Source organism: Drosophila gunungcola, unplaced genomic scaffold, assembly GCF_025200985.1.
Source record: "Drosophila gunungcola strain Sukarami unplaced genomic scaffold, Dgunungcola_SK_2 000071F, whole genome shotgun sequence".
In the NCBI taxonomy this organism is placed as follows: Eukaryota; Metazoa; Arthropoda; class Insecta; order Diptera; family Drosophilidae; genus Drosophila; species Drosophila gunungcola.
The window spans coordinates 1-489,876 of NW_026453234.1; the positions used below are offsets into that span (position 1 = coordinate 1).

Here is a 489,876-nt window from a genome sequence, read left to right on the forward strand (position 1 = left end):
CAAAAATGCAAAAATACGGTCAAAATATAAATTGTTTTCAAAAAATTGATTTTTAAAAAATCGGTTTTTGCCTCAAAACAAAATTAATTATCTAAACCGAATGTGGATGGGTAGTATAGGTCGCCAGCTTTACAAAACTGTCACTCTTATGGCTTTAACGTCTAATTTTGACCAAGTTACAACAAAAGGACTCTTTGGATTATGTTTGTTTGACAAGTCTCCAAAACCCCAAAAAAAAAACATTAAAAATCAGTTTTTCTTAATCAGAACGCTGAGAAGTAATGGCCAAAATATGGAATGTTTATACCTCTGTGAATTCGTCATTAATTCCCAATCAAATGGCGTTCCCAGTTAAATTTTTTATACTTTCAAATTTTCGAAAAAATTGATGACCCCCACCCTTATCAAAAATGCAAAAATTGGTCAAAATATTAATTTTTTCAAAAAATTGATTTTTAAAAATCGTTTTTGGCATCAAAACAAAATTTATTTATCTAAACCGAATGTGGATGGGTAGTATAGGTCGCCAGCTTTACAAAACAGTCACTCTTATGGCTTTACGTCTAATTTTGGCCAAGTTACAACGAAAAGACTCTTTAGGATTTTGTTTTTTTGACAAGTCTCAAAAACCCCAAAAAAAAACATTAAATATCAGTTTTTCTATCAGAACGCTGAGAAGTAATGGCCAAAATATGGAATGTTATACCTCTGTGAATTCGTCATTAAATTCCCAATCAAATGGCGTTCCCAGTTAAAATTTTTTATACTTTCAAATTTTCGTAAAAATTGATGACCCCCACCCTTATCAAAAATGCAAAAATCGGTCAAAATATTAATTTTTTCAAAAAATTGATTTTTAAAAATCGGTTTTTGCATCAAAACAAAATTTATTTATCTAAACCGAATGTGGATGGGTAGTATAGGTCGCCAGCTTTACAAAACAGTCACTCTTATGGCTTTACGTCTAATTTTGGCCAAGTTACAACGAAAAGACTCTCTAGGATTTTGTTTTTTTGACAAGTCTCAAAAACCCCAAAAAAAACTTACAAAATCAGATTTTCACCCAAAACGCTGAGAAGTAATGGCCAAAAGATGGAATGTCATACCTCTGTGAATTCGTCATTAAATTCCCAATCAAATGGCGTTCCCAGTTAAAATTTTTTTATACTTTCAAATTTTCGTAAAAATTGATGACCCCCACCCTTATCAAAAATGCAAAAATCGGTCAAATATAAATTTTTTCAAAAAATTGATTTTTAAAAATCGGTTTTTGCATCAAAACAAAATTAATTTATCTAAACCGAATGTGGATGGGTAGTATAGGTCGCCAGCTTTACAAAACTGTCACTCTTATGGCTTTACGTCTAATTTTGACCAAGTTACAACAAAAGGACTCTTTTGGATTATGTTTTTTTGACAAGTCTCCAAAACCCCAAAAAAAAACATTAAAAATCAGTTTTTCTATCAGAACGCTGAGAAGTAATGGCCAAAATATGGAATGTTATACCTCTGTGAATTCGTCATTAAATTCCCAATCAAATGGCGTTCCCAGTTAAAAATTTTTTATACTTTCAAATTTTCGAAAAAATTGATGACCCCCACCCTTATCAAAAATGCAAAAATTGGTCAAAATATTAATTTTTTCAAAAAATTGATTTTTAAAAATCGGTTTTTGCATCAAAACAAAATTTATTTATCTAAACCGAATGTGGATGGGTAGTATAGGTCGCCAGCTTTACAAAACAGTCACTCTTATGGCTTTACGTCTAATTTTGGCCAAGTTACAACGAAAAGACTCTTTAGGATTTTGTTTTTTTGACAAGTCTCAAAAACCCCAAAAAAAACATTAAATATCAGTTTTTCTATCAGAACGCTGAGAAGTAATGGCCAAAATATGGAATGTTATACCTCTGTGAATTCGTCATTAAATTCCCAATCAAATGGCGTTCCCAGTTAAAATTTTTTATACTTTCAAATTTTCGTAAAAATTGATGACCCCCACCCTTATCAAAAATCCAAAAATCGGTCAAAATATTAATTTTTTCAAAAATTGATTTTTAAAAATCGGTTTTTGCATCAAAACAAAATTTATTTATCTAAACCGAATGTGGATGGGTAGTATAGGTCGCCAGCTTTACAAAACAGTCACTCTTATGGCTTTACGTCTAATTTTGGCCAAGTTACAACGAAAAGACTCTTTAGGATTTTGTTTTTTTGACAAGTCTCAAAACCCCAAAAAAAACCTACAAAATCAGATTTTCACCCAAAACGCTGAGAAGTAATGGCCAAAAGATGGAATGTCATACCTCTGTGAATTCGTCATTAAATTCCCAATCAAATGGCGTTCCCAGTTAAAATTTTTTTATACTTTCAAATTTTCGTAAAAATTGATGACCCCCACCCTTATCAAAAATGCAAAAATCGGTCAAAATATAAATTTTTTCAAAAAATTGATTTTTAAAAATCGGTTTTTGCATCAAAACAAAATTAATTTATCTAAACCGAATGTGGATGGGTAGTATAGGTCGCCAGCTTTACAAAACTGTCACTCTTATGGCTTACGTCTAATTTTGACCAAGTTACAACAAAAGGACTCTTTTGGATTATGTTTTTTTGACAAGTCTCCAAAACCCCAAAAAAAAACATTAAAAATCAGTTTTTCTATCAGAACGCTGAGAAGTAATGGCCAAAATATGGAATGTTATACCTCTGTGAATTCGTCATTAAATTCCCAATCAAATGGCGTTCCCAGTTAAAATTTTTTTATACTTTCAAATTTTCGAAAAAATTGATGACCCCCACCCTTATCAAAAATGCAAAAATTGGTCAAAATATTAATTTTTTCAAAAAATTGATTTTTAAAAATCGGTTTTTGCATCAAAACAAAATTTATTTATCTAAACCGAATGTGGATGGGTAGTATAGGTCGCCAGCTTTACAAAACAGTCACTCTTATGGCTTTACGTCTAATTTTGGCCAAGTTACAACGAAAAGACTCTTTAGGATTTTGTTTTTTTGACAAGTCTCAAAAACCCCAAAAAAAAACTTACAAAATCAGATTTTCACCCAAAACGCTGAGAAGTAATGGCCAAAAGATGGAATGTCATACCTCTGTGAATTCGTCATTAAATTCCCAATCAAATGGCGTTTCCAGTTAAAATTTTTTTATACTTTCAAATTTTCGTAAAAATTGATGACCCCCACCCTTATCAAAAATGCAAAAATCGGTCAAAATATTAATTTTTTCAAAAAATTGATTTTTAAAAATCGGTTTTTGCATCAAAACAAAATTTATTTATCTAAACCGAATGTGGGTGGGAAGTATAGGTCGCCAGCTTTACAAAACAGTTACTCTTATGGCTTTACGTCTAATTTTGGCCAAGTTACAACGAAAAGACTCTTTAGGATTTTGTTTTTTTGACAAGTCTCCAAAACCACAAAAAAAAACTTACAAAATCAGTTTTTCTATCAAAACGCTGAGAAGTAATGGCCAAAAGATGGAATGTTATACCTCTGTGAATTCGTCATTAAATTCCCAATCAAATGGCGTTCCCAGTTAAAATATTTTATACCTTATCAAAAATGCAAAAATCGGTCAAAATATTAATTTTAAAAAAAAAATGATTTTTAAAAATCGGTTTTTGCATCAAAACAAAATTATTTATCTAAACCGAATGTGGATGGGTAGTATAGGTCGCCAGCTTTACAAAACAGTCACTCTTATGGCTTTACGTCTAATTTTGACCAAGTTACAACAAAAGGACTCTTTCGGATTTTGTTTTTTGACAAGTCTCCAAAACCCCAAAAAAAAACATTAAAAATCAGTTTTTCTATCAAAACGCTGAGAAGTAATGGCCAAAAGATGGAATGTCATACCTCTGTGAATTCGTCATTAAATTCCCAATCGAATGGCGTTCCCAGTTAAAATTTTTGCATACTTTCAAATTTTCGTAAAAATTGACGACCCCCACCCTTATCAAAAATGCAAAAATCGGTCAAAATATTAATTTTTTCAAAAAATTGATTTTTAAAAATCGGTTTTTGCATCAAAACAAAATTAATTTATCTAAACCGAATGTGGATGGGTAGTATAGGTCGCCAGCTTTACAAAACTGTCACTCTTATGGCTTTACGTCTAATTTTGACCAAGTTAAAACAAAAGGACTCTTTTGGATTATGTTTTTTTGACAAGTCTCCAAAACCCCAAAAAAAAACATTAAAAATCAGTTTTTCTATCAGAACGCTGAGAAGTAATGGCCAAAATATGGAATGTTATACCTCTGTGAATTCGTCATTAAATTCCCAATCAAATGGCGTTCCCAGTTAAAATTTTTTATACTTTCAAATTTTCGAAAAAATTGATGACCCCCACCCTTATCAAAAATGCAAAAATTGGTCAAAATATTAATTTTTTCAAAAAATTGATTTTTAAAAATCGGTTTTTGCATCAAAACAAAATTTATTTATCTAAACCGAATGTGGATGGGTAGTATAGGTCGCCATCTTTACCAAACAGTCAGTATAATGGCTATATGTCTAATTTTGTCCTAGTTACAACGAAAGGACTCTTTAGGATTTTGTTTTTTGACAAGTCTCCAAAACCCAAAAAAAAACTTTAAAAATCAGATTTTCTATCAAAACGCTGAGAAGTAATGGCCAAACGATGGAATGTCATACCTCTGTGAATTCGTCATTAAATTCCCAATCGAATGGCGTTCCCAGTTAAAAGTTTTCATACTCTCAAATTTTCGAAAAAATTGATGACCCCCACCCTTATCAAAAATGCAAAAATTGGCCAAAATATTATTTTTTCGGCAAGCCGAAGTTCATATACCCTTAAAGCTTTTGCAAAAACTAAATATTCTTGAAAAAATTAAAATTATGATTTATTTGCGTATATGTTTAAAAACTTTGAAGCTATGATGAATTGCAGCTTAATTAATCGATAATTCCTATGACAGCTATATAATATCGTTTTCCCGATTTTAATAAAATTAAAAGCGTTATTCTAAACTATCAAATTATTACAAATTCTAAAAGAATTAAAAAAAAATATTACAAAATAGAAAAGTTTCATTTTTAAATACAATGTTTTTATATATTATTGTTTTTATGGGAGCTGTATGATATAGTCGTCTGATGTTGATGAAATTTTAACCGTAGTTCTGAAATATTTAATCATTACTATATGTCGAAGAACTAAAAAAAATTATAAAACAGCAAAGTCATAAGTTTTTGGATTTATTTTTCCAATTGTTCCTGTGGGAGCTATATTATATAGTCGTCCGATTTTAATGAAATTTAAACCGTAATTCTAAATTATTTAACCATTACTATATGTCGAAGAACTAAAAAATAAATTAAGAAACAGCAAATTTATATATTTTTTTCCTTTATTTTTTCCGATTGTTCCTATGGGAGCTATATGCTATAATTGTCCGATCCGGCTCCTTCCGACTTATATACTACCTGCAATAAAAAGACAACTTTTGGGAAAGTTTCATGCATATAGCTTTAAAACTGAGAGACTAGTTTGCGTAGAAACGGACGGACAGACTGACAGACGGACGGACAGACTGACAAGGCTAGATCGACTCTCCTAGTGATACTGATCATGAATATATATACTTTATAGGGTCGGAAATGTCTCCTTCACTGCGTTGCAAACTTCTGACTGAAATTATTATACCCTCTGCAAGGGTATAAAAATGCCACGCATGAATAGGGACAAAACTTGCAAGCCATAAATAAGCCGGCCAATTTGTGGCATTAATTTAGTTGAAAATTTAATTCAAATTTCAAATGCTGAACACGGAAAACTGAATTGCCTAGTGAAATTGTTATCAGAATTTACGAGCTCATTAATTTCAGCTAAAACCGAACAAGAATACATCAGGTTAAGTTAAATAATAAAAAGATATGTGAAATGTATGTATTTAATCAATTTTTAATAACATATTTATATTTATTTATACATTTAAAAAAAAAAAGGTTAGAAATAGCAATGTAAAATAAATAATTAAAGAATATAGAAGAGAAAGAATATGGAATAGAAAAAAAAAGTTATAAATATTGAAGATTGAATTTCTATTTAAATAAATTGTCTTTTTTATTTTCTGTGACTCCCCACAACTTTCTTTATCCTTTTTCATATATAGATATAAAAACATCTCAGCCAAGGACAAAACATTAGTAAATAAATGTATAGGTATGTTTTTTAAAAATACCAGATCTATGTAGAGGCTCCGCCTCCTCGCCGCCCCCGCAAATCTACAAATTTAACTATAGCGGATCCTGGGCAGTCTGAGCTAGCCTAAACCCAAGAAAGATACTTACATGTCTGCCTCAGTTTCTGTGAAGTGTGCTCTGAGATTTCAGTGTTTTTTGGATACTTCTGATTATTTATTATCCATTTCATCTCTGTCTGTAAAGAGTTTCCAAAATTTATTCGAAAAATGTCCCGCGAAAAAAAATCGCATCAATGTGTATGTGCCACCAATAAGTAGTTTTCCCGAATCCAGTTTGCCGGGCGGCTATGAACTCCAGGATCGCGTCGAGTTGCCCAAGGCTACGGACGTCCTTGAGAATGTCCTTGAAGAGCGAGAGCCGCACTTTCTCAACGTAATCGATGGCCGGGGACGTCTTTTGGAGCAAATGCGTTATTTTGGCGACGATTACCGTTTGGCTTTGAGAGAGGCCTTCACCCAAGAGGGCCACATCCATCCGGATAATGGTGCAGAATTTGCATCTCCAAATCTCGAGCCCCTGACTGAAAACCCTTACCCGTGACCACAATAAAACATTCGGAATGAGTGGCATACCGGCAAATAAATAAACTGTCTCAATTGATGCACAATGTTGGTTTACTGATAAAAAAAGGTAGTAAAAAATATCTGATTTTGGAATTTAGAATTGTATATTAAACATGAAAATTAATATAAATTGAATACAAAATATTTGGGTTCACTACGTTTTTTTTATCAGTGTTGTTATTATTTTCAAACATGTATTTTTATTTGTAATAGATACATTTAAAAGTAGTCATCTTGTCTTCAAGTTTTGTTTATAATAATAAATTGCAATGCACTATAGTATTCTTGATTTTAAAGCTGAGCTAATATAAAGCCAAAATAATTTAATTTTCAACTAAAACATCAATTAAAATAAAAGTTAACTAGATCTTAGTTTAAGAAATTGTAATAACTTTTCCAACATTTACAAACCAAATAACTCTTTAAAAATCTATCGATCTATCTGCGTGTGAAAAGCTTATACAATTTATTTCTTTAATAAAATTTGGCAATAAATTTCAAACTAAATTTTATAGGCTGCTCTTAAGTCGACTACCTGTGGCAATTCGTTGTGGTTGGAATTTTTGTAAAAGCTCAATTGGGTTTTTTTTCGGATCTGGCAAATTGTTCGTCGAATTTGCGGTGCTATGCATTTCGCAACATATTTGTTTAACAGAAGAGCCACTTCAGCGCATTTTCCCCGCTATTTCACTCGCACGAAGAGCAGTAAAAAAAATTGTATTTACTTTCTGTTCACAATTTGTGAAAAAAGAGTTCTTTATTGTTTTTCTGTTGGCACGAGTTAAAAGTTTAAAAATGAAAAAAAGGAAAAATTGGAAAACGAATTACATTTGCATCGGCATGTGTTGCGCATTCAGATGGGGTCTGTATCTGTATTCGCAACTGCTCCTGCGAATGTATCTGTAAATATCTGCAGGCATTTGCGTGTGTTACTTTGATGCATAATGGGATTTTTATGGCTTTACGTTTTAATGCAATCCTTTTTCCCTCTATTTTTTCCTTGGAATGTAAAAAATGTTGTTAAATTTTTAATAATAAATGAACCATTTTAAATAATTTTATGTAAATACCCCTTATGTTAGCCAATATTTCTTGGAATGAAAAAAATTGTTGAGTTTTTAATAAGACTTTAACGAATTGAACCATTTTCAATCATTTTATGCAAATTAACCCTTCATTTATATTTTAATTCAAACTTTAAAATGCACCCTGCTAATCTTTCAAAAGCTTAACATTAAGAGCAATGTTGTGTTAATTTGTTTGTTAAAATAGGTCTTAGCATGATTTTGAACTAATAAACAGATTTTAAAATTTAGATTGGCAAAAAGCAGAATCAAGTTTGAAAACTTGCTTAGTCAACTATTATCTATTTGCTTAAGTTACATATTTTTAATGCATTTATACGAGTTTGTATTTTCAATTTTACAGCCTACATATTTTGTATGTGTCATTTTTGTAACTCCTTTTCGAGTCCCAATAATTTTGCCTGCACAAGTATTACGTATTCGACCCATTGGCCCTTACCTTCGGGTAATTTATGACTTTCTGCAGTGTTCCCAGCTCCCTCGTTTCGAGATCTGGATGAACAGGTATTATGTTAAATTTAATGTGCCCTCGCCATGGCAACAGGTCAAAAGGCCAGAAGATGGTCACCGCGTTGGGGCAACTGGATTGAAATGGCGTCGCCTGCAACGCACTTAAAGCCTTGCGAATTTTTTAAAAAGGAAGGGCACAGTCCTACATTGCCATGGCAGCCAATTTGTCCACACGTAAACATCTGAGACCCCCATGGAGCTAACTCAGTTGAAAACCATTCAACTCCCTAATTGGATAGGTTATACAGCATTTTGGGTGTGAATGTTCGATGTTGTCTCATTTTGAATGACTGCCTGATCTGAATGGCGAATTCAAACCCGTTTAATAACTGAGCCGGTTCAGGAAAGGACATCATTACCCAGGCAAATCTAGGCACTGTAGACTACAGAAGTTTGGTTTTCCCTTTCAGTGATAAATGCCTAGTTTTCCGGTTGCTAGGAGTTGCCAAAATTTTAAAGAAACTTGAGAAAACCTGTCGATTGCTTAATAAAAATGTAAGCTAGATTTATCTGTTTAAAATGACTTACACTAGAGAATCTGCTTTGTACAAATTACAATCTAATATAAATTTAGCAAAATGACTTGACTAGTAATGTTGTCTAAAATAAAAACGTGTTAGGGTGATAGTGGCTGCTTTTGGTTGGATAAGTAGCAGGTCGAAACCGATTCCTACGGAGGAATGCGATTAAAAAAAAAAACTTTTTTTGGGGTAATATATTTATGTTCTTTTGAAAATGATTTATCCAAATAAAAATTCCTAAAAAAATAATTAAAGTACATTTTACCCTTTTTAATTATGGGATTATATATAAAATGCATTGATATTGACAATTAATTTATTCTCTCGTTAGTTTTTGCAACTTCTTTTAAAATGTAAAGTCTTGTAAGTATAGTAACTGAATTGAATTAAAAAAGAGTTAATTTTATCATTATGCATTAAACAATTAATGTAATTAAAATGGCTTATTAATTCTTCTTAGCTTATGTATCTGATATAAGCTGATTTATTTTAAAAATTTTACTTAGAAATTGATTGTGAACCGCAAAAGCTTTATAAACTATTGCGGTATTATTAATTTAAAGTAAAATATTCATAATTTGAGAGCATTGCAGTAGCAGTTTTCCATTGAATTGAAATTTTATTACCTAATAAGGACTGATTTTTGGAAAGAATCGGACGCCAGAAAAAGACTGGCTCTCGGGCAGATTCGCACATTATCGGGGCTTGCTTCCCCTGCGAAAACCAACCACTGGTTTGCTGAATTTGGTGCGCCAATCCGGTCGTATATATAGGGGTTCTCCGCCGAATTTTCGACGCCTTTGCGTCTGGGGGCATGCGCTGAATGGGCGCCGGGTGCGAGTGGGATGGAGCACGTGTGCGAGCGGGACGGGGCGATGCCGACAAAAATGCGCGAGGAGTAATCGGTGTCCTTGGCTGGGGCACAAGGCTCAAGGCTAACCTGTTGACAAAGTGCATATTGCGCATACGCCCCGTACGGCGCACAAGTCCAACAGGTAAGCCGCTGGCGTAGGCGTTGCACATCCACCCACTCACGCAAAATATACCGCCCACCCAACCACCCGCAACCTTGCCGTTGGCAATCGTATCAAGGCTGAAAAGGCGCCAATGGCAATGATCTGCGTAAATCAAGTTAGCAAAATTACTGCAAGCTGCGTTCGCACTGGATGCAATATGAAACTTATTCCGGCCCCTCATTCAGCAGTTGCTTTCGATGGCAACTGTCGCAATATATTGGCGATTCAAGTACAATTTGCAAAAAATATGGACTGCAGTGCAATAAATCCGTATTCAAAACCGTATTCAAAGGGTATTTTATAGGTCTTCAATGCGATTATTACCTCTTTTTATCTTTATTATAATAAGTGTAAACTTAATCGCAACCACGTCTGAAATGCAGAGTATGAAATTAGATGTCCCAAATATCAAAATTTATGTTTTATATATAAAGCTTTTATAAGCATTTTTTTCAGAAATGCTTAAGATGATAAATGCGGCTAAAAATACTACTGATGTTTCCCCTTTTAAAAATTATTTTTTAAGCATCAGCCAGAAAACACAAGGATCAGTGCTGCCAACTTTTGTTCAGAAAAAAAAGGATGAAAAATATAAAATATAAAATATAAAAATATAAAAAGAAACAAAAACAAACAATTAAAAAAGACTAAACAAAAAAAACACTTTATAATTTTTTAAATTATTATTACATCATGTGTTTAATTTGTTCATTATTTGGTGATTTTTTTCTGGATTTTCTTGTTTCTAGTAAACTGAGTTCGATCCGATCATGCGCAGATAATTCTTAAACAGCATTTTCCCAGTTTTCGCAAGCCGTCTGACTGACATTAAAACTTTACCCTGTGTGCACTTTTGAAATTGAGATGATAGATAACATTAACCTAGCAATGATAAACACAATAAAGTGGTCGCCACTTTTTCATGGTTTGTATGTATGACTTTCGTGAAGCTGTTAAACTTTTAAGTTGAAAACTGCCAAAAAATGTAAAAAAAAAATCCTGAACTCCCGCTTCTCTCAATTTACAAAATTTGGAACTGGCAGCCCTGATGAGGATGGAAAACTTAAGTTTTCATCTGGACAAATAAGTCAGATTTAAGATTTAATTTTTTCTAAAAGTTCTTATCTGGAATATTCAAAAAATATCAGTATTTTGACCACAATAATACAAATAATAATGATCCAAAAATGGAATGTCATATTTCGTTAACCTTGCTATGTAAATAAAAGTCATTTTACATTTAAACCTAAAAATGTCATTTTTATGATATCAAATAATTGTTACATTTCTTATTGCTTTTGTGATGTCTAAATAACCACTTTTCAACAAGTGCGACCAACATCGGTCGCAACATCACATGAAGAAGAAGAAATGGTTGCCGCAGTAGTGGGCTTTCATTATTTCCCCATATCAGCGATTCAGCGAGCTGAGCTGCCATTTCCCCTCCAGCAGCAGCAACCCCCAAAAAAAATCGTACTATTGTATTGGCAGTGCCATTCCATCGTATCACCTGGGCGCCACGTAAGCCTGTTGCTGTCGCAGATGCTGATGTTGCTGCTGTTGTTGCTGTCGTTGGTGTCGTTGGTGTTGTTGCCGTTGCTGCTGTTGTTGCTGCCGAGAATGTTGTTGGTGTTGCTGCTGCTGATTTGACTGTTGTCGCTGTGTCTGCTTGGACTGTGGTTGCTGTTGCTACTGTGCTGTTGCTGCTTCGACTGTTGCTGCTGCCGCCGCAGTCGTCGTCATGGTCGTCGTTACAGTTACACACTTTCCACTTGTTGTTCCCGGGGGGTGGAATGGGTGAACTGGGCTTTCTTCGGGGGGTGGGCTTACAGCCGAAGTGCCGAGCACCCGCCACACGAGGTGGCCTCGTCAGTTGGCCAACTGCGGAGCAACAGATGCTGTTCAACATCCAAGCCAAAAGGTTGTGCGCCTCGCAGCAACAGCAGCAGTAACAGCGATAGGAGCAACAGGAGCAACAGCAACAGGAGCAACAGCAGCACGGCAGCAACATCAACAGTTGAGCAGTTCAATTGAATGCTGCAACTAGCCAACGTGCAACAAGTCAACAAGGACAATACTTTTTTTTCAAAGTGCAAAAAAAAAATGTGTGTTTGTGACGAATTACAGTAACATGTACAAGAGTATTTATTTATTTTTCGTGAGCCGTTAAGAAATGCAATAGTTATCCGAGCACCCCCATCGAATCACTCAAACTACCTGAAAGCAGTCACGGAAGTACAACAAATGAGAACATACTTTTACCTGATCTACTCATCATACATAATATATAGTCCATAATAAACCATTAAGCCGTACTCTGAGGACCTGACAAACAACAGATGCTTTAACATTGATCACAAAGAAACCGCAGATGTCAGGGTGATTTTAAATGACAAAACCCAAGGAGAAGAAATCATAAGCCATAAAGGTAACCAAAACCGAGGAAACCGAGCTCAAACGAGGCAGAAAGCAGTTGAGAAGACAAAATCATCATGTAAGTAGAGAAAACACTGTGTTCAAAATGGTAATAAATGTTATAAATATCTAGGATTTAGGTATCAATTTATCCATATTTGATTTACTTGATTGTTTTTATTTTATTCTGTTTTATTTATTTTTTGTGTGACCCAATGCAATTAATGCTAATGCTGATTTTCAAATTGTTTTGCCGCATATCAATCTAAATGCCGCAATTGTTACTGGTGATTAACAATTATAGTTTTAGCTGCTGGCGAATCTTCATTTATTAAGCAATTGTTATGCAAATGCATTTAACGAATTTCGTTTCCCGTGTAAGGCCGTATTTGTTTATTTTCCCAATATTTAGTTTATGCTAAACATTTACCCATCTCCCCTCAGAAAACACATTTAAAGCGTTTAATTAAGTATGTTTATGCCAAACCACATAAATTCAACAAACAGCAGAAAGTCAACATAAATATAACACACCACAGTGAGGCAAGCTTATAAAAATAATATACATTTAAGTTTAACTCCAATTTCAAACAGAATAATTTAACTTAAAGTAAATTCAGACCGCAAATAACTGATTCATTCTGAAGCTTACATAAATGGTCCAGAATCGACCTTAAATTCGAGTTCTACTCCCCAAGTGATTTTTACTTCAAAGCCAAAACTGATGTAAACTTTCTAGTCTCAAGGGCATTTTTGCCAAACATTTCCCAGAAATTTCGGGCAGAAAACTGCTGTTTCTGCTTGGCACATCGTTATTGTTCCGAAATAAATCAAAGTACAGTGAAGGTCTTTAAAGCAATTTTTCCGGTTGCTGTTTATTTGCCAGTTCAGGAAACTTAATTTCGAATTGGAAACAACTTAATAACTCATCGAAAACGGAAACACGCCTCCAACGTTTCTTTTAGATAGTTTTGACTTGTATGTGAAGTTCAATTTCCAATTCCCTCACTTCTGCTTGCCCTCTGTTGGTTTCTCCTTTCGAACTGCTGTCAACTATGTCCAGGTAAGTACATTTTGAAATTAATTTTTAAAAAAGGGGTTTGATAAGCTGCCAAAATATTGGATGAGGTACAAGTAAGGACTGATATTAATGTACACTTAATAAAATATGAAAGCTGTAAAATAGATTTTGTATTGGTCGAAATTATATAAACATAAATTATTCTTAAAAAACACAAAAACTGAAGCGTATTGATTGTATGAAAGGATAATTTTAGAATAAAACAATCGATTCAAACTATGCCTTCAGTATATTCTCGGGGAGAAATAGAGCACAATTTTTGAATTCCTCAAATCAAAGTATATAAAATTTAGGTATTTGTTTAGCTCAATGACAGTTTCCACTCAGCAACCAATGCAATTAACTGATTGGTCCCCAAAAATAAATACACTGATTAGATGGTCTACGCCTAGTTATTTTAACAAGCACGGTTACTCATTTCTGATTTGGTGTGGACTTACCACCTATTGTGTTAACTTTCTGCTGCCTGCTTTTAGGCTGGACCAATTGTTAAAAACTTTGGGGGGTCGTTTTTCCACAACACCACCATTAACCCAGTAAAAACCACCTCAACGGGAGCATTGTTCCAGCCCCCAAAGAAATGAGCATTTATTTATAGAACCTGTTTACACAGACACACGCCCCGCAATGATTGAATCGACTTTTTGTCTGGGTGGCTGTGTGAGTGTGTGGGAGGCCAGTGCCAAGGTGGGCACACATGGGTTAATGGTTGGGGGGCATTTGTTCGACAATCATTTGTAAAATCAGGGACATTAGGCCCCATGATGCCTGACTGCTAACGCCTGAGTTATTGCAAAAAATAGTCCCTCTTGAATGTATTACAAAAAAAAATAGTACTCAATTATATAAGTAAACAACTTCAGGTTCTGAAATGAATAAAAAAGTAAATTTAAGCTTTAAACTAAAACAATTCTCTCGGGTCTTAAAATCATTACTATCAATGGTATTTAATCGCCTATATTTGATCACATAAAAATATGACTGCGCTTTTTTTCAATTTCTAAAAGCGGTTTTATATTCGAAATGAATGAAACTTATGAGATATTAAGATATAGATGATCTGGCAACGCAATGTAGATTTCAGAAACTCATCATTTAGCTGCGAAGTATTACTCTCGGTGTAGTTCCTTTATGCTGTGTCTTCACTCCTGCGCTCATTAGTAGCACATTTACCGCGTACGTGATTTAGCTGCAAATGTGCAAAGGACCGAAGGACCAACTGACAGACTAACTGACTGACTGACTGACTGACTCGCAGGACCTAGCATAACTGTTGATAACTGTTGCTTGTGCTTGTTATTGTAAGTCGCCCGATCCCCTCTATATCCTATTAAATTCCCCATCTGGACTCCTAGTTTCCGACTTGTCTACCTATGGTAATTTGGTCACATGTGCATTTCGGTGGCGATGCAGTTGAAGAGAATGTGAAAATGGAAAACGGTTAAAACGGAACAGGAAAATGGAAAAACGAAAGTGGCTGCGATCCAGCTTACCCGAGTATATGGCAATTTTCCTCCCCCTCAAAAGTTGTATTTAAAACTAAAACTATAGTTTTATTACCATAAATTCTTCATAAGTTTAAAACTATTTTATAATTTTTGCAAATTATAATTTATTTATCACCCTTTGGGTCCTGATTTTAAATATCACAACTTTCTTATCTATAAAATATTTTAACCTGTTTATGTTTGCTTTAATTGTTTCCTTAGTTCCTATCACAAAAAAAAATGTTGTGTTAATTCAGAGTAATTAAATGTTTCTGCTGCCTGAGTTCCTCGCAATTTAGTTTTTTTAAACTTTTTCACAGACAAATGTGAGAAAAGATAAGCTGGATATTGGTCTGGTCAATTTAAACTTGTTAATGTTACAAATTTTAATATGACCGCCATATCAAATTAAATTTAAAATTTAAATTTTAAGACAATTCGAATTCTTTTCGTCTTAAATCGCAAAAACCAACCCCATAGCTTTCGCTGGCTTATGTACCCTCAACCGTTGCATGAAAAAAAATGGCAGTTTCTTGCCCATCATCGCCAGCCGAAAAGGACGATTGGCTTGCATTGTGTCCTGAGTGACAGTATCTTTGGGTCGCCATTCAGGCGATGGCATTTCTTTTGCCGCCAGTTAACTGCCATCGATAAGTGGCTGAGCACTGCTGCGACAATAGCTTGAACACACTCAGTCGCAGTCTGGCAAACTGATCAATGGCTGACACATTTCCGGGACATGGCGGTGTTTCCGGTTGAAAAGTAGGTTCACACACAGTCCCTTCCTTCCGCTGGCCACACACCCTTCAAAATTAAAGCAAATATAAATAAAGGGGAAAAACTCACCTACCAAATTACACTTATGGTTCAATGAAAATTTTCACTCAATTACGCTTTAAGACTTAGTTCTCCAAATAGAAGCAAATGTCGTTAACGGAAGTGGGCCAGTCACACATACACACAGTCAGGCAAATACCCACACTTTCACACAGACACACAGTCACATGAACACACAAACTAAACAAACATATTCTTTATCATGGCTTTCTGATGCGCTCTCTCTTTCACGCCCCCACTTTCTCCACAACTTTCACCTCTGCCTGTGTATAAGTGCTCCGTCGTATGTGTGCGTCGGAGTATTTGTGCCATGCAATGTTGTGGTTTTTGTGTCCACAGAAGCGTCAACAAACGCTTTCAGGATAACAAGTCCATAGGCAAAGCACACTACAATAAGTGGCTAAACTAATTATTGCTAATTGCAGAGCATTGGCCATTTTGCGGTTTCCAAAATGTACTTAAAATATTGCTTTCAAAACCGCCACGACCATCATTTCTAATCGAATTTCAATCGAAAACCCAATAACAGTTTTTAATAAATAACCATTTAATTGGATTTCCTGGCTTGTCAATAGATTGTATTTCATACATCTACCAGAAAGGTTTTGGTCTCCATAGAACCTAGAAACGTTATGGGTCCTAAGCATATATTTGTCATGCTTTTAATTTTAGATAAAGCTGAAATATACTTAAGGCAAATATACGCTTAATAAGGATGGCTAATACATCTTTGAAGAGACGAATTATAAATTAAAAGTTATGCCTTTTCCAAAAGCATAATTTTAGGAATTTTCCAAGGCATATTAAAAAAAAAAAGTAATTGGCTAATACTTAACATTCTTTCTTAATATTAAAAGTGACTTTTAAGAAATATAAAATTATAATTATTGTAAAAGTTAAAATATACAATTTAAAACAAAACTGTTCAACTCAATTTGAATGGAGTTTTTTCACATACTAAGATGTTTAAAAGCCTTGAAAGGTATGATTAACGTAATGCATTTCCTTAAAATGGTGAAAGTGTCTTATTAAAAAAATGTTTTTATATTCCACTTAGTTGATTTTACCCACATAAGTTTTTCAACTTTAGCTATGCAGATTCTTACGTTTACTGAAATAGAACAATTTGACTTAAGAATGTTTCAAGCCAAGCGATTATACAGATTTTAAAAAAGTGTCTACCCCAGTGAGGCTCGGGTCAAAAACTAGTAGGCTTAGCTGCAAGCTTTTAGGAATTTTGTCTTTTCTACGTTTTGTTTTTGCCCCGTTTTAATCTCTTAGAGTTCGGAACACTTTTGGCTTATTCAAGAGCTGGGCAAGAACTTCGCAGCTGACAGACCTGTGCCCAACAGTTCCCACTAATGCAGCATACCTTCTAGAGATGTATACATATATATTCTATGTTTAGCACACAGCAGACACAGTTGTGCATAATAGATTTGCCCACATATACATGCATCAGGCAGCACTTACAAGTTATTATTGCCCTAGGGGAGCAGCACTCGCACTTACACAGTCGCAGTCGCAGGACAAAGCCAAAGCCAAAGCCAAAGCCAAAGTCCAGTGGCCACATAATGGTTTCCATTTTCGATTTGCTGATGGATAAGAAGGGTGGGGCAGCGGAGGAAAACGGAAAGCCCATTGAGAGGTTTGTACGTAAGTTATGATCGGGATTTAGATTAGTGCTAGTGGAAGCCCAAGAACAAGTCCATGGCAACGTAATCCCCGGCAACAGCAGGATGAGCCTCAATGTAAGCCACAAAACACATTAGTCGAATCACAACTTTCTGACGGCAATGCAAAATGTTCGTGCTTATGTATAGAATTCATACTTTTTCATTTATACAAAAGTTTTAAAATTCTTAAATTTCGGATTAATAACTCATTTGTGAATTTACATTTTTAAAGTCACTAAAATCAAACAATGCCTCTAAAATTACTAGAAATTATTTTTTTATGAACTAAGCTATGTAATGCTTTATGGGCGAATTTTTATATTAATCAATTCTAGATGAAAAAAATAAATTCAAATTTTTTTTGTAAATTGTTAGGTTTAGTTTTAAACAGAAATATACTTTTATTTGTACGGCTAAGGTTGTTTTTTTTTTTTTTGGTTTTTAGAAACCAAAAATAATTGCTTTAAGTTTCATGGGACTAAATGTTTGAAAACAATACTATTGGGTTTCTGAATGCATGCAATAAATATTTTATTTCGATGTCCAAAAGTAATTGATTATTCAAAATACCTCATAGTAAGTCAAAGTCTCTGGAGATTTCATGCCATTTGGATTCATTGGACTACCTGACATTGATTTGAAAACTGATTGACATCTACCGTTTGCTGTCTTGATAATTTCATTCCATGTTTCCTGTGGAGAACTCGAATCCTTTTTTCGCGCTCCCCGACAAAAAAAAACCCAAAGTCCCGAGTAATGTTCGCGGTCCTTGCTGGTATATATAATAAATAAATGAGGCAGCCCATCAATCCACCCTATTGTGCCAGCGGCATCCTCGAAACATGCTACAAAATGCACTCAAGCGTTACAATCCTATCGATTGAATGCTGAAAATAAACGACCAGGGAGACATGTATGAGCACGTAGTCCACGAGAGGGTTAAGCTCGCTAATGGGAGCAGCCAATGTGAATGCATAAATTCCACGGAGGATCGGTTAATGACTCCTAATGGCTAAGAATTAGATTCGATAGTTTTAAGAGCAACAACCAAGGCATTAGGTTGTCTTTGTATATATCTACTGGATATCGTTGATTAAGGCCACAAAAAGCCAATAATAAATCGAATATTAATAATTATATAAAAAATACCTCTTTCGATATAATTCTCATTTGGCAATGTCGAATTAATCAATAAAAATTATTTAGTGATGATTAATTCAACTTAGGGCAACAATAATATTTTTGATCATAAAAAAAGTTGTAATATAATGATTATTAAATTTTAAAAAACTTAAATGTAAGTTAATATTTAATATATTTGAGTAATACTTTTTTTTACCAAAAATAAATATAAAATTAAAGTTAAATTTTCGTGTTCAACGACGTTATGATATTCCATTATCAGACCATTATTTTTATAATTATGGCCAAAATAGTGATATATTTTTTAACTTGCTGTTGGTTTTAGTTTTAAGCACAAGCTCATTTTCTTTAGTTAATAACAAGTTGAAATTCAGAGGGTTATGCTTCTTGTGCAGAAACAAAATCTTCTATGCTCCTTTAATTGACACTCAATTTCATGTGTGCCTGCCTCTTGGAAAGGACACACATTACACATTGCTGAATCATTCGACCATAAATTGATGCCCACTTGGCGGAGCTGTAGAATGCAAACCGCAGCGGAATTAACGGGGCTCGATGCCACAAAGGCCTCGACCGAAGGCATTTCGCAGGTGATGTCGCACCACCCAAAGAACCACAGAGTGAACCACCCAAAAAGACACCGAAAGCCAACCCACCGGCAGTCACAAAAGGTGTATTCAAGTGTGTGGCATAGAATTGCCAGGCTGAATGCATGTCAAGAATTGTAAAGGCTTTTGCTCACGTCACACCTGCCACGCCTCCACGCCACCGCACACCGCACACCGCCCACCGCCCACCGTCCCTGGGCATCGGCCCAAGGTCATCGTCATCAATGGCAGCTTAATAATAGCATTGCCAGAGATGACAAGACCACCGCCAAGGCTAATTACATATGAAATCCCGACTTGACAGCTGCAAAGTAAAATCGCGCCATATGTTTTGTTAAGTTGTATTCCCCTCAAGGACATCTCCCTGTCCACTGAAAATAGGAAATCCTAGGTGTCACATTGAATCGGTCAGTTGGTAAAAACCAATCCTAAACATAAGTTGTTGTTTTCCCCTAAAAATATAAGAATTTCCTAAAGTAAATAAATTTGAAATGCAAATTGCACAAACCAAAAAGAACATTGTAGCAATGTCTTATCAAATGCTATTTTTAAATAAAAAAATTTAGGTAAAGGTACTGCACAAATTCTATATTATCACTAGCATAATAAAATTGTTGAAAAAATTATAAAGAAAATATGAGTACTGCAAGAAAGTGGGTAAAAAAATTGTTTTTTACTTATTATAGTTTCATGTTTGCCTTGGCTTAAGCTTAACAACAAGTTATTATTGTTATTATTATTATTATTAAATAAGCTTTAAAATATTCTAGTGCAGGCGATAATCGAAAGTTTTCAATCAATACAATATGCATTGAATTTATGAAAAAGAAATGCAATATACCAAGAATTTTCGTGCCAGAGCATATAGCATGTGGTGGTCAGAATGCATTTCTGTTGCCAGGAGCTTATTATAATATTTTCCTGGTGCGAGTTCTTCTTCAATCCCACGTTGTGTGGGGATTTGTGCACCCACTTGTTCGGTGGCAAGTAAACCAAAGTATTGATGCACACAAGCTGTGTGCTCGTGCTCGTGGGCATGTGTTTTTTGCGATTCGATGTTAATTTAGATGCTGTTGCTGGCACTTGGGATAATTACAAAATGCAGGTGAAACAGCTGCAACATCTGCAGCAGGGTCACGGGTCAAACAGTGAAAGATATCATTTTATGTGCTTAAAAATGGGGCATACCCATTTTGCGATTTAAGTTATGAAAAAAGAAGGAACTGCATTAAAATATTATTAAAGAACAAGCAAGAAAGAACGCGTCGGCAACAAATTAAATATTTAATATTCGTTTAAACAACAACTATTATTTTTTCACTAAATTAAATGTTTCGCTAAATTATTCGATCGTTCCCATGTTAGCTATAACTATGTACGATAGCTTATATTTCCCTTTTAAATGTTGTTTACTGCAATGGCCGATAAATTTGCAATGCGTGTTAACCATCTAAAAAAATTGAAATATTTCATTTGACCAAACATTACAGAATATTTACAGATTTCTTATGTATTTATAAAATTCCATGTTTGTCTGGGTTTTAGTTCAACAACAATTTTAATTTCACTTCTAATTGAGACTTTTATTTACCTTCATTTTGGGGCCAAATGTTTTTCTCTTGAGTTCAAAACAAAAGAAATGGATTTCACCTGCTGACTCAAGCAAAGGAGAAAATTTCCATAACAACGTGGGCAAAAGTGCAGTGAAAATATATTAAAACCTATGTGGGGGATCACTGAAGGACGGAATCAGGACTCCATATGCGATCTGGCCCCCTTTGTGGACTTTTACCTCCGGCAGCTTTCTTTTGCCAGCCATAAATTTCCCCTCTTTAATTGTTCGCTATTTAAATTTAAAAATATTTATGTAATTCCGATTTTTGTCTGCCAAACGAAGTATTAAAAAAATCCAACTAACGAGGATGCGATGGGCCGAGTAATCGCAGGCGCGCATTTTTCATTATTATAAATCCCAGGCATGTTTGGCCCAGAATTCGATGGTGGTCTTTTCTTTTGGCCAAATTGCCGCAAAATGCAAAATGCCTATCCATCGTGGAAATATTTCCATCGCAACAACGGCCCCGACTTTCTGACAAAATATTTTGATTTAAATATTTTTGCGAGCTTGTTTTTTCTGTCGCCGCCGTTGTGAGGTATTCGCTTGCCATCGCTGTTGCTTTTTTCATTTGTTTTCTCCTGACTTTTTAATGAAAAACTATAAAGTGAAGCAACATATTTTTTTTTCTGCATATTTGAACATGACATTTTTTTTACGCGTATGTTTGTATGCACTGCAACTCATTCAAGCTGACATTTGTTTTCGCTTGATCGCATTATTGCAATTTCATTTGAAATCATGGACTGTTTTCGCTTGATCGCTTTTTTGTCGTATTTATTTGGCACTCGAAATGTCCGAATATGAGTTAACATTAAGCCGGCAGATATTAAATAAAAACGTTGAAAAGATTTCAAAAGCAGCTTGTATTATAATTTCAGTCAGAAGTTTGCCACGAAGTGAGACATTTATGTTGCAAACTTCTGACTGAAATTATAATATCCTCTGCAAGGGTATAAAAATGTATTCGGAATTTAGGTGCTTTAAAGAGTATTTAATTTTTGCAATAGCTGCAAGGGTATATAAACTTCGCCTTGCCAAAGATAGCTTTTTTTCTTGTTTTCTTATGAAATATTATAATATAGGTCGGTTGGTTTTGGCTATGAAACATTTCCGAAATTGAATTTGAAAATGTTTTATTTACCTAAATTTTACAGCCTAAGGGATCGTTTAGTACATTTTGGGGAACTACCAAAGGTATGAATAAGTAACGTACTATGCAACCACTTTGTGCCACATTGTTTGCCTTTCGTGGGCCATGGGATATACCAATATGATTCCTGTCATATCCTGGTCCCTGTGGCAAACATTCAGCCTCATGCATGTGCAATTGATGGATCTGTTTCAGTTTCAGTCCCTGCTTTTGCTGGCGCTATCAGGCTGCTCTTTTCTGGCCTCCAACAACATGACTGCTCCGAGTGGCTTCGGCTCTGATATTTGCATACGCTGTATGCACGTTGCCATCATTCCACGATGCCGTCGCAGAAATTGTGACAGCAATGTGAACCGATGCAGATGTCAAGGGACAGGGACAACGGGGATCGAATGCCAGCGATAACGAGAAATAAAGTGCCTCCTCGAATCTGTTTACTGCCCCGGCATTTGGCAACTGGACACCGAAAACAGTGGTTACAGTCACCGCCCACGAACCTCGGGAAGTTGCAATTGGATATCCCATAAAACCGAATTGTTAACATAAATATGAGAGATAATACCCTGGGGAAGTAAAAGAAAAATTAATGTTTATTTAAAAAATGCAAGCAAATACTTGCAAACAGCACCGGAGCGCTTGTTAATATTATACTTTAAATTTGAATAGATAAATATTTCAGACATAATTTGTTGGGGCGCGAAAAACTTTTGTGAGATGCATAGCATGTCTAATTCGAATAGAATAACGCTACAATAAAATTCAATAAAAACCAATTAATTTAATATTCTGAAAGGTAGAGAACTTAAATAATATTCATCACTTTCATTTTCAAATAAAACCCAAGCCTTCTTAGTTTAATCGTTATATTTATTTATCATATTTTTATAGTAAAGTTCACTTGTTACTTGTGCAATCCACTTAAAAAAATTTGTTTATAAAAGTTAAAGCCTTTTTTTTTTATTGAAGCTACTTATTTGTCCTAGAGTTTTTTAGAAACCAATATAGAAATCAATCAAATCAACACACGTTAACTTTTTTGGATACATTTAAAGTATTAATAATGCTAATAGTTTCAAAAAGCCAAGAGAAAATTACGTAGCAAGAGCTTAAGCGCTTTTTCTTAATCCAACTACTAATCTTTCTAGCACGTTTTTTTTTAACCTATTAAGTAGTCAATGGCAAATAAAATCTATCGAATCGAATTGAGTTCTGTTAGCATGTACATTTAAAATGTTTTTCGACAACAAGTTGCCCTTTGCAACTGTTTATTTGCTTAGGTTAGCGAGGTGTCAAGTGATTCTCAGATTACTTTATGTTCACACTGTGTGTGTGTGTGTGTGTGTGTGAGTGACAGGCATGGCGAATCGTATGCGAGGAATTACTTGCATGTGTGTGCGTGACGCCAAAAGCGATTATTTGCTTTGACGAAAGTGTTGCATACTTTGCTGGGGAATGCGAAAAGGGATATCGCAGTGCGATTGCCTTTTGTGCCGTTTGTGCCATTTTCGCCCATTTTTCGCTTAACTTAATTATGAAACTTTCAGCTTGTTTTAGACTGTTGGCACCGCTTTGTTCGGCTTTGAACAATGTTGTTTTTGCGGCTTCTGCTGCTGCTGTTGCAAAAAAAAACAAGAGTTTTGTTCGCTAATTAAAAAGGTCAACACACAAATGAGAGGTTTACAAAAGGAAAAAGTGAGAGGTGAGCGAGGCAAATTAAGCTCACACAAATTGCGTCACTTTAACGGATCCACAGTGGCTACCAGGTGGAGCTGTTGGGTGGTGGTTCAGTGATTGATCGGGGGACTGAACCACCCCCACAACCCCCTCTGTCCCACCCGCTGATTCAATTCGCCTCCACTCATGTTGAAAATCGCGTCAACATAAAAACAGTACCATCGCCACTCCCCAGGACTCTTCCACGAAAAAAAAAAAAAAACAAGTGGAAAACCGGATGGGGCAGAAAAGAGAGTGGTCCCGAAACGCGAGGCTGTCGGTGTAGTGTCCTGAAAGCCCGCCACACCCCACCGAAACCAACCCACCTGACCCTGGTTGTTAACATGTTTCACTTTGGGCCATAAGGGCGCCTCACACGGATACCTACACGGCAAGAAAAAATAAAATATCTTCTTTTATACACACAATCTGGTAGGTTTTTTAAGAAAATCACCACATAAGCTTGCTTTTTTCACTTATATTTTTATACCATCACTTTGAAGGTTTTTTAAGAAAAGCTTACCTTTCAGTAACATTAATACATTTCAATTTTTATAATACAAATAGACAAGTAGACATTTGATTTTTAAAGTGCAAGTCGTGGAAGTTTCTTATATCTTTATCAAATATTTCACTGGATATTTGATTTTTTGAATAACTTTGAAAATATAAAATACATGGAAAAAGTGTGATAGCACTTGGACTTCTTACAGTCAAAGGCTTACAGTGAATTTTTCTTTCTCTGGAGGCACCCCTTGCCCTCGGATGTTCCACCTGTGGGTTTTTCAAACGAAAGGCAAATTTTAATGCCAACATTGACAAGTAGGAGCATATGTGTGTGTGCGGTGTGTGTGTCTGTGTGTGTGTGTGTGTTGGTGTGGCAGGCAACCGAGCGTGTAAGCCAGGCGAAAAGGAGGGGGAGGAGTTGGTAAAAGGGGACAAAGGGCGGGCGGAAAAGCGGTAAAGGACCTGCCACACATGACACTGTATCCAGGCACTCAGACGTCGCACAGCTTTAGAGCCAATTGTGCCAAGCTGTCTGTGTGTGAGTGTGTGTGTCCTTTTCGTCCTGCGTGCTTGTGTCTGTATGTGTATTTGTCATTATTGGCAGCTTAGACGGCACACACGCACACAAAATAACACACAGCAAAAGCGAAAAAACAAATCGAAAAAATATTAACATCTTATTCCTTTTGATTTTTTATTGGGCCATGGGCTGTTGCCACGCTTATTCAGCCAGAATTCGTGTGTCTGTCAGCTTGTCCATGTGGCATTTAAAGGCTCTCAGTTTCACCATTTTTATTTTTTTGCACTGGCTTGAAATGGCCAGTGGACCAAAACACGTTATCCGGTCAGCTCCATTAGAAACCGACTGAAATCGGTTTTTTTTTTCGACGGATTAGGTAGCAACGTATGTATATACGTCAAATACTTAATACAATTGCATAAAGCTGAAGTGATCCGGAATGTCATAGAAACATAGAAATACCTCCAGGAAGTTGAACATGAAATTCTAATCCACTTGCTTTAATCAAACAAATGTTTTTTTTTAAACACCACGTATTTTATGCTTTTGCTTACAATTTTAAACAACTTTAAGGTTCAAATTGCATTTTTAAAATAGTTTTCTTTATATTGTTTTAAAAATTAAGGTTTTATTTTACTTCTTTTTAAAGCATTTCTGTAAAAACTTTAGAAATATAGATTGGTTACAATTAATTATTTATAAGTTTTTTCATAACTTGAGTTTTAAATCAAATTTAGTAAAACGCTTTTAAAACAGTGGGTACATAAAATGGTAAGCTTATTTTTATGTTTTTTAGATGATTAATTATGATGATGATTTGATTAACAAATAAATAGTCTAGTGTATGGCTATAACAACAAATTGAGCATTGGAAACGAGGAAATATTTGTTAATTGAATTCAAATTCTGCTTGTTTTAGGTGCCATTTCAATGGAATCTTCTCAGAATTATCCTCGTTGTCGTCCTACATTCCGAAAAATCCTTCGAAAGGAGTTCGTTTGAGGGGAGTGGCCTAACTGGATCGCCTCCTTTTGGTTCTGCCCCATCATGCATACATATGCGCTCATTTCACGCCTCGTGTTAATGGCTCTATACATACACTTATGACGCGGGGTGCCAAATAAAGTAGCTGGGAGCAAAAGTGGAGCCACAGCAAACAGGCAGGCAGGCATGAAAATAAATGATATTTTAATGTAAAAACAATACCAGGCACTTAAGTCGCATTCGTATCAATGGCCTTGTGCGAGTGTGTGTGTTTGGTGTGTATTTTGAGAGTGGTTTGAGTGGGTATTTCAATTTCCAGGGAAAACTCGTGAGGCTGCAAGTTTGAGCCTTGGCTGAAGGCCTAAGCCCAAAGCTGATGAACAAACCCGAAAAATTTGGTGGAACCACCCATCAAAACACACACACATTTTCCCCCTTTCGTAACGGTGGATTTGCGTTTTTATTTTTTCCCTTGATACGATGGCGTATACGCAATTCAACTTTCATACGCCCGAGTATATTAAATTCAACGTAGTTTCATCCGCACGCAAAGCACAATGGCCTTACTGTACAGTGAACTACTAACGAAACGTTCAAAAATCAAATTATTACTCTCTGTTGCAACAGAAAAATGTACAAAGTAAATTTGGAAAATGTTCGGGCAGAGGGAAAAACTGGCTGGAATATATATTTCAAGGCTGCAATTGTTTGCTCTGGGACTCAACCACCCCACCTGTGCCCCTCGCTCTCTTTGACGCTGCTTTGTTTGCTTTGCCCGAGTCTTTTGTTGGACGAAATTGAAGTTGAAGCTTTGTGCAGCATTATCTGAGCATTGCCTACGGGAAAACCTTTCTACACAGAGGCAAAAATACAAAAATAAAAAATACATAAATACAAAAATACAACAAAAAAATCGGGAGAGGCAGAGAGAGAAAAATAGAGCTGCAGAAGGTCTTTCAATTACAAATGGAAAAGCAAGTAACGAGGCAAAGTTTGCAATAAATGCAGCTGGCTGATCGGAAAATACATATGTATACATAAAGTATATAATATTTTTGTGTTTTGCTTTGGCGCAAATCGGTGGCATTTGAAGACAGCTCCACCCCCTGCCACTTGCCGACCCAATCATGGGAATTACTTTTAATAAAGTCCCAACTCCTGGCAGCTCCTGTCGCCCGCGGGTCGCTTTGAGGTGGAAACTTTGCCAAATCGGGACATGAGTTGACTGCCAAGCAAACTGAGCCCATGAGCATAAGTGTAATTAAATTTACGCATGCCCCTGCTCTTCAGCTCAGAAGCTCTGAAGGTCTTCAGCACCACATCCCATATCCATCATGAGCACCTGCCCTCGAGCCGCGAGTCCTGCACTAAGAAAAAATCACAATTCTCGAAAACTAAGGGCAAACAGAGGAAATGATAAATAAATTAACGGATTTTTTATGAGCTGCTAGCTGGGGAATTGTAAAATGGGTTCTTTAAGTAAAACATTCGAAGAAATCGTATTTAAAATTATGTAATACATGTTATTTATAATATTATTAGGTCCTAGAAATTTGTCATAGATGATACATTTCAATTCCCTTTTTAAGTAATGAGTAATTAAGTAATATTTTCCTTAATATTTTCCTTTTTTGAGTTACTTCCCGGAAATTTCAGTTATGTCTGAATGAGCCCAGCCTGTTTTTCCCTTGAAAACCCCACACTTTTGCTTTTTTTGAAGAGGCCTCAAACAGCGCTTTGATTTTCTCACGCCGATAAAATCAAAGCCAAAGACAGACAGCAAGATTTACGGATTAAGGAGGGTAAATAGGAGGACGGCCGTCCTACTCCCCAGAGATTTTGCGCTAATTCACTTTAGGGCGACTAACCAAATTAATTGCTGACAGTTTTGCTGCCTTTTGCCGATACGTGATTTGCTCATGCCTCATATTCATTTTGCCACAAGCGGCTGGACGTGAATGTATGCGCATAAATTAGGGACTGCGGATTCGAGTTTCCGTTTCCGGTTGCTTGACTGCCCAACGATTCAATCAAATGGCCCTGAAAGCTTATTGGCCGTTTGCGATTGACTCCGAGTCTCTGAGTCCAAGTTGTGCCGACCTTCAGATTTGCTGTGTGCTCGGGGCAGGTGAAAGTGCCCCGATATTGAGCCATCACAGTGGCGATTTCACTTCCTCCGAAATCGGGAAATCACAAATGAAATGCCCTTTGACGACGGCGCCACAAGCTCGTCTGTTTCAATTTGCCTCGAATTTATGAACAACTCAAGTAGTTTTCTCCACCACTCTGCCATTGACAGGCCCATCCACACACACACACACCCACCCACACACCCACACAAAGTTTTAGGGAAAAAGCCGAGCCGGAAAATAAAGTCCCAAAAGCCAAAAAAACATTCGCATTGAAAGTACTTTGCGGTCATGTCAAAAACATTCGACAAGTGCAATCGAACAGAGCCAAAGGTAATTGTAATTAATTTGCTGGAGCAACTGAAACTGAAATGGCAAAAAAAGAGAGAATCCAAGCGCCACATAAAATTCTGAGTGCCAGATTTTGTTGGTTTTTAGTTCGGCAAAGTCATTTCGCTCGGTCAAAACCAAATGAAAACTTTCTCAGTCTTTTGTTCGTTGGGTAAGCGGGAATAAAGAGATGGTTGAGCTTCTGGACTTTTGTAAAATAATCGATTTGAAAATCTAGCATGAGTAAAAACACAAAAACAGATAATGAAAGATTTATTTGTTAGAGACATTTATTATCCCATTCTGTTCCATTTGTAGTCATAGCAAACTTGATTAAAACTATAATATAACCCTATTATACGTTCAGATGGTAATTTCTTCTGTTAAAATGTTAAGAGCTTTTCATATATTTATATCTTTAAGCATTCCTGTTTTAAATATGAAAATGTTTGGAATTTAAAAACAAATTTATAAATATTCTTGTGCATATGGTACACAAAGCTTTATTTTTATACATTTTATGAGAGTAGAGGGGGAGGTGTTTATACCCTTTAAGTCCAGATTCTTTCATATCCTAGTAGGCATCCCTTTGGCGAAGTCTTCTGCTGCGGTCCTTTTGTCCAGGTAGGTGGTCAGTGAGGACTTGTTGGGCACGGTGATCAGAATGGGGAGCATTTGATGGCATCGCTGTAAAACAGTTCGAAGTCGAAGGTTCGTGTCGTAATCCAAAATGATGATGCCTATGTGGGGCTTCCTGTAGACAGTAAGAAAAAACTGCTCTACGTCCTCCTGCAATGTTTCTGCGATTTCGAAAATTAGTTGAAAGCTACGTATATTACTTGCCTTAACCACCCACCGCTTTCCACCATCATATAGTTGCGGAATCTATCCTTTTGATAACCAACGCCTGCCAGTAGAAAACCGAGCGTTACCTCCTAATAGTAAAAGTTTAAAATCAGTTGAATATCTTGATCGGTAGAACTGGTCAACCCACGGGATCTGCCATGATCGCAATGCGCAGGATATTCGGGTCATCCGGCATTGTGTTCCTTTGCAATTCGAAATAACTCGCATTACTATCGCTATCCGATCCAGCGCCAATGTCAGCCCTTTGAATTTCCATGGCACTGCTCCCCGGAATCTCTGATCCCCCAATCTCTAATCTCTAATTTAAGAAAAATGGGACAGAAAATGAGACGGTACTGGGATCAACAAATGTTTCATATGTACTTTCGTGTGGCAATAAATCAAACATCTTTGCCCTAATATCAAATCACTTTTAAGCCATAACAATGAAAATAATAATACAATAAAAAAGTGGGATACCTCGCTAAACTTGTAATAACATTCCCAATCGATTGGCATTCAAACCTGGAGCTTTATTAATTTGTTTCATTAAAAAAAATATTTATAAGTTTTGTTAAAAATTTCTCTCTGTTCACAATGTGTGTTTTTTAAAAAGTGTAAGTTTGTATGAAAAAATAAATTGGCTGATATTGTTGTTTCAGTTATCGAAGCGTTCTTACCCAAATTTGTATAGACTTGGAAGGAGGAGCTCTTTTCTCTTATTATTTCTTGATTTCTGAAGCGAAGCCAAGGATTTGGAAGCCAATCTGATGAGTTTTTGAGTGCCTGCCTTCGCTGGGGGAATTGTTTTATTTTTACAACTTTTTAATGAGTTTCCAATAAAGTAAATTCGGGCAGCTTAAGTCGTCAGCCACCAGACTCAATCTCAATCTCAGCGACACAGCAACACATTGATCAGCCTCATTTTGGGTGAGAAAATTAGTTTTTTATTTTGCATTTCATTTTAATTGTTCGGTTTTGGGCGCTTGGCCTCGGGCTCACCCGAAATGAAAATTCAATTCAATTATTAAACGAGCTTACATATTTGTGGGCTGCGTGTGTGCTGGCTTTCGTACACGATTTCTGGAAATATTATACGACTTCACATAGTCTTACAATTACTCAATAAACTGCCAAGCCGTAAGCCTAAGTAACCCATTTATTTTACTTAATAACTCGATGTTAATATAATTGTCAGGAGCTAAGCCCTAGCAAAACTCTTAACAATAGAAATGCAAGGTAAATGTACTGATTGACTTAAACCTCCCTTCATCTGAAATATCATAAGTCCTTCTCAACTGGCCAAACACACACTTTTCACACTGCAGTCTTAAGCTTAAAAGCCTGGAGAACACACACTTATATGCAAATTCCTGGCATGTTCGACCATCGGGGATTTATGTCGTTGGGAGTGAATAATGCGTTAAGAATGAGACAAGGCCAAATCCGAGTGAATGTGTGCATTTGTGTTCGATTCGACCGGAAAAACCGAGGAATGCCAAAGATATGTAACGTTTGTTTTTGCCTGGCAAACGCAAAAATTCCGTATTTCCTGTATATTTTCAGGCTGCTGTCCGAATACCATAAGTTGCGTTCAGTAATCCAATCAGAGTTGGAAATACAATTAGAAATTAAAACAAATGATCATTTGAATTGCAAACGCAAAAAGGCGGAAATTTAGTTTTGAAACAGCGAGTTGTTTAACCCTAGGTTTTTTTTCAAAATTACAAATACAAATTTATTTTTGGAGTACTTGTTTTTGTATCAAGTCCTTTAAATAAGATATTTGATAACAACAATTTAAAACTACCTGGATCTTCAAAGAAATTCTTAAATGTGCATTTCTTTATTGTTAAATAGAATTATTAAATGTTCCATAATCTCTACTCAAACATAAGATGTGTGTATAAATACAGCATAAGACTATTATATATATTTTGTTCAGAAAAATATTAAATAAGGACATTTTGAAAAGCCGTATTGTACAAACATATTTGATTTGTAAGAAATCCTATTTAAAGATAGAAAAATTATGGTAAAACTTGAAATTATTTCTTTTAATCAACAGCTACTGTAGTAAGAATTTAAGAAATGACAAAATAAAAAATTTGTGCAAATGGTAGTCATTGGCTTAGGGTTCAGTTGAGGAAATGGTTCACACGCGATTAAGACTTTGAATAATCAAATATCTGAAAAAATAGATTAATTGTTGAGATATACTTGCAGATATTTAAAATGAAATAGAAAAAAAAACATATGTTATAAATAATAAACTGACTGTGGAAATTAAGTTTGAAAACAAATTTGTTAATTAATATTGCTAAAAATAAAGTCAAAGAAATAATTAGGTTATAAATTTAAAAAACAAAACAGGACTGCAAAATTTTTTTTCGCTGTTATAAAGATATATTTTCAAATTTCAAAACGTTTCCGCTATTTTGTGTTGCTTAATATGGCTTTTAAATTGTAGCAGAGATTTCTCTGGCTTGCCGTGTACTTATTCATTTACTCAACATTGCCATTGCAATGTTTCTTGGACGGGAATTGCTTTGTTTTTCGAATCCTGATTGCCTGATTGGAACGAGGAATTCTCATTAAGGACATGTCTGCGTTGACCACTTTCTCCGCTTTCTCCCACGCTGCTTATGCCAGTTGTTTTGTTCGCCAGCATTTGTGTTTGTGTGTGAGTCCATGGCCGTGCGGCTCGCTTGCCAATGGAAAAGTTAAGCCTGCCTGGCAGACACACAGACCAACACACGGACAAACAGATGCTGCACATTCACATTCACATTCGCATTCGCAATTCGCAATTCGCATTCGCATTATGTTGCTGCCGTGTCCTTGCCGCACGGCTCATCCGCCCACAAAGGCAGTAGTGCAACTTTAATAACGCCACAAATTGCGTAAGCCGCCGAAAACCATTAATAACTTTCCTGCACCTGCACCTGATGGCGCAAAAAGGTGAATGTGAATGTGTAAATGGGAGGGTGCCCATGGTGCGTATACGTGATATGGCAGCATATGTTGCCTTCTGCCTTTTGCTTTTCCCCACTGTGTGCACTGCCTTTTAATTATTGATTCCCGCTCTGCCATTGAATTGTTTAATATTTTCTGAGCTGCCAAAACGTGGCCGCAGGACATTCGGACCGGGATCTGTGAGCTCTCGAGTCCTGAACTCCTAAACTGCTGAACTGCGACCATCCAGAAGCCTGGACTCGACCACAGTGGCCAGGGGCTGCCCAAAGCGATTGCCACTGATTGTTTTATTTCGCCACATAATTGCATTTTCTTGTCAGGACAAACAGGACTTTATGTGTGTGTGGGTGTACTGCCTGTTTGCGACTGAAACTGAGGCAAAACAAGCGCACACTTTTGCGCATATTTGCCCAGAGAATTGGACCCACATTTGCAGTTCTACCATTTGAGTTGTTAAGCGACTGTCAGTGGGGGCAAACAAAAACAGGTTAAATAATTAAAAAACATGTTTAGTGCGCTGAGGAACCTTTTACTGCTTGTTTTTCAAACATGCCAAGGCAATTGTGGATTTATTTAATAATTAAAACACATATTTACACTTTTATTAATATATAATATTTATTTTGTAAAAATTCAGCGAAAAAAAAAGGATTCGTAAACAGTTAAATGTGTGGTTGATTTGCGGTTAGACTACAATAAAACCTTTCGGAAGCACACAAACACTAATTAGAGGATTTGTTTAGCAGCACATTTATTAGTTTTCCAGCTGCAAGTTAAAAAATTAATACAACTTTCCTTTATTTTATTTTTAGTTTATTAAACTCTTCCCAACAGATTCAAGGTATAAAAATAAAACAAAGAATAATTAAAAAATCTTTAAATTGATTGACAAATTTATCTAAATAGCTTATTCTCTGCCTACTTGTTTATTTTTAATTTATTATTTATTTATTTGTCCTTACCAATTTTAATGTCTTCTTATCCTATGAAATTAAGTTTTTTATATACTTTTTTATTTATTAAGAAATACAAACCGGGAAAATTTGCCAGCTGATGTGTTGACGAATTGGTTTTTTTTATTATATTTTCATTAACAATATTCATTTATGTCAAGAAACATGGTTAATTATATCCTACTCCGATGGCCAATCCATCATGTGGTCTTGCTACAAAAAATTAAAATTGGTACGCAATCGAGCAGCGGTCTATGCAACAATTTGCTAAACTTAAATGACACTGCGAAATTGGCAAAACTTTGGCAAATTTAATGCACACACGGGGCGAATATTTACAAACAAAAATCTGTTTATATTCCCAAACAAATGAAACAAAGTATAGGCCAACAAGAGTTAAAAATACTAAGCCAAGATCTATCGTTTCAGAACTCGCAAAAACACAACTAGATAGATTGAAGATTTTCCAAATATTTTTGTATGCAATATTGATTAAATTGTGATGGGTTTTCCATAAGTCCACTGGATTTGGCAGCCGTTATTTTTTTCAACTGTATTATTCGGAGTTCACCCTGAGACACATGTGTGTCTAGTGGATATTTGGGGCGAGGAAAAGGCATCAATCTTCCTCCATCATTGTCAGTGGCCGATGACGATGACGAAACAAGAGCGCCAACAAACAGCATCCCCATCCGATTTTCCATGAAAAACCCCCTCCATTTCCCATCCACCTCCACCCCCCCGCTGTTTCACTTTCACATTTCTCATTTCCGCAGCAGGCAGCACAAAGTAAATGAAATATCATCGCCCGCCTGTCATTTCATAATTTTGAAAGCCCAACAAAATAATGCGAATATATCCGGACACATCCAGGGAACAACCGACTTTATGCCATTATATTTGCAATTCGCCCTTCCTGTTTTGTTTGTCAATAAAGCCGCCGCGCGTAATAAATTAATTATTTATTTGCCATCAACATCAATATTGTTTAATACACTTTTTTCTTGACATCGGGAAAAAGGTGAAAAAACATTCATCAAAATTGACGGGTAACTGCAAATGAGAGAGCAAGTCCCCAAAAAAGGTGAATAGGGGTAATTTAATAAACAAAATAAGGATGTGGCAACGAAAATGGCATTCAGGTTATAAGGTCTTATTAAATTTTATTTATTTTTTCACGTAATTAAACTTGGAACTTAAAATTATGATTATTTTGTGATTTTTTGTTTTATGGACACGTTGAATTCAAATTGCGAATTCTTTGCTAAGCCCTATCTAAATTCATGAAGAGAGGAGAACCGACTGCATAAATATTTCAAATGCTGTTTGACCAACTAAAACGCTTCTGTTTTTATAGATTAAACCTGGGCTCCACAGGACGAATCCGACTCATCATTCTAATGCAATAATTCACTCATCTGTGTGCTGGATGCATAAACAAATTGAAAAACTTTCTCTCAACTTTCACTTTGCACTTCCCGTTTTCCTCTCGATTTTCCTTTTTCGCTTTTCGCCTTTCGACCGCAGGCAAAGCTATCTTTTTTTTCTCATTTTCCAAAAAAAAAAAACACACACACACACGTGGGGCAAATTCAAAGGAGGAAAGGGCCCTTCAAAAACAACTTATATTTGAACAGTTTTACGGCAAAAGTTTTTCGCAGCCAGCTCAAAAGTGTATGTTTGGTCAGGAAAAAACCGCAAAAAGGGAGGAGATGACGGAAAAAATTCAAAGTGCAAAAAATATGAGACGAGGGTCTAATCCTAGTAGTTGAACGTTTCATTGGGCTTCACTTTGTTTTCAAATTTGTGTTTCCTTTTGGTTTTTATGACGAATTGGATAGGAGTCTGCTAAATCTGCTCAGCTTAAAGCATACAACATTTGCAGAAGAAAACTGCAGAAGCGACTCGGCAAGCAAATTCCAAACGAAAGTTTTTTAGGGGAATCTTTGTTTACCTGAACAATGAAGCCAAAGTAAATTCCGCAGCAAACATACAGGCAACTCAAATTTTAGACAGTTTATTAAGTTTGCAGGAAGTTTTGCCATCTCTCTCTCTTTCTCGTTCTCGTTATTTCCTGTCCCTCTCTCTGTCTTTCTTGGTTTAGGTTAGCATTTGTGGCCCAAACTTTTGGGTTTCTTAAACTTCGTTCAGAACTTTGAGAATCACTTTCGCTTCGTTTACTCAAGTACGAGAGAAGATTATTCAGAGAAAACGTATGCTAAACATGTTAAAGACAATATATTCTGGAAATATTTGTCTCGCCTATTCACTTTATTTTGAAAAAACATTTTTGGGCATATATAAAAGTTCTAAAAAAATATTTTTGAAAAAGTGTCTTTTCTAAGGGTAATTATAAATTTTCGTTTCACTTTTAATATATTTTTATACTACATAATTTCTTGTTAATTTTTAATTAAAAGTAACCCTTAATTTTTCAGTTAAAAGTGTTGTAAATTGCTTGAAGGTACTTGAAACTAAAATGCTTAATAGTTTAAGCAGCGTCAAAAATGTTTAAATCTTATACTGTATACATTATATTAATTTGTAGCTGATTTATAAATGAAAGCTTAAAAAAATGAATAGAATAAAAACACACCAAATGCTTTTCTTTGCCCAACAATGTTTTATTGAAAAATTTCAGCAAACTAAGAAAATCCCAAAACCAGTCTGTATTGCGAGAAATGTCGATCCGTTTTGTGGTGCCTAAAAATAAAAACAAATTAGCCCGGGCATTAAAATGCAACTCACACAGAGCCGGTTGGCTAATTGAATTGTTTGCGCCGCCCCACTCCACTTTTTACGCCCCGTGGCCAGACTTTCGGCACTCACTATGCTACGTTCGCCACTCACCTGACACGGCAGCATTTTAACGTTTTTGTGTGTAATTTGAAATTTTGTTTACGCTCGAGCTTAGGCCACACGCTGTACAAATAGCCAGGGGAAAGTGGAGAAAGGCGGAGTGAAAGTGGGTGCTTTTTGGCCATGCTCTCCCGCAAAAGCCCACCAATATCGCCTGAATCCAAATCTGGTTTGCGCACGCACAAAACTCTCAACTCCCAACTCCCCATTCACATACATATACTCGTACATAAATATTTCTATCAAATTTCAATTTGTTGAAATTTTCCAACCTCCCGAAACTGGCAGCCCCCCCTGTATTTATTTTGCATTTTTCCGGCTGCCATGGGGAGACATAATTAAGCCTCGTCTCAAAAGAACTTCGGCCGAAAGCCCACAAAAGAACCGGCCAGGAGAGGCAGTCGTAATTAGAAATCTACAAAACAAAGCCCTGCCCTGCCGCCTCTTCCCGAATCACAAAACGAAAAAAAAAAAAAACACACACACACAAAATAAATCCAAAAATGGCTTAAGTTAACACAAATACGAGAAAACAAAGTTGGAAGCCCAGGACTCACGGCGAGATTTGCGTCGTTTTTAATTGCTGTGTGGCGCGGAAAACAAAAAAAAAAAACAAAAAAAAAAAAAAAACAAAGCGAAAAGGAATATTTTTATACATAATTAATTATGGGTGGTTGCCAAAGTAATGGCCTAGTTCACAGGCTCGACTCGCGGCTTAAATGGTTGCGAACTTCTTCGACTTTCGGTCTATACATACATATATACTATTTAGGCGGCGGATAGCTGGTTGGGTGGAAAATTATGCGGCACACTTAAGCCGCATTAAGTGCGGATTTTGTTTACATTCTCACTCGAATAAGGGGAATATCCAACCACCTAATTTGTTTGCCCAAACCTCGTCCACTCCAGACGACAGTTTTGCCAGCCCAGCAGTTTCACATTCACACTCCATGCCAAGAATTGAAAATGGGAAAACGGAAGGAGAACGAAAGCACACGATTTAATCCATGGCAACGCACTCAATCCTGCGCCTGCGAAAACGCTCTAATGATGCCCACGGACGGGGAAACCTATTGTCATGGCCGACACTGTAATGGACAGCACATGTCCATTGGCCACACTGTGGCAAACGGCAAAGTACCCTGTATTTAATTTAAGGCTATCAAATATGGCTAACCAAGGAATATTAAACACGTTTTCTTAGAATTTCATTTTTAAAAGGAAGTTAAAATATAATCTTTAAAATTCAAATATAATTAACATAAATTGTTAAACTGGGCAAACTTATATATAAGACAGTATAGGGGTAATTCTTTATTTATTTATTTTATTTATTTATTTAATTTTTGGAAAAGGCCACACTTAAATCTCTTGATAAGCATTTAAAATTTGTGACAAGATTGAGTTAAGGCAATTGTTGGTTGACTGCTGCACGCGACATTTCAAAAGAAATGCTCAAACAGAAATTCCGCACTTGTCTGACTTTGGGTTGAAATTGTTCAAAATGGCTTATGAAATAGTGTTAAATTTGCTTATAATAGTTATACATACATTCAAATACTTTGATTAATTGATATTTCATTTATTATATTATTTTATTTTATATATTATTTTAAAAATTTGTTTATTAGTAAAAGTATTATAAAATTTATTGGACTAATTCTAAATTTCAAATCTTAAAATGATTGTCAGGGTGGTAATTTCCAAATAGTTTTCAGTGTACTTTTAGGGGGCACACCTGGCCCAGATTCTGATTGATTCGTTAGCGGATTTTGGGAGTGGGCTTTCATCTGCTGACCGACCAGGCTTACATAATGAGACACCTGTCGGCGTCCTTGGCGTCCATTGCGTTTGCGGAATCTCTGGCAGCGCTTTACTCAGGCATTCACTTATTTATGAGACAGGCTACTTCTATATTGATTGCCCCCCCGCCAGGATGTGTGTGTGTGTGTGTGTGTGTGTGTGTGTGTGTGTGTGTGTGTGTGTGTGTGTGCACACCACTTGTATTTTTGAGTTGTGTTTTTAAGTCAGCGAGTCCTTGACAATAACATGTTCATGGCACTCCTAGCGGCGGAAAAGGGGAAATGTGGGAAAAGTGGGAAAAGCGGGTAAAGGGGAAAAAGCGGGAAAGGGCGGGGCAATGTAAGTGGGTTCGGCGCTGCTTCTTTGCCTTTCGTCTAACCGCAATTCTTTTGTGGCACATAGCCTGACAGGCTCTAACTTTATTACATCGTCCTTGTCTGTGTCGAGTGCTTTGCCATCTGTTCGTAGCCCAGCCCCATTTTCCCACCCATTTTCCACCACCCACAATTGGGGCCATGTTTCTGTTTCTGTTTCTGCCGAGCAACAGGCAAAATGTGTGCGGCATTGCGGCAAAATGTTCAATTTATGTATAGTAACGAAATGAAAGACCGCAAAAATTGGTGGGAAAATGGGGATGGAAAACGGCGAAGGGCGGGTAAGGCTGACTTGCAAACATCGTTGGCCACTTGACGCCTGTTGGACATAGTTTCATGGCAGCATTTTCCCGACAAAAATTAACATTAAAGAGCACGCGAATGTGGAAATAAAATTTGATGGCAAGCGCAAAGTTTGAGCGGGAAAATCTCAAAAAAATTTTAGTTGGATTTAGAAGGAGGCTTGGGTAAGCAAGCAAAAGGAGGAAGGAGAGGGGCGGAAGGAGCAGAAGGTCCCGGAAAAAGCGGAGCAAAAAAAGCTGAGCGAATGGCCGAGTTAATAAGCTGGAAAATGTGCCCCAAAGACCAACATTACCATTAATGGCGTCAAGTTGAAAGAAAGGTCAAACGCGGGGAAACGAAATTGGATTGGCTTGGATTGGATGGCCTGCCCGGAAAAGCACCGGAAAATCAAATGTGGCCCGGGAATAGGCTTTGAGACTAATTGATGGCGCGGGGGCATAAATTGTAAACATCTTTTTAATTAATTAAACTGACATTTGCAGGCACTCAAATTAATATGAAAGGCCCCATCCATTTTCGTTTGCCCTTGCCCGATGCAATTGAGGGCAATGAAATACAAATCCATAATACACTTTGTCTAGCTGTAGGCACTGGACAAAATAAATTACACAATAATAAAAGCTACAAGTAGAACTAAATTTTTTTCAAAAACATGCAAAAAACAAATTTACAGGTTTGAGTGTCAATCTATTTGGAGTTTTTTACGAGTTCAGCGGGGTATGACTGATATTTTCATTGGCATGGCAAAATTCTGATATTTTTTTTGTTACAAATCGTGACTTTTGGTGGAAAATCACGACCAGGACTTTTGGCAAAAAAAAAAAACTAATTTCTTAATGGCTTTTTGTTGTAACTTGGTAAAAAAAAAGGCTCACAGCCACAAGAGTGAATTTTTCGTACAGCTAGCTGCCTATAATACCGATCCCCGTTCGATTTTTAAAACTTAATTAAAGTTGAGAAATCCTAAAATTTTAACTGAGGCTACCAATGGAGTGGGAATTTTACGACGAATACAACGATGTGTGACATTTTTCATTTTGATGATTACTTCCCAAAGTTTTGAAAAAAACTAATTTTTATAGTTTTCTTAATTGGGTTTTTAAATGTTTTTGCAAAACAGAGATAAATACTTTAAGGGTTTTTTAGTTGAACTTAGTGCGACCAAGTCACAGACAAAAGTCTGACTGTTTTGTGTTGCTAATGCAGCCAAGCATGTTTACAATTGAAAAGAGATTTTTTTGTTTTTTGGCACCATCGTACCGTTTTGCCACGTTACATTTGCTTCTCCCAGTGTGCAAGATTCCAGTGCCACCCGTTTTATGGGGCAACTATAAAAAGGTGGAATTGTTTCGTCGGAATACGGGCACATAAACGCGGCCCGGCACTCATTAATTGCCGGCCGGGCACGTGAGTGTTTGAGTGCGATCATAAAATTTGATGATGTGCCGCCGGAGGGAAGGCAAAAGCTGCTGGATGCCGCACACTATATGTTCTGCAGATCCAGCTGCCATTCCACGCGCGTTATTAAAAACTGTCCAGCGAAACCCGAGCCCGAACCCAAACTCAAACTCAAACCCAGCAACACAAACAAAAATACATAAGCTACGGCACAAAGACAAACGCAAGCGGAAACGGAAACGGAAACAATGCGGCGAAAAAAGAATGGGAAATGGGAAATGGGAAAAACAAGTGCAAGGCGCGTCGGACACAGCCGGTGGCGAAATTGGCAATGGCATTAACCCATCGTTGCCGACGCCACCACTGCGATAATAAAAACGTCTCCGGCTCATTTTTACGAGCAGCGAACTGGAAACGCTCTAGAAACTCCTAGGAATCATTCAATTATGTCGGGAAAATCAACTTTTAAAACTGCATTTAATTTTATATTTATTGGTAACGAAAAGCTGGCAATATTAAAATAACACTTAATTTGCAAACAAGACGACCAAGAAGTTGAGCACATAAGTACCAATTATAATATTTTATGGGAAATGCTAGTTAACTTATGAAGTTATCCCTCAATATAACATTATTTTTTATTTATGATAATAAATGTTCAGAGGCAAATAAATGTTAGCCCTTTACGCACCGCAAGGCGCCATTTTTTGAAGGGCCTGAATATTTATATTCATTCAGAAATGAGAAAAAATATCGCAAAAATCTGTTTTCTTCATCCCCGGAAACCATCCTGCCCCCTTAGGAAGTTATAGTAATATAAAGTGAACTTAATATTAAATGAACACATATAATAGCTTTTTACTAAAAGAGAGCCCTTTTACTAAACCAAATAAGCTTTTGCTTTTATTTGATATTCACACACATCAAAATACTAGTTTCGATTGAAAAGGTAATTAATTTGATTAGTTTCAAGTGACTTACCTAAATGGTTTCCATATTTTGGCAATAATCGCCAGCTTAATTAACTTAATAAAGTTCTAATGGTTTCACATAATTTTAATGTAGCTATTGTGAGTCAATCGGGAAATCTCATTGGCGTCGTTGGGAAAATCCCTTCAATGGGAAAAGGAATTTGGAAAATGCAAACAAAAGCCGCTGTGACAGCAGAAATACTATTTAATATTTGCCAACATCGGGATCATCATATTGTTTAAGCATTTCCTTCCTGTTTCGACTGATTCCTTCATTTTGCCGCTTCCCGTTGTCTTTCCACATCGTTTGGCCAGCTTTTCCAAGACGCCGTTGTTGTTGTTTTTGCCTGCCATGGCAACAACTTCGAGTCATCCTTGCCATGAGGCCGAAGAAGCCAAAGGACGGGCGGGAAAACCCAGTTTTATTGACCGGCGAAATGCACATCGAAGCTAATTGCCAATGTCTCGGAAGCATCCACCTGCAGTCCGGATTTAAGGGACTTATTACCCGGATTGGCCACTTAACACCTGTCCATTACGGTTATGCAACATTAAGGCAATCGATTAAGTAATTAAAGCTGCCGCCCGATCTGCCACAAAAACCATAATTCGTTGATGGTCCGGTGCCAGCAAAAATAAATAATGTCAAATAAGCACAATCAATGCGATAGCAGCAAACAAATATTGTGGCTTGAAAGCTGAGAGAACTTTCAGTACTGTTGATTGGAGGATGTGTGAAATTTTCATGAAGGCATAATTGCAAATCATTTTTCTAACTGTAATTTATCCAACCCTTTGGCTATTGTGTTTATTTAATGCGAAATAAACGTAGTCAGAATAATAATAATAAGCTTTTATGTCTAGTAATGGTAGTATAAGTGATTGACATATTTTAATTGATAATTATTTTTTGACATGTTAATCCTTTAATAGTGAAACAATATCTGTACGTATTACATTTTTATATTAGTTCAAATCTTCTTCATCCATAAATTGAATAAAATGAGTCGAGAAAACCATTTTATTTAAAATGATTTTTACCAGTCATTTTTTTACAAGTGAAAACCTGGATTTGATTCGTTTTATTTCTTTTACCATATAAAATTCCTTTTTGCATAGTTTTTTATGGACGCACAAAGCAACGACTGATATCGGAAAAGCCCTTCAGTTTTTCTATTTTTATTTTGGATTTTCCAAGGGTACTACACCCTTTGCAGCCATGAAAACGCGCTTGCGAAAGTCGCCTGAAACTGCGCTCTTAATGGCGTTGGCCATGCCGATTTTCCCCTGAAGTGGCATCCAAGAGTCCCACTTGCCCATCGACGGAACGCCGTTATCCATTTTCCGGCCGAAGGAAAAGCGTGAAAGAAAGGCGGGAAGGAAAGGCAGGAGAAAAGCCGTGGATAGAAAAATCGGCTGCTGGGGGATTTGTCAGTTGACAGCTGTCAAACAATACTCTTCTCGCATTGCGAATCGCATGTGAATGCAATTTAATGGCCCAATGGCACAATGGGAGAATTTTAGTTTTCCCCCCCAGATGCAGATAAGCCCGGGAAAAGCGGAAAAAGCGGGAAAAAAGCGGGAAAGCGCTAAGAAAAAAATCGAGAATGAGAGAGAACGGTCGTAAGGGCAGTAAAAATGCTGCCCTCAGCGTGGCGGCATTAAAAACCGTTGTCGTAGATGTTTATTTGTCGTAAGGCAAAAGCAAACTCAAATTGCATGCATTCTACAGAGACACAGTGGAGGAAAGACCCCTCAGGAGGAAAAACGCTTGACACACTCACAGACACACACACACACACTCACACACGCAGAAATAGAGTTGGCAAGGAAGCTAGATCAGCAAAAGTGCTAACAAAGTTGTAGGGGAAAGGAAACCGTTCTGCAAATTCGATTGTCCACAGTCTTGCGGCAGAATAAAACACAAATTTCTACAGAAAATGCTGAAATTTCAATTTTCCGTGGCATAAAATTACTTTGTAGCTTTTAAGGTAAAAAACACTCAAGGACACGTAATTTAATCAAAATGAAACTTTTACTCTTTCGCCGTAAGCTTAGCAGTTTTGGTTTTAACTAAATTAAAGAGGGTTTTATTTTTTTTTTAATTCAACTTTATCCAAAATATACTTAAACCTTTTTCAAATACGGTATATGATATTTTGTGAGACTTATTTTTAATTATTCTAGTAACAAGAAATTTTGTATTTGATATGAATACGAAAGTTTCACCTATTCTCATTAGCAGTTTAAGCTGTTTACTAGGCAAATTCATAATTATTTTAATTATTTTTTTTCGCAAAAACTAATTTATAAAATATATTTCCAAGAAATTCAAGACCCTACATTTCATATTTTCAAAAAAAAAAAGTAAGCATTCAGATTAGCCAGTGCTCTTCGATGCTTAAGCTTTGTGCTGGTTTTTCGTCAAATGTTCTAATCCCAATTAAAATTAAAAGCCAAACTACAAATTCTTGCTAAAACAGTATCTACTTCAAGTATGTTCTATTCTTTACTACTCAATAGAATTTAATCACAATCAAGTTTTTGGCTTGTGCATTTAACCAGACTCTTGAAAGTAACTTAGCGCCGAGACAAATTATTCGGGTTAGGGAATTTATTTCGAAAGTATCTTAACTCTGAAGTGAATTTTCGTTGAGGGCTGTGACCACTTCCCATGAATATTTATCACGAAATTATAAGGGAAATATTTTGTGCCTGTGGTTTCGGAATAATTCTGGCATAGTTGGCAGAATATTCCCGGCATCTCCATGTCAATCCCCCAAATGCCATTAGTAGCTGGCCAAAAGGAGAGTGGATTCCGCCATCCTTCCCTCATCATCGGAATAATGATGAAGGTAATGAAGGAGCAGATTTATTTGCATTTAGCCTGATGGACTAGCCTACTCGGGCCTTCTCGGGCCATCAGAATTAGCCATAGATTTTAATTATCATAATGATAATTGCCTTATGGCGAGTGTTGTCGCAGTTGGTTTAGTTTTTGCGCCTATTTAATATTTGATCGTCCCGCCAGACGAGTCGACGTCGCTTTGATGTTGCCCGCTGCTAATTGGATTGCATCCTTATTAATTAGGCGGTGTCGAGATGGCAGGATGGCAAGATGGCAGGATGGCTGTCCTGAGTCTCGCTATCTATGCAAATCGAGTCGAAATAACAAAATAACAAAATAACGAAATAACGAAACAACTTGGGGCCACAACGTCTAGGATGTAATTAAAATATGTTGCCAAAGACAAACAGCAACAGCGATCAAAACCGACTACAAAATCGCGACCAAACCAAAAATAAACAACGCGCGCAAAAAGCGGCGAAACCGTAACTGAAACACGCACAACGAATTGATAAATATGCAAATTTAATAGACTCACAATCAATTTGCATAAATCTTAGCGGGTTAAAAAAAAAATCTAAATAAAATGGCAAATGCAAACGAAATTAGTAGGTAGAAAGGCAGCAAAAATGGCGGAAGTCGACCTTGGGAGTCGCTTTCCTTTGGCATTTAATTAATCCGAACTTAATTGGGGTAAAAATCAAATTAGGAATATGAGTAAGTCGCAAAGAGCTTTTGTACATATATTTTTGGAGAACGGAAAGCATGTTCATGCAATCAAATCAAAATATAAATAAATAATTTACATTTGAAAAATGTCATGGCATTTAAGTTGGCATGATAAACATGAAAAAGTCCTAAGAAAGTCGTTTTTAATATTTAACATTGAGATTCTTTTGGATTGGCTTAAAAGCAATAAGCCTAATACTTACAACGAAATAAATCGGTTTAAAAATGCTTTTGTTCTTAAATAATAAATAACTTTGCGAATTTAAGAAAAAATAATCTTTTCATGTATAAAAGCTGAAAAAATTAATTATAAGATATTTAATATTGAGATTCTTTTGGATTGGATAAAAACAGTGCGCTTTAGTTTATATAACTGTTTTATTCTAAGATAATAATAACTTTGCGAACTTTAGAAAGCCATGTTATATATATACATATAATTACTAATAAGATGACTGTTTAAAATTTTCAAATTTAAAAGGTCAAACCTGAAATCATAGTATTGAGTTCCATTGTGTACACTTATGCTTGCCACCAAAAATATTTATCCCATTTTCACGACGACTGCCTAAATTTACCATCGAAATTATGCTAAATGGAGTTTCAACCCGAAAGCAAGTTAAACAAAGCAGGGCAACAGCATAACGAGAGCAACACAATAATGGAAACAAAAACAAAAACAACAACAACAAAGAAAAGAAAAGAAAAACAAAAATAAAAATAAAATAAATAAATAATATGAGGGGAAAAGGCGAAAACAGCTTGAACATCACGCCGTAACTGGCAATTGACTGCGAACAGTTCTGCATATAAATTGAGCAGATTGAGATGCAAAGATAAGCGCTGCACGGATACAGAAACATGGATTCAGATACGATACAGATACAGATACAGATACATTAACAGATACAAATGGGGGGGTGGGGCGAAAGTGTCAGCCCCGAAAACGAGATCAAGATTTGTTTCGTTTCCATTTCCGTGACCATTTGCAACCATTCTCCCCTGCTGTATATCCACCTGCCACTTTCCCCGCTTTCCCTACTCCACTTTCTCCGCTTTCCTCCGCATCTTTTCCCCGACCTTCCTTCCGTTGCTGTGCGTGTTTATTTGCCTGTACATTATTTGTACACACGATTGCCTTTCGCATATTCAAGACGAATTCATAATAAATACAAAAGCCTTAACATTATCATATCTCGAACAATAATCTGGTTACCAGCTGAGACTTCCTCCCTATAGATAGGGAATTCCCTTTGTTAAGGCCAAGTATGGAAATCAACTCTTTGTGTTGGAAAAATTCTTGCTTAGAAGACTGTGCTCGATTCATATCGATGGTCATATGTTGGAATTTCATAATAACCGAAATGTGGTAAACCAGCACTTTGGAGAAGCACAAAATTTAGATTTTCCAATTAAAGAGGCTGTCCAAAATGTCAATAAAAAAAAATATCCATTAGTAAATACAGTTTAGTAGTCTTTAACGGATTTATTACCAGCAATAATTGTATCAACTTTTTTTAATGTACAAAATTAGTACTTTTTTTTTAAACATGCAGTTAATAACCAAAGAACGAAAAGCCAAACCTACAAATACAATTGAGTAGGCCTTAACGGACTCAATACATTTTAATAACCAGGCAATGATTGTACTGATTTTTCTTAATGTAAAAAATAGTTTATTCATATTTCAAACAAGCCAAAGTAACCAAACAAATTATGATATTTTCTTCGGTTTCCTTGTCTTTTGCAAATGTTCATTTTTTCTGGGAAATGGGAACATCTATAAATAAACATGTAGCCCACAGAGAGATATATATATAAATCTTTATGGTCGATTCTCGGCGGACTTGTTGCCAACTAATTTTGAGACGCCGGGCCGTTCAATTACAAAAGTTTTGCCAGCCAAGTTAATAGCATTTATCGCTCCCCATAAAACATATCCTATCGGGGGTGTGTGTGTGTGTGAGGGAGTGAGGAAAAGTTGCTGCAACAAGTTTAACCTTTTTTCCGGTTCGACAAGGCGACTTCCTTCTTGGCCCTGCTTGGCGCTTCCGGTTTCCCGACCAGCTAGCCAACATTGACTTATTCGCCATACAAATTGAACGCACACGACCGCACTGATAGAAAATAATCCACTTTCCAAAATTAGCTAAGTCTGGAGACGAAAAACGATTAAACGGTATTGTTATGTTTTACTTAATACGAAAGACACTATTAATAAAAATGTTTAACTTATTATATAGATATTTTCATACCTACGATTATCACAACTCATAAATTAATAATTTCAATACATCATCATCAGCCAAAACTTAAAAGAACCTGCGACTATTACAATACTTGATTCATTTTAACGCAGATGCTAATTTAGATTGAGGATTAAAATTTTGTCTCAGGAATTGTGATAGTGGAAACACTAAGTAAATATTTATTTTAAAAATTGTCTGATATATTAGAATCATTTAAAACGTTTGTTGTCTAAGAAATAAGTTAAGAGTTATTTATTAAATTGTTTAACCGAAAGCCTTAAATGCCATTACTCAAAACTAAAAACTCCGCCTATCCTAGTTCGTTATAATCTGATTGGTATTTATATTATCCCAGTACTTTTTCACTCTGCATATCGACACCAAAAGCTTGCCTTTCTCTGCCTAATAGTTAAGTAATTCCTATAAGTACTTATGCGTTCGGTGCCAGAAGTACTTGAGTGAATCGAGGAGTGGGACCAGGGGACAGGACCTTTCCAGGAGCTAGTGACACACTCGTAACCGCGGCAATCTCTCGCCAAATGCATTTATCAAATTGCCCTACAATTTAACGATGGCTTCTGCTCGGCTTCCTTTTTCTCGCCCCCCCCATAAATGGCATTTGATTAATCTGTTCCGATCGAAATTTCCGCTTCTGATTTCCTAACCGGGGAAACTTCAGTCAATATGTTTGAGTAAATAAATAGAACAAGTTAAAGATTTGGACATTGGTCTGGTTGAATTCAAGATTGTAGATATAATAAAATGGTTTTTTTATTTTGCCTTTTCTTAGCATGAATATAAGTGCAGATTCAAATCGTAGACCAAGAAGCTGCATTAAAAAATATGTTTAAGGAAAACCACACATTTCATTTAAATACCTTTTTACATATATTGAAGCTAGAAATTGAAGGATTCTCCCATTGAAATTTTAAATTTATTGGTTCTGCAGGATATAGCCCTAATCAATGCGGTGCTAAAGCATCCAGTTAGAGTCCATAAATAATGTCAGACATTCGCTAGTCAGTCCTCCAAAAAGAACGCGACCCATAAATAAAGAGCAAAGTCCGCCGCGCTGAGCACCCAAGTATTTCACATTCTGAAAATCTTTCGCCCTCCGTTTGGAGTTTACAACTCAACTTGAGTTGAGAAATGGTTGAAATATTTGGCATCTAACGGCATTTTAAAGAGCCCCCAGCGATATGCAAATGGCTGGTGAGAAAAAGAGAAAAAAAAAAGCACCTTCAAGCAGGTGAACAAAATACGAAAAATCGCATGCCTATGCATCGTTCCATTCTGTTTTATGGTTCATAAACTTTCTCTCCTTGGTGAGTGCTTTTTGCCCTTTTTTTTATGGAGGCATGTTGAATAAAAAACTGATTTGTTTTGCGCCCCCCGTTCACCGTTTGATGTTTGCCGGCTGTTTTGGCTGATTTCAGCCATTTGTTGCCCCGAAATGTGGCTCAGTTTTCCAGGCGAACATATGGCACGCACTTCGACATAATCAACATCATCATCATCATCATCAGAATCATCAGCAGAATCATCAGCATCATCATTATGCTGACGAGTTGTTAATGATCAACATAATGACGACACAAAGCGCTTTGGGCCAACAAAGTTGTTAACATAAAATGGCTCGCTGCACACATGTACACCCACAATTTGCTCAGATTTCCCAAGCATTTGCTGTTCGCTGTGTGTGTGTTTAACCACTTTCACCTTTAATAGCCACCATCTGTCATTGCAGTCGTTTTACCTGCCAAAAGAATGTGAAGAGCAGATAAATTAAGACTTAGACCAAAGGCATATGAAAAAACTCTTTCTAAATTTTCAAATTTACGGGCACTTTTTAATCTGTAGTTAAAATACTGAAATATGGGTCCATTTTTCACCGCTCACATTACTAGAGTTATCTGAGCATGTTGTTCAATAATAATTATAGTTGTTAACATAACATATTTGAAATAACTCTGATAGCCCTAATAATATAGATACATATTAAAATATAATCAATATATTTATTTTATTAATTTTTTTTAAATAAGAATTTCAATTGGTTCCGAATTTGAATTTAATTTTTTTCTGTGCACCAATTTCCCGGTCGAAAACTTGCAGTCAAAAAGAAAAAAATATATGTGAAAATTTCATTAGATTTTGCATTTGAAGAAGGTAACCAGAGTAAAAAAATAAAAATAACCGCCAGGAGATTGAGGGGTTGTTTGTTGCTCCGGGTTTGAGACTCAGCCAGAATCTTTGGGAATGGGGGTTGGGTAAACTTTTCATGTTTTTCCCTGGGTTTTCCTCAGTTTTCCCCAGTCTTCCTCAGTTTTCCCTCGTTTTCCACAGTTTTCGGGGCTTTCATGCCGGCCGCGGGCGATGGATGATTCTGATTTTGATTTAGCCCATGTTGCTGTGGGTTACTTTTTGGCATACGCCATCCGGGCGTATGAGCAATGTAAACAACTTTTCCTCTCCTCAACTTTTCCGGGTGGATTTTCAATGATGAAATGTTGGCCACCCACATCGCATATAGACCTTTCCATTCTCCAAATCTTGAATCAGATGTTTGTATCACAAAAACTTTTATTTCGAAAAACTTGATATAAAACTTGAAAATTTCCAAACGAAATTTTTTATTTCCCAGAAAATGGCCACGGTTTCCTTTTTGTAGCTGCCAGGACCATTAATTTTATGTCTGTTTAGTCATTCCTTCTGTAAATTACAAGCTTAAAGCCTGTCTGTCTATTCTTTTTGACCTGCAACGTAGGAATTCTTTGGCCCTCGGCCGTCCAAGTGTCAGCCTTCATTTACCATGGACAACTATCCTGTCAGGACTCTGAGTATCAATTACCTGTTACATCATCATTTTCATTTTCTTCTACCGGATATTGGGTAACATTTACTGGAATCTTTAATTGCATGAAAGCTGCTAGGTTGCGAAAATATCACTTTATTTTAATACTATAAGGAATATGAGCTTTAATTAAGTTTATCTTACCATGTTATTTGAGAAGCTTACATATAAAAGCAAGACATCTTTTTAATTTACAAAGTTAAATATAGCTATTAACTTTAAATTCACCAATAAAATATTTCAGAAAACAAACAAAATAAATCACTATACTGATTTCGCAATCAGTAAAACGTTTTTATTCAAAATATATATCTCCAAAACTCTTGAGGAAACTACAAATGTATTCAATAAATAAAGAAATATAGCTTTTACTTAAATACTTAACTTGTTACCCAATCATTGCTCTTAAAAATTATTTTAAATAGTTAACAATAATTTATACAGCAAAAGAAATAAGGTTTTACTTTAAACTATTTTTAGTAAATTGGTTTTCCTTTAAAAAAAATTAGAATTTGAATTTGATTTGGAAAATACATGCTCTCATACACATGTGTGATTTTAATATAAAAGTATACAACATTTTAAATTATTTTTTAGAACCCGTTGAATTTAAATTTTAAATATAGGACTTAATTATTCAGCAAAGTTTAAGTTTTTAATATTGCCTGTATTTAATTAAAATTTGGGTCTTTTTCCGCCTCGTCCCCTTAAAAACTGAGAGCAAAAAATTCATAATGTAAAGTCATACGATTAACCACTTTAATATTGCCTCGTAAGCGATAATTACAATTGGATGGGATCTGCGGTTTATGGCATGGGAAAAAAAGGGGGACCGGCGGATGCCAATAATTCCGACCATATATCCACTTGCCACACACACACACACACACACAAATGCAAATGTGTGTGTATATCCCGCACACAAGACGTCAGGACCCCAAAGAACATGCTATCAATTTTATTTTTATTTATTTTGCCTCCCTCCACGAAACCATTTTCCCTCGCATTTGTTTGCTCTTGGCTCAGGCTGAGCATATTTTGTAGCTCGTAAAAGTTTTTGATATAAAATGTAAACAAAAGCGAAATGGGACACGAAAAACACACAGCCACAAAATACTGCGCCAAATTACTGCAACAATTTTAAAGTTGTAATAATATAAGAAGAGTATATACAGTCCTTGTAATATTATTTTATTTACAAAAAATTATTTCAAATAAACTTTGCAAAACATTTGTGTTAAAAAAAAACAATTCAAAAATTAAAGCCAAAATACAACACTGAATTGGAAAAAAAAAAGTTGTTTGTACAATTGTGAAACAATATGGCACTTGGAAATTGAATTATTTTTTTCTTAAATCTGTTTTTGGTTTATTATCTATAAACCATGTACTATTCAGAACTACTTTTAGTAAATTATTGTATTACACGGTTATTTTTCTCTCAGTGCTCGAAACTCAAAATTATGGCGCGTTTTGTAACCAGCAAAAGGCCAAAACGAGTTTCATCTTTCGCTTGCTTGTTTTTGTTGCGGCTTCTGCTTTTTTCGCCGCCCTCTTTTCCGTTTCCCCTTTCCGCCCCTTTGGACAGCCATTTGGGGTGAGTGTGTCGGTTTGTATGTGTGTGTGAGCTATGGGTGTGTGTGGAAGTGAATGTGTGCCCAACGAGCCCCTTCAATGCTCGATGCTCACGCACTTGCTCGTATTAATTAAAAAGTTCAGGGTCAGGCCAAGAGACAGACATCAGCTGGCCGGACAAGGACCAAAAAAAAGGGGAAAAAAATATATATACCTATATTATTAAAAAAGAGGAGGTGCGGGGGGGAGGGCGGTAGGGTAGGACCAAAAGGGTCGAAAGGGGCGTAACCCCTGACGAGATTATTTTTAGACAGCCCCAGCAATGTTAGTCCAAAATTTCTGTGCTGATTTTGCATAATTTGTTTACGCTTCTCGTTCGGTTCGTGGCCATTGACTTTGGTACCCTGTAGTTTTGCGACAAAGCAGTATTTGTCTCCAAAAAAATGCAACATATTCCTCTTTATTTTTGTACTTTGTTGAAATTCAGAAAATCCTGTGTCATTTAGATTAAAGTTTTGTTCAAAAACCAAAAAAAAAAAAATCATTGTTCCACCATAAATATTATGTAAGAATATAAACTTAAGTTAAATCAAATAAATAAATATTTTTAAAACATAAAACAAAAAACATAACTGGTCAATATTTGCACAGCCTTTAAAACTGTAAAAAAAAAACCTGACCATATGGGTAAAATAATTAACTTTAGTAAAATTAATCTAATAAATAAGCCTGGATGTTCCTAAAATATGCTATGAAATTTAATGAAAGGTATATTCGTTGTCGAAACATTAAAGCCACTTTCGCAACTTCCGTTGTACACTAGTTGACTTGCCATTTATCAGAAACAGGTCCCCTGCAGGACTTTCCGCAATCCACCGAAAAATGAAAACAGCCAACGAAACCTGAAAACAAATGTGGCAAGCACACACACACACACTCGAAGAGGAGGGGTGGAAAAATAGGGGGAGGTCCTTGCGGGTCACGGAAACTGTGCGTAACTATAATTAATTTCATTTTAGACTGGTTAGCAAATAAACGAGCAAACGATGCGGTTCGTTCACTGACTGCTTGTTTAGCTCTCACCACTCCTTTCGAAGCCGCCCAACCACCCAATGAACCACGCTAGAAACACACCCACTCCCGGTTCAGACACTATTTCCAACATCGTCCTCGTTGTCATGTTGTTGGCTCCGCACTTTGCCAGCACTTGACTGCCCAACTTTAAGCCTAGAGCCCCCCATCCCCCCAAAAAACGCCACCCAATAAACGGTGCCTCAAAAACCACCCACTTATGGCAGAACTGTTGCTCATATTATGAGATTTCATTTCGAGTCTATGGACGAGCGTTGAAGTCCTTTGAAGGACCTGAAGCTCAACCCTTATCAAATATTCAAAGGCATGATTTTATGAACCCGATATTATTGATTCAACTTGAATGCTGAATCATTTTCCCGGTTTTCATAAGCCTCCACCAAACAAAAAGTTCTCCCACAGCCTAATCGCCTGGAACTCATTAACTTTTCGTTCGCTGCAAATATTTTTTTTAATTTTTGTTTGTCAGTGCTTGCCGTTGCTTTATAAATTACTTTTTGCATAATTAGGGAACCTGGTCTTTTTCGACAAAGGACTCTCGAAAAAGTCTCAAGAAGATTAAATAGGAGCAGAATATGAAACACCAATAACATAACTTATTTCTAGGACTTATAATATAACAATATATATTCCTTATATGCAAGTTTTTGCATCTGCCTTAAAATTCTTTAATAAGAAAATATATAAAGATATAAACTAAAGCTTTGAATATCAAACTTTTTAACTTAAATCGTATATTTCTGGTTGTATGGTATATTTTAAAATGTCTTTAAGTTATATCGCTAGAAAGAAAACTAGTTAAAAATTCACGCGAAATATAGATAAATACTTTGCTTAAAACTTTTGTTATAAAATTCTTCAAAAACATTTTGCAACTTCAACATTTGAGATAAAAAACAAATAAAAAACTACACTTTGAAAAAGTGTCATGGACTTAAATATAACTGCTAGTTTCTAACAAATTTCATGGCACAATCTCAACAAACCCTATGGCAAATATTTACACCAACTTGTATAGTTAGATCAATTTAATTGCTTAGGAAAATAACAGCTTGACCTAGCTAAACAAATAAAAATGCCAGAGCTGGAGATCCGAGGCTACGCCACAGTTGGTTGGGCCGTAAGTCATCCCGAGATGATTCCATCAAATATGCATGGCTCAGCATCACCATCATCACCATCATCATCATCATCATCATCATCACCGCCATCATCATCAGCGTCATCGTCATCATTGGATCGCAACGACCAGGGTCGAGCTGTCCATTTGAATTATGCATGCATAGACGGTTGTGGTGGCGAGAAAAATCGGGAGGGGCGGAAAAAAAGGGGTTGTCAGCGCCAGGAAAGCGCAGCATGGCGCCTGCAAAGGAAATTAGATTTCCCAGCAACAATGCGCCCCGTTGGTGTGCCACTCTGTAAGTGTGTGTGTTGGTGTGTGTTAGCCAGTTGGACAAAACGGCTTAAGTGTTTTCCCAGCGCCTTTTCACCCGATTTACATAATGGTCGCCGTGGTCGCTGCCTGAAAAGTATGCTACAACTTTTTATCAACTTTGTCAGGGGAAATTATGCTCAGCACGCGTTGGTGGTGTTAATGTGTACGTGTATGTGTGTGTTCTAGTGTGGGAGTGTGCTAGTGTTTGTATTAGTCAGGTCAGTGACGGTTCAATATCGCCAATGATATATGTGCGAGTGGCCCCTATAAAACTCGCTTTAATTATTTATTTATTCAAATGGCTGGCCGGGCTTCTAAGCCGAAAAGCCGTTTACAAAGGCAACCAGAGGAAAAAAGGGGAAAAAAGAGGAGGAGGCACAGACAGGGAAGAGGCAGAAAGGGGAAAAGTGGAAAACGGGGAAAACTGGGAAAACAGGAAAAGGGCGGGCGGAGCGAAAGCATTTTTCCAACTTTCTTCAAATGTTTCCTGCTCGAAATTGAAAGTGGCACGCGCAAATTACTTAATCCGACTTTCCAAGTACTTGCTTCTTATATATAAATATTTATACAGTGAACTCTCCATAAAGGGAAACAATTAACGTCACGAACCAAACGGGGAAAAAAGACAAGACAATACAACATAGAAATAACACATTTCAAAAATAAAAGCATCCCAATTTCTATGTTCGTCCATAATTTTTTTTTGTAAAAAAGCTTACAGCTCATTTGAATTTTAGCTAGTTAATCATAAAAACCTTGGGCTTAAAATATAAATAAATAAATAACTCTCAATTGTATAATTGGTTTTTAAAATGCCTTTTCTAATTAATAACAAAACTAGCCTTTCGTATACCATTCAGAAGTGTATTTTAATACCTATTCCAGCACTCACATCGTTTGGATTACATTTTTTTTTATTTACATATTTGAGAAACTACAAATTATTAAATATCTTACAAAAGTTATACGATTTGAAAATTAAGTAAGTTCACACAACAGAGTGTTGTACTTTTTAAAGCATTCACTGTTTAAATATATATATATACTGGCTAGGGTGGAAAATGCCTACACGTACTTTCTTGTCCTTTGATCTAATTTACCAAGCATTTTCAGGTATTCCAACTTTGAATGCCAAAAACGAAACCCAAGATGACAACAGCAACGACCGAAAAAATGTCGAAAAAAAAGGAAAATATAAAATAAAACCTTAAGCGACAGCGAAACTGAAAATGAAAATGTTAAATGAAAATGGCCCCGAGTGCCGTCAAGCTAGAGCGTCCCCACTTTTCACCTGTCTCCAGTGAGTCCTGGCAGTTAATCAATGAATAGCCGCACCCAACTGTCCTTGGCTGCTGGACCACTGAACCATTGAACCACCCAACAGGACTTACAGGGCTTATAGGACCCCCTCGCAATTACATCAAAAGGAAACTGTTGGCAAAGAGCCCAAGTAATATTTCAAGGGGGCTGGCCGACAAACGCTCTAAAATTAACTAAATAGCAGAAGGCAGCACAACATCCCCTCCCCCCAAAAAAAAACAGCCAAAATCCAACCACCACATTCCACATTGCCCACCACCGGGACACGAAAAGTCACTTAGAAGGCAGGGAATCAAATGAAAAAAGTCCAGTGTCCGCCAGGTGCCAACGTCCAAAATGCTGGCCCTTTTTCTTTTATTCCTACGAATTGCATTTGATTGCCAGGACAACAGTTCACAAAAAAAAAAGGGCAATGAAAAATAGAAATAAAATGGAAGAACTGAATAGAACCGCAAGCCATGGCAAACGTAAAATGTTCACCATTTAACTAAATTGTTTCATTTAGCGGTGGAACAAAGTGGAACTAGGGGAAGAGAACAGGGAAATTGCCGCAGGTGGGGAGATAAATAAGTTCTCAAATATAATGCAGATTAATGGAGTCAGGAGGATTAGGTTCATCAAATCCCGCAGAAGTTTCCCAGCGTTTTAGGGGTATATAAAATTCCTGGGCAGAAACTGACATATGATTGAGTAATGAAACATATTTCTTTTCAGTTATTCATTAGTAATTTTCATAGTAATTGTATTTATAATAATAACTAAATTCCACCAAAATGTTGCTAAAATACAACGTTTTTAATGAATAGCTGATAGTATCTAAAAAAAAAGTTATTATTCAATACCCATGGAAATGAAGTATGAATTTTGAATATAAAGCTGAATAATTAAATTAACAAGTGCATTTTAAAATGGTTCGCTCTTATAGCAATATCTTACTGTTTTATATAAAACAGCTTTTCGGAAATTTGTCATTTTAAGAGTCAATTACCATTGCTTAAATATTTTTTTTATACTTAAAGGACTTTACCAAATTACAAAGACTTCCGAATCAAATATAACTGTATCAATTTAACTGAATACAAATCAAAGGAAAATCCCACTTTTAAATGATTAACAACTCTTAGCAGATGCTTGTTACAACCAAAATGAAAAGCACAGGGTCTCAACATTTACTTTTGTGGATTAAATATAGAACCTTGGAAAACTTTTTATTAGCCCTGCAGTGTGAAGTAACTTCTTAAGCAGTTTTTCTCCTGCATAAGTTTTCTAACTTTGCAGAAAATTGCATTCGGTGAGGACTGTCTGTGAAAAGTGTAAAAGTGGCAGTCAGTTAGGTTTTGGGTTTGGATGTGTTTTTGTTTTGATTTTTGTTTTGGCTCCGGTGTTGGGCAACTAGCTGATTGGAAACGAAAACGGAGTGGAAACAAATGCAGCCGCCCAATTTCCAGTTTTCCACATTTCCGCCTCTTTCTTCCGACTGCCGCCGACCCCGTGACCCCGACCTCGACTTCTCGGTCCATGTGCACGGACATCTGGTCCGACTTAGCCGCAAACCGGACCAAAGGACACGGAGAAAAGTGGGAAAATTGAGTTGAAAATTGTTCGTGGCACACACTTCACAGGCAAACGCAAATTGACAGCTGTCAATCAACCGGTCGCCCACTTGAACCTCCTGCTGCCAGGTGCCCATCCTCCAAAGTTCATCCTTCATCCTTCAAAGTTCATCGTCAATCCCCAATCCTGCTCTGCAGATCCTCCAGTTGACTCCTGGAGGATAGAGTGCAGGCTGCCAGCTGCTGCTGTTGTGCACTTGAAATTGATTAAGCTCTGATGTTTCCAACTTTTCTCAAGTTGGAAAATCAGACATGGCTGAAAAACTAAATAACCCACCAGCAAAAAGTTCACAAAGCTATAAGCCATGTTTAAATGAAATAAAGTAAACATTACCTTCAAAAAACTCCTTCCAAATTTATTTCAGAAAATATATATTTTCTATTAAAACATACAAAAATGGACAGCAAAACCAAAATAAAATTAAGTTCTAGTTTTAATTTAAAACTAAGTCACACCCAAAAGCCCTAAATATGAAAACAAAATGTATTGCCCTAACGGATCACTTTGAATTTTAAATAGCTTAAAACACCTGATATTCTTTCATATAAAGGTATAATTATAAAGTATGTAAAACAAAAAATTGGTAGACAATGAGCTTAATTAGAAGTCCACACCATCGCCTTGTCATTGAAACGCACAAATAGCAGTTCTTCAATTTTAATGTGTGTACTTATTGGGTCCGGAATTGCTTTTCCCCCTGAGCATTTTGTATATTTTCCACACAGCGCCGTGGGAAAGAGTGGGAAACTTTGGTGGTTGTGAACTACTTTGGCCAAGTGTTTCATTGACTGGCGGGGATTCCCCACTCGGGAAACTTGAGTCCGGACTTTTATGAACCTGCCACACACTCAGCAACTTCCGTTGGGGTGTCCATGTCCTTGCACACACGTAAACACACACACACACCCAGATAGAAGCACCCATGTGGACGGAAAGTCCAGCCGTCTGGCAGTTATTAAGTTAATGGCCATAAACTTGCGGCCAAACAAGTTGATACTCCATTTTGATTGCCTCTGTGGAACCGCCTTCGAGCATTAATTCATCTGGAATTCTGCGTCGACTGTTTCCATTTGCCATCTGGCTCAGGTGCAGCCATCTGTAGCCCACAACCAGAACAACCACATCTTTTCCCAAGTCAACAAAAACCAAAGTCAAGTACAGGAAACAAAAAATCAGGAACACACGGCAGGGGAACTAGCACTCACATTCAGAGATTTCTCTTTAAATTAAAAATACACCCAGAGAAATTAAGCATTAAAATGTTTGAATGTAACATTGTTTTTCAAAACATATTTTCAAAAGCTTAGTTTTAGGTTGCTCAATAAATTTGAAAGGAAATGTTTCAAATTGTGATTGCAAATTACAAAATATTTATTTTACATAAAGTCTCACACGGCCAAGCATATTAAATTTTTATTCACACGATTGTTTAATACCATGCCATAATTGCCAATATATCAATTATTTCTTATTTTACTTTGTTAAATTATTTCTATTATTTACATTATTGGTTCGAATAGGTTTAGCAAATAAATATCAAATTATAATACATATATTATATATATATAAAATATTACATCTGCCCCTACTTAACCTGTAGTTTGACCCATTTAGTAAATCACAATCCCTTTTGTAAATTGAGATTTGCCCATCATGTGATATATGAGCCCCATCCAATACGTTTTAAAACCACCAAATACTATTTTCTTCAATTTTTTCCAGTGTATCTCTGTGTCTCTGTGTGTAGCAAAACCAATCAGTCAGTATCCCTCTCCAAACAAACAAAATAAAACCCCCGACCCATTAAATGTTAAAGAAACCTAATCACCGCACTATCGCTTAGCCGAAAACCCCGAAATTCAAATATAAACAGTGGTGAAAAAAAAAAACTAAAAAATACGGCGGCGAGGGAGAGGATATAAGCCGACTCTAAACAAAAAAAAGGACGAGGCCGCAGGAGCGGCTGCCGAACAAAAGGATACCGCTCACTTTCGAGGATCGGCGGGCGAAACTGCCACAGAAACCAGAACATGCGCCATGTCAAAACTGCGGCATTACCGGTCCATGGATCAGCCCTGCAGCAGCAGCTCCGTGGTCATACGCAAAAAGTTAGCAAGCCAAAAACCACATTTAAAAATAAAAAAAGGACGCCACCTGACCTCAAAAATCAGCGAATGCGCTTTCACTTTCCAAAAAAAAAAAAAAAAGCTTTCCTCTCGAACACCTATACTTCTACGCTTTCCTCTATGCCATAACATATATTGCACGAAAAAAGAAAACAGAACAAATGACTTAAAAACTCAACAGCCAAGACCTTCACCTCGGAGCTTTCCTGTCCTTAAAACTTTTCACCGCATGCCACATAGCTATCGAAACTTGTACAGCTTTTAAAGCTTTTTCATCCCTTTCAGCTTTTTGTTTGGCAAACTTTGAGCCTTTGGCTTTCGCATGAAGCTCTTTCCTCGAGTTGAGCTTTTCCAGCCAGCTCCCAGCCGATCCAAAAATAACATCTGTCATTCATCCATTCTCCTCCGCATGACCCTGTCCACTCTTCCAAATTTTCTTATTTCCTATTTTTCTCACTTCCTGTTTGTCGCATGCGAAACTAATACATATCGAAATATGCATGTGGATTTTTTTTATAATTTTACTAACTCGAACTTCGTATCGTTGCAGGACTATGACAGCCATTTGCTTTGTGTGCAACCTGCCCATCATGTCGCACCAGGTGGGTTTGGTGTGGCAGGGCGGCAACGGCTGGGACGATCTTGTGCGCGAACAGGTGCGTCTCCAAAACTTTTTAAAAACTTCATATATAAATATATATTTAAATATATATTTAAATACACTTGCGAAGATGAAACACATTTGTGACATCTGCAAATTAATTGAAAATGCTAAACATATTAAAAATATAAAAAAAATTCAAAAGTGATTAGCTTACGTTTGCTGGGGAAAAGTGTGGCTTAGAGTGCGAAACTAAGTTCAAAAGTGTTAAGATATCAATATTGAGACACAATTATTTTTTCCAATATTTATCAGATAAACAAGTCCTAAAAAATACATCCTTTAAAGCTTATAACAATAATATTGACTGTAGAATAACGATGGCTTTTAAACAATTAAAATGTTTCTTGCACAAGAGTCAAATTTATTTCAGTCCTTCTTTTGTAGTTTGTTGTTTATTTTCAAGTCACACTTAATAAAACTAATCGTTCAGTTTTTATTCTGGGTGTACTACATAAAATGTGTGAATCTTTCAGCTAGAGGAGTCCACCATCCGGCAGCGGCTGGGCGGGCGGCGGGACTCGGCGGCGCAGATCACGACGCCGCCGAGCACCTCGCCGCCGCCGGGCCTGCAGCGTCGGCGGCGCAGCTCGCTGGCCCAGCTGACGGACATCCTGCGCGAGTGGAGCGGCGGCACCAAGCAGCAGCACCACCAGCAGCAGCAACAGCAGCAGCAGCAGCTGCAGCAGGCGTCCCGCTCCAAGGCGCAACTGAATCGCCGGGAAACGCTGGCGGACCTGGCCAGGAGTCTGCCATGGCGCACCTCCACCACCGCGGATGCGAGCACGGGGGCAAGTGGTGGCGCCTGCACCACCTACATGGCGCCACGCAAGCGACGGGAATCCTCCGCGGATTCCGGCATTCGGAGCATGCGGTCGCGGCGCGACTCCAATACCGCCGAGTTCGTTCGACACTGGAACAGACGCGAAAGCGGGGCAGTTGAGGAGCAGTCCAGCAGCTGTGTCGTCGTGCCCGTCGTCGTCGAGTGCTCTAAAAGCGTGAGTATCGGGGATTTCATAACAATATGCATATGTCCCCTAAACACAAAAGGTCCAAAGATGCACAAATCTGAGAGCTAAATCTAAAATCACCATATATGTACAATGTGGTTCGGAGGCAAGTGCACTGCTGGGAAAGTCTGAGCATTTCACTTCAAAATCCATAAATAAATAAGGAACAGCAACGTCAGAAATTTTGGCAAAAAACCATTTTTTATTTTTTTTTTTGTTGCCTTGCCAAATTTATTGTTGGGAAATATTTGAACGCAATGTGACAGCTAAAATTATTAAAAAATTTTTTCTAACTTGGTGAAAGATTTTTCTCAAAATATTCTATTATATTGGTTTTAAAAATAGATTAAAATGGTTAGAATGCATAATTTTAAAATTTTTGAAAGTAAGTTTAGAACTATTTTTAAGCTTTGTGTAAAGTAAAATATTCTATAAAGTTGACTTTAAAAGAAGTTTAATATTCCTATTTAAATAAAGGATTTACTATAAATATTCTATAGAATAGACTTCAAAAGTAGTTTAAAATTATTAAAAAAAAATATTTACAAACTTTGTGGAGGACTTTGCTGTGAATATGCTTCAAGCAAGTGCACTTGTCAGATGACCTTGTGGGTGGTGCCTGCAGCTGTTACTCCGCCCTCACCACCACCTTGACCCCTGACCCCTAACCCTTCTTCCTCTCTCTCTTTCTCGCTCTCTTTCTCACTCCTTTTCTGGCCCAAAACCAACCTATCAACCCATTAACCAATCAACCAATCAACCAAACACCCCAAACCGAACCAACACCATCCAGGCATCCCGTCGCGGATCCGGCGAGAGCTACCTGTCCGGCAGTCGCCGTGATAGCAACGTGGCCGGGCGGGTGACCACGCCCCCGCCGCCGGGCAAGTACCAGATGGCCAAGAAGCGCGACTCCCTGGCCGCCCCGGAGTTCCCCAACTTCCGGCAGGAGCAGCGCCCCTCCACCAGCTCCGCCGGCTCCTGCTCCGATCACTCCCAGCCCCTGATCTCGCAACACTCGAGCACTCACCACCTCCACCTGGCCCACCAGCAGGTGGACACCGCCTGCCAGGCCCTGCCGCCGCCGACGATCATCACCAGTTCGGTGACGCCGCCGGCGACGAGTCCGACGGCGCCAAAGGGCCGCCGCGATTCGCAGACGCAGTGCGGCAGGGTGAATCGCCGCGACTCCAAGGCGGGCGTTAGTCCGGAGCGGGCGCCACGCCTCCAGCGGCTGCAGCGCCAGGCCACCGCCTTCGACGAGGGCTGCCTGCCCGGCGGAGGCGGCGGCGGCACCGGCAGCAGGCGTGGCTCTCAGCCCGCTCTCAGCCCCGATCCGCCGGACGATTGTGGGGAGCGGCGCACATCGCGCCGCGATTCCCTCTCACCGGACAGCGCCTCGCGCGGCGGTCGCCGGGACTCGAGGACCCATCTGTCGCCGGACCGGAGTCACGAGCGGGACGGCAGTCCGCGGCGGCACACGCTGCGCCGGCAGAGCAGCTCGGCGGCCCGCTCGCCCAGGTCGCCGGACTCCAACAGCTGCTGCTCCTCGCGCGATCCCAGTCCCTGTTCGAGGCCACAGACGCAGACCACCGTGGAGCAGAATCAGCGGCCAGCCATCCGCAGGCAGTCGACCACCGAGGAGATCCTCATCGCCAGAGGATTCCGGCGACAGTCCACCACCGAGGAGATGATCCGCTGCCGGAACTTTCGGCGACAGAGCTCCCAAAGCGACGACGTCTGTCGGTGAGTTATAAGTTGCTTTAAAAAAAAACAATTTTAATCTACAATTTTCCTATTGGATAAATCAATTAAAAATGTTAAAATTGCGTTAAGTAAGTTTACATTTAAAAAAAAACAATGTTGCATTCAAATATTGTTTAACTTTACAATGGGGTTTTTCTCTGGGTGTAGTATCCGGGTGTATCTGGACATCCGCAAGAATGAAGCCCCGATAATTCCAATATGTTTTGTTTGAAATATATGTCTCTGACAAATGGTCTTAACATATAGTACACCTTTATCCGCAGTTATCGTGGCAGGCGCGACTCCTCCGCGCAGATAATCGATGGAACCATCGGCACCATGACCGTGGAGACGACCAGTACGTTTTTCGACTCCAGCACCCAGACAGGTGAGCCCATGCTTTATTTGAATTTGGCCGCATATCCTTGGTCCTGCCAATCGGATGCATAGCAAGTTTTCCCGTGCGAGCTTTCGAAGCTTTAACCCCGTTGCCCAGTGGTTGTTGGGGTGAAAGCTTCGCTCAGCTGTTTGGCGCCAGAACAGCTGCTCGCTGGCAAGGTCCTGTCCACTCGGCCTGGTTTACTTGGCGTCCTCCACTCGCAGGATGCCATTCAGTTGGTGTTTAGGACGCAGACGTGCCACATGCACCGCAGCAGCAGCAATAGCAGCAGTAGAAAGAGAAAGTCGAAAGTCGAAAGAAAGACAGCCGGCGAATCCAGTAAATCCAGAAACCTACCAAGAAACTCAGAATTCGAGTCATATAAGCTAGGCAGCAAAAAAAAAAACAAGAAATCAGCAAAACGCGGCAAAAAAACTATGCGAATTTTAGCGAACAACTATCGCGAATCTCGCCATTGCGCATAAGTGGCTGAGTGTGCGTGTGGCTGCCTGCGTGTGTGCTTGTGTGTATATTTTTCATATCCTTCACACATATTTTTTTTGTTGTTCTGTGCTCTTTGTGCGTGAGTGAGTGTGAGTGTGCGAACACTTTTCATTGTTGTTCCTGCAACATCCCCGCATCCGCAACCGCATCCGCATCCGCATCCTAGTTCGCCCAAACTCCAGCGACGTGGCCGAATACGTCGATGTCGGCAGCGGCGTCGGCAGCGGCGGTACCGCCAACGTCGCCGCTCCGCTGCGCAGTGGCCGTCGCCAGCCGTCGAGCAGCAGCGCCAGCAGTAGCAGCAATCGCAGCCGCAGCGGTCTGTATATAATTTATATATATTTTACATAAATCGTTTTCGTGGGAATCAAATACAAAACGCGAATCTCTGGGAACGGGATATAAAATACGTATCAGTGGAAACGGAACATACATATATATTGTTATCTGTGTGAACGGCCTATACAATACCCATCTGAGAGAACACGGTATATAAAACGTATCAATGGACATGAAACATGAAGTATACATTCCATATATAAATGAAACACTGGGCATCGCGACTCGCGGCCAACTCTTACTTGTTGCATGTGAAAGTGGGCAAGAGAGCCAACGGCTTTTAATGCCAAGTTCAGACACCCAAGCAAGCGTGCCCCCCTTTTCGCAACACTTTATTGTATTCTGCAACATTCTGTATGACCTTACTCCCTTTTTTTTTTTTGAGATTTTTCTTTATGACTTATTAATAAATTTAATGTTTTCAAGAATATTTAAGTTTATGGTATATGAACTTCGGCTTGCCGCCGGACGCCCTGATTAACAAATAAACTATATTTTCCTGTAAACATTTTTTGTGATCTTTAATAATTTTTTAGGCATGCTTTAAAATGCTTTTAGGCCATATAAACGAGTCCTCTTCTTTTATTCTAAAAATGCATTGATTTCTCGTAAGTGTTAAGTGCCTCAATAAATCATTTTTGCTTATACCTACATTGAACATTTGTCTGCAGCTTGATTACTATAGTTGCTCAATTTTCTGGGAATTTTCGGAGAAATTACCAATTGAATGCTGGAGAATGTTGCCTTTTTTGGCAGGTGCACCCTTGGGCCACGCCCCCTCCTTGGTACTGCCGCCCACCGAATGGCTTTTAATGAATGAAAGTGCACTGTATGCGTGAGATAGTTTGTGTGTGCGTGTGTGTGTGTGTGTGCTGGTATTTGTTAGTATCTGTGTGACAGTCGGGGAATGAATGAGTGCTGACTTTGCACTCACTCTGTTGCTCTGCCGCCTGTGTTATGAATGAAATGTGAATCGAGTTTGATTCTGAACCTACATACATTTTCCGAATCCCCCTTCCCCCCGCCAACTGGCCACGCCCCTTTGGAGCATTTTCCAGCTGCCGGTGCAACAAGTTTTCCTTCGCGCTGGCCAGTGAATAAATTTGGCCGCATTGAAATGCAAAATTTATTGATTTAACTTGTTGCCAGACTGGCGACATTCAAAACCACAAAGGGACTCGAGGTCAGAGTTGAAAAGCGTGACTGGCAGTGCAATTTATTTAACGCTATGAATTATTTTAAAAATCCGACAAAAATAGACAACGACATGGAAAATTATCTGGAAATTGTCTTAGTTGACCTAAATATCAGGAACTATTCTTAAAAGGTTCTGACCCCTTTAGACAGCGATGTGTTAAAATATCAGTTGTTTATTAATTTAAACTTAACTACAAAAATATAAGAAGAAAACCTCCTATATCGAATACTTAAATAGGTTTGATCAATTTTTGACATTAAAATCATTAATGGAGCAAGTTGTTAATTGTCAAAATTAAAATAATTGTTAAAAGTAAAGTAAATGATACTAAAATTTTTTGTAACTAAAGTGCAAACTGCTGGGAATTGCAATCATGTTCTAGAATCTTAAGTGTATTATTATTTTCGTTTATTAATGTCGCAGAACCAGAACTTGCAATGTAAAGTTCTTCAGTGTGAGCGCTTTGAGAACTGGAATCCCGTATGTTCGCCAATTAGGCGCAATTGGTGTCCTGGTGGTGTCCTGGTGGTGTCCTGGCAAGGATTTACGGCAAGTGGCTGCGCCATGTCCTGCTGGCCTTTACTCGCTCACTAATTAATATTGAGTGTGAGCTCTGCAGGCGAAAAAAGCTGAAGCACTTGATTCAATTTAAGCAATTAGTCTTTTGTTTGCCATTGCCAATCAGGCAGCAATTTTGTTACACCCGTCTTTAAAATGTCAGGACTCTTTCGAAATTCAAAATGTTATTATCTTGTCTACGATATAACGTTCAATCAATTCAAAGTTGATCATGTGACATACTATGACCAGGCAATCCATTAAGACGATGCTCATCAAAGGACGCTCCCAAAGGATTATCAACAACAATTGCCGGACTTGTAGTCCAATTAGTATCTCAACTGCCCATCGATGGCATTAATTTTTATAATTGCGTTTTTACGATACACACGAAAGCGCAAAGCAATAAAGCGAAGGTCGGGGTTCGGGCTCGTTGTTGTTGTCGCACGAAATTAATGTTAATTTATGGACGAAAAAAGGGGACAATTTTATTACCAAATTTGGATCGATGAAAGTGCCTAACACAACTTAAGGCCACGTCATAATCCGCCCAAAAGCCAAGGAGTAAATCGCTATTAAATTCTATTTTACATAGTCAACAAATGGTGTAGAAAGGACTTATTGTCTCTATTAAATACACTTGAATTGTTGAATTTTGTTGTACACAAACGGTCCTTATATTAAAGAATATTTCTATTATTAGAAAAACAATCATGCGATTTTAGGATAGGAATAAGGCACTTTTACTTTTGAATATTTTAAAAATTTAAGTAATAAAGTGCAAGGAAAACGGTTAAAAAAAAATTGTAAGAGCCTCTCATATATATCGCATATATTTACAAAAATTTTAATGCTAAAAGAACTTATCAACATGTCTTTTTAAGTTTAGGAAATATTGTAGAGATATTTTGTAGATAACACTTATTTCCTAGACTAAGAGTTCGGCTTAGTAAAACTAGACTTTTGCTGCTTTGATCAATTTTAACACCACGAAACGCACTGTACCAGAGCTCACCTCTTGCCAAGGTCAGGCTGCGGCTATTTCCCTCGAATATATTTTTATGAACGCATCAATAATGGCACAAAGAAATTGTTTGCGCCTAATTGATTGTCCGGACAAGATTGATTTATCGTCGAATTAAAGTTTTTCGCGATGTAGGCCGAAAACAAGATGTATGTTTGTGTTCGCGAGAAAGTGTTGCATACTTCAAGGCGATTTCCCGGGGGGATCCCCGAAAATGGAGGGGAAGGGCGGTTATTTGCGATCCTCTGATTGATGGCCCGCTGATTGATGGGCTGACCTAATGGCCGTGTGCTCCACCCCGTCATAAAACAGTTCGTAATCGAAAGGAATTAGCAGCTGACGCCCCCCCCCCCAATCGATTCGAAACTGGAAACTCAAAAAGTTTTCAAATCAGCACCATAATATGCAAATTGTTATGGGGGACAGGGCCTAAGCAAAATAAAACACTTGGGGACCTGCCGAAGATGATGGACCTCGCAATCGCCACCTGAAAGTGGGCGTGGCCATCGCCACTGCCACCGCCACCGCCACCGCCACCGCACAAATGTATAATGCCATTAGCAGCTGTCACTTTTTGGGGGCTGTTGAAATATTTGACAGTCAAACACGAGTGTCGCATAAAAAGTGGCGAAAAAAAATAACAAGGGGCCCATAAGGCGACGAAGACAACGAGGCGGAGAACATAGAAATGATAATAATAATAATAATAATAACAATATTATTGAGACAGCATTTTAGTTTCGTGGTAATGGCTCGCGTTTATTTGCCAAACAAGATGGTTGTCAATTGTTGTTTTTGTTCCCTGGCAGTCTGTTCCTTGTTATTCCATAGCTTTCTCCGCCACTTTCTCTTTTGCGCTTTACTAGTGTCTGTGTGTGTTGTCGAGGAGTATCCAAATTGCGATGCCGCCTGCTGGAGCCTTTCGTCAATCATACGCACCGTTGTACGCATTACAACCCCCTGGACGCCGCAGGGCTATAAGTCAGCCTAATGCCGCAGGAAATCAATATCGTTCGTCTTCGCCTAAGAAAAGCTCCATGGCCAGCGTTAAATTTCTGGCCACTGGGAAAGCTCTTTCGGCCATTAAGGGTTAGGGTTTTCCGTGTTTTGGGAGCGGGGAAAAAGTGACTGGCAGTCCACCAGCTCGCTCAATCAGCAGCCAGGATAAGTTATTAATCCATCGAAGTGGGTCACAAAACTGGTAATAAATATTGTATTTTCATCTATCACCGAGCTGTATTGACAGACACTCACAATTATTGCCTTATTATTAATAATATCAAGACAATCCCTATAATTTGTGGTAAAACAAGCCCATGCAACAGAAACCACAAAAATTCAAGCTCCAAAACTACTTAAATATTAACAAAAATATAAAAATGTTCAATAGACTATAAAAATTTAATTTAAAACTTTTTTGAACCACTGGTACTGAGTTAAAAAAAACTGTTGATTTAAGGATAAATAAAAACATGGTTTTTGTAATATGAGTCATGTAGTCAAGTTTTAAAATCAAAGAAAAACAGTGGCTTAAATTATATTTAGAATAATAATATACAAATGTTAAACAAAAAAATGTTTCTTTAATTAATATTAAATTTGATTAAATTGTCTTGCGTAAATTTAAATTTAAATATTTTTAAATTTAAAAAAAAAAAAAACAAAACAAATTCGTTGAAAAACTTCCCAAGGCTTATGTATTTAAAATTGATGTTACGATTACTATTCATAGTTTTTACTAAAAACCAAATATAAAACCGCTCATAATCCGAACACCTACAAAATCGGCAATTTCCTTGGCCCTTTCTTGTGGCTATTTTCATAAAATCAAATTTACACACAACTCGTCGAGGCACGCAAAGGCCAAAGAAACTAAGTACGGGGAAAGCCTCAATGCTGCTTCGCACTAATTGCAGTGAGCTGAGGTGGGTGAAAGTTTGGTGAGAGTTGGCTAAAAGGTGGGCGAAAGGTGGACCGATGTGGGTGATGGCTTGGCTGTTGGCCAGACAGAATGTTTGACTTTGGCTCAATTAACACCGCACACAGAATGGTCGTCTCATAGATTCATTAAAATACAGCAAACAAGGCTGGACAAGATGGAGGTGTACCAATACTACCCCTGCCTGCCACGCCCACACGCCCACACACCCACACATGGACAGGACAAACAAAGGACCCCAGTGAGTGTGTATTTTAGTAATTTGGATTAAACATGCAGTCCGGCGGGAAAGAGAACAACGGCGAGGACAATAGAAAATCACCTGACCCATTAACCAGCAATGCTTACAATGTCTGTCCCTTTCTTTCTTGTCCAGTCTACCAGTCTCTCTCTCTCTCTCTCTCTCTCTCTCTCTCTCTCTCTCTCTCTGTCGCACTCTACCCATCCTTTTCTGGCCGCTGTGTGTGTGGTGTGCCGGTGCTGAAGTTTGAAGTTATTGCTTTCATTTCCCTGTAGTCGCTTTTCCCAGACGCCAAGAATTTAATTAATTCGCAACTTGGCACGATAAGCCAGTACATATCGTTTAAATACGGCGAGTATTTAAGGCCGATTACTAATTCCATTTCATTACATTTTCTCTGATTCAATCATTCAATCATCATTAAAGCTGAGCTGGTTTTTTGAGAAAGCCAACATTTGAATTTGATTTTTCAAAATTTCCTGGCTTCACTTAGATATAATGATTGTTTTAGAACGATTACTTAACCCATTGTCTCATATAATTTTTTTTTTTGAATGGGATTTGCTATTAATAATATTAAAAAGTGGTTGCCAAATAGCTTATTGAAATACTATTTAGATGGTTTTTATTAACAAATTTCCAGGGCCAGTATTTTTCTTTTAAGAATTTTCGCAAAAATTCTATTTTAGCCGACAGACGAACCTCATTAAAATCTGTTGTATGGTCTCTTACACTTCACTTTAAATTGAAAAAATTATTTGACCATCTACTTAAGCAAATTATATTCTTTCCAATTAAAGCACTTTATTTATTTTTGCTTTTGATTTTTTAACTGCTCAACATTTATAATAGTATTAAATAGTATTAAAACTCAATATAGAAAAAACATTATTTAGAAAACAAAAACAAATGTCGGCAATGTTAGAGAACTTTTCAGTTTGTTTTGACAATGGGAAGCCCAATGATTACCGTTTCACCCCAAACCAAATGAACAAATTTTCTTTATTTACTGCCATTTGGGCGCAGCCCAAGTTGCCCAACTAAGCCGAGGCCCCAAAATCCGAATCAAGCCAACCGCAAAAAGTCAAATCGATGAGATTTCTCGGCCAGAGACGACTGTCAGCGTATATATCTGTGGGATTTCGGGGAGGGGGTTTTGGACCGCACCGCAACATGTAGTCGCTTTTTGCTAATTGGGGGCAAGGATGAGATCGAGCATCAGATGAAAATAATTACAAAACAGTTTACTCAATAAAATTCCAAGTGATTTAACCAGAGCAAGGATGTCGGAGCTACAGAGTTGACATTGATTGAGCGAGGACTTTGATGGGGGGAGGGCGGATTTAGCTAATGGACAGGACTCTGAAAAGGACTCACCTCACCTCCACTGCTGACAGCCACACGCAGGTCTCATGAATATTACTCGTAGAAAGGCACAACAAAAATAGAAAAATACACGAAAAGATGATACAAAACCAAGAAACCAAGGAGCGGACTAATTTCTTGGACCTCCAAACACAAAAAAAAAAATAAAAGAAAAACTTTTGATCAAGTTTTTCGCCACCACGGAAAATTAAGATTTTCCCACGAACACTCACACACGCTCATCCCTTTGCGTGTGGACTTATATCGGGAAACTTGCACCCTCACGACCATTTCAAAACTGAATTAACTTTTGTTGCACTTTGGGTTACTTAATCCCCCCTTTCCCATCTCCGAAAGTCTACATACATGCCCCGCACTTTCCGACTTTTTAATATGTATTCTTTTGGCATGGAAAGTTTTTATGTAAATTGGCCAGAAGCCAGCGAAGTTTCAGTGGGTTTCCTTTCGGGCATTCGGATAAAGGTTTACCCACGGATTGATTCACACATCTCTTGTTCGACACTTGTGCCAAGGGCATCTGGGGATTCTAGAAGCTCCGTCTAATTTGTGTTCGGGGATCAAAGTAAACTAGCATACATTTTTTCAGCAAACCAACATTTCCATTCCAGCAGCAAAAAAAAGAGAAAGACCCAAAAATACGACACTTTGCTGCAATTTAAATTTCATGGATTTATATTTATTATACCCTTGCAGAGGGTATTATAATTTCAGTCAGAAGTTTGCAACGCAGTGAAGGAGACGTTTCCGACCCTATAAAGTATATATATTCTTGATCAGCATCACTAGGAGAGTCGATCTAGCCATGTCCGTCTGTCCGTCTGTCCGTCCGTCTGTCCGACCGTCCGTTTCTATGCAAACAAGTATCCCAGTTTTAAAGCAATCTGAATGAAACTTTTTCAAAAGTTGTCTTCCTATTGCAGGTAGTATATAAGTCGGAACGAACCGGATCGGGCGACTATAGCATATAGCTCCCATAGGCACAACGGAAAATTAAATGAAAAAAATTATAACTTTGCTGTTTTAAAATTTTTTTTTATTTCTTCGACATATAGTAATGGCTAAATATTTCAGCATTACGGTTTAAATTGTTCCCATGGGAACAATACAAATATTAAAAAAAAAATAAAAAAATTTAACTTGCCGAAGCTGGCTTCCTTTCTTGTTTAAAATGATTTTTTTCTGAATTTAATTAAAAATATCAACCCAAACTTTCAAAACAAAATTTAAATGCAATTTTTTAGAAGATTAAGACACAAGACTTTGAAGATATACAACTTTAAAATCGGGTGCGTGAAAGAAAAGTTATGGATTTTGAACTGCAGGTTTTTGGTCACTTTTCTGCAAAGACGATATTTCGGAAATTTAAAAAGGGGATAGATACATCGTAATAATGACAAAAAATCGACCCGAAATTACAAACCAATTTTTAAACGCAGAGTTTTAGAGACTGAAGCCCCAAAACATTAAAGATATGCCATTTTGAAATCGGATCATTGAAAGAAAAGTTATGAAAATAAAACTGAGGGTTTTTGGTCCTTTTTTAAACGATCTTTTTCGGAATTTGATTAAGGAGTTATGTCGTAAAAATATCAACCCAAACTTTCAAAACAAAATTTAAATGCAATTTTTAGAAGATTAAGCAACAAGACTTTTAGATATACAACTTTGAAATCGGATGCGTGAAAGAAAAGTTATGGATTTTGAACTGCAGGTTTTTGGTCACTTTTCTGCAAAGACGATTTTTTCGGATATTTAGAAAGGGGTTACATCATAAAAATGACAAAAAATCGACCCGAAATTACAAACCAATTTTTAAACGCAGAGTTTTAGAGACTGAAGCCCCAATACCATAAAGATATGCCATTTTGAAATAGAATGTTTTCAAGATAAGTTATGGAATTAAAAGTGAGGGTTTTTGGTACCTTTTTTAAAATGATTTTTTTCGGAATTTAATTAAGGAGTTATGTCGTTAAAATTTCAACCCAAACTTTCAAAACAAAATTTAAATGCAAATTTTTAGAAGATTAAGCCACAAGACTTTGAAGATATACAACTTTGAAATCGGGTGCGTGAAAGAAAAGTTATGGATTTTTAACTGCAGGTTTTTGTCACTTTTCTGCAAAGACGATTTTTTCGGAAATTTAAAAAGGGGTTACATCATAAAAATAACAAAAAATCGACCCGAAATTACAAACCAATTTTTAAACGCAGAGTTTTAGAGACTTAAGCCCCAATACCATAAAGATATGCCATTTTGAAATCGGATGTTTTCAAGAAAAGTTATGGAATTAAAACTGAGGGTTTTTGGTACCCTTTTTAAAATGATTTTTTTCGGAATTTGATTAAAGAGTTATGTCGTTAAAATATGAACCCAAACTTTCAAAACAAAATTTAAATGCAAATTTTTAGAAGATTAAGCCACAAGACTTTGAAGATATACAACTTTGAAATCGGATGCGTGAAATAAAAGTTATGGATTTAGAACTGCAGGTTTTTGGTCACTTTTCTGCAAAGACGATTTTTTCGGATATTTAGAAAGGGGTTACATTCATAAAAATGACAAAAAATCGACCCGAAATTACAAACCAATTTTTAAACGCACAGCTTTAGAGACTGAAGCCCCAATACCATAAAGATATGCCATTTTGAAATCGGATCATTGTAAGAAAAGTTATGGAATTAAAACTGAGGGTTTTTGGTCACTTTTCTGCAAAGACGACATTTCGGATATTTACAAAGGGGTTACATCATAAAAATTACATAAAAATCGACCCGAAATTACAAACCAATTTTTAAACGCAGAGTTTTAGAGACTGAAGCCCCAATACCATAAAGATATGCCATTTTGAAATCGGATGTTTTCAAGAAAAGTTATGGAATTAAAACTGAGGGTTTTTGGTACCCTTTTTAAAATGATTTTTTTCGGAATTTCATTAAAGAGTTATGTCGTTAAAATATGAACCCAAACTTTCAAAACAAAATTTAAATGCAAATTTTTAGAAGATTAAGCCACAAGACTTTGAAGATATACAACTTTGAAATCGGATGCGTGAAATAAAAGTTATGGATTTAGAACTGCAGGTTTTTGGTCACTTTTCTGCAAGGACAATATTTTCGAAAATTAAGAAAGGGGTTACATCATGAAAATAGCAAAAAATCGACCCGAAATTAGAAACCAAGTTTTAAATGCAGATTTTTAGAGCACTAATCCACAATACTTTAAAGACATACCACTTCAAAATCGGATGCTTAAAAGAAAAGTTATAGAATTAACACTGAAGGTTTTTGGTCACTTTTCTGGGACTATATTTTTCGGAAATTGATTAGGAGTTATATCGTAAAAATAGAAACTCAAAATTTCAAAACAAAATTTAAAAGCAGAGTTTTAGAGACTTAAGCCACAATTCTTTAAAGATATACCACTTTGAAATCGGAGGCCAGGAAGAAAAGTTATGGATTTAGAACTGCAGGTTTTTGGTTACTTTTCTGCAAGGACGATATTTTCGAAAATTAAGAAAGGGGTTACATCATGAAAATAGCAAAAAATCGACCCGAAATTAGAAACCAAGTTTTAAATGCAGATTTTTAGAGCACTAATCCACAATACTTTAAAGACATACCACTTCAAAATCGGATGCTTAAAAGAAAAGTTATAGAATTAACACTGAAGGTTTTTGGTCACTTTTCTGGGACTATATTTTTCGGAAATTGATTAGGAGTTATATCGTAAAAATAGAAACTCAAAATTTCAAAACAAAATTTAAAAGCAGAGTTTTAGAGACTTAAGCCACAATTCTTTAAAGATATACCACTTTGAAATCGGAGGCCAGGAAGAAAAGTTATGGATTTACAACTGCAGGTTTTTGGTTACTTTTCTGCAAGGACGATATTTTCGAAAATTAAGAAAGGGGTTACATCATGAAAATAGCAAAAAATCGACCCGAAATTAGAAACCAAGCTTTAAATGCAGATTTTTAGAGCACTAATCCACAATACTTTAAAGACATACCACTTCAAAATCGGATGCTTAAAAGAAAAGTTATAGAATTAACACTGAAGGTTTTTGGTCACTTTTCTGGGACTATATTTTTCGGAAATTGATTAAGGAGTTATATCGTAAAGTAGCAACTCAAATTTTCAAAACAAAATTGAAATGCAGAGTTTTAGAGACTTAAGCCACAAGTCTTTGAAGATATACAACTTTGAATTCGGATGCGTGAAATAAAAGTTATGGATTTAGAAGTGCAGGTTTTGGTCACTTTTCTGCAAAGACGATTTTTTCGGATATTTAGAAAGGGGTTACATCATAAAAATGACAAAAAATCGACCCGAAATTACAAACCAATTTTTAAACGCACAGTTTTAGAGACTGAAGCCCCAATACCATAAAGATATGCCATTTTGATATCGGATGTTTGCAAGAAAAGTTATGGAATTAAAACTGAAGGTTTTTGGTACCTTTTTATACCCTTGAAGAGGGTACTATAATTCTAGTCAGAAGCTTGCAGCGCAGTGAAGGAGACATTTCCGACCCTATAAAGAATATATATAGTTTTTATCAGCATCACTAGGAGAGTCGATCTAGCCATGTCCGTATGTCCGTCCGTCTCTCCGTCCGTTTCTAGTCTTTCATCTTTAAAGATATCTGCATAAAACTTTCCCAAAAGTTGTCTTTCTATTGCAGGTAGGAACGAGCCAGATCGGACGACTATAGCATAGGAACAATCGGAAAAATAAATAAAAACATTTTTATAAGTCTATAATTTCATCAAAAACGGACGACTATAACATTAAAGCTCCCATGGCAATATCTGCAAGGGTATATGAACTTCGGGTTTCCGAAATTTGATAACCAAACGAAAAAAAATGTGTTAGTTTTCTTGCATTCTGCAAAATACTATTTATCGTAAGTCCTATTTTTATGCTTCGAAAAAATTATTGTAGAATAAATATTAAAAAAAAAAATAAAAAAATTTAACTTGCCGAAGCTGGCTTCCTTTCTTGTTTAAAATGATTTTTTTCTGAATTTAATTAAAAATATCAACCCAAACTTTCAAAACATAATTTAAATGCAATTTTTTAGAAGATTAAGACACAAGACTTTGAAGATATACAACTTTAAAATCGGGTGCGTGAAAGAAAAGTTATGGATTTTGAACTGCAGGTTTTTGGTCACTTTTCTGCAAAGACGATATTTCGGAAATTTAAAAAGGGGATAGATACATCGTAATAATGACAAAAAATCGACCCGAAATTACAAACCAATTTTTAAACGCAGAGTTTTAGAGACTGAAGCCCCAAAACATTAAAGATATGCCATTTTGAAATCGGATCATTGAAAGAAAAGTTATGAAAATAAAACTGAGGGTTTTTGGTCCTTTTTTAAACGATCTTTTTCGGAATTTGATTAAGGAGTTATGTCGTAAAAATATCAACCCAAACTTTCAAAACAAAATTTAAATGCAATTTTTAGAAGATTAAGCCACAAGACTTTGAAGATATACAACTTTGAAATCGGATGCGTGAAAGAAAAGTTATGGATTTTGAACTGCAGGTTTTTGGTCACTTTTCTGCAAAGACGATTTTTTCGGATATTTAGAAAGGGGTTACATCATAAAAATGACAAAAAATCGACCCGAAATTACAAACCAATTTTTAAACGCAGAGTTTTAGAGACTGAAGCCCCAATACCATAAAGATATGCCATTTTGAAATAGAATGTTTTCAAGATAAGTTATGGAATTAAAAGTGAGGGTTTTTGGTACCTTTTTTAAAATGATTTTTTTCGGAATTTAATTAAGGAGTTATGTCGTTAAAATTTCAACCCAAACTTTCAAAACAAAATTTAAATGCAAATTTTTAGAAGATTAAGCCACAAGACTTTGAAGATATACAACTTTGAAATCGGGTGCGTGAAAGAAAAGTTATGGATTTTTAACTGCAGGTTTTTGTCACTTTTCTGCAAAGACGATTTTTTCGGAAATTTAAAAAGGGGTTACATCATAAAAATAACAAAAAATCGACCCGAAATTACAAACCAATTTTTAAACGCAGAGTTTTAGAGACTAAAGCCCCAATACCATAAAGATATGCCATTTTGAAATCGGATGTTTTCAAGAAAAGTTATGGAATTAAAACTGAGGGTTTTTGGTACCCTTTTTAAAATGATTTTTTTCGGAATTTGATTAAAGAGTTATGTCGTTAAAATATGAACCCAAACTTTCAAAACAAAATTTAAATGCAAATTTTTAGAAGATTAAGCCACAAGACTTTGAAGATATACAACTTTGAAATCGGATGCGTGAAATAAAAGTTATGGATTTAGAACTGCAGGTTTTTGGTCACTTTTCTGCAAAGACGATTTTTTCGGATATTTAGAAAGGGGTTACATCATAAAAATGACAAAAAATCGACCCGAAATTACAAACCAATTTTTAAACGCACAGTTTTAGAGACTGAAGCCCCAATACCATAAAGATATGCCATTTTGATATCGGATGTTTGCAAGAAAAGTTATGGAATTAAAACTGAAGGTTTTTGGTACCTTTTTATACCCTTGAAGAGGGTACTATAATTCTAGTCAGAAGCTTGCAGCGCAGTGAAGGAGACATTTCCGACCCTATAAAGAATATATATAGTTTTTATCAGCATCACTAGGAGAGTCGATCTAGCCATGTCCGTATGTCCGTCCGTCTCTCCGTCCGTTTCTAGTCTTTCATCTTTAAAGATATCTGCATAAAACTTTCCCAAAAGTTGTCTTTCTATTGCAGGTAGGAACGAGCCAGATCGGACGACTATAGCATAGGAACAATCGGAAAAATAAATAAAAACATTTTTATAAGTCTATAATTTCATCAAAAACGGACGACTATAACATTAAAGCTCCCATGGCAATATCTGCAAGGGTATATGAACTTCGGGTTTCCGAAATTTGATAACCAAACGAAAAAAAATGTGTTAGTTTTCTTGCATTCTGCAAAATACTATTTATCGTAAGTCCTATTTTTATGCTTCGAAAAAATTATTGTAGAATAAATATTTGTGGTTATTTGACTATTGATTTCCCAGATATATATGACATGAGTCTCTTTTATATTATTATATAATTAAATTTTTAAAAAAAACTGAATACCTCTTAAAGCCTTTGTTCAGTAAAACAAAAGCTGTTTAAACTATTGTTTTCGTATTTCGTATTGCATTTTATTATTATTTCGAACCAGTTTAAAATGAACTTTTTTCAACACCATAAATCCATCGAAAACTTCGATTAACCAATGCCACTTCCGAGCCAGTTGACATGTGTGACTCGTTCCATTAACGATTATCATCGCCTGGCACGCAACTTGACAGTTTTGCCTGTTTTCCCCAGTTTTTGCCACTTTTCCCTGTTTTTGCCAGCTTTCCCATTTTTTCCACCATCTCACCGTTTATCCGGCGACGGGACGCCATTCAACAAGTGCGAAAAGTGCTGCTCATGTTTATAAATCAAATCTGCGGTGCTCGAAATCGGCCGGCCCAATCCTGTCAGGCCCGTAAATTAATCACAACTCATTCGTACATGGTGCGCACTGAGCCCCAAATCCATTTGGTGTCGTCTATTTTCTCCGCCCGGCACATGTGGCCCAGGATGTTTGGGGAGGGAAAGTGTGGGAAAAGTGTGGGAACAGTAGGGGGAAGTAGGCGAAAGGGGCGGCTAAAAGTGGGCGTGCTGCGGAGCATTTAGTCGACGGCAGCGAAACATTTTTGCGCACGTTAATTCCATTAAAAGCCGCATTATGCGCGCCTGGCGATGCCGCAAAAAAACATTTTACGTGCCGACTTTGGAATTTATGGTGCATACTTCGTTCTTCTGTTTTCATTCCTATTTTTGTGGTTTTTTGGCATTGGGAAAAATAATGGCACAGAGATTTTAAAGGACACGCTTATCCATGGTCGAAAAAATATTTATATTCTTTGGGTAGCTTGTGCAAAACAGAAGTGGCTAAATTTGTGATTTAATTTTAAAAACAAATATAAGAATTTTTAAACAAAAAAAAAATTTTAAAAACATTTTCGAAACTTTTTGTTGTACTGAAAAACGGCAAATAGATAATTTATTTACTTTTTTGCTTAAAACAAAAAATATACCTAAAATCTAAGTGACTTAAAGGCAACTTGTCTATGAATCAATAAAATTGTTTTTAAATGTTGTTTATTTTTTGTTTAAAAGAATATGAAATAATAATAGAAGCAAGGTGTATATACCCTATATACTATTGATTTTCAGTCGATTTAAAATATAAAAATAAATGCTTACAACACGATGTTTTAAATATGCATGCATTTCCGCTCATCGCGCATGGGGCGTATGCTTATTATTATTGATTCCAAAAGCTGGTGGGTCATTTGCAGATGATTTATTGTGTGAACTGTTTGACGGATTCGCCCAGCATGTGTCGTAAAAGAGTCACGCTAATGCTGCACTTTTTGTGTATATTCATATATATATATATATATATGTTGTATATATTCATATATATATATATATATATATACATATATATACAACATATATATATATATATATATATATATATATATATATGTTGTATCCAAGGGTGAGTCCTTGCACATCGCGTGTGCGGATATGGATATGGATATGGTTATAGAGGGTGGCCCTTTTGGTCCCAGTTGGCCCATAAATACGCACGTACGACCCCCGTGACCCGGCTTGTGACCCCGCTGACCCCCGTGAACTGCCATGTGACAATGCAGCTGCACACAGGTAACACTGACCGCAAGTGATATGCTCCAGTTTAATTACACTGCACTAATCAGCAAATTGCGGCAAACTGATGGCAACAGTCATGCAAAGCGTGCTGCGGTTTTCGTGCGGCAAACGACAGTTTGCTGTGCTATCCCTAGCCCGTAATTGGTCAAAGAGCATTTGTATCGTTGGCCAAATTGCTAGCATGCCAGTTCTCGCCATTGAAGTCCCCATCTCCGCAAAGTTTCCACTCGTTTTGCACCAGAATACAGGCCTCTTATTATAGATATTCGATGAAGCCTTGAGTAAGCATTTCTTATAAGAATCTATAAATTTCTTCTTTTCGAAAAACGATTTATTGAAAATTTTTTTCACAATGAATTGCAGAAAATCTTACATGCACCTGGAAAGTTGAACCACCGCAATTGACCTCAATTTGGCAACCTTTGTTCTTCTTGTAATTATCGAAATTGCTGATAGTTAATAATAATAAGCATCTGAAAATAAATAGTATATTTCGATTTTTCGACATTTTCCAAGATCTTTAGGAAAATGTAGATAACAGTTACTTAATAAAGGTTTTTTTTATTATCTTGAGTTTATAGCCCCGTCCTTTTTTATATTAATGTTTAAGTCAAGCACAAGCCCCACAACTATTCCTATTTTTCAAATGTATTTATATAAAACTAAGTTGGAGAAACCCAAAAAATATACCAAGTAACTTTTCTGCATTATTTGGACTTCAAACTGGCTTAGAAGTTCGTAGCGAAATTAATTTACGGCAAACGAAAAGTTGGAAAATTGATTAGTACAGTTGCATCGAAGGGTTTTCCCCGTTATTAAACTAGCCAGGGGCATTGCACTAGCAGCGAGGAAAGCGTGCAGCCAGCTAAAGGCAAATTTCACCCATTTCCCTCCCATTTTCCTGCCATTTTCCCCTCCGCTGTGTAATTTTAATGAAAGTGCACTGAAGTTGACTGGTTTCTGTGCAGCATCCGTGGCCGCTCATGTGCTACTATCCCTAGTCCAATGTTATTTACGCTCAATTAAGTTGCTGCACATCCCCCCATAGGCACTTTCCATCTGGATTTTCCCCATTTTCCGCTGTAAGAGCTACTTATATGCAACTATAGCTGTGAACAAATTGCATTTGCAGTCAATTTCTGCTTCTCAGTCTGTTGGCTTTGTCTGACAACGGACACGCCCACCGCCCTTTTCGTAATGAAATACAACTGCGGTTGAATTACTTGTTGATCAAGAATTCTTTTAAATTAAATATATTTTCCTCCATACATTATTTATGTATGTATTTATTTAAACAGATTATTGCTTTAAATTTCTTCATGTCATAAAATCTGTACCACACAATTTGAGTTGATTTTCAAGAGAAAATACATAAAAAAAAAATAATATTAATATAATATTTTTGTATACTAAAACTTTATATTCTTATTCATTTCATTTAAGCTTAATATTTATCTTATGCTTTATATTTAAAAACTATTTTTAGATTAGCAGATGTACAAAAAAAAAAAAAAAATATTAAATATACTTTATACCATTTTTGAAGGGGCAGTGCTATTTTTTTAGCCGCAGCTGTGGGATTTGACTAAAAGCGCCCGTCACAAGCCATTAAGCTGCCATTGTTTTGGACCGACCCCTAAAAATCTGGCCATACAAATACAATAAAAGGCAAATTTCACCATCTAGCCCTTACCCCTATATATTTTGCAGCCATCTCAAAAAGTTAACGCTTGATTTCTGCACTAAAAACCAGAAGTTTGCCATTCTTTTGGATCATTAGTTAGTAATTTATCAAAGTCATGAATTTATATTATATACCCACTGCCAGCCACGCCCACACTCCCTCGAAGAGCCACCGCCCTCCGGCAGCTGCAAAGTGCAGATGCAAAGTTTTCAATGCGGCAGCTGTCATAAAGGCAAATGGGAAAAGCAGGAAGCCAAGTAAAGTCAAGTCAAGTCAAGTCGACTAAAGTCAACTCAAGGCGGGGCAATAAAATATGAAGAGCCCGACCAGAATCGGAAAAGTGCTAGCTGGCTGGCTAGCTGGCTGGCTGGGGCCCCCAAAGTAATGGGTCTCCATTTTGTCGTCATTCAGTTAGTCAAATTTGTAGCGCGCTTCTGATTAAGATTCGCCAGCAGCGTGAATAGTTTTTCCCATTTAATGGACCATTAAATGCGAACAGTCGAGGGCCGAATCAAGTTGAGGGGACTCTTTTGGATGAGGAGTGAAGTGCTGAGCCGTCCACAGAGAAATTTCAATTAATAACTCTGCAGGTTTTTATTGTTAAACAATATCAATTATTTTAAAAGTACGCCATTTGCCATTTTGATTATGTATATTTTTGTACATTAATTTTAAAATCAAATGCTCAAAATCATTTCTTTAAATCCATGTCATTTCTCAATATTTATTTTAAGTCATATTAATAAATTTTAATTATATATTGAACGAAAACTTATATGAATATATATTCTAATTATTACAGAATAATTACAGAATTCAGATTGAACTTTATTCTAATGTTTATTAATTTGTGGCTCCGTTGCAAAATATCTAAAAAAGAAGATCAGCCACATTTAAAGGATTTTAGGAATATATAACCATATTTTTTAACACATATGAATTTTGTATAAAAAAGACAAATATGTAGACAAGAATAAACAGGATTATTGAACATTTAAATTAAAACAGTAATTATAAAATTATCATCTGAATGTCTATAAAGCTCTATTTTTTGCTGTACTATTATAAAGCTAAAAGATATTAAAAAACTTAGTAGTAATATATCTAGAAAAAACGTCTCTCAGCCAATTATTTTTTTTTGGAGCCAAATAAATAGTAATTAAAACTTTAGTCAGATCCAGTGCTCTTTTCGCGCTGTGGAGCTTGGGTGAGTTATGTCCATGAGCTGAACCCAGCCGAATGACAGTCCTTTTGGAGTGCCCCATCCTGGCCATTTGTGTTGCTCATTTCGGTCGCATGCCCTGCACTTGACAATGCAATTTGCGGCAGATTTCAGATTCCAGACTGCGGACTGCAGGCTGCAGATTGCCGCCATGAATCGCCAGCTTTTTGCCACAGGTTCCATCTCGACATTCATTGCATTAGTTGGCGAGCTTAGTTCTTGGCCAGCAGAGCAATTAGGTAGACCCCAGTTTCAGTTTCAGATTCAGTCCTGTGCAAATGCAAATGCCATAGAGGAACTCGCTCGGTTCATTAATGCAAAAATATGCGTAAAGTTTTTCGGCCCACATTCGCACTGGCCAGGAATTCCTGGCATCCTCTGCATGGCAAAACTTTCTGGATATGAATGCGGATGGACTTCGCTTCCTGGCTCCCCAATTGTATTGAAAGCGGGAAAATTCAAAGAGCCAATGGTAATTCAAGTTCGGCCAAACAATCCTGGGGATTTGTGAACACGATTGTCCCACGGGCAGTGTCCTTTATTTTGCCAGCAAATTTAAGTTCTCACGAACGTTGGACTTTATTCTATGTGGTTTTTAAGCATTCTATGTTTTTTTTTTGCATTTATCGTGTTAAATATTTATGAATTATTTATGAGGTGTTGTAAATCTTAAAAAAAAATATGCTTATTCAAAATTGTTTAAATATAAGACTTACTATTAATTAAATTTATTTATAGACATACTTTACTGGCATCGTTGATAAGGAATAGTTAAATTATAAAAAACCTGAAAATACATTAAATATTAATAAGTTCTCAACCTTAAATTTCAACCAAATTTCGATGCGAAACAAAATAAACTTTGATTGAAAATGCAAATTGCAAATTAAATTAAGCTTAAATATAAGAAAAATTAAATTTAAAAGCTGATTTTGTACAAAGAAATTTGACTAAAATTATTGCACATACGCATCGGACTATAAACTTTACATTAAAATTCAGTCAACTGTCAACTTATAATGCTTTTAGAGATTTGTTTGAATATACATCTTCCTAGTGATAGGCTACATTCCACACAAATATTTTGACGCTTATTAGAAATTATTTAATAATATGACGTATACGCCCTTGCAACAATGGTATGAAACATAGGCATTTGTAGGGTTCTTTCAAATAATTCCATTGAAACGAACCTTTTTTGGACAGCTAATGAAATACGAATCACATTTGGTGATTGCCCTAGAACCAAAATGTGAGTGACAACGCTGGTGATGGCGGTGATCAGGTCGTTTCCCCACTAGCTTTCGGCTCATAATGTGTTTCCGCTTGTCTGATTCATTTAATTATGATTTCCGGTGTCGAGGCGAACTGAGTGCCGACAGCCGAGCACCGGATCCTGCGAAAGGAAGGGTGGCCCGCGCACACGTGGCCATTATTACAGCTACTTGATTGCTAAGTCCTGCCTAGTAAGACCTTTTACAAAAAAATAACCTGTCAAAAATAGCCTAGGATATGGGGAACACTGTTTATGAAATACTCTTGGAAAACAAAGGAATTATTAACACTTCCTATAAGACAAAAACAAAAAGAAATTAAGACGTCAAAACTTAGGTTTCGGAAAGCACTTATAAAGGTGTCTAAAAGTATGCAATACATAACATAAAATATATTTTAAATGATTCGAAGTATAAATAACTTATAACGAAAAGCGCAGTTCCTACTTTCATTGCACACTTTCAGGCGCATTCATAAATTATTTTTTAACACAGTAATTAATTAAGCTGTCGCTTAAGACAAGATGTTTTTAAATAAATATATCAAGAAAGGAAATAAGATTTAAGTGGCATAAACAGTTTAAAATTCATCTTAGTCAAAAACCATATTTCAGCATTCTAACCGCTGAAGATGTGGCTTAAGACAAGTTTTATTTTTCAGCTGGGCCCAGATGGATTATGATTGCTGGCTTGGCCTCCAAAGTTGGCTGAAGCTCGGGCATAATGTATATAGGGTATGGGTATATCAACAACCATTCATCAACTCCCGACAAGCAACAATTTTCCCCTACCGCACGGATATCTATCCTTTTGCAATTTGCTTGTATTAGAAACTCATTTCCGTTTGTAATTGAGTCGCTGCCGCCAGCTGGTGCATGTGGTGTGTTGTAGTGAAGTAGTAGGTGGTGCCATTACCATTTTCCATGCGCCCAACATTATGCCGATGGTTATGCAAATTAATGGTCATGCCAGCTGCCCTGGCCCTGTTCGGTTCGGTTCGGTTTTTGGCCTTCTGGTTAGGAGTGCTGCCCTTCTGGCATTTTACTATCCTGTCATCCTGGCATCCTGCACTCCGATGAATTGATTTGCCCAACTGAACTGTGTGTGTTTTCCGCTCCTTGTTGCAGAACCATCGCCGCTGTATGACAACAATCACTATCATGAGGAGTGCCTGCGCTGCAATTCCTGCGGGCTGAACTTAACTGGGCCCAACCAGAAACGGGCCAGGAGATTCAAGGTAAGTGCAGTTCAAACTGCGATTATAATTAACACTCTTCATAAAACCTTTTTTTTTCAATTTTCGCGTTTATAAATTTATGAACAAAGAAGTTAAATAAATATAAAATAAACTAATGATGTTTGAGTAAAGACTTGTCAAAATTACTTATCATGTAAGGAAGTGTCAAAAACATTTTGATATTTATAATCGATTTTAAAATACCAACTTTATATAATGTCACGTAAAAATATATCACATAATAATGAAATAATAAGGAATGAGGGAAGGGAAGGCAAAAATTGCAGAAATAATTGCCAATTCGGTTGGCACAATATTTATTTGGCCACTCATCTGAAATGCATTCGCCCATTTTGGGCCCATAAAGGCGAACTCATTGCGAATGACGGATGCTTGGCAAGTGACTTAATCAAAATTACAAATGAGCCGTCGGCGGGGCACGAGCAAAATAAAGTGGAGCCCGAATAAATAATTTGCGGGGGAATTCAGTCAGTCATCCAGCGAAAATCTCTCTCTAATTCTAATTTTTTTGGTTTTTTTTTTTTTTTTGCTTAGAACCAGATCCTGTGCGACCTGCATTTCGCGGACGTGGCCCTAATGGAGTGCTCCGATTTCATGCAGCAGCTGCGGAGCTTCAAGCCGCAATCCTTGGGCTGCGCGGTGGCCAGGCGCAAAAGTTCCACGACGCTGATATTCCCGTTGCCACCGCAAGCTTGCTCAGGTATGTACCAAACATTGTACACACATGTATGTGGAATATACGGCAGTCGATGGGCACATTTCACGGGTGTAATGGCCAAATCGAGACTGGGACCAGTCCAGCACATACCCTCTCAATTCAGTTGTGAAAGCATACTCGGCTTGCTATATTCAGTTTACCTTTACTTGAGGACCGATTTCTCAATGTCAAGTTAGATTTTGACATTAAAGCTTAATTACAGTTTAGGAAACATTACCTCTGCCAACACTATAAAAGCGCTTATCTAACTTAAAATTGAAGCTAGTTAAAGTTTTTTAATCGGTTAAAATCAACAGGAAAAATTGTATCTTACAGTTTCTGTAATTTTATTGAACCACATTCACATTGTCTTGATTCATATTGTTATATTGTTACATTGTTACCATTATGTCTTAAATTTTATTATTGTCTAAGTAAGGATTTATTTAAAAAATTTGTGCAAAATTTAGAATAAAGGTCAAAAACTTGTTATTTTGTAATGAGTACCTGTACGTTGGTACAAAGGGATATATCCCATTCGAATACGCAAAAAACCCTTCCATGGCACAAAGTTCTGTTTTTTTTTTTGTTTTTGGCTGTGTGTGTGTGTGCGTGGCGTCATCATTATAATTCAAATGAGATTTGCTCGCACAGCAATCTACTCACCCACACACACAAACGCACAACCACTCCCGCAAACAGACACGGTGAAAGCAGAGAAAGGGGAGAATGCTGAGAAAGGGAAAAAAGAGAGGCGAGAGCGCCACGTCTACAAGTTGGAGAATGTTTGACATTTTGCATAATAAAGTTGTTCAAACATATTTGACGTCGGCCTGCGCACTTACACACTCGCACACCCACACACAGACAGATAGATCCGCCATTTTTCGCTGACATAAACTTTCAATTCGGTTTTCATTTCATTTTACTTTATTTCCTTTCGTTTTTTTTATTTTTTTTTCGGCGCTCGCAAACAATTTAATTAAAATCCCCAAAAAAAAAAACAAGTAGGCAGAAAGCGAGCGAATGAAATACGGAACATTTCTTAACATTATTTATCAGTTCTCTTATATGAACCTCGTCTATGGCTGAATGCGCGGGCAGGAATACAAAGTTTATTAACTGGATTTTTATTGCGAAACTTTTGGCCCAAAACTCAGACTCCGTTTGGCGTCCAATTTAATTACAATATGCCGAAATAAACGAAACGCGAAAGCCGAAATCGGATAAATATTATTGTCGATTATGATGTAGATGGAATTAACTTGGCATCCGGCAGTCGCCGTATTTCTGGATTTTATTCAATGATTTCACGACCAATTTGGGCAAATCAGACATTGGACTTCTGAACCAAATGACACATTCAAAAATGATCAATTAAACGGCAAAAACATTTCCAGATCATTTAAAAAAAATGGTATTTCACAAATATCTGTTATTTTGCATTTGTAAGAATTTAAATATTCTCCTTAAAATACTTAGTCAGGAAAGCAACAAGTTACATAATTTTTATAAAAAGGAACCACAAATAAGAATTCGCAAGGCACTTAATACCCTTTGGCTTATGCCGAAATAAGTGCCTATTAAAAATGCTCAAAACAAAAATATTTATTGGTTTTATGCAATTATTTTAACACAACAGCATCAAGAAATTAAATTCTTTAAAAATGCACAAAAGGTTTTCAAAGGGTCTTAAAATGTTTGCTAAAACATGCCACATTTAAGCAACAAACAATATGTATTTTAATTTCTTTTATAAATATTTAATGGCAAAGACTCGTAGCAACCGCAGCCCTTGAACAATTTATTTAGATTTCTTTGATGCAAGCTGCAAATATAAATGTACATAATATTAAAACAATTTAAATTCGACAGAAATTAGAGAATTTTTATAGCTGAATATTTTTAAAGTCAGTGCTCCAAATGAATTTTCGCACTGAACCCGATAAATGTAGATAGTTCAAATATTTATTTGCTTGGCATTTTTCCCACAATCTACCCACATCCGCACACACATCCGCATCCGCCTTTCCTTTGCATATGTATTAGTGTTGAGCTGCGCTCATTTGAAGCGACGTTAAGTGTGCACTCGAGTAAAGTGATTTGATGCGTGTCACATTCGAGTGCAGCACTTGCTGCTTAGAATCCCATATTTGCCCATGAAAAGGAAAAACCCGATGCATCTTAAAAAAGAAAAACGAAATAATGATGTGGAAAAGTGCTGCAGCAAACAACAATGCCTGCCCTTTTCACCTTTGGTATTTGGTATTTTTTTGTGTCTTAGGGTTTTCAAATAAAAAATCTAGAATTCAATAAATCTTAAAAAAGAGAAACAAAATAATGATATGAAAAAGTGCTGCAGCGAACAACAACGCTTGCCCTTGTCACCTTTGATAATTGGTATTTTTTTGTGTCTTAGGTTTTTCAAATAAAAAATAAATAATTTCTAAAGGAATTTTAAAGAATCTTAAGCAATAACAATAAATTAGCTGCATTAAATTATTCATGAAAAACTTTTAAAATCAAAACTTTAGTTGTCATTAATGGCAATAATTTTTTGTCAGTAAAATTTAATGTACATAACAAAAAAAATGAAAATACAAATGATATAAAAGTATTTGCAAAGATTATTTGTACTCAAAAGGGATGGAAACAGTTTTTTTTCGCTTTTATTTTCCCTAGGCGTTTTAATGTATGGCAGGCAATAAATTTAATAAAAATAATAGCAAGCAACTTATTAAGTGATTGAGACTTCAGTTAACATATAAAATGTCCCTCCTAAGAAGGCTTCTTAAAGTATGACTTCCATTTTGGCCAAGATCAGGGGACTAGGGTCATCAAATAGATTAAATAAATACAGTAAATAAATCATTTAGCCCCGGCACAAGTAACGTATACGCCACATGAGTCACGGAGCACACGTTTATGGCCTAAATCGCGCAACAGAGTTATAAACACGTATTATGTGCCATTCCAAATAGCAGCAAAAGCCCACGCTTAGATCCATGTGAGTACGTGACAATTAAATTTATGAAATACTATAGCCCGGCCGGAAAAGGCCGGAAAGGCGGATGGGCGGGGCAAATCCAAATCCAAGTTGAAAAGTCAGTTCAAGAGGGCGCGTGACTGCTGCGAAAATGCTGGCAAGTTGGCCCATTAGCGGAAGTCGGTCAATACAATAATATCCTCGAAGCCAGCCTGGCCAAAAACCATGGATTTGGGCTTTCTTAAAATGTATTTCTGAATGCGCACTAACTCAGTTAATCGAAAAAGGAGTTATATTTTCAATGATTGCTCTAATCGATCTAAATATATTTTAATGATAATTGAAAATCAAAATTTTATCAATCTCATATACTGTGTGTGCCATTTTATGCAAACATTTCATGAATTGGGGAAATTCGTGTGTGTATCAACACCATTTCACGTATTCGCATACACACGAAAGATGACTATGAATTTACACCAAATGCGTAAAAGTTAATGACCCAAAAATTCGATTCATTTAAGTATGAATAAAAATATTGCCAAACTTTTAAAAACCCAAATTTGCAATAAAAAAACTTCTGTTAAAAAAAACTCATGTGTTGTCAAGATTTTCAATGAAAGGTATTTTAAATTAAGGGCCCAAAAATGTGATTAATTCCAGAGTGAATATAACAGGTGATGCATTGTTTACAAGCCTGCCTTTATGGCTGCCATATTCGCTATAGGGGTCCATCTAGGCATTCATTTCGGCCAAGTTATGACTGGCAATAATCAGAGCCTTCGGCTGGGCGGCCCGTATATCTTCTATTATTCACTGCCTTGTCATCTGCTTTTGGCCATAAATTTAACCGTGAATTCGGGCACGCCCGCCTCCCACCTGGCCGGCCATTTACATTTTAATATGCATTATTAGCGGGATAATTGTTTGGGAATATTGCCCAAGAGTAGACGGCCGTAAAAACACGTCGCCTTCAGGTGAAGGCCCCCCTTCTACCCCCTTCTACACCCTCCTTCCCTATCAATTTGTCACTTTGCCATGCCATTTTGGGGGGTATTGGTGGGCTGGCCACGCCCCCAACGCCAACGCCTTCGCCTACATTGTCATTTGCGCCATAATAAATTCAAAAGGCCGCCATGAAAAAGGAAAAAAAAATGGCGCGCACTTTTAACGTTCATTTGTCAGCGCGGTTTCGGCTATGCCATTTGCATAGGTTTCCCTCTCCATTTTAATATTTTAATATATCCTGGCACGCATTTTCGTCTCACTTGTTTGATGAAAAATGATTTTAATTTCCGCCTGCGATGTCGTTGTGTGGATTTTAAAAATAAAGTTGTAATAGCCGCTCCCTTCGAGTCGAAAAGGTAATTAATTAAACCCGCCAATTGTTTTCCATCAAGTTTGAGCTTTAAGCTGTGAATGGCCATTCAATTGAAAATTTAATTACCATTACCTCCCGCGGTTTTGATGCAAAGCCCGATTTAGTAATCTTTTTTTCTGTTTTTAAAGATTTGTAAAAAAGAAAAAAAATCTTAATGTTGTCGCCATTTTAAAAGACATTGAATCGTTCCTTGAAATTAGTCTCCTTAAGCTCAGCCCTCAAGATAAACCGAAGAAATAAATTCTAGCAATGCGAAAATCTGTTCTCTAATTGAAAAGCCATGTTGCAAAGGCATTGCGCAATGCAATGCACAATGCAGGCTCAAATTCAGTTTTTTCAGTCTCCCTGAGGCTCACTCTGCACTAATTGAACATGTATACTACTGGCATGGTTCAAAAACACCACAGGGCGTATACGCATTTTTAAAAATATGAGAAATTCCTGCCAGCTTGTTTTTTTCCGTCAAAGGATTCCTGGTAGCGTTAATTCTTGTATTTTTTAGTTGTTAAGTCGTTAAGAGCATAATAAACCAAAAAAAAATATGAACAGCTTTGGCCCAACATGGTTGTTATCGAAAATCAAAAAAAATTCATCAGTTTTCAAAAGAAATTCGTTTGTGAGTGAAATCAATAAAAAAATGTCCCCTAACTAGGCATCAACTCAGTCAAAGAGATTTTTTAAACCTTTTATTTGGAGAAATGCTCTCAAAAATATTCGTTTGACTGGACATGTGAAATTTCCATAAATAAAACTTTAAAACAAAGCTCACTCTCTTAAGCCAAGATAGCATTTAATGAGTGATAACTGGAAAAGTCACAATACAGGCTCTGTCTCTGAGTTTTCCGAGCTTCATTCGTCAGTAATTGAAAAGAAGCATTGTCAATAGGACACTGGGCGTATACGCAATGTGAAACGAGCCTGTTGTGAGCAGTTTTTTTGTTGAAAGGAATGCACCGGATGACCGAATCAAAAGTCCCAAATTCCAAAGTCGCTTCTCTGCTCAAAGTAGATTGGCATAAATTTCTTTGGTCCTCTTCGAAATTGCAATGTTACGCAAATTTGGTTTTGCCCATTGAAAGAAGGAAATATGAGTTGGGGAAAATGCGAGTGGAAAATTGAAATGCTTGCTTACTGTGCTTTACTGTGGCTTCATTTGTCATTGAGTTCGTGCAAAACTTGAATTTCTGTTTAATTAAGTTGAAATCAGAATGCCGCAAGGAATCTGTCAATTAACTAGCATCATAAATTGTAAATTGTCTATATGGAAAATGTATTTTGGCAATAAAATAATAAATATTCTTTAATTATAAAAGTCTGATTAATTAATACCAAATAATGACGTTACATTTTCACTGCATATGATTTCTGCGATTATTTTGTTTTCAAAATGAGTTCAAATCACAATAAGCACTTATGCTTCTCATGCTGTAGTCTAAGGCCCTAATTGTAAACTACATACTCAAACTACAAACTCATCTTATTAAGAAATTTTTCATATCCAATTGTTAAAAAATTTTGTGTTACAATTTTTTTTTAGCGAAGTCAAAGTTAAAATTTATAAACCGAGCTTCAAGAACAGGATATCTATAGCTTATCAATTGTGTATTGGATTGCAGTATGTATATTTGGCCGATATGGGCGTCGACCCTGAGCAGTAAGTCACTGCTGTCCTTGATGCGGCTAAGCTAAATGGGAAAAGCAAACTTTTGCGGCGCACACACATGCCGCACTTCAGTCAATAAGCAATTATTATCCAGCTGACGTGGTGGTGTCCCGGGGTCAAAAGGTAGCACGTAGCCCGTGGCTGGCGGACACGTGGATTCCAATTTAAGCCTCTTAAATGTACCGAAAAAGCAATTAAAATATAATCAATATGCTGCTGCAGCCCAGCCCAGCTGTCGATGGACAGCCATTGAGTTGTGGATAAGTTGCTGCTGGAATCGTTGGATATTGTCATCCCGTTTGGGCGGTGGTTCTTTCAGCGTTTTGGTATCGTCCACGTGGCGATAGTGCTGCATCTGGCCAAGATCGGTGCTGACACCAAATGGACCACAGGAATCCCTCCATTCGAGGGCAAAATGATTGTGCAGAACGCGTACATAAGCTGTGTTATGAAGGCATTTGACGGCCAAAGCGGGATCCAAGTGATCGGCAACTCGCACCAAATGCCTTAGCATATGGAAATGCTCCGGTATGGTCTCATCCACGGGCAGCTCCTTGGGGAAATACACGTTTTGAAAGCAATAGCTACTGCGGGCAGTGCAATTCACGTCCCTGGTTTGCAAGTCCACCAACAAATCTGGCCAATTTCGTGTCTCACCCAGCGGCATGATCACCTCGTCCACATCCACCACGGCCACAAAGTCAAAATCGTATAGACTGCGGTACAAACAGTCATTGTAGAGCAGCACTTCGATCAGATTCCTTCTTAATCTCGGATGCTCCTTGATCTCATTGGGTAGTTGAAATTTCCTTAGGTCCAAAAAGCCATCCGCGGATCTGGTGTAGTGGGCCAATGTTCTCGAGATATTTGGATGCAGTTCCCCTATATCATAGGCGGTAACCTTGCCAGCACCCAGTATTCTCATCAGTTCCAGCCATTCCACCAATCGATCAGACATATCGATGTCGGCAAAGCGCAAATACTTGACACAAACACCAGTTCGCAGAGGGCGATTTAATTCTGGTGGCTCTTCTGCCGGCGGTTGAACCACTTTCAGGGCATTTTGCGACACGGCACAGCTGTTGCCAAATACCAGGCTAACCAGCTGGGGAATCCTCGAGGATCCCACACGAAATCTGAGCATCGTGGGATATCCGGCACCCTCGACTTTGCCCCAATCCTCATACCAGGCCAACTTCGTCTCATGCAGGGGAGCAAATTCCGGCTTGGTGTCCCCATCGAACCACATCTGCAAGTGGGTGGGCGGATAGGGACCGGTGCAAGTGGTCACCATGCCGAGGATCATCACCTCGGGGATCTGGGGCCTGCGGTCGTAGTAGGCCCCATATAGGTAGTAACTCAGGTTGCCGTGGCGAGTGTGCTGGAAGTACGGGTTCTGGAACCGCAGGTCCTCGAAGCGGGGATATGGCGCGCATTTGGCACCCTTGGCCCAGCCCTCGTCCTCGTTACCCCGCAACAGGGCCTCCACATCCTGCTCATCGTCCTCCGGCCTTGTAGGTAGATTTTCCAGCTCCTTTTCCGCATCCATCTTTAAGGGGGTTCCATGCAAGGCTGCGGCTGTGGAATAAAGACACGGTAATTATCAAAGTACTCTACAAACTCCTTAGATAATATAAAAATGTAGTGTTCCCATATACCAAATCTATGCATTGGAATAGCACAATATAGAAAAAGGTTTAAGCGTGTTGTTTATAAATTTTAAAATCATGTAAAATAAAAGGTTGTTGTTTTGCGACATTTAAATGTACACATTGAAGTTCAAGCTCGTGGTCATTTTGAGCGTTTGTTATCTTAATTATAACACAACGTTTTAAACTTTTTATCACACTTTGCACTCCCAAGTAACAGAAAATAAACTAATGTATTGAGCATACAAATTTTAATTTATATATGCAAACTGTATACCACTATTAAAATGCAAACTAATTAGAGTTTCAGGGAAATATAAGCCAAAATACATATAAGAAATACAGTCGAACTTCCATAACTCAAAAATACAGCAAAATCAATTCTATAAATCGAATCACCCATAATTTTAACTTATTTTGGTAAAAAAAAATGGTGGCTGGAGTTATGACTGTAAACAAAAAAAAATTGTCAAAACAAATTTATTCAATTTCTTTGTTTTGACAGGATAATCATTTGCTGACCAAATTTTGGTTTGCAAAACATTTCACGACCATGAACAATTACTTTAAGTTAGCAACATTTGGGAGAAATTTTTGAACAACACGCCAGTAACTACGAAAATAGAAAACCTACCTTTGTGATGCAGGGGCGAGAAAAGGGGGGACGTATCCTCGAAATAACGGGGGTTCTGGAGCGGTGCCGTTAACCGGAGAAGGAAAAAGAGGAACAGGACGCCCGCCAAAAATAACAGGGGTGTCCTTAAAGTTCGCAGCTGATTGTAGACCATCGCGAATTGGCTCGAATCGGCCACTGGATCCAATTTTATTTTTGCTGTAGCTTCTTAAACAATTCCAGTAAGTGCAACTACCAGTATTCTAGGGCCTATCACCCATGTAGTTGCACAAATAACGAGCAGTCTTATACCTACAGCTATTGACAAATAATTAGCATCAACAGGCCAGCAATTCTTTTTTAAACATAACTTTATTGCCACATTGTTAAAATGTACCAACTTTAATTCAATTAAATTATATTTTAGTGTATTAAATTAATTATATTAATTAATTATTAATATTATTATAATTTTCTCCTTACAACTTAAATAAGTTCAAGAAAAATTGAAAAGGTAAAACAGTTTCAAATATTAAAGTGTTTTATTTTTCTATAATATTTTCTCATTATTTTATTCATATAAATTTGTCAAAAACTTACCAAATACGCAGTGTTGTGAAAACTTACACAGCTGTTTTAACGCAAAACAATAGATGCACACAAATTCGCGTGGAAACGCAATTTGTAAGACAAACAGCAAGGTATTTACAATGCAATGCGTAAACTAAGTCAGTTTTTGACCTATTTAAATAACTACATCCTTTTTTTTAGACACTTTTACAGTCGGTGAATAAATTCATTACATTTTGAATTTAGTCGATAAAAAAAATGTTTCATTTAATCTTAGGTAAAGAAATAGAAAAGAAACAAATTCCTGGCAAAATGTTACTTTAATTGTTTCAAAAAGAACCGCAATTCCGGTGGCGCTATTTAGCTGTCAATGGCTGTTTATGTCTAACAAGGTTAGATAGCAACTATCTTATCATACATTGTTATTTTGTAACATATTAGCGCTTGTATTTTCTCTTTTTGGCAACAGCAGTGATCTTTGGCAAAACGTGATAAACGAATAATGATATGATTTTTAATTAATTTCAATTCAGGACGTATAACTACTTTGATAAGGATGGTTTTTGCCCTTATTTACTAAGTGAAACAAAAACTGTGATATGAATGCTAACGGCGGGAAAAAAACAATGACAAAACATTTTAGTGCCTTAAAAAATGCTATTTACATTCGCTCTAATATGCAAATCAGTAATAATAAAATGTACTTCTTTAAAAATATGTCCACATATTTTTCTTTCGCGTTTTTTTGTTGCTTAGTTTGAACAAAAAAAAAATTGACTTTTTTGAAATACAATTTTTTTTATTAATTGTCTCAAATTTTATAATAGTTTGCTATATATTTTTTTGGTAAAAATTGGACAAAACAAACATTTTTCACCTGTGAGTACCAGTTAATAGGAAATTTGATTAACAAAGCTATAAAGAAAGTTAACAAATTTAAGCATTTTGTTATATATATTTAATGCACTTGAGTGTATATTTAATCCCTTAAAAAAAAGAACGAAACATCCATCAGCTCCTGGGCAATCGTTTCATTTAGATTAAGCTGCTCATGGATCGGGAAAGTGGCCAATCGACAAGCGTATTTTGTTGAGGGGAGTGGGAGGAGAATATGCCCTTAACAAGCGGCAAACAAGCCAAGTTCGATGGCTGGAGACATTGTTATTATGTATGTACGTCAACGTTAACTTGGCAATGGCCAAAATGACAAAAGCAGTGGCCGTCGGAAATCGAGGGGATATACATATATATGTATATATATATATATATATATATATATATATATATATATATATACCTGCGGGAAATGGCAATAAACCTGGCGTAGGCAGCACCTGCATTAAATTATTGATTCGATTTCGCGCGCGGTTCGTTTTCATTGTGGCGAACTTTTTGTCTGAATGAATTGTAGCCGACTGGCATTGTCAAAGTTTGGGTCCACCCTAGACACTCACTCACACTCACACACATACTTACCTGTCTGTCAGTCTGTCACGTTGCTTTTTCAATTTGTGTGTGTGTGTGAAGGTGTGTGTGTGTTTGCGGGGGAGGCTGCCACGCCCAGAAACGGCATAACAATAACAGAAATAACAGCAGAAGACAGGCAGAAATTTTTGTGTGCGACGCTGAGCGTTTCCTTTAATACACACACTGAGCGAAATGACTAATAAATATACAAAAAAAAACAGTAATTACATTATCTTTTATTCCTATATTTAGTTCATCAATTAATAAAAAACAAGCTTTTACACAAATTTATAAAACCATTCAAGCTTCTTCTAAATACAAACTTACAAATCCATAGTATCGACTTTAATGACCCAATTTGTTAATCGAAGATTTTTGCCTGCGATAACTCAACATAAATTTAGGTGTTTATGTAAAAGAACTTTATGTACAACAGTATTTTATTAAGCAATCAATTAAGACTCATGTAGAAGCAAATCCTCGATTCAATCTGTCATCATCAGTCTGGTGTTCTAATTAACTTTAAGTTACGAATTTCGCTAGGTGTACTTATGTGCACGTATACATGTGTATGGCAAACAAGACATAATCAATCACTTAACCCAAAAACGTTCTTTTCAATTAAAGTTTCGTTTTCATTCACTTAGCCTGGAAAAACGAGATGGGGAAAATTCCAGGAAAATGGGAAAGGCAATGAAAAAATAGCAACACTAATTTACTTATAAATAAGATCTATATTAAGCATTCCCAGAAACCTTTTAATTTTAAAGTCTTTATTTACATATATGAAGTGTTAAAAAAAGATTTTATATTGCATTTTTTATTATTGCACTTGTCTAGTTATTTGCTTTGCATTAAATCACATTATTTGCAGATATGCTCTTCATCAAAAATAAAATAAACATGAATTTCATTTTTTTGCTTGTGGCAATCAAAGATCTCGTTGGCAAAAATGAAGCTCAATATATGTTTGTCTTGTATTCATTATCGATCAAAGCATATAAATTAAAGATTGTTTTTGGATTTCAATTTAAATATAAGTAAGGGAAATAAATGATTGCTGTAAATGCAATTATTTTTCATTGCTTTTATGTACGACAAAGAGTTTTTCCTTTTTTTTTAATTTAAAACAATAATTTGCATATTTAATTAGGTTGTAGTTGTATATTAACTCTTTGTTAAAATTTCTCCTTGTTTTATTTAACATTAAATTGGATATGATAAAGAAAATACGTTTAATAAATAAACATTATCAAAGAATTTATTTAATTTATCTGTTTGGTTGGAATTCATGTCGCAAATTATAGTTTCCTAATTTAATTTCCTAGTAGGTATTTCTTTTGTTTACCATTGCTAATTGTAATTCATATTCAACTTATTTCAAAAGTATTTTTTTTCTCAAGCAAGCCAGGAAATAAAATGGAATAATTTTTGCCGCAACTTTGATTTCACTTTCTTCAAAAACACACACTCATATACAGTTGTGTGGTTAGTTGGGGTGAAAGTGGGTGTATTTGGGTGGCTTTTTTTTTGGTGGGGCAGTGTTTGCTTTATCGCCGCCCGTTCACGATGGAAGCTTTCAATTTCCGCTGGGAGCAGCCGCTTTTCTATATATGGATTGGTCTTGTCGTTTCTGGCCTCGACCAGTTCTTTTCCTTGCATACTTTACGGCGCACATAATTCGCATATCATCGGGGCGAAGAAAATCGGGGAAAATCGGGTAAAAGTCGTGGAAAATTGTGGGGGGTGGGGGGGGGAGGGAGTGGGAGGGGTCAAATCACTGAATCTGTTGCGTACTTTCGCCACTGTTACTGTAATTGAAGCCATGACGCAAGCGAAACTCGCTTCCAGCACCATTTCAATGCCTTGCCTCGATATTTTCCTACATTTTCCCCCAAAAACCCCGCAAGATTACTCGCTCGAAAGTAATTTGTTTTCATTCGACACGAAAGTCTGCTCGCGACATGGATAAGGAAAATTGTAATGCAAAACGCCAGCGAGGATGTCCTTTAAATGATGACGGCCCTAGATGGCAACCAACCCAGATTATCGTGTCGATAATATCGACTGTCAAGCCTTTGAGAGCAAAATATAGCATATACTCGAACACATAAAACGTATTATAAGTAAATAAAATAGCAAGAGGCCAAAGGCCACCTGATCTGCACTCAAATCACATTTTGTCACACATTTAGCATAATTTAGCACTTCATTTGCAAGCGCAAAAACCGCGACAGCTGCCTGCAAAAACTTTTCAACACAAACACGCCTCTTTTCTTTTTTTTCTTTTTTTTTTCGGCCAAAAGATATATGTGGTATGTGGGCTGGCATTAGGTTGCAAAGTGATTATGATGCCCCGGGCGACATGTCAACAGACAGCAAATCCCAAACGTAGCTATATAAGCACTGAGAAAAAATAATGGATAACAATGAAAATATGTATTAAGCTGAAGATAAATTTCGGGTTATAATTGCCAAATCTATTTTAACATGATACTTAATAACTAAACTTCTGAAAAGTTATTTTGTTAATTTAATATGAGGTTTAAGATTAAATATATACATTCTAGCCTAAAAAAGTTAACCCTCATTATATAAGATAAGCTTTAATAGCACTTACCTATTGGAAAATGTGTTTATATAAGCTAGGTTCAAAATATTTTATTTTATCCTTAGAACATGCATTTTTTTTGGCTTAGTAATTTTTATTATTGATTATTTTTCTCAGTGTACTCTCCTCTTTCACCGAAAAATTGTCAGGGGCAACAAATTCCACCTGCGATGACACGAATCTCAACATCAAAAGTACACATTTCGTGCGGTTGGTTTACCTTACTTTCACCCACTCCTTCAAAATTCCACACACAAAAAAGCCTGACGAAAGTTTTTGTTCTGCTGAAAGAGCCCAAAATTACAGCCCATATATGATACAATAAATGATTGGATGTGTGATTTATGATTTACTCATGGTTTCTGTTTTGCTCTCGTTACAGGTAAATTGAATGGAAAGTTGAGTGGAAAGTGAAAAGCGATTCAACGATAAGTATTATTGATATAAGTTTAGGAATTTTTTAAAGGGAATATAAGAAGAATAATTAATTTTTTGTAGGCCTTTAATGTTGGTGATTTGTAATTATTTATTACTATAAAACCAATGATACCCAGGCAGGCAGCTTAAAAATATAAAAACGAAAGCTTTAATGGTTTTTCCGATATAAAATAGGATATTGCTGGGTTAACAAAATTTTAAGATGTTTAAGGCAATGATTTATGTTCCCTCTGGGTGCTCTCAGAAATTGCATAAGAGTACAAGAGTAATTACGATAATACTGCCTCAATTGGGGATCGTTATGCCACTCAACTACCACAACTAATGCCCTTTTGAAGAGGGTGTGTATATGGGCTTATGAGTGTTGTTGGTGCTCTGGGTGTGGTTGTGGGTGTAAGTCTCTGTGAGCTGGGCCGGCATTTGCATTTTGGACTCTGGCCAACCGCAAAATTGCTAGACGATGGCTCTTCAGGACGTGTCCTGTCGGCTTTCTGCGGCTTATTGGCCAATTTGCAACTTGATTAACAAGAGTGCATGAGGTCAGCGATCATTATGCAACTCCAGTGGCACTTTGTGCGGCTTGAAATGGCGATGTCAACAGTGGTACATTGTGAGAACGCGCAAAATACCAGCACTTTAAAGGCAATAAACCTTAATTGCTGTTTACGCAGATACTCACACGCACGCAAACATAAAAAGAGGCGAAAATATTTCAATAATCTTGCAAGCTTTGTTGAATGCAATTCTCAGTAATCGAGGGGTATTTTCAATTCAGAGCATTCAGCAACTTAAATCATGACGTTTTTTCAGTGTAGTATTTTACATGTCATTTTTTTTTATTGTTAAACTTTTGATACATTTGATAGGAACTATTATATTTTTTTTCTGTATTACAGAACTAAAAAAAAAATGATTTATGATCAAAACAAATTAGTATTATCTAAAATGCGGAGTAATATTGAGGGAATAAATTTAATTAATAAAGTTTTTGAAATCTGATGGTGCCCTCTTTTTTTATCACAGGGTATCTGGTGTTCGAAAGGCGGGCTTGTATTTTTTTTTTTGGGTGACGCATAATTTGAAAATTGAAATTTTCCTCACGTACAGTATGCCGGCAGCGACGCCAAAGCAGCATCCACTTGTCAACATGAATTTCCAATTTTCTCTCTTTTTCCACTCCCAACCCCCGAAGCAGGCATTGTTCAAATTTTATATATCTGTGTGTGGAAAGGACCCTCTTCATCTCATAATCTGGCCGCAATTGGTTAAATCAAGTTGACATCAAAAGTGCATCATCTATATTGTTTGATAAATTGTTTTTAATTTTATATTCTAATTTAGAACATTTTATCCTCATTATACCATTATACACCCATTTATATTAAAACCATATTTATATATAAATCTCTTTTCAATTGAATAAATCTATCAGAGATTTAAAGTTACATTTTTAATTTGCTTCATACCAATTAAAGATATAAATTAAATAGTTTAGAGCATTTTTGATTCGACTTCATTCATTTTCCTTATTTCCGCGCTTTGTTTTACTTCTCGCATTTCACTTTAAATACATTTATGGATTTGTGTTGCTGGTAGACTCAATCAATGACACCCATTTCCGGGAAAATGGGAAAGAAATCGAATCATTTGAATTTCAATAGCAATGAAATGCTAACATGAATCAAAACAAATAACAAAAAAATATGTGACAAAAATGTTAAGCGATTTCTGGCTTTCAAATAATTTACATAATTAAATAAATGGTATATGGAGTCAATTTAAAATAAGACCACCCAATAAACCAATTATGTAAATTAGGCACAACTGTTAGTTACATTTTTAACTGAAAATACATTTTGTTTTTCATTAATTATTTACAGTTTTTATAAAACATATAAATTTGTATCCCTTATTCAAACTTTATTCTAGCTAATTATTTGGTAAATTTTTGCTCAGGTAACTTACAACATGTTATATTCCTGATTTTTATATAATAATCTTAAGCTTAAAAGCAAGGTACACACAAATAAATTTGCACAAATTTTCTTGGAAAGACATTGATATTTTGAAGAAAAAATATCTCCGAATCTAAAACATCCTAGTCGACTTGTGAAAATGTATTTATGTGCCAGACCTTGCCTTCAACTAACACAAATTTTGGTTTTATTTTCCTAAATGTTATTTTAACTTATTTTTAGTTCAGTTAAATGATTTTCGGGAAACTAATATTTTGATATTTTGAAAATTATGTGTCCAAAAACTCGACATTATTATTTAAGGAGAGACTTTTGTGCGTTCCCCTGTACCTTAACATGTTCAAGTCATCAAAGATGTTTCTAACTTTAAAATGAAATTTAAACGCTACTCAGTAAAAACTCAATTTTAAATAATTATAAAAAAATTACAATTTTTTCAACACATTCAGCATAGGTCAGCCCTAACCCCAGAATGGGGTCAGAACTGCCTTTTCCAGCCGCTGGCTAAGCGTTCTGTGACCAATTAAAATTTACAACGACCCCGGGTCCTGAAATTAGAGGGAAGGGGCGAAAGGGAAAGAGAAATATTCCCCAGCTGCTGACACGTCAAACATGGCCCGTAGTTTACGGTGCCCAAACGCAAATTTCTGGTCTTCATTTTGATTAAACGCAAACAGGGTGGCACGAAAAAATTAGTTGGCTTTTATGCAAATGCATGGCGATGGCCCCCGGAATTTTCCCGGAGGCAGACTTTTCGGCCATTTGCCTGCTCGTTTCTATCTGCAGGGTTTCCGAGGCCGAGAGGCTGCCCTATCGCTTCCATCTGCAGGTAACCCCTTGTCAGGCCGCTGGAAAAGCGGTGGAAAATCGGGGGAAAACGCCAAATTCGCCAAACTCGCCCCGTCCTTTTTAGAATCTTATCCGCTTTCTGTTATTTGATATTTGCGCTTTAATGAATTTTAATGCTTTCATTTCTTTTAACGGACTATGCTTCTTTCATTTTTTCCTTTTTTTCTAAATTATTAATAAGAAATTTTTGCGCTTACGTTTCAGTTTTTCCAGTTTTCTTGCGTTTTGGGCAACAGATTTTAATCGTTTTAAAATTTGTTTTCCCTGACCTGAAGTCAAGGCCACAACAACCAACACCCACAACACCCACAACAAATGCCCACCCACACACAGACCCACGCACACCATCGCTCACAGGCACCGCGAAGAAAATATCACGCATACGCCGCGTTGTTTCGCTGCATGTGAGAGAATTCCGTGGCTGGCATCGCTCGCTGTAAATTGTAATCATCAAAGCGTTTTTCTCAGAGCCGCTTGGTGTTACTTCTTACAGTGAGTGTGCCAGCCCGTACACAGAAAGAAAAAAACTCATTGAAATATCCCTTGAAACAATCAATGCAAAACCCAAAATACAAAAAAGAACATCACCAACGTTAATGAAAAAATAATAATATAGAGTAACTTTGGCAAGCCAACGTTTTTGCACCCTTGCAGTTGAAATCGAAATTGTGTAAGATAATATTGTTAATTTGCCAACTTGATGTTGATGTCTTGAATCTGACATAGTTTTCCAAATTGGATAAAACTGAGGGTATCCTTAGAAACGGACAAAAAAATATTACCTAATTGTGTATTTCGATAGAATAAAATAATATTAAAAAAGACTTGTAAGATCAAATATATTTCATATTATTAATAACTATAATATATACTGGTCCGATTGCGAAAAAAACGGAACCGTTTCCAACATCCATTTTTTTCATTAAGAATTAAGAACAAGAATGATTTGTCCGATGGTTTCTATAACAGGTATAAAATATTGATCTGCAGACAAAGGAATAATGTTCATTAAAAGTTAAGAAGAAGCTTTATATATTAATTAATAACATTTCGTTTTAAGTTTGGATGTACTTCCCACTGCAAGGGTATAGTGAACATGGCCGGGAGTGTATTTGTAGATTTGATTTTCAGCTCGATTTTTGAGAAAATGAATTTGATTTGAAGAGCGGAAACGGAAGTGGAAGTCGAAGCGGAAGCGGAAGAGTCAACGGAAGCGGAAAAGTCGCCGGCAGCGGAAGTGCAAGTGAAAGTGAAAGTGAAGTGCAATGCAATTTCGCCGTGATGCGATCATCTATACACGCACACTAACTCACACACACACGCACTGTCCAAAAAACACTCACCAAAAAAAAGAAAAAAACCAAAACACAAATATAGCACCAACAGTCAAAATGGAAAATCTGGGGGCGTGGCAACGCCTGTCACGTTGCATTTTCACATTCCCAAAGGTTTTTTATCACCTTCGTCTCTGCCGACCAACTTGATTTGGAAATTCTACAAAACCCCTGAGAAAGCCAACAGCGAAGTCATAAAACCGTGATTAAATCTCAGACTTATAAGGAATAACGTTATATTTCGGTGGAGGTTGTGAAGTTAGAAAAAAAAATGTTTATTGCCAAACTCATATTTCCAATTTCACATGAATTTATAACAACTAAATATATTATACGAAAGTGGTATTGGAAAGACATCTAAAAGTTATAATTACTAAAAGTTATAGTTACTATTAAATATATATTGGAAATTTGTATTGAAATAACAATGAAAAATTAACACTTAGTGACCATTGCAAGTGCGTAGTGTCCTGGCAATGAAAAAAAAACAGTATACAGAAAATAGAAATTTGCCCCAACTTTTGTTTGGTTGATTTGTTTTTTTGTTTGCCGCTTGTCGTTTGATTCCTTTGCATCTTAGCGGAATTGGTTTCCATTTACTTTCCCCGGACTTTTGTTTTGTTCTTTCGCCTCGATTGTTGCCGTGTTTATTTTCGCTCTTTTTTTCCACACATATCTATTGTTATCAAGGGCTGCTTTTGTACCTAGGGCAAACTTTGATAACAGACTTTTCTGCAAATGGCAGCTGCGGAAGGGCCGATGGTTGGATTGTTTGTGATGGTGGGGAGGGAGACGATGGAGGCGATGGAGGGTGTTGGAAAAGTCGGGCCGCAGAAATCTAGATGAAATCGTAGCAGTGAAAAGTAAAAGCAATTTACAATCACGGGGCCCTGAAACCAATTTCCAACTTGCCTGGCAACAATTAACAAGCAATCGAATTCAAATAAGCCAATAGAAAACAACAAATTTGGGGGTGGTATAGAGTTTCCACTTCCTCCAGTCCTGTCCTGACCCCAGTTGACCCATAATGCCCCCATTGCCATCATTAATGACACCCCAAGTGTCCTCCATTTAGGCTGAACAAGCAGACAGTACAATTTTCGGGGGTTGACTTGGCTTAATACAAAGCAAATAGCCGTGGCTAAAAGGGAAATGCCTGAAAAGTCCAAAGACAAGTCGGCAAAAAAAAAAAAAAAGTGTCGAGTACAACGAAAAACGATGCGCAACAAATTCAAATGGCGAGATAAAAAAAAAATGTCAAGTGTTCTTCTTGACACGGGAAAATGGAGGGAAAATGGTCATTTGGATCGGGCGAATATAGAGTGACAACCCAAGGAATGGGATAAGACTACATATATCCACCAGAGGCTGGGTCGAAAATAGCCATGAATTAGCCACTTGCGAAATGATGTCCCTCTGCGAGACAATAAATCAGTGATGTCAACCCAAATATTGTATAAGCTTATGGTTATCTAAATTGTCTTTAATTTGGACCATATGATATATAGCATACCAACACAAAGTTAAGTTTATCACAAACACCCTAAATTGACACATTTATGTGTATACCTCTATAATTGAATGAAAACATAACAATTCATTTTCAATGCAAATGTGAAATTCATGATTTTATAATCGCAGCAAAAACCAACATATATATGGTACTGCACATTATACGTACATATTCAAAAATGATTTTAAAATACGAACAAAAAAATTACGCTTATTACTTAAAGCGCTAACAATTGATCAGAAACCACTACAATTTTAAAATCATTATGTATGTAGCAACATATTTTATGTCCGAAAATATAATCATTTTTAAATTAAATCAGAAAACTGTCAAATGTAAAACAAAAAAATATCTAAAAAAACTAAGAACAGCAATGGACGAAAGTCAAAGGGAAACAATTTATATTAAATACAAAATATTTGGATTTGGACCACTACTAAGCCCACTAATAGTTTAGTAAAAAATATAAATCTATTGCTGGCATACCAAAATGTTCATATTTGCATCCATGTAAAACCAATAATATTCACTAAATTGTCTTAGGGCTAAGTTTCTTTTCACTGAATTTAAAATCGCCTTTAGAGCGCCGTTTTGTTTGACAATCAAATGCATGATTCCTGACTTTTTTCCAGTTGATCCGACTGTCCATTATGTGACAAGTCATTTGCCAAATGTCAGGCCATTGTGCCGGCACTTTATGCTAATGCAATGTTGCGTGATCCTTGAGGGAATTGTCGTGGCCGCAGGGGAATGAGTTGGGTTTTGGTTTGGTTTGGTTTGGTTGTGTTAGAAGGACGCTAATGGATTTCCGCGGCGCATCAAAACATAAAAAGCGCTGGGTGAAAAGTGGGCGTCCAGGTCCGTGTCATTTAAGTGCGGCAACAAATGCCGCCCAGTCATGTGGCTCAAACTGCATTGTTGGCCCGACAACAGGGTCACAGTCATGGCCACGGCCATTTTTTGTGCTGTAAGCGGAAATCCTAGTGGGCATTAATTCAAAGGATGGACGGATGGATGGATGGTTGATGAGTGGATGACACAGCAGGACTCGAAAACAGGATTAGCCACTCTCATAATTAACGCTGAATGTATTAAACACTTTAGGAATGGATTGATGTGCTAGCGCTTGGATGTTTTTTTGTTTTTTAATTTTCAAAAACATGTCAAAAATTTTTTAATTTCCCAGTCCAACTCAGGGAAAATTTGGAATATATTACAAATAAAATGGCATCCCCACATGACAAGTCCTTGTCATCTTTATTTTAAAAGCTTGAAATAAAAATAAACACATTAAGAGATTAAGATTTTTATTGGGTAATTCTTATCCATTTTTTTGTTTTATTATAGCAAAGTTTGATAATTTATATTAAATAAATTTATGTCAGGCCGCATTGCTTTTAAACTTTACTTCTACCTGATTTAATGTATTTTGTTCAAATCTTTTCACTCAGCTGTCCATCCAAATTTAATGAAACTATTAATTGCTTAAATTTTGTTGTAGTTGTTGGCTAAAAACCAGAATAAAGCAAAATATCATCAGTGTGTGAAATGATCCCTTATTTACAAATCAAATTGAGCTTGAATCAAATGGAATTTTATTTGATTTCACCAGGAATACGGGTACTCATTTATATTTGCAGTACAGCGGACAATTGCTGCACCCCAAAATGTATTCATTAAATGTTTAGCTCCTGCCAATCCGAACGGGTATTGTGTCGAAAACTGAATTTAAATTGCAACAGGCTTGCGGCCACACAAATCAACACAATCGCATCTCTATTTGGAGCATTGGACATGTTTGCACTAACCACACATATCATTTCCAGCTGCATTCTGCTCCAACATTCAAATAGACGTTGAACCAGCAGATGATGAAGGTTTACTGATTTGCAGTACAACAATTGCAGTTTTTTAGTGTAAAATCTAGAATATTAGTAGGTTTTGGAACTTATTTTTGTTTTTGGTCTGTTATGAATCTTTACTAGCGTTTAGGACAACTTGTATACAAATTTGTATTGCTATTTTATTTATTCTAAGAAGAGTTTGAATAGTTTTCTATATATTTGCCAATATAATCAAATATTATTGGTCAAATCGAGTAAATAATAGTTTTTTTTTATTTTTTTTAGTTATATACATTAAATGCATTCAATTAGGATTAGGGCCAAAAAAACTTTTTGTTTATGCGTATTATTTTGTATTTTAACGCACAGCTTAATAAAACCATTTTGTGCAGCTGAAGACTTGGACTAACAATTCCCATTTCTTTTCGGCCAGCATTTTTATTTTTGGAAATTTTTTTACAAGTGGTTACATTACATTTGCCCAGGCTTGAGAATGCCAATTGATTTGTAATTTTATTGCGAGTTCAACTAGGTATGACATTCCAGTTTTAAACCATTATTTTTTACTACAAAAAATATTTATATTTCGGTTTAAGGGTAAATTAAAGTAACAAACACTAGCTCTTCTCAATTCCTAGTGGGCAGCCCATTAAATATCTTCAGTTTTGAAGGACCACTTCTCGCGTTCTATTTCCACTCTGCCTTAGAGCTTCTCGGTATATGGAGCATCCGCTATGCTATAGTATAGTATTGCTGTTGCTGTTCCCGGGTGTCAGTTGGTCTGATTTGTTTGCCCTCGCCGGCTTGGCAAGCGGCCATTACAAGTGGCAAGATGAAATGGTTGCCCGGCCCTTGGGAGGCCCACAAACGATGCCCATCAATTTGGTTGTTTGTTTTCATGTTTCGTGTTGCATGTTGCTGCCGTGCAGCTGCAGTTGCAATACGATAAGTCGCTGCCGGGGCTGCGATGAAAAATGATCAACCGGAATGGGATGGCATGGCATTTGTATTTGTGCGGGAACTTTGAAAAGCGGAAAAAGAAAAAAGCGCCAAAACGAGGCGTAAGTCCCAAGTGACCCAAAATGGGGCGGATGGTTGGCTTAACTGGCCTTAAAAAATAAAATATATTGCTTATCCGCGGACGCTGTGCACGCAATTTCCACGCACACACGCACCGCTCCAAAAAATTTGACCGAGCCGAAATCCACAATCGCAACCATAACCTTATGTTTAAATACCTCCAAAGGAATCCCCACGAACTCGTATTACCCTTGAAACACTCTAAAACTTCCGAAATCTTCTGTTTTGGATTTAAGTCTGTTTTTCCCGAAACAATTAAAACATCTTGGTTATTGAGGAAATTTTATATATGTTGTAAGGTTTCTCGTTTTGCTTGACATTAGACTTATTGACTAGAATATTGGATTTGAGAGGAGTGAATTAATATTATTATTATTAATATATTATTATTAACGTACACTGTTTAAGTGATAAATGCTTTATATCAATAATAATATAATAATATAATAATAATATTAATAATAATAATAATAATAATATAATATTTTTTCAAATAAAAGTAAAAATGTTGTGTTTTTTGGGCTATTCTAAAAGACAAGTAACCCAGCTTTATATATAGGGTATCAAAATCTAGGCACGACCGCAGGAAAACAGCGCGAGCTAGCGATTTCATAGCCTACTTAGCGGCGCACGCTGTGAGTTATTCAAATTTGAATTAGGCAGGGCCACCATTTTATGGCTCCCACTGTTGTCTGTGTGTGTGGGTCGTTGTGTGGTTGTAGGACTATGTATGTGTTTTTTGGCCGGGAAGAAGACCCGAAAAATATGCAGCATCTGCGTGGCAGTCGGGCCAAACTTGCGGCATAAAATGTGTGGCACATGTGACGGCAACGGTGAGCGCTCCTTAATTAGATCATAGTTCCCATCTTGGCGCAGGGCAGCATTTTACTGCCGTCTCGTAGAAACACAAGCCAGAAACACAAGGCACACAAAGAGCAAAAGGAGCAGTAAAGGAACCAGGGCCAAAACACCATCAACGCCATGCCCGCCATCATAGTACAGTGGGCCAGAAGCAGGAAATGTCCCTTAAAACTGAGAAATAAAACCGGTTGACCACAAAAATATCATGATTTCAGTTTAGAAAATGGTTAAATAATACAAACACTTCTACTACAAACTAATAAAAATTATAGCTCGAGTTAATCAAGCAAATATATGTTTATAAATAATATATATTTAACTTGCAAAAAATAATAACATGCAATATCATTTGGAAACTGTTGAAATCGTCAAAAAAAACCATTTTAAAAAATTGCTAAAAATTTCAAAATGGATATTAATAGATTTGATATTAATCTACTAAAAAAAAAAACAAATTGAAAATAAGAAAAAAATAGTTTCCTACTCTTATTGATGTACAAATATATTGCATTTGTTGAGTAATGTCTACCGATTGAGTTTGGAAATTGCATTGCAGATGGCAAGCCAAATTGCTTGAGAATAATTACATTTTGTTCGTGTTTTGACCCACTGGGCATTTGGTACATTATTGACTCACGCGCCGCATCGAATTTCCAACTCAATCATGGACAGAACCGTTGGCAGAGAAAAGGGCAAAGGGCACGGGGAAAATGGGGGAAATTGGGGAAAATGGGGAAAGGGGGGGAAATGGGAAGTTTTCCCTGCTTTATGACTGGCAGCTCACGCGACGCCACTCGCCAGCGTTTACGGTATTTGCATTTTAATTGAATTGAACCAAATTATTTTGTTTGGAGTTGAAGGAATTGCCAGCCATTGAAAGCCTCAAAGTAGGCAACAGTTTTGCCCAGAATGTAAAAGCCACAAGCCGCTAAAAAGTTGAGCGAAAACTTTTGACATAAGACTCTGGCCGCAGGCAGAAAGTGCGACTCTCGGCGGTGGATCCAACGAAACTTTTCTAATGGAGGGACTTAGACGCGATGGCTGATTGGGAATGCAATCTTAGCCAAACTAAAATCCAGAGTGCCACCGCGAAAATAAGAGTTAAGACGTCTCGAAAGTGAGAAGACGCCCAAGTTTGACGTACAAGAATGCATTTCTAGGAAAGCACCTGGTCTTGCAATCTTTACTTAACAATAGAGGTAGTCCTGAACATATAAACAATCATAAAGATATAAAAAATGGTTATTTTAAAATATTAAACTGAGAAGTGCTGTGAAACTGATTTATACTGTAAAATTACAAGTTACAAATTACAAATAGTTAAATATAAGACTTTGAAGAGACCAAATGTGGTAATTATTTTAGTTTTTAATGCCACAAATGTAATCCCCTCGCTTCGACCCCGTTGCAGATGAGTTCTGCGAGGAGTATCCGCACAACCTGATGCCCACGCCTGGCTACTGGATTGAGTGCTCCCGCCAGAAGATCACCATGCCCACCCCGCACACCATTTGGGACGAGAGCGACTCGGAGCACGAGGACATCCGGGCAGGAAGTGCCAGCGATGCCTATCTGGAGCGCGAGTGCAGCGACCTCTACGAGGACGACGAGGACTCCGAAGCCACGCCCAGGTCAGTCCCTAAGAATTATTTTGTTGTTTTTCTATTTTTGACAAATTTTAAGCATGCGTAACATGAAAATTTCTAAAAAACCCAAAGCGTATACAGGCTGGTATTGTTTAACTTTTTTTTAAATATTTAATACAATTCCCTAATTAATTTTAAAATAACTTAAAGATAACTTCGAATGACTTTATCCTTTAAAATTGTTTAATAATAATAATTGTCCTTTTTTAGACTTTTAATCATGGAGATTTAGATTTAATTTTGAACTTTCACAGACTTATATTTCAATCATTTAAATGCCTTTTACAAAAATTTGTATCCCATTGATATAAACCTAAATAGCTTATAGCCTACTAAAAATACACGAAGAATTATTCAGTGACCCTAAATCTTCTAAAATTGGTTTAATATGCGAAACTTGCTTGTTTTTAAAATCCATTTTTTCTATAAATATTGGAATATTGATACAATTTTTACAATTTATAATAACTTTTGCAGTCCGCGAAAAAAGACCACCATCGAGGAGCAGTGGGACCAGCAGGGCGCCTTCGAACTGATCTCCGTGGAGCAGGAGACGTACGAGAAGTACTTCTACGGCACCGAGCACTGGAATTACTTCACCAGCGACGAGGACCTGGGTCCGGTCATCCTGTCCATCAAGCAGGAGACGCTGAACGGACGGGATCAGTTCCGCATCCTAGTGCGGGCCGGATCCTACACGGTGCATGGACTGATACCGGCGTCCTGTGTGTTTGCCGATAGGTAAATAATATTCAATTTAAAATTATATTTTACATCATTCTATTTTTAAAAATGATTACAATGATTACGGTTTTAAAAACACTAATAAAAGTGTGTAAAAGTTTATAGTAAATAATCAATCAGACTTCAGGACTAAAAACTCTTTGACACTTTTATAAGTGGTTTTCAAGCCCCAGGGATTTCTGTGACACCCCCGATAAAGTAAATACCTTTCTTACGGAAGTGTCATTTTAAAAAATATTATATAATTTGTGATTTGTTAACATTTTGCAGATATAATCGCGAGGAAGTAGTTAGATCTTTAGGTAAAGAAGTTAATTTAAATCCACCTTTAACGTTAGGACAATTACCCGACACGCCAGAGGAATTATTAAAATTAGATCAGGTAGTGTATTCGACTTATCGCAAAATAAGAGTTTTTTAATCCACTATATGGTTTGGGTTTTCTTGATAGGTTTTTATAAAATCAGAGTTAAAAGTAGGTGTCATATTTGTCAAAGAGGATCAATATACCGAAGAACAAATTCTGGACAATAATGAAAATTCACCGCTCTTCGACGAGTTCCTCACGCTGCTGGGCGATCGAGTTCGGCTGCGCGGATTTGATAAATACAAAGGTGGCCTTGATACGGTGCACGACCTAACAGGTAAGTTATAGGGGGTCTTTTAGTATTACTACATTTTTTTTGTATAATTTTTATATGCGTTTTGGTCACGTTATATGATAGATTACGATATGATCACTAGCCTGTGTTTGTTTGCCTGTTTTAAATATTTAAATCATTTTATTTCAAGGTATTTGTTTAACACCATCATAAATTAATTATATTAGTATGACTTTTTTTAAATTTTATTTCTGTATATAAAATTATTAGAATCTATACATCCATATGCTGTTAAAATACTATGCATCACATCGAACACTAACAAATAATTAGGTAAAAGTGATATATTTGTTAGTGTAGTTGTTTTGTAAGCACAAATACTTGGTCTTTTGAACGGTATTAAAACTATATTTAATTTTGTTTGAAACCAATTTTGAAGGTCTCTTTTCCGTCTACACGAACTGGCGCAACATCGAGATCATGTTCCATGTATCCACGTTGCTGCCCTATGAAAAGCACGATCCGCAGAAGCTCCAGAGGAAGCGGCACATCGGCAACGACATCGTCTGCGTGGTTTTCCTGGAGGCGGATAACACCCGCTTCAGTCCCGCCTGCATCAAGAGCCACTTCCTGCACACATTTATCCTGGTGAGTCTCGACTTTAATTCTAGCAACTTATATAAATTGGATCTTTTTAAGCACTTGATTTTTTAAAGACAGTTTCAGATTTTTATGTCAAAATTAAATGATGGTAACTCAAAAAATAATATTTAAGTTCATTGATATGTGATAAATTTGTTTTTAAAATATTAAATCGACCAGCCCAAATCGTTGCTAAAATTTTTTATGGGGGAACACATGAATCTTTCCACTTAATAATAAACGCCATAAATAATATTTCAACTTCGAGCACTACCTCTTAATAAGCTCAAGGCTCTACTCGTCTATACTTATTCTCATTGTAGTCATTATTTAATATTTAAAAAGAAAACTTTGTTCCCCTTTTAGGGCAAGTAAATTTGGGTTTGAAATATTTACAGATATTACCAGAGACTTTAATCATATAATTAGTTTTTATTGACTTGAAATGTGTTTTATTTAGTTATCACTTCGGTACTTGACTGCTGAGTTCTCACCTTTTTCTTTCCTCCTGTTAAAAAGGTTCGCGTGTCGGCCAGAATAAAACACAAGCCAACGCGATACGAGGTGTCCGTGGTGACTCGCGACGAGGTGGGTGCCTACAAGCCCTACCTGTGGGAGCAGTCCGTATTCGAGAAGGGACCCATGTTCCGGTGAGTTTCGCCCACAACACACGCTTCAATATGCGACCTAAAAAATCGAAAATAAAATAACATTTTAATAGAGAATGGCTGCTGACGAAGATCGTAAACGGGGAGAGGGCATCGTATTCGGCACCGAAATTCGCCCGGATGCAGGAGCGGACGCGATCTCAGATGCTCGAGGATCTGGTGATGAATCTATCGAATCACGCCGAAACCGGACAGATACCGAAGCCATATAGACGCGGCAGTTGGCGACCCATCGGTGAGGATGAATATATCAAAATGTTGCATGCCCGAGTCCTAGACAACAACACACACCACGAACAGCAGCAACAGTTGGCGCAGCAGCAACATATGCTGCACATGCAACAATTGCCAATGCCGACCCACAACATCTGCTGCTATTGCAATAGTAATGCTTTACCACACAACTACAACAACAACCAAAACAATCTGAACAGCAACACAACTGCCACACACAGACACAACAACAATAAAAACAACAACAATAATTACTCTGAGCAACAGCAACAACAAGTGCAACTGCAACATGAGAGCCAAGAGCAACAACAAATGCTGCAACACCATCTGCAACTTTCAACGTCGTCACTCACACACACATCGTGTTGTGCCATGTTGCATCTGTGTGCGAGGCATAGTATGTGGGCCACCACGCCCCCGACCACGCCTCACAGCCCCCGACCCTTTTTCACGCCCCCCTTTCTTTATGTCCCGCATGTTTTTTTGCCTGGCTGTGATGAATAACTTCATCTTCCCTTGGCTAAACCAACACAAAAAAAAGGTAACAAATGCACGTGGAAAAAAACAATCGATTTTCGGTTTCCCCAACAAAACAATGGAAGCAATACCTCTTTAAATTTGTCATAAAATTTAATTTCTTTGCAAAAAAAAACAAAATGCTTTAAAAAATGCAAATATTAAGCTAGAAAATTCAAAAAGTTATCATTTTGTAGTGACGAACACAATTAAAGTTATATTTAAGTATTAGAAGTCGATTGCATACGTAAAGTAGTAAAAAATCAGCTCTTGGTAATCGCACCATGAAAAAAGTACTTTTATTACCCAAAAGGCCCATTATTTTATTTATGCCACTCTTTATGTAGTCCAGAAAGCCGAACAAATGTGGTCGCGTTAATTTAATGAAACTAGTGTTTTTTTTTGATAACCGATAAGCTTACCAACGATTTTATTTTGGAAAGCTTTTTTTTAGGTTTCAAATTTTTTATTTCAGCACGTTATGCTGATACATAAATATGTATATCAAATAGTGTTAATAAAATCTTCTTGATTTCATTATTAATTGAGGTACCATATAGAAATAAATAAATAAATAAAGCAAATAGCTTTAAATAAGACTTGTGTATATTATTTAAAAATAGTTAGTGCAGACATACATTTTAAAATGTTAAGTTGATAAAAACCTAAGGTTTTCTAATAAACTTTCAGCTTCTTTCATGCATTTATTCTTTGAAGGCCTTAAAGCAAATTGCCTAGATTTTATATATTCAGTCAGACTTTAAGGAGATTTATAAACAAATCGCGGGAACAAATTGCAGACATTACTGGCAACCAAAAAAAAAATGAGAAAATAGAAAAAAAGACATTTGCATTTGCTTCTTTGTGACACGGTTCCTGTACGAGTATGTTTGATTAATCGTTTTGTCTTGCTTTCGGTTGAACTTTCCCCCGCAGAAAGAGGGAGAGAGAGAAGGAGTAGAAGAGAGAGACACACACTGACATTTCCGCTTCCGCCATTAACACATCCGGCTGTGTTTGTGCCCACCGGAAACGTGCAGTCGTCGCTCGAAGCAATCTCTCCTCGCTCTCTATCTCTTTCTTCTGCTATGCCCCTCTCTCTCTCTCTCACTCTCTATTGAATCTTAGCCCCCCGACAAGGACAATCTGCTCGTCCTTTATCTACACACACCGACACTTGTCCGGCCAAGAAATATTGTTCATGTTTGTGTTAGTTTATCAGTGGGAGATATCTTTTGTTCCCACCCACTTTTACCACCCACTGACACCTACCACCACCACCCACCAAACACCACCCACCCAAGGCTGCTGCTCGTTCGTGTTGTTGTCGATGTTGTTGATGTTGGCGGTGTGTCGTTGCTGTTTGTTGTGATTTTATTTGGATTTCTTGTTATTTATTTGTTGCACCAGACAACACAAATCTAATTTGATTTATTCATGCACACTTACACATACACTTAGACTTCCCACCCACCCACACCCACACACACACACTGAGAAAAGCCGGAAGTGATCCCCAAATGGGAACTATACATATTGAAATTATGCAAATTACCGCTCCTATATAGTTGGTCATTTCCATGCCAATTCGGTTTGGGAACTGCATAAATTTCGGTGCCTACATACACAGCTGTGCACAAAATAATGGCAGTGGGCCAACGAAATGTAATATAATCAAGTTTAGTTTAAAAAATTAGTTCATCAATGAGCGCAATGAGAAAGGTTTCCATAATAGTTCTGTTTCATTATAGAAATTGTAATATTAATTTTAATATATAAATATTTGCATTACTATTCAAAATAAATTCTCTAGGATTTTTATAGTTCCACACATATTAAAAACTCGTTTAATTTAGAAATATTTCTGACGCAAGGAAATATTTTAAAATAACATTAAAGTGGATTTAAATAACATTTAAATTTGCTTTGTTATTTCTTTGCAAATATACGTTTGAACATTGCTGTTTGTATAGACACACTCAAGAGCTACTCAATTTCTATACTCACTGGAGACTTTATTGAAGCCATGTCTCAACAATTGTAATTATTCGATTGTGTTTGTCTATTGCAATCACCTTCATAAATTCCACTCAAAATGCAATAAAACCGCCCCCACATTGCCATTTGCTTCGGAGGCCTCGAAGCTATCATTGAAAGCACGAAAGTGATGCCTTGACTAGCTCATAACAAATATGCCAGCTGCTTCCGGCATATGCGTAACTTATAATTAAAGTGTTGGTTGTGGAACTCATAGATTTATAAAAAAATTCGTTCTTCCATATAAAATTCAATTCTGAAGTTATATTTGAAAATTATCGAGGGTGCAACTATCAAGATTTTTATGTCACTTGAAAAGACAAAGTATGCCACAATAAAATTTATAAATAAAATAAATAAAAATGCATTTCACCTTGTATTCTATTTACTTATACATTTATTAACACTCAACACCAGCATGTAATGTGCATGATATTTGACATTCAAGGAAACTTCTTTCAGCGAATCTAATCCCAATACTTAAGCAATGATTTTTAAATTGAAAAAAATAAATGGCAAGATCTCCAGCTGATATGTGAAATCCATTTCCAATTCTTTCCACAGGCCACATGAGACCCTCGTCGCCGCTACTCGATTCCGTTCGCGATCAATTCGAGGACTACGACCAGCTGGCCAAGGATTTCACCCGCGTATTCCTGAACGAAGAACCATCGTGCCTGACCAACTCCCATCTATTCGATGTCGTTTTTTTGGTCGGCCAGTCCAAGCAAAAGGCGCGATTTATCGGAGTTCGGGCGATCCTCGGAGTGCGCAGTCGTGTATTTCAGGTTAGTTGAGCTTAACAACAGTGATACACAACACACGCACAACAGTGCGTATGAGTAATAATGAGTAATTGATACATCAAGGTCACTCTTTATTGCGCTCGCAATTGAGAACACTCAAATGTATTGTGAAAATATTTTATACCCTATTCAGACCAAAACTGCTGTGAAACACCTGTAGAATCACACCTGTAAAAAGCGAAAAAATAACGCAACAAAGTTATTACATTAAGAAACTTACAAATAAATAACAAAACAATTGATTGAATAACAAAAACGTAAAAAGATAACAAAGACAAAAAAATGTTAAATATAACATAACAAATAAATCGAATAACTTATAACTCCAATTTCAATTAATAACTACTAGATATTTTGTGGCTCAGTATGCAGTGGTTAATGAAATTGTGTGTCGCTTATTTCTTTAAGGAAATGCTATATGGCATTCAGACGGGATTCGGATCACCGCAGATTCCCGTGGCTGAGATCTTCGCCCGGCCAGCTCCATCGCTGGTATCGCCGCAGAACCAGAAGCCCAAGAGCAACAACTACCTGACCGTTCCGGATTCCGATTCCATCCGGCCGAAAAGTGTTCCATCGTCGCCGATGGTGAAGCGGGCCTTTTCACGGCTGGGAACAATTACGGCCGGATGGGGCAGGTCCATACGGAACAAGAACACCAACCAGCTGAATCCGGATGACAAGAAGAAGTGGATATCGTCGACAGATTGTTCGAGTAAGGGTTTTCAGTCGGTGCAATGCAACCATATCGATGCGTGTTCTTTTCTCTCCGCTCTCTTTTGTTCTCTTCTCTCCTCTCTCTCTCACTCTCTCTCTCTCTGATTTTCCACATTTCCACATTACGTATACGCCACCGTCTGCGTCCTTGCGTACTTAAAATCAAAAACCTTAACTTTGCAACTTTACTCGTACCTAATAATATATATATTTGCAACAACCAAAAACGCACGCCGCACATCATTGCCTCAACCCAATAAAAAAAAACTCTGCGTACTCGTACTCTTTGCTCTACCCGATCTCAACTGACATGTTTAATATATATATATATATGTTATATATATGTATAAATGTGTCCCGAAATCTACTATAAATTTACGCCCGATCGAATGTCTTGTGTGTCGACCGAACTGTGATGGTGGTGTACTACTACTTATTGTTGTGGCTTATTTCGTTACCCTTTGGTTCATCGCATAAAATATTCTGGACGTGGTTCTTTCGTTTGCTGAACTTTTGACAATGCATCCTTTGTACAATTGACCAAAAACCTGTGTTTTTAACGCATTCCCAAATTCCGTATTTATCTATACTGCACTTGATGTTATTTTTAATACACGTCATGAACAAATATTATCATCTAAAAATCATAAACCCCATGGACGTATGTATGTGCTTAATGCCTATGCTTATTTCATTAACCTGCCAATGTACTTTTGAAATTGTTTTCTATAATTTATTATTTTTAATTGTTTCCCTATGCTTTACTCCGCACACGAAAATTAATCTTGACTCTTGTTGAATATAACAAATTTGCGTATACTTAATATGAATTCCCCATACACATTTATACATTCCACCTCCATTTCACCTCTACTCACCACAACTGCTTGCAATTTTACTGATATGTGACTTTTTTTAAAATTGGATTCAACACCAAACTTTTTTGAACTCATTTTTGACTTTCCCTAACTCTTTCACCACTTGACTTGCTCCTTGTTTATACTATCCACTTCCAACGCCATATCTACAATCTATGCTATATATATCTCTGTCTCTCTCTCTCTCTTTATTATGTTATTCTCAACAAAAAACCTTAAAAAACAAACGAAATAATTTAAATTAAACAACAAACAAAATTTTGCCATTCTTTCATCTCACGTGACTCGCCAAACGCCTCACCACTCCCAAAAAAAAACTTAAAAAAATAATAATGATAAAATAAATCCCGCCACGCAACATAAACTTCTTAACTTAATGCCTTTGGTTTAACCAATTATTTTATTGCCGACTGACAAATGATTTTATTTCCCAATTATGATTTGCGGTTTTGTTTTGCAATCTAATTTTCGATTTTTGTTAATTTCGACAACTACCGATCACCAACTACCAACCTACCGACAACCGACTAACGATGACCGATAACCAATGGCCCGATAACCCACCCAACTCGATACCACCACCCACTGGCGCCTGCAGACAGGGACAGCAAGGACAAGGACAAGGATAAGCCGGGCAACAACCAGCTGGCCGTGCCACGCCTCTCCGTCTGCGCCGACGCCCAGAAGGTCGACCGCGCCAAGTTGGCCCAAACCGAGTTCAACATCATCGAGTTCGATCCGGACACATTCCGCGTTCTACTCGACTACCTGCACACGGGCACCTGTCCGCTGACCTGCGTCTCCATACCAGGTGAAAATATATACAGAATAAGAACACGAATTCTTTAGCTCTTGTGTTATTTAAAAAAATGGTAACTTTTTTGTACAACTAAAGACCTTTACTTTCTATCCCCGATCGATTAAGAAAAATCGTTCATAAAAAACGGGTTTAAAAATAATTTTATAAATCATTTCCTCATTTTTGACATGGGATTACATCATTTTTTTTTTGGAAAATGTTTTAAATTTAAAGCTGTTAATGCCATTTGATTGATAATTTTATACATTTATTACTACACAGGGTTTTGACACAATAACTGATTTAAAAAAACTTTTCTTTGGGTTTCTATTTCTAAAGAATTTTTTTTATTGTACTTGGTCAAAATTTTTTACGAAAATTGCCATTGTTTGGAAATTTGTATATATAATATAAAATTTCAAGTTTTAGGAAATACTTTACAGGATTTTGGTACAAAGACCGATGGTTTTTTAAGTGTTTCTTGCAAACTCACAAATCTTTTTAACGAATTTTACAGGTCTGCTGTGCGCCGCGGAGCACTACGACCTGCCGGAGCTGCTGCAGGCGTGCTTCCACCACTGCAAGCAATTTCTGCGCATCGAGGTGGTCTGTCCGATGCTCATCTCGCTGGAGAACTACTACTGGCGCTACACATCCGCCTCCGAGCTGGTCAACATGATCCTGTCGTTCGTGGAGAGCAAGGCGCACTCGCTGTTCAAGTGCCCGGAATTCCTGCATCTGTCGGAATCGATGGTGCAGATGATCATGTGCCGGGAGCTGCAGACGCCCGAGATTCGCAAGTTCGAGGCGATGCTGGCGTGGGCCCAGCACAAGGTGGGCAAACTGAAGAACCATCCGAACAAGGACACCCAGTTCGAGTTCGAGTGCATTATGGAGCGGCTGACGCGCGATCTGAACCTGTGCCGGATCTCGCCCAGCGAACTGCTCACCGTCGTCCTGCCCTCCAAGTCAATGAAGAACGAACGCATCATGGAGACGCTCATGGTGCAGGTGAATCTGGGCACGTACCGGATGCCCGAGTTGGATGCGTACCGTCAGCAGTTGCGCCAGCAGGAGTCCGCCGAGGCCACCATCCAGGTCCACCGGGGTGGATGAGACAGTAAGAATGTGAGTTTCGATTTGGAGCAGCAGCAGCAGCAGCAGGAGTCGGATTCGGATGCCACAGTAGCCACTATAGCCACAGTAGCCACAGTAGCCAATGTCCATTCAAATCACCAAAGCCACCCGCCACCGATCGATGCCCGTGCCTATGCCATGGCCTCCTTGGCCGCCGCCCTCGAGATGCAGCAGAATCAGCCACACGATGACGCCGACATGGAGGTGGAGCTGTATGCCAGCTTCGACAATGCCCCTAGTACCAGTCGCGTGGCCGCCCAAATGCAGGCCGCCAAGGAGGCGCGCCGCAAAAGATGGGCGGCCGATGGCGCCAGCGGGAGCAGCGGCGACGGCGGATGTGCCAGCGGCAGCAGCGGTCGACGTTACTAAATCCAGTGTGACTGAGTTTTGACATTGTAAGCCTACCTTTTTAGAAATTGGCCTTAAGTGAGTAGAATTTAAATAAAAAAATTAGCTTGAACCCGTTGGGAATTATAGCGTTGCAGAAGCAAAACACTTTTTTATTTGAGAACCGTTTCTATACATTAAAGTCAACATTTTTCTTAAAAATACAAAAATAATGTAAAAAAGTTAATTTTTATGGCGAATTTCTAAAATGTAGTTTTAGCTTTGTTTTAAATGTAATGAGTGAATGGAAGCAGTGATTGGGAGAGACATTGTTTATTTACCTAAAATTTAATTTCAGATAGGATACAACATTTTTTTTTTTATTTTAAACAAATGAAAGCATTTCAAAATACATTTTTGTTTTTTATGTTTTAAATTATTCAATTAAAAAAAAATAGCTTGATAGTAACCTCAAGTTAACTTTTAATGCTTTGGCGCCCGCGGGTGGATATTTTTTATTTATTATGTAACGTTGAACGTTGTTAATTTTGCAGAAGGACCAAAGTGAACATTTTGGAAATTAAATTTTCATACCTAGATAGGTTTTTGGTAATTATCGAATTTTGTATGGTTACTTTTCATTTCTAGATAGGTATTTGGTTATTTTCAATAATCGAATTTTCTAAAGATGCTGTCCATCACTGTGTGAGTGTGTGAGTGACCTTGTGTGTTTGTCTTTTTTTTAATCCGTTTAACCCACCGCTCGTGAAGGCGCCCGAACCATCCAAATCGAAACTGACATTGTTAACTCTTACATTCACCCCGGAATGACGAGAACCCCCGATTTTTGGGGGATATAGAGAGAGCGGAGGGAGACGGCGGCCCAAAATCCCACCCCCTCCCGCCCCCCTCCCTCTACGAAAAAAAAAGATAATGGTGGAGCAGCCAGGCAAAGCATAAGCATTTTCTACAAGTATTACCCAAACATATAATATATATGTGTACGTTGTATGATCGTCTTAGGAAAGATTGTGTAGACTAGTCTGTTAAGGAACCACTGTGGCATTCGATTTTTGATACCCACACAATCGAAGAAAACCAAAAAAAAAAAAAAAAATGCAGCAAGGAAAAAGATTTGCAAAAAAAAAAGGAAAAACCGGAAAAGAAAACAAAAAACAAACGCTTACTGATGTAAAACAAAGACTTAAAACAAAAAAAAAAACCAAACCAAATTAAAATGAATATAAAAGATAAATCAATTTTTTAATCAATGTTATTGAACAATGTAAGCAGAACAAAACTCCTTTCACCCTTTTCCAGCTCCCTCAATAAAAACCATTTTAATGCCTAAGAAACTACTATATATGATGTACTTAAATGTTCAAGAGAATTGCAAGCATAATCTAACTGTTTAAAGGCGTTTTTTTTTGTATTGTCTGTTAATTTGTTACTACCAAAAAAGGCGAGAAAACATACTATAAATAGGTATCTACATTTCAAGACAAGTTGGCTTGTTCTCCTGTATATTAAACACACGGTAACTGTAGTTATACTAAACTGTAAAGTAACCAATTCTTGTTATTACAAGAAAGAGAGAGTCCAGTAAACCAGAAATACCGATACATAAGTGCAATATCTAAGTGTATGTTTGTATAACCATTAAAGTACTTGACCTAAGAACATATGAACAAAAACCTATAAGAAGAGATTACAACCGAAAAAAATCCCTGAAAACCTGAAGAAAAATCCAAAACCAAGTAACCCATGTGTTAGAAAAAAAGGTTCATTGATAATCCGAAAAAACAGCTCTTTAAAGCCCAAGAATTTCCTTAGGAAAGACAAATATTATCCAAGTAAGAGTTTCCCACAAATACCACAGTGTAACAAAAAAAAAAAGGGAAAAATAAGGAGCCAAAGTAAAGATCGTTTTGTAAATCCCCTGGGAAATGAGTCAATCCTGAACTATATTTTGTGTGCCCAAAACCACATCTCCAACCAGACAAGAACAGCATTTTATTTTTTAATCTACCTAAGGGACTTGCTGTTGCCCTTCGTGAATTCTTCAGTTGCCACAAAAAGCCCAGTTTTTTTTTTTATCAATAAAAGTAGACAAAGCAAAATCTGATGCAACAAGAAAACTAAATGTAAACGGCAGCATTTCCAAAAGGGTTTCACTTAAATGTTCAAAGACGCATATATCAAAATTCAATGTCTAAACTGTACAACCAAGTTTATAAAGTGTCTGGCAGGTCATACATACATATGTAAGCATAAGTGTAAGCAATTAAAATGTAAAACCCTAAAAACGCAAACAGGCAAAGAAAACAAAAACAAAATCAATAACCAAAATACATAAATAATTAAACGCTTTCAATGTGCAAAAAACGGAGTAATTGCAAATGTTAAAAATCAAACAGAACTAAAACTAACGAGAACTAACTAAGAACTACAAACAGTCTTGGAAAATAGAAAAAGGTGAACAATTTTTAGGACTGCTTTTAAAAATGACAAAATAATTGAAAACTCTTTAAAGTAAAATATGTATAAAAAGAGATGGCCGAATGCCATTAAACTCAAAAGCTAGTTATACAAAAGTTGTACGTTTTTTTTTTTTTTTTAGTTTTGTTATTGAATAATCTACAAACAAAATAGCAACAGGTTTAAATGGGCATAAAGCATAGCTGTATTTTTACTGTTCGCTCTATCGACTCAAATATATACTGTTCGAACTGAATGTACGCATCTGAATAATATAAATGTGTTTACAGCAGATATCCGATATACCGAAAATAAACAATAAGTGCTGTTTCTATATGTTTGTTCACAGCAGACCCGCCCACCGACCCACCACCGCCCCTCTGCCGCATTAAACCACCCACCCAACCACCGGATGGCAGAGTGGTGCGCAGTGGTGCAGGGCGGGTCCACTTTTGATAGCAGGAAAACGCAAACCGGAAAACAAATAGCCACTCAATGTAAAGTCGTGACTCCTTTTGAGCTGACGATCTATGGCACGCAAAAAAAAAAATAAAACATTTGTTTAATCGAAAAACAAAAGTGAATTGAATGCAGAATAAAACTAAATAAATGTTGTAATTGCCAGAGCCAAGCATAACAGGAAAAAAATAAAATAAAAATCAAAAAAATAAAACCCTTAATGTTTTCATTTCAGTTTTTTAGTTGGGATGTAAAGTGTGCGTTTCAATCTTGGTTTGTAAATTCTGTCGATTTCTTGTCAAATTTTTTTGGAAAACGAAATGTGACCATTATTTTTTCTTACAGAATTCCAGGATTTTTAAATTGAATTGATTACCAGTTATTTTGGAAACGCCAATTTTTTAAAAATATCAGTGCAAAAACCCTTCATTTCTAAGCTCATCAGTTTTCTTACAGACATCCGATTTCGTATTGGGATTTTGTTTTACAAAAAACTCTGCGTTGTTTTGTAAACGATTTCTTGTCATTTTGAAAACAAGGCATTTTAAATTTTAATAAACGACCAGTACCAACAATATTTTAAATAAATTGTAATCTAAATTAAACACACACTTGAATGTTCGGTTTATTGATTTATTGTTCCTTTCTTATGTTTTTAAAATATATAAATATAAGCGTGGAATATAGAAACGTGGAAACCCCTAGAAAATAATTAAAGAAATTAAAAAATAGGTTCGGGTTTTAATAAGCGGTTCCTGAAGTTGTTTAACAAATTTTAAATTATTATAACTTTCACCCACATCGGTTTTCTTTTTCTTTCTTTTTTGCCAAATAATTTAATACAAGTATTGCGTTTAAACAAGAAACAGCAAATCCAAAATTTCCAAATCCATGGTAAAGTTGTAAAAATCTTCGACGAAACTGGCCGAAGGAAGAGCCAACTTTCCCCCCTCTTTTAAATTAAAAACAAAACGAAAACTGAATTTGAATTTGAATTTTTGCTTGTTGCCGCTTACATAATAAATTAAACAATTATAATAATCAGTACAATAATTCCATTGTTAATGTTTTGTTTGTTGTTGGTTTCCCTTCCACTCAGCACACAAGTTGATGTTGTAATGAAATGTATAAACTAAAACAAATTGCAGACAGCCAAATGCAACGACTTTTGCACTTAACCTCCTCTCTATATACAAAGCTACAAAGTATTTGAATTTCTCATTCTTTTTCTTGGATTTTCCCCATTTCGAATTAGCTATGTTTGTTTGTTTTGTTTTTAGAGCTACGGTTCAATAATTTACGTTATGTAAAGTGTTAACGTTTTGATTACAGAGTTGCCATTCAAAGGAGTTACAGACACAGATAAAGATAAAGATAAAGATATATATATATATATAAGAGAATTTTGGTTACAGGGGGGCTGGGCGAACAGAATTCTTTTCAACTATTGCACTATTATCGGATGTTTCTATATAGATCCCTACAGATAAATGTCTATGTACAGTTGGAGCTGCGCAACGAAACTAAGTGTTTAGCAGATGCTTATGCAATTGAATCGCCGCTTGGGGCTCAAGCACTTAAACGTATATAAAGACTTTTGAACACTTTCGTTTGTCATCAATCACATGTCCACGGATATCCAGCTCTGTTCGTCGTCGTCGTCGATGTTGCCGTCGATGATCCTCCTGGCCATTCGTCCCTGTCCGAATACAAGCTGGCATACGATCCGCTGGCCGAACACGTCCGTCGTCCGGTACTAAATCGCCGCCGGTTGATCCCGGACGACTTGGTGGTGCCCAGACTATCTGCATATGTCATCGGCATCGACAGCGAGTCGCCGGCTGCTGACGCGACGGAGACGGGCATGGAGACGGGCATGGAAACGGGCATGGAAACGGGCTCCAGTAGCTCCTGCATCTGCTCCCCGTCGTCGTCGTGGACAGCAGCACTGGCGGCATCGTCGTCGAAGCCGTACCAGCATCACATGACCATGATTTGCAGCGCTACTCATTGATCTATCGTGCGGTAGATGCGTCTCTGGGGCTCGGGCGTATAGTGGATGCGGGTGCGGAAGTGCTGCGGTGATCCCGGCACACTTTCAGATCCTCGACGGGGTGGCGGCAAGGGCGGCGAAGCCGAAACGTATCTGCAAAGGAGATTGAGGGCCCAGATTAGGCATGATTTAGAGCAGGACGGAGTGAACATACCGGCGGTGCAAAAGTGGTGAGCCCGGCGGCTGGCCACTCAGCTCTAGAAGATTCTTGCGCAGCAACAGCGGCGACTGACCGCGATTGTAGCGCGGCGGGGGATCGGGACTTCGGTGCCGGCGATCCAGTCCGGCCAAGATGTGCGGACTGGGTGGAGTGCTGATGCTGCCTCCTCCTCCTCCTCCTCCTCCGCTGCTCATGCCAATGCCGGGTCCGCTGCTGGCGTAACGGCGCAGGAAGCTACTGGTGCCACCTCCTGGCAGCGGTTCCGTCGTCGGCGAGGTGCTCTGGCTGGTATTACTACTGCTGCTGGCCGCCGACAAGGTGCGATAGTAGTAGGACTTTCCGCCACCGCTGCCGTTGTTCACGATGCTCCTGTAAGCCGGCGGCTGCGGCGGATGCACTAACTCCTGCTCCCGCTCCCGATCCCGATCACGATCCATGCTGGCCGCCACTGGCGACGTGGCTGTGGAATTCAATTGGGTTTTAACATAGGTGGCAAACTGTCGCTTCATGGCGCCGGCGAGAGTGTTGAACCAGCCTGCTCGGTTGGTTGTTTGGTTGTTTGGTTGGTCATTTGTTTGATCGTTTTTTTTCGATGATGATGCATGAATTGAGTGATGAAGGGTGGTGGTTCGTGGTTTCATGGTGATGCAGTGCATTCGTGCAGAGTGCGGTTTTTGGTGTGCGGTAAACGAAGAGAGAAAGAAACGAAACGAAAATGGAAAATGTATAAATACAAGCGCAACTTAGCAGTGTTCAAAGCGAAATCAAAAAAAGCTGGTCTCAGAAATAAAATGTTTGTTTTGTATATATTTAAGAGCTACAAATATAACACTTGTATGTTGATGTTTTTTAAAAGCCATAGTCACAGTCATATTTAAAAAGCTATTAATATTCTTTAATCTATAGAATAATTAGAAGAAAAAAAATAGCTTTACAAAAAGTGCATATAAAAAAATGTTTCTAAAAGGCAAAATTAGTTTTTTTTTTCATTGGCAAACATTTTGGAAAGGTGTATTAAATAAATCTTTAAAAAATGTAGTTTTATCGCATTACTTATTAATTAGGAAGAAGCAGAGTAATTGTGCATTTATTTATTTATTAAAAAAAAAAAGGTGAACAAAACGAATTTTGCCTGTTAAAATCATAAAAAATTCATAATTATGAATTTATTTTTTTTAAGGGTAAGAAGACATCTTATTATGACCTTTTTTTTTTGATATCTTTTGATGTGTTTTTGTTTTTTTGTTTGATGACTTTTTGCCATAAAAAAATAAAATCATACGTAATCTCTTCCTTAAAAAAAAATATTTAAATTATTGCAATATTACTACATTTTAATAAGACTTATTAAATTTCAAAATATTGATTTAATGAAAAAAAAATTCTCGAAGCAATGATACTTCGATTGTTACTCCTAAACTCAGAGATTTTAATTCTGCCAGATAGGATTTTACAAAATGTGATGACGATTTTGTTTCTGAGCGTATAAGTAATAAGCCAGTGGATCGGTTGATGGCTCACCGGCATCGTGCTGTTCCCGGCTGCAGCCATCCAGGCTGCTGCTGCTCGCCCCGCTGCTCGAGCTCTGGCCCAAAAGCTGGCGGCGTGCGTACAGCTTGCTCAGCTTGCTGGCCACCATGGCGCTGGGTCCTCCGCAGTCCGACTGCTGCTGCTGCTGATCCGGGGATCTGGGGGGCAGAAGCGTGGGACTCGTGACCGTTGCCTCGGCGGCGATGGGCAACGGCTGGTACTGCAACTGCTCACCACTGCCGCCCGCGCCAAAGTGACCAGCTGCTCCGGATCCTGTCCCCGATCCTGTTGCCGTTCCCGTTCCTGATCCTGATCCTGATCCTATTCCCAATCCCCCTCCTATCGAAGCTATACCAGACCCAGACGATGGCGATAGGCTGGCGGGATTGACGGCGATCTGGGAGCACGTCGACTGCGTGGAGGACTGACTAGAGGTGGAGTGCGTCGATGGCGGCGGCGGCACATAGTTGCTGTGAAACGGATTCGTGCTGGTCACTCCAACGGGCGGCTGCTGGCGCTGCTGCTGGTACCGCTCCGCCGCTTCCTTTTCGCGCAGCTGATTCTGCTGGTGATAGAAGCGCTGCAGCACTGCAAAGATATTTAAGAGCATATGTTGGTTAACGAGGTCTAAAATCGCCTAAAATATAAAATGTTCCCTAAATATTTTCAATGGGATTTCTTATGGTATTTCTAACAGAGCTAAGTAATTTTAGTTTTTTATTTGGTTTTGAATCCCTTGAGTAATAATTCTTATCCTTCAATACTGAAAATTTAATAGTGGGTAATAATTATTTAGAAAAATGTGTAAATATTTGAACTTTTTTTTACTTTTATAACTCTTTTTTTTACTGTATTTGGAATATATATATATACAAATAAAGCAAGATGGAACATTATGATCACTATGTTAACCAATAACAAATATGGTTCCGGCAGATGGCGCCAGCAATTCTAATCGCGCGGCAAACCACAAAGTCGAAAGCGTCATCTGTTGTGAAAAACTTACGTGGCTGCTTGCAGTTTAGTTGTTTAATAACTTTTGAAATAATTGTTCGATTTAGAAAATTTTTGGTGTCTTCAAAAATTAAGACCGAACGATTATAGACCGAATTTAGACTGCCCAATAACTGGCCTTCCTTTGATGATTGACATTTAATACTTGTAAACTTTAGTGTGGTTTGACTACCCATCGAACTGCAAATATTTTAAATATTGTATAGATTTTGAGGGCACTTACCTATGGGGCTTTGATTGCCCGGCTGCAATCGCTGTGGTTGCTGCTGCAGCTGCTGTTGTTGCTGTTGTTGTTGTTGCTGCTGCGGACTGGCGAGTTGCAGGGTCGGCGACTCTGTGGGGAACTGCTTGCGCGTCATCGAGGGGGAGGGTGAGGAGAGGGCCAAGTTCAAGGTCGTGGTCGCATTACTACTACTATCACAGCCGTCGTAGGCTTGGGAATTGTCCGCTGGTAGGCGCCAAGTGGGCGTGGTCGCTGGCGTTGTCGTTGGCGCTGCAGCTGCAATATTTGGCGGCGTTGTTGCTGTTGTTGTTGATGTGGCTGCATCCATGAATAATGTTTGGTTGTTGTGCGGCAGTGGTATTGTTGTTGCAGTCCCTGCTGCTGAATTGTGTTTCTTTTGGCTGAAGGGCGATGTTGTCAGATTGCGTAGAATAGATTGTCCTGCGATTAAATAATCGATTAAGCATTAATTTGGGCACATTGGCAAGGTTTTTGAATTTTGATATTCCCAAAATTCACAAGTGTTTTCGAAAAATGATCTTTACAAAGGTACAATATCAACATATTTTAATAATGTTAAAAAATGTAATAGCGTAATAATGCCATAGTAAAATGATATTCTTTAGATATTATTTAATAGCTCAACAAATATTTATTATTGTTTTGATCAAGAAATTATTATGTTTTTGCTTACAATATTTAAGTCATAGACGAATAATTATTTTTTCCAGAATTTTCCAGATTGTTATGTTAGCATATAAAGCGAATCAAGACGAAACAATCATAACCAATTTGGAATAAATTTTTTTTATATTGCATTTTAAAAATGTGTGATTTTAAATTGTGTTTGTTTGGTTCGTCTTGATTTCTGGAACAATTTCCCAACAAACTGATTGATCATTGGTTTTACTTAAAGTGAATGCTTGTAAAGAAAACTATGTTTATAAATTTTAATTATAATGTAAAGAAAAATATGTTTATAAATTATAAATAAAAAGTGTAGAAATCTTTACTGTTAGGGTGCTGTGTGAAATGTTGTTATGCTTGATCAGCGGTCTTTAACAACGTATGGATTATAACCCACCGATGCTACTAAACATGGACTCCTTCTTGGGGCTCTCGTCGTTGAATTTGTAGTGTAGATGATGGGATCCGTTGCTCTGTTTCCGCTGCATGAACGGCGATTTGCGATAGAGCCGGTTAAGATCGCTGATTCCTCCGCTTGGTGGCGATAGGGGACTGGCACTACTGCTTCCCCCGCTGCCGCTGCCACTTCCGTTTCCGCTTCTGGTTTCTCTACCGTTTCCGTTTCCGCTTCCGCCGAAACAGTTTGTCGTTGCCGTCGGTGTTGTGGTTGTTGTTGTTGTTGTAGTTGTTGTTTGAGGTAGTTGTGTGGCTGATTGCATGAAATACTGCGACTGTTGCTGCTGCTGGTAACTCGGTATCTGCGTTGCTTTTATTGTCTTCTGCGGATTTGTGGGACTCTGCGCCATAAACGGCATCGCCCTACCATATTTTATAGCCCCACCTGTTGATCCTGATCCTGCTAGAGATCCGGAACCAGAACCGACTCCACTTCCAGTCGCCGTTGCCCTGCAAATTAATGATCAATTCGATTAAGTTCAGTGGATTTTTGTTGGTTGGATGACCAATATGGGTGAGAGCACACTCAAATGTACGCCAATGGCAGAAGGAAGGATTGTTGTGTGTGAATTTGTTTTTGTCTGGGTGTTTACAGGAGAGTAAATATCTGGGATATTGTGAGATTGACAGGAGTTTCCGGGATCTGGATGATTTTTGGGGCACATGTACATAAATTGAGCTGTGATCGCAATGTGAATGTTTTATGTGTATGTGTTTTTGTATATACAATTCGATGAGTGTGACTTGGGTGTGTGGTGTGTGTTCTTGTGTGTGTAAGCGACAGGTGAAACACAGGAAAGGGTCACAGAAGGAGCAAAAGCGAGAAATGGCTGCACAGGATTAAATTATCCTTGCTCAAAACTGCTTTCTTAAATCACATTTTCCTAAAAACAAAATAGTGAAAGATGTAAGAAAAAAAGCCAACAATTTGTGATTTAAATAAATGTTCAAAAGAAAAAATTGGTATTTTATAAAAAAATATGATGTTTCAAATATCAAAGCTAATTTAAAATCATTTAAATTACTTTATACCAGTTTTCTGAAAAAAAAAAATAAAACTAAAATTAATTTTAAATCATAAGTTCACGATAAACTACATTGTCAGTTATTAAGTAATTTCGAAAAACATTTTTAAAAATAAAAAATCTTACCAATTACAAAAAAAGAGGTAATTTTTAGTAAAGGGCCATAAATTAAGCATAAATACATCAAAATGCGCTGTACAAATGGAAAATGATAATGAAAATGTTGTGAAAATTGTTAGCGACACATACAACAATTAAAGCTAAGCATAATAACTAAACAATGTCAAATTACCTTTTCTGGTGAATGAGCATTTCTAGATGAGTAAATAAACAAAGCAGAAATTAAATAAATACGAAAACCAAATGCCAAAGCCAAGCTCAGAAATAAGTCGGAACATGCAAAACTAAACCGAAACCAAAAAATCAACAAATGCCAATTGCTAAAATAAATTAATAATAGTTAGCAGAGCATGTGGCGTGTTTACAACGATTAACGGTTACACTTAACTAATAAAAACATAATTAGAAAGCTAATAATAAGAATAAAAACTCGTCGTACTTACTGAATTTTACTTTTAATTGGGAGGAATTTTTATAGAATTTTTGAGTAGTTATGGTTGGTTGGCATTATCATTATATATAGGTAAATATATATTTAGGTTTTATATATCTGTATATAGAGTTGATGGTTGCAAGTTTTACTTGAATGCTTTTTGTTTGTTTTAAGTTTATGTTGATAGGTTTTAATGTTTGGTTTTTGTTTATAGTTTTGTCTTCATCTTTTTCGTTTGCTTTTATTTTTTGTTAGATTATGTTTATTTTCATTTATTGTTTGTCATTATTGTTTAAGAAATGGTATTAGGAATTAGGTAACCTACAAAAAATGGTAATAAAAAAGATGAAAAAGGAAAATAAAAACATCGCACACACACACTCAAATTAAAAATGTAAAAAAAAAAACGCAAAATTGGAGAAAAAATGTAGAAATGTTTTATAATAATTTCATAATACATTTTTAGTTTCTCCTTAGATTACTTGGTAAAGGATCTAAGTAGGTAGAGGACTGCTAGAAGATAGACAGATAGTTGCGTAAATAGCGGACTACAACTGGGTTATGGGAAACATGCTCTTTCCAAAGAATACCGCCAAGGTCAATCATTAGTACGTTTCAACTTACGCACACTATATAAATATAAATCATTAGAATATTTATTTTATTACTTCATAATATCAACATTTGCATTAAATAAAACTGATTTTAGTCAACTTAAAAACAAACAAACAAACATTTGAACTTATTTGTAACTTTCACTTGTATTCTAAGTTTGTGATATCACAAACATTACATTACATTTACATTAAACTCTAATCGTTTTGAAACGCATTGTTAAATTGCTGCAATAAAAATGATATATTAACTGCTTTGGAAAGAGCATTCGATCACGCACAACCAGTTAGAATCTAATTGCTAGCTAATTTTCATCAAATTTAGTTGTTTCAATAAAGTGGTTTCCCTTCTTAAAGTGTATACAAAAAGGATAATCATGCCAAAAAGGGTAAATGATAGAGGGAAAGTAGCTAAGTGTGAATTTATTAAGTTATTAAGCCTTACCAGAAAAATGAAAATTGCAGAAAAACAAGAGTTAAATAAACAAGAAAAAGAACAACTAAAACAAAACTAAAAAGAGGAACAAGCAGTTTAAATTAGTTGGCTAGAGAAAACATGAATTTTGGAAACCCATCCTTCTGTTAGGAATAGTTTGAAGATTTCCAGCTTTTTTTACCCTCTCCTACCTGTTTTGGAATCGAGAAGCGCTTTAAGCAGAGAACAAAGAACGAAGAATGGAAAACGGAAACGGAAAGTGGGAAAATACAAAGCGGACAGCACTCTTATCAGACACACATCCACTATTCACACTCATCCACAACAGGCACAACGTCATCAGCCGGGAATAGCGGACGGGTCGTTGAAACAATGCCGGAGGATTCTGACACTGGATGGGCTCACCTCTGGAGCGTGGGATCGCCATTGGCACGCAGCCGGTTCTCCTTGATGCTCTGAAACCAATTGGGTACATCTACTTTGGCTATCTCATACGTCCGGATGAAGGGCTGCGCCAGCAGCTCCGGATACTTGGGTCGGTCCTGATGGTTCTTTGTGAGGCTGCAAGTAAAGATTGTAAATTAACAATTGTTTTGTTGTAAAATGGCCAAAATGTTTAGGCAATATATTAGCACCACCCACCACTTGATGACGAAATCGCGAAACTCCTGACTAAAGTTGAAGCCCTCGCCGTATGGCAAACACGGTGGCTCCGAGTCCAGCACTTTGGTGAGCACCTCGAAATCCGTGTTGCATCCTTCGTACGGGGATCGCGCGGTGGCCAGTTCCACCAGCGTTATGCCCAGCGACCACACATCGGCGCGAATGTCGTACTTTGGTTTCTTGGGGTCGATCCGCTCCGGCTGTAAGTTATAAAAGTTATTTAGTAAATAATATACTATAAATTTAATTATATTTTCAGTAGAAAAATATATGGCTCACTACCGACTTTAAAATCAAAATGTATTTAATGCCAAACTAAACCTTACCACACGTGTACAATGTATTTGCTTAGTACTCACTAAATTAAAGCTCAGTTCAATTTAAATTTTTCAAATGTTTTACTTGCAAGTTGTATGCCTATTGGAATAGCTCGATTGGGATTGACTACTGATATCGCCAAAGTAAAATCTACCTGCGTACATACACGTTCCCGATCACGTTCATTATTATTAAAATAACATAAGTCATGACACCTACCGATTAATCTACACAGACCAAATATATTTTCTCAGAAATTTAATGAGCTGTGAGCTTGAAAGTAAACAAATTCACATTACAGAATTGAATTATTGAATTATTAGCAAACTCCCATTGAGTTAAATGTTGATATAAAAGCAATATATATATATATATATATATATATATATAAATATATTAAGTAGTTTTAAAAACTTGGTATTAAAAACTTAGCAAACTACTTATTGGGAGCTATGAACAAAGCTTTTTAGAATAGGAAATAGGAAATATTTAAAACCAAATATTTGCCATATTTACTTAAATTTATATTTGAATTTAATATTATATTTTCATATTTTCAGATCTTGATTTTTACTATTCCATTTTTTTATCAGTGCAGGTTTAAAACTATTTAGTGACTGTTTAAATGTGCTAAAGTCTTACAAGACCCTGCCTGAAGCCCTCTTATTAAGTTATGATCTTTGAGGTAAACCCACCGCCATATATGCTGCACAGCCGGCTGATCGAGTGTTGGCCTTGGAGTCCACCAGGCGACCGCTGATTCCGAAATCACAGAGCTTGATGTTGCCACGCTCGTCGATCAGAATGTTCGAGGGTTTCACATCGCGATGGATGACCCCGTGCTTGTCCTTCAGATAGGACAGGGCATTGACCGTCTGGGAAATTAAAGTGGAATGTTATTAGTTGTAATCTATAAATCAAATTACTATTTTAAACATACCGCCACAGTGACCTTGCCAAGGATTCGTTCCGGCACTGGCTTCTTGGAGAGCTTGAGCAGCTTGTCAAAGCACATGGACATCAGTTCCATGCAGATCCAAACATCCGGATCACGAACAAAGCAGCCCAGGCACTTGACGATATACTTGCAGTCGTGCGACTTGAGCACCACATCCAGATCCATCAGGATGCGCTTGTTCTCCTCGGCGTTGCCAGTGCGTCGCATCTGCTTTACGGCGATGATCATGTTGCTGGACAGGTGCATCATCTTCACCACATTCCCGCTGGTCCCGTTGCCCAGGTCGCCCAGGTGCTTGAGGTCATTGATGTCCGTCGGATACTGCCGCCCATTGATGTTCAGCTTGCCCGTCTGCTCCATGATTATCTTTAGCTTTTTATCCGTCTCCGAAACCGGAGGATGCGGCGGCGTGGGCAGCGGCAGTATCACAGGTCTCGTCCGGTTAATGCCGCTGCCGCTTGAGGCTGCAAGAGAAAAAACAATAAAACAGGTGGCTAGTTTCGTGATGAAAGGGATAGTGTACATTGTACAGTTTTACATCAATATTCTGAACATAATTCAATATCAATAATTTATATTTACTAATAATTATACATTTTTAATTACTAAAATAATAAAATTGTGTTTTTAAAAGCATCACATTGTTATTTTAAGTTTAATATGTTAAGAAATTGGTTTAACTATGGGGCTGAAGAATTTTTTTGGAAAATGGAAAAAATGCTCATATCCAAAATGTATTGCCTATTTTAAGGGATCCAAGCCTTTATATTTCCATCTCAGAAACCCTTAACTACTATGAAAAAATAGACTATTTCAGACAATGAAAATATAATTAAATACCGATTATTGCCCACTGTGCCATTTTGAATAAATGTATGTGTGTGCGTGTGTGTGTGGGTGCGTGAAGAGGGAGAGAGAATGAGAGCAATTTTGTTTTTGTTTGCGAAGTTATTTTTCATGGCAACAATTCAAATCAACAATTAGCAACTACAACAACAGTAAGTCATAAAAAATAGCGTTATTTGTAAGCATGCGAAAGAGGAGACGAGGCAAAACGGCCGATGAATGTGGGTGGTCGGGGGCAGAGGAGGGGAAATGTGAGACCCAAAAAAAAAAAAAAAACAAAAGCAACGGGCATATCAAGACATTACTCCGGAAATGCCAAAAAGTAACCAACGAGAGAGCGAGAGCGAAAAGCAGAGCGAGGGAGAGTCGCACACGCGCAAAAGTAAATAAATAAATAAACAAACAAAAAAGTAAACAAGAAAAAAACACTTGATGGCCGATGAAAATACAGTAAGAAAAGTATGCAAAACGAGACATAAATATATGTCAAAAAGAAGAACAGAAAGGGAAAGAGAAAGGGCGTCGGGTGGAAAAAGGGGTGGCACCGACAAGTTGCACCCACACACACTTGAGGTCAAAATACTAGCGGTATTTACATAAATTAAAAAAAAAAATTATGGGTTTGAAAAAAAAGTGCCAAATCAAATTAAATTATTTTCAATATTACTTGAAGCAATATAGGTATTATGTATATATTGGACGTAATGAATTTGTTCACCTCTTTTGAAAATGTATGATAATAAGAAAATATTTTCAAGAAAGAAAAAAAAACAATTTTTCAAAAAGTGGAATACACGTTCAGAGAAACTATAGCCACTAATCTAATCGACTAGTAATGTTTTCGATTATTCAAAAACCCATTAACCATTTTTTGGCGTTCATGAAAAACTGTCTATATATCAGAAATTGTTAATCTAATCGACTCGAAAATTTGTGGTCGCGGTGCACAGTTGTTAATTCCACTGTAGATTTTTGGGGCCTGACAAAGGCCGAAAACAAGTTGGCTTCGCTTTTGGTTTTCGCACTTTGCCGCCCCGCCTGTCTTATCTATGCAATCGGAAAAACAGACCGGGGAAAAAGTGGAAAACGCAGGGGTATTTACAGGGTTGATGGGTGCTGGAATGGGGGATTATGAGCAGCTGTTATGCAGTCGGGAATCGATAGCGGTTGCCCTTTGTTAGCGGAATTCAAATACTCAAAACCAAAGGCAAAAGCCATCCAAGAAAACGAGCACTTTTCTTATCGCAATTTAAACACACGCACAGCCAATACACAAGCACACAAACACCGGCAGCTCATTGGGCAATGACAATTTATTAACAAAATATTTACACATAAGCGGACAAAAGATGGTTTTGTGGCTTGCGGTTGGCGCTTCGGTGTATATAGATTTTTGGTGACCATTTTTGGGGATCACGATTTTTCTCAGCCCTCCTCTTTTATTACCACTTACAAACTGCCTACAGTTGTGGTCAACATATTAGCACTTAATCTGCATATGTCAAGGAAGCTCAACAAAGATTTAACCTGTTTAAAGTTCGATCTTTCTGGGAACTCCCGAGTCATGTTGAACTTTTATCAATGCCGTTTTATGTGAGTTTGATATTTCTTGGAACATGATTAGGTGGTGTTTTACAAATCTCTAGGGATTATAAAGATTTCAGGCCACAGTGACAAAATTACCGGATTTGAAAGTACGTGTTATTTTTATTCTGAAACGGATTTAGAATCCCTTTAGTGTTTGATAAAGGACTTATGGTCGCTACCGTTACTACAAAATAAATGTAGAACATTAAATTGCAGAGTTTACAAATATACCAACAAATAGTACTTAAAGAAAAATTTTAAGGGCTGATATCAAGCAAGTATTTTTTTGAAAATTGGCATGTGGAAAGGTAACTTTTAAAATTTGTGTTATAGGAATTGTAATATCTGAAGACGGGATTTGGAGCATGGGCCCATAAGTGATCTTAAAATTTGAATGTAAGAAATACCCAAAGATTACAATAGAACGGATTTAGCATTGCTACATATGCTAAACTAGAAATGAAATTTGAGATAAGTAAATCTTTGTCTTTAGAGAAGCCCATATAGTTGACACTCCTCACTAATTTATGTAGGTATAGATTTAGGAACTTGTGTTGCAATATAAATAGTTACTTTAATAAGGATTTTAATGAGTACTCTCCATGACTTTAGGTATGTGTAAATATTGGAGATTCGTTTTTCCTTATCGATAGGCTTTGGGATGTAATTATTCTCCATGAAGTTGGGTACGTACAAATATCAAGGATTTATTTGCCTGTACCATTATTAAATATAGAATTTTGAGGGGTCATTTAGATAGCCCATCCGAGTATCTTCTATCGTAATTCATGTACATATAATTTGTACTAAGGACTTACGTATGGGTAGAGTGGGCGTGGCTCGCGGTACTCTGGTTGTGGGCGGGGTATATGCTCCGCCAAAGGCGCCCGGCGACGAGGCTGCGGATGCGAATGAGGCAGATGCGGATGCAGAGGCGGATGTGGACAAGGACAAGGCGGTGGCAATTGGTGCCGCCTGAGGAACTGGAGGTGCTGGCCGCTGGGCTATGCTGATTCCAGAGCCCAAGGGCGGTATGTGGGCGGCGGATGTGGCTGCGGATGCGGATGTTGCCAGTGGCGGAACGCGGGAACCCGAACCGGAAACGGAACTGGAAACGCCTGAACCACGAGCACCGGAAAGGACGATCTGACCGTGGGACTCATTTTGTTTCTGAAGTTTCGCCTCCAAGGATTGCAGGCGACTGCCGATCGTCTCGAACTCAATGGTGGACATATTATTCTGTTTAAGTCCTTCGATGCCTGGATTACTACACTAGATTTTTGTTTGAATTTAATTTGTATTACTATTGGATTGGTTTATATTGTTTCAATTTGTTTTCTCGGCACTTCTTCGATTTTTCTCTCTCACACACACAAACACACACAAATGCGCGAGTGTGAATTTTGTTTTGTTGTGCGCGGTTTTTGTTGTTGTTTGGCGGCACACACACACACCAACACCCGCACACACACAGGGGCGCTGCGTTGAACTTTCACACTTGCACAAAAATAACGGATCGCTGGACTTTTGTTGTTGGCGGCCACAAAAACAAAATCGAAAAAAGGAAAACACTGTCACTGTGCGTCGGAGAGAGATAGCCTCACTTACACACACACACTCCCTCTCTCTCTCGTTCTTTTTCAGCAGCAATGGCAACAACAACTTGCGATTTTTTCCTCCTTTTTTGGGAGGATATTTCGTGGGTATTTGTCCTTTTGACGGGTCGGTTTTTTGGGTTTTTGGGTTTCGGTGATCGTTTTGTTTTGCGGCCGCAGGCGGCGGTATCACTGGCACAATTCTAACGCTCGGTTTTGCTCGATTTTGCTGCCCAAATCGCGTGTACAATCCAAAACAGTGTGACCGCAGCGTCACCACAGAAATATACTGAGCAACTCTAGTCAATACACTAAAACATGCCAGGTAATTGGGGCGAAAATACCGATAAGATAACACAACCAGAGATGGTCAAGGCAACGGAATATTAAGTAGTCGTTCAACTAAATTATAAAAAATACATGTGGATATAACTCATTAAAATATAAAAAAAGATAAGATAACTCTACAAAATCTTAATGCGTCGATGGGTCAATAATATTGCGGTAGGGATGACATATGTAACAAACATTGGTGTGATCTAATCTGATTAATTTATCACTCTTTTTTTACGACAATGCTCAAATGCGAAAGCACTAGTAAAATAAAAATGAAGAAAAACGAGATTTTTTAAAATTAAATATATTCGATCATTCGATAATTGATTTATTGCTTGGTGAGTGATAAGTAGGGAAAAAATTAGCTAGTCGTGCCGGGAAATTAATATCGCGACACGTCCTCACTAAACTTAAGTGTAGTGCTGTGCAGGGTGCCAAAGTATAGCTATAGTGTTGGGCACGAGTGGCGGAGCATGTGTGTGTGTATGTGACCGACAAAGTGCAGTTTGGAAAGGAGAAAAAGCGTTTGAAAAACGCCACAATCAATCAAGTCCTGCCCAAATGCGGTAGAAATTGCATCCACATCCAATAGGTCTTGCAATCCAATCCTCTGGGTCCACAGAGAGTGCGCCACAAAAACGCCGGAGAAAGTCGAGGATAACGGAGAGGAGGATAATATATAGCAAAGAGGATTGCCAAAATGTCTCGACGTCCGCGACCAATACCAATTTCCATCTCCAAGGAGCCGGAACAGGCCATGTAAGTCATCCGCCACCGCCGTTGTCGGTGTAATCTCCGCCAGAAATAACTGGGAAAACCTACTTGGTTAACATGCCACCTCTTTTAGAGTCCCGCCACGCAACTTGGACTCGCGCGCCACCATCCAAATTGACGATCAGACCTTCGACATCGATGCGGATAGTTTGGAGAAGATCTGCGATCTGGGACGCGGCGCCTATGGCATCGTGGAAAAGATGCGCCACCGGCAAACGGACACTGTGCTGGCCGTCAAACGTATACCCATGACCGTCAATATTCGCGAACAGCACCGCCTTGTCATGGATCTGGACATATCGATGAGGTCCAGCGATTGCCCCTATACGGTGCACTTCTATGGGGCCATGTACCGCGAGGGCGATGTATGGATCTGCATGGAGGTGATGAGCACCAGCCTGGACAAGTTCTATCCGAAGGTCTTCCGCCACGATCTGCGCATGGAGGAGAGCGTGCTGGGCAAGGTCAGCTGGGGAGGAGCCGGTCCGGGAAGATGGGGGTTAATCTTATCTGGGATCTGGGAATCGCCCCGTTTTACTTACACTCTACTCTGTATACACCTCACAGATTGCCATGAGCGTGGTCAGTGCGCTGCACTACCTGCACGCCCAGCTGAGAGTCATCCATCGCGATGTCAAGCCCTCGAACATACTGATCAATCGGGCCGGTCAGGTCAAGATCTGTGACTTTGGCATCTCAGGTGAGCATGGTTCACACTTACTCCCCCCTTTCATGCTAATCTTGGGCTGACTTTTAGGCTACCTCGTGGACTCCATTGCCAAGACCATCGATGCCGGCTGCAAGCCGTATATGGCCCCGGAACGCATCGACCCCCAGGGCAATCCGGCGCAGTACGACATCCGGTCGGATGTTTGGTCGCTGGGCATCAGCATGATCGAAATGGCCACCGGCCGATATCCGTATGACAATTGGCGGACGCCCTTCGAACAACTGCGACAGGTGAGTGCTCCAAATAGGGTCATATTCCCCCTTTAAATTCCTTAAAAGGCTTTGCTCCACTAAATTGGCGCAATTTCATGGGAAAACAGTAATCATATATCAGCTATATCGCCTGTAAACATAAAAATGAATCATTTTGTGGTTGAATACCCCATATATTCTTATAAATCCCAACAACTAAAACATTGTGTCGATGAGTGAAAAAAGGCAGTCTTTACTTACTTGTAAATTCCTAATTCCAAGTATATAAAGTTAATAAGTTAATTTGCCTATTGCGTAAAGTTAGTGTGATTTTAACAATCACAAACTTGCTATTAAACCTAAAATGTAATTTTAAAAATTTGCTGATATGTTAAATTATCTTTTTTAATTCAAACTGCTATATAGGAAAACAAAATAAATTGTGCAATTTAAAATATTAAACAAAAACGCATATAAATTAGCAAACAGAAACTAATTCTTAAAAACAATTTAATTGTAATATTAACTTTGTTTAAATTTACTGAAACAAATTTAGTAATCTCTTAAAATATTTTTGGGGTAAAAGGCTTTGGGAATAGAAAGCCAAAGATTAAAGTCTATAAAACTCTGATTATTGAACCCTTATTCAAACTAAGTCTGGATTTTGAATTATAAACAACACATCTCGGTTGTGTGTGTATTTTAAGGATTATATATAAGTATAAGCTTTTCCCCAATTCGTTATAAACTATTATGATTTATTTTCCAGGTGGTTGAGGATGATCCACCGCGTCTGGCAGCGGGAACCTTCTCGCCGGAGTTCGAGGACTACATCGCCGTCAGCCTGCAGAAGGAGTATATGGCGCGGCCCAACTACGAGCAGCTGCTCAAGCACAGCTTTATCGTGGAGCATCTGCAGCGCAACACGGACATCTCTGAGTTTGTGGCCAGGATACTGGACCTGCCTGACACTCAGCCGGCGCAGTAGGTTAATGGCCGGGTAGCAGGTCAATGGTTAACCCTTGAACCCCTCAGCCGTGCTCGTGCCCGTGTAAATTGCCGCCGTCTTCTTCTAGCATGCATTTCGTACATTTTATAATGTGTGTCCCCGTTTGCGTGCCAGCAAATCAAAAAAAAATATATGAATGAAATCCAAGGAAAATGAACAGCAATCAGCTAAAGCTAACCGAAAGATTCAAAAATTAAAACTGCATAATTATTAATTTAAGTGAGAAGCAACAGCAAGATAACCGTTACTAGCAATCTGCAACATGCAATATGCAACCTTCGCCTTGCAACGCTCAAAAATGGATAACCGAACCGTGCCTCCCAGCTGGCGATGCTGCTGTCTTAAAAATTAAATAAAAAAAACAAAAACATTTAAACATATATATTTTAAAACAATAATAGCTAAGTCTACGAAAGCAAAAATGAAACGAAAGCAAGCAAGCAATGAATGTAAAAACGTACTAAACTTAAATGATAAATTGTAAACTTTTTGAACACCAAAATAGCCGAACAGAAAGTGTAATTGTAATTATAATTGTTTAACAAATATATATTACGTGAAATAGCTAATTAATGCTGAAATTTTGTGTGACTACTTGTTTTTAAAAATATGCGTTAAGACGTAAACAATTGCAAAGTTTAATTGTGATTGGTAATTTCTTCAAATCAAAAATTGGTATGTTTCCTAACATTGCATTTTTTGATAACTCAATTTAATTAAAAGATTACTCATAAATAAAAGAAGGTTAAGAGCATCGATTACAAATTTAAAGAAAAGTATAATATTTAACGGTTTCTATCGCAAAAAAATATAAGAATTAATTTTTTTTTAGTTTCATACATATTTGCTATATAAAATTCAAAATCGTTTCTGTTGTAAAGAATTCCATACCTTCGGTTAGGGGTATCGTGACATACAACATCGATATATTTTCAGCTGTTGCAATTTCAGGGATGCAATGAAATACATTTTTCAGACACTGACGTGGGCAGTGGGGATTTCAAGCCCCATACTTTACACTCAGAGTGGGTAATAAAATTAAAAGTAAAGAGTATTTGAGAAAGTTTCCAGGAAAGTTGTAGAAAAATATTACTTAAATAACTGGTTAAAAAATTTTTAAAATTAAATGAAGGTAATATTTTTTAATTGAGAAATTTATAAAAAAATAAAGTTTTTTTTTTAAAGTAACAAATTATTATCCAGAAAGCAGGCTAGCTCGTTTGTATAAAATAACTAAATTAATTATATATAAATAAGTATTTATTTGAGCACTCGATCTGAGTATCCCTTATAAATCATATTTACCTGCACCCCTGTTTTCGCATTAGCTGTACTTTAGCTTTGTGATAAGGTTGTTTTGTGGAAAATATTCTGATATTTTGAGGGCCCATCCCTAGCTGCGGGTCATAAAACTCCAATAATCTGCTCGACTACGTGAAGCACTCAATCCGACGATTAGATAGCTTAAGAAATGGCCAGCGCACGGAACATTTTGTTGCTCTCCTCGTCGCGTTTGCACGGTCATGGATATTTGGAGCACGCCCGCGGTCAACTGGAGGATCTCTTCAAGGGGTAACTATAACCAATACAGCTATTTTTGTTGCAATATGAATTAATACATAAGAAATTGGCATTTATATTGTATTTTTTAAGGCTCCCACTTTGACTTTTTACTTTTTTATGTTAAGTGCACAAAAACACTCTTAAATAATCAATATATTGTATTTTTATAAAAACCTAATCATCAATATCAAAAAACAGAATAGATAATTTTATAAATGTTTAAATATTTCTTAACTTTCTACTAAAATTGGATGTTATAATTAAATAAAAATTGCATTTTTATTAGACATATAAACCAAAAGAGTAAGTTGTTATCAAGTTTCCATTAAAAAAGGTTTACTATTAAATAACACTTGGGATCAGAAATCTTTTATAAATGATCTTGATGTCAAATAATTTTCTTCAAGTCAAAAAAAATGGGTACTACAATTAAAAATGATATGATGAGGTGATCTTAAAATAGTGAGAACAAAATGGAATTTTTTAACTTTATCTAAATTCTGTTTATTGTGTCCTAAAAAATTTCCAAATCGAAATTCCTTGCAGAGCCAATGTGAAAACGGTGCTTTTTGTGCCGTACGCTCTGCGGGATCATGACAAGTACACTGCCACCGTGCGGGATGCCCTGCAGCCCTGGGGATACAATGTGGAGGGTTTGCACACGAAGGCGGATCGGGAAAAGGCTTTGAAGGAGGCACAGGCCATCTTCGTGGGCGGCGGCAACACCTTCGTCCTGCTGCGCACCCTCTACGAGATGCAGTTGCTCGACCCGATCCGGGAACTAGTGCTCCACCGTGGACTGCCCTATGTGGGCAGCAGTGCAGGCACGAATGTGGCCACCAAATCCATCCACACCACCAACGACATGCCGGTGGCCTATCCGCCGAGCTTCGAGGCCCTGGCCCTCGTCCCCTTCAACATCAATCCGCACTATCTGGAGCCGGAGCTGGGCAGCCAGCACAAGGGCGAGACGCGGGACGAGCGAATTGAGGAGTTCGTGGCCTACCACGGACTGCCTGTGCTGGGTCTGCGCGAGGGCACCAGTGTCCGTGTCCAGGGCGAGAAGGCCACGCTCCTGGGCGATCGCCATGCCAAGCTCTTTAAGCCGTAAGTCGATTTCTACTTTGGCGTACGGGTTTCATTAAAGTTAATACTTAATATCATTATTATTAAAAAACAAGTTTTTTATTTAATTAAAAACGTTCATATTCAATTATATTATTCCCAATCTATTTGTAAGTCAATACAACTCATAGACGTTCTAATTTCAAAACGTTACTCCCATGACAATAATGATCTTAAATTTTACTATAGTCCCAACTTCTCTAATACAAATAAGTCTTGAGCACATCAACACAAGTTGATTTTAAAATATTTAAATAAACATTTCAAACTTTCATTAAGTTTAAACAAGTTCTTATATATTTTTTTGAAGAATTCTACGAAGAATTCTAAAATAAGTGTTAAACCCTTCAAAATTTATTGTTTTACACAATATTACTTTCGTTCAGCCAATACATTTCATATTTTCATGTTTTTATTATCATAATTTCATATTATCATCATTTATTAAATATATTTGTTTAAATTTTTTGCAGTGATGGCAAAGCTGAGGAGCTTGCCCCCCAAGCGGATCTGAGCTTCTTGCTGCTGAAATGAGGATTCACCACGAACCACTTTAAACGATTGAGTTAAAGAAAACATCTAAATTTATTGTACATATGCACATACATAATTTGTATTATTCTGCAATAACAACAATTCCTATACATAAATAGTACACATATACAGTAATTTTATACTATGACTAAATGTAAAAAAAGGTTTTATTTTTTTTTTTTTTGGGACAAGGGGAGGAGGACTTCTCCTGGCGAGTGTTCATATATATATATATATTAAATTTTGAAATAAATTAATCGAATTTCCCCTTCGTAATCGTAATAATAAGAATTTGACTGGCAGACTTCTTATTCGATGCTAAGACTGATGTGCTGGCAAATGGTCAAAATTAACTACTAGTCTCGTTGTTACAGTAGATATCGGCTAAGAGAAGCTGGCAAGCACTTAATAATACAAAGTTTAAAATACAATTTCACCTGTTTTTTTTTTAAGTGTGTTAATTTATTTACAAAAGTCATCTATGGGATTTTTATTGTCATACAAAAACGTGGCATTATCTTAACAATACTTTTTTTTTTTAATTAGTTTTCCCTTTCTTTTTCGTTATGTTGACGGAGTTATATATTCTCTTGGCCGATATCTAGTTTGTTTTTTTTTTACATTTTTTACTTGACAAAGTAGAAAGTAAGCACTCCTAAATTTATACCAGTTTTTCTATAATATTTCCTTTTTTGGCACACCGTTTTTGAGAGAGCCCATTCATAGGGATTGTAACACGTTGAGGCAAGGCGGCATTTCATTTGTTTGTTTTTCGTACAGCCACATCGTTCGTTTCACTTAGATCGTAGTAGTATAACACTTAGCTTAACTAGTCATTTAAATAGTAGTCAATGGTGCGCCTGACTAACGTATGAAAGATAGGAATTGTAAATAGAGTTAGGCGGCGTATGCTAAGTATTTACATGCGAAAATTGAATGTCTGTTTGAAATGGCTCGAACAACTGTCCTACAACTGTCCATTTACGTTTAGTTTAACTACAACTAATTGCTGTTTACCATTTTGAGCATTGAAAGTTTCACTTTAAAGCAAGCAACAACGGGAATTGCCTAGGCCTAGACACTAAGTTGGGATTGAGAAAGGTCCTCTACAGGTCTTACACTTGGATGCCACCTTCGAAATTGGTTTCTAAATGGGGTTTAAGCCTTTTGGGTGCGAGTATAAGATTGCGCATAATAAGTCCTGCATAAGATCTATTCGACATACACACACACACACACACACACACACACACTTCAATCACGCGATCATGTACACATGGAAATATATTAAAAAGGAACTGATGATATAACAGGCAGGAGCAGGAGCTGGAGCTGGCGAAAGTTGCGATTGGATCCCTGCTATTTGTGCAGAATACTTCTGTCCTCGTAGCGAATGATGGCGTCGCCGATCTGCTTGCGGGACGCCAAATGGATGCACTGCTCCCGGCCACAGCGCTCCGGCTGGCTCTCCGGCAGCGATCCGCCGCGTGCCAGGTGATTCCGCACATCCTGGCCGAAGCGAAGGTTCGGCTCCACGCCACGCAGTATGTGCACCGAGTGCTGTGCGGCCACGAACATATCGAGGATGCTCTCCACGCCCGGTGGTCGCGTCTCCTCGCCGGGCTGCAACAGCAACTGGTCGATGTCCAGGTCGCTGCGGATGATTGGCAGTCCCTGCGGATGCAAAAGCTTGCGGGCTGTAATTGGAGTAGTTAAAAAAAAAAGGGATAAGTCATTTTAGCCAATAAACATCAAAAACCCCTTGGCAACTATCCTCACTTTAGTTGCCATTTATTTATTAATTCAGTTCTTCCCTTGATCTCTTCTCATATGAAGGGTAAATGAACAAGTGAGCAAATGAAAATTCTGGGTAAATGAACAAGTGAGTAACTTAACTCTAGGGTGAATGAACACTCCGAAGTGAACAACAAAATGAATGTTTTTGGAATTCAGTCAAGTGTGCAATGCACTTATGAGCAAACCAAAGCCACCACTCACCCTGGACATAATCCCGACTGTAGAAGGCGATCACGTCGTGGTTGCGGCGATCAAAGTAACCGCTACTCTGGCTGACGTCGCAGGTGTCGCACTCCCGGCAGAACTGCGCCCAGCGGCATGGGTACATCTGGAAGCCGATCGGCGCGTACACCTGGAAGCCCTGTATCGTGTTCATGCGCACGCGGTTGAGGAAGTCGGCCTTGAAGGCCATGCCCGGGGTGGCCAAAAGCACGAGCGATTCGAGACCGAGCTTGGGCAGCGCCAGATCTGCCACCACCAAGCTGAGCAGCTGGCGCGGTCCGTACATGGAGGCGTGCAGCAGCCAGTCCTGCGGATCTACCGGATTGCTCAGCTGCTCCGGCAGCCGTATGGATACCCAGGCGATCCGGGAGCCATCTGTCTTGTATTTGGAGGACAGGTCCAAGGCCAGCGTCTTCAATGCCTTGAAGGGATCCTCGTCACCCTTGCTGGGCGAGTCCAGGCGGTACATGAAGATCTATGGGGTAAAACGCAGGATTTATTCTGCAACTACAAATTGTAACTGTGTGTGTGTGATCTCACCAGCAGCAGGAAAGTGTTGTCCTGGTTTTGCATGCAAATCCTCTCATATTGTTCCACAAACTGCAGAGCATCCGGCACCTGGTGCTCAAAGGCGGGCACCAACATGGCAATTCTCGTGCTCTCCGTTACATATGGCGATGGGACCACCTCCACGCGACCCAGTGGCTTCACCACCTCAAAGCTTTTGACCAGCAGTCGACGACTCCGGCCCGATCCCTCCTGCAGACTGAGGTGCAGCTGGTAGTCCATGCCCCTTGTGGCATCGAACTTCCGGTAGGCACTGTGCAAGCTGTGGTAGCTCAATCGCGGATGCTTGAGGGCCGCATACTGCAGCGCTATCTCCAGCACTTTGGCAAAGTCCAAAGCCTCGATCCGCGAGAGCGGCGCCACCGCGTGCTCCGCATTGCCGTGCGGCAGGAAGCTGTGCGTCCCGTTCAGCAGCTGCCACGTGAGGATGTCGTGGCGCGTCTCCGGCGCACTGGGCGGCGGCACGCCCAGTGGCCAGCGGATCTCCAGGATCTTATTCGAGATGCTCCCGTTGGCGATGCGATATGACTTCTGCTCCAGCGCATAGCCCCGCTCCTGCACCTTCTCGAGGTGGTGCTGCGAAACAAAGGGATTTATAAATATATATTTTAAAATTAAAATAGAATTATAATTCAGAGGTTTCTGAGACTATTAAGCATTATATTTACTATCCGAGGTAGTCCTAAATTATATTATTTATTTAATATATATTCTGTTGCAATTTCCATTGACCATTTTAAAAAGTTTAGTTTTATAAACTTTTTAATTTCAGTTAACTATTTTGAATTTATTTCATCGATCCGAATCGTTTTTATTAATTAATTATAAAATCGCAGAACTTTAGTATCTCCAAAGATAGGTTTCTGTAGCGTTGTGCGCGCTGTGTGTATTTTATAATCAAGAAAAACTAAAATCTTTTTAAATACGTTTCTATAAAATGGTTTTTAAATTTTATCGATTAAGTCTATATAATTTTCGATATCAGCGATATTTAAAATCGGACTTTTGAGTGATGTGCTCGCTATACACATTATTTTATATTCACCTTGGAGTAGTAGGCGTGCAGGCGGTAGAAGTCCTCGGGCGTCTGGACGGGATACACGGTGCTGGCATTGCGGAAGGCCTCCTCCTTGGCCAACTCGCTGAAGTCGCGATGTCGGCGGCCCGGCGCATCCAAAGAGTAGCTATACTGCCTCATGCCCTGCAAAGCAATAAAGATACAAATATATATATATATATATATCGTATATAGTACATATGGAGAGAGTTGGCCAAGGTCAAGGTCAAGATCTGAACGATTCCGTGGAAGGGTAAACGTGCTGGGGATCCCACGACTGCAATGCCACATGCTTGCATGAAGCGATCCCTTTTTACGATCCATAAAAAATGCCACTGACTGCCAAGAACGAGCATAATTAAATTAACAGTGTCGCACTAATGGAACAAAGATAGCCATTTCGATCGCGGATTTGCCCCCTTTTCCCAACCCGCTGTGCATTATTTCCCGCCCTCGTTTTCCATTCGGAGCATTTTTAATTGGCCCGCGCACATTAATCAATTCCCCGGCAAAATGGACCGCAGACCAGCTTTTGAAGACGCCGTTAAGCAAACTCTTTAGGGCAGTTAATTAAGCGGAACACTCCGGCAAACACACTTGCATATCTGCGTTTTTGTTTAGACAGCTGCAGTCGAAATAAAAACATTAAAAACGGTTTCAATAATCAACGAAAAACATAACTTTTAAAGTATTAAAGTATTTTCATAGCTCAATCAAAATCATCGATTCTATCGATATTAATATTATAAATCATTTATTCTATTTATTAAAGCAACTGAAAGTTCTGGATGTGTTAATATCGACACCAAATCTTTGGATTACATTTGTTCCATGCATAATTTTAATTAAGAAAGGTAATCGAAATATAAAATATATAAATACATAACGAAACGAAAATCTCGAAAAAAAATTTAGAAATGGTAATTTTTTTGTTTTCAACTGATCATATTTTTGGTCCCTAGAAAAGATGACAAAAACGTCTTCAATTGAAATTGGTATTATATTTAACCCTACGTACGCTGATGTGCAGAAACCACACATAGGAAATAAATCATTCCATGCTGCCCCACCGCATTAATAAACGCAAATCCAAACAAACCAATCGAAATCAAACGAACGTGTAGCTAACATCTCAACATCGACCAGCTAAAAAGTTCCATTTACTCACGGTTCTTCGACTGTTTATGCCAAACTACGCTGCTAGGTCATATACATAAATAGAGCAATAATCAGAATCGATAATGAGTAAGAGACACCACACCTTCGCTTTGGTTTAGAGGAAGTACAGTGTTTGCTAGTTAATTTATTAAATTTTTGGGTTTTTAAAAATGTATTTTTAAATCAGAACTGAAAACAAATTTACATATTTCAATGTGTAAAAATTTGAGTTTTCTGATAGCAATCCAAACTCATGAAGTTCTTAAGGAAAAAAATAATATATTTCAAATTTTTTTGACTTTACAAATCACTACTATATTTTTTAAATGAAAGAGGAATTAACAAATGTCTGTAACTATTAAATAAAGAAAAAGAAAACACCACTATCTTACGATTTAACTGTAGACTTTAAGTAGTTGCTCTCAAACTGTCACGATGTGAAGTTAACATTCACAGCCTCCCCGCCCAATGCCACGCCCCCTACGCACACACTTAATCGACGGAAAAGAAATTCTTGTGTTGCTACTTGGAAATTAAATAAACTGTGATGTCCATCAACTGAGTGAGGCTGGTCTTGCTTTGAATTTGGTTGCTCATCTGCTTTTTGCGTGAATTTGTTCGACCAGTGGCGTACGAAGTGAAGATTATGGGGGCCTAAGCCCCAGAGTCCAATCAGAAATTATGTTTTTTTTTTTTAATGGAAATTTGAACATATTTAAATAAAAAATACACGACCTTAAGTTTTTTTTTAATTCAATTTCTGGTATTAAAGAACATTGCTAAAACAAATCTTCTGATCATTGAAAATTAAAAAAGAAAATATGCTTTTTCATAGGAGAGTTTTTTGTCATTCTAGCATTGACCGCTATTCAAATTTTGTGATTTTATGTCTTGTTTTGGGTGAAATTAAAGTGTTAAAAAAATTTATAAACAAACAAACGAATTTGGGAGTGGAATTTTAAAGTTAGCCTAAAACCTTCAGAATGGACAAAGCCTTTAAGTTAAATTAATTCGTTTAAGTTCTTGCCTTTCTTAAATCGACAATACTGTATTATTTGCAAATGAACTGGTATTTTAGTAAATTATAATTTTTTAGACGATGGGACAAAGGCAAACCCCTTTAAAAACATAGAACGTACGTCACTGTGTGTGAGAGTATCTTTGCTTGTTGTTGGTGCTTGACTCTTTTTATTTTCTTTGGATTTTCAGGGTCACTGTTCAGCAGTGTTGGTCGAGTTTTTAGAAAGAACCAAAGCTGTTTGAATGCGTTTGCGTATTAGTATACGAATTATTACTGAAACATTATAATATATTTGTAGGAATACTAATATTTTGGGATTATTTTTAATTTTGAAATGTTTAGCCAATATTTTTGTAAATTTCAAAAGGGCTATAATTTTCAAGAAAAAAAAAAGCTGAACTGGTACCACTGATATTGTGTATCAATGAACTGATTTTTTTTGACCAAAGAACAAGATAAATTTGTATGTTCGAATGTGTGTCTGTCTGCCTGTACTTTTTCAGTCAATAGCAAATTGTTTAAATAAATAAAAACGACATTTAGGAAGACCGTCCAGATTGCACGACAGAATAGAATCTGAGATAGCTTAAAAAGCAGGCGGCAAATTAATTGAAGCATATACAATTTATTCTAGAAAAAATTGTGATTTATTTAATATATTCATTGAAAGACTGATAAAACAAATAATCAAAATATATTGAAAAATTGTTTTGAAAACAATTTACTTGGAAATGTTATTCTCCTTCGGGACAAAGTATTTACGCTGATAAAAAAAAAAATTAGTAAGTCGAAATATTTTCATTTTAAATTATTTTTCGCTTTTGATTTAATATTTAACCATGAAATTGAATATTTAAAATAGGATATTGGTCATATTTAACTTAAAAAGGGCATATTAAATTTTGGATTCAGCCAGATATGTACCTATGATATAATAAAAATTGGGGATAAGTTTTTTTGTTTGCCGTTTAAGCGTTTTTCATAATATGATTTCATTGCAATTTACTATGCATTGCATTTGATATTATGATTTTATATTTAACTTAAATGTGAGTAATATACTTTGTATCATATGCACCTATAGGATAATGAAAATTATCCACTTATTCTTTCCGAGAACGGGGACTCACCTGGAAGCTTTCCTGGCATCCGGCCACCCGACTGGCGTACTTGACACACCTCCCAATGTTGACGCTGTGGTCACTGGTGCTCCCAATCCGGACGCAGCGCTCCAGATTGTTGCGCATCTTACGGATGACACTGCTGCTGAGCAGAATGCCCGCCTCCAGGGAGCAGTAGTTGCGATCACTCGTCCCGGGGGCCTCCTCCTCGTTCGCCGGCGGCTCATTCGATTGGCCATCGGCGGAGGCACTGCCCGCCGGATCCAAACCAATCCGGGCACCACCCATATACAGATCGAATGTGATGCTCATGTGATAGAGCAGCTTCACCAGCTTGCGGGCGTCCACATAGACGGTGTCCGGCACCAACAGGAAGTAGTCATACTCATCCAGATAGTTGTCCGCTATATACTTGACCACGTGGAATGGCCGTCGACTCTCGCGCGTATCCGTGAAGCCCACAATGTTCTTCAGCTTGTAGTTGGTCTTCACACTGTCCGCATAGATGAAGAACTTGATCTTATTGACCAGGTGGGCCGTGGTTCGGTTGAAGGCCGTCGCAAAGGTGTTGATGTGCTCCTGCGAGGTCATCACCCCGATGAAGAGCTTCTCGCGGATCCCCAGTTCCGAGGAATAGTAGCGCGGACGAATCACATTTTTTACCTGCAAAACAGTAAACGTAATAAAGTATTTTGTAAAAAAAGTATTGAATTAACAGAATTGAAATTATTATTTGTAGATACTTAGTTTCTATTGAAAATTTCATTTAGGTAAATGGTAAACTGGTATTTGTCAGCAGTTAGTTAAGAATAAATAGCAAATTTTTATATTTTTCTCATTGTAATAAAAAAATTAACAAATAAATTTACTTTTACGATTTACAAAACCAGACGGTATTTTAAGTACATTTTAAGAGTTCCAACAAATAATGTTAAGCAATAATTTGCAAAACATTTTCTTCTAATGTGCTATTCTGCTTTTCAAAATCAGGCAGTAAATGTAAATGTTTAGTTTTGTAATTAGAAGAATGGAATGCCAAACACAAGACCCTTGGAACAACCAATCTCTCCAGTTTCGGGAATCATATTCAAAGCTCAACTATTCGATGAAATGGAAAAGGAGAACCTATCTGGAAAGCATCTCCAACGCATCAGGGTGAATAAATTCTTGATATCCAAGCAGATTGATCTGCTTGTGGTAAGGGGAAGACTTTGGTTCTATAATTACCAAACACGGTACGTGACTTTAGAAAACTAGTTTATTTTTAACATGAATCGCCTTCCTTCAAAGAATCTGTTTTTTTATTTAGCTTGTGATATACGATTGTAATATATTTTAATATAGTTCCAAAGAAATATACCAAAGCTATCTTGATTCAATTTTTTATTTCCGTTAGAAATCCAACTTCTGGCTTCTATGTAGTATTTTCTGTTAAGATTAAACAATTCCCAGCAATATGAGTAATATTATCTCTCCGTTTCCACCTGCCTATTTTTAGCTGCTGACATGCACTCAACCCAATAAAAGTGCGTTAAGGGTCTTTTATCTCGCCAATTACATCTATTTCCTCCACGCTAATGTACTTAAGGCAACTGCCTCGTAAAACATCTTATTCAAGTGGTTCCAGTTTTCTTTGCCCACTTGAAGGTAAGTTTTAATTCTTATTTTTTACGATTAGATGACTGTTCAAAGTTTGGCACGGTGACGAGGAATTCCCCTCGAAAAACAACTTTATCCACTATCTTTGTGTTAATGACTGAGCAGAAAAATGTTACCGATTGCGTTTCCCAGAATGCCTAGAACCGATGATAATGTCAGGTCATGGATTTAATACCATGTGATTTTAAAAGTTGACAACTGGATTCTCTGGTCACGTCAAATGGAATATTTTCATATTATTTATTGTGTCTTAAAAGAACCATGTGACGTATGGCATTTTAAGTCCGAATTAATATTAATTTATAATACTTTTGGATTAGTTAAATTTGCTTACAATTTTCTAAAGACAGCAATAAGCTTTTAAAAGTCAACTATACCATTTATTTTTTAAGAAGTAAGAACACGGAGGAATATGAAATATATTCATATAGTTCATTGTCGCACTCAAAACGTTTTTTAACAATTTTCTACAAAGTTTGTTCAGTAAATCTTCTTTTGTTTGTATTAAAATTAAAAATATTCTTTAGTATTTACTGCCATAAGACTGCTGTCAATACGAAGCTATAAACAAACGCACACCTAATATATGGCTACAAATAATTTAATTGTGTTTCTGCTTTCGTTTGGAATTTAATGGAATACTGAGTACTGGCAGAATTTCGCAGAACTGTATTATAGCTCTACGCCAAAAAACTTTTGTGACTCACTGTACAAGGTAATTTAAAAGAAGAAAATTAGGTAAATATACTTCGTTAAGCGTTTAAGTGGTCGTTTAACCGCCCTTCGAAATTTGCATACATGTAGCTGGCTAAGTAATTTACTGAGCGACCATCTTAACCTACTGTTGACCCAAAGAGATGCGTGCATGGTGGTCACTCCTCCACCTTGATTTCCACCTGAGTTCGTTGAGTAAACAATTGCCAGTTATGCAAGCACTTTGCTGATTTTTTTATTTATTTTTTGTCCAGGTAAATGTTGAACGGTGGCTGTGTGCAGTTTACAGGAATTATGGCTAATTAAAAATCGTTCTTAATAGATTTTTAATAACGGCAAACAAGCTGTTTGCTGCCGTGTTTATATGGCATCGTAAAACGGCCGGATTGGCCAGGGTCAGTTTCAATTGGTATTACTTCATGTTTTTTAAAAGACGCAGTACATGCAGGGAGTATTTCAATACATCCTCAAAGAACCTCTTTATAAAATTTGAAACAGAAAAAATATTTCTTTGCTTTGTAACCATTTTACCAGCAACATTAAAGAGGATACTTAAAGTAATTAAACTGTCATCAATCATTTAATGAAATGGTTAGACAGCATATTTTTAAAATATATACATGTGTGTACTATACACATAAGTTAGAAAAATATTGTTAAAAGAAAAATACGGGCTTTGAAATGTTAAAAGCCCAAATACATCGAGTATGTTTTGTAGAAAATAAATAACTTTATATACATAGTAAATAGTAGATTGAATCCCACTAGGAAAATAAAAAAGGTTTGAAATTCTGTGTATTATAGACAAAGTGTGTGTCTTTTGGTACACTAAATTGTTGATTTTTTAATGTTTTTTCTATGAATATTTTTTTTTTTGATTCTTAAAACGCTTGGGTCTCAAGATGTCAGTGATTCTGGCGGTAGAGAGGAGAGGAGTGGGAATGCGGAATGGAGTGTCGTCAACAGTTGCTAGCTGAATGAAAATAAACACTCGTCTGCGGCGGCAATTAGCAGTAATCACCTTAATAAATATATGTATTATATTAGTGAGCGAGCAAGAAGCACCGAAAAAAAATGTTATGGAAATCTAAAATGTATTGTAGTAAACCCATTATTGAAAAAAGTGTTTTTTAAGTAGCACAGAAGAAAAACGTAATTTAAACCAGAGAAGACTATAATAATTTTAGATATTATTCAGTCTTAATATTAACTAATTTATCTACAGAAATATGATTTAAAATGTAACATAATTTTAAAAACACATTTATACATTTTCATTGTAGTTGAAATTAATTAAGTAAGTATTTCGTATGAAAATAAGATTTTCTCACTGTGGAGGGCCAATCAAAGTCGCGTTAGGCGCGATCGAGAAAACCAATTTCAATTTCAATTTCAATTCGTATTTAATTGAATTGCAGGCAATGCAGTACGAGTACCTCGTTTCGTTGCGTATGCAATCGCTGCCCACTTAATGGGTCCATGTGGCGCTTTAATTGCCGCGATGGGGTCACAGCTTGATCCGCTGATCCACAGTGGATCGGTTCAAGATCTAAAACTGACCTTGTGCCAATACCACAGATAGATTCGGGCTAAAGAGACGGGACGCACACGCACATTTGCCAATCATCAAATGTGTAAATATCGCCGAAAGATAAACCACGGGTAAAATAACACCAAAAAAAAAACACAACGTCCATTTGGGCTAAGATCGCTCTCGAGATTCGTGCTTGTTCGGTTGGATGTTTTGTATCGTTTTTGGGTAAATAAAAATGCTTTTCTAAATATGAATGATGCATAGGAAACTCAATGAATAAACTTTTTTCAAAAAATCAACATTAAAACAGTGGTCGCTGTAAGCTATTTTAATACGAAATGTATTTATTTAATATTGTTACTAAGAAATCGCTTTAAAGGCGAATGTGTTAACGTTTAAAAACAAATTATAAGCTGAAATATTTAAATAGCTTCTTTTCTGAAATTTAAAATTTATTTGTTTTAAAAATCTTTGTTTGTTTGTATTTGTATTACCCGAAAAGCTGGAAGGAATGTGATTTTTGTTAATTATTGTGCAGGTTTTGAGATACAACTTTTTTGATGTGACAAATGAAAGCATTGTTTACTTTACAAAATTTCAATTACATAACATTTATATTTTATGATAAGAATACAAAAAATGTTTTACTGTGTTTTGTTGTCGTTAGTTTGCCAGTCGCCACTGTAAATCTATATATGTATGTAAAGCAGTTCCTAAAAACTTGTCGGCTTTTAACAATTCCGTAACAAGGCCGTGCCAGGCGCAAATGTGATTCACTAAAAGGTTTGTTCACCTGAACAATGAGTTCGCATCTTTGATCCAAATTCCACATAAACCATACACACCCGAGAATGGCTAATAAATTTCCCGCTGGCGGATAAATTCGCGCCACCGATTGAGGAAATCTTTGGGGCACGTGGGCCAAGTTAAAGGTAAAGATAACAACTGCTTTCAACAACCTTGTGACGTAATATGACAACAACGGAAGTGAGCCAAAGGGTTAGGAAGAGTTTTTATTGACGAACCGAGCAACCAGCAACCGAGCCAACTGGCTAACCGCCTTATCGATTGGCTGCCTTATCAGCGGAAAGATATTGCTAAGACGACGTCACCGGCACCCAAAACATCGGGCGAATAAGAACCAAAGGCATTTCCAATTTCAATTTCCATTTCCAAAAATTAATTAAACACACATTGATAGGGATTTTGTTTGTTTACTTGCTGCTGCTGCCCATGCAGTAAAGGCGTCTCTTTTCCAAGAGAAACAACAAAAAACACAGCCATGACAATATCCAACAACATATATATGTATAAAATATATATCTGATAAATACAGGCAAATAGGTTATTCTGTATATTTTATCATCTATTATTATATCGTTATGTCGAAATGGTCTTAATGTTAAATAACAAATTTTATCATTGGTTTCCGATTTTCTTAAAGTTTAAGAAAGTTAATTAAATGGCAGATAATTCAGTTATTAGTTCATATGTTTATTTGACACCATTTTGAATATAGTAGGTAATTCACTTAGTAGTTCATATATTCGACATCATTTAACGTTTTTTGTACGGAAACATTATTTAACCAAGCAATTAGTTTTAACTTTGATTGAAATATATTGTCCGTTCAAAACAACGAATAACCTTTGTGATAATATTCCCGAATTTAAGAGTATCAGTTCGAAGTATTCCTACAGCTTGCCATATTGTCAAATGTTGGTTTAAATTTTTTGGCTTGATGAGTCAGGGAGTGGGTTAAACTTGAACTTAGGACGCGATAAAATGTTCACAGTACCCGCACAGTGATTATATGACTCCTGTCGTCGTCGTCGGCATTTGGTGTAATAAATCTCCAGATAGCCATAGTCCCGATGGTGTAGTTTTTTATATGGCGACTACTTAAGGTGTGTTTGCTTTTGTAGGCAAAGTGTAATGAGCCGAATGAGTGATATCTGGAGCATGCTAGAGATTTAACACGGGGTTAGTTTATTTGAATAAGGCTTAGCTAATATTGTGCCAACGATTAAAACAAATATTTTGCCAACGATTATAAGTAGTTTATTTTTCATTCTTCAAGCTTTAAGGCACATCTATTTTTAGAGCTAGTGTATTTGTTATCCGAAATTAATGATTTTATAGAATCAAAAGTGATTCGATAATTCAACAATCCAAATTAAGTGATCGATTAGTTGATGTACTATTGATACATTTCTAATTAGATAAATGACTATTTTAAACTAATCGCTTGCGAGCTAATAAATTAAATGATTTGAGTGGGCTTGCAATAGAAAGGGGTTATACAGGCATAATATGTACTTCTAATTTTTTAAACCATTAGGGACTAATTCATTGTTGTTGGATTTAAGAAAGTGTTTTTTAAAAATCGTTTCCTACGCCTATGCAATAAGTGTTAATAACAAAATTGTTTTCGAATTAAAAACTATAATGGTTTTGCTTTATCCACAAATGCCCTTAACCCCCTTGTTCAGTCGACTTATTAAAGACGTCAATGAACCGTATTTAAAATCAATTATTTAAATTAACGGATCAGCACTCGGTAACCCCATGGTAATTGATTCAATTATGAATCGAATTGCTGTGTTGGTTGTAAGTGTAGTTAACTTATTCTATGACAGTTTTATAGCTTAAATGACTGACTTTGAGAATTGGTAAATCATGAAATTTGCAATCTCTATTAGTGTGCAAGTTTAGTCTACTTTAATTTCTTCATCTAAAAAGTTTTATTTACAAAACACATAGTTTCACATACAAAATTAACTGTGCTTACATATTGATTGGGTATTTCGTTCTTTTGTAAAATGTATTTATTAACGAATCTAATAGAATCCATAGATCTTAACATAAAAGTCTTAAAGATCCAATCCCCAATCGGCTTTATATTGATTGCCTCAATGACAGATGTCTGGATTTGTTTGCCTAAACCACTGAATCACTCAGCCACTGCAGAGTCGACACCTTTGCATCACAAAAAATACATATGTGCAGTTGCCCAGACATATGGCGTACGGATCAGGTACATATAGCATATATAGGCAGCTGGCAATCTCGGCTCGTTTTTTACATGTTCAGACAAAGAGAGAGAGTGAGCTGTGCAGCTGCAAATTGTATTGGATTGGACAAATCTTAATTGGGACAAGTGCGCCGTCGACCAGACACCGAGTTTTTCTAACGCCCGCGGGGGAGGCATCAAGTCTAGTCAAGTCCCCAGGGGCTTATGGCAATTTATTGGGGCCGCAACAGTACTATATCGTATCGTACCGAACCGTATTGTACAGTCTGCCTCCGAATAAATGCCTCGAGCCTCAGACTTCAGACCGGAAATGCGACGCGCTTTTCAATTAAGCCCCGCCAAGATGTTACCATTCAGATCTGCCGATCTGCCCGATCTGTCCGATTTGCCCGATCTGGGTGAGTTCAGTGGCAATTGTGGGAATGCCCCAACTCCCAAGCGGATCGTCGTCGCCCATAGAAACCACATCCACATCCCGCTGTTTCTGTTCATTATGAATGACTTCAGTTTTGTTCAGATTAGATCATGGAGAATTAAATTCGAGCTTCTGGTAATAGCATTATATAGATTTAAATTTGTTGAGTTAAGCAAATATGTCCGGTAATTTTTAGTAATTAAAAGATAACTATAAATTAGAAGATAGTTTAACATACAATCACTGATCGTTGAAGTCCACTTAATCAATTTTAGGATATGCAAAACTTTCACAATACCTAATTTAAGGAAAGAATTTATTTAATCATCCATAAACAATATTTATCACAAATGTATATTTGTAGGATAAACAAAGGAAACAATAGATTCTGGTTTGTATGATCTCATAGTTCAAAAATATATTTAAATTCAAAAGGTTAAAGGTTAAATACTTTTTCATAATCCACAAAATTGAAACATTTTACTCCTGCATCGTGATCTAAGCAATAAAATAGTACAAGCCATTTGTAATTTTAATAAATATTTAAGATTATATTGATTTACTAATTTCCAGGATCTTTCTCTATATAGATAACCTACTATTCATACGTCACTTGTGCTTATCATATGACAAGCTTTTCTTAATCATCACGTTTCAATCGTTTGATTATATAATCGGAAAACAAACGTTTTTTATGTCATACTTGTTTTTACTTTTATCTTTATAGAATGAAAAGATTATCATATCTTGGCTTTCATAAAGCAATTGACTCATGGCATCACCAATTGAGTGGCAGAATTTGCTCCCGATGGAGATTTAGTATTTCGCAAATAGGTTTTGTTTGCTTCTCCTCCATCTAGATTCACTTGTTTGTCCATTTAATCAAATATTGGCGAACGCAAATCGCATTGTTACGGGTTTACCTCTTGATTTGGTTCGGCTTGGTTTTGGTTTTGGGATTCGGTTTCGGTTTCGTTTTCATTTTCAATTAAAATCTTGCGCAACTTTGTACACCCGATAAGCGGGTATATTTATAGACCTAGTGCTACGCCAGCCAGTCGGCTGATAAGTGGACATAGAAAAAGCAAACCTATTGATCGGCCAGAAAGACGATCTTTGGGGTTCAACCAATTCTTTATTCAATACACATGGTTGAGGCATTTAATTGTACAAATTTCTTCAATGGTGGTCCATTTCGAGAGGTTCATTTGTTGGCATGCATCCCAACACCCATATACTTGTCGAACAGATAGTCACCCACATCGCTCTGGGCCTTTTCCAATTGACAGATGTAGTCCGCCAGGATCTTCTGACCGTCGACCTGCTCCTGCAGGAAGTTCGCCTCGATAAAGTCGCACAGATTCGGGTCCGATTCCTCACCAGCCAGGGTATGCAAATCCAGCAGATGCTGATTGACCTCCAGCTCCATTTTGAGGGCCTGCTTCAGGGCATCGAGACTGCTGGCAAAACAGGGCAACGGCTCGGGTACACTGCTCAAAACAATAAGACCACCCCGCTTGTTCATGTACTTCATGATCTTCTCCGCGTGCTCCCGCTCCTCCATGCTCGACTGCAGGAAAAACCTGTGCAATCCCGGAGAGCTGATATCCGAACGATCGAAATGGTAGGCCTACGTAGATTGAATATTCTTTTTATCCCGTGAAAAGAATTAGAATTAAGATTAATTTCATAGCTTGAACTTTTGTGGCTCAAGGTCTCCATTAGTCTTACGATTTTTATTAGCAATAACTAAATGTAGATTTAGAATCTAGGTCTTGGCAAAAAATGGTTTCTTAAAATGTTGTTCAGAATTAATAAAAAACGGAAAAGCAAATACTTTACAAATATTATATAACAGCCTTGCCAATTTTTAATAAGTCTAGTTCGTGCTATAAAATATCCGCTTATATCTTATAAAAAACGCTACATGTCTATTATTACAATAAAATATTGCTATGGATTTCTCTAAGTGTAACCTCGCGAGACTAAACTTTAAATTAGAAAATTATTTTCTGTTTTTCTTTATGTTAAATATTTTCTATATATGGATAAATAATTAAAGATTTTTAAATTGAATGGATCTTAAACAAATAACATAAGCAAACATTTCCTTTTTGGTGATTTTCAAATTTAAGAACTGAATTTTTAAATAACAACATTGAAAAATATTTAAAAGTTTTGATGCTTAAAATTATTTTCCATTAGCAATCAGTACGTTGACGTACGATTTTTAAATCTAAGAAAGCTGTGCAATATTGTATCAACATCGGAATACAATGTTCGCTGGTTAGCAAAGTCTGCATTGGGTATTTCTGGGTCGTCTTTCTGGAACGCAACTACATCCTGTACCCAATATCCCGTATCCTGGCTCCGGATACTTACTCACCATGGCCAAGTACTGGTGGCAAGCCTTCAGCTCCATGTTGATCTGGTCGTTCAGCTTGCTCTCGCAACTCTTGGCGAAGTTCTGACGCATCAGCATGCACATGTGGCGCTTAATGTTGCGGAAGCACAACGCCATGTCTTTCGTTTTCTTTTTTTTTTTTTTTTGTAGATCCAGAAATTTTTTTTTTTTTAAGTTTAGAAACCCATACAATTTTGAATTGAAAGCCAAAACACAAACAGAGTGTCTGAAATGCCAACTAGGTCGGTTTGGACAGGTGTCGAGCGATCGGAGGCGGCCCATCCAAATCCGTCCATTGATCTCCACATCGTTCATCGACCATGGAGATCGTGAGGTGGGGAGGTGGTGATCCGCTGACCCACCGCCAAAAAACGGTGGGTTAGAGTTCAAAGTGCTGCCGGCTCTGATTTCACTTAACTTCCACTTAGCAATAGTGTGTACACAATCGCTCTCGCTTCGTTCGCATATACGTATTCCACATATATACCATATACCTACATATATATCTCTGTCCAGATATGTTTGACTTAACTTCAACAAGTACACACGAACACGGACACACGGGGCCACACTAAGTAAACGCAGTTATTGTCTTTTATTAAGTGAATGGAAGACGACTTTGGTCCGAATTTTGTATAATCTTGTGATACCCTTTCTCAGAGTGTTAGCCATTAAGAATGAAAAACATTTGTAAAAATAAATAATTTTATAAAACATCAAAATATTAAATTGTGTATAACAACAATTAACTTTTTAAGTTAATAGATCTTCAAATATTGTGTTTTATTTTAGGTTATTAAAGATTTTTCATTATTGAGTTAAAACTTTGTTTTAAACAAAAAGAAAAGAACAATATTTTGAGGGGTACCTATTAAGTCGACTATAGATTCCCTCAAGCGATTACTTTAAACTCTCGTCACACAGAATAAAACTCATATATTTTATACTTAACGATTTTATTTTGTAATTATTACCGGGACTAAGAATCAAGTTAATTTTAGGAGTTTAGGGTATTGGCAATTTGAAGATCATTCCAGCCGGAGTTTGAAGACATTATCTAAGACACTGTGATCAACTGACCAGACCTACCCGTAGTTTAATACTAACATCCACTCATTACGCACATTAAAAAATACAACAATGAAATGGTCGCTCTTGAGCAATGTGCGCCTCATAAAAAAGGCAATAATAAAGCTATAAGTAAGCAATTTCACCGACACACAAAAAACCAAACCGAAAAAAAACACGTAAGAGTTATGCAAATCATTGTTCAAATGGAAAAAACAATCTATAAGAATAGGTTCTGTAATAATATAGAATTTCAGTATCGTCTGCTTGATTACGGAAGGTGGATCATATTTGACTTAATAGCTTTAAAAACTTATAAGCAATTACAATTTATTTAAAAAAAATGTCAAAATAAGCAGTAAGCTGTATTTAAAACTATGATAAACAACACTTTGAAGTGCACTATAAAACTAGTAGTCAAGCAAAGAAAAAATATTGCAAAATGTTTTATATGCTTAAAGAGTTATATTATTAAGTAAATTGTCGAACAGGTTTAATTACTATAAAATAACTTGTTAGCATCATCCAGTATTGTATTACAGTTTTTAAAGTGTTCATGTGTTTAGAATATTAATTTTTATTCACAAAAATTTCTTATTTAAATTACGAATTCCCTCCAGAAGACCCAGCAAAGTGCAAATTGGGACCTGTATGACAACTTCGGTGACACTTTTACATCACCTCCAAAATAATGGCAACAATCCAGTTTTCGGTGTCATAAAAACGTGCAACAAATTATTAACATTATATTAAGCTGCGGCGTCACAAAAATAAATATATATATCCGACGTGTTGAACATAACGCAAACGCAGCATATAAAATAAAAAATCAACATAAATTGCTGAACATGAGGTGGAAAAAAGCGTACGCCACAGGAAAATATTTAATCGATTTGAGTCTTTGTCGTGATGATGCCCTGCTAAAAGGTATATGGTTTTTTTGAAATTTTATATTGATTTGGTAAAAGTGCATTAATTTATAAGACTTGTCTTGTAGCGCTAGGATAACAATAACTATAAATAAATAAACTCACAAAAACTGTTAAAAAAACTGTTAATTATTCGTGGTTTTTTAATTATTTCTTTGATTTTTAAGCGTATTTCAAGCTCAGTTGGCAGTATCTCCTGTTTTCGCACACTCTTTTTAATTCAATAAACTGGGGTTTTGGTCGGCGTACCAATATAGGGGTAATTTACAATACATACGGACGGTGTATCAGTTAACATTTATGGGTTTATTTATTTAAATTTAATTTACGAGCACCCGATCGTCTGGAATTTACCGCCGCAGTTCATTTAAAACTGTTAAATGCGACCTGGCAAAGGAAAATAATAGAGGAAAAGTAAAGCAGAGGCAATTTGAGAACTTTCCACAAGTCACGCCAAAAAGCTTAGCTTTTCCACAATAAATAAAATATATCGCAGAGTGGGAACTTGAGTTTGTTTGCGAGAATTCATCGATAAGTGGAATAATTCAAGCCGAAAAATATAAAGTGACGTCTGAAACGAAACGGTCGAAAATTGAAGCACAATGGAACACTGGACAACAGGGTCTACGACTAATCGGCGAAATCGGGAGAACCCATATGGGCAGTGTGGAATGGGTCATTGCCCCAGGAAAATACTTAAAGCAATATGTGAAACAAATGTTCGGTGTTAATTACAATGCTCGCTCGGAAACTATAACTTGTATGATAAAGAGAGGTTTCTCTACGAATTAGAGAGGCCATTCCGAGGCATACGTGTGCCGATTTTGAGAACCCAGTTTACACACGTGTTGCTTGGACTTGGATCTATGATAAATAGTTTTATATTGGTTAAATACTTTCATATTTTTCAGAACTTAAACCAAACATTATGACTTTTTAATTCAGAACAGTAAAGGTTAGCAATCCTATCAACTTAACTAAAATTCTTTCTTTTGCAACAGTTTAACACCTTTCTAACGATTCATTTAGGAATCCCAAGAGATTTTCGTATTTCCTTAACCAACTCAATTAAGTTTTAGCAATTGTATTGTCTCTTTTTACAATTCTTGGAGGGCAATTAAAAATTGAAAGCCATCTTCTTGAGATAGGATAAGCTTTAATCTATTCTGGGCAAAGAAATTCGGTGTAGTTGAGTGTGGCGTTGCGGCGATAAGCAGGAAGGTCAATAAAGCGCTATCAGCACTGCCCGATGGCTGATGCCTGATATATGAGACATGTGGCCGATGCCGACGACGCGTCGGCTAAGCATTTGTATTTTTTTGGTTACCATTTCACAGTCTTATTGCAATTGGCTGTCGAATAATCCATTCATAAGCCAACATGTATCGCATTGGGAGCCAATTAATTGGCATCAAAAACAAACTTAAGTGAGCAACAAAGCTTCATGTCTAGGTCGCTTTATAATAATCTTTAGGGCTGACTTAACCCTATCTTTAGCACATCACTTCTTGTCTAAATACAGTAATTTCAATATAAACTTGCATCAATGGGAACATTTTAAGATTTCTTAAAAAGCAACATTTACAAATTGTTAACTTGTCTTGTCAAATCCATAATAGTATAATTAATATTATTAAATAATATCTCATGCGGAAATGGTTAAAGCTATTAAAAATGAATCTTTTACCGAATAAGAAGCAGGGTGTAGGATAAATTTCTGCATCTGCAATTCAATAAAGTTGTGAAATTTTTTTTAATAAATGAAAGGCTTTATGTTTAGCAATAATAACTACTATTGTTACGTATCCGATAATCTTATTTTGGTCTCATGCGATGAAAATGTTGTGGTACAATATATTTAACATTTTATTGATGAGAACCAGCAAAATATAATTGCCTATTTGCAAGATTGTTAAGGAATATTTTTGCTTCCTTAAATAAACATTAGGAATATAAACAAGGCTATAAGAAATATTAGAGCGTTCTTTTAAACATTTCTTTGGCACAAGTGTATATTACACAAATAAATTTAGCATTTTTATTCCTGATGAGCATTACTATTTGTTTTTCAAAGACTTATCAAAATGAATCTTTTACATTAGAATTCTAATGTTTAGGAAAAGGATTGAGGATATTTGAAATCATTATAATTCTGCAAAAATAATCTTTATTTAACTTTTATAACATTATAAACTTTTTATCCTTAAGGCGATCCTTTGGCACTTATCACGTCTAAAGTACTGGGAACAGTTGACTTACCGGTTTTTTGGCCGCCAGCGGCTTGTTGATAAGGTTCAGATGGGGCTCGAACTCCTGGCCAAATCGTTCGATTAGCAGATTCTCGGCGGCCTCCTGCGGACACTCCTCCTGCTGCACCAGCTCCCAAATGTCCTGCGGAATGTAGAAGCTGAGCAGGAGGCCCAGGACCAAGCCGATGACGAAGTAGTGATTTCGATTTAAAGACGCAACAGGTCTCCGCATGTTTCCTTTTCCCCTTCCGTTCCCACTTGAACTTGACCGACTGTTCCTGTTTCTTTTCCCACAAGCGATACAGCGAGAGGGAGATAGCAATGGATTTCGGATGTGCGTGGGCAAGGGAGAAAGAGAAAGAGAGTGTGAGTGTGAGCGAGAGAGCGAGGAACAGGAGTTTTGACCAATTTGTCAGTCGCACATTTTCGCCACTTGTTGCCTTTCCGTTGCTTTCGCTCTCTCTTTGCCGCTTTCTTCGTTCTTCGTTCTCCTTTCGCCCTTCTGCACTTAACTTTGCCTGTTTTTTTATTTTATTTATTTTTGGCAATTCTCGCCGTTCTCGTTTGTCGGCACGCACTTCTTTCTTTCGCTCTCTTTGCGCCTCCTTCGCTTCTTTCATTTTCGACACATTTTCACACACTGAAAAAACCGCGCGCGATCGCCCTTTTCGATTTACACCAATTTGCGGCGAAAAGATCCGTTTTCAGGCGGGGCAGCGGGCGAACAAAAAAAATAATAAAAAAAATCAAGCGGGCGAATTTCGGCCCGGTTTTTCCGCTGCGCGCAAAGTAAACAAGATAGAGGTGGAGAATCGTCGATGCCGACGGATGTCAATCGATGTTTTCAAACCATCGGTTTCATCGATGTTTGGCAGGGCTCCATCGATGTTTTTCCATCTCTACTTTGCTTTCCCTCTGCCGCAGCGCTGCCCACTAATCATCGTTTCTTAACATAAATGTTAGTCTGTTTTTCCATATCTGAATCTTAGCTCATGGCGGAGCTTGTCTTCGCTACCTGCGGAGGGTGACGCCACTAAATATCGATATCACTCCAGCTCTTTCACGCAGTCAACAGTCCTACTCCATTTTTTGTACAAACTCATTTATTATAGACGCCAGTGATCTCTGTAAAAAATATTTGCTAATCTAAACGCCAAATCGTAAATTAAAATCTATGGAACTCATACAAAAATGGGTAAAATAATTAAAATAATTAGCCGCTATTTTTAAATAAGTACCAATTGAGGGCGGTGTCCTTGCTAGCTGTGGAGTAAGTTTTCGTCAAATGTGGATGGTGTACTCGCTAAACGCATTTTATTTATTATTTATGTAAGTAATGAATCAAAATAAATTAATAAAGTAAAAGGGACACAAGGAGACAAGTTATAGTTATTTAACCTAGTTGAGGTACTTGCTATTTGAGAAAATACATGCCCAGGTAAACTAAAAAGTATCAAATTGGGATCTATTGTTTAGGTAATTAGCTAGGCAAAAGCAGCCAGTGCTAAATAAAAATTCTCAAATAAAAATATTTTATTTAAATTATTTTTAACTCTGGGAAGGTATGCTCAGAAGCAGAAATGTTATACCTTATTATTCCAATAGACTAGCATTCAAAGCTTAAATTGTTAAATTTTTGTAAAAAAAAGTATGAATTAAAAATGGGAAACTTGTTTAAAAAGTGAATTTTATGAAATTAATCGGGGTCAGATTGTTTATCTGTATAAAAACAGTCAGTAATATGTCCAAGCTACAAGTTTTTGTTTCAAAATTACAAATACATAGTGCTTCTGGCACTGAAGATATTTTGCATTAGCCAGTGCTCACTGTACTGTCTCTGTACATCAGCACCTTTTACACGGACAGTGTTTACCATTTTGTGTGACGCTTTCGGCGCACTTAAAACCATTTTTAATTGCTTGTCCCACTGTCACTTTTCTTGGGTCCCGCAGCCGCTGACATTGTAAAAGTTGTTTGGCTTGGCATTGTTTTCACTTCGCCAGCGACCACAATTGATGGGTCGCTTTTGATTTGGAGACGCCTGAATGGGAAAACTCCGCGCAGGCGATGATCGACATTTGACGATGCAGGCGCATGTGCAGCCGCGGAGTCGCTCTAAAATGGGTCAACAGCAACTTCACAGCAGCAACAGCACAGCAGCAACAACACCGCAGCAGCAGCAACATTGCAGCAACAACACCGCAGCAGCAGCAACAACACAATTCACTCACTCCACTCATCAGCGATCAAAGCTGCCAAAAGTTGCAGTACTATATTTAATATTACCTGTTAATTAAAACAATATCTGTTTTTTTTTTTAAGAAATATGAACATTCGTTTGGCAGTGTTTTAATGATTTTAAATTATAATTTTTTAGTAATAGTAAATAGTTTAAATAAACATGAAAATATTTAGATTTACCATGATTTTCCTTTGGGTGTATGGGTGTTTTTAGAAAATTTATAGCCTAATTTTTTTTTTTAACTTATATGAATTCATTAATTTATTTTACTTATAAATAAAGAAGTTCTAGTACTAGTTCCTTGGATCTAGGTAAAATACAAGGCATTTGTGAAAATAAGTAATTAGATAAGGTACTAGATACACCTTTTTTCAAGTATCTAGTTAAGATAAAAGGTACAAAAATATTTAAACAACATATTTTTAATTTAAATATTTTATTTAAATATTTCAGTACCTAAATAAAAGGTATCGAAATATTTATTACCTAGGTAGAGTAAAAGATACCAAAATTTGTACCTAGGAACGCATCTAGGTACCAGTATCTGGGTACACCCCAACACCGAAGTAGAGCTATGAATTTTCTAGGGTATCAGCAGGTGTTTACTTTTCACCTGTAATTCAGTGCACAGCTTTTGCTTTTGACACATTTTCGCGGCTGTCTCGTTTGCCGCCGACGCTCGAAGTTGTCGCTGTTTTTTACCCCCTTTTTTTTTGTTTTTGTTGTTTAGTTTAGTTTTTTGTTGTCTGTAGTTTCGACGTCGCTGGAGTCTCGTCTCTCTTGGCTTTTGGCTTTGGCTTTGGTTTTGGGCCTGATCGATCAGTTAGTTGCTGACTTTGCGCGGCAGCGAGCGGTTTGCATTGCGATTGCTGTGCCGGTTGTTATATACTTGAACGTACCTCTCTTGTATTGTATTGTATTGCCACTGCGGTTGCGCATGCGCCTCACTCGAGTCGAATCGGGCGTTGAAAAATAAGCCTTTATTTCGATTTTGGCCAGCCATTGGGTTTTTCTTTTTTTTCGCTGTGAGTGTGTGTGTGTGTGTGTGTGTGTGTTTGTGGAAAAGTGAAACTGACCAAGCGTGCAATAAACGCAAAAACTAAAAAACAGTTCTGAGTGCATAATTATTAATGGTGCTGCTGTGTCTCAAGTTGTTGCATGCCACACAGAAAAAACTGAGGTCCTAAATGATGTTCTCTTCAATGTTCTGTTCTTATTTGTTTGTGATATAATATTTAACATTTCCTCATAAAATTTACTTACCTTAAACGAAAAACAATAAAAAAAAAGGGTTTATTAAATATTTTCATATATATTCTGATGTTTTAGATTAAATTACTTTATTAAAAAGTTTAAAATGTGTCTTTTATTTTTGTTTACATTTAATTTTTCCTTAGTTTTGAAAGGTATAAGAATGTTGTTTTAGATAAAAGTTTACCAATTCTTTTATTCTCGAAAGTTATTAAACTACAATTTATTTTTATAAAAATTTGCACACTTTGCGCTTATTGCGTTTATTGTTATATTTACGAGAACTTTAAACGTAGAAAAATGTTTTTTTTAAGGACTACAACTATAAATTATAAATATTCGTTCTTAAGAAAAAAAAAACAATAAACTTGTTTATATGTGTGTCGTGCTGCATTTGTGGCTTACCATAAAACTAGCGCAAGTTCAAAAGTGCACTAGAGATCCGCCGATCTTCCGATCTGTGGCAAATGCCTTTTATGGCCGAACTTAATCGGGAAATTAAATAGCTGTGCACTGGAAAACACATCTTACAATAAGATAATAAATTGGATAATGAGGAACACAAAAACCGGTTAAATCATTCACTACATGCATTTTATTTAAACTTCATTTACCATTTTTTAACATATTTATTTGTTTTTTATATGTCTAAATTTTTAATAAAATCAATTGAATTTTTCTTCTCTTGTTTTTAGTATTTTTATAACTTTTTTAAAAGTGCCATAATGGTGAAACAAATAATTTCAGAGTTTCGAATCCATATATTTTAAATGATTTTTGAATTGTTATCGTTTTTTAGTTTAACTTATTGGTTAGTGTTTTATCAAGTATTTTGAAATCAGTGCAAGCTAAAAAACTAAACTTATAGATTATTTATGAATGTGTTTTAAATCAGCCCAGCATTAAAAGATTTATCAGCTAAGCTATTATTTACTAAAAGTAATAGTACTGAATACTGTACTAAAAAGCATATCTTATTGTTGAGGGTCATTTGCAAACATGGTTATAATTTTGTAAGCGGTATCATGAAACTATGGTTGTTTTACGACAAAATTAAGGTTCATATTTTAAAAAGCATCTCAGCATACATTTATAGTGTTTTTTAGGTTTGACCATGATACGGATCATAAAGTTTGCTATATCTACGCCTAGCTTTTATATACATTGTACAATATGGTAGACAATATGACTGTTTTCTGGCCGTGCACACAATGAATTGGGATTGGGAATGGGATTGGGAATGGGAATGGCTATAATGGCTATACGAGAATGGCCATAATGAGAGGCAGCGGACGGATTAGCGGGCAGTTGTGAAGTGCGACTTGGTCGTTGAATACTCTGCTGTCCCCTCGCAGTTGCATAATCCATAAGTCCGATAGCTATATCCAACCAAGTGCCAACCATTTCTTATCCATGTATCTTTCTTTCTGTGTGCCACAAGCGCCGATCAAAACTGGAGCAAATTAACCGAGATTAAAGCCCACAATTAGGTGCCCAATGTGAAAGTTAAAGCAGATCCGCGGATCCGAAACCTGTTGCTTCTTTTTTTTTTTCTGTATTTAGCCGCTGGTGTTGTGGCTTTTGTTTTGTTCGCCGTATTGTGGCTCATCTGCAGCCATGGCCACTTTTACTGCACTCCCTCTGTGGCGAGAAAAAAAAAAGCAAATCGAAAAAAAGACAAGACTTTCTTTAAATACCCTTTTCTTAAAACATATTTTTAATAAATTGACCAATGAGTTGCATTTTTCCTATAAGCTCCATTATTTATTCGGTTTTTGTTGCTTAAATATAATATTTTATAATGATTAAATGTTTAATTTTTTATTTTTTAAACCCTCTACAGTTTTATTTAGAATGCCAAACTCACTTATAATTTGTCCATATGTTAAATAACATGTTATAATATCCAATAATGACTTTATTTTAATATTTTGGCGACCAATTTTAAGCTTGAGTAAATAGTTCAGGGTTTGATCTGTTAATTGTGTTATCTTATAAAGATTAAGGGGTAATACTTAAATACTTAAAATTGTTTCAAATTGCAATCAAACAAGAAATGTTATTATGTCAATATTATTTTAAAATGTTAAAAAAAAAATAAAATTACGCTTAAAGAAGGCCATTTATTCTTTATTTTTTATTCTTGCACCTTTTGAATTTGATAAAGCAAATTGTGTATGTGTTAAATTTTGGATTATTTCTGGTTACGTTGGTTTTCTATATACCCTCTTTTAGGGTGTGTGAAAAATGAAAGAAAACCCAACAGGGGGATTGGTTTTGGGCTATAATACGCTTCACTGACCTATGCCAAGGCCCCTCGAGCAGCTGGTGCCGCATTTGTATTTCTCTTTTGCACTTTTGAACTCGGCCACAACTCTCGCCGGCATTTAAAGTTAGGACAAAAACAAAATCGCATATTCCACCGACCAAGTTCAAGTTGGCCAAGTTTCGTTTGTGATCATATACGTGCATAGTGTCTTAGAGTCTTGGCCCATTTGACGAAACTCTGGCGGAAAAGTCTCCGTCGAGAGGCACTTAAAAATGCAAGAGCAGCGCATTAAAGATGATCTCCAGAGCCCCAAAGACTTTGGGTTCACAGATCCATCACGAACGACAACAAAAAAAGCGGTAGAAGAACAAATTAAACCGAAACCCAGCGCTTTCATTATGATGATCATCTTTATTTGTCATTATCGTTGTCAGCATCTCGGGTCCCATTTAGTCGCTATCAGCGATGAAAACAGTTAGAAACTCCGAAAGTATAGTAATTTCATTTCATTTATTATTTGACTTCGATTTGATTTCTTTTCATTTCCGCCGAAAAACTGGGCTTCCCATCCGGCAATGAGCTCCCAATGAGTTGACACTTTTTGTACCCCAAATAAACTTCAGCATATAGTTTAAAGTGAACTGTTCAAACAGTTTTCTTAAAATCAAAACCAAAAAATTAACGAAGCTTTTGGTACTGTTTTAGTGTTTTGCTTAACATAGACAAAATACTTATACTATTCATTTTGACCCAATGCCAAAGGCATCACAGAAGTTATAAAACCTATCCTAACCCGTTCAAATTTAGCAAGAATCATAAACTATTCTATACTATATACTATTTCAATGTGACTTAGAAACGACTTAAGCGAAACAGAATTCGAGCTCAAAAATAAGTGTATAATTAACACTTCAGGAAATATTATATGGGTGCAAAAATAGTTCACTTCCTGGAGTCTTGAGATAAATAATGTTTTATTTTTTTAAAGATTTCAAATATGCTTGCTTTTGTTTTGTAAACTGTTTTTTTATTTCTGTTCATAAATAATGTGCTAATTTGTTCTACAATTATTACGTGCCATTTAAGCCAGTTAAAGCCTGACCCAAGCAAAGGTCTATGTCAGCTTTTAAATGTTGTCAGCAGTAATAATGCACAAACAGAAAATTGATGCAGACTAATAAGAACTCTTTGCCCACCTGTTAAAATATCCAAACAATTTTTAGCTTTTAATATAAAAGTTACAGAAATGCTTTAAAAATGTATTTCATTTTATTTTATTTTAAAATCATACAAAGTGTATTCCTGATATTAAACATTTGAAGAAGTATACAAATATTTTACTTTACTTTTACTTTGAATAAAATAAGAAGCAAAAACACAAAAACATTTAAGTGATTCCGGAACTCGGAGTTTCACATTTGCTTTATTTGACTGCAGATTCGTTTTGGCCGTGTTTTGGTCTTGGCTATTTGCATTTTCGTTTAGCATTGAACCAACCGGTGATCAGTCGTCAACTGCTCCACTTGACATACATATCTTGGTGATATTTCGTATCTGTACACCTTAAAAAAACATGTACAAAATATACATTTTATAATATTGTTTTAATACAAAAAAATATGAATTTATTTGGTAAAATATAATTGACTTGCAGATATTTGTTTGAAAAACAATTAATAATGTTATGTTTAAACCCAAATCAATTGAAAAAATGTTAACATCAAGTGCTTAAAAAAGTGAATTATATGATACATATAAATGCTACTTAAAAATAAAACTCAAACGCTTTTTGATGTTTTTAAAGTTAACTTTATATAAAATAAATATTTTTAGCACTTTAAATATATTTAAAAGTGTTATTTACCTGATGAAAAAGTACAACAAAAGTTCTTTTTTTACAAACTCTGCAATTTATTGTTTATGAATTTCATTTTGGCACAAAATATTGGCTTGTAATTTTTTTTCGGTGCATTTAAGCCCCGTTTTCTCGTTAGTCCCATGGGCAGGGTCGGGGGCGTGGCAGGTGAATGATTGAAGTGGAGTGGGTGGAGTTGTAGTTTCACGCAAGGTCCATTGCCACACACGCCACAGTTTTTTTTTTGGGCCAGCTTCGTCATTTCATTTATTGGCTATATGCATAGTGGCCATTGAAATCGCACGAAATCGTCGGCCAAGTCGGAATCACTTTCACTTTGCTCACCTACAGGGCCACCTCTCTTCTCTTCCTCTTGACCAAAACTTGCGTAAACTTTCGTGATTTCAAAAGCAAAATAAAATATGTTTATGCGATGACAGGGGAAAAAAATAACAATAATAGTAATAACAATAAACGAATAGAGGTGGCGGCGGCGGCGGAGGAGGGCACGGAAAAAAAGGTGTTATAAGGGGACATTTTGGCAGCTTTATTAGCAGGTTCGTGGTGCGTGTGTTCAAGCCATTCGCACAGGCATAGCGATTTTTTAAACAGGTAGGGGGCCTGCTGGTGGTTCAACCTCTTGAATTAAAGTGGCCAAGACGCCAGGCCACGCTAAGGTCAAGGGACAACTGGCCCCTGACCTTCCATGCCAAGAAATGATGTCAGTTGGCGTGGAGATTGCCACAGGTTTCCAATAGATAGCCGGCTAACAACCGATTGCAAAAAGCTTCCCTAAATATCTTAAATTCCCCTACTGGGTTACACAAAAATTGCATTATTACTTACTTTATTACCTTATTATAGAAACAAGAGAACAGTTCTTGTAGATATTAGGTATATTTTAAATATCAGCTTTGCACGCTGATAGATGACTTGTTTTACACTTTTATTAAATGATAAATGGCTATTAAAATGCAACAAAGTTTGTACACTTTCGTTGGTTTTATAAAGTTTTCAAAAGTTTTTTTATGAAATGCTTGACTTTTTAGTTACTTTTATATTTATTATTATTTATGTATAATAGATAACAAAAGTTGCTTGTAAACTTTTTAATGTATTTGTTTTATCAGTTTACAAAATTTGACCCAATAAAAATGTCAAGTATAGGCTAATTATTTAGCTTATCCCTAATAGAAACCAGATGTTTGTGATAAAAGAATATTAAGCCTTTGATTAATAAACTTATCAACTATGCCAAATTGAATCATTTTTAACAAAATATAAAAAAATTAATTGAATACAATACACAATACACAATATATGTGCAAGTCAAGCTCACCGAAAAAAACCCAATTAGTGGCAATCTGTATTCCCATGCCCACCTGTCCACTAACGAGTAATTGGCAACATATTTGTCAATCCGGCTAGCCAACCAACCAATCTGGTTGCCACAATGATAGACCATTGTCTGGCCGTCAACGCTGCGTATACGTAATGTGTTGCATGTATCCGCCCCGTTGGTTGTCAGCTAATGGCAGGGCGCAGCCGATTCTTGGCTAGTGCTCGGCCTGATGCAATAGATGACAAATAGGTACATGTATATTGGGAGGAGTTGCAAAGCGCGTGTTGTCAGTGGCCATTGTTTTGCTATCCTCTCTATGTTTTTTTTTTTCCCCGGCTCTGGGAACGAGGTCACCTGAGTCGCGGTTTTTGGCACCTGGCGTGGTAATTTCACCCGCAACTCTGGGATGTTGGCCAGCTGACGGACGAGCCTCTAGCTTTACACCGAGAAATGAAATCTGCTTTTGTAAAGTGCTAAAATAGTATTAATAACAATTTTTGTATTAATAGGTCGTTGCCCTACCTAAAAGCTTCTAAACTGTTTAAAAAAAAAAGCAAAACTTTTTAGATATTTGAAGCATATTGCATTTTGCATTAATTCTTAGCTAACAATTGTGAGAAGCACATATAAGGGCAGTCAGACTTAAGGCCTTCAAATCATATGAAAGTGATTATTATTAGAATTAGAATTTAAATTTGATTTAAAGAATATATAGTAATTATATTTTTAAATGTCAAGATGTCCTTTTGCATATTATAATCATTTTAAACCAACAAATATTGAAATTCAACTACAACTTGATTTTCACTAACAATTTTGGAATGTAAAATAGGTTTCAGTTTTTTCTATTTCCAAATTTGTTCGAAAAACGAATCAACAAATTGAATTTGAAAATATATACTAAAATAGTTTAAAATGGTTTAGTCTAGACTTTTAATTTAAATTTGTTGAGTAAATTAAAATTGCTTGTTTAATGTAACAAGCCATAATTTACTCAATTTAAAATGAGATGTCTAGAGTTAACTTCCATAAACTAAAATTCCTGTTGTTATTTCCTTAGTCAGCGAAGGAAAGTCATAACAAATGTTCTAGTGTCTTCTCTGTATGGTGAATGGGCTTTTAAATTATTTAAAAGCGTTTGGCGACGCCTTCAACTTTTGACACGCAGCCCGAGACAGCAAACCTTTGACCCCAACCTTCTGCAAACAGTAAGCCGCTGACTAGTCGACCAGCGCGAACTTCTCCAGCTGAATAATTAAAGAATAACAACAGTGGACTCCCCTCTCTCTTTCGTACTGGAAAACAGTAGGTTGGACACGTTGCCGGTGCTTTTGGGAAACGGCTCAGTCCAGCCGGCGATGCCTTAGTGGCAGCTCATCCAGATCGAAGAAACCACTACGCCAAGATGGCCTACAACCTCGGGCTGCGACGGCGCCTCCAGCTGCTGGCCTCGCTGCTCTTCTGCGTCCTTCTCGGTTACTTAACCTCGGAGGCGGTGGCCAAGCCCACGTTATCCTTCAGCCTGCCCCAAGGACTGCAGGGATTCCCCTCGTTTCAGTCCTTCACCCAGCAAATCATCGAGCAGCGCAGTGTGCGCCAGATGAAGACCTACAGGTGAGTGTGGATCTATACAATCCGATTATAAACAATTATTCTGCATAGTATTAAACAGTACAATTTTTCCCAATTTCATCAATCATTCTCTAATAACAAGTGTAAGAAACTTTTGGGGCATTTTAAAACCCTAAGGTAATTATTGTGAGAAGCGCATAGAAAGGCGCACCAATCTAGTTGAGAAATAAATATGTCAAAAAGAAAATAGCAGTTCCCTGTAAATATATGTATGAATATACAATAATTGTGAGAAAGGCTTACGAACTTAAGGTAGATCATCGAGCAGCGCAGAGTGCACCAGATGCAAAAGTCAACTTACCAAGGAGACTGCATTAAAAGTAATGTACAAATCTTATCAACCATCTTTTTTATGACAAATATAAGAAGAAGATATTATATTTCAAATTACTATGCTAATAGTAGTAAGAATGAGGGTGGTCATCGAGCTGCCAGAAAGAGATGACAACTAACGAAGAAATTGGCATAGAAAGTACTAGCCCATTTTATCAACAATCCCTTCAAAACAAATATAACAAACATTTATAGAATTCAAAATCCCTTAACTAAAAATTAAGCGAATCGCATAGAAAGGCTTCTTAACTTGATACAAATATCCACTAACTAAGAAAACTGCATAGAAAGTATTATCCAAATCTTTTTCAACAATCTCTATTAGATCTTATCTCTGTATACGAAAAGTGTATAATATTTCAAATCACTTACCTAATAATTATGAGAAACGCATAGAAAGATAGATCATTGAGCTGCAGCGTGCGCCAGATAAAGATGTCGATGTGAGTGGTGATCCACTCCATCCGGGCTGCGATCAGCAGTCAACCAACGTTCGACTAGAGGGTTTCACTCGCCCGCCGAGTCCATTGCCATGGACGTCACGTATCCGCACGGTCGGACGCCTGGCCATGTGCCCATAACCGTCGCACCGAGCTCTCACTCAAAACCCCCCTTACACTCCACACAGAAATAAAAACGCAGCTTGATATCAGATCAAAATATACAAAAATTGAAAATTATATTAGAAACTATTTAATGTCATACACATTTTTCCTCTGTACTCTCTTTTTTTCGGCAGCGGAAAGCGGGTGAGCAACGACTCGCTTATTATGATATACTATCACGATCTGACCATAGCCGTAACGGAGTTGGGGCCTCAGAAGTTGCTGCTCGGTTGCGAGCTGATCGAAATCTAGTAAGTGTAATCATAATATTAAATACTTCCATTATAAAAAATAAAAAATTCACTTCAAATGAAAATAGTATTTAACTTTTGAGGTAAAAGGGTAATTTTATATATTAAACTGAAAACAAGATCATAACAAAAGCCCATAACTTTAGATTTATAAGGTTAGTTACAGATATACATTTTTATTAATTTTTTTTGATCTTGTTATCATTATGTTATGAAGGCAAATTAATTTCTAATTGTCTTTTAATTTTTTGTACACTTCTCTATATGGAAGAAATCAAGGTTTTCGGGAAGTAGTTTTTTAATTTATATACATGGGCAACTGATCAGAAAATCTATTGAATATGAACTGAATACTTGATTAGGGAGACGATATATATATATACGCGTATATACATCTATTTTTTTTGTGTTTGGTAGGTAGTTGAAATCCAATACAATTTTAATGAACTGGAACTTTTCTATCAACACATTGCTTATAAAAAAATGTAAATGCAAACTCCAATCTAGTTTTCTAAAAGAATAGATTTTGGAACAATTTTTTCATATTCAATTACCCATTCTGCACCAAAAAGGTCACTTAGGTAATGTGTATGAGAAGCGCATAGAAAGGCTTGCTGAGCATTTTCCTTTTTCCCATCCCTAGCAACGATAAGGAGGGCAAAATGCTGCTGGAGGGCCTATCACACTATAATCGCCCCCTGGAAATCAAATTCGATGAGATGCTTAAGCTGATGGATCAGTGTGAGCATGTGGATAAGCTGAGCTACGCCTCTCGCTTCAAGTCCAAGCTGGAAAGCGGTGAGCGGAGCAGTGGCGGCGGATCAGGCGATTCATCCTCGACGTTGGGAACCAATGATGGAGTGGCCCTCAAGCTGGCCACCAATATCTTTCCGCGTAGTCCCTTCTCCCTGCTCAGTGGCATTATTCCAGGTGAGTTGCTCACTTTGCGGGTGCTTTTACTATGTTAACTCACTTATTTGTATAGGAACAAAGTGGTGTGGCACTGGCGATATTGCAGAGACATACAGTGATCTTGGCAGCGAGATGGCCATGGATCGATGCTGTCGCCAACATGATCTCTGTCCTATCAAAATCCGGGCCTATCAGCACAAATACGATCTGATGAACGATTCACTGTACACAAAGTGAGTCGTAAAATGGTTAAATGATTATCAGAATACACAGAGTGGTTTGGTTTTAAGGATTCATGGGCAAGCTATTATAATACCATGATAACTTGAAATTTGTCTTTTAAATTGGTATTTGAATACTATTATATATATATATATATAATAGCATGATAATATGAAATTAATCTTTTAAAGCCTAAACACTTTTGGGAATGGTAAAATGCATTTAAGTTAAAAAGCATACAACTTATAATATTTAATTATAATCTCTTTTTTTCAACGAAATTAACATTTTAAACATTTAAAAATATTGTTTGGAAAATATAGTTTTTGAAATTTGATTTTCTAACATTTATTAACAATCGCTATAACATGACTTTCTTTAAACAGAACCATTATATTTAGCTCAAAGATATAACAGAATAAAAAAGAAAAACATATAAAAAATGTATGTTAAATGTTTAAAATTATATTTTTTTTTAATTTTAACGATCAACTTGATAAATTTATAGTATTTATTTATTTCGTAGCTTCCAGTATAGCTATATAAAAAAAATCATAAAAAATGTATTTTTAATAACAACATTTTTCTTTAAAATAGTTTTCGTGGAAAGTACTTTAATAGTTCTTTTTTCTTTGTTTTTTTTTTTTTACAATTAATTTAATTTTCCATCAGATTCTGTTTGCAATTCCTTTAACATAACATCCTTGCTATAGAATCACTTCATTTATTCCGTAACCGTATTCCGTATGTATATAGAATAATCCGCTTGATTCCTCCACAGATCCCACTGCATCTGCGACGACATGCTATTCTCCTGCCTGAAGATGACCAACACCTCGGCCTCGCAGCTGATGGGCTCCATCTACTTCAATCTGGTGCAGGTGCCCTGTTTGGATGGACGCAAGAACCAGTACAAGTTCCGGGCAGCCAAGGAGGGATTCTAGGGGTAGCCGGGAATCGAAAATCGTAAATCGTAAATCGGGGGGATTCATTCGGGGCTCATTTCAAAATGTACAGGAGGTGGGGACGAAGAAGTCGAAGGAAACGGTCTATTTATTATGTTTTACAAACGATGACGCCCGCTTTTTATTTATCGAATATTCAGTTGGGGTTTACAGTTTAGCGTTAACGTTATCTAGGATAATTATTAAAGTAGAATTGTAATCTTTGTTATACAAATACGAATATAAATATAAATATATATATATATTTCATTTATTTGATTAGCCGTCTTTTTATACGTTAACAGGTTAAAAAAAAACAAAAAAAATATATATGTATGTGTATATGGGTCATGAAAAAAACACGCACACAGTTGTCTTTTTTTTGAAGTTCCGATTTCATATTTAACTACACACAATGCTTAACCCTAATCGTTGTTCCTCTCACAATATTGCACTAACAATCAACGTTTGCACAATCAAAAAAAAAGTGAACAGATTTTTGATATACTCGTACATATACAATTTTGATTCGCTTTCACGGGGAATTTGTTGTTTTAGCAGGCAGCGACACTGACTAGTGGGTTGTCTTTGCTGTTCCGTTGGGATCCGTTGTGATCCGTTCTGATCCGTTCTGATCCGTTGTGATCCGTTGTGATCCGCCGTCTAGTTACGCGGATACGCGGAGTTACGGTGTGGATGTGTCTAGGTACTTGGAAGGGTGATCTTGATCTTGGAGAGCCTAGAAGATGCTGGCCACATTCGGGCCGGGCTGCGAGTTGGTCGGAGTGGGCTGTGTGGGCCTGTCGATGTCCTGATAGCTGCGCTGCTGGCTGGTTGGGAAGACGGATCCCGTCTGCAATGTCCCGCCCCGTGTGTTGAACTCCCGATAGAGCAGGGCCACGCTCACGGGTCGCAGGACCAAGTTAATGATGCTAAACGCCACGGCCCAGCCATCTAAAAACGGGGTGAAACAAAGAAAAAAAAAAAAAAACAAAGAATAAGGTGGTATCAGTACATCACTCCCTTAAGGATCACATATTATATATCATATATCAGTCCATCGTTAAGGCAGATCTGGGTGACACACTTACTCATGATACTATAATGAAGCGCAATGCTGACTATATCAAAGAAAATGCTAGAAGCATTGATGACGAGTGCCTGCAAAGATACGAGATGATAGGACATGAATATGGAGGGAATGGTGCGGAAGGAATAAATGTATGGGGTTAAGCTCTCTTATAGCCGAGCATAGTTGTTAGCTTGGCATAAATTTGTCAAGCGTTCAAAAATAGTCTGCTCTTTTTTTATAGTACACTTTTGGGCTTTCAAAGAAAGGTTCTTTCTTTATATTATTGAGACAATAACAGATATATAAAAAGTATTATATGTAAAATCTAAGCATAATAATACAATAGTTTACTGTGAAAAAACACTAAATCATTTTACAAAATGGACAAAATAAACTTAAGTACCTAAATAAAATTTGGAATGGAGAAAAATTAAAAAAAAAAACTTTATTATTTAATGTACAATTACTAAATAATACGATTTACTAAATAATACGATTGTTTTTGCCTTGTAAAAAATAGCGAAATCTATTTTGAAGTTATATATATTTTCTGAAGTTCTTTAAAATATTATGAAACCAAATTGAAGCACCCAGTTATTTGTTTAAGTTATTTATTGTAATTAATTATTTATTGTATTATTTACAAGATAAACGTGTCCCTTCTTGATAATAATACGGTTGGAAAGCCCAAGTCGACAACATATGTTGAAATTCAAATACCCAAGCCGCAAGTCCTTCCAACAAAATCCTTCACCCACTTTGTTCACGAATTACTCAAGCACGATTCTTTGGGGAACTCCAAGTTGTTGCAAACAACAATTTACATATTCAAAATTAAATAAATTATGTTCATTGATTTTTCTTTTACAGTTTGGCCAGTGCGGGAGTAAACAAAATGGAATACCACCTGGCTGGCCAGGATTTGACATCAAGTTGAGCTGAGTCGAGTTGAGTTGATTAAAAGGCGTTGCTAATGGCTTTCGAGGAAGCAAACAAAACAAGCGCCGATGGCTGGGAAGCCTCGTTTGGCCGAAAGCCAGGCAAATGGAATTGTAGTGCCCGATTTATATAGCCTGTGACCCGAAAATGGCAATCGCGTGCCGGGAAAAAGAAAGGTGGTAACTTGGGCCAGTTGGGTGCTGAAGTGTTGGCTTTTTTCGGTGGAGGTGGTCACTTTTTGGGTCGGCCTAAGGTCAAAGTTGAGCCATTTACCGTCTTTACTTACAGCTAACTCATCTATTAATACACGAGCATATCCCCAACACCACACGCAATCCAACAAAACGAGGACTTTGTATGTGAAAATATTTATGTACATTTACTCTTGCACGCAGGAAAAAAACTAAGACATGTGATATCAAATTGCATTGAAAATGTTAACTTCTCGATCACACTCAAAAATATTTAATTTAACCATGTTATTATTCTTTGCAATTATTTTAGATAGTAATAGATATAGAAACACATAATCAAAACAAAACATTCTAAAAAAAAACTAAAATGATAAATATGTAGACATAGTTATAGATAGAAAAATATATAATACTTATTTTGAAAATACTTTTAGCATTAAATTCCTAATAGTTTATTTGTTTTATTTAAATACATAAAAGAATAACAACTACGCATTTTTAAAGAGAAATTTAGGCTTCGAAGTTGTTTTTTTCGCTGTGTACTTTGGAATAAGATCCACTTTTATTAGCATACCTCCACGCGTCCAAGTTCGGATTTATTTCCGTTTTGTTTTTATTATTTTGGCCATGCCACTTGACGGGTTTAAGCCAGTCGGGGGTGGAGCAGAACATTGAGATTAAAGATCGGGGCCGCAGAGAAGGGGAACCTGTTATGGCTCGGTTAGCCAATAAGCGAGCAAATTGATTGGCCTTAACTGTGCCGCAACTTTTGGCATTAACCAAAACAGAACTACAATTTTTTATTTAAAAAATAAAGCTTTTATACTAAGGAGAGACCTATTTTTTCGAAATCCCAGTGATAAATAATATTGTGAAAACATAAAGACTTTCGTGCTTGGATAACCCAAAAGCGTTATCTTATCGTTTCCCTGAGTTGTTTTCTAAGATCTATCTGTAATTGCCCAGTCTTTATTTTCTTTTTAATCTCAGTTTTCCTACTGTTCTTTTTATACCCCTTAACTTGCCAAATAATATAACAAATATAATCTAAATCACATGTTTTTATTTAGTTTCTAATAGTTCGGTTCGGATTTTATTTAAATTTTTTTCCAGCTTTGGAAGTATGAATTATTAAAAGTACTAGTAATGTAAATGTAACCAAAATTATAACATTGAAATATAAAGAAACTTGATTAATTAAATTGTGACCAAGAAATACTAACTAATATTAAAACAGATGAGTTTTAAATCAACTAGTTAAGTTTAAATAAATCATTATAGAAAATTCTCTGTTTTTGTAAACCCAATCACAGCGTTTTTGAAATTATTTACTAAGACTAGTGAGTGCATCATCGACGCAATCAATCACTGCATTTATTGTTATAATCTCGATTTTCTCTGTGGCACCTGCTGATCGTCCAACTATTTTGGTGAGAACATTTGTTATTTATATTTTGCATGTGTATGCTAATTGCCCGCTGGCGCTTTTTTCGAACAACCGGTTTAGACGATTTAGCAAATTTTGAAGCGATATCAGTATGAGTCGTCTGGAATTTGATTAAAACCTCAAAGCAAAAATCAAGGGGAAGTGAGTTCTAGGCGAATATTTTGAATTAATTGGATGAATACATACACACACAATGCAAGCACACCCTTATCTGTACAACTGAGCGATCAACAATACTTTCATGAGTCACAAAAACGACTGAATGGAAAGCTATTCCAGACATGAAAGTGTATAATCGGACTACACCATTCTGATTCTCATTCCACTGTAATGTTATAATTTACGAAATAAAATAGAAAGCATTTAAATTTGGTAACAAACAAGTTATAATAATTATCAATCTCTTTCAATCAAACTAGAAAACATACCCATATAAGTAGGGGTTTTAATTATTTCGTAATTTATCATTATTTCGATAACAGTTATGGAATCTCCCCAATTAAAGTCCAAGTTTAAGATTTATAAAAAGATTTCTTGATGTAAAACGGCTTAAATAGGCTAAGATCTAAGATATACGAAAATAGGAAAAACGGTAAAGAAAAAATTGAATTTAAGCTAACTTTTAAATAGTTCCCGATAGTAATAAAGTTTAAGAGCGATAATAATCGAGATTAATCGATTATTTCGATGACAATAGTTGGGATAAAGTAGTCATTTTTAAACTAGACTTAGAATAATTTCGTATCAGAAAATATTAAGAGATTTTATCATTATTTTAACGACTGCACCAAGTAAACCGAAAAATTAATGTCGTTGCATCGTGTGCATGCACACATTCTTGTTCAACTTTGCAATACCCTGCAAAGCCAATAAAACGAATTAATTGAAGAGCCGACACTCAATTGTTGAAATCAAAACTTGAATGAATTGGTTTAATTTTAGTTGCGATTTAACACTCACCGTTTGCACCGCTTCAATGGAGTCCTTGCTGTGCATCGTCCAAAACATGGCGATGAAGAATAGAAAGTTGTAGAACTCATAAGCCCCGTGGCCCCAAGTGCCCAGCATGGCATTCGAGATGAAGAAGAAGTGCACAAAGGCCACCAGCTGTAAAATAATAGGGAAAATATGGAGTTAGGAAGGGGGGAGTGCATCTGGTTATCTGGTTAGCACATAAGCATAATCATAAGCGGTTTAGTGCCAAGTGAAGCCCCACGAATCCGGCGGCGAAGTTGTGAATTGCATTGTCCGTATCGGTTGTCATTTGCGGTTAACTTGGGGCGCTAATCAGCGCCTCCCAGCGACTGGCCATTAACCCATGGAGGCCCAACAAGTGAGAGTACGTACAGTTGCGGTGGCCACAATAGCAGCGATCGTGCGAGAGGTACATATCTAAAAGACCTCTTTTTTTCGTTCAATTCGATTCTATTCTATTCTGTTAATAAACTCATGAAGAATTGTTCATTTACTTTGTAAGTATATTTGAACATCCAATAATACAAATAAAGATAATTTTTTTGATTAATACCACTGCAATTGTTTCGACATTTAGTCATCTATTTTGTGGGCTTATTTTACATACAGAACAAAAACCATTTGGCCCAGCATTTTTCATTTTTTTACGGACGCAACTGTTTTTTTATAATACTTTTTATTCTAACCAAGCAATTTTATGTTAAATTATTCCAACCGCAGCTGGTCAAACGGCCTTTTTGTGTCACAACCGCAGCCGAAAATGTTCTCTTTTTTGCTTTTACTGCGACTGCAGCTGTATAATTCTTTATCTATTTTGTTGGCATATTTTGAACCCAGGACAAGTAATAATTTGATTTTGGCCCACTGCTATAGTTTCGACCGCAGCTGTACATGCGTGTGTGCATTTCGCCTTGTGGGGGGCGGACCTGAACTGCTTGCTGGATGCTGGATTGCAACTGCATCTCCCGCACCGAATAAACTGCTTGCTTACCTTCACACGCACAAAAGGGGATCCCATTAATTCGTTGATGTCGGTCATGATGTCGCTTTTTGTCTCCCCTCTTCCTCTGTCTCACAGATGTTGCAGATGCAGCCGTTCACTCCGTCTCACTCGCTCTTTTTGCTCTCCCACGCAGCGGCAAACAACAACAACAAACAGGCGCACAGCTGTTTTGTTATTTTCGTGTGCAACAATTTGCTGAAATTGTTCCAATTTTTTGTTCTGCCCGTTCGTTGAGTCTATTTTCACTTGCGATTTGCTTTCAATTGCTGCACTCGCGATTCTTTCGGTGTTTGAAATGGGTGTGTGTGTGTGTGTGTAAGCGCACTTGTTGGTCTTCCCTACTTTTCCCACTGCTTTTAGAACAATATTGCAAAATCACTGCTTCGCGGGGGCGTTTACAAACAAGAGCAACAAATTAGTAAGCTCAGCTGCACAGCAACAATTATCAGCTAGGCGCTAAAAAAAATAAATAAGTATGATTTTGTATTTATCGGGAGCCACAACGAAGCAGCACGACCGAATTTCAATTTAAATTAAAATTGTGATGTTCGTGGAGTAGAGGTGGAGAATCTTCGATGCCAGCATCGATGTTTTCAAAACATCGGTGATATCGATGTTAGACGGGGCAACATCGATTTTTCCTAACAGAAACGTTAAATTACCTCTTTTAGGAAAAAAAATCACCATTGCTATTGGGAAAACAAGAATTTAACATTGCCGGTACAAAAACGACGATTTTGAATTTCGAACTTTAAACAAAACTGATTGGGCAAAGGGGTTTTTCCAAGGGTTCCAAAAACATCGATGTCATTTAATTTTCAAATTTCAATACCGATATCGATGTCAACGCGGAGGTTGACGTTTGTCTCCGCTGTTTCCTTGCATCTCTTTTAAAAGTCACTCTTACTTTAAAAAATACTGAAAAATATCTCTCCAGTTTAAAAGATCTTTCTTCTCTTAACAAATCTGCATTTATTTTTTTTGTTTTAGTGTTTAAATAGCGAGAATAAAAATATAAAAACAGCCCCCGAGTTCCCGATTCCACCGTTCCTCGATCGCCGCTAACTAACTGATGCTAATATGACGGACATATATTTTGTAACCTCTTTAAAGTGTGTTAAAATTTCATTTGTAAATTATTTTAACAATATTTACAATAATTAATTTATTTACAGATTTTAATAAACCTATTTGTTTACACAAGTTAGGCTATTTAAGAATACAAACAGCAGTTATATTGTATATCATAAAGCATATTATTTTTTAAATTTTTAATAAATTCTCATATAAATAAATTATGATAAAGTTTTGAAATGTTAGATTTAGTTTAAGTTAAGAAGATTAGTAGGCTCACATATTTTCCACATGTAACCTTATATTATTGACGTGAGCTATTTGACGAACGAGGATTTTTCTCTCATTGCTTCTTTGTGTGTAATACAAAGCAACACTAGGCGATTTGTGAAAAAATTAAAATATAATTTGTATAATTTAAAACTTAACAATAGACGACATATCTCTTTTCGTGGCCTCCCATCACCAGCGTTATCGATAACGACACCCCACCCTCGTCTTCTTTTGCCGTTTATCGACAGGCTAGGAAAGTCTGCGTGCCGGTGCAAAATTAATTATTAAAATAACGCATTGTACTGGCAAATTGACAAACCAGCACATCCAGCCCCTCGCCGCCCCGAAATTCCCAGCTGAGGCGAGCGCGATCCGCATTCCCATTTGTCTGCCGCATGTGCTGGCAGCGACACAGCGCACAGCTCCTCCTCAAGCGATTTCGATTCCCATTCCGGACGAAACGCGGACGAATCCCGAGTCGGAGCCCCATTACTCAATTAACCGCCGGCGGACGGACAATCGCACACGGGCCGTGGAAGATGGCGGATCATCAGGTCAAGTATCTGGACACGCCGGACAAGTCGGAGACGGACAAGAAGCTGTACAAGTGAGTGTGTGCCATGTAGTGACCCAGATAAAGCTCTGATTTAATGGATAATTTATCTGCTCCCCCCTTAGGACGCTGCTCTTGGGCAATGGCCTGCATGCCCTTATTGTCTCCGATCCCAGCCCCATGCCGCACGATGGCTTCACCACCTCCGAATCCTCCTCGGAAAAGTCCTGCGAATGGGAGTCGACCAGCAGTTCGGTGACCAGCAGCAGCGATTCAAGTTCATCCAGCTCCGCGAATAGCGGCAGCAGCGTGGAATCGGGTAGCGAGGAGGGTGACGAAAAGCTGGCCGCCTGCGCCCTGATGATCGACTACGGATCATTTGCGGAGCCCACGAAATACCAGGGATTGGCGCACTTTCTCGAGCACATGATCTTCATGGGCTCCGAGAAGTACCCGGAGGAGAACATCTTCGATGCGCACATCAAGAAGTGCGGCGGCTTCAGCAATGCCAACACGGACTGCGAGGAGACGCTCTTCTACTTCGAGGTGGCCGAAAAGCATCTGGACTCCAGCCTGGACTACTTTACGGCGCTGATGAAGGCTCCGCTGATGAAGCAGGAGGCCATGCAGCGGGAACGCAGCGCCGTCGACTCGGAGTTCCAGCAGATCCTGCAGGATGATGAGACGAGGCGGGACCAGTTGCTGGCCAGCTTGGCCACCGAAGGTTTCCCCCACGGCACCTTCGCCTGGGGCAACATGAAGTCGCTGAAGGAGAACGTGGATGATGCGGAACTGCACAAGGTGCTGCACGAGATCCGCAAAGAGCACTATGGCGCCAATCGGATGTATGTGTGCCTGCAGGCTCGTTTGCCCATCGAAGAGCTCGAATCGCTGGTGGTGCGCCATTTCGCGGAGATTCCACACAATGAGGTGCAGGCTCCGGATTTGAGCAAGTTCAACTACAGGGACGCCTTCAAGGCGGAGTTTCACGAGCAGGTGTTCTTCGTGAAGCCCGTGGAGAACGAGTGCAAGCTGGAGCTGACCTGGGTGCTGCCCAATGTGCGGCAGTATTACCGCAGCAAGCCCGATCAGTTCCTCTCGTATCTGCTGGGCTACGAGGGGCGTGGCAGCCTGTGCGCCTACCTGAGACGCCGCCTGTGGGCTCTGCATCTCATTGCCGGCATCGAGGAGAACGGCTTTGACACTAACTCCATGTATGCTCTGTTCAACGTATGCATTTATCTCACGGACGAGGGTTTCAAGAATCTGGACGAAGTTTTGGCCGCCACCTTTGCCTACGTAAAGCTCTTCTCGAACTGCGGTTCCATGAAGGAGGTCTACGAGGAGCAGCAGCGCATCGAGGAGACGGGATTCCGGTTCCAGGCACAGCGACCTGCTTTCGATAATGTCCAGGAGCTGGTGCTGAACTCCAAATACTTCCCACCGAAGGACATTCTGACCGGGAAGGAGCTATACTACGAGTACAATGAGGAGCATCTCAAAGAGCTGATCGGCCACCTCAACGAGATGAAATTCAACCTGATGGTCACCTCGCGCAACAAGTACGAGGGCGTGTGTGCCTACGATCAGACGGAGGAATGGTTCGGCACGGAGTACGCCACCATTCCGATGCCTGAGAAGTGGCGCAAGCTGTGGCAGGACTCGAAGCCACTGCCCGAACTGTTTCTGCCCGAGCCAAATAAATTTGTCACTGAGGATTTCACACTGTTCTGGCATTCGTCTGGCAAACCGGAAGTGCCCGCTGCACCCAAGAAGCTGCTCAAGACGGACACTTGCGAGCTGTGGTTCCGCCAGGACGATAAGTTCGACTTGCCCGAGGCCCACATGGCTTTCTATTTCATCTCGCCACTGCAGCGACAAAGTGCCAAGAAGTGAGTGAATATTTGAATGCATCTATGACTCTCATTTAATTCCCCCCTTCATTTGCCTTCAGCGATGCCATGTGCACACTGTACGAGGAGCTGGTGAAGTTCCATGTGTGCGAGGAACTGTATCCGGCCATCAGTGCCGGCCTTTCGTACACCTTCAATGCCATGGAGAAGGGGCTGCTGCTCAAGGTGAGCGGCTACAATGAGAAGCTCCATTTGATCGTGGAGGCCATTGCTGAGGGCATGCTCCATGTGGCGGAGACCCTTGATGAGAATACGCTGGCTGCCTTCCGGAAGAACCAACGTAAGACCTACTTCAATACGCTGATCAAACCAAAGGCACTCAACAGGTAAGGCATCTAACTACAATATTACACAATCGCATCAAATTCACCTTCTTTCTCGCTCTTTTCCAGGGACGTTCGCCTGTGTGTGCTGGAGCAAATCCGCTGGCTGATGATTGACAAGTACAAGTGCCTCAACGATATTACTTTGGAGGATCTGCGCGAGTTCGCCCGCCAGTTCCCGAAGCAGCTATACATCCAGTCCCTCATCCAGGGCAACTACACGGAGGAATCCGCCCACAATGTACTGAACTCGGTGCTGAGTCGCCTTAATTGCCAGGCGATCAAGGAGCAGCGCTACGTGCAGGATAGGACCATACAATTGCCGCTGGGTACCAATGTGATCCGATGCCATGCCCTCAACGAGCAGGATACAAACACGGTGATCACGAACTTCTATCAGATCGGACCCAACACCGTTCGCGTTGAGAGCATCCTCGATCTGATGATGATGTTCGTGGACGAGCCGTTGTTCGACCAACTGAGGACCAAGGAGCAGCTAGGCTATCATGTGGGCGCCACTGTACGGATCAACTACGGCATTGCCGGCTACTCCATTATGGTCAACTCACAGGAGACAAAGACGACGGCCAACTATGTGGAGGGTCGCATCGAGGTGTTCCGCGCCAAAATGCTACAAATTCTGCGCGACTTGCCGCCGGACGACTACGATCACACGCGTGACTCGTTGATAAAGCTGAAACTGGTGGCCGACATGGCACTCAGCTCGGAAATGTCACGCAATTGGGACGAGATCATCAACGAGGATTACCTCTTCGATCGTCGACGTCGCCAAATCGAAGTGTTGCGCACGCTTCAAAAGTCGGAGATCATTGATTTCCTATTGGACATTGATACCAACAACCTGAGGAAGTTGTCCGTACAGGTGATTGGCCATCGGCCGGCCGATATGCCGGAACCTTTGCCCGGTTCTCACCTCGATTGTGATGGCGAGGAGAAAGCTGGAGACTCCAACGAAGCTGAGGATGGCAGTGAAACTGAAAAGGACGACCAAGATGATGGGGATGAGGAGGACTCATCCGATGAGGAGGGCGACGACGAGGATCTGTTTGTGGCCCTCGAGAACAAGCTGAATGTGGTCTTCTTGCCCGAACTTGGAAATGAGAACACCATTCTCGATATTAACGAGTTCAAGAAGGGCCTCGAAGTCTATCTCCACAACAAGAGCCAACAGGAGACGGAGGAGGAGGAGGATCAGACGCGTGCTGCCCGCATTGAGGATGCCCTGGGCAAGACGTGAGATACCCGAGCTCCAGCCTACCCACCCACCCAACCACCTCTACTCCATTTACCTCACCACTACCCCCCCCCTTTCAATTCGATTAACTAGCCAAAGGTTTAGCAGATTAGTTTCACAGAATGCAAGCTATTTCACAGTAACCACCTGACCAAGTCAGCAAATTTGCTCTTATATTTTAATACGTGGCTTCATTAATAGTTTCAACTTTTACACACACACACACACACACACACACACTCACACACACACACACACGCAACCAGCAGCAAGTGACAAATGCATTTTGGAGTATTGAAACACCACATATATATGATCGATCGCACTGTCTGTCTTTCGTACTGATTTAATACAGAAATAAAAATCAAAATTTAAAGTAATCTACCTGTGTTTTCGAAGGGAATCGATATTGAAAATTCACTGGAATTATATATATATATTATTTATTTAAATTCTGCTCTTCATCAATTACTCAGTTAAGTAAGTAAAACACTTGCGTTGCAATTTGCCAGTATGATATACTCCTCTCTCCGTTTTTCTCGTTTTATTCATATGTACAATAACAATGCGTTTTGTATATAAACACTAATGTTACATATAAAGAATGTTTTTCGTTTTCATTCATTTTTGTTTCCTTCGTTCAACACTTGTGCCCAATAAGTTGTTCCCCTTGGGATTGCACAAACAAGGATTTAAAGCCGATATGGGGTCGGTTGTTCGGTTGTTCGTTTTTCGTCTTTTGGGTTTTAATTTATTTTACTTTTGCGTATGTGGATATATGATAATGCGTATTAACAATAAGTAACAATAGTTCAATGATGTTTGATGTCTTGCTTTGTCTCCTGGCCTGCGACTCGTTTGCCTTTGTTCAGTTGAACTTAATAATAATATTTAACTTACGATCATAACACAAAAAAAAAATCGTTTGTATACAATAATAATAATATTAATAATAAGGGTAATTATGATGAGCATAATAAAGCGGTAATAGAAAATGGTTGTAGTAAACGAAAAACTCTTATAAATCTTTCAAGTTTCTAATTAAAAAAGATGGAAAAATAACAAATATGCTGTGTAGAAAAGGAGGACGGTGCGGTTTCGGTTCTTTTGAAAAAAATAGAAAACTTGCCATAGAACAAAATCCTAGAATCAGTAGCAATCTTTGATATATTCATTAAATCAAGTTTGTTTATCTCAAATTAAGAAAAGAAAAGAAAATGCGACGAAAAGCGGACATCTCAGTAGTTCAAAAAGTATACTTAAAATAAAAATAAAATTGTTTCTGTTTTAGCTATATTTACATACTGAGAATACTTTCCCCTTGTCTTTAGCCTGTGTTTGGGGTACACAAAGTCATATCAGATCCAATTGAATATATCAAAGATAGGCCTTGGACTACTTATTCATTGTCAAAACAATCAATCTGCAAATATGTACATAGGTTTTATAATTCGCTCTCTCTTACTAAGTTCACTTTAAAGTCCGCTAACAATTTCACAGAAAATTTGTCGTTTGGTTGAGGTCCTCGGTTAGATTGTGGTTCCGGCTGTCGTTTGGTGGCCATCGTTGAGCTACTCACAGCTTCTGCAGCTCGGTGCTGTCACTGCCATGGTAGCGACTCCTCACGATCTTGGTGCGACCGCCGTACTGCTCCTCGGGATCCAGCAGTCCCTCCTCGTGCTTGGCATCCGGCGAGGTGACGCCCCCGTTGCCGTGCATGAAAATGCGCGAAATTAGGGAATTGGTGGACCGCTTGAAGGCCATCCTGCCCTTTTCGGGCAGGTCGTCCAGGCCACGGTGCAGCGATAGTTTGTCCAGCTCGTATTCCGAGCCACCGGCCCGTTCCGCCGCCAGTTGAGCCTCGTACTCTGCCGTACGCAGCGTCTTTGCCGTCGGCTTGCGATACATCTTCAGCAGCAGCGAGGAGCACACCACGCTCACCGAACTGGCGGCCATGGCCACCGATGCCATCCACGGCAGCAGTGTGAAGCCGTAGGGAGCGAACAGGCCGCTGGCCAGCGGAATGCCCAACAGATTGTACATGCTGGCGAAGAAGAAGTTGTACCGGATGCGGCGCACCGTGCAGCGGGACAGGTCCAAACAGGCCACCACGTCCAGCAGATCGTTGCGCATCAGCACAATGTCGGAGGCCTCGGCGGCCACATCCGTGCCAGCGGCGATCGTGATGCCCACATCCGCCTGCGCCAGCGCCGGACTGTCGTTCACCCCGTCGCCCACCATTGCCACGCGGATGCCGTTGGCCTGAATCCGCTGGATCTTGGCCACCTTGTGCGAGGGCAGCACCTCCGCGTACACCGTTCGGATGCCAACCTGTTGGAATAGGGTAAGAACATTAATTTACTAGTCACAGTGTCCCATTCACAAGTCAATATTGTAGCACTACTATAGTTTAGGTAGAAATAAATATTGTTATTAATTATTATAACAAGAAGGATAACCGACTATTAGAACGCCTTATTCAGCTTTTTATAATTAAACAAGAAGGAAAGCAAACTTCGGCAAGCCGAAGTTCATATACCCTTGCAGCTATTGCATTAATTAAATACTTTTGAAAACATTTAAATTATGATTTACTTGAGTATGTGCTAAAAAAAAACATTGAAACTATGATTATTTGCAGCTCAATTATTAGATAGTTATTTTATATATTTTTATTATTTCTATGGGAGCTATATGCTATAGACGTCCGATTTTGATAAAATTTATACCATAATTCTGAAATAATTAAACATTGCTATATGTCGAAGAACTAAACAAAAAATTAAAAAACAGAAAAGTTATAATTTTTTTCATTTATTTTTCCGATTGTTCCTATGGGAGCTATATGCTATAGTCGTCCGATTTTGATGAAATTGAAACCGTAATTCTGAAATATTAAACCATTACTATATCTCGAAGAACTAAACAAAAAATTAAAAAACAGCAAAGTTATAATTTTTTTTCATTTATTTTTTCCGATTGTTCCTATGGGAGCTATATGCTATAGTCGTCCGATTTTGATGAAATTTAAACCGTAAATCGGAAATATTTTACCATTACTATATGTCGAAGAACTAAACAAAAAATTAAAAAACAGCAAAGTTATAATTTTTTTTCATTTATTTTTCCGATTGTTCCTATGGGAGCTATATGCTATAGTCGTCCGATCCGGCTCGTTCCGACTTATATACTACCTGCAATAGAAAGACAACTTTTGGGAAAGTTTCATGCAGATAGCTTTAAAACTGAGAGACTAGTTTGCATATAAACGGACGGACAGACGGACAGACGGACATGGCTAGATCGACTCTCCTAGTGATGCTGATCAAGAATATATATACTTTATAGGGTCGGAAACGTCTCCTTCACTGCGTTGCAAACTTCTGACTGAAATTATAATACCCTCTGCAAGGGTATAAAAAAAAAAAAATATGAGCCCCGAAAACAATAGGGTTTTCAATCTGTCGAACTGCAGGGTCAACACTAAAAGCGCACTGTTCGTTCTCTCTATTCCGTTCTCTCAAATACAAGAATTTCCTTGCTTTAAATATGCAATGACGTCATAATTTAAACTTTGCTAATAACTTCTAAATTAATGGCTTGATTTGGAAAATTTTTAGTGTGATGAAAGATATTCCGCGAATGAACATATACCGATCAATGACTGTCTCAGAGTGACATAACAGAGTTTCCCGAGTTGTGAGAGTGTTCGTTGCTAAATTTTGGAGTAAATTAGAATAACTAGAATCTACATTTTAAATCCCAAATCTCTGGCTTTTAAAGTTTCCGAGATCTCCTGGTTTATACAGTTGGACAGTTGGGCTATTGACAATCATCAAGAATATATATAATTTACAGGGTCAGAAAGGCTTTCTCAGCCTGTGTTTGGGGTACATATATATATATACATGTATATATATATATATGCCCTTTTACTCTACGATTACTGGGTATTTTTTAATGCCTAGGCACCCACCTCTCGAGCTATGCTGGCAGCCGTGTTCTTGTTATCTCCCGTGAGCAGCACCACATCGATGCCCATCCGCTTGAGAGTGTAGACGGCGAGATGGGCCTCTGGTTTGACCATGTCGGACACGGCAAACATGCACACCAGCTGCCCGTTGAGGGCGCAAAGCACCGCGGTGTGTCCCTTTCGCTCCTCGTGCGTCATGCAGTCGCTGATCTCGAGCGGCACCTCGATGGCGTTGCGCTGCATCCACTCCCTGTTGCCGATGAGCACCAGTATCTCTGGGCCATCGATGAGTTTCTGGTCAATGGCGGCAAGTTGCTGCTGCTGCTGCTGCTGCTGCTGCTCCTCTTCCTGCTCCAAGACCAAGTCGGAGAGCAACTGCTGTTGGTTCAGCTCCATGGACTTGTGAACGCTGTGCTGCGGCAGCAAGTGCTCGATGCTGGCACCATTGTCCACGGACACCGATCCCTGCGGATGGTCGCGATGCAGGTTCTCGTAGTTGATGATCCGTTCAGCGTTGCAGGCCTGTCGCAGGGTTTGCTCGTAGTTGGAGACGGTCACGCGGATGCCACAACCGGGCACGGCCTGGAAGTGGCTGCTCTTGCCAAAGCTAACCGCCTGCGGAGTGGCGCCCACATTCAGCATGTCCTTGGCAAAGTGCACAATGGCGGAGGCGATCGGATGCTCGCTGTTCTGTTCGGCGGCTCCCACAATCGTCAGGGCTCGAGCCAGGCTGCAGACTTGGGCTGTGACGAAGAGGGTGACCTTGCTGGTCATCGGGGTGCCGTGGGTGATGGTGCCCGTCTTGTCAAAGACCACAGTCTTCACCTGGAACGGCAGGGTATGGCATATTAATATAAGTAATAGCAGTAAATGTTAATTATGAGCAGTGTGTTAAGAAATGTACAAGTTATTGGAAACTGCAAGGTAAGTGTTTGAAAGTACAAGGTATTTGCACCTTAGGTAACGTAAAAGGTACACAATTTTTCACGGTGAAAAGTACACAAAGAAACATTCAATTTTCAATTAAAATTGATTTATGTCTGATTATGGAAATATTTAAAAAGAAACATGAATACATACCTATTAAGTGCATATCAAATCAAAAGTCTTGACTTTACAGTGAAATTTTTATATTTTTATACGGATATATACGAAAATAAATAAATAAATAAAACTCATTAATCATTAGTTGAAATTTTTTTTTAAACTCCAAAACAATAGTTAATTGAGATTTTTATTTATACCATTGTGAAAAAATCATTATTTGAGATTCGTATTTATGAAATTGTAAAACAATCCTTTTTTCAGATTTTTATTTTTATAAATCTCAAACAATCATGTTTTCAGATTTTTATTAAGACAAATTTGTCTTTTAAATAATACAAAACTGAATTTAGTGGAATCAAGCTTATTTGAGGTATAAGTAAGCTGATACTCCCCAACTATGATTATATGAGATACCCTCTTACCTTATGGGCATTCTCCAGGGCGGTGGCACCCTTCACCAGGACGCCATTGATGGCTCCCGTTCCGGTGGCCACCATCACGGCGGTGGGCGTGGCCAGGCCCAGGGCACAGGGACACGCAATGGCCAGCACACTGAGGGCGCACTTGAAGGCATAACTGACGATTATTGTGTTCTGGTCCATGTGCATTTTATGCTCCATGGCCACGGGCACCAGATTGGGATTGGCAAAGCCAATGATGATCCAGGCAATCAGCGTAATGCTGGACACCACCACGACGAAGGGCACAAAGTAGCCGGCGATCCGATCGGCCAGCTGCTGAATGGGCGCCTTACTGGTCTGCGCCTCCTCCACCAAGCGCACAATCTGCGCCAGCGTTGTGTTCTCACCCGTATGCGTGGCCTCCACCAGGAGCACTCCGTTCTGGTTGATGGAGCCGCCGATGACCACGGAACCCATTCGTTTTGCCACCGGCATTGATTCGCCGGTGATTAGCGATTCATCGCAACTGGAGTGACCGTAGAGAACCTTGCCGTCGACGGGAACCTTGGCGCCCGGTATCACCTTCAGGATGTCGCCACGCTGCACATAGTCTACGGATATCACCTTCTCGCTGATGATATCGAAGTCCGGCGAGATCTCCACCAGCAGGGCATCGGCCGCCTTGAGGGACAGCAGTTTGGACAGTGCCTCCGAGGTTTTGCCCTTGGCGATGTGCTCCAGCCAACGGCCCAGCGAAATGAAGATCAGCAGCATGGGCGGCGTGTCGAAGAAGGTCAGTGGCGAGCTGTTCTGCTCCAGCAGTACGGATGCGATCACCACCGCCACGGAGTACACATACGATATGGTCGTGACCATCGAGATCAGTACGTCCATGTTCGTGGTGCCGTGCTTGATCGCCCGATACGACTGCACGTAGAAGTGGAAGCCACCAAAGAATTGTACGGGTGTGGAGAGCAGGAACATCACCAGGTTCTCCATCGACAGGCCGGGCACAATGCAGCACATGTTCGCGTGCCCCTTGTCGCTCATCTCCAGCATGAAGTAGATCATGGCCACCATGCAGGGTCCGCCGAAGATCAGCGAGACGAGGAAGGCGTTGCGCCACTTCCGGATCTCCTCCTTGTGCTCCAGATAGTTGTGGGCCATCTTGTCCCGGCCGGTCATCAGCTTGGCCTCGAAGCCCAGTCCCTCGATTGCCTCGCAGATGCTCCGCGGCCCCGTGTCCTCAGTGCTGTAGCGGAATTTACCTAAAACACAAGATAATTGAGAGGAGTCTGTCTTAGTTACATGTGTTCATTATATAAAAATATTATATTAAAATAATATATAAATTATATTAGTATAAATATTAATAATAATATTATATAAAATTATCAGTGGTAAAATCGTACATTTATACATTATTAAATTTATTTTAGCTTTACACATACTTTTGAGATTAAACTAATTAAACTAAATAATGAAAACCTAGTTTTGCTGAGGAGGAGCCTGTCGTAGTTTTGTGTGTATTTATTTTAAAAATGTATTTATAATAAATTAATTCCGTTTAGAGTATTAAGCTTAGCCAATATTATTCAAATGTTAATATATTTTAGCTTTCAAAATATGTTTAGGTAATAAACTAATTATATTAAATAATACGTTTTGTGTATCAGAATATGAAATAAAAATACAACTGTTTACAAAATGTTTATTAAAAAAAGAAAACTCCATTTATAAATCTCTCATTAGCTAACTAATATTATTGAAATGCAAGTAAGTTTTGGCTATTAAAATATGTTTTAATATTTATTTATGTTAAACTTACTTAATTTGAAATTACAAATTTAATTTTGCAAAATTTAAATGCATTAACAAAATTTTTTAAAGAAAGAACAAAATGATAGCCCATTTTAGAGTCTTAAAATAATAATAATTGAATTAACAAAAGTAGTAAATATAGATGATTTTGAAATTCATTAATATTGATTAATAAATTAAACAATTTTTAAAAAGCATATCTAATTTGTAACTTTAATATACTAAAGAAGCCTCGTTGTTGTTGAGATTTGCTTTTTAATCAAAGCAAGTTTAACTACAGTGTTAGACTTTTAAACCGGACTCGTTCTGTGTAAAGATTACAGAACCAGTCATAAAAAATGGAGAAAGCTGCTTTCAATTGCCAGTAAATATTCACAGAGGATTCAGTCTACAGTGGTGGTCATTGAAGTTGAAAAAAGAGAAAGCCAATTACAATTGAGCGGTGCATGCTGATAATAATGGTTATAATCTACCAAGTCTACAATTTTAGAGTTCGATTTGATTAATCTGCAGAAGCAGTCATTAAACTGTGATAGTATACCTAAAATTAATAAAAACAAATATTTTAATGCAGATTATTAGGGAAGTAAACTTAAGTCAAATTATGAACAAAATGCAGATATGCATAATATCTGTTTTTCAAAAAGTTTATTTTCAAAACTTGTAAAAGGGTTTTTGCGTTTTATTTACCCATTCTTAGAAACACACATTTCTTGATTTATTCAGCATGAGTTTTTCATTTATGTAAACCTATTTACTTGGCAAATAATGATATATCCCACTTTCATATCAATTTCATCATAGTTTCTGGCTGTTGTTATCATTTTATGGCCACTTCTGTGCTTTACTTATACCCCAGAGAAAATTGTATAGGCGAAAGGCAGACATACATACATATATATTGTGTATATGTATATAAAAGGGGTTTCTGACGAAGAGGGAAGCTTTAGAGGTTGCCTTTTGGCCGGCGTCAAATGAAATTTGTTTGTGCACGTAAATGACTGGAAAATAATGCCGGTTCTAGTATTGAAATTGGAGCGTGCAACCGGTTCGATGGCGACAGATTCCAATGGACTCGATTGCAAAATCTATTCGCAATGGATGAATAGTTTTAACTAGCATGAATGTGTAAGGTACGTCCATCTAAATATTTAATAATTAAAAAAAAAAACTAACAAAATTCAGCGTCTAAAAACCCTACAAGAAAAAATACAAATATTTATGTTCAAAAATAGTTGCTTAGTTGCTATAAAAACATTTTCCGTTGTTTTAGAGTTTGTCTTTTTGTATTGTATTTTTTTAATAAAAAGAAATTGCTAAATAAAAAATTTAATTTTATTTTTAAATTTTACTTTTAAAAGGAGACAAATTTTTAAATAAGTATCTTTTAAACCAATGTAATTTACTCCGAAGTAGTCACGATTTTTAAAAGGTATAATGAGCTTAAAGTTTTTCACTTCCAAATAGATATACTAAAACTATCGCATGCTGGCGAATTAAATAAAATCCGTAAGGCTTAAAAGCAGCCGGAATATCGCTGCTGTTGCTGTAGGTTCATCGCTCCCGATAAGATAACTTTTCAACTTTTGCCGAATGCTGAAACCAAATCGGAGCAGTTCCTGATAATTAGCATGTCACCGGTTACCCAACAACTACAAATTTCTGATAATATAGCCATCTGTTGTATATGTTTTTCCCCTCAGAAGGTTCCTGTTCTATTCTCCGTATCCGATCCGAGAAAATTACGGAATCAGACACATTTCATTATTCGATTCTGGTGACGGGGAATAAGGGAAGACGCTAACACGTTCCATTTCCATTGATAGCAAGTAATCGACGCCCATGACACGCATAAATTGCGTTCATGGCACATCCATTAAAACTTTGAATGCATTTATCTTTTTAAATGGTAGCTAATAGCAAACATTTGTATTTATATTTTGCTAAATTTTAATAGAATCATTGTTAAGAATTCTACATATAACACAATACAAAAAAAAAAACGATTTTTAAACATAGTTTACTGAAACTAAAACAATGACTTTTGAAGGAGTAAAAGCTAAGGTAAATGTGTTTTAAATTTTTACTTCTTTGGTAAGTTTATATATAAGAACAAATCATAAAAAAAAGGTGAAATGTCAATCACAAACGAAATTTCTTGTCTATTAATATCAAAAGTAGCCACATTTGGAACCCTATTCATTGTAATAAATATTAAACAACATCCTTATCAGATGTGAGAAAAATATCAAAAGATTATTCTGCTTTATTTGAAATCTTGTTATTGGTAGCTAGGCAAATTTACATTTTGAGTAGGACTGCGGTTTGTAAACGAAATAATTTATTAGCAGACAGTAGACTATAGTATACTATTCATCAAAGAAAGAAAAAAGTTTTGTTATGACCGAGTGAAATCCCCTACGACAACGTAATTGTCTTTATCTCCCCAATTATAAAATAAAAATTATTAGCGGGCAGACAACATGACAATACTTTAAATTACCAGAAATAAGGTTATTAAAGAGATTTCTTACTGATAGGTTCATAAAACTTCAATTGGATTAATCATATCCACATATATGTATATATATATTTTTATGTAAATACCGGGTGAATCACTTAGGACACAAGGGAAAAGTTGACAAAACACATGATATCGTTCAGGCATTTTTTTATCGTTCAATTAGCGGGTCACCAAGTGGATTTCAAACGGCGGGTCGTGTGCAAAATCGAGGAGGGATTAGGATGGCATAATGCCTTGATCACACGAAGGGTGACAATTGCCGCTAATTATTAATGGTATCGATCGATCTTCGCCCAATTTTTGCAATTGATAAATTATGTGCGGGTCGTGTGCGTGTGTTCATTCCAAATTCTATAAATTAAATATATTATAAATTTTGAAAATTTTTTCCTTTGTTTTAAAGAAAAGCAATTTTTTTTCTTTTATCATGATAATATTTCTATTAATTTTTCATTTATTAAGGTTCTACTGTAGTCGATTTACTTTTTCTAGGGCTCTCTATTCTGTACCATTTTTTTTGTTTGGTTTGCTCGCTGACTCGCATCTTATCGCCCGCGATTCGTTGTTACAATTTTAGAACATTTTCAATTTGAATTGAGATTGCCTATTGTTGTTGTTGTCGTGCACTTATCGCCGGACGATAAGAATCGGAAGAAAACATATGTTTTGTTCAACAGTTTACACACCCAATTCCGACTACCGATCTGGCAAACAAACCTAAAACAAGCTAACAAGCAGAAGTGCAGGTAACAAATGAGAAACTACAAGTTTAACTAATTTAATGGGAGTTAATGGAAGTCCGAAGTTGAAGTCTAAGTGCTAATTGATGCAAAGATAAGGAGCAGCAGGTGATTTAACTAATCCATATGGCAATAGTCCTTTCTTAAAAGACTTTTAATTTTATTTATATTTTGGTTTTTTTTTTCTTTCCCGAAAGCAAGCAACTTTTTGTAGTAAAATGAAAGGGTTAAAATATACATACATATATAAAAAATAAAATAATACATTCTTATTTCATTTTACTGAAGAATAGATAGGAATTTATATAAAATGTAAAGTAAATAAATACAATAAGAATATATTTTGTTCTATAAGATACACATCATAGTTTTTAATTATAAGTAATATGGTTTTTTATGTATCTTTAATGTTGTTTTCTTAAAAAATATATACAAAATTTTAAACATTCCAATTGAAAATGAATTAAAGTTTGACATGTCATTCTTCATATAATTATAAAACCCAAAACTATTTGATTTTTATTTATTCTTGGTATAATGTTTAATATAAAGCGCTAGTTAGAAATTGAGATTTAGTTTAGTTTTACACGATTTCCTATGTATATCTTATATTGCAACTGATTGACATTCGCATTAGGTCATAATTTTATATTAATTAAATAAAAAGTATTTTCAGTGCCATATTGTACAAATAGTTTCATTTACTTTTCTCCGCCGTGTGCTTATTCATGTCAGACGCGAAAAAAGCACAAAAGGCAAGCAAACTGAAACCAAAACCAGTTTTATTGCAATCATAATTATGAGCAATCATTAATGCATTTTTGTTTTAGTTGCACGTACGCAAAGTAAATCCAGGGTATGCAAACGGATTTCCCTAAATCAGCAAGAATTTAAAACCAATGTGTGATCAAACATTAGAGCGCATTTTATTGCATAATTCGCAACTAATTTCAAATCAAGATCTGCGCGACAAGAGCAGAAATAAATAAACAACCCAAAAAAAATAAAATAAAAAGCACAACTCTAATCCAAAGTGAAGGTGAATGAAACTGGAAATGCACATAGAAAAAATACACAAGGCTATTTGAAATAAACCAGTATTTAATAGATTAAAATATCTATAAAAATATAAGCAACAAAAAAAAAAAATTTGATGCTCATTTATAGGTTTAAATATTTACGTGTTCACAAAATGTTATTTATATCAATGTATTTTAGATTTTGTAAATGTTGTTTCCGTTTTTAAATTTACAAATTTGATTCTAATATTATTTGCCTTTTGACAATGAAAAATTTAACACATTTGTACAAATATATTGGTTCCGAAAAAAAACAATTAGAATTTAATAACATTTATGTAAGCGACCATTTCAAAAATCAATATTACTATATTATTTTGCAGAAACAGTAAAAATTATACGTTGTTAGGATAAGCCTAAAACAGTGATATCTATATATATATTTCTAAAAATAATATATAATTAATCCAACCTACTGGAACTATCATATACATACAATTTTTTTTTTCTGTGTAAAAAGTGGATGTGGATTGGAGTTCGTGGTCACGCATGCGGAGCAGGGAGAGAAACATTAAAAAAGAGAGCGGCCCTCCCTCTTTCCAGACAAAAGCGAGATTAATTCCACAGTTGCTGCCTGCGATCGTGGGTATATATTTGTATACATACACACCTATACATACATGTTTCGGGGCGTGTGTTTGGGCTCTCACTTTTGTTTTGGTTTTGATTTCGATTTTATAGTTTTTGGCCAGGCGGACTTTCGGTTTCAAGGCTTAAATGCCAGTTGGTAGGTAAGGCCCTGCCAATAACTCGATTGGCAATCAAAAGTTTATGAAAACAAAGCCTCAACAATCACACACACGCTGTCTTATGTTCTTTGGCCTGCAATCTACTTTTGATCCCACTCTCTTTCTTTTAACTAATCTTATGTGATTCTTCCTGAACACTTGCAAAAAAAAATCCAACTGTCTTCCGATAAAATACATTTCGATTCAAGTCGTTACATTTGCTGTCCACATAGTCTTTTAAATCCTAGCTTTTTGATTTAAATTAACAATACAGATTAAAATGATATTCATAATAAAAATAAGTAAGATAAATAGTAAGAAAAAAACCAATTTTTTTTATACATCTTTGAAAAAAAAACGATTATATTTCTAATTTAAACTTTAAAACATAATGTAGGGTACTTTTTCTCTTAGTTTTGGTATAAGTGCATTTATGCATATCACTTTCTACCCCCCCATTAAATTCCCTGACTGTTCCAGATAACTTTACTGCCCACGCACACGAGCGCAGATCTAAGCATTTTAATCTAGTTGCCATTGCCATTGTTTGCTCGAAGCATAGTGCTCCTCGTACTGCCCCCGGGTACGTCCTTATCGCTGGGAACCTCCCACTTCCACTCCCACCCTTCCGAAAATATAATCCCCCGGTCTCCACAGAGCATAAAGTAAACCGAGTATATCAGTTACAATAAACAATTGCCAGGCAAGTTTTCAATTGTGAAAAGCGAACAAAGATGTTAAGAGGTTAATAAAGAAACATCTGTTGATTCCCAAAAAGTATAAAAGTAGTATGAGACAACCTTTTAAATACCCTAAAAGAAAATATTTACATAATAATTTATCAGCATTACCAGGCCAAATTTTGTGTTGGTTTTTAAAACAGATTGGTCACTTATGATTGAAAATCTAAATTTCTTTTAAAAAAGACTTGAATACAACATAGGAACATATCTGTATATACATATCTTTTAATGTTATTGTTACTGATGATAGGATATGGATCTTTTTCACAACAGACTCAAATGTGGCCTATTATTTCCACTAATTAAAGTACATTTTAACAGGAAGTGGCTTTGCCTGGAAAAAATTGAGAAATGTTTCCACTATTTTGTACCTTAAGTTCAAGGGTATACAAGATATCGGATCGAATTTAATCGGAATTTCCCGCCAGTTGCGGGCGTTGGGTGAAAACAAACCGCAACAGGTGCACCTCGGTTGATGGCCTGGTTCGAGGCGTTTACTCTAAATATTGCGTAACACTTGTCATTTGCACTTGTGGAATGCTAGATTCCCGATTTCAGTATGTGACCCCGTCCGCGATTTCAAATAGTCTGATAACTACAAATATGTACATACATATACTGTGTTTATGGATAACAACTACTAACAATTGAACCAGAAATTGTGCCAATATGTACTCATTATTTACAAGACAAAGCAGAGAACAAATTGCACTTAATGCTTAATAAATAATAAATTTGTTTTGTTCTATTTGCTTGAAATTAATATTTATAAATTATAAACAATTAAAAAAACTTTTTTTCAGAATCAAATGTATTTTTAAGGTAACGTTTATCGTATACTGATTTGAATTTGTGATATTTATAAATTATTTAATTTAAATTAAAAAAAAAAAGAAGTAGAAAATAAATGTAATTAAAAATAAAATAAATGTAATTTAAAATTAAAAAGAAAATTATTAACCAAGCCAATATAATAATATATGAACTAGTTTTACTCGAATTGTGCTTGAACTCACCTCTTTTGGTTAGCAGTGTAACGGAGGCGGTGGTCACGCCCTTTATTTTAAGCACATGACTCTCGATCTTGTTGACGCAGGAGGCGCAGGTCATGCCCATGATCTCCAGCTCCACCTCGGCCTCGCCGTTGTCCGGCTCATCGATGAGTTCGGTGGGGAAGCCCAGCTCCGTGATGGATTTCGCAATATTCTCCGCCGTCACGACATTCGCATTGAACTTGACCTCCGCCTTGGCCGCGAGCAGGGCCACCAGGATGCTGTCCAGGCCGTAGATCTTCTTACAGTGCTTCTCGATGGCGGCCACACAGCTGGCGCAGGTCATGCCTCGAATGTGCAGGAAGCACTTGGTCAGCAACTCCTGCTCCACGGGAATGGCCACGGCCGAACCATTCTGAGCCGGATGTGGGGGAGACGTGCTCCTCTTTTTGGGCGACGAGGCGGGTGTGGGCGATCGACTTGGCTGGCCGTCCGGCACGGACGCCTCGAAGCCCATGTCGTCGATGAGCTCGGCTATCTGGGCGGGATCATACTGGGCGGGATCGTACTGGACGCGGGCATTCTTTGCCGCCAGCTGCACCTCTATCGAGTGGATGCCCGGCTTGGTGCCGATGTTGCCCTCGATGTTGCGCACGCACGACTGGCAGGTCATGCCCACCACCCGGATGTTCGTCCAGGCGCCGCTGGCGGGGATTGGTTCTGGATAACTGCACTCGAAGCCCATGTCGTCGATATCGCTGGCTATCCGGGCGGGGTCCGTCTGGCGCGGGTCGTAGTCGATGTAGCCCGCCTGCTCCTCCAGGATGACGCGTATGTCCAGGATGCCGGACTTTTGGCCAATGTGCTCCTGAATGTTGCGCACGCACGACTGGCAGGTCATGCCCACAATGGGCAGGCGGACCGTGGACACTTGCATCGCTTCTTCGTCACTCTGCATTTGCGGCATTCTGCATTTGCATCACTTTTGTGTGTCTTTCGAACGACGGAATTAACTGCAAATTTTGAACTCTTGATTTGCCCCTCGCTAGCCCGCTCGCCCCGTCTCTGTCGCACTGCTGTGAGTCCCCCGATTGTGTCACAAAAACTTTGTTGGAGTGCGGCGGTGGAGTCAAGTGTATCGTGTCGCAACTGCGTGTGATTTGTTGTGGCGCCGTAAGAGCTACTCTCTTTTCACTGGGCCAAACTCCACACGAAACTCACAATTTTCGTGTTTTTGTGTGTTTTATTTCCCAATCAGCAAGCAACAGCTGCTCCACTCCCGTTATGTCTCCCGTTCGCACGGCACGCAGCTGGAGCTGGCCGACAGTCGATAGGCTGGGGATATCGGGATGTCATCGATGTTTTCAAAATATCGATTGGTGATATCGATGTTTGGCACACCGATGTTTTTTTGCCTACTCATTTCTGTTAGAAAAACGATGATTTAACATTTCTGTTATCATAACGACGATTTTGAATTTGAACAAAACTGATCGGATTTTGCCGCCGAAGCGCGCGCGAATTGAAAAGGAGCTTTTTGTTTTTTCAACTGCTATGCATTATTTACAAATTTACGAGTCCTAACAACACAATAAAATATATTGAGCTAAATAAATTTCGCTTGCAAAATCCAAAGAGGTAATCTTCTTAAATTTGTAATTCATTCTAAAATAATATAGTACTTAACATGTTTTGTAATAAAATAACCAATGAAAATGTATGTTTTTTACATAGTGTTCCTCAATATAGGAAATTTCAATTAATTCCAAGTGAATTCTAAGTTTATTCGCTTACAAGTACGTCAAAATAGATTTAAGCCATTAGTATAGCTAGCTGCACTCTTCTAACGAACATTACTATTCGCCAGGTGAACGTTCCAATTGGAACTCGTCGTCAGCAATTGCTGATCACCGGTTCCAATTGGCGGTAAAATTAATTCAAAACTAATGTACACAATTTGATATGTACGTGGGCGTAGTTAACAGATTTGTTTCATTTTTTTTTTAACAAATAAAGAAAACGCTCATTTTCATTTATATAATTTATTATTTATTAACGTTTCATTTGCATGAACTGTTACTGATTATTATAATTAATTATTGTTAATTACAGGCTATATTTTAATTGCTAGATTTTAGCAAGCTCTAAAAAAAACATTACACATTATTATTCTTACGTAGATTATACCGCTTGACATATGACGTTACACTTAAAGCTAAATAACTAAACAAAAAACGACACAAATTTTGTTTTGCTTTTTTTTTGGGGGCAAATAACAACGCAAGGAAAAACAAATAAAAGTTAAAAGACGGATAAACCAAAAGTGTTTAAAGAGCACAACTCGTTTGAACAAACACTAAACCATACGCTGGGAAATTAGCATTAGACTTTTAATTGAATTACACACTAGACAAACCGAATAATAATTAAAAATACAAACAAAAAATTGAGCTAAACAAAAAGTTAATAATATACATATGCATAGGTTTATAGCTACAAGAATTTCGCTATAGAACAAAATATATAATAACGAAACATGGCCCCCCACTCAGCCCACCACCGCCCGACACGCTCCCACCCACCGAAACCACCCACCGCCTCAAAATTACCCCTAGAACTACATTCCCGAAAAAAAAAAATAATATATTCCCTCCGATACGCCGGTGATAAGAACTCAACTCCAAGGACGATGGCAAAGGCTTTGATAACAGGTCAGAGCGGGAGGAGACGATCTCTCGTTCCCTCTCTGGCAAAGTGAGTATTGAGCTACAGTCAAACTTTCCTAAGTCGAACTCTCTCTTCACTTAAGATTCACGATTTGGACTAATTAATTATAGTTTTAAGAACTTTCAAGAAATATTAAAAAAAAAACTATAGTTTATATATACATATATATAACTATTTTCTTTTTTAAGATTTTTGGCATTCCCAATTTGGATATTTCTAGTTTTCAATTTGGTCTAATAATTTACTTTCTTAACTTTTAACATTTTAAACAATGTTTACATTGGGAAACTTTGTATGCAAACTAATGAGGGTTTTCCTAAAGGGTACTAAAAACATTTCGCTAATTAAAATTAAAAAATAGCAACATGATTTTGAACACAATACAGCGACATTTTAAAACATTTTTAGCAGATTTCTTTGCAAACGTACTAAAACTCGATTTTATATAGAAATTCCGAATATATGAACACGTTTTTGAACTCAATATAATAATAAACCAGATTTTCAGGTGTCCAAAAAGTTCAATTTAGAGAAGTTCGACTGTATGTGACCCTCTCACTCTCTTCGACTGAGACGGAAAAAATAAAAAAAAAATAGAGCGTTTAATTTCCATCGATTGCAAAATCCGTTTAACTATTAATGAGTTGTTTTCTAGCGTGATTTAGACTTAGAGCAAAATAAATATGTATATAATTTGTTTGTTTTTTTTTTGTTTTTGTACTCTTTTTACACTGGTGTGCGGGACGCGGGAAGGGGGAGTGATAACTGGGATGTGGGGTTTAGATTTCAATTAAAATTAAAGCCGAGCACTGATCTAATTTTGAAACACACTCATGCACACACACTCACTACCGCTCACACACATACATATTTACAAATTAAAAGTAATTACATAACAAAGATTACTGATTATGGAACGCATTTAGCAGCACACACCGATCGGTGCTCAACATAACACATTATCGAACTATTTTGAATCGATTTCGCTTGTAAAACCAGTGATAGCCAATGCCCAAAATGTATCTTTTCCATTAATCAGTTGAAGTAACTTTCTAACGATCATCGTGATCAGATGATTATTATGGCCATAATCTCAAAATGAATGCGCCTTGATTGGGCTTTTTCTTCACATTAAACCATAAGGAAACCATTTTTACAAATGTTAATATAATATAAACATAAGTATTTTGTTTGCAATATAATAAAGAATCCATATTGAACAAGTTAAAATGTATAGGAAACCAGATTTGGCGGGAATTCCGAAATAAAATTACAGACTTGCTTGACTACAAGCCCTGTGTTATTTTCAGTTTAATGCGCCTTGTAAGTAATTAAATACTTAAATGTTGTCCAATTGTATAAAACTTTAAATAATGCATACTTAAAATGTGTTTTATAAAGGGGTTTCTAAGAACCACATGTTTTTGGCTGATTTTAAGGCGCAAATTCTTCATTATTACAAGTTTGAACCCTATCAAATGAACTTTGAATCAAAAACTATAAGTCAAATGAACTTTTTTTTTTAACTGAATTTCAAGGTATCTGATTAATGTGCGTTTCGCCGATACATTTTGGGGCTTCACTTGTGATTGGCTTGGATTATATCACCGATGATGATTATCTGAGCAATGTGGGCTACTTAATGGCGTCCAATCCACACCCATTTTAGAAGGCAAACCGGAATCCATCAGCCCGTCATCGCAGCGTGCTGGTCAAGGTTCTATGCAGGACACTGGGACGCGTATGGAGCGGCGGTGGCGGTGGCGGCGGCGTATTGCTGTGCGGATCGGGCGTATCGGGCGCTTCGCCGGCACTCAAACTACTGGCCGGTGACAGGGTGCAGGATGCTGTTTCCGCCTCGCTGAGGCAGCTGCTCAATTGCCGGATCACTCCCTGCTGGGAGTGAGTAGTGCGCTCCTTCAGCAACTCCCTATCCCGATCGCGCTGCTTCTGTTGCTCCTGCTGAAACTTCCTGGCCGCCGTTACGTTGACCACACTCACCGACTTGGAAATGGAGCTCTTCACCGACGATGGAGCCGGCGGCACCAGGGCCAAGGTAGGCGTTGGCGACGGAGCCATTTCCTCAAGCGTTAACGTATTCGCCGGCGAACTGTAGCCATCGTCCATCAGACTCTCCAAGGGCTGTCCCACCGCACTCGCACTCGCACTTGCACTTGCACTCGCACTCGCACTCGTATCACCCGAATCCACACTCTTCTGCAGATTCTCTATCAGATAGAGGACAATCCGCTCCAGCTGCTGTGGTGCCTGCGAGGCGGGCAGGTCCGGACTGCTGCTCTGCGTGGGCATCTCGGCCTTGATGATTGTCGAGAATTTCTCCTTCATCTCCTGCACCTTTTGCCGGCCCGCCTCCTCGTCGAGCAGCGTGTTGACGCACAGAAAGGAGTGCACCTTGTTGCTGCCACGGTCGATCTCCAGAAAGCCCTTGGTGTGCAGGTAGATGAAGCGTCCGTTCCGGGACAGCAGGCGGTAGCAGCTCTCGCCGTAGTCGCTATTGCAGTCGTACATCTGCCGCAGGGCCACAATCACCCAGCGCACGTCGTCCAGGTGCATAAAGCAGAAGGGACTAAGGTTGCGCACCTGTGTTACGGGTTAACATGAATTAGAACATGATTAGTAAGCCATCTGGAAAGGGAAAATTATGCGTGCACCCACCTCGTCCTTCATATAGCCCGCCACCAGGCCAATCCTCTGATCACAGTCGATGATGCTGCCGTCGATTAGGTGCCTTGTATGGTACTCCAACTGGTAGGGTTCTGGCTGCCTGTAGAAGGTCATGCCGATCGGTTCCGTCTCCTCGGGCGCTCGCTCCTCTCGCAGCACCCTGGCCATGGCCACCAGGACAATGTCATTGCCACTGATGCCGTGCAGCGCCGCCTGGGCAATGGCATCGTGCTGGGGCGGCACTGTCGCCGCTTCCGCAGCCACCGCTGCAGCCGCGGCCAGCATATTGTTGTTCCTCGACCGCCGTATCAACTGCGAGACAATGGGATAGTTGGCTGCGGCTCCGCCGGTCAGCGAGGAATCGCTGCGGCGAAAGCAGCCGTCGATCTTGACCAGCTCGTAGTGCCGCGTGGCCTCCGCTCGCGTGGATGCCCTGGCCAGGCGGACAGTGAAGCAGCGGCGGTCGGTGCGCAGCCGTTCATCGATGGCCGCCAGATGGGCAATGCTCCGCGGACTGGGCGTGCGTCGGTTATACGGTTGATTGTGGTCCTCATCCTCATCCTCCTCCTTCTGCTGCTGCTGCTGCTGATCCTCCTCTTGGTCCAAACGCAGCTCATCCGTCTCCATTTCCTCCTCCTCCAGATCACTGCCCGAAGCTGAGGCCGAAGTGGATGTGGAGTGCTGCTGGGGATTATGCCCCTGCTGATGCTGCTGCTGCTGCTGCTGGTAGAACAGGGTCTCTATGTCCCTGGGTATCAGTTGCTGGCGCAGCAGAGCCTGATCGTCGGGATGGGTGATCTGCAGCAGATTCTGGCCATACAAATCGGACTGACAGTGGCCCAATAGCTGCTCCACGCTGGAGGAGACCAAAACGATTTGGCCACTGCAGGTGAGGGTGAGGAAACAGCTGTCCAGCAGTTGCATTAGGGTGTCCGTGAGATGCAGACTGGGATTGGGGAGATCTCCGCCAGGCGAGGCGCTTGAGCCGCTGCCCTTTAGTATGGGTTTTCTTCGTCGCCGCGAGGCCGATTTGCCAAAGACATACTGCAGTCTCAGGCCATGGGTGGCGAATCTGAGGACGGCGGTTTTGTCCAGGCGGCGGGAGGATTCCGCTGCATGAGGCACCATGGTGGCCAGCTCCTGGATGCTGGCATTTAGCTTGTCCCGCCGCTGTTTCTCGGCGAGATTGCGTGCCTCCCGGCCATTGGCAGGATCCGAGGAGCTGCCAGATCCTGATCCTGTCGCGCCTGTGGAGCCCGTGTTGCCCGCCTCTGCTGCTGCCATTTTCCAGGTTTTCCAGCGCTTTTCCGGCCCTTCTTTGCACCGCTTTTCCTCTTACAATCCTCGCTTTTATGGATTTTACCCTTTAATTGGCGCCTTGCGGTAAATGAAAATCGTCACTCTCCATAACAGAGTATACGCTCCGCTCCTCGATCAATTTTTTATAAAAATCTATTTTTTGTTTGTTAAAATATTGTTTTTTTTTTATATTTCGAGCTTGTTGTATTTTGTGCTTTTGTTGTTGTTATTTTTGCTGCTGCTTTTAAAGTTTTCAAGGTCTCGCTTATGCTGTGCTGTTGTTTTTGTTTTTCCTCTTCTCTCCTCCCCTCTCTCACGCTCGCTCTCTTTCTCTCACACGCACACACACACACACGTCACTCTCACGCAACGTACATATGTTTTCTCTTTTCGCTTTCGTACTTTTCCACTTGCCTTTAGTCTTATTATTACTATTATTTGTTTCCCTATTTATTTATGCGTTTCGCCTTGTAGTTTTTTTTTCGTTTTTTTTTGATTGCGTTGCGAATCTGAATCTCCTGCTTGTTGTTGTTGCTGCTGCTGCTGCTGGCGTTGTTGTTTAGCTTTTATTAGTGCCCGCGATGAGGTAAGATCAGGGTACGGGGGTCGTTTTAACAACGCACTTGCTGTTTGCACTAGTTTATGTTTTGCATCAAGTGATTAATTGTTTATTTTTAACATTTATTTTATAACAATAAACATTGGTTCGGTTGGCGAGGCTAAAAACTATCGATACATCGTTGTAACTAACTGTCACACAAAAACTAGCGCGTTCTCACCTCTCCCGCAGTTCAGCGAGTAATCGATGTTTTTGGTGCATATGCTAAAGAATTTGATTTAAATTTAATTTGAAATATTATTTAAATTGGATTGTTGAATTTGTAATTAAATTAATTACAAAAAGGTTATTTTTTTTAGATACATATAAAAATGATTACAGTTAGTTATTATTACCGGAAAATAATTACAAGTAATTTAAAAAACTACCCTTTGATAGTATCGATAGAACACCTTATCGATTTTGGCGCTCTTTCTTGTTTACGGCATTTCATTTTCTGCTGAAATTCGCAGACTAAACTGATCCGCTTGAATTAAACCTTAATAAACTGCTGAAAAATGATGGATGCCTTTGACCCACGTTCAATCATCAACGGCGGCATGCTGAAGCAGTTTAATGGCCAAACCGTGAGCATTATGGTTCGCGTGGAGAGCGTGGCGGGATCCACATTGCTGGCCAGTTCCACGGACAACCAGAAGCTGAAGATCAATCTGCCCGGAGAGTTGGGTGCCGCCGATGGAGCCTGGGTGGAGGTCATTGGAGTGCCACATGGCGCCGACACCATCAGGGCCAAGGAGGTGGGTGCATTAACTCCGCGGAATCTGGTGACCTGGTTGACCCCCTTAACCACCATTCTCCACTTTCAGGTCATTGAATTCGGCGGCGAGAACATCGACTTCGATAAGGATGGCTACAATGGCTTGAGCCACCTGATCAACAATGTCAAGGCCTTTTATCGCAGCGGCTAGATGTCCGCTTCATCCTCTCATTTCCACACTAGATCTAAGAACTATTCCTAACTTTTGTTAACTTTTGCGGAGTGCGCCTGAAAATAGTGGTCCGCGCTACAATAAAGCATAAATTATTGCAATATGCTTGTTTTACTGAGTGTTATTGTGTTTATTGTATTTATTGGTCATCTAATAATCAAAGAATCTTTAGTACTTCACAATTAAATAGTTGCAATCGCCTTCGATTTTATATAAATTGCACTTTTCCAAATCAATTCCAATTGAAATTGTCTTTTAGCTACTAAACAATCAATGATCTGTAAGCCCTACTTGATTTAATAATTGAAAATGCATTCAATTGTTGTATGTCACACTTTCCCAAATATAATTTTAGTAAAATTAAGCATTCAGCTACTTAAATTTAACAAATAACAAGGAATGACCATATTAAAATTTCTTTAAATTTTAAATATGTGTTTACCTTAGCATATTCAAATAATATTTGATATTGACTTGAAGTTTTTCTCAAATGCCAAAATAAATCATTTTTACCTGGAAAATAAAGTTGTTTTGAAAAACAAAAGTAAAATTAAGTAAAAAATATTCGAAACAATTGTTGGCAGACAACTAAAACTGTGCATACTTAAAAGATCTTCCCAACGTTCCTCAAGAACCATATTCAAATTAAGATAAGTAAACACCTCTCTTGTGTAATAACTTTTACTCTTACAATTTGTTATAGTTCGTACATATGTGTTGGTATAAAAAGGCTAACTAGCGGAAAAACCATTCAACAGTTAAAGAATTAACAGAGGTCGAGCCGGCTGGCGAGATGATGATGATGACGATGTTCAGTGGCGTAGTGGCGTGGAGTCCAAGTGCGGGTCCAACTCCAGGGTTATTGCAGCACCGCCGCATTGGCCACCACGCTGGGATTGTTGACCACCTCGCCCAGCGAGTCGAGCACCTCCTTCCTGTAGTCATCGAACTCGCCGTCGATCTCGTTGATCGACTGGTCCTCGATCACGTAGAGAGTGCAGCCCGTTTCGCGGATCAGTCGCTCGTCGTGGGAGACGATGATCACGCCGCCCTCGTACTCGTTGATGGCCTCCGCCAGGGCGTCGATGCTCTCGATGTCCAGGTTGTTGGTGGGCTCGTCCAGAATGAGAACATCGGGCGCACTCAGACACAGCTCGGCGAGCGCCACACGAGCCTTCTGGCCGCCGGACAGATCCTTCATCTTGATGGTATGGGCATGACTGACCAGACCAAAGGAACCCAGCGCCTTGCGCGCCTTTTCGTGCTGCAGATTGAACAGGCGCTGCAGATACTCCGCAGCCGATTCCTCTGCCGTGAGATGTTCGCCAGAGTGCTGATCGAAGCGGCCCACGTGCAGGCGATGGTTCTTGCGCTGCTCACCCTGCTGCGGCTCCAGTTCGCCGAGCAGCAGCTTGAGGAACGTGGACTTGCCCACGCCATTGGGCCCAACGATGGCCACCCGGCTGGTTAGATCGATGCCAAAGTCCGCCTTGATGAACAGCGGCTTCTGGCCCGGGAAGGCGAAGCTCACATTGTGCACACCCAGAATGGGTGGCTGGAGCTGCGATGGCTCCGGGAAGCGGAACTTGACGATATACTCCTTGGGCCGGGCCAACAGCTCCTGCGGCCCCTCATCCTCGTCCTGTTTCTGCTGCTTGGATTTGTTCTTCTCCTGCTTGCGCGTAAGCGACTCCTTTTGCTTCTTCTCCGCCGCCTTCTTGGACTGACCGTGGGCCTTCAGCTCGCGCAGCCGCTTCTCCTGCTTCTCGTACTCCTTGATCATCTCGCGACGCTTCTGCACATACATCTTCTTGAACATGGAGTAATTGCCCTTGTAGTACTGCAGTTTCTTCTGGTCCAGATGGATGATCTCGTTGCAGACGTTGTCGAGGAAACTCTGGTCGTGGGACACAATCAGCAGTGTCTTCTTCCAGCCCTGCAGATAGTTGTCCAGCCAGATCACAGCGTTGAGGTCCAAGTGATTGGTGGGCTCGTCGAGCATGAGCAGCGTGGGCTCCAGATAGAGGGCTCGCGCCAGGGAGACTCGCATGCGCCAGCCGCCGGAGAACTTGTTGGTGGGTCTGTCCTGCATCTCCTTGCTGAAACCCAAACCGGCCAGGATTCTCCGGGCCCTGGCCTCCGCCGAGTAGGCACCAATGGCCTTCAGCTCCGTAAACGCATCGTTCAGCTCCTCCTGCACACTCAAATCGCCGGCGGCGAACTGTTTCTCCAGATCATCCGCCTTCTTGAGCATCTCAGTGCGTCGCACGTCCGCCTCCAAGATCGTATCGATGGCCGTCTTGTCGGTGGCCACCACCTCCTGTTCGCAGAGCAGCACATCGATGTTGGGCGGTATGGCAAAGGCACGGGTGGCAATGTGCCGCAGCAGTGTGGTCTTGCCGTGACCGTTGGGTCCCACCAGGCCATAGCGACGTCCATGGGCAATCAGCAGGTTGGCGTTCACAAACAGATCGTTGCCTGGCATGAGTAGATACAAAGGTGTTTATTAAAATACACATCTAGATGGAATGGCCAACTCATATGACTCACCCTTGGCTGAGATGGTGAAGTTCTCGATCTTGATGTCGACGGCATGCTCCAGGGCTGCCTGTTGACCGGCGCTCTTCTGCACCTGCGACATGGTGAAATTATTGTCCAGATCCGAGTGTCCAGCGCCGCCCTTCTTGGTCATCAGCTCCATTTGGCGTTCGTACTCCTGCTGCTTCTTCTGCTTCTTTTTCTCCTTGTGGGTTAGCTTCTTCTCCTTGGTCTCCTCCTTGCTATCCTCGGACTTGGGTTCCTCCGCCTCAGCGTCGTTTTCCTCCTCGGGTTGGGGTTCCACTGCAGCTTCAGGTTGGGTCTGGACTTGCTCTATAGGTTCAGGTTCAGGTTCTGGCGTCTTTGCCTTGAGACTCACTGCTGCCACTTTCTCGCTGAGGACTTGCTCTTCTTTCTGCTCCTCCACTTCCTTTTCGGGCTGCTCATCCTCATCCTCCGGCTGCACTTCGTCCTCGCTGGCAGGAAGATGTTGCTTTTGCTGCTTTTTCTTTGACTTCTTGGCCGCAGGTTTGGTGGACAGCGGCTCCTCCACCAACTCCTCGTCGTCGTCATCTTGCAAATCTTCTGCTGCCTCATCTTCATCGTCGCTCATTGCGAATTTGTTCTTCTGCTGGGCCTGCTGCTTCTTCTTGGACTTTTTGGAGGCAGGCTTTGCAGCCGCCACCACCACCAGCTCCTCCTCTTCGTCGTCCAGCTGCTCTAGATCCATATCGGGTTCCTCGTCGTCGGAGAAATCGTCGTTCTTCTTTTTGTTCTTCTTGTTTTTCTTGCTGGGCGGTGGCTTTTTGGCCGCTGGCTTGGAGGGGGGAGGCGCCATGTCCTCCTCGTCATCCTCATCATCATCCTGCTTGCCCTTCGCTGGCTTCTCATCCTCGTCGCTCCAGTCATCGTTCTTCCTGCCTTTCTTGCCCTTCTTGGCCTGCTTCTTGCCCTGCTGCTGCTGCTGTTTGCTCTGGTTCGAGGAGGCTATGCTCTCCAGATCCTCGTTTTCCCTGCCCTTGGGTGCCACATCCTCGTCGCTGGAGTCGCCGCCACCTCCTCGCTTTCCCTTCTTGCCACCCTTCTTGTTTGGCGGCGCCTTCTTCTCCTGCACTTTCTCCAACTGCTCCTCATCGTCGTTGTCGAAGCGCTCCTTCTTCTTTCCCTTGGCCTTGGACATTTCTGCTTGGAAGCGAAGGTGTTATATACCATGTGGATCGCACATATGTATGTATAGCCCATATACTCACTTGATTTGATCACAGATTACTTTCGCCGCCTACGAATTTCACGTGCAGAGCTGGCACTATTATATATGTATGTAGGTATGTAATACGCGTTAAATACATATGTGCAACCAGTTGGCTCTACCAGGGATGTTTAAGGTTATCGATATTTTTGGGACTATCGATAGCAGCACATGGATTAAAATTTTATTTTATATAAAAAAAGCGCTACAAGTGTCAGCAGAATTGGCAATTTCGTAACAATTTATGGGCCAAATGTAAAATAAAGCTAAAGGGTATTACTATTTCAAGGCACTTATTTGATCAGTAGATCAAAGCCAGGCATATCGATGAATCGGTAAGCTTCTGAATACCTTTGCTGCATGTTCAAAACCATGGTTATGAGTGAATTTACGCTCATTTCCGTAAACTACTTTGTACGCAGAATAGGTTTTATATTCAAATGAAATCAAAAATTGCTCCATCTTTACGTATAAAAACCAGCTGTTGTGGTGGTGGCACTAACGATATATCGTTTAATATCAGTATTTTCCGGTATTTTTTCAAAAAACTTTCGGGGCCAATGATTTTTATTCGCATTTATTTTAAATGCGGCATTTAGCCATTGGGAAGACCTGTGTAAATGAATGCGCCTTAGGCTAAATGCGTTTTAATGCGCCAATGGAATCTGGCTATTCATCGCATTTAATTTTAATGCGGCATTAAACAATGGAACCAGGCTATTAGCCCAATGTGAACACAATAAACGATAGAAAACTCGATAGGAAACGCGAGGCAGTGTGAATAGCATATAGCTTATAACGATTGTTAAAAAACTCACTAACGCCAAAACCTCGATACTAGCCGAGGCAAGGATAAACATCGACAATCCCTGCAAAGCATCGATAACTCCGATTTTTTGAAAACATCGATGTTTCTTACTATCATCAAGCTAATTCTCTTTCTTTTTCGAAGGAAATTTTACCGGTGCTAGTTCTAGTTTCGGGAGATAAATTGTGCTTAGTTTAGTTGACAAGGTAAGTGGCATTTACTATGTATTTTGGTAAAACGGGTCCAAGTGTAAGAGTGAACTTTGTGGCCGCTTTAATTGGCGTCGCTCACGCATACAGACGCTGCGATACCCACACTTTTGCACCGCAAGTTAGCGATGCGCCGAAGAAGCTTTTAGGCAAAGCGTGATAAACACAATGGTAAAGCAAAATGGGTTGCTTGCAAAGTGAAAGAAGAAATGAAGAACTTAGTTTAGAACAATTTTCGCTTGTCATTTAAACAAAAAAGGTGCAACAAACTGTGATTTTTGCAGCCCCTTATTCTTATATGTATGTGTGCGTGTGTTTTCATTGGTCAAACAGTATTGAACGTGAATGGGTAGGTTGCGATCAAAGCAGAAACCGAACAAAAACAAACCGCCGCACCGCTCACACGCACATGACATGTATGTACGCACATACCTGCAAGCTCTTGTCGAAAATTTGTTGTGGCTGGCGCACGCATACAAACACATAAGCCCGCTCAAATGAAGTGCTTGGCGGCTTCGAAGAATAATACAAAAAAACACAAAGGACATTTCGAAAACAAATATATTAGTAAATCACATTCGTTTAGTAATAATATTCGATAAAGTAAAATAATAAATAAAATAAAATGTGCTATAGTAAACGCTCGTTTTAGCTACAACCCTAAAAAGTTAAATCCAATTGTCTGTTATTTGATTTAATTAAAACCTTAATCATAATATACAATTGGTAATTTTGCAAATTAATCAGTAGAAATTGACACAAGGATGAATTGCAGAATTTCTTCACTCTTGTGCTCTTGCGATCATCCAAAATGACTGTGGTATCATAGAACGGATCATTTATGACATTTGTTTCCAGAGTTGTCATATAAATGTAGTACTTGATTTTTCATACACATGTCAGTATAGTCGCAGAGTTTCTAAAGAGAGTTATCATTATTGTTATAAAAAGTTAAAAATTGTGCAAATGTTTGAAAATCTTTATTTTTACAAAAATTTGTTTACATTTCTCAGTTACATAGGTTTTTTTTTTTTACTTTATAATATTTTGAATATCAAATAACTTGTCATATTTTCAGATCCTTTCCAGAGCGTCATGAGCTCGTCCGACCCCGACGACATTCCTGGCACATCAAAGCCGATCGCCAAGAAGGGCTCACCACCCAGCTCCAGCAGCGAGTCCAAGTCGCAGGCTTCGCCGCTTCCAACGACCAGCAATGGACATGGTTCCAGATCCGGGGCTACTCCCACCGGTGGGCGTAGTTCCATGGAGCTCTCGGGCAGCGAGCAGGATGACACCACCACGAGCTCTTCATCGCCGCAGATGAATGGGCATCATCAGAATGACTCCGGCGAGTCCGATCTACAAAACGGAGGTGCCTTAAATGGTAAGTGGCAGACCGAACTCTAAGAGCTTTATTATTAGAAAAAAAAACCAAAAAGAGAGCTAACTTCGGCAAGCCGAAACTTATATATGTACATACCCTTGCAGCTATTGCAAAAATTAAATATTCCTTAAAACACCTTATTTTCGTATCATATAAGTAAATGTTTAATAACATTGAAGCAACGATGATTTTCAGCTCAGTTATTCCATCGTTCCAGCTGTATGATATCGTTCTCGGATTTGAATAACATTAAAAGCGTAATTCAGATTTATTAAACCATTACAAAATTTTAAAATGAGAGCAATTACAATTTTTTGTAATTAATTTATTTTTTATTGGATTGTTACCATTGGAGCTACATGATTTTGTTCAAATTTAAATAGCAATTCTAGAATAGTAAACCATTACTAAGCATCGAAGACAAAACAAAAAATGTAAACAGCAAGTTATAATTATTTTTTTTTATTTTGGCCGATTGTTCCTATGGGAGCTATATGATATAGTTGTCCGATTCGACTCGTCCCGAGTTATATACTACCTGCAATAGGAAGACAACTTTTGGGAAAGTTTCACGCAGATAGTTTCAAAAGTGAACTCAACTCTTTCGGTGATGATGATCAAGAATATATATTCTTTATAAGGTCGGAAATGTCTCATTCACTGCGTTGCAAACTTCTAACGAAAATTAAAATCCCCTTTGCAAGGGTATAAATATAGAAAATGAGCGAAAACGCAGTAACTTCAAGCTAGAATATCTTGTTACAAATTTGAAAAACTTACAAATTATAATGGGCCATACGTTGGGGCTTCTTTTCATTTCTTAAAAAGCATGGATCTTTAGTCATTTTAAAAAGCTAGAACATTTTATAAGTATCTTAAGCTCCCGGATGCAGTGTAATCTAACCCATTTTCTTATTGCTTACCATTTAGGGAACTCTCGTCGTCGTAAACGCCGTCTTTCATCCGGGGATACCGCGCTCATGGGCTGGTCGGGCGAATTCCCGAAGCTGAAGGCCATGGCCAGCATTGATATCAGCTCGGATTTGGAGCCACAGGTGAGTAGAGGGGATGGCGAAGCTGTGCTGGAGGGGAGCGGGCCTGCTGCTGTCTGTGCATGGAATATGGAATATGCCTCTGTATACCCGTTTATTTCAGACATGTAGTCTAGTAAAGTTGGACAAGCTGCAGTCCATCGTATTGGCTTGTTTCTTATAGGCTGATCTGGTTTCATGCCACAATCAAAATGTAGTGGGTATACAGAGGGTATATGCCTGTTTCCTAATTGTGTGTGTTCTGTAGAATGACCTGTATTATTGTATGTACCAACCCGTAACCGTTTTGTGCGCACCTCAATCTCAACCGAAACAATAGTCGCTGGGCGAGCTGCAGGCACTGTACACGAGCGGATTGCTGGTGTTTCCAAGAGTGGAACCGCAAGCTGAGGCAGAAGCAGGGCCAGACGAGCTGGCTAAAATGGTGGAGGAGCAGCCACAGCAGCAGCAGCAGCAGCAAGAGCAGCAGCAGCAGCAGTCGCTAGCATCGCCTCCATTGCCGATGATGACATCGCCGGTCGAGTCCTCATTGTCCCCCAATTCTGACATGATCATGACGACACAAGGACGTGAACCAGAACTAGAATCAAGACAGCAAATCAAGACAGCAACTGCAACAAGTACAAATCTAACCATAACAACAACGACAACAACAACTAGCAACAGCACCAACAGTTCCAACGCAACTGGCAGTACTGCAACAACTCCAAGTCCAGAACTAGACAACCAGGTGGAGACCTTAACCAAAATCATATGCTTACATCTGGGAAAACCCCAAACCCACTAACTCTCTCTCTCTCTCTCTCTCTCTCTACTTCTTGTGTCGTCCCTCCCCCAGGAGAATGATGTGGATGTGGATGTGGAGATGGAGCAGCCGAAGGATAAGCAGCAGCAGCAGTCGGCGAAGGAGGTTGACGACTACGAGGAGGAGGAGGAGGAAATTGAACCCCTGGTAGTGGCCGAGAATGAGGGCAGCTCAAGTAGTGAACCTTCGTCTGCATCGCCGGCTCGTCGTCTCAAATCTCGCAAACGCTTATTCAGTCCGAATGAGAATAAGACCAAGGAGGAGGAGGATGAAGCTGGAGTCCCATTGACCAAAAGTCCCAAGAGTCCCAAAACGGAGGACATCATTTCACCCATATCCAGTCGCATCGCCAAGCGTGCAAGGTCTCTGAATGCCCAGAACTTGCCGGCAGTGCAACTGCCTCGTGCGCTTCGCTTCAGCAGTCAGGATCAAGACAGGCCGAAAGAACTGGTTTCCTCTACTGCCAATTACATCACCGCCAAGGTGCCCGAGCCTGAGTCCAAGCCTGAGCTCAAGCCTGAGCCTGAACCTGAGCCCGAGCCTGATGTCCAAACCGAGGCCATACCGGAAAAGCTGTCCACCACAGCCTCAGCCCTGAAGTTGAAGGCCACCGACGAGTTCTATCGCCTGCCCTTCGCCTACGGCTGGAAGCGCGAGCTTGTCCTGCCCAGCACCAAGAATCACAAGCGTCGCACCGGCGACGTTTTCTTCATAGCACCCAATGGACGCAAGCTGCGCTCACGGGAGGATATTGTGCCGCTGCTGACGGGCGAGCTGACCATCGAGCATTTCTGTTTCCAGCGCCTGGCGCAAGGGGCACCGCCGGAGCACGAGCTGGTGCGTCGGGCCACGCCCTCCAATGCGATGCTTCGCAAAATCAAACAGCAGGCGGTGGCCCAGTCGGAGCCGGCCGCTCCATTGCCCATCACCGGCAAGCGTGTGTCCAAGCCCAAATTGCCCAAGGGGGCAAGTCCACCGAGCGAGGGCTGGACCGCCACCATGGCGGTCAAGGGGAACTCTCGGGTGCTGGCCAACAGCAATGGCAGCGGTGGCGGCAGCACAGCCAGAACCTCGCTGTCGAGCAAGTACACACGCAAGAGAGGGTACCTTACAATACATTGATCGAAACGCTTTCAGTATTATGCCTATAATCTTGACCAACTTTTCTAGCTTCATGCCCAGACAGTCGAGGGCCGCCGCCGCCAGCATAAAGACCGCGAACTGTGTGTATTGCCAGACTCCATTGCCGTCTGGCTCCAAGCAGGGATCCCTCAAGACCAACACTTGTCAGGTAGATGGCACACCACTCTTGATCTCGATTAGTCGATTTAATGCTTATCCGTTTGCAGAGCTGCTTGAAGATCAAGCGGGAGAAGGAGAGGGAATCTGAGAGGAGCGAGTTCGATGATGACCCAGATGATGAGGACAACGCGAGCGTCGGCAGCCTGTTGGAGATCGGCAAGGAGATCAAGGTGCCTGGCCAGCATCCACCGGCGCAGCTTTTCAGTGACCTGGTACCCAGGCGCGCGCTCAGGGAGCAGGAGGTGGTTGTGGTCGCCGGACGCAAGGCCATAGCCATCCAGGCCGATCTGCCGCGACCCCAAGTGAAACTGTGAGTCGGTTTAGTTCCAAAACGAATAGTGGTCCTCCTTCGACGAAAAAAAAAAAAACCCCTCATAATGGTCAATGGCTAATTCGATATGCATTTCCACGTCTCCTTTCCTTTGACAGGCTTCCACGCCAGCAGGATTTAACCGGCTACGACCAGATATACAACAAGCGCCGCAACCAGAGCAATAAGGCGCGCCAAGATCTAATGGAGAGCATGGCTGATGCCCACAACGGCTGTCAAGTGCTGATGGCCATCATGAAAACGATGAACCTGAAGGTAAGATATTCATACATTACATTAGTTATCTATTCAAAACGAAATCTGACTGCCGCAATCCGCTCTTTTAGGAACGCATGAACATGTCGCGTGTGTGCAAGACCTGGGCCATGGTTGGCCGCGAGAATGGGGTGTGGCGTTCGGTGAGCCTGCGCGACACCCTTGTCCAGAACTGGGTCGCCTGTCTGCGCGAACTGGCCCGCCACCGCACTCGCGAACTGGACATGATGGGCGTGATAATGGCCAATCCGCAGATGCGAATGACCGGTGATATGCGCGTGCTCAGGGCCCTGCGCGTACTGCGTACCGATGCATGCGATGCGGACTTCCTGAGCCTGGCCATTCGCAATCTGCCGCAGTTGCTGGAGCTAAGAGCCACCTGCGTGAGTCGATCAATGAGTCTGATCAACTTGGACAAGCTAACCGAGCTGCGCGTACTTCGCATCCACATGACGGAGCCAAAGGCCACGTTGACTTCGGTGAACTTGCTGGCGAAACTGAAGCATCTGACCGAGTTGAGTCTGCGTGGAGTGACCAATCTGGGCAATCTCAACATGCTGGCGTTCAAGGAGCTGCCACGACTGGAGGTGCTGTCGCTGGGCTCCTGCCAGGACGTGAAATGTGGGAAGCTAGGCAGAGATGTGCTGCCCAGTCTGAAGGCTCTGCGCTCCTTCCGCTTGGAGAACGATCACAAGGGCATGGCCATGTTCCCGGTGGACGATATTATGCGAGGTCTATCCCTCGCCGGTGGAGTCCGTCGCCTGGAGCTGATCAACGTCGATTTGGACGCCGGTTTTAGCCCCCTACTAGCCAGCTGTGCCACCGTGTCGGATGTGCTGCTGATCCCCAAATGTATGCACAATACGGCCAACATGACCAATGCCGTGATGCAGGCCATCAGCGACAATGCCGAGCAGCTGAAGGTGTTCCGCCTGGGATTGGTTACCCAGCTGTTGAGTGCCACTGGGACGCTGTACCGTGGCACCGGCAAGGATGTTATACCAGTTCGTCGTCCGGTGCCGGGAATTCCGGACGGCGATCACCTCAATCACTGCTCCGCCGGCGATAGTTGCCAGGAGTTGGACCACGCCCAGTGTGTGGCCTTTCTGCCCGTGGAGCGTCTCGAGGCCATCTTGCACCACATGATGCCGCAGGCTTGGCTCTCGGTGGCCAAGGTGGCCATGTGCGACACCACCAAGCTCAAGTTCCTGCCCCGTCCAGAGGAGAGCAGCGATGAGAAGTTTTAGTCCTGGATGTTACAATGCCAAGGCGCCATAAGTTAGCTCATAAGTAATCCTAAAACCCTCCTTGTACCAGAGAATGTCAAGACTGAGTCTGCGAGCACCAACACACACACACACATACACACACACAAACACAAAACCTAAACATACTCAAAGGATATTCAACAGGAAACGAAAACAAAATATTTGGTTCTTGCTTTTAGCCAAAGCTCAGCGACTCTTTTTTTGTTTTTTGTTTTTTTTTTTTTGATTTTTTGTAAATTTACTCAAAACACACTCTTTGCATGAAACTTAGACTAAACGGCGTTTTAAACGTCTCATTTGACACCTTCACACGGCAGTTAGCACGAAAATAACTAACAGCAACGATGTGATGAACGAAATATTTTGTTCTTGATTTTCCCCAAACTACTGCGACACTTTTTTTTTTTTTGTTGTAAATTCGCCTAAAAGACATTCGTTGCCGAATATTTCTTAGGCTAAACGACGTTTAAAACGTCTCATTTGACACCATCACACTGCAGTTATTTAAAAATAACTGACATTCACACAACAGAAACGACGTGTTTGTTTGCTTACCTTTGAGTATTAATCTTCTTATTGAATAAACACTGTACAATCAAACAAACTTGTAACAGGAGTAAAACGTAATAAAGCGGAAAATCTCCTAGAGTGGGAACGTGTTTTCTTGACTAAATTGATTTAAAAAAATTTTTGGAAAACGTTGAATTTTAAATTCAACGATATTTTTAAGTACTTTAGCATATAAGTTATGTTGGTCCTGCAAAGAAGCCCAGATCGAACTATTGAATAAATGTCATCCCTTAAAATAGATATAATTTTATTTTCGCCACTCATTTGAAAACCGTAAGTTAAGAACGTCACTATTCGTTTATTTCATACAAAGACATTGTTTTTATTGCATTTAAATACAAGATCTTAATAATAAATCTCCAAAAATATACAGTATACATTGTTTAAAAATATTTCTCGTTATTCTTGGTAAATCGTTGTTTTGTAGAAGAAAAAAAAATAAATTGACGAAATGTACAATACAAATGCAGCAGCTGAGTTTCGTTCTCAGCGGGGTTTTCATAAATGGGAAACCATCCCAGACCACACATTTCGTTGCATCGTGTAGATCGAGAATATATATATATATATATAAATATAAAAAAATACGTACCTTATACGTACGGATGGGATGAGGCTGCCATGGCAAGGTCTAAGAAAATAAATTATGTTTGCAGCCATCATAGGCACATGGTCGGAGCTGGGAGGGGGGGGGGGGAGGGTGGGGCGTGGCAAAAAGGCCGGGAAGGGAGGCTAATGCTATTGTTAGTACTGTGCGTACTGCAGCCTCGGCTCAACATCGAAGTGCACTTTGGACATGGTCTAGGCTAGGGCTAGGGCTACGGCTAAGTTCTAGGGCTAGTTGTACTCCTGCTTGGGGAAGTAGTCGGGCACAAAGACATGGATGATGATGCCGGTGGTCATGAGCGCAAAGTAGACGATAACGGCCACCCACCAGAGGATGCGCTCCCAGCGCCGCACCTCCAAATTGCGCAGCACCCCGATCCCCACCAGCAAACCGGCCACGGCGCCAGACAAGTGCGCCACATAGCCAATCTGGTCGTGCTGATCGGTCAGGTGGCGGTACACCGAGGTTCCCAGATCGGTGAAGCAGAAGACCAGGAACGCCAGCAGCTGAACGATAGCATACTCCATCTCCGAGTAGTTCTGTTGGCAGAAGAAGAAGAAGAAGTGAACACCAAATTATAAAATTTCAAAAAAAAAAAAAAATGGGATTTTTGAAGTCTTTTCTTTTGTCGTAACTTTGGATGAAAAAGCATTCACTGTATATGATTTTTTAAAAGAAAAACATTACTTTTTATACGAATTGACCAACAAAAAAAAGATTATCAGCTGTAAATGGCAATAAATTTGTAATTTTATAACGAGTTCAACATGCCAAAAATTAAAATACTATTTCTCAGGGTTTTGATAAAAAAGTCCGAAAATTTATTGAATTTTTTTTAGTTTTGTGGCATTACAAATTTCATTTTTAAGAGCTTTGCATCCTAATAAACAAAGGCTAGTTTTTTTTTAGCTAGCGACCTATACTTTTCATCCCCGGTCGTCATAGAAAATGTATTTTATAAACAATTTTCACATTTTTAATAAGGGTTACATCAAGTTTTGTTTTGCGCAAATGTGCTTAACTTAAACATTTAAGGCTGTGAAAGCCAATCAAATGGAAATGTGACGAGTTTAAACCTTCGTTTTCTCAAAGTTTCAATCAAAAAATATGAAAACTTACTGGAGGTTTATCAAGATTAGAATTAAAAATCAAATTTTTAAAGGTACGAATTGTTTTTTGCAGCTTACGACCTGAACTATTAATCCATCGCTTACTTCCGAATATTATTTTTCAATTTAAACAGGTATAACTATGTAGACTCGCAGTTAGTAGATTTATCGTTTCATGGACACTCACCATTATTATTGTGGCAATGTGAGCCGTGATCAGTGCGTATACTCCACCCGATGCGCCCGCCAGGAAGATTCGAGGACTGGTGAGTGAGGTGCCCATAGATCCGGCCAGAACACCGGCCAGATAGACAAGACCGACGCGCCACCAATGATGCACCAGCTCCAGGGCGATGCCCAGAAAGATTTGGATAATCAGGTTCATCATCAGATGCATAATGCCCACGTGGACGAACATGTAGCTCACAAAGCGCCAGCCCTCGTAGCGCTTGTAGGGATTGTAAATGAACAGAGTGGCTGCGGGTCCGCTGGTGCTTTCTCCAATGCGATCCTGGTAGTTGGGATCGTCCCTGAAACGAAGGCACACATTACAAACACATACTCTCGGAACAAAAACATTTTTTTCTTCATCTAAAATCCCTTTCCGTAACTCAAAGCATGGACAAATTTCAAATATTATGCACATAATTTTAATGCTTATAAAAAATCATTTTTAAAACCTCAAAACAATGGAGAAAATTTTAAATTGTATGAAAAGTTCAACTTTATATTATCAATGCACTTTTATTAATAATAACAAATTGAAATCTAGTTTTATAATTCTAAGTAGTTATATTGATATTTCAAATATATTACGATAAATTGATCCCCTGCAGTCATTTCCTAAAAAGAAGAACTACTGGAATTAGCCATAAAACAGTGTTATTGAATTATTGGTCCGTTTTCAAAATAAACAATAAATTCAATAGTTTCTATTACAAATTCAACTTAATATTGTGATTTCTAGCTTTCGCAGCTTCCAAGAAACTGATGTTGAGGGATTTGAGTTACAAAAAGTGGTTCGGATTTCAGACATTTCGATGGTAAAACACCAGAGCTAACTCACTGGAAGTGAATGACGTCCACCAGGAACATGATGATCTCGATGATCGAGAAGATGACCATGGTGAGTGGCGGTGGGCAGATGGACATCTGCTTCTCGTAGGCGCCGTCCGGTTCGTCGCCCTCCAGTGGTTTTGGGGGCGGGACCACGTAGCGACAGTAGCGGGTCAGCATGTTGCGCACCATCCACTTGTGGCGCAGGGACATCTGGTAGAACTCCTCAAAGTCCAAATGGCCATCGTTGTCCTGGTCGCCGCGCTTCAGGATCTGCTCGGCGATATAAGCGGGGATGTCCCGGCAATAACCATCCGATATCAGCTCCTTCAGTTCGTGCGTACCGATCAGACCATCCCTGTCGGAGTCGTGCTGTGGCGAAATACATAATATATTGATTTAGTAATCTGGAGATGGACCACCGATTTATACAGAACAGTTTAAAGAGCTAACAAAAGCCAGATTGTAAAATAAACTGCATCCACTGCACATATTTGTTTTGTTCAGCTTAACAAATATAATATCTTTAAATTCAAATACCCAATTTAAATGCTTAAAAATAATGATGGCAAGCAAAATGACTTGTAAAATTAACAAATTGATTATATGTTGTGTATATAGGGTTTTTTTTTCACTTAAAGCTTATTATCAACTAAAAGTTTTTTTTTTTTTTTTTTAAATACATAAACTTAGATTAAAACCTTAGATGCAAAGAACAAATTGGCGGCATGCCGTTTGGATCCGTATATCAACCCCAAAATACTATAACAGTAGGCCCTGGATAGAAATGTCAGCGGGGGTGTATGAAAAGCGGTTCGAATTCAGTTACTTGCCTTTTTTCCACCTGGGCGGACAGACCCGCACCGTAACAAACAGATGCAACACAGTGGAGTAAGTATATAATAATAAACATTGCAAGCATTACATTGAAATCCAAAAGTTATATTTAATTTCGTTGGTTGTTCTTTTAATATTTTTGTTTCCAATTTGAAACATTAATTCGGTCTTAATTTCAATTTAAATATTCGGCTCTAATAATAAAAAATCCTAAGCCATCAACTTCAGTCATATTCTTGATCAAAAGGATTTAAAAGTGCGACAGACTATAAATATATAATGAATATAAGTTAAGCTCATATATCTTGCTAAAAGATCCCTTAGAATGTGACAAATAATTTTTTAAATAATATTTTAAACTAGTAATATTGGATACTATATTCGTAGGGCTTAAGATGTTTTGAATTTGAATGAAAGTTTAAATATTATTGAATTTAAATTTTGGTTGGGATTATTTAATTAAATGAAATGTTTTGTGATTATTATTAGTTCCACTCAATGTAATAATTTAGCAATTGAAGTAATATTTAGTGTTTTATACAGGCTTTCTGTTAAACTTTCATTTTCTGGACAGGAAGTGAAGACGCATCACTCGAGGATGTCGCAACTGGTGCAGATGACCCGCCACGTGACCACCTGGTTGGGCTGGACACCGGCGACGCCGTGCGATTGCCAGACGTCGGAGGAGGATGCGCTCCAGTTCCAGGAATCGTCTGGCTTCGCCACCGTCCTGGTGCTCTATCTGGGCATGGCCGGCCTTTTTGCCGGCCTCGATCTCTGCACCACACCCAATCCCGGCCAGGCACGGGCACGGGACAAGCGGGAACTGGCGGCCTTGGAGCGACGACAGGCTCAGCGACTTGGAGGGCAGCGAGACAGGAGCACGGCGGGATCATGGCTGCCGTGCTGGCTGGTCAACCTGCCATCGCTGATCCGCCAGGTGGCTGCACCCAGGCCTCCAAATATCCAGCGCCAGCAAAAGAAGCAGACTCTGGAGCTGGAACTGCAGGGGAAGTGGCTTGGTTTGAAGGAGGAGCCCCCGACTTGGCACGATGCTATTGAAGAGGAGGAGTTGGGGTTGGTGGCTCCCAGCACTTTAATGCCCCAACGACAAGTGTCCACCTTCTTTGACCTTCCATCAGAGTCCGAATGAACACAATCCACCCACCAAATCATGATGTAAGACTCAAAGTGCACAATAAAGAGTCCGAAAGAAATCGCAACAAATTGACTACGTTTCTTTGATTGATTTTCCCCTTTTGGTTGCTTCACTTGCAACACTTGCAACATAACAGCGAATGCAGTGGGGCCAAAAAGTGTCCATAAAAGGATAGGAATGCCACAGATCGAGACGAGAAACTAGAAATCCAAACGAGGCCAACCGAAAGTCACTGGAAATTGCACAATTGTCACTGAAGTTAAACAATAGGAATGGCTAAAACAAATATTTTCTCAAGTTTAAATAAATTTTCAAGGCATTAGCATTTACAAAATATTTGAACATGAGTATATAACATCTTCTCTATTGAAAGTCAAGGCCATTTCGATTTTAGCTTTAAAAATCACTCTTATCGACAGCCCTTATATGGATGTTAACTTCTTATCGTTTTTGGCCGACTTCTAAGCCATAAAAAACATTTGTCATAGATAAGCGCTGCACTGACCTTTAAAGTATGGTCAAGAAATTTCTTAGCCATCTATATAAACGTTCACGTTATTTAGAAATATATATATATTTGTGATTCATGTTCACCAATCTATTAAAGGCAGATATTTTGTATTCAACAAGGGGCACCCCCTTTTAAAATTGTTAAGAAAAGTCACTTTTAATTATTTTCAATACGTTTGCCTAATAAGTAAGTTAACGAAAATATAGTACAAATTGAATAGAAATATGCGGTATAGAACAACAAAGCACTGTATAAATAAGTAAGTATTTAAGTCTGGTTTAAAAGAAAGCAAATATTTGGTTTCCAATAATGTAACGTAAGAATGTAATCAAATATTAATGTATGACTTATGGTTTTCAAGAAAGTAATCGGAACACCCGCTGCAGCAGACCATTAATGGGTATTATATCACATATATTCGCAGTCTTTATGCATTTGCTTAAAATATTTTAGTAAATTAACACAAAACCGCCGACAATTAACGCGACTAATCATAGAAACTGGGAAAACAAAGGAGGGGAGCAAACAAAACCAAGCAAAATGTCGATGCTCGCACTTAAAAATTCGCTCCACGCAAAAAGGCAAGCAGATACATACGTATACTATAGACATTTATATAGATACACATGTGCGGTGGTCATGTTTAGCCCCCATTCCCCCCCAAATGAGCTAATGTCTTGCACGTAAAATGTTCTGAAAGAAGAAAAAACTCCAAAGTGTTGGACAATCAGGCGATAAGCGGGTGAGCGGCCAATGGTTATGGTGTCTCGCGGGAATTGGTACTTAGTCACAGTCAGACAGTATTCAGTTCAACACAAAAAAGGTATTTCATGTGCTAATAAGTAATACTTTTTTATAGTTTTTGGTATCTGGCAACATTTAACTTATATCAATTAGAACACTCTAAAACCAGAAATTTGTAAAAGAAATCTAACAGAAATCTTGAAATTATTGTAGTTTTCCGTGCAGTGTTCAAAATATATAGCTTACTAAAATAATATATACGAAAAGCTGATATTTTCTCATATCAAAATGGCTCTTATCTGTGACATATCAACATGATATTTCTGAAATGTCAAATTGATACAATCTAAGTTCTCGAATTCGTATTTTTCTTCATTTAACTAGCTTTTAGTGAATAAATTTCATGTCTCACAGAGAACAAGTTGGGCTCTTAAGTAAATTGACTTTCACAAGTTTATTTTTTAATATCTAAATAGCATTATCTTTTAACTTTAAATTATAAATACGTAAGAATTTGGGCTTTATAGTAATTTCAAAAAAATGTCATGCATTGTCATTGCCAAAAAAAACCAAACAAAAATCTAGAAAAGCATTTCTCAGGTCTAAAGTGTATAAAACCGGCTGTTCTGCTCGCCATATTCAACAAAACAAGTTGTTATTTGAGAAGTTTAAATGTATCCAGAAATTATATATTTTAGGTTTATTTAATATGCATATGTCTTGCAAAAAATGTGGGTTGGCCTTTTAAATCCAACTACCGTTGCTGTTATTTGTTATGTATTTTATTTTGGTTATATCATGACAAGATTATTGAATGGAAGCTTTAGGAAAGCATACCCAGTATGAACCCACTTGAATGTTTGGAGCGAAAGAAGCCAGATAAGATTGCCGACGAAGAGGAATGTGTCTGGAATGCCGATTTCCAGGCGGATCGGATCGATTGGGATGGGATTGGATTGGAATCAAAGCGGTTCACTCATTTAATATGCTAATCGAATGATCACATATATTGTGTTCTTTGCTTCATTTCCAGCCGGAGAATGCTAACTTGTAGGATCTGTCGTGTTGCCGGGGGCCATTGAACGCTATAAAGGTGGTGAATCAAGAGGAGCATGTACAATGTACATTGAGGCATTCGCAGAGCCAGAAGTCCAGAAATGAAATTGATAATGAAAACCCAAACAACAAATGCAAACAGGTGGGCGGTGGGTGGCATCGGGGTGTGGCGGTGGTTAAGTGACTAACGCCAGCAAAGAATAAAGCAACAACAAACCGTAGACAGAACTCAAAGCGAGCAAACAATAATTTATAACCGGTTTTTTTTATTCGCCGCCCCTCTGTCACGATAAGAAAACACACTCCCCTTCGGCCCCCTTTTTCCTGGCATTTTCTCAATTTTAAGAAAACAGAGTGCAGCGAAAAAATAGCCTATGGTGTAAAATAAAGCGCTTCGGAAGGCGCAAAATTGAGTGACAGCCGGGTGCTAAGGGGTTTATCAACCAAAAAAGTGTTTTCAAATACAGCATTTATGTCGGCGCTAGGAGCACAAAACATATTTAGGGACTGACTGATGAATAGAATTTTAAAAATTTATTATATCGGTAAAGCGAAATGTTTTAAGCAAAACAAGTTGTGAGTTTTTCTTTCCAAAATGTAATATATAAAAATGTTAGTCACGAAAAGTGGTTTGTCATCAGATTTTTAACTCATTAAGAATTTTTTTTGTTTAATTTCCCATTCACATTTCGGATCAACTAAAATCACGTTTTGAAATTTAAAGATGCTTTGTATGTATGTACATATGTACATATGCGATTTGTTCTCATTATTTTCTTATTTTATACAGATTTCATTTTCGTCTGAGAAGAAACTTAATAAAGTGTTCTGTAAATCTTAAAAGTTAAACGGCTTTTAAAAAACGATTTTTCTAATAAATTTATTAATTTTTTTTTTTAATTTTTATTTAACTTAAAAAACATTTGAAATTCTGGCTTACCTCACACTTACTTAAACAATGAGAATTCACTACAAATTAATTGTAATTTTGTGTAATTAGTAATAAACTTATAATTCAGGAAAAAATGTTGGATTTCTTTGACATTTTAGCTGTGCAGTATAGCAACGTGGAATTAATAATGTATTGTTAATACAAAACTGTAAAAAATATAGTTTATTATATTATTATTATTATTATTATAGTTCAAAATATATTTTATAAACGTTGTATCTTAATGGGTTAAAGGTGGGGTTTTTGCCGCACTAGCGGATCGATGCTCAGATGATTCATCAAACCCAACTTTCACCAAGGGCGAGAAGAAGACGGCTATAATAAACAAGTAACTCCATTCACATGCACAAGTGTTTGAGTGTGTGAGTGCCGGCTAAGTGTTTTTAGGACGGTTGTCTTTTTTTCTGTTCTTCCCACGGAGAAACATTAACTGGTGCAATTTAACAAGGTTTATCGTTAACCGTACTGTTATTTCGCTACGATTTTTTCGATGAAACTTGAATATCATCTTTTTACCTTGTCGAATATCTCGCGCATTTTGCGGCGATCCTCGGGTTCCGAAGGGTTGGTCTGGTTCAGAGGTATCTCCTCCATGTCGATGGTGTCCTGCCGCAGCGTTTGTGGGCGCGAGGGAGGCGAGCGGCGCTCGGGCGGAATCGTCGGATAAAGGCCATTTTCCACGTCCCGCTGCTGCTGCAATTGCAGTTGTTGGGCGGGCGTTTGGCTCTGCTGCCGATTCACCGTCTTTACGGGCATTGTTCACTTAAAATTCTGGCCGGGATTCGATTCGTATTCGGATTCGGATTCAATATTAATCCCAATTTAGCCCACTGTGCGAAGCCGTTACCGTTAGCCAAAAAATGCAATTACAATTCTCATTGCCCGCGGTTTGATTTGCGATAAGATTAAGAGCGGGCCATAAAAAGCACCTGAAAACAGCGAGTTGAGAAAAAAAAATCCCGCACCAAAACCAAACTAATTCCTCGGACGCGAAAAAAACAACGGCGGTAATTAAGGGTGGACAAACTTCGATGCCATATTGTCGATTTTTCAATATTCGATGGCATTGATGATTGACAGGGTGTCATCGATGTTCTTCCATCTCTAACCGCGGTATGGGTGCCCGCTAACTATCGATGTGCGTGGTTGCTGTCTCCGCTAAGCCAATGATGTCTACATCGATGTTCTTCCATCTCAGGATCAGAGTTGCCAGATAAAATTGTACTTTTACTTGCGCGGAAGGTTTAAAATGACAAGCATATTTTATTTTAAATATTGTAAAACATTAAGTTTATTCATAATATCCATCCAAGCCTTTGAAATAAATCACACAGCCATTTTAATATTACAACTCGACCGTCATTTTTATTTTTAATTTAATGGTAAATCGGTAAATTTAATACAAAAATAAGCAAAAAAAAAAGGGGTAATCAATCATTATTCATGACACGCATTAATAAGTACAGTTAATAAATTAAACAGTAGCGTATAATTGAACTAAACTAACTGTGAGCAGCGGGCGAGACTAAGTTTTAGTAGGGGGTTTACATGGTACAGACAGGGGTTTCATTTCGAGAGTACACTGGAAGAAATCGGACAGCGCTTCTCCCACTGTAATTTGGAAATAAATGCAATATTAATTTAAATATAACGATTCAACTTTTCTCCTCGCGTCGTGTTTTTATACCCTTGCAGAGCGTATCATAATTTCAGTCAGAAGTTTGCAACGCAGTAAAAGAGACGATTCCGACTTTATAAAGTATATATATTATTGATCAGCATCACTAGGAGACTCGATCTAACCACGTTCGTTTCTACGCAAACTAGTCTCTCAGTTTCAAAGCTATCTGCATGAAACTTTTCCAAAAGTTGTCTTAGTATTGCAGGTAGTATATAAGTCGGAACGAGCCGGATCGGACGACTATAGCATATAGCTCGAAATTATTTTTGAATAATTAATTATTTGAAAGTTCCGAATTACGATTTTAATTTTATTGAAATCGGAAAACTATCATCATATAGCTGCCATAGGAACTATCAAATAATTGAGTTGCAAATCATCATAGCTTCAATGTTTTCCAGAATATTTAATTTTAGCAATAGCTGCAAGGGTATATAAACTTCGGCTTGCCGAAGTTTGCTTCCTTTCTTGTTTGTTTTCATTTTTAGTATTTACACAAAGAATTACACAGATTAATCAATAATTTCTTCTTTTTTTTTTGTTTTAATAATTTCTTTTGCATTTTTCAACACATTTTGGCGTTGTAACTTTCCCTCCAACTGGCAAACTTTGAGTTTGAATAACTGTCCACAAAAAAATGGGTTTCGCGTTAGGAAAACGCCAAGCCTTATCAAGAGACTTGATAATAGATTTAAAAAAAAATTAGAGTAGCACCTAATAAGTGTGGATTTCCTCTGTATTTTATTCCATGCCTCGGCTGCTGCCTAAAAATTGGGGCGTGGCAGTATAGGACAGCTTTTCTGCGGGCAGCACATTCTCCCCTTTTTCTCGATTCAGAACTTAAAACTTTGATATTTCCATATTGGCTATCACTCACATTCGCTCATTCACTTGCGCATTCAGTCAATATATTTCAGTCATTCACTCACTTAGCCTAGGTTCCTCTCGACTCTCGACTCTCGACTATCGACTCTCTTCTCTTTACTTTCTTTAGTACAGATTAATATAGCACTTGTGCAACTTTCCTCGAAATTTTTGCAATGAACAAAAACATAAAAGTTTAAAATAAAAAAATTAAAAAAAAAAAAAAATAGTAGTTTTGTCAAAGTTAAAAAACCTTTACGCATTAGAAAGTTCTTCATGTCGTGACTAGGCAAGTTTAAATGTGTTGATTTTTTTTTTGGAACAAAGTTCTCCCTCTCGTTTTAAAGAGGTATCCATTTTTAAGCAGCAGGTGTATCCCTCATAAGTTATCTATTTGGAGGGGACTTTCCACTGGCACCTCCCGTCGACATCGCATGTTTTAAAACTCCAACCAAGCGCTCGATTTTGGTACGTCTTAGAACCGTTTCGTTGTTTTTAGTACGTTTTGGTTTAGTGTGCGATGTTAGAAGTATTTCGTGGTTTTGTTAATATTCTTGCTATTGGTGCTGCGTTTTTCAAACTGGCGGACATCGTTGGCACTCTACAGGTGCTCGTCGCCATGATAGCCATTTCGAAGTGGCTGCCGCTCCTGCGAGTGATCCGTTGGCCGGTTGCGGTTGAAGAAGCCGCACTGTAGTGGAAAAGAAAAGGGAATTTCAAATTAGAATATTGTCTTATATTTTTTTAAATTTTAATATTTCTGAGCTTTTATTTCACTTGTTTTGATTAATATATAAACCAAAACTGTTGAAATTAAACAGTTAATTATATTATATGAGAAAGATATGTTTAAAAACGCCAAGTAGTCACGGCTTAAAAAAATGTACGATTAAAAAATAATAGTTTCTTGAAACTAAGACCTGTTTAATTAAATATTTTGAAAGCCAATTTGTAAGTAACATAAAAATGTTCAAAATTAAATTAAAATATTAAATGATGAATTATTAATTATCTATACATAAATGTTCTGCCCATGTTATTGTAGAATATACCAAAAATCTATACAAATAGAGGGTATTAAATAGTTAAAATAACATACAAATAAAACCATTTAAAACGTGAATATTTTTTTTAAATTTAATTGGGAGAAAAAACATTTTCGTTTAAAAACTGTTAATATTTAATACTCAATTTAAATCACCCTGATTTTCATCCGTTGAAACCATATTAAACTTTAATACAGTGCTTTCAAGTAAAATAGGACCCATTTTAAAACTTACATTTTCTATATTATTACAGATATTTGAATAATAATATGCATTGAATTTATTATTATTTAAATATTTATTATATTCAATATACAATGTTGAATTCACTTCACTACTCCATTTTTTTAATCAGTGTAAGATTGATCCAAAAATAATAGTCATGATAGTGAGGCCAGTTAAAAAAAGCAATGCATAGAAATGACCGACTCACCTTGTAGAGCAGCCAGACGAGCAGCAGGAAGATGAGTGCTCCGGCGCAGGCGGCCAGGACCACCACCCACAGGGGCACCACATCGGGCACCTGCTGCGGCTCCGGCTCCGCCTTGTAGAAGATCTCGTGCGTCTTCACGATCGCATCCTTGGGCGGCCCGATGAAGGGCAGCCGGGTGACATTGGCCACCGCCAGCGTGGACACATTGAGCGGCACGTTCGAGGCCAGCTTCTCCATCGTCTTGGCCACCATGCGCGCCCGGATGGCCACGAAGGCGGCATCGCCATCCTCGGTGCTAAGATCTCGGACCACACACCGGATTTTCTTGCACCTGGCCGACTTGCACGGTGAGTTCAAATCGATTTGTAGCGGCTGCTCCGCCAAATTCGAATCCGAATCCGTATCCGAATCCGTATCGCTGGCTCTCCGCAGGCGACGCTGCGATGAGGAACTGGACGAACTGGCGCTGCTCCACTGACCTGGCGTGGCCTGCTGCAGGTTGTCCTCGTCGTAGTAGTCCTCATTCTCCCTGCCATAGTAGGGCTTGCCGCCCGAGGAGGAGTAGGTCACATGGTGGGTCTGATAGCCACCGGGTGTGCCACTATACTGGGTCTGTCCCTGGAAGGATTGTCCCGGTTGGCGTGCCTGGTACTGTGCCTGATTCTGTCCTTGGTAGTGTCCCTGGTTGGCGGAACCGGCCTGGAACTGACCCTGGCTTTGGCCCAAACTCTGGCCGGGATTCTGATATTGAGCCTGACTTCTGTACAGCTCGTTGTCCACATTGCCCCGGTTTATGGTGCCCAGATCTAAAGTGCCCGCATGGAAGTTGCCACTACGACCGCCAAATTGTGATTTATCATGGAAGTTAACACCAGATCCAGATGCAGAGCCAGCTCCAGATCCTCCGGCACCTGCCAAGAGGATATGCTGCTGCTGTTGCTGTTGCTGCTGTTGCTGCTGTTGCTGCTGTGTTGGCCCAAAGCGGTAGTTGCTGGAGCTGCTCGAGCTCCTGGAGTGCTGAACCGGTCCGGCCATCTGGATGTGACCCTGGGTGCTGTGACCGCGCAGTTGGGCCGATGGAGCACCCGATCCCGATGAGGAGCTGCTGCTGGAGAAGGTGGCGAAGCTGGTTTGATTCACTCGGGGCTCTTGCACCTGACTGCTCTGACTGGTCTGACTGGCGCGATCGCGATGAACAAAGGAGGCATCTCCCAGGGCTTCCAATGCATCCTCGTGCTCCAGTTCCTGAACCTGTTTGGGTGTCAATCGGTTCCTGGCCTCCGTCTTACTCACTATAACTCCCTGGGCAGAGCCACCACCCTGGGCCTTCTCAACGCGACCACCGCCATCGGTGAAGGTCATCACCGACGAGGACGACGACGACGACGACGAGGAGGAGGAGGAGGAAGATGAAGAGGAGGAGGAGGAGCTAGCCGATTGTCCAGCAACCTGAGCTGAATTCGAAATGGCACCCTGGGCCTGCAGATACGATTTCCTTTGCAACTTCTCGTCCAGCAAGAGATTGTACTCATTGACCGCCACCTCGTCGCACTGAATTTTACCACCCGTCTCCGGTTGATTCAGCAGATACATCAGCGGATAGCCGACAATGGTCTCGTGGGGCAGATGTATATAGACCTCCGCCTCCTCGATGATCGACGGACGATTGTTGCGGATCTCGTAGATGTGCACCACCTGCGGTCCAATCTCATCCTCCTTGGTGGCATTCGACAGCTCCTTGTAGTCATCGGCCTTGTACAGCTGGTAGTCCGGCAGCGAGGTGCCCTTGATGTCCAGATCCGTGTCCACCCAGTTGCCCACGCTCTGCCGGATCTTGTTGTCATAGTCGGAGCCCGGCTTCTCCAGATTCGTCGAGTTTGCCTCCCAGTAGAAGTCGTAGCTGGACGAGCTACCGTACTTCTCCTCCGGCACCAAACTGATGTTGAAGTGAGCCTGAATGGGGTGTACATGAATACATGTTAGTTGAGGTATTTACATTTAATAGGTACGTTTTGGAATTGCATACTAGAAACCACTGAGGTCTAGTAATTACTTATAAAAGGTCTCTTATCCATTTGATTGTAGTACTAAGCATATATTGCCTTTATAAGTGACTAGAATTGTACTTCAATTGGGCCCATATTTGGCACTTAAAAAGTTTGTAAAATTTGTTAACAAATCATTTAAATTCAATAAGAATAGATAGAACTCAAATTGAATGTCACAGTTTTATTGATTTTGGCTGTGCATTGATTATTCGATTTAAGTGATTTTATTACAAGTAGTTCTGCATTTTATACTTACAATTTGTCCAGCCTCCAAGGGATTTCCAATGTCACACTTGAGCGTGTGGTTGTTTTCCGGCGTGGGCGCTGAGCAGGTGATGGGCGTGTCCTTCTTCTCGCCCAGCTGCTGCAACTTTCGGTACTGGAGATCCGGTGGGGTGACCATATAGAAGGTGGCCTCGAAGGCATCCTCGTTGTTGTTCGAGATGAGGACCTCGATGACCAATGGATCGGGTGAGCCAAAGAGGTACTTGTCCACCGTGCTGTAAAATACATTAAAAATAAATAAAGATCTAGAAAAAGGAAATAGTAATAATAGTAATTAAAACCCTACTTGACAATCAGCTTGAGATCTGGTTCACAGATGTTGTCATCGCCGCAATTCTTCTGGATATTAATGGCATCCCGCAGGACGATCTCCCGATTCTGGTCGATCACCGGCTCCAGGATGCTCCTACGGCGCCGAATCATTGGATCCAGGGGACGACTGCTGCGCAGATTGTAGCGGGCCTCCACCTCCAGAGGCGTCAACTTATCCTGCACCTTGTCCAGCAGATAGACCGTCTCATTGAGACAGTACTTCTGGCCGTAGTTCAATCGTATGGTCTGATTCCTAATGTTCTTGCCCTCGTCCCGCAGGAAGAACATGCGCGGATTGGGCAGCTTTTTGGCGTCCAGCAGCCACGAGACATCGAAGTCCAGCTGCTCGGGCAGATAGCGACCCGTGTAGCTCCAGCAGGTGGACAGCAGCATGCATGGCACCTGTTTGCGATCCCGCAGCAGCTCACAGTTGCGATCATCCAAACTGATCAGCTTGGAATTGCTGACGAAGCTGGTCTCCGCATTCACGGCGGCCACGGGTCGCGACTTGAAGATGAACACCTGGTCGGAGCTGTAGGCGCCCACGGCCAGATCGGGATAGGTGTTGCCGTCCATGTCGAGGCCACCGGACAGGGCGAATCCGAAGGTGCGCGGATAGGGAGCACCCTCGACGAGCTGCTCCGATTTGATGACCTGCGACGGCTTGGCCAGCGGACCCAGCGGTGAGCCATGGAAGATGTAGACCACGCCACGACCCTCGGGTCCGTCATAGGGGGCGCCCACTGCAAAGTCACCATAGCCATCGCCGTTCACATCGCCCAATGTGGTCAGCGCCAGGCCAAACCGTCCCTTGCTGTGGTAGCCATCACGTATGTGCTCCGTGGTCCAGCGCTTCTCCTCGCTGGGACCGGCCTGCAGCAGAATGTACACCCGGCCGACATCGTATTTACCCTCCGCGTTCTCGGGATCCGTGTACATGGGCGCACCGATGAGCAGATCGTCGAGACCATCGCCATCCACATCGCTGGTCGCCAGTGAGTAGCCAAAGTATTCGCCAATCTGACGACCAGTGATATTAAAGATATTTGCCATATTCCATCGATTGACGACGATGCGGCCAACGAGATTGGCACCACGTGGCATGCCAATGGCCACATCCTCGCTGCGATCGCCATCGAAGTCACCGGTGATCATCGAGTAACCCAAATACGAGTCATCATTCACCGAGGCACTTTCCGAGGTGGAGAACACCTGGTTCTCCGGCCTTGTCACATCGTGGGAACTGGCCTGACCTGTGGATCCGGGAAAATAGTTTGGTCACAAAACATAACTTCACTACGATTTGAGATATGTAACTCCTCTTATTCTCTGGTGTTTTTGGGTGAGTTTATTTTTTTATTTTTTTCATCAGTTGCTGTCAAAATTATGGCACATGTTATGAGTCTAGTTTTCTACAAGACTTTAAATACTTTTTGAAAACGATTAACAATTATAAAAGCATTTTATTTAAAATGTTTTTACCAATATCATATGCTATTTTTCTGACCGCAACTGTATGGCGCTTTATGGCTAAATGGGCATGCTTTGCATCAACAAATAACGATATCAACGATGATGGGCACATGGATCTTTTAACTACTCCCAGCCAAGGAAGCCACAACAACAATTACCACAAGATACTACGATTCTTTTTGGATGATTACGTGTATATGATTACAGGGGCACTACTAAAAAAAAACATACGTGAGAAACGTGCTGAGATTATGGTTAGTTTGCATTCCAGTTAACACAGTCAACATCCGAAATAAGCTACAGGTCGGCAAACAGGTAAACATGCACTTAAAAATTACAAATAATGCAAATCATGGGGTCAGACGAACGGTACAAGTCGGGCAGTATAAGAAAATATTTAAGATGTCTTTCATTTTTTCAAGAATTATTTTGTTTATTTTTTAATGGTACTAACTTAATTTTGTAAGTTGAAGAAAATGAACAATGCTAATTTTCAGCAGCAATAAACTTATACAACAAAATCTTAAATAGGGATCCATTTGTTTTAAATAAAATAAAAAATTTGTAGAAATAGTAGGTAAGAAAAGGTATTTTGTTTTATAATGATTATAAAACTTTTAAGTTAAAAAGAAAAAAGTGTGATATTATTTTTTGGCTCCTTCAAATTAGACTCAAAAACCGATGGAAATAGTATTTCCATGAAACTGGTTTCAATAAAAGTAAAGAATTTCTATTAAATATTCCATATATTATTTAATCCATTGGACCAACCAAATTTTTGGGTACATTACATTTTAAGAACATTTTTTTTCTCCGTTAGGGAAAACTAACGAACCTTTCTGTTCGTGATTTTGGCTTTTTAAAAGAAAAGATTTGTTGCATAACTTTTAAAATTTTTTTACATATATCACTACCGATGATCTGGTTTTGACCATCAAATCCTTCTCTGCCGTTCCGTGACACCTTTGTCTAAGCCACCCCTTTAGAGAAAACCCAGGATCAGATATAAGAGAAATTTAGAGATCGCCCTTATTTGTTATTATTAAGATAATTTCTCTTTTGTCGAATCGCTCCCAAAAAAAAAAAAGAAAAGCAGTTAAGACAACAACCATTTAAGCAGAATTCGGCAAAGCGGAGGTACGTAACATAATATATAGGCTTTTTTTCGACCTGGAACCACTAATATTAATAAGCCAAGCTTTCTAGCGACTTCTATTGGAACCCATTGCACAAATCTATATAGTTTGCTTTGTTTTCGATGGGTTTCCAAAGGTATTCTCTTATATTGATGGGTGATGGATATAGTTTTTTTTATGAGGTTTGATTTGATGGTTTTTGTTTTCTTGTTTCGATTATCAGACACCGTTAATGGGACTCTCAGTGGAGTTTTTGTATATGTGGGTGGGTATTTGTGTTTAGGTACTTTTTTAAGCTGGGTTAATGTTCGTAGGTACAGTTTCGGTTGAGTTTTGAGTTTGAGTTTTGAGGCAGTGGGTGAGAAGCGTAGTTGCTGTTTGTTTTTTGTTTTTTTCATTGCGTTTTTTATTATTATTACCTCCAGTGCCGAAGGGCTGATAAAAAGGCGGCTTAAATGGAAACTCGGCATCGGGCGGTATTGAGTAGGTTTGTCCTTTTTATGGTTTTTGTTTTTTTTTTTTTTTTAAAGCAACAAAAGTTGTAGGGAAGAATGTTGATTGGGAATCGGTTTTGGTTTCGGGTACGGGTGATCGAGTGGTGCGGTTTGGATTTGGGAATCGGTACAGAATGCATTTCACATTTCAAGTTCGGTACAAAATCGCATGCATTTTGACCCGATACACAGGATATTGATTGAGTGTAGAGTGAGACAGAGGTGGAGGAAGGAGCAAAAAATATAAAGAGAAAGAGAGAACATAATTTTGATTAATCAGATCAGGAAGAACATGACGCGTTATACGGTACAGGTACAGTTAAAGATACAGTTACAGATACAATTACAGTTACAGTTAACGTTAAAGTTACAGTAGAAAATCGTGTATCAAATACGGTACAATAAATGCAGCTAACTTCATTTGGGTTAAATTTACATTAAATTACGATTAACAATAGTTACGATTTACGGTTATACTGCTGACTCCTGCTGTCGAGTTGTAAATGATATCGGAGTTAGCAAAATGATTTCATTTTCGGTGTACCCTAACAGGTGGGTACAATTTCGTACGGTACAATATTGTTAGCTTCTGGCAGCGACAACAGTGCGACGTTAGGCCAATTAGGGTTAAACGATTTGAATGACAACAACTCGACAACACAATATATGCGTCACGAAACTTAGTCAACTCTACTTGTTCGAAAAATGTGCATTTAAAAATTGTACCGAATTCTTCTGGGCGGTAACAGAAGCTTAGTTGTTTTATTTAATTTGACAAACAATAAACTTAAAATGAAGTTTATTTAAACGACATAGTATTTTACCTTATGGACAATTAAACTATATTTCATTTGAACGTGTAATAAATTATTGCTTAAATTAGTTTCTTTTTAAATGCACACTTATAGTTTCTTATAATAATGTCACATAAACCAGTACAATTTTACAATTAAAATATATTAAAATGGTAAGTTTTTCCTAAATTATATTTATATTGCATGTAAAATTGCCTTGACTTATAAACAATGGTTTTTACGATCTACCTTTGGATACTTTATCGACTAGGATACGCTACAATGCGACATGCATCTCATTACATCTTAGTTTGTGGCTAAAACTAGCATTCCATCTTCCACAGATGCATACTGGATAAAATTATAAATAGCCCGCTTAGATCAAGTGTTAGAGACGGGGAACTTGAGTTCCTAAATAAAAAAATGAACTGAATTACGACCGGGTATTACGATACAAACATATAACTAGACCCATATTAAATGAATAATATCTATTTATTCACGTATCTTTGTAGATTACTTAGGTTATGGACTCTTAATAGAGAAAAAAATTAAACACACAAATTAATAAGATAAACTAAACTAGAGGATACTATGTTAATGCAATCACTTTGATTTTGTACATCGGAAGGCAATCAAAATTCAATATATTCGTGGACTTTTAGCTTGGGGAAGGACGAGGACAAATGCTAAATGACAACGGGGATAACGAAATTCAAATTTCAAACCAGACTACGTGGGTGTGTGTGTTTGTGTTCGTGTTTGTTTGGGTTCAAGTGTTCTTTGGAGTTTTTCTAGGATATAGGATCTAGGATGAAGGATCTTGGGTCTTGGGAAAGTACTTAAAGTTCTAGCTATGACTAAATAAAGGATAAATGTCGCTTGTCTCATTGAGACACGAGATACTAGAAAGAATAGCAACTTCAAAATACATACAGTAAATGTAGCTCGTCTCAAGAGACAAAAGGTATTGAGGTACGGATAAATAAATAAGAAGTAGAACAACGGTACACGGTACATGTGGGAAAAACGTGCACTTACCTTGCCAGTACCAACTGCCAGGTGCGCCAATGAACAAACGCGAGCCATTCTACAGAGGGAGAAAAGAGGTTACACATATACCATAATAGTCAAATCGAATGCTGGGGATGCAATTGTGAATGCAAATGTTATGCCACGATCCCAACGAGGTGCCAACTAAACGTGCCCACGTCTGTCCGTCCGTCTGTCTGTCTTTTTCGAACCATTCCATGCATATAATAACTCAATGAAACCCAAATAAAAAAAAACATAAAAAAAAAAGAAAAAGAGAACGTTGTGGAGATTTAGAGATCGGGCTCAGCCTTTGTATGTTGAACTTGGAATTCTCTTGAATTGATTGGGAATTTATTTTGAATAACAATGTAAGACTTGTGACTTGTGACAAATATGAATCCATCGAGTTCCCAGTTAAGTTGAAATAATTTTGTTAAGAATACTTAAGGAACCATTTTAGATATGATATGATAGCTTGCATTCTAATGCGTACAAATTTAAGATTATAGATATTTAAGTCTGTTGTTTAACAAATTAAAACATTTAAAGTTTTTTTTTTATTTAATTTGTAATTTAAATGTTTTAATAAAAGTCCCTAGAGGCACTGAAGAAGTCACTCTGAAGTCAAGCAAAATATCACCCACCTAAAACCTTGCATCGACAATTATCCCCACATTTTCGATAGGGTATATCCACTGAATACTTACCCCGTTGATCGCTGCACTAAATCCAGCCTGACACGAGCCCTGGCGATGATAACCCCAGTTGTCTGCAACGAGTGGAGAGAGATGGAAATGCATCGCATAAGTGAGTGATTGGGCAAAAAATAGGAGGCTGGGGCGAGGGAATGCCAGTCACACACAGTTGACCATTTAGGCATTGTGCGATTTCATCATAAATGTTCGCAGGGCCCCGGGATTTTCGCAAAAAGGGAACGGTGTGTGGGACAATAAATTGCAAATAATTACCGATGCAATGCAATAAATTGCGCTGCTATTTGTCAGTCGCTGGACGAGAGTTGGACGAGAGTTGGACGAGCGTTGGAGCAACATAAAAGGATTAGAGCGCGCCTTTGGGGCAAGATCTTCGCCTGCCAAAGCGATGGACATTGAAATGAAAACACAACAATAAAAGCAGCCCCAACTGTTGAGCGGCAAACAAAAAGACCAAGACGAGGTCCAAAGTGGGGACGGCATCCGCACATACATACATGTATATCCACATCCACATCCACAGCCACAGCCACAACCACACATCCTTTTGTTGGCCCCGCCTTTTGTTTGTTTGTTTGTTTGTCCGGCAAAGTGTCTGGCGAATGTTGCCTTGCTACCAAATACGAAATCACGTAACATCGGCAAAAAGATCCAACAAAAAGTGCACAAGAATGTCGAAATAAGAGATACCCTTAAGTTCGAATTGGGATTTTTGTCGTTTTAAAGTCCTCGAATTGGTATGTCTTATAATTGTTTGAAACTATTATTGATTGCTTAACAAATTGAATGGCGCCCACGGGTGTACATTTACTTCAATACTTTTTTTAATGGCGCCCTCGGGTGGACTGAACGCTTTAGATTGACTAACAGAATGGGTTTTACTTTTTCAACCTCTTAAATTTCTTGCCAAACTGAACATACCATATTCTCGATTTAACGAAAGGGTATTCCTTGCGACAACAACAACTTTATGTCGCATGCGCGGATAAAGGCCAGGCCTCCAGAAAAGGATCAGGAATGAGGGGGACTTGGAGCAAAAACAACAGAGAAATCAACAGGTAGATCGTGCGTTTGATCAAATTAAACGATAACAATTTGTCTCGAAGTGTTTCAATTTAAGCGCAGCGACAGCAGCGACGGCAGCAACATGTTGCTGCTGGCACCGGCAATCGCATAAGTCAACTTTTTTTTATTTGTAACGCACAGAGGTCCTCGAACGTGAGCATACCCATGGCATTGTCTTCGCAGTTGTAGTAATTCCCATAATAAAATCGCCCCGTCTTGAATTACAATTAGTTTTTAGCAAGGGCACGCCGAGAACTCTGTGCTCCATTGCCGACGTTTAAACTTGGCTTGGTCAATCGACGATTGTTTCGTACCTTTATTTATTCCGCTTTGATTTTGTCCCTTTCGGTTTTTGTATGTCTGTGTTTCGTTTAACTATTTAGTTTGGCATTTTGTGCGTTAAGTTGGTATTTATTGCTTTCAGTGATGTCGGAATGTGCTGAAGCAACTGTCAGGATGAGTTGCTGCCGCTGCTGATGTTGCTGCTAATCATTTCACAACAACAGCATCGACGAGCAGCATTAATAACGCAACAACAAGACCACTGGGAATCGAGTTGGCCCATTCGTATGTGTTTAGAATCTATAAATCGCCCTCAGATGGGTTATACTGGCTACGGATTGAGCAATCGCCTCATAAAAAAGGACTTAAATTATTTAAAAATGCAACTAGTTCAAAGTTGTAGACTTTGTAGCAAGAGTATGGAAATATAAGTTCAAAGGTGAAAATTAGGTGAATATGTATCTATTGAACTATTGAGGGTACTATTCTTTTATAACTTAAAGTAAATATATATTTTTGAACAGTTAATTGTTTTTAAATTTTTTTTTATTTATTTGTTATTTTTTTCTAACCAGCTGAATATTTGCTATTCACATACAGCACAGAAAAATGTTCTGTGCATATTGATATGGACCAGTTTTCTTTCAAGTGGTTATCATGCAAAACGTGTTCGATACGTTATTGTTAACTATCTTCAGTAATAAAAACTCATTGCAAATTAACTGACCAAAGTGGTTTTAATATTTTTAATTTTTTTTCAGAGTGAATAAGAGTTATGACAGCTACTTCAAATTGACTCAGAGTCTTAAACAAATTTGATGTGTATTGCAATATTTGTGTTTTGCAATTCTACGAATCAAAAAGAAAACAATGAAGTCGGCTGAAAAGCAAAAGCAATTCTTCCGGATGATAAACTAGTTCAAGAGTCACAACCCCGACTAATGGCCATATGCCAGCCGCTATATAGGAACACTCATACGTAAACCCACATATATACGGATATAGCTCCTTAAAAATCCGAAAGATATATGCATTGTACGTAAGTTGAACGCTTTGCATCTGCGAGGCGAGGCTAAAAATAATCACACCTCGTCGAAACTTTGCGGAGGAGGAGGACGCGAATGCCACATGTGGGCTGCTCGCACATAGATGCCCATCTATATAGACCTAGATATAGTCGGTATAAAGCGATGACTAACCAAAACAAATTTGGCAGGCTGTCCCAAAGGCAAAAAAAAAGAAAAAAAAAAACAGAAGAAAAACAGAACGGAACAGAAAAACAGGGAAAGTAATGTGAGGTAAAAGCAAGAAAAACAAATGCATCAGAACGAAAGAAATAAAACGTTGAACATCAAATTAAATATTTTTAGATATACAACATCACACTACAAACTACAGAAAATGGATATGTTTTTCCAACTTTTCGTCGGTCTGCGTATTTGTCGCCTGTCAAGTCGTATAAATCTTTCTTTCGATCCAGGTGGGTGGAGATTTTCTGGGTTGCAAAGGTTTACAATTTGATCTGCTGTTGGTTTATATTTCCAAATGACATCGAATTAGTCACTAAGGGCCAAGTTGTGTTAGAAAAACTAGAGAGCATCTAAAATATGTCATCTTTACTTTTGAACAGCTGCGACCTTAGTTTGCTACATAAACTATATTTTTATCATGGTCAACTAATAAACTTTATACTCCAGGTAAGGTCTTGAGAGAAAAGTCTCAAATTATATATCAGTAGAATTGAATTTTGATTCGAATTTTGAATGGACAAATATTTAAAAGTTTCATTGTTTTATTTTGAATTTTATGAAAATGTTTTGAAAACTTTCTAACAAATACTTTTCTCTTTTTTTTTGATCCCTGCAACGTATTCCAGCCACCTCAATTGTTGCCTAACCAATTGTCGAGCATTCTTGACACTTTTCACTTTCCCTCAAATTGCCGTTATTCGATACTTGAGAATTACAAAAAAAAAAAAAAACAAAAAAAAAAATAAATAAGTGAAGCAACAAAAGCCGAAGGAATGCCAGCGACTGACAGTTTGAATTTCGCTTTTCAAGGGATTCCCTGCCGCTCGAATTACAGAATCACACCGAATCGAAGCAGAGCGGAGGTCGAATTAGGCCTCCGGTGTGGGTTAATGTTAATCCCGGTCCGTCTGTCCGAAATCGTCGATACTCACTTGTCCGGCAGGGGGAGACCTCGTGGAACTGCTCGAAGTCGTGCGAGGTGAAACAGGTGCCCACGGGATCAATGCGGAACGCCTTCGATGGCGTCATCGTGTGGAAAACATAGCGCGGTGCACAGGCCTGCAATGAGAAATGGAGAAATTCAATGGAGATCGAGTACCTTGCACAGTACAAAAAAATCATGTCTATTTATTGATAATCAACTGATGACATTATTATATTTTATTTAGTTTATTGATTTGATTGGAAAAATGAGAATTTTATACTTTTTTTTTTTGTAAGCCTATCTTCTACTACTACATTCTCCCTTTATAGACAAAATCAAGAAATTGGCAAATTCGATTACCAAAAGTTGTAAAATTTAATTCCTTTTTCAAAAAATGAGAAAAAATTATTAAAAATAATAATAATCAATATAATTTTTAAATGTTTAAAAAACCATAGAGTCAGCAAAAAATTTCTCTCGGTGTAGGTGAAAGAGACGGGGGCAGGCATGGAAATTATTTGGTGAAGATGTGAGACAATGGCAGGCCAGCAGCAACGGCAAAGGCATGGAGCGGTGGCTCTCCTAAAATGGCCAAAGCGAATTAACAGACCCCATATCCATCAGGTACAGTGAAACTTAAGTGCACTGAACCTTATAACTTTTGGTAAAAAAAAAAAATATTCTAAAAATGCAAAGTCCACGCAGGAATATAAGATTTACAATTGTCTTTCGGTAACACATAATTTAATTTTGATAATTTCAGAATATTGCATAAACTAAGGGTTATATAGTGGCCGCTTTTCAAATAACATGCCAAATGTCCTAAAAATAAAGTGGTGTAACCTAATGAAAAATGTTTAAATTAGACAAAAACTCCTAGGTTAAATTTTTGCATCATAAAGCCACTACTTTTCGACTATATCAGTAAAATTCTGGCTATAACCACAACAGACCATAACAATACAAATAGAGGTTCAATAACGGAATGCCAATATATTTATAATCTTGTTATTAGAACAATCATTTTTAATAAATTTAGTTGAGACATCAAATTCTAAGCCCGATAAATAAGATATATTTTGCCACTTCTTTCGTGGATGATGACACACTGTGCGTGGGGAGTGAGTTAACCTCGTCGCAGTGGATCGCTTCGTATCCCAGCCGATCTGTGTGTTTATATAGTTTTATAATGTATAAATGGCTGGCAGTTGGACATAAAACACGCACGAGACTCGGGGTCTCAGCCATCTCAGTCGCAGTGCCGCTCCAAATATGGTCAGCTCAGCGGTTGGAGTTTGTGGCATGAGGCAGGAACGGCCGGAGCAGGAGGCATCAACATCAGCGTCAAGATCTTAGGCCGGGCTATTGTCTCCGCACTGCAATTACTTTTACAAATTTATACATATTGTGCCATTTATGGCAACCAGTGGCTTTCTGTATCTGTCGCTTTTCCGCCCGCCGCCCGCCGCCCCACTCCCTTTTGGCAACTCTGACATAAACTCAAACTGACGCGCTATCGCCAAAAATGCATGCTGATCGGATATTGGATGGGAGCGGATGGAAAGGCCGAACCATTCAAATGCCCCATTGAATCACAAATCTATGGGCCAGACCATATTATGCAAGCAGGCGCAGAAACAAACAAACAAACAAACAAAAAATCACAGTCCAGCTAACTTCACTAACACTCGGAGAAAATCACACAAGTTTGGAGCTGGTTTTTCATCTTCCTAGTTCATCGTTTTTAATATCTTAAAAACCATGCTCAAAACTTCATTACAATGATCCGTTTTGTTTTCCACTGCATAAGAACATTTTTATAATTCCCAAGTCGCTTTTCATTCAACAAAATAACATATTGTTTAGGTTGAAATGGCATTACCATTAGCTGCCGCCCTTAAAATACAATCAAATTTTTAATACTTGACCTTTTTTTCTAGTGTAAGTGCAAGAAATGGGGAAATAATAAAAACAAAACCCTGAGAGTTAGGCCAGACAATCGACTTGCCGCTGGGCACTCGGGGGAGCGTTGAACAATTCAATTGAAATTCCCAACAATTGCCCGCGTGGACCATTGTCCATGCCATGATCAATAAGTTAATAGCAATTTCCTATTAAAAACTTTATTATCAGTTGGCCGGCAGAGAGCTTCTTTGCGGACTTGGCGGCCAACAGTTTGCAGTTCGCGGTAAAATAGTTAGATATGCAAATGGGGAGCGGCCGGAGGAGAATGGATCCCGAAAACAGGTCCACAGTTGCTTTTCATTCCGAGCATTGAAATCAAAAATTATGGTTATGAATATGGCTTTTGGTCGAGAGTTGGTGGATGATATATGCAGGCAGAATCGCTACCATTTAGAGATGCATTTTTATACCCTTGCAGAGGGTATTATAATTTCAGTCAGAAGTTTGCAACGCAGTGAAGGAGACGTTTCCGACCCTAAAAAGTATATATATTCTTGATCAGCATCACTAGGAGAGTCGATCTAGCCATGTCCGTCTGTCCGTCTGTCCGTCTGTCCGTCCGTTTATATGCAAACTAGTCTCTCAGTTTTAAAGCTATCTGCATGAAACTTTCCCAAAAGTTGTCTTTCTATTGCAGGTAGTATATAAGTCGGAACGAGCCGGATCGGACGACTATAGCATATAGCTCCCATAGGAACAATCGGAAAAATAAATGAAAAAAAATTATAACTTTGCTGTTTTTTAATTTTTTGTTTAGTTCTTCGACATATAGTAATGGTAAAATATTTCCGATTTACGGTTTAAATTTCATCAAAATCGGACGACTATAGCATATAGCTCCCATAGGAACAATCGGAAAAAATAAATGAAAAAAAATTATAACTTTGCTGTTTTTTAATTTTTGTTTAGTTCTTCGAGATATAGTAATGGTTTAATATTTCAGAATTACGGTTTCAATTTCATCAAAATCGGACGACTATAGCATATAGCTCCCATAGGAACAATCGGAAAAATAAATGAAAAAAATTATAACTTTTCTGTTTTTTAATTTTTTGTTTAGTTCTTCGACATATAGCAATGTTTAATTATTTCAGAATTATGGTATAAATTTTATCAAAATCGGACGTCTATAGCATATAGCTCCCATAGAAATAATAAAAATATATAAAATAACTATCTAATAATTGAGCTGCAAATAATCATAGTTTCAATGTTTTTTTTAGCACATACTCAAGTAAATCATAATTTAAATGTTTTCAAAAGTATTTAATTAATGCAATAGCTGCAAGGGTATATGAACTTCGGCTTGCCGAAGTTTGCTTTCCTTCTTGTTTATTGTAAAGTCATTTTAAACTATGGCTTTCCTGCTTAAAGTATTTATTTTTGATTCTCAATCAATTATTTTATTTTAAATAATACAATATTTAAATTATTTGTCAGTAGTTGTCAGGAACACTCCATTTTGAACAATTTTTAAAACTAATGATAATATTTTGCAAGCCTAGTAATTTATAATTTTTAATTATATTTATGACTCAAGAGCACCCACATTTAATTTATATATATTTTTCAGCGTTTCCTGTGGTGACCCCGAACGATAAACAAATAAAGACACTATTTAAAAACCAACCGCAAAAAATACATATGACTCCTCCGGTTGTAAAAGTATTAATAAAATTGGGACAGTCTCAATTGCTTTGAATTTAGGCCAAGGATCAGGCAACAATTGTATGAGATCACAATCGGACTGTAGTCCCAATCAACAACTTGTCGCCAAGTGGGCGGGCCATGATCGGCAATCAGCGGCACAACACCAAGGTTGTCACCAGTGAACTCACTGCATCCGCCCGTCTCTTTCTCCGGCCATCTAGCTGTCTCTTTCACAGATGCCCTCGCCCGGGGGCATGTGCCGCATGTCGTGCGGTCTCGTTTCGCTACGTTATTACTTTCAATACCCAGCCCTTAAAAATCGGTGGGTATACATACATATATCATTAAAAAATCGGGTTTCTTATTATTCTATCAATTTAACTAATTTCAAAATTAAATGTACAAAAATTAAAATTATTCCTAATAAAATATAATTTTAAGCATTACAAGACGACGAGTACACATTGATTATTTTCACCATATCTTCATAAAGTGTTTTAAAATCTTTCACATCAATTAGTTATTATCAAAGTGTCCAAATGTCACAAAATTTATTTAATGTGTAATTTTTAATTTTTTCTTGTCAGCTCCAAAGCCACCTGTTTTTTCTCACTGCCTGATAAAAAACAGTCTCTTTTTAAGAGCTTTGCCTTAAGTCCCTGAAGATTTAAAAATAAAATGTGAGAAATAACAAGAAGGAAAGCAAACTTCGGCAAGCCGAAGTTCATATACCCTTGCAGCTATTGCATTAATTAAATACTTTTGAAAACATTTAAATTATGATTTACTTGAGTATGTGCTAAAAAAAAACATTGAAACTATGATTATTTGCAGCTCAATTATTAGATAGTTATTTTATATATTTTTATTATTTCTATGGGAGCTATATGCTATAGACGTCCGATTTTGATAAAATTTATACCATAATTCTGAAATAATTAAACATTGCTATATGTCGAAGAACTAAACAAAAAATTAAAAAACAGAAAAGTTATAATTTTTTTCATTTATTTTTCCGATTGTTCCTATGGGAGCTATATGCTATAGTCGTCCGATTTTGATGAAATTGAAACCGTAATTCTGAAATATTAAACCATTACTATATCTCGAAGAACTAAACAAAAAATTAAAAAACAGCAAAGTTATAATTTTTTTTCATTTATTTTTTCCGATTGTTCCTATGGGAGCTATATGCTATAGTCGTCCGATTTTGATGAAATTTAAACCGTAAATCGGAAATATTTTACCATTACTATATGTCGAAGAACTAAACAAAAAATTAAAAAACAGCAAAGTTATAATTTTTTTTCATTTATTTTTCCGATTGTTCCTATGGGAGCTATATGCTATAGTCGTCCGATCCGGCTCGTTCCGACTTATATACTACCTGCAATAGAAAGACAACTTTTGGGAAAGTTTCATGCAGATAGCTTTAAAACTGAGAGACTAGTTTGCATATAAACGGACGGACAGACGGACAGACGGACAGACGGACATGGCTAGATCGACTCTCCTAGTGATGCTGATCAAGAATATATATACTTTATAGGGTCGGAAACGTCTCCTTCACTGCGTTGCAAACTTCTGACTGAAATTATAATACCCTCTGCAAGGGTATAAAAAAAGGCAATAAATAAACAAATACCCTAAATACCCTACCCTGCATATATCATTTGCAAATATAGTTTGTCCTAAGAATTATGTTTATGAATAAATTCTATAATTCTATATGCACTGTCCAGTATGTTTTGAGGTAACTTTAAGTCGTTTAATGTTCTTATTATCTTCGAGAGCTGTTGTTTAGTCTGCAGCGTTTCGATTGCAACATGATCATCGACACGATCTGTGAAATTGCCAGCGCTATTGAACTCAAATATGGCCAGGGTACTCGCACACAGATATATACAGATATAGGTATATATATTATATGTGATGGAGGAGGATCGGAGTGTCGGGGGACTGGAGTTGGCCATGGGCCTAGCCGTTTTGGCATCTGCATCTGCATCTGGCCCGAGGGCCCCCTGATAGTCTCTCTGGCATTCGATTCGCAATGGTAACGTCTGCATGTCGACCATGTCAAACGTGTTGACTTTTGACTTTAGCTGTTGTTTTTTTTTCCATTGCCTTTGCCTTCGCCTTTGCATTTGCTCCTGCAACAAAAAAAAAAAAAAAAAAACTACAGGAAGAACCGACGGCGTCTGCAAAAGTGCAGTTTAATGTCTCAAAAATTTATCGTTGGCGTTTTGGTATGCACTCTGCTCCAAACATGGGCAATAAACCACATGAAAACCAAAAAAAAACAAACAAAAAAACAAAATCGCCCAAAAAACAAAAGCCCAAATACAGAAAGAGACCTCAAAACTACTAAAACCAAGCGCAAAGAAAGCCCAAACAAAGCCAGCCAGAAATCGTTCAAAATATGTTAAGCTGCAAAGGAAATAAGCCGGGAACACGACAAAACAATTTTGGTTTTAAAGAATGGAAATGGTTGACATGCCTAAAAAATGAGGCAGGCTAAAGGTCACTTCGAGGTACTTAAGGTTATAAAACGATTGCCATTGTTTTGCTACCCAGCTAGCCATAAACTTATAAATGTTGAAGTTTTATATGCGTTTTTAAGGATTTTGTTTTAAATTAAACTATAGGATTGGATTTAAAATTTAATTTTTTTTTTTACACAAATTTAAACTATTCTTAGCTAATTCTTAAATATATTTATATTTTATAAATAGACCTTACGAGGAAATATACACAATTTTTCCTATGAAATAATCAACTTAAATAAATCTCTTATCCTTGAGAAACTCTGTGAGAATTGGTAATAAACTATTTCAATTTTTCCTAAATTAATTTTTTTACACACAATCACCCCATCGACTGATGTAATCCGGGATGATGATGTGGCCCAGCAATTCAGTCGGACACTTGGCGCAACGAAAACCAATCGATGAGCAGCTCCCCCCATCCGGTTAATGGGCATTTGAAGGCCATTCCCGGTCCCAGACCCAGTTGCAGGTTCCCATTTCGAGTTTCCCAATCGCCCAGGAGAACGCGTGGCGGAAGTGACCTGACCTGGCCCCAATGGCAAGGGTAGGGAGACAAAAAACTAGAAATAGCACGGGCAAAGGACGTACTGGCCATCAATGTTAACGGCCAGGGCCAAAATCAAATGGGCCAAATCAAAGTTAATTGAGAACTAAAGTGAAAATCAAATGTTTATGGTGGGTGGGCAGTCAACAAGCGGCCAACAAAAGAAGCCAACGCCAACGCAATTAACCAAAGTTGCGAGACGTGGCGCACCTTAAAGAGTCCGAGTTGCCAAAGCAGAAAAGCACACGAGCACTGTGGCAGCAAAGCAACAAAGCAGCAAAGCACACTTGCACACTTGCACAGAGAAAAATCTATGAAAACTACTACTACTTTTTTTTATCAGTAATCAATACGCTAGATTACATTTATTCAAAATTAAAAATGTTAAGGAATTTGGAGTCTCAAAATGTATGCATTGTTTAAATATTATCAATGATATAGCACTGCATATTGATACTTTAAAATCCAACACAATTCAAATCTATTTTTAAACTTCATAAAAAAAAAATAAAAAAGATTTATCTATGTGTACCAACAAAGCACTGTATCTGGGCATGGGTATCTTATTATGGTTTTCTATCTGTCTTGGTTTTCTTTTGTGGTTTACTTGACGCAATCCACCGGCGAACCGCAGCGATGACAAAACAACAGTGACTATGAAAACCGAAATCGAAATCCAAATCCAAATCCAAGTCCATTGAGAACAAAGTTTACCCGAACACCCACTGACATCTAACGGAAAGACAACCATAAAAAAAAGCTAATTTTCTACAGAGATTTGATTTTTCCGACATACATATATGATAGAAAAGGTGTCAGTTACGCGATGAGGTGGGCGTAAAGCTAAGATCTTGGGCTGAATACCATTAGTCCCCTTGCACTTTCAATGCAATTTGACATTTTAACGAGCTCTGTCGCCGCAGATGATGATGCCATCATCGATGAACACTAAAATCGGACAAGGTTTTTCCAGCGGTTGGCTTTTCGGTTAGTAGGTCGTCTTGCGGTCTGTGGAAAATGAAAGTATCTGTCTGCTTAGTTCTCACATTGTTTGCCCCATAAATCGGGGCTTTAAAGGGCGATAATGGGAGTCATCGGTGGGCTATATCATTTTAAGGCCATACTAAAATACGACTTTACGGCATTGGGATAAATATAAAAACATAAATAAGTGATTCAGTGATCTTGGAGGTGCCCTTAAAACTGAAATGAAAGTCAATGTTGCTCTAAAAACTTTTTTGTCCTATAATTATTTTCAAATCTTTGATATTCAATATGTTATTATTTCCATTTTAAGACTTCTGTGCCTTGATAACTAAAATTATATTCTTTTTGGCCATAAAAATTATGGGCCATTTATACAATCATTCCTTGAACTATATGTATTTACCTAATTTGTAGTATTGTTTTTATACTTACCACAACCAAGTCACTATCGCGTCCTGTGGCCACCGTGGCGCCCAGCCATTGATAGGATTTCCTGTCCACGACCTCTTTCTCCGTATTTCGATTGTTGCCTGGTATAAGAAGAAAAAAACATATCATTAACTCTGCAAATAAATAACCGACAACTTTATTTGGCAAATCAAAATTGCAAGGCAGCGGCGGCAAAGGGAATAAACATAATTTTCAAATGTACGACGAAAGCGGGTAAAAATTAAGAATAAAACGGAGACAGCGAAACAAAGACGTACGAAATAATTCTGACAAAATGTGGACGGAAATGAACAATTTAGTGAAATTAATATGTATTTTTAACTGGGGGGAGAAAGGCAAACTAATTAAGCTATAGTACACTGAGAACACAAAATCACTTGAGAACAACAACGTGAATAATAATGATGATGGTCACTTCCTTTTGTCAGTGATTTATGACACAATTTCAGGGGTAACGTGAGGTGCTATAGGGAGTAAAACTATACAATTTGCAGTAGAGGGGCTAAAATATTTCTGGGGTGTGCGGATGGTACAAATTTTGGGCTGGTGCTTTAGGGCCTAATGAGGGATAAATGGCCCACAGGTAAATCCATCAAAAATTGTATACAAGAGTGATGGATGAGATAGAAAAATAATAGAACATTTAAGTGAAAAATAGAGGGAAATGGAATAGAAGTTCTTGTATTATCTGTTGGCAAGAAAATCCCAAAAATAAAACCTGAAAGCATAAACAAATATTCTGCCCATTAAAGAATCACCGAAAATAATGAGAGCTTAACCATTAAAAATAGCCAAATTACAAAGTTAAGTTTGAAGAAACTGAATCACCCCATGACACTAAAACGTAAATGAATAATTCATATTTAAATAATCATTGAGAAAAAACGGAAATACTTCCTTCCTTTGGAATTTTGCTGATTTAGTCATGAGTGTGTAAAGCCAACGCCATTTTATAAAATCTAACAACTAATGGATGGATGACAGGGCCCAGTGAATCACAGGGCTGAAAAACACTTTAGAAGATGACCAAACGAACCTGCGAGCTGAATGAAGCACCTGTTGACTCCTTTTCATTTTTTTTGTTGTTTTTTTTTGTTTTTGGTTAGCCACATTAAGCATGAGTTTGAGCAGAGATTTATATATTATTTAAGCGAAATTGAAAGGGAGCTGGGGCAGGAGGGCCTGTGAATTTATGGGACACACCCCCCGTGAGCATTATGGTTCGCCAACATCCATTATCGAGTCTGCAGTCTGATGGGGCACGTGTCAATAACTTTTACCCAATGTGTTGTCTTTTTCATTTTTCATTTTTAATTTTTTTTTTCGCTCCGCGTTGCAAAATCAAATTGCATATTTATAGCAGACAAACGCAGAGTGCACAGCCTTCGCTTAATGGAAAAAATATGCAAAAACTTTGCAGCGAGGAAGTACAGTATACTTGGAGGTTGTTGGTAAGTAAGTTTATCATTTCCGTTTTATGCCCAGGATGTTCCCGGCAATTGTCTAAAAATATATTATTGCAATTTTATATATATGTTTTTGCGTAGCATTTTTTTTTTTTTTTTTTGTTTTCATTTTTTTTTCCCCACTGCACGTTGTGCATTCCTCGCATTTTGCATACTAAAAGGTTGCGCATGCGTGTAGGCCATAAATAAACTAATTGCGATTTGTGCTTCCCTGGCGCCAGTTTCTGGCGGGGATTGGCGCCAAGTTCTCCGCTAGAGAATTCCCATCTTCTCACTAGCAATGCCCAGAGACACAGACTCGAAATGGGTACCTGACTTAAGTGTTTATTTGCCTCGATTAAATTACCTTTGGAGTCGAATGGCACCAATTTGCAGTCGTCATCGTTCAGGCTGCATTTGAACACACCGCCGGCCTCCGTCACGCCCTGTTGATAACGGGACGTGTCGAATTTGGGGGCTCCAACGATCAAGCTGACGCTGTAAAAATAAAATATTGGGGTTAAAATCGGATATAAACTCAAGGTTAAAATCCCTTAAAGAAATAAAAAGAAACAGAATCCAAATATGCAATGAATAGTATAACAACAGTAAGATTTATAGGACAAAACCTTTAAAGGTGGAAATAAAAAAAATTATAAATGTTGTTAAATGTCTCCTTAATAGCTGAAAAACTGAATGTCTGTTTTCTGTATGCTTTAACATAACATGACTGAAACTATATTTAAAAAAAAAAAACATTTTCTTTAATTTATTAAATTTTTGCAAGTTTTATAATCTCAATTTTTATTATTTTTTTTTTGTTTTAAGTGGTACGAACGTCGCGTTCTCGACTCCGGAAATACCCATATACACAAACAAATTTTTTGCCAAAATTTGTAGCTGATTCATGAAAAGATGTTTCTTTTTCAATTGGGAATATAACAATTTGTTTAATCATCTCTTTAGAGTTCGACCCTGCTCAGCGCCTTTAATGTCCCACTTCAAGGCTTATGCCATTCTTTTAACACTTTAAATTGGATTCTCGAAATTCCCTTAACTGAGCCGATAACCCTCCCTATTTGCCTTTTGGCAACCCTCTTTATGAGGCCGCACCGCCCGCACCCTCGACATTTTTCCTCCCCATATCTCCGGATTTCTGAGAGTCAGTGGTTCTGGTGGCTCTAGTGGCTCTGGTGGTTCTGTTGGTTCTGGTGGTTATGGTATATCTGGCGGTCCTAGTGGTACGCTGTTCTCCTCCAGGGGCAGCAGTTCATCATGGCACGCACATTGACAGCTGTCATTAGCATTGAATGCGGAAGTGCGGCGAACAGAAATGAAAGGGAAAGAAAAGAAAAGGGTGCCCAGTAGTCGATGGTCGTCGGCTTTGGCCCTAGGGTGCACTAAGTGGGCCTTCATTAAAATTGAAAATAATAAACGGAAAGTGAATGTGTGCACAGGCAAAATTAAGCTATCAATTCGCTAGGTTTTCATTACTATCTATTAAATATTTGAATTACAGAAAATAAATGAATAACAAAATTTGGTTACTGTGTTTGAAAACAAATTAGTAATAATAATAATAACAATTTGTTTCATAATCTGAGGTTTTATTTTGTATAACTTGTGATAAATTCAATTGAGGTACATATATAAACCTAGAAAAAATTATGGTTAAAATAAAATCAAAATAATTCGCATGGTTTTTTCTCTGTGTAGGCAAACTTCTACGGATGCTACACGGGGCACGCCGCAAACGGTTGAAATCAAACACTTGAGAGTTGATTAAAACCCCCTACCCTCGTTGCCGCCGCCCCTGCCCCGCCCCATTTACCATCCCCTCGATGACCCGCCCCCTTATTGGCCGACCTGCTCAACCCACATGCAACAATTTGACGCTTCACTTAAACACAAAAAATCGCACAGATGCGTGAAACTCGAGAGGGAGCGACCGAAAGGAGATCGCGAATGGAACTTCCTATGAATGGGCTCAGTACGCTGAGCGAAAAACCAGAAATCAAATTATCCTGATTACACTGCCCTAATCTTGAATAAGACACTTTGTCTTATAAAATAATTTATATTATCATTTATACACTACAAAGGCAATTAAAATATGTTTATTACAAATATGATCTATATTTTTCAGTTTTCAGTTTTGCAATAGTACAATATGTCCTATATTTTTCCAAGTGTAATTCAATAAATGGGAGAACGAATGAATGAAGCGGGTCTTTGAAAGTTTACAAGCTGTTATTTCTTGTGGCATTTGCAATGCATTTAAAAATGATTTTACAATACACAAAATAGCAGCTGCATTTTATTAAAGAGTGAGGCGATTAAGTTAGGTTTTTAGTAGTTAAAACCCATGCTCGAAAGCTCTAATTAGTTTTAAGATCAACTTCTCTCTCGGCCTGAACTCGAGTATCTTTTTATCGTTGTATCTGTTCCCGGTGCTGACATCATTGGCATCCATCGATTCGATCATTCTCTTGCTCTCCGTTAGATATAATTAATATTAATTTATGGACAGACGAAAAAAAAAAAATGAGACAAGCTCAAACAGGTTCTCCATCCACTGGTTCTCCTCCACCAATATTTATTTGAGGGGGCGCCTTGCATTTGCATTTCATTGAAATGAATGAATCAATAACAGAATTTCTCAAAAGAAACCATTCTTCAGTCGATTATTAATTCACATTTGTTTATTTCACTTATTTGATTTCCAAGTATTTCACTACTATTTTTGTACCACAAAATTTAACAATTCAAGCAATTTCATAAAATACGTTAGAGAAAAATGTAAATATATGAAATTGAGCAGTTTTGATAAACTTTATTTGAGTGGATTGTTTATTTGTTTAACTTTTACTAATTTTGTTTAACCTTTTAATTTTCAAACCCCTGTTTGAACATCATGTCCTAAAAATCTTGAAAATAATACATTCATTAGTGTACATTTTGGATGTAGCACAGTGTCAGTTTTCTCGATTGCCAAATGAATTTGTGGCAGTCAAGCGTTCTGGGTTACGTAATTTTAATTTGTAAATTGTAGAGCACGCGTCAGTCCGGAATGCGATGATATTGTTATGGTGATCAGTGGACCTTGCAAAGATCAAAACCCCCGACTGCCGCACACAATGCCAGCCTCTAAAATATTCGAAATCAATGCGAGTCAATTGAAAAGTGAAAATAACATCGGGCCAGGCGCCAAGCCAACAAATGCGATTGTTCGATTTCTAATTTCGATACGGCTAAATGTCTTAATTGGAATGGACCGCAGGAAAGGATAGATCGAAAACCAATTTTCCGCACACATGTCTTGAAAACAAAATTCAGGGAAAAGAAGGAGCGTCCCAGAAGACACAATATAATACAATACAAATACAAATACAAATAAAATAAAATGGTATGTAGTGGAGTGGAATGGAATGGAAAACCTTATGTTGGTTCGCGCCTTGAATGCTAAATTGAGTATGCCCAGAGACCCATCTTGAATTACCTTCGACTTCGACTTCGTCGTCGCGTGCAGCAGCCGCAATAAAAATAATGTTTTAAAAATAACATTTTCAAAAATTACCGCCTCTCTTAACCCCCGACTTCCGAGTCATTCGCTGAACACATGCTCGCAGGATGTGACGGGTATATATACACATATATATATATTTATATATATATTTATATGTATGTGTAACAGTCCCAGTGCGATTTCTATACCCACTCCAGTTCACTTTCTGAATGATGTGGGTGCGGGACTTGTGTGAAGCTGCGCATGCTTCCTGCCACATATTCTCTTTCTGAATGAATTCATTGCACACTGCCGCAGAAAAGTTAGCTGACTGATATACTCAGAGACAGCTGCAGGATCAGTACAATTTATTTAAGCCATTAACAACTTAAGATGCATTTAATTGATTACTAATTGTATCTTCTTCACATCTTCTACATAAAAATGAATGTAAGCAAACAAATCCAAAAAAAAAATTATATATTAATTTAGCTTTTTAATCATCTTTCTTTATAACTGGCTTTTTAAAACGTTAGTTTAGTAATCCTAAATAAGACAAATTTTAATAAACATCTTCCCTCTGATTCTACATTGTGTTATTATTTATTTTGAAGTTCTTTAACCACTTAAATGTTGTTTCAGCTGTTTAAAAGATCATCATCAGCATTTCAGCATTATATACAAATGGTTTTAAAGTGATCTTGTCAGCAGAAAATTATTGAAGAGATCACTCCAATTTTCGTTGATCTTCTCAGCACTCGTGATAATACCATTGGCATTTCTCAAGTTTTTGCCTAACAACATTTGAATTTTTTCCAGGCTTTTGTTTACAAAACTTCCGCTGAACGTCGGGTGACTTTTGGGGTTCACTGTCATTCGTAACCTTTTAAGTAATGCACATTTGTAAGTAAAAGGGGTTACATTTCGAAACGTTTCGAAAAACAGTCAACTCACTTGCGGAGTCAGGGCGCGTGAAAGGAACCGAAACGATCGGATCCCTAAACTACGATATGAGGGTGAGGATCGAAACCAAAACTCAGGGAAAAACTGGGAAAAAGTAGGCGACTGCGAAGGCGTGTCGGCGCTAAACATGTGTGCGCCCCCCGTAGGTCTGTAGGTCTGGGAAAACTGAAAACTGAAAACTAAAAACCCTTGCACACGTGACAGACCCGGCGCTGCAGACCGTTTGTTTAGTCCATTGAGCGATTTAACATTTACCATTTTCAATTTTCAATTTCCCATTTTCTATTTTCCATTTCCCCGTACCTAAGTGCGTGTGCGGTTTTCCAGCACCTTTTTTACACATTGACACTTCCGTTTTCCTAGACCCCGTATAGCCAGCTGATCGGTGATCAGAGATCTGAGATCTGAGATCGGCCAAACGGCGATCCACGATCTCTAATGGATATCTTACTCCACCACTCGAGACTCCGCAATCAAGCGGCAATTAAGGCGGTTTGGCCAAACAAATGAAAATGCCAAAGTATCCGCCTACAGAGAAAAAAATAAGTGGCCTATTTAAATGTCGAAAAACTAAAATTTAATAATTTTTTTTTAATTATTAAAATTCTTAAATAGAAGTCTAGTTGATATTAAAGTATTCTAAAGCAATGCGTTAAACTTTTAATTGTTTTTTTTATGATTTAAAAAAAGTATGTTTATTTCAGCATACAGATTTTTTATTGTTATATTATTATTATTATATTTTATTAATATTATATTGTATTTTCTTTCAATATTGAAATAGCATTGCTTGTTTTTTTCCGTGGATGTACGGCATAAATATTTGAAATCAATTACAGTTCTCATTGCCTGCCGCCGTTTTTGCCATTTCATAACAAACGATCGATACGATCTCAGCTGCAGCTGACAGTAGTTTATTTGAGTTTGAGTTTATGCAATAGATAGATTGCCCAGACCCCTGCAGCCCACTTACTGGCGAACCGAGGGAAAACCATAGAGAAACTATAGAGAAACTATAGAGAAACTATAGAGAAAGAGCGGATGGTGGAGACCCCAAATGATCCCTCAAGTGATCTTCCTTTGCCGCGGCTGCCATCGATGTTGGTGGGCTACTGGAGAAGTAGCTAAAAATAATTTGAGGGAGACTTTAAAGATGCTAACTCAAACATTCGGTAACTGAGAGCGGCTCATGAAAATGGTTTGGAAAATTTTAAATGGTTTCATTATTAAACATTCAAAAAAGTAACCCTAAGAACATAAATTGTGGATAAAAGACACATAGGACACAATCTATGTGGTAAGGAATTTATTTTGTAAATATATATTTAAATATGTATACCTATTTACTAAATTCTTAATAATTTAAATGCTTAGAATTTCAGTTATTTTTGATAAGGAAGAGCAATTCAGGAATAACTTAATATTTCTGGAATGTGGCTTAGCATTATCATATTATCTCTTTGTTTTATCATACACAATTTCAAATGTTTTTAAAATTTTTTTTGGAATGATAAATAAAATATGGAGAAGTATGTTACCAATTTAAATTTTATAGAAGATATGCAGCAATGACTTTCTAAACTAAAAATCTACAAGGCTTTTAATTGCACATCTCAAAAATCCACAAATGCCGGCTCATGAAAATATGATTATTCTAATGACTGATCGGCCGACCATAGCTAAACGTGATGTCTCAAACACCAAAGATTTCACTTTGCTCGTAATAAAGTCATTCGGGTGAGCAGCTGAACTAGATAGAACATTAAAGGATCCCAAAAGCAGGCAAGGCATGAGGAACGGAACGAGGTCAGGCTAATGAGTTGGCCTGGCCATTATATCCGTCTATAAGGAAACTTGTGCTTGTGGTTGTGCTTGTGGCCAAGCGATCCGATCGACTCTCGTTCTGGATAACGGACAAACGACTTTATTTGGCCAATTGGGTGAAGCGGCGACAACCTTGCGGCTCGGAACACTTGACCGTAAATAGCACACACCACACACCACACAAAAAACTATGTCGCGCCGAGTTAGAGATACAGATACAGATGCAGGCACAGATACAGATACAGATACAGATACATTCGAGGTGACTATGGACATATAAAATGCCTCTGAAGATACGGATACACATATGTGCTGTATTAATTGCCGGTGCTCTGCTCAGGGCAAGCAGCATATTGGCCAACGACTTTGAGCTGTTGCCTTATAAACAATAACCACAAATAGTTACTTAGCCACGTTGTGTTTACCACTTTCCTCACTTCGTTGTCGTCTCTGCCGCTTTGCCTTTTGTCTTCTGAGTTAGCACATAATTATCCAACGAGGCTTTAGAATGGAGTCAGGTAATTTTAAGCTTTTAACGGAGGCAAACCCCCAGCCATGGACGTTTTTTTGTATTTTTTTTTTGTCAAGTAATGCCCTTCGGCAGCTAGGTAGCACTATACAGAAAGCCAAAAGAGAACCACATCGAGATTCGCGACTCTTCGGGGAAAAAGAATCGTATTCCCTGATATGCAATACTATATATAACATAAGCTTACAGATAGTGCTATCAATGTGTGTTCGAGCAACACAGTATAGCTGACATAGCTAACATTAAATAACTTTGTCAAGGCTTTGATTTGGCTATTAAAAGATTTCGATTTTAATTTTTTTTTCAGAATTAAATTTAGAAATACCATTCCGTTTCCTACTTGGCATTAATCTTAGGAACTTTTCCCTTAAAAGAAAGACAGAGGGATGCTTTGTCAAACACTTTGGAATACTGTTTAGAGGTAACCATTTTTGCTCTCCCAAACTGACAAAGAGCATTCAAAGTTCATCCAACTTGGGTTAAAAGTCACTTGGTGCTAGGTTTTTGTTCTGCATTTGTATCTATGTATCTGTATCTTTAAGTGTCGCCTCTTCTGGGGCAGGGTCTAACCAAATTCCGTCTCTGTTTGCGTATGTTTATTGAATTGTAAACATTTTAACGCTGCATTTAAATAATTTTCGTTGCTTTTAAGTGCACTTAGCGTGCGCAGTTCGTTTTTTGTATCTGTAGGCTGGGGCGTGTGTGTATATCTATATCTATATGTTTATATGTTTATATGTATGTATGGATTATAGAGTCAGAGTCTAATGGCGATGAAAGAAGTGCAAACGGCCAAAAGGCCATTCACACACGTAGCCAGATGCTGTTGCCCTGATAGCCTGGTCGCCTGGTCGCCTGGTCACAACTCTTTCACCCAGACACTCTCTCTCTCTATCGATGAAACGTATCTTCAGCTTCGACTATGCCTTCGTCTCGGGTATTCAGTCTTGGAACACCCAATCCCTTCGGTCCCCATAGCATACTCCATACTCCAACCATCCAGCTAACGTGCGAAAAGTCTGAGGAGACCAAGACTAGGTCCCAGAATACACAGAAATTTAAACATATTTTCTATTGGTATACAATAGTATTAGTTTGGATACCAAATTAAGTAAATGTATCAATTTAAAGAACAACTTTGTTATTGCCAATCTATGGATATAACATAAATATCTATAAGCTGCCATCAATAAAACTGTTCACATTAGACATTTCTAAAATTTACTAGTAATACAAAAATAGATTTAAAAATGTATTTTTACATTATGATCACAATGTTATTGATTTGAAATCATATAGAAAACAATTATATATTAATAAATATATTATATTATTATATTATTATAATTATTAATAATAAATATGCATTCTAAACGGATTTTCGCAGAGTGTTGCACTGTGACTATGAGATTAACACGGTCCATCAAGCTGAACTTTGTGGGTTCAGAAAGTTATCGCTTCAATCCAACGGCTACATGAATAGAGTGAATGTGAGTGAATATTGGGTGAGGCGGAAAATACGTTTTTCGCCATTTGTCAAGGGGTCAGGCTCTCGATGAGGAGGCCCAATAAACTTTCCGCCTCAAAAGCCAAAATCAAAAGTGCCCCCTGATAGATTTAGATGGCTCCAGTGCAATGGGACACTAACTGCGCCATTCTCTCGTTTATTTATCAAGGAATCTCTGCGTCGGCAACGCTGTCTTGTGGCGATTGAAATTAATGGGCGTTTAGCATTCTGGATGCATATTTACACGCTCCTCAAGATAGGGAAAGTGGTGGTTGCGTGCTGGGAGCAGATAGGCAGAATCTATTCACAGATTAACATGTCACTGGATTATCTCCAGGAACAAAATGCACCAGGCAAGTGGTCTCTCAAGGCGGTTTTATGGAATTATGGGGGCTAGTGAAATTACCAAGTTCTTGCCAAATGGTATCTAGCATTTTTCTATTGATAAGACATCCATGTTGGTAGTAAAATCTTAAGATTTTATGCGTTCTTAAATTTTACAAAACAAAAAGGTGTTTAAAAACATTTTTTAAAAACTACTTTATATATATTTTCATAATGTTTCCTACAAAGAAAAAAAAAAAAAAATTATAAGCAACAGCATCCGTTCGACTACAAATAGTTGAAAGAAAGTGAAAAGTAGAATGCACCCGAAAGCAGTATTTCCGGATAAATGGGCTCTTTTCAGATAATGCGCATTTAGGCTGAATAAATAAATAAAGCGTGCTTAAATCTCACTTGATTAACTTATCTTAAATGAGACCAAGGCATTTTTCCAAATGAAGATAACTTATGGTAAAGCAAACCATTGTGGAAAATGTCAAGAGGGTCGTTTAAAGATAAAGGGAAATAAATGACCCTATTCAAAAGTTGTACTTAATAACGTGATTTAAGAAACGAGTACAACTAGTGTTACGAGGAAAAAAAGACAGTTTACCGTAAATCTCTCCAAATATAATTAATATCTATTATGTTATGAGGCTTACAACTTGTCAATCTATTTAAGCTTATGCGAAAGTTTTTAGTTTTTGTAGATTCTTAATATCTTCCAACAATTTCTTAATGGCTTATAATAAAAATTTGAATGTGTAAGACTTGTTCGCTCTAGACAAGGCACTTCCAAATATATATTATATATATATATATATATATATATAGGATTCTGTGATAGTCATTTTCAAATGCTTAAATAATAATAATAAAAATTAAGATTACATTTTCACTACTTACTTGTTTTGATTGCTATAAAAGTTACTGCGAGCCTTGTGCATCGCAATGCTGAAGCCAAACATGGAGTTGCTGGACTGCCGGAAGCGGACGTAACTGGGCAGATCGATGTTGTAGCCATCGGTGGACACGGCGATCAGCAGGAGGATCAGGATCGCCATCAGGGACTGACCCAGCCAATGGTGGAGAAATTCTCTTCCACTCATTTTGAACGCCCTTCTTATCGAGACTTTCTTTCGGTGAGTTCTTTCTTTTGATATTTTAATTTCTTTCGATTGGGTTTCGTTGGGTTTGCATCAAGAACTTAACACTTTTACGCTTGCATCTTCACAGCTGTCGATCGAGATGGAGATCGAGAATTATTATAAACATATGGTCAAAAGAGACGCACACACGCGCGGCTTCATTTATTATATAAACTCGACCTTGGCCGAAATGTTTGAGATTCCAAAAACAAAAACAAAACCAAAACTGAAAAAAATAGCTGCATAAAACACAAAAGTTAAAAGCAAGAAACTATATTCTTCAACTCAGCAGATAGTGAGTGCCGCAGTGTCTCCATATCTCTGTCTCTATCTCTATCTCTATCTCCATCTCTATTCCACCAACATAAAGATCTATTGGCCTTGGAAATCGCGAGGTGGGCGGGGTGGTTAGAGCTGGTCGGATGTCGAGGCAATTAGGGGTATTCCAAATCGGTTTTTATTACTCGGTTCAGTTTCATTTCACATCATTCGTTGCTTTTCAATGCCAATAATTCAATAAACTCTATTTCGATTTTGTTTTGCAATTTTATTTATTTATTATGTCAACCATAAATAAAAATGTTTTTCATTTCTATCAATTGTAACAGTTTTGTTTGATTTTGTTGATTGATTTATTGACATTTGTTTTTATTGCAATATTAATTTATTGTGTAGTATTTGTTTTCCTTCAGTGCACATTAGGTTTTAGAAGTTTTCACTTTTCACTTATTTTCCATTGATATCAAATCCTCAAAAGTTTTTCTTATTTCCATTTGGGCAAAATACTAGGGTATCAGTTCATTCGATTATTTACTATGGTTACATTTAAAATCTGATTGGTTGTTTCTACATATTTTTGACGGTCTCTTGTTTGTGTTGTGCGCTGTGTGCTGAGATTTGGCGCGTTCTGCTAACAGCATCGCATGGTGACGTAATGGGCCGTCAAACAGGTTGCCCGAAATAACAAAATAACGCCAAAGACAGCAGACTTTTAGCCAGGTTAAGTCAAGTCAGCCCTTCCCACACAAATTAAATTTATTTGGAACACTTTTTTGTATCTTACTTTTAAAGAAGATGGAAAATAAACGCTTAAATAGAGAAATTCAAACCATTTCAAGGTGATATTTTTGTTGTCAACTTAAGTTTCTCTGGCAAAAAAAAAAAAAAAAAAAAAGGAAAACAAGTTGTAGGCGGTGTGCAGGTGACATTTGACACATTTTCCAGCATACATAATGGCTAGTTTTTCCGCTGAGTGTGGGCGAGTGGAGTTCATTGATGGGCGGCTGCCATTCATAGGCTTATAATTACAAAAAATAACAAAATGCTGTAGAACACACCATATGGTGTATACCATGGAAAAAGCAATTTTTCAAAGATCAACAAATTGATCATGCACATGCACCGCGCATTCACAATGACTGGCGACAGTGCCAATATAAATAAATCAGTTAATACTGAGGCCCACAAAATGTAGGCAAGCAATTTGTATTCGTTGTAAGGCAAACTCATTTTTAAACTGAAAGTTGTAAATGAATTTGCATAAAAACTTCCCAAGTTATTTGCATTCAAATGCGAAATTTAGTAGCAACTGACTGTTTTACAAATCGTTTGAAAAGTTTCTTAATATGATAGCTATGTCTTTGTTATTAACTATATTAATTAAGATTATTAAGAGCTCAAGTTCTTGGACAAGGAATAGCTTGGGATTTGTATTTCGAAAGTTTTTGAGAGCAACTTTTGAAAACTTTTCAATTTCATGTTCATTTATTTAAGGTAATTAGTTGCAGTATTTGCTGGAATTGCCGTACAATCTTGCCCAGATGGTTAAGATATGAATACGAAAAAGCACATCAAATTAGTGAAAAATAACACACACCCGATCATTTATCTAAAAATAAATCTAAAAAGTTGGATGCTGTGTGTGCTACGCCCAGCAGAGTCCGTCTATATCTAGGTATATATACACATGTATATATAGACCTGCATGTACAGATCTTTGTATACACTGCACAAAAACGGGGGCAAAACAGCTGAGACGTCAGTACGATTGCTTGGCCTTATTGATTTTTGCTATTTGGGTTTTTCTTATATATATATATGTATTTATTTTGTGAATGCACTTTTCACTGGTGCTTCATCACTTGAAAAAAAAATGTCAAAAACAAATTTCAGCGCGTCGCGTGTTGCGTTTTCATTATCTCTCTTTATTTATTTTGTTGGCAATTAGTGTAGTTCACTTTTATTTTTGTATTATTATTATTTGTTTTTTTTTTGTTGGTTGCTCTACCTCGGCAGCGAACGCAGCGAGATTTAAACCACGACTAGGGAGAGCGATCTAATGGCGCAAAATATGTGTAAGATACATCTTAGAGCAGCCATAGATACATAGACGCCAGATCGCCTACTCAATGGCGACTATGGAGACTCAGGAGAGCGGAAAACAACCTCAACGCTCTCTAACAACCGAACTGATAGCATAAGTTTATTTATTTATTATCTTATGTGCGAGCATCCCACTCAAAAAAAATGTTTAAAGGTGAGTGTTTCGTGTGGGAAGTCTGTAATTTCCGTTAGCAAATGTTTCGAACATTTTAAGTGTCATTTCGGTTGGCATATACGCATGAATGATCAGAGAAAAATAAGCTTTTTTTTGGATCTTAATCAGATTTTAAAAAACATCAGAAAACTTAAGAATTTAATTAAGAATTAAGAAATCTACAAGAAAAATATATAAGTACACTTTCAAAACATTTAATATGTAACGAGTATTTTGAATAGTTTTTTATTCTTTTTAATTTTGATATTGCAATCATTCATATTTTTATTTTTAAAGTATTAATTGGCTCTCCAACAATTATTTTTGAAAAAAGATTTGAAAACTGTTGTGCCCTTGCCCACATATAATTCATTTTCCCTCGAAACTAGAACACTGTACGAAAATAAAGTTCGCTCATTTATCCAGATGGTTTAAATTCGCAATCGCTAGATCTCGTTTCCTATTGTAATCCGACTATTCAAGCACTTTGCCGGCAATCCGAGGCAGAGCTAAATTAACACTGAGCCCTCCGAATTCCGCAGATATTTGCACACAAATAGCTACGTTTTGCTTTTCAATTACCATCGATTGAGTTTGCATACGCGAATGGATTTAGATTTTAAATTGAAATCGAATCCGGCGCCCGTTTAAATATCCGTTTCGTTCGGGAGCGCTCCGCACTCACATCAGCCAAGTTTCGTTTCGCGCGACCGAATGCATCCACTAGATTGCCGCAATCCAATCCAGCAGATACTTTTGCCGCCGAGTGTTGGGCAGTTGTGTATTTCAAAAATACACGTCCGCCAGCGATGCCGGACCGCTTGCGGATTTAAAAGTAAGCGCGAAAATACAAACTGAATTTTTCAAATAAATATAACGAACTTGTTTTAGGAAATGCATCACCACGAATCTAGAATGACTTAGTATTTATTTTTGTCTAAGTTATTTCATTTAAAAAGAAACTGAGAATATTTCACTTAAGTTAATTATTTCAAAAGTACCAAATTGTTCAAAAATAGTAAGGTCTTGAACCTGATTTATATAAAATATTTCAAATTTTACTTTTTGATGCGAAATGTAATTGACTTACTTTATTTTTATTAAATTAAATTTTAGTGACTCTAATTAACTTTTTATTTAAAAGCTGTTGGAACCAAATATTAATGTTTTACTGTTGCAGTACAGAATCGGGTCCGTGTTGGACCGTTTTCAAAATATATTAAGCCGCTCATGTAAGTGCGTGTCGAAAACTTGAATTTTTGTGCCTTACAGTGCAAATAAACGAGACATACATAATAGAAAACTTATATGTTGATCAAAAGAGCAGAAAATTGAAAATCGAATTTATAATTTGTACCACTAATCTGTGCGTTTGATTGTTAAGAAAATTAAAAATAAAAAAAATGCTATTAACAGTATTGAGAAGCGCTGCCAGACTTTCACCCCAAACGGGCGGTTACCAGACAGCCGGCAGATCAACTGTTTTTGTGGTATGTTTTAGGTAGGATGCTTAGACACTAGACCTGGTCACACTGGCAGATTACGCGACCGAAAATAAGTCTGCGTTTTCCGATTAAATTGTCTGGTTTCTTGTGAGGAAATCACCGACTTAGCCAGCCAAAATGATGCACAAGGTGGTCCGGCAGATGGCCCAACTGCGTTTGCAGGCGCCGCCGGGAGCAGTGCTCCTGAAAACGGGTGAATCCTCAAGCGCCATGCTGAGCCACACACAGTCGCCACCTGCCTTCCAAGTGAAATCCCTGCACACGGCAGCTTCGTCCGGATCCGGATTTCTGTGTGCCAAGTGGAACAAGTACAACTACGGACCCCAGAAATGGCTGCAGTACAATAAGACAGTCCATCCGCCGCAGGAAACGGACGAGGAGCCCCGGAAGGCGGTAAGACAATCGCCCACTTGCCTTGCTATTCAAATATAATACTCTACGAAATGCCCTTTCAGTACGTCTGCCATATGCGCAACAATATCAAATACAGTCCGGACAAGATGTGGTACATCGCCGCCTTCGTTCGCGGCATGTCCGTCGACGAGGCCCTGAAGCAACTGAACTTTGTGCTCAAAAAGGGAGCCACCGATGTCAAGGAGACCATTCTGGAGGCCCAGCAAATGGCCGTGGAGCGGCACAATGTGGAGTACAAGAGCAATCTGTGGATAGGTGAGAGTGGGACATCTAGAAGCTCAGTTGCAGCTAAAAACTAGGGATTCTCAGCAAAGGGGAAGGGATTGTTACAAAACTAGCAATTGCAGATTTTCTTAAGCTTTATCCTGCTAAATGCTTTGTGTTACTTTTATCATCTGTCATTGAATTTAAACTATTTTGTTGTTTTCCTAAAAGATTGTACTATTATTTATTAAGTTTAAGTTGCTTGATTATAAAAGGCTTTAGCATCTTGGAGGAAGCAGAAAATAAGCTAAAGCTTTACTTGACTTAGTAACATTTTCGTTTCAATTATTCTATGGAATACTCTTATAAGATTGATTAAATTGAAAAAAAGATTAGAATTAGAAGTAACATTTTTGCACATGTGCAATGTTAAATATTCTCTGAAATTTAAGTTATCTAAGAAATATTAACTTAAAAAAAATACTGCGAGAAGAAAACTTGATCAAACTGCAAAGTTGAACTAAATCTATAACACTTACTTACTAGTTATAGTCACATTTAATTTGATTATTATTTAAGTGATTAACTAAGTGGTATTTTCTTTACCTTACAGCGGAATCCTTTGTGGGGAAGGGACGCGTCTTCAAGGGCGTAAGGCGCCATGGCCGCGGGCGTTTCGGCAAGGTGGAGTACAAGCACTGCCACTATTTTGTGAGACTCGAGGAGGGTGAGCCGCCCCAGCACTACTACCAGGAGCCACAGACGCCGGAGCAGCAGTACGAGCACTGGCTGGAGCAGATGCGCAGCCGGAAGGTCATCAACTCCCTGTAGCCTTTCATATTACCAATCCACACTTTTCCAGTCCTCCTCTGCCATCGCGTCCCTACACATTAGGCATTTTTTGTTTTTAGAAGATTGTTTAATAAAAAAAAAAACAAAAGAAAATATATAATAAGTGGGTAATTAATTTATTTTTGTCTTGAATATTTTAAGGTCTTGCAAAGAACTTTAAATTCATTTAGGTTTACTTACTCTACAGAAAAACTAATTAATTTTGGTATTTTTAATTGAACTTTCTTAGCTTTTTAATCATTGGAAAACATAACACATATTCAAATAATGTGTTTTTAAGATTTGGCAACTGGTAGTTGGTATTTTAGCCTTAATTCCAATTTATATTTGCCAAAAAAAAAGTATTTGGGTTTTTAAGATGTTTGTAGGTTTATAAATAACAGGGTAGACAGGGAATGGGATTCTTATAAAACTTACAGTTTAGAAGAGTATTTTGGAGATTGGCATTTCCGCTCCTGGCGGCAAAAAAGAAAGTTCTTTCTACACAATCATGAACTAAGATAGAAATAAGGAAGGAAGGCTCTTAATTTGTTTTCTTGTAATTTTTAAGTCTTGCTGTAGATTTATTTAACAATTGCTTATGTGAAAAAGTTCACTTCTTGATCGTCTTGAACATATTTCTAATTGAAGAGTTTTCATTTACTTTAACAGAAAAACATTCCGGTGGCAAGAAGAGATGAAAGCTTGATTTCTTTTGGCTTCAAGTGTTTGATATTAAAATGTAAAAAGTATACCTTTGGTATATGGATAGCTTTACATTATGATCCAATGTATATATTTCTAGACTGAAAGATTCATTTCGGTTGGAATCATTATACATTTTACCTCTCTCTATTAATCTATTTGTCAGTGTTTTCCACATTGATTTCGATCTAACCTTCCTTCGCTTTTCCCTTATTATGAGGCTTGCCTTACTCTTGCTCCACTTCCTCTTCATCGTGCAGGGTCTGAGCCAGCAACTCCTCGATGGGATCCTCTTTCAGCGATTGGGTGACCTTCTCCAGGGCCAACGGCTGGCGTTCGCGCACCGCCTCCTCGTCATCCTTGTCCAATTGCAGGCAGGCCAGTTTGGACAGGCGGGAATGTTTGCTGCGCCCGGCATCGCGACGTCGCTTGCGGGGATTGGACTTAAGCAGTTCCTTGACCTTCAGCTGCTTCTTCTCCGTCTTCTTCTTGGTCTTGCCATCTTTGTGATCTCTGAGCAGATGTTTGGACAAGTTCTGGGCACTGCTGAAGCAGCGTCCGCAGTCGATGGCCTGGCACTCGAAACGCCTGCCCGAATGGGCGGTGAGCATGTGCTGGCGGAGATTCCTCAGATACGAGTAGCTTTTGCCGCAACCCTCCTCTGTGCAGGTGAACGCGGAGCATGAGGAGCTCTCCTTCTCCGCCTCCGCCTCCTTGTGCTTGGTCTCGATGTGTCGCTTCAGGTCGCTGGGCTTGTCATAGGCGCAATCGCAGCGCTCGCATTTGTGGCGCTGCCGGCCGTGCAAAGTGTCGCGACAGTGCTTTGTGTACAGAGACCACTTCTCGAACTTCTGGGGGCAGCCGGGGCACTCGTACTGCTTGCAGCTGGCCTCGTGGCTCTGGCACTGCCACTCCTGGTAGAATCCCCGCGAGCACTTGGCACAGCTAAACGGATACTCCTGCGTGTGCTCCCTGATCTCGTGCCGTTTCAGCTTGAGTTTCTGCGAAAACTTGGCGCTGCAATGCGAGCACGGATAGACGCGTGGACTCTCGTGCGTTTCGCGCATGTGACGCGTCATATTGCTGACCGAAATGAACATCTTGCTGCATTCCCCGAGTGAACATTTCACTGTTTTCTTGGCCGCCGCCTCCGGTCGCTCGTGGGTGCTCCTCAAGTGGCGCTTTAAGTGTGTCACTATGGAGTACGTTTTGTCGCAGCCCTCGTACGAACAGGCGTGCTTCTTCTGCAAGGATCATGGATTATTGACCATCTTATCTGCAAAGTTTATGATTTAACTTACAATCCCCGTATGATGATATTCATGGCGGTCCAACTGGTCCAGTCGCTTGAAGGTGGCATCGCATTTTGGCACACCGCAGGTGTATTTGGCCGAACCACCGCTATTGCGACGCTCGTGGCGCTGCTTGAACTCCTCCAGAACGGTTTCCATGTCGCTATCGCTGGCAATTTGTGTTCCAGGCGGCATTTTTGAAATAATTTTGACAAAAATTAGTTTCAAAACAAAATGTGACCTACTGGCCAGTGTTGGGCAAGGCCAAAAGGGTGCTAGTGATGGCACTAGGCACGCTTAGCAAGTGCAGCCACCACACACAGCAGGTACCTATTTTAGGTCTAAAGTGGCGGTATTTGAGCGCTGGCCAGCGCCGGTCACACCAAAACGAAAACGTCGCAAACACAAAGCGCAGAGAAAGAGGGAAAACAGAGAAACGGCGTAAAACAGAGGAGCATCAGTTGGGCAGCAAAGTAAAGAGCAGAAAATCGCTTGGGAAGATTGGAGAAGGAGATTGCTAACAGGATGAACAACGGATTCAGCACCGGCGAGGAGGACAGCCGCGGGCACACGGACCAGACCTGCTGCCTGATCGACGACATGGAGCGGTGTCGCAACCAAGCCGGCTACGCCAGCTACAGCAAGCGCATCCAGAAGACGGTGGCCCAGAAGCGGCTCAAGCTCAGCAGCGATCCGGCGGCGCAGCACATCTATATCTGCGACCACCACAAGGAGCGCATCCAGTCGGTGCGGACCAAGCGGCGCCGCAAGGACAGCGAGGACGACAGCAACGAGACAGACACGGACCTGCACGAGTTCCCCGATCTCTACCAGCTGGGCGTGAGCACGCTGCGTCGCTACAAGCGCCACTTCAAGGTCCAGACGCGGCAGGGCATGAAGCGGGCACAGCTGGCGGATGTGAGTTTACACCACAATATAGCAGTTCTATCTCAACATCTTTGGGATTCCCTTAAGCTACTAAGAATTCTGCAAGCAATTTGCCACTTGAATATAGCATTTAGCGTCAATAGAATCCGAGGGAATACAATCCGAATCACTTCTAAGTTTTTACTTGACCTGTAGTTGATTTAATAATTGTTTTTTGTGCCCTTAACTCATAATGCTGGCGATTATGAGTTTTTACAAGCTTGCAAAAATTTGAAACGTGGAGTTGATTACTCCATTAAAAATACTTCTGAACGATTAATAAGTTAAATGTCTTTAGCAATTTTCCTCAATTTAATGCGATTTTGTTTCTCTTTTGTTTGAGAGAAATAACTTTTAGTGAGTTAAGTCAGCAGATTCCAAGAAAAAACGATGACAAAATGTGTTGGTCTGATTCTATACAGTTTGCGAAGTTTAAAACAAAAACTTATTTATTAGCGTGAAAAGAAATTGCTTTGCTTATATATAAAAGGTCTTGTTTGTTTGCCAAACAATTGTAAATCTTGTAAGCTTGTAACTTCAAAGACTTTTGCATAGTATATACATTTTTCTAGAGAAAACATATGAAATTATAATAATTTAAAACGTTTTTCCTGTCTCAACCCCTTTCGCTTAGACCATTATGAAGCACTTCAAGACAATACCCATCAAGGAAAAGGAGATAATCACGTTCTTCGTCTACATGGTGAAGATGGGCTCGAATAAGCTGGACCAAAAGAACGGCCTTGGCAACGACACCACCTGAAGGCGCGTCGGCGGGCGGAGGGAGGAGGAGGACGTCGATGACGTCTACTCCTTCTAACGCTGGCCAACCGCCAATTAATACTTCTCACATTGTTGCTGCATTTGCTGGACGTCGGCATTGTTCACCCGTGAAAGGAAAAACGAAAATACTGATAGCGAAATTTCCTTCTTATCTCTAATCCCAAATCTACACCACCACTGCCCGAAATCCTTTCCTCGAACTCCCCAGAATAACAACATGTAAAAGAAAACGGCAATGAAAAAAAACGTAAGGAAAAAGGCAACTGGTGCTCCCAAAAAAATAGTTTAGCGCGATAAAAAGTAATCTTAACCTTAAGCAAAAAATTTACAAAACTTATTGTAGCCTTGGTCCGTTGTTAATAGCTCTTTATACACACATTACATTAAATAAACTATGTAAATTTACAAGAGAGTTAACAGAAAGCACACAACACTGAATCAAATAGCAATTCGTATTCGTATTCTTAGGCTTAAAGAAACGGCGACGCGAACGTTGTTCATTTAAGCGCTTGTATTATAAATCAAGTTATGTGGGGAGGGCTAGACAACAATAAACAAAAAAGAAAAAACACCAATCAACCTTTAATGAATCGAAGCACAATTAGTTTACAATAAAAAAAGTACATTAGCCAACACAATATCGCTGTAAATGAGTAAGTGAAATTAATCTGCAATATTAAAACATAAAAATAGTCTCGTTTGCCCAGGCGGGTTGAAAATATATTTAGAGCTCTAGTTTAAGCCTAACTAAGACGAACATCGTTTCCAAACATCAATTGGAATTCCACACTACACGATTTCTGTTAAAGCCTAGACTGATTTTAGCCATACATTTAAGCCTAAATAAAACTTAATAGAAAGCATTTTCACTTAACTACACGACTATCATATCGGCTAGATGACTTGCTTGGCTTCCTCCTCCGAGTCGCTGTGATCTGAAAGAGATTGAGGGCATTGTCAACTGGATTCTGGTATAATTTTTGGTTGCCCACGTACTTTGTCTCTTCGCCAGTTTCTTTTTGTTGGCCTTGCTTTTGCTGTGGTTTGGTTTACCCTTGCCTGCCTTCGACGTGGATGCCTCCGCGGGCATAGGCAGTTCCTGGGAGTCCTCATCCGGGGGCAGCCAACTGCTGGTGTCCATGGCGGTGTCTGTGGGTAGGTAAGCCAGACATGAATATGGCATTTTTTTCAATAGACCCACACACTCCAGAACTTTAGCTCACCTGTCTCCGGTTTGGATGGCTCTACCATTGCCTGAATCTCCTCGACCTCCGGCTTTGAAATGGATTTGTTATCTACCTCAATTTTGTCATTAAGCGACGCCTGCAGTTCCAGCTTTTGCTGGCCCATCAACTTGCTAAAGCTCAGCTTGTATGGCGTTTCTCCTATGAGAGCCGCCAGTCCCTGGATCAATCGACTGCCCTGCAACCGACGCTCTTCGTCCAGCGACAAGGCTTTGCGTATGAAATCTACCAGGGCCTTGGCCCGATTCGCCGCATTGCGGGCACATTGCATAATGGTCCGGACATTCGTTGGTGCAGTGCCTCCGGCATTCAGCGTGCACAACTCTTGGTACGAATTGAAGCTCAGGACAATCACCGAATCGGCGGCGTTCTCCTCGAGCAGCGTGGGATCCACAATTGGCTGGTTGCTGCTCTTGTAAATGCAATAGGTGACACTCACGGGATAGTGGAGGAAGAGCAGGGGAATGAATTCCCGCTCCTTTTCCGTATAAATACGCAGCTCATCGTCCGCAAACGTCACATCGGGTCGACGGAAGTGCATCAACGCAGCCAAGGTGGCTATGGTGCTGGCATCTGTAAAGAACAGAGTGGTTAATAGTTGATAATCATATCAATTATATCTCCCGGGTGAATTTACCATAAAGATTCCCGTCGTGATTGAGCACATTGATGTCCACGCGAATGCACCACACATGCTGCTCGGCAGCCACGCACAAGGACTCCAGGTCGACGCACCTGGAGCTGCGAAAGGTCCTCTCGAGCAGGGAGTTCAAGGTGAGGGATCGCTGCTCATGTGTGGTCTGCACTTCGTCTAAAAAAGCCACGCCGCCGAGGTTCACGTTCAGCTGGAGCTTGCCCTCGTTGGGCCGGGATGTGGTCGGTGCTCCCAGGTCGCAGGACACGTGGGTCAGGACCTTCGTATCGCCCAGGGACACCGCCACGGTGCCCCAATCCTCGCCGAAGGCCAGCTCCACATCGCGACACTCGTTGGAGCGCCGGCCGTCGAAGCGCTGGTTCTGCTTCACCGCCAACTGGACAAAGTTCCGCTCCGGCTTCGATTTGCCCGGTTCAAAAAGGTTGGAGTTCATAAACATCCTGGTTTTTTAAAGGATTTTCTTTGTTTTGGAATCAGATTGGCCGGCTTTTAAAAACGTGCAGACAACTAAGGCGGCGTTGCCACATCGTACAAAAAGTTATCAGCTCTGCAACTGGTTCCCACGGAACTGGAACTACTTTTTTGTTTTAATTTTTTTTTTCGTATGTTCAGTACAAAAATAGTTATTCAAGGTGAAACGGATGATATTTTTTTTTACATGGTTGTCATTTTACATTGTTTATTAACAGTTTTATTTTTGATATAATTTTTTAATTTAAGTCTTGAATCCAGCGATGAAGACTAGACAGCTGTTGTGGCAATGGCTACATCTCCGGTTGGGAGTAATTCTACTCCGGAGTGGTTCACAGCCCTTCTAGCAAATATTTAGGTCAAAAAATTAAATTAATTTTATTTATGAAGTCTTATTGTTATACATGCACATATGTCACACATATTATATCGCAAGAAAATTGCTCACTAGTTCACAAATGAACAAGGAACTAGAATTTCACAGAATTATAGATATAAATATTGAAGAAGGTATATATATGCATATTAGTTGAAATTGGTCCAGATCAACATTAAAGTTAATTTAAATTTTAAAACTTTAATTTTTAGAACTCAGCTTTCCTTACCTTAACTTTTGTAATCGATATTTTTAACTTACGGTCTCTTAGTATATTTTCATACTCCTAAACTCTTGGCTTGTTTTGCTACCATAAATATAGAAAAATACCGTAAAAGTAACATATGAAGGAATTGTCAACCTAGAAATTCGTCATATCAATATTTAAGCTTAATATTTTTAATATATATATATAAGAAATATTTTAAATTTAAAATCTGTGTTTTTATATGATAGATAGCAATTAAGTTGTCAATTTATTTTATTTATTATTTTGTAACTCCGTGAAACGTGACTGGTTCACAAGTTCAAAACTTTCTTCCGCACCTATTGAAATTTGAAGTGCAATATTTTTATAATAACTTGTCCTTTGCAATTTAATTTCTTCATTTTTAAATTAAGCATTGCTAGGCAGGCAACATCTTACTTTTTAAGAACCCTTCTTTCGTGACTGGTTCATCAGCTCAGAACTTGTTACCGAAAATCGAACTAGAATGCAAGCGTTCGTTTGACAGTTCGCGGTCATCTGGCATCGCTGTCGCTGAGTGTGAGTTCTTTTTTGTGCTGGTTTACAACATAAAAGTGCTGCTCGTTCATCGTGAGGAGAACAAATAAATTAAAATCATTTACAACCGGGCGGCCGGAGGAGCTCTCGGCTTAAAAGAACGGTCAAAACGGCGGATTACCAACTGATTTGCTGGTGATTCCAAAAGCAAAACCAAGAGTGGTCCAAAGTGCGTGTGTGTTGGTGCGATTCGCGTGTGTGCCAGTGTGTGTGCGTGTGTCGTCGTAGCAGCAGCAGCAGAAGAAGCAGCAGCAGAAAAGGAGGAGCAGAAGAAGAAGACCGTAGTCCAGGCATTTGCCGGAACGGGAAAGAACCCGTAACTTGGAGCACCTCGATTGCAGGATAGAGAGAGAGTGCGTCGCAGGAGAGAAATGCAACAACAACCAGAGTCGGGCGGTGAGGAGAGCTGGCTGGAGGAGCAGTGTCACCGCGAAATCCACGGTCAGCACGACGAGTTCGAACGGGAATATGTGCGTCAGCGGGACAACAACCTGAGCACCGTTTGGGGAGCATTCCAGGATTCGGCCACCGCCGTTGCCCAGCTGTACAGAGGTGAGATCCCGTTATCCCTTCCAAGGGCGTAGGCTTCTATGCTTTTTTTTTGTTAGTGTTCTTTGTGTTTCCATTCTATCCGTGTGTCTGCCTGTCTATTTGTGTGTGTGAGTATGTGTGTGCAGTCTCTCTTCAAAAATAGTTTTGGGCGAGGTATAAATAGAACAGCAAGAGGAAGAGCAAGAAGAAGAGGCAGCAGCCCGGCTTTCACGGAAATGCAACTCCCCTTCTCGCTCTTTCCCTATACTACGCATTATCAAAATGCAGAAAGGGCTCTAGTGTTGTTGTTTTGGTTTGGAAAGGGGGGGGAGACGCAATAGAACAAACAGGGAGCAAAAGAGAGAGAGGACTAGCAAAGAGTGAGATGGCGAGAGTGGCAAGTGCAATGGCAATGGAATAGGGAGAGAAGGGCAGAGCGTCGCCTTAAAGAATTTTTATTCCCCTAATTTGTTGTTGTTGCCTGTTTGTTGTTGTTGATATCATTAATCAACATGTGCGTGCAGACTCATCTATGTGTGTGTGTGTGGGTCGAACAGCTGTTTTGCTTTCATCATTGTTTCGGATGGCGAAAAAAAGGGGAAATAAGTGAAAGATTAATCTCGCTCGCTCTTTGCTTTACCATTGTTGTTTTTATTTCACTCACAACAACTTTTTCGAGAGCCTATCGTCATCCCTCTTGCACCGCTGTCTTCCTCTACCTCCGGATCGATAAGGGTTTTTCTTTCTCTCGTCCGTTTTCGTCCTTTCGTGCAGCAGGTGTGCAAGGAGCAGGGGCAATAGAAAGAGATTAAGAGAAAGAAGACGATCGACAGGTCGGGCATGTTTCTTTTTACTGTTCCACCTAAAAATTGCTTTTGCAAGGATCTTAGTTCCGTAATTTTCCCATTTCTCTTCGTAGCAAATGGTTAAGCCAGGGATGAGTTTTTTAAATGGTATACCCACCAAAATGTCGCAATTAATATTATTTCGTTTGCCTTTGCAAAACTGAAATTTTCATTACCCATTCAAATATTGCGTTAGATTCGAAATAATTGTTTTATAAAATATGGTATTCAATTTCATATTCAAAATTTTGTATCGTTGCCGATATTGGATAAACATGATTTTCCAAGTCAAAATCTGGAAACCATAAAAAAAAAATGTAATTTTAAATTTCTGTAAATCACCCATAAAAAAAGAACAGTATATATTAGGAAAGGGTAATTAAGGGTATTTAAATATTGAGATAATTTTAATTATTGCATTTAAAAATTTTTAAGTTTATGATTAAATACGTTTTTCCGTTAAAAGAAAATTGTTATTTTTTTCGGATTAAAAAATCTCGGTAATTATAATATCTAGATTTGCCTAATGCGGTATAACAACACACCTAGGAATCAATCATACACGTAGCATCAAATGCATCAAAACTTTTAGCCATTCTTAACACAATTAGGAACCTATTTATTTATGCGTTTAATTATTTCTTGCAGAGCGCTCATCGAACACATTTCCCTCAGACACAGGCGCCCTTTGGCTGCCCTTCCAGACCGCAGCTGGCACTGTGACAACACTCTACAAAGGTGCGTTCAAATAGTCCTTTTAATATAAGCATGCATCACTAATGTACATCCTCCGATCGCTCCCAGAATCATGTGATGGTCTCAAACGCACCAGCGACGCTGCCATTCAGTGCGGCTACCAAAGACGCACACGCGAATTGGCCGATTGGGCGCGCAGCAAAAAACGCCGGATGATACGGCGCGAGGATCTGTTGGCCTATCTGGCCGGAAAGCCCCTACCGCCATCCAACTCAAATCCACATTCCAATCGTCGGTGAGTCCCCGTAGTAATTTTTCCCGAACAACCCCCATTAAAATGGATTCTATCTCTTTGTTCTCCGCAGCTCACCGAAGCCAGAGCATCACCACCAGAGCGGTAGCGGTGGCTCTGGCCTGGGATTTCACAGCTCGGGACTGGGCTTGTCCGGTGGTCCGCCCACAGTCGCCGGCGGACATCTGTTGTCCACCGGAGCAGCTGGCGGCCGGCAAGAGGGAACGGGCGGTGCCCCCGGCGGCGGTATCGGCGATGATTTGCACACCTTTAAGGAGGCCTTGGTTCTGCGTCCACGGTTAGTCGGACAGTTTTCCAGGCATCCCATCCTTAATATCCTTATTGAAATCTACTGAGAGGAATATAATTTTTCTTGATGGCAAATTTTTTCTTTTGCATTATAAAATGCATTTAAGACAAAAAACTTTAGTTTAGCATTCGCATCAGGAAACATTTAAATACCTTTTTAAGCAACAGCATTGAAAACTAGTTTCATCAATCTTACCAAAATGTTAATGCTTACATATATGGATAACCAATAGTACAAAAGTAATACAATAAGTTGTACAACAATGGAAAAAAGCGAATTCAAGTAGAGGTTTTTTTGAAAGTCTTTCAATTTTATTGAGGCGATATTTTTAACTTGAGTTTATTAATTCACAACTTCATTGCTAACTTAAAATTGAATTAAGTCCGAATTTTAAGCAAAAGTCAAATTTGAACACGACCTTGTGCATTCCATTCAATGTTTATAACTATCAGATCGGCAGAATCGTGGTAGAATCCTTCATGGCAATAACATTTATTATTTTAAGTTTTTTTTACACTCACAAATGCTTGTCAAATGTTAAAAAAAGGACCTAGGTATCGTCAGCTGTCTATTCAAGCATATCCTAAACATATTTACTAATGCAGTTTTTGTATATTTCAGTGGCCCGGAACTATTTGCATTTGTTGCCAACGAAATAGCACGCCATTGCAAGCGTCCCGGCAGTCCCATAGACGACAAAATGGACATTTGCCACTACAGTAGTAAACGCCAGCGCTTTATGTAATCCAACACCAATCGCAGTCCCAGCCCAAAGCTAAGCTCCCCCGGTCATCAAAACACAAACCCTACTCTACCTTTTGGTATCAAAAAAGAAGACAATGCGCGGAAATTGAAAGAACGGCCTATTGGAAGTATAAATTATAAGAACCATAAAGTGTAAATTTATATTTAGTTTTTCGGCATGATATTTGCCTACCATTTATTATAGAAATATTTTTTTTTTTATAAAAAATTCCTTTCCTCCCACTCCTTGCACCGACATACAGCAAATGTACGTAAAACACACAAAAATCACACATATATAAGGTTAAGTTATGTTTTAGTTGATAGCACTTAAGTGAAAAGTCATGCTGATAGTGATGACAGCAATAGATGTTTATGTTGATAAAGATAATGCCAATATAAGGCATTATTACACAAACTGTTGATCATTGTCATCATGCATTACAAGAAACGGAGAGAGGAGTTTAGGAGTACGATATCTGTTATATGCCAGCTGTGCGTCTGAATTAAAATTAAGCGAAACAGTAAAAGTGAAAGCTATTGTAAAATGAATAACCCTTGTTTGGCGTTATGCAAACCACAAATGAAGCTGTGTAAATAACAAAACTAAGAGACACCACAAGTAAACCGAGACAGAAATATAATGTTACATATATATACTATTTATATATGCTACTGTATACCGCCTATCCCGCCTCATTTATCCCAATTTCCGAATTCCAATACAGCTCAAGATGCTATGCATATGTGGTGTCTTCCCCCCGAAACAGAAAACAAAACTCCACCTAACAAAGTCTAAACTAAAACAATGAAAATATACCCGTAACTGATGGAGGAAGGAGAAAGCGGAAAAATAAAACGATGATCTACATGTTGCTATTGATTGGCTCGATGTCTGGTAAATAAATTCCTTTAAAGATGATCTTCGGAACAGATCCAAGTATGACTAGAGAAGTCGAGCCTGTCAAAGCAATGGTCAGATCGGGTCAAAAAGGTCGCTAATACCCAAACAAAAACCATGATACATAATCTGTGGTGATTGTAACTTCAAGCTAGCCAGGTTATACCATATACACAACATCTATTTATACATATAGCTATGTATATGAATAGCATACGATGATGTAATATTGATCCATGTAGTTCGGCATACCTATGTAATAATGAACAATCCAAAAGCAGCAAATTACTAAAGCGAAATGTAGAAGAAGCTGGAAGCTGGCTAAATTAATTGTATATCGACGCGAAGTCTAGCGGCAGTCGAAAGTCGGAAATCGAAGTCCTATGAAAATAATGCGTTGTAATTATATGTACTAAAACCTAAAGAATTATTTAAAAAAAAAATCAATAAGAAAATCTAAAAAAAAAACATCATTAAAAAGAAACAACCTACAAAAAAACCGAATGCAAAATTGTAAGTTAAATAAAACATATGAAAAAAAAGAAAAATCAATGAAAAATTTGGTTTTTATTTAGAAAGGGGAAGTTAATATTAATATTAATATTAAATATCATGCTTTCTGCATTGATATAAAAAGACTCAATTTCCATGCGATCTTTAACTAAATATTTAAAATATTTGCAATTTTTAGACTAAAAGTTAATAAATCTACTGAACAATTTCAGCCAAAATCTACACGCAGACCAATATTATTAAGATAAAGCTTAGTTTTTTTCAACGTCCAATCCACTTTTACCAATGAAATAAATAGGCTAATCAAATTTACATCGAAATTCATTGCTATTTTTATTTCGTATTTCATTAATATTAATTACATTTTGTATATATCTTATGTGTGTGTATATATATATATATATATATATATATAATTTTATTTCCATATAATTTATGTTTCGTTTTGTTGATTTTGCTGACTGCTCAAAGCTGGCAAATATGTTCGTTTCGAAGGTTATCTCAAGTGAGCTACGGAAATAAAACGGGAGCCGCAAAGTAAAAATACCTGTCTAGCAGCTCTGTGGTTTCCACCGTTAACGCAAATCTATGGAAACAGCACGTTTCACATCTATAAGGCAGGTCTTAAATGTGAAAAATAGGAATCCATACTGTCGAAGGGTTTTTTTTTATATTGAAAAGAATATATTTGAACACACTTTGTTTTAAACACCGATTTTAAAATGTCGATATAAGAACGGAAAATAATTGATCTTTCCCTTTGCATATGATTAAAAATTACCCACAACATAAAATATAACAAGTCAGATTTAAAACATTACGAAGCCCGCTGTCTCCACTAGATTAGTGCTGGGGTTTCACATAGATATACAGTAGATAAAGCGATGAAAGTGTGTGCCAGATGCAGCTGTAATTATAAACATTTATTGAACAAATAGAACTCGTTATTTTATTTTTTTAGATTTTCGATTTTTGATCATCTTTCAACAGCAAAAGATACAAGAGGCCGGAACACAGTGTTTCGTCTAGTCGCAGGATATTGATTTGGGGTGGGAAATCGATTTCTAAAACAACAATTCAGAGTTAGCAAGATTTCCTTCTATACAATTATGTGGTTTATTAAATACATATGGATATTTCTTCATATTGTATATTATATATAATTCATTTGATTTACTTAATTGCTATGCATGTGTGTGCCACTTTTAAACAAAAAAATTTATAAATATTGCCTTGTTCTCGATTGCGTTTCTTTCAAATTTGGTGAAATCGAATTAAATGAAATTTGAAAACATTAGTATCGATATTATCGATTATGGATTATCAATAGTCAATTGTGGGTGTTTTGGAGTTTCTTTTTTTAACCATTGAATCATTTAATTTCCAAATGAGGCGCGCGTATTAACATAGTAATCGGATAACAAATATCAATCAATGGCAAAGCGTTTTTAACTTTCTGAATTCTATTAAATTAATTTCAATTTCACACAATTTGATTGATGTCAAAAACGGCAACAGGATGATAGATCTGTATAATTGGTTTTATTCCATATAAGGTAGGTTGAAACAAGTTGATCAGGGAGAATTTAGTAGAGTAGAGTTAACAATAAATTAGATTGGTATGTAATGCGTCCTATCTCTCATCTGCGGAATGTCCTTTTACGTGTGTGTATGCTGTGTGTAAGTACTCAAACTTTGAATATTTCACTTTAGTTTAGTGTTTGCAGTGTTCGTGTTCGTGTATAACTTGATTTAAACTTAATTTGCATTTTTAGTTGCATTATCTCGACGTTAACAAATTACATTTTAGAATAATTTCCATACAAATTATTGTTATCATCATTTATACAATTAACAACCAGGCTAAATAGTTTGCTACAAATCCCCACTCACTGAGAACTCGGCCCGCTTTCACCTTTCACCTCGAATTAGAGCGAGAGGCAAAGAGAGGACGAGTGGTGGGCGGGGAAACTAATACAAAATTTCAATTTAATTAAAAAACTTTAACTTTAACGCGTGACGCCTTTGCTGAATGTTCTGTTCAATCTTTTGGTCGTATTCAAAACGAAAATAATTCGAATAACTTGCTTGAAAGAGGTAATTAAAAAAAAACATCTGTAGAATCTTAAAACATAAAGTTTGGGGGGTAGAAGCGCAGCAGCAGCAGGAACAGGAGGATGTTTATCTAGAACTGCACCCAGTTGGCGTTGGCCGAGTTCTGTTGTCCTTGGTTGCCACTGCAAAAAAGGATTAATTTTAATTTTTTTATTATAATATAAAAGTTCTTTTTAATTATTTTATAATTTGTAAATAAACGTCGTTAGTAAAAATACATTTCTATATTCTACTCACCCGGCGGATGCGTAGTCGGTCCATTCGGATCCTCCAGCGGCGGGTCTGTGGGCGGGCGAGACGCCGGGACTTTGCCGTACCGTCGTGGCTGCGGCGGCGGCCGGTGGTGGAGCGATCTTGCCGAGGCCACCCGGCGGCGGTGGCAGAACGCCCGAGGAGCCCTTGTTCTTGCCAGTGCGCGAGGGTCCATCGGAGCCATCCTTTTTCTGAAATGTAAAAGAGTACAAAAGTCTATTTTAAGTCCAAACATAAATCAGAGCGATTTCCATTGAATAAGTTAAGATTAGATAGATTACAAGTCAGCCGAACGTTGTCTTATCTTATCAGTTTTACTTCAAATGAAATAAAAAAAAAACATCAAATTGTAAGCCACAAGATCATCCCATTTCTGCAGTTCTAAAAAGCTGATTTAACAAAATGCGAGGTATGCGAAAAGCTGATTTAACAAAAAGCGAGGTATGCGAAAAAGACAGATGGCTCTTAAAATGAGAGATTGGATTGCAAAGAGATAGACGACTCCGTTGAACTAATTATGTCCAACAATGAAACTTATTTACTTTAAACATTCACATGAGTAAGATGTAATAACATTTTGAGATTCCGATTGCTAGGTATAAGACTTTAAAAGCAGTTTTAAAATCAGTTATATATTCTAACAATTTTAAGATGAAATTGTGTTGCCAACCATTCGGAAACTATGAGCTTAAAAAAATTCAATTTATAGGGGGTCGCCTGTATATTTTCAAATTAAATTAAAAGCAGTTTGAACCATGTTTGTAACCAGAAAAAACTGATTTCTATAAAAAAAATTGTATGTCGCAATTTGTCGAAAAACAACACTTAGTAATTTTCAGGAAAAATAAATAGTTTATAAACTGATTTTATAAGCTAGCTTAGCCCACCGTTATCCTCATGTTGATCTTGATGGTCTCGCCCTCCTTAAATCCCAGATCCAGCTCCTGCTTGGGCTCCGTTTTCTCCTTTTCGATCTGCTCCTGGTTCTTCACCCACTTAAAGTGATCCTGCAGCGCCACATTCAGATCGAACGAGTCCGACCGATCCCCGAATCCCAGGCCAAGGAACGCCGATCTTCCATTATCGTCCTGTACCCGAATGACGAAGTACCGCGAGCTGTCCGATACCGCCTCGATGGCCACGCCGGGATATGTGTCGATGGGGCAGTTGGCGAACAGGGCGCCACTGGTCTTGTCCTCCAGCTTCAGGACGACGGTGGTGCCCTTGGCCACCAATCGCATCCTGCCCGTCCATGTTGGCTCCTTTAGATTCCAGTCTGCTGCCCTGTAAATTTTAAAAAATGACAGTATATCCATTAAAAAAATATTATTATGCTAATTACTTTCATAACGTGGGTCAAAAAATATTATAGAAAGTGAAAGAAATGTGCCTTATCTGTTTGTCAGAAGGCAAACAATAATATTATTTATGAAGTTATCTGGTCGAAATTCCATTTTGCGGCTCGCAGCATTTGATTCGGAAAAGCAGATTTAAGGTTCACTTGGGTGAATAATAATAATAAACTGAATCTAATCTTGAAATGGGTGAAGCCAATTTAAATACATTTTAGTGTAACGATGATATTGAGAATCTGATAATACAAACAAATTACTCTACATTGCTAAAGACGCTGTAGAAATAATCGGTTTTTAGTCGAATATATTATACTGAAAGATATATGCAATATATTATAATATAATCAACTGGTAGAATGTGGTTCTTATAAATTATTTCTCCAGACTGGGGTTTACAAGGGTTTTAGAGGAATTTACTTCTATTTATACTCCCAATATTTGAGATATTTCGTTAATTTATGTTATTTGCTCACCTGAGCGCACTTAACTGTGAAATAAACAACAACAAAAGGAAAACAAAGAGAGCAGAAATAGCAACAATTACACACACGCAGGCAGAGCTTTTTCTTTTTCACTTTTTTTTTTTTTTGGATACGTGTAAGTGAAAATGTTCAACAACATTAATTGCATGGCAAAGAAAATCAATTGGAATTGAACTTCAGTGAAACAACAACAACAACAACAGCAGGGGTGCTTTAACCTTGACTAAAACACATAATTAATGCATTCTCACGCCCCCAAACAAACACACACGATATATGCATAATTATATATATATATGTACGCACACGAGTGCAATGCGGGGGCGTCCAAATGCACGAAAAACTTTCAATTTTTGGACCAAAAGAAAGGGGCGAAAAAAAGTAGTCACCTTTTTTTCGTTCCGATTTGGGAACTCACCTATAGCCTCGATTGCTCGCGCGCGGCGGTATTTTGTAGATAAACACCTCCGGCTTCACGATCAGCACACTTTCGTATTCCATATTTTTCAAAATTCAACTATTTTTGATTTTGTTTATTATCTGATTTTTGCCAAGTGTTTTTTTTAAGCTTTTTAGCCAGTGTGACCGCCGCGCGACAGCTGGATTATACCGTGTTGACCGTCAAAAATATACTTAAATTTACTTTTCTAAAACTGACCTAAAAAATATTTCTTTCTGGACAATTTAAAATTTAAAAAATATCAGACCATTTTCAATAAACAAATTCCACTAGAATTTTTATACTTTCAGCTCTTTTTTGGTGTATTTATATCGTAATTATGTAAATTAAATTATATTTATCTTAAAAATTTAAATAGTATATCTACAAAATTTAATTAAAATTGTAATAAATAAATAAATATATATAATTAAGTTAATAAATAATTTAGTCAAAATATAATGAAATTTGCGCTTTTAATTCTTGAATTTAGTATATTTCTGGGGGGATATTTGAATGGTGTTGCCACGGGCACATTGGCTCAAATGGCGATGAACAACCGAGTCCGAATTGTTGTGGTTGGGGATTCGGGTAAATAGTAGCCACGACCACTTTACCGGGCCACTAATCCCTCCGAGAATTTCGCCCCTAGGTGTGGGCAAAACGTGCCTGACGCACCTGATCGCCCACAACGAGTCGCTGGTCCGACCTGGCTGGACGGTAGGCTGCAACATCCAGGTGAAGATCCATGAGTTCAAGGAGGGCACCGCCCGCCAATGCCCCTATTTTGTGGAGCTCTTCGACGTCGGCGGGTCGCTGAGCCACAAGAACACGCGCAGCGTCTTTTACACGGGCGTCCATGGCATTATCCTGGTGCACGACCTCACCAATGGCAAGTCGCAGGAGCAGCTGCTCGACTGGCTCTACGAGATCGTCAACAAGGAGGGCAAGGACACGTACAAGTCGCGCGGCAACTCCCTGCCCCCATCGCCCACCCCGCTGGGCAGCTTCTCTTGCTCGAACACCTCGGCCACGGACGGCCACGTCCGCTTCGACATGGAGGAGTTCCTAGGCGCCACGCAGACGCCCATCCTGGTGATGGGCACCAAGCTGGACCTCATCGACGAGAAGCGCCAGCCCAAGACGGCGGTGAAGAAGGCGGGCGGCATAGGTGCGTCTATCTTTCTTACATCCATCGGTTAAATTAAGATTAGTGAGCCCTCTGTTCACCCATAGCCGACAAATGTGGCGCCGAGGAGATCTGGCTAAATTGTCGTGACACTCGTAGTCTGGCCGCCGGAACTACCGATGCCGTGAAACTATCCCGCTTCTTCGACTGCGTCATTGAGAAACGCGAGTCCCTGGGCGCCACTAGCAGCCTTGCATTTGGAATGGGCGGCTTCATCGCCGGCAGTCCGCCGGACAGGCGGCGTTACGGTCCGACCAGCGGCAAACTGGAACCCAGTTCCGTTCCTCTTCTGGAGACCAACGACCTCAAGTGATGAATGCATTCAAAGTTAGCTCTAAGTCAGGTTGTATATAGTTATATTGTGCGAGAGTCATTAAAACTTCAATTCTGTATAAATCTCTCTCACCCTTAAAAACTATTTTATTTGTCAGACGTTCAGTTTATGTATCAAATCAAAACTTACATTAAAAAGTTAATTATATCTAATTGAGCTTTATTTTAATTGTTAATTTTAGAAACATGTTTTACTCCGGTTTGGATTTTGTAAATGCCTCAATGTTTTACATATCCATTGGTAGTTTATAAACAAATGCTATGCTCCAGCTTTTACGTTTCAAATACATTTAATAATCTTGGCTTATTCATCCTGTCTGGAGAAGATTACGATACCAGTCAGGCAGTATTTGGTGCTCCGGGCCGCGCAACACTTCGTAGTAGGCACGCCGCTCCCGGAAATCCACCTGTACCACGGCAAACGGATCGTCAATGGCCACCAGCAGCTCTTTCAGCTGGCGCAGGAACTGCTCCAGGAACCAGGCCATGGCTGACGGATTCCACGGCTTGCTGCGGGCCAGTGTGCGAACATCGATCTCCTCGATCTTCTGCACCAGGCCTTTGGCGTCCCGCAGTCCCGCGAAGATAGTTTGGATGTTCACCAGGAACGACTGACTCCACCAGTTGGCCGATTTGTAATGCTCAAAGCTGCGCATTTGGTTATGGTTCATGTTGTAGGCGCTGGTCTTCAGTTCCACGAATTTCAGGGAGTCCAGCACCGCGGGATCTTTAAAGTCACTGAAAGGGACAACGAAAATAACGATTTAAGGTGGACACTTTCAAGGTATATAGTCATATAAGGATTTGAGCAGATAAATTGGCCAAATCTATGTAATTAACTGAAAAAATTTCACAAAATTCTGTAAAACTACTACACATAACTATTGCTACTGCTTAAGTTTTCCTATTTAACTAGAGTAGAAAAAAGCTAGACTTGTGATGGCAAATACAGTTGCGGTCAAAATAATAGTAGTTCTCTAGCTTATATAAATAGCAATCAAAAATAGTTTGGAAGCAACTTTGTATGTTTTTGAATCAACTTGGTTTATTTTCGTGAAGCTTATACTATAATCTTAATGGGACAAATATATAAAACCAATTCATAGGTATATATAAAAAAGGTTTTTAAAATTATAATTTTAAAAATAGTGCAGATAATAAAAAATATTTTTATTCCAAAGAAAAGTCCATATAAACGAGGATTTATTGTTATTGTTAGTTTTAATTTTCATTAGATAATATCAAGATAATATTAAGTGTTTTAATTTTGATTAATTAAAGTTTTAAAATACTTTAGATTATCAAATTCCTTAGCTGTGAAATACTCACACTGGCTCCTGGCTAACAACGCAGTCCAATTCGGCGCCGTATAGGAGCTTCAATCCGGCCAGCTGACCACGGAACATGCCCATGAACTCCTCCGCCTCGTTGACCGGCTCATTGGTCACCGGCTTGCCCCCCGGCTGGGCACTTGTGACGCACTGCTCAAACTTGAAGCCCCAGGAGCACATGTTCAGCTGGGCCTCCGTCATGTTCTCGTTTTCCAGGCGCTGCTCCTCCGTATCCTCCTTGGCCAGGTAGATGTTGCCGTTGAGGAGCGTCGCCTTGATGCGAAACACCCGTTTCCACTCGTACTGCATGCACATGATCTGCCGCAGAATGCCGCGCAACGTGATGAAGTCCGTCTGGAGGCCCAGACTGCCCGGTTGGGACGGCCGCTTGCGAAGCAGCTGCTCCTTGTGCCGCTGAATGTAGAGCAGCACGAATTCCAGATCCTTGGTCGCGTGGTCCGTCGGCTTGCGGATCACGTTCTCAATGCCCGCATTCAGATCGATGGGCAGTCGGGGCCAGGGTGGCTCCATCAAGTAGCTGGCGCCACTGGCGTCGTCCACATAATCCCGGCGAGCGTCGATGCTGCAGACGCCGATGCATTCCGGCCGGCTCATCGCCGGAAACGGGCGATCGTATCGGGCTCCGTGCCTGTGCTGCTGCCAGGGCAGATTGATGTAGCCCTTGTTTCCGGCCATTTTCTGCGGTACCGCCAAGTCCTGTCTCAATTCCTGAAAAAGGGAGTTCCACACTTCAAACCCAACAATTCAGTATGAACGCTGCGCGGTCGTTAAAATTTGCCATTAAAAATATACTAAATAAAAAAAAGCTTTGTGGTGTTGATTCTCTGCAACGACTTTACTTTTTAAAAGTAATACACTCCAAAAACAAAAGCTTGGTTATTAAAATTCAAGACAATACGCCAATATTCTCTTATGGTTTAAGGAGAAATCTTCATTTGAACATGTAAAATTGGTATGTTTCAATAACTGTTATATTTGGTTAAAAATAATTATCTAGTAAGTCGAAATTCTATTTAGATAACTTCAGGTATGGTTTTGTTTTTATAAAAAAATCCGTTATTATATTTTTACCCATTACGAAAGCATATTTTATAAGTATACAAAATAAAAGGTTTTGATGATTCCGGCCAAAAAATATAATATATTACCTATAGCAGGTAGAATTGATGATTTTTCATAAGGATTTATATAAAAAAAATTGTTATTATAAATTGTTTATCTAATAGCCTGATTCCATTGCGGCATTAGTGAACTTTTTAAGAGAAAATAGAGTCTGCATATATATATATATATATATATATATATATGTATATATATTGCTAAAATAGTTGGACAAACTGTTATTTTACAGTTATGTGTACGAATTCCCGTTCTTCTTACCCATTTTAAGTAGCCGAAAGTATATTTAACGAGCGACGGTCACACTGGCACACACAAACCCAAATGCAGTTTGTTTATTATCTAGTTTGTATTTGCATTTATTTGGATTAAAAAAAACGTGACTGGCAAATGAAGCATCTCCTGGAGGATCCTTTAATCCTGGCCAACCTTCAGGTGCTGCCCAAGAAGTCCGATTTCGCCGAGGATGGCCATGAGACGGCCGAGAATCCAGCAGAGAAATCCCCGCCTGTTGAGCAACTGCCGGATTCTGGGGAGGATTTGCAACAGAACAAGGATACCCTTTGCCAGTTGGCCTGCAGCCTGCACAAGCTGTCCAAGGATGATCATATAGTAATCGACCGGTGGGTTAAAACGCCCTCAATTGCTTGGCTTGACCCACTTACGCTGTGATTACTTTTTAGCAAGCGCAATCAAGTGATTCGCACGGATGCGGTGACCCAGCAGATGACCATTTATCGCTGCCTGGATCCTGTCGGCATGGGCATGCGTCCGCCAATGCCGGAAAATGTCAAATGTCCGCCGCCCAAAGTGGGAAGACCAGTGAAAAGAGCCAGTTCAGCAATGGCGACAGCGCCTGCAGCCAAAAAGCCGCCAATGGTAAAAGAACAACCTGCTCCCTGCTCCAATCCCGACGTCCTGCGCACTCGTTCCGGCCGACAGGTGCGCGGCTCCATGGCCCAGCCAGCTCCCGTGACCAATAACCCTGCCCGCCAGGAGCCCACTTCCGCTCAGATGCTGGAGATGCTGGTGGCAGACTTGCGGGACAAGGACTACCGGGCACCCAGCATGCCAGCGCCGAAGGGCGATAGCAGCCAGGAGATTGCTACAACGCCCACGCCACGTGCCGTGCCCAAGAATGCCGTTTGCCCTGGCTGTGGAAAGATCTTCTTGGGCCGCCGACTGCAGCGGCACTTTGTTAAATTCCCAGAGCACATGTCACATCCTAGCGGGCAATCAGCAGGAGCAGGATCAGGAGGAGGAGCAGTACCAGTAGCAGTAGCTCCTCCCGCTGCCCCCTCGCTCTTTGGCCTTCTGACCGCCCAACTGCAGCGGCATTCGCACCTCAGCGAGGAGCAGCGCTCCGATCTCTTCCTGAACGAACTGAACGACTTTGTGGAGCAGCTACAGTTGCGCAGCCAGCGTCTCATAAGGAATACCTCAGGACTGCACTTTGTTAATGCCCGAATGGCACGCGTGTTGGGCATACCAGAGGGTCAGTATGCCCTGGACATGTCCGCCATGGAATCTCCGCAGGCTCCCACGCCCGAGCCCGAAAGCGCAGCTCTTGTTGCCGGCGGCGACGGCGGAGGAGCTCACAATTTGGTGGTCTACGCCGAGTTGAGCATGTCGCTGGACGATCCGCTCACAGACGAGGCGGCACAGCGTCTGAATCTGTCAGCGGGCGGGCAGCTCCATCCGCCGTCGGAGGAGAGCCTCCTCAGGAATGTCAGCGATCTCATGCAGCCCCCGGTGGCAGCTGCTCCTCCGACCGTAAATCATGGCTACGATCATGCCAGCGACAACGCCGTGGAGGCCCTAACCATGAAGGAAACGCCCAACACGGAGGCCATTCTCGATCTCAACGTGGACTTCTTCCAGTTCAACCCGAATTAGTTAGGAAGTAAGATTTTTACGATTTTATCTTCACAAATGAAGCAATTTTGGGGACTTGGGAATTCATGTAAAACATTTCAATGATTATTTTTATACCGCAAATAATGGTTTTATAGAACAAAACATCTATTCAAACACAAAACATGAAGTTATCTGAATTTGTTGATCTTAAAACAGGAAAAATATGAAGAATTTTTGATTTAAGCAAGTGTTGCTTCGTTTATGCTGAAGCAATTGTGAATATTTAAACGTAGATATTTTAATTTTGTATTCCCCTTTCTGAAAGGAGTAAAAAATGCTTGGAAATTTACTATGTAAATATATAAATAAGAGACGAATACTATTTTTGTATGTCTACTGTTGTCAGGAGAAGAGACACTTTTTTAAGAAATATTGAAACTGTATAATTGAAAATGGATCTTCCAGAAGACCGCCTCCTATTAATTAATTTTATACGCACGTACAATTAATGGAAATCAAAGTATCTTACAATTAATACACCAATGTGAATGGACGAGTGGCTAGAAATGCCCTGGTTTATTGAAATTATTTATGAAGTACTTAACTTGGCTCACGACAGATGCCCATTAAATGAATTTTGCCACCTTGAGTTTCGAAATGAATGCGTTATTATTTGGCAGAACATTTGCTAGTGATAAATATCTTTTGCCGTGTGGCTTTATATTTGTGATTACTACACAGCAATTTGTGGGCTAATAAATTACTTGTATCAACAATGTTGTTATCCAAATTGTAAATTTAACGAATATGATAAATGGGATTTTACTTCTTCCGTATAGATTTTGAATAGATTTTGAATTTTTTCTTCCAATACCTATTCATAAATGTCCATGTCTTTTTGAAGTGATGACCGTGCGTGTATCATTATTTACTAACAAGTGTTATCGTATTTTCTGGCCAACTGCTTTAATTTCGACATTTGCGGATTGCAGTGGAGGGCTAAAATCAATTTGGCAGTTATCACTGCAAATGGACGACCGTGTTTGCCCTGGGTCAATATGATTTGAGCTGATGACCGCAATGGAATTGCAATTGCAATCGCAAGTGCTAGTGCAGTTAGCAGTGACCTATAAATACTGCCGATCCGCAGCAGTAGGGATACAGTGCATCATGAGGAAGTTGGCGGACAGCAGGCGACGACACAGTGGCTCCTCGTTGTGGAAAAAGGATTCCGAATCGGACGATGACGACAATACCATCTGTGGTTGTGCGGCCATCAAGAGGAGTGTGGTTTACTACCTCAAAAATAGCACGCTGCATGGCTTAAAGTACATCGCCGAGGAGAGCATCACTATTCCGGAGAGGTTAGTTAATTAATTTATACAATTTATAAAATTTAGTATTTAAAATTATTTATATTTAATGTTTAATTTAAAATACGCTTTCTAAGATGACCATGCCCGTATTAAAAAATGCTTTAGACTTTCCGAGTATATATATATACATATGTATATATTATTATATACTTTTTAATTAACAGCGTTCTGTAAGCAATATAAAATTAAATTAATTTAACAATTTGGTGATCAAAATAATTAAAAACCCTCTTTAAAATGTTAAAATGTTTCAAATGCTTAAATGTTATTCCAGTGTCTTTTTCCAATTTAAATGGTGCTTTCTCAGCTTTTTAAAGTACGATTTATAAGATGCCTTAAGAACTTCCGAATTACTATATAATATTAAATATAAATCTTTATCTAATTTAAATAATTTAACTCCAAATTTGATATTTAAAAATTAAACAAAATAGGGATACAAAGTTACTATACTTCAATCAAAATATTGCCAACGCATTTTTCCAGGATCTTTTTCGGCTTGGCCTTTGTGCTGGTGGTGATCCTGTCCGTGTTTTTCATATCCAACGTGTACGTGAAGTGGAGCGCTTCGCCCATCATAATTTCGACCAGTGCCAAGCAAAAGTTGACCAGTAATATGCCCTTTCCGGCGATCACGATCTGTAACCTCAACCAGGCGCTGCTCAGCAAGGTGGATCGCATTGGCCGCTCCAGCACCAATTTCTCGCTGTTGATGGGTCTGTGCGACCAGGGCGGAGACACCACCATCTCTTATATCGGCACCTGGAAGTACTTCAAGGCGATCCTGGTGGAGGTGGCCCAGCCGTGCGAGAAAATGCTGCTCTATTGCAGCTTCGGTTCGCGGTCGGAGGACTGCTCCCTGCTCTTCACCTCCATCCTGACGGATGACGGTCTGTGCTGCAACTTCAATGCCCTGGACCCGTCCTATCTGATCCGGAACTATAGCGACGATGTGCGGTGGGAGACGGCCCAGCCGAACTCCCGCTACGAGCCCATCGACTGGACGCCGGAGAAGGGCTATTCCCGCAAGTTGCCCGAGTTCTACTATCCGCGCACCTCGGGCGGCACTGGCATCCGGATGGGTCTCACCGTGGTGCTGAACGCCTCCATAGCGGAGTACTACTGCACCAAGTCTATGAGTGTGGGCTTTAAGGTGGGTCTAACTACTTATCTATAAATATTTATGTGTATAGATAGATGTACTAAGATTTAAATCTTAACGTAATAATTAATGGAAATACGGTTTTATTGCTTTTCAAAATATTCCTCAAAATAATCAGCACATCTATGCACAAACTTTTTTTTCATTTCCAAAAAAATATAATAATAAAAAAAACGGTAAATAAAAATCGTTAACCATATAATTTAACAAGAAAAAAAACTTGAATGAATTTTTAAAATATTATTGATTAACTCACAATTTCTTCAACATTTTTTTTATCAAGTTTTAGCCAAATAAACATTGTCAAAAATATTTTCAACCATTTCAAGTCATACAAAAACGGATTCTCATAAAAAGTATAAAAGTATACCTATAAATATAAGTCAAATCGTATTTATACCTGAAAAACGATTAAGTAGGGGCCCGGAAGTACTTGGGTATCATCACATTTTTGTTGAAGCGTAAACAAAACAGTGATTATCGGGGATTACATAGAATTGTTTTGGTTGGAGTTCGGTTGTAGTGTATATATAATTTTACTTGGAATTTTTAAAAGTATATCAAGCGTATGGATTTTTGTGTGACTCGAATTTCTATTAAAATTAATTAATAATAATATTTAATAATTTAATTCTAAACTAAATTTTAAATTTTAATGTTTTAATTTCAGTCAATCCATAATTTGTTGTACAGATTTTACAAATAGTTTAAAATTAAATTAAATGATGTTAAAATGTAATTAATTAATTTTTGTTTAATTTATACCCATTTGTGAACCCATTTTAAAGGTGCTCGTCCACAATCCCGCCGAACTGCCGAAGGTGAGCAACTACGGTTTCGTGGTGACCGCTGGACGAGAAGCCCGGATACCCATTGAGCCCGTCTACGAGGACGCCCTGCCCACCATACGGTCCATCAAGAAGACGGTGCGCCGCTGTCTCTTCTCGGACGAGAACGATTTGGCCTACTACCGAACGTACTCGCGCAAGAACTGCGAGTTGGAGTGCGAGGCCAAGTTGCTGCTCCGCGAGTGCAGCTGTGTGCTGTACTACTTGCCCCGAATCGATCCTGCGGCCAGGGTGTGCGGACCCAATGACAACCAGTGCACGGATCGGGTCCAAACGGAGATCGAGTCCTCGCTGACGAACCTATCCTGCGAAAGCTGTTGGCCAGGTTGCTTTGAGCTCACCTACAAGGCCACCCTCTCCACGGCATCGATCGTGTCGGATCCCCGATTTCAGGCCGGAGAGAACCTGCCCGACTATATCTTCCACGGACCCTATAGCAATGCCAGCGAAATCTCCATTCTGCACTTCTACTACACGACCAATACATTCCGCAGTACCACCAAGTCTGAAATGTTTGGCTTCACCGAGTTTTTGTGTGAGTTAAGGTTGCATGATTAATTAATGGATGATAGTTATGAATAATTTAATTCGGAAAATGCAAATTCTTTTTCCATAATTCGAAATTTAATATAATTAATTAAATTAATGAGCTATAAGGCAAATGGGTTAATTCTTTTTGACAAGTTTGTAAAGCCAAACAATAAATAAGCTTCAACATTTAAAATAAATTAATAAATTAATTATACTTTAGTCAACATATTACTCGTCTGTATACATTCACAATTAAATGAAATAAAATCTTTTTGTTTGATTGATTACTTTAAACACCTATAATAATATAGTGACAATAATAAAACTAACATTTATTAACATTATGTTTTATTATTATAATTATAATGTTTTCATTTTACTTTACATCTTGACTAACTATTTAAACCTTTTGTTACTTAAAACACTCTTTTTTTTCTAGCCAATACTGGCGGACTTTTGGGACTCTTCATGGGATTCAGCATCTTTTCGGTGATCGAGGTGTTCTTCTACATCACAGTCCGTCCGTACTGCGCCTCCCGAACTCTCCGGCAGCGCCACAAACGTCGCCTGGAGCAGCTCCGCTGGCTGACTCCCGTCCGGATGCCCGTCCGTAGGATTCTTCGTCGGAATCGTGGCGCTCTCTCCCGGAATCCGCCGCCGCCGCCCGCCTACAGTGATCTGCAGAAAAGCCGCGGGAAACCGGAAAAGTCGGAGCCGAGAAAGCGGAGACTCTGGCAGACGCTGCAAGTTCGGCCAGTGGATCGGGTGGATGTTGAACCCCCTGTCTATCCGTACCTGGACTAAGTTTGTGTGGAGTGGCATGCACAACGAAAAATGCCCGCACTCTTTTTTTACAAAACAATAAACTTAGTAAATTTGTTTAACAGTACCTACAGAATAATATTAAGATTTTTAAATATTTCTTAAATATTTATATACGTATTTGGTTTTTTTGAAAATTTAATCACAGTCAATTACTTTGCGTGCACATCAGTTTTAAACTTTTAAATCAATTTTTTTATGAGAAGAATATTAAAAAAATTAATCGTATATATTGCAGATTATTAAAATTAAATTTTTTAACAAAAAAAAAAACAAGTCAACTAGGAATAATTAAAAGGATTAAAATTGTAAGGAGTTCTATCAAAATAACAAAAAAATTAGTATTAATCCATTTTAATTAAATTAATATTTTTTAACAAATAAATTTACTAGTTAAAATTAAATTTTTTCTCTCTGTAGCTACGTTTCCTTTGTTCTTATTTATTTTTCTGCTTGCATAGTCCAATGTTTATGGCCCAGAAAACAGTACAACAATAAATAGACCCATGGCAAAGACAACAAAAAAGGCCAAGGAACGCCGAATCCAGAGGTGACGTGACCTCAGCGAACACTGAAAATTAAAACTATAAAAATAGAGAAATAACAAATAAATTAAATTAAAAACAATAGTACACAGAGCGACGCTTCTTGCCTTCAAAAATATATAATAAATTCCCATTAAACAAACATCATAGAAAAATTACCACTGTGAAATATTTTTGCTCCGTGTAGAACAGGAAAAAGGGACGGAAGCACGAACTGCGCCCACTGCGATTGCGGATATCGGATAATGGCGCTAATCGCCACGCGACTCCAATTTTAATTGATACCTTGCTCAGTTTCTCCGGTTGCCCTTTGCCAGTACAAGTACAGTCACTTGTGTAGCTCAAATATTCTCAATATAAATTTCATAATAAAAATGTGGTTAAGTATATAATTTACTGTATAAAAAATAATCTTTAATAGTAAAGATGAAATTATTTTAATAATAAGTAATTATATTAATAATAAGTTTTCTATATAATTTCCTGTATAAATTATAAACTTTAATAGTAAAGATTTTCAAAACGTAGCAAAAAACATTGAGTAAAACTGTTTGATTATGTATATTTTGTAGTTCTTAGTTATTACTTATCCTAAAAATGGTAAAGAATTGTTTTTAAATGTTGTAGAACACATTTAATTTGTACTTTCCAGGGCATTAAAGTTCGCCTTATCCACCGACTTGCCCTCGTTTTGCTTTTGGCTTATTATGTGCCAATTGAAACTTAATTGAGAGACAATTTTGGTATTGGCCAAATTTCGTTCCGGATTTTTTTTTTTGGCCAACGAAATTCGAACATGAAACGAGCGAGAATTTCGCGGGGCTGATGTCACTTCTTGGGTTTTCTGGATTTTTACGAGTTGCTTTCAGTGGGAGGGACAGGGACTGAGTGTGGGGCCAAGTGACACCACTCAAATGTGGAAATCCGTGGGATCTCCTCGAAATCCTCACCCATCAATGCCAAGTGGCCGAGTGTGTCTGTTTCTGCAAGTTCTTGACTTCACATCTCGCCATCGCTCTAAGTACATAAGTGCCTTATTTTCCTACTCCCCCCTAGTTTTTCTTATACTCTAGGTACTCCCCCTCGTTCCTATTTCGCGGCATAGTTTATTTTCCCTTTTTTGTGGTAAGTCCCGCCACCCCGAAGATCTTTATTACACGGCCAGATGGAATATCTCACATAGCGCTTGTGTTTCTAATTCTTTTTTTCGATTTTCACTTTTTGGATTTTCCTCTTTTCAGATGGGTATGGTAAACAAACAAGTGGCGGATTGTTTATAGCTTCAGTCAGAGAAGTACACGAAAAAAAGAAGTACACGAAAAAGATTTTCATGTACAGAGAGTTTTCCTTTAAAATGTAAAAAAAATACATAGTATTATAGTATAGTTTTTTCAAATAATAAAATAAATATGGTTTTTCAAGGCAAGCCACCCCTTAAGCCTTATTAAAATAACTCAACCTACGCTCATTGTTGGCCAGCCTATAATCTCGATTTTTCGACCTTATATTTTGTGTCTATCCATCTATCGGTCCACAAAATCTATGTCTTGGAACATATATCCATCTGAAAACATTCATGCCACCACAGCCATTCCCGAAAACTAACAACATGTGTTTGCCAGTTCGGGAAATGAGGCGAAATATCCACCGGAATCGGAATTATTTTATATACAACCATTGCGAGAAATTCTCATTGGACAATTCGATTTAAGGCCACACTTTCCTTTAATTTTCCCAATTTTTCTTTGAACATAGTTGAGAAATGGCTATTCACATTGCTCATACGACGTTTTGGACTTCTGTTGCTTTTTTGTATTTGATGTTTCGAGTCGTTTAAATATGGTAAACTAAAACAATGACATGCATTGCTCACCTACACTGAGTACTGAAAACAACGCCGGCAACGTCAGGCATTTCCTTTTGGCTATTTATCTTGTTTGGACGCTGCAGTTCAAAATTATTAAATTAATACAATAAAATTGAAAATAGTTATTACCCTTTTACGCCACGTTTATTTTTTTAGACTTTTGGCAATAAAAACAACAATTTTAAAGATATACAGCTTAAGTAATGCATTTTTTGTGCAGCAGGCGACTAAAACTTTTTAATTTATTTTTTGGCCAATTAATTTTTCTTAAAGAGATAACATTGTGGTTTTTCTTTTTAGCTATGAATGCCATTTGATTTTAAATGTTATAGCATTCTAAATTTTGACCAATATTTATCGGGGTTTTGATAAAAAAAAAGCAGATAACAATTTAAAAAACATTTTTTAATTCATTCATTACGTTGTATATATAATTTTTAATTCATAGTACAAACAATGTAGAATATTGATTTATATAAAGTATTTTAATAGAATATGCTAATTAGCTATAAAAATTATAAGAATTATACACTGTATTCTTTGCAGAATTATATAAATTATTTTAACAGACATTTTTAAAGAAACTCCTTAAAGTTTCGCTAACCAGCCTTATATAGCCGTCGGGCACTTTCCGTGGATGTTCGAATGTTTATGCTAAGGCAACAACAATTATAGGAACGGCAACAATTGGTCGGCCCACGTGGGTAGATTTGGTTTCGGATTGTGTATATAGCTGCGGCGATAGCTGTGAGGTGGCATGGAATGGTAATGTTAATGGGAAATGGGGCCGGGCTCTGCCTCTGCCTCTGCCTCTGCTGGCGTCGCTGCCGCAGCATCTCCGGACGGCATCTCCGGCGGAAAGTAAGAATTTAGTCGGAAATTGAACGTCGCGAACGCCGCCGCCAACAAAATTGTCGCTACCAAAGTCGCGACAACTAGCAATCTGCAATCTGCAACCATCAACTAGCAACTAGCAACTTGAAACTAGCAACACTAAAATCATAATTCCAATTAAAATCCAACTAAATTACCTATTACAATCTATCAAAAGAATTCCAACCGTGCCACATTTCTTATTCATTAGTATTTTTTTGTAATTTTTTACTGTGCGTGCATTGGCATAAACGATTTGAGTTCGGAACTGTGCCAGCTGGCGGCATCAAAAGCTTGAGGAGGTGCTAATCCCATAAGGAGCACAATAAAATCGGCGAAAGTTGCAGAATGCATTCCACGGCATGCGGCGTAGGTGCCTCGGCCACAAACCTCTCAACTCTGCAATCGTAAGTTAAGCCGGGGTCAACATAAACCTTGAATCATGCACTTATTGAATATTTACTTTATTTAAGGGGTGATGGAATTTTTTTTGGAATTCTAAACAGGCTAATCAAATTATTTCCGATTTTTAAAAGAGATCGAATTTATAAAAAAATTGTCCAAAACTGTAAACTATAGACTTGATATAATTAAACAATTTATATATATTTTCAAAACCTAATATTTGAGTTCTATATAATATTATTAATGATTGTTAATTCTTTTTTAAAATTGTGTTGCTTCTTTAATTGTGCGTTAAATTTAGTGTAAAATTTGTCTAGCATTTAATGATTTTTAAAAAAAGAACAAGCAGAAATGTTTAATACATCAAAAATAATGCAAAAACCAAAACATTTTAATTGTTTACAGAATAATATTTGGTCTAAAAGTGGTAAAGGTTAATATACTCTTTGCCGTGTTCAATTCATTGTTTAGACAATCTGTATTATTTAAATAATTATTTTCAATGTTATTTTTAAACTTAGTTTATCATGGTGTAAACAAACTTGTCGTTATTTGGGAATGTTTTAACCCAAAAAAATGTTTACACATCTTCAAAACGTTGAAGAGAATTCAAGGTAATCAGAGATCAAATCGGTCTAATTTTGTTTACATTTAGTGCCCATCCTTTTTTCGTGTGTACAAGTGTTTCCTTTCGATATTTTTATTGCTGTTAGTTCAAACTTTAAGTTTCGTGGATGTCAGTGGACCGCAAAACAATCCATCAAAATAGGGAAATACAGGGAGCAGAAAAACCAACAAGTACAATTTTTGTAGTGTTTTTTTTTTTGTTTTTTAGGGGAAAAGGGGGCAGAAAATCGGTGGAAAAATTGAGGAGGCGGGGTCACATGCTGGGCCGTAAAGTAGCTCGCAAGAAGCGCAATGTAAACAATTACTCACCCCGCTCATTTCCCACTTTTTTCTGTTGTTTCATTTTCTTTTTGCTTTTCCTGCCATCGATGTGTGTCAGACGAACTGAAAATAGTTTTTTTAGGATGATTTGGGTGCGGGGGCGCAAAAGCGCAAAAGAATGTGGAGCACTTCAAAAACATACCCGAAAAAGAAAACAAAAACATGGAGTACCAGTAGAGTACATTTTCTCGATCATTTAATGAGCATGCCAAGTGCCCACATCTCCTCCTCTTTTTTTTGTCGATGGCTGTGGAGGATTAATGGGAAGTCAAGTTCTGATCAAGTTGTTGCCCAATTCACAAATCCCAGACCGACAAGTGACAAGTTCAAATATGCACTCGGAAAAAGAGTGGTAAATACGTTTGGACAGGCTATTTGTGTTATCGTTTTCGTGTCGAGAAAAAATATCTACCGATGTGAAAGTTTCGTAAACTAATTATATTTAGGACTCTATATTTTTTTGTTAGAAAATCGAATGTTCATCTTTAAGTTGTTTGCCTTCAGTAAATAGGATATACACTATTTTAAAAAAATCTTTGATTTTATTAACAATTTGTGCGAGACTTTATACATTTATTTTGTTCTGATATCGAGCTATTTAAAAATAACAATTACACTTAATGTTAAACGAATGAAAATCATATGATCTTGATATGTCATAAAGATATAAATTATAAGTTTTATTTTTACAACAAAATTTTTTAATAAAACTTGATTAATTCGATTTTATTCACTCTTTATTTTCTGGACATTGCTCATGCTATATTTTTTTTAACTGTAAGCCGTGGAAATGCACAAAAAATAAATCTTGATTTCCGCGCCTCCTTGTTGAGCGCGAGTGCGAGTGAGAGAGTAGATCGGGCCAAGGGCAACTGGTTAAATAAATTTGTGACGTCATCGCGTCGGCGTCGCCAACAGCCAACGCACCAAAAATAAAGTATTAAAATTGCAAGTGATGGATGTATGTTTTCCCTATGCATTCGCACCTAAAAAAAAGCAACGAGCAAAAAGCCATTTATTTAATTTGGGTTGGGCTTGTGACCATTGATGGGCAGCTCTGCTGGGGATCGCAGTTGCAGAGTCAATATGTGCATATATGAGGAAACTCCCGCATTCCATTCACGGTTATTTTTAGATAAACGGGGATTGTTTGTCTCATTTTGAATAATATTTATATTAAAAATGTATAAAATAGACTATAGAGATATAAGAAATAATAATATAATATATAATAATATAATATAATTTAATATTATAGTTATATCTTGAAATGGGTTATGCAATTGGTTTTTTAACTTAAATTTATTTTAGATTGTTACGGTACATTGTACCTTTAATTATATATTAAATTATATATATATATATTATATATATATATCAGTTACTTATGTTTTACTTATGTTTTAAGTAAATAAGGATTTGTGAAAAGTTGAAACCAATTTTTAACAAAATCTCAATATATGTTAAATTGTTGTATATTCCAATTTTCAGCTATTTTTCAATCATTCATAAATAAAAGGCCTACGCAAACTTGTGTTCACAGTAGCTGTGATTTAGTATGCAAATCGATTTGTGGTGGAATGGGAAAAATAAAAGCAAACCAAAAAGGGCAGATGAAGCAGGGTCAAGTGATGACTTTTTTAAAATAGTGGGATGATTCCTCGTGATGGATTCCCCGTAATTAGTCCATTGTCACGTGGATTGATGCGATGCCGCCCACTCCGCCCACCAGCGTGCGCTTCAAGTACAGTGAAGCCGCCTTTATTCTATTTACACTTACACTTAAGGAAAATTATTGCTGAATCCCAATTTAAATGTGGTTAAATTAATGCCAGATCTTTGTTGGTTATTCAATTTTTTTTTAAATAATTGTATTTAATAAGGTTGAAACAGTTATAATATTGGATTATTACCTTAAAAAATGATATTATTTGTTTTTAGAAACGCAGGTTAAAAATATATTTTATGATAACAGTCTGGTTTTTTTTTCGCTGAAATTTCAATTTTTCATATAATCTTTATATACAGTTTTGGTTTATAAAAACTGTTTTAAATGTGGCTCAATTTGAACTTTTAGCCTCATGAATAGATTAATTTTTTCCAAGTATACCCACACTGCGCTTAACTGCTGATAATTTGAGCAATTTGTTGACACACATTTTAATTTTTATTCGTGCGCTCTTTTTCGTCTGTCGCTTGTCGTCTGGTGCTTTTGATTTGTCTCTGGATCCATCTACTGGCCACTATATTGTATATACCACTATACACTATGGAGAATTGCACGCTTTAGCAGCACGACATCGCGCATGTAAAAATAAATAAGTAGTGTTCGCCCGCCACACACATGTATCGTTGTATCTTTGTGCAATTGACATGCTTCCATGATCATCATCCTCCTTTGGCGTTGCCTTTTGTCCGCTGCACAGCTCTTATCATAGACAACTGCAAATGTCAAGCTGCAGCGGAAATCTGCGTGCCCCCACAAAGACACAAAAAGTGCAACAAAATGCAAAAAGTATAATAAAGCAGCAAACACATGCTCAGCGGATGTGAAGAGACGACGATGGCCACACGATGACCACTCCAACAAACACGACATCCAACAATCAGGCAATAATAGCGGCCAAGTTATCAGCTCTTTAAAATTTGAAAATGTTTATTGGCAATCGGATATAACATATAAGAAAATATACTGATGTTTGAAAAACTCCAGCTTAAATGGGCGCTTTTTATAGCTCATTCGGTTTTTTAATATTTTTCGCAAAACAATTTTTTTTCTGAGACTCTGAAGAAAAACTACAAGCAAGCTTAAAATCATATTAAAATCCTAAGGTTGTTATTATCAAATAAAAACAAGAAGGAAAGCAAACTTCGGCAAGCCGAAGTTCATATACCCTTGCAGCTATTGCATTAATTAAATACTTTTGAAAACATTTAAATTATGATTTATTTGAGTATGTGCTAAAAAAAAACATTGAAACTATGATAATTTGCAGCTCAATTATTAGATAGTTATTTTTATATATTTTTATTATTTCTATGGGAGCTATATGCTATAGACGTCCGATTTTGATAAAATTTATACCATAATTCTGAAATAATTAAACATTGCTATATGTCGAAGAACTAAACAAAAAATTAAAAAACAGAAAAGTTATAATTTTTTTTCATTTATTTTTCCGATTGTTCCTATGGGAGCTATATGCTATAGTCGTCCGATTTTGATGAAATTAAAACCGTAATTCTGAAATATTAAACCATTACTATATCTCGAAGAACTAAACAAATAATTAAAAAACAGCAAAGTTATAATTTTTTTTCATTTATTTTTCCGATTGTTCCTATGGGAGCTATATGCTATAGTCGTCCGATTTTGATGAAATTTAAACCGTAAATCGGAAATATTTTACCATTACTATATGTCGAAGAACTAAACAAAAAATTAAAAAACAGCAAAGTTATAATTTTTTTTCATTTATTTTTCCGATTGTTCCTATGGGAGCTATATGCTATAGTCGTCCGATCCGGCTCGTTCCGACTTATATACTACCTGCAATAGAAAGACAACTTTTGGGAAAGTTTCATGCAGATAGCTTTAAAACTGAGAGACTAGTTTGCATATAAACGGACGGACAGACGGACAGACGGACGGACAGACGGACAGACGGACATGGCTAGATCGACTCTACTAGTGATGCTGATCAAGAATATATATACTTTATAGGGTCGGAAACGTCTCCTTCACTGCGTTGCAAACTTCTGACTGAAATTATAATACCCTCTGCAAGGGTATAATTATCAAATAAAATTTAGCTTACATTTTAAATGTTCCTATGTGAAGCATTGCTTTTTAAGAGTTTTTTCTTTTAATAAAAAATACACCAATTAAGAATCGGCACTAAAAGTTGTACCCCATTTGTACTTTCAAGTTAACTGGCTTACTATCATTTTGCGTCACCTGGTACAAACATATATAGATGCCAATTCCACTTAGTTTCAAGAGCAGACATCTCAGGATACCCAAATGGCTCTGGGCAATCAAGGAGCAACAGATAGCGGAATTTTTCCACAATAGGAAAATAAATCAAAGTTGCCAGGAATATAAATATGAGCATGACCATGTCCTTAGTCTCTTAACTCATTTCCCGAAACCTGCGAGGGGATTGCAATTAAAGTGATTTGATGATGTCATTGAATTGTCTCACATTTTCCGATTTTCCCTCCATGTTATCATTACTATTTTATTTTTTTTTGCGATTTTCTTTTTGTTGATTTGGTTTGGTTTCGGTTTGTTTGTTTGGTTGAGCCTGTTTTGTCGCCTCGCGTCGCTTTGTGTGTCCATTTTTGTGTGTCACTGTCAACAAATTGCTCTTAATGGCTTGCCGGCGGGTAGGTGGTGGCCACGCCCCCCTTTTCCCCCTCATTCCCCTCTGGAAAATAATACGAAACAACAAAATTAAACCAAAAACCAACCAGAACTCGCAGAACTAGCATATAGAGTGATGACAATCACGGGAGCTTTTTTGTCCATCGGGGTCGTCTAATTTTTTGTGATTTCCGCACCGCCAGGAACAATTTGCACTGCAGCATAGAGAAGCAACAAAAAACAACAAAAATAAAATATAGTAACAACAATAAAAGCAACAGCAACAACAACAGCAGCTGCGCCGCGGCAGCGACGCAATTTCGCGGCCCACTCTGCTAGACGAATAGCAATCGCAGTCAGAGATGCCAAAAAAGTCTAAAAAATAAGCTACGAGAATATTTTTTTTTATCGACATATGCTAACTTTATTTATTAATTTTGCCTATATAAAACCATTCGAACTTTTTGATATTTATATATATATATATATATATATATGTATATATATAAAATTATTTGAATTGGAATGATTTTTGTAATTATATATAATATATATATATATATTTTTTTTTAGTTTTAAATGGGTATAGAAATTTAAGTTATTGCTATTCATAGATTCCGCGCCTCACCTACAACAATTTTTCTTTTTCATATTTTACTGTTAAAAAAAGCCTTAGCAAGAAAGTACCAGTTTAACTATTTCTTGCAGAAACATAACAGTTGAATAAATTGAAGGAAAATAACACACGACCATTTACTGTTAAACTTAAAAAGATTTGGTCGCTTTTTTGGAATACCGTTAAAATCGCTTCTTTCAGAACTTCTTTTAAAAATAAATCCCTTTATTATTTTGAAATGATATAATTATATAAATTTCCAGCACTAATATTTTTATAAGTGTACAAAAAACTCAAGGCTGGCGGGAATTTGGCTAGATAGCCAGATCTTGCTCTGCCGGCGTCACCGCAAATCGCTGCCGCAGCGCCAGCGTCATCGTCATCGTTAGCGGCCGTTCTTAATTCAGTTGACCAAGAGACGCAGACGACGCCGCAGACGCGACACGCGACTAAAAAATAGCTTAAAAAAAGAAGTTAAAAATATAATTGAAAATTATAGAATTCATACGCATTTATATATAGCAGCGATATATCTATGCGTTGATCCCACGCCAAGAGTCGTTACTGGGCACCGCGATTTTTTAAATTAGTGCAAAAAAACGCGCGCATTTTCGAAAAAAAGATTACACGATATAAATTCCAAAATAAAAGGTGACAAAAACATAATTCTTTTATTTCATTTTGTTGTTGCTGTTGTGCGTGTGCGTATCAGGATCGTTAAATCAAAATGTGTTTTATTTTTGTTGTATTTTTTTTTTTGTTTAATGCTGGGCCGGCATTCACCAGGTTCGCCCACCTGAATACAACTGTCCACCACAGAGCAGGAAAAATATAAAAAAAAAATATATATACATATAAAAAAATACGTTGGCAGCAACAAGTCCAAGTCCAAGTCTAGGGCCAAAAACACAGCGTGTCTTTTCCGTTTCATTTTGCAATTATTATATTTATAAATAACCAAAAGCAACAGCGAAACAAAGGCGGCGGCCAAAGAATGAAAACCAAATAAATGCCAGACACCAAAAATGCCGCCAAATGCGCCAACAAAAAAATTATAAGAATATTAAAAAAAACAGAAAAATGAAAGCAAACACTTGTTGAGATGCACTCTTGTTTTTGTTTTTGCTGAAGGTCATTAGAGTTTATATGTGTGTGGTTTTGGGGGGGTAAAATTGGGGAGTGGGTGATAATATGTCAAATTCCCGAAATGCCAAAAGTTTCTGACTAAAATCGATGGAAATCCAAAACAAAAGCAATTCCATAACTAAACCGAAGAATGGAATGAAATATTAAGTATCTTATGGAAGAGGGGTGCAAATTGGTTGAGGGGCTGGTGATTAAATTTCCCAAATATGAAAGCAGCTTGGCCAAGCTTTTGCCATGTATCACATTTCATTAATGTGAATTTTTAAAATGTTTTCAAATTTATACCCAATAGGTTGAATAATTTATGAGTATGAAGTGCTATTTCGAGAACTAATTGTTTTCCAATTTTCGGATATGCATGTTTTTGACAATTTGTTTTAACTTGAAATTAATATTAATACATTAGAACGGCAAATAAACGTTGATTATAAGAAAAGTTCCAAATTGACAATATAAGCTATTTTTGTTTGTTATTTTATTATGAAACTATTTTATACTCTAATTAACTAAAAATCGTAAACATTTTTTGTACAATTTTATTTTGTAAACTCTTTAATTATTAATTTTGCTTTAAATGCGATTATTCTTTTATATGCTTAGTTTCATACCCTTGCCGAGCATATTATAATTTTATTCAGAAGCTTAGGACAATAGCTTGAGTTTTATTAAAAATCGGATCATTCATATTGTCCTTAAGGTCAAATTCTTTTTATTGCCACAGTATAAGATCGATTAATATAAAACTATTCAAATAATCTAGCCAAACTATGGCTGCAGCGGTATTACAACTTAACTATCGTTCTTGATGTACAATTGCAGAGGGTATTATATTTATTTCAGTCAGAAGTTTGCAACGCAGCGATTTTCCGATTTTTTTTTTAGTTCAATTTTTATTTATGGTTTAATATTTTAGAACTACGATTTAAATTTAATTAAAATTGGACTACTATCGAAAAATTAAAAAAGATAGTAAATGAACAAATAATTTTAACTTCTATAATTTTTGAATCAGTTTTTTTTCATTTTTTTGGTCATAGTAATGGTTTAAAATTCCGAATTACGATTTTAATCTTATTCAAAACGGAAAACGAAATCCAACAGCTTCAGTAGGAACAATCAAATAACTTTGATTGTTTTAAAGATAATTTATTATGTGTAACAGCTTCGGCTTACCGAAGTTTGCTTCCGTTCTTGTTATCAATTATAATTCCTAGCATGCGGCTTATCTTATGGAAAAGCGAATGTTATGAATGTGAAAAAAAGTATTTAAACGCCCAAACAAATTTTGATTGGAAGGGATTAGTTTGACACATTATATGAGTATATTTTTAGCAAACACAAAATCATAATCATTTTTATTGGGTTTGTAAACCCTTGACCTTTCATACGTTGGAGATCAGCAGCGAAAATATAATGATAATAAGCTGGAAAGCAAAAGCACGATCAGAAGGGGACCGATTTGAGTCGAGTTCAGACTTTATTTGTTTTTGGGGTTATCTTTTGATCCCTCATGAACTTCCCGGCACTCTGCACTCTTATTTTCTTATTTTTTTATTTTCTTATTTCGTGTGTCCAAGTGCAGTGTTTGTTTGGATTGTTTTTGGTTTGTTCTTTATCAAGATAATTCCCAAGAGGCCGCTCAATTGTTAGCTCAACAGATCTGGGATCGGGCCACTTAGTCTAACAGTAATCGACGCTAAACGCCGTCTCGTCTCGTCTCGTCTCGTTTCGTAGCCCCATGCTGATTGCTGACAACTTAATCAACAAATGGCAAAAGCAAAGGCAACTTCAACGGCAAAGGCAATGGCATATAGAGCTCGACACTGTCTATGGCTGTCCATGCCAGCTAATATCTGGGTGTCTATCTATAACACCCATATGCTCGTTCACTCAGCCACCATACTACGCATAGTATATGTGCACCCGCATTTTGACTGCGCTACTTATCTGCTGGCAGCGTCCCTGAACTTTGGGCGAGATCAATTTGCACTGTCACCAGCCAATTGGGGATTGGGATTGGGATTGGAAAAGTGCAAAATGTGTCAGAATGTTTCAAAATGTGTAAATCCGCAACGAGGAGGCCCACAGTAACAGATCTTTGTTCCACTTGATCTATGGGAAGCCTCCTTTGCCTCTTTGCCCCATTTCGTCGCGGTTTTGCGGTGGAGGACTGCGAAATTCGCCATTAGGTCGACTGAATTGATCATCATTGTGCTAAAAAGGGCTCGAAAAATAAAAATAGTATTATAACACGACATACAATTAATTAATCTCATGGTTGCTGTACCATGACTAAGTACTGGATAATCATTCCTTTTTTTAATCATTTAAAAATAGCAAGCATTAAACAAAAAAAAAATAAATTAAGAAATAAAATTGGGTTAAAATTTCGTAAAATGTTACTTATAATATAAATGAAAGTTCTAATCAAGACTTGACAATTTTAATATCACAAACAATTTTTCAAATGTGTAAAAACCCTATTTAACTTTAAAATTTATATGTACAACATCAACAAGGGGTTTTAAATTGGATTTGACATTTGCACATTGGCTTTATGATCTCATAAGTTTATGGCTGTCTAGTTTTTGTGAAATTTTCTTTTGGAGTAGCCAAGGAAATAATCACAGAAATATTTTCATCATTTCACCGACCATTCGATTTCGAAATATGTGTTTTGAGATGTAAAGTAAAGTAAAAATAGTTCGTAGTAAAGAAACCGACTCCTCGTAAACCTAGAAATGGTGTCAGTCTGTGGTTTGTGGAACCAAAAAACATAATTGTTTCGCCTTTTTGGTCAGCAGCTGGATATTAAAGTTTTTTATACACTGCAATTTCAACAACTTTAGTGGGTCGCCGAAGCGTTCGTCATCCGGAGTTAAATTATGCTCACTAAATTCATATGTTTGGTGTTGGTCTCGGCAGGTTTTGATTTATTTGCGCCGGTCTTCGTGCATTTTAATTGTATTTGTTTTGTCAAATTGTTGACTTAATTGCCCCCCGAAACGATTCGTTTGGAATCCGAAATGCAAATTGAATTGGTGCCGCCAATCGATTTGGCTTGGATATGCCCGATCAACCATGATCTATGGCCATATGCCCTTGCCCCCTTGAAATACAAACAATTATTTGGCAGTATTTGTGGATACCTACTTGAAGTAACATGTGTTTAATAGAGACAAGTTTTTAGCTTTGGTAGAGAAATTTAATTTTCAAAAGAATTAATATATCAAATATAGATAGAAGATGTTGATTTAAGAACATTTTAAAAATAAATTAAGAACAGTTGTAGTAAATCTTTCTTTGTACTAGCTGACCCATATCTTTAGATTTTTTTCTCATTCGCTTTTTTATTCATTTTATTCTGTCTGAAGCCACGGAATTTGCTTCCTTTGATAAGAAGTCGGCTTAAGATGAAAGTCAATCAACGATCTGGGTAATTAATATAATGTATACACATATATCTAAAACATATGTACCCTTGTATTTGGACATGGGTGTACTTATTACCGATAAAGCTTGTCGGTCACTTACCATATTTGTATTGGATCACCCTACAAAACTATCCAATGGCCATAAGTTTTCCCAATTGCTTTCGGAATTTCGAAATTATTGCTCATTGATCAGTCTATTCACGTATCAATAATGACAATCTATTCCAATTCCGATTTTCAATTAGTTGGATGCCTGCTTATTCGGTTTGGAGGCGCTGCGCCTGCGCCATAACCAAAAACTAAAAAATGGTGAAAGAATTTGTTAGAAAATAAATTTAAAAAGTGAGGAAATAAAGGGAATTTAATTGAGTGTATAAATATTGTGATGTTTGCTTTTAGGAATTATTAAAAAGAAGGAACAGAAGTATTTATTGGATACAAAATAATTAAAGCCAATAATAGTTATAGATGTTTAACAATACAAGTTTAATTCCAATACAAATTTAATTACATTATGTATTTTTTAATTATGTTCCGATATTTTTTTTCATTTTGTTTGGCTGCTAAGAAATATTGACTAAACTAAGTTGCAATTGAGTAATTTTCCATGGCTAATGGCCACTACCAACACGCCACCTGTCGTTCGTTTCCTGGGAATCCCTAAGTGCAAATAGCAATCAATAAAAGTGAAGCAGAAAAGGGGAATATTTCTGGTTCTCGGCATTTAATTTGCCCTGGTCATGGCATCGCAACTCTATTTTGGTTCCATGTGCTATTTTCCGTGGGCGCATCGAGGAACAAGTGGATCGTAAACCCCAATTGCATTCTGAATGCCTCATAATTGTGGTTGGTTCTTTCGGCCCACCGACCATTTAACGAAAATGAAACGAAATTAAATGCAGTTGACCCAAAAATAGCGCGAATGCCTGCCTGCCAGGCCGTGCAGCAGAAAAAACAGCAGCAACAACAGCAACATCGGCAACAGCTAAGTATTATTAACCAGGAAAAACATGGGGAACCGTAAAGAGTGCGTTTACATAAAGGGTCATTCATTAGACCTGCAATTATTCAGTATATCTCAAATTGATAGGTGGAAATGCACGAACAGAAGAATATCAAAATATTGTTTAAAAACATGTATTTACATTGAAGGTTTTAAAACATATTTACGTACTCAACAAAATTTAAAAAAATTGGGTTGGTACTAAAGGATTTGTTCTGCAAGTCCCAGCAATAAAATCCTTTTCTTTTACATTTTGTCATTGCTGCTATTATAAAAATTACTTTTAATCATTTGGAAAGCCATAAGATAAGCGAATAAAATTTAAATAAAAATTAATTTGCTCTAAATATCCTTAGCATTTAATCGATCACCCTGTAAAAAAATTGCTTCTGTGTAGCTCTTAAAAAATACGAGTTGTAAACAAGCATGATTAACTACCGCGTGCATTATTTACGAGTTTACTCTTTGAGCACCCTGTTTTACGAGGTGCTTTCCCTCTTAAGCAAGTGTCGTCATCAGTTGAGCCGATGAAGGGGTTAAGGGGAGGGGGGGCTTTCAGGGGTTAAAGGGGGTATGTGGTGCGCGAGTGGCGACGTCAACAATTAGAAATGTAGCCCAGGTCAGGACCGGAGTGCAAAAGGTGCTGCTCTGTCCGATGTGTTTTTTTTTTGTTTTTAAGCTGCCGGCAATTAACCCAATTCCCGCGAGCAATGACTTTAGCCCATGACTAGCCAACACCACCCACAGCCCACCGCCCACCGCCCACTTTCGCCCACAAAACCCCGCGAACCACGCGAGCTTACAATCACAACATTCAATTATGGTTATGGCCGAAACAACAAAAGGAAATCCACTCGCTCGATTGAGGAAAATGCATTTCCCGCTGCCTCTGGCAGCGTCGCTGTCGACGTTGACGCTTGTCTGACCCATTTTTATACGGGCCACGCCCGCCCAAGGAACAGGGGGCTGTGGGCGGTGGGTGGGTGGTGTCGTGTAGCCGAGCACACAAGCCACATCCTGCCATCAAAGTTGGCGATGACGACAGTGATATAGTTGTTGCTTCAGTTAATACAGTGAAGCTTTCCGAGCAACAAAAAACAACGGCTTTAATAAGTAATAAATAATATTTATTATATATCATTAAACTCTTAAAAAAAAGTACCTCTGTTCATATTTTTAAAAGTTATTTAAAATTAAGTCAAAAGTTGTTTTGTTTTGCTTGACTTAAATATTTGGCACTTTAAAGGATTAAGAGCAAATATAATTTATTTTACTATTCTAGGAATATCTATGTTTAAATTGTTAAGGCATTATTCATTTATAGTTTTTTACAATTCTTAAACATTTTTATGGTACTATTGAAGTTTGCAACCTGATACTTTATCGGGGTTTTATGAATAATTTTTCCATCTCTTGGGATTTTTGCAAAAGCTTTATAGAAAAAAAAGTAGGAATTTTTTGTGGGTTCCGGTATGCTGAAAATTCGTTGAGACTTCGCTGTACTTGTCGGTGCCGTTTGTCGATGACTGAGAATCGCTTGAGATTGTCGGTGCTTTGAATTTTCAGCTTTTATTTTTAGTTGGTGCTGAAGCCTGCTGGCGAAAACTGTTGCATATTTTCGAGCGCTCTGGTTGTTAACTGTTGCTTCTGTTTCCACCTGTTTCTGTGTTTTTTTTAGTAGCAGCTCGATCACCATCACCATCCCACCAGGATCAGCAGGACAAGGAACAGGAACAGGAACCGGACCAGGAGCGGGAGCAGCAGCGGATGCCCACAAAATGGTGCACCACAGCAACGAGGATGCCATGAACAAGATTCCACTGAAATCCGCCGGCGGCTTGGACTCCGACGAGGAGAAGAATGGCGGGGAGCTCATGCAGGACACCGCCGCCGCCGAGGAGGCGCGTCGCGAGCAGATGTGAGCATAAAAAGGACATTAACCATAACACTAGCGTTGGTGTTTTTAGTGGTCGAGCGGAGGCGGCATCCGTTTACATAAAAATCTTCCTTCAAGTGGCCAAGGCAGCTTTAAAAGTTTGTGACTAGAAAATGGTTATCCTGTTGATTTTATTTTATACATTTGGAAATTATGAATCTGATTAGTAAATAGTAAGAAAGCAAAACAAATAGTTAAAGGATTTAAAAATCTTTTTTGAAAAGTTCTTATTTAAAAATATCGGGAGTGTTGCAAAAATCTCTTCGGTTGTTATTCATCTTATCTAATAAACATAAAAGTTTAAACGAAGAGACCCCCAGAAATCCAAAAATAATTTACCTTTAATTTAAACATAATAATTGAACATTTTGCCCAGGTATTAATTATTAATATTATAGAGATTTGACTTATCTTATTCAACTTTTGTTTAGAACTAATTTATTTTGTTATTTTACCCGCTTAGAATGAACATTTGTTATGCAATTTTGTACACATATTAAAATACATAGTTAAAAGTAAAAGAACTTTTAATTTGAAGCCTATGGTATAAAAAACAACCCTAGTAAAACGATCCGACAAAATGTACTTTGCTTAAAAATCAATTTTAAAATTCAAATATTGACCGCAAAAATTCACTTCTGTTTTTTGTCCCGAGCAATAGTTTTAGTGTTTTGCAGCTACTTTGAAAATGACAAATTTAACAAAATCTTTTTATTTATTTATTCATTTATTTTTTGTTTTATTTGTATTTTTATGGTTTTAAATTTAACTTTTGCAGGCGTGTCAAAGTTTTGGCCTGGATGAAGAAGCTGACCATCGTGCTAATCTGTTTTATTGGCATTGCCCTGATAAGCTACGTGATCATTAGCCTGTGTTTCAGTGGTGAGTATGGGAAATCGGGCAAGGAATAAAGCCAACCACATCCAGCTAACAATTCACTCACCCACTGCAAACTAAAACCAAAATCGTTGTCAAAGATGTTGTATATTAGATGTATTATTATATAGCACACGATAGACTTTTCAACATGGGGACCGAACTTTGTTAGGCACCAAAAAAAAAAAAAAAAAAATAGAAAAATACATACAAACTGCTTATTTTCTGCATGCTTTCGATCCATCTTAACCAAGCACCTGGCATTTAATCTAGTTCAAAATAATTTCTTCTATTGTGGCACCAAAAAGTATTCACATGAACAAAACCCAAACCAAAAACTTTACACCCTAACTCACTAAACAACAACTACAACAACAACAACAACAACAACAACAACAACAACGAAGACTGGCCAAAATCGACGCCAAATAGAAACATCACAACAACAACAACAACGACGACGACGACAACATCAACAAGCACAGAGGCAACAACAACAGCAGCAAAAGCAACAGCAACAGCAACAGAAATTGCAATTGCAACAGCAGCAACAGAAATTGCAAGTAGCCTAGCACCGTTATCACCGGCAACAGCAGCAACAATTGCACCATCTGCAACTGCAACAACAATAAGCACCACCACCTCCACCACCACCACCACAACAACAAGAACAACAGCAACAAGTACACCACAACCGCCACCACCAACAACAACAACAAGCAGTACAGATAGCAATCCCAGCCCCACACTTAAAACATTTCATTTAACAGATGAGCAGCAGCAACAGGAAGTGGAAACGGAAAGTATTGGCAACCTGAACCAAGGATCCTCGTCGAACACGGCCAGCACTCCGGCGGAGGACGCCCTGCCCAATGTGGCCGCCTCCACGGCGGCAACCACGGCGGGACCACCAGCCTGGCTGGCAAACCAGATCAAAATAGACACCAGCGAGCAGTTCGAGTCGGTCCTCGGGGTGTACCAACATGGAGCAGTGAGCTCCGACAACCTCGAGTGCAGCAAAATCGGAAGGTAAGGGAATCGTATGCCAACACCCAACAAAAAATTGTCATAGAGACATAATTATGAACGATTTCTCAATATGATGAGTATTAAATAAACTTATGTAGTTTAAAAATAGGGCGTTTGACTTCGGTATGGAATCGAAACTAAAAAGTATAGGGGTTAAATTATTTAGTATCGAATTTTAACTTATACTTTAATACTGTCTTTAGTTAATTTACAAATGATACTTATTAAAAGTAAATTATTGCCTTTACCTATTTCTTAGTTCATCATATCTTGGCTAAATGTAGTTTGTTTATAAAGTGTTTTATCTTTTACCCGGTGTTCCCAAAAAATGTCTAGATTGTTCGCTGTTCAAAAAAGATCAACTATTATTGGGGCCAAAACTGTTTTTTTATATAACTTAAGAAATAAGTACATTTTTCATAATAAAAATGGCAAGAGATTAATCAACAAATTTTTTCTTTACCTAACTTTAAATATTTAATGCTGATTACTACAGAAGTAAACCACAATCCTACTAAGGTAGAATATTTAAAATTGGACGAAAAGTTGACCATTTGAGGATTTTAATTTATTAAAATACAAAATAGCATTGTAGATTTTAGATGGAGATGGAAGAGCTGGAATTGGCGGTCTATGTATAAAATTGATAGAAAAAATTAATTAATTAACTGTGAATGCCATTCGATTTGTAATTTTATTACGAATTAAACGGTGTATGACATTCTAACATTTGACCATTATTTTCCAGGGTTTTCACACAAAAACCAAGTTTTTAATGTGTTTTTTGGGATTTTTGGCGATTTTTCAAACAAAATTATTTCTGAAGAGACTTTTTGTTGTAACTTTGCCAAAATAAGACCCAAAGTCAAAAGAGTTGCTATTTTGAGCAGCTGGTAACCCATACCATCCATCCCTGATCGATTGAAAACAATTAATTTAGTTTTGACAAAAAAAACCGAATTTTGAAAAAATTAGACCCAAAATTGGAGGTCTAAGTAAAAAATATATATTTTTACTAAAATATTTTCTTGAGACTTAAATACATTATTTCTTTGGCTTAAAATAGCACCTAAAACCATATGTTGACTAGATTTGAATGGAAAATTCAATACGATTGACCCTTTCTTGTAGCGGAATCCTTCAGAAGAATGGCAGTGCGGTGGACGCGGCGATCGCAGCGCTCCTATGCAACGGACTGCTGACCCTGCAGAGCCTGGGCATCGGCGGTGGCCACCTGATGAACGTGTACAACCGGAAGGAGCGGCACGCCACCTCCATCGATGCCCGGGAGGTGGCACCGTATGCCTCCGAAAAGGAGATGTTCGAACAGGAGCCGGAAAAGTCGTACAAGGGACCGCTGAGCATCGGTGTGCCCGGCGAGGCGATGGGTTACCATGTGGCGCACCAGAGATTCGGGAAACTTCCGTGGGCGGATCTGGTGGCACCATCGCTGGAGCTCTGTGAGAAGGGATACCATGTGTCGCAGCATATGGAACGGTCTCTTGCAGCTGCACTGCCGTACATCAAGGAGCATGAGCAGTATCAGTGAGTCTCTAAATCCACTTTAAATGTACACACATATAACTTAATCTTCACCTTTGACCTTTTTTTCAAAGGATCTATCTTAATGCGCAGACGGGCAAGCCGCATGTGGCCGGAACGGTGGTGAAGCCGCCAAAGAATCTCTGCAATACGTACAAACTTCTCGCCGAGAACGGACCCCTGGACCTGTACAATGGAACGGCGGCCAAATTGCTGGCCATGGATCTGGAGGACATGGGCAGCATTATTTCGTCCGATGATCTTGATTTCTACGAGGCCGATGTGATCGATTCCATCACCATGGACTTGGGCGAGGATACCCTGTATGTGGCACCACCGGTCAGTTCCGGTTCGTTGGTGGCCCACGTCTTGAGCATCCTGCAGGGCTATTACTTTTCGGATCAGGATCTGGCCACCGAGGAGTTGAGGGCCCGCACCATCCACCGATTTGCCGAGGCCATGAAGTTCGCCTTCGCCAAGCGATCGCAACTGGGCGACATGCATTTCGTTGATGCCCGAGAGCTGGTCAGCAAGCTGAATAGTCGCGAGTTTGGCGAAGAGAACCGGGCCAAGATCAACGACTCCCATGTCCTGCCCGACCACCAGTCGTACGGTGCCGAGTTCGGCTCCAACGAGGACCCCGACGGCACATCGCATCTATGTGTTTTGGCACCCAACGGGGATGCCGTCTCGGTGACCAGCTCCATTAATTCCTAGTGAGTAAATCGAAACGAATGCTTTTACTCAAATTGTATTATATATACTTGTATGAGGGAAAAGTTGAAATTTAAAAATTCCTTAAAAGAGTACTTTGCCAGCAAGCGTTTTCTGAAATTGAAAATTTAAACCAAAATTGTATTTAGTTAAAATGTTTTTAAAATGTTACATAATATACTGAAAACTAATAATTAACCAATAATTCCAAAATGGTAAACATAATATAATGTTTTAAAAATTACTCTAAAAAGTTATAGCTTACAGCTCAATAACCGTTTTTTGAAAATAAACAATTTAATCGATAGTTCATAAGTTTTATTTTGATACTTTCGTGGTGTTAATTTAAGACTTATGTTATTGAGAAATTTTCCATACCCAATCATTTAAATTTCATATAACAATAGTTTTTTTTTCTTTTACAATTTTTGTTTGGGTGTAGCTTTGATCGTATAGTTAGTAGATAACTGGAAATGTTGTTAAGTAAAAAAAAAAACAGTCAATATGTTATAAATTATACATATATTTTACTTTTCAGTTTTGGCTCCGGACTGATTGGCCCACGTACGGGCATCGTGCTGAACAATGGAATGAACGACTTTGCCGTGGCGAACAACTTTTTCGGGCTGCCGCCGTCGCCGTTCAATTTGATTGAGGGCCACAAGCGGGCGATGTCCTCACAATCGCCGGTCCTGCTGGCGGACAGCCTGGGCAACATCCGAATGGTACTCGGAGCGGCCGGAGGCAGCAAAATCATTCCCGCCGTGGTGGAGGTGGCCGCCAATGTGCTGTGGTTCGGCCAGGATCTGCGGAAGGCGGTCACTGCACCCCGGTTCTACCACCAGCTGCTGCCCGATGTGCTGGAGTACGAGGAGGGTGGCTTCTCGGAGTCCCTGCTGCAGCTGCTGGCCCAACGGGGTCACAAGTTGAAGGCCATCTCCAGGCTCGGGGGATCGGTGGTCACGGCCATTTCGCGGAATGCCACGGCCATCTATGCGAATGCCGATTATCGCAAGCGCGGCGGAGTTGCAGGGTTCTAGGATGTGCACGCAGTCCACTAACTCATCAATCAACCCACAACCCACTCACTTACCACTCACCCATACGTCGCACGCACACCCACTCACACTCACACACACCCGCGCACTGCATTGAGATTAGAGAACAGGATCGGCCCAAAAAGAGAGCAATTTCCATGGAACGAGAGCAAATTAGTGGGCAGGCCTGGTGAAGCAGATCGATTCGCATCAAGTGAAAAGTATTTAAGCTAGCTATGTCTTTTTTACATACTATGTATATCGTACGTTATATAAATTTATATGCTACTACCTAACTACTACCTTATACAATAAAAACCAACAGAAAACCAACAAAGCGAATCTTTAAATATTAGTTTCACTTACACTTTTTATTTTCAATTTTATTATTTGATGGACACCCCAAGTTTGTTGGCTTTTTTACTACTAAAATACGCTGATAGTGACTATTTACTATTGAATGCAGTAAAATTATAAGCTTGTCTAAAAGATTTTACATGACTAGAAAATATTAAACATATTTGGATTTACATAAATGTACTGAACAATGTACAACTTAAATCATTTGAATATATGTCCAATTTATTATACAGGAAAAATTTAATTCCAAAGTCTAAATGACTTAAAAAGATACTGATAAAGAATATTTAGACTTTTATTGTACATTTGTACGCAAGTTATAACATCTTAGAAAAAAATCAAACAAATAAAAATTTTGGTGTAATTAAACTGAAAAGATGTCTATATCAAAAAGTCAAAACTAAACAATATAAATGTATGGCAGATCTTACTGGAAATACAAATATTTCACTGTCTATTATTGTGACCATTTTTGAATGGAATCAGAAATTAAAAAGAAAAATGCAAAAACTATCCTTCATTGCTTATTTATAAGACTAATGGTATATCCGTAAATATCTCTAATGCATAACCGAATAAACCCAAAAGTATGCATTAAAGTGTTTTCCTGGGAATTCTTTTTTAGTTCCCCCAAAAGATGCAAGACTTTTTCGTTGGATTTCAATAAACTTAATAGGAATTCTTTATTTCTGGAAAGCAACACTGAACGTTTTCCTACATTTGTTGGCAATCGTTATGGCTATAATAATATTTGTAATCATAATATACATACATAATTATTTACAGGCGTTAGGCTAAGACTAAGACTATGTGCTACCCTGTAGTTTTTTAGTTTGATTCCCGCCTTGCCTTGGCATTCACTAAGTATATATATATATATCGATATATATATATATTATATTATATGTATATTTAAAAGTTTTGTGTGGGCGCATCATGTGGTTTAGTTATTTCTTGTTCGGCTATATACAACTTTGGACTAGATGCTGTGTTTCAAAGAACTCTATGTACAATGCGGGAGAATCGAGGGACTCTACGAGTTAAAATACTAGCTGCTTAAAATCAAAGTAAATACAATGCCATAATGCTTTGCTGCCAGGCTACCAGTTAGCCAAACTTTACAATAGATATACGGATATATGGCGGTATTCAGCAGTAGGCTCTAGGAATTCTAAAACATTTCATTTTGTTTTGTGCCGTATTTGCAAGACACTAGAGTTGCCTAAATACCACGTATCGAAATCGTAGGTATAGATTTGATTGCGTGTGGTTCTTAAGTGGGTCAAGTACAGAAATCCGTTGCGCTGCCAATTGGGAAAAAATCTCTTAATTCTCTCTCCTCCTCCTAGTGCTCCCGTGGCTCATCCTCCCCTCTCCCTAGATGTGCAGTGTGGCTCCGGGTGGGGATGTAGATCCTCCGGCTCCCGGCTTGGTGGAGCTCTGCGGTGGCTCCAGATCCTTGGACTGCTCCATGTCTATCACCAGGCAGTCGTAGGCTGGCGGCGGCAGCTCGTACTTGACCACACTATCGTAACTTGGCGGCAGTGAGTCCACAATACGCAGCACATCGTTCTGCGAGTTGATCTGGAAAGCATGTGAGGATTAGCAAAAGGGTTTCCATATAAAACGATGTTTTAAAATTATAAGACAGATTGAAGTTTCCCTGCCTTTTTAAAAATTGTATATAAATTAATAGCTTCTTAAGGTAACTATTTTGTGAATTTGTCTAACAAGACTTCCTAATCTTTAGTTTGGAAATTCTACATTTTCAAAGAAATAAATATAAATAACTTGTGGTTTCCTCGATAATTTGTATGAAATTTGTAATTGTTAAATCTTTGTTGGTACTCACATGTGGTATTGCTCCATTGGTGGCTCGATTTCCCGCCTCATCGATGGGTCCCGCCCAAATGCAGACGCCCATGCGGTGCGTGACATATCCGCAGATGATCACGCTGATAAACAGCATCCCGATGCCCAGTGCGAAGACCAGCCAGCGTGACTCCGCAGTGTTGTCCCTCAGATTCTTTTCTAGCTGCAGGGCGCACAGGATCAGCACGGGCACGGCCACCATGGCCACCAGCAGGTCGACAATGGGACGCTGGGTGCTGGGTCCGGCGTTCAAAGGACTCCGTCCGGAGCCATTGGCCGATCCGCCGTGGTGGCCCAGCGAATGGGAGCCAAAGTTCTGGCTGCTGCTGTTCGGCGTCAAAGTGGAGCGGGCCACCACTGTGTTGTGGTTCTGAAGCACCATTCTGGAAAACCAGAGAAAACTCGAGGGTTACACAGGGAAAAAAATGAAACAAATTGCTCCAAAATAACATTTAACTTCAAAAGCAATACATTTCGATATTTCAAGAATAACATAAATTTAGAAAATCTCCATAAAATTCTAGCAAATTAATATCATACGCCAAAAGCAAAAGACCAAATGTTTTTGGTGATTTCGGTATGATTTTAGATTTTAAAGAATAATAGTTATTAGGAATATTAGTATACAATGCTTCGCAATTTTAGTAAAAAACAAAATACTACAAAAGAAAGAAAATTTGTTTCTTAAGATTTCGATATTATTTCAGATTTTCTATAAATATAATAATATAGAAAATCCCTATAAAATGTTTAGCAATTTAAGGAACATAAAATTATATTCAAACAGTAAGAGATCAATTGTACTCTAGTTTTTATACCCTTGCAGAGGGTATTATAATTTCAGTCAGAAGTTTGCAACGCAGTGAAGGAGACGTTTCCGACCCTATAAAGTATATATATTCTTGATCAGCATCACTAGGAGAGTCGATCTAGCCATGTCCGTCTGTCCGTCTGTCCGTCTGTCCGTCCGTTTATATGCAAACTAGTCTCTCAGTTTTAAAGCTATCTGCATGAAACTTTCCCAAAAGTTGTCTTTCTATTGCAGGTAGTATATAAGTCGGAACGAGCCGGATCGGACGACTATAGCATATAGCTCCCATAGGAACAATCGGAAAAATAAATGAAAAAAAATTATAACTTTGCTGTTTTTTAATTTTTTGTTTAGTTCTTCGACATATAGTAATGGTAAAATATTTCCGATTTACGGTTTAAATTTCATCAAAATCGGACGACTATAGCATATAGCTCCCATAGGAACAATCGGAAAAATAAATGAAAAAAAATTATAACTTTGCTGTTTTTTAATTTTTTGTTTAGTTCTTCGAGATATAGTAATGGTTTAATATTTCAGAATTACGGTTTCAATTTCATCAAAATCGGACGACTATAGCATATAGCTCCCATAGGAACAATCGGAAAAATAAATGAAAAAAATTATAACTTTTCTGTTTTTTAATTTTTTGTTTAGTTCTTCGACATATAGCAATGTTTAATTATTTCAGAATTATGGTATAAATTTTATCAAAATCGGACGTCTATAGCATATAGCTCCCATAGAAATAATAAAAATATATAAAATAACTATCTAATAATTGAGCTGCAAATAATCATAGTTTCAATGTTTTTTTTTAGCACATACTCAAGTAATAATTTAATAATTTAAATGTTTTCAAAAGTATTTAATTAATGCAATAGCTGCAAGGGTATATGAACTTCGGCTTGCCGAAGTTTGCTTTCCTTCTTGTTTGACATTATTTTAGATTTTCAAAAGCATTAATAATTGAGAAAATTCCTGTAAAAAGTTTAGAATTCTTAGAAACTGGCTCGACTTACTTCGAAATTTTGGGGGAACTTAAGTTAATATATATTTATTTGATTGAGACTAATCTGAGAACACCTAATATTATTAGGTTTTTTTCTCCGTGCGGAGCCTAGCGGTTCATGTTTATTCGTTGGGAATAGTGGATAATTGGGGGGCTCAATTGTTAATCCCCAATGAATAGGCATGAGAGTTTGGCAGTGGAAGCGGTTCCGATCGCTAACTGTAATCACTGAGACAATGGGTTATTCTTTTCAGCATACGATTAGGCCAATTTCATAATTTGTATTAGAACTTAAGATTGGTGGATTACCAGAACTTGATAATGCTTTAGAAGTCTTTCTTACAAATATATTTTTTTAAAAGGTAAGTAATTGAAAACAAGAATTATTACGTATAAAACTGGATCATTGTTTAGTTTTATAATACAACCGTAACACCAGAGTATAGGACTCTAACGTTTTTCAACAATTACGCGAACGAACACTTTCCTGCTTAATTGCTGTTTTCGATTTGTTTGGTAAATATTTTGCGTATACCGCATTGGGTTAATAATATAATAAACATTTGATAAACGCCCCTGCCTTCCCAATAAAATCGACTGCGTCAGTGAGGCGCAGACGGTGGAAACCAAATATTTGCTAAGCGTTTCTCGTTTGGAGTCCAATTAACATTGGTTAGCATTCAATTACCGGGCAAGATGTATCATATTCCAATGCCTATTTGTGTGTGTGTGTGTGTCCGTGATTGTGTTTGGGTTTGTGGTCTATATATCTATGTATCGATATATCTATATGTGGCGAATACTACTCGTACCTGGGATCAAAGGCGTTGCTCAGCAACAAGTCGTATACGGGGCGCATTTCGATATTTCGCTCTTTCTTCGCTCTCTACTTTGTTTTTATTGATATCAATTGGTTAATTTATAAATGTCTTTGAATTGTTGTTGCTAGCATATTTATTCAATGATTTGAGTGTGACATATGAGTTTAGTTTTTGTAGCAGTCTTTGATTTTACAGCCATCTATCTGTTGAGGGTGGTTATGATGAGGAAAATGCGATTACATAATTACAAATTTCGTACAAAAAAAAGTTTTGAACATTACTATGTAATAATTTATTTAGCTAAACAAGACTCACATAAAATTAATATTAAGTTTCAGCATTATTGCTATTTATTTAACATGTTAATATAATTTTAACTGTGATCAAAACATTCCAATTAATTGGTATTAATTGCTTTAACACATTGTTGTATAATTTGTTTTAGAGAACTTCGATCTTTCCTCAAACATCTAATGAATATTTTGAATTTTTTCTTGACTGGAAATTAATACTATTTTATTCGCTTGCTTCTTGTTTGAGTTTAATCATTGAGTAAACAAAAACCGGCTGTTTACATTTAATTTATATCTATTTATATATGTTTTGCTTTTTTTTTTATATAGTTTGTAATTTATGTGCATGTTTTTTGTGGTGTTGTTTTGCGAGAGGAGAACTTTATGGTTGTGTTTTTTTACACCGACTCGAGATAAGACCGAAAATCAAGATGAAGTGGGATTGTCGCCTCACAAGGCGTATACTTGATTTGCTAAACTAGGGGCGATAATTCATTAAAGATCGCACTTATCAATATGCCAACTGCAAGGGGGAAATCCAGTTCACTTAAGCGATAAGGGCGGCACGTGATTATTTGCCGTTCTTACGCATTTATTTGTTTCAATAATAACATACTATTTGCACATTGGTTACCAAGGCGTCTGTCAATTAACACACTCAGCATTGGACTTGACTTGCAAGAATTAATTGAAAAAATTAAAAAAAAAAAAAAAAACAAAAGCAAATGCACAAACAAAAACAAAGAGAGAAAAGAAAACACAAGGCACAATGGGAATTAAAGCCAGCTTGGTCGGGCTTAAACCGATTCGTGGCGATCTGGGCCGGTCAAATGTTGGAATCGGACTGGAAAAGCGTCCCGCAAAAATGGCCATATAGCACAATCGGAGTATGCTGTCAGCTGAGAACCCCAAAGCTGCGCTTGATGGACTTTGGACATACCCTTAATGGTGGAAAAGTAAGGGGAAAATTAGAGCCTAAGCCAACAATAAACATTTCAGCACTGACACCGCATAATTCCCACTGCTGGCAAACTAACTTTCCAAATCAGTCAAACTCTATTGCTATTAGTTTTCGCAATTATCTAACTCACTTTTACCCTAAAGCTGTATCATCTAACCTGCAATTAGTTCACTTTTACTGATTGTTAATTATACAATTAACTTAGAAACTTAGACCTGTAATAACTTTACTTTTACTGATCGTTCAAGGTTTACTTTTCCAAATTTAAAAAAAAAAAAGTTATCATTGTAACAATACCAGTTCTTTATTAGTTTATCAATAAGTTTTAATCAAAAACCTACACTCCTTTACGAGAAATATTTACTCCTGCCAAAGTATATCCAGTTTATAGATAAAATGCCCACATTTTTTGTACAAATTAAGAGATAGCAAGCAAACACACAAACATTTAATTACAGTTCAGGAATGAAAAGCTAAGCAGAAAAATCGTTTCTTTTTTTTTTTGTGTGATTTCGAGGCGAGATATAAAGAAAAGGGAGTGAAGAGGTGGTAATTGCACAAGAAAATAACGATAGCGGGCAAGTTAATAAGGTTCTTGTCATCCGGCTTTATCTACAAAACCGGTTGCAAGCCATTGCTCCTTTGATATTCTGAACTTTATCTGAAAGTTGTCTGAACTCTGGTTGAGATACCAGGGAATAGATAGCGTGGCGACAAGTCTTGATTAACGCTGAAATACTTAAGATCTCTGCACAAGGGAATGCGGCGAGTTTCCAGATGGAGGGGGGAAGGGGGGAAAGAAAACCCCGCCGATCAGACAATGGAAATTTGCAATTATAATTGCAACTGCGTCTGGTGAATGAATGGCGGAGACCTCGTCGCTTACAATAGATATACTTAATTGCAGTCCATATATAGATTCAGATACAGATGCATCATATGACAAATGCAAATATGATATATATGCGTATATATACGCACATGAGGAGAGCCATTATCAGTCCTTACTGATAAGACAACGCCCCGACTTTGCTCAAATATAAACCGGTTGTAAAGAGTTTGTCATTGATTGTCCTCGTTTTTTCCCGTTCCCCGCCGCCTCATTTGAATGATTTAGTGCTGTTGTTAATTTATAAAGTTTGCTTTCTGGGTGAGGACCCAATTTGGGACGACTGCGACAGTGATTTGCGTAAGAAATTGGGGCGCATTAACCTTTATCCATGTTTTTCGTTCTTATTTCTCTCGAATTTCATTCTGCGTACATTTCTGCATCCCAGAAATTATAAACTTATTTGAGTCCTGATTTGTGTTTGCTTTTGGCTTCAACGGAAATTGTAAGTTAAATAAGTTAAGAGCTATTTCACTGAAAAGTATTTTTAGCTACCCAATACACTTTAGAAACAATAAATTAAAATTACCATTTAAATTTGATTTATGGAACACCACATTACTGTTCATATTTATGAACAACTTATTCAATTATTTTTAATATCAGAAATCTCTTAAAGCATCAATAGATACAACTCCAAGAAGTGAATCTTTGGCTTGCACTTCCGTATCTTATAGATATATACTTCCGGCCCAGGGATGATATGCGTAGTAATACGTGACGTGATCTGAATTTGGAATATTTTTCGCATATTTCCATTCACAAATTGCATCAGCGTCAGGGCGACAATCGGATCGAGTCATTGACCAGATGTTAAAAGGCCTGAAAGGCACATTTAAAGGCACGTTGAATCTGTGATATGGGCATATAGTACACGTATCTTAACCAGTTGCATGTGCACATTGGCAGCTGACTGGGGGAATAAAAAATGATTGCCTAAAAACACAAATTAGTTGGAAGCAACGCCCACAAAAAACTGGGAAAATCGAAAGGAAAACCAGAAAGAAAAGCAGCTAAGTCGTGGGTAGAATATACAGATATTGTATAAATAAAACCCCAGCAATTACATTACCGGCTGAGCTTGACTTTGAAAAGAGAGACTTTGGTCGCGAGTCGAGCGTCAGCAGTGGCCCAGAAACCCAATTGGAGTACAAATCAGCCAAGTGCAGAGATCACCAGAACATTTATCGGTTCCACATGCGACATATCGAATTTCTGATGACTCGACTTCAGTTTTATTTTAGAGTGAACTGCACTTCTGTTTCCCGCTAATTTCGCATTTAGGGTTACGGTTCTTGTTTTCTTAAGACCTCCGCATTTCTTTATTTATGCTCTCCAGTATGCCAGATTTACAAAGAATTAGCCAAGCCGCGAAAACCACAACAAGGCCGTAAAAGTATATGATTCTCAGTAGATGAGTGAATTTCCCTATTTGTTTTCTGGAGCTAATGCGTCATATGGATATACCATATGATTCAGTCGTGCCCAAGATACTCGTGTTGGTATATCCAGATTGGCCGGGCTTGCTGTTGGCCTGGCATCTTCTAGGTGGGCTTATCAACCCCCGATAAGGAGGACAATGCAGCTTAAGAGTGCCACAAAGATATGGATGTAGTAATAGTACTATCTACTCAGTGGGAATTTTTTTAGCCAGTGGCTATCATACAGAATTTCCCATTAGTTGCCAGGGAAAAATGATTTACTGTTGGCTGCAAACAAAAATGCACCGAATTGGAGAAGATTTTCATCGGATTACATGAGATATCATGTTCATTGTATATTCTAACGCCGGAACCGAAGGTTCCATGTTTATATGAGTTTCTCCAATTTTTCCAAGCGAAAAATGAAAATACATAAATAAACAGTTTCAAAGTTTCGAGCAATTGCTTATTACTACTTAAATAAATAAAAGATAAGGAAATTTGATTTGCTCATTCTAGGAAATTGTAAATTCTATTACTCAAAGAATATATACCATAATTAAAATTTCCAAAAACAAACTTAAAAATATTTATGCTTACGTAAAAGTTATTAGGTAAAAAAAGTCTTTAACGATAAATTTAAAATAATTTACGAATTAGATTAGATTGTTGTGTAATTTACAAAGCGTTGTTACTTCAGGAAACTCTTAACAAATACTTAACATTTATTACCAAAGTTTCCCTTGTAGCCCAGAACAATGCACAATCTAATTAAAATTCCTTGGACGTTATTTCCGACCTCCCTCACCATTATCCGATGTGTGGCAATCTATACGGCACAACACACACATATACCAAGCACAACAATTCCCTTAATTGCCGCGACAAGAAAATCATAAAAACTAAAGCAGAAAAAGAAAAACTTGACGAAACTGACGCCCACAAAAACCGAGGCAACAAATTCTTGGGAATTGTCTGGCCCACTTTGCAAGGGAGTCTGAATCGGATATATCAGACGCAGCACAGCAGCGGGCAATGTAATAGGAACTAATAAACTCAATAATTAAAAATTTTTATTTACTTTTTTTTTGGAAACCAATTTTTTTAACATATAATTTAAAAATTTTCTTTTAACTCCGTTTGCATCATATATCATAACAAATTCTTACAGGTAATGAATTAAATAATATTTAAAATAAAAAATATAAATAAGTTGCAACAAAAATAACCTAATTGGGTGTTAATCTCTTGATATATATTGTATTAATACAACTAGGCTTTATTTGGTGTAAAATAGGGCCTGATATTTTAGAGCAGAAGTACTCTTATCTTGCCCACCACTGTGACCATTGGTGCATCTATATGTTTAAGTGCTTTACATGAACCAGAAACAAATGAAGAGATGACGATGCCATGGGGAGGCAAAATTAATATATTAATTGATCGGATCTCTGAGTGTCGCTTAATTGCGAATGGGGGAGAATTTGTTTGTCGATGCTTTTTGATTGACTCAATTGTAGGAGGCCGAGGGAGGGGGTTCGTGACCCCCTGTGAAGTGAAAGCTTCCCCAGAAAAGATTCCCCACTACTTCACTTCTGCACTTCTATATTTCCTGTTTGGTCACGTAGTCAAGTTTTTGACAATAATTGGTGGCCATCGTGTTGTAGGAATAAAAGTGCCTCGCTCGTTCTGCTAGTTCATCTTTTATTCTTTTTAATTTTTTTATTTTTTCTCATGCTGGACTGGGCAAGAAGTGTGTGTATACAGCGATACTATATATAGAAACTAATGATGAAAAAAAATTTAATTTTTTTGTCTGCTATCAATAAATTGTATTTATCTGTTGTTGCTCGTGACGATTCTTTTCGTTTTTGTGAAACAAAAACACTGGGAAGTGAGGAAACATTTTTTGTTTACTTTTTTTCCGAGGGGATTGCAAAATATTGCTTTGTTACATTCCTGATAAGGGATGAAAATTAAAACACCTGTTTTCCAAGCGGTACGATAATAGTTTAAAATTTTGCCAAACTGCATGGCCCACTTAGAAAAAAGAAAGAAGACAAGTACAAATATGCACATCAGCTTTTTTCGGTCTCTTTCGCTCCTTTGGCTTTTGCCACTTTGTGCCTTTTATTTATAGCCTTAGAAATAGAGGGGGTTTTGGGGGGTTACTTGTGGTAAACATGTTTGTCGGCATTTCTTACACTCGGGAAAATATTATAGTATATTACCAAACAATAAAAGATGATATAGACAGAAAATATAATCTTTGCTTTAGAAAAATAAACCAAGCAAATTGAAAATTTGTCATGAACTTTGTAAAATCTTAAAGTAAAATTTTAAATAATAAACAACAAGGATTTCCAATGAGAACGTCATCTTAATTTACTATACTTTTGACCTATACAAAACATTTTGATAACATTAAATACAAGTACTTAGTTTATTTGATAAGCAGACGTAAATATGTAGCGACCAGCTAAACGTTTTTATAATGGACAATTCTCGTTGATCCTTGCTCCGGGATTTTTATTTCAAAACGAATTTTAAAAGGATTATAAGGATATATGTTTTTTTAATATTCCAGGTTTAAATTTAAAGTTAGTTTAAAATTCCAAACTAATAATATGTGCATTTAAAAAGAATTTGTTCTATGTGTACTCACTCGAAAATGTTTTTTTGGCCGCCAATGATTTTTCTCTCTGTCTCACGCACTCTTTCTCTCGCTTCGGGTTAGCAATTCTCCTCTTCACATTTGAGGAACACCAAAAACCAAACAATAAAAATACAAACAAAAAGCACCGAAATTTTGTTTTCTTTATATTGAAAATTAAACACGCGCTTCAATTGTTTTTCATACGTTTTTTGTTATATTGTGATTATTTGTGTGTTGTTATGTTTTGATTATTTTGCGGTGGCAAATGAGATCGTTGGCACAAGTAATTGCAGCAAGTTGAATGGACTTTCTCGTTTTTCGGGTATTTTATATTTATCGGTGCTGGCTTTGGGTGTACTCGTAGTGCTCCTTTCTGAAGTTTGGATCCTCGCCGCTCTCACAGAAAATCCAGCGCCTGTGCACCATTACAACAAATCGTGGATCGATACTTTCCTCCCCGCGCAGGATTCCCAATCCTCGATTCTTTTGTTTTTGTCCACTTCACTGAACTTTGGAGCTGTGGATCTGTGGATCTGCGGATCTGTGGATCTGTGGAATTGTGGAACACAACGAGATGCTGCGGACGGACGACCGGTCTACGAGCAGGAACTGCGTTCATATACACATCTCGATCTCGATCTCGGGGGTATATAGAAATGGATTTTGTTATTTTCAGTTTTTTCCGTCTTCTGTATTCTGTCTTCTGTATGCTGTCTTCTGTCTTTCGTTCCCCTGTTCCTCGGTCTTTATTCGGTCTTTATTTTGCTGATCTGATCGTGTGGGTCTGAGAACTGAACTGAATGTCGAACCAGAGGCGAAGATTGCTGAGAAGCGACTGCCAGATCGCCGACGTCTGCCTCTGCCAAGTGCCTCGGTTTCCTCTGCCGGCGTCGACTTGAATTCGGAATCGGAATCGGATTCGGATTCGGAATCGGTGGCGTCTGCGTTGGCGCTGTTACTCTTGCTGTTTTTGGGATTGGCGAAGATGCTTCTCCGCTCTCTGGTCTCTGGTCTCCATTCTTCGCAGCAGAGATGCTGCAAGCTGTAATCACAGCAAAACAAAACCTTTACACATGTGATTTTTATGGTCAAACGTCTGAAAAAGTCCATTAAATATTGGTATATTAATCAAAACTTTTGGAAATAAAACTAACATTTTGGTATGACATTCCTCTTTAAACTCGTCCATTCGATTGGCACTTACAGTTGATAATTATTTAGTGTTCCAATTTTTGCGAAAAATAAATTTGTATTCCAAATTCTTGCTGAAGCCTTATCAAAATTTTCTTTAAATACGAAGATGCAAAGGGGTTTAATATTTTTAAAAATTTATCATTTCTAAAATTCGTTTGCAGATTGCTATAATTCTTTACCCACTCAAAACTCTACCTAACTTGTCTAAGTAATTACCACTCTGAATCAAGTATATACTGATCAAAGTCACAATGTTCGAGCCAGCATCATCTCTAAGCGGTATATCTGTGAAACTAGTTATGCTCTCTTCCCCTCGCACACTCTGGGTCACCGATGATCATCGGCCTGGCCCGAAGTGTGAATCGTGACGCGAGCCGAAGACTGCCTTCGCAATTCTACACAATGCTTTGCTCTCCTGCTCTTTTATTTCTAGTGCTCGCTCGCTCGCTCTTTCTCGGGAGCCGGAGCCTGGTGATAAGAGATGCCGTTATCGTTATCTGATTGCCAATGTGACACATTGAGGCGACGACGGGCCAACGCTTGTTGTTGTTGTCCCAGCTTTACGATCTGCACACGCACACACAAAAAAAAATATAATGATAAGAAGACACCTCTTCTGTCTTTGGTCTTCTGCACTCTTATCTTCCCACTCCTTTATCTTTATCTTTATCCGCACATTCTTCGCGGGGCAAGTGGTGAAATTTGCACTTACTGTTATTTATTTGTGTCTTTTTTTGAATAGTTGGCTCCTAGAAATGTTTATGGGTATTATTTTAATCGTGGACTGGGATTTAACATCTTAGCGGGGAACTTAGTTTCAGGAATTGACTTAGAAAAAAAAATATAGATATTTTTTATTAGCCACTGCTACTATGAAAATGTTCGCAGAAAAGTGTCAAATAAAAGCTCAAGATAAAAAATGTATTATGCATGTTTATTTTGCAGTATAAAACAACTTCCATTGAAATATAATGTTCGGTATTAAACTGGAATTTATGAATAACTACAAAGAACTTTAAGATACAAAATTCATTCCGCATGTCTTCTTTTTGTACATACAAAATAAAGTTCGAGTTGCTTTTTATATTTAAATGGGAATATAATTCAATGGGTTGATTTTGAAAATTGTGTCAAACTTGTACGCTTTTAAATAATTGACAATTTATTTAACGTATACTACAGTTGTCACAAACCTATTTTTTGATTTATTGCCATAATATATTTCATATTACATTTTCAATGGTTTTTCATACTTGCATTTTATTTGAAATAGTTGTTAATCTTAGGATTCCCTAATCGTTGACTATATGAAGCTTGACTGTATCTTACCTTTTCCGTTATCAGACTAATTTTTTTGATCTGCCAAACTTGAACAATAAAACGCGATTGCGTCATCCAAATATTGTTTTGTGTTGTATTGTCCGCGTACTCGTGATCGGTGGAATTAAAATAAATGTGGGTCAATGGATTATCAATGCCCCGAACGAGGCGTCAAATAGACAATTGCCATTACCCTGGATACCCTGGAGAGTTGGAGATGGCAGGCCGGTGATCGAGCCGTACCGTTACCATAAAGACATATAGTCATATAAACAAATGGACAAATAGATAGTTCGATGAACACATGGCCAGTGCAATGACTCCAGATCGGCACTTTTTTCCAGGTACTCAGAACGGAGAGAACTGGGCATAGAGAAGGGGACACAGTCCCCATTTAAGGTTTTATAGCAAAAACGTGATCGGGAACTCAACCCCCTGCCCCTTACCCCTCACCCCTTGCGAAAGCATCCCCTTTGGAAAAAACTTGTGCAAAATGCTGGTCACGTCCCATGCTTCTGTATCTGTATCTGTATCTCTAAATGTATCTGTATCCGTACCTGCATCGCAGCCAGCACTACCATTCGTATCTGTATCTTGGCTTGGCCAAAAAGCCCTGCCAAAGCAAATTAGATAAGCCATGGCCATATTCCGGGAGACAAATTGATAACGGGGCAGCAAAGCTTTATTGCTTTTATAGCTTAACGGGACGGGAAGTCGTTGTTGCTTAGGCTTATCTCGAGACCTCGCTGGTAAAAATGGAAAACAAAAAACAACAAATAACAAGTAAGCAATGGTAAATGGGTGGTTGTTTCACCACCCGCAACCCGATTTGGGTTTGGTAGAACCCAAATTTCAGTTTTGGGGCTTTACCCATTTTCAACAGAAAACACCTGTTTTTATACTCACGAAAAGTTTCTGCTGATGAAACCACTCACAAAAAAGTTCCCTTGACAAAATAATCAAGTGTGACCATGGGATGTGGTTATTTTTTATATAAAATTGAACGTTTTTTTTGGGAAAAAAATGTTACTGATTAAATAAATATATTAATAGAATTTATGTGGAGTCATGATAAAATACGAGATAAATTTAAAGTTACGTTCTGCATATGACATTTTTCTCTTTAAAATGTTGATTTATAGATCTCCAGGCAAAAGCGAAGTAAAATTATAAAAAATTAACAATTTACTTTAATTAAACCCGTAAATTCTGTAAAATTTGCAAAGAACTATAAAATCAACTACAATACGATCATAAATAAAACGCAGTCGTTGGTTTTTTGAAGTTTGTGTTTTAGTTAGTTTTGTGTCACAATCAAATTAATTTATTTTGTAACTTGTGTTTTTGCTGCTTAAATTGCGCTTTAAATTTTTTATCTTGGTTTTTGTTTTTCTTGCTGAACAATTTACAATAAACGCGGTCACTTTTTGTGTTTTTGTAGTTTTCTTGCTTGTAGTTGTTTTTGTTTATTTAATAGTTATTGTTTTGTTGTTGTTTTTTAAATTTTTTTATTTGTTTTCTGCTGGCTAAACCTAAAAAGTTTTTGCTGTTGTTTGTTGTGTACACGTACATATATCGAATATTTTTTTTGATTATTTGATTTAATTAGTTTTCTCCATATCAAGTGGGATGTTTCCTCATCTAACCTTTAGTTTTTCATCGATTTTGTTTAGAGTTTTTATAGTTTCCGCTACATTTAATGGTTATTTCCGTTAGGTGGGGGGCGTTGGAACAGTAAAAGGGGGAAAACAGTTGGCCAACAGTTCCTATATGCATATATGTAATTATATATAATCTGGCAAACGAAAACAGTAGAAAGCCAAAGGACAATGTGTGTGAGACGAGGGGTTTCCCTGCTTCTTCTAGTTTTAGCTTTGGCTATTTTGAAATCGATTTAAATTTGTCACTACCAACACACAGACGCACATCGAGATATATGGTATATATCATACTTTATAATTTTTAATTTTACCTTTTAAGTTTGTCTTTACTTTCTTTTTCTTTTACTTTTACTTTAACTTTTACGTTTACTGAATTCTGCATACTTTATTTGTTATAGTTATAGTTATTATTTGCTTGTTAATTTGTAGACACCATTTACAATTACAATTACAGTTACAATTAAATAGACACACACAATGCGATCCTAATTAAATACATTTAATACGCCTCTGATTTATGTATCCACTGTATTTTTAAGCCCAAAAGAAGGCAGCAGAGTGCATGAGTGTGTGTGCAAATTACATGTGTATGTATAGTTCCAAGTTCCAAGTTCCTTAGTTTATCTAGGTCTAATTGCTATTCCGAGAGATCCTAGGATCGGTTTGATGTTTCACATAAATATATAGCTGCGCCAACTATCATACTGTTGCGGTCAAAACTAAAGTACTATCGCCACATTTAAAAAAAAAACATAAATTGAAGTATCCTCTTGCAGAGATTTATATTTACAATAAAAAATATTTAAATACGTTGATCTAGCAATTTTAAATTATATATTTAACAAATCTAATGATCATAATGAAAATGAAAATTTGTTTGTTTTAGTTTTTGTGCAACTCTATTCTATTGAAATTTTGTTAAACTATAATGCTTGCATGAAATCATAAAGAATAGATTTTAAGGTTTTTAAATTTTTTTTTTTTTTTTTGTTGGGTTCACTTCTAGGATTGCAAACTTGCAAATGATTGCTTTTAAAAGTTTTAATATTATATTTTTGTCTCATAGTTTGCTATGGTAGTACTACTATGGTTTTGACCGCAGCTGTAATAGTAAAATTTTCGAGGCTTACCCCGTTTGTCCAATCCGAAATTGTTTGGGAGAGAATTTCGAGAGAGCCAAGTTCGTTAGGGCTATCAAGTCTCCCTAGTTTTGTAGCCCCTTTATTTGTTTGTAAAGCTCACTTGTTTTTTGTTTTTGATCTAACTTCCTATAAGCTATCACACCTTTGACCCTATCTATCCTACTTCACCGCCCCTTTGCCCACCCGAACTTGGCTCTCGCACTCTCTTGCTTCCATCCTTTCTGCTATTAACTTAATGCCTATTATTAACATATTTTAGTCTAAACATTTACTAGAAAAAAAAAATACATTTACCCTCTCTTTTGCTCTCACACACCAAGGAGCACACAGTGAGCGACAAAAAAATACGTTTTTCGATTAAAATCTTTTTTGTTTTCATTTTTTTTTGGCGCCTTAACGATATGTGAGTGTGTGTCTGTGGCTATGCAGGTTACTGTGTGCGTATGTGTGTGTGTGTGTGAGCGAGAGAGAAGGATCGTCGAAAAGAGACACCCAATAACGGTGATAAAGGAACTTAAGTCAACGATTTTTCACATTTCTTCAGATGGGTTTCATGGGGGGATCGTGCTAGTCGGCTGAAAAGCTGAATGCTATGTCATCGCATGCTGACAAAAGCTGCCTGGCATGTTTGGTTATTCAACTTTAAAATTAAGTAAGATTTGCTCCGTCATGTCGTTCTATTTTTAAGCTAATTCTCTTAATTTGAATATACCTCTTAAGTTCGGGGATTTTCTGCACTTGCGTGTTTTTTTTTTTTTTTTTGTTGGTGTTTTTTCGGTTACAGTTGACAATTACTAGTGGTTTCCTCTTGAGTTTTTCTCCATATTTTCTTGGTGTCTTCGATTACAATTGATTTGCTTTTCGGTTAATAATTAATAATTCGTATTTGCTTGTATATAATATGAATATGAGAATAAGGTCTCGGCGGTTGTTGGTGTTGTGTTTCGTTTTCATCTTTTCGCTTTCGGTTGTTTATTAAATTGAGGATGGCCTAACAGAAAATCGCTAGAGAGTTTAAAACAATTATTAAGTTGGCCCTAAAGTATGTCCCATTTTTTTTTGTTGCTAAACTTGAATTTTCAATAATTGCTAGCCTAGACATTTCTAGACGTTTTTAACGGTGGGGGAATAGTTCCCTAGTTTTGAATTTAAGGCTACTGTTAATCAATTGTTTTAAAATCTCCGTCGATTTGGACAAACCTCCAGTATTTGTATCGTTATTTTGTGTTTTCTTATTCAAGCCTTTGGCAGTTTCTTATTTTCATCGTAAGTGGTGTTTCCTTTTCGTCTGATTAAGAGGGAGACAGAGAGCCAGCTAAACAGCGAGATGGACACTATATATGGGGTACTGAGTGGAGAGGCGGGTGGGGGCACTTTGGGGGTAACGCATAATCAATCGACAACCAATCAATCAAACTTACAAAATAAACGCCTACAAAATCGGTAGATCACGCGACACAGCGGCATTAAGAGTAAATCAAACTAAGTAACACTAAGTAATGAGTAGCATATGAGTACCGAGCATATCCAGTACAATTGGTAATTCCCCTGGCCCAAAGGCCGTCAGTCCTAGCCGACTGCGATGACGGGGAATCCCCGCAGCGTATCTCAACGTTTCACCCCGAACAGATTCGGTATGGACTTGATCTTCTTGCGCGAGCAGTTCAGGTAGTCCTTGTACATGTCGGACCGCAAATACCGGGAGTACGAGTCGCTCTTCATCAAATGGTAAACGTGGGAGGCGGCCACGTCGAAGCACCACCGATTGGGCCCAGTGGGCGAGTTGACCGCCTCGCGGGCCAGCTCCACCGACTTCGAGTCCACGTTCACCGGACAGGGGGCGTCGGGGGCCAGGAACTCCTGCCAGATCTTCTGGATCGCCTCCTTGATCTCCGACTGCGGCAGCGCCTTCATCTCCTGCACCGATTCCCAGAATCTGCAAAGGATTTGGAAGGGATGTTATTAGCCAACACAAAACGGGGCACTTTAGAGTTATCACTATCCCTAATAGTAAAAAATTCTAAATTATTATTGTATCTGCTTACTATTACATAATTTTTGCGTAAAAAATTAAAAAAAAAAAATTGTAAAATAGTAATGTAAAAGTTTTTTATTATTTTTTTTTAATTTTTGTTTTGCTTAGTGCATTATTGCCTTTGTAAATAATTAGTTTAAGGTTAGCCAAAGAAATTGGTAACTGGTTATTTACTCTCTTTTCACTTGACTTTATTTTCATAAGACCATAAAAGAACTTTATCTATAGGGTAGAAAACTCTTCTATTGCCTAAGCTTTCCACTCTACTACATTTCCCTAAATAAATTTAAAATTCTCCTGGCACTCACTTGAGGTTCTCGCCACTGTACTCCTTCTCCAAAAACTTGGTGAACTGCTCGCGTCCGATGGCATCGTTGAGCAACTCGCGCAAACTGAATGCCCAGCGCTTCACGCGCCGCACAGGAACTTCTTTGCTGTGGGGTAGAAGTTAATAAATTATTTATTTATTTCAGTTATTCAATCAAATAAAGCTCACCTATTCTTCTCAGTATCCCACATCTCGGTGCTGTCCGTTTGCCAAGGATTCGGCAGCTCCGGTGAGGTTATAAAGTAATCGAACTCATTGTACTGATCGTAGTAGGCGACCAAACTGTTGAAAATTAATAATAATTAATTAATTAATTAATTAATAAAAAATTTCTAAATACATATATAATATTTATAATATGCTTACGCCTCGGCCGCCTTTGACACTTTGATTGTCCGCCGCTCGAGCTTCTGTTTGCGCAGGGCGATGATCCGGGTCAACTGCTCGACGGGATTCTTGGCCAAGGAGGCGCCGGCGGATCCGGTTCCATGACTGGAGCCACCCCGCCTATAAGCCTTCTTTATATCAATTTCGGTGGTGTTGACGCAGCCGGGCATCGGCCGATGGACATCCCAGAAGGCCCGCTCCTGCGAGTCCAGCACCTTCCGCTCCAGCTTGTCCCGCTTCTTGGCCACCTTGCTCTGCGATTCGGCCTGAAAATTGTATTTATCACAAACACATTATTGTAATAGTATTATGCTTGTATTGTCAGGATAAGAACGTAGAATGAATAAATATTATATAACATAAACGAAGGGTAATAAAAACAATCAATAGGCTTATTTAAATTTTTTTCAGTGGTCGATGCTGGCGATTTTCAATTTACTATAATATTTTTGTGACTGGCACATTAATGTAAAAGTATTATACTTAAAATGTTTATGTATGTATAAAAATATATCCGAAAATTTGCTGTTGTCTTTATAATTTCAGTGTCTATAATAAATTCATTAAAGAACATTCGAAATAAAATATGAACCAAAACCATATTTTATAAAATAAACCTTGCTTAAAGGCTTAAAGCTACAATTTTGCATCCAACATGATAAATTTAAAGGCAAAAATTCGACTGAATTCGAATTACTTCGGGGAATTTAAGTAGTTACGGAAATTCAAAAGAAAATATACATGGGGATTTCCTGGAAAAAGTTTCATTTTTTCGCGTCCGAAATGCATGTATTTTTCCAGGAAAACGTTGAATGACAAATAATAACTATTTTATTAAATAAAAAATCAATTGACAGCAATAATTAACGCAAGAATAAATCGTGTATATTTTATGTAAGAAAAAATTCCATTTTCCAATCAACTTAATACAAACTGATGTGCTCAATTAAATTGAAACTTTAAACCGCTTTGAATTCAATGAAATCAATTTTTTTCACAATAAAATATAAATAAATAAGGCAATATGATGATTTTCCGGCAACTGACCTGCATAAATATAAACTCCCATTTCCTGGAGAACATCTTCTGCAGCTTGGCCAGATTCTCGGCCTCGTAGTCGGCCAACTCGAGTCGCGTTTTGTTCTGCATGGTGCGCTTGCAGAGGTAGACGGCATAGTCCGTATTCTCGGGCTCCCAGCAGTTCGAGGGCCAAAAGTAGGGCGTCTGGAATCTGTCCCAGAAACTCTTATTTGTTGCCGAGGCAATGCTTTTAGGATAATGATTGTGACACTTACCTGTAGAAGGTGCCGTCGTTTTTGACAGTCAGCGCATGATCATCGATGGGGAAAATGTAGCCGTGCGAGCTGAGCAGGTGGGCGAAGTGCAGCGCCTCCGTCACGTCCTCCACGTCGAAGTTCTTGAGGATCCAGGCCACCAGGTCCGCTCCGGTGAACACCGACGGCACCTTGCTCATGAACGCCTTCACCGTGCGCACGGCCACGCCCGTCGACTCCGCCTGCATCTTCTCGATTATGGCCTCCATCTGCGCATGGAAGTGGTTTAATTAGTGCCAATTGTTTGCAAAACGTACAATCAATATATAGTCGGACTAAGTTTAAACTATTTCGTTTAGAAAAAGAAAAAACAACATTGTTGGACTTGAATTCAAATAGAAAAATAAAATAAGAAGCAAAAGGCCTATGTTTATTTAAGTCAATTTCAAAGAATTAATAAGAATTTGATCAGATTTTCATAAATTGATGGCTAAATTGGCTATCTAAATTTCTGTTTGATAGATGTACAAATATAGTTAAATATAAAAATAGTTTTAAGGCTTAAGTAAATTTTAAACATTGTAAATACAAAATATACATAAATAAATGAATAGCCTCTAAATAAAAACCTTTGTATATTTATTTAAAACACATTATATATATTGCAATTAAGTTAATTTTTTAAAAGTAAGTCACTGGTATTTTATAGTTAAAAAATAAAAGTTGTTGTCAGCCATTACTAATGGAAAAAGTTTACTTTAGTCGTACTTTGTATAACTCAAACTCTTACGAGTAAAATCAATTATTTTTGGTGGCAGCTGGTGGTTTGAGTTGACTGCAGGAATGTACGGTTTAAATATAAAATCAATTTTACCTTTTTGTACACTAATATGTTGGGTGCATCTTCGTTCTTGCCGCCGCGCTGATGGTGCGATGATGCCGAGGGAACCGCTAGTGCCGATGAAGTGGGCGGCGTGGGCGGCTGGGAGGCCGACTGCTGACCCGCCGACGACTGCTGTTGTGGGTGGGTGCTGTGGTGGTGGTGATGGTGGTTCCCGCTGACGGTTAACAGACCGCCGCCGCCGCCGCCGCCGCTCTGCTTGCCACCCGCCGCCGCCGCTGCCGCCGTCGATGAAGAGGTGGCCGAGGAGGAGGAGGAGGTGGTGGCGGTGGTGGCGGTGGTGGCAGCAACGGTTTTACCCCCCGAAGTGGTCGAGGTGGATGTGGATGTGGATGCGGCGGATGAGGATGTGGATGCGGTGGTTGCTGGCGTGGAAGCCGTTGTTGCTGTTGCCGTTACTGTTACTGTCACTTCCTTGGGTGCTGGTGCTGCTGCTGCTGCTGCTGCTGATGGAGATTCCTTGGCCAGGGCCGTTGATCCTTCGGTGTCCAGGAAACCGCCATTATTACTGCCATTGGGCAGTGGCGAAGGGATGGTGGCGATGGCGGTACCATTACCATTTCCACTGGATTGCGCCTCCTCCGAAATGGCCACCGCCAGCGGATCGCTGCTGTTGCTGCTGCTGCAGTCCGTCTTCGCCGGCGCCGCTTGGCTGCTGGCATTGGTGGCTTGTGTTTTGTCCGCCTCCGAATTCATTGTTACCATTTTCTCGAACGGCGATACTCCAGGGAAACTCGATTTCCAGAGCTGTAGCTATTTTTAAACGCTGGGCGCAGGGGCGTGGGTGCCGGCTGCTTGTCAAAGGGCGGTTGTTGTTGGTGGTGCTCCTGCTGCTGCTGCTGCTGCTGCTGATTTCGCTTTAAAATGGGGGTGCTCTTCTTCTCTCAGCTCTCCTCTGAGTGCGTGTGTGTGTGTGTGTGCGTGTGTGTTTGAATCAATTTGATGGCTAAACGATTTTTTATTCAGCTTGTAGGGGTCATTTTGCCTTTTTTACTGCCATTTTCCCAGCGTTTTCCACCCGCTCTTCCTTGGTTTTTTCACTAGGTTTTTTCCTGTTTCCTTCTTCCCCGTCTTTTTTTTCCTGTATGCTTGAAATTTTTAGGAGTTATGACACACACACACACACACACACACACGCTTCCAAGGCGTTGGATTGTTTTTTATAATGCCCCAGCAGTTTTCCTGGTTTTATTGTTATTTTATAGATTTTAGGAGATTTAAAATTTAATATATGTTTTATTTTTATTTAGCAGGTATTTTTCCCAGTTTTAACTTGCTGTTGCTGTTGCTCCTTGTACCCCTCTCTCTCGCACTCGTTCGCTCTCTAGCCCTCTCTCGCTCTCGCGCGACGTGTTTTTTAGCTTTTAGCCCGTAATCATTTTACGGCCCAAAGTCAATCGGCTCCTTAGAGCTTCCTGCTGATAGTCCTTCATCGATTTTTCGTCCTTCCTACCCCATAAGCTCTCTCTCACTCTCGAACTCTCTCTCTCTCGGTCCGCTCTGTCGCTCTCTTTTTGGCCTCCGCATGCGTAAATACCGTTGTTTACATCCTACCAGCTGTTGCCTATCGAAAGGCATTATTATCGAGAAATATTGTATCTAAAATATTGCAAGCAAACAAACAAAAAGCAAAAGATAAATGTTTGAAGAATACTTTGGAAGCAACTATTGAAAATTCTTTTTTTTCGTGAAGCATAAATTTTAAAATAAATAAGAAAAATATAAAACTCCACTTTTATTATCATATATTTTTAAATATTTTAGAAAAAGTGTAATACAAAAAATATTTTTAAATTTGTATTTTCAAAGTATATTAGATATTAAAATAAGTTTTATTCCAATAATAGTGCAGGGTAAGGAGGCTTTTTTTTATTATTTTATTAAATTGCTATAAAAATATTTGTTACCGTATATAGATAGGTAAAATTTTCTAGAAAAACTAAACAATACTGAACTTTTTTTAAAGAAAAGAAAAATAAAAGAAAAGTTGTTCTATGCCAAAAAGGTGTGTATTTAAGCACTTTTCAGTGTCCCACTACTGTTATTTTGACCGCAAATATATTTTATTTATAATAATCAAAATTCATATAAAAACTTTCTATAAACATAATATTTTGGAAAACTCACCCATCAAAAACAAGTTTTATTTTCGGTTTGCTTTATTTTGATAATAAGAATTTGCGTCTACAAATTATTTTATTCGTTTAAAATTAACAAAAAAAAATATATATGTATGTATATGTATGGTATCCAAACTAATGATATAATTAACGCACAGTGTTCATTAGTTGCATAGCGTGATTTTAACTTATAGTGACCTTAGTTGTTATGGCTTTTATACAAAGTTTTGCAATGATTTTGGAAAACTTACAAAAACAGATTACAATAAATAGAAAAAAATAATACATATAGTGTGTGTGTATGTGCAGGATAAAACAGATAGCTTAGGCTAAACGAATCGACCTTCGTTCCTATAGATATCGATAATGTATATAAGTAATTTACTGCCCCTAAGACTAAGTGGTGTCTGTAGCGCCTACACTCGTTTATTATTTACATAGGTTTGTGAATATATATATATATGTATTTACCGCATAGGGATATAGGTACTTATATATATATGGTATAAATATATATAGATTAAATATGTATGTATGCTTGTTGCAACTCTGTCAGCGATATGCAATATACGATATTTATCGATTATCGATAGCCATCGATAAGTTGGCAGCAGGACCAAAATCGGGGTTTATCTCTTAAATGACCAGCTCTACATAACGTAACTATTTGTTAGTGGAAGCAAAATGTTAATTGGATGCAAAATAAAAGTCAAAGTGGTAGGGACAAAAAACAAACTACACAATTTGAAATATAAACCATAGAAAAAAGAAGTTAATGTTATTTCTTGTAATTTTGGAAGAACAAAAACAAGATCAATTAATGATTCGGAGAAAAACACAGAAACACTTTTTTTATGAGCCCAAAAACGTAAACCACAGAATAGAACAAATGTTGATATAGCGAAAATGAGACCATTAATCGGGTTTAAGGTTTACACACATTGAGTAGTACCCCTAAGAAATGGGATACAGGTGAAAAAGAAATACATATTTTTCTAAGAAAGTCGTCGGCGTCGGCTTCACATTTCGTATCGTCTAGGCTGGGATTCGATAGCGGATTGGCCTCCCTATAGATCACATTTTGACACTACGTTTATCAATGACATAGAAACCATAATTATCGACATGATTATTCGGATTATGATATTGTAGTAAGAGCATTATTGCTGCTGTTCCCTTGACTGCCTCCCCGATCTCTCCCTGTCACGATCTCGTTCGCGTTCCCGTTCCCGTTCCCTTTCTGACCACAAGGGCTGTCCACTTTGGGCCTGGTAGGAGAGCGGCGGCGGCGGAGGAGGAGGTGCCGCCAACTGGGCCTGTGGCACCAGTTCCGCCTGCGGATTGAACTGATTGTTCGTGTTGTAGTTGACGAGGATGTCGCCCGCGAGGCTGTGGCCAATGTTCACGCTCCGGTCGGGATAGCCCTGGTTTTGCTGCGGCTGCGACTGGGGCTGCACCTGAATGGGCTGCGATTGCACCTGCACCGGCTGCTTGTTGCGCCAGTGCTTGTGCTGGGCCACCGGCACCAGTCGATAGAGCGGCTCGCCTCCCGACGGAGCACTCGGATATCCCGGCACATAGTACGGCGGATAGTGCGGATGCGGAAGCGGAAGCGGATGCGAATGCGGATGACCCTGCTTGCTGCTGGGTCGCACTCGCTTGAATTGTGGCAGAGGTCGTTGCCAGAACTGCAGGGGATTGGATTGCACCGGAGCCGGGGGTCGCAATTGCTGCGGATCCTCCACAAACTGCGGCACTGGTGTGCTGTAGATCTGGGCATGGGGATCGTAGAGCTGCTGGTGGCTGAGCTGCTGCTGCTGCTGCTGGTGTTGCTGGTGCTTTCCCACCCGGTATTGACGTCCAGGCAGATAGGAATCCTGTGGCGAGGCTTCCAAATTGGGCTCCAGCTGCAGCTGCTGATGCTGCTTGCCCACGCGCAGATGACGTTGGCGCTGATTGGGGGGCTGGTAGACAATCGCCTTGAACGCGTTCTGGTCCTGCTCATCCGCACTGTAGTTCACCATGGGCAGGAAAGGCTGCTTGTCAAAGTCGGGCGGCTGCAATCGTAATAGATATAGACTTTATAATCACGAAAATAATATATCTTAAAGTTTTGCAGTAAGAAGACTCAAAAAATTTTGTATTTTAATATTTAGGTCTCCCTCAAATATAAATAATAGTAATCATAATAAATACCAATTTTTTAAATTACATACATTTTATTAATCCAAAATTTAATTTATTATTTTTCAAAGTCTTTTATAGCGAAAGAATATCTAGGTAAAAAGCTTCAATTTTTTTCCATTTAAGTATCGTGACACTTCAAATACAAACACGTCATATTTATTGCCGAAAATTAAAAAAATTTAACTGAATTGAATTGAAAAATTAACCGTGAGTGCCATTTGACTGGCAATTTAATGAAGAATCCACCGATGTATGGCACTCCATATTCTGACCATTACTTCTCAGCGTTTTGATAGAAAAACGAATATTTTAAGTGTTAATTTGGGCTGTCATCATTTTTTTCGAAAATTTGAAAATATGAAAAAATTTTAACTGGGAACGCCATTCGATTGGGAATTTAATGACGAATTCACCGAGGTATGGCAATCTATCTTTTGGCCATTACTTCTCAGCGTTTTGATAGAAAAACTGATTTTTAAAGTAATTTTTGGGGTTTTGGAGACTTTAAAAAAAAAACAAAATCCTAACTTGGCCAAAATTAGACGTTAAGCCATAAGACTGACTGTTTTGTAAAGCTGGCGACCTATACTACCCATCCACTATCGGTTTAGAAAAATAAATTTAGTTTTGAAGCAAAACCCGATTTTTAAAATCGATTTTTTAAAAAATTAATTTTTTTACCAATTTTTGCATTTTTGATAAGGGTGGGGGTCATCATTTTTTTTAAGAAAAATTTGAAAATATGAAAAAAGTTGTAACTGGGAACGCCATTCGATTGGGAATTTAATGACGAATTCACCGAGGTATGACATTCCATCTTTTGGCCATTACTTCTCAGCGTTTTGCTAGAAAAACTGATTTTTAAAGTTTTTTTTTGGGGTTTTGGAGACTTGTCAAAAAAACAAAATCCTAAAGAGTCCTTTCGTTGTAACTTGGTCAAAATTAGACGTAAAGCCATAAGACTGACTGTTTTGTAAAGCTGGCGACCTATACTACCCATCCACAATCGATTTAGATAAATAAATCAATTATTTGAAAAAATTAATTTTTTGACCAATTTTTGCATTTTTGATAAGGGTGGGGGTTATAATTTTTTACGAAAACTTGAAAAATGAAAAAAGTTTTAACTGTGAATGCCATTTGACTGGAAATTTAATGACGAATCCACCGATGTATGACATTCCATCTGGTGACCTTTTTTCCCAAGGTTTTGATACAAAAACCGATATTTTAGGTGGTTTTTTTGGGTTTTTGGATATTTGAAAAATACAAATTTCCTAAAGCGTCATTTTGTTGTAACTTGGCCAAAATTAAAGGTACAGCCATAAGAGTGACTGTTTTGGACAGCTGGCGACCTATACTAGCCATCCACAATCGTTTTGATAGAAAAACGAATATTTTAAGTGTTAATTTGGGCTGTCATCATTTTTTTTCGAAAATTTGAAAATATGAAAAAATTTTAACTGGGAACGCCATTCGATTGGGAATTTAATGACGAATTCACCGAGGTATGGCAATCTATCTTTTGGCCATTACTTCTCAGCGTTTTGATAGAAAAACTGATTTTTAAAGTAATTTTTGGGGTTTTGGAGACTTTAAAAAAAAAAAAAAAATTCTAACTTGGCCAAAATTAGACGTAAAGCCATAAGACTGACTGTTTTGTAAAGCTGGCGACCTATACTACCCATCCACTATCGGTTTAGAAAAATAAATTTAGTTTTGAAGCAAAACCCGATTTTTAAAATCGATTTTTTAAAAAATTAATTTTTTTACCAATTTTTGCATTTTTGATAAGGGTGGAGGTCATCATTTTTTTAGAAAATTTGAAAATATGAAAAAAATTGTAACTGGGAACGCCATTCGATTGGGAATTTAATGACGAATTCACCGAGGTATGACATTCCATCTTTTGGCCATTACTTCTCAGCGTTTTGCTAGAAAAACTGATTTTTAAAGTTTTTTTTGGGGTTTTGGAGACTTTAAAAAAAATTCTAAAGAGTCCTTTCGTTGTAACTTGGGCAAAATTAGACGTAAAGCCATAAGACTGACTGTTTTGTAAAGCTGGCGACCTATACTACCCATCCACAATCGATTTAGATAAATAAATCAATTATTTGAAAAAATTAATTTTGTGGCCAATTTTTGCATTTTTGATAAGGGTGGGGGTCATAATGTTTTACGAAAACTTGAAAAATGAAAAAAGTTTTAACTGTGAATGCCATTTGATTGGAAATTTAATGACGAATTAACCGAGGTATGACATTCCATCTTTTGGCCATTACTTCTCAGCGTTTTGCTAGAAAAACTGATTTTTAAAGTTTTTTTTTGGGGTTTTGGAGACTTGTCAAAAAAACAAAATCCTAAAGAGTCCTTTCGTTGTAACTTGGTCAAAATTAGACGTAAAGCCATAAGACTGATTGTTTTGTAAAGCTGGCGACCTATACTACCCATCTACAATCGATTTAGATAAATAAATCAATTATTTGAAAAAATTAATTTTTTGGCCAATTTTTGCATTTTTGATAAGGGTGGGGGTCATAATGTTTTACGAAAACTTGAAAAATGAAAAAAGTTTTAACTGTGAATGCCATTTGATTGGAAATTTAATGACGAATCCACCGATGTATGACATTCCATCTGGTGACCTTTTTTCCCAAGGTTTTGATACAAAAACCGATATTTTAGGTGGTTTTTTTGGGTTTTTGGATATTTGAAAAATACAAATTTCCTAAAGCGTCATTTTGTTGTAACTTGGCCAAAATTAAAGGTACAGCCATAAGACTGACTGTTTTGGACAGCTGGCGACCTATACTAGCCATCCACAATCGGTTTAGAAAAATAAATTTAGTTTTCAAGCAAAACCCGATTTTTAAAATCGATTTTTTGAAAAATTAATTTTTTTTACCAAATTTTGCATTTTTGATAAGGGTGGGGGTCATCATTTTTTTAGAAAATTTGAAAATATGAAAAAAATTGTAACTGGGAACGCCATTCGATTGGGAATTTAATGACGAATTCACCGAGGTATGACATTCTATCTTTTGGCCATTACTTCTCAGCGTTTTGCTAGAAAAACTGATTTGTAAAGTTTTTTTTGGGGATTTGGAGACTTGTCAAAAAACAAAATCTTAAAGAGTCCTTTCGTTGTAACTTGGTCAAAATTAGACGTAAAGCCATAAGAGTGACTGTTTTGTAAAGCTGGCGACCTATACTAGCCATCCACAATCGGTTTAGAAAAATAAATTTAGTTTTCAAGCAAAACCCGATTTTTAAAATCGATTTTTTGAAAAATTAATTTTTTTTACCAAATTTTGCATTTTTGATAAGGGTGGGGGTCATCATTTTTTTAGAAAATTTGAAAATATGAAAAAAATTGTAACTGGGAACGCCATTCGATTGGGAATTTAATGACGAATTCACCGAGGTATGACATTCTATCTTTTGGCCATTACTTCTCAGCGTTTTGCTAGAAAAACTGATTTGTAAAGTTTTTTTTGGGGATTTGGAGACTTGTCAAAAAAACAAAATCTTAAAGAGTCCTTTCGTTGTAACTTGGTCAAAATTAGACGTAAAGCCATAAGAGTGACTGTTTTGTAAAGCTGGCGACCTATACTACCCATCCACAATCGATTTAGATAAATAAATCAATTATTTGAAAAAATTAATTTTTGGCCAATTTTTGCATTTTTGATAAGGGTGGGGGTCATCATTTTTTACGAAAACTTGAAAAATGAAAAAAGTTTTAACTGTGAATGCCATATGACTGGAAATTTAATGACGAATCCACCGATGTATGACATTCCATCTGGTGACCTTTTTTCCCAAGGTTTTGATACAAAAACCGATATTTTAGGTGGTTTTTTTGGGTTTTTGGATATTTAAAAAATACAAATTTCCTAAAGCGTCATTTTGTTGTAACTTGGCCAAAATTAAAGGTACAGCCATAAGAGTGACTGTTTTGGACAGCTGGCGACCTATACTAGCCATCCCCAATCGGTTTAGAAAAATAAATTTAGTTTTGAAGCAAAACCCGATTTTTAAAATCGATTTTTTGAAAAATTAATTTTTTTTACCAATTTTTGCATTTTTGATAAGGGTGGGGGTCATCATTTTTTTCGAAAATTTTAAAATATGAAAAAAATTGTAACTGGGAACGCCATTCGATTGGGAATTTAATGACGAATTCACCGAGGTATGACATTCCATCTTTTGGCCATTACTTCTCAGCGTTTTGCTAGAAAAACTGATTTTTAAAGTTTTTTTTTTGGGGTTTTGGAGACTTGTCAAAAAAACAAAATCCTAAAGAGTCCTTTCGTTGTAACTTGGTCAAAATTAGACGTAAAGCCATAAGACTGATTGTTTTGTAAAGCTGGCGACCTATACTACCCATCCACAATCGATTTAGATAAATAAATCAATTATTTGAAAAAATTAATTTTTTGGCCAATTTTTGCATTTTTGATAAGGGTGGGGGTCATAATTTTTTACGAAAACTTGAAAAATGAAAAAAGTTTTTAACTGTGAATGCCATTTGATTGGAAATTTAATGACGAATCCACGATGTATGACATTCCATCTGGTGACCTTTTTTCCCAAGGTTTTGATACAAAAACCGATATTTTAGGTGGTTTTTTTGGGTTTTTGGATATTTGAAAAATACAAATTTCCTAAAGCGTCATTTTGTTGTAACTTGGCCAAAATTAAAGGTACAGCCATAAGAGTGACTGTTTTGGACAGCTGGCGACCTATACTAGCCATCCACAATCGGTTTAGAAAAATAAATTTAGTTTTGAAGCAAAATCCGATTTTTAAAATCGATTTTTTGAAAAATTCATTTTTTTTACCAATTTTTGCATTTTTGATAAGGGTGGGGGTCATCATTTTTTTCGAAAATTTGAAAATATGAAAAAACAAGAAGGAAAGCAAACTTCGGCAAGCCGAAGTTCATATACCCTTGCAGCTATTGCATTAATTAAATACTTTTGAAAACATTTAAATTATGATTTACTTGAGTATGTGCTAAAAAAAAACATTGAAACTATGATTATTTGCAGCTCAATTATTAGATAGTTATTTTATATATTTTTATTATTTCTATGGGAGCTATATGCTATAGACGTCCGATTTTGATAAAATTTATACCATAATTCTGAAATAATTAAACATTGCTATATGTCGAAGAACTAAACAAAAAATTAAAAAACAGAAAAGTTATAATTTTTTTCATTTATTTTTCCGATTGTTCCTATGGGAGCTATATGCTATAGTCGTCCGATTTGATGAAATTGAAACCGTAATTCTGAAATATTAAACCATTACTATATCTCGAAGAACTAAACAAAAAATTAAAAACAGCAAAGTTATAATTTTTTTTCATTTATTTTTCCGATTGTTCCTATGGGAGCTATATGCTATAGTCGTCCGATTTTGATGAAATTTAAACCGTAAATCGGAAATATTTTACCATTACTATATGTCGAAGAACTAAACAAAAAATTAAAAAACAGCAAAGTTATAATTTTTTTTCATTTATTTTTCCGATTGTTCCTATGGGAGCTATATGCTATAGTCGTCCGATCCGGCTCGTTCCGACTTATATACTACCTGCAATAGAAAGACAACTTTTGGGAAAGTTTCATGCAGATAGCTTTAAAACTGAGAGACTAGTTTGCATATAAACGGACGGACAGACGGACAGACGGACAGACGGACAGACGGACAGACGGACAGACGGACAGACGGACATGGCTAGATCGACTCTCCTAGTGATGCTGATCAAGAATATATATACTTTATAGGGTCGGAAACGTCTCCTTCACTGCGTTGCAAACTTCTGACTGAAATTATAATACCCTCTGCAAGGGTATAAAAATTAACTGGGAACGCCATTCGATTGGGAATTTAATGACGAATTAACCGAGGTATGACACTCCATCTTTTGGCCATTACTTCTCAGCGTTTTGCTAGAAAAACTGATTTTTAAAGTTTTTTTTTGGGGTTTTGGAGACTTGTCAAAAAAACAAAATCCTAAAGAGTCCTTTCGTTGTAAGTTGGTCAAAATTAGACGTAAAGCCATAAGACTGACTGTTTTGGACAGCTGGCGACCTATACTACCCATCCACAATCGATTTAGATAAATAAATCAATTATTTGAAAAAATTAATATTTTGGCCAATTTTTGCATTTTTGATAAGGGTGGGGGTCATAATTTTTTACGAAAACTTGAAAAATGAAAAAAGTTTTTAACTGTGAATGCCATTTGATTGGAAATTTAATGACGAATCCACCGATGTATGACATTCCATCTGGTGACCTTTTTTCCCAAGGTTTTGATACAAAAACCGATATTTTAGGTGGTTTTTTTTGGGTTTTTGGATATTTGAAAAATACAAATTTCCTAAAGCGTCATTTTGTTGTAACTTGGCCAAAATTAAAGGTACAGCCATAAGAGTGACTGTTTTGGACAGCTGGCGACCTATACTAGCCATCCACAATCGGTTAAGAAAAATAAATATAGTTTTGAAGCAAAACCCGATTTTTAAAATCGATTTTTTTGAAAAATTCATTTTTTTTTACCAATTTTTGCATTTTTAATAAGGGTGGGGGTCATCATTTTTTTTCGAAAATTTGAAAATATGAAAAAAAAAATTAACTGGGAAGGCCATTCGATTGGGAATTTAATGACGAATTCACCGAGGTATGACATTCCATCTTTTGGCCATTACTTCTCAGCGTTTTGCTAGAAAAAACTGATTTTTAAAGTTTTTTTTTTGGGGTTTTGGAGACTTGTCAAAAAAACAAAATCCTAAAGAGTCCTTTCGTTGTAAGTTGGTCAAAATTAGACGTAAAGCCATAAGACTGACTGTTTTGGACAGCTGGCGACCTATACTACCCATCCACAATCGATTTAGATAAATAAATCAATTATTTGAAAAAATTAATTTTTTGGCCAATTTTTGCATTTTTGATAAGGGTGGGGGTCATAATTTTTTACGAAAACTTGAAAAATGAAAAAAGTTTTTAACTGTGAATGCCATTTGATTGGAAATTTAATGACGAATCCACCGATGTATGACATTCCATCTGGTGACCTTTTTTCCCAAGGTTTTGATACAAAAACCGATATTTTAGGTGGTTTTTTTGGGTTTTTGGATATTTGAAAAATACAAATTTCCTAAAGCGTCATTTTGTTGTAACTTGGCCAAAATTAAAGGTACAGCCATAAGAGTGACTGTTTTGGACAGCTGGCGACCTATACTAGCCATCCACAATCGGTTTAGAAAAATAAATTTAGTTTTGAAGCAAAACCCGATTTTAAAATCGATTTTTTTGAAAAATTCATTTTTTTTACCAATTTTTGCATTTTTGATAAGGGTGGGGGTCATCATTTTTTTCGAAAATTTGAAAATATGAAAAAAAATTAACTGGGAACGCCATTCGATTGGGAATTTAATGACGAATTAACCGAGGTATGACACTCCATCTTTTGGCCATTACTTCTCAGCGTTTTGCTAGAAAAACTGATTTTTAAAGTTTTTTTTTGGGGTTTTGGAGACTTGTCAAAAAACAAAATCCTAAAGAGTCTTTTCGTTGTAAGTTGGTCAAAATTAGACGTAAAGCCATAAGACTGACTGTTTTGGACAGCGGGCGACCTATACTACCCATCCACAATCGATTTAGATAAATAAATCAATTATTTGAAAAAATTAATATTTTGGCCAATTTTTGCATTTTTGATAAGGGTGGGGGTCATAATTTTTTACGAAAACTTGAAAATGAAAAAAGTTTTTAACTGTGAATGCCATTTGATTGGAAATTTAATGACGAATCCACCGATGTATGACATTCCATCTGGTGACCTTTTTTCCCAAGGTTTTGATACAAAAACCGATATTTTAGGTGGTTTTTTTGGGTTTTGGATATTGAAAAATACAAATTTCCTAAAGCGTCATTTTGTTGTAACTTGGCCAAAATTAAAGGTACAGCCATAAGAGTGACTGTTTTGGACAGCTGGCGACCTATACTAGCCATCCACAATCGGTTTAGAAAAATAAATTTAGTTTTGAAGCAAAACCCGATTTTTAAAATCGATTTTTTTGAAAAATTCATTTTTTTTACCAATTTTTGCATTTTTGATAAGGGTGGGGGTCATCATTTTTTTCGAAAATTTGAAAATATGAAAAAAAAATTAACTGGGAAACGCCATTCGATTGGGAATTTAATGACGAATTCACCGAGGTATGACATTCTATCTTTTGGCCATTAATTCTCAGCGTTTTGATAGAAAAACTGATTTTTAAAGTTTTTTTTGGGGGTTTGGAGACTTAAAAAAAAAAAAATCCTATAGATACCTTTCGTTGTAACTTGGTCAAAATTAGACGTAAAGCCATAAGACTGACTGTTTTGTAAAGCTGGCGACCTATACTACCCATCCACAATCGATTTAGATAAATAAATCAATTATTTGAAAAAATTAATTTTTGGCCAATTTTTGCATTTTTGATAAGGGTGGGGGTCATCATTTTTTACGAAAACTTGAAAAATGAAAAAAGTTTTAACTGTGAATGCCATTTGATTGGAAATTTAATGACGAATTCACCGATGTATGACATTCCATCTGGTGACCTTTTTTTCCCAAGGTTTTGATACAAAAACCGATATTTTAGGGTGGTTTTTTGGGTTTTTGGATATTTGAAAAATACAAATTTCCTAAAGCGTCATTTTGTTGTAACTTGGCCAAAATTAAGGTACAGCCATAAGAGTGACTGTTTTGGACAGCTGGCGACCTATACTAGCCATCCACAATCGGTTTAGAAAAATAAATTTAGTTTTGAAGCAAAACCCGATTTTAAAATCGATTTTTTGAAAAATTCATTTTTTTTTACCAATTTTTGCATTTTTAATAAGGGTGGGGGTCATCATTTTTTTCGAAAATTTGAAAAATATGAAAAAAAAATTAACTGGGAAGGCCATTCGATTGGGAATTTAATGACGAATTCACCGAGGTATGACATTCCATCTTTTGGCCATTACTTCTCAGCGTTTGCTAGAAAAACTGATTTTTAAAGTTTTTTTTTGGGGTTTTGGAGACTTGTCAAAAAAACAAAATCCTAAAGAGTCCTTTCGTTGTAAGTTGGTCAAAATTAGACGTAAAGCCATAAGACTGACTGTTTTGGACAGCTGGCGACCTATACTACCCATCCACAATCGATTTAGATAAATAAATCAATTATTTGAAAAAAATTAATTTTTTGGCCAATTTTTGCATTTTTGATAAGGGTGGGGGTCTAATTTTTTACGAAAACTTGAAAATGAAAAAAGTTTTAACGTGAATGCCATTGGAAATTTAATGACGAATCCACCGATGTATGACATTCCATCTGGTGACCTTTTTTCCCAAGGTTTTGATACAAAAACCGATATTTTAGGTGGTTTTTTTGGGTTTTTGGATATTTGAAAAATACAAATTTCCTAAAGCGTCATTTTGTTGTAACTTGGCCAAAATTAAAGGTACAGCCATAAGAGTGACTGTTTTGGACAGCTGGCGACCTATACTAGCCATCCACAATCGGTTTTGAAAAATAAATTTAGTTTTGAAGCAAAACCCGATTTTTAAAATCGATTTTTTTGAAAAATTCATTTTTTTTACCAATTTTTGCATTTTTGATAAGGGTGGGGGTCATCATTTTTTTCGAAAATTTGAAAATATGAAAAAAAAATTAACTGGGAACGCCATTCGATTGGGAATTTAATGACGAATTAACCGAGGTATGACACTCCATCTTTTGGCCATTAATTCTCAGCGTTTTGATAGAAAAACTGATTTTTAAAGTTTTTTTTGGGGGTTTGGAGACTTAAAAAAAAAAAAATCCTATAGATACCTTTCGTTGTAACTTGGTCAAAATTAGACGTAAAGCCATAAGACTGACTGTTTTGTAAAGCTGGCGACCTATACTACCCATCCACAATCGATTTAGATAAATAAATCAATTATTTGAAAAAATTAATTTTTTGGCCAATTTTTGCATTTTTGATAAGGGTGGGGGTCATCATTTTTACGAAAACTTGAAAAATGAAAAAAGTTTTAACTGTGAATGCCATTTGATTGGAAATTTAATGACGAATTCACCGATGTATGACATTCCATCTGGTGACCTTTTTTTCCCAAGGTTTTGATACAAAAACCGATATTTTAGGTGGTTTTTTTGTGTTTTTGGATATTTGAAAAATACAAATTTCCTAAAGCGTCATTTTGTTGTAACTTGGCCAAAATTAAAGGTACAGCCATAAGAGTGACTGTTTTGGACAGCTGGCGACCTATACTAGCCATCCACAATCGGTTTAGAAAAATAAATTTAGTTTTGAAGCAAAACCCGATTTTTAAAATCGATTTTTTGAAAAATTCATTTTTTTTACCAATTTTTGCATTTTTGATAAGGGTGGGGGTCACATTTTTTTCGAAAATTTGAAAACATGAAAAAAAAATTAACTGGGAACGCCATTCGATTGGGAATTTAATGACGAATTCACCGAGGTATGACATTCTATCTTTTGGCCATTAATTCTCAGCGTTTTGATAGAAAAACTGATTTTTAAAGTTTTTTTTGGGGGTTTGGAGACTTAAAAAAAAAAAATCCTATAGATACCTTTCGTTGTAACTTGGTCAAAATTAGACGTAAAGCCATAAGACTGACTGTTTTGTAAAGCTGGCGACCTATACTACCCATCCACAATCGATTTAGATAAATAAATCAATTATTTGAAAAAATTAATTTTTTGGCCAATTTTTGCATTTTTGATAAGGGTGGGGGTCATCATTTTTTACGAAAACTTGAAAAATGAAAAAAGTTTTAACTGTGAATGCCATTTGATTGGAAATTTAATGACGAATTCACCGATGTATGACATTCCATCTGGTGACCTTTTTTTCCCAAGGTTTTGATACAAAAACCGATATTTTAGGTGGTTTTTTTGGGTTTTTGGATATTTGAAAAATACAAATTTCCTAAAGCGTCATTTTGTTGTAACTTGGCCAAAATTAAAGGTACAGCCATAAGAGTGACTGTTTTGGACAGCTGGCGACCTATACTAGCCATCCACAATCGTTTTAGAAAAATAAATTTCGTTTTGAAGCAAAACCCGATTTTTAAAATCGATTTTTTGAAAAATTAATTTTTTGACCAATTTTTGCATTTTTGATAAGGGTGGGGGTCATCATTTTTTTCGAAAATTTGAAAATATGAATTTAAACATCATTTGAACCGAAGGAGCCAGCCTAAATATCATATTAATGATCTTCACATGAACACCTCTCAGATGATTTATGATAGTCATGCGAAATGCAATCTAAAATATATTCAATTGTATTTAAACTTCCCGCTAGCATCCAAAAGCTTGATATTTCTTTAGCATACTTTTTCAGATTTGTTAAAATATAAATGCACAACTGGTCATACTTAGACCATTAATGACGCAAGATACTTGTTGGCTGACAAATGCTCGCTAGTTAGGCACTCTTCATAGCAAGGCAGAAAATGGTCTCACTATCGAAAGCTTTCCGAAGTTAATCATAGATGGCGCTTGGGACCAAAGACAGCTCGATTTCGTATCGCCTACATTTTGGCGATGCTGCACTTAAAAAAATCTTTGGGTAATAAATTAGTCAAACAAATGGGAAAATGTGGCTAAAACATGTAATGTAAAACATCTAAATAATCTTAAAAATTCTTATTTTCATTTGTTTTAAAGTTGTAATCGCACACAAGCCCACAGAAAAAAAGTGACTGACAGATTTATGATCCCATTAAAATAAAAAGCAATCGGAAATAAGAAAACAAATTGGACAAAATATTGTTTTTTAATGTCGCCTATTTGGTTGACTGGCATCGATTTTTTTTTTTATTTCTTGATTTTTGCTTGTTTTATGTATATAAGCAATTAAATTGCAAATTGAAAGAAATAGCAAATTGTTTTTAATTTATAGACCGTTTGATTTACGGTTATTTTATGGAGATAAACAGTTAAATTAAACATTGAAAAAAGCAATATATATTTCTCTGTTCTAAATATTTTTCAATATATTGATGACTTTTATTAGGTAATAATAATTCTAGCGCATTTCAGAAAATTGAGAAGTCTTAAAAAATGATTGGAAAATAAATTATACAATGGGTTTTTTTTTTGGTAATTAAGAACTTTAAATTATCTTCACCAAATAAGTGTAAATGACTTTCAACTTTGATTTGCGTTTGGTCTTAAATATATTTTAACAAAAAACAAATATAAAAATAAAATCTATAAATAAAATATTAAAATGAAAAACAAAATATTTTTCTCTGCTCAAAAGGGGACCCAGTTTCCTCGAGAATGCTAGTGTTTAAATAAGTAAGTAGGTAAGCCGATAATGAACCCCAGACGTACCTGGAATCTTCCCGCATTGGAGGCGCCCGGGGGCGAGACGAGGTTGCTCCTGAGCAGCTGTCCCAAGGAGGCCTCGTACTCCGCGTGGAGCTGCAGCTGGGCGGTGCGGGGCTTGGGCGTGATGTTGACCACCTCGGGGGCCACCTCGTTGGCCGGACTCGGCGACGCCTTGTAGTGCTGCAGATGCTCCCGCTGATGGTGGCTGTGGCCAGTGTGGTGATGGTGATGGTGCCTCTTGGGCGGCTTGGTGGCCAGGAAGTCGTCGATGACATTGGACTTGATCGAGCCGGGCTGCCGCTTGGCCTCGAAGTACTCGTAGTAGATGGGGTTGGACTTGGAGAGCGGCGGATCCAGGTCCAGCGGCGACTGCTCCTGCCGGCTGCCCTCCGTGGAGCTGGGCACGAAGACCAGTTGCGGCGCTTGCGGCGGTTGCGGCGGTCGCGGCGTGTAGTTGACGGGGTAGATGGGTATGGGCACGGCCACCGGAACGGGCACACGCTCCACGTACTTGGGGGAGTTCTGTCTGGGTGGCGGCGGCAGATAGGTGATGGCATTGTACTTGGGCTTGTAGGAGGTCCTGATGGGCGGCAGGTGCACTGGCGGTCGGCTGGTGGTACTCGTGGTGCTAGTACTGGTGGTGGTGCTGCTGCTGCTGGTCGTCGAACTGCTCGTGGTGGTGGTGCTGCTGGTGCTGGGTGGTCTTCTGGTGGAGGAGCTGGTCACCTCCAGTCGACTGAAGTGATCGGGCGGCGGGGGCAGGACTATGCCCGGCACCAGCGGTCCAGGTGGCACTGGATTCGAGTAGTTGCTCTTGTAGACAAACGTATAGGCCGGCGGATAGTACAGTGAGGGATCGTCCTCGTCGAAGTCACTGACATTGCCCGGCAGCGGTGAGTCCGCCGCCAGGGAGCCATTGCCATTAAGGCCATTGATCAGCCAGGGACCCAGGAGCGGAGGACTCCTCAGCAGGCCCTTGGACGCCACCGTGTCGTTGGGGTAGAGCAGCCAGGGGGCATAGGGCGCCGGATAGACGTAGGCCGGGGCTTGAGGGGCCTCAGCGGAAGCTGGCGCAGATGCTGCAGGCGCTCCCGACCGGGCAGCAGGATGCGATGCGAGATTTTCAGCGGCGGTGCCTGCGTGGCTCTGGTAGTGGCCGGCCTTAGCGGATAGCGTTGCATTGCCAGCCGCCGGACGGAGGATCTCGAGTTGATTATCTCGGATAAGCTGCAGCGGCCCGTGAGGCTCGAGCTGCACGGGAAAGGGAGGCGGCACGGCGGGATTCGGCGGCAGCTTGATCTGTCTCCCGGGCGCATCGTAGTCATCGATGGCCGGCCACGGGCCCTGCTGGTTGTCCTCGGCCTCCTCGTTCAAAGCGCCGCCCTTGATCACCAGCAGGTGATCCTCGGCCAGCCAGATGTCCTCCTCGTTCAGACCGCCGTAGTTGCGTTCGTTGTCCAGCGGCACCTCCGAATTGCGGGCGTAGCTCAGCACTCCCGGTCGCTTGGGCACGCGGCGAAAGAGCTCCTTCTCGATCAGGCCGTACTTGCCGTCCCGCACCTGGTCGGCCAGCGTCTTCTTCGCGTCCTCCTTGGGCGGTTTCTTGGCTGGAGCCTCGGCTTCCTTGCCAGAGCCAGCACTTAGCCGCAGGATGCCGTTGTCCCAGTTGTCGAAGTCGTCCGGTTCGTTCAGCAAAGCCTCATCGTCGTCCACCTCTCTGTAGGGATTGGGTGTATTGGATGGCAGTGGCAGTGGCAGTGGCAGTGGCAGTGGTGTGGTAGTTCTCGAGCTGCTCGGCGGATGGCTGAACCTTGTGGTGGCCACTGTGCTGGTCAATCTGGGCCTGGTCGATGGCTTGGCCAGTCTGTAACTGCTGCTAGCCTTGCCCCTCGCAGGTGGTTGCCGCGTGGTCGTCGTGGTTGTCGTCGTGGTTGTGGTCGAGGAGGTACTCCTATCCGGCTTCGAAGGACCATAGCTGGTGGTGGAGCTGTTGGCGCTCACCGCCGACACCTCGTAGGTGGAGTGGCCCTGCGAATTGTGGATGTGACCGGCCACCAGTCGCTGGATCATGCGCGGCCTGTCAACGAAATCGGATGGGAAAGCAGAGCTATCAGAGAGTGAGACGCTATCGTGACGACACATCTCTGCCATGGCACCTAAATCAAAGAGCAGCACCCACAATAAAGGAGGCTTCGGTGAACCGAAGACTGAAATACCCTTTAACTAACTTTAAGGTAATTGGGAATTTCGTATGACCTTTTCATTTTCAATTAAATTTTAATAATGACAGTTCTCCCGCTCTTTTACAAACTTCCATAAATCAAAAAGCTCCACCTATTCTTTTTTAAGACAACTACTATACTTACAAGACATTGAAAAATGAAAAATTTGAAAAATCAAATAAGAAATTGGCTGGCAATTTGTGATACTAAGTTATACATTAGTTCATATTAAAATTCCCAAGAAAAAAAGTTTGTAAAGCTTGCTTTAAATGATATCAAACTATAAATGTTACCATCAACAACAAATTGACCATATTATTTAAAATACTGTAAAATAATAAATACTCAAAAAAAGGTGTGAACAATTAAATACAACATTTTGTTAAATTTACTTCCAATGATATAAAGCTATAAATGTTTACATAAGATTTTATATAAAAATACTCGAGAAATACAAACTAAAAATTTACTCTTATTGGTATTAAGCTTTAAATGTTCCCATAACATATTATACAAAATATATTTACGATATGCTTATACAAACAAAATCTATTAATGAGTACAATTTAATACAAAATTTGTTAGATTTCCAATACATTATATAAAAATACTCAAGAAATCAGAACTAATATTGTTTAAGTTTTTGTTTAAGGGGTTCATCTTAATCAAGCTACCCTTTTTTGAACAAGTTTGCTAGACTGTAAAATATAAAACCGCGTTATTTCCTATTTTTATATTTTTTACTTACTACTCACAACATGCCACTACTTTTACGGTGTAAAACACAATACCCTTTAGTTCATTGTGCTCTTTAATAACCCAACCAATATACTCCCTATTTAATAGGGTATCACTCACGTTTTCAGGGCGCCACGACTGGAAGTGGAGCTGTAACTGGAAATCGCACTGGCACTGGCATTAGCCGCGGCGTCGCTGGAACTGTAACTGTAACTGGAAGTGGGACTGGAAGTGGGCGTGTGGGCGTAGTAGGGGGTGGCGGTGGGTGGGGCGGGCTGCCAGCTGCGTCGTATACTATCGCCACCCATGACCGGTGTATCCCTTGGTTGTCGTGGCCCCCTCACACTTCCACGATCCCTGGAAGCTCTTCCAGCCAAAGGTGTTCCAGCTGTTGTGCTTGTTGTTGTTGTTGTACTGGAAGTGCTGCTGCGTCGTCGCTGCAGCAGTCTAGCTGTTGATGTTGATGTTGTTGTTGTTCTTGTTGTTGTTCTTGTTGTTGTTATTGTGACCGGCGGCAGAGGCGTTGTGCTGCGACCGCGACTGCGATGACCCGGACTCACGGTCATCGTCATATCAATCGATTGCGTCGTGGGCGGACGACGCTGACGTGGCGCCCGCAACGTTGGCGCCTCTGTGCTGGTCGTGGATGCCACGCCCCCCGTGCCCCGGCCGCCCACCACCACGCCCTCCCCCTGGGAGCCGGCGACCCTGCCGCGCTGCCGCGTCGCCGTCGACAGCGCAGTCGACGCGAGCAGAGCTATCACTATCAAGTGCAAGGTTAACGATGCCATCTGCAAAGCAAGAAAATTAAATGGGTGTTACTAAGTTCCAGGAAAATAAACGATGTTGTTTGGTGTACAGTAAAGTAAGTCTTTGAGAAAAAATAAATTTTGTAATATATTAAGCTTTTTAAAAGTGTTTTATTGTTTTTTTTTTTTTTTTTATATTATATAACCAACTTAGTATGAACCAATTTAGCATTTATATTATGCATATATATAAATAATTTAATTAAGATATAAGCTAAGAATTTTGTTAATTACAAAAACAATAATAAAAAAGGTGATTTCCAAACTTAACCATTGATTACCCAGAATAAATAAAACTAATAAACAAGAGATCTTCTTGTTCGCTTAAATTAGAGTACAATTTTTTTGATAATTCTCATTTATTTATTGGCCTCGTGTTGATTTTATCCCTTCAAGGCACAACATCATACTCTCAGATTTTATCTCTAAAGTCCCTGCAAACAATGGCTTAAAGCGGGCTGATTCGGCTGTTAATCAATTGAAAATAGCAAAAAAAAATGAAATAGCGAAAAATGGCAATACCGCTCGCAACCGATGTTGTTGTTGTTTCGAGCGGTTAATTAACATGAATGAGCAGATAACAATAACAAAAACACGCTGTAAAGTTTTGAGCACGCGTCGCTTGCAACAAATACAAAAAAAAAAAAGACAAACGAAAAAACCTGAAGTCAAAATCGTTTTTTTCCGATGCACTTGAGCGCATCGTTGGGAAAAGAGAGAGGGGTGCGATTTTAAGTTGTGGAAACGTGATTTTTTGGCCATTCGGTTGCATAATTAAAAATAGGAAAAGGCGAAAAATTCATGATCATGACATAAGAAAATTAAATCAAAGTGTAAGACGAATAAAATCAATTAAGAAAAATGTTGTTAGTTAGCTAATAAAATATTTTAGGCACTGATAAAGAATAAAAAGAATATATTAATTTATAAACTAGATATCCCTTTACAATTTAAAATGTTTCTTATGTTCAAATAGTTGTAGAGATCTTAATAATGGAAAGTCATATTTTTCGAAAGTAAATTCATTTTTCTGATATCGAAATATGAGAACAAGCCATGGAAACCAGTCTATTGAAGTGCACCTCCAATTAGACCTTTACGCCGGCTTATGTCTATTTTGTACGCCACTTGAATGGCCGAGAGAACTTAGGCCTGTCCGCCCATCAATTTAATACAATACAATACAATTCGATGCCAACTTGGCCCGTCACTTTCGACGCCCCGAAAATGCCAAAAGCGAAATCAAGGACAGAGCTTTGAAGAAATCGAATCATAAATAACATTTTACTTTTGGTCTTTGTATTTTTCTCGACTTCTTGTCGCTGGGCATTACTCATACGCGCCGTGGCTAATTGACCAAAAACGCGACAGGTTGAAGACTTTTTTCACCGTTTTTTTTCTGTCTCTATCATTTTCTACATATATATATATATATATATATTTCAATTTTTTTTATTGGCGCCCACAAGTGCAGGCGCCAAGCTTAAAGCATTTTTGTTGTTGGGCGCAGTTGCCAAACCCCGAAAAAAAAAACAATGCAAAGTGCAATAACAAAAAAAGCAGATAAATATGCTGGCTAAAACAAAAAATCGAAACAATCAAATGGAACGTGATTCGAAGCCGAAACTGAAACTGAAACCAAAACCGAAACCGAAACCGAAGCCGAAACCGAGTCCAAAGCTATAACTAAACTTAAAACTTAAAACTGGACTGGGACTGGACTTCGCTAGGAATGCGTTGTATCGTGTGCCTTGCGCCTGTCCACTGCGCTCCAATTTCGGCCTTTATTTTGGCTTTGGTTTTATTTTTATTTTATTCGTAGAACCAACTAGCAACGACCACAGAGGCAGCGCCTGCCAAATTGTTGTTTGGCAATCAAAAAAGAAGTTAAGACAAAAAGCCAGCTACAAAAATGTGCTTGCTACCACGACCTACCACGAGATACCCTGAAAGGGTACTTTGTAATTATTAATACAAATTTCTAAAAAAACAAAATCTTTCTCAAACAGAAAATTATATATAAAGACAGCATATAGTCAAGTTTATTAATTAAATTTAAAACATGTGCAAAAAATGATAAAATATAGCACATTCAAGTATTGTATTTTGAGTCTTTGATCGTTGAAATTACGTTTTGTAGTCAGTAAAAAAAACTTACCGATTATATTTGAAACCGATTCAAATCTAAAATAATATTAAGCAAATTCAAAACCACGGTATTTTATATAATAGTATTTTGGTTATGTGATCATTAAAATTTGCGATTAAAGCTTTTAGTTGATTAATTAAATGGCACAATCAGTATACCGCTTTTATATAGTTCGCTATGGGCGTAGAGTATCATAAACTGTAAATAATGAAAACTGTTCGCGTGCGCAGTGGTCGGTGCCTAACGGTGCCTGTAGTGCCCGTTTCCCCAAACCCCGATCCCCGATCCCCGATCCCCGATTTCCGATCTGAGCCACCACCAGAGATTCGTCATACAGGCGACCACGTTCCAGGCCAAGCCTTGGAGTCGCCGCCAGCCACTTGGAGGCATTTTTCATAACCGAGGGTATCGAGGGTACTACAAAGTGGCTTAATTTCTAAAATTATTCAGCATTAAATTTAAGAAAATTTTCCAACTAAACTTTAAGGAGTTAAAACTCATGAATAAATATTAAATGACTCTTATTGCTAGACAATAAAAGAATAAACTAAGTTTTAGTTAAAGAAGAATAGTCTATAGTTTCTACAATTTTGTTTAAATGCAAAAACGATTTAAAAATCAAATAAAAGTTTTTAAAGTCATGCAAAGAATCTGTTTATGTGTTTATGTATGATTTTAGCAAAGGAATAAAATTTAATTAATATAAAATAATTTGTTTACTTCCAGAACATATTTACAAAACAAAATAAATTAAACACTCTATTTATATTCAAAATTAAAAAAACATTTTCAATGAAATATTTAGGAATAGGCAGAAAAATAATCACTTTAATGGAAATTATATGCTTACAGCTTACAATACAAAATTAAATTAAAACTCTCTTCATTTTTTACAAAACTGTTTCGAATATTGTTTAACTAAGATGGTGATATAAAAAGGAAAGAAAAAATACACAAAGTAATTACATATTTTCCAAACCAAGGCCTAATTCAAGGGTATTCCAAGTCGGTTCCACCAAATAAACCTGCCTTTCTTATATATTTTTTTCTCGTAGGCTTTTGTGTTTTGAATGAAAGGCAGCGTCGTTGTCTTTGGCTATTGGCAATAAATAATTCTTAGTTGTTGCTGCGCCTGTTGCTTTACTTAAATTTAATTAGTTTATTTGAAAGCAGTTTGGGGCGATGGTGTCATAGATTAAATTGGACTCAATTCATTTTTTTCCCCGCTGTTCGTGTTTTTTGCTCAAAATTATCTAATTGTTCTTGTTATTTTTGAATTATTTCTCAGACATTCCTCTGGCTGTTCTTAATTTTCGGTATATTTTACCAATTTTATTTCCGCAACACCTCGTAACACGGCGCAATTCAAATGAGAACTGATTTTAGTATTCTGTGAATTTATTTTGGGGGTGGATAATTGGTATAGGGTTTCAGAACAAGTCAACGAACGCTGTGCTCCAATTAATAGCTGGCCAAAGAACAATAGAAGTAGCGGAGCAAGTCGAACTGTCATTCTGCCCCGAAATTATATTTAAATGATAATCAAAACTATACATTTTAATATGGGGATTTAGAGCGGAGAAAGACATTTTCCGTGGAACGGAATTGTGTAACCGCATAAAATGATCCGAATTAAAATGTTGTAAGTTTCGTTGGGCGTTAATGCCACACCGAATTGGAGTGAAGGTTAATCGGCGATGGTCGATGATTGATAGGAATGGAAAGGTGCAATGGTTTATGGATTGTAACATTTAATAGTGCCGGCCATTGTTAACTGATTTATGTTTAAGTAGAGCACAATACGCAAAATAGTACAGCAATTTAACTAAAGCAATGTTTTATTTATTTAATGAAGAATGAAATTTCATGGAAATTAAGTGTTCTAGCTAACAAAAGAATTATAAAATATATAAAATACGTACATTTTATGAATTTTAAAATATTATTGAAAACTGTTTATCAAGTGAATGGCTTTGCATTCATTATAAACGGTTTTATGTTATAAACGGTTTTATTAACTGATTTATGATTAATAAAAGCGTAGTACACCAAATATTAAAAAAAAATTTAACCAAAGGTAATATAACATATATTAAAGATATAAAAATAGTATTTTATGATAACTTTTTATCAAGTAAATGGCTTTGTAGTGGCATATTTTTTTGCTATTTACGAATTGCTTATTCTTTTATAATTTTAAAACTGCACCTGAAGCTAAGCCAAAATTAAAATCCGAATCGAGGTCTTAACATGGCGAAAGTAAGTCACTCGGTTATCGCAGGCCAAAATCAGAGACGGGAAAATACAAGGCAACAAGGCAGAGAAAAAAACGAACCAACGAAATAAAGGAAAACCGCCACGAGGCGTCACTGTGGGGGCGAACTACCCTGGATATCGTGGACCCCCTGAAGTACCCGTATCCCCCGATCTTTAAATTTGGGACATGCGCTACAGGTCTAAGAAACCCTCCCCCCCCAATACTCCCCCACCAAACCAGCCGATCTTTCGGTTTGCATACATATTTATTTGCCGCCAAAGCAAAATATTTGTGCTGTTGTTTCACGTTGATGCCTTTCGTTGAACGCCGCTGCTCGCAATGGTCTGGAATTTTAAATAAATGCGATTTAGTTGTGCAACAATTTGCCTTGCTTTACTTTTTTCCCCAACTTCTCTCCATTTTCTTGGACGCCACTTGCTCTGTGGATTTATGGTAAATAATTAAAGTAACAAAAAAGTGGCTTGTAGACCAGACAATAACAAAAAGGCAGCAATATCGGGGCAATCCAACTCAGTTATACCCAATAAGAATTGGGATTGGAATCTCAGATAAAAATAATAACCTTTAAAATGAAAGAACAGTCTTTTTTTTAATAAAATACAGTATTAGCCACTAATACTTTAATTGTCAATAATATATTTGCCATAAAATAATATGTGTTATTACCTTATAAAGTTTCTTACAAATATTCAGTTATTGATTTTTTTATGGAAATTACTTTTCTGATCTTAAACTTCAGCCCACTATTTTAAACAGGGTATTAAGTGTGCCTGCTACTTCCTGGCTTTGCGTAAGCTCTAAACAATTTTTTATGAAGCATTATCGTTGCTCTTTCGTCGGTTTCTGTTTATTGGCAACAAATATTAGCCGGCAGTCGGCGCATTAACCAACCCAAGCTACTATCTGGCTATATAGACAGCTGTGTTCAAAATAATAGTTATATTTTCTTGCTTTAAAATTAATTAAGTAGCAAACCAATTGATATTTAAAGGCCCTGCAATTTTGTAATTTTGGTTTTCTTTGCTTGCTTATTGCTTTGTTTAAAGATTATTTCAAATAAATTTGTAAATATATTTTATTGCCAAAAATGTTTTAAGTACTCTTAAAATAATATATTTTTTGCCATATTTTTGTTACGTTCCCAAAAAAAATATTAGCTTTACAAGCAAATACATTTTTCGCTACGAAGTACATTTTTTGTCGGCTTTTTTTCCAGACCCATAACTAGTATTCTGAGCCCAGGTGTGTGTATATATATTTCATTCTGTATTCCGTCGGGTCTGGTGTGAAAGCGAGAGTCCGTCGTCGTCGTTGTTATTATGGGTAAAGTTATGCTCGGCGCGTAACTGGGCCAGCAACAACAACAAGAAATGTTTTCAAAATATTCATTGATTTAAAATGTGGTTTTTCGGAGTTTATTGCTTTGCTTTGCTTTTTTTTCGGGTGAATTTTTATTGTTGTTGCGGGTTGATTGATCAGGCAGCATAGTGATGCAATTATGAGGGAGTGAGTTTTTTGTTACAATTTAAAGTTGAAATTTTCCCCCTCGTCCGATGCGGCGTATGCGTAATCTTAGTTGGCTTTGGCTGGCATTCCTCGCGTTGCGCATACGCCGCATGGTCCGCAGCATGAAAAATATTGAGCCCTCAATTAAGCGGAATCTTGTGTCATTCGGAAACCAATCTTGGGCGTGTCTTTAGTCTGCAGTCCAAATTGCAGACCCAGCGCGAAACAAGCAATAAAAAAACACTTGATTAGAGGGGCAAATCGGTGGAACTTGGGGGGGGGAGGGGTGGTATTTTGATTTAACTAGGGGAACTGGGCGTGGGAAGCGTGCAGCAAAAGCCAAACAACTTTATTATGCAAAGTGCCCAGAATGCCCCTCGTCGCTCGTGGCTCGCCAATCCCCCATCCCCAATCCCATCATGACTTTGCCCTAATGACAAGCTGCCTACTTAGCAATAGCAATATGTATGTCTATAGTTTGCCAAGTTTAGTTCCCACTTTTAAAGCCATTCGGTTCGGGTGCCAGTTCAAGCCAAAAGGGCGAACACTTTTGGTTCGATCTTTTGGGAACATATTCGATATTTAGAGAAACTCTAAAGTGTCTTTACTTGCCACTCGCTATAAAGCGGACTAGTTTCCTTCTGACCCAAATGAAATATTAAAAGTTTTGTAATGTTTTTAAGGAGAACAAAAACCTTTCCCCATCGTACTTAACATTTATGTTGTTTACTCTTATTGATTTGACATCCATGCTGACAGTCGCCAACTACTTTTTAGACCACAAGTGCACGCTACGAACTTTTCCCAGCTGAAACCGCAAATGAATCACGTAGTTTCGAGCTCCCCCGAATTCTCGAATTGCCCGCGGGGCCGAGACATGCAACACATATTGCATGTTGCATGTTGCTGGTCGGTCGACTTGGCTTGGCTTAGCTTGGCTTGGCTTGGCCGGTGATTGACACCTTTTAACTACCGTGACGCAATGGGGCGACAACAGCCGGGCTTTGGCAGCCAAGTGACACATTTCCACAGGTTTTTCCACCCGACCACCCACTGGCTTCTCCCAGGGGGAAAATAAATGTGGCCTCCGCACAAGACCCGACTCAGACTCGAATTTCGAACCGAATTTTCACCCGATAATCTATAATTATAATTGCCAGTCACCGACGGCTCAGCAAAGCCAATGAAAATTGCCCAACGGCACTTATGCAACGTCGATCTGGAATGGATCGGATTGGATCAATCCATAGCCATAGCCATAGCCACTATACCATATGGCCACGCCCCGATCTCGAGGCCCTCCCGCCGAGTGTGTTGCGCGATTTAGTTTTGCACGTCGCACATTTAGTTAGCATAATTCGCTCTCTAATTGTCACCGACGGGCGAAGAATGCGGTTTCCACACAGTAAAAAATACTTTCCTCCTAATTTTAAACTACAAAACTAGACAATGTTAAGATTTATTCCAAAGTTTAAGCACTGTTTCCCAGGGTTTTGTTCAAACTTCTGAAACTTAACTGTGTTTTTTTAAGACTCTTGCCAATTAATTTTTACCTTGGTAAGAAAAAGGATGCACAGTTAAGAGATTGACTACTTTGTCCAGCTGTCGACCTAAACTATCAATTTTCCGAGGACTTAAACAAAAAATCAGTCAATTTAGTGGATTTTGTCAGACTTATAGATTTCTGTCAGTGCATCTACATTACTGTCATTGTCAAGACACTTTTTGCAATGCGGTTCGGTTCCCATTTCCAATTACAAAAGCGAGCTACACCCACCGCCAGGTTGGGAGGCAACATGATCGACTTCGGTTCGACTAATTACTATACCATATATCGCCAGTGGAAGTGATCATAAGCCGATCATGTCGTATGAGGGACAACCAGTGCGATACAATCTAAGCAGGAAACTTATGGGACTCAAAATGGGTGCAAAATGGGATTGGCTGATCTATGGAGTATATGAAAGTTGAAATTATGAATAAATAAGATAAGGTGTTAGAAGCAAAATGTATGATTCAATTATTATCTATTATTTAAATTTGAAATATTTTATACACTCTATGCTAAAATGTTTAAATTCTATAAGTAATATGGATTCAATACATAGTATCAATAATTTAAGTTTTTTTTACAATGTATATTTCCTTATATTTTACAATGTCAAACGTAGAAAAATACTCAAATTAAAGAGTTTTCGGTGCCTACTTTAACACCTTGATAAGTAAAGGTTAATGCATTTCCGTTTCCGCAGGCCAAGTGTTTTTATTTCCATCATTGATTTCCTTTTTGGAAACTTTATGGTTTTTCACCGGTAAAATAGTTTTGTGCAACTCACCTTTGGGTCTTGAGATATCACAGAATGGTTTTTGTGCATAAGAAAACGGCGACACTTGCTGTTGTTGCTCTGGTTGTTCCTATAGTTGTCGTTCTTGAATTTGAATGTTGTCTCTGGGGTTTCTTGTTTTGGTGTGAACCAAAAGATTTCCAGTAATTTTCTGGCTGTTTTCACGCTTGGCCTTTGTGTTTTTTGCTCCACTTGGATCTGGTAGAGCCGGGAGTTATTTACGCTACTTTTTATGATTTTCGCAAATTACTTTTCGTTGGGCAACTTTTGGTGTTGTTTATTATTGTTGTTGTTGTGGTTGTTGTTGTTGTTGTTGTTGTTGCTGCTGGACACATTTCCGTTGGCAGCAACAACATGACGCAGCGTTCTGACCGTCAATCAACAAACTGCAAGAAAAATAGTAATTTTTATTATTAAATAAAATCAAGCTGCTTAATAAGTTAAAAACAACAAATGAAAAGTTATAAAAAAAAAAAAAAATCGAGGGCCGGGAAAAATATAAAATATATTTCCTAAAATGAAAAACTATACAATAAAGGCAACCATAAATTGCAAGAAATTTTAAACTTTTTTTTTGTACAATTAAACTAACTTACAAAACATTGAAACTTTTACTGCAAGAACCACTGCCTATGAACCAAAAAGTTAAACAAAATTAATGACTTTTGTAAAATGTGTACAACATCTGAACCATTGTTAATACAACCAATTAGTTGTAACCCCAGAATGCCACAAAATTCAATCAATTCAAACCACTGAAAGTGGATATACATTGCGATTGGGATTGAACTGATTTACAGATCTCAGGTATGTAATAATAGCAACAAGAATGGTAATCAAACCGCTGGCAGCACAAAAACCCAATCCAAAGCTTAATTACGTTTTTAATTAGGGGATTTATAAGCGGAGGCAGTAGTTCTACGATTTCTACTACTATTATTTTTTTTCACAGGGGAAAGGCGGAAGTCCATCGGTTTGCCGGCTTTTTTTTCGGCTTTGGCATGGATGCAACACCTGGCGGTGCGGTTGTCACCATCCATTTGGGTGAGTGCCCCAGTGTCCAAGTTTCCAAGTGTCCAGCGGCGCCTCTGCCTTCCGCTCTGCTCCGCTCCGTTCCATTTCCCCCTCGGTAATTGCCGCATTAAGAAGAGAAATGATGGGTAGGCAACAATATCTTTCAGAGTCGTTTGCTCAGTACATCAAAATTACATTAGGCCAACCGTGTGAGTAGCGACCCATTTATCGAGTGCTGCCCGTCGTCTCACCCAGTTGACTGTGATGTGTTAATTAGTCAAATGTTGGTCAACACTCTTGGCCTGACTTTGCGTTGTTTGATTTGAGTTTCAAGTGGACTTTGCTTCTTTAGAGGGGCTGTGGTACTTTGAGATACATTTTTTGAATTGTTTTAACAGTTCACACTTAAGATTTATCAATGAAAACATTTATTTAACATATTTATTTTCTAGGCTTATAGATCCTAAGACATTCGTGGTAAAATAACATAAATTAAATGAAGCACTTTGTGATACATTTTTTGAATTGCTTTAACAGCTTACGCTTTGGATTTATCAATGAAAACAATTTTTTTAACATAACTATTTTCTAGGCTAAGATTTTCGTGCTGCATTGCTTCAACCGCTTTTTATTTTTATTTCTTTAACATGACTTAGTTGAAGACTTATAGATCCCAATAAATTCATGGTAAAACTAAGTGAGTTATATTATGTATTCACAATAAATATTAAAAAAAAATAAATTTCGTGTATTTTCCCAACTTGTATTTTATATTAACTCATCGCAAGGGGGCAATCAATCTCACATAATATTCCTCCCTTCGCCTGTGCCTCATTTCCGTTTCATTATTTTTCAGTTTATTGAGATTTTGCAATATTATTTCTGGCATCTGCCAGACTCGGCGTATATCGTTTTGGTCTTTTTCCTGCGTGCAGTGCTTTTGTATGCCAGGCACAAAAATGCCTGGCAAAAAGCGAAACCAAATCGGCAAAAATGATTTAATAAGTCGCCGGACAGCGGGGCCAACAACAAAACCCACTGGCAACCGGATATCAGAGTCGAAGTTGAAGTTGGGACTGAGTAAATGTTTTGCAATTTCCCTAAGATTTTCATGAGTCGGCTTGCAATTGTGTCTGTATTTGTATCTGTTTCTGTATCTTTATCTGTTGCTATTTGTTGTTGCAGATATAAACGTATGTGTGTGGCATGTTGCAATTGCACCTGTGCGTGTGCCACGATCTGCGGTTCCTCAATTAAACAGCACTTGCATATACAATGTTATTTGTTTCTACCATCCATCGGCTGCTCGACGCCGCATAAGCTCCCGAAAATTAAGTCCAGCCAGAGCCCATTAATGGTTAAGCGTTTTAATGCCCCACACTGGAAGTGTTGATCATTATAAAAGCAGCAAGTGGACACCAAACTGGCATTGCACCGAAAATAAAGATTGTTTAAAAGCGGAAATTAGAGGAATTTAAATGACATTTTGCATCCATGCCCTTTATTTACCCAGGCTGGTTTTCAGGCTGGTTATTTGTCTGCTTGAATAAACACTTCAAAATAATTTTTAAAAATATTTTAGTGATGTTATTAATCATTTATTTGGTAACGTATAAAGTCTGTTTTTAGTGTTCCATATATTACTAATAAAAATACTGTCTTAAAATAAATGTTTATGGTCTCTAAATATTCAATTCAAAATTTATTCATTTATATAGTGCTGAGTGCTTCGTAAAATACAAAATTATTAAATCAAAAATATTTCCTTCCTGCTGATTGTAGGCATATTTTAATATTTTACCACATATACTAAGAAAACTGATATAAGTTATATTAACAATTGTTTTGCGTGCACCAAACGCCGAACATCGAACAAAAAGCACTTGATTTACGAGTTCCGTCCGCAGAAGCTGCAACTTGCAGTCGTGAGCGTGGATGTGGATGTGGATATGGATGTGGATGTGGATGCCACTTGACTCATTTGCCACACTCATCCACTCATCGAATTCATTCATTACGGGACAGCCGCTCTGCCGCCAATAATTGTTATTTTATTGTTTAATCGCCGACAACGTCGATCGGTGCTTTGATTTTTGCCGTCGTTTTGCCCCATGAATAATAGAGTTGTTTTTCGAGCCGTTAACGGAAGGCATTGCGATTGGGGATTCGAACATGGCTCGACAGCAGATTCGTTATTTGTCTGACCAAGTACCTCGCTTCCCCCGAAAAAAACACACATTGAATTGATCTCGTTTTTATGGCTTTTGATTTTTACAAGGTTTCCGTTTGCCACCTGCTCAACTTCAAGGTCAAGTTGGCTGGATAGGATAGGTAGGATTTTCGACAGATTTACCATTACCAGATGGATACTGATCTAGATTATATAATATTAGTTTTTTATGTTTGAATTTAAACCTCTTGTTCTCTTCTAGTTCATTGCTTATCTGAATCATATGGGCAAAGTTTAAATTTAAGCTAAACAAAAGAAGCATTGTATTTATATGATTTAAGATCCTTAATTATGAAACTCTTTGAGTTTTTGTTTTATGGTTTTTCTCACATTCAGAATGGATATGTGATAAATAACAATTAGACTGAGTGTTTCATTTAGCACCACTGATATTATTGTGCAGCCATATCAATTAAAGAGGTTCCCATTCGAGGTAAAAACCCTAATTAGAATAAACCAACAATCATTATGCAAATGCGGGTAATGAGCGGCATCCCATCTCGCGTTTGTGGGTCGACAATTGCGGTACGCTCTTACTAATTCGGTTTAATTGAGGTGTTGCCGCGTTAATGAACCGTAAAACAAAGACCAGGCCCGAAAGCCGGCACAGTGGGCCTAATAGCTTCTGCCTCAGCCTCAGCCTTAGCTTCAGCTTCAGTTTAATTTGTATTTTCAGCTCCAATTTCCAAAGTTTCAAAGTTTCAAAAGTTTTTCCACCGAGTGAAAGAGGGGCAAAAGTCAAGACGCTAAAAACAAACGGGCAGACAAAGAGGCAAACTTTCCCGCTGTCAACAATGGGCAGCCGGCTGCCAGGAGGGCGTGGCACTCGCGAGCTGTTCACATGTGTCTATTTTCGAGTGTCTTCTGTGCACCGTCTGCCACCGCTAATGACAATGAATACTACCACTGGGTGGGTAAAAGTGCCGTGCCGACAGAGAAATCCTCGGATTCGCACAGCTCTGTGAAAGCAGCAAAAAGCGAGTGACTTTGGCCCTAGAATCAGGTAATTATATGCACTTGAAAGGGGAACTTAAGCAATCTAGAAAGCGACAGAGACTGTGCAGTTTTGCATAAATTGTAAGAAAGTTTATAACTATTGTTTAAGGGTGCCATAAAAAACAATATTATGTTTTCTAAATACTTTTTTAATTGCATATTAGTATTCCTAAAACATTTCTAATGTGTTAATTTTGTTTAAAAAGTGTCGTTTTATATACAACTTTTATATCGAACTTCAATAAATATCTGATATATATTTGAAAGTGTTTACCTTTAGTTTTTTGTTGAAAAGTACAAGTTTTTTGCTTAAGTCTTTTGATTTACATATACTTCTGCAGAAGTATTCGACTTTTTCGGTCCATTCTACGATCTAGAATTTTGTGCTGATTCAGCAGCAGCCTGACACCCTTCTAAAATTGTGAAAGGAACTAAAGACAGATCGTAAACACTGGCAAAAAGTGTTTTCTCGTTCTTTGGCTGTTTTGTCTTGGTCTTTGGAATGGAAATCAACCCACACACACCGCACGATTAAACATTAAATAAGCTAACGCACTAACGGGCTGCGACATGATCATTATGCAGATTTATGACTTCAACACTTGCAACTGATAGTGCGGCCAGCCCCCATCACCCCCTTAACCCCCCACCCCCTTGATCGCCTCCCCCAGCCCATTTCGTTGTTAACAGAGTTGTTTGTTTATGAGGCGCTTTGCTTGAATTATGGCTAGAAATTAACAACAATTTAGCGGCTCAGACTTGTCGCCAGCTTCCACAGCCATTAGCAACGGCACTTGGACGGATCGGTTCCGATAAGTACCGGGTTGTATGGTGATCGAAGCATATGTTGCCCATATCTATGTAGGCCCCAAGTGGGCGTCTCAAATTGCCTTTAATTAATCATTTTGTCATAGTACTCAGTTCTAATTAAATTCAATTTTCAAGAATCGATCACTCCGGTCCGTCATGTTGAAAAATGGTTATTAAACTATTGCAAAATCGCGTCTGGGCTAAGCGCTCTAATTGGTTTAACTTTGCTTTACTTTACTTCTACTTTTTTTATTTGTACTGCCTTATATTGTCCCCGATAACTGTTTAATTGCCAAACGTTAACAAGGAACCCACTGAAAACTCTGAAATAGTTGCATGCAACATTGTATTTTTGTTCATTTCATTTCGACTTTGTAGCCAAAACATTGCAGCCGCCTCTAGTGCCACGCCCCCCCTGTCGATAAGACAAGGGGCAACTGGGGCGTTACAATCTGTCGGTCAGCAGAATGTTTGTTTAAACTGAGCTTCGGCAGCCAACGAAATGGAAACACCAACGGTTACAGTGGGGCAAATCCATTTGTAAAACTACATGCCAAAAAAAAAACCTGATTTTTAAAAGATTGAATATGTATATACAATGTAAAATATAGCTTTTTTTATTGTACGAACGTTTCAATAATAATACTATTATAATGTTAGCATTTTAATTAGTCTAGGATCTATAAATTTCATTCTTCCAAATTAAAATAAGCTTCTAGTTTAATTTACAATTGAGAAAGCTGACTTTGGTACCTAAAAATTCATAAAAGTTTAAACTGAACAAACCCTATTTTTATGAAATGTGTGCTGGTCACTGTTTTATTGGGTGCGTGAGATAGTAAATCTCTCACCTCACCGGTTTCTGTGTCATTATTTTTGATACACAGTGAAAAAGTTAAAATATGAATTGCCAATAAACTATAGTACTGCTTTTAAGCGACAATTCCTTAAGAAACCAATTATTTAATTTGTATAGATCTTTAAAAAAAACCAAATAGGTAAGAGTCTATAATACGAGTAAAATTATTTCATTTAAATTTATACAGAAATACATTTTAAAATTATTTCTTTTTTGTGTAGACTTTTGAAAACAAAGTAGTTAAGAGTGCATAATAAAAGCGGTAATGTTTCTTGAAGTATTTTCCTTAGTATGCTAGATAGGCATGTGTGTCGATTGCAATTAACTAGCTGGAAATATGATCGGGCCAAGAACCAGAACTCCTCCCCCTTCAACTCCCCTTTGACCCGCTGGGCTGGCTGCTTTGCATTTGTCGCTTGTCGGTCGTCTGGTTTATTGCACTTTTGGCAGCTAATATTTATTAACCATAATTATCGGTTGCCGCCGTCGGCCGTTCTAACTGTACACGATCTTTTGGGCACGGCTTCCGGGCCAGACCAACTCGCCTTAATTGCCAACGAAAGCAACAAAAGCAACAAAAGCAACAAAATCAGCTAAAGCAAAAACAGCAGCCTAGGCATCATGCAAATTACTTGACTTGACTGGGCTCTGGATCGAGTGGGTTGGCACAATTGGATTCAAATTCAAATTGATAGATGGACCGAGGTGAAGACAGGCCAGCATTGTGATTGTGGCCGGCACTAAAAACGCCGACTCATCTTTCACCACGAAACCCATTTCCCGACGTGGAAAAGTGGCGCGGAAATTATGAGGGGCTTTTCTTTTTGGCATTGAATGAAAATGAAAAAGGCGAAGGTAGCCAAAGTGAATGTCTGTTGATGTTGCCACTTGCCACCGTTGGTGTTGCTGGTTGCCAGTTGCTAGTTGCCAGTTGCTGGTTGCCAGTTTGCTAGTTGCTAGTTGCTACTGTTGCAGGTGGGCCAGCGAAATCTTTTGGCCGGAAGCATCGACAAATTTGCACTAAATGGCGCCATGGCACGCGCATCATCATCATCAAACATAATCATCGTCTTTTGTCCGTTCAACAGATTATGCTGATGGTTTTATTATTTTTTTGGGTTTTTTTTTTGGCGAGAGCTTGCGCTTCGTGATTTAATTTTTTTTCCACCTGGCTTGAGGGTTTTATTTTCTTTGTTGCTTAAATTAAAAGGCGCTCGCTCGGATGTAGATGGCTGGAAAATTAAAAAGAAAAAAGTACCAAATTGATAGATAAACCGATTTAATGGACCGATAATACACGGGTATTAAAGTCCCAAAAAAAAGTTTAATTATGTTTGGGTATATGGGAAGATAAATGAACGTTGAAAAGGTAAACATTATGGCAACCTTTTTGGAAGCAGTAAATATATCAATTTGGAAAGATTATAACTTAAAAGTAAACATGAATGGATTAAAAAAAAAATTTTATATTTGAGGAAAACGTTCATTATAAATTAATGTATATCTAATAAAATGCTGTTTACACAAGCAATCAACTTACCTAAAAACACATCATAATTAGATTTTATTTATGCCGTAAAATAGTGTAAGGAAGTAAGTTTCTAAATCTTTGTGATTGTTGGATGTTCCTATAAAGAAAATAACATCCAAAAATTTTTTAAAATATTTATTTGTTTATAATTTGGAATAATAATAAAAACGTTGTGTATATTAATTAACCAAAAAAAAAACTTCGACTTAATAATTTTAAATACAATTTATAGATTTACAGGTCACATTAAAATAAATGTTGAATTTAAATGAAAACAAAAAAAGACTTAGGACACAAACTTGAAATTTAATTGAGCTAAAACTTATAACTTAAAACAATTTCCTAAATATTCGTTTTTGTGTGGAATACTTAAAATAAGGTGTTGCTGAACCTTTTTAAAGTTTCCATTTCTCACTCAGAATTTCCCATCCACCGATTTCGAATGGGGGAAAAACAAAAGACTTAGGACACAAACTTGGCAGTTATTTAAGCTTACGCGCAATTGAAATGACAAATGCCACAATGCATTTATCCAGATGACGCAAGTGGCCATTCAAACCCCCTTCTTGGCCATAGTTTAAGCCACTTGGTCTGGTTTTTTTTGGTCCCTCTATAATTTACTTGGTATGCGTGCGCGTTCAATGCATTTTTCCTTTATTTCTCTGCTCGGTGGCACGATAATTTAATTTTTTTTTATTTTTGCGCCGCTGCCGCTTGTTGCCTGCCAATAAAAGTCTTTGTCAACGGTTTTGTTGCTGTAATCAAGTCACACGCATGCGCAACGAAGGCAACTATTTCAAATATTTCTGTGGCGGCTCTCTTCATTTGCATTTAATTCCAGCGAAAGAAATAAAACATATAGGTATATCCATTTCCCCCTCCCCTCCCATCCGACTGATAATTAAATCGCTTTTAATTGCCCTCAACGGTAATAAAAACAATGTGTGGCAATTGTGAGAACCCACAGAAGCCATTGACATATGGCATCGGCATCGACATCGGCGTCGGCATCGAAATCGGAATACGGAATACGGCAACGATTGCAAAACATATTGCCAACCATTTGTCCAACCAGATATTGTTCGGGCTGAGTTATTTGCCTTTGCCGTGGCACAAGACAAACGATATGCATTCATTGCTTATGGCAGCAATGAATGCATATTCGTAATGGCCCTTGAAAGATACGAAGAGATCGGAACGGGGGATGGGCAATGGCTTTCCGTTCAGAATATCGTTGATTTATTTCATTTTCTGGCATGAAATCAATTTGAGGTCTCTCTGATTTACAGCCAAGATAAATATTATGTATATTAACACATCAGCATTGAAATATAAAGTTAAATAAAAACCATTTCATTTATAGATAATATATAAATTTAATGTAGTAGTTTGTGGTAGTAAAACAGATTGATTGAACACTAAGCTACGACTATAAATCTTTTCCCTTTATATTATGACTATATATATATTTTTACAGTATTAAATTTAACTACACACTAGACGGTAAGTTCAACCCATAGAAGGGAATTTAATTATAATCTCAAGTATTTTACTTTGCTCAAACGGCACATTAAACCATCTTTAAAATTTTAAGTAATGTCATATAGTTGGCAGCTCGTCCATTTCCTAGCATTAGCCACACGTAACAATTTTCCAAGGGTCTTGCCACCAAATAAATTGCTTGGAAATTTTCATTGTCAACCACGCTAAGCGGCTACTTATCGCATTTAATTGTGATTATAATTCGTCTGTTTATGGCGGGGACCAGAGCTGCAATTAGCCGGCGGTTGATTAACAATAATTGCGATGTGAAACACTTTAAACTGCCATAAAGAGACTTATGAGCAGCATGCCAAACGGAGTGGACTGGTGTTGCACAGATCGCAGAGAATGCCCCACATTTGGTCAGACCCCCAAAAGTGGTCCAAAAAATGTGTGTTCCACAGGATGCAATCAATGTCATCCGACACAGCCGGCGATATAATTAAGTCGAGAATGCCGAATAATTGATGCCAATTGAGTGGACAGGAAGCGCATAAATTGAACCGAAACAAATCGAACCGAATGCAATTGTCAATTCCACGCAAACTAGAGCATAGAACTTATGACGGCTTCATTGTAGGAAAATTGAAAATTGAAAATGGAAAAAACATGGAAAAATTGAGAAACAGATGGCGATCTTATCGCTGCACTTGCGACAAGTTGATCGATCGATGGGACCACACATCGGCGGCAGCTTGTCGAACCTATCGTTATCGATCGCCAATCGGCACGATTCGGACACTCGACATGTGCCCAATAAATCGAACATTGACAGACACAACAACACTTGGGCGGCAGCCGGGTATAAATTATCTTTTCAAGCCTCCATCATTTTTGTAATATTTTTTTATTTCGGTTAAACAGTTTCCTTATGAGCTGCGCCAAATAAATTAAGATCTTGCTAACATAATTGTGATCTTAAATGGGGGGAGGAAAAACGAAAAGAAAGTCAATTCAGCAAGTTATTAAGTGAAAGATATTTTGTTAAGGCCGAAAAAAATGCCTGCAAATAAAGCTTAATTGTGGATGAAATGATAGAGAGGTTAAACGCTTTAACAAAATGGTTTATGGTGTGTGCCTAATGATAATACGCAGTTTTCTCAGTCTTTAATTATTTTTTAAATGACGAAAAAAAATTAAAGCCAATTCAAATCATGAGTGGCTTTTTCTTTGCTTTTCCTTTTCTTTTCATTTTAAATTTATCAAGACATTTATTGGGTGTTTTTTATAAATTCGCGCTAGATTAAAAATAATGTACTGCTGTTTAAGTAATTATATATTTTATTTGTTTTAAGTATTTGAACTGCCAACTAAATGAAATATTTTTTAATTTTTTCATGTTAGCTATTCTATAAAAATGTTTTAAATTCCCCTGTAAATTTAGATATTTATATTCACATTTTCTGGTTTAAAAATGTATTTCAAATTAAAATTTACAGCAGGGCAGCTTATTTCATTCTACAGATTAATTGGCTCGATTTGTGGGCTCCTCGATTCCGTGATTCATTCTGATCTTGGTCCCCCATCCAGATATTTGCATTTTACAGATCGCCTGACAACGGGGAGCGTTCTCCGCCAATATGCACTCAAATATAGCGATATGTAACATATGTGCTGTCGGTCGCGCATACTATATTGTTAATATTTGCTTATGGTAACCTTGGGTGCGTGGAGTAAACCCGTTATGGCCGGACGGGCATTATCTCGCTTTGGGTGCGCATTTTCCGAGACTTGCCCGCGGGGAATAATTGGGTTTTAATTGATACCAAATCGACAGGCGAATGAACAACCCCACAAAAGGCGCCTGAACTCAAATCAGAGCCACGAAAAAAAATCGAAAGTCTGAAGTCAGCCGTCTGCAGTCTGATGTCTGCTGTCTACTGTCTGCATGCAAATTCTAGTAAAGGGAAGTGATTAATTTTGACGTTGCGGAGGCTTGGCTTAGTTTTAGTTTTACTTTGTTTGTCTCTTTTTCCAGTCACATATCACATCATATCGAATTACCGAGCGGCCTTAACAACACAATTAAGACCCATTTACATTTTGGGTATTTATTTCCATTTTACCCGCGGCCAATTGAATTGGCCTAATGAGTGCAACGAATTTGACAGCATGGATATCTATGGCTATATGGTCATATATAGAGGACCATTCGGATCTGTCGATGCAGCTAATCCGCGGCCGCTGATTGTTCATTCCGAAAAATATGTGAAAGGGCCGTCGCCGGGTTGTCAACGCGATTCGAATACACAAATATAGCCACGCCGATATGCAGATCGAAGCTTATATAGCCACGGACTACAAATCATTGAGTCACGCCTATGAAATTTACATAAATATGAGCATACAAAATAAAAGAAAGAAAAACGTTTATACGAGCCGAAGGCATCTCGCCCGGCAAAGAGTGTTGGATGCTCTTTATTATTACTAATAAAAGTTGTTACAACAATATAAAACCACATGAATGAATGCATTGTATTTTAATTAAAAAGAATACGAGTATACATTTGTATTATTTTGTGTAATTTTATCAGTAAAAACCAATTTAGAAAACGATAATTATCTTTTTTAACTCCCAAAAAAAGCACTTGATATAATTAATTTAATTTAATTTAATAATAATAAATTGTGCATTTTATCCACTTAAGAATAACTAAGCCATATTTATTTACTTAATATTCTGCCAGTTTCTTAAACGTTGTACATAGAAAATAATAGACTTATACTTTTTTAAAAAAGGATCCTGGCAAAATATACAAATCGCTTAGCATAGTTAATGGGCTTTCGCCACTCACAAATTTTGTTAGAGTATGCAAAATGCAATTCATCAACCGGCAATAAGCATAAAGCCATAAAACCATCGACTGACTTAATGGAGTCGTTTGAGCGACAAAATTGTTTAGTGCAGTTGAAAAAAGAAAAAACGGAATCCCCCTTCGTTGCCTCTCGATTGGGCCACGCCCCTGGCATTTTTTTATGGGGCAGTGGATAAGAAAATCCGCAACAGAAATAAAAGAAGCCGAGCGCAGGCAGAAAAAATGCTAAAGTTCGTTTCTTAAGTCTTTCGTTTGGCGGCGCCAAAGATTGCGCAAAAAATTGGGGAACATAAAGCGAAACAACTACCGAAATCCCAGAAATCCAACATCGTGCCACAACTTAAGCAGTTTACAAAAACTAATGCCAGTAAATAATATGACCAGAGGCTGGAGGATAATTGTTTGGTTATCTCAAATATGTTTCTTGGTTTTTCTTTGTCTCGATTACTGCTCCAATTTAAAATATCGCCAAAGAAACCAATCCCAAAATCAAATCAATAAAGTAAAACAAAGATTACAAAAACGCAAAACAAAAATTGCAACATTTTGCAGCTGTAATTATTGTTTCCAGGCTATATATCGACGTGTGGGCGTGGCAAGCTGAGCCTTAGAATGCGGTAGAGAAAGCCACAATAACAACAAGCAGCGGCGGCGGTGGCGGCGGCAGAAAATAAACAAATACCCAGTTGGGCAAAGTAAAGCAAACAAATTGGTGCCAAGGTTGCCGCGGGACAAACAAATAGGGTCCAAAGCCATAATTAGATCAAAAGTCATAATTTTTCTCTATTTTTTTTTAGTTACCTTTTCGCCGCCGCTCGTTGTGCTGTAACAACAAACAAACAACCACAAAAGGTGCACAAAACAACAACAACAACAACGAAAAAACGCCAGGCTATAAAGAAGCAAAGCCAAAGCCCCGACCAAAAAAATCACTTTAATTTGAGCGCATTTCATTTTGTCAAGTAGTTGGTCTGGCTTTTATAGAAAGAAAAAAAAAACAACAACAATAGAGCACGTTTTGTAGGGCGGTCAGAAACAAAAAAAAAAAACAAAAATTCGTAGCCAATTTAAATGCCATTGCGCCATTTTGATCCCCACCCCCAACCCTTTCGCCTGGGCCAGCTTTTAATTCGAAATTGAAAACCGAAAAGTACAAATCTTATCAATGGATTATCTACAAGAGCGGAACAGCTTCGCGAAAATCGCTGAAGAGGGCGGAAGGGGGAGGGGCACTGGGGAGTGGGTGAGAGGTCAGCGGTGGTTCACGGAGGCGTCAACTAGCCACTCACAAAGTGATTGGATCCCGATCGATTCGACCAGATAAAATAAACAAAACCCAGCCACCACCAATGGCGAGCTCCGATTCGAAAGTGAAAGCCACACAAAACGAGGGTTCAGTGGATCAGTGGTTCTGGGCTGGGTTGTGGGTCAAAAGGTGACGCCGTCGGTGGGTTAGTCCACCGAAGATGCAACAAGTGGAAATTAGAGCACCTAAATTAGTAGATAATTACGAAGGAACCAACTTATAAAGAAGTTCCCCAAAAAACTATGTCTAAGGTATAACATCCGCCAAAATCCAATATTCCAGCATAAAAATAAAAAGAATTCAGAACCATCAAAAATGTTATCACTTCTCAAAGTTAATTTAACTGCCACCCATAATTAACATATATTCCAGAGATTACTCCATATTTAAATTGGCAGTTACACCCCAAGCCAAATCGCGACAATACATATTAATTTCTTTTAACAAGCAACATTTACTTTTATATTTTTCTATTAAATTAAAAATAAAAAAAAACAGACGTTGATAAATTAATTATTGTTTAACTGTTTGATTTGTGGCAATGGAAAAAGCTGCCACAAAGGACAGCCACCGTGATTAATTTCCAGTTAAATATCAATTGCACATTAGACTTTGGTGTTTAATCCCATTTAACATCGGCACACAATACCCTGAGGTGTCAGAACCACCCGGCACCACCCTGCTCCACCCGGCACCACCCTGCTCCACCCGGCACCACCCTGATCCACTGCGACACCACTCGACACTGGCCGTGACCCAACCTTGCACCGTCAATCAGACAAGTGAATGCCAGGCAACACGCCGTTGGATCTCCACTATCATCGGTGACACCACCGATCGATTGAACCGCCCTGACTTGCACCACTGAACCACTGAGCCACCGAACCGAACCAATCTGAGCCACCGCGAGCAAATAGAGCATAGCCATGCCGAATGTTTGGCCAACTGTGTCTGCACAAAAATTTGAAAGTAATATGTACTTCGGTGCTCAAAAAATGTATATTATGTATATTAACAGATTAAAGTGTTTTATAAATTCTATATAAAATTGTTTTAAGGTTTACGAAACATATGTAACAAAACCAGTTCTTATGAATTGCATATGAAACTTTTAAATATACTTTAAAATAAGTTAGTTTACATTGATATAAAGATAAAAGTGGAAACCAAAACCAATTTTTGTGTAATGCATATCAAACTTTTAAGTAAAATTTAAGTAAATAAATGTCAGGATTTTTTGGAAAAACATTGACTGTAAATTACTCTCTGTGTGATTTGTACACAAGATGCAAATGCAATGTGGTTCGTCCTTCTAGCCGGCCCCCAATTGACGGTGGGGGTGGAGTCTTCTCACACTGGCTGACCCACGCCAGTTTGTGTGGACTTAAATGCCTCAGTTTTCGAAGCATGTGGCGCGAGGTCTTGACATTGTACCTTGAGCATTGTCATGATTTGTTGTCATCAGCGGGTTGCAAATGAAAAGCTGCCAAAGCAAATCAAATGGCAAACAGCAGACAGCAAATGGCTAATAGCAAATTGTTTTGCCAACTTGAAGGCATGGCCATCCAGCATCGGAATCGGACGTCTCCACACCCAGTGGGCGTTACACATGTGGTGCACTGTGGTTGCTCTACTTAATGCTTGATACATTTTTTCTCGTGAGTCATGGGGCAGGAGAATTGATGGGAGAGACTGGGCCGAGGCGAGTTAATGTTAAAATGTAAAATACAAAAATAAAAACAAAAGCCAAAAATAAAAATAAAAACAAAAACAAAAACAAAAACAAAGGCAAAAGACAAAACTTGGGGCCTCTGAAAATGCAATTGCACAACACGGCAGCGTGGCAACAAATTGATAAACCAAATGACGCGCTTGAGTGGTTGTTGTTGCCCGTGGTTGCGCCATGGAAATTCTTGCCAAGGTTCATTTAGCCGAACATGCCTTGCGCCTTGCTTTAATTAAACTTTTGCCCACTAAATGTTTTACTTTTCGAATCGGTAATGCAGTGGTGCGTTGGGGCGGTGGTGCGGTGGTGCAGTGGTGCAGAGGTGGTTTCGCCTGCGGTTACCCTTTGAAGTTGCCAAAAACGGGGCGCGAGCCATAAATGAGGCATCCCACCACCGAACATATGTGGGTGGCTAACTGATTTGCATCGCATATTGCACAATCCGCTAATTAAAATGTAAGATAATACCCCTGGGGCTGGGTGTACATCGGAAAATGTGGGAGGAAATTTCAGTGTTCTTGCAAATGAAATCAACCCATAAATAGTTATCTCATCATTTTATAGTTTCTAAAGGGTTTGGGAAAATCTTAAAGATAAGATCACCTAATCTTTCAAATGAAATATATAAAATGAAATGCTATAAAATCTTAATAGCGCGTAATTTAAAGGTGCCACATTGGGCGCCATTTATAGTTTTTCTTTTAATAGTACAAATAATGCTCTAAATTTGCAATTCTCATATTACGTTCTAGAACACATACGATTCCTCCAAGTAAGCCTCGCTACAGATTTCACTTTATTCCGGAGCTCCATTAAATCCCCTGGAGTTACCCAATCGACCGAAATGGTTTTTGTTTTGCTACCATTATGGCTGCTGCCTGGATGTGGCACTTTGTCATCTTGCAGTGGCATTTCGGAGATGCGAGCACTCAACACCGACACTTTGTGGCATGTGGGCGAAGTTTATCTCTGGCTGAGGGCCCCAGAGTCAGAGTTGCCACAAGATAAACATGGCCAAGGTGTCCGCAACTTGGGGCTCTCGCCATAATTACAAGAAGCTGTTGTCGCCGTCGTCTTTTGGCCAGAAAAGCAGCCAGAAAGCCAAAGGCAAATGCACGAAAAACACAAAAACGGAAGAAAGGCTGCGATGGCAGAAGTTTTAAGTACCCTAGCAGATTTTGCTTAAGCTTTAAGTATTACAAGCAAAGAAAACTAGTGGACCAGACAATATGGTGATTATCAAACTGTAGAGGTACAATTTTTGAAGAACAGTCTTATGCTTAGTTAAAAAGACATTCAACTGCTTGAAGAACTAGCAATACCTTCAGCAAGGGTATGTAAAGCAGCAATAGCCGCTGAGACAGCGGCCAAAAAAATAAAGTTTGCAATAAGTTTTGGCTTACAAATTTGCCAAACAATGCAGATCGTTGGGCACGACGTTGAGCCGGGGCTCTTTGCCTTTGTCTGGGGCTATATTTTTGGCCAAAGTCGCCATCCGTGTGGACTGGAGACTCTCGACTTGCGACTTGCGACTTGCGAACGGGGACTTGCGACTTCTCGAGTGGCTGATGGAACTCTTTCCCTCGTGTGTGAGTGCCGGCAATTATGGCTGGCCCGAATTGGGGATTCGATCGCACTCGACTCGTGCCACGCGTCCGCATTTACAAGCCCAACAAATTATGGGGATCCCCCGTCTGGTGGTCCATCAAATCTGGCAATACTTCCACTCCAATGTTCCCGCATCCCATCAGATCGACTGCCGGATGGAGGGCTCTAGAAGGAGATCATACATAACTTGACTCCTAAGTTAACATTAATTGATTTAATAAATAAGTCCTGCCCAAGGAAAGTCATTTCATATAGGCATAATTTGCAGATGGTATGTCACCAACAAAGATATAAAACGATTTTAAAACCTTGTCTAACATTACAATTGAAAATAAAAAAAAACTGGTGTCTTCTGCAAGCAAATGTAATCTTAACAGCTTACAAAAGTTTCAGAATTTCACTTCCTATAACAAAGCCATTTAATTTTCTTTACTGCCAAATTATTTTCATACGTTTTCCCAAAAAAAAAAGGGAGACAAACTACGATTTTTGTAACCTTTTCTACATGATGTTTTTGTTTGTAGCGAGGTTCTACTGTATGACTTGACTTTAATATATGTATATTCAAATCGAAAACAAAGACAAAAAGGGTTCGCTGATCTCCGAAATGGAGCAACAATTTTTTTTTCGGTTGTGCTCTTGTTGTATTTATTGTGAAGTTTAAAAAGTTTGCTAACTTTTGCGGTTGGCGATTTATTTTCGGTGCTTTTTGTTGTTATTGCTGTGGCAGGTTCACAACGAACACGACCAGAGTGAAAGAGAGGGGCGTAAAGGGGAGGCAAGGAGAGCAAGGGAGATGGAGATAGAGCGGAGCAGTGGTAACGGGAAACTGTCCAAGTTATCCAGTTATCCATGTGCCTCACGCAGCAGTCGAAACGAGAGCAAAAGTAGCCACCGACATCGCTTGTTTCGGCGCATGTTGCCGCTGCACCGGAAGAAAATACTTTCGATACTAGCATATTTCCCTAAGGATGCGAATGGGGTAAACAAAAAAAATTGTGCTTTCCAAACAAAATTAAAAATTAATAACATTAAAACCTAATTCAATTAAGTATTATCTACAAAAGTAAATATGAATAGCTTTTTGATGGAACAAATTATATGATATATATTTTTTTTCATTTAACTCGTTTAAGAAAATTTTTAAGAACAAATAAAATTACATTTTTTTTTTTAATTTCCAACCTTTTAAACAATAAACTCTTGATTTTAATATTCATTATTATAAGAGACATCATTGTAAAAACAGGAATATAAGAACTAATGAAAAAAGCAATACTAGCATACATTTTTTTGCACCCCTATAAACATTTCTGATTTACTTAAATGCTAGGGAACTAAATCTGAATAATAAGAGTTCGATTTTTTTGTTCTTCATTTATTGTAAGATATTTTTTTCAGGTGTGCCTTGGTTGCTGCTTTTCGCTTTTTGTTTTCTTAGCAGTTTAGCGCCCGCTGTCCATGATTGTCCCCATGCCCCACTCAGGTAGCCCCTGCCCCTGCCCCTGCCCCTGCCCCTGCCACTGCCCCTCGGAGGAGTGTGTCCACGTACCAACATTGGCCTAATGTTGCACATTGTGTGCTGAGCCTGATCTTGTTTATTATGCAAGAAAGCTGCCAAAGTGAGCCAAAGCCGAGCGACACACCGATGTACGAGTGGCGAAGCCGAAACGGCAACAATCGCAGAAAGTAAATTTACAAAAATTTCAATTGAACAAAGTGCTGAAGACTCTTGACCAGCGACAAGAGAAATGGGAAGTTATGGGGACATGACCGGGTTGTGTCGAAAGTATCTCCATGATCACAAAAAACGTTGCAAAAATTGTAGATCCCAAGAGTTCCTACTTGAATAACACTTTAATACGGTTCAAGTCCGTTGAACACTTGAAAGCGCGCTCAAAAGGAATCAAAAACAATAGCATGTATATTTTAAATAAATAAAAAGAAATTGCTTTTATGCATTTATGTATATCTTAGTAAAATCTTAGTATTATTAATATGTTTTAAATAAACATACATATTTTCAAATAGATTTACTTTATTAAAACATGGCAATAATGATTAACACATTACAAAACATTACAATTCATTAAATTAAGCTAAATATATAAAAATGATTGAACACATTAAAATGAAAATTGGTCGTTTTTTTCTGTTTTTTTAAACCTTAAGCCATATTAATAATTGAACAAGTACAAAAGGGGAATCATATGCAAATTAAAAGGTTCAGCAATTAAACTTAATATAAATGCCATTGTATTCCAGACAACGTTTATTATTAATACTTGAATTCAAAATATTTTGTAAGAATACACATAACTGGTTATCTATTGTTGCAATATTAATGAGAGTGACAAATGTAAAACCACATTTTAAATCACATTCAAAATAATTTTTATTTTTTTAACCTGTGAAGAATAATTTTTTGTTGGTTATATATCAAAGTGATTTTTTTGTAATTTGAACACACATTTTTTTTCCAATTAAACATTTGTAATGTTTTGTTTTGGGCGTTGTTTTGATTTTAAATTTCAGAAAAGGTTGCTATCACTTTCACATGTTCACGACGCTCTGTCCATATAAAGTGGCTAATTTTTGGGTCTGTATCATCATCACTTTTGTGTGTATAACGCATACCTTTTGCTAATTTATTGTTTCACTAGCTGGATACACCTCGTTTTTATATTAACGATCGATTGGCAAAATAAACCCAAAAAAAATCACATCGTTATATTAACTGATTAAAATCACATTTAAAGGCATTGCATGCCAGTTACCGTTAGTCGTGTTATGCGATATATTTAACGATATTATTATTCGGGAATTCTGTTATGTTGTTCGAAAAGAACCGCCGTTGGGAAAAGTAGAGCGATTTAAATTGCTCCACACAGCGCGCACCTTGAATTGCGACTGATCGCTGGGAATCGGGGATCTGATAAACCACAGGCGGTACGTTCCGGAATGGAATGGGGAACACAGTGGAATGGAACGGAGAACAAGTGGGATGGCACGAAAGCGGCGGCACAGTCGCAAAGTGGGCGGCACTACTGCGCGTAGGCCTAAATGTTAATGCAATTTGCCTTATGCGCATATGGAACAACGCGATCGGGCTCCTAAGTTGGTGTACGAGGGGGTGGAGATGGTAGGGTGTTTCAGATGGAGGAGTGGAGGCAACAAAAATAACAACAACAACAACACCAACTACCGACTGACGCTGTTCTTGTGTGACATATGGAACTGGGTCGGGTCAAAAGGTAAGTGCTTAAAATTCTCTTTAATGCCGCCAAGCTGCCAACTTGCGGTCATTATAGGGTCCCTTTTTCACTCCACTGGATGGATGGATGATGCCGAAAGTTGGGTAACCGATGGAGTAACCCCAATAAAAAAGCCATTAATGAAGAAGGTGTGCAAGGAACACTTTAGTGGCAAACAAGATTTAAAGGCACTCCTTCAACATAGCGTTAGTTATGTCAGGGATCTAATTTATGCTTGAAACGATTTTAAATACCAAGTTAAAAGAATTTCAAATACTTGTTTGCACAAACTAAATAAATAAATTAAGTGCTTTTTTAATATTATATTTTATTTTATATAAATATTTTGTTTTACAATTTTAGGCAACCTAATGAAGTGATCAAGTAGTTTATTTCTAAGTATAATCAAAAAATGCTTAAAATAATAATTTGTATTTTATGATACACCTAAAAAAATAGATTTTGGGATCAAGTTTTACCTGTACTAGTAGTGGTCAAAAGTTAAAATGTCATACATCATTGAATTTGTCATAAAATTTTTCACATTCACAGCTCAAAATGATAAAATTTTAAACATTTTTGAAAATTTTTTTTTGTGTTAAATGGTGAACTTTAAAAAAAGTGTCAATATTGGCAACAAAAGTTATTTTAATGACAGTTTTAGTCATTAACAGTCAGTGTTTAAGCTGAGCATTTGGCTAAGCTATCATGATAAATCATTTTTTTGTCAAAACTCTAAGAAAGCAAATAACACACATGGTCCTTCAAATTAGTTATAATGCTCAAGGTAACTGGAAAAAATGCTTCTAAGGTATCAGCATTTACCTTAATTCCGCCACTCGATCATCCTTCAGTCCGACCGGACTTCCTCCCCCTGAAATGTATATAGACTCAAAAATATATGGAAGCCCTTGTGTGGGTTCTGGTTCTTTCATGGGCAAGGTCGTCTTTCTTCCATCGAGATGGTTACGGTTCAGTGGGATCGGAAGTGTTTTACTGCCGCCGCTTGGGGGCTTTTGGCTAATCCAAAGCCGAGTCCAAGTCAGCGTTGCAGAACTGCAGTCAAAAGAGATCAGAAGTCGGCCAGGGTGTTATAACTTCGTTGGAATCAGGTCATTCGCGGTTATGATCGCGCCTTACCCCCATTAGCTATTCTTTATCGGAGATGTATTGCGACGCATGCGAGCGGAATATGCATATGATTAAGCCAAAATAAATCAGCTTACCTCAATCGCTGGATCCAGCCTCCATCAGAACAGGTTCAATTTTCAAATAATTTTATTTTTGTATACTTTTGCACTTTTTTTTGGGGATTCTTTCGGCTGCACCATAAACAAAATTATTTAATTTGCATATTAGAAATTTTTGTTTCTCTCGCTTGGCTTTGTTTTATTATTATTTGTTGCTGCTGCTGCTGTTGTTGTATATCATAATTCACTGCTGTATATATATTCTATATGTGTGTTTAGCAAATTCACAAAAACAAAAAGGAGTAAAAAAAAGGAGCAATTAACATCAATTAAATAAGTAAATCTCAGCTCACTGGCAAAGAATGTGGCCACAAAAAAAATGTGAATTACCCGGTATAAATAAAGTGATATATTTGATCAATTCATAAGCCACTTCACTTCACACCCGCTCAGTTTTTGAACGATTCTTTTGCCCTTTTGGCCGGGCTAAAAGCGAGAAGAGGAAATTCGTCAGCTCTGGCCGAAAGCGAAACACTGACTGACTGGCTGATAGAAGCAGACCCGTCTGGAAGCGATCCGGGCCGAAAAATCGCAGACGAAGAAAACCGATCCCCAAAACGATCGTGGTCGAAACGACTGAAAGCCAGTGGAACGGGCCAAGTTAGTGGAAACGAAACACGGCTAAAACTTTGGGGGGAAACTTGGGGGAAAAATATGATAATCATAGGCCTCGGAAATATTAAGCCCTGGATTAATCAGTGGGCGTTCGAAAAAGGCAGCAGAAATAAGTCGGGCACTTGAAGTGCAGCAATTGCAGCCATAAAGGCTTCATTAAGGGCTAGCACATAAATTGGAGGCCTACAACAAAACTATTGTTCACAATCGCGGTGATTTTATTCAAAAAGTTGTTAGTGCTTTAAGGTCCTGAAATACCTATTAAGACTTATTCAAAAATATAAACATATATTAATATACATAAAGAGCTAAAAATGTAACACACAAAAAAATATATAATTTATAAGGATATACTTAGCAATTTTCTAGGGACTTATTATTGTTATCTTATATTTACTAAGAACGTTTACTCCAAAAATGGCTTAAGAATTCTTTAATTATTTTGAAAACAAATATTAAGAATTGAAATTTACTTTTAATACTAAATATTGTTTTTCTTTTAAAAGTAATTATTCATTTTTAGAAAGAATATTAAAATTTGAAAAACAAACAAAAAAACAAATATTAAAAATTAAAATTTACTTTTAATGCTATAATATTGTTTTCTTTATAAAAATATTGTTTACATTTTCACAAGAAATACTTCAATATTAATTAACAGTTTATCTTTATTTTATTGGTTGAATGCTTCTGTAGGAAACTTAAAAATATATTTTACTTCCTGAGAATTAAATTTGGGCTGATTAATATCACTCAACTTCCACTCGCTCCAGTTTAAATTGATCTAGTTTTGTTTGGTTTTATTCAATTCCGTTCAGACGGAAGTTGTAAAATGCTAAAACAAAATACTGTACATAACTAGAGAAAGAAAATAAAACAAACCAATAATCGAAATCATTAGACAAAGGCAAACTAAGGCAATGGTTGCAATGAGTCCGACAACAATAACAAGGAATAATACTTGCCGATCGAATCTAATTGGTGGAGCGGGGGTGGCGGGGTATGGGGAATTGTGGGTGGAAGGGGGCGGTAATAGGTGGTGGAGGAGGGGGAGGGGGGTCGGGCAACTCAGTGGAGTCCATTGGGTGCGGCGCCAACGCTAACATAACGGCACAATTATAGTCGCCGTCAGATATGTGCACACATATATCTCAACACTTTAAAAAAAATTCATACGGATTAAAAAGGAAGTCTTAATTTTCAATAAATTTTAAAACTTTCTATAAAAATTTGTTCTACATCCAAACAGAAACAAGCCTGTTTCAATTTACATTTAATAAGGGGATAAGAATTCCTGTGTTTTTTAAGATTATTTAACCAAACAAATTATATTAACTAAGTTTGAAAATGGGGAGTATAAATTGTAAAACCAAGCAAAAACACCTGTTTTCGTGTTTAATAATTATACACACAAACGAATATTCATATTTTGACCAAAACAATTAATTTGCAAAAATTTACATTTTGTCACTACATATAATCATTACATTCTGAATTGTTTTTAATATTTAAATAATCCCAAAAGATATTTAAAAAATAAATAACGATATAAAATGATAATAGATAGATAGATAATAGAAATGTATTCCTTATTTTTCCTGTGTAGACATACAATTTTTAAAAATTAACCTTACATTCAGAGTTGCGTCATTTCATTAGCCATCTCTTGGGACTGACACAAGAATTGGAATTGTTTTCAAAAAAAAACTAAAAGTATAGAAAAGATGAAAAATGTTAAAAACTGATAGTTCACTGAATTTTTTCATGTGCACTTCAACGGTAACAGTCCGCATATGTATATTATAATTTTACAATTTTTTTCCATACCATTTTTCTATCTTTTTTGCCACATTCTCCAAGGACAAACAACATTTTAGTGAGCGACGACGTCGCCGGCGGCTAACGGCACAAACCCATTCCAAGATTGATCTACAAAATACGAAACTTCAGCTCCGAGTTTTTCGCGTTGCCGACTTTCCTTTTTCTAACCTACGTATGGCGAGTGTGTGAGTGTGAGTGTGTATCTGTGTTAGCCAAGTGTGCGGGCGCGCACTAAAACAATTACAGAAACCGAAACAAAAACACAAACTAAGCTCAAAAATAAGGCAGTAAAAAATTAAAATCCAGCTCCGCGAAGAAAAGGTGTGGCAACGTTCTGTTTCTGTGTGTGGTTACTAGACGATTGCTTTTGCCATTGCTATGGATATTACTATTACTATAACTATAACTATTACAGTTACCGTTACAATTTCAAAAGCCGCCAGACCAAATGGCATAAATAAAAAAATGTATTTGAGTTGGCTTTTTATTAACTTGAAGGCAAAACCTCAGAAATTCAGTAGCGCTGTTAAAAGCTTTATGTACCTAAAGCATTTAAAAGTTATCTCAATATTTTACAAATTTGATTAATTAAGACATTAAGTAGCCATTAATTAAGAAAGAAATATACATTTGAAATGAGTAAGAAAAACTCTTTGTTTATTGACTTCATGAAGCAGTTAAATGTGTTTTTGTGAAAGACTTGAAATCGGATAAACTTTTGTTATGTAATAAATGCAAAATTTATATACTTTTTTAGGTTTAATATTTAACAATAGCAATATATCAATTCACATAACTAATAAGTAATTCATTTTTAACATATTTATTTTATTATAATAAATTATTTTATTAATATTACACAATCTCTAGTTTATCCCGGTTGTAAATCCATTTTAATAATAAATATCGATTTAAATTTAGGTGCTTATTAATATGTAATAAATATTAAAGTATTTTTTATGATACAGGAAATGTAGAGAAATAATCAAATTTTAAAAAACTAATCAGTGTTGATATCCTCCCCAACCCAAGCCAACTTCTTATAGTTTGCCAATAAATTCAATCAGAGTTCGGATCGTCATTGATTTTGGCCGACAAATTTATGCTCACCGAGGCGAAATCCTTTTTGGCCATTAAATTTTGGCGCTTGCCAAATCGCTTAGCAATTTATTCAAAGCGACGACGACAATTCACTTTTCGGATATGGATATGGATTCTTGGGACTGGAGTTGGAATCGGAATCACAATCGGGGCGTTTTTTCAGCGGGTTGACGGTGGCTTTTGCGCAATGCCAAAATTTATTGCCAGCCACTTACCCGCCAGCAAGGTCAGAACACTTAGAAGTGGTGCGATTGGTGGTTCTGGTAGTTCTGTTAGTTCTGTTAGTTCTGGTGGTGCAACCGCAGCCATGGTTCCAGGAGTGGGGCATGGGCATGCAACAGGTCGCAACGACGCCCGACCAGGAGCCGCTCCAATGAGTCAGCGGCAGGCCGACTTTGATTTGTGGCACTCCGGGGCGCTTATAAATCAGCCAGCAACTGCACATTCCCAAGGCCGCCACCGCCACCGCCATCGTCATCGCCACACAACCCCAACAAAGGCTCCGGACCCACCCGAAACCCAAGCCCACACACTGAGAAAAAATGTTGGATGTTCTTCACTTACTCAAAAATCTCTTAAGATGTTAAATATTTTTTTAAGTTCTGATCAAGTTATTATTTTGCTTCATTTGCAAAAATTATTGTTTACCAGATAAACAATTTCAAAATAAACCATAGCTGAGTCTGATGTTTTGAACAACAATAAAGCAATTCTTGGGCAGACCAAACAATGTAACTTGTACAAGTTTTTTGTTAAGACAGATATAACCATAAAAATAACATTTTCAAAATAATGTTTATAAAAGTGCAGTAAAATTAGAAAAGGGGTCTAAAATGTATAAAATATCTCAATTAATTTATAATAAAATTATATTCTGCGTGGTCTAAAATTAAACATTCTTAAAATATCTTAAAAGATATTAAGGTTTGTTTCAGTGCACTCTACAATCTTTGCTCTTGATATGATTCAGAATTTTTGGTCGAATTCAAAAAGAGTATGAATAATTTGAAATATGACAATATAAAATTGCGATAATTTTTGCGTGTGCATGAAGACCCATGGAAAACCCGCGCAAAGGTCAAGTCAAGTGAAATTGGCCGGGGACAAAAGCGAGAAAGCAGGCGACGGAGGCGAACAGAGAAGAAATTATGTCAAAATTTGAATTAGCAGCTGGGAAAATAAAGTGGCGCGGACAAGACAATGCAGGGGCATAAATTAATTTTTCCTATCAGCTGCAGCCGCGGAAAAGTGCATTCGCTTTTCACTTTCGTGTCGAGGTTGAGGTTTGAATTGGATTGGATGGGATTGGATGGGATTGGTCGGGGTTTGTGGTTCAGTTTCCAGCTGTTCGCGAGAATTATTTCAGCGCGATAAAGATGTTGGCCAGAAGTGGTTTCCCTTTTTGCACTGCGGTTTCGCCCTTGGCGTGCGGTGAAAATTAATTTTCCCAGCGACGCCGAAGAATGGGGAAAACTGCATTAGAAATGAGGAAAAACAGTCGCCCGTGAAAATTGGTTTTCGGTTGGCTTTTCCCCATTTCAGATTCCTTTTTGCTTTTTCGTGCAATCTTGAAGATATTTACTGGTTTTTCCTGATTTCATTTTACATTAAGCTTTGATCGTTTGACACAATAAATTATCCAATACATTTTGCAGTCGATTAAACTACAAACATTATTAAATTTTTTAGCCCTTATATTTAAAATTTACCGCCATTCCATCTCGAAATTAATCGAATTACATTTTCGATATACGTTTGGTAAATGTAACGGTATTTTTTAGTTAATTTTTTTAATCAAATTTAAATTAAGCGGAAATATGCCTGTTATACCTTAAGAAAATAATGAAATTAGACTAAAAATCAATAAACTTGTAATTTTTGTTGAGAATCCAAGCAAAAACTTATCTTAAAGTTCAATGCATTTATTAAATATAACTCTTTACCTACTAGCTTTATACGCCAAAAGCTGGCATCACTGGTCAGCTGATCTTTGGATCTTCAAGATAACTATTAGTTACATTCCCATTCTAATAAAAATTATTTACAAAATCTCTGACAATTTAGAAGCTGGCCTGACTTGTTTTGTCAAAAGAGTTACAAGAAAATAAGATCCCCTATTCGATATTTAAGTTTCCTACAAAAATGAGCACGAAACCTCCGGTTTATTACAATGCGGATGCAGTGCGTCGATTTCTTACCTGGCCGCTGGTCAATAATGCGGTGGAAACGGCACTCACGGCAGTAGTTAAGCACCACTGTCAGGAATTACCTGCACAATCCTTTGCCATCCAACCGAAAAGGAGTTTCACCGCCTGCGGTGATCATTCTGGAAAGGTTCTGCTCACCATGCCTGCATTTGTGGGAAACTACAGGCTACAGGCATCGCCGGAATGCTCTCGGGAACTGGGCAATCACCGCTCCACACTGGCCTGCAAGCTGGTTACCTCATTCAGGGACAATCCCGAGCGGAATCCGCCGTTGCCCAGCATCCATGCCCATGTCCTGCTGTTCGACAACCAAACCGGTCAACTAGCTGCCATAATGGAGGGCACGGATCTGACCACCTGGCGCACTGCATCCGCTTCAGTGGTGGCCACCAAGCATCTGTACTTCCGGCGATTTGGAGTCCAGGCGGAGAAGGAAATGCCCATCAACGTGGCCATCGTGGGTTGTGGCGTACAAGGGCAGATCCACGCCGCCGCCTTTTGTGCGAACTTTCGGGTGAGGAAACTCAATCTGTACAATCGAACGGAGGCGAAAGCCCAGGAAATGGCGGAGCAACTGCAACGGGAACTGGGAACCGAAAGCGGAACGCAAATTCTGGTGTGCCGGAGTGCCAATGAAGCTTGCCAGGATGCCGATGTCATCTGTATTGCCACGTACTCCAAGGAGCCGCTCATTAACATTAAAGATCTGAAAAGCAAACAAGGCGTGCACATTAATGGTAATGGAATATTATTATTCAATCAATCAACGACTTACCTTCCAATTTCAGCTGTTGGAGCTGGTGTAGTTCACTTCTCGGAGGTATCTCCCGATATTTACCACCAGGCTAAGGTCTATGTGGATTGCTATGCTAATGCCGAGGCCGAATTGAAAGGTTTTCCAGTCCCGATCTCTGCTGAGCTGGGAGCCATCCTCCTCGAGGGAAATTATCCCAATGAAACGGACATCTCCGTCTTTCAATCCATGGGTAAGTTTTTGATTGATAAATCAGCATTTCAGAAATATAGCTATCTCTGTCTTTTCCAAAGTGTAATAACAACTATTTAAAAGACCAAAAATGTTATAAAAAAAATTCTCTTACATCTTGTTACATTTTATATTCAATTGTACCTTTAAGCCTTTAAAAAATAAGATATATATCTTATGCAACTCTTGTAACTTCATCAATAGTACCTCTAATTTATAGTTATTATTTTTACAGGCATGGCTTCGGAAGATGCCTGTGTGGCCCAGGCGGTGCATGATGCCATCGTCTCCAGCGCCGATGACTCCTGATGGGCAACCCAAACCACCAGCTTTTAAACCTTTCATGTGTATATATTGTGTATATAAAAAAGCAATTGGAAACATAACAATCGGTTCGCCTACAAACTACAACAAACCCGGAAAGTCGGCGACGTCGTCGTCACTTCCAGATCACAGTCACATTCGTGTCCTTCTCGATGTCCCGCTCGATGGTGCAGGGCGAGAGGCCCGTTTTGCAGCATATCTCGTCGAAGCTGATCAGTCCGGTGTACATCTTCTGCCGCCCGGAAGGCACTGAGCCCGTGAACACCGGATACTTGTGGATGCAGCGAATGAAGCGGTGCTGCAGGCCAAAGATCACCATGCGCCGCTCATCGATGTTGTGGTGCTGTGGGCACAATCGCTGGCAGATGGCCCGCAGGGTGACGCCGTGCGTCATCGAGGCGTAGAACTGGAAGATTCGCTGCACACTGGGCAGCGTTTTGTCCGGGCGCAGGGCCACGTACTTGCGGCAGGCTCCGCTTAGCGCCGCACTCTGGATGAGATGCTTCAGGTTCTGGGTCATGTACACATTGCTGTACTTGAGGATGGGCAGCAGCTGGACGACGCCGTAGTAGACCAGGTTCTGGATGCATGACTTCACCAGATCTGTTTCCACATCCGCCTCGGCTGCTATACGGGCAACATGATTGATTCCGTTAATGTAGGGCAGAATCTGGGCGGGAAAAACAGTACAGTTAATTGGGGCTATATAATATATACCATGTAAAGTGGGAAAAGTCTAGCCTTAGCCCTATAACTAGGGCCTTGCTTTGAGAAATCTTACAGCAGTCAATAACCCAAGGGGTTGAAAAGAGTACAACTATACAATATATCCTATATATGGACTTAGCAGTCCATACCCCAAGGGGTAAAAAGCTCTATAAAGTGACCTAAGCTCTAAGCCTAGGGCCTTGCTATGAGAAACCTTAGATCAGACTATTATATCCAGACTATCCAGCCTTTAAAGCCCGCACCTGTTGCGTGGTCAGGTCCCAGTTGTCCAGTGGGGCATCTCGCAGGTTGGCCAGCAGCAGCGGCACCATGTGATCCTTGACCGGCGGCGGATCCGGCTTGTGCATGACGATCTTCAGGTAGATGGTGTTGTCGCCCTCCACAATGGTGGCCACCTTGCGCTCGTTGAGGTCGCGCAGCACCGTCTCGAAGATGTTCTGCAGCCGGCGCTTGTCGTCCTCGCGGGAGAGGAAGCAGGACTCCTCCTCCATCATGATGAGGTACTCGGACAGCTTCTTGACCACCGGCTCGTACTGGACACTCCGCGCCCGCGAATCGCAGACGAAGCACAGGTTGAAAAGGAAGGCGTTGCGGGCGTACTTCTGCTGATCCTGGATGCCCACCGGATAGCCGACGATCTTCACGTCCATCGCGTTGACGGTGAGAATGCAGCGCTGCAGGTGCTGCTTGGGTATGATGTACACGTTGATGGCGTCGAACACGTCCTTGGATATGTAGTTATCGGGAACCTATGGCGTTTTATTCAGACACTGCTTATCACGATTGGACTGGCCGACAATGTGTCATGGGAACCGGCTCACCTGGCAGCTTATCTTGCAGCCCGCCGTCGCATGGAATTCGCTGAGGAAGATGCACCGGATCTTGCCCTCCGTGCTGCCATGAGCTCCTCCTCCCGAGCCACCTGCTCCTACTCCTGCTCCTGCTCCATTGGTAGCCACGCCCGCCGTTGCCGCCGCCGTCGGCGCCTCGTTTGTGTGGGAATGCATGCTGTCCGCTCGGTCCCAGTATCACCGCATCCGCATCCGCAGCTCCGGCATCCGCGTCCAAGTCCAAAGGCACCGCTAAAGATGGGGAAACGTCGATGCGACTGGTTGTGAACTTGGATTAGACAGCCGAGTTTCCAACCGAAATCTATCACAAAAACATACTAAAATATACCACAGGGTTTAGTAATATTCTTTTTTTTTGCACATCAGTGCTGTCAGGTGTTGAGCTCCCGCATAAGCTATATTTTAAATAAAAAAACGGCCAAAATAGGTTAAAAACTAAAAAAGTAAATAAATGCTGTACAAATCTAAAGGTTAATTATGTGATGGTAATCATAAATTCCAAATAAAAAATTTTATGCATAAAAGTAATTTTAAAAAATTGTATCCAGCACCACAAATTAACAAAATTTGTAAACACGAATATAACAAATAAAATGTGCTTGCCTCAAATAGACTAAGTTGGCACCACTATTAAACATTAAGCTCCGATTGTAAATCTGTGAATGAATTTTAACTCAATAATTAAGGAAACATTTTTTAACCACTGCCATTAATACTCACTTACATTGAATGGCAGTTTTGTACTTTTTGTTGTATAAATTTTTTAAGCTGTTAAGGTTTGTTATACTTAATAATAAGTATTTTTTTTTTTTAACATTTATAGTTTTTTAACTCACACAATCAATACGTACATTTACCGTTATATTTTCCGTTCTGGTTTATTTCAACGCCCGTTATCCGGTCACACTTATTGTTGCCGACTCAAAATGGAAACGTGAGGATTTTGTTTACAATATCATTAAACAATAAATAATAGATTGAACATTTTTATTAAATTCCGCAGGATTAATCCCACATTCTCGTACCTCACCAATTTGGAGGTAATGCAGATTCTGCAGAAGATCAAGAGCACCAAAAAGAAGTTTGGCATGCGCAACTTGGCCACGGTTACCTATGAGGTATGTTTATTTTTCCGAAATATACACCTGATTGATAGTAAATTAAACATGAGTTGCAATCCACAGGCTCTACAGTATCTGGAGGAGTCGCCCTGCAAAACCCAATCCCGCGAGAACATCGTCAACTATGTGAAAGACCTTTCTTCGTATCGCCTAAAGTCCCACGAGATCCTGCAAATGATCAACGATCCGCCGACAAGTGCCCTCCACACGCAGCTGGTGAGGATTAGCTACAGGATACAACATGAATACCATGTAGACTAGGGTCTCACAGAGATCCCTGAATATCAACCTAGCTCTGTTTTCAATTGATTGTTCTGGGTCAGGCATATTTGTGATTTAACTATTTTCACTACAATTTTATAAACCTTTCCAGCTTATCGACGACAACAAGGCTCCACTTACCGATGAGGAGAACGAGAAGATCATCCAGCTGAGCTACAAGCACTTTCATGGAGCAGAATCTAAGGAGGCCACTAAGGAGACTCCAGTCGAAAAACCTGCAGAGGCAACTGCGAAGACAGCTGGAAAACAATCTGGGAAGCGTGCTGGCCAAGCCAAGGAGGCAGAAAAGGTAACCGCGGTTAAAGCCACTGCAGCGGAAGAAGCCACTCCAGCAGCAGAGACTATCCCACCAGCCGATGCTCCCTCGACATCTGAAATCACTCCAGAAGTCACATCCAACCCAGCACAAGAAGCAGAAAAACCCGGAGAGCAGCCAACGAAATAACCCAAGAGCTTATTACGTTTAACGTTTCATATTTTTATGTTTGATGTAGCGTATAAAATAAGCTAAAAAATTTATTAAATTATTTATGTTCGCTTCTGGTCGCCCAAATCCTCAATGACGTCCTCGTCGATTTCGGGCCACTTTTCTGGTATGACATCGAACAAGTCATCTTTGACGTCGCCCTGAATGACGATCTCATCTTCTCCGGTCACCGAAGAGCCGCAGGCGAACTTGGTGCCGAAGAACTTGGCGGCCACCTTGAGATCAATGTCTGAAAAGGACAAAAACGATTCTTAGCAAGGTGGAACTCTGTTCTCTTCGATCTTTTATCTTTCTTAAATATTCGAAATCAATCACAGAACATAAATAAATTAAAGTTGTTGAATTTTTTATGAAAATAAAATAAGAATGATGTTCAAGCAAGATCTGGTTGTTTTTAAAGAAGCAGACAAATCTATCTTAAATGTTTTTATGATTTTAGCCATATTAAGATATAATTGACTATGATTTATATTAAAATAATTAAATGGGAATGATGGGTTAGGAAGATCTCTGTGTCTACTTAAGAGACCTATGCTAGACAGCTCCTGTTCCATTCTGTTCTGAGTTTTAAATGTTTAAGTATCAACACATATCTCAAGTCAGCGTTACTTGGAGACGTTAGCCGTGGCTATAGGACATACCGAAAGTGCTTAGTCCTGTCACCACGGTGACAGACTTCTTCTTGCCGCGGGCAGCCCGGGAGACACAGATGCGCTTGGGCACGTCCTCCTTCTTCTTGACGCGCAGCAGTCCCTTACCGCCGCGCTTCTGGCGCTTCTTGTCGTCATCCGTGCCGTCGGCGGCGGCTGCCTCCTCCTCGATCTTGAGACGCTCAAAGTCATCCGGCATGTGGCGCTCCAGCCAGTCCTTGCACTTCTCGTACTCCGGATAGTACTCGCAGTACTGGGGATCGAGTATAAATGCAGGATATTCGTTATGTGTAAGAGTTTTTCGGATTCGGATTGCTTACCTCAATGGGCATCGTGCAGTGGCCGCAATACTTCATCTGGATCGGATAGGTGACGCCATCGCGCGGACCCACCTGCAGGCGGTCTGCGACGCTGTGGGTGCCCACGTCCTCGTTCGTCATTGCGGATCGGATTGACTGGTAAGGATGTCTGCTTTAAACTATTGCAATAATACAGAGACGAGAATTGAAGAACACAGATGATTTTCGCACAGCACACCTCTCAGCCAGTGTTGCAAGTCGCCGGTTTTTGACTTGGTGCAGAGAATATATTGAAATGTACAGCTATCTAAAGATACCGCAAATATACCATACAAAATGGAGTTAATATATTTATATATTTCAATTATAATATATTTCTTAAATTAAAATTAAGATATTTTGATATTTTGAAAAACAAAAATTGATTAATTGATTGTATAATAATTTATATATTTATTTTAGGTTGACTTACAAGAATTGTATTTTTCTAAGTACTCAAAAAATTTATGAAAGCATGGAATTTGTTAAACTTGACATTAATATTAACATTACCTATTCGATTTAATTAGTTTCAAAACATTTAAAAGAAATGATTTAAAAATAATAAAAAGATAGCTGGCCACACATATAAATACCGCGAAGTAACCGTAAAAACGGCGCTATCCAACACTGCCCCAAAGGCGCCATACAATTTCATTTTTTTTGCCGGTTCCAAGCTATTTTCCGCAAAAAGTAAGCACAGTAGGCTATAAATTAGTGTTATTTATATGGGAAAACGAATACGACAGCTTCTACAGCTCGGTCAATAAGCCACCATCACTGTTTTTCCGCAATTCCTGGTTATATTTCATAAATTGGCTGTCTTTTCCATCAGTTCGCAGCAAACTTCGTTCACACCAAAGCACAGTAAGTTACCAAATGGCCACAGACAAAACTCCAACCCATGTTGCCTCAGCGGTCCTGAAGACCAGCTCGCGATCTGCAAAAAGACTGCGCCGGCGGCTCCGTCGCTTGACCTCCGCCGAGCTGAGCGAGGAGAAGTGTCCAGGTCGCCACCAGCAACATCAAATGGGTCGCAAGGGTGCTCCACTGTGGGCCTGGGGCCTGCTCCTCATCATCTGCACAGGATTGGGGCTGTGCCTGCAGCTAAACGACGACCTGCTGGAGAGCTACAGGATCCAGTACCACTCTATTGTCCACAACAGGGAGAACTATTGCGATCGCTCAACTCAGCTAAGCAAAATGGTAACGCACGTCCGCCAACACGTGCTGCACCAGGAACAGGCCTTGGAGCAGCTGGGACAGGCGCTGGACAATAAAACCTACCAGGTGATTTAGGGGGACTTTGGAAACCTGAATCCTGACTTTTCCATGCCAGCTTTAGGATATAGTTGTCCGACTTCGATAGAACTTACAAAAACATGCTAAAATAGATTAATCCAAACAAAATCTTTTAAAACATTGAAGTTATGTATGTAGCTTCTGGATATATGTACATTGTTGTCCAAATTCGAAAGCACTTACAAACATAATGCTTATATTATCAGATTAATGCCATTAATGTGCTTTAATCCCTTTAAACATTGAAGTTATGAAGTTATGCCTCTTTAGTCCGATCTTTTCTGTGCCATCTATGTGTTGCAGTGGTCCGTATGGAACGATTATTATTAGGGCAATGCTGCAATATTGATTTTTCTAATTTTCTTAATTTCTATAACACAGATCATTGCGCTGGTGGGTTCCTCTGGCGTGGGCAAGAGCCAAACGGCGCAAGTGATGCACGATTATTTTCCCTGGTCGGAAAATGTGAAGACGCTCTCGTGGCGCGGCTCTCGATCTGTCCACCGGGTGCAGAGCATGCTGGGCCACCTCGCCCTTTGCGGCCAAAATCTTATCCTGATCGACAACATGATCCCCGCGGATGGACAGTATGTGCCGGTCTTCAATGAGCTGCTAAGGGGACGCATGGAGATAGCCAATAGCACAAAGCAGCCGCACCTGATACAGTTGACCATGGTGCTCATCTTCAGCATAAATCGCCAGCAGGCCGAGGATGTCTTTGAGGCTGAGTTGGAGACGCTGAAGCAACTGCCACGCACCCATGTGATCACCTATGCGGCTCTGGAACCCATACATCTGTTCGACTGCATCAGCAGGGAAGCCAAAATTGAGGAGGTGCAACTGACAGATGAACACGTTGAGGAAATAATCAGGGGTAGTGATGCCCGGTGGTCTGGCTGCAAGTCAATTCGTGCCAAAGTTCTGCTCTACGGAAAACCAATAACCGACGAGAAAATAGACAAAGCAAACCCAACAGACTGATTCAAGACTCGCAACACGCAAAAGTGTTTCAATGTAGAAAATATTTAAATTATAGTTAGGCCATATCAAAGACAATCCCGAAATCCACACGTGATAGAGAGAAGTTACAGTAGTTACAGTAGAAGTTTTTCAGGAAATACTCTGTATTGTAACTCCACTTATTTTAACTGTAAACTAAGTAATTTAGGCAAATCTCAATGCTTGTTCCTGTGCATTACTTATGTAAATGTTCAACGAAAGCTTTGCTTTTTTTTTAAATGGTAAATTCTTGTGTTTCTGTAATGTAAATGATTAACAATGACTTTCTATGTTAATAATATAAATTATATAGACATGAAATAAATATATATAGAAAACGATTTGCAAGTCCCAAATAAAAACAACTGATATAACGTATGTAAAATGCTTGTTGGCTGATAAAAGAATTGCAGTAACATAAACTTACTAATTGAAATCACTTTTCGTTAGCTTAAAATTTACAATAAATATGAACATTCCAATTTTGAGATCGTACCAAAAAAATGTATTAAAAGTAAACATTTTTTAATGTAAAATAAGCTTTATTCTTGTTCTAGAAAACGCGTTAAATTATAAAAGCTTTCCTTACACGAATAATGGCATAACATTTTGTGAGTTTTATTAGCTCTTGGCGCATCCCAGAAAGTATGCTACTCTTCCGAACCCAGTGCTCCACTCCCACGACATTAAAATAAGCAAATGGCCACGCGCTGTTGCTGCTGTTCTGGCTTTTGCCTTGTTTTCGCTTTATGGCCATTGCAAAGACGCTCTCCGTTATCGGGTAAATCCGGATAACGGGCGTCGTGTGGCGGCCCGATTTAATATTTTACGGCAGCCATGGCCTACAAACAGAATCGGCGAACCAAGCCCAAGTCAGTGCGGTGGGCTGGCTGTCCAGGGTCAAGTGCGTTTGATTGTTTTTATTGGCCATTCGCACTCGCGGTCCCGCAGGCGCACACGACGTATGCGTGATGTAGGTGTACATGGGTGTTCCATTGAGACGACGACCCACTTCCGGACGAGTCCGGGCTCCGACCTTCCGGAATACGCCCGCCGAATGCTGATTCCCCCACTTTGTTGTTTTCAGTGTGCTCTGTTTTTATTTCTTTTTTTTTTTGAGGGTGCTACGATCAGTGAATCTGAATCGCATTTTTGAGTATCTGCATCGGCAATTAAACAAAATGTGTACAACTTAATTTGACAATTAGTTAAACAATGCGAATAGCGTTGGCTAATTGGTGACCAATTAGCCGAGGGCTTTATAAATTGTTGCAGCCGCTGGGAATCTTCCAAAAACTCACAAAATGGAACAGTGGATAAACTGGAGTATTGGCTTGTTGTGCATTATGCAACTCCTGCAAAGAAGTTGGGTACGTTTTATGCCTTGAGCACTTGTATATCCTTTGATTTTTTATTTTTGCAACGGATTTTATATATTAATTTTCGTGAAACTTTTTTTATACACCCGGATTCCCACATTTAGCTTTTAGAAATGCAAACAAGTTTGAAAATGTTGTTTTCTATAAAAAAAAAAATAAGATAAATAGTTCATTTTTGAGCTTAGAAATGATTTAAAAAGATTTTACTCCAATATATATTTTGTCTTAAATTTTTTTTTTGTTTTATAGTCACCTAAATAAAGTATAAAAAAAGGACCTTGTGAGAAACTTACTTTATTTTCATAACTTTTTAGAGCACCAACTACGAGCTAATCGTTGACGAAAAGACCATGGACATCCATTGCGATGCCGAAGAAGACCAGGGAAACACACCGATAAGCCAGATCTTGGACATTAGCAACATTACCTTCAAGGTGGCCGACGACCTGGAAACCTTGTTCTTCAGTGGGGACATCAAGGTGTTGATAAAAGTGCCAAGTGGTCCGATTGCCATGCAGGTCGATATGTTTCGCTGGAAACGAAGCCAATGGCTGCCAACTCCTCTTTCCTTGAAACGTGACAGCTTGTGCAGGGCTTTGTCTAATCCCACGGAGATCTGGTATCCCGTCTATAGGAAAGTGCCCAAGGATCAGATGATTTGTCCGCCCAAAAAGGGGGTGAGTTCGAAACGGGTTCTTAAATGCTTACGTAGTCTCATTAAGATTTGGTAATTTACATAAATATTTTTCAACTACATTGTAATAGTTTATATCTCAGTTTCTTTCACAATATTTAAAATATATGTTAATTTTAACATTTGTTTGAATGAAAAATATCAAAAGTTGGTGGGGTCAAAACCTGTTAAAATTATTTTGTTTCACTTGTATGTATGGATTCTAATTTGTGACCATTTTCAGCACATTTACACCCTGAACAACGTGAGCAACCATGCCTTTGTGAACAATATGCCTCGTCTGGACATTGCTGGCGACCTGAAGGCCGTGTTCCAGCTGAGCTCGGGGAATTTAAAGACCTGTGCCGCGGTCTTCTTCAAGGTCTACGCCAAGTGAGGAGGAAACGGGAGCCCTGACAATGGACGGAGTGGATCTCGAAGAGATCCCGCTGTTTGCCTAGTTTATAGTACGCGGCTGCTCTACTTTTATGGCCTGATTTGGAGGTGTTTGCTCGGCTTCAATGGCGCGTCCCACTGTTTATGGCTCTAACTAAATGATTTGCAAATAAAGCGAAATATTTCATATTCATGCACTCGCAACAGAATGCCAGAAATGCTTACTTCTCCATTTGTCAGTTGCTCGCTTATTTTGGTTATTTCTGGTGGCGCTGGCGATAAGCCCCTCCACTCGAAATGGGAACTTAGCCCAGTAATCCTCTTCTGGTATTTGCCAAAAGCTCAGATGCGGCGCCATCCCCAGATCACAGTCACAGTAACCTACACCTCCACCTCCACCCCCATCTCCACTTCTACATCTACATCCAAATTCACTGAACTCATTCGCAAATGCGCGTGACGATTCCTCCGCATATGGTGATTTTGCAGATCTCGGGAAATTTACAATGTTTGCGCATTCGGGTTCACCGGGTTTTCTTATTAAATGAATTGTTAAATGCACGTGGTGTGCAATAGTCATGTGAAACATTTGTGGACTTCAAATTAAGCAACTTACTATCCTAAATAATAATAATAATATTTATTGTATATATATGTATAATGACTTTAAGGATTTATTGGAATTTTATGGTAACAGTTTACTTCTAAAGTAGATAGAGTTATAGAAAATAATTAATTTATGTAGTATCCTTTTGTGTAAGGTCATTAAATTAATCCATTAAAATGATTGGTTCCACTCTATTTATCGCACAAATCTGTGGCAATACTATAGATGATGAAATATATCAACCTGCTGGGAGTTGTTAACGCACAGTTTCCGCTTTCCATGAGATGTTATAGAATACGTATGACTCTATTTGTTTTCTGGGCTGCTATCTGTTTGCCTCGCGCAGTGTCGTAATACAATAAACAAGCGATTAGCTGACGAAAGTCAACTCACAACAAACGATAAATTCAAAATATAAATGGTAATAAATCTGCACTCGACCCGGCATATTCCGTCTGTTTGCATATTTAATTTTGAGTGCTATTTGAGGTTGATTCCGCTGGATCGCTCCCGACTACAGGGTACTTAAGTGTTCGATATAAATACGATTTTGTGGCCCAGCTGGCAGTATCAATATGCGATCGAGATCGATTCGATGCGATTACAATGCCTTGGACTAGACTGGCCAGAATACAGTGCGGTTCGGCACTGAAAGCCTTAAATCTAAAATATTTATTTAATTGTTCAGCTTGCAGTTTAAGATGTTCATTAATTTAAAAAATGGTACAGAGCAACTAATAGCATATATTAATAACCAATTCAATGTTCAACATTTTCAAATACTTTTTACTATTCAAATTAAATTGTCTATGTAATTAAATTAAATAAATTTTGCTTACGAAAAAAGGATTGTTTTAAAAACCTGCTTTTCAAATTCTTTTCAAAGGTAATTTTCTCTTGTTGAGAATAATTTAAAATTGCCTTATATCTAAAATGTATAAAATACGTTCTTATGTTTTCCCAACTTATAGTCAATTTCCCGATAACATTACCATCCTGCAGCCGCACTGTTTAAATGCAAATCTCAAGTCGAATGCTCATGCAAATGCAATAAAATCGGAATTCATATGCATCAATTACAATGTGTATAATAATGGTCACAGCTGATGTGAGCCGATCGAATGTGTTTGCATCATAAACACCCGTATTAACTAACCAGCAACAAACACCGCTTTGAACTGGTGTTGACCCGATCTCACCGGATTCAAAGGCTAGAACCTTATATGGGTTACGGCTGGGACTGGACGCAAGTCTATTTCCAGGAGATGAAAAGGCCATTTTGAATTAGAAGACATTAGGTGTAATGCCTTTAAAAAATGTTTTAAAAAATGTAAGTTTTACCCACATCTAAATATCATGATATGACCATGCTAAAAGTGCCATGCAAATGTTTTAAATCAAAATTTTCGTATTTAATCAAAACTATTTATATTTTCCGTCTGTCATTATCAGTGCACGATAATGCCTAATCTATATAACTCCCACCAATTCCCAGAACATACGATTAACGTCAACATTTCGACAGAAAGAAACACGCACGCATTTTGATCTAATGTGCGAGTATTAATTCCTATAAAAATATATATTTGTGTTTATTTTTATAGCCTGTATATCTCCACGTGTAACTGTATCTGGAGCTGAAACTGAAACCGTATCTTTTGGATCCGTGTGCGGCATTTAATGCTTGCTAAACGCCAAGCTGCACTTAGGAAAAAAAAACGTTATAAATGTAAAGAATACGTTACTATTTCTGTCCTAAAAACAGTCCTATACCTTTTGGTATTACCATAAGAACTTTTGGTTTTATTTTAAGAACGGATTTTTAATACCGCTGTTCTTACTAACGGTCTAATATTAGTAACACGTTATAGAGAAAACAATTTGTTAATGTATTTCCAGAGTTACTATTTATTTTAATAAAACGAAGCGGTATAAAAATGACAACCAAACGGAATTATTTTATACGCAAATGGTTTGGACTCGCCTTCTTTGAACTAATGGTTTGAAAATTATAATTAAACGTAATTATTTGTTACACAAATGGTCCAATAGTTTTCATTTATGAACAAATAGTTTGAAAACAAGACCAAACGGATATTTTTTTTACACAAACGGTCGACTGTTCTTAATTTAACACTGAAAGGTTAAATTTAATAATATGGTCTTAAAACTAAGAAAGTTCCGGTACATCATGTAAGAAATTTGGTCTTATTGGTGGGACATTCTATTTATTTGCATTTCGTAACAATTTTTCTTGATTCGATTTTTTGTTTTTTATTCTCATATTTACTTAACTTTTACTGTTAGTTATATGAACGGGATAAATAAAGGCGCCTAATTCATGCAATTTAGCAGACAGGGCCAATGCGACATGCATATATTTATACAAATATATAGTAGTGGGTATCTGAACGATGTGCACACAGGGTACTTGGCTACTGTTTCGTATATAACTCTATAAACTTTGTTTGTTCGCTCGTTCTGTTTATTCGCCTGTTTGCACTCCAAACTATTCTCTGGAGGGTGGCAATGCAAATAATTAAAGCCACGGGATATATCTGTTTGCGATTATGAAATTAAACAAGCTAGAGCTTCTAGGATTAAGTTAACTATTTTTAGTTTTAATAGTTCCTTACGACACGTGCTGTTTTTTTAGCCATAAAATGGAACTATTTCCCTTTGTTCTTACTAAACCAAGTAGTAAGTTTATTCTTTGGTTAGTAGTTAAATTTTTAAATATTTACATAACACCGGTTTGAATTCACGTTTGAGCTTGTACAACTTGTTAGCAGATTAAAATTTGTAATTCGTTTTTTTTTTTGTCCGTTAAAATTTGTATGTTACTTGCCATTATATTGAAAATATAGAGGCCAACAAGATTCCTTGTAAATTCCCTATCGAGGGCATTCAGCCCATTGGGTTCGCTACTCCACAATCATTTCCTGCCACCTGACGTTGCACTTTTAATTTGTCGCATGTCGTTGCCGTTACAGCTACTCTCCAAAAAACACCACTCATCCGCACCCACTGACAGCCGCCCAACCACCCAACCACCCAACCACCCACTCTCATTTGATTAAATAAAGAAACAGCATTTAATCAAAATGAGAAAAGCAAACACGTAGAGTACACACTGTGGGCCATTCGTTGTTCGCATTTCGTTTATTAAGCAAATAAATGAATGAGAAGAGTATTAAATTAATTAAATAAATAATATTTTCAGGAACAAATAAATAAATAACACATTTTATTGCGCAAAAAGGCAAACAAGCGAATGTTGAGACGACACGCAAGTGGAAGATTCAGTTTTTGATGGTCAAAACATGACTGGAAATGCAGCGACCATTAAATACCCATCATAAAAGTAAACTTATAAATATAAAAAAAGAGCTCTAAAAATATATGCACTATTTTTGGGATAAAATAAACGTTGCTACTTTTTGTTTCGGCCGATCAGGAATTCGGTAAATGGACACAAGAAAATTGCCAAAATAATCTTTATATATATTTAGAAAAATCTAGATTATAAGGTGGTAAGCGTTAGTATTTATTGCTTTTTAAGTGTCCAAAACCGGATCAAGCATAAATGTGTAGTACTTTAAACGGTTGAAATCGCTTCCTATACTCTTGCATAATAACGAAAATTCCCAGACAGTTATGGATTCCGGATCGCGGAGTACGGATCACGTGACCCTGACTTGGACACGCTTCGCTGAGTTGTCTTTATTATTTGCCTAAACCATTTTCAATTAGTTGTATGCAATAATTGATAGATTAACTAAATATGGCAATCATGCACGCGCTGGTGAAGGTTCTCAGACTCGCCAGATTGCCGGCTTGCTGGATTGCTGGATTGCCGGATTGTCAGACTGACTTTTGGGGGCCCGGGTAATTTGTCCGTAATTACGGCCATCACCTAATTGCCCAGCTATCATTGTGTAAACGGTACAGTGGATATAGGGAAGCCGCATGCTGGAACCCGATCGGCGATCATTTAGCCGGGCCGAGATCACTCCTCCATCATGGCTGAGTGGAGCCAGCTAAATGATCGGCCAGTTGATTGAGCAATTAGGAAGTCCAGGGAGCCCTCATCCAAATCAGGCGATGGTTTCCATATCCGCGTGAAGCAGATCGATTTACGAATCAAAAGAATAAGTTAGATGATCCAACAAATGATATCTAATGGCTTCAAGTAAATATAAAATGTTTTATTTGTTCACCATTAAACAATAAAAATGTATAAAATAAATAAATAATGTTAATTTAGTCCCTTAAGTTATTTTCCCATTAAGCTGCCATGAGAAATATTCAAATTATTAAGCCCTTTATGCTTTTGTGTTCTTAAATTTGCATTGACATTTTAATAAATTACTAAAATATCGAGCTTAAATCTGAAATTCTTCTCATTCAAACTGATCACTAAATATTTATAATAATGATTCATCCCAACATATTTAATACTAATTAAGACTTAATGAATTCTAACTCTTTTGCTCTTTTTAATGAACTTAATTGATTAGAAACTTGTTTAAAATTATGCCAAATTAGCTTTCTTGATCTACGACCAATAAACAAAATGTACGCCTTATAGTTTTTTGTTGGCTATTATTAAATTAAATATGTATAGGTGATTTTGTTGACTATAAAAAAATCTAGAATGTTTGATTGTATCCCTGGTGTTGATTGAGTTAAAATTTGATATCCGGCAGTAGTTTGCAGGGTTAAATAATTTATGTCATTAAACAGAAAAGGTTCCTTATTAAAAATATTGTTGTATTCTGTGTAACAAATTTGTAATTTGTTATACTAGGCAGCAGTAAATAAAGTTAATCATTTCTTAATAGTTTTTTTTTTTGATATCTTATATATATTTATATAAAAAAAAGTGATCAAGTGATTTCTAAGCTAGAAATTCATTTATAGTTCTTGCTTTTTGTGTCGCAGTGTAGGCGGAAGGTGCTAGTTCGAGTATCGAAAGCGCTAAATCCCCTTTTGTGAGCTTTGTCTCAAAGTGTTAAAGCAAATTGACTGCAGCCGGGCGGGCGTCATTCCTTAACCCCCTTAACCCCTTTAACCCCTGATGGCCCATGGCCATACACACCCACCGCAACTCGCCAAAAGCCAGCCGACCATGGCAAATAATAAAATGTAAGACACTCGACAAACAAAAAAATGGCCCCTCAAAAATGTCACATTTGCACAAGTGATTAGCGGTGCGTTTACAGTGGCCCATAAAAGTTTTTGGATGCCGGGCGTTAAATTGCCATTTATGGCGGGGGAAGTTCCGATTCTGGATGGCTAAGCCATAAACGATAACTGGTTTGGATTAGTGGCCAAGTTCCCTGGGAATCGCTTTCCATACATTTTATTAAACCTTTCGATTCGATTTTCTAGCATTTACCTGCGAACGGCAAACATTTCGGCGGCTTTTTGAGTTTTGCGGTGGTGGAAAATTTTTTGCAAAGTTCGCGGTTAATTAATATGCAATTAGAGGTTGATATCAATTTGCGCAATACGCAGCACATAAACGGATTTTATTGTTTGTTTGACAAGTATTTTCAAATTTGTCTGTAAATTAGAGCAGAAAGAAATACAAATAGTATAGCTTTCTATTGAATAATAATGGAAAATAATTGTATACTTTTCTTTAAGATCACCTTGATACTTGTTGTTTGTGGACTATTAAAATTTGATAGACAAATAAATAAATAAAATTTGTTTTCTTCATCTGATATGGTAGGGAATTTTTTGCCACAAGGTTTATTTACCATTTAATTTGGTAAATGTTTAAAGCTTATTTGGATGAGAATCTAAATCAAAAGTTACATTTTGATAATAATATATGTGTAAGTGGATTGGCCCGCCTTTCCCTTTGCCACAAAGATCAGAGATCGTGCATCCGACATGGTGGCCAGAATACTGCTGGGCGCTCACTGGATTCAACTGGATTGTGTTTTTTGTCTGGTTTTCCTATCGAAGACCTACAATTGCTACTGCTACTGCTGCTGCTACTGCCACCTGGCACCGCTAAGGTAAGAGTCGGATATAGACATTTCAATTGAATTGAGTCAGTCATTGGCAATTAACACTATGGACATACATAAGCGCCCGCCAAGAATTTAATTGCCAGCCCGGCAATCAGGCAATCACCTGCCTTAATTGATCTCTCTCTCCCAGATCTACGTGTTCCCAAGATCGTTGGAGGAGAGTGGATAATGGATAATGGGTAGTGGGCAGTGGGCAGTGGAGAACAGAGAATCGGATCGAGATGGAAAGCGTTAGGGGGGTGCGGCTTTCGGGTCTCAGGAATGCCACCGCCTTGGACTCCATTCAAAACCAACTCTGTAACAGGTTCACAGCAAATAAACGCAATCAAAGTGGCAAAGAAAAATGTGTGGCACTTGGCTGGATAATCAGAACGACATCTAGATACTTTAAAGTAATGATTATTTATTTTGGGCCTCACTTAAATAATGCTTTGACATACATCTGCTTTAAGTCCTAATAAATAAATCACAGTTTAACCTAAATAAGGCAAATAATATTTTTTAAACATATTTTATTCTTAAATCGCTGGGTTATATAAACGAAAATAATTTAAGTTTTTATAAGAAGACTTCTACTCCACAAAATATCCAAGCTATTTAAAAAGTAAGGCTAGCTAATATTTAGCACTAACTTTGGCAGAGCATTACATTTCGTAAGACACTAAAAGCCTCTTGGTGTTCTTCAAAAAGATTTTCAATATAATTAATTGAACAGAAATCGAGAGTTGGCAGAAGTAGTTAAATGTCGGAATGTGATTGTGAGGGGTGAGAAATGGAATGAAATGACAGATGAAAGTGGCAGATGTTGAGAATGTGAATGGATTGGAGAGATGGGGGAGAAAGTCGGTTGTTTTTTGAAATGTCAGTTGGGTAATCCGAAAAGAATGTTTACTCGGGGAACGAAAACCCAAGTGTCACTTTATTATGTGCTTATTTTATATTATTTTATTCCCTCGTTCTGTGTTTGATTTATCGCATTGATCTTCTGACCCTGCTAATCAAGAGTTTCAGTATCGTATTGTTGCTAATCTTAGTCGCAAGGTTGTTCTTTAACAGAATGCATTCCAGCTGGATAGACAGAGTCTTAGAACCTGTATCGTTCAGTTCTGCCTGGCTTCCTTCTCTTAGTTACACGGTGGTTAAATAAAGTGGACCGCTTATTATCATCCGAATAAAACTGTTTTTAACTGTTATCAAAAAGCATTAATCAACAGAGCAACAGAATTACTTTATATGACTTGCTAGGCAGCTTCAGGTGTTCTGTAGATCACTAGAAAAATTATTATTAATTCAAATTTAAAAGTACAAAATTCTATGAAGTGTTCTTTGAACTATGACATCTGTAGTTAGAAACATCCCTTAATAATTAAATATTGCAACAATTATTTGGAATATTTGATTTTTTGGCGTTTCTATATTACTGTAAAAACATCTTGTCAGAACTTTTGGCGGAGCAACAGGTCGAATGTGCGATGGATTAAAAACTGAAAAACTAAAATTACTGTTATTTAATTAAGTAAATTTATTAAAATAAATATTTTTTAAGGCAATGTAAACATCTTATTTTATTTACAAACTATAGAACAAAATATGGTTAGAACAGAAAAAAGCTAAATTTAACAACATGTCGTATGAGTAATGTCCTATTAAAATCTTTAAGTCTAAAATAAATTTTTATATTTTTTTTTTTGACTCACCCTAGTATTTTCCTGCTCTCTCGCTCTCTCCTTCTAAGCCTCGTCGTGCTCTCTCTTTCACTGGACGCTGCAGAAACGTGTGGCGAACCCAAGGCCAATTGGCAAATTGAAAGCGGAGTCGGCGTTCTAATTGGAATCCACTTACAACCGCCGCTTCGCCAACAAAGAATCACTCAGATCTATTGCAAAAAAAAATAGATAATAAACAAATACAAGCAAAAAAAAACTTGATAAAAACAATAAAAGCAGGAACTGCGAACAGGGGCTGTGCGGATCAAGAAACTGCCAACCCTGAGAATCCGAGACTTGGACTAAGACACTCTTGTCAGCCGGTTCCACAAATAATAATGCCATGTGCACGCATATGTCCACACATATTCCAACGCCTCTAACGCTGGTCCAAAAAACCACCTATGCTTGTGTTTTCATTTCTTGCGACACGGACATTTTGAATTTCAAGACACATCTGATTATATATTCTTTGTGTCGCTGCTGCTGCTCCTCAGGTTCTTTTTTCCCGAAGTAAACAAATCGGTCAACGGGCAACGGACTCGGGCACGTTTTTGCCAAAAAACGAGAAAAGAAGTTCATTTCGCCAGGCCAATGCATATATACCCTTTCAGGCATACAATATATCAACAAATGAAAAAAATTATCAATTCAGATTTTAATTTTTAAAGAACTACTATGGTTTTTATATAGTGCTGAACAGTACAGACACTTCACGGGCAAAAAAAAAGTTTCAATTGTAAGTGAACAAGTAGAGTAAAGCAATAAAACTTTTATATCTGAAGTGCACTTAAAACTTGTTTTAAAAATAACAAAATTTGTTCAATTCTGTAAAATTTCCCAGTAGTAAAATGTTAATTAAATTTATCATTAAATTAAAAGTCACGTCTAACTACAGTACAAAACTGTCACAGTTTAACTTATCCTCATAAACAACAAATTATCCCTCTATCTATAACTAATAGTTTCGTGTTAAACCGCAGTGCTTAAATCTTTAAGAAAAACACGAATGTGTCAATATCTAATTATGTGGTAATGCTGATCAAGAGTTTGTTTTCAAAGTTATCCTTTAGCGCTGAACAAACCCCTGAACAAAATCAACATACCCGTTTTAAGAGCATGCAAAACAAAAAAGAAATAAAACAGTCGTATAAATAAAACTTCCGCAATGGCAAAAAACTCTCGGCACTTCTTATCGTTCACCAGATGGCCTTTTTGCCTCTTTGCCTTTTTTTCGCTCAGTGATGGCGCTTCTTCTGTTGTCAGCGGGTTGGGTAATTTTTCATGAGATCTCAAAAACCCCGACGAGTTCGAAGAACTCCGAAATCGAAAACATAAACAAAATCCGAGACATATAAAAAATTTGCAAGCAAAATGGCCGACAGGTTTGGCTCACATTATAAACTATTAGAAGCGGTTCAGGTTAACGTTGGCCAACTTCAAGTCGGCCGACTGCACAAGCAACAACAACAAACTCAAAAACAATAACAATAACAAATACTTGCCGAAAAACACAAACAACCACAACAACAACAACAGCTGAGAAGCAACAACAAATGAGCTCGGATCACTGGTATTTTTAGTATGTGGCGCTGATTTACAAGGTGAACGGGTAAGGTAGCCAAGCCAGTTCAAAACCCCAGCGCGGGTCGCTTCACCGCCCCTCTCCACACCCTTAACCCCCTTAGCCGCCACCCCTGGCCATTTTAAACCCACCTGCTCAACGGCAAACATTTCGCTGGCGAGTATTTTTGTAAAAATTCCTAAACCGATAAAAACCGATACGTACCGTTTGGGATTCCAATCCACAGGCAAACATTGTAAACAAAAACAAAGTGCAATTCTTATTATGCTTGTTATTAATTATTTTGAATTTATTATCGGAGTTTTAAACAACATTCAAACTATTTGATAAAATTATGACAAAATATTAATTCTAAAATGTATCAGAATACTAGCTTTTATAATATATTTAAGGGTCAACTGTTGAAAAACAAATTCAGGAAAAATTAAATTTTTTTACTTTTTCAAAAAATTATAATGTAACCTCATATGAATAAAAAATCAAGGGGTGATGGAAAGTTTTGCTCATTGGCTGTAGAAAGCACTCTTTTTATTTTCCCTAGTTAAAGCAATAACAAATTAACAAATACTCATTTTGTAAAAAATGACTCTTTTTCACCTCTGATGGCTTGTGGGTTTCCATCAATAATTAGAAATTATTAGCCGACTCAGTGTACTCTTATCAACATGACGGCAATCATCATCCATCGATTCTTATCGTTCAACGACGTTATCATTTTGGCAGCGTGAGGTGAATGGGGTTTTCCCAAAATGCTTAATTGCCGGCAATCGAAAGAACTATAAACAAACGATATAGATAAACTTGATTTGCAAAATATTGGTTTAATTGGTTGAATAAAGGTATGTTATCTATTATGCTTCCGGAAGTTCTTTATAGTATTTGGAAGGGTCTGGTGATAAATAATTACCCATTTTTCAACATTTATTTTTAATTTTAGAAATTTTTTTTTCTATTTCCAAATTGATAAATAGGGTATTTTCGTTAGCCGCCAATACGAAATATATTTAAATAATTTATTTTGGTCTTACTGAAAAAGAGCATCTTATCGTTGCTCGACTGCGAAACCGATATCTTGTTTTCTAATTAATGACGTCTGCATTTCTTGATGTTTTCGTTTAGAGGAATCACACACACAAAACCAGACAAGCAGAATCGCAAAGGCTAATTAATTAAGAAATAAAAATGCAACTTAAAATTCTTATCGAACTTTGATTGCAAATTATTATCATATTTAGCGGGTGGCATTTGAGGCAGTGATTCATGCACCCCAGTAGATCCAAGGCTGCAGAGGATTGTGGATTTCGGATCAATTTGAGATCATCCTCAGACATCTTGAGACATTCTGTATTTGTATATATCATCTTTGAAGCAGCCAGTCCGTTCCAAGTGTTCAATTGAGTGTCTAAATATAAACAATTATAAATACACGGCTTAGTCAACAATTATTTGTTTACTGTTCTGGCGCAATTGTCTTGATATTTTGATTTCGACTTTGATAAGAGCCCCACTCCATAAAATATATAATTGATTTCAGCGACGACAGACGGAGTGAAGAACTGCTTATAAATAGGAGTGGGAAATCCCTTGACCCGATCATGAGTCCAGGGAATGTCTGATCGTCCTTGGCCTTCACATAAATATTTTTTCCTTCTCTCCGTTACTCGTCTGCCTTGTATTATTTCTGGTCTTCCCTATAAATCCGGTTCAGTTGACATTATCGCTGACTTGGCCCTACAATATCCATGGGCAATTAATTCCTTACTTGAATGTCAAACAATTATCTCATTCATTTCTAAAAAAAAAGAAAAGAAAACACCATGCATTCAACTATTGTCAACATTTTTTTTCAGCTATGATTATTATTTATTTTTGTTGAATCAATACAAATTCAGTATTGTTATTTGTGATTCTTTGTGTCTCTATAGCTATTATTATAATCTTTCTTATTGAATTATTATATTAATCCAAGAAATGTTTATTTGGCAGCTTTTAAGCAATACGTTGACTCTCTTTAAGGTTTCCAAACTTAAACCATTTATCATTATAATTACTTATATTTAATTGCTTATTAAGTCATTTCCCATATCCTTTTTGTTTTTCAGTAAAGAAATAAGTTATTAATTATGTTTGTATAATGCTTAAAATTTAAAAAGCAAAGCCATTTATAAGGACCCTTAAAATATGTGTGTATATATAAGTTTTTACCGAAATTTGAATAACCTTCTTAGTGCTTGAAATGTATTTTCAGAAACAAAGTTTTGAAGTGCATCCCCGATTCGTGGGGGTCACCCAAAGCGGTAACCTTCCTTTTTGCTGCTCCCGTTGCTGTCGCTTCTGTTGCTGCCACTGAATTGTTGATTGTTGAATGTTGAATGTTGTTTTTGGACGTGCTGCCACCAACGAAATTTCAATTGTGGATCTTACGCTGCTTTTATTGTAATTTATTGACTCGGATGCTACGTGAGTGTTATTGAAAATGGTCATTTTGCTGGCGTTACTCGTACTGTCAGCACCTCTGGCCTACCTACACCCATATTATAATTATCAGTACATATCTACATGTATAGTGGCAGGCGGGGTTTTTAAGTTTAATGTATTCAAACATTGAACTTTTGTTTACCGTGCAAGTGACCATAATGATGATGAGGAAGGCGAGGGCGTGGTCGCAACGGTTGTTGATTACGCCTTCCATACGGATTTTTTGCATTATTGATTTGTAAACACTGTTTTTTGTACACTTTTATGCAAAATCCAAGGAAAATGTACGTGTACAAAGATAAAATTAAATTATAATTCACATGCTAGCGGCGAAGCAAAAGTATGTGAACAACAAAAAATATGTTAACAACATATACTATATGGATGAACGGAATTATAACTATTTGGGGGCTCAGATCGTAGCTGATGAAAACGCTGTCGAACTTACATTTTTAATACATTTTTACAGCCCCCATAAATTACTGTGTTTTATGGCTTTTTTGGTTAACCTCACAATAAATATTCAGTGGCGTTTTGTTTTCTATATTTTTCCTAGACAAGAATTTTGCACATAGGAGTGGTTATATTGACAGAATATACAAATTTTTTGAAATTGCCAACAACTTAATTAATATAAGAATACACATATATAATTTTATAAAATTTTATAAATATCAAATAAATGCCAACAATACTTAAGGGACACAGAAAATCAATGCTTAATAATTAATTTAACGAACAATATATATCAAATATTAATAAAAAAAAAACTTGGGTAAATTACAAATTATATACCTAATATATTTGACATATACGAACAGTTTTAAACGTATAACTACATATTATTAAGTTAGTGCGCAATAAATGGCAAAGTGTTTTACTAAATGTGCTAAAAAGGCAAAGCCCTCTTGGCTAAACTTAGAAATTACTTTCCACGTAGAGCTACAAAATTCCATTTAAGTCCCGCCCCAACAGCCGTATAGTCTTGCGTATAGACAGACAATAAAATGAACCAAATTACGGGGAAAACGTTGGACATTTGCTACGCCACATTCGTAAATAACCAAGTGATTGGCACATTTTGATGGATCGGCCGTCATTTGTCATAATGCTCGAATTAAAGCAGCACAACAGAAGTGCCGAAAATAAAAACCGGATTCGATTCTCCCGGCAGAAGACCGAATGCGGAATACCGAAGACAGGCCTCCTCCAAAAACAAATTCCCCAGTCTCCAGTCCCCAGTCCCAATTTTTAATTTTCAATTTGCGGTTGCAATTCCGATTCCTAGATTAAAACACAACAATAAGAGAGTGTGATAAAGATGAAATGGGTTTCGCAAGACGCGACTTTTCATTGATTGGCGATAATTAAGCAAGGGTTGAAGGGGTTTTGACCGCCCGGAGGATGAGCATTTAGCGGAGCCGTGTTAATGGTCCACTCTAATGCCGTTCATTAATTGCTGCGATGACTGATCACTCGGAAGGCTATGCAAAGTCTGGTCTGGATTACGAATTATGCATTACGAATTATTATACTTTGTAGACTATGAATTTCACCTGGCACAGCTCAAACAAATATGGATATGGATATGGAGCTTATCAATTAGATAGTTCGCAAATTGCTGCTAATTGCAATTTACTTTGAGGCTAATAAATATTGTGGAATTATATTGGAAAAAACTAAATAGTTTTCTCAGCCCCCACCCCCCGATATTTGTTTAATTTTTTGCAATAATATTTACATTTGTATTTGCACTTTTCACGTACTTTGCTCAATTTTTTTTCTTCTTTATTAGTATTTCGTTTATTTTTTTTTTTTCTTTTTTTGAAGCAGCTGTGCTAATTTTTTCCCGCTATTGTTTGGAAAAACTTACCCTGGGAGAGTCGAACAACGGCGAAAAAATACAAAATAAATAAATGTTAAGTACATAAATGGTATTTACCGCCAGTTGGAAAGAGTTTACTACGTCTATTTGAGTGGCGTGTGGCGGGGAAGGTCGTAAGCACGGCTTTGGATCGTATCTAGAATATCTCGAATAATGCCCTCAAATGGATCTGGAAGTAACAATGTGTTCTCCGGGTTGTTTGTGCCATTTTTTTTCGGCGGGGGAGTTTGTGGGTGGTGTCGACATTGAAATGTAGTTCGCATTTGGTAGTCGAGGTCCCCCGTATTCTTGTGATTATGAAACAATTTTGGGGCGGGATGTTCGGGGCGGTGCCATTGATCTATTGTGCCCATTGTTGGGCCTCATTTGACTGGAAATTTGTGTAACACCTGAAATAATTACGCGCCTGAAAATTATTATTATTGGTTCTGGCGAGTAATAACGTCAAAAATGCATATTTGAATATGTTACAGATGGTTTAATTAAGCGTTGTCTTATTTTATTTTGTTTGTTTTTACTACAAAGTTGATCCATTTTTTTTTCTATTTGCTTTTAAATAAAATAGCCGCGAGTTGTTATCGTTATAAAAAAAATTCCAGAGTGTGCCTTTTACACAATGCCTTCAATAAATAACTCAGCGAATTTGTTCCCCTGAATGAAGAGGATGTGTAAGAAGACGGCCGAAAAGCTGTAAACTAAATGGGCCATCATTACAATATAATAAAATCAATAAAATGCAATTAACTGGGACAGGCTGAAAAGGCTCAGTGGAGATCGGTTATAAACATGCATATATGTGTTTATGAACGGCCTTGCGATAAAAAAAAGAAGTGGGCAAAAAACCGAAATTCAGCTCCCATTGTTGACCAATAAAATGTGGCATAAAAACGCTGGGCAGCGAAATAAAAATTGCAATTGAAATGGATCTGAGCAAAAAGCGACATTCTTGTTTTTGGGGTGTGGCTGCTGTTAATTCAAGACTTCAGGCTGGCCACCACTGACCACAGAATATTGCGCATACGCCACGTGCAGCCAAGTGAGCAATGTCAGCAGCAAAAAAAAAAAAATTATAATAAAATAAACGCAAGAAACGGTTTAGAAAGGTATTAACAAATTGTCAAACCAATTAATTATTTTTCCGTTCTGAATTATGAGGGGAGGGGAGCTGTTTTTTTTTGTAATGCTTTTAAACAACTTGTCTACTTACTTTTGCTGCTTACAATTTTGGGTTGTAGAATTGTTAATAAAAAAAATATATAAAAAAAAAGTTCGTTCGGTGGTCAGTTTTTTTCTTTAATTATATTTTATTTCGTTTATAGCGGGCTTCAAAAAATTGTAATGTTCTTAAGTTAATTAAAGTAACTTCTTATATTTCATTTAAATGCTATTTAAAGACTTTATAGTAACTCGTATAATACTTATTTATTTGCGTCTGTCATAGCCTTCTTTTCCCGAAAATCAACTCGATGATATTTGCGTTCTTTTGCTGTTTAATAATTTAATTATTTAGTTATGCTTTTCCTCGTGCCTTCTTGTTTACTCCAGTCACTGAGCGAGCAAACTACCTGTCGCGTTTATGTAATTGTTTGCCTGGCCTTTGTCTTCACTGTAGCCCGCCTCGACCGCCCCCCGCGCGCCACAGTGGGACCTGGTTAATGTACGTCCTTGACCATCAGTGTTGTGCTGCCAAAAACAGCCAAGAAATGACTTTAGCCGAATTGTACTGACGTTGACGCGTTTTGGCCGTTCTTCGGCATGCAACTGCAGGCCAGTTCGATTCGTATCGTCTCGTATCGTCTCGTTTCGTTTCGGATCGTAATGGATCGTATGGTATCGTATGGTATCGTATGGTTTTTCGTTTTCGGGTACGAGTCCGAGACCGAGTCCGGCCAGACCAGTTTGCGATTGCATCGAGTCGAGAGATTTATTTATAGACACTCGAACTGGCACTGCACCGACTGCGACTGCGCTGGCTCTTAACCTCCATTTGGGACACGCGGCGTATGAGTTATGTCGATTGCGGTTCACTGCAAATTATGCGACACGATTTGCAAACACCGGCAAAAGAGGGTTACCTTATGCGATTGCCAAACAAGTGGCTATGGCCTCAACAAATATTCTGTATTTCTGGTTATAATTAAGGGTGAAGAAATACCTTAATTATTTTTTCTATTACATCTATTCTTACATTGCTAAATTAATAAAATTTCGTTAATTTGACAAGATTTATTTTAAGAATTTGATTTATTTTAAGAATTTAAAATTGCTTGTCAATAACTTTCATTAAACCTGGTTTATTCTCTGTAATCCATTATTTATTCTTTATTAACAGACACTATTTGTTTAAGGAACTACTTACAGTTGGTTATTATTATTATTCGAAAAAGCCAATTAAAATGTATTCCTCCTAATATAATCCTAATTTTAAATTAGTACCCAAGTTTCGCACCCTTAACGGGTATTCCGCAGTCGTTATCCTGGCGAATGTGAAAGTTCTGGAAAGTTAAAGAACGCCATATCATAATCGTATTTAAGTCAGCTTAATGCATTTCTTTGGCGGCCATGCCAGTAATTTGTGGCCTTTCGGGGGATCTTCTTCTTGGCCGATTCTGTTTCTTTGTCAGGTGGTCAGGTTGGCCAAGTAAACGTCGGTAAATGTCGGTAAATCAGCGACTCTTGTCGCATTTTGGCCAGTTGGTTAGTTTTCAATGTCCGTTTGCCGATGCCCGCAAATCGTCGTAATGTGCTGATAACCAAGTCGCGTCGCCTTAACTTAGTCCGACTTAAAGCCGGCCAAGACAACCCAACCCAAGCCAAAGCCAAAGCCAGGCCAAAGCCAAGACAAACCAAAACCGAGACCGACACCGAAACCCAAACCCAAACCCAAACCCAAACCCAACCGATCCGAACTGATCCGAACGGTCCACCGATTCTAGTTTCAACCGGCATTAAGCGGTTTCGGGCTGTTTTCTGTTTTCATCGACGTCTCGAACGCCGTCGCCGCCTTGCCGGTTTTCAACAATATTTATTTACATACCCTTAACGGGGGTACTCCGCTCACAGCTCGGTACTTGCCACCAATTGCCTTCTATTGCTATCATTTTTCCCAGAGAAGTCAAATGGGGATTCAGTTTCTTCGATAGTCAGTTTTTTTTTTCATTTAAACAACACTTTGAAATCCGGTCAAGAGGATTATTATATTCAGAAATCAGAAAATATTACAATCAACACTTTGGTTAGCCATGAAGTTTGTCCAATAGTCTCTTTATTATTTCCATTTGTTTGAGTTTATAAAAAATGGACAACCTAGTTTTTATTACATCAATTTGTATATTTTAACTTTGGGCCTAAATAGCAAATAGCATTTTGTTGGTTGCATTAAACTTCTTTTCGCGTTATCCACAAATCAAGAGACTTTACCAAATAACTTAACTGAAATTAAGTGTAAGTGTTTTTCAAGAAATGTTAAATTTGTTGTTACCTCTGTGTACTTAATCAAAGTTTTTAATAAAAGTCAACGACTTGATAAACTAAAGTGTCAAAGACATATTTATGATTTTAATGTCATGCACAATTTTATGAAATATTTAATTGCTGTTGGCGAAACAAACTCTTTAAATTTAACCATTTGCTTTTTAATACACTGGGTTCAAAAGACTCTAAGGCCTTGACCATTTTCCTATTCAAATAGATATATTGGCCAACAATTACGCAAGAGTATCTAGTGTTTCTCAAATATCCAGACTGGGTCTTTCGCACTTGTTTCGGTTTCGTGTGGCTCTCTTGCGATTGGGATCGGATCAGATCGGATCGGATCGAAGGGGCTAAGCTAAGCCAAGCTATGGACACAGACAATTGGAAGATTGATGGCTCCGCCGCAGCGCTGGCTAATGATTCAAAGCGGACCGATACTCCGGTACCATACCATACCATACCATACCAAACCATTCGATACCATCCTAACTGTCGGTCCCCGATCTAGAATGAACTACCGTTGCGGCCCGTGGACTTCTTGGCTCGCGTGCGTGGGCTCAAATGAGCTCAAATGGGCTGGGGTTGGGCAATTGTCACTTCGAGTTGGCAATCCAGTTGCGCCTCAGAAAATTCTAACTGAAAAAATGCTCACATGTACATGGAAATAGTTTAGTTTTGCAACCAAAGTAAAAAGTATTCAAAACGGAGAGAAACGATTAGAATTTCCCATACTCAATCATAATTTGGCTAAAGATTTCTTTTGTTCAAAAATATTCATTAGATGTGATTCATGTCGTTTAGTTGAGTTCATCATTTAGCAATCTTGATTCATATACGATTTTGGGCTCTGCTAGAAAATTAATATTTAATTAACTGTGACTTGGTAAATAAAAGCAAACACACATGGTTCTTGTTATCTATATTTATAATTTTCAATACTCCAACACCAGAACTTCATTCCGTGTAAATAACAACAGTTGTTCAAACCGTTTAAAGATTATTTACAATATTAACGAACTGTTTACGCTTAAATGGGTGAAAAAAGTGGGTTTACTGTAATTCTTACAATTCTTTGTGCAAAATTCGATCGTTCGTACTGGTGAAATTGCCTTATAAAGCCGTGATTCATGCTTTCTACAAGTTTCATGGCTCTGTTTAATCTATGCACTTAACCGGCCGAAAAATATCATAAATCAATTTCAACATATTTTAAGTACTCCACTTTAAAGACGTGATTCACGCCTTGTCTATTATTAAATTAAAATCTATCACTTAAAAGCTTATCAGAACCCAAAAGAGTTTTGCATGATGACTAAGAATATAAGAACTTTAATTTACTTATACGGCTTTTAAGTGCAAATTCACTGTTGATGAACATAGATATTAATGAAATTGAAAAACAATTTCCTCTCTTGTCTCTTATTTATTATTTACACTTATGTTAAACTGAACTCCACTATTACTATTTATTTAGTATTTGTTTTAATTATGATACGAGTACTATTAAATATATCGAAGCAATTCCTTATAAAGTACAAGTTCAAATTTAAATAAATTAATAACATTTTTAAATATGAAATGTTACATATGCTGTATATTTAAATATATCATTTTTTGTAAGAACCATAAAGACCTTCCCTGTGCTACTCAACTTCTTGAAATATCTCCGTAATTCCATGTAAATTCTGCCCCTTTCATGGGGGCTATCTATCCCACTTAAACTCCCCATCCAGAGCACCCATTTCACAAAAGTGACAAGTAAAAATAAAAAAAAATAAATTACAAATACAAATGTCACTGAGGAGTTGAACGGATCGATGGATGGGCGGATCGAGGCGGATGGAAACCAATTGGGTCCGGCGCAGAGCGGTCTGCCGAGCTTAAATGTATCCGTATTTATATCTGTATCGGCTTGGCCAAGTGTTAATTGTTCTTAGCCATTATTAATTGATTGAATTAATGAATGAGTGGCGGCTGGGCGCGGCCGAAGAAAAGGCGGACGAACCGAAATCGAATCGAATGTTGCTTCAGATGATGAAATGCTTGGGGATAGGGATAGTAAACAATGGTTATGATACGACCATACGACGATGCGAGGCAGTGAACTTGAAAAGGTTATTAAAAATTCAAGTGCGGTAGCCGGGGCGCTAGGGCAAATACCCGTGCTCGTACTCATATATTCGTAGCTGTCTGACCCACATGGGTGTCGCTAGATCGCCCAGATAAATGCCCCTATATATGCACAGATATAGCCAACTCTTGACACTTTCGCGGCACTAGATTTACAGTTCGCAGAGCTCATAAAGTGATTTGCAATTTGCTAAAGCCAAACACAAACACAAAAACAAAAACAAAAATAAAAACAAACAGCGGAGTATGATGGTCCACGAATTCTAACGCACTCTTATCGCCGAAAGATTTCACAGATCATCTCTATTAGTCAGAAACCTCAGTGCACTGCAATTCTTTTATATTGATTTACTTTGTATATTTTGTTTATTAGACTCAATGAAGTATGATAAAGTCAACGCAAAATTGAGATAATAGCTTTGACCACTTTATAGAAATTGTAATAATTAAGGATGAGAATTTCGGCGAATCAAAGGTTGTTTTTTTCAAAAGCTTTTTTAATATACTTCAAAGATACTACTGGGACCATTATAAATGATTCATTCCCACGTTTATTGCCATAATCTTTGGAGATAATAAAGTCATACTAATTATGGTGCTAACGTTTCTACGATCTTTAAATATAGATGTAGGAATATAGCTAAGAAAGTATCTACCATAGTAGCTATGGAATTTTCCCTCAAATGAATATGTTAAATCAAAATTAATTACCATTTTAATGACCATCTAAAAATACCGTTTGGAAAAACTAGTTTACATTCCAGACGAATTCTTTGTGACAACATTTGAATATGTATATGTATGTATATTTTCCATAACCCGACTTTGGGCTGAAGATGTTCGTCTATCTTATCTTGGCCAGTGGCTTATCTTTTGCGTTAGTCAGCCCAGGGCAGAGTTAAGTATGATGATTGTGATGACTGGTGAGGCTTTCGTCTTTGTTTTTGGGGGGTTTTTCTGCTCATTGGAGGGGGAACATGCAATTTCACACAGATTTGATTAATGGGTTAGTTCTGTATATGGCAGATATTTGCACGTGTCGCGCCTCCAATTAGCGCCCCATCTCGTAGTAGTTACGGCTATCATGTGGTGTCTACGATAATTGCATAAGCCATTATGGCTGGAAGTCGCATCGCACCGCATCGCATCGCATCGCATCGTATCGGATCGGATCGGATCTCCCAGCCCCCATTGGCATCCGGGTGACGCATTCAGGAGGCCAAATGAATCAGTCCGCATGTGGCATAGAGTATACATATATATCCCATATATACGCACTCGATCTTAACAAAGTCAGCTTGGGGCAGATCAGTGCAGATTGTATTGTGTCTTGGGTGTTTAATTGAAATGGGTGGCGTTTCGACGGGATGAGGGATGAGGGGAGCGGTGCGGGGATTGAATCGCGATGTCTAATAAATAAATTGACAATTAAACGAGGGACAATATAAAGTCCGTAACACCCCCGTCCCCCGATTCCCGCCCATCTGAAGCGATATATATGCACACACGAGAGACACGAGATTGATAAAGAGCGGCGGTGCTGTTTGTCCGCCTGATGACGTCGACAACTTAAAAAAAAAGCAGGCCTGCAGTTTTGTATTATTCCATTAGGATCAATTGCGCAGTGGCCAAGGCGTTAAAAGAGTGGACATTGGCAAGCAAAAAAATGACAAGAGTAAGCCAAGTCTGAGTTTTCCGGGGGATATATTAATAGGACAATTGAAAAGTTCTGCAAAGTTAGAATTATATGATAAGCTTAATATTTAAAGGGGATTTTAGAACTGGAATTTGGTATTCATTTTTTGTACAAAATAATAAATAAATATAAATAAAATAAATAATGATTTTATGTTAAAATAAAATTGGATTTTATAATAGGTAAGGTGTACTTAATTTATTCTTTGCCCAAAAGTTCTCAAGCAAAAGTTTGAAAAAGTTTGAAAATCACTTTTAACTATTTAATTGTGGGCAAAATACTTAGAAAATGATTGAAATTGTTATTATTCGGTAGAAGAAGAAAAAAGGGTAAATATTTTTAGCCTAGACTAAGACTTTTGAAGATATTTAAAAAAAAAGAAGGTGTTTTCGGATGACAAATATGGGTTATAAGATGGCCTTGAAATCGGGTTTAACGCACCCATATCGTTCAATAGCTCATTCGAGCTTATTTACACAAAAGAAACGTATATATTCTGTTCAAACATAAAAAATTGACAAAAACGAGAAATGAAAGGAACCATACGTCGCTTAATGGCGTACGCAACAAATGTTCTTTAGACCAAGTTTCGGGCCAGATTCTCGAGAAGCAAGAAGGCCAAAACATTGCGGATATGGTACGCGATTGTTCGATAATGTATTTAGATGGGGCCCGTATCTGTTTATCAACATCATCGTATATAATACATCCATATCCATATCCATATCCATATCGTGACGTTGGCCGATGACGACGATAACCGAAATTGAGACACAAAAACCGAGAAGCGATGGCGACGACAACGTCGTTCGTTTAAGCAAACAAATAAATAATTAATAAATTAAAAATGAAACGATAAAAATTGCTTGACGGCTTGTCTGGCTTTTGTTTTTGCCCAATGGTTGTGGTCGCGCATATACGGATTCAATGGAAGTTGGGGTCTTTTGTTTTGTTTGCCCATCTATCTGATTGTTTGTTGTTTCGCCTCAAACAATTGCAGCCAGAAAAGCCCAATTTTTATTATAACACATACGATATACATATGTGCCCCCCATATTCCGCGATTTATCAATGGCGTTGCGCCAATTGTTGTCTCATATCTTCTATTAACGGCAATTATTGGCAATTATCGAATTAAGATGTGCTAAAATGAGCGGGGCGATCGGTGGGGAATTGGCGATATCGCTGCCGTTAAATCCAATTTTCAGTATATCCCACCACACACTGGGATACTCCGCGAAGGGGGGCGTGGCGTCGGAATCCGATAATTTCTAATAAAAGTTGAAAAGCGCCGCTCGAAGCGATTGGCTGGCGTGTGAATCCCATAGCCGATCGAACTGCAACCTTCATCGAACGCGCTCGAAGCGCCATCGAACTTCCTGGCGCGAACTTCACGGCGATGCTGCGCATTCGACTGGCGCACAGTGGGCCAAAATTAAATAACTCCAATGATTAGATAGACCTTTGGTTTTTAAAGAACCAAATTGCTTGCTAAGAAATACCATACAGTATTACAATCTAAACAATAACATGAAATGCACGGGCCTTTACCATTCTTAGCTATGTTCTAAATATATAACAATAGTCCCAATTGGTTTTGCCATTTGTAAAATTTGTATATACCAAATTAAGTTGTTAGATTCTAGAAAACTAAAACAGTACCAATTGTTAAAATTAAATAGCAGCATTTTAGTAAATTATTTATATTTTTTATTCAAGAGAACTATAAGTACAATTAACTTCTAAAACCTAGAAGATTCTGTGGAAGGTGAAGATTAGTTTAGTTATTTACATTCGATTTCAGGCCAATGAAAACTAAATAATTTGTTATAGAAAGGGAACATCATCAGCATTATTATTCTAGTTTCTAAAAAAAAAGGTTGAAAGCGGCTCTTATAATGTTGGTTAACATTAGGTATATAATGGCATTTTTAATTTTATTTGTATTTGATTTTAAAAAACGTAATAGGCAATTCGCCAAGTGGCTAATGTTTACCTAATCAATTTGATTAAGTTTAATTTCTTAGCCAAACAACTTATTTGCATGAAAATGTTTTGTACAATTCCGGAAAATACATTGATTAGAGAATGAAGAAAATTATATAATCTAGTTTTATTCTAAAGAAAAAATGGAATAAATTCTTATGAATTTCCCTTCCTTAGCATGATGCATTAAATTTTAATTCGCATATTATTTGTATTTAATTTATAAAACGAAGAAGGCGATTTGCCAACTAGCTAATATTTACCAAATCAATTTGCTTGACTTAATTTGTTGGCCAAATAGATTATTTGCATATAAATGGGGGTAGCGTGCTCGTTATAAAAATCTAAGAAACCAGAAATGCATATAAGAACCTATGTACGTTTGCAAGGTATTTAAAACCAAGACAGTAAAATTCGAAATGCTTTTCAAAAGCCTCAAGACAATAGGCTAAAACTCGCGATCTTTACATTCCTACCCTTCTTTAAATAGGTTCTTGTAATATTTGTGAACATGTTATTGCACTTTATATATATTTGATTTGTAAAACGTAATAGGCACTTTGCCAAGTGGCCAATGTTTACCAAAACAATTTGATTCATTTTTTGGGCTGGTTGCCAATTGGCATTTTCCGTTTTGGCCCACTGTGCGATGCTGCGCTCACACACACACACAGACAGACACACACTGGCAGAGACACGTGTGTGAGCTGCAGTAGAAGAAACGGCCGAAACCGAAACGAAAGCAAACAAAAAACGGGCCGAAAACACAAAAAAAGCTCGTGATCTTCGGGCGCTCTCTTCGCGCCGCTCTCTTCTGCTGCCGGCAGCGACGTCGGCAGAGACGCCGACAGAGACGTCGACGGCATGCAAACAGGATCTGAGCGTATATTACGTAGCGCCGGGCTTTAAGCCAACATCATTCCCAAGCGAACGGCCAGCGATCAACGTTTGGCCCAGCAGCACCCGTCAACGAGAGCGATAACGAGCAGCTGATTTTGCTTTTGCTCTTGCCATTATCCATTATTTTATCTGGCATCAAAAACAACAACAATTGCACCTGAGATCTGTGACAAAAAACCAAAAAAAAAAAAACAAAAAAAGTTCGAAAAAACGGAAAACGGGGGAAAAAAAAGTGAAGTGAACTCTCCGGCGCAACGCTCTCCCGCTCTCTCGGCTCTCTCTTTCGGCGAGACTTCGGCTCCGGCTCAGCGACTTCGGGTCGCCTCTTAAAATTACTTGCAAAGTTAATTTTAGTCTCGGCTTTTAATACCGTTTTAGTGCGTTTTCAAGTTGGTCGTGCTTTTCTCTCTCTCCGACCCGACTCAAATTCAATTCCCGAAAAATAAAATAAAATTTCGAAAATAATCCAAAACACACCATAGAAGAACAAATTAACAATATAATTAAATAAAATATCTAAATTACTGAATGTGACTTTTCGGTGACATATCCTCGTTACTTTTTTTTTCGGCTCCATTTTTTTTCCAACGGAAATGTAAACCATTCGCCCCCTAAGCCACCACCCCAGCTTCCTGCTTCGAAGTCCAGAACAAAAGAGCAACAAAATTCAATTACATAACATTTAATTGCCAAAAATAAAATATTTAAAAAAAAAACAATAAACAAAATAAAACCAAAAACAATAATATCATAATTCACGAGTTCAAAAACGCGCTCACCAATACAAAGGCGAACGCATTAAAAGACGGAAGTGCATTTTTTTTCGTTAAGCGGCAAAGCGGCGTATCCTGTTTTTTGGGCTTACACATACGTTCAAACACACACGCACACAAACACACACTGAGGACTGGGAGTCGCTCTCTTACGCTCGCGTATAAGAGTTTGCAGATCACATAACGGTAAGTGTGTAAAATACGTCTTATAAGGATAACAACTTAGGGATCTAACGAAAATATGCACAGGATTCGAAGCCTAAAAAATAGTTAATGGAAATAGTTTTTAATTAATAATACCAAAGAAGAGAATAATTTTATTTCGTTCCAAATTAAAATAGAATTTATTTAACCCAAATGATTTTATGTTTTATACAACAAGTGAAAATGTTCCAAGAGTAATTTTTATAAGAATGTAAGTTTTTGTCCTTGAAGCTGCATTAAACGTGGCTAGTTAATATGGGTTCATACATAGGTAATACAAAAATAAAATCTATTTCACATCCTAAAATTTGCATTTTTATTAAAAAAAGCTTAATTAATTTCGATTTCTGTACTTTGTCAAATACTAAAATTAAAGACGATGAAGATTTATCTTATAAATTATATTTAAAAAAATTATTTTGAGCGCTTACAACATACAAAATTATATAAGAGAAAAAGTTTAGAGAATGAATACATTTATATAACCTATCTCAATAATGCACTTCATTGAAAAAAATAAAAACACTCAAACATTATTTGCAGCTAATAATCATTTTGCAAAAATACAACGAACCGTTTTAATCATGAGAATTCATTTGCAAGGGCGAAAAACCCAAGACCCAAAACAGCTGTCTGGCGCAAAATATAAATAAACAAATTGCATAAACTTTTTGCGGCTTAGTGAGACCCAAAACAAAAAGTAAAACAAAACAAAATAGAAATAAAATAAACCAAACAAAGCAGCAGTGGAAGTTGTTAGGCAATTCTAATGAAAGCCAAGTGGGCGTGGCAAATGGGGTTGTTCCCCCCTTGAGTTGAGCTAGAAGTTAAGTTATGCCGAACCGATACGTCTTATGTTAAGCATTAGGAAAATGTTATTTTAACAATGTTTTATCTCTATATTTTACTTACTTGAGTTATCTGCGCTTTGAGTAATAATTTAAAACTATGGTAATAAGGCAAGTTTGTGTTACAGCCCAATTTTTGCACCTAATTTATTTGTGCCCAAGCTTACGATAATCACTTTTCTCTTGCTAAGTTAAAAACTGTTGCCTATTGAAACTTTCGAGTTCAGAAAATGAGTAACTTTCAAATGAAGGGCGACGTGAGTTAATGAGGGTTGAAAATAAAAGATTTTATGAAAAATATTATAATTATATTTACCAATCTGTATTGCAATAATATCAAAATATGTGTTAACATTTTCAAAGAACCAAATTAAGTATTTCCTCAACATCTAAAAGCCCTAACAATTTAATAAATTATTTTTGAGTGAAAAAGGCCAAAAAAAATATAATCCCTATACTAATCATAGTAATTTTGATTTAAATCTGGTCAGAAAATAAATACATTTTAAAACTGATTTGAATTATTGTTGAAGAAAATAACTAGGTCGTATTTAGTTTTTGCTAACACTATTTGCTTGAATTTCCTTACGCACACGCATCGTAATGTCGGATAATTTGGCACAAATGGCATTTTGTGGGTGGTCCACACCCACACGCCCATCTAAGGCCATGTGACGCTCTGTATCTGATAGATACTGTTTGGGACTTGGGATTGGGATTGGGATTGGGGACTGGGGGACATGGGGTCTTGAGATTTTTGATTTTGGCATGCGCGATGCGGAGACACGGGGCGTTATTTAAGCGCTGGCCGCGCATGCGCAGCTTGTCAATCGGCGTCGGCGGCTTACGGGGCTGCTTTTATGGCGTATATGGCTTATATGTATTATATGGCTTATACGGCAGGCAGCTCACATCTGTCGCCCCGGATCAGCATAGAAAACTTTCACTGGGATCCACTAGCGCTTTTTTCGAGTTTTCGATAGCCAGGCAGCATGAAGATGCGTTGCAGGCGGATTTCCGCACACAAATTGCCCACTTGCAATGGCAATTTGCATAAATGTTGCGATAACAAATCACCTAGAAACAACTGCCGCTGACAAACAGAAATACTAATACTAAGTTCTAATTAAAAGTGCTGGCCGCCGGGGAAAAAAACTAATTAACATTTTTCGAGCGCCGCGCGGAGCGAGAGGAGAAGCTGAAAAAGCTGAAAAAGTTAAGTAAATAAAGGTGAGAAAATCAATTCATGACGACTGCGGCGAGTCAAGTGCCCACTTGAGTGGAAAATCAATGCACTTCCGCAAAAACGAAACAAAAAAATCCAACAGCAAACAGAGGCAAACACAGATACAAATCAAACTCTATTTTTAATTATGAAATATTTATGGCACAATAAGTCGCACAATAATTGTAAAAATTCATAACGGTACGGGTAATAGAACTCGATTACATTTACCAGGTTTATTAAGCCTTATTTAATTATCGGCTTGATAATTACCCAACCAAAATATATCCGAGCAATTATTTTAACGCTTTGCAAGCAATTAAAAATTGGTTGCCTAATTAAACTATAAACTAAACAATTACATAACTGAATATTCAACAATGAGAATTTCAGTCATTTTTTCCATGCAATCACAAAATAGTTTTATTAACAATTGTTTTAAAATATTTAAAAATAAATTACTTTATTACGAAGTCAACATCTTGACATTTAAATTTATAAACCTTCATTGGAAAAATTTTTAGAAATGGTAAATAATAAATTTAAAAAACTTTAAAAAAGTTCAAAATTAATAAACACATATAATTGAAAATAAAGTCTTTAGAACGACATCCAATAAATTCTTGTCATTTAAACTATCGATTTCGAGATCAGGAACTTGGCCATAAATATGCGCTTTTACTCCCAAACATGGCCATAAATTGAGCACCTCTGTAGTAATCATCATTTAAAATAGATGAAAACAAATACCCGAATTATTGTTCTTAATGACGAACGAGTTTCTCAGTTAGTCGGTCATAAATCAATCAAAAATATAACGAAGACAGCGATAAAAATGGCGGCAACTAAATTATGGACTTGACCGGACACAAAATTGAGCTTAGAGCAGCTTATATATGATTTGCAATTTATATATATCACTCAAAGCGAGAAGTTTTCTTTTGTTGATGGGTAAACTTTCTTTATATTTATGATTAATTTACCTATAGGTGATTTTATGTATTTATTCACTTTTTTCGGGGCTGTTGACGTTGCAGATATAAAAGAAAACAAAACAAAACGGAGCGAAACACAATGCTGATAATAATGTCTGACTTCTGCGGCTGCTATATGGCAGCTATATCTGTTGTTGATATCGTGTTGCGATCGTTTACACAACAACTTCGTCTTGAATGACAGCGACGAAGATGACGGCAGCTTTACTTTATTACTCATCCGCCCCGTGGTCGCACTACGCCGCATCCTCGTTGGCACGACCAGTGCCAAATGGCCCGGTAAATATTGACCCCCGCCTCGTTAACACACTGGGCAAATCAAGTTTATGTAAACTGCAAATTAGCAGCACAGCCTCAACGCCAAAAGCCAAATTGGAGCGTCTTCTTGGCCCGGCCAATGTGTTATCACTTCATTAAAGTTGGCAACACGGCAAACAGGCGCGCCCATCATCATCAATTCGAATCTAGACATCAAGGTGTAATTAGTCAGCCGATTCACTCGATTTGCATTTTTCGGGGAAGTGGCCAAAACCCAAACTTCAAATTCAGAACCAGACTACGCTCTAGTCTGATAAAGAAGTTAGCGAAACCGGTTAACACAATGTGTGGTGGTTAAAAGTGGGCTTGATAATCGTGCTCTGACTATAGAATTCACTGAAATCCATGCTTGCACGTAATCGTTTATTTTCCCGGAATTCACTATAGCATGATAAAATGGAGAGAATAATATATGTTTAAATGCGCCATTTATTCACCTCTTTTATAACGCACAAAACTGTTTTTAACACTAATCCTGCCTTTTATTTATTACGCAATTTATGGCAACTCCATATATTTACCTTAATTGTAATGTTATCCATTTGCAAGGTTGCTAGATAAATTCTATAATTTAATACCATGGGATTATTATTTAAAAGTAGATTATATAGGCACCTAGAAAAAAGAAGATTATAATATTTATCATTTACTAACTCTTATATTCAGAATATTTTTTGGGTTAACTTATTTTTGTGTCCAACAATTTATTGTCGCAGTACGTGTTAAAATCCGTAGCCAACATTGCATAAGCCCCGAACAGCAAAAGCCATGATCGGTGACAAAAATAAAGCTAAAACTTGTTTACATCCAATATCGATATACCATATATAAATAAATATGGATCATATATATGTTTGTAGGTTTCTTTTGTTGACGCTGACGAGTTGAGTTTCTTTTGTGAATGAAATTAACATGAGCACGCTTGTAACCTCTAGAATCGGAGTTTCAAGGCGCTGGGAAAACTTCCAAGTTGTAGTCAAAAACTTTCCATTAACAGGCTCCGATCTGGTGATGTATTTTTTTTGGTTTTACTTTTTTTCTCATAGGGTGGCTTTCACCCAGAAATGAAATAGAGGAAAATAAATACGGTAGCCAACCGGCCACTAACGATCATTATCGTGATAAGGCGCGCTGTGAGTTTTATGATCAGGTTTTTATTGTTATTTGTAGCCAAATAATTACCAGCTCCCTGCGATAAGAGCCAGCATATGACCAGCCACGTCGCTGATGGGACCGAATCCGATTCGGATTCCGAATACGGGTATATGGGTATACGGGTATATAGCATCCAGACTCGTGGCCGCTGACAGATAAGATTTCGTATTCGTTTTCCCACTCGCGTTTCATAATATCACAGAGTGATATGATAGTGCTAGAAGCGTCTCAATGGCAAACATTGAACTTTGATGTGCTATGCGATTATATAACACGTTCATTATGCCCCATTATGCCTCTTTTTTCTGCCTTTTTATTTATTATTTTTTTGGACGGGCTTGGGAAAGGCCCATGCTTTGCGACGCAAAAGCGTAGAAATACCAAAAACCCAACAATTGAGTTTAAGCCGCAGGCTGAGCAAACACTTAATGGCCAAAAGCAGAGGCGGATTTGTGATTTTTGATTTATTTGTCCGAAAAATACAACCGGACAGGTGACACGGCATTATTTTTCTAACAATCTTTTCACGCTCAAATTCTTACCATTATTTACTTCATAAGACATTTAGTAAGCTTATTTTACGGATGATATTATTAGGAGTTTAAGCTCTCTTGGCATTCTAATATCATTAATTGGTATATCTGTGTCAACAAATTACACAATTGTAGTTCGTTGTTAAGCTCCTGTTAAATAAAACATGATCTTGTTGCCTAAAAAGATGTACTTGGAAAACAGGCTTTATGATTTCTAATTTATTTTGCTTTAAATACACAAGCAGACAGGTGACAGGGCATTATTATTCTCGCATAATCTTTTCACGCCAAAAATCTTGCCGAAAATAAATTCCTTGAGCAAGAAAATGTGGGTTAAGTAAAGAACTCGGTTCTGTATCGCTCACATAAAGTGGCCTCTAATTGTTCTTACGATCGTAAAGAGACTGAAGCGGAAGTTATTATGACAGATAAAAAAAAGGTAGCGTAAATGAAAAAAAAAAACAAAAATAAATAAATAAAAACGACAACTAACTGAAAACGAAACTGAAGCGGGCAAAGCAAAAAAATGGAATTGAAATTGAACAGAATGAAAATGAAGCTTAATGCAATGTTTTGTCAGAACACTTTTTTTGAGAAGTTTATTTTTATTATTTTTGTGTTTGCCGTTTGTTTGCCGCCACTAATTGCATTCTAATCGCGGACGAAGGTCTCGGTCTTGGCCATTTTTAGTTCAGTTCGCTGTATTACGCGGTGATTTGTTGGGTTTTCGTTTATTTTTTGCTGCTGTGGGAAGCAGTTGGCCAAGATGTGCAAAAATGTGCACACGCGGCGAATGAGCAATGCTTGCCCGGGCAGCGCAACGCCGCGTATACTTGATGTGGCGAGAAAAAGATTTTTCTTGAATGTTGCAGAATATTTTAACTTTTCTCTCAGTTGTAAACAGTTTGTTTTTACACTTAACTCAAAATAAATAAATAATAAAATTTAAATAAATCTACAAATAGTGTTCTTAAAATTTTCTAAATAACAGAAAAGTGCTAAACAAAAAGTGCCAATTAATTTGTATTTATAGAACGACAATTATTTTTAAACCCAAGAAATCATTTTGTGAATGGCCGTGAAGTGTACTACACCTTATAAACTTTTCCTTATACTAGTTTCAAGGATAATGCATTTTTCAAGAACCTTTCATTTTCTTGTACAACCCGTTGAACCGTTTTGATTGAAGGAATTTACCTAGACCCTGGGGCTCTTCAGAGTCACTTCCTCTTTGGGACCTAATCCCGACCAGCTTTTATGGCATTTTTATTGTATAACGCTCTATAAAGACCTGCTGATAGCGATACGAATCAATCGATTTATGACCGCATGCGGTAATCTTTACGGCCCACGCCAAATCAATCAATTTAAATTTGATTAAGCCGTGATTTCTGATTTCAGCCATCCCATACAGGTGCACGGGGTATATGATATATGACGGGCATGCCGATTACAGCCTGGTTATACCAATATAATGTTTTATGGCCAGCCAAATCACGCGAACTCACTCGACGCGGTTCAAATTGGCCGGGCGGAAATTGGCTAACCCGAGCCTTAGTTCATATATAATATCGAAAACAAAATAATGCCCATATATAACATATATATATGATGTATGGCTCGGGGACTCTGGAAATCATTGTTATTAATACGATTATTGTGTGCACAGTTGCGTGTTAATTTCACTGTGATTTTACCTGGGAGAATTTTTTTTTGTTTTCCTCTCTATGTTTTTATTATTTTCTGTTTTGTTTTCTGACTTGTGGCCATTATTTTGTGTAGCCGCTTTTTCCCATTTTTCAATTTGCCCCTCATAATGCAAATCGCTTTGGGCCCCTGCCACGCCCCCTCCCGCCGCACGCCCCTAGGAGATTAACTGTTATTAGGGCCTTGTTATCAAATCGAGAAATCAATCGCCTTTGTGGCGATCTCGTTGACATTCGTCAACAATTAAAAGCCAAGATTTTAATTATATCACATAGAGATACAGTCCGGTAAACGGACCCGCATTGTTATTAAGTAATTGTCGTACAATTGCGTTTGGCCGGTTCAATCAACTCGGCCGACAGCCAACAAAGCGAAACCATTTTGTTTTGGCGTTTTGGCCAAGTTTGGAGTTGCTTGTTTTCAATACTTTTTGAATATTAAGTAAATTTAACAAATACAATAAATAAATAAATAATTGTTATTGTATTGTGCAAACAATACAAAATGTAGTGATTTATAAATTGGTAATACGTTTTTTTTAACGTTTTTAACCTGTTAAAAATTATTTTTTAATTACTGCTTGTCAGTTATCAATTTCGTTGGATTGCCAACTCTAATTTCCTGTGGAAACATCTCGTAGAATTCAGGCTATCAAGTGTCTAATCAGATCTGGAATTTCACCCCCAAAAATCCTATGGCATAAATATCTCCAAAGAAATCTCTGAACAAATCGCGCATACGACGTGTGTGCCGCAATCTCTAATCCCCTTAGACAATTTGTCGCTGGTCGCTGTTCGCTTTTCGGTGGTCACTTAAGCGATTTGTGTTGTTACTTTAATTAAAATATATGTACGCGCTTCGAGTATCGGACACTCCAATAATGAAATGAAATCAGCAGCTAAAAATATTGGCTATAAATAGGCAAATGGCCACAAAAAGTGTATGCCCACATTTGAGTGTAAGGCAAGTAAGCGGCGACGACAGAAAACCAGTTGGGCCCCCAGCCTTTTTTTTTTTATTTGTTTAGCCCACTCGGGATCCCATGCACGTGATCAGCAAAAAATTGTCATATATGTGTGGATATTTTGTGAAATTTTCTGGCAACAAACCTGATTGTCGGAATTCACAACAGAAACCAATTTGAATTAATCAGATATCAATCGATAGAAGTCGCGCCGCAGAAGCCAAGAATAGCCGGTGATTTGGGCACATTTCATCAGTTGTTATTCATTATTTTGACCCATTTGACTTGGTAACAGGTCTCAAGATCCCGTGAATCATTTACATTATTATTTCCCTCGCTGGCAGCTTTTCCTGCTTATTTCGTTTATCAATAGTGCCGATGGTTAAGCCTTCGATTGGCTATGGTTGTTGTAAGCCTTATGCCACTTCCATTGTTGTACTCCGCGTGATAAGCTGTCTCTATCAATCAGCCATTGACTTATGTCGATGGCCTCTCGTGGCTTTAGGGCTTAAGTACACACCGAATCGAAGATTAATTGATTTTAAACGATCTACTAGTCCGATACGGCTGTGAAATTGCCATACAATGTGTGCATTTTTAACTATCCATAGAGTTTTAACATGGGCTTACCGAATACTCATGGCTGTAAGTTGGGAAAACCGATGTAGTATCTTGAGAAGTCAATCAAAAAATACAACTCAAAGAGCTTTTTAAAAAAAATGTGTAATTTATGTTACGCGAAGAAATGGAAATATGTTACATCAATAAAAATCAATTACCAAAAATAATTTATTAATTATATTTATTGTTCTCTGTATTTTTAACTATGCCATTAAGTTGTTTAAATTGTTGAAATGACTGCTTGATTCTTAGATTTTTTGAAGATATTGAATGCCAAGCTTCACAAATAATTTTCTCTGTCATCGTGGGTTTATTCAAATGCTCACCAATGCCAATCGAAGTGTATTGTTTTTTTTCTTGGTCTTGGCATTTTTTGAATTTGGTTTTTTTGGGTCGCAATCTGGGTCAGTCAAATAGCAAATACTTTGTGAAGCTTCGAGTCGCGATCAAAGCTCTTGATTTCCCCCTCGAGCTGGCTCTTCCCTTCGGGCCAGATCCGCAACGAGGCTTACTGGCTTTATAGCCGACTTTATGCCGACTTATGCCCGATCGGTGTGTGAATAAACCCAGGCATGTGTCAAGTGCGATACCCTTCGACGCGGGCATCATACTTTTATTGACACAACTGCCGCCAACAGTTGGATCTTACTATTAGTGAGCGGAGTAAAAGGTTTTTATTTTCTGGCAGCTAATCGTTAAGCGATATTTTGCTGCACAAGGAACAAATATTTACTATCGTTTGAGGGTACAAAATTTATTTTGCTTTAGATTTTTCTGATAAATCAAAAACATAGTTGAGTAATTAAAAAAAGTTTAAAGTACATAAATTAATTTCAATCGCTACAATTTTATCAAAATCTCTTATACAATAGAGATAGTGTAATTTATTTATTTAAATTTTGTAAAAAATTATAATGTATTGATATGCATGAAACATGTATATTGTAGCCATTTTTATTAAGTCCTCAAGCCAAATTTCTTTTTTCCTTACTTACAAATAAATTACCAACTATTTCTATTTGTATACTGATCCCAATCCTCGGGGCAATTTCTAGCGTCATTCTTCATTAGCGCCTGTCACTCGATTCTCGACTTTCGAGTGGCCAACATTATTGATATCCCGATATAACGGAGACTCTTAGTCATAGACACTTGAGCCACTTCCACGTTGAGCCGGAAATTAGAGGCAATAAACTAGTGAAGTTAAACGAAACAAAGAAAAACGGTAGCGAATACATAAAAAAAACTCCCTAAAACCCGTGCACACGATTTATGATGAATTTATTGCCCGGTTTTTCGCGTAACTTTGTTCCAATCATTATCGAATCGGTGAATATTTACGATCGCCGGCATCGCGGCATCGAAATCACAGTCCACATAATCACGCGCTAATAACCGCGATAACTTGACCACAAGACGACGGGCTACCGAATTCTCCGATAGGATGAGCCACCAGTCATGGCACCACCCATCCATACAACCAACAAAACCAAAAAAACCCAAAAACCAAAAACCCCAACCACCCAACCACTCAACCACTCAACCACCCACCGCCCGCCGTACGCCCTTCGATCAACCCGTGCGCGTTTATTAATTAGAATTTATGGTCTGGCTATTGTCGCGTCCATATAGAGACAATAAATAGCCGTTGTATATGTTGTTGGAACCGCCTAATCTTATCGTTCCCGGCTCAGCTCTTCAGTTTTTCGAATGGGCTTTCGACAGGTGAAGAGTTCTCCTTCATTCTGTCGCCCAGGAGCGGTCGTCCCACCCAACTGATCCAAACTGATTAATTCAGGGAATTATTTATCTCGAAGGGTTCAAATGAATATGGAAGACAATCCATTTCTGTTTGAGCAAAACAGTTATCTTCAAGTGTTTCTAAAATACTAAAAGAAAATTAGCTTATTATCGAACTCATCTAATTATTTTCTATTTAATATAGATTTTATAACTAATTAAAGATTTTATAGATCATTATAGATATAAATAAACTATCCTATCAAACTAATCCAAACTGATTAATTCAGGGAATTATTTATCTCGAAGGGTTCCAATGAATATTGAAGACAATCTAGTTCTGTTTCTGGATAACAGTGTTTGTAAAAAACTAAAGAAAAATTATGTAATTACTTACTTTTTATTAAATATAGCTTTTAAAACTTATATAGAGAAGAACCAATTTTGTACCAAATATAAAGAAATTCTAAATTTAAAATTTTCTGCTGTGGTTTCCATCTAAAAAGTAACTCATTATAGTTAGAATTGAATTTTATTTCTAAGATATATTTATCTTAAAAGCATTGATCAAATTAAAAATCGAACAAATTGTTTATAAGTCGCAAAAAAAGTGCACAAAACTAAAAACCCTCATGGGTGTAATTTTCGAGCCTGAACCGCTCCTGAAACTTGCCACACGCCATAAGGGCCATTGAGGTTTTGAAGCGTGGTCCGGACCGTTAGATGCCACGCCCCCTTGCCAAGTGACACCCACCTAGAGCTGCTGCTCCTTGGCGGCGCGGTTATCTTGGCCCACGGAATTGGCAAACGCAAATCAACAAAAAGCAAATCTGGCCAAAATGAGTTAACAACAAAGCTACAAAAAAATAAAATAAAATATATAATAATGCGGCTGCGACGGGGACGGCATGGTGGCTCTATCTCTGTCTGATTATTTACAGTTAGCTCCGGCCAGGCGATAACCTTGCCCACATATATCTTGGCCAGCTCTTGGACCGCCATTTGCGATTACCTGGTGGCAATGGCGACTGCGACGTCGACGTCGACAGCGACGTTGACAGCGACGCCTGCCACTAATCACTCCAATTAGCTAGAAAGTGCTTTTCGTTTAAAATTCGCACGTTGTCGCAGTTTCTTGGCATTGTACTGCGAGGCTCTGAGACAGCCACTTGGCCATTTGGAGTTCCCTTTTTTGGTTCAGGTTATTAAGGCCAGACCCATTCAAAGTTCGAGTACCGTGTCCCAACCGAAGGAGCCGCACTTTTTTTTACCCCCCGAATCAAAACTGTGAGTGTGTTGTTGCCGCCAGTGAATATCCTGTAAAGCCCAAAGAAAAACTCTATCAAATACAAACCCATAAATACAATAAACCAAACCAAACAAAGGCAAAAGAGAAGGAGAAACAAAACCCCCATTACTAATAACCAAATTCGAATGCAGAAAAAATAAAAAATTGAACATAATCGTAGTATGTAGTAATAAAAATCAAAACAAGACATTTGCAAACCGACAAACTTGAATTACTCTATAAAAAGTATACAACTCGTTGAACAAGTGCTATAAACTATACAGTTTAAGGTTTTCCACTGGCATACAAATAATGCAATAGGTTTTTTTTTTTTGTAATTTTGTAATTGCGGAAACTAAAACAGTTCCGCGTATCAGGAAAAGTTTTAAATATTTTATAGAAATGTATCGTTTGGCTTAACACGATACAATTTGTCTCTTTTATTTGACAAATTTCTTTTTGACCCAAAAACTGTGTTAAGTTGATGTTTTTAAAACGTGTTAGTTACCAGCAAATATTTGTGGGCAAGAATATGTGACTTTGCAAATCTTTTTGTGTCCATTAAATAAGGTAAAATCCAGTTCAAAATATTTTAAAGAATTTATTATTGGTTTTTTGAGAGATTGAAGTATCCTTTTCTAGGATACTTCAAAAATGTAATAAGTGCAAAAATAGTTAGTTTTGTAGTTAACCTACAAAATATATAAACATATACTTAACCAAAACTTGTTCTTAATCCAATGATCTTACAATATTCGTAGTTTCCTCAGGGTATCCCTAAAAGGTGCAAAATTCGCTTAGACTTTTCACACAAAAGAGGCAGCTTAGGTGAAGGGCCCCGTAGCAAATGGGAAATAATAAATAAAAGCGAGCGAATAACAAAAAAAAAACTTTTGGCACCAGCCAATTTGTAGGCCACTTAAGTCTCGATCTGCGCGCGGCGAAGATAATGCAGATTGTCTATAGCCGATTTCGAAACGCGATGGAAAGGGAAACACGACTAGTCGAGTGTTATGGAGTTCCCGACTTTGATGAGTGCGTTATTTCGCTAGAATAATAATTGAAATTGAAATGCTTTTTTTAATGACGTTTGGCGCGTGTCGCGTTTTTTATATGTATTATTTCTATATATACAGTAATCGTACATATAAAAAATTAACCCACACGAAGCAGCCATAAAAATCTTTGGCTTAAATGTAGACAACTGCCAATTGCCTGCCAAATTCGGATAATAGAAATATGTACATATTTCTGTATATATATTTGTATTCTTTATAGAATCGTTGGCGGCGTTTTCGATTTCATTCCAATGCATGCCATCAGATATGTGCAATCGGGGAAATCCGCCGAAAGTATATCGCCGATCGGCTTATTGAAAAGCGAAAACAACACGTGCTGGCCGAATATTCTGGCATGCCCAAATATATATACTATATTCGAGTCGATTTTTGCCAGCTGTTTGGCTCCAAAATAAATTAGCATTAGACGGCGTCGACTTTGTTGTGTTGACGTCAGTGGCCAGTAGCAGCTTCTATATGAGCTCTATTAATTATGGCCAGGTTGTTGTGACTTCGTTTCTGGACCTTTGTAAATAATAGATAACCGAAATGACCGAATTACGTCGTATTATCTGAGGTATTATCTGCGATAATAACCGAACCTAACCGAATCGGTCTCGTAATCGTAACAGATACTTAAACTCAATAATCGATTATTGTCTGGGCAAAAACCCCTGACTGTTTCGCCCCCACATGTAAATGCTAGATCATGGCCATTGGAAAACTAATCGGAGTCACTGTTCTCGCTGCAAATTCAACTGTTTCTGCCATTACACAAAGTCCCATATGCAAAGGCTATAAAGTCACATGCCGGACTGTGACGAGTCACGGGATTGCATCACAAAAAAGTCTCTCAATGGCTACGGTGACTGCTAAAAGCCCTAATCACTTAATGAAACTATTAAAAAGTCACAGCTTGCTAAGAAATATAGGCCTGTATGTCTTGCTCAAAGTTTAGATGAAAAGTTAATCTGCCTTAATCGTTTAAAAACCTAACTTGAGGTATATATTTAATGCAGTATTTTTTAAAAAACGGCATCGTATAGCTTAACTAGTACCTTAAACATTTCGTATCCATTATTCTAGAGCCCATTTCACTAAGAGCCAAAACTATATGTTTGACAAAAAAGTATAGTTAACCAACAAATATCAACAACCATTTCAAAAATTACAAGTATGTTGTCAATCAAGAACACACAGTAGCAAAAAAATAATTACAAAAATTAAGCACCGAATTTAAAGCCACCATAACTAGCTATTTAAAAAAAAAAAACAGCTTACACTTTATAACTGGTCATAAAGTATAAATTAAAAGTTTGTACCTAAAAGCCTTTACCCCTATAAAAAACTGGCAATCAATTACCTCTGCAGTTTAATAACACTAAAAAAATTTACTTAGTTTTAGGAAAACAAATAATATTTAATTTATTTTATTTATTTCATTTTATTTCATTTAATTTCATTTTATTTTATTTTATTTGCAGTCACGTGTGGAACTCTTCCTACACGTGACTGCAAATCGCAATCACTAGGCCAGGCCATGGATATTTTTGGTCTATATCCTCATCTTTCGATTCGTTTCGGTTAGTTTTTGGTTTTTGTACCTGTTACTTAGCATAAATAAATATTAATTTATGTAGAATTGTAAAAAGAAACCGCACCCGGCGGTCATCAACGGCATGATTATAAGCCATAAATTTTTTAGCATTTTTATGCTGGAGTTTTGTTTATTTCTGTTAGCATTGTTATTATCGTTAATTTTCGTTGTTTATTTCCTTTGAGAATTTCTATGCCAATGTCTGGCCATAAAAAGTTTACCCAATTTTTTTAATTATCATTACTGGTTTTTTTTGTGAGTGTGTATTTTATATATACATTTTTTTTTGTTTGTGTGTCGTCAGGGGTTTCATTGTGTTTTGTCGCTTCAGTTGAGGGGCCTGAATAATAGTTTGGATACCGCCTAATATGCAATTAATTGGACATGAACTTGAACTGCGGCCGGAGCGGGTGGCGGGGGATGTCAATTATAAACAATTAGACAATGGCAAAATTGGTAACCAACCGCTGGGAACACGGGCCAAATGAATGGGGAAGACTTCGGCAGAATGTTTCTGAATCTCAAACCGATTCGCAATTGTTCCTGGGCAATAATGTGTTTGTATATAAGCTGACAGTCAGTCAGTCAGTCAGTTAGTCAGTCAGTCAGTCAGTCAAGCAGTCAGTGGCCATCAATTTGCCTACGAAATTTCCAACAATTATGGCTCGGTCCAGGCCATTTTCAATAACGAAAATCTTTCTGTATTGAAGTTATTAATTTTTTTTTTTGCTATTATTGTTATTACCTTTGTTGAATGTGTATTCGTGAATCGAGTGCTTTGCACATTCGCATTCACAACAAATGGCTTTATAATCGTCTAATGGTATTTTACATGTCTTTATTTTCGCAGCCAACATTTCTCTTGGGTTAATTGATTAACCAGGCCCAAATAAATACAAAAGGGAGCGGAGAACACAAAGAGCCAGCAAGATGACTGGTTTCACAAACGCCGGTTTCGAGAACGATGAGCCCGTCAAGGTGAGTGTTCCGTAGTGCCTTTTTGGGGTCTGGTCTGGGTCCCAAGTAGTTCTCTCCCCGTGGAGTGCTTACCTGAATTTCACCTCCTCATTCATCTTGAACAAGTGCTGGACACGTCAACGTACCCACAATGAAATCACCGGCCCACAAATCTTGTAAACAAAGGCAGGCGAAAAGAAATCACGAAATTGGGCTCATTATTTTGAGTTCTGCATAATTAACTAATAACTCTTCCTTAATTATTGAACGTGTACAAGCAACAGGAAGCCCCATACTGAAATTAAATCAGGAACCCTTACTGATTACTAAGTTCTAATGGGGTATGGTCGCCCTTCTTAGTAAAAGCCAAATAATTCCTTGTTTATTTCCTAAGCGTATCAGAAGGCCTATAAACACCAAGTATTATAAAAATACCTTACAAGGTTTTTACTTTTAGTAGATTATCTAGGCTTAGGTAAATTAACAACAAATTGTAGCCTTACTCTTTTTAATTAGTTCTCCCATAACATTTAATTTGTATCTTTGTGAAAAGATCCATTAAATGGTTAATTAGGTTAAGTATTTATAATAAAATCAACTGGTGTGCATAGAACTATCCCAACTGGTATTCCAACTCAATTTAACAGTTCGCTTCTGGTATATAGGAAGTCTTTTCCCTTAGTTTGGATTTAATTATAGACAGAACTTGACACTTTCTGCAAACTGTACAGTGGAAATACCCAGCCTAGGCAATGCATTAGCACTTTTACACACACCTGGATCAAGTTTCCATCAAACGGCTTGGGTATTTCCCGGGTTCGCATAGAAGTTATCGAAATGACCATAAACGCTGCCACTTGAAAATTGTTGTCACATTCTCACATAGTTGGCCGTTTCGTTTTTGGCATTCATTCATGCATGGACGCTATAGCATTTGGCCATATAGCTTATAAGCTGGATTACACTTATCGAGTGTCTGGGGCCGTTTGTTTTGTTTTTTGTTTTTTTTTTAGTTTTTTTTTTTTTATTTTACTCATTTTTGTTGTGTTGTATTGTATTGTTTTGATGTTGAGTTAATGACTGTGTTTGCCTTCGCCAAAGAAATCATGTTTTATAATGACACGCGTCACAGTTTTTATGATTGGCCCTGTTGGGGAGGAAGTGTCCAATAAACCGAAAAACCCGGGCGAACTAAGCCAAAACTCGGATGGCGATGATTCCGATGATCATTAGCATTTGGCCACTCCTTGGCTTTTAATGAGGCGAAATAAATTTCACCTCAAGAAACCGAAATCCGAAAACAGAAATCCGAAAACTGAAAACCGAAAACCGAAAAGCCGAAAAGCCGAAGACCACAAATCGAAAAACTCACGAGAGAAGCAGAAAGGCAGAAAAAGAAATGTGACAGCAGAAAGCGCTAACCACACAAATATTTATAGATGTGTCTTAGCCACAAACTTGACCAGCCAGCTGATGGCCAACCGATTTGGCAATAAATAAGGTAAAAGAAACAGAAACGGAAAGAGCAGAAACTAAAAGAAAAACACAAGGCAGGCAATCGAACAGCAACACTAACGACAGAAAAACGTATTGCACAATTAAAGCACCGACAAGGTTTCATAATAAAATATTGCCAATTTACAATGGCCCCACCCCCTCGCAAGAGGTTCGATACCCATGCCCCACCCTGTAATCGGTTCTTGAGAGGCAGAGACATCGAAACCAAACTCGTTTTCCTCGCTTTGGTCAACACAGAACCGCAGCAGCCAAAAAAAAAAACAAAACAAATAATATACGAAACCAGAGAACGTCCAGCTAACAAACCTACAACGGCGGTCAGAGAACTAAAACTTTATAAGGGCTAACTTAGAAATACAATTTTTTCTAATTGACAGCTGAACAATAGATAACTAAGCAATGTTTTCTTAGATAAAATATTGGAGATGCATATTAATAATAAAGAAGTGAAAACGAATTGCTTTAAGATATGGTCATAATATTGGCATCTTATAGACATTTTATTTACCATGGCCTTTATCGTTTTGAACGGACAAGGACTAGTGTGCTGACCGCTGCTGTATGTAAAACACCAAAGCCAAATGGCATGTAAAATGGTGAAGGGGATTTCCAGGGGGGAATTGTGGGCTGAGCAAACACGAAACGTGCCGCGTTTAAAAATAAAACGCAAATCTCGTGCGACGCAGCGCGTGCGCAACATGTTGCCACACATACACGGACAGAAGAACCCACACACTCACACACTTGCAACAGGCAGTAGGTCGCTGGCAACATGTTGCCAAAAAAGGCGCCTTTACACTGGAAAACAATTTATTTTAATTTAGTCATTCCTATCTTGTTGATTTGTACTTTAATAGACTTTTTTTTGCTTACTATACTTTCCTGTTTTATATCGTTTTGGACTATATCTTACTGACTTGTTTTATTTAATAAAAATAAAGTATTTATTATTATTCAATTTATAATTGTTTATATAACAAAAATTTGATGTTTAAATTTACAAATTTTAAACACAGCACTTTAATATCATGTGCATATCTGATTAATGCTTAGTTTGTTTGAAAAAAAATCTTTGAATGTAACTAGCTGCGGTTGCTAAAATAAAAATACTTATTAAGGCTAGAAAGCGATCAAATATTTTTTTTTGGTGCATACACGCAAACACACTTGAAAAAATATATATGAAAATCGACACACACCTGCGGCCACCATCGAAGAGACGGTCCGCTCACCTGGCCGCTTTTAACTGGTTTGCGGCGGTTATTGTTTGTCTCAACTAGCGGCGTCGCTGCCAACACTCTCGCATATCATTATGGCCCCTGTGGACTGTGCACTGGTGCACTGGCATTATTATTACGCGCACTTGTTCCAAAGCTCTGCTTGCTCTGCTGTTTCTTTGAAAAAAAAAATTGAAAATAGAAAAAAAATGGGTGAACAAAAATTAAATATCAGCTGTTAGCGGGAAAAGCATGCCACAACAAACAAACAAACAAACCAACCAGCACACATACAATACGCACTACGAGAAAAAAGGAAAAACAAACACAGACAGTTGAGAGTGGTTTTCCAGTTGGCTTTGTGCATTGTCATGATTTTTGTATCTTTTTTTTCACCTACCTTGCCATATGCTAGCCCAAATTTATTTGCATTTATTGCATTTGTGGTGTAACAATTGTAATCAATAGCAGAAAATCCCTTAAAGTCTATTATAGTATAACAAAAGTTTTCGCTGGAATTCATAATAACAATACTCAGAAAAATGATGCTCATGATTGGCTATTAATTAGTTTGTTTTTCATTAAAGTATGTATTTCGATATCTGTGCATCGCCCATATTCATATGTATTAACCCTTATGGAGAAAGATTTGCATTTTACATACACAGGGCGTATGAGCAATATGGAGTTTTTAATGCCTACTTTCAGTTTTCCAAGAGTTGGTCTGCACTTTAATGTTTTTTTTTTTTTCACTTAACCTTTAATTTTATATTTCGTACTCGTTAATTAAATGCGATATTTAACAGTTCCAGTTATTATTCCTTTTTTTTTCCTGTGAGTGTTTGCTGACGTTTTTAATGGTTTGCCATTTTTTTTACTGTTTCTGTTTTTGTTTTTTAATACAAATTTAAATGCAATTTTATTATGCTGATAAGCAGCGAGGGGATTTTTGTATCTGAAATCTGTCTGCAATTTGCATACAAACAAAACGGGGTTTCTACAGTCCCCCAACTCGTCCGATCTACCTATTTCCTTAACTCTAAAATCGTGTGAACATCGGCAACTATTATGTGCTGTAATTAAGTCCATATTGTTGGCAGCAAATGAAAACAAAAAGTCGAGTGAACGAGAAAAATACAAAGAAAAATAAAAAAAAAGGCAAGCACAAATTGTAATCGATTGGGACTTGCATAACAGCGCGTGTGGGTTAAACCGACCCCCCGCCGCCCCCTGCGCAGTCGACGCCCCTGACTACCGATGTAACCTTCTTGCCCTGTGCGGTGCATGCAAAATCGCCATTTTCGGAGTGGCTTTGGACCCGGGTCTTGCTCTCGGTCAGTTCTCGGGACACGCCGGGCACTGCGAGCATTTTGATGGCCATTTTAAAGGCGAAAAGGCGAAAAAACGAGAAAAGGCCACGCCACGCATGCGCAATGCGAAAAACGCGCGCGAAACGCGAGCAAAACGCGTGCGGGCTTTTTAAATTGATTTCGGATTAGGCCAAATTTTTACCCAATGGCTTTTTTTTTAGAAACTAAAAGCGTAAAATGCGCCAACACATAAATAATTAATTAATGTGTAGTGTGTCGGACAGCAAGCAACGCCAGAAAATGAAAGCTGGAACGGGGTAAAACGAAGTCTGAATACTCTACAAATAAAATAAAATTTATTTAATTTATATCCTTAAAAAAAAATAAATAATAATCAAAGTTTTTTTTTTTTGTGTTTTGGTTTGAAAATCTTATTATTATTAATAAATATTTATATAAAGCTTTTATACAAAACAAGTTTACTAGAAAATGTAGTTTTGTTTTGAAAGTTATATAAATTCATATTTTAATATTAAAACTAGGGATATTAAAATGTTTGTGCATTAATAGTTGGGGTTTATTTAGGGGTATTACACACACTTGGCTTTAAAATTGGTTGTTTTTAATTAGATAAATATTTTTTATTTCTTTCCTTATAACATTTTGTATTTCTCACAGTGTATTAACAACCTAAAGAAGATAAGTTTCGATTACCAACCATGCTTGTGTTGAACCATTTAAATACATTTGTTTAATATCTAAGCGCACAATATGAAAGTTATCGCTGCTCCGAAAATGAGGAGATAAGAAAGAAAGTAGGATCATGCTCATCCATCCATCCACTGCCCCTCGCCAACTGGCGATGCTGCACTCCTCGAGATCTCGGTGATCTGAGTGTGAGATCTGCGGTGACCAGAAACTAAAAATCAAAAACCAAAAACCAAAACCGAATGCCGATCTGTTGCCACTTTGCTTACGATATCTTTTCTTTGCTTGCTTTTCGTTTATTTTTAGCCAAAAGCTGGTTTCGAGCCCGACACCGCCTCGCTGCGAGAGAAAGTTGTGCTGAATCCGGCCGAGAAATGGCGCATCTTAAAGAATATCTCGATCATCTCGATCGCCTTCATGGTGCAATTTACAGCGTTTCAGGTAAGCCAACCGCCGCCAGCTCGAAAACTATTTCGAAATTTTGAATCACATTTATGTATGTTTGTTCATCCTTGTCGATACAATATTATATAATATATGACATCGTTGTTGTTACTTAACATAGTAAATATTAAATGAAAAGTTGATGAAATCCCGCATTTTAATAGAGAACATACAAATAACAATTGCCCAACATATGAGATAATAATAATAGTAATAATAATAATAACTTTTATTGAATATTAATAATTTTATGCAGCTAATTTCAGTAGTTGTTCTTCGACCTATTTAAATCTTATGTAAAATAAATGTCCAAAGGCAAAAGGTTTTAATAATTTCGAAATATATTATGCGATCCCCGAACGCTGTGCTAACCGAACCTCCAATTCTAGGGCACGGCCAACCTGCAATCCTCGATCAACTCGAAGGACGGCCTGGGCACTGTGTCGCTGAGTGCGATCTACGCCGCCCTGGTGGTCTCCTGCATCTTCCTGCCCACCCTGATCATCCGCAAACTGACGGTCAAATGGACTCTCGTGTGCAGCATGCTCTGCTATGCACCCTACATCGCCTTCCAGCTTTTTCCGCGATTTTACACATTGGTTCCCGCCGGTATCCTTGTGGGCATGGGCGCCGCACCCATGTGGGCGTCCAAAGCCACCTATTTAACGCAGGTGGGACAGGTGTATGCTAAGATCACGGAACAAGCTGTGGACGCCATCATCGTGCGGTTCTTCGGCTTCTTCTTCCTGGCCTGGCAATCCGCCGAGCTCTGGGGCAATCTCATCTCCAGCTTGGGTGAGTTAAACAGTTACACACTGGGATACGTCCACGTTAACGAACGAACCAGTCTAAATTATTATTTTCCTACCGATGGTTATTTAGCTCATATCAATCGATTACTGATGCCAGCTATATTCAGTAAACGATTGATATTACCCGAAAAACAACCACCAGCAAAGGCAAATAATTTTTTATACTGATGATATCAGTAACCGATCAGTAACCGATCAGTAACCGATCAGTAACCTTATTAACTTGCCTAAACAAACAACATTTACAACAGTCCCAATGTGCCAAGTAACACTCTCTACGTTTTCTTCTTAAAAATTCCTCTCATAAACATTTCCGAAAAGTCAACAGCAATCTTATCAAGTCATAAAACCGCAAAGATTGCAGAGACCCTTAAATTAACTAAGTATTAGCTTTTGATTTTGCCAGCTACTGAAAATCATAAAACTGGCAGCCAAGTCATTCGAAAGTGATTACAAAGCAGTTTTATTAATCTCCAATTGCCGGAAATCTCAAAAGTGCTATAGCATAATGACGAAATGTTGATAGTTTGGTAAATTCAATAATTTAGGGTCATTCAAATCGGACTGGCTTGATATTGGGGGGCACTGGATAGTGTTTTACGTAATCATATTCGTCTTACTAATCCGATATGCTTTGCAGTCCTGTCCAGCGGCGCCCATGGCGGCAGCAGCAGCTCAAACACGACGATCAGCGCCGAGGATCTGGAGTTCTGCGGCGCCAACTTCTGCACCACCGGCAGCGGCGGCCACGGCAACCTGGAGCGTCCGCCAGAGGATGAGATCTTCGAGATCTCGATGATCTACCTGTCCTGCATTGTGGCCGCCGTCTGCATCATCGCCTTCTTCCTGGATCCGCTCAAGCGGTACGGTGAGAAGCGCAAGGGCTCCAACTCGGCCGCCGAGTTGTCCGGCCTGCAGCTCCTGTCCGCCACGTTCCGCCAGATGAAGAAACCGAACCTGCAGCTCCTCATCCCGATCACCGTGTTCATTGGCATGGAGCAGGCCTTCATTGGCGCCGACTTCACCCAGGCCTATGTGGCCTGCGCATTGGGCGTGAACAAGATCGGCTTCGTGATGATCTGTTTTGGAGTGGTGAATGCCCTCTGCTCGATCCTGTTCGGATCGGTGATGAAGTACATTGGCCGCACGCCCATCATTGTTCTGGGCGCGGTGGTCCACTTTACCCTCATCACCGTAGAGCTGTTCTGGCGGCCCAATCCCGACAATCCTATCATCTTCTACGCGATGTCCGGACTGTGGGGAGTGGGCGACGCCGTGTGGCAGACGCAGATCAACGGCCTGTACGGTCTGCTCTTCCGCAGGAACAAGGAGGCCGCCTTCTCCAACTACCGGCTGTGGGAGTCCGCCGGCTTTGTGATCGCCTACGCCTACGCCACCACGCTCTGCACGCAGATGAAGCTCTACATCCTGCTGGCGGTGCTCACGCTCGGCTGCATTGGCTACGTGATCGTCGAGATCCTCTACAGGAAGAAGGTGAGTCCAAAGCGTCATGGCTTTAATAGAGCGCTTGATGGCGGAACAGTAGTCCTTGAAACTTGGTTGATATTCATTAGGATCTTAGACCTTAACTCATATACCTTGATCTTAAGCCATTACAATTTTGTTGAATATTTTATAAATTTTTCTACTTATTTAGTTGTTTGTATTTGTATTAGGTGTTTTTTGTTTTTAAATGCTTTATTTTACCTTGACTCTTGTGCCTAAAAGTAGGCACGCGTTTTCCACATTGTTTATGTTCAATACCACCTTTTTTTTGTATATATTTTGTGTTTATTGAGTTTAAAAAGTAGAAGCTTATGTATTTTTTTTCTATAACCTACTGTTGCTAGAATAAGCAACTTATATAACAGTGATAGCAAAATTACAAAATTAATTAATTACAAAATAGTTAACATCATTACATACAAATTCCTAAAAACTACGGTGGACAAATTAACACCTTTACATTTTTTTTTGCTGGATCTTATTATGCCTTCAAATTGTCATATTCTAGGGTATTTAATATTAATTAAAAGAAGAGATAAAACAAGTATTATTTTATTTTTCAATTAATTTAAATTTTTAAATTATATGCATAAATTATAAATTATCATAAATGAAATGCATAAATTATACGATTTATTAAATCCGAAATTGGTATATGCCAATAAGTAGGCTACTGAATTAGACCGACTGAGGACTTACGAATTTTCCATTTTCCTTTGCAGCAACGCAAGGTGAAGAAGCAGGAGAAGTTGGAGGCGGCGGAGAAGGAGAAGGAGGCCGCCGCCGCAGCTGCTGCTGCCGCTCTGGCCGCCGCCGAGGCAGGACCAGATGGCGTCGAGGAGACCGACGACGAGCTGGACGATCTCGAGGAGGACATTGTGGTCACGCGCCTGTAAATGTTTTATTCTCCCCAACAAGTACACCCCCAGAAAACCCAAAAACTCCCTCACAAACCCCACATTCCATCAAGTTATCGATAGAGAAAGAGAAATTACCAACTGGAAGAACCAGGAGCGTTATCGATTCAGAGGTGCTCGGCACACAAAAAAAAACATTCAAATTGGTTATCGATACAATGAAGACTAGTATAGGTGTTTTGCATACCTATCGAGAGATAGAAGAACGCTTCGTTATCGATAAAAATATCAACTGGCGCCGATTGAAGGCCGATACGCGTTGCATACTTTTGTGGTTGTAGTTTTGTAGTAGAACATTTGTACCCCTCACCCCCGAAAACCCGCTCCTGCAAGAGATACAATTTAGCTCAAAGTCCAACCGAGTTTGACTTAACTTTAGTTTGTACATACAGAGAAGAGATCGAAAAGAGCGAAATGCTAGAAAATGCAAAAGCAGTGAGAAACCCCGAAAATGCAAAACTTTTGTGTGTTAGTCTAGGTGTAAGCACACTCTTACTTTGTTTTTATGCACGCCTTTTTGCAATATAAATTTATCGAATGGTACTTATCGAAATGATCCATAATATCGATAAATTTGTATTTGCAATTGAAGCGTTCGTATAAATGTAGTATCACACATCCATACAAACACACGCACACATGAGACACACACACTGCAACAGTGTGCGTGTCGACGATGCCTAACCAATTGTTATTTTATTTTAAAGCGTACTTTAACTATAGTGTATCCCTTAACGAAATTTGTAATACCACTCTTTTTTTGTAAATTGAGTTTTTTATTTTTTGAAAAAGAAGAAAACGTGATAGTCTAAACACGCCCACACGAAACACAAAACAAGTCACAAAAAAAAAAAAAAACAATTATATGAAAATAGTCAAATTTGTAAAGTTAAAAAACTACTGGCCTTAATAAAATATATATTTGAAAAATATATAAACGACAGATCAGTGCAAAAATGAAAAACAATCAAAACGAAAAGCAATTAATTAATATATACAAATATCTTTAAAGAAAAGAAAAAAATCTAGTAGGCAAAATGTTATATACACATTTTTTGCTCAGTATTATGTTTTAAACTAAATTTAAGCGAGTTATTGTTTCCTGTTTATATTTTTTTTCGTAAACACTATTTTTACGATTTTTCGTTTTTCGATTTCGAGTTTGATTTTTCTTCTTCAACAACAAACTCCCTGCGATGGCAATTAAGATTATAGACAAATCTTATGATATACCATAAACACATCTACAAAACGATATATATATATTTTTCGTTTTATTTAAACGTTTTACTTAAATAATAATGGAAAAAAATACACACACAACAAATTTGTGAGAAAAAAAATACAACAAATATTTTTCTTTTTTTTTTTTTGCTTAGCCTGTTAAGTAGTTCATTATATTATGTAAAATATATAAAATAAATAAATGAATATAAATCTAATTGAAATGATTTCTTTTACTGGGGGAAGTATACGTGATTTGGTAATTTTCTGTCGGTCACGCAGTTATTATTCAAAAGCTTTTTCTTATCGTAACGTAAGCGCAACTAATTTGTAGTATTTTTCCCATTTTTTTTAAAGCTGCGACTAATGGACACTCATTACAAGGATTTATCTAATTGTCAGAAGTTTTTCTTAACTGTTTTAATTTCAAAGCACTATAATATACAATGTACGTGGAAACTGAAACATAATTAATTTTCTGAAATTTAAAATAACATTTTAAGACACAGCTTATTAGGTAGTCCCAATTTGTAGGAAACCCTTACATAAACATTTGAAATCGAAAGTTAAATAATGATTTGTTATTTTAGTTATACTTAAACACTAATAGTTTTTAGGATTTACAACAAAGAAAGCATTTTGGTCCTCTAATTTGTGGGTTTAGCTAACAATAAAATTCAAGAACAGACCAACATCTTGTGCCATGAGTTCTGGGTGTTGAAATGCAAGCTATCTTAGACTAGATTGAGTACGGCTGTTCTCACAGGACGATGGCTTCGTCCTCCTGGTACTGCTTGTTCTTGCGCCGCCTGTTGGATTTGATCTTGCTGAGCACACTGTATGCCTGTTGGATCTCGATGAATTGCTGGTGGGCCTGCGCCCGCAATCCGTCGTCTTTGACCTTGTCGGGATGGTACTCCTTGGATAGCTTCCTGTACGCAGCGGTGATCTCCGCCTGCGAAGCGGTGGCACTCACGCCCAGCACCTTGTACGAATTGCGCTCCCCATCCACGTCCATGCTCTCGAACACCTCCTTCCAGGTCTCGTACCAGCCGTGATGCTGCGCATAGTTGTAAGTGTCCAGCAGGGCCTGCTTGAGGTCCGTCCACCAGGCGGAGGCCAGGAAGTTGTGGATGGCCTCGTGGATGGGCACCTCGCCGCCGTCCTCGTCCGAAATGGTGCCGTTGAAGTACAGGAAACTGCCCCAGAAGGCGCAGTAGATGACGACGGCGGTGGTCAGCTTGAAGGTCCTCTCCCCAGCGCCTCCTCGTCGGGGTGGAGTGCGGCGCCACTGCTTCGAGAGGCCGTCGAAGGTCAAAGCCGCCACGAGGCCAGTGAACAGCAGGGAGTAGGTCTCGTCGTAGATCAGATACCTAGCCGGATAGGCCAGATAGGCGGCCAGGAGGCAGTGCCACCAGACGCCCTGCTCCCGGCCAATGTTGCCCACCAGCCAGACGCCCAGCGACACGAACAGCGGGATGGCCCAGTGCAAGAAGCTCAGGTCGTAGCCGCCCACGAGCGACTCCGGAATGGCCATGGCACACACCTGACCGAACAGATGGCCGATCATCACCTGGCCCACGAATCTCTTCGATGAGTACGGCGGCTTTGGATACGCCTGCAGCTTGGCCACGAACATCTTGACGAAACGCGGATCCTCGTTGGCATCCCTCACATATTCCGGGATCAGAAAGAGCTCGCCCATCCATCCGATGCCCATGTAGCCGCCCAGGGTGCACCACCAAATGAAGGCGTGACGATCGCGATGCAGATACAGATGGTGCAGTCCGAAGATCCCTCCGAAAAGCCAGCACAGATAGGCCACCACCACGGATTTCTGGGGCGGCAGAGCATTCACCTCCTTGTTTTTGCCCTTGCTCAGGCTCTGAGTGCCATTGCACTTCACTTTCGAGGGCGATCCGCTGGGCGAGTCGCCGGTTTTGCCCTTGCTGGCGACTGTTGAGGTTGTTTGCTTGGTGCCCATGGTTCTTTAATAAGATTTCTATAACAGAAGGTGAAAAATGACATTAAAAATAGGGCATAACAAGGTTTTCGAAGCTCCTTTGCAGTACTGATTTTACTAAGAAATATGAAGGAATTTGATGTTTGGTCAGAAACAATCTTGGTATACCCTCATAAGACTAAACATTTCATATTTCAAAAATGAGCAAAGTTTTAATTACCTTGACCAACGAATAGGACAACTTTGTTCTCCCAAATATTACAAGAAAAAATTATTTTGATAAAAAGCTAGAATGATGATAATTATGTTAATGTTTATGTTATGTTTATGATAATTATGTTAATATATGTGTTGAAAATATTTTATTATGTTTAAAATAAAAGATGTGTTGATTTAAGAACAACTAAAGGTCTGATATTTAAACCTATAATATACATATAGGCTTAAAATATCAGTTTTTAGGTCACTTTGCAGGAGACACTTACCCACAATCAATCGACCTCAATTTCTTGTGAAATTGTCGCTGCGCAGGCGCAACTTCTTGGCCACGACTGTAAATGGTAGAAAGAGAGGTGGAGAAAGACCCAAAGCAGAACTTTCTCTTTTCACAAATTCTACGCACGAAGCAACAACAAAAAATCAAACTGAATCACAAAAAAAAAAATAAAACACGTTCACTGACGCGTTCAATTTTAATTGGTTCTTGTACTTTCTCGGGAAAATAGTAATAACAACGACTAAAATAACAAGAGCGATAACCAACTTGTTGTTGCTTGCGGGCCGGATTAAAAATTGAATAAAAAACTTCTGAGCTCGGCTTATTGTCAAGTGTGACCAACACTCAAAGCACGTTAAAATGCCAATAATCAAAAAATACTAAAATTGTTTTCAAATTTGTGCAATCTTAATTTTTTCTATGCAAAGAGCGGCATAACCGTAAATGAAAAATTAAATAAAATTTTAAAATATTTTTTAAGCTTTATTAATAATTTGTAATATGCATAAATGCAATCGATGATTATCAAAACTTATGTTTAATTTACCCTTGTTTCAAACCATTTCCATAGTTCTAAGCACTAAGAAAATATTTAAATCTATCAACATTTAAGATTCAAATGTTTTTGTAAAACATTTTTGCTATTGAAAGAAACGCAATTAAAATTGAAATACTTTTATTGATTCTCGGTTTTTGTTTGTTCGCTTAATATGGCTATAATTGCATATTTTGCATGGCTTACATGTATAAAAAGAAAATTTGTTTTCGATATATGGACACATTAGTTGAGCTTTTACAATAAACTTAGCCTATGATTAAAGTAAAAATAATAGTCAAGTATAATTGATTTACCAACTAAAGTTGTTATGAGAATTTGTTAATGGCAGGTGTGTAATGAAATCCTTTTGAGATTTTAAATAGACATAAAGTGTCTCAATGTGGGCACTTAATAAATTATACTTTGAACATATATTTAAAATGTAGAAAATACGAGTTTAGTTGATCTATAAGTTTAAATCAATATTGCAAAATTTTCAAAATTTCAAAGTCTTTTAAATAAGACTGAATTTAAATCTATATCTCGGGACAGTCCATCAGCGCACCTGCATACTTGTGTTGTAATACTTTCCTTTTGGATTAATAAATAGACGAGGCAAAACTACAAAAAAAAAAAAACACCTATCCGTCTAAGAGCTAACATTCCGGAACCAGCTCCGGATTTAAGATGAGTGTAGTTGCTGGTCTTCAACGTTGGCCGCTTAGTTGTTCTTCTTCTTGGGCTTCTTGGGATTGCGGGAGCGCGACTTGGCCTTGCAGAGCGGACAGATGGGGGCGTTCCGGTGGATCTGCTGGTGGCAGGAGAGACAGGACTTCATGGGCGGCGGCTGCTGGCGGAGATTCACGTTGAAGTCGGAGCGGAACGACGGATGGTGGCCGATGCCGATGGAGGGCGATTGCTGGAGTCGGTTACTGGGTGGCGGCGGCGGCGGTGGTGCCGAAAAGTCGCCCTTGCCCAGACGCACTGCAGCAGCGGCCGCAGCGGCGGCGGCAGCAGCAGCACTGCCCGATCCCGGCGGGGCGGGTGGCATGAAGGCGTGTCCCGGATTCCCGCCACCGGCTCCGGCGCCGCCAACCGACCCGCCGCCACCGCCTGCCCCACCGCCGCCTGCCCCGCCTCCCTGTCCACCGCCCGTGGGGAGGGCGGTCACGGTGGCCTCGGGCATCAATGGGTGTCTGGCATGCGGACGGGCCAGCGCCGAGGTCTGGTTAACAGAGGCGGCCGCCGCCGCTGCGGCCGCTGCTGCTGCCGCCGATTGGGCGGCCACCTTCAGGAAGTTGGTCTGGAAGCGATCCTTCGAGATGGGACTGCCCTCCTCCTCGTGCAGATCACGCAGCGGGCTCAGGCCGAGGTAATCGCGGCGCATGTGATCGATCTGGTACTTGAGCGCCAAGTACTCCTCGTACACCCGGTTGGCCATGTCGAAGGAGCGCGTCTGGTTCTCCTTCGTCTGCTTGATGATGTTCTCCATGTCGTTGATGTCCGCATGGATCTGGCGCAGCTCCTCCACATGCGACATCTTCTCCTCGAGCAGGTGCTCCATCTCCTTGCGGTACTCCTCCAGGCACTTCTCCTCGTCGTCGCTCAGCTTCACCTCCTTGATGATGCGCACCTTCAGCTTCTCCAGGGACAGCGTCTTGTCGCGGATGTCCTTGATGGCCTCCAGTTTGGCGTAGTAGTGCCGCTCGTTCGAGCTGGAAATCTCGCTGGTGGCCATTTTAGAACCAATCGCTCTGTGTGGTATCTTGGGATTTAATATTTTCGGAAGACTCTCGAGTGTTTTCTTTGGCCCCCTCCCCTGGGCTAATGTTTATTTTGCACTTTTCACTGGCCAAACACTATGGGACTGGGATTTTCGGCTGGTCTCCAGGCATCTGATGTAGCGGATTCAATTTGGTGTAGTTATCCTGCTCAGTGGGCCACTTTTAATTGACTTCTTCGCTGTTTATTTGATTTTTCGCTATACCATACTTTTGTGTATAGTAGAGTAGTTTAGTAAAGTGTGACCAAACTGACAACGGTACTAAATACCATCCGTCCCGAAAAATACCATTATATACGGTTTCAAGATATACCATTTATAGAGTTAATTTGTTGTTTTTTTTCTTCATCCAATTAAAAATGTTTTAAATTTTGTATAAAAATAACACATAATATTTTTTACGGAAATCTAAATATACATTTTATATATATTGAGTGAGGAACGTTTTTGCGGATCAAATCCAGAGCTGGGTAAGTTATTAGTTTTTTGGATCTAGGTATTTGAGAAAATTAGTACTTAGATAAGGTAAAAGGTACCACATTTGTCAAATATCTAGGTAAGGTAAAAGGTACAAAAAAGGTTTAAAAAAAAGCATTTTTAAAAAAAGTTTCTTTTTATTTTCATTACAAATTATTTTAGTAACTAAACAGTTTAGTAAACACATAACATAGCACATTTTTAAGATAAATAAAAATCGTGTCTAGGTAAGGTAAAAGTTGCTTCACATTATTTAACATAGGTATGGTACAAGGTATTGAAAAATGTTACCTAGATACATACCGGTTAAATCACGGGTTGAAGTGCAAAGATCCTGCCAGGTCTTAGGATTGCCCAAGCGCCCAAGATAGGAGTCCTTAAGAAGACGAGTAATGAAAGTAAAAAGATTTCTTGAAGGGAAGAATGTTACTGAAAACGTCTTTACCACTAATTAGAGAATTGAAAAGAATTTAGATGCATTAAACACAATTTATATTTTACAGTCGTGAACTAATGTAAAATAAAAATGGGATGCCTTAAAAAAAAATTTTTTATATTATATTTTCTGAATACATAATTAAAATTCATATGTTGGTAAATTTTTAAGAAACATATCCTTTGGTGTGTCAAATGGTGACCTCAAATTGCACTTCAAGAGCTCACAACTTGCTTTTTAGGTATTTACCGGCTGCCCGCAAACGGCCACACTGGTGCCCAGCCCGCAGTTTCCAGATACGCGACAATGCATTTGTATTTCTCGATCGGTCGCAGATCGGATGGAAAGCGGGGCTTGGAGTGAAAACAAAGAATCTTGTTCTGGTCATGATTTTTCATCCGCGAATTGTCAACTTTTGTTGAGCACGTAGTTGTTGCTGGCCCAAAAACAACAACAGCAACAGCATCAACGATCGCGAAAAAGAGAGACGGATGCAAACAATGCGTACGCGCGCGTGTGTGTGTGAGATATTCCGCAAGTGATTCATTCTGCAAAAATAATAAATAAATAAATAAGACGAGCGGTGCAAACTAATGCGAAATGTTTGTGGAAATGTGTCAGCAAGTGAGGGCCATAAAATAACAGTGCAATATCAATATGTGTAAATTTTAAGAGACTCTTTATCGCCCACCGCTCTCTGCCTCTCTTTCTCGCTCTTTGTTTTCGTTTTTTATTGTTGTGTTGTGTGTTGTGAATAAAAAGAAGTTAAGTTAACCACGCATAAATTGCATACGAAATTTCGTCGAGGAAAAAGCGAAAGGTAAAAGTGTTTTTATATGGTTTTGAAAGCCGCATTTTTTGGCTCTTTATTTCTGCGGGCTTCGATATTCGATGGTTTCCCTTAAATGCGTTCTAATCAATCCGTGTACACATACGGGTAGTCGCTTGTGTTAGTTAGTTGATAACTTTTGACAGCTGATTCCAAAATAATAGTAATCTTTAAAATAAATTCTTTAAATCTCTTTTTAACAGGTCTATATTTTTGGGTTAAAAAAAGTGTATATGTTATCTAAACATTTTTAACAGTTTCAGCATTAAGTTATTTATTTTGTAAACTATATTTTAAAAGTGTTTTCCTTATTTATCTCTGGAAGTGTATGTTAATCAAATATTCAAAATATTATTTTAAATAAAAGCTGAACTACTATTACACTGAACACTTATGTATGTAAGTTTTGACACACATTGTATATATCGCTTCTAACTGCTTATCGCTCCCAATTGGTGATAGTGTGTGTGAGCGGGACAGGTGACACCTGTTGATTCTCTTCTCCTCTGTCTCTTTCCGCAGCTCTCTGCCCTCTCTTTTTAGCACATTTTGTTGCGTTCTTAATTGTTTGGCAATTAAGTCAATTATAAACATATTAAGCCAAGCGACACACATTCTCCGATTTAGTTTAGTTTTCCCTTTATCTTTCACAGTCAAACCAATAACCGATCAATACCAGGGAAAAGTCCCGAAATTGGGACAAACAAATAAAAACTCTCTTCACAACATTAAGCTAAAGCAACAAATAAAAAATGTATATGTGTATGTATATTCAGACTTATGGTAAGAAAACTCCTATTTACATATTCACAGAAGCTTAAATCAAAAATCGCAAAACTTTGAAAGTAAAATATTGTGACAAAATCTTATCTCTCTAAAAAATCCTTGTTGTTCTCGTATCTTAATTACTTTTCCTTGTTTCAAATTGGAACATATGTAAGCGTTTGTTAACATTGTCTCAAAACCAATGTATGGTTCTTTAAAACAAGACAGTATTACCACAAATTGTTTTCACCTGCCAGTAAGCTTTTAGAACTTCTTTAATACACTGAAGATAGTTGGCAAAAGGAGAGTATCTCTACATATTCCCCCTCCGCAATGGTTATCCAGGTAATCAAGTGTCTGGGTCCCCTTCTTCCCTCCACCAACGATCACCTGGTGGGTTCTTCTACCTGTCTTCCACCTTCCACCGGTGTGCGTCTGCTGTTTCTCTGTGTGTAAATCAAATCACAAATCGATGGCAACTTACATACGACAAAAAATGCTGTCAAACAACTTGGAAATCGAGTCGCGAGTCGCGAGACTCGAGATCGCTTAACCCCTCTCTGCCCCCCGTTCTTCGGGCTCCGCTCTTATATAATTGGGGCCATGGAAGCGTTAAGTCGAGTGTTAAGCTTTCTGTGCCCATTTCCTCCAGTTTTTTTTTTTTTTTTGCACCATGCCCCTTGAATACGATCCAGGAATGAAAGAGACGAACAGTTAGCTCAGCTTATTTTTACTGTCGCAGCTCTTATCGCGTTTATAAACATAAACAAAAACAAAGCTCAAACTCAGTCCATGAATCACATATGCATTCATACTTACAAGCATGCATGTACTTTACGTACACAGAGAAAATACATGGGTATATCGGAAAATCTTTTATATCATCAATAAGCGTTTGTGTAATATTAACTCGTTATTATCATAAGTAACACTTTCATAATTTGCAAAGTACTTGCATTAGCCAGTATAACATATTAGTTGTATGCATAACATCAATTCATTACATTCTTATCAGTTTAAAGAAAACATATTCAATTTTAAAATTTTAAAGGAAATTGTAATATAGTAATACTTTTACTTTAAGTACAGCTCAAACTTTTTTTAATATACTAAGAAGATGGTATAAAAGATTCCAAAAATTTTAATGTCAATCGGAGTAATTTTTTACTGTGTGCTATCGTGTAGCCAATGCACTTGGTCCATGGAAACTGCTGTAATTAGCAAAATAACAATGCAACAAAAGAAGGAGAGCATAAACAAGCAAAGGGAGAACGCAAGTGATTCATGCGAATAAACGACGATCCAATTGCAAATGCGCTTGAATGCATCACTTTATTTGCATGCGAACATATAAATATGAATTAAATACGTCGGCTTATACAGTGCATATATAGATATACATGTATAACATCTCTTTTGCCAGGCCAAATATTATCGCAACGGAAGTATGCCTTATTAGATCGTATAATTGTGCAAAAAAATTAGAACAATGTGTGGCAGCGAAATACGATATATCAATACATATATATATCATTGGAGAATTTGAATTTATTGACGTGCCTGTCGTTATCAAAACAAAAACTTACAAAACACCTTAAATGAATTGTGCTGTTAATTTATGCTGCAATATATTTATATTTTGTAACTATGGAAATTTCTCTAAGTTTTTACCATTAGATTGTTTTGAAAATAAAAGTTGTTCTTATATGCCTTTATTGACCAGCTTGGCACTTTATATCATATCACATAGAAAAATCAGTATCATCCTACCACTATAAAGCTATAAACTTATAAAATGATTCACAAAGAGCTCATTTGAAAAGTATCTCGACTGAATTTAAGAAACTGGCGAGAGTATTTTTTTTTAAGTTGTTAGACAGTAAAGTCAAGCTGATAAGTTAATAAAAATAGCTCTGGAAAATTTGTTGATGGGAACAGCTTGACCTCGAATATTAAAAGATATCCAGAAAGAAAGAAATATTTATTTTGAAAAGTACACTCCGCTCAGCTTTTATTGTAAAATATCCATTATTAAAGGCCTTATTTGGACTTTCAGTTTCCTTTTAAAAATGCTGATTGAGAATTCTCATTGGGAAATCGATCAAAATAATTGAAGTCCGCATTTCGTTTACATAGATAAAGCAAGAGTTTGGATTTGTGTATGGGCTGTACAATAAATCCGACCATTCATGATATATACGCACACTCAACGGTCGGCATATTCGCTTTATAATTGGGTGGCTCCTCATTGTTATCGCTCTTTATGCCCGGTCACTATAAATACGAGCGATATCTGGACAAACGTGTATATAAAGAGAGTTTTATACTACACGAGGAAGGTACAATTCGTAACCATATCACCAGACGACAGAATGACACAATATTGTTATATCCATGGGTACGATAAAGGGAAACACAAATATTTAATACAGTTTCTAACAAATTAAGAGTATAGTTTTGTTCCTAAACAAAATCATGACCTTTACATCGTCGAATGCTATGAAACGCACTGTAGGCAAGGCCACATGGTCGCGGAATTGGGTAAATGAATATGGATTCATGATTGTGTGTTGCAAAACAATTGATTCACTTGGTCAGCACTTGGTTACTATAGTATATGTACATATATTCTCTGCGTCGTGTGAGAGCGTGTGAAATTCGAAATTCGGTTGAAATAGTGGAGCTCGATTAATCATCGAAAAGAAGACCCGAAAGGCGACGTAGTAGTATTTCTAGCTGATGTTCCCGGGAAGCAATACAGGGTCCAATCTAATGTGACTCACCCATCAAGTTCATTCATCCAACTTATCCGGCGCAATATGCAAAGCGAAGTGCCAGCGACAATAAGCGCAACAATGGGTTCGTTTAAGCTTTAAACGTTTCAAAACAAATTCATCGAGGCTCAGGGAAGTGGACTATTGGCGGAGAACTGCAACTCCCATTTGAAGTGGGGCGACCACTTAAGCGACAACGACAGCAATTCGCTGGCTTCCCAGATGGTCCACTCTTCGAGGCCCCATTCCATGCCATTTCGTCCGATCCTATCCTATCCGATCCGATCCGATCTGGTCTGGTCTGATGCGGAGCCCCCCCTCTTTGGACTCTGTCGAGAGTTGAAAAGTTCAGGGAACTGCAATGGAATTAAGTCGAAGCAATGGGAGGGCCAGAGGAATTAAGATCATCAATGAAGAAGTGGTGTAAACAAGTCTCAAATGCCAGATCCTTGACTCTCAAAACGATATTGTTTTAAAGTGGTGCGTGGGGTAAACAATGTCCAGTAAGAAAAACAAGTTATCTATATAATATCCACAGAAGTATCCAAAACTAAAGATTGAAAACTTTATATGATTCTAGAAACTATTTACAATTTTAGCTGAGCGTTTTTTTTTTCTTTGTAATATAATAAGTGGAATTAATGCAGTAAAAGAAATATATGTAAAAGTATCGAAACTACTCATGACATAATAATATAACATTTTTATTTTGATAACTCAGCACTTCATTTCTGTTACTTAATGCCTGCTAATCTCCTTATTATTTGTTTTTTTTTTCGATTTCCCATCTTTGTGGCCAGGCAGTAGGCAATTTGCTGATGATTGCGCTCAAGCAGCTTGCAAATTGTTTATTTAAATCTTTGTTTCATTCCAACTGAATAAATAATCGGCTGAAAAACGCTGACTCTGAAAGCGGAAAGTGAAAGCGTCGCTGTGAGTGGGGAAAACTTAATGATGACCGATCGAAGGGGGGAATGTTGATCGTTCAAGAAGAAAAGAAAACACGTGTCTTTAATTTCCGCACTGTCTGCATTTTTTATTTGCCTCGTTGGCACTCATTATGTGTGCCCACTTAAAAATTGCAAATACTTAAGCATATTCTAAGCATTAAATCTAAATAAATTATGAGCTAATTGTCCACTGGTTGGCTGTCTAATTGTCTAATTGGAGTAGTCCAGACGCCTTCGGGCCAGGGCCAATCGTATGAGTCTGCGCTGTTCCAGTTCCTGCAGTTGCTGCTGGACGAGCAGGCGATGCAGTAGCTCCACTTTGGCGTACTCCTGGGCCTTCCGTTGCACCCTCTTTTGCTGCTCCTCCGCAAAGGCGTCCATGGTCCTTGAAATTGGGCAGGACTTCGTGACTTCGTCCGCCTCCTGAGTTTTGGGTGTGTGGTTCCAGCAGTTGATCTGAATGAACTGTAGCAGTAGATGAATCAGATGGCTCCAGAAAGTCAGTGAAGATTGGTAGAATTTGGCTAGGCTGGTGGACATGACGACTGTTTGATTAACTGGTGAGAAGTGTGAGGCTTTAAGTTGAACCCAGGACTTATATACTGCAAAGAACACTTGCAGGTAGGTCTCAGAACTCCAAGGGGATACCTGTCGGAATAACCCTTAATTTCTTAGGTAAACAAGATTTTGGGACACAACCAATTACCTATGGTAGCATAGATCCATGTAGATTCCCACAGTACAGCTAATCCTTACTTTTTGTATATATGTACCTGCACCATTTATGGTTAGGAAACCCTTTGTTACCTAATAAATATTTTAAAAAACCGTGTTTATTAATTTATAAACCTTTGTACAGTTGCTTTTCAACATTATTTAAAATAAACCCTTATGGGATTTGTTAAAATAGGCTGGGTCTTATTTATAAGTTACACTATTTGATAAAGTTTATAAGAATATTTTGTAAATCTTATAGTTTTAAAAGGCAAAAATGGTTCCATGTTCTAGTGGCATTGTGGCTGAATTATATTATATATGTATGGTGTTTTAGTAACCCAATCTTTTGTATGTATTTTTAGGATACGTCATGGAGCAGGCGCGACCTGTGCCCGCCCCTCGTCGCCTCTATCCGGAGCTGCGTCCCGCCAACTACGAGAACATCGAAATCCGGACGCCCAATAACATCAGCAATATAAATATCAACAACAACAACAACAACATCAACAACATCAAGAAGCTCAACATAAATGCGGAAAATCTGCATGGTAATTGTGCGGAAAAGAAGCTGCCGTCGAGTGGACAAAACAAGTTGATACTGCAGGAGAATAACTGCGATAGTCAGCAGCCAATTTACGGACCGGATGCCAATGAGAATGTCCAGGAGCCGGTGTACGCAACGCCAAGGCCGGCTCCGCGCCAGCGATTGCAACCAGCAGAAGATCCCAATCACGATCCCGATCACGATCACGATCATGATCCCGAGGACGAGGATGAGGTGCCTTTGAGGATTCTGCGATCGGCGCCGCAGGTGCCGCCCAAGCCACTAAACATCCTACCCGACCAGCGTGCCTCGATCTGCAGCGAGGTGTCCACCACCAGTGGCCATGCCCTGGGCGGCAGAGCTGACGAGGATCGGGACGGATCACGGTACGCATCGAACGCATCGCTGGACTGCAGCGAGAGCTCGCACAGCGGCAAGTTCAAGTCGCAGTCACCCGGGTACGTAGACGCCGTCGTTTCATCACCCACCATTCCACAGTCGCCGGATCCAAGCGGGGACGATCCTGATCGGATCCAGGCAGATTCATCCGCAGAACAGTCCTCCAGCAGCCACGAAGGCGACGATGACAAGTAAACTTTGACCTCTATTTCTACCCTTTGACCCTGCACTCCTCTTTGAGTTATTTGAGGGTTTTTCACTTTTGTTTTTTGGTTTGCAATGGAAACTAACTCTACACACGGTACAAACATTTGGGTTTTCATTATAAATTTGTATTTCTTTTCTTTCATTTTTGACAATATTTTGTATTTGTTGGATTACACTTATTTATATTAATCATAAAGTTAAAGTGGCCTAAAAATATTTGTATTTTTTGGTGTAATAAGAAGGAATATTTATAGTTCATTTTTATGGATTGTCTTAGAGAAATTTTTCAGAAAAAAATGTGTAAAACATTTTAAGTATACATGTTTGTTTTAAATCGTTTGATTAATGTTAAAAATAGCCTCTATTTTTGTTAAATAACTTACATGATCTATATTTAATCTGTTTATGCGCATTTTATAATATTTGTTGATTTATTTTACATTTTAATATGTTTCCTTTTAATGCGATTAAGGTTTTACTGATTTTAATGTTTTAGTTATTTTTGGTTGCGGTTTTGTTAATTTAATAGCACCAACAGAGCACAATTTTATTTAGTTTTTGGTAAATATTTGAATAACACATTTTGTTATGGCATTTCTCTACAAATTGATTACATTTTTTATCTGGCATATTGGTCCTTCTTTTCAGCGATAGTGTTTTGTCGGGAATTTATCAGTGTCTGCGGTTTTTTTTGTTGGGTATTTCGTTGTTTAAAATAGAGAGATTTTGAGCATAAGTTTTTTCATTATAATGGAATTTAGGGAAATGTATTATCTGCAGCAGCTGTTTCCCGAATCATTTACATATCACTTAGGACTATTTTGGAACTAGCATAAACCCCTAATTCGGAAACATCTCCTTTAATTTATGTACTTCCCAGCGGAACTGTAGCATGTGCCCCCACTACTTCCCTCTTTGCTTCTGGGTATTTCACTTCCGCCGCCCTTTCCATCGGTAAATCAAGTTGGGCTGTCAAGGGCCCCGTCCTTATAAATAAATAAATTATAAATAGCCCGGCGTCTGCTCAAGATCAATGACAAGCGGAATTTTCTAAAAATAGTTTTTCACACTCCAATCGGAGTTTTGTGCGGTCGAGCATTGTTTTCAAGATCAATCGTTGTAAATACGCGTAGATGGACGGAATTGTTGGGGAACCGTTCAAATATAAACTATATCACTTCTAAGGTATACAGATGGTACAAAACTGTAAAGTATATTTATTTTTAATGTTAAAGAACATTCATTTTTGACAAGTTATATTAAAACAAAAGAAATTCAAAATTTCTTATAAAAAGTGAAGTAAAGTGAATTTGTTGTCACGGTAGAGAGCTAAAATGTTTAAAGAACTTGTTTTCAAACAATAATTTTAAAATAACTTAAATTTTTAGGTTAAAGGAATCTATAAATTTTTTTTTAAAATTATTTTGGAATATATTTTGGACTTGGTTTCTTAGTTTTATGAATGCCATACATTGAATGAACCCTCATTTGTGGTCTAACAACTTTGGCTGGATGTTTTTTGGATCTTAAGTAAACTAACCTTCAAGGGAATGGGCTGCTTTTACACTCTCAAATCCAAGATAACTAATGGTTATCTCCCAAAACCCCACCCCAGCAACCTACTGCGATCGCTGGGAACCACATCGAAGCTACTGGGCGAATCCATCGGCGAGCGGATCACGTCCAAGGCGAAGGGAGCCAAAAAGCGGCTGGACCGGAACCTGAAGAGCTCCACGGAGGCGATCAGCACACTGGGCGCCGATGCGGGACGGAGTTTGAAGCACGCCGGCCAGCGATTCGGCTCCAACTTCAGCCTGGGTCGGTCCAAGGACAAGGACAAGGCGGAGGGAGGTGGGAGGTCAGGAGGATCGGGATTGGGAACGGGGGAAATGGATCTGGACAGACGGCAGACGATGCCCAATACGGAGGTCTTCAGTGCGATACATTTCTCGAGCCCACTGAACCGGAACGGCGGTCTCTGCGATCTGCGGCAGAACGAGGCGAAGCTTCTCCAGAAGGAGGAGCAATTGCAACTGGAGCAGCACCCCGAGGACGATGGCTGCTACGAGGTGCCCAAGGCGCAGGGCAAGCCGCCCAGCTACGACGAGGCGCTGCGGTCACGCCCCTCGCCCACAGCCTCGCCGCTGGCCAGGAATCTCGCCCAGGAGGCCGCCCAGCTGGTCCAGCTGCGCAGCGGCCAGCGGGGCCAGCTTGGGCCGAGCAGTAGCTGCTCCTCGAACGGCGACGACTCGCCGCGCCTGCCCATGCCCGCCTTCCCGCCGCCCCGACTATCCCAGCAGCCGGAGCAGTTCCGCCTGGATGCACTGCAGCCGCCGGTGCGCCAGAAGCGGCGCAAGAACTACGAGCACATCGAGCTGCGACGTCCGCCCGTTGACTCCGCCCAGCTGGAGGAACTCAATCGGGCGGCGGCAGCCAAGGAGCGCGAGGAATCTCTGCTGATCTCGGCCAAGAATGCCGAGGCGGAGGCCCAGGCCCCCAAGCCGGAGCGCAGCGATTCCTGGCAGTTCTACGGCGAGGACGAGACCGACGAGGAAGAGGAGGAGGAGGAGGATCACGATGGCAACTCATCGCCCGAGCCGGTGTACGCCAACCAGGAGGCCACCTACGGCAAGCTCTTCGAGATGGCCACCGCCGGCAGCAGTCGCAGCAATGTGCTGACCCCCAACCAGGTGGCCGAGCAGCAGCAGCAGCAGCTGGCCTGCATCACCGAGGATGCGGAACTGGATGGCGGCGAGGGGGCCGTGGGTGGTGTTCCCCTGCCGCAGGCTCTGATCGAGGAGTTCGATCCGCTGTCCAGCAAGTGCTCCACGCTGGCCAGGTCGAACAAGAGCAACGAGCTGCTGCTGCTGGAGCACCTGCTCGAGGAGGACACCTACGGCACGGTGAAGGCGGAGCAGGACGACGTCAGCATGTGCACCTCCGAGGAGGAGCCAGTGACCACGACTAGCTGCCCCACAAGTGCCAAGTCGCAGATAGTGCAGCCGCAGATAGTGCACCAGAATGCCCAGCTGCTGAGCGACAGCATGGAGAACGTGCTGGACGAGGAGCGGGCAAAGCCCTATCTCAGCCGACTGCCAGCCGAGTCTACCACTCGAACAGCCGGGCCCGTGGACTTGGCCAGTAGCTCGCGCAACCGCACCAACTGGTTTGTGGCGGACAAGGCGGACAAGGCGGACAAGGCGGCCGATGCACCGACCAAAACAATGCCGCCCGTCGAGGGTGACAGCCCGCCCACCTACCTGGAGGCCATCGGGGGCGGGGGAGGGGGCAAGGATGGCGGAAGTGGACAGGAGAATCGGCCCACCATTGGTTCCCGCTTCCGGCAGACCATCAGCGCCTTCTCCAGCGTCAAGCTGCGCATGGACGCCATGAAGCGGAAGGCCAGCTTCCGGGGAGCCAATCACCGGCAGTCGGACGTCAAGGTGGCCCTGCAAATGGTGCCGCGGCCCAGCCTGTCGCCCCTGCTCATCCGATACGAGGGGCCGCTGGTGCGCTTCCCCTCCGGCGTCGTCGAGGACATACTCAAGGAGATGCAGAACCGCAAGGCCATACTCCGCGAGCGCCAGTTCCAGACGTTCCTCGACCAGGAGATGAGGACGCCGCGCGAGGTGATCCCCCTGGACACGATCACCACGCTGCAGTGCGTGAGCAACAGTCGCGTCACGGACACGGCCACCCACTTTTACTGCTTCGAGATCACCACCTCGCAGCCGAAGAACGGCGCCGGGGCGGGCGACAGCATGTCCTCCAATCCCAATCTCCTCATGACCAGCAGCTCGTCGGGCAATGTCAAGCAGCAGCGCGTCACGCACCTCTACGGCGTCGGCAAGGAGTCGGAGCGCGGCGTCTGGATGCAGAAGATCCTCGAGAGCCTGACCAACAGTCTGCCGGTGAAGTACACCTGCCACTACTACCGCGCCGGCTGGTGTTACCTCAAGGTTAGTCGTCCCCTTAACTGGCACTCTTACACCAGAGAACTAGTTCAAGAAACCTAAACTATTTAACAAATAAATAAAAATAAAATTCATTCAAAAATTTTCAACGAAGTAATGGAGACATATCCGACCCCATTAAGTGTATATATTGTTGATAAGTCCGTTCGTCCGTTTCTAAGCAAACTAGTCCCTCAGCTTTAAAGCTATCTGGATGAAACTTTCCCAAAAATACACTGATAAAAAAAATACAAATAGTAAATATGAATATCTGACTATTGAATTCAAAATTGTATATTTTATATTCCAATTCTGAAATACAATGCGTATTCAATGGCATGATTTAATATTTTAATAAATGTAAACATAGTTACTATTTGATTTTAGTGCAAAGTTAAATATGGTTTAAATTTAAGTTTCAAAAAATAGTCAAATACAAATTTTACAAAATGTATATTTTTCATATTAAAATTAACTTAAAACCGCAATGGTTAAAAATCACAGCGAAATATATTAAAATTTACTACGTTTTTTTTGTTTACCAATGTATAGTGAGAAAACGATATCCATGGCATAGAAACTATTGAAAAATTCACGGGAGAATCGGTACAGCTTCATTGGTTTTAAGCAAATACGTATTTATTGGATATTTTATTTAAGTATTGGCTGTCATTGCATCCTAATTCTAATTCGAATTGATTTCTGGTCGGCAGAACTCCATCACCTCGGAGTGGAGTGGCACCTGGTTGGTGCTGCGCAAGAGCCAGCGGCGCCTGATCTTCGTGAGCGAGGCGAACGGCAACGTGGAGAAGTTGGATCTGCGCAAGGCCCGCTGCATAGGTAAGTGATCCTCAAAATAAATAATCCAGTCAGCTCGATTGAAACCATACTATTGTGTCGCACAGTGCTGAAGGAGAGCGACGAGTCCATCGACAATCTGCACGTGGAGAGCGGCCCCATGCTGATGATCGACTGCCCGCCCTACGCCGTCTACATGATCATGAGCTCCGCCCGCGAGACGAAGATCTGGCGGCACATCATCCGCGAGGTGGCCCACAACAATGGCTTCTCGCTGGGCGACCAGCAGCTGACCCGCTACGATGTGCCCGTAATCGTGGACAAGTGCATCAACTTTGTGTACATCCACGGCTCCATGTCGGAGGGCATATACCGCAAGTCCGGATCGGAGAACTCCATGCACAAGCTGTTGAGCGCCTTCCGGGCGGACGCCTTCAACGTGGAGATCACACGCAACGAGTACAACGAGCACGACGTGGCCAACGTGCTGAAGCGCTTCATGCGCGACCTTCCGGAGCGCCTGCTGGGCAAGCTCACCGACAGCTTCGTCTTCGTCACGGAGCTGGCGGTGGCCACCGAGAAGATACCCATCTACCGAGAGCTGCTCGGCCGACTGTCCGCCATCGAGCGCGAGACACTGCGTCGCATTGTGGGGCACCTGGTGTTCATCAGCTCGCAGCAGGCCAAGAACAAGATGAGCGTCCAGAACTTGACCATGATCTGGGGACCCACGCTGCTGGCTAAGAAGGTGAAGTCGAGTAACTCTAATCTGATTAAACTTCGTCATAATTATCAGACAATATTTAAACCTTCAGCGAGTTGAAAATAGATAAAGATGATAAATATTTATTTATTTTTTTAATGTAAATGTAAATGTTTATTGGTGATTAGCGCACTGCTACCCAAGAGGTAGCTTAATCTAATCGGTCACTGTCTTGGTTGTTCATTGTGGGTCTACAGTATGCCTTAAGACTAAAATTCAAATATTAATGTAAAATTCAGTAAAAAAAACTCTTATCAAATAAAACTTCGTATTCATTATCAGACAATATTTAAAGCTTCAGAGAACCTAAAAATATTAAATGCCAAAAATTTGTTAACAGCATTCAAAAAGGGTTGTTTATGTTTCTAGAACCCATAAAATATATAACAGCTGATGTAAATTACAATAATTATATAAGATTTACACAAGCTAGCTGTGAAAAGATTTACAACGAAATGTCAACAATTATTGGACTCTAACATGGTTTATTATATTTGCTTTTAATTTGCCTGAGCATTTATTGCAATTGATGTTTCAATATTTTAATAGTGATGCATTTTTTAAAAATTAAATTAGCCGTTAACAATAATTTTTTGCAACTGATGTTTCAATATTTTAATAGTGTTGCATTTTTTTAAAAATTAAATTAGCCACTACCAATAAGTTTGTTGCCATTTAATCCACAGAGCGACGAGCTGATCTACTCGCAGAAGGAGGCGGATGTGCTCAGTGATCTGATAGTGCTCTACAAGAATCTATTCCCCTGCAGTGCCGATGAAATGGTGAGATATGCCCAGCTATACCTTTGAAATAGAATATATATTGAATTATGTATTTCGTGCAGAAACGGGAGCAGGCCATGCTGGCATGCCTGCAAAAGTACTATGCGGCCGCCGAAACGCTTAAGGATGCGGTGAAGCAGTCCGGAGACATCAAGATCTGGATCAGCCTCAATCCCAATCCTGACAACAAAACAGAGGTGGGATTTGTTAAGTTTAAGAAAGCATATGCTCTGGAAATGCAGTATGCATAAGAATAATATGCATTTAAAGTATTCCATTTAGAACTGGAACATAATATTCTGTATTTTTTTAAAACAAAGAGTTTACTTAATTAGGAATTATAAATACCATTAAATTTGACAGTATTTAATTGCTTTGTCATGTAAATTTTTTTAAAATGCAATAACTTAAAAAGTTTGCTTTAATTTTTGTCCATAGGAACATAAATTCAGAACTGGAACATAAAATTCTGTATTTTGTAAAAACAAAGCGTTCACTTTATTAAGATGTATACAAATACCTTTAAATTAGACACTATTTTATGGTATATTATATAATATAAAATGCAATAAGCCTTGGCATGTGTATTTCTTACTAAGCAAACAACTTTCTTTTTATTGTTGTCCATAGGAGAAGACGCAAGTGAACGCCACCATTTCGCCCACCAAGACCGCCTACGAGCTGTGCCGTGAGTACTCCGCCAAGATGCAGCTGCCCACCCACCAGTTGACCCTGTACGAGGTGATCCTGAACGACAGCTTGGAGCGGCCGTTGCACCACGACACCAAGGTGTTCGATGTGATCCTGAACTGGTCCTACTGGCCGGAGGAGGACCGCAAGCACAACTATCTGGTGGTGCGTCCGGTGGAGATGCTGCGCGAGATCCAGCGGGCGGTCAAGAATCTGGCCACCGTTACGCCCGGCAAGGAGCTGCGTTTCGCCGACTCCCGCACGAAGACCTTCAAGACGCTGCAGTGCGAGCTGCGGGACGGAAAGATTGTGGTGTCCAAGAAGGACAAGAACGACAAGACGACCATTGTGCGGGAGGTCTTCCTGCAGAGCAGCACGGCGTATTTGGGCTGCGAGCGCAAGCGCGACTTTCCCTGGAGCTGGGCCATCACCTTCGTGGAGCGCACGCAGGCGCAGATCATGAGGTGGATACTTTAACCCATTCACCTTCACCTAAATGACAAATAATAAATAATATCTCGCTGTCCTACAGATCGCGCGATGCTCCCTTCATTGGCCACGTGCTGGCCGGCAGCGAGTGGATGGACCGAACCATCTGGTATTCCAGCATCTGGTACTGCCTGTACAGGGACAACATCCTGCCGCCGGCAGAGATCATCATCAAGTAGAAGTGGACGCCTCCCAGCTGCCAAACATACATAGTTTTAAAGGCCGTCTTGTGCATTTTCCCGTAGCTCTCGTGTAGATATTCTGAATTTATTTGTAATAATTAGGGATTATATTATATATATGTTTAGCAATTTTTTAACGAAACACTTCGAGAATTTTGCAATATTTCGAATAGGCTAACACACGAATATAAGTTTTTTTTTCCCCCATATTTACTGTAAATAATCATGTTCACTCAAAAACCAAATTGTACATAAGCTTAAGAAGTTTTAGCTATATAATTAAGTATTTGCCATTTGTCTTCAACATAGCTTGTTTCCCAAAATATCTAGCGTTTTACCAGACACGAGGAACCAACTATTAGTTAGACTCTTGGCCACGCAAAGCATTAAATTGTAGAGTAGTTAATGATTTCTTAATATATTGAATACAATTTTTATACGAATTATTTGCAATTTTCCATTTATGTATTGTGTATTCACATGTAAAGCCATTGAACAGATTGTGTAGACAAGCCAACGTTGAGAGAAACATTTATTAGTAATAAATCCAATTTATTTACAATTGTGAATAGTGTGTTTAATACCGATTAAGAGCCTTTAAGTGGTTCCCTCTTCATCTGAGACCTTATTCCGAGTTCATGGAGGCATTGCGTAACAAATTTGTGCTTTTAATGGGATTGCTGTGGTATAATAGAATTTTTTGTCCAAAAATCAAGATTTTTAGATTGAAAAACCAAATTAGTCATAAAATCTTGGTTCGTTGGGTTCTTCTTGGTGCAAAATGGACCCAAAGCTACCGATGACGACCCATGCTACCGATCCTCATCACTTTCTAGTTGAATTTAATAAGTACAATTTTCGTCCAATTTTTGCACTTTCCATAAGGGGTTACATCACTAATTTTTTGCGAAAATTGGCCAAAAACAAAAGTCTCCAGGTTTGAATCCCAATTGATTGGAGGTTCTAAAACGAGTTCAAAGAGGTGTGACATTCCAATTTTGGGCCATTAATGGCATCTTTATGGCTAAATCACAGAGATTCTTGTCCGAAAATCATTTTTATTTTTATGGCCAATGAACTGCATTTTTTTTTTCCAAGAATAGAAACTTTTATGTGAAAACATTATTTTAACTTAAAATACCAGTTAAACTCCAACACTTTGAATATCACTAAAATTTTGCAAACTTTGCATTTTATTTCTGTTGTTTCTTTTTTGTTGCTGTTTTATCAGGCTGTTATTTTAAAGAATTATTTTTCTCGAGAACATTTTTCTTTTTGCTTGAACTTCACATACATAGTCGATTTTGTTGTTTGTTGTACAATACATAAAAAGAAATATGCGTGTTATTGTGTATCTATATTATATACGCTTGTTATTATGTATGTAAATATATAGTCGTATAGGGTGTTAAGTATATTGATCAAGTAAACATGACATGATTTGACTAATTTTAGTGTTCCTTCGGTTAAAGTGAGATGTGGTACAAAAGCGGGAATCTGGGTGAGAGGGCGGGACGAGTGTGTGTGTGTTTGTGTGTGGGGGGGAGGGGTGGGTCGAGTGGGAGGTGGGTGTTGGGTGGATTGGGAGGGCGACTACGAATTTTTTTTGGGGGGGATGGGTTAACAAATTTTGGACATACACTTAATCGGTATCAATATTTTTACACTAACTAAATATACAAATCAACAAACGCCAAACGATCGGCACTCAAAGATCGGTACTATATATATACATCGAGTGGGCCGTGAGACGGATAGTGAGTGAGAGAGAGATAGCGAGTGACTGAGGGAGAGAGAGCGAGAGCAGGACATACATATTTTTTGCCTTTATTTGAACGAACTTTTCTTTCTTCCTTTAGATGCTGCGACATTTATAGTGCTGGCAAAAGTCTAACCTAGACGTTATATATTTTAGCATATGTATATTGTATATATATATATATAACTAGAGGAGGGCACTCGGCCGCTCAAACTATCAACAAGTTATCTAATGTTAGCTCAAAAAAAAATCATAATAATATTACAATCGATTATTGATAGGAAGAAAATGATGCAATCATCGTTACATCGTTATTGTGGATTAGGGATTAGGGCCGCAGGACGGGATTGCATGGGGGCGTGTGGTAGGTGGTGTTTGGTGCCGGACTGTGGTGGGTGGTGGGTGTGGTTGCAGGGTGGTGGTGGTGCTGTTGGATGGATGAGTAGTGGGCGCTTCTCCAAAACGGATAAGTAGTAAAATGCTTAGACGTATAAATAGGCTCTCCTAATGTTAGTATGTAATAATCACATTGACTGCCGACTCCAGCTTCAGCTCCAGCTCCAGATCCAGCTCCAGCTCCCTCCTCTGTGTCTGCGGACTACATGTGATGCCACTGCATCACCGCCACATTGGTGTTGTCATTCAGCCGGGCGATCTCCTCGTGCAGCCCATGGCCCAGCCATTGCAGAAAGATGCGGCTGTAGGCCGCCTGGCAGAGCCTGAGCGGATTGCCCCGCCGCAGGCCCTGATCCGTCTCGCCGTACTCGTCCAGGTACGGCGGCTGGGCAAAGCAGCCCTTGCCGCGCCCCAGATACACCACCTGGCAGTCGCGGATGCGCAGAAAGATGCCCACCTCGGCGCCGCAGGCGTGGGCATGGTGCGTGCACGCGCCCACCATCAACTTGCCCAGCTCTGGCTGGCAGCAGTACGACTGGCCGCACAGGATGGAGCCGCAGATCAGACACATCGTCGGCGTCTTCATCTCCTCGCGCTCGTTGTTCGGACAGAAGATGTCCGACACGCTGTTGATCAGATCGCTGTAGTCGTCGTACAGCGGTATGAGGCGCGGCAGCGGGCGCAGGCACGGCTCCACCTGCAGGGATCGGGCCGTGTCCGGCTGGCAGCGCTCCTCCACCTCGCGGCCAATGTGCGGATGCGAGGCAAACGAGTGCATCATCGTGGCGTACACCGTTTCCATGTCGAAATACACGCCCAGCTGGGGGTCCAGGCCCAGGTACTGGCACATCAGCTCGAAGCGGTCCGGCTGATCAGTGGGAAACGTGTCCGGGAAGTCGACGTCGGTGAGGCAGCGATAGAAGAGGCAGGCGCAGCGCAGGAACGAGCTCATCTGACGCTGCACGTACTCGAGCAGCAGTGCCAAATGGTGCGGTTCGCATGGTATCACCACTGTTTGCTCCTGTCCCTGTCCCTGGCCCTGGCCCTGCTCCTCATCCTTGCGCTCCTCCGCCAGCTGCTGCTGCGTGTTCCTCTGCAGCACCCTGGCCGGGATGTTGTAGCGGCGATAGAAGGCCACCATGTTGTCCCGGATCCTCGTCGGCAGCTGCTCCACATAGCCCAGTTGCGTTAGCTCGGCATGCGGCGTCTCTGCCGTCCGTTTGGCCTGCTCCTTGTCCGCATCGAAGCAGAGCACCGCCTTGGTCAGGTGGGCCAGGAACATGGTCTGGAGGATGTAGAAGTCGAACATGCTGCCGCTGGGTATGACGGTTAGCGGGCCTGTACAAAATACACTTTAGTTAGCTCCAGATTATTAAGCATTACTATCAGTGTTGGGACACTGTACCTAGACTCTTGTTCCTAGGTACACTTTTTTGATACCTAATTCCTTACCTAGGTAATCATATATGAGGCTACCGTTTACCTTACCTAGGTAACGACTTTTATTTATCTTCAAAATTAGCTGTTTGGTATTTAGATACTGAAATATTTTTATTCGATTGAGTTTTGTATTATTTTCCTCAATATGTTTCATAGTTTGTTACATGTTTCTACAAGCAGACTTCATTACCAGGGCGTATACACAATATTACAATTCCTCTGCAACTTATTGAAGAACAAATTGTTCTCAAAATTATTATTAAAAGATGTTTTTTTTTTAAATTTTCTTTTGTGTACCTTTTACCTAACCCTAAGTACCTATTTTGACAAGTACCTTGTACCTTGGCTAGATCCAAAAAAAAAAAAAAAAAACTAGTACCTTTCCCAACACTGATTAACAAGCAATGCGGCGCACTCACCACTCTCGCCGGCCATCAGATTGAGCACTCCGAACTGGAAGGAGACCAGCACGCGGAAGCAGTCCCACTCCAGCACACTGGTGCCCTTCTGGTTGAACACGGTGTCCAGCAGTCGGGCGGCAAACTCCGTCTGCCACTCGTTCGTCCAGAGCGAGGGCGAGGCTGAGAAGCGCGAGCAGGCGCGCACCAGGTTGATGGCACAGCTCTGGTGGCGCATCGGCAGCTCGGCCTTCAGCGGCTTCTGTGTCTCGAACAGGTAGATCTCGAGGGACTGCATCGTGTAGCTGCAGGTGTCCCACAGCATGGGCACCGTTTCGATGCTGTCCGTGTCCAGGGGCGTGCCAGCCGGATGGTCCTTCGGGTGCGGCTGCTGACTCTGCGTGGCATTCAGCAGGGCCTTGCTGAGGAAGGCCATTACGTCGCTGTAGTTGGAATGCAACTCGGGGGGATTGGGGATCAGCTGGACGCTCCGCTCGAACTGCGCCATGTCCGCCACAACGCCGGACTTGCGCAGGATGGTGGTCACACTCGGCAGCGTCTTCAATTCGACCAACTTCATGGCGGCCAGCTCGCTGGCCTGTGTGCGCATGATCTCCGCGAAGCTGTCCAACGGCAGATAGCTATCGGTGGCCAAAGGGGTTGTGTTTGGTGTGGACGAGGACGAGAAGGCGGGCAGCGCCTCGGTCACCGGGAGCACGGTGTTGCTCAGGGTGCGGCAATAGGGACAGTGGAACTCGACGTTGTGCGCCGGACTGAGGGCCACGCGGTTGCGGTGCGGACGACGCTGCTCCTTGGACTCCTCGTTGCTGTAGTACTCCTGCCAGCAGCTGTAGTGCATCACGTGGCCGCAGCAGCTCATGTGCAGGGCACTGGGGCTGGCGCGCATTTGGGGCGTGGTGAAGATCACCCTCGAGGTCTGGACGAAAGCGGAGCTGACCAGCGGCGGACCGCTGCGGCTGATGGCACAGTTCTCGAAGCACAGGATGCACTTGAAGTTGTTGTCGCTGCCCGTGTAGAACTTGCGCTCGGGCCCCAGACAGGCCACGTTCTGCTTGAGGGCCACAGCTCCCTGCTCCTCCTCGTCCTCCACGTTCGCCTCGGCCGGTATGTCCTCCCACTCCATGGCGCCCGTGGCCGTCGACGAGTCCTCGCCCGCACTCTCCTTGTCGCTGGCCGAAAACATCTCCGCATGGTTCTTCATGAACGACTTTTGGGCACTCTTCATCTGGGCCATGATCTTGGCCCGACTCTCGGCCACCATGCGGGCGCGCAGCTTCTTCTCCTGGCTCGCCTGCTCCTCGGAGCTCAGCGGCTGCTCCTCCCCGGCGCTCTGTTTAGAGCAACTCGGCCCAGCACCGCCATCGCTGGGCGCCTGCTTGGCCTGCAGCTCCTTGTACCGCTTAATGGTCCACAGCACAAAGTCGCGATGAGCCTCCAGCTGGCGGGGTGATTAAACACAGGTTTTATAAAGATAATTGCTTTTGGGCAAGACTTTAAATACTTACCCTGGGACAGCGGGCCAGTTCCTCCAGCTTCTCCAGGATTCCATACTTGGGCGAACGCTCGTAAAAGCTCAGGAAGGGGTAGTGCTCACTGAGCTCCTCCTGAATGGCGAAACCCAGCAGATGGAGCACCTGTAAGCGAATAATAAACGCAACATTGGGCTTTGTGAAGGCACACATATGTACATATGCAAGGCGATTCGATTACCTTCTGGAGATGCGATTCGGTGAAGGAGCGACTGCGCGCATCCAATGCCCGGTCCATTACCAAGGTGCAGATGCTGAGGAACACGTTGCACTGCAGGATGTTGGCCATGGATCTGCAAGGGAAAAGGCGGTCAGGCATAAGAACATGAACATGCACGTATGTATACACAGTAGGTTGTCAAAAATCTCTCCCTTCCGCCTTTCTGTCTCTTGAAAAAGTTATGGACGTGCAAAGCATTGAATAAAGAGCAAAAGAGCGGAAGGGTGATGATATTGGACAAGCTTATCCGGAAACCAAGGAGACTCACTTAAAGGCTGGCGTTAGCTGCGGCAGCATCGGCGGAGGACAGCAGACGAGCTGCTTCTTGGCCTTGCGACGCTCGCGCTGCAGCTCCTCGGCCTTGGACTTGTCCTCCTTGGTGTAGTGATAGAAGTACACGTTGAACTCCTCGAACAGGTGCTCCTTCAGCTCGTACACGCCCTTGCTGTCGACTCCAACGGGCTTCTTGAACACGGCCACCGTGTTGATGACGTCCTCGAAGATGTTGTCGCTGTTCCCGCCATTGCCATCTGGCAGAGCGCGACTGAGCTCCGAGTGCGAATAGGACTTGGTGCACAACAGCTGGATGATCTCCTTGCGCAGACGGTCCTCCTCCGTTACAATCGAAACGCCCGGCATCCAGCGCTCGCCGATGATCACGATCAGGAGCTCGAGGAACTCGTCGATCATCGATAGCTGTCGCATGAACTCATCGTCCACGGGATTCTCCGCCAGCACGCTCTCGTAGTTGGAATGCGCCCAGGCAATCAGATTGAACTTGTTCAGCACATGGATGAGGAACTCGTTGCTCTCCATCAGCGAGGCGCCAATCTGCAGGCAGACAATGTCCCTGTCCAGCATCTCGACGCGGCAGCGCACGTTGCGATAGAAATAGAGCTGGTGCAGCAGCGAGTAGCCGTTGCGGCGCCACATGCCCGCGGCCACTTGGGCGATCATCGCATGGGTGCACAGAACGGGCTCGATGATCCCCCTGGGTGTCAGCTTGCTGTTTAGGGCCTCCGTCTCCGTCTGCAGGCTGTCGTAGGTCATGTCGTGGGCGCCCAGGTGCAGATAGATGCCGGCATAGAAGCGCGTGAGTGGCAGGTGGATGGACACCGGCTTCACCGACACGTCGTACATCAGGCAGCTGGCCACGTGGCCGGCCACACTGCGGGCCTCCGCCTTCTCGGCGCCCACGATGAAGCTGTTGCCCACCAGCGCCCGCACCGACATCTTGTAGAGCTTGCGCAGCAGTTTCACATCGCCGGCCGCCCATTCGATCACCTGCGAGATGGTCGTGGCCAGCTTGATGTGCAGATTAAAGGCGCACTCCCACTCCGGCTCGTAGTCCATGTGCTGGCCCGTCTGCCGGGTGATCGACTCCATGCCCTGCATCACGTTCAGCACGCGCATCAGGGCGCGGCAGCCCTCGAGGAAGCCGCTGCGCAGGTCGTTGCTCAGCACCTCCGGCTTTAGGCTGAGCAGGTAGCGCAGATCGTACAGTATGTAGTTGGCCCGCTTGAAGAAGGTCAGGCTGGCGATGTTCTTGCTGAAGTGCAGCGTCTTGTTCTGGATGAACTTCTCGATGGCCACGTGATAGAACGTGTGCAGCAGCTTGTCGAAGATGCCCTCGTGGGCGATCAGATGGTGAGCGATGCTGGGCACCGTGAACAGCTGCACGCTGAGCGAAACGATCGAGAAGGCGTGGTCGTGGTCGTCGCTGATGAAGTCCTCCACAATGGTGGCGTAGCGGCGCGAGAACTCCTGGGCCAGCACCATCTTGTTGTCGTACTCCATGAGCATGCCGGAGATGAGCAGGCGGTGCCAGCAGGTGCGCGCCGTCTTCCACAGCTTCACATCGTACTCCAAGATGTGGCGGATGCAGAAGGCCTCCTGCTTGCGCTGCACCAGCTCGGCGAACGTCTTGCGGAATAGGTAGTGGCGCACCAGGAACTCCTGGAACCAGCCGAGCAGCTGCAGGGCGAACTGCTGGCAGGCCACGGCCCCGATGTGCAGCACCGACGTCCTCAGCGACTGGTTGTTGCGCGGATTCGACAGCAGGGCGCTCGGCGGTATCATCTGGTTCTCGATGGCCGTCTTCAGGTCGTTGCATTCCTTAAAATACAAATAGAAGGAAACCAAAGATTCCAATTCAATACGTTTAAGTTACTTGGAATTAGCTTGTATTTAGCTTACCTTAAAGGTATCGCACTTCACCACGGCTCGCCCCTCGCGATCGATCGCCGCCACAATCTCCATGGCGTCCTTGTGCCGGCACTTGGCGATCTTGGTCAGCGTCTGGATCACCTGGTCGAACGTGTGCGACTCGTCGTTGTAGAGCACCGTGCAGAACTGCGCCCCGTCCAGCTGGCCGTCCTTCACGTTACCGCCCTCCAGGCACTGCAGACTGGCGTTTGGCTCGATCTCCAGATAGTTGACGCAGAAGGCGAGGATCGCCCCGAAGCAGATCTCCGCCCGCTCCAGCACAGCCTCGGTCAGGATCTTGCTCTCCAGCGGATTCTTGCGATTCGCCTGTTGGAAAGTGTGGGCGTTACAAACGGTCAACTCTATTTGCTATTCTATTGGTTACAAGACAAAGACCATTGCTAAATGAAAATCGACTAAAACACATCATTTCAATCGAACAAGTTATATAGTGTTTAATGTTTTACGTTTTGGCAACAATATAATAATAGTAAAATGAGCAAACATATTTAAATTGTTATCCTAATTTTAAATTGAATATTGGGTTAAAAATCTTAAAATCTGCTGCAATATTTTCTACTCTTTGAAACATATAACATATTTTAAATGTTACTAATATAGGGATGGATTTTTGCTTTTGTTTTAGTTAGTTAGATTCTACTTTAGTTCTGGGTGCATATAGCATCTGAATACGCCTTTCTTTGGCTACTGACCAGATGCAGCTGGCAGTAGTGATCCTTCTTCCAGGCCTCGTCGTCGCCGCAGTCGCAGCAGCCGCCGCCGCCGGAGGTGGACATCTTGTACTTGTGGAAGCGATGCGCCGAACGCTTGAAGCAGTTGACGCAGAGCACGCAGGTGGGATCAACGCCGCACTCGCGGCAACTGTAGGTGGGCTCCCCGTTCTTGAAGACCTTGCCGCAGACGGTGGCCGTGTTGCCCTCCAGCCGGAGCTTCTCCAGTGCGGAGGCGGGACTGTCGCCCAGCATGAACTCCACCAGCACGTCGATGATCTCCTCCTTGGCCAGCGCCTCCTTGAACATGCACTTGACTGAAATGGATTAGGACGTCATCAATTGCAACCAAATCAAGGGTACTCAATGGGACGGGTCTTAATGCTATCGATGGAGTGCGCAATGGGAAGCTTAGCTGGTTGGTGTGTGGTCCGCTGATCCACTCCAGATTTACTGGCTTGGATGGTTGGATGGTTAGATACGATTCGAGTGGATTGGATTGAATTGGATTGGATTGGATGGACGAGTTACGGTAAGTGCGAGATTGTGCCAATTAAATTGAATATGGTCTTGTTTGGGTGTTCGATGGGTGTTGTTAGTAGTCATGGATTTGGGGAAGTCCTCACAAACGGTGGTGCTTGTTCTCGAAAATGCTTTTTCGTTTGCAAGTCATTCCAGAAACTTTAAATATGTATGTGTGTGTGTGTACATACACAAGTTATACTCACGAGTAAGCGCATTGTTATCTGTAAGAAAAAAAATAGAATTAAATTAGTTAAAATTAAAGACTATTCCAAATAAGATAATAAATGTTTACAAATTTGTTGTATTTTATATAAAAATGTATTAAATTTAAAAAAAAACGAGTACTTTTAATAACATATTTTGGATTTTATAACGGAAAAAGTACATATTATAAATACATATGTATGTATATATGAAACTGAATTTGCCAAAGAAATAAATTGTAGTTCATAAACTAATTGTTTTTATTAGAAGTTCCTAAAGTCACCCTTTCGCCTTATTTTCTAACCAACTAATTGCTTTAACATATATTAAACATTTTAAATATTAATAACTATTTGGCCAAATGAAACGATATTAATAAATTTATGTATTCGTTAAAATTATAGTGAGGCCAAACTTCAAATATTATTATTAGTGTAAGCCAGATTTTATATGTCCAAATGTCTTTTGGTTAATAGAAATTATAGACGGCTTGAAGAGGCTTAGCTTTATTAGCTTAACAACTAAACACAGTGACTCATGTGCGAATTTTTATCTTTTGTTTTTATAGCTTTTTTAGGCCGTGAGTAATGCAATAGCGATAATAGCCATGCTAAAGTATCATTTAAATTTTAGAACAGGTCGGACCGCACCGCATGGAGATAATGATCGTGATCGTGATCATGATCGCTACTACATACATACATATGTATGTATAATATTGAGGTTGGGCGACCGCAAAAAGAGAACCGCAGGCGAAGACGAAAAGAAACCTTCGGCCTAAACGAGTTTTCGCAACCAAATCAAATCAAGTCAAATCAAAACAAAACCCACAAAACGTATTCGAATTCAAATGGAAATGCAAATGCAAATGCGAACGCAAACCACCATTACAACAAATGCAGTTCAAGGTCGCCACAATCGCTGTAAACTCTGCAGCGCAGAATTGAAAAAGAGAGCGATAAGTTTTCATTATAATCTATTATCAACGCATCTGACGTAGCTTCAGGGCTATCAGTAAAAAATATAGCAACACATACATATGTATCTTATGCCTACTAAGTCTGCAATGCACATAGAGTAAATCAAGATAGTATAGAAAACTCTGGATGTAAATAAAGGCCGAACTTTGGGGCTCGAAACCATAATAACATTATTTTTAGATGAAATACAAATTGAAATCAAGTACAATTTGAAGTTCCCTTTAATGTAATGTATTTAATAGATCGATAATTACTCCGGTACATTCCCACCCCAAGCTTATTAATTGTTTTAGTGGCCCAATGTGGAAAATAGAAAAAAAAAACACTAAAGCAACA

General features: G+C 38.3%; 48 protein-coding genes across 88 annotated transcripts; 22 read left to right on the forward strand and 26 right to left on the reverse strand.

Moving 5' to 3' along the window:
• The first annotated feature begins 6,336 nt into the window (after positions 1-6,336).
• LOC128264496 (uncharacterized) lies at positions 6,337-6,849 on the forward strand. Its single transcript, XM_052999991.1, has one exon. It carries the CDS (start codon positions 6,337-6,339, stop codon positions 6,787-6,789), a length of 453 nt encoding a protein of 150 aa, XP_052855951.1. The 3' UTR covers positions 6,790-6,849.
• A 5,004-nt stretch (positions 6,850-11,853) lies between these two features.
• On the forward strand, positions 11,854-121,896 carry LOC128264452 (uncharacterized). Of its 9 annotated transcripts, XM_052999917.1 has the most exons (20): positions 11,854-12,438; positions 58,064-58,449; positions 59,018-59,123; positions 59,605-60,126; positions 60,932-61,884; positions 62,169-62,272; positions 83,530-83,639; positions 84,195-84,360; positions 108,604-108,823; positions 109,316-109,579; positions 109,853-109,964; positions 110,034-110,226; positions 110,624-110,832; positions 111,346-111,476; positions 111,548-111,729; positions 114,846-115,069; positions 115,496-115,802; positions 117,281-117,493; positions 117,999-118,589; positions 118,698-121,896. In XM_052999917.1, exons 2-20 carry the CDS (start codon positions 58,379-58,381, stop codon positions 118,985-118,987), a joined length of 4,968 nt encoding a protein of 1,655 aa, XP_052855877.1. In that variant the 5' UTR covers positions 11,854-12,438; positions 58,064-58,378; the 3' UTR covers positions 118,988-121,896. The 9 variants fall into 9 exon arrangements, with proteins under 9 accessions (XP_052855877.1, XP_052855869.1, XP_052855870.1 ...); XM_052999909.1 differs by having other exon boundaries at positions 117,999-118,745; XM_052999910.1 differs by having other exon boundaries at positions 115,496-115,796; positions 117,999-118,745.
• LOC128264487 (uncharacterized) lies at positions 28,630-29,350 on the reverse strand. The gene is given in 4 exon segments (XM_052999984.1): positions 28,630-28,760; positions 28,763-28,942; positions 28,999-29,077; positions 29,137-29,350. Coding segments are annotated over 4 exon segments (432 nt in total). The 5' UTR covers positions 29,266-29,350; the 3' UTR covers positions 28,630-28,716.
• On the reverse strand, positions 90,161-92,843 carry LOC128264467 (uncharacterized). The gene is made up of 2 exons (XM_052999952.1): positions 92,671-92,843; positions 90,161-91,965 (listed from the first exon to the last, which is right to left on the reverse strand). The coding sequence occupies exons 1-2, from the start codon at positions 92,822-92,824 to the stop codon at positions 90,593-90,595; spliced, it is 1,527 nt and encodes a 508-aa protein (XP_052855912.1). The 5' UTR covers positions 92,825-92,843; the 3' UTR covers positions 90,161-90,592.
• Positions 121,897-122,501: 605 nt separating the features above from the next.
• Positions 122,502-136,887, reverse strand: LOC128264456 (dual specificity mitogen-activated protein kinase kinase hemipterous). Of its 6 annotated transcripts, none has more exons than XM_052999924.1 (10): positions 135,824-136,887; positions 132,555-133,036; positions 132,310-132,489; positions 131,276-131,496; positions 131,039-131,194; positions 127,947-128,455; positions 126,863-127,303; positions 125,617-126,213; positions 124,090-124,555; positions 122,502-124,028 (listed from the first exon to the last, which is right to left on the reverse strand). In XM_052999924.1, exons 1-10 carry the CDS (start codon positions 136,236-136,238, stop codon positions 123,890-123,892), a joined length of 3,606 nt encoding a protein of 1,201 aa, XP_052855884.1. In that variant the 5' UTR covers positions 136,239-136,887; the 3' UTR covers positions 122,502-123,889. The 6 variants fall into 6 exon arrangements, with proteins under 6 accessions (XP_052855884.1, XP_052855883.1, XP_052855885.1 ...); XM_052999923.1 differs by having other exon boundaries at positions 124,090-124,630; XM_052999925.1 differs by lacking the exons at positions 131,039-131,194; positions 131,276-131,496; positions 132,310-132,489; positions 132,555-133,036; positions 135,824-136,887 and adding exons at positions 129,323-129,344; positions 129,594-129,893 and having other exon boundaries at positions 124,090-124,630.
• Positions 136,888-137,337: 450 nt separating this feature from the next.
• Positions 137,338-140,221, forward strand: LOC128264474 (dual specificity mitogen-activated protein kinase kinase 6). The gene is made up of 5 exons (XM_052999961.1): positions 137,338-137,695; positions 137,784-138,174; positions 138,278-138,410; positions 138,468-138,670; positions 139,401-140,221. Exons 1-5 carry the CDS (start codon positions 137,637-137,639, stop codon positions 139,617-139,619), a joined length of 1,005 nt encoding a protein of 334 aa, XP_052855921.1. The 5' UTR covers positions 137,338-137,636; the 3' UTR covers positions 139,620-140,221.
• A 735-nt stretch (positions 140,222-140,956) lies between these two features.
• Positions 140,957-142,983, forward strand: LOC128264481 (probable alpha-aspartyl dipeptidase). The gene is made up of 3 exons (XM_052999976.1): positions 140,957-141,212; positions 141,750-142,310; positions 142,802-142,983. Exons 1-3 carry the CDS (start codon positions 141,112-141,114, stop codon positions 142,860-142,862), a joined length of 723 nt encoding a protein of 240 aa, XP_052855936.1. The 5' UTR covers positions 140,957-141,111; the 3' UTR covers positions 142,863-142,983.
• On the reverse strand, positions 142,895-164,613 carry LOC128264462 (chondroitin sulfate glucuronyltransferase). Of its 2 annotated transcripts, XM_052999947.1 has the most exons (7): positions 163,822-164,613; positions 163,250-163,285; positions 149,815-150,468; positions 146,494-146,649; positions 145,422-146,024; positions 144,861-145,356; positions 142,895-144,559 (listed from the first exon to the last, which is right to left on the reverse strand). In XM_052999947.1, the coding sequence occupies exons 1-7, from the start codon at positions 164,041-164,043 to the stop codon at positions 144,222-144,224; spliced, it is 2,505 nt and encodes an 834-aa protein (XP_052855907.1). In that variant the 5' UTR covers positions 164,044-164,613; the 3' UTR covers positions 142,895-144,221. The 2 variants fall into 2 exon arrangements, with proteins under 2 accessions (XP_052855907.1, XP_052855908.1); XM_052999948.1 differs by lacking the exon at positions 163,250-163,285 and having other exon boundaries at positions 163,822-164,612.
• LOC128264479 (ferritin heavy chain B) lies at positions 158,235-159,984 on the reverse strand. Of its 2 annotated transcripts, none has more exons than XM_052999973.1 (2): positions 159,544-159,984; positions 158,235-158,791 (listed from the first exon to the last, which is right to left on the reverse strand). In XM_052999973.1, the coding sequence occupies exon 2, from the start codon at positions 158,723-158,725 to the stop codon at positions 158,366-158,368; it is 360 nt and encodes a 119-aa protein (XP_052855933.1). In that variant the 5' UTR covers positions 158,726-158,791; positions 159,544-159,984; the 3' UTR covers positions 158,235-158,365. The 2 variants fall into 2 exon arrangements, with proteins under 2 accessions (XP_052855933.1, XP_052855932.1); XM_052999972.1 differs by having other exon boundaries at positions 158,246-158,791; positions 159,548-159,977.
• Positions 164,614-166,860: 2,247 nt separating the features above from the next.
• LOC128264475 (uncharacterized) lies at positions 166,861-177,830 on the forward strand. 4 transcript variants are annotated; one of them, XM_052999963.1, is made up of 6 exons: positions 166,861-167,082; positions 174,080-174,384; positions 175,475-175,591; positions 176,235-176,521; positions 176,577-176,736; positions 177,507-177,830. In XM_052999963.1, the coding sequence occupies exons 2-6, from the start codon at positions 174,176-174,178 to the stop codon at positions 177,667-177,669; spliced, it is 936 nt and encodes a 311-aa protein (XP_052855923.1). In that variant the 5' UTR covers positions 166,861-167,082; positions 174,080-174,175; the 3' UTR covers positions 177,670-177,830. The 4 variants fall into 4 exon arrangements, with proteins under 4 accessions (XP_052855923.1, XP_052855922.1, XP_052855924.1 ...); XM_052999962.1 differs by having other exon boundaries at positions 166,861-167,078; positions 174,077-174,384; XM_052999964.1 differs by having other exon boundaries at positions 166,861-167,078.
• Positions 177,831-178,218: 388 nt separating this feature from the next.
• Positions 178,219-183,865, reverse strand: LOC128264485 (type-1 angiotensin II receptor-associated protein). The gene is made up of 4 exons (XM_052999981.1): positions 183,288-183,865; positions 182,282-182,428; positions 178,761-178,830; positions 178,219-178,623 (listed from the first exon to the last, which is right to left on the reverse strand). The coding sequence occupies exons 1-4, from the start codon at positions 183,333-183,335 to the stop codon at positions 178,409-178,411; spliced, it is 480 nt and encodes a 159-aa protein (XP_052855941.1). The 5' UTR covers positions 183,336-183,865; the 3' UTR covers positions 178,219-178,408.
• A 904-nt stretch (positions 183,866-184,769) lies between these two features.
• LOC128264459 (nardilysin) lies at positions 184,770-189,070 on the forward strand. Its single transcript, XM_052999934.1, has 4 exons — positions 184,770-185,253; positions 185,325-187,091; positions 187,154-187,438; positions 187,505-189,070. Exons 1-4 carry the CDS (start codon positions 185,042-185,044, stop codon positions 188,691-188,693), a joined length of 3,453 nt encoding a protein of 1,150 aa, XP_052855894.1. The 5' UTR covers positions 184,770-185,041; the 3' UTR covers positions 188,694-189,070.
• A 118-nt stretch (positions 189,071-189,188) lies between these two features.
• LOC128264455 (copper-transporting ATPase 1) lies at positions 189,189-204,078 on the reverse strand. Its single transcript, XM_052999922.1, has 4 exons — positions 202,763-204,078; positions 194,133-195,379; positions 192,667-193,488; positions 189,189-191,021 (listed from the first exon to the last, which is right to left on the reverse strand). Exons 1-4 carry the CDS (start codon positions 203,703-203,705, stop codon positions 190,266-190,268), a joined length of 3,768 nt encoding a protein of 1,255 aa, XP_052855882.1. The 5' UTR covers positions 203,706-204,078; the 3' UTR covers positions 189,189-190,265.
• A 707-nt stretch (positions 204,079-204,785) lies between these two features.
• On the reverse strand, positions 204,786-210,223 carry LOC128264463 (uncharacterized). Its single transcript, XM_052999949.1, has 2 exons — positions 208,142-210,223; positions 204,786-208,066 (listed from the first exon to the last, which is right to left on the reverse strand). Exons 1-2 carry the CDS (start codon positions 209,432-209,434, stop codon positions 207,161-207,163), a joined length of 2,199 nt encoding a protein of 732 aa, XP_052855909.1. The 5' UTR covers positions 209,435-210,223; the 3' UTR covers positions 204,786-207,160.
• A 234-nt stretch (positions 210,224-210,457) lies between these two features.
• Positions 210,458-211,115, forward strand: LOC128264488 (replication protein A 14 kDa subunit). The gene is made up of 2 exons (XM_052999985.1): positions 210,458-210,805; positions 210,875-211,115. The coding sequence occupies exons 1-2, from the start codon at positions 210,566-210,568 to the stop codon at positions 210,974-210,976; spliced, it is 342 nt and encodes a 113-aa protein (XP_052855945.1). The 5' UTR covers positions 210,458-210,565; the 3' UTR covers positions 210,977-211,115.
• A 547-nt stretch (positions 211,116-211,662) lies between these two features.
• Positions 211,663-214,943, reverse strand: LOC128264460 (ATP-binding cassette sub-family F member 1). 2 transcript variants are annotated; one of them, XM_052999936.1, is made up of 3 exons: positions 214,786-214,943; positions 213,548-214,717; positions 211,663-213,475 (listed from the first exon to the last, which is right to left on the reverse strand). In XM_052999936.1, the coding sequence occupies exons 2-3, from the start codon at positions 214,713-214,715 to the stop codon at positions 211,857-211,859; spliced, it is 2,787 nt and encodes a 928-aa protein (XP_052855896.1). In that variant the 5' UTR covers positions 214,716-214,717; positions 214,786-214,943; the 3' UTR covers positions 211,663-211,856. The 2 variants fall into 2 exon arrangements, with proteins under 2 accessions (XP_052855896.1, XP_052855897.1); XM_052999937.1 differs by having other exon boundaries at positions 213,548-214,720; positions 214,786-214,916.
• An 892-nt stretch (positions 214,944-215,835) lies between these two features.
• LOC128264490 (uncharacterized) lies at positions 215,836-222,849 on the forward strand. Its single transcript, XM_052999987.1, has 9 exons — positions 215,836-215,972; positions 216,880-217,188; positions 218,119-218,243; positions 218,560-218,970; positions 219,079-220,148; positions 220,216-220,336; positions 220,395-220,657; positions 220,777-220,933; positions 221,005-222,849. The coding sequence occupies exons 2-9, from the start codon at positions 216,897-216,899 to the stop codon at positions 222,178-222,180; spliced, it is 3,615 nt and encodes a 1,204-aa protein (XP_052855947.1). The 5' UTR covers positions 215,836-215,972; positions 216,880-216,896; the 3' UTR covers positions 222,181-222,849.
• A 200-nt stretch (positions 222,850-223,049) lies between these two features.
• LOC128264470 (protein rhomboid) lies at positions 223,050-231,823 on the reverse strand. Its single transcript, XM_052999954.1, has 4 exons — positions 231,319-231,823; positions 225,554-225,915; positions 224,675-225,017; positions 223,050-223,917 (listed from the first exon to the last, which is right to left on the reverse strand). The coding sequence occupies exons 1-4, from the start codon at positions 231,556-231,558 to the stop codon at positions 223,609-223,611; spliced, it is 1,254 nt and encodes a 417-aa protein (XP_052855914.1). The 5' UTR covers positions 231,559-231,823; the 3' UTR covers positions 223,050-223,608.
• Positions 226,285-227,607, forward strand: LOC128264478 (uncharacterized). 3 transcript variants are annotated; one of them, XM_052999971.1, is made up of 2 exons: positions 226,285-226,434; positions 226,959-227,607. In XM_052999971.1, coding segments are annotated over exons 1-2 (576 nt in total). In that variant the 5' UTR covers positions 226,285-226,433; the 3' UTR covers positions 227,534-227,607. The 3 variants fall into 3 exon arrangements, with proteins under 3 accessions (XP_052855931.1, XP_052855929.1, XP_052855930.1); XM_052999969.1 differs by having other exon boundaries at positions 226,287-226,434; positions 226,924-227,607; XM_052999970.1 differs by having other exon boundaries at positions 226,287-226,434; positions 226,955-227,607.
• A 324-nt stretch (positions 231,824-232,147) lies between the features above and the next one.
• On the reverse strand, positions 232,148-269,302 carry LOC128264454 (integrin alpha-PS2). Of its 3 annotated transcripts, none has more exons than XM_052999918.1 (12): positions 269,144-269,302; positions 265,784-266,113; positions 256,593-256,723; positions 254,763-254,860; positions 246,646-246,772; positions 243,111-243,172; positions 242,410-242,458; positions 240,500-240,574; positions 237,446-238,724; positions 237,131-237,374; positions 234,827-236,779; positions 232,148-234,038 (listed from the first exon to the last, which is right to left on the reverse strand). In XM_052999918.1, the coding sequence occupies exons 2-12, from the start codon at positions 265,984-265,986 to the stop codon at positions 233,949-233,951; spliced, it is 4,311 nt and encodes a 1,436-aa protein (XP_052855878.1). In that variant the 5' UTR covers positions 265,987-266,113; positions 269,144-269,302; the 3' UTR covers positions 232,148-233,948. The 3 variants fall into 3 exon arrangements, with proteins under 3 accessions (XP_052855878.1, XP_052855879.1, XP_052855880.1); XM_052999919.1 differs by lacking the exon at positions 269,144-269,302 and adding an exon at positions 268,313-268,635; XM_052999920.1 differs by lacking the exon at positions 240,500-240,574.
• Positions 269,303-270,062: 760 nt separating this feature from the next.
• LOC128264482 (39S ribosomal protein L22, mitochondrial) lies at positions 270,063-271,639 on the forward strand. Its single transcript, XM_052999977.1, has 3 exons — positions 270,063-270,459; positions 270,522-270,735; positions 271,298-271,639. Exons 1-3 carry the CDS (start codon positions 270,184-270,186, stop codon positions 271,513-271,515), a joined length of 708 nt encoding a protein of 235 aa, XP_052855937.1. The 5' UTR covers positions 270,063-270,183; the 3' UTR covers positions 271,516-271,639.
• Positions 271,424-273,787, reverse strand: LOC128264472 (zinc finger protein 774). Of its 3 annotated transcripts, none has more exons than XM_052999956.1 (3): positions 273,522-273,787; positions 272,452-273,464; positions 271,424-271,567 (listed from the first exon to the last, which is right to left on the reverse strand). In XM_052999956.1, exons 1-3 carry the CDS (start codon positions 273,705-273,707, stop codon positions 271,525-271,527), a joined length of 1,242 nt encoding a protein of 413 aa, XP_052855916.1. In that variant the 5' UTR covers positions 273,708-273,787; the 3' UTR covers positions 271,424-271,524. The 3 variants fall into 3 exon arrangements, with proteins under 3 accessions (XP_052855916.1, XP_052855919.1, XP_052855918.1); XM_052999959.1 differs by having other exon boundaries at positions 272,447-273,464; XM_052999958.1 differs by lacking the exon at positions 271,424-271,567 and having other exon boundaries at positions 271,630-273,464.
• A 101-nt stretch (positions 273,788-273,888) lies between these two features.
• LOC128264484 (histone deacetylase complex subunit SAP30 homolog) lies at positions 273,889-275,634 on the forward strand. Its single transcript, XM_052999980.1, has 2 exons — positions 273,889-274,430; positions 275,074-275,634. The coding sequence occupies exons 1-2, from the start codon at positions 274,038-274,040 to the stop codon at positions 275,200-275,202; spliced, it is 522 nt and encodes a 173-aa protein (XP_052855940.1). The 5' UTR covers positions 273,889-274,037; the 3' UTR covers positions 275,203-275,634.
• Positions 275,635-275,915: 281 nt separating this feature from the next.
• On the reverse strand, positions 275,916-277,674 carry LOC128264471 (exosome complex component RRP45). Its single transcript, XM_052999955.1, has 4 exons — positions 277,104-277,674; positions 276,446-277,039; positions 276,219-276,371; positions 275,916-276,157 (listed from the first exon to the last, which is right to left on the reverse strand). Exons 1-4 carry the CDS (start codon positions 277,558-277,560, stop codon positions 276,117-276,119), a joined length of 1,245 nt encoding a protein of 414 aa, XP_052855915.1. The 5' UTR covers positions 277,561-277,674; the 3' UTR covers positions 275,916-276,116.
• A 917-nt stretch (positions 277,675-278,591) lies between these two features.
• On the forward strand, positions 278,592-283,558 carry LOC128264477 (HUWE1-associated protein modifying stress responses). The gene is made up of 5 exons (XM_052999968.1): positions 278,592-279,304; positions 280,777-280,866; positions 280,933-281,119; positions 281,190-281,414; positions 282,048-283,558. Exons 1-5 carry the CDS (start codon positions 279,124-279,126, stop codon positions 282,169-282,171), a joined length of 807 nt encoding a protein of 268 aa, XP_052855928.1. The 5' UTR covers positions 278,592-279,123; the 3' UTR covers positions 282,172-283,558.
• A 739-nt stretch (positions 283,559-284,297) lies between these two features.
• Positions 284,298-288,395, reverse strand: LOC128264480 (NECAP-like protein CG9132). Its single transcript, XM_052999974.1, has 4 exons — positions 288,207-288,395; positions 286,839-287,235; positions 285,937-286,142; positions 284,298-285,821 (listed from the first exon to the last, which is right to left on the reverse strand). The coding sequence occupies exons 1-4, from the start codon at positions 288,287-288,289 to the stop codon at positions 285,770-285,772; spliced, it is 738 nt and encodes a 245-aa protein (XP_052855934.1). The 5' UTR covers positions 288,290-288,395; the 3' UTR covers positions 284,298-285,769.
• Positions 288,396-288,733: 338 nt separating this feature from the next.
• On the forward strand, positions 288,734-289,834 carry LOC128264476 (rab-like protein 3). The gene is made up of 3 exons (XM_052999967.1): positions 288,734-288,818; positions 288,880-289,398; positions 289,464-289,834. The coding sequence occupies exons 1-3, from the start codon at positions 288,773-288,775 to the stop codon at positions 289,727-289,729; spliced, it is 831 nt and encodes a 276-aa protein (XP_052855927.1). The 5' UTR covers positions 288,734-288,772; the 3' UTR covers positions 289,730-289,834.
• A 79-nt stretch (positions 289,835-289,913) lies between these two features.
• Positions 289,914-291,874, reverse strand: LOC128264473 (decapping nuclease DXO homolog). The gene is made up of 2 exons (XM_052999960.1): positions 291,079-291,874; positions 289,914-290,487 (listed from the first exon to the last, which is right to left on the reverse strand). The coding sequence occupies exons 1-2, from the start codon at positions 291,774-291,776 to the stop codon at positions 290,058-290,060; spliced, it is 1,128 nt and encodes a 375-aa protein (XP_052855920.1). The 5' UTR covers positions 291,777-291,874; the 3' UTR covers positions 289,914-290,057.
• A 136-nt stretch (positions 291,875-292,010) lies between these two features.
• LOC128264466 (pickpocket protein 28) lies at positions 292,011-298,864 on the forward strand. The gene is made up of 5 exons (XM_052999951.1): positions 292,011-292,053; positions 295,070-295,441; positions 295,940-296,606; positions 297,404-297,998; positions 298,434-298,864. Exons 2-5 carry the CDS (start codon positions 295,149-295,151, stop codon positions 298,796-298,798), a joined length of 1,920 nt encoding a protein of 639 aa, XP_052855911.1. The 5' UTR covers positions 292,011-292,053; positions 295,070-295,148; the 3' UTR covers positions 298,799-298,864.
• Positions 292,516-294,456, forward strand: LOC128264468 (uncharacterized). Its single transcript, XM_052999953.1, has 2 exons — positions 292,516-292,843; positions 292,904-294,456. Exons 1-2 carry the CDS (start codon positions 292,611-292,613, stop codon positions 294,114-294,116), a joined length of 1,446 nt encoding a protein of 481 aa, XP_052855913.1. The 5' UTR covers positions 292,516-292,610; the 3' UTR covers positions 294,117-294,456.
• A 3,238-nt stretch (positions 298,865-302,102) lies between the features above and the next one.
• LOC128264461 (glutathione hydrolase 1 proenzyme) lies at positions 302,103-321,490 on the forward strand. 8 transcript variants are annotated; one of them, XM_052999944.1, is made up of 7 exons: positions 302,103-302,508; positions 315,698-315,937; positions 316,734-316,837; positions 317,602-317,860; positions 318,992-319,405; positions 319,477-320,118; positions 320,655-321,490. In XM_052999944.1, exons 1-7 carry the CDS (start codon positions 302,450-302,452, stop codon positions 321,154-321,156), a joined length of 2,220 nt encoding a protein of 739 aa, XP_052855904.1. In that variant the 5' UTR covers positions 302,103-302,449; the 3' UTR covers positions 321,157-321,490. The 8 variants fall into 8 exon arrangements, with proteins under 8 accessions (XP_052855904.1, XP_052855906.1, XP_052855898.1 ...); XM_052999946.1 differs by having other exon boundaries at positions 315,704-315,937; XM_052999938.1 differs by having other exon boundaries at positions 302,104-302,508; positions 317,239-317,860.
• A 681-nt stretch (positions 321,491-322,171) lies between these two features.
• LOC128264483 (uncharacterized) lies at positions 322,172-332,394 on the reverse strand. 2 transcript variants are annotated; one of them, XM_052999979.1, is made up of 3 exons: positions 332,259-332,394; positions 323,366-323,768; positions 322,172-323,097 (listed from the first exon to the last, which is right to left on the reverse strand). In XM_052999979.1, the coding sequence occupies exons 2-3, from the start codon at positions 323,765-323,767 to the stop codon at positions 322,891-322,893; spliced, it is 609 nt and encodes a 202-aa protein (XP_052855939.1). In that variant the 5' UTR covers position 323,768; positions 332,259-332,394; the 3' UTR covers positions 322,172-322,890. The 2 variants fall into 2 exon arrangements, with proteins under 2 accessions (XP_052855939.1, XP_052855938.1); XM_052999978.1 differs by lacking the exon at positions 332,259-332,394 and adding an exon at positions 326,021-326,243.
• Positions 332,395-332,579: 185 nt separating this feature from the next.
• LOC128264489 (uncharacterized) lies at positions 332,580-333,080 on the reverse strand. Its single transcript, XM_052999986.1, has one exon. It carries the CDS (start codon positions 332,673-332,675, stop codon positions 332,583-332,585), a length of 93 nt encoding a protein of 30 aa, XP_052855946.1. The 5' UTR covers positions 332,676-333,080; the 3' UTR covers positions 332,580-332,582.
• LOC128264486 (uncharacterized) lies at positions 332,922-333,453 on the reverse strand. The gene is made up of 2 exons (XM_052999982.1): positions 333,404-333,453; positions 332,922-333,345 (listed from the first exon to the last, which is right to left on the reverse strand). The coding sequence occupies exons 1-2, from the start codon at positions 333,436-333,438 to the stop codon at positions 332,922-332,924; spliced, it is 459 nt and encodes a 152-aa protein (XP_052855942.1). The 5' UTR covers positions 333,439-333,453.
• A 2,740-nt stretch (positions 333,454-336,193) lies between these two features.
• Positions 336,194-343,901, reverse strand: LOC128264465 (regulator of G-protein signaling 7). Its single transcript, XM_052999950.1, has 7 exons — positions 342,465-343,901; positions 341,612-341,859; positions 341,364-341,547; positions 340,296-340,582; positions 340,098-340,211; positions 339,910-340,035; positions 336,194-339,502 (listed from the first exon to the last, which is right to left on the reverse strand). Exons 1-7 carry the CDS (start codon positions 343,194-343,196, stop codon positions 339,175-339,177), a joined length of 2,019 nt encoding a protein of 672 aa, XP_052855910.1. The 5' UTR covers positions 343,197-343,901; the 3' UTR covers positions 336,194-339,174.
• Positions 343,902-344,632: 731 nt separating this feature from the next.
• LOC128264457 (mucin-5AC) lies at positions 344,633-392,687 on the reverse strand. 5 transcript variants are annotated; one of them, XM_052999930.1, is made up of 7 exons: positions 392,535-392,687; positions 392,181-392,407; positions 378,712-378,799; positions 371,254-371,648; positions 362,296-362,966; positions 359,219-361,292; positions 344,633-346,668 (listed from the first exon to the last, which is right to left on the reverse strand). In XM_052999930.1, exons 4-7 carry the CDS (start codon positions 371,290-371,292, stop codon positions 345,772-345,774), a joined length of 3,681 nt encoding a protein of 1,226 aa, XP_052855890.1. In that variant the 5' UTR covers positions 371,293-371,648; positions 378,712-378,799; positions 392,181-392,407; positions 392,535-392,687; the 3' UTR covers positions 344,633-345,771. The 5 variants fall into 5 exon arrangements, with proteins under 5 accessions (XP_052855890.1, XP_052855889.1, XP_052855891.1 ...); XM_052999929.1 differs by having other exon boundaries at positions 392,181-392,681; XM_052999931.1 differs by lacking the exons at positions 392,181-392,407; positions 392,535-392,687 and adding an exon at positions 390,338-390,591.
• A 4,733-nt stretch (positions 392,688-397,420) lies between these two features.
• Positions 397,421-399,302, forward strand: LOC128264451 (ketimine reductase mu-crystallin). Its single transcript, XM_052999908.1, has 3 exons — positions 397,421-398,685; positions 398,737-398,934; positions 399,169-399,302. Exons 1-3 carry the CDS (start codon positions 397,884-397,886, stop codon positions 399,240-399,242), a joined length of 1,074 nt encoding a protein of 357 aa, XP_052855868.1. The 5' UTR covers positions 397,421-397,883; the 3' UTR covers positions 399,243-399,302.
• On the reverse strand, positions 399,264-401,115 carry LOC128264450 (GATOR complex protein NPRL2). Its single transcript, XM_052999906.1, has 3 exons — positions 400,808-401,115; positions 400,229-400,735; positions 399,264-399,927 (listed from the first exon to the last, which is right to left on the reverse strand). The coding sequence occupies exons 1-3, from the start codon at positions 400,991-400,993 to the stop codon at positions 399,373-399,375; spliced, it is 1,248 nt and encodes a 415-aa protein (XP_052855866.1). The 5' UTR covers positions 400,994-401,115; the 3' UTR covers positions 399,264-399,372.
• A 604-nt stretch (positions 401,116-401,719) lies between these two features.
• On the forward strand, positions 401,720-402,701 carry LOC128264491 (DNA-directed RNA polymerase III subunit RPC9). The gene is made up of 4 exons (XM_052999988.1): positions 401,720-401,771; positions 401,841-401,955; positions 402,022-402,174; positions 402,332-402,701. The coding sequence occupies exons 1-4, from the start codon at positions 401,764-401,766 to the stop codon at positions 402,683-402,685; spliced, it is 630 nt and encodes a 209-aa protein (XP_052855948.1). The 5' UTR covers positions 401,720-401,763; the 3' UTR covers positions 402,686-402,701.
• Positions 402,695-403,943, reverse strand: LOC128264492 (density-regulated protein homolog). Its single transcript, XM_052999989.1, has 3 exons — positions 403,698-403,943; positions 403,369-403,630; positions 402,695-402,956 (listed from the first exon to the last, which is right to left on the reverse strand). Exons 1-3 carry the CDS (start codon positions 403,815-403,817, stop codon positions 402,769-402,771), a joined length of 570 nt encoding a protein of 189 aa, XP_052855949.1. The 5' UTR covers positions 403,818-403,943; the 3' UTR covers positions 402,695-402,768.
• Positions 403,944-404,336: 393 nt separating this feature from the next.
• Positions 404,337-406,304, forward strand: LOC128264493 (uncharacterized). The gene is made up of 4 exons (XM_052999990.1): positions 404,337-404,408; positions 404,551-404,582; positions 404,632-405,005; positions 405,399-406,304. The coding sequence occupies exons 3-4, from the start codon at positions 404,745-404,747 to the stop codon at positions 405,996-405,998; spliced, it is 861 nt and encodes a 286-aa protein (XP_052855950.1). The 5' UTR covers positions 404,337-404,408; positions 404,551-404,582; positions 404,632-404,744; the 3' UTR covers positions 405,999-406,304.
• Positions 406,305-406,672: 368 nt separating this feature from the next.
• Positions 406,673-408,693, forward strand: LOC128264449 (uncharacterized). Its single transcript, XM_052999905.1, has 3 exons — positions 406,673-407,386; positions 407,710-408,072; positions 408,313-408,693. The coding sequence occupies exons 1-3, from the start codon at positions 407,321-407,323 to the stop codon at positions 408,463-408,465; spliced, it is 582 nt and encodes a 193-aa protein (XP_052855865.1). The 5' UTR covers positions 406,673-407,320; the 3' UTR covers positions 408,466-408,693.
• Positions 408,694-432,959: 24,266 nt separating this feature from the next.
• Positions 432,960-457,490, forward strand: LOC128264501 (UNC93-like protein). Of its 2 annotated transcripts, none has more exons than XM_052999999.1 (6): positions 432,960-433,917; positions 448,835-448,962; positions 454,001-454,135; positions 454,528-454,933; positions 455,591-456,444; positions 457,179-457,490. In XM_052999999.1, the coding sequence occupies exons 2-6, from the start codon at positions 448,915-448,917 to the stop codon at positions 457,350-457,352; spliced, it is 1,617 nt and encodes a 538-aa protein (XP_052855959.1). In that variant the 5' UTR covers positions 432,960-433,917; positions 448,835-448,914; the 3' UTR covers positions 457,353-457,490. The 2 variants fall into 2 exon arrangements, with proteins under 2 accessions (XP_052855959.1, XP_052855960.1); XM_053000000.1 differs by lacking the exon at positions 432,960-433,917 and adding an exon at positions 445,170-445,328.
• A 1,404-nt stretch (positions 457,491-458,894) lies between these two features.
• Positions 458,895-461,398, reverse strand: LOC128264502 (dnaJ homolog subfamily C member 22). Its single transcript, XM_053000001.1, has 2 exons — positions 461,046-461,398; positions 458,895-460,599 (listed from the first exon to the last, which is right to left on the reverse strand). Exon 2 carries the CDS (start codon positions 460,579-460,581, stop codon positions 459,358-459,360), a length of 1,224 nt encoding a protein of 407 aa, XP_052855961.1. The 5' UTR covers positions 460,582-460,599; positions 461,046-461,398; the 3' UTR covers positions 458,895-459,357.
• Positions 461,399-461,715: 317 nt separating this feature from the next.
• LOC128264499 (zinc finger C4H2 domain-containing protein) lies at positions 461,716-463,615 on the reverse strand. The gene has a single exon (XM_052999997.1). The coding sequence runs from the start codon at positions 463,330-463,332 to the stop codon at positions 462,316-462,318; it is 1,017 nt and encodes a 338-aa protein (XP_052855957.1). The 5' UTR covers positions 463,333-463,615; the 3' UTR covers positions 461,716-462,315.
• Positions 463,616-464,552: 937 nt separating this feature from the next.
• Positions 464,553-479,701, forward strand: LOC128264498 (uncharacterized). Of its 2 annotated transcripts, none has more exons than XM_052999995.1 (9): positions 464,553-465,110; positions 470,688-471,459; positions 473,091-475,434; positions 476,142-476,268; positions 476,334-476,974; positions 477,676-477,771; positions 477,834-477,968; positions 478,402-478,925; positions 478,994-479,701. In XM_052999995.1, exons 2-9 carry the CDS (start codon positions 470,696-470,698, stop codon positions 479,127-479,129), a joined length of 4,767 nt encoding a protein of 1,588 aa, XP_052855955.1. In that variant the 5' UTR covers positions 464,553-465,110; positions 470,688-470,695; the 3' UTR covers positions 479,130-479,701. The 2 variants fall into 2 exon arrangements, with proteins under 2 accessions (XP_052855955.1, XP_052855956.1); XM_052999996.1 differs by having other exon boundaries at positions 470,688-471,327.
• On the reverse strand, positions 469,676-470,191 carry LOC128264500 (uncharacterized). Its single transcript, XM_052999998.1, has one exon. It carries the CDS (start codon positions 470,146-470,148, stop codon positions 469,819-469,821), a length of 330 nt encoding a protein of 109 aa, XP_052855958.1. The 5' UTR covers positions 470,149-470,191; the 3' UTR covers positions 469,676-469,818.
• Positions 479,702-480,290: 589 nt separating the features above from the next.
• LOC128264497 (E3 ubiquitin-protein ligase UBR1) lies at positions 480,291-488,628 on the reverse strand. Of its 2 annotated transcripts, none has more exons than XM_052999992.1 (8): positions 488,560-488,628; positions 487,814-488,148; positions 487,092-487,427; positions 485,164-487,010; positions 484,857-484,968; positions 484,652-484,780; positions 483,147-484,584; positions 480,291-482,625 (listed from the first exon to the last, which is right to left on the reverse strand). In XM_052999992.1, exons 2-8 carry the CDS (start codon positions 488,138-488,140, stop codon positions 481,490-481,492), a joined length of 5,325 nt encoding a protein of 1,774 aa, XP_052855952.1. In that variant the 5' UTR covers positions 488,141-488,148; positions 488,560-488,628; the 3' UTR covers positions 480,291-481,489. The 2 variants fall into 2 exon arrangements, with proteins under 2 accessions (XP_052855952.1, XP_052855953.1); XM_052999993.1 differs by having other exon boundaries at positions 488,545-488,575.
• Between the last annotated feature and the right edge of the window lie 1,248 nt (positions 488,629-489,876).

What these genes read in the sequence shown, in the direction of transcription:
- LOC128264477 (XM_052999968.1), top strand. Translation starts at nt 279,124, where the DNA reads ATGCAACAACAACCAGAGTCGGGCGGTGAGGAGAGCTGGCTGGAGGAG. An exon ending in TGTGACAACACTCTACAAAG is followed by an intron (nt 280,867 to 280,932) that starts GTGCGTTCAAAT and finishes GATCGCTCCCAG; the next exon opens with AATCATGTGATGGTCTCAAA. An exon ending in AATCCACATTCCAATCGTCG is followed by an intron (nt 281,120 to 281,189) that starts GTGAGTCCCCGT and finishes TGTTCTCCGCAG; the next exon opens with CTCACCGAAGCCAGAGCATC.
- LOC128264480 (XM_052999974.1), bottom strand. Translation starts at nt 288,289, where the DNA reads ATGGAATACGAAAGTGTGCTGATCGTGAAGCCGGAGGTGTTTATCTAC. An exon ending in AGATCAACATGAGGATAACG is followed by an intron (nt 286,143 to 286,838) that starts GTGGGCTAAGCT and finishes TTTACATTTCAG; the next exon opens with AAAAAGGATGGCTCCGATGG. An exon ending in ACCGACTACGCATCCGCCGG is followed by an intron (nt 285,822 to 285,936) that starts GTGAGTAGAATA and finishes CCTTTTTTGCAG; the next exon opens with TGGCAACCAAGGACAACAGA.
- LOC128264486 (XM_052999982.1), bottom strand. Translation starts at nt 333,438, where the DNA reads ATGGACGAGTTTAAAGAGGAATGTCATACCAAAAT. An exon ending in GAGGAATGTCATACCAAAAT is followed by an intron (nt 333,346 to 333,403) that starts GTTAGTTTTATT and finishes GGACTTTTTCAG; the next exon opens with ACGTTTGACCATAAAAATCA.
- LOC128264473 (XM_052999960.1), bottom strand. Translation starts at nt 291,776, where the DNA reads ATGGCCGGAAACAAGGGCTACATCAATCTGCCCTGGCAGCAGCACAGG. An exon ending in GTTGTTAGCCAGGAGCCAGT is followed by an intron (nt 290,488 to 291,078) that starts GTGAGTATTTCA and finishes TGTCCCTTTCAG; the next exon opens with TGACTTTAAAGATCCCGCGG.
- LOC128264481 (XM_052999976.1), top strand. Translation starts at nt 141,112, where the DNA reads ATGGCCAGCGCACGGAACATTTTGTTGCTCTCCTCGTCGCGTTTGCAC. An exon ending in CTGGAGGATCTCTTCAAGGG is followed by an intron (nt 141,213 to 141,749) that starts GTAACTATAACC and finishes AATTCCTTGCAG; the next exon opens with AGCCAATGTGAAAACGGTGC. An exon ending in CATGCCAAGCTCTTTAAGCC is followed by an intron (nt 142,311 to 142,801) that starts GTAAGTCGATTT and finishes AATTTTTTGCAG; the next exon opens with TGATGGCAAAGCTGAGGAGC.
- LOC128264484 (XM_052999980.1), top strand. Translation starts at nt 274,038, where the DNA reads ATGAACAACGGATTCAGCACCGGCGAGGAGGACAGCCGCGGGCACACG. An exon ending in AGCGGGCACAGCTGGCGGAT is followed by an intron (nt 274,431 to 275,073) that starts GTGAGTTTACAC and finishes CCTTTCGCTTAG; the next exon opens with ACCATTATGAAGCACTTCAA.
- LOC128264475 (XM_052999963.1), top strand. Translation starts at nt 174,176, where the DNA reads ATGGCCTACAACCTCGGGCTGCGACGGCGCCTCCAGCTGCTGGCCTCG. An exon ending in GCTCAGTGGCATTATTCCAG is followed by an intron (nt 176,522 to 176,576) that starts GTGAGTTGCTCA and finishes TTATTTGTATAG; the next exon opens with GAACAAAGTGGTGTGGCACT. An exon ending in AACGATTCACTGTACACAAA is followed by an intron (nt 176,737 to 177,506) that starts GTGAGTCGTAAA and finishes ATTCCTCCACAG; the next exon opens with ATCCCACTGCATCTGCGACG.
- LOC128264502 (XM_053000001.1), bottom strand. Translation starts at nt 460,581, where the DNA reads ATGGGCACCAAGCAAACAACCTCAACAGTCGCCAGCAAGGGCAAAACC.
- LOC128264493 (XM_052999990.1), top strand. Translation starts at nt 404,745, where the DNA reads ATGGGTCGCAAGGGTGCTCCACTGTGGGCCTGGGGCCTGCTCCTCATC. An exon ending in TGGACAATAAAACCTACCAG is followed by an intron (nt 405,006 to 405,398) that starts GTGATTTAGGGG and finishes TCTATAACACAG; the next exon opens with ATCATTGCGCTGGTGGGTTC.
- LOC128264471 (XM_052999955.1), bottom strand. Translation starts at nt 277,560, where the DNA reads ATGTTTATGAACTCCAACCTTTTTGAACCGGGCAAATCGAAGCCGGAG. An exon ending in TCACGACGGGAATCTTTATG is followed by an intron (nt 277,040 to 277,103) that starts GTAAATTCACCC and finishes TGTTCTTTACAG; the next exon opens with ATGCCAGCACCATAGCCACC. An exon ending in GAAACTGGCGAAGAGACAAA is followed by an intron (nt 276,158 to 276,218) that starts GTACGTGGGCAA and finishes AATCTCTTTCAG; the next exon opens with ATCACAGCGACTCGGAGGAG.
- LOC128264468 (XM_052999953.1), top strand. Translation starts at nt 292,611, where the DNA reads ATGAAGCATCTCCTGGAGGATCCTTTAATCCTGGCCAACCTTCAGGTG. An exon ending in GATCATATAGTAATCGACCG is followed by an intron (nt 292,844 to 292,903) that starts GTGGGTTAAAAC and finishes ATTACTTTTTAG; the next exon opens with CAAGCGCAATCAAGTGATTC.
- LOC128264482 (XM_052999977.1), top strand. Translation starts at nt 270,184, where the DNA reads ATGATGCACAAGGTGGTCCGGCAGATGGCCCAACTGCGTTTGCAGGCG. An exon ending in ACGAGGAGCCCCGGAAGGCG is followed by an intron (nt 270,460 to 270,521) that starts GTAAGACAATCG and finishes ATGCCCTTTCAG; the next exon opens with TACGTCTGCCATATGCGCAA. An exon ending in CAAGAGCAATCTGTGGATAG is followed by an intron (nt 270,736 to 271,297) that starts GTGAGAGTGGGA and finishes TTTACCTTACAG; the next exon opens with CGGAATCCTTTGTGGGGAAG.
- LOC128264470 (XM_052999954.1), bottom strand. Translation starts at nt 231,558, where the DNA reads ATGCCCGTAAAGACGGTGAATCGGCAGCAGAGCCAAACGCCCGCCCAA. An exon ending in TGCGCGAGATATTCGACAAG is followed by an intron (nt 225,916 to 231,318) that starts GTAAAAAGATGA and finishes ATTTCGCCACAG; the next exon opens with CACGACTCCGACAGGGATGG. An exon ending in GTGGACGTCATTCACTTCCA is followed by an intron (nt 225,018 to 225,553) that starts GTGAGTTAGCTC and finishes CCTTCGTTTCAG; the next exon opens with GGACGATCCCAACTACCAGG.
- LOC128264472 (XM_052999956.1), bottom strand. Translation starts at nt 273,707, where the DNA reads ATGCCGCCTGGAACACAAATTGCCAGCGATAGCGACATGGAAACCGTT. An exon ending in AATATCATCATACGGGGATT is followed by an intron (nt 273,465 to 273,521) that starts GTAAGTTAAATC and finishes TGATCCTTGCAG; the next exon opens with AAGAAGCACGCCTGTTCGTA. An exon ending in GAAGAGGAAGTGGAGCAAGA is followed by an intron (nt 271,568 to 272,451) that starts GTAAGGCAAGCC and finishes CCTAATGTGTAG; the next exon opens with GGACGCGATGGCAGAGGAGG.
- LOC128264476 (XM_052999967.1), top strand. Translation starts at nt 288,773, where the DNA reads ATGGCGATGAACAACCGAGTCCGAATTGTTGTGGTTGGGGATTCGG. An exon ending in TGTTGTGGTTGGGGATTCGG is followed by an intron (nt 288,819 to 288,879) that starts GTAAATAGTAGC and finishes TTTCGCCCCTAG; the next exon opens with GTGTGGGCAAAACGTGCCTG. An exon ending in GAAGAAGGCGGGCGGCATAG is followed by an intron (nt 289,399 to 289,463) that starts GTGCGTCTATCT and finishes GTTCACCCATAG; the next exon opens with CCGACAAATGTGGCGCCGAG.
- LOC128264498 (XM_052999995.1), top strand. Translation starts at nt 470,696, where the DNA reads ATGGAGCAGGCGCGACCTGTGCCCGCCCCTCGTCGCCTCTATCCGGAG. An exon ending in GCGCAAGGCCCGCTGCATAG is followed by an intron (nt 476,269 to 476,333) that starts GTAAGTGATCCT and finishes TGTGTCGCACAG; the next exon opens with TGCTGAAGGAGAGCGACGAG. An exon ending in ACGCAGGCGCAGATCATGAG is followed by an intron (nt 478,926 to 478,993) that starts GTGGATACTTTA and finishes GCTGTCCTACAG; the next exon opens with ATCGCGCGATGCTCCCTTCA.
- LOC128264492 (XM_052999989.1), bottom strand. Translation starts at nt 403,817, where the DNA reads ATGACGAACGAGGACGTGGGCACCCACAGCGTCGCAGACCGCCTGCAG. An exon ending in ACTGCACGATGCCCATTGAG is followed by an intron (nt 403,631 to 403,697) that starts GTAAGCAATCCG and finishes CTCGATCCCCAG; the next exon opens with TACTGCGAGTACTATCCGGA. An exon ending in GACAGGACTAAGCACTTTCG is followed by an intron (nt 402,957 to 403,368) that starts GTATGTCCTATA and finishes TGTCCTTTTCAG; the next exon opens with ACATTGATCTCAAGGTGGCC.
- LOC128264465 (XM_052999950.1), bottom strand. Translation starts at nt 343,196, where the DNA reads ATGGTAACAATGAATTCGGAGGCGGACAAAACACAAGCCACCAATGCC. An exon ending in AACGACGGCACCTTCTACAG is followed by an intron (nt 341,548 to 341,611) that starts GTAAGTGTCACA and finishes TTTCTGGGACAG; the next exon opens with ATTCCAGACGCCCTACTTTT. An exon ending in GGGAGTTTATATTTATGCAG is followed by an intron (nt 340,583 to 341,363) that starts GTCAGTTGCCGG and finishes TACAATTTTCAG; the next exon opens with GCCGAATCGCAGAGCAAGGT.
- LOC128264483 (XM_052999978.1), bottom strand. Translation starts at nt 326,067, where the DNA reads ATGCGCCCCGTATACGACTTGTTGCTGAGCAACGCCTTTGATCCCAG. An exon ending in AGCAACGCCTTTGATCCCAG is followed by an intron (nt 323,769 to 326,020) that starts GTACGAGTAGTA and finishes CTGGTTTTCCAG; the next exon opens with AATGGTGCTTCAGAACCACA. An exon ending in CCAATGGAGCAATACCACAT is followed by an intron (nt 323,098 to 323,365) that starts GTGAGTACCAAC and finishes CATGCTTTCCAG; the next exon opens with ATCAACTCGCAGAACGATGT.
- LOC128264451 (XM_052999908.1), top strand. Translation starts at nt 397,884, where the DNA reads ATGAGCACGAAACCTCCGGTTTATTACAATGCGGATGCAGTGCGTCGA. An exon ending in ACAAGGCGTGCACATTAATG is followed by an intron (nt 398,686 to 398,736) that starts GTAATGGAATAT and finishes TTCCAATTTCAG; the next exon opens with CTGTTGGAGCTGGTGTAGTT. An exon ending in CTCCGTCTTTCAATCCATGG is followed by an intron (nt 398,935 to 399,168) that starts GTAAGTTTTTGA and finishes TTATTTTTACAG; the next exon opens with GCATGGCTTCGGAAGATGCC.
- LOC128264479 (XM_052999972.1), bottom strand. Translation starts at nt 159,880, where the DNA reads ATGAACGATGTGGAGATCAATGGACGGATTTGGATGGGCCGCCTCCGA. An exon ending in GCCACCAGTACTTGGCCATG is followed by an intron (nt 158,792 to 159,547) that starts GTGAGTAAGTAT and finishes CAATCTACGTAG; the next exon opens with GCCTACCATTTCGATCGTTC.
- LOC128264449 (XM_052999905.1), top strand. Translation starts at nt 407,321, where the DNA reads ATGGAACAGTGGATAAACTGGAGTATTGGCTTGTTGTGCATTATGCAA. An exon ending in AACTCCTGCAAAGAAGTTGG is followed by an intron (nt 407,387 to 407,709) that starts GTACGTTTTATG and finishes ATAACTTTTTAG; the next exon opens with AGCACCAACTACGAGCTAAT. An exon ending in TTTGTCCGCCCAAAAAGGGG is followed by an intron (nt 408,073 to 408,312) that starts GTGAGTTCGAAA and finishes GACCATTTTCAG; the next exon opens with CACATTTACACCCTGAACAA.
- LOC128264490 (XM_052999987.1), top strand. Translation starts at nt 216,897, where the DNA reads ATGAGCTCGTCCGACCCCGACGACATTCCTGGCACATCAAAGCCGATC. An exon ending in GTCCAGAACTAGACAACCAG is followed by an intron (nt 218,971 to 219,078) that starts GTGGAGACCTTA and finishes TCCCTCCCCCAG; the next exon opens with GAGAATGATGTGGATGTGGA. An exon ending in TCAAGACCAACACTTGTCAG is followed by an intron (nt 220,337 to 220,394) that starts GTAGATGGCACA and finishes ATCCGTTTGCAG; the next exon opens with AGCTGCTTGAAGATCAAGCG.
- LOC128264460 (XM_052999936.1), bottom strand. Translation starts at nt 214,715, where the DNA reads ATGTCCAAGGCCAAGGGAAAGAAGAAGGAGCGCTTCGACAACGACGAT. An exon ending in CTTCACCATCTCAGCCAAGG is followed by an intron (nt 213,476 to 213,547) that starts GTGAGTCATATG and finishes TACTCATGCCAG; the next exon opens with GCAACGATCTGTTTGTGAAC.
- LOC128264459 (XM_052999934.1), top strand. Translation starts at nt 185,042, where the DNA reads ATGTGCTGGCAGCGACACAGCGCACAGCTCCTCCTCAAGCGATTTCGA. An exon ending in CAGCGACAAAGTGCCAAGAA is followed by an intron (nt 187,092 to 187,153) that starts GTGAGTGAATAT and finishes ATTTGCCTTCAG; the next exon opens with CGATGCCATGTGCACACTGT. An exon ending in AAACCAAAGGCACTCAACAG is followed by an intron (nt 187,439 to 187,504) that starts GTAAGGCATCTA and finishes GCTCTTTTCCAG; the next exon opens with GGACGTTCGCCTGTGTGTGC.
- LOC128264485 (XM_052999981.1), bottom strand. Translation starts at nt 183,335, where the DNA reads ATGACCGACATCAACGAATTAATGGGATCCCCTTTTGTGCGTGTGAAG. An exon ending in CCATTGAAGCGGTGCAAACG is followed by an intron (nt 178,831 to 182,281) that starts GTGAGTGTTAAA and finishes GTATCTTTGCAG; the next exon opens with GCACTCGTCATCAATGCTTC. An exon ending in GCTTCATTATAGTATCATGA is followed by an intron (nt 178,624 to 178,760) that starts GTAAGTGTGTCA and finishes CCCCGTTTTTAG; the next exon opens with ATGGCTGGGCCGTGGCGTTT.
- LOC128264466 (XM_052999951.1), top strand. Translation starts at nt 295,149, where the DNA reads ATGACCGCAATGGAATTGCAATTGCAATCGCAAGTGCTAGTGCAGTTA. An exon ending in AGCATCACTATTCCGGAGAG is followed by an intron (nt 295,442 to 295,939) that starts GTTAGTTAATTA and finishes GCATTTTTCCAG; the next exon opens with GATCTTTTTCGGCTTGGCCT. An exon ending in TGGCTTCACCGAGTTTTTGT is followed by an intron (nt 297,999 to 298,433) that starts GTGAGTTAAGGT and finishes TTTTTTTTCTAG; the next exon opens with CCAATACTGGCGGACTTTTG.
- LOC128264501 (XM_052999999.1), top strand. Translation starts at nt 448,915, where the DNA reads ATGACTGGTTTCACAAACGCCGGTTTCGAGAACGATGAGCCCGTCAAG. An exon ending in TGCAATTTACAGCGTTTCAG is followed by an intron (nt 454,136 to 454,527) that starts GTAAGCCAACCG and finishes CTCCAATTCTAG; the next exon opens with GGCACGGCCAACCTGCAATC. An exon ending in AGATCCTCTACAGGAAGAAG is followed by an intron (nt 456,445 to 457,178) that starts GTGAGTCCAAAG and finishes TTTCCTTTGCAG; the next exon opens with CAACGCAAGGTGAAGAAGCA.
- LOC128264462 (XM_052999947.1), bottom strand. Translation starts at nt 164,043, where the DNA reads ATGCGGAGACCTGTTGCGTCTTTAAATCGAAATCACTACTTCGTCATC. An exon ending in CGCTGGCGGCCAAAAAACCG is followed by an intron (nt 163,286 to 163,821) that starts GTAAGTCAACTG and finishes ATTGAATTGCAG; the next exon opens with ATGCAGAAATTTATCCTACA. An exon ending in GATGCCAGGAAAGCTTCCAG is followed by an intron (nt 146,650 to 149,814) that starts GTGAGTCCCCGT and finishes ATTGCTTTGCAG; the next exon opens with GGCATGAGGCAGTATAGCTA.
- LOC128264455 (XM_052999922.1), bottom strand. Translation starts at nt 203,705, where the DNA reads ATGCCGCAAATGCAGAGTGACGAAGAAGCGATGCAAGTGTCCACGGTC. An exon ending in TACACTGCTAACCAAAAGAG is followed by an intron (nt 195,380 to 202,762) that starts GTGAGTTCAAGC and finishes CTTGTGTTTTAG; the next exon opens with GTAAATTCCGCTACAGCACT. An exon ending in CTGCCAGCATAGCTCGAGAG is followed by an intron (nt 191,022 to 192,666) that starts GTGGGTGCCTAG and finishes CTATTCCAACAG; the next exon opens with GTTGGCATCCGAACGGTGTA.
- LOC128264461 (XM_052999938.1), top strand. Translation starts at nt 302,450, where the DNA reads ATGCATTCCACGGCATGCGGCGTAGGTGCCTCGGCCACAAACCTCTCA. An exon ending in GAGGCGCGTCGCGAGCAGAT is followed by an intron (nt 315,938 to 316,733) that starts GTGAGCATAAAA and finishes TAACTTTTGCAG; the next exon opens with GCGTGTCAAAGTTTTGGCCT. An exon ending in ACCAGCTCCATTAATTCCTA is followed by an intron (nt 320,119 to 320,654) that starts GTGAGTAAATCG and finishes TTTACTTTTCAG; the next exon opens with TTTTGGCTCCGGACTGATTG.
- LOC128264497 (XM_052999992.1), bottom strand. Translation starts at nt 488,140, where the DNA reads ATGTTCAAGGAGGCGCTGGCCAAGGAGGAGATCATCGACGTGCTGGTG. An exon ending in CCGAATCGCATCTCCAGAAG is followed by an intron (nt 484,781 to 484,856) that starts GTAATCGAATCG and finishes ATTCGCTTACAG; the next exon opens with GTGCTCCATCTGCTGGGTTT. An exon ending in AACTGGCCCGCTGTCCCAGG is followed by an intron (nt 484,585 to 484,651) that starts GTAAGTATTTAA and finishes TCACCCCGCCAG; the next exon opens with CTGGAGGCTCATCGCGACTT.
- LOC128264452 (XM_052999917.1), top strand. Translation starts at nt 58,379, where the DNA reads ATGTCAAAACTGCGGCATTACCGGTCCATGGATCAGCCCTGCAGCAGC. An exon ending in TCCTGTGTGTTTGCCGATAG is followed by an intron (nt 109,580 to 109,852) that starts GTAAATAATATT and finishes AACATTTTGCAG; the next exon opens with ATATAATCGCGAGGAAGTAG. An exon ending in AATTATTAAAATTAGATCAG is followed by an intron (nt 109,965 to 110,033) that starts GTAGTGTATTCG and finishes TTTTCTTGATAG; the next exon opens with GTTTTTATAAAATCAGAGTT.
- LOC128264499 (XM_052999997.1), bottom strand. Translation starts at nt 463,332, where the DNA reads ATGGCCACCAGCGAGATTTCCAGCTCGAACGAGCGGCACTACTACGCC.
- LOC128264463 (XM_052999949.1), bottom strand. Translation starts at nt 209,434, where the DNA reads ATGGCAGCAGCAGAGGCGGGCAACACGGGCTCCACAGGCGCGACAGGA. An exon ending in CGGGCTATATGAAGGACGAG is followed by an intron (nt 208,067 to 208,141) that starts GTGGGTGCACGC and finishes CCCGTAACACAG; the next exon opens with GTGCGCAACCTTAGTCCCTT.
- LOC128264456 (XM_052999923.1), bottom strand. Translation starts at nt 136,238, where the DNA reads ATGTCCACCATTGAGTTCGAGACGATCGGCAGTCGCCTGCAATCCTTG. An exon ending in GCTGTGCAGCATATATGGCG is followed by an intron (nt 131,497 to 132,309) that starts GTGGGTTTACCT and finishes TATAACTTACAG; the next exon opens with CCGGAGCGGATCGACCCCAA. An exon ending in GGCGATCCCACGCTCCAGAG is followed by an intron (nt 128,456 to 131,038) that starts GTGAGCCCATCC and finishes ATTAATTTGCAG; the next exon opens with GGCAACGGCGACTGGAAGTG.
- LOC128264500 (XM_052999998.1), bottom strand. Translation starts at nt 470,148, where the DNA reads ATGTCCACCAGCCTAGCCAAATTCTACCAATCTTCACTGACTTTCTGG.
- LOC128264478 (XM_052999969.1), top strand. Translation starts at nt 226,331, where the DNA reads ATGTCAGCGGGGGTGTATGAAAAGCGGTTCGAATTCAGTTACTTGCCT. An exon ending in AACAGATGCAACACAGTGGA is followed by an intron (nt 226,435 to 226,923) that starts GTAAGTATATAA and finishes TGTTTTATACAG; the next exon opens with GCTTTCTGTTAAACTTTCAT.
- LOC128264467 (XM_052999952.1), bottom strand. Translation starts at nt 92,824, where the DNA reads ATGGTCTACAATCAGCTGCGAACTTTAAGGACACCCCTGTTATTTTTG. An exon ending in CTCGCCCCTGCATCACAAAG is followed by an intron (nt 91,966 to 92,670) that starts GTAGGTTTTCTA and finishes TTTATTCCACAG; the next exon opens with CCGCAGCCTTGCATGGAACC.
- LOC128264457 (XM_052999930.1), bottom strand. Translation starts at nt 371,292, where the DNA reads ATGCACAAAAACCATTCTGTGATATCTCAAGACCCAAAG. An exon ending in TGATATCTCAAGACCCAAAG is followed by an intron (nt 362,967 to 371,253) that starts GTGAGTTGCACA and finishes CTTGCTTTGCAG; the next exon opens with ATGGCATCGTTAACCTTGCA. An exon ending in CCAATGCGGGAAGATTCCAG is followed by an intron (nt 346,669 to 359,218) that starts GTACGTCTGGGG and finishes TTACGATTGCAG; the next exon opens with CCGCCCGACTTTGACAAGCA.
- LOC128264496 (XM_052999991.1), top strand. Translation starts at nt 6,337, where the DNA reads ATGTCTGCCTCAGTTTCTGTGAAGTGTGCTCTGAGATTTCAGTGTTTT.
- LOC128264491 (XM_052999988.1), top strand. An exon ending in TGGCCACGGTTACCTATGAG is followed by an intron (nt 401,956 to 402,021) that starts GTATGTTTATTT and finishes TGCAATCCACAG; the next exon opens with GCTCTACAGTATCTGGAGGA. An exon ending in GTGCCCTCCACACGCAGCTG is followed by an intron (nt 402,175 to 402,331) that starts GTGAGGATTAGC and finishes AAACCTTTCCAG; the next exon opens with CTTATCGACGACAACAAGGC.
- LOC128264454 (XM_052999918.1), bottom strand. Translation starts at nt 265,986, where the DNA reads ATGAGTGGAAGAGAATTTCTCCACCATTGGCTGGGTCAGTCCCTGATG. An exon ending in TTAGTGCAGCGATCAACGGG is followed by an intron (nt 242,459 to 243,110) that starts GTAAGTATTCAG and finishes CTCCCTCTGTAG; the next exon opens with AATGGCTCGCGTTTGTTCAT. An exon ending in TCAGCCCTTCGGCACTGGAG is followed by an intron (nt 238,725 to 240,499) that starts GTAATAATAATA and finishes CCGGATCCACAG; the next exon opens with GTCAGGCCAGTTCCCACGAT.
- LOC128264489 (XM_052999986.1), bottom strand. Translation starts at nt 332,675, where the DNA reads ATGGTGCACAGGCGCTGGATTTTCTGTGAGAGCGGCGAGGATCCAAAC.
- LOC128264474 (XM_052999961.1), top strand. Translation starts at nt 137,637, where the DNA reads ATGTCTCGACGTCCGCGACCAATACCAATTTCCATCTCCAAGGAGCCG. An exon ending in CTGTGACTTTGGCATCTCAG is followed by an intron (nt 138,411 to 138,467) that starts GTGAGCATGGTT and finishes GCTGACTTTTAG; the next exon opens with GCTACCTCGTGGACTCCATT. An exon ending in CCTTCGAACAACTGCGACAG is followed by an intron (nt 138,671 to 139,400) that starts GTGAGTGCTCCA and finishes TTTATTTTCCAG; the next exon opens with GTGGTTGAGGATGATCCACC.
- LOC128264450 (XM_052999906.1), bottom strand. Translation starts at nt 400,993, where the DNA reads ATGCATTCCCACACAAACGAGGCGCCGACGGCGGCGGCAACGGCGGGC. An exon ending in GCTGCAAGATAAGCTGCCAG is followed by an intron (nt 400,736 to 400,807) that starts GTGAGCCGGTTC and finishes AAAACGCCATAG; the next exon opens with GTTCCCGATAACTACATATC. An exon ending in GGGACCTGACCACGCAACAG is followed by an intron (nt 399,928 to 400,228) that starts GTGCGGGCTTTA and finishes TTTCCCGCCCAG; the next exon opens with ATTCTGCCCTACATTAACGG.
- LOC128264488 (XM_052999985.1), top strand. Translation starts at nt 210,566, where the DNA reads ATGATGGATGCCTTTGACCCACGTTCAATCATCAACGGCGGCATGCTG. An exon ending in ACACCATCAGGGCCAAGGAG is followed by an intron (nt 210,806 to 210,874) that starts GTGGGTGCATTA and finishes CTCCACTTTCAG; the next exon opens with GTCATTGAATTCGGCGGCGA.